Raw genomic sequence first — 516741 nt, forward strand, 5'->3', positions numbered from 1 at the left:
CTGTAAATGATGCTTCCTAGCATGTGAGGGAGGGAGATGACAGCTAACCTGAAGGGTCCACTAGGTCCTGAGCTTTAGGATTATCTAGAGAGTCTATTCCCTAGTCACTCACTGACAGGGACCCATGGTAAGAGTGATAAGGAAAGAACAGAAAAGGCAGAGGGGTGAGAAAGAGCTGCTTTCAGAACTCTCTCCACTCCTTTTCCTTCCCTGGGGCCTTCTTTACTTTTCACCTCTCAGTTAATAGTTTCCCCTTTCCTATCTCTCCCCTACCCAATCCATTCTGCTCACCATTGCCAAATAAAGATCCCAAAGATACTGCTTTTCTGTCGTTTCCTCGCCTACAAGACTCCAGTGACTCCCGTGACTCCCACTGCTTGGAGCAATGCTTCCCAGTAGGGGGTGGGTGGGAGAGGGCAGTATAGGAGTGGGAGTGGCATGACTCTGCAGGCTAAACCAGGCCCATCCTCCTGGTGTGGTGATGTCACTTGAAGATGTCTCTTGGAGATGTGGAGAGAAAACTTTATTGTTTATATTGAAACAAACATAAGTATGGAACAGAATGCAAAATTTGCTTCCATTTTTAATATAAGGCTGAAGATCTCAAAGAAATTTCATACTGGCAGCAGCTGTTTCAGGTTGTGCCCTAGTTTTCCGTACTATATTCTCTCTTACTTAGGGTTTTGTTTTTGTTTTTGATGGAAAAGCTGGAGATCCTCTAACCTACACTGTATCAAACCTGAACCCCCACCCCTTGCCCCTCATTGGACACCCTCTAAGCCTGACCATTTTTCTCTGATGATCTCCCATTGCACACACCGAAACCCTGGCCAAGCTAGGCTCCCTGCTGCTCTATTATTTAGAAGCCTCTGCCCTCTTCTCTACCTCCCTAATTTCCAGATCAGCCAGGTGCTACATTCTCTGAGCCCCAAAACTTGATACCACCTTACATGGGCTTCTGTCTCTCTGATCTTCCACGATCGGCAAATCAGGCCCATGCAGACCATCATTCCATCCTGTGCTCTATCTGCCTCCCCAGACTGTAGGCTCCTAGAAGCTAGGGTCTGTGCCTTACCATTCTTGGGTATGTGTCTTAGCACCTAACACATGTTGAAGGAAAGAAGAAGGGAAGCGGGGAGAGTGTGTGGAGGCCTGTTTCTCAGATCCCTGATTTACCCCTTGATAAATTAAGTGCATCAAATCATTGTTGCCTCCATTGTTGCCTGAGTCAGAGTTTCCTCTTGGGGCTGTGAGCCTTGTCTACGGCTGTCTTCATTTGCTCACTGCAGCTCCACAGATCAGTGTGCGCACTCAGCATCCCTAACAAAAATGAGGCTGTGTGCACTTAAGGGCCTCACTTTAGTTTCAGGTTTATAGGATAGTTTCATCCTAGTTTAGGGCCCTGGTTTACACCTGTTCACCAAATTGCTGCTTGTTAAGCTGAACCACAGCATCACAACTCCATCCCGTCTTATCTTCCTTTTCATTCAGTCCCTGCAAGAGAAATGTTTTCTCCCATTTCAGTTCCAGGGTGTGCCTCCTGCCTTAGGCATTATGATTGCAACTACTTGGGGGCTCTCTGGCTGTGGCCCTGGTTTATCCAGTTGGTTTCAGGACAAAAGTGGGTGCACATGGCAGTTACCTTCTTGCCATGAGTTGTGTCCCTTGGAAACCACGGCCTCCCCACTATGGCCTCTCTGGTCTGTGACAGTCTCTCCTCTCCACCTTAATTACCTTGAATTTTTTGTCCTTGCTGCAGTCCGTGACAGCTTCCTGTAATTTCATGCTGCACTTCAGAGTCAGAGGTCACCTGCAGGCCCTCCATTCTCCCTAGGGCTGGGATTGCCATCCTGACACCAGTGGGGCCCTGGGCCACACATCCCCTGCAGGGTGTCTTAGAAAGGCTGGGGTAGGGAAGGAGGCCCCCAAGATCTGGACTCAGCATCACTGTTATCTCTTGACTCCTTTGTCCCTTCCTGGTATTTCCTACCAGCATCAACCAGACCTGTGGCTTCCACTGCCTGACCCTGTCCACTGAGTGAGGCGAAGTCCCTGGCCACAGTCCCAACTCCCCAGCTTCCCAACCTCCAGCAGTTTGGGGGAGCTTAATCCTCAGCCAGCCTGTCTCCAGCTCAGACAACAGCTTGGCGCCCCCAGCCTCTGCCTGTCCAGCCCACCGGACACGAGTCTGCTAGAGGCCTCTGCCCCCACCCTCTCTCTCTCTCTTTTGCCTGCCTGGTATTAGTGTTCCTGCTTTTTCAGCTTCACAGGCAGGGCCCTCCTCAGCTGCATCCCCTCTTTCTGCTATTACTAACCCAGTCAAGAGCCTGAAGCCTTCATTCTTTCCTCTACCACCAGTCCCTGGTCCCCAAAGCGGCTCCCAGCTTGGGCTACTCTGCCTATTTGGCTGTTTCTTTATTGACTAGGCCCTCCTTTATGTTTAGGACAGAGTGCTCACAACGCACACTTGCATCCCTCTGTAAAATGCAGCAAACTCACCTTTATTCACCAGAGCAATTTTTCACTGGGAGACACAGGATCTCTGGAGGTGAACCACTCAAACAATGGCAGAGACAAGAATGAAACCTTATTTACCACCCTATCCTGAGTGCCTTACTCAATGCCCAGCTCATAGAAGGTGCCAAACAAAAATCATTTCAATGAATGAGAGGGAAAAAAAAAAAAGAAAAAAAAAAAAAACAAACTTGGATAGAGTTTGATCCCTACCCATTTTTAAACGTTTTGTTTTATTTTAACCTTGTAACAATACTGAAGGTAGGTAGGGAAGGGATTATAATCTCACTTTTAAAGATGAAAAAATATGCCCAGAGACTTAATTTGCCAAGGACACACAGCTAGTAAGTTGGGGAGCCAGGACATGAACCCAGATCTTTTGACTCCAAACCTAGTTTCTTTGGGGGTGTGTCAGATTACTCTCCCAGGAGGGGCCTCATCAGTTTCTGCCCCTCACCACTACGCCATCGTCTTCTTTCAGCATTCTCACACCTTCTCCCCACTCAGCCAAACAGGCTCTCTCCAGCAGCCACTGGGTGTAGACCACTCCCCTGGCTCCTTTGGCTTTCTCCTCCCCCACAGAGTCCTTAGTTCCTGGGACTGAGAACTGAGGTTCAAAGAGGCCAGGAGTTGGGGGGGGCGGGGAGGAGGATAATGGCTAGCTCCAAAACAGCCAAGGCAGCTGTCCCTGTCACAGAGAGAGGAGACTGTGTGACGGTGTGTGTCTGTCTGCCTGAATGTGGGAGCGCATGTGTGGGAGAGTGTGTGTTTGTATGCCTCTAGCTCCAAGTCCAAGTGCTTATTTTGTCTGAGTGGGGGCCCGTGTGTGTCTGCATGTGTGTCTGTCTGTCTTTGGAAACACACAGCCTGAACTCTGCTTTCTCAGCCTCGTCTTTTATTCTGGCCCTTCTCTCTCCTCACCCTGCCTCCCTCTGCTGAAATAAAGGGTGAAAACAAGACACAGGTATGGAATGCTGGGGAAGGGGAGTTTGGAAAATGGGAAGTCTGGCGCCAAAGCAGACTGGGAGGATGAATGGCAGTGGTGGGATTTGAATTTCCCTACAGGCAAATCCAATTGTTCTTTTTGCAACTCTGTGTTGCCCCTGTGGATCTCTGGAGAAGTCAGGGGCGTGGTTTGCAATTTTGAGGGCATCCTAGGTATGAAGAGAAGACTTCAGAGCACCCTTTTTTCCACCTCTCAGTTCTAAGCCTCCCCAGCTACTTGGGGAGAGCTACTAGTCAAGGCTGCCCCAGGGCCCTCCCAAGGGCCTCTCCCTTCTATCAGAGCATCATTGGGCCAGCCCTAAGCCTCTGGCTCCTGGCCTCAGACCTGGAAGGGGAGGGAAGCCGAGCACCCCCACCCCTAGCCTGATTTCTCTCCTTCCTTCCCGGGGTTCCATTCAGCCCTGCTTCTCCAACCCTAGGAAAGGGTCCAAGGTCTAGTCCTCTCTGCCTCTGGAAAGAACAGAGACTGTTTCTCAACCTTCTGCCTTAACCTCAGTCCCATCCTCAATCTATCTTGAGAGGTGGAGGTGGGGCAGCTGTCATCTCTGAGCTGGTTGAAGGGGGCATTACCATGTACAAATACAGGCTGCTGCCCATCTGCGCCTCCCTGAGAAAGGCTCCTAATAAATTCAGAGCAGCCAAGGGACACACGTCTCAATCTAGGCTAATCCTCCACATTAATGCCACCTTGCACAGCCTGCATTAAGTCCCTGTTAATGGGGAGGCAGATGGACCCCTCCTACCCCAGCTCTTCACCTGTTCCTCTGTCCCTAGCCTCCTTTGGTTCTCCTCTGACCAAGAGGCATCTGGAGTCTTGAGCCCCACTAGCGCCCCTTTCCCTTCCTCCCACCAGAGGGGGCCTGGGAGAGCCAGCAAGAAAGGGGATCTGCAGGGGAAACTTGGAGGGATAGTCAGGCAGGCTCCTGGGCAATGTCAGGTAAGGTTTGGCATAGGGGGTAAGGGTAGGAAGGAGGTTTTGTTTGTTAGTTTGCTTTTAATAATTATTTATTTGGCTGTGCCGGATCTTAGTTGTGGCACATTGGGTCTCCTGCATTGGGAGTGCAGAGTCTTAACCACTTGAGCACCAGGGAAGTCCTGGAAGGGGGTTTTAAGAAGCCCACATCCACAGCCTGGGGTTGGTCTGCAAGAGGCCATGCTTCAGAGTAGTGACTGATAGGATGCAGTGTGTATCTGGGCAGATATAGAAGCAGACAGTGATTTTAAAACTTGTTTTTGATCCTGGAACCCCTTCGTCAAGTGAAATCTCTTCAGAAAGCATAAACAAAACAGACAAATGCAGGGCTGCTCTAGTTGAAGCAGACCCGACTAAGATCAGGCTAGATTTCTATCCCTGAGGTTGGCCCTAAGTTCCAGTCCCTGAGGGGGTTTGTGAGGAGGGCCCCAAAGAACACAGAGTGAAAAAGCAAAGCATAGTTTAGGAATCTCCCAGACCTGGTTCAGATCCCAGTTCCACTACCTACAAGCTCTGTGACCTTAATCATTACTTCAAGTCTCAGTTTCCTCACCTGAAAAAGGGTGATCATACCTAATTGTGATGCATTCTTGTGAGGGGAGAGATAATGAGGTGAAGGCACATAGTAAATACTCATAAATGATAGCAGTGATTCTCCTTATGGGAGAAATATCAGGCCTGGTTCAAAATCAAACGGGTCCCACGAATAACACAGGTTTGGGCTGTGTCTCAGGTGTGTCTGGCTGAGAGGCATGTTTGAGTTGGTGGGGATATTGGGCATTCATGTGAGAGGGAATTGAATTTTTGAGGATGTGGTACATGGTATGCCGTGTAGAGATGAGTGGTTTTCATTAATTCAGTAAATACCTATTGAACACCAACTGTGCACCAGGCAGGGTTCTAGGTGCCCAACACTGAACAAATCAAAGTCTAGTATGTATAACTGTGTATAAAACCTCTGAACATACACCTCTCTCCCCCTCCTTAGGCTGCTGTTTCCCCCATTCTATCCTAGGGCACCCCACAGAGGGGTAGCTTTGTGTCGGTGGCAGAGAAAGGGGACAGAGAACTAGTGGGGAAACGCTACTGGGAAGCGGATAACCTGGAGGTTTTATTCCCATTAACCTGGTCTGTGTCTTCTCTTCCCTCCAGAGTTCTCCCCCCATGGAGTTCGGCCTGCTCAGCGAGGCAGAGGCCCGGAGCCCGGCCCTCTCGCTGTCAGATGCAGGCACCCCCCACCCCCCACTCCCGGAACACGGCTGCAAGGGCCAAGAGCACAGTGGTGAGCGCTCCTCCTTCTGGGTGGGGGAGATAATAGCTCCATCCCTAACAAGGGTGGGACCCAGGAGTGGAAGCCCAGGTGGGAGGGGTCCCGCCGAGGAAGTCCCCGAGCCCGGGAATCCGCGCAGGCAAGGACACCCTGTGACCGCCACCACCCCGGCCCCCAGACTCGGAGAAGGCCTCGGTTTCGCTGCCCGGCGGCTCCCCTGAAGACGGATCGTTGAAGAAGAAGCAGCGGCGGCAGCGCACGCACTTCACCAGCCAGCAGCTGCAGGAGCTGGAGGCTACCTTCCAGAGGAACCGCTACCCCGACATGAGTACGCGCGAAGAGATCGCCGTGTGGACCAACCTCACCGAGGCTCGCGTGCGGGTATGCCCCCCACCCCCGACCCCGAGCCGCCACCCTCACTCCACCCGGCGCCTCCCTCTCGCCGGCCGCTCAGCAAGTACCTTCAAAACCAGCAGCTCATAGTTCTGCGCTACCTGCTCCATCCTCAGACCCAACATCCGACGTCCCCCGCCCCGGCCCACTGCCCCTACGGCCTTGTTTCCACCAGCCTCCAATCTGCGCTTACTCCACCCTTTCACCCCAGACGGCGCGCTCCTTCTCCCCTGGCACTGTCTCTTGTTCTCCTCTTTACCTCTCCTAGACCCCATCCTCTGCCCACCCCCCACGCCCCAAACCCTGTCGCCCCCGACTCAGTCCTGCGGCCCCCTGCTTCTTTCTCAGCCCGCCGACTCGGTGCGCTCCTCCCTCACCGCGTCCGGCGGCTCCACCACCCCATTCCCGTTTATGGAGTGGTTATGCTCCACCACCTCATCTCGTTTATGCTCCGCCGGGCCCCGGACCCCGCTTGGTCCCCCGCCTGGGCGACCCACCCGCCAGCCGCCTGCTGGGGCCGGGCCCTGACCGCCTTTCTCGACGCCCGCAGGTGTGGTTCAAGAACCGGCGCGCCAAGTGGCGAAAGCGCGAGCGCAGCCAGCAGGCGGAGCTGTGCAAGGGCGGCTTCGCGGCGCCGCTCGGGGGGCTGGTGCCGCCCTACGAGGAGGTGTACCCCGGCTACTCGTACGGCAATTGGGCACCCAAGGCGCTGGGCCCGCCGCTCGCCGCCAAGACCTTCCCGTTCGCCTTCAACTCGGTCAACGTGGGGCCTCTGGCTTCGCAGCCCGTCTTCTCACCACCCAGCTCCATCGCCGCCTCCATGGTGCCCTCGGCCGCGACGGCCCCGGGCGCTGTGCCAGGGCCCGGGGCCCTGCAGGGCCTAGGCGGGGGCCCCCCGGGGCTGGCTCCGGCCGCGGTGTCCTCCGGGGCAGTGTCCTGCCCTTACGCCTCGGCCGCAGCAGCCGCAGCTGCAGCCGCCTCCTCCCCCTACGTATATCGGGACCCGTGTAACTCGAGTCTGGCCAGCTTGAGGCTCAAGGCCAAACAGCACGCCTCTTTCAGCTACCCCGCCGTTCCCGGGCCGCCCCCGGCCGCCAACCTCAGTCCGTGCCAGTACGCAGTGGAACGGCCTGTATGAACGGCCCCGCCCGTCGATCATCCCTGAGAGCGGGGGCGAGAATTCACGGCCTCGACGGACTGGGGTCGTCTTGACTGGCTTGAGCCCTCCCCGGGATCTGAGAGGGGTGCCGGGGCAAGTCGGGGTTAGAGAGGCGGCCGGCTCAGGAGAGAGCCTTCCCCCTCCCAGGCCTGAGGGGTGGACTGGGCCCTTAGTCCGCGCCCCTGGGACTAAGGCCAGGAACAGGGACCAGTTCCCCGGGGGCCAACTCACCCTTGGTCCGCCCCGCCTTCTCCAGACTCCCCTCCCCGGTTTTCAAAGATAAATGAAATAAACGTGCGCGGACTGTCAAAGGCCTGATGATTCAGAGTTGCGGTTGAGCCCTCTCCCCTCATCCCTCCCCATGTCTAAAGGAGAGCTGGGTGTATAGGAAAGAGGTGAGGGTCCAGGCTTCTAGTGCTTCCGTCGCCCTCAGCCCCCCAACACCAAGATGGGGAAGCCTGGGGATTCCTGGAGTTGAGCGGGCACGCATGCGTGCATGCGTGTGTAGGTACGTATGACTTGGACAAAGCTGGTACTGCAGCGCCACCTCGTGGTCTCATGGAGGATAACTAGAAGGTCCGATGGCGAATGCTTACTTGAAGGTGTCGATTCTGCAACCTAGGAAGACTATGACTTTGCAGAAGTTACTCCACCTTTCTGCACCTGTTTCTCCTTGTTCCTATGAGGGGCTTGGGCCTCTAACAGCAATAAAATTCTGGTCTGTAACAGACATTTATTAAGTGCCTACCAGGCCTAGGATTCTTATTGAGTGTCTGTGTGTGACTCATCCTTCCACACACCCTCTTAAAGCTTCTCACCTGCTGATCATCCCACTGCCAGCAGCCCTCCTCCATCACAGCAGTCCCCTTCTTCCTCCAAATCCCCAACGCCCCCAAACCTTGTTGAAATCTTTAATTTAAAATATAGAGCAAGAAGAAGAAAGATTTTTGGAAATATAAATCACTCAGCTCTGGGGAGCCTCCTCAGTCCCACCCCCATCCCAGGGCCTGCTTGGCCTTCACATTAAAAACAGAAGCATCAAAGTACTAGGTCACACCCCCATCCCAGGGGTGACACTTCTTGACTGTCATAACTCCTGCCACCTTTGGGGTACACATCCCGTGGGGAAACCATGCAGAAAAGGCATCCTAATCATTCTCCCAAACCTAAGCTCAGCCCCTCAGTATCCTGGGGAGGAGAGAGCTCTTTTTATCCAACCCTTCACTGGCTCTTGATCTTGGCTTTGACCTTGGGAATCATATAGTTTTGGTGGAAGAACTGGGCAAAGAGGAGGAAATAGGTTGTATACAAGATGAAGGACCAGAAGACTTGTTCCTTTGTGGTGTGGCATCCCTGTTCCTGTCTCCAGATGTAAGTCAGGATACCGACAGTGGCTCCAATACACATCTGCAGGATCTGCAGGCTGGTGATGAGCACGGGAAACCACCTGGGGGGCTTCACTTTGGCAGCCTTCAGAGTGTAGTAGGTGTACATGATGGCATGTACACCGTAGTTCGTGGTCATGAACCAGCCGCCTGCAGCCACCTTGTTCTTGTATCCAAAGCTTGTGTACACTAGCACTGTGCTGTGGTGGTACCAGTGCATAAAGATGAGTGGCCGCTTACGCAGGATGATGAAGGCCGTGTCTCCTGGGAGATGGGGAGTCATAGCTGGCATACCACCCACTGTTGGGACCACCCTCTTCACTGGACATGGGGGCACATGGGGGATTTTCAGGGCAGGAAGAGGGGTCTTTGCGGCAGAGAATCTGAAGAGGGGCTTGGGTGAGAGGTGTTGTTAGGACCCAGAGGTGGGGAAGGGACTTTCCATGTAATGGGCAAGGGGGGGGGGTGCTGAGGAGGGATGCAGTTGACTGGACACCAGAGAAACAAAGCTTCGCCACTCACCAAGTTCAATGATCTTGCTGAGAACAAAGAGGCAGGACCAGAATTTGATTATGGGACTGTCGACGAAGATGGAGAAGCATACAGATTGCTTTAGGCTCCCCATAAGTAGCACGGTCCCCATATAGCCCCACGTCCTCACTGCCCCGAGGATACTGAAATGGGACAGAGGAAAAGGGTATAAGGGTCATTCCCAGGCATAAATCCACCCTTCACCCTTGGCCTGGCCAAGTTCCACCACCTCCCCACCCTTCCAAAGGGGATGGGTCACAGCTTCTGAGATGCTGTGGCCAACCTGGTAGAGCCAACCAATAATCTAGAAGACATGAGGGCTGGGAAGGACCAGGAGGTTGGGATTGAAAGTTCAGTTAGGGAATAGGGCTCATGGGTTGGGTAGGAGCCTGGGAGGAGATGGGTGGCAAGATGGGGGTGATTGAAGGAGTCTGGGGGGGGTGGAATGTGTAAAGAAGGGGCTGCAGAAGTTATTGGCAGGTCTTGGGAGAGGGTGTTAGAAGCAGAGAGTATTAGATGCTGGAGAAATTGTTGGAAGTACCCAGACTCCATGAGCACAAGAGGACTCATGAGAGAGAGCAGAGGCAGCCAGTTTGGGGACTGGAGAAGAAGGAAAACAGGGTAATATGGGAGGAGGGTGGAACCTGGGGCAAGGATTTAGGGCTGAGAGAATGCAATAGGGAGAGTTAAGGGGCAACTTGGGGAGCTGATGCAATTGAGGTTTCTAGAAAGCTTTTAGGGATAGAATGAGGGTCTGAGATCTACAAGATAGGTTGGGGGGAGGGGTCTTACCTGAAGATTGCAAGGCAGAAGGACCAAAGGATGAGAGGCCCCTGCAGGTTGAAGCCCTTCCGTGACTTCATGTAGTTCTGCCCCACAAAGATGAGCAGCAGGTAGATCAGAGCTATGGGGAATGAGGTTGCCCTGGCAGGCAGAAGGCAGAGGGGATGGGCTTATGTGTGGGTGCTGGTTAGAGGAATGCCCACTCATATCTCCAGGTGAGTGCTCTGGGTTGGAGTCCTACTTCTGCCACATACTAGCTGTGTGGCATTGGAAAAACTACTTAGTTTTCTGAGCGTCAGTTTCCTTATTTGCAAGAGGAGAATAACACTCTTCTCCTGACAGTGTTAATATATATAAAGTACCTAGCACAGGGCGGGGGCTATGTCCAAGGTTTCTGTGATTATTGCTCTCTCAATGGCGTTGGGAGTGGGTGACAGCTGCGGGCCCATGTCTAGAAGCAACCCAGGGCTGTGGTGTAAGAAGAATGTGGCAACAGCTTCTGCCTGGTTGGGTCATGTCAAATTGGCTGGAGCACAAAGTCAACCCACAAGCACCTCTGAGGAGCTCTAGGGCAAAGCCCGAGGAAATTCTGGAAGAGTATCCAGACTTTGCCTCCTTCTCCACAGCAGGGATGATGGAGCATTTGACGAACAATATGATAACTGTGAAGTGCAGGCTATCCCTGGGTGCCAGCACCATGCACGCATGCGTACACATGCGGCCACAGAGGATGGAGAGTCGTCTATAAGGTGGGTGGGAGAAGGAGTTCAGATCAACTCCATTCTTCAGAGACCAGTTCTCACTACACTCTTTCCCCTTGGTTTCTGTCTCCTCCCACATGCCTCACGCCACCCTCTTATTTCTGCCTTCCTTTCTACCAGATCTAACCTCTTTGAGGTGCCACACTACCTGCACCTTGGACAACGGGTCCGTGAAGCCAGTACTGGGGACGCTGAGACCTTTGCTCTTTAGCAAAATCACAGTGGGCATTCTCCTTCTCGCCGTCCCCCCCCCCCCCCCCCCCCAATCCTACCAAATAGCAGTCATCAGAGTTGGGCCCCTGACACGGCCCTTCCCCTTCTCCAGGTCTCACCAGTACTCCTCCAAAAAGGGCCTTATGTCCTGGAAGAGCTCGAAGTTGTAGGGCTGGAACATCTGCTCTATTTCATCTGACACATTCATGGCTGTGACCATTTCGTTCTGCAGATGCTGAGGTCGGGAGCTTGGGGAGCTGGACCACAGGGGACGGAGGATGGAGCGAACCTTGGAGCAGGTCTGACCAGACCCAGAACCCAAGGAAATCCGCGGCAAGACGAAGAGCGTCAGATCCAGGCACGTGTGCTGCAGTCCAGCCGGCTCCCACCGCCGCCACCACTGCGGTATATAACGTGGAATCGCCAAGCTGCGGGCCTCAGCAGCGCGCGGCCCCGTCCCTGCGCTCCGCAGTTATCCAATCTCGACCAAGATACGCCCCTGTCCCACCCCTGGGCTTCAACCCGCTCTCTGATTGGTCATTCTCGAGGGCACCTCCCCCAGAAGACTCTCACTACCTTAGGCCTTCGCGACACCCACCTTCCCATCTTTTTCTCTCCCAACACCTGCACTCCCACCTGCTTGGCTTAGCCATTGTGGTCCTGCCAGTTACCGGGACAGGCCAGGCTTCACCTGGCCCTGCCAACTATAACCTTGGCCTCAGTTTGCTTTAATCCTGACTTACCTGGCAGTGAGCAGAGAATGGAGGTGTCCTCAGTGTCTGGTGCCCCCATCCAGAGATAGGGGTGTCAGTTTCCTGCTTCCCTGAGACCCTGGGAAAACCAGGCCTGGGATGAGGATGAGTCAGGCTGGGGAAGGAGCAGCAAAGAGCCCCTCCTGAAGTCGCATCTGCCTCCTTCGGGTCTGTGGCTGTGGGTGGGAGGGAGATGAATTGTAATTAGTTTTATTGTCGAGGTAGTTGATGTTGATGTTTGGAGAGATGGTTGTGGAGGCTGTTGTGGTTTCTTTACAGTTTCCTGAATTCCTGAACTGCTCCAGCCTGACACCCAGTACTAACCCTGGGGAGGAAATGGGGTCACCCTCTGGGCTTCTGAGATTATTGTCTTCAGGTTTCCTGAAGACCTCCTGAGGTTTATAGAAGAGGAGATGAAGTACATCTCCCAGTGTCCTGCGGTTCTCCACAGTCTGTGCTTATCTAATCAAATCTACTTTTTCCTGCCTGTGTACCCAGCCCCAAAGAAATAAATATTTTAAAACTTTTAAGGCCTTACTTGTATGTCTCTTATTTCTCTCCTAGACTTTATGAAAGTGAGGGAGAAATACAAGGCTTGAAGCCAGTTTGAGATAAGATGGAGATTTGCAAAACAAATGCTAAGAGAATTAAATATAAAATATTTAAAATCACGAAGCAGCTATAAATGGCTATGTGCAGTGCCCACAGGCTCCGCAGCCAGAGGACCCAGGGAGGAATTCCAGCTCCACTTCTCAGTCACTGTCTGAGCAGAGGGTGGAGTGGGAAGTCCTGCCCAGTGCTATCTAAATGACTCTCAAGTGCATCCCTTTGTCTCTGTACCTCATCATCTCTCACCTGGTTACTACAGCCACTACCTTAGTCATGATAATTGGTTGCACCACCTCCTTCTCTAATACAGCACTTTCTATTGCATTAGAATCTAAAAAGAATACCCAAATCTGGCTGATCATAACATTCCAGAGCCCCAACCCCAGAGCCTCTGATCCAGTATGTGGTCTCAGATCATACTTTGAAAACCACCACCTTCTGTCCTCTCATCCAAAAGAGGGTTCTAAAATGTAAACTGGATCATGCTGCTTTCCTGTTTAAAACCCTACTGGGTCTCGATTGCTTCACACATAACCTGACACTCAGAAGGCGATCAGCACATGTTTGATGGATCAATGAACAAATGAAAGAATGAGCATTGCAAGAATAATACCACTTAGGGACTTCCCTGGCGATCCAGTGGTTAAAGCTCCATGCTCCCAATGCAGGGGGCCTGCATTCAATCACTGGTCGGGGAACTAAGATCCTGCATGCTGCACAGTATGGCCAAAAAAATTAAATTAAATTTTAAAAAATAAAGAGCATAGGTGTGGCCGCCTGTTGGGCTCTTTGCTAGTTAAAAAAACAGAAACAAAACAAAACAGCTTAAAAAAAAAAAAGAATAATTCCACCTAGGTGTTACAAGACCTGGATTCAAATGCCAGCTCCCACCATTAGTCATTAGTAATTTGGGCAAATTACCTAACCTCTCTGAGACTCAGATATCCTCATCAATAAAATGTGGTCATACTTGCCTGCCTACCTCACAAGGTTGGCGTCAGGATACAAGTCAGATAATGTCAGTGAAAGGATATTGTGGACTAGACACATGGCAATGTCAGAGTGAATCATTTGAGGAGGTTACAAATGCATATAGAGTATGTTTACTCCATCCTGGGTTTCCCTCAAATAAAGATATTTTACATTGCCTTTCCTTGTGAAGTTTAATGGTGAGGCTTGAGGGAGGGATATGTGTAAGAGGGGAAGAAGAAAAAAACCTCCAGAAATGATTTCCTAGGGGAAATCTTCCCTGACCTTTGGACTTGGTCTGCTACCTCTATTATATATAAATTGCTCTCACAGCATGGCATTTCTTTCCTTCAGTGAGAGTTTATAATTGTGATTTATTAACACTTGTTTCCTCTACTAGTCCTTGAGCTCCATAAATGCAAGGAATATGTCTACCTCTCATTAGCTACCAGAAAGGTCTTTCTAAACCATACGTTAGTGCATGTCATTCTTTTTTAAGAACAAAAAAATCTTCGGGACAATGGTCAGATTCGTGAGGTTAGCCTTGACTCTTCCTTTGCAGCCCATGTCCCATCATCCCTCAGCCCCAGCATTCCACATTTTAGCTCTAATTGAAGTCACAACCCCCTAACACAAGCACCAAAATTTCAGACTTTTCAACCCCTTTACCTCTCTCCATATTGTTCCCTCTCCCCATACATCATTTTCTCACCTGGACAAATCTTATTGTTCGGCCCAAGCTCCAAAGTCACTTACCCTGCAAAAGCCTAATCTTTTTCAGACAGGGTCAACTCTTCCCTTCTTTGTCTTCCACCCACAGGACTTTGCTCAAACATCCTGCCAGGACTGTGCTTCTACCGAGTTACCATATATTTCCTATACCACCCTATCCCAAAGGGTCATTTTTGTTAGGTCACTCCCCCTTTGAGGGACACACACAGCTCTTGGCACAGAGTGGGCTCTCAAAATACATTTGTTGCTTCAAATTGAGTAGGCACCTAAAAGGAAAAACAGACAATGAACATGTATCTATTTTTAAAAAGCCTGAACTTCCTTAGTAATTAGGGAAATACAAATCAAAGACTGTAAGTATAGTATGGTTCCAATTAACAGCCATTAAACCTAGTAAAAATTAAATACCCACCGCTGGTGCAAGCTTTGGGAAACAGATATATTCACACCTGGCTAGTGGCCAGGTAAACTGACATCAACCTTCTAGAGGCACACTTAGGTAACACTTAGCAAGAGCCACCTAGTTTGCTTTGACCCGGTCTCTCACCTAGGAATTTAAAACCCAGTGAAATAGAACAAAAGAAAAAAAAATCTATGCGTAGGAAAATACTATGTCACTGGGACTTGAGCTGCAAACAGTCCACTAATGAATGCTTAAATTATTAAATACTAAGATTACAAACAGCTTGCAGCTACCAGAACATGGAGAAACATGAAACCAAGTTCGTAAAATAAAGTGAAAGAAAAACAATATTTAAAACTGTATCTGTCTAGCTTGTCCTCTTGTTGTCGCTGCTCTTGCTGGGCGGGGGGGGGCGGGGGGGCGGGGGGGGCGGGGGGCTGGGGGGGCGGGGAGGGGGAGGGGGCGGAGGCGGGGGGGGCGGGGAGGGGGAAGGGGCGGAGGCGGGAGGGGGCGGAGGCGGGAGGCGGCGTTGCCAAGAGGCCGGGGTGAGGCAGCGGGCGCAGCGTCCCACGCAGCCTCCAGCGGTTGTGGCCCTCCCCAGCGGCCCGGGGCCCAAGGCAGCTCGGCGGCTGCGTACCGGGAGGCGAACGCCGGGGTCTCGGGCTAGGTCCCCAGAGAGCGGCCATTCCCACCCACCAAGATGGTCCCCATCCCCGCTGGAATATTTACAATGGTAATCGGTGATCCTCAGATAAAGCAGGATGGGGAAGCACCTGCGAAGAGAGTTGCCATTGATGTCTTTTACATGGATGCCTATGAAGTCAGTAATGCTGAATTTGTGAGCTCAACTGGCTATTTGACAGAGGCTGAGAAGTTTGGTGACTCCTTTGTCTTTGAAGAAATGTTGAGTGAGCAAGTGAAGTCTGATATCCAACAGGCAGTTGCAGCTGCTCCCTGGTGGTTACCTGTTAAAGGCACTAACAGGTGACACCCAGAAGGGCCCGACTCTACTGTTGTTCATGGGCCAGATGATCACATCTCCTACTGCACGAGGATGGGGAAGCAGTTGCCCATGGAAGCTGAGTGGGAATACAGCTGTCGAGAGGGCCTGCAAAGTAGACTTTTCCCCTAGGGCAAAAAACTGCAGCTGAAAAGCCAACATACCAACCTTCACCAGGCCGAGATTCCTGTTACCAACACCGAGAGGACGGCTTCTGAGGAACCGCACCTGTTGACGCCTTTCTTCCCAATGGTTATGGCTTATGCCATATAGTAGGGACGCCTGGGAGTGGACTTCAGACTGGTGGACCGTTCACCATTCTGTTGAAAAAATTATTAACCCAAAAGGCCCCCCTTCTGGGAAAGACCTGGAGAAGAAAGGTGGATCCTGCATGTGCTGTAAATCCTACTGCCTACAGGTATCACTGTGCTGCTCGAAGCCAGAACACACCCGACAACTCCGCTTCGAATCTGGGATTCCGCTGTGCAGCCCACTGCCTGCCCACCACAGACTAAGAGCCAAGAAGAGCCTTCCTAAATCCGAGAAGTCGTGTCTAATCTGCCCGCAGCTTCCCTCAGAACGCTGAACAACCTCGGGTGAGGAATTCCCGCCCTTAGGTGTGTTACATACCTGCCCGATGACCAAAGGAACTGCACTGCCAGACCAAATCGCTGACCTGTATCCGCTTGTGTGCTTTATCGTGTGGTATATTTCATGTTTTACTTGAGTCTTTTAAAAGAGGAGGGAAGTGGAGGGTACCCTGAGCTAGGCTTGGGGGGGCCCTGCATTCTACCCAGGCACTACCCCTGCTGTTAGACCCCAAGGTCCCACACTTGACCTTCCTGCACCTCAGTGACCTCATCTGTCCAGTGAAGGGATGCACAACATGATCTCTGAGGCTCTCCCAACTCACAAATTCTCTGAATATATCAGATTCTATTGTGATTTCATAGTGAGAATTTATGACAGATTATTTTTTAGCTATTTTTTTCTATGTTTGAACCTTGGGTGATACTAATCATGTAAAATAATTGTTCTCTATGTATTATTTTCAGAAAAGGATGGGGGAGGTGGTGGTGATGAGTCTTTATATTCATAGTACATTTCATTTTTTCAAGGAAATCAGTGTCTTTTGTATTGTTATAATGAATCCCACTTGGGCCAGTGATGGTGTGCTCAAGTTCAGCAATCTGAACACACAGGCATGTCTGTGGGGTGACTCTACTGTGCTTTACCTATTAACATTAAGTGCCTTTGGTTTCGGGGGGCAGTTACAAGCCCTATTTCCCCGTCTCCTCAAAGCCTTTGGTGAATGTGAAATGTGTGCTACATGGAGAAACCTGTTTAATTCTAGATGCAGGAGAACCTTGAATTCAAGAACCTTAAATTAACTAATTCAAGGTATCCAATATTTTGTAGTAGGGAAGTAGGAAATCTTGTTGGCTGTGGAGTATCAGATGCTTTGGATCAAGCACTATGTCGAATAAACTGGTATCTGCTGAATCAGAAAAAAAATGAATTTTTAAAACTATCCTATTACCTCAGTTATCTAAAAATGACGATGTCTGTAAAGACTGAAGTAGAAAAAAAAAACTAAAATGTGAACTCATTTGATGGGATGGGTGAGATTATAGGAAAGAATTAGAAACATTTTAAGTTTTCTTTCATGACATTTTAAAATCTATCTCATAACATTTTTTTAATGCTATGCACCCAGGGAATTATGCTTTTAACATAGGAAATGATCAGTTAGAATGTTAAGTTAAAAAAATGTAGGCTATGAGACTGTATGTGTAGTATGGTCTCAAATTTGTGGAAGAACTGTAGATAGAAAGAATATTTGTAAACTTTTGGAGAGAAAAAATATGGAAGAAAACTATGTTGAGAACCAATATTTGAAGGAAACACACCAAAATGCTAATAGAGTTTGTCTGAATTGTGGAATAATGGGTGATTTTTATATTATTTTTATAATCAGTAAATGTTCAAAACTAAAATAAATGTATTGAAATTTCTTGGATTTCAGTCTTTGCCATATGTTCTGTTACTAATTGGCTTCTCTGCTTCTACCTTCCCTACCCTGAAGTCCTATTAGATTCATCTAATTTCCCCAGGATTTTTACTGACTTGGTTTTGCTTCTAGATTTCTGCTGTGCCTTTGCTGCTGCTTCTTCTCATACTTCCCCCCTCTTTAGTGCTGTTGTTTCTTTTGTTTAATTATTATTTATTTATTTATTTGGCTGGTCCGGGTGTTAGATGCAGCACACGGGATCTTTGTTGTCGTGTGCAAGATCGTCATTGCGGCATGCAGGATCTTTTAGTTGCAGCATGCAGGTTTTTAGTTGTGGCATGTAGGATCTAGTTCCCTGACCAGGGATCGAACTCAGGCCCCCTACATTGGGAGTTCACAGTCTTAACCACTGGACAACCAGGGAAATCCCAATGCTGTTGTTTCTTAAAGTCCTGTCCAGTCCCTTTCTCTCTCACTCTATACTCTCTTTCCTGGCTATCTAATTCCCTCTTAGGGCTTTACCTGTTGCTTCTATTTGGATGACCCCAAATTAGTTATCTTCTATCTTGACCTCTCTTCTCTATTCTTGCTCACATTTGCAACTGCCCATTGGACTTCTCCACCGGCAACTTGAGTTATAGACAGCTCACACTCAGGTGTAGAAACCCAGCTCACCTTTTTCCCAGACCTGGTTGTTCATTTTGCTGATTTACTTCCATTAAAGTCACCACTGGGCTCTTAGGTTCCTAGGCAGGATTGGCTACATAATTTGTAGGGCTCAGCGCAAAATAAAAATGTCAGGTTCCTTGTTTGAAAGTGAAGAATGTCAAGATGGCAGCAGCAGAACTGCAGGCAAGTGCAGGGCCCTTCTAAGTGCAGGGCCCTATGTGGCTGTACAAGTTGCACACCCAGGCTTAAATCTAGGGCTCATCTTGGACCCCTTTCTCGCCTTTATTTTTTTAAACGAAGTGGTTTTTTTGTTTTGTTTTGTTTGTGGGGTTTTTTTTTTTGGCTGCGCCATGTGGCTTGTATGATCTTAGTTCCCTGACCAGGGGTTTAACCCATGGCCCCTGCAGTGGAAGTGCAGGATCCTAACCTCTGGAAGGGAAGGGTAGGTAATGCATCCACTCACAAAGATGGGAAGTAATGGGAGAATAATACATTTGAATAGTGAGGTGAGAAGGGAGATGAGTTCATTTTGGGCCCTGTGAATGCCAGGTGCCAGTAGAACATCTAGGTCAGAGGCTCCAATAACCAGTTGTCTAGAAATCAGGCTAGAGGCTCAAGGGAAAGGGTATCATTGAACTCCTGGTTGTGAATGAAATTGGCCAGGGAGTGAAAGTCAAGCAGGGCTTTCTTTTTTTTTTTACATTAATTAATTAATTAATTAATTAATTAATTTATTGGCTGTGTTGGGTCTTTGTTGCTGTGTGCAGGCTTTCTCTAGCTGCGGCGAGCAGGAGCTACTCTTCGTTGTGGTACACAGGCTTCTCATTGTGGTGGCTTCTCTTGTTGTGGAGCACGAGCACAGGCTCTATGCACACAGGCTTCAGTAGTTGCGGCACACGGGCTCAACAGTTGTGGCTCGCAGGCTCTAGAGCTCAGGCTCAATTGTTGTGGCACACAGGCTTAGTTGCTCCGCAGCACGTGGGATCTTCCAGGGGCAGGGATCAAACCCATGTTCCATGCATTGGCAGGCAGATTATTAACCACTGCGCCACCTAGGAAGTCCCAAGCAGGGCTTTCAAAGTGGGGTCCATGGATCATTTATACTGTAATCTCTGGTTTGTTAAAAATGGAGTCTCTTGAGCCCAACCCAGCCCTCTGAATATGAATATATCTGGAGGTAGAAAGGGCTTGGGAATTATAGCTTTAACAAGCTTCCCTGGTAATTCTTATGCTCCTTAGAATTTGAGAACTATTGATGTGAGAATAGTAAAGTGACTACAACATCAGAGGAAATGTCAATGTATAAAGTAGTGAGACATGGAAGGAGAAATACTTTATATTGTAATTCTCTAAATGCACACATATTTGAAACAAAAAATTTATTTTATTTTTTTAATTAATTAATTTATTTATTGGTTGTGTTGGGTCTTCATTGCTGCACATGGGCTTTCTCTAGTTGTGGTGAGCAGGGGCTACTCTTCATTGTGGTGTACAGACTCCTCATTGCAGTGGCTTCTCTTGTTGCAGAGCACGGGCTCTAGGTGCATGGGCTTCAGTAGTTGCGGCACATGGGCTCAATAGTTGTGGCTCACAGGCTCTAGAGTACAGGCTCAATAGTTGTGGCACTCAGGCTTAGTTGCTCTGTGGCATGTGGGATCTTCCTGGGGCAGGGATTGAACCCATGTCCCCTGCATTGGCAGGCAGATTCTTAACCACTGCGGCACCTAGGAATTCCTGAAACAAAAAGTTTTAAAGCATACACATCCTTACCATATTCTGTCTTACATTTTTTCTATTGTATTTCATTATTTTAAAATGCCCATCATGGACTTACCTGGTGCCCGTCTGCCAATGCAGGGGACACTGGTTTGAGCCCTGGTCTGGGAAGATCCTACATGCCGCAGAGCAACTAAGCCAGTGTGCCACAACTACTGTGCCCATGTGCCACAACTACTGACGCCTGTGGGCCTAGAGCCTATGTTCCACAACAAAAGAAGCCACTGCAATGAGAAGCCCATGCACTGCAACGAAGAGTAGCCCCAGCTCTCCGCAACTAGAGAAAGCCCATGCACAGCAACAAAGACCCAACACAGCCAAAAATAAATTTAAATAAATTAATTTTAAAAAATAATAAAAATAATAAAATGCCCATCATGACCTACTAATAGTCTGCATCCTATAATTTAAAACAGCAACAAAAAAATCTGGTTAAGGAATTATCACAGGGAGAGGATATTGCTAGGGAATGGGAAAAAATAAGTCTAAACTCTTCACAGGTTCTTCAGAGTCCAAAATACATTTCAAAGCTTTTGAGAGCGAGCCTGAGTCTGAGTTGTCCTTGAAGAACTCTCTGTGCTTCGCAAGTGGTAACTGTGACTGGATGAATGAAGTCACGGAAACATGGCTCTGCCAATAGCCCACAGTGACCCCCACTGTCCATGCCAGCAGTCCAGGTCACAAGGAGGCTAATGACTGCTAGATGTAGTGGCTGGAGAGAAGCTGCCTTGGCTTTGGCTCTGCTAGCTGCTCACCAGTCCTGGTAGAATTGCTTCTGTCTTCTGGGTGGCACCTGCATTTCTTCTCAAAGGCATCCCTGACCCCAGCCTGCCCACATCGCCAGCCTCTCTGATTAGGGGACCAAGAACTAGTTTGAGCCTAAGAAAGAAAAAGGAGGCCCTGACATCCAGGAATTAGTCTAACACTTATAGCTAGGCCTCAGTGTTGTGAGAAGTTGGCCTGGGGCTCACAGCTGGGCCATGTTATTCTGCCTGACATAAACAATCTGACAGACTACTGAACATCAGGCAAAGTAAATCTGAAGTCATGATAGAGTGAGACAAAACAAAGCTACTTCATAATTGTGTCTAAGCACAGGGATAAGATCACTGTGCAACCCACAAAATCCTAAACATCCTCCTCCCAGCTTATGTGAATAGTGGCTGCTTCTTAAACAGCTACAGCTTTATTCTCACTTTAGTCTGTCCTCCACATAGATAAGATCTATTGGGATGAAGATGGCCGAGTAAGAAGACATGGAGTTCTTGTCTCCTCAAAACTAGGGCACATACCAGACACTTGTGGGGGACCTCAGACATCTAAGGGGATGGGAGGAATCCCCACATGACCAGGTAGAACATGGTGGGGAGGGAAGGGGGAGGAAAAGTGGAGGTGGGATGAGATCTGTGCCCCGAAGGACAGCTGGGGGAGGGGAGGGATTTCCACACTCGGGGGGAATCCCCCACTCATGGTAAGGGGATCAGTGGGGATAGGGAGAGACCTTCAGGGGACTGGGGGATTGCAGGGGAATGTGGCTAGTATCTCCCCCATCTGCTCAGGCCCCGGCCAGCCTGCTGGGGTCCCCGGCCTGAACCTTCACCCTCTGCAGACCCCTCCAGCCCCACGGGTCCTGAGCCTAAGCCCTTCCCCTCCCCCCTCTTCTGGCCTCAAGGATCCTGGGCCTGAGTCCCAGCCCCACCCCACCTCTCGCCTTTTCTGGCTTTATTTATTTATTTATTTATTTATTTATTTATTTATTTATTTTTGCTGTTGTGGTTCTATTTTGCTTTGTTGTTTCATTTTTATTTTTATTTTTCTAATTTTATTTTACTTTTTAGTCTTTGTTATTGTTCTGCTCCTTTTACTTTGTTGTCTTTTTTTTTTTTTTTGGAGTGCTGCACAGCTTGTGGGGTCTTGGTTCCCAGGCCAGGAATCAGGCCTGAGCTCCTGTGATGGGCGCACTGAGCCCAAACCACTGGACTAACAGAGAACCTCAGACCCCAGGGAACATTAATTGGTATGAGCTCTCCTGGAGGTCATCATCTCAGCATCAAGACCCAGCTCTACCCAACAGCCTGCACACTCCAGTTCCGGACATCTCAGGCCAAACAACCAGCAAGATAGGAACACAGCCCCACCCATCAAAAAAAAATGAGATGATAACAAAATACTTTACAAATGAAGGAGCTAGGTAAAAACCTACAAGATCAAATAAATGAAGAGGAAATAGCCCACCTACCTGAAAAAGAATTCAGAGTAATGATAGTAAAGATGATCCAAAATCTCAGAAAGAGAATGGAGGCGCAGATCGAGAAAATATAAAAAATGTTTAACAAGGACCTAGAAGAACTAAAGAACAAACAGTGATGAACTACACAATAACTGAAATGAAAAATATCCTAGAAGGTATCAGTAGCAGAATAACTGAAGCAGAAGAATGAATAAGTGGGCTGGAAGATAGAATGGTAGAAATAACTGCCAAGGAGCAGAATAAAGAAAAAAGAATGAAAAGAAATGAAGTCTCAGAGCCCTCTGGGACAACATTAAAACACAACAACATTCTAATTATAGGGGTCCCAGAAGAAGAAGAGAAAGAGAAGTGGTCTGAGAAAATATTTAAAGAGATCATACTTGAAAATTTCCCTGACATGGGAAAGGAAAGAGCCACCCAGATCCAGGAAGCACAGAGTCCCATACAGGATAAACCCAAGGAGAAACATGCCAAGAAACATATTAATCAAACTAACAAAAATTAAATTCAAAGAAAAAAATCTTAAAAGCAGTAAGGGAAAAGCAACAAAAAACATACAAGGGAATCCCCATAGTTATCAGCTGATTTTTCAGCAGAAACTCTACAGGCCAGAAGGGAGTGGAAGGATATATTTAAAATGATGAAAGGGAAAAACCTACAACCAAGATTACTCTACCCAGAAAGGATCTCATTCGGATTTGATGGAGAAATCAAAAGCTTTGCAGACTAGCAAAAGCTAAGAGAATTCAGCACCACCAAACGAGCTTTACAACAAATGCTAAAGGAATTTCTCTAGGCGGGAAACACAAGAGAAGAAAAAGACCCACAAAAACAAACCCAAACAATTAAGAAAATGGTAATAGGAACATACATATCGATAATTACCTTGAATGTAAATGGATTAAATGCTCCAACCAAAAGACACAGACTGACTGAATGGATACAAAAACAAGACCTATATATATGCTGTCTACAAGACCTACTTCAGACCTAGGGATACAACAGACTGAAAGTGAGGGGATGGAAAAAGATACTCCATGTGACTGGAAATCAAAAGAAAGCTAGAGTAGCAATACTCACATCAGATAAAATAGACTTTAAAATAAAGACTGTTAACAAGCAACAAGGAAGGACACTACATGATGACCAAGGGATCAATCCGAGAAGATATAACAATTATAAATATTTATGCATCCAACATAGGAACACCTCAATACATAAGGCAAATGTTAACAGACATAAAAGGGGAAATCGATAAGACAATAATAGCAGGGGATTTTAACACCCCACTTACGCCAATAGACAGATCATCCAGCCAGAAAATAAACAAGGAAACATAAGCTTTAAGTGACACAATAGACCAGATAGACTTAATTAATATTCATAGGACATTCCACCCCAAAATGGCAGAATATACTTTCTTCTCAAGTGCACACAGAACTTTCTCCAGGATAGATAACATCTTGGGTCACAAATCAAGCCTCAGTAAGTTTAAGAAAATTGAAATCATATCAAGAATCTTTTCTGACCACAACACTATGAGATCAGAAATCAATTACAGGCGCTACCCTGGTGGCACAGTAGTTGAGAATCCACCTGCCAATGTAGGGGACAAAGGTTTGAGCCCTGGTCCAGGAAGATCCCACATGCTGCAGAGTAACTAAGCCCATGTGCCACAACTACTGACCTTGCGCTCTAGAGCCCACAAGCCACAACTACTGAGCCCACGCACTGCAACTACTGAAGCCCACACTCCTAGAACCCATGCTCCTCAACAAGAGAAACCATCACAATAAGAAGCCTGTGCACTGCAAAGAAGAGTAGCCTCCACTCTCCGCAACTACAGAAAGCCCACATGCAGCAATGAAGACCTAATGCAGCCAATAAATTTTTTAAAAAAGAAAGAAAGAAATCAATTACAGGAAAAAAACTGTAAAAAAACCAAACACATGGAGGCTAAACAATATGCTACTAGGTAAACCAAGAGATCACTGAGGAAATCAAAAAATACATAGAAACAAATGACAATGAAAACATGATGACCCAAAACCTATGAGATGCAGCAAAAATAGTTCTAAGAGGGAAGTTTACAGTAGTTAAATCTCACCTCAAGAAACAAGACAAAACTCAAATAAACAATTTACCCTTACACCTAAAGCAACTAGAGAAAGAAGAACAAACCCCCCCCCAAAGTTAGAAGGAAAGAAATCATAAAGATCAGAGTAGAAATAAATGAAATAGAAATGAAGAAAACAATAGCAAAGATCAATGAAATTAAAAGTTGGTTCTTTGAGAAGATAAACAAAACTGATAAACCTTTAGCCAGACTCATCAAGAATAAAAGGGAGAGGACTCAAATCAATAAAATTAGAAATGAAAAAGGAGAAATTACAACTGACACCACAGAAATACAAAGGATCATAAGAGATTACTACAAGCAACTATATGCCAATAAAATGGACAACCTGAAAGAAATGGACAAATTCTTAAAAAGGTACAACCTTCCAAAACTGAACCAGGAAGAAATAGAAAATATAAACAGACCAATCACAAGTAATGAGGTTGAAACTGTAATGAATAATCTTCCAAAAAACAAAAGTCTAGTACTAGACAGCTTCACAGGTGAATTCTATCAAACATTTAGACAAGCGCTAACACCTATCCCTCTCAAACTCTTCCCAAAAATTGCAGAGGGAGGAACACTCACAAACTCATTCTACGAGGCCACCATCACCCTGATACTAAAACCAGACAAAGCTATCACACAAAAAAAGAAAATTACAGACCAATATCACTGATGAACATAGACACAAAAGTCCTCAACAAAATATATACAAAATACTAGCACACAGAATCCAACAACACATTAAAAGGATCATACACCATGGTCAAATGGGATTTATCCCAGGAATGCAAGGATTCTTCAATATATGCAAATCAATCAATGTGGTATACCATATTAACAAATTAAAGAATAAAAACCATATGATCATCTCTTTAGATGCAGAAAAGGCTTTTGAAGGCTACCTATTTATTTATTTGCCCAAGCCACACAACTTGCAGGATCTTAGTTCCCCAACCAGGGACTGAACCTGAGCCCTCAGCTGTAAGAGCTCGGAGTCCTAACCACTGGGCAGTCAGGGAATTCCCTTTATGTTATTTAATATATTGCTTTTTAAATACGTCTTAGGGAGACTTCCTAGGTGGCACAGTGGTTAAGAATCTGCCTGCCAATGCAGGGGATACGGGTTCAATCCCTGCTCCAGGAAGATCCCACATGCCACAGAGCAACTAAGCCCATGAGCCACAACTATTGAGCCCATGTGCTGCAACTACTGAAACCCATGCGCCTAGAGCTTGTGCTCCACAACAAGAGAAGCCACGGCAATGAGGAGCCCACACACCACAACAAAGAGTAGCCCCACTCACCGCAACTAAAGAAAGCCTGCACACAGCAAAAAAAGACCCAACACAGCCAATAAAAATACATTAATTAATTTTAAAAAAAGCTTTTGACAAAATTCAACACCCATTTATGATTAAAAAAAACTCTCCAGAAAGTGGGCATAGAAGGAACCTATCTCAACATAATAAAGGCCATATATGACAAACCCACAATAAACATCATTCTCAATGGTGAAAAACTGAAAGAATTTCCTTCAAGATTAGAAACAAAACAAGGATGAGCACTCTCTCTACTATTACTCAACAGATTTGGAAGTCCTAGACATGGCAATCAGAGAAGAAAAAGAAATAAAAGGAATACAAGTTGGAAAAGAAGAAGTAAAACTGTCACTGTTTGCAGATGACATGATACTGTACATAGAAAATCCTCAAGGTGCCACCAGAAAACTACTAGAGCTAATCAATGAATCTGGTAAAGTTGCAGGATACAAAATTAAGGCACAGAAATCTCTTGCATTACTATACTTTAACAATGAAAGATCAGAAGGAGAAATGAAGGAAACAATCCCATTCACCATGGTAAAAAAATAAAATAAAATACCTAGGAATAAACTTACCTAAGGAGGCAAAAGACCTGCACTCAGAAAACTGTAAGGCACTGATGAAAGAACTCAAAGATGACACAAACAGGTGGAGAGATATACCACATTATTGGATTGGAAGAATCAATATTGTGAAAATGACTATACTACCCAAAGCAATCTACAGATTCAACACAATCCCCATCAAATTACCAATGGCATTTTTTACAGAACTAGAACAAAAAAATTTACAATTGTATGGAGACACAAAAGACCCCAAATAGCCAACACAATCTTGAGGAGGGGAAAAAACAGAGCTGGAGGAATCAGACGCCTCAACTTCAGACTATACCACAAAGCTACAGTAAGCAAGAGAGTATGGTACTGGTACAAAAACAGAAATATAGATCAGTGGAACCGCATAGAAAGCCCAGAGATAAACCCACACACCTATGGTCACCTAATCTATGACAAAGCAGGCAAGAATATACAATGGGGAAAAGACAGTCTCTTCAATAAGTGGTGTTGGGAAAACTGGACAGCTATGTTTAAAAGAATGAAATGAGAACATTCCCTAACATCATACACAAAAATAAACCCAAAAATGGATTAAAGATCTAAATGTAAGCCAGACACTATAAAACTCTTAGAGGAAAACATAGGTAGAACACTCTTTGACATAAATCACAACAATATCTTTTTTTGACCCACTTCCTAGAGTAATGAAAATTAAAACAAAAGTAAACAAATGGGGGACATCCTAGGTGGTGCAGTGGTTAAGAACCCACCTGCCAATACAGTGAACATGGGTTCCATCCCTGCTTCAGGAAGATCCCACATGCTGCGGAGCAACTAAGTCCGTGTACCACAACTATTGAGCCCATGTGCCACAACTACTGAAGCTCATACACCTAGAGTCTGTGCTCCACAATGAGAGAAAACACTGCAGTGAGGAGCCCACACACCCCAATGAAGAGTAGCCCCAACTCTCTACAACTAGAGAAAACCCTCGCAGCAATGAAGACCCAACACAGCCAATAAGTAAATAAATAAATAAATATATTAAAAGAAATAAACAAATGTGATCTAATTAAACTTAAAAGCTCTTGCACAGCAAAGGAAACCATAAACAAGACAAAAAAAACCCTCAGAATGGAAGAAAATATTTGCAAGTGAAGCAATTCACAAAGGATTAATCTCCAAAATATACAAGCAGCTCATACAGCTCAATATCAAAAAAAAAAAACCCAACCCAATCAAAAAATGGGCAGAAGACCTAAATAGACATTTCTCCAAAGAAGACATGCAGATGGTAAAGGGGCACATGAAAAGCTGCTCAACAGCACTAATTATTAGAGAAATGCAAATCAAAACTACAATGAGGTATCACCTCACACCGGTTAGAATGGGCATCATCAGAAAATCTACAAACAATAAATGCTGGAGAGGATGTAGAGAAAAGGGAACCCTCTTGCACTGTTGGTGGGAATGCAAATTGATACAGCCACTATGGAGAATAGTATGGAGGTTCCTTGAAAATCTAAAAATAGAATTACCATATGACCCAGCAATCCCACTACTGGGCATACACCCAGAGAACACCGTAATTCAAAAAAACACATGCAGGGACTTCCTAGGTGGTGCAGTGGTTAAGAATCTGCCTGCCAAAGCAGGGGACATGGGTTTGAGCCCTGCTCTGGGAAGATTCCACATGCCGCGGAGCAACTAAGCCTGTGAGCCACAACTATTGAGCCTGTGCTCTAAAGCCCGTGAGCCACAACTATTGAGCCCATGTGCCACAACTATTGAAGCCCACGTGCCTAGAGCCCATGATCCTCAACAAGAGAAGCCACTACAATGAGAAGCCCATGCACTGAAGAGTAGACCCGCTCACATCAACTAGAGAAGGTCCGTGTGCAGCAAAGAAGATCCAATGCAGCCAATAAATTAAATTAATTAATTTAAAAAAAAACCAAACACATGCACCCCAATGTTCATTGCAGCACTATTTACAATAGCCAGGTCATGGAAGCAACCTAAATGTCCATCAACAGATGAATGGATAAAGAAGATGTGGTACACATATACAGTGGAATATTACTCAGCCATAAAAGAGAAATGAAATTGGGTCATTTGTAGAAACGTGGATGGACCTAGAGTCTGTCATACAGAATGAAGTCAGAAAGAGAAAAACAAATATCATATATTAATGCATATATATGGAATCTAGAAAAATGGTACAAATGAACATATTTACAGGGTAGGAATAGAGACACAGACATAGAGAACATATGTGTGGACACAAGGGCAAAGGGGAGGGTGAGATGAACGGGAGATTAGGACTGACATATATACACTACCATGTGTAAAATAGATAGCTAGTGAGAACAAGCTGTACAATGCAGGGAGCTAAGCTTGATGCTGTGTGATGACCTAGATGGGTGGGATGGGGGGAGGGTGGGAGGGAGGTCCAAGGGAGAGGGGATATATGTATACATATAGCTGATTCACTTAGTTGTACAGCAGAAACTAACTCAGCATTGTAAAGCAATCATATTGCATTTTTTTAAATCTGTTGGGATACCCCAATCATTGAATTCTCCTTGTTTTCTGTCAGCACCCAATCTATAGCAAACTTCTGTTTCCTTGCCCTCCACCACCCTACTGCTCCAAATCACTCAACAAAGCCTAGATCTTAGAACAGTCTTCTTCCTAACACCCCCTTACCAAGACATCTCATGATTCCCATGGTGTATGTTCTCCCTCGGTGTAACGAGCAGTAAACTCCACTTTTTCAACTACAAGTGTGTTCCTGATGGTCTTTGGCTGGCTGGCAATGACAATAAAGACACCACAAAACTTCCCCATGTCCCTGTCTCCTCCCTCTTCTCTTTCCTAGCCTGCCTCAAGTATTCTCAAGTGACTCTGCTGTGACTCTTTTTCTCCAGCATCATCTTCTGCCTCTCACCCCCTTTCACCTCAGAACTCTGCATTTTTTTCTGCTGCATGGTTTGTGGGCTCTTAGTTCCCCAATAAGGAATTGAACTGGGGCCCTCGGCAGTGAGAGTACAGTGTCCTAACCACTGGACCACCAGGGAATCCCTCTGCATTTGGTATGTTGTGTTTTTGTTTTAATTAATCTCAAACTACTTTCTGATTTCTCTTGTGATTTCTTCTTTGACCTTTTGGTTATTTAAGAGTGTGTTATTTAATTTCCACATATTTGTGAATTTTCAAGATTTCTTTCAGATATTGATTTCTAGTTTCATTCCATTGTGATCAGAGAAGATACTTTGAATAATTTCACGTGTATTAAATCCATTGAGATTTGCTTTGTGACCTAACATATCACCTGTCCTGGAGAATATTCCATTGCAATTGAGAACATTACGTATTCTGGAGTGTTCTGTAAATATCTGTTAGGTCTAGTTCATTGTTCAAGTCCTCTTTTTTCCTTATTGATCTTCTATTTAGTTCTTTTGTCCATTTTTGAAAATGTAGTACTGAAGTCTCCAGCTGTTTTTGTAGAAATGTCTATTTCTCTCTTCAATTCTGTTCATTTTTGCTTCACATATATTGGGTCTCTGTTGTTAGGTGAGTGTGTGTTTATAATTATTATATCTTTTTGGTGGATTGACCCTTATCTATAAGTAATGTCTTTCTTTGTCTCTGATAACACTTTCAGATTTACAGTCTATTTTGTCTGATATTAATATAGCTACCCCAGCTCTTTTCGGCTATTTGCATGGAGTAGTTTTTTCTATCCTTTCACTTTCAACCTATTCATGTCTTTGGATCTAAAGTGAGCCTTTTAGGACTTCCTAGGTGGTGCAGTGGTTAAGAATCTGCCTGCTAATGCAGGGCACATGGGTTTGATCCCTGCTTGGTGTGCACTTGAGAAGAAAGTGTACTCTGTAGTTTTTGGATGGAATGTCCTGTAAAAATCAATTAGGTCGAGGTGGTCTAATGTGTCATTTAAAGCTTGTGTGTCTTTATTTATTTTCTTTTTGGATGATCTGTCCATTGATGTAAGTGGGGTGTTAAAGTCTCCTACTATTATTGGGTTACTGTCGATTTCCCCTTTTACAACTGTTAGCATTTGCCTTATGTATGGAGGTGCTCCTATGTTGGGTGCATAGATATTTACAATTGTTATATGTTCTTCTTGGATTGATTCCTTGATCATTATGTAGTCTCCTTCCTTGTCTCTTGTAACAGTCTTTAAAGTCTAATTTGTCTGATATGAGTATTGCTACTCCAGCTTTCTTTTGACTTCCATTTGCATGGAATATCTTTTTCCATCCCTTTACTTTCAGTCTATGCGTGTCCCTTGGTCTGAAATGAAATTCTTATAGGCAGCATATAGAAGGGTCTTGTTTTTGTATCCATTCAGCCAGTCTGTATCTTTTGGTTGGAGCATTTAATCCATTTACATTTAAGGTGATTATTGACATGTGTGTTCTGATTGCCATTTTCTTAATTGTTTTGGGTTTGTTTTGTAGGTCTTTTCCTTCTCTTGTGTTTCCTACTTAGAAAAGTTACTTTAGCAATTGTTGTAAGGCTGGTTTGGTGGTGCTGAATTCTCTTAACTTTTGCTTGTCTGTAAAGCTTTTGATTTCTCCATTGAATCTGAATGAGATTCTTCCTGGGCAGAGTAGTCTTGGCTGTAGGTTTCTCTCTTTCAGGACTTTCAGTATATCCTGCCATTCCCTTCTGGCCTGCAGAGTTTCTGCAGAAAGATCAGCTGTTATCCTTATTGGTTTTCCCTCATATGCTATTTGTTGCTTTTCTCTTGCTGCTTTTAATATTTTTCCTTGTGTTTAATTTTCATTAGTTTGATTAATTTGTGCCTCGGTGTATTTCTCCTTGGGTTTATTCTGTATGGGACTCTCTGTACTTCTTGGACTTGATTAATTATTTCCTTTCCCATGTTGGGGACGTTTTCCACCATAACCTCTTCAAATATATTCTCAGATCCTTTCTTTTTTTCTTCTTCTTCTGGGATGCCTATGATTCGAAAGTTGGTGCACTTAATGTTGTCACCAAGGTCTCTGAGACTGTCTTCCATTCTTTTTATTCTTTTTTCTCTTTCCTGCTCTGTGGCAGTTATTTCCCCCATTCTATCTTCCAACTCACTTATTCATTCTTCTGCTGTTTCTACCATCTAGAGTATTTTTAATTTTGGTTATTTTGTTGTCCATTACTGTTTGTTTGTTCTTTAGTTCTTCTGAGTCCTTATTAACTGTTTCTTGTATTTTCTGTATTTTGTTATCCAGATTTTGGATCATCTTTACTATCATTACTCTGAATTTTTTTCAGGCAATTTTCCTATTTCCTCTTCATTTATTTGGTCTTGTGGGGTTTTTCCTGCTCCTTTGCCTGCATGGTGTTTCTTTGTTTTCTCATTTTGTCTGATTTATAGGGTTTGCTGTCTCCTTTCCCTATGCTGCCTAGTAGTAATTCCTCTTGTTTCTGCCCTCTGCCCCTGTGGTGGGGTTTGTCCAGTGTCTTGAGTAGGCTTCCTGGTGGCGTGGGGGGGGGGGGGGGTCTGGTGTCTGCTTTCCAGTCTGTGGCTCTGTGTCTTTTCTCTTTGATGAGCAGGGCCATGTCAGGTGGTGTGTTTTAGGGTATCTGTGAGGTTAATATGGCTTTAGGTAGTCTGTGTGCTGATGGGTGGGTTTGTGTTCCTGTCTTGTTTGCTGTTTGGTGTGAGGTGTCCAGCACTGTAGTTGCAGACAGTCAGACAAAGCTGAGTCTTAGACTCTGATACAGGGCTCTGAGAGTTCTCTGCAGTTAATCTTCCCTGTGTCTGAGGACTCCCTAGTAGTCTAGCATCCTGGATTCAGTGCTCCCTCCCCAGAGCCTCCCACTTGACTTCTGATGGATTAGTCCAGACTTCAGAGGTTGCTTGTCCCAGCAATAAAGGGGTTTAAAGAAGACTGTCCAAGCCCCAGACTAATGACAGTGTTGAGTCAAACAAATACTAAGTCAAGGAAACACATACATGTATAAGACATAAATACTGACTCCAACAGAACATAAGGCACCAGAAAGACCTGATAGAAGAACCCCAGTATGCCATCAGACAAGCAAAGAGAAAACCAACAGAAACTCAAAGCAAAAACACACACACACACACACACACACACACACACACACACACACACACACAAATCCAGGGAGATTTTGAAAGCTAGGATCAAATATAATAAAGAGCAAGAGTACAATCAGACAGACTGAAGATTCCCAAAACAAAATCAGACAATTATAATCAGAACTAAGATAAAGACAAAACCTGATAATAAAAACCAAAGCAGTGTGTCATCTGGAGAATAAAGCAAGGAAACAGAGCTGAGCGATAATATTGATTATAAGTATATTAAGATAAAAGAAACTAAATAAGGATAGAAGACAGGGCAACAGAAGAGTGTAGTGTGACTGGAAATATGAAAAGAAAAAGAAAAAAATAGAAATGTATAAAAGATAGAGATGAAAAGAAGGTAGAAAAGATACAGTCAGCACTGCAAAAAAACTTAGCTAGAAATAGAAATATATAAAAAGGCTAAAAATAAAAATAGGATAAAAAATAGAATAAAAAATATGTTATAAAACACGTAGACCCCTTAGGACTAAGATCGTAATTAATAAAAAAAAAAAAAAAAAACCTAGCACTGACCTCAGAATGGACCAGATCAATAGAATTAATAATAATATTTCTGTTTCCTTGGGGTCTCAGCTGTAAGTGTCCTTCTACCCACCTTGGGTTTTTTGTATTACTCTGCAACCAGCAGAGCTTCCTTTATTGTTTGTCTGTAAATGTCGGTGTGTGGGGAGAGAGAGGGTACAATAGTGGCTCCTTCCTCTGGGGGTGGGTGAGCAGTGGTACCCTGCCTGGGTCACAGCGGCTTGAGTGGCTTGGGCGATGCCTGTTGCAGAGGAGTGCCAGAGGCTCCGGTGTAAACAGAATGTCTCCAGAGCTGGGCCACTCTGAGGGCTTTTGGCTCTTGGCTGCAGGCACTCTAGGCCAGCTCCACCTGGGGGCCTTTGTTATTTCTGACTGCGTTAGCCAGGCCAAGAGGGGTCCTTCCTTTGTCCGTCACAGGCGCTGAGAGAGAGGCTACACCCATGGCTCCTCCCCCCTGCTTGTGAGTCAGCAGTATTGCGCCGCCACCATGGCTGCCCAGCTTTCCGCAGTAGGCATTCTCTGCTGTGGATTTCTTCCCTCCTGTCCTCTCAGCCCGTCTCCCCACTGCCAACAATGTTTCTCACCCTGAACCAGTTCTCCAGTTCCCACGTTCCAGCTCCCAGACCCCCTGTTCAGCTGTGAACCTATGTCTCAGTCCGGACACACCGACCCGTGGTGCAGACCCTCCATGTGTTTCTCACTCTTTCCCGTCTGCCACAGCTCAGCCGCTTCACCCTCTTTGAACAGTCCCAAATGCTTCCCTTCTGACTCAGGGAAATTCCCCGTTGGAGAAGGGGTTTCCCTGTCAGATAAAGGATGTTTCCCCAAATTTGGCAATCTCCCCTCTGTTTCAGATCCCTCCGCCCCAGGGTGTGGGACCCGTCCCTTTCCTTTCTTCTCCTCCTCTTTCTCTCTTTTTTTTTTTTTTCCTTCTGACCTACCCAGTTATGTCAGGATCTTTGCAGTCCTTTCTGGTGCCCGAGGTCATTTGCTGGTGTTCAGCTGGTTCTCTGTGGGAATTAGTGCATCTTTTGGTGTATTCCTGATGCATCTGTGGAGAGGCATGCATTCCATGTCCTTCTACTTCGCCTCCATCTTTCTTCTACTGCCTTCTTTCCTGTTTAATTTTCTTCTAGTGTGCTATTTTGATTCTCTTCTCATTTCTTTTTCTGTTTTGTTTTTAGTTATTTTCTTAGTGGCTACCCTGGGTGTTACAAGTAACAGTTTCAGTTGATAATAATCTAGTGTCAATTAACACAACTTAGCTTCAATAGTGTTCAAAGCATACAAAGCTCTGCTCTTATGCAGCTTCGTCCTCCCTTCCTTATGTTGTTATTGTCACAGATTACATGTATATGCATTGTGTATCCATTAACATAGATGTATAATTATTATTTTTGTGTTTGTCTTTTAATCATATAGGGGAAAAAGAGGAGTTGCAAACCAAAAATACAATAGTACTGCATTTTATACTTACCTGTGTAGGTACAATTACTGGTGTTCTTTATTTCTTCATATGGTTTCTAGTTACTATCTAATGTCCTTTCATTTCAGTATGAAGAACTCCCTTTAGCATTTCTTGTAGGGCAGGTCTACTAACAAAAAAGTCTTTTGGCTTTTTTTATTTTTTATAAATTTATTTATTTATTTATTTTATTGGCTGTGTTGGATCTTTTTTGCTGTACATGGGCTTTCTTTAGTTGCAGTGAGTGGGTGCTACTCTTCGTTGTGGTGTACGGGCTCCTCATTGCTGTAGCTTCTCTTTTTGTGGAGCACGGGCTCTAGGTGCGTGTGCTTCAGTAGTTGCAGCACATGGGCTCAATAGTTGTGGCTCATGGGCTTAGTTGCTCAGTGGCATGTGGGATCTTCCTGGAGCAGGGATCGAGCCCATGTCCCCTGCATTGGTAGGTGGATTCTTAACCACTGTGCCACCTAGGAAGCCCCTTGGCTTTTTTTTAAATCTGGGAATATCTTAATTGCTTCTTCATTGTTTTTCATTAATAATTTTTTTCTGTTACTATAAAAGTTCTATGTGTTTGTGCTTTAAAATGTTAAGAACTATCCTGTGTATTTTTTTCAATTTTTTTATTGCGGTAAAATATACATGATATAAAATTTACCATCTTAACCATTTTTAAGTGGAAAGTTCAACAGTATTAAGCATATTCATATTGTTGCACCACCATCACCACCATTCATCTCCAAAGCTCTTTTCATTTCACAAAACTGAAACTCTATACCCATTAAGCAATAACTCCTCATTCCCTCCCCCACCTGCAGACCCTAGCAATCACCATTCTACTTTCTGTCTCTATATTTTTGACTACTCTAGGTAGTCACTTGTGAGTCACACCAGGAATGTGGGCCACTATTCCCACAGCTGACAGCAAGTTTTACAATTCTTCTTGTCATGTCCAGAAAGTCTTCTGAAATTAATCAGAAGAGAAGACACCATGGTATTTTTTTCCATTACAAATACACACACACACACACACACACACACGCATACACACACGAAATTGAAGTAAGTAATAAAAAAAGTGAAAAGGAAAAAAAAGTAAATTGAGAAAATCAACTCTGTCTCCCACTCCTATCCTTAGCTCTCTTTCCCAGAGGCAATCACAATTATCAGTTTCTTGTGTATTCTTTCAAATATCATCTATGCATGAAAAGATATATTTATGTAACCGAAAGTGGGGTCTGGCTGCTTGCTGCTCAAAAGCCAATAAAGAGGCAAGGTTTGTGGAAACGAACGTTTGCTTTATTTTGGGCAGGGGGGCGAGGTGGGGGGGCTCTGGACTCTTGTCCAAAGCCCAACTCCCCCCACCACTGACAATCAGTGGGCAAGAGCTTTTATAAATGGAGGGAGGGGGCTACATGCAGAAACAGCACAGTCAGCTCCGACAGTCATCTTAAAATTGGTCATATGGTAGTCTAATCAGCGTCATCTTGATTGTTTTAAGTACAGTTAATTTTCAGTTCCAGGGCTGGTTTGTTCCCATTTCCTTGAGGCCAATTCTTGGAATTGTGGCAGCTTATGTCATGGCTACAGTCTGTTCATCATGTAGCTAACTTTTTCCACCTGGTGGGGGTTTCAGTGTCTATAAAACAGCTCACAGGACATGGCTCAGAATATTATCTATGGCCCTTGAGAAGGAATTAAATGTCCTTAACTATGCTTAAAGACTAAACTATTATTATTTAGTCTTGTTGGACTGTTTTCCTTTGTTTCTGTATTTTCTCACTTCTCTGGTTAAACTTATTCTTTGGCTAAAGTTTTTTTTTCACAGACAAAAAGTCAGGCAGAGAACAAGAGTGGGAACGACCACATGGTCCTGCTCTATTTTATTTGTATATATCTTCTAAAGGATAGCACAATTTCATATTACTTTATTTTAATTTTAAATTTATTTATTTATTTATTTGGCCAAGCCACACAACTTGCAGGATCTTAGTTCCCCAACCAGGGATTGAACCTGGGCCCTCAGCAGTGAGAGCTCGGAGTCCTAACCATTGGACAGTCAGGGAATTCCCTTTATGTTGTTTAATATATTGCTTTTTAAATACGTCTTAGGGAGACTTCCTAGGTGGCACAGTGGTTAAGAATCTGCCTGCCAATGCAGGGGACACGGGTTCAATCTCTGTTCCAGGAAGATCCCACATGCCATGGAGCAACTAAGCCCGTGTGCCACAACCATTGAGCCTGCATTCTAGAGCCCATGAGCCACAACTACTGAGCCCATGTGCCGCGACTACTGAAGCCCATGCACCTAGAGCCCATGCATGCTCCCCAACAAGAGAAGCCATGGCAATGAGGAGCCTGCGCACCACAATGAAGAGTAGCCCCCATTCGCCACAACTAGAGAAAGCCCGTGTGCAGCAACAAAGACCCAAGGCAGCCAATAAATAAATAAATTTATTATTATTTTTTTAAAAAAGTCAATACTACTTTAAAAAAACATGTCTTGGGGAGTGTCCCATATTGGTACATCCAGAGCTTCCTCATCTTTTTGGATAGCTGTATACTCTTTCATTATATAGATGTACCATGTTTCTGTTACTCAACGAAAACAAACATAAGGGGCTTCCCTGGTGGTCCAATGGGCAAGACTCCATGCTCCCAATGCAGGGTGCCTGGGTTCGATCCCTGGTCGGGGAACTAGAGCCCACATGCATGCCACAACTAATAAGTCCTCATGCCGCAACTAAGCGGTCCATATACTGCAACTAAGAGTCCACATGCTGTGACTAAACATGCTGCAACGAAGATAGCGCCTGCCACAACTAAGACCTGATACAGCCAAAACAAAAAAACCCAGAAAATTTTGTTTTTTTCTTTCTGACTCTAAAGGTAAAATTTTTTGAAAATACAAGAATGCAAAAATCCCCTCAAATATAGTTACCATTACATTTTGACATATTTCCCTTTAGATTTCTATGTAATTATTCCTTTTTATATATAAATTTATTTATTTCTTGCCTGCATTGGGTCTTTGTTGCTGTGCATGGGCTTTCTCTAGCTGCAGCGAGTGGGGGCTACTCTTCATTGTGGCATGTGGGCTTCTCCTTGCAGTGGCTCTAGGAGTGTGGGCTTCAGTAGTTGTGGCATGTGGGCTCAGTAGTTGTAGCTCTTGGGCTCTAGAGAGCTTGCTCAGTAGTTGTGGCACATGGGTTTAGTTGCTCCACGACATGTGGGATCTTCCTGGACCAGGGATCAAACCCATATCCCCTGCATTGGCAGGTGGACTCTTAACCACTGCGCCACCAGGTAAGTCCCTCTATGTAATTATTCTTAAATAAAACAAAAAAAAACTTCAGAGCAAACCACTGCCTCCAAAACTGGATAGACAGGCAATTACAGAAGATCATAGTTTATAGGGAGCAGAAGCCGCTGGAGCAAGGAACTGGTAAGAACACATAAACAGTAATTGACAAATTCCTGGAGGCTAAGTGTGGACTAGCTGGAGAATTAACAGCTCCTGGGGGTCTAATCATAAAGGGGCCCACAAACTTCCACAAGTATTTCTTCCAGGATCTCTACCAGGTTCTTACGGTGACGGTCAGAGAAAAGCATCCTGTGCTTCTGGCAGAGGAAAGGGAAAAGTACCCATTTTGAAATATGCTCAGAGCCCTCTGTCTTCTATAACAAAGGTCTGTCCTCAAGGGAAACTACTTTATTAAAGCCTCATCTTGAGGTAGGAGATAGATGGGGCCCTGGGCTGGACAGCTGGTGTTTGTCAAGTGGAGTAAAACTGAGCTTTGTTCTTACCCAGACACTCCAAGTACAAAGCTAGTGGCAGATGCTGAGTTCTGCTGTAGTAAAGAGATAAGATGACCACTCCTGAGGTCAAGGAAAACTTCCCTGTCTACACACGCACAGGAAGGCTCCTTGGGGTTCAAAAAGGGAAGAGGGGCCACCCCATAATAAGTGTGGACATACCCCCACAGGTCTCTGTGGTGGGATCCATCTTAGCAAAAAAGTTGTGCACACATGTTGGGGAGGGTCCTAGAACAGGTCAGATGTAGGAAGAGAAACAAGAAAATTGGTCAAAGATAAACAAAGACCTGGAAGGACTGTCCTATATAAGGGATTTAAATCACCTCTTTACTGTGCTCCTCCTCATTAGAAAGGATGCCCACACACTTTCTCTCTGGTTGTGTATTTCTGCCTTGCTTCTGTCTTAAGTAAATAAACTGTTTCTCTGTGTGCTCTCCCATACTTTGTGCTGTGTCTCTAATAATATGCTTTCCATTTGTTTTTACAGTTTTTGCCTCCTTGAAACATTCTTGCTTTCACTGGGGTAAGAGCCAGAGGAACTTTGCTTCCAGCCTCTAGCCCCTGGTGGTCTAGCAGCTAGGATTCCTGGTTTTCATGCAGGATACCCAAGAACTAAGATCTCCCTTCAGGACCGCCCACGGATGTCTCTTGGAGATCAAATTTGACCTAAGGGAAGGGCAATTGGACAACTCCAGCCCCTTCTAGCCTACCTGTCTTACATTGGCGGCGGGGGGGGGGGGGGGGGGGGGGGGGGGTGGGGGTGGGGGGTGGGGGGTATTAAGAAACTCCTCTGAAGGTCACTGCCCAGGAATTCAGGCCCACTAAGTAAACTGAGACTTAGTAATAAGACTATGGAATGTTTCCTTTCCCTCAATTCATTAACACCACATCAACAGGGCTCCAGTATAATAACAGTGGATTACAACTGACAGAGCTGCAAGATTCAGACTCTCTTTAAAAGGAATTTCTAGGGAAATGCAAAAATAATAGGGATTCATTATCCAATCTAAACTATTAAAGTATTAGCAAGGAGCTATGTTTCCAATGAATAACTTAACAACGTATTCCTATAGCACAGCCAAGAAACGCACACACATCAGTGGTTATCATCAAAATATAAATAAGAACACATCCACATACATCCCTCCTTTTATACTTCTTTCTGCCCCTCTGCTGCCAACCTAATGAATAAGTCCTGATGTACGTTTCTCAGAAACGATTTAACAATTCCACATCCAAGATGCTGCTTTTTTTAATCAATTATAACACAGATGTTTACAAATTGGTTAATTCACTAGCTCTACTTTTTATCATACATTGTCACCTCAGGACATCTAAAAAGCCTAGATGCTGCAAAATAAAGGATGAAACTTGGACTTCCCTTGTGGCACAGTGGTTGGGAATCCCCCTGCCAATGCAGGGGGACACGAGTTCCATCCCTGTACCAGGAAGATTCCACATGCTGAGGCGCAACTAAGCCTGGTCACCATAATTACCGAGCCTGTGCTCTAGAGCCCACAAGCCATAACTACTGAAGCCCGCATGCCTAGAGCCTGTGCTCCACAACAAGAAAGCCTGAGCACCGCAACGAAGAGTAGCCCCCACTCGCCACAACTAGAGAAAGCCCACGCACAGCAATGAGGACCCAACGCAGCCAAAAATAAATAAATAAGTAAATAAATAAATATACTTATTTATTTATTTTCTTAAAAGATTTTAAAGAATGACCCTTGTCCACAATAAACATAGGTACTTTAAAAAATGCACATATAGACCTATGGTTATAACCTAAAACTGTCCTCTAGATATGGAGATATTAGCCAAGAGCCCTTCCTTTCACCCTTCCTCTTACCCCTCCTCCAGCATTTCAGTGACTAAGTACAGGACTACATCTCGCTCCAAGAGGTGGATTAACATAGACACTCCCAGAACACACAGCCCTTCCTAAAAACCAACAAAAGGGCATGTCTTAAGGGATTATTTTACTACCTCTACTTTTAATATACTTTGGGCATTAGGACTTGCTTATTCTTTAATACACAGCAGTATTAACTAAAATGCACAAATAGAACCATGGTTAGACAGTCTGAACTTGTCTAAAGACTCATGGGCACAGAACTGTTCTCTCTACACTTCCTTCCCTGTCCTCTCCCTTCTCCCCCACCACCCACTGAACAGTCAGTCAGCTTACTCCCCAAGACTCAAGTTTAACAATTCCACTTGGCAAATACAACCATTCCTGTGAATTAACAGAAAAAATACTTAGATGGTGTTACTTTAACTCTCTACTTTCGACATAGGCTGTGCACTTTTACACATCTAGAAAGACTAGATGTTTCAAGTAAGGATTTAAGTTTGTCCACTATACGTACCCGTAGTAGCACTGAATAAGCTGCACACAAAGACTATAAACTCAACGTGTTCTTAGGAACACTCTGGCCTAGAACCCTTTCCCTTCTCATCTCTATCAACCCAGTGGACAAGTGTGATAAGCATCTGCAATGCTTAGAGGGGATTTTAACAATTTCACTTCCTCCAGTTGTTTTCAGAAGTCTTTCCGATGAATTTTAACACAAAGTGTACACAATATACTTATTTGTTATTTTTGTCGTACGTCGGCAACCTCTTTAACATCCAGGAAGACTAAATATTGTAAATTTGAACGTTTGTCCTTTAGGTACACTGTGTACACAGCTAAGTAAATTTGGGATAGGCATGACATTCTTAAGCAAGAAGTGAAATCTAAAGGCAATAAAGAAAAGTGTTGATATATTCTGCTACATAAAAAATTTAAATTCTCTTGGATTCAATGTAACGTAACAATATATCTGTGAATGTGTGTGTGTGTTCAGTCATTTGTCTTGCCAAGTTTCTACAGCATAGACTTTGCTGATTGCAGCCCCATGGTGTCATTTAATATGTTTCTTTTCCCCTTGTATTTGTTCACATTGATAGTTATATCTAAAGTCTTGATCAGATTCAGATTTGACTTCCTTTTCAAAGCAAGACTACTTTCAGGACTTCTCTGGCGGTCCAGTGGTTAAAACTTCATGCTTCCACAGCAGGGGGTGCGGGTTCCATCCCTAATTGGCTAACAAGGGGGTGGGGAGCGAGACTACTTTATAAATGATGTTGCATGCTTCTATCAGAAGGAACATAATTTTCTTGTCTCTCTTTTTGCAATGTTCTCAGCTATTGGTGGTCTTTTCCTAGATCCATTCGTTAGGGATTGCCAGCTGGTGATATTTTAATTCGATCATTTCTACTGACTTTATTAGTTACAGTACTTCTATAAGGAGAATCTTCCCCTTATCACCTACTCAGTTACCTTGAGATATTCAGCTTGTATAGGAAAAGCATAACAAACGTTGATTCTTTTTTCTTTACCAGTATGATTATCCAGGAGGGTTTTGTATGTGACAATAAAATACCTTTAAATTATTAGAGCTTTAGAGTTTTTTTGATATCTAGTTGGAACCATTCCCCTCTATTGTTCTTTTTGAAAATTTTCTTGGCTCTCCTTACAAATTTACCCTGCCAGATAAACTTCAAAATCATTCCAATTCCATATAACATGCAATCTAGTTCCCCACCCAGCTTTTTATTTTGAAACAATTTTGATTTAAAGAAAAAGAGAGGGACGTCTCTGGTGGTCCAGTGGTTAAGACGCTGCACTCCCAACGCAGGGGACCCAGGTTCAATCCCTGGTCGGGGAACTAGATCCTGCATGCCACAACTAAAACATCCCGTGTGCCGCAACTAAGACTCGACGCAGCCAAATAAATAAATAAATATTTTTTAAAAAGAGAGAGAGGAAAAAAATATCAAATTGCATACTTGAAAAAAAATAAAATTTATTTATTTAAAAATAAAAATATAAAGAGCGAGAGAAACACAATTATGTGATTAAAAAAAGAAAAAATGGAAAGAATAGTGAAACAAACACCTATATAATCCTTATCCAGATTCACCAATTGTTAACATTTGTCACATTTGCTTTATTGATCTTTTTGACCAGCAGTTACACTCCAGCTGTTAAAAAGAAAAAGGCAAACTACATTGTAGGTGAGATTACAAAATGGTAGGGACACTTGGGAAACAGTTTGGCAGTATCTTATAAAGTTAAATATACCTTATGACCTAGAAATCCCACTCTTAGGTATTTAACCAAGAGCTAATGTGAACATACTCCCGCACAAAGAGTGATACGCAAATTTTCATAGCAGCAGTATTCATAATAAGCCCAAACTGGAACAAACCAAATATCTATCAACTGGTAATTGAATAAATAATTTCTTTATTATGCAATACTACTCAGTGCTAGAAAGAAATGAGATAGTGATATGTGCAACAAGATTGTGGAATCTCAAAAACACTATAAGTGAAAGAAGTCAAACACAAAACTGCATATTGCACAATGCCATATTAATGAAATTCTAGAAAAAGCAAAACTACAGTAGTGAAAATCAGGTCAGTGGTTTCACAGAGCTAGATTTTCACAGAGGGGATTGATTACAATGGAGAAAGAGGGGACTTTATAGGGTGATGGAAACATTTTATATCTTAATTATGGTGATGATTATATGACGGTATACAATTGCCAAAACTTGTTAAACTGTACATTTAAAATGGATGAATCTTATTTTATGAAAATTACACCAAATTTCTAAATTGGGGGGAACCTAATCCCCAGAATTCCCTAATCTAAAAATTGGAGGGACTTCCCTGGTGGCGCAGTGGTTAAAAATCTGCCTGTCAATGTAAGGGACACAGGTTCGAGCCCTGGTCAGGGAAGATCCCACATGTTGTGGAGCAACTAAGCACATGTGCCACAACTACTGAGCCTGCACTCTAGAGCCTGCAAGCCACAACTACTGAGCCCTCATGCTGCAGTTACTGAACCCCGCATGCCTAGAGCCCGTGCTCCACAAGAGAAACCACCGCAATGAGAAGCCTGCACACTGCGACAAAAAGTAGCCCCCGCTTGCCACAACTAGAGAAAGCCCTCGCGCAGCAACAAGACTCAACACAGCCAAAAAAAAAACAATAATAAAATAAAAATAAATAAAATTTAAAAAAGTAAAATAAAAATTGGAGGAAAAATCTTAAAAAAAAAAAAAAGGAAGAATTAGGCAACTCAGTAAGAACTGATCTGAAAAGCTCTCCAAGATACATTGTTATGGCTAGTATTAGTACAAGGAAAAAATGGCGAAGTCTGTAATTATAATTGCATAGAATATCCTTGAAGTTTAAGGAAGGAATTGGTAAGTGGAGAGGTGAACTAGGTGATTGGGAGAAGCAGTGAGCCTTTTTACTTTTTTGGAATTTTTTTCTAGATGCACAAAACATCTAGGCAAGAAACAAACAAGTAAAAGTTGTAAAAATAAACTGAATTTAGGCTCAGAATTTTACAAAGAGAGAAATGTGACTTTTTTAAAAATAAATTTATTTATTTATTGGCTGTGTTGGGTCTTTCGTTGCTACACACAGGCTTTCTCTAGTTGCAGTGAGCAGGGACTACTCTTTGCTGTGGTGTGCAGGCTTCTCAGTGCTGTGACCTCTCGTTGTGGAACATGGGCTCTAGGCTCATGGGCTTCAGTAGTTGCGGCACATGGGCTCAATAGCTGTGTCTCACGGGCTCTAAAGTGCAGGCTCAATAGTTGTGGCACATGGGCTTAGTTGCTCCGTGGCATGTGGTATCCTCCTGGGGCAGGGCTTGAACCCGTGTCCCCTGCACTGGCAGGTGGATTTTTAACCACTGTGCCACCTAGGAAGCCCGAAATGTGACCATTTTTAACAGTAAAATTTGATGAAGTGGGTTGTACCAGTTGTATGAACATATTGCTATGTCAATAATAATATAATAATAACAACAAAACAACTAACATTTATTAAGTTTTGTCATGTGCCAGGAATTGGTTAAGAACTTAATAACCACTTGAGACATACAGAGGTTAACTAATGTCTCTAAGTTCATACAGCTAGCTAGATGTATTGATAAATGTCTAAAGCATGCCTGGATTCTTACAGCATGGAAGGGAGTAAGATGCAGTAGATAAGTGTTTCTTGTGGGAGTAAAGTGTGACAAAAAAAGTTTCTAGCACTGGCTACTCAAGAGGCCCTGGTCTGAAAGGCTCGGCTGATACATCTAGCAGGCCCCAGGGGACAAGTCCAGGGGCCAGAGACCTAAGGATCATGAAGTTACACTCCAATCAGAGTCCTATATGTTGAGTCAAAGGGAAATACACCAGGCAGGAGCTTCCAGTCTGACTCAGAAAAGCCCAAAGTGGATAACACCTTGATCTCAGATTCTTTGCCACCTAGCAGAAATGTAGGTTTGATGTGTATCTTTCAGCAGCTGGAAGAGCCAGGGTAGGAGAGAAGCACTCAGGGAAAAGAAAGTGGGGGGAAATTGGGGGATATAAGCGATGTAGGGTCTGCGATGGAGTAATCATCCTCATTTTGGCCTGTATATGGCTTCAGGATGGAGTAGGCACAGGAGAACAACTATTGGGTATAACAGGGTTTTTCTTCATTAACCCTGAGAATATCTCCCTGAATATCTCCACAATCTGTTGTCCTCCTTTATCTCCAGACCATCTGGTTGGGAAGCTGAGTTAATTCAAGCCAGTGTCTGGTTTTTGACACTTCACCCAATTGACTAGACCTTTTCCTAGGATCATTTCTGGGAATCTCTATTTTCACTGCTTCCTTGGGAGACCCCCACTTTTCTGATTCCTCTGTGGAAACCAACCAATCCCTTCCAATTTCTCTCCTAGGTATCCGAGAACTTGGAGAAGAGTCAATTCTGTCCCCAAGGCAAGGAGATAGATGGATTAGTGCATTGAGTAGCTGATTCCAACCACTTTGGAACTCAAATCTCCAGCTGGAGTATAATTAGTTAGTATGAGTCTGTGTTTTTTTCTAGACTGTTATGTCCTTTCTCCTCCAATTTATGAGAACTTTTCTAAGTGCCAGGATCCAGGTCTGTCACACCATCCAATCTATCAAAACCTCAAGGCTCTACCTCCAAATATATTCATTGCTCTCTCTACTTACACCCACCCTGATCAGGAAGGCAGGAAACTGATAGGAACTCATATTGCTAAAATTAACTTTTTTTGAAAGGTTAAGCTACTCAAATTTCCATGAGCTCTTTACAGTAATCCCGTTTCTTTTTCTTTCTTTTTTCATTAATTTATTTATTTTTACGCTGTGTTGGGTCTTTATTGCTGTGCGTGTGCGGGCTTTTTCTAGTTGCTGAGAGCAGGGGCTACTCTTCTTTTGTGGTGCATGGTCTTCTTGTTGTGGTGGCTTCTCTTGCTGCAGAGCACAGGCTCTAGGCATGTGGGCTTCAGTAGTTTTGGCACACGGGCTCAGTAGTTGTGGTGGACGGGCTTAGTTGCTCCATAGCAAGTGGGATCTTCCTGGACCAGGGCTCGAACCCGTGTCCCCTGCATTGGCAGGCGGATTCTTAAACACTGCGCCATCAGGGAAGTCCCTCTTTCCTTTTTTTTCTTTTTTTTTTTTTTGGCTATGCCATGCAGCTTGCGAGATCTTAGCTCCCTGACCAGGGATCAAACCTGAGCCCCCTGCAGTGGAAGCACAGAGTGCTAATGGCTGGACTGCCAAGGGAATTCTAGGAAAGTTTAATAAAGGAACTATTAAATTAATAAACTGGTATAGGGAAATACAAGTGCACTAGTGGTGGCCACTATACCCCTAGAAGGAATGAGGGAGGGGGGACATTACTAGACTACTGAGACAGAGAGAGCTTTGTGGAGAGGGCTGCCTGGCAGAAACTGTGACATTTCATCAAGGGATACAGGTGCCCACAGCAACCCTGCAGATTGAGAGCCAGGAGAGCACCCCGATCTCATTTTCCCCTTACCCTCTGCTCTCTTACCAGTCCTCCACATCGGCAGTGCTCCACACTGGCCAAGTTTAACCAGAAGTCAGAGGGTCTAGCTGCTGGTTAATCGGTCAACACAGGTCAGCTTCCTGGAGCACAGAGCAGGTAGAGAGTGATAGAGTGGACCTGGAAAGATAAACAGAACGTCATCTTTAACCTGGATTCCTGCAGTAATCTTAACCTATAGTCTGATTTCTTCACAGCTGCCAAAGCAGTCTCTTTTTAAAAAACTGTGATGAAATATATATACACCACAAAATTTGCCATTTTAACAGTTTTTAAGTGTACAATTCAGGGGCATTAGTTACATTTACAATGTTCTGCAACCATTATCACTATTTCCAAAACTGTTTCATAACCCCAAACAGAAGCCTGTGGCAGATCTGGGGATACCAGGGTCCTGGCAGCAGGTAGCCTACCAGCCCCAGAGCAGGGATAACCAATGCAGGGTGGGAGGCAGCATTACTACCCAGAAGAAACTTGCCAAGGTCAGCTAAAAGAAACAAGGGACTATCTTGGCTGAGGATCAGCTGGCCCAGATGTCAAAGCATCGGACATATTCAAGACTAATGTGGGGCAATTTGCCAGCAAGCACAAGTAGGACACCCAGAGGAGTCTCAAGTTCCAGGTGCAGTTCTAGGACATATGTACCGCCACCGGGGTGGATCCCCTGATTTAGAAAAAGAATTTTGGTCTGAGATTCTAGGCGTACAGATTATCAAAGTGTGCCCAGCCCTGAAGCACCAGAATGGAGGTCTGAGAACTTTGAAGGAACTACATCAACAGGTTTTATAGGGAAGGGAAAAATTCACCCAAGATGTCAGCCAAACGGCCTGATCAGGGCCATCAAGTAAATAAAGGTACCTGGCACTGACTTCAGCATCATCCCCATGGGTGGCACTTACCGCATTCAGTCTGTTCCAGCTCAGCTTAATATGGATCACACTGAGGTGATGCAGCTGGCGGGGAAAATGGCTACATGACCATCAGTGAGATCAAAGCCAGTGTTAAATGAGAGACAGAGTGATTACGGCAAGTGCTGGAACACCTGCTGGTGGACGGGCTGGCCTGCCTGGACTTGGCAGGCCAGCCTCTACTGATATCGAATGAGTACCTGTAGGGGAGGCCCCTGGGAAGGCACACTACTGTCTGCCAGCTCTCTCCACTGATCTGTCCTCCCAGATTATAGTTCAGGAGGCCAGAGAATTCCTCTCCTGAATCTAGGGGTGTGGAAGGGGACACAGCAGCAGGCAGGAAGAAGAGAGAGGAGCTATTGATCAGTGAATAAAACCTGAACCAGGAATCCCCTGGCGGTCCAATGGTTAGGACTCAGCACTTTCACTGCCAAGGGCCCAAGGTTTCATCCCTGGTCAGGGAACTATGATCCCACAAGCTGTGTGGCACAACCGAAAACAAAAACAAACACAGACAACAAAACCTGAACAATTTTGTTTTAAAAAAATAATAGAAAAAAATCAATAAATACAGATTCAGAAATTTTAATGGTGATGGAACTAACAAGCAAGAACACACAAGCTGCTATTATCAATGTGCTCTATGTATTCAAAAAGGTAGAGGAAAACATGACCAAGATAATTAGAGAAATGGAAGATATAACAGATCCAAATGAAACTTCTGGATGTGAAAAACACAATATCTGAAATGGAAAATACACTGGATGGAATAAAAGCAGATGCCGAAGATTGGTGATCAGAAGAAACAGCAATAGAAACTAACCAAGGTGAAATACAGAGATAAGAAAAGAATGAAAAAATGAACAGAACACCATTTATGTATGGAATAATATTAAGCAGAGTGGCATGTATATAATATCCCATAAGGATCCCATAAGGAAAGAAGATGGGTGAAAAGAGGTTTACAAAAAGTATTTAAAGGGACTTCCCTGGTGGCTCAGTGGTTAAGAATCCACCTGTCAAGACACAGTTTCGATCCCTGGGCTGGGAAGATCCCACACGCCATGCAGCAACTAAGCCCGTGCACCACAGCTACTGAAGCCCACGCATCTAGAGCCCATCCTCCAAAACAAGAAAAGCCATTGCAATGAGAAGCCCATGCACCGCAAAGAAGAGTAGCCTCCACTAGCTGCATCTAGAGAAAGCCCACGAGCAACAACCAGCCAAAAAAAAAAAAAACACACACACACACACACACACACACACACACACACATATATATATAAAGGAACAGATAGTTAAAAGTAAAGGGATTAGAAAATGTATACTACACAAATAAGAATCAAATGAAAGCTGGAGTGGCTATATTAAGAATAGGAAATAAACATATCTGCAATCTGCAATTATAGTTGGAGATTTTAGCAATTTTCCCTAAGTGACTGATAGAAAAACTAGACAGAAAATCAGTAATGACATAGATTTGAAGAACACTGTCAACCAATTTGATTTTATTAACATTTATAGAATACGCCACCAAACTCCAGAATATACATTCTTCTCAAGTACACATGATCATTTACCAAGACAGACTATATTCTAGAGCATAAAACAAATCAGAATAAATACAAAAGGATTCAGGGCATACAAATTATGTTCTCTGACCACAGTGGAATTAAACTAGAAATAATAACAGAAAGATATTAAGAAAATCCTTCAAATATTTGGAAATTAAATAACAAACTTCTAAACTCATGAATCAAAAAAGAGATATCTCAAGGGTAATTATAAAACATTTGCATCTAAGTGACAACAGTAATATAACATACTAAAATACGTGGGATGCAGCTAAAGTATTCCTGGAGGGAAATTTATAGTACTGAATGTTTATATTAAAAAAAGAAGAAGAAGAAAGGCATCTATTAGAATGGCTAAAGTCCAAAATACTGACAACACCAAATGCAACAGTGTACAGCCACTTTAGAAGACAGTTTGGCAGGGAGTCCTAGTGTTATATTCTGAGTGTTTGCCATGTTGAATATGTGACTTAGAGTTCCTTTGATTAGGGGACTGGCAGATTTCCCTTCGCAGAGACTGGTCTATTCACAGGCTTCACCCATCATCCCGTAATGGGTCACATTTATAGTCACACACAAACCTCTAAAATGGTAGTGGAGATATCTATTATTTTTTTTCTTTGAGAACTTTTATTGAGATACCATTGACATCCAGTAAACAGCATATATTTAAAGTGTACAATTTGATATTTTTTTATTAGTAATGTATATACGGCAATCCCAATCTCCCAATTCATCCCACTATAGTGGAGATATTTACTATTCATAGAATCAGAACAGCTGCCAACAACTCTGAAAGCCATCACCTTTTGTTTCAACTGGTATTGCTGGTCTGCTGGCTAATGCTCTGCTGGCTGCTGTCACCCTGCTGCCCACAGGCCAGTGCCCACATCGCTGCCAGTTCATCACCATGGGGTTCAGGCGGCTGCTGACTTCTTTTCTTCAGTGGCATGGCTGCCTGACTGGCCACTACCTCAGCAGCTGCAGTTGCTGCCAACCTCCTCTGGACTGCCAGACTTCAGTCCTCAAAATCCTCTGGACAAAGGGATAATTTATCTATTGGAACCAGAGGGGATTCCCAAAGCAAAGATTTGAGATCCTAAAGACTCAGGATGTCAAATATACTTCAATAAAAAATAAATTAAAATAAAAAAAGACTCAGGATGTTGCTTGACAGTACAGATCCCCCCTCTTCACTGAACACACAGACTCTCCGAGAGGCTGTCAGAGAGTGGGCAGGTTTCCTGACCACCACAAGTCCATAAAGCCTATGACATCTAGAAACACCAGCAAAAGAGATTATACCATCAGGAATTCTTCCACTGGAAAATAATAAATACTATCATCTATGTTTCCAGACTTTGCGGACATGTATACAGACTAGAACCACTGCCCTGAACCACTGCTCTACTGTCCAGCCCACTCCAGCAGATTCCAGCAGACAATGTATCTTTCAAGGTTTCCAGGGATTCTGACTTTTCCAGAAACCCTCAGGCCATCTAGCAGCTCACATTTGGGAATTCTAAATATGGGCCAGGTTCCAGCTCTTGCCTTTCATAACTCCTAGGCCTCTGCATATCTCATGTTTGAGTGTCTGCCAACATCACAGGAACCTTTAAAAACCCCTATAGTACAGTATTGACCATTGAGTGGCTGCTCTGGTGTAAGCGCAGAGGACCTCCAGGGGGTAGTGCTGTATTGCTACACATCATTCTATTTTGTGTTAATAGTGTTTCATCTGTAACCCAGCCAAAATACTATTGTGTAAATTTATTCTTACATAGATAAATAAACCTATAAGAAAAATTTATTATTACACACAAAAATTAGCTAATAAAAATTAACAATGAACGGTTGAAAACTCTTTAGATGCATTAAACACTGGAAAAATTACAATGATGCTCCTTCCTGTCCCTATACAAAAAAATTAAAATAAAAGCAACCCTGATGCTAAATTAAGTATGAGAAATTCCAGGGAATCCCCTGGAGGTCCAGTGGTTAGAACTCCTCACTCTCACTGCCAAGGGCCTGCGTTTGATCCCTGGTCAGGGAGCTAAGATCCCACAAGCCAGGCAGTGCAGCCAAAAAAAAAAAAAAAATTCCAGCAAAGTTACTTTTTTCTCAAGATGATTTACTCAACACTGTTTTAGAATATCAACTATCAAGTTATTTCAAAAAAAGGTTTTCTCTTCCTTATTTTACTACCCTTGCTCTGCTGGTGTGCTAAGCAAGTGCTTAGTGTCCCTTTCTGGTTAGTACAGCATTGACTTTTTTTTTTTTATAAATTTATTTATTTATTGGCTGTGTTGGATCTTCATTGCTGCACATGGTCTTTCTCTAGTTGCAGTGAGCAGGGGCTACTCCTCATTGCAGTGTGTGGGCTTCTCATTGCAGTGGCTTCTTTTGTTGCAGTGCCCGGGCTCTAGGCACTCGGGCTTCAGTAATTGTAGCACACGGGTTCAGTAGCTGTGGCACACGGGCTTAGTTGCTCTGCGGCATGTGGGATCTTCCCGGACCAGGGCTCCAACCCATGTCCTCCTGCATTGTCAGGCAGATTCTTAACCACTGCTCCACCAGGGAAGTCCAGCATTGACTGTGGTAAATAATTTTCCACTCGTGTAAGTAATTCTCTAGAACACTTCTAGAAATTGAATAATTAGGACAAAGGGCATAAAATTTAAAATTTCAAAAGATGTTGCTAAATTGCCCTCCCTAAAAAGTACTAACTTGCCTGCTGTGGCCCAGATTCAATCCCTGGTTGGAGAAGTTCCCACAAGATGCACAAGGCAGCCAAAAAACAAAAAAGGTATCAACTTGCATATTTACCAACAATGTATAAGAATACTTATTTCCTCGCTCCCTTACTGGGTTGCACTAATCTTTTATGTCTTTACCAAACTAGTAGGTAAAAACGACCTACCAATATGTGTCAATTTCTGTTTATTTAAGTATTAGTGTGGTTTACCATCTTTTTATATTGGTTCTTTTAATTTCATTTTCTGCTATCTATTCATGCCTTTTACCCAATTTTGTGTGGTCTGTTTTTTTCTCTTAAGATTTCTTTGTATGATAGGGAAATGATCCTTTGCCAGGCCTATGCTTCTCCCTGTACATCTTCTGTCTTTTAACTTTTTCACCCCCAGAAATATGTCCTACATATTTCTGTAGTCAAACTTATCTGTCTTTTCCCTCTTTGGGGCTTATGGGCTTAATATCATGCCTAGAAAAGCCTTTCCCATTAGAATATTATAAAAAATACTTCAGGACTTCCCTGGCAGTCCAGTGGTTAAGACTTCGCCTTCCAATGCAGGGGGTGGGGTGTGGGTTTGATCCCTAGACAGGGAGCTAAGATCCCACATGCCTTGTGGCCAAAAAATCAAAACATAAAAAGAAGCAATATTGTAACAAATTAAGACTTTAAAAATGGTCCACATAAAAAAAAAAAAACCTTAAAAAAAAAGTATTCCAGTTTAGACGATAAATTACATGGTTACCCAGTCTGTGAGGCAGTCTCACCACTCACGGGCTACTTTCCCGTTTACGTGTGCTTGTCGCTCTTTGCAACTTTCCATTGCACTGAAGTTTATATTTACACACTTATTTGTGTGCATTCATATCTTTGCCCCTCACTAGAATGGGTAAACTGGTTGCTGGAACTGTGTCTGTTCACTTACGATTGTGTCCTCAACATCTCTCACAAAGTATGTGCCTGGCATACAGGGAGCACTCATATTTGCTGAATGGATGAATTTCCATGTCTGACAGGCTAATTGATTGAAATACTCTGTACTCCCCCTACTCTCCAACGGACTTTGAAGATGGAGGCCTGGCATTTGTTCTCCTCAATCCTGCTGGGAGAGGAGGGGAGACAGGAGAGCACCAGGGCTGCTGAACTCCCAGGCCTAGGAAGGACACAGGTCTGCAGTTTCCACAAGCAGTGGGTCCCCCTTACAGAAATTCCAGTGCCCTGTGGGACCTGAAGGGAAAGTTGGGAGTTCCATGGTGAACATCAAGGTTCCTCTATGAGCCATGTTGCCCATTGCTGGCTTTCAGGTAACAGATGACCTCTTACAGATAACCAGGACAGACTCTCCTCTCCACTCTCCAGAACCAAGGGTCCTCAGATGAGGGCCTGTGTCTTATTCATCTCTGTATCCAAAGGCTCAGAGCAGGTTTTCTGAGTTTGTTGAACGTAAGTGGGATAAGACAATACCATGCTTCAACTAGAGTCCAGCTCTCCGCAGTGTGCAAGAGCCCCACCTATTGGCCTCTTCAGTAACTGCAGACAGCTTAAGCCAGCTTTGCATGGGGCAGGGGATGAGAACTCAGTTGTCAGTAAGGACTTTGCCTCCCCTGCAGCTGTATTTAGTGCCAGGAGAGTTGCATTGGACTAGCAATCCCCAAACACAGGTGAACAAAATAAAGTACTAACTCCTGACTGGGTACAAAAGGCCATTGCTATTAATCCTCAGTCAGACAGAATTATCTTGCCCCCACTTACCACACACCCTCCACCTAATCCATCCTAAAGGCTTTCTTCTCCCACTGGAAACATTTCCTCTTCCTTGCACAGTATTGTGCCTTCTTCACACCTGGCAGCTATTCTCTTCAGAATCCTGGGCCAAGGTCAGTTAAAAGTTCTTTTTTAAAAAATATTTATTTATTTATGGCTGCATTGGGTCTTTTGCTGCGTGCAGGCTTTCCTCTAGTTGCAGTGAGTGCGGGTTACTCTTCATTGCAGTGCGTGGGCTTCTCACTGAGGTGGCTTCTTGTTGCAGAGCACAGGCTCTAGGCACGCAGGCTTCAGTAGTTACAGCACACAGGCTCTAGAGCACACGGGCTTAGTTACTCCACGGCATGTGGAATCTTCCCAGACCAAGGATCGAACCTGTGTCCCCTGCATTGGCAGGTGGATTCTCAACCGTTGTGCCACCAGGGAAGTCCAGTCAAGTCTTTTCTTGCTTGTCTCCTTGGGGGTGCTACACTGGCCCTTGGTGACAGGACTCAGCATGGTCTACATAACTATTCCCATCTCTTGACTTGCCCTATTAGACACTGAGCTCTCAGGGAGTTCTATGGCTGGTACATAGTAGGCACTAAAATAATGTTGAATACAGGTAGATCAATTTTTAGAGAGACCTGGGTTCTTGTCTCAATGTGCCACTAAGCTGCAGTTTTATCAACCCTAAGCAAATAATAAACCCCAGTGGTTCTCAACTAGGGGCCACTCTGCCTCATGGGGGTATTTGGCAATACCTGGAGCCATTTTTGGTTGTCTAAACTGAGGGGTGCTGCTACACATGCTACAACACACAGGATATTGCTCCACAAGAAAGAATTACATGGCCCCAAATAGTAAGGTTGAGACACCATCTAGTTAATATCTACCTAACAGGTTTGGGTGAGTGAGGATATAACTTGTGAAACATAGAGCCACAAAAGGATGTTGGAAAGTCTCCTGCCTTATGTCCACATGAGGTACACTGCAGAGGGGCATGAGCTGTCATGTGTTTGATTCACTTAACATGTGGATTTCAGTAACACTGCATAACCCATCAGCAGTAGGTGGGAATTCAGGTCCCTGAAACTAAACAATGAAATGGATAAATTAAATGTGGTATGTACATACAATGGAATATAATGCAGCCTTGGAAAGGGAGATCCTGCCACATGCTACAACATGGCTAAACTTTGAGGACATTATGGTAAGTGAAATAAGCCAGTCACAAAAGGACAAAGACATGATTCCACTCATGTGAAATATCTAAAGTAGTCAAAATCACAGCGATCTGTTGCAGAACAATGTCAATGTATTTTAAACTACTGAACTATACACTTAAAAGTGGTTAAGATGGCAATTTTAATGTTATGGTTTTTACCACAGTTTTCATTTATCCAAGTGGCAAAGATCAATTTGGTTAAGTGCTGGCAAGAAGGGAAGCAAAGAAGTACTTTTGTAAAGTGTTGTTGGAACTACAAGTTGGTACAATGGTTTTGGAGGGCAAGGATGAACAAACGTTAAATGTACATATCCTTTGACTCAACAATTACTCTTAGAATATTTCCTATAAAAATACCCACACAGGGGCTTCCCTGCTGGCAGTGGTTAAGAATCTGCCTGCCCATGCAGGGGACACGGATTCGAGCCCTGATCCAGGAAGATCCCACATGCTGCAGAACAACTAAGCCTGTGTGCCACAACTACTGAGCCGGTGCTCTAGAGCCCACGTGTCACAACTACTGAAGCCTTCGCGCCTAGAGCCCATGCTCTGCAACGAGAAGCCACCACAATGAGAAGCCCCATACACCACAACGAAGAGTAGCTCCTACTCTCCGCAACTAGAGACAGACTACATGCAGCAATGAAGACCCAATGCAGCCAATAAATTAAAAAAAAAAAATACCCACACAAATACTCAGTCTCATGTATAAAATATCCACCGTGGCACTATTTATAACAACAAAATACTAAAACAATCTAAACAGTTACCAGTAGGGTACTACTGAAACGAATTTACGCTACCCATACAATCGGGTACCATGCAGTCATTCAAAATGAGCTCCAAAGTTATGAAACACTGCATATAGCAAGCTATTCCGCATGTGTGAGGAGAAAGGGGAGAGGATGCATGTAGTAGTACACACAGAGAAACTCTCTGGAAAGAGATAAGAATCAAGTCCCAGAAAACAGGGATAAAATGGAAATTTAAATTTTACTTCATACTATTAAACAAGTACCTTTGAAAATGAAAGCATAATGGGAGGAAGGAAGAATTACCAACTCATTTCTTCTCAAATACTCTCCGATTAGTGGTCTTCAGCTTGATTGCCCTTCAGAACCACCTGCAAGCTTTAAACAATCTCAACTCCCAGAATCCACCAGAGAGCACCAGGATCTGATCAACCGCTCAGCAGGTGGGTCCCTGGGTATCGGTGTTTTTAAAAGATCCCCAGATAATTCTAATTTTCAGCCAGTGCTGTGAAATCACTGATTTAGGCCAGGGCTTAGTGAACTAAAGGCCAGATAGTAAACATTGTACCCTTTGTGGTCACATAAAGTCTGTCACATGTTCTTTTTTTAAGCCCTTTAAAAAACGTAAAAGCCATTCTTAGCTCCTAAGCAACACAAAAACAAGCCATGGGCCAGATGTGGCCCATGGGCCATATTGCTAATCCCCAATTTAGACTACACACAGGCTGGACTATTGCCTGGACAAAGCATCATGAGACAAGGTATAGTCAAGAAGGCTGCACAGTAAACCCATAGGTCTGGACCCTAGCCCTCTAACTGGCACCCAAGTTGTTCTAAGTAGGAGGTGAAAGGGCTTTGGACTCACATTAAAAAAACTCCCAAGACACATAAACCAGCCAGTTTATTATTTTGTAGTAAGATGTGGAACTTTTACCATGCAGACTGAATATGTTATGTCAGCATGAAGAGAGCACATTTTCTTCCTAGAGGCAGTTCACAGAAAACCAGGTTATCAGGTTACTTGGAACCCAAACAAGGGAAGGCTAACCTTAAGTTACACCCCATCCAAAAAGCTAGGGCACACTTTCCCAACATAGGGACAGCCCAGCCCCATCCTGCCCTGGCTGAGCACTGCCAATAGTCATCTCCTACAGCTTTACAATCAGCCTGCTTGGCCTAAGGGTCATATGTCTCTGCTCACTGGTTTTTTACTGTTACTGACAGTCAAGGTTCTGAAGGGGGCACATTAGCTACTCCCATGTACCAACTACAAGACACAATAATCCTGGTAGGATGCTCTCCCAACCCCACTCTAACTCAAGTACTACCAGATAAAATGCTTCATAAAGCTTCTCATCCTCCATTTATAGATTACCTATAAAGTCACCTGACTAGTGTAACCTAATTCCTACTGAGGACTGAGGTTTTTAATTACAGGTTTTCTTCTTTCACTTTCTTGATCAGTGATTCCCAACCATGTAGGAGTTAGTGAAACTAATTTTCTATCACCACTGCTACCAAAACAGAAATACCAATATGTGCTTTTCAGATTAAATTAATGCTATTTTGTTCCCTAAAATGTAAAAAAATGAGAAGATGTAGCCCTCAATTTAGTACTCAACGCTATTAAGGGTCAAGCCAATCAAAAATTGTCTTTGAACAATAAAAAAGTTTATGCTTCCAAATTAGAAAACATATATTGCAAACATTATGTAATAATAAAATTACAGAAAACAAAATATTCAGACTGACCCCACAGCATTCATACCACACCAGAATTTTGCCTGAAACAGACAGTAAATTTTATCCCCCAAAGTGGGTAAGTCCATACTGTCTGAAAACTTCAGTCTTAGACCCCATGAATGAGTACATAGTTCATGCTTAACAGATACATACATTAACCATTCTTAACTGCCCCTCACCAGGGCTCTGAGGGGTAGGAGGGATGAAATGTGGACACGAGCACTCCCATAGGCAGAGTTCTCCAATTACAAAAATTCCTACATGTGGCCTTTACCACGTCTTGGGAGACAGCTAAGATGTTAATCCGTGGGAACCCACCTCTGAAAACCACAACAAAAATCAATAGGAAATGATTTAATACAAAATATACAAATTTGTCAGTATGAGGTCTTCCACAGAACAGGAAGAGGGAACAACTAAAACAATTTTTTTTAAAAAAGAACACTCCCCTTACCTTGTCCTTGCTACCCAACACTCAAAAGCAAATCTGTACAAAACCTCGAACACAGAAAAGGACCTTAGAGGATGTTATGATGCAAAGTCTTCAGACCTACTCTAAACTGCTCTCCTCACCAAGACCCTCCCCTGATGGAGCTGAGGGGTCTCACATCCCCTAGGGAAAGTGAGTGGTCTCAGATCATCACCCCTGCTGTGCCACGGGTGGCCCACGGTCACTCGCTGTCAAACTTAATGGAATTGACTTGGACAGAGATGGAGCCTCCCCGGTAGCTGCCCCGCTTCTTCTTCGTTTTCTCATGCCGGAAGGATTTGCCTTTGGTGAACTTCAAAACTTGATTGGCTCGCTCCCCCCAGTCTCCGGCTGCACCTCGCTGGTGAGTAGAGAGAGATGGTTAGCACACAGAAGGACAATCCTAGGGCCCTGTCACTTTCTTCTCCCTGCACCAGGCAACCCGAACCCAGAGAACCTCCTACCTACCAGAACCAAAAGCTATCCCCTCTCCTGCGCCACCCCCTTAAGAATGGTGGAGACTCTCTCTCTCTCCTCACCTTGGCATCAAAGGAATTGTCTGCCACTCGAGCATCCACCTCGATCTCCTCCTCCCTGATCCTTCGGAATGGGGAGGATCCCCTTCGCTCTCCCTGGGGAAGAATGCAGCAAGCAGGAAATTCAGGATGGAGTGGTCATGTAACAGAAAAGCCCTGCGGAGCTACACACACAACCACGTGTGCCAGGCCAGGCAAAGAGCTGTCAAGATGATCCGCGATTTTTCTTTCTACTCTAAACGCTGGCCCCGGAGAGGAAAATAAGACAACTTACTTTCTTCCTTTTAGGAAATGTGTTGGGGGTCTGGGCCTTTATCTTCTTGCCTGGAGGAGTCTCTGCCTCCTTAGCAGCCTCATTCTGCTTCCACTTCTTTCCTGAACCTACAAAACAAAAAGCCAAACTCAGACCAGCTTCCTGTTCCTCCTCCCAGGGTCCCACACTGAGGGCCTCCAACTAACGGGAAGACAGTCATGGGCCTCGGCTCCCTACCCCATCCCCCAAGAGGAGAGCCCATCCTGATTTGGGGGATAAACGCATGAGGCAGGTTCTTTGGATACAGACCTGGCTTAGCAACTGCCACTGCTGCCTTTTTCTTGTCCTCCTCCTCGTTGCTGTCCCTGTCCGCTTTTCCATTCTGGGCAGTCAGTGCAGAGGTGCCATTGGCCTTGGGGGTTTGTGGTCTTGGAATGCCCTTGCCCTTGGGCTTCTCCTCTTCCTCCTCCTCCTCACTGGAGTCATCAGAGGAAGAACTGCTGCTCCTCTCGGCTTTTGCTTTCTTCACAGAGGCTGGTGTGGAAGGGGCTACAGCTCCCGCTGCCTTCTGTGGCTTCTTTTTAGCTGGGGGTTTAGGCGTCTTCTCTTCCTCCTCTCCCTCGCTGCTGGAGCTGTCTGAATCAGAGCTGCTGTCCCCACCACCCTGAGAGGCCTGCTTGGCAGGCAAAGATGGAGCTGCTTTGGCCATCACCTTGGACTTAGGGGTGGCTACAGTCTTCTCTGTCTTCTCCTCCTCACTAGAACTGCTCTCCTCCTCGCTGGAGCTGCTATCAGCCTTTCTGGTCAGAGGCTTCTGGCCACTGCCTGCAGGCTGCTTGGAAGTTGTGGCTGGCTTTGCTGTAGACTGCTTGGGAGTGGCAGCTGGCTTACTTGAGGAATTCTTGGTGGTACTGGCTGGCTTGGCAAGAGCTTCATCCTCAGAACTGTCGGAGTCTAGACAACGAGAACAGAGTGAAGAGCTCCCAAAACAGGACTGAGGGGAGCCCTTGGAGCTCCCACTGCTCTGAGGGCCTCCTATTCCTTACCTGAGCTGTCTGAAGAGCTTTCTGCTGCCTTCTTAGCTGGAGCTGGTTTAGTAGTTGCTTTGGAGATGACTGCCTTAGCTGACGGTTTCTTTTCTTCCTCAGAACTTGAACCTGGAGAGAACCTATGGCATTAGGCTAGGTCCAGAGTCCCAACCCAACCAGAGGCAATAAAAAGAAGGATTCGGGGACTTCCTTGGTGGCCTAGTGGTTAGGATTCCGGGCTTTCACTGCTGTGGCCCGGGTTCAATCCCTGGTCAGGGAACAGAGACCCTACAAGCCACGCAGTGCAGCCAAAAGAAAAAAAAGAAAAAGAAATCAAAAAAAAAAAAAAAAAAAAGAAAAAGAAAGAAGAAATAAAAAAAAAAAGAAGGATGCGAAGACCCACACAGAGCCTTAGCCCTGTCTTGCTTCAGAGAAAAGCCGAAGGGACAGAAGCATTTCCTTCCTTACTCCTCATACACTCCCCAGATCCACTCACCACAGGTGACAACTCACCAGACTCGTCGCTGCTGTCCTCGCTGCTCTCCACAGGCTGCTGCTTCTCTGCAGCTTTCTTGGGAGCCTGAGTTCCAAGGGACTTCTTGGATGGGGGAACAGAAGGCGGGGGTACTGAACTATAGGGACCTGTTTAAAAGGGACAGTGTGGTGGTTTTAAAGTATGTACACAAATTCTTTGATACAGCTTCCTTCTAGAAATGGAGCTTAATTCCCTTTTCTTTGAGGGTGGGCTAGGATTAGTGACTCATTTCTAACAAACAGACTATGGCAGAGATGATGGCATGCCATTCCTGAGTCTAGGTCATAAAAGGCAACGTGGCTTTCTCTTTTCTCTGGGAGAAGCTAGCCGTCACGTGCCAAGGTCCACGTGGTGACTGCAGAGGTCCTCCTGCCACTGGGCCCTGGTCACAGCTGTGCAGCTTGACTCCCCATGTCCAGTCACCTGGTTTTTTCTTCACGGGCTTTTTCTTCTCCTCCTCCTCACTGGAGGAGTCCTCACTGCTAGAACTCTTTTGGGCAGGAGCGGCAGCTGCTTTCACTGGGGCCTTGGCCACAACTTGCTTTTTAGGTACAGTCTGCATCACACAGGAAAATCAATTACCACAGGAAAATGCTGACCCAACCAATTCTTTCAAGAAATGGAGAACCCCCTGCCCCACCTCCATCCCCAGTCCCCTATTCCCTGGTAGAAATGAAGGCCCATACTTTTTTAGAGACAGCTGCTGCCTTCTCCTCCTCTGAATCACCACTGCTGCTGCTGCTGCTGCTACTGCTACTACTACTGCTGCTATTACTACTAGCTGCTTTGCCGTTGACTACTTTAGGTGCTGGCCGAGCTGGTTTACCTAAGGAAAAAGAAATAACGTAAGCAAGTATAAAGACAGCTTTCAGATCCGCCATCTGCAGTGGCACTGCCACCAAGATGCAGATTTTCATGAAGACCCTGACAGGGAAGACCATCACTCTCAAGGCTGAATCCTCAGATACAAGAGAAAACGTAAAGGCCAAGATCCAGGATAAAGAAGGAATTCCTCCTGACCATCAAAGACGGATCTTTGCTGGCAAGCAACTGGGAAGATGACCATACTTTGTCTGGTCTATGAATGTAGTCTATGATTACAACATTCAAAAGGAGTCCACTCTTCATCTCGTGTTGAGACTTCGTGGTGGTGCTAAGAAAAGGAAGAAGTCTTACACCACTCCCAAGAAGAGCAAGCATAAGAGAAAGAAGGCTAGGGCTTCCCAGGTGGCGCAGTGGTTGAGAATCCGCCTGCCAATGCAGAGGACACGGGTTCGATCCCTGCTCCAGGAAGATCCCACATGCCACGGAGCAACGAAGCCCGTGAGCCAAAAAAAAAAGAGAGAAAGAAGGCTAAGCTGGCTGTCCTGAAAGGCGGGTGAGAATGGCAAAATCAGTCGCCTTCGCCAGGAGTCAGGAGTGCCCCCTCAGATGAACGTGGAGCTGGGGTTTTTACGGGCAGCCACTTTGACAGACATTATCGTGGCAAATGTCTGACCTGTTGTTTCAACAAACCAGAAGACAAGTAATTGTATATTGGTTAATAAAAGACATAAACTAATGAACAGCAGAAAAGAATATCAGGACATTAAAGGGCCATAAAAACCTCCTTCCTATTAGCTTGGAACTTAGGAGTCTGCCAATTCTCTTGCCTTTGGAGGAAGCACGAAGGAGAACACTATGGTTTACTACATCAAAGGATGAATTTCTTGCCCAACTTCAGGAATGAACCTGTCTTCCAAAAAATTATATGATGCAAGTCACCTGACTATGCCCTCTGAAGTCTTTAAAACATGTTTTCACTCATCATAGACTATTCCCGTAGTTACTAGTTCCTAATTACAAAACTTTTTACTTATTAGTGAAAAGTTTCTTTTTAAAAAAAATGACACGGTGCGGGTGGTGGGGTGGGGGGAAGGGGAAGCTGGGATGAACTGAGAGAGTAGCATTGGCATATACACACTACCACATGTAAAATAGATAGCTAGTGGGAAGTTACTGCATAACATAGGGAGACAAACTTGATGATGGGTGATGACTTAGCAGGCCAGGATAGGGAGGGTGGGAGGGAGTTGCAGAAGGGAGGGAGGGGATATGGGGATATATGTATAAATACAGTTGATTCACTTTGGTGTACCTCAAAAACTGGCACAACAGTGTAAAGCAATTATATCCCAATAAGGAACTTAAAAAGAGCAACCTAGTCCCCAGCCCAGCCTCTTAGGAACAGAAACAGTACCTGGTTTGGCTGGGGCTTTAGCCTGAGCTTTAGCTGCCACAGGTGTTGTCTTTGGCTTTTGGTTCTTTGGTGCCTCATCCTCTGAGCTTGAGTCAGAATCAGAATCAGAGCTCTCAGCCTTCTTGGGAGGAGCTTTGACTGTCTTGGCTTTGGGCTTAAGTCCCTTCTGTGAGAAAACACACAACCAGGAGAATCAGCAAGTTTCAGGGCACCCAAAGAGCATCCTAAGGTAGAAAGCTTCCTAGGTGCCCCTTTTTTAGGCCTTGTCTCTGCCATTCCCTGTCTAAAGCTCCCTGTACCTGTCCACAAAACATATTCTCTCACTCTTGGGTCCTTGACAGTGTCCCAGAGAAACCCAGTACTGACAGGGATGCAGAATGGGTTAAATTTCCTCTAGATTCAGGGCTCAACTTCAACCTCACATAATCCTTTCCAAATCTCATACTTCTACAACCTCTCTAAAAGACCCTGTAATCATCTGTTGTATACCTACCACCAGCAAGCTAAAAGCCAAGATTTTAGTTTCTTCTTTCCAATCCCTTAGCAATCCCTTTCCTTCCCAGAGCTGCAAACCTGGACAGGTTTTTTCTGTTTGTCCTCCTCCTCCTCATCATCACTGGATTCTTCACTGCTGCTGCTGCTGCTCTCTGATGCTTTAACTGCAGGCTTTCCAGGATGCTGAGGCAGACTGGCCCACTTGGCAGGTACAGCTGAACAAAAGTACAGATCCCAATAAGAATCACCCATTTAGTACAGGCAGGCTACAAATCCCTTTCTTGGAGCCACAACTCCCTGCTGGGCCTTACCAGCTTTCTTAGCTGGAGGTCCTTGGGCTTTTTCCTCCTCACTGGTGTCCTCACTGCTGTCACTGGATGAAGTCTTCTTCTTAGCCTTCTTAGCCACTGGTCCGTTTGCCTGTAACTTCCGTTTTGGGGCCTTGGTGGACCTACTGAGGTAGATTAGGCTAACTTCTGAGGAATCAGGACCTTCCCAAACCAAAGAACACAGCCCAGCCTACTTGGGGGGAGAAAACAGCCACAACGGCAAAGAGAAGACTTACTTGAGCCAGAAACTATAGATGTCCAAGAGGGAAGAGGCATTGGCATCCTGCTGGGTCTGTAACAGAAGAGAGCAGGGTAAGAAAGTTTTATCCTGGTTATTCTATGAGCGTTCAAATTTTGTGTTATTCTCTCATTATACCTGCTATATTTGATACAAATGTTGCATCTCTGTAAGACTTCTCCTACTTGCATAAATTAGGAGAAAAACATTCTATTTATGTATTTCCCAATTTTTCTGGCACCATCTATTGCCCCACCTGTCAATCCTATTTATCAAAGCCTTTTAAAACATGCATTCCCTTGGGCTTCCTAGGTAGCGCAGTGGTTAAGAATCCACCTGCCAATGCAGGGGATGCGGGTTCGATCCCTGCTCCAGGAAGATCCCACATGCCGCGGAGCAACTAAGCCCATGCGCCTAAAGAAAAAAACAAAACAAAACAAAAAAAAACATGCATTCCCTTTACTCTAGCAGTGTCCTATCCAGGAATTTATCTTTACCCACGAAACAAACATCTATACAGGAGGATGTTTACTGCAACGTGGTTTATAATTCCAAATCATTGGAAACCAACCTCCAAGAGAACACTAGTAAAAATCTGTTACATATTTAGCACAGAATTGCATTCAGCTATTAACTACACTGATTATGGATTATAAGCAGGTGCCCAAAAAAACAGCAAGGCATTACAGTATATACAATACAGGCTCAGAGTTAGATGAGTAGAAGTGAAACTCACCTCTGCCAGTTATTAATGTGTGACCCTGAGCAAATCACTTAATCTGAGACTGTTTTCTTCCCTATAAGATAGTTAATACTACACATCTTATTAAGTTGTTGAGAGGATAAGAGATAATGCATCTAAGGGGCTTAGCATCTGGAAACAGCATCTGGCCCTTAGTAAGCCCTCTACAAAGATTAGTTTTTGTCACATAAAAAAGATTTGATTCTGAAAGGCCCAATTCTATCCAACCCATGGTGGAAACACTCTCTGCAGCCTCCCTAACAGTCAATTCAAAACAGTTCCAATATGAAAGCAGCTGTATCAGATCACATGATAGCCTATCCGAGCTTAAGGAAGCCCTTTCTGTGCTGATCTGACTCTCAACTTGTGTAGCCTGATTCTACCACAAAGAACAAGCCTATCTTCTCAGTTAAAGCCTAAGACCGCTAAGGACTACCATACCACTCCACTTAACCCTCAAGGTGTTTTCTCATGCAGTCACGTCTGCTTTCCCTGAAATGTAGATTCCAAACCTTTCATATTCCTGGTCATCGTCCTTTTACTTGTTCTTAGTTCATCCTAAGGTACCATAACTAAGATAACAGCTTTCACTCACTGATACTTCCTGAGCACCAGGCACCGGTATAGCCACTCTGTATATACCATGTTACTGAAACTCACAAAAATCCTACAAAGTGGATGATGACATCCCATACAAGTAGAACAGATTCAGAGACGTTAAGCAAGCTGCCTGGATCGTACATTTTAAAAATGGCAAAGGCTGTTCCCAAACCTAAACTTGTTTGATGCCAGAAGTCAAAGATTCAAGCTACCACCTATGCCTGCTTGGTACAGCTATGAGGCTCAATCCTGTTCTTTAATAACAAAAACGCCAGTCTTCTTTATTTCTAAAGTAATTTTATTTATCTTTGAGTCCCGGGTACATTCGATTGAGAGTTAAAGTCAAATGACGCTAGGCATCAACCAACGTAAAGCCCAAAGAGGGAACTAGGAGCCTCCAATGCCTCCGGTGGAACACGGCGCTCCCGCCTCGCCGCGCTCCACCAGCCACGTGACCTAGGCCACGAGGGTCCCACGCTGCCACCACCTCACCTCAGCAGAAAAAAACAAGGCTCAGCAGCATGTAGTGAGACATCGTGGAAGGAATGCCGAGACTCCAGGCTTTCCGGCCAGTGCCGAGAGCTCAGCACAAAGGCCTGGCAGACACTGGGCTGGCGGACCCCACAGACCTCCCTACCTGGAAACCTAAGCATGTCAGGGCCCGGAGCCCTGCGGTCATCCCACCCCAGCCCATGATCCAAGCCCCGGACTCACAGCGCCTGTTGCCTTGGCAAACTTATTGGCCACGTCCGAGAGCTGGTTATCGCGCAGAAAGCCGAGCACGAGGGGATACAGGTCGCTGGGAACCACGCGGCGTAAGCCGGCGTCCGCCATCCTCCCGGCAATACGCGTCACTACCGTGGCCGGCGCACACGACTCAGGAAGCCGGAAGAGGAGGGGTAGGGACGGGCCGGTGTGACGCCATCGCGCCGCGCGGGGCAAGGCGGAAGGGGCGGGCGCACTCCGCAGAGCAGCCCCGCCCCCACCCCGGAGACAGGGTAAAGGCGAAATCTAGGAACGCTTTCCAGCCCCACGAGTGTCGCCATCTTGGTAAGGGCGGAGCCCGCCGTTCTGCTTTTTGAGGGCGGAGTCCTGACGTAAGGGGTTACGCCCTCGGCCGCGGCGGGAAAACTTCGGACCTCCAGCGCCGTGCCTTTCTGCTGGAGACACCTTTTCTCAGTGCAGCGGTTACTCGCGTCCCAGGCATTCGGAAGCCAGAGTAATGAGTGGGCCAGCGGGCCGAGCTGACCTTGAATTCTCTAAACTTGGTCACATGATCTCCCAACCTCCCCTATTCACGCTGCCAGCGGACTTCCACTCTTCATCTTCACTGCCACCAACACCCTGGGAAGCCCTTTCTCAAAATACCACCCCAACCTCTGCGCTCCCACCTCCATTTCAGAGGACCCTTCAGATTATCCGTGGTAGTAGTAAGGTGCTGACCTTCAAAACTGCTCCTACCTCAATCATGATTTGCCCGAGACCACCCTTTCCTCTTACTTACACAGCCCTGCTCAGCTCCGTGAAGGGAAAAGGGGGTTGTGCACCAAACCTGAGTGTCAGCAGCAAACTCTTCAAATTTATAATCCTGAAAATAACCTCCCTACTGGGTCACAGTCCACACTGTGAACCCTTCCTATGGAAGAACTAGAACACCCCTCAACTGTCTCTCCCTTTGTCATGAGTACTCAAATTTATCAATCAATGCCCAGGCCTACCAAGTTAATTCCAAGTTCTATATTTCAGTTCACATTAGCAGACATCAGTCCCTTCAGTCCTAGCCACTACCCCTTGACTATTTCCCATTTATGCCCCTCAGGGAGGTAAGGATCCACTTTCTCAATGGACACACCTCTCCTTTGCCTTTCTCAAAACAGGCATTCCCCTGTCCTTGGTATAATTCCCACATCTCCCTCCTCCCCAAAGATCTATCCTCCTGCATGCATTCTTTAAACATCTGATCTGAGCACCTGCTGAATGCCAAGCATTGTGCTGAAGCTAATATGGTCCATGTACACACAAGCCTCAGTTTTGAAACCTTTATTTGCAACAAGTGTGAGCTTCCTCCAGGTCCTTAATATTAAAATTCCTTCCTGGACCAGTAGCACCACCCTTGTTGGAAATGCAGAATCTCAGGCCCCACCCCAGAAGTCAGAATCTGCACTTTTAAAAGATCTCCAGATGATTCAACTGTCCTTTTAACGTTTGAGAAGCACTGCTTTAGATGAGTGATTTCACTGACAACACTCTTGAGGAGCAGTTTCAAGTCCAAAAGGATTCCACACCTGACCAAAGAGGGGTCCTAGGAATTAATGGAGGTAAGCATGTCCCTGTTGTGTTCAGAGAGGAAAAGTGATTTGTCTGGCCCTAGCACCATAGAAAGAAGCACAACAGCACTTGGCAGTTCCCTCTAGTTCATGTTTATTAGTCTGCATAGTGACTTAGATTTTCCAAACACTGGGGGAACCCCTCAACCCCATCCATCTTACATAGGAATGCAAATTAATGTGTTTCGATGCCTATTATGAAAAATACCACTTAAAAAATATGATTTAACACATTTTTATTTCACTTTTTTTCCATTTCTTTATAAAACAGTCATCTCCTCACTAGCAGCTCTCTCCCCTAGACTGGGGGAGGGGAATGGAGGAGGTTGGGCACCTCCAAAGAAAGGGGGGTGGGGGAGAAGGGCCCAGGGTTACCTCCTGAGGTTCTTCTGGGCCTGTTTCAACAATGTGTCAAAGTCAAGAGAATCAAATTTGCTCTTTACAGGAGCAGGGTCAAAGTCTTCCCGGTTGGAGTCTATAAAGGTAGAGAGAGACAAACATCAAGGTCTCTTGAGTACACCTCCCAATCACAGGGTCCTCAAATGGCCAACCACCTCTCATATCTATAATGGATGGAGCTGAAATCACCTGGATTTTAAGTCAAAAGAAAGGAGAGCGCCCATTTCTCCTCTCATCCCACTCCTTAGGCTCTTCATATGTCAGAAGACGACCAGTCTGCCTAGCTAGCCCACCTCTCAAAAGGCTGGGGACCCTTCGAAGGAGGAAATGGAGTATACCAAAGGCTCAGGGCCTCCCTCCACTCACCAAGATCAGAATAGCTTCTCTTGCAGAACTGCCTGCGGCCCCCAAAGCAGAGATCAAAGGGCTGTTCATCTGCCTGCCTCAGCTTGTGGCCACTCTCGATGGCTGCAAATGCCTCCTCAGCATAGCGGTAAGTGACGAAGCCATAGTTGTCACTGGTGGGGAGGGTGAGACAGAGGCTGAGATGGCTATTTGGCCATCTCAGCATTGGGATTATCCATCATCATAGAAAAGAGACAGCTCTCCAGGGTACAGTGAGGGACTGGGGTGGTTCTTCTCATTCCCCAAACTGACAACCCTCTGACTGTAGAAATGAAGGTCTTCTACACTGCCCAGCACACCAGAGCAAGGAGGAAAGACAAAGAAGCATCAAAATACATGATGGGACAGAAAGGACATCCTGACCTTAGGGGCCAACCTCACCCTTGGACACGGAAGTGGATGGTACACTCCTCAATCTCTCCAAAAACAGAGAACCTCTGTTTCAGCTCTGACCGAGTCATGCGGCCAGGTATCTTCCCAATGAAAACCACTCTTCTCTCTTCCTATATTGGGGCAAGGAAAATTGACACACCATGAACCAAGGCCATAGCTGCAGATGGCTCTCTGAGCTCATGTCATGGCTTAGGGACAAGCCCTCTCCTCCCAGGACCTGTTTCTCTACTCACTATTGCACGCTCCTTTTGCAGAACTCTCTGCCTTTGGTAATGGTCGTGTGAACGATAGGAACTGTACCTGACAAGAGAATAAGGTGCCATCAGCCCCCCAGACATTAGACAGCTCAAGTCTCAAAACTCTTAGGCACTTGCAGCCCAGATGCACCAACCCCTAAAAGTATGCTCACCGCCGTCTCCTGTCACTTCTCCGGCGAGGGGATGGAGAACGCGACCGGCTTCGGGAACTAGATGATGAGGCTGAGGAAGATGAAGAAGATGATGAGGAGGAAGAGGAAGAGCATCTTCGGGAGCGTCCAGAGGAACTGCAACTGGACCTGGAGAACAAAGGGGCACAGAGGAATGCTGGGAGGGGTGCACGTAGATTCTACTTACCTCACCTTGGCCCCAGTCCTGCCTCCCTGTCAGGAAGCTCAAGACCAAAAGCAAAGCAGAGCAGAGGAGGTCTGGAAGAACTCTTCACAGATGACCAAACTGAGAACCTCACGAACTTTAGATGCTTTAGAGTATTTGGGCACAGATCTATTTATTTTCAATTATGCAATTAAAAATAGAAAAATATTTAACAAATCAGAAAGAATAAGAATAATGGAGACTCAGAGATAAAGGGCTGGGCCCTAGGTCTTACAACTAGCTGCCAGGGGGTGAGAGGCGGTGGCATGGGTGGGGAGCGGGAAGGGCACTCTAGGCCTGGGTCTCTGGGATCCTGCTCCCCTCGTATGTCTCATAGGAGTGCTATGACCATGTCATTAAGGGGAGGTGACTGCGCTAGACCTGTAGTAGGGGACATTTCCGAAGATAAGCTTCACCATCAAAAACTAAGAATTCTTCATAGATTAAGTGGAAAAATTTGGGTCTGTTACTGAGAAAAAGGTACTGCCAGAAAATAGATGAGGCCACAGTGACACCCAAAGACAAAGGAACTGTCCCAGACTGTTTCCTCAACGGATGATTAAAGGAAGGACTGTTTGCCATTAACAACCCACTAGCCCACCATCCCATATACTACCAGGAAAATACCAGAAATAAGGCCTGATACAGTATGTAAACGAATCAACACAGTCAAGAGCAAATCCTAATTGTCTTCCCAAGGCAGGTCTCCAGGAAGCAGGAAACCTCAGGGATATCCCAATCTCAAATAGGGGATAGGAGCTATCTTCTCACAGCTTGCCTCCTTCAAATCCAGGAAAGGGGGAGAAGACAAAAGCCAAAGACAGAAATAGAAGCCTTAGTGCCTGAAAGTATCAAACTCAATGTGCAAAAGCTTTCAGAGTAAACAAGAGGAGAGAACTTCCGAAGTGAAGAGAACCTAACAGGCCATCAGAGCTCACCTTCGCCACCTCTTGTGTGGGGGGGAGAGGGACCTGGACCGGGATCGGGATGAGGAAGACGACGATGAGGATGAAGAGGAAGATGCTTCACTGGTCCGGTTGGACCCAGAGCTGACAGAACGGCTGCTGCGGCCACGGCGGCCTTGCCAGCCCCGGCTTGGGGGGCTGGCTGACCTGCAGACTTTTCGATAACAGCGCACTGACTGCTGCTTGGCTGAGGGATCAGGGAGAGTCCTAGTGTTCATGTCATTCCGGCAGGGTGAGGCCTCAGGGGACAGCAAGGTAGATGAGGCAAGGCAAGGGGCTGGGGGATCTGCCTGCTCATTGCTAGTCCTGTGATCAAGTGGCTTCTGGGAGGCAGCTGTGCATGGGGGCAAGGGGGTGGCTGGGCCCAGGGACAAGACGGGTTTGATGGTGATATCCTGATGGCGTTTGATGTTCCATCGGGAGCCCACCTCTGGAATAACCAGGGCAGGCGTCTTTTTGGGGGGAGTCCTGCTCCGGACACAATAGTCATGGTCTCCAGAGCCCACATGGACTGGACTAGGGCCATGGACCCCTTCTTGGAGGCGGGCTGCAGCTGGATGTTTGGCCTCTGTAACTCCTTCAGGCTTCAGGGTTCCCTCCTGGGCGGTGGACTTAGGAGATTTGGCTTTGGCCAGCAGTGAGACAGCAGCCAGGGGCTTCCATAACTGATGGGGAGGGGTAGCTGGAGGGGTGAGCCCTGTGAGGGGAGGGAGGATGGAGATAGCAGGATGAGATCGGATTCTACACTTCTAAACATCGTGAATACAGGCTCCAGAGACCCCCACTTCATCTCACAAAGTATACTAACAATGATCAACAGCCCAACTTCTCCCACTGTTACAACTGCTCCTTCCCCTGAGTTCCCCATCTTGGAAACCAGCAATAGAAACCCAACTGGCTACGGTCCTCCTGAACCATTCAACCTCTCACTGCCCAAACCTAGCTGGTGACCAGGTTCTGTCTGTTCTACCTCTTTATTCTTAGACTCACCCCCTGCCCCAGCACTGCCTGACTTCTGGGCTGCACTCTGCTTGAACTGATGTAATCATCTCCTAATAATCTCCTACCTCGGGCATCACACCTGTCCACCTGTCTCCTACATTCGTGCTGGAGAGAGCACCCAAAGATCAAACTGGTAAAGTTTTTTCAGCTGCTTCTTCAATGTACAGTATGAAGTCCACTCAGCTTAACAAGGCATTCAAAGTTCCCATAACCTGACCTCCTACTTTCGACTCCAGCTTTCTCTCTTCCTTGAGCTCTGCCCAGCACCCTGCTCAGCCACTACACTCCAGCCAAAACGAACCAACCTTAATTTCCCAAAGCATACCGGGCTGGCTTTGCTTCCTCAGCTCACTCAAGCTACTCCATCTACCTAGAATGCCCCTAAATCTACCTGATTGGTATCAGTGATTTCCTTAAGCCTCTGCTTTGAGGATTACCTTCTATATAATCCTGCCCTGACTGCCCCTCTTCAGACCCCACTATAAACCACACAGACTTCTTTAACACACAACCTCTGATACTCAACATGCTCATTTGTTTACACATCTGCCCCCTGGACTGTGAGAAGCTCAAGGACAAGGATCAAATCTCTGTATCCCCGACATCTACACACACTTGGTGCAGAGCGGGTTCTACAAACATTTGCTGCATAAACTAATCAAACAGAGTTCCCCACCCTGAACCCACCTGCCACGTTGGCCAGTTCTGGGGCTTGTAACCGGTCTAGGGGCCTCTTCTCCTGGGGAGTGTCAACGCTGCTGGCGGGGGGAAAAGGGAGAGCCTGGTTCATTGCCTCCTCAACATCGTGTACATCTGCTTTCCTCACAAAGCAATGGGAGAGGGGTACGTACAGAGAGGAATGGCGGGGCACAAACTGCCCCAATCATTCTCCTCCAGGACAGAAGGGTCTTAGTGACTGAACTTTATGCAGGTTGGGTCTCAACTCAGCTCCACCCAATTCCTGGAGGCAGGCTGACTGTGACCTTGAATACCCCCCACCTCTTCCAAGCCAGGAGCCTCTCATGCCCGGCTCAAACCAACCCAAAATCAATGTGGAGGGAAATATGTTTGGTAGAACAGGATGGGGTATCTTGAACATGAAAAATGAAAACAAGGCCTCTCAGTGCTGGAAGCATGGGGAACAAGGTCCAGGATACCTCCTCCAAGGAGTCAGGGGAGCCCTAGCCATGGACATCCCCCACTTTTTCTTACACCATCACCAGTGTTGAGCAACCTTAAAGCCTGTTAAATAAAGGAGAGAAATCCCCAAAAGCACAACTTGCCAGAATATAAAAGGCATCACCATTTGGAACCCCAGGCTGGAATTAGCCAGAGAATGGTACACATATATCCTCCTACTTCACCACCCAAGACAGTACCCAGTAGTGATAGACTGAGCCGGGGTGGGGAACAGGGAAAGACTCTAGAGCTGACTAAACATCCCTGTAACAGAGGCATCCAGTTGACAGTCCTGGAGCGCCAGCCGGCTGCTGACCAACAGCTGTAGGGTAACTCACTCATGTCGCCATACTTACCCTGAGTTTCCTACAGCCAGGCTGTCAGCAGGAGCCGGGGGAGAGCACTCCTTTTTGGCTGCAAAGAAACCATACTAGTTAAAAGCCCAACCAGATGTTCCATACTGAGGAGGCGCAGAAGGGCTGGCTTTGAGACCCAAGGAGGAAAATCCATTTTGCCTACATACTCCATTGGGGTCTCCCCAGAGAGATCCATTCTCCTCCAGTGGGTACCCAGGTACTTTTTAATCATGTCTCCTTTCTGCTCAGGAACAAGCACACTCCCCCACTGAATCTGAGACTGAATCCAAACTTCTAAGCCTAGCATTCCAGCTTCTGCATAACTCACTTAACTGACTTCTTAGTCTTATAACCTACTCTTTTTTTTTTTTTTTTGGGCACACGGGCTTAGTTGCTCCGCGGCATGTGGGATCTTCCTGGAGCTGGGATCGAACCCGTGACCTCTGCATTGGCAGGCGGATTCTTAACCACTGCGCCACCTAGGAAGCCCTTATAACCTACTCTTGATCTACACTTATATTTTCTATTTTGCCTTGTACTACAGATACCTATTACCAATTCAGAAGTCATTTCTGCAGATTCTTCTCCCCAATTAGAACATGAGCTCCTTGAGAACAGTCCTTAGTATCCTCCACTGTACCTAGATCCATGCCTTGTACTGAGAAGCTGAGCTATCCATTGCCTTTTTTTTAAAAGAACTTTTATTGAGATATAATTGACACACAATAAACTGCACATATTTAAAGTGTAAAATTTGATATTTTTCCCTTATTAGTAATGTATATATGGCAATCCCAATCTCCCAATTCACCCCACCCCACCCCCTCCCCCCTCGCTTTCCCCTTCACTGCCTTTCAAATACACCACATACGATCTTTCCTATACCTCTGCCTTTATTCACCACACACACTCTCTCTGAACTCCTGTCTTCCAAGGCTCAGCTGGAGAGCTACTTCTACAAATAACCCAACCCACTTGAATCTCCCCATCCATCTACTCTTTATCATTCTTGCCATGCTGTACCCACCACTCTCTCCTTAGAGAGACTGGCTTAGATTGTGTCACAGGTGAATCTTGTCTTCCCATACCAATTAGGGGGCTGCTCTAGTGGCTGAGACGCCCCTTCTCCCTCCCCCCAGTTTAAGAAACTACAGGGCTGGGCCCAAAGGAAATATCAACAAAAAGGGGTTGGAGCAAAGCTATCCAGGTTTCCTCACCTTCTGATTTCTCAAATTGCTCCAGCAGACTGGACAGGTCCGATGCCTCAATTCCTAGGGAAGCACACAGCACAGGATTGGAAACCAGCCTCTATCAACTGAGCACACAGGTCCCAGAAGTCCCAAATCACCTCACTTCTCCCCTTATGCTCCCCCCTGCCTACTGTACTAAGTAAACCAAGGCATCAACACAAAGCAGAATCAAACCAACCTAGACTTCCACCTCTCCAGAACTCTCTAAAGAAATCCACCAAAGGCCAGCCCCATCAAGGTAGTTTATCCTGTTTTATGGAGGACACTCCTCACACAACCCCCATGCCATTCTTCACACCAACTGAACTGTGTGGCACTCACCAATCTCACTGATGAAAGCCTGCACCACATCCTCAGGACCCTGGGTACATGGGGCAGGCAGAAAGGACAGTTTCCTTAGACGGGCTGGGTGGACAGCAGGCAGTTTGGTGGTAGTGCTCTGCCTTGGTGCAGGTGTGGGAACAGCCTTGGCAACAGGAGAGGATGGCTTCTCCCTGGGCCTAGTCTCCTGGGGCTCAGGCTTTAACCTCTCTGATGCAGGCTCCTCAACAGCCACACTCTCAGTAGATAGACATGGTGGAGCCTTGATCCGAGGGCTGTGCACCGGAGAGGACACCTTGTGTTTCAGATGGGGAGATGCAGGCACTGGCTTGACCTCTGCCTTGTTGGCCTCTATCTGTGGAGCTCCCTGGCCAGCTGCCCCAAGACTGAGAGGAGAAGCCATCGGTACAGTTAGTACACTTTCAGGAGGGCCAGCTGGGATGCCACTGGGCTCCACCTTGGGTGCAGAAACAGCTCTTCCAACAGAGGTCAGAGGCAAAGGAGGTGGGGGAACGGTAGGCCAGAATGGAGGGTGTTGCAGCCCTGGACCCCATCCCAAGTGCCCATAGGTACAGCTGGAGCTATAAGGTGGGACTGGGGCAGGAGGAGGTACCCAAGGCACATTGCAAGTAGGGGGCACGGCATAGGCACCCGGAGTACTAGACACTAGGGGCACCGTTGGTGGTGGGGGCAGGCAAGGATAGCCAGAAGGGGACACAGGGGGATAACAAGGCCAGGGTGGCACAGGGGCATAGTGAGCATAAGGATCAGGTGGCACTGGCCCCAAAGACATCGGAACACTAGGAGGCTGCAAGGGTGGTGGAGGCAGACTGGGGACACCCCCACCTTGCAGCATGGGAGTCACGGCCAGCCCACCTGTGGGAAAAGGCAGAGCAGTGGGCACTGTGGGGGGCAGGGACTGCACAGCAGGAGGTGGAGGTCTTGCTGGCAGTAGCATTTCTTGGGATGGCACCTGCTCAGTGGGAGTTGAAGCCATAGGTTTGCTTGCAGGTGGCTCAGGACTAGGAGAGGCAGGACTAGGACCCACAGGCGCAAAGCTAGCCTCAGGAGGAGCCTCAGGGCTTCTCTGCAAAGCTGTCTTCTTGGCTGGGGCTGGTGGGATGACAAGACAAGGGATGTCTGCCAGCCCTGTGGGAGTTTCTGGGAGGCTGGGCCACTTCCCAGCTGGGGGCTGGGGGTTCCTCTCTTCTGCTTCTGCTTGGCGATGCTGCCTTCGTCGTCGGTACTCAGATAGGCTGAGAGGCCGAGGCCTGGCTTCCTGGGTTGTGGCACTAGTACCACTTTCCCCCTTCAGAGGACCCACGACCTCCTTGACTTTAGGACTGATGCCCTTTGGGAAGTCTGAGGACTCTGACTCCAGAAGGACCTGGGGGGCTGGACTCCCCTGGCCAGATGACACTGCACCACGTCTGGGATCAGTTGGCCTAGACTTAACTAGCACAGGGTCAACTGGAACCTGGTCACTGGGAACAGAGTCAACTTTTACTGGCTTGGCTAGGACAGGGTCTACTGGAGGCAAGTCATCTGAGATGGGAACAACCACTGCAGGGTCAACTGCTGCCGAGTCAGCCAGAACTGGGTCAATCAGCACTGGGTCAGCTGGGAGAGGGTCAACCAACTCTGAATTTGCTGAAGCAAGGTCAGCCAGAGCAGGGTCAACAGGTACAGGGTCAACCACAGTGGCATCAGTGTCAACCGCAGTGGGATCAGCTTCAACAGAGTCAAGTGGCATGGGGTCAGCTTGAGCAGAGTCAACCAGTGCTAGATGGGTTGAGACCGGATTGGCTTGGATGGGGTCAACCAGGCTGGGGTAGAGGTCTAGAGGACCTTCTTTAGCAGGACTTGCTTGTCCAGCACTACTCTCCAAGTTTCCAGAACTAGGCTTCTCCAAGGCAGCTGCCCAGGCCCGAGCCCAAGCCCGGGGCTTCCCTCTACCACGGGGAGGCCCAACCTCTCTTTGAACATCCTCCTGAGTCAGGCTGCCTCCCTGAGAGGTCCCCTCTGTAACTGCTGTAGACTGCCCACGAGAGGCTGACCTCAGCCTCCTGGCATAGCCTTCTGCACAGGCAGCTGGCTGCTCCTTGCTCTTCTTCCTCCTGCCCTTTCGAGCTCTCTGGGAGCTTAGCATTGCGTTGGCTGGTAGGTTCTGAGGCCCCTTGGGTGCCATTGGCTCCATGACCTCCCTGGGCTCCAACAAGCAGGCTGACTCCAGCTTTCCCTTTGAGTCAGGTGACAACCCCTCTTTCTCAGGGCAGAGGGCTTCCTTGGGCACAGCAGCCTCTGTCTCTGCCTCTAGAGTAGGCATGAGCAGCTGCAATGCTGGACCGGCCTCTAGCGAGTCATCCAGGAGCACAGGCTGGGGTCCAGTAGGGATCTGTCGCACCACAACTGGGATCTCCAGGTCATTGCCGGCTGTGGCCGCCTGGCCCACAATCTCCAGCACCACACAATCCTCAGGCAGCGTCAAGTCATCCGGCTGCTCTTGAAGCTCATCCTCGAGTGCCGTCAGGTGGGTGAGGTTGGGCAGGCAGTACGGGTGCATGGCCCGCACCAGCTCACTCAGGGAGGAGATGCTCTCGTCACCAGCTGCCTGCACTGCCATTTCTGCTGCTGCTGCTGTTTTATCTTCCTCCTCAGGACAGGCCAGGTGCATGGGGAAGTCTGGAGTGCTGCTCACAGAGTTGTTGAGCTCCCCAGCAAGCATCTCGCTGCTGAAGCCGGCCACCTCCTCCTCTTCTTCCCCATCACTACGCTGCTGGGAAGGAGGGGACTGGCCCCAACGGGGTCTTGACCTTGGGGGTCTCCAGCTAGGAAGCTTGGGGGAGGAGGTCTCCAAGAAGGAGGGCGGAGAGAAGTCCCAAGGGGGATCTGTGAGAGACATCTCAACCTACAGGAGAGAAGATAAAACATGAGTTTTCTCCAGGAATGTATTTTTCCAGACCTGTCCCACATATTCCTCCCCCCTGGGAGTCCATGAGGCTCCCTAGGTCAGGCTTACCCCACTCAATCTACTACTGCCTGTGCTGGGCCCCAACGGGTCAGTTGGGGTGATAAGGTCACGTTCTGGAGGTGTCCGAGAGAGGCTGAGCAGCCTGTGCAACTAAAAGGGAGAAAAAGACCTGAAATGAGTCTGTGCTTCAGAACTTTAGGAGTAGGCCAGTGGATATGGTTCTAATCTTTGCACAAACCACACACCCGCTTCCCCCTTCCCCTCGTCCCACACTTACAGAGGAGCCCTCCCGAGGTGACACAAGCAGCTCTGAGTCAGGAATGCTGTCAAATGGAGACAGGTTCTCAGAATCTGCATTGTCCAAGATCTCCGTCAGAGCTGTGAGCAGTGACACTTCATTCTGGTCCTCCAGAGATAATCTGCTCTGCTCAGAAAAGACAACAGAAAGGTCCCACCACCATTCCTAATGACCTGCCAGGCCACTGAGGAGGACTGGATGCCAAGAGAATCCCTCTCCCAGGCTCAGTTCAGCTCAATGTGCCAGAGAGAGATGTGAGTAACAGGAGGCCTGGGTTCCAATCTCATTTACTACCATCCACCAGCTCTCTAGTGTCAACAAAGACCTGCCAAAACTGAGTCCTGAGCTTATGTTTCGTACTTCCTACACCCTCAGGTAAGATGTGGGATGCTCAGCAGACAACCCTTGGCTAGAACTGGACTCAAAACAAAGACTAGAACCCTCTGGACATGTAAGTCAGGGGCCCAGGCAGGGGGAAAGGCCTTAGACTACAGTCCAAGTCTTCCAGGACAGCCTTTTACATGGGATGCACCCCAATTCTCACGTCAAGGACTCAGGTTGAGTATCCAGGAGCCAAGGTTCTAGGAGAACAGAGCCACCGAGTCATAGCCAAAGCTCCTGCCTGAAGACCTCCAAGCCCGACCCCAGCTCACCTCTCCAAGGCTACCAAAATCTTCAATGAGGGAGATGAGGGAGGCATCCATGTAGCTGTGCATGGTCCCCAGCAGTGTCCCATCCTGCAGTATCAGCTCCTCCATCTCCAGGTCCTTGTCCCTCAAACAGGGGCCCAGCCGAGACAGACTGACAAAGCCAGAATCATCCCCCTCCTCATGCAGCAGCACCTGGGACAAAAGGGGATAAGGTTAGAAAGGCACAGTGAAGGCTGCAGGGCATAGGCCCTCTGGGGCAGCTGACTGATACACTCTGTAAAGCAGGTACCCAACCCTCCACCAATGGCCTCAGACTCAGCAGGAGCCCCACCACAGCCAAACCACTGGACTTGCTGGGCAGAGAGAAGTACCAACCATGAGCCAAAGCCCCAACCAGATGGCAGTGTTCAAGAACCTTCTGGGCAAAAAAAAGTTTAGACTCCATGCAGAAACACTTGGAGCCACATGAGGCTGATAAATATCAAAAAGACCCAGATTGTTCAGAAGAGTCATCTGCTGGCAGTGATGAAGACAGACATTCTGCGGGGCACCCCAACGCAGAGGAGGTCAGCAAGCCGGCAATTCCAGCTATAACCACCTTACCTCCCTCAAATCCCACTTAGGCCTCTCTTCTCTGCTTAGCTCAAATCCCACCTTCTTCAAGACACCTCAGGCTTCCCCAACACACCTCTCCTCACACCCTGAATTCACACATGTTCCTGTACCACTCACTTTTCTGGCAGTCACATCCTACCCCCTCCCCACCCCCTGACATTCCTTGCATCATTACTAAAACTAGATGCCAAGTTCCTTTGGGGCAAATAACCCTTTGTATTCTATTAGCTTATATTCTTCTTGGCTCCTGAGAGGGTTTAAACTGTTTTTATTTCCTAGTCCCCCACCTCTCTGGCACAGTGTATCACACTATACACAGCTGACAGTCACACTTATTCCGAGCTTCTATTTTGAAGGTTCTACAGTGTGCCACCCAACCTCTCAAAGGTGGTGCCAAGGGAAAAGTCTCTTCCCTATCCGGACCAGGTTAGAGCAAAAGAAGAGAAGCTTGATTCTGCGAATGGAAAAGCCGCACCCTATCTCTTCTCTGAGAACTAGCAACATCTTCAGCCTTGTCAGGCAGGGAGCCACCCGCCCAGGCCTGTCAAGAGTGTGGGTGTGGGCAGGGCCAGAAGTGGCTGGAAGGGCTGGCAAGGCCAGAGGCCAGACGCAGGGGTATCTCCATTATAAGACACTACAGATGATGCAAAGGCCAGAGAACAGGAACAAACACGAACAGTCCAGTCTTCCCTCTCCTCTGGCAGCAGAGGAAAACTCTGTACCTCTTCCAAAATAAAAAAAAAAGCAACAGGTGTGACTGTACCCCCACCCTCCTAATCAAGCTGAAGAGTTACAATGCCCAATGAGATGAAAGGACAGATAGGGACACTTTGGGAGGCCAGGCCCAGAGACGAAGTAAGAGGTGGCAGATTTCAGGCACTAACTCCTCCCAGGCCTTCACAATCCTGTAATTACAACTAGTAGCTGCATAGCACTTGGGTCAGCAAACACTCCTAGGAGAGCAAAGAGACTACATCTCTTGCCCTGCCACCTACCTGACCCAGCTACTAGGCCAGAATCTCAAGACAATGCCCAGCTTTATGAACTACTCATCACCACTTCCAACAGGCAGGTACTAGAGTCCTAGTCAGAGAACCCCCTCTTCATCTGACCTCACCATCCCTCCCCTCAATCCCCAAACAGCACAGCTCCCAGAGTACCAAGATCATGGAGGCGCTAAGCCTAGGCTAAGAGTGTGCCAGCCACCAGCATCTCTACCTCCCAACTGGCTTTCTCACATCCAGCTTGTCCCTGCAGGGTTCAAAACCAGCTACAAACCTGAAAATACACATTTGATCACCTCTTGAGACCCTCCCTAAATCCCCTCCAAGGAGATCTTCTTGCTCTCAGCATTAGGTTTAAAGTCCTTAAATGGCTTACAGTGGTCCTGATATTCCCCACCAGACTCCTACTCCAGTGTGTCTTCTCTCACCACTCTGCCTGTCTCTGTACACATCAGCTACATGGGTTTCTCCAATAAGCCATGTTCTTTCCACCTCAAGGCCTTCACATACTATTCCCTCTTAGGAAAGTTCCCTTCCCCTCCGACCTCCACAGTCTCAGCTTAAAATGTCTCTTCCCAGACCCTGCAAGGTAGATTACTACTGCTAATAATACAATATGTTGCACTTTCCTTTTGTCCCACTCATCATTATTTACTGTCTATCTGATAAAAACATAAGATCCTGGAGGACAGGGACCATGTGTGGTCTACCACAGTATCCCCTATGTCTGAACATAATGGAATCTCAATAAATTGCTGACTGACTGATTAGCTTCCACATACTCATCTTTGTGTGTGTTTGTGGTGAACAATCTCTCCGTGAGACCCTCTCCAATTCCAAATGACCACCTAACTTGGATTACAGCTGGATCATGGATCCTTCCTGCCTCTCCCCCAAAAGGTGGGCAGCACCAGCCCCAAAAGATGTTGCCTCTGAGAAAATAAGGGAAGAGGGGGTAGGCAGCTCCCAAGTTACAGCCCCAGAAGCCATTCCCCCCACCCCAAGGGCCTGGATGGGTCTGCCAGAACTGATATTACCTGGCAGCCTACAGCCCAACTCCCACCTAGAAACCAAAAAAAAAAAAAAAAAAGCTTTCAAGGATTCAGCTTAGTTGTTTAAGAGAGACAACAGCTCAAAGTCTTGCCGACTTCCACTCTGGGTGGGAACTTTTAAGAAGCCCTGGTTGAGGAGTGGGACGATAACACTTTTAAGTACAGAGAAAGACCAAGGAAAAAGAATGACAGAATTTCCCCGCTTTCAATAAACGTTCAACTAGTGTTGAATAGTTCTCAAATCGCCTCCAACTTTTGCCATCCCCAGCAAAAATTCCAGAGAAGCTTAAACACAGACCATCTCAATTTGTCTGTATCAATTCACAGGAGCAGGCCTCAGCTGCCTCCTCTAAAGAGATGTTTGAGGGAAAGTGAGGGAAGGAGAGAGGACTCCCTTTCCTTACTTAAGCCTGTCCCATGTAAATGTTCACCCCCCATGCCCCTTGAATCACGAATGAGGCAGGACTGCAGGCAACCAAAACGCCAGTGCCCGTGACTCACAACCCACCCCAAGCCGGTCAGACAGAGGCCGCCACTAGCTTACTCCACAGCCCTTCAACCTCAGCCCTCTACCCTCCCCAACACACTCCGCCATCCGCAGGGAACAGACTACCCCCACATCTGGAAAGTCCTTCACCATCCGTTATCGAGAGGCGACGCGGACCAAAGCAGAAAGAAAAAGAACTCCTCCAAGGCACTGGGCAAAGTTGATTCTAACAGTCCCTACCTTTCTTCCCAGCCAGGGGCCCCCAGCGCCGATCGGAGATGGCGGGACCGGCTGAGACACACCCAGTTCCCGGCAGTGCGGCTCCCGCGCCGATACGAGATGCCCAGCAGCCCGGAGCGGGAGCCACGTGGACATCCCCTCCCCGCCCCCACGTGGACCCGCGGCCCGCGGGCTACCCCCCCCCCCCACCCCGAGCCCAACCCACGTGGGTGCCGGGGCCGCCTAGAGGGGGAGGGGAAGCAGACAAGTTATCCCGGGAAAATCGCTCCCCCACCCCACGTGGCTCCGAAAAGGCACTGCGGCGCGGGGCTAGAGGCACCCCCACTCTGCATCCTCAGAGGGAGGACTTACTCTATCACTCTAAGTCCTAATCTCTGATTCCCCCCCACCCCCCCACGCACGAGCCAGGTTTCCGACACCCGGCTCTGCCCCTCCGACGTTCCGGAGGAATGGCCACAGGACCTCACCTCTGCCCGCATCCCCCTAGCAAACGACCCAGGTCCGCTCGGTCCAATCCGTCTCCCACAGCCACCCGGCATCGACTCCCGAACGCTTCTTCCCTTTCCTGTGGCGTCCACGTGTCACCTCCCGGCACACGCCGCTTTGCTGCCAGCCGCGGGCCGCCAGCCAGTGCCTCACCTGCTCCCCGCCACTCACAGCGCCCGCAGTGCCATACGGCGCTTGGCTCCGACTCCCCCAACCGCTGCTGCGCACTCCACCGCCAGGGTCGGGGCCGGGGCCCCCACTCGGAGGCGGCGCGACTCCGTCTCTCCGTCCCCGGCGCGCCGCCATCTTGGCCCCAGAACACCCAGCGCAGCTCGGATCGCCGGCGCCGCCTCGCCCGGCGATTGTAGGAAGGGAACTACAACTCCCGAGAGACACTGCAAGACTACGGATCCCATAAGACTGAGCGGCGATACCCACTTCCACTCGGGAAGAGGGTAGTAGCTTCGCGAAGGAGCCTGGGAGTAGTAGTCTCATTCAGCAGAGCCTGAATGGCAGGTGCTATAGGCATATTGTAATGCATAATTTTGTGTTGCGCAGAGGGACCTAGTTGGGGACCATGAGGTAATAAAGGATAATTACCTTTTGCACATTTTTTTATTTTCCTAATTTGTCCAACTGTCAGAACTCCCTCTTTGACGTTTTACCTGCTGCACGTTCCTTTCACCTTAGTCCAAGTGGGCCTATGTTTTGAAACAGCACCCCCTCGTGGGCACCCGCACTCCAGGAGCTAAGCCTCACCCGCTACACTGCGGCACTACTGCGAGTTTAATCTTAAAACAACCACATTATCTGCGTCTCTGAGCTTTTCAGAAACCCACGTTGGCGTCTTATTACCAAATTTACTTCCTGCTACTGCAGATTGTCACGCTAGCCTCCAAAGACAACAGGTGTTCTGCCTTTGTTTTTCTGTCTGGAATTCTTGAGCCTCAAAACATCTTTGATGCCCTATTTTATCCTGGAAAGCCCTTTTGGCCATCCCAGACAACCTTGATCCCTCTCTGTATTTCTACAGTCCATCACTATCTCTATTATTTACTCATTTGCCATTCAGAAGCTACTTCATATTGTTTTCTTATTTTTTAAAAGTTTTGTATTATAAAATACAAAATCATTTCAAAGAGTACGAAACTAAGAAATTTACTTGGGACTTCCTAGGTGGTGCAGTGATAAAGAATCCACCTGCCAATGCAAGGCACATGGGTTTGAGCCCTGCCCTGGTAAGATTCCACATGCCACGGGGCAACTAAGCCCATGCGCCATAACTATTGAGCCTGTGCTCTAGAGCCCGTGAGCCACAACTACTGAGCCCATGTGCCACAACTACTGAAGCCCACATGCCTAGGGCCTGTGCTCCACAACAAGAGAAGCCACTACAATGAGGAGTCTGCGCATCACAATGAAGAGTAGCCCCCGCTCGCAACAACTAGAGAAAGCCGTTTGCAGCAACGAAGACCCAACGCAGCCAATAAATAAATAAATAAGTTTAAAAAAAAAACAAGAAACATACTTGGCCTACAGATTCCAACTCCCAGATTTAACCATTGTCACCTTTGGTGTGTATTCAGTCACACTTTTCCTATATATATAAAAATGTACAGGTCCCAGTGAAGAAACATTCAAACATTACCTCCTGTCCTAGTCCCAGAGCCTGTAAGGTGAACCCACTAGAGCTGGCTAGAGGAGAATAGGAAAGTTCACTCCAGAAGGAACTGAGGGATCATAAGGATTTCTAAACATGGGAAAGGGAGGAATAAATTATTTGTTGAAAATCAGTTGTATATATATTTTTTCCAGGCCCAAAGAAAGAATAAAGCACATATAGTGGAATCTAACTCTTGGAGAATATCAAAAGGGAATTTTCAAGTCATTTTTTATATAACCTAGCTGTTCTAATTAGCATGTAATCCTTTCAGCCTCTCTAAATAAAAGGGTTTTTTTTTGTTTGTTTTGGTCGTACCACATGCATACCACATGGCTTGTGGGATTTTAGTTCCCTGACCAGGGATTGAACCCTGGCCTTGGTAGCGAGATCATGGAGTCCTAACCACTTGACCACCAGGGAATTCCCAAAAGGGTTTTTTTCAAAAAAATGTAAAAGGACACACATTGATCTTTGTTCAAAAATGGGACCATGCCACATGTATGGTTTTATAACTTGCTTTTTTTCACGTAATAATGTTAGTCCATTCATTAGCCAATATTTACTGAGACCTTAGTGAGTACCAGTTCCATTAAATGAATATATCATTATTTAAGCGAATATATAATCTAATATCATTATCATTACTTAAGTTATATTTGTGATTTCTAGTTTTTCACTATTACAAATTAAGTTACAGTGAACATTCTTGTACATGTATCTTTCCTTTTTTTGCTACTGCCAGGGATGGAACCCGGCCAGGCAGTGAAAGTGCCAAGTCCTAACCACTGGACCACTGGGGAATTCTTCTTCTTTTTTTTTTAATCTTTGCATTTTTGTACACTCTTTCTATGGAATAGTTTCCTTGAAAGGAGATTGTTGAGTTAGAGGGTATACATGTATATACATTTGAAATTTCAGTGGACAATGCCAAATTGCCCTTCAGGAAGGTTGTATTAATATACATTTCCAGGGAATTCCCTGGCAGTCCAGTGGTTGGGACTCTGCGCTTCCACTGCAGGGGGCACAGGTTTGATCCCTGGTCAGGGAACTAAGATCCCACATGCCATGCTGCGCAGCCAAAATATTTTAAAAAATAAAAAATAATACACATTCCCACAAGAAATTCATGAGAGGAGAGGACCTCTTGCTATGGACTGAATTGTGTGTGTCATTTCCCCTCCCCCACCATGGGGAAAATTCATATGTTGAAGGGCTGCTCACCCAATATGACTATATTTGGAGATAGAGCCTTTAAGAAGGTAATTAAGGGTAAATGATATAATAAAGGCAAGGGTCTAGTCCACTAGGACTACTGTCAGAAGAGGAGGAGACACCTGCAAGCCAGGGAAAGAGGTCTCTCTAGAAACCAGCCATGCCAGCTCCTTAATCTTGAACTTCCAACCTCCAGAGCTGTGAGAAAATAAATTTTGTTGTCTGAGTCACTTAGTCTGTGGTATCCTGTTATGGAAGCCTGGAAAGACTAATACAACTTCTTTTTAGTTAGTTTCTTATTAATCTTTGCTTTTTTTGTGTTTTGTTTTCATTTTCTTTTTTGGGCTGTGCCACACAGCCCTCAGGATCTTAGCTCCCTGACCAGGAATTGAACCTGCGCTCCCTGCAGTGGAAGCACAGAGTCTTAACCACTAGACCACCTGGGTAGTCCCTTATTAATCTTTTGGGTGAAGTGAATCTATTCACAATTTTCCCTGTAAAATAGAGAGGGCAACAATAAAGTTTATTTCCAATAAACTTGGAAATAATTTGCCAATGAGAAATCAGTAAGAACCAATACAGGGTGGCACGATTCTTCTTCTTTGGAAGAAACATACTCTAAGAGATGCTCTGTAAATGCTGACGATTTGGGCACTACTTATGGTCATTGTAATGATGATTAGGCTTTGGGAAGAAGATTAATGTTAAAGAAAGCAGAAAGTTGTGCCCTTTTTGCTTTATTCAGCATCTGATAAACCAATATTCACCTAATGTGGTGTCTGCATGGAATCTACTAAAAAAGATAAGAATATATCTCTATGTCTCCAGTGCCACCTAGACAGGAATGTTGTGGCTACTAGTCTCCTTGGTATGTGCATTCCTAAGGGCCAGGAAGGAAAAACTCAGGCCACCAAACATTGGGTGTCAATCACATCTTTGCCTGATTCCATGTTCTCCAAAGCCTCATCTGATTATAATAACTGGCTTCCCATATCATTTTCTATAGGGAGAGTGTGTTGATCAAGTGAGACAAAATGCTCAGTTCACATGACATATATTTCTCAGTGTGAATTAACAAATCAGCATTCTGTTTTATTTACTGAGCGCCTACTCTCTGCCAGGTACTGTTTTAGGTACTAGGTACTGGAAATACAGCAATGACAAAACAGGCCAACAAATACACAAAAACAAAAAAAGCCTCCCTAACAGAGCTCACATCCTAATGGGGAGACAAAATCCAAGTAAACAAAGAGTGAAAATAATTTCAGAGTGCCAGAAATGCCATCAGAAAATAAATGAGATGGGACTTCCCTGGTGGTCCAGTGGTTAACACTCTGCTCCTAATGCAGGGTGCACAGGTTCGTCCCCTGGTTGGGGAACTAAGATCCTACGTGAGGAAAAAAACAAAAGAAAAGAAATGGGATGGAGAGTGTAAGAGTGTAAAAGGTAAGAGGGGACAATTTTATTTTTTATGGTGTGATCAGGTAAGGAGGAGGAGATATTTGAAGTAAGACCTGAATCACAAGGAAGACCTAGCCATTCTAAAGAACATTCTGGGGTAAGAAGAACAGCCGGTGCATGGGCTCTCAAGTGACAACACATTTTTTGTGTTCAAAAGGAAGACTAGTTTAACTAAAGAGTTCTAGAAAACAGGCAGAGTAGTACCAAGATAATGTTTCATGTGTATTTAATTTGTGTGTCAGTCTCCTGAATCTGATGAATTCTGATTCACTTCCTAAACTGAACCTGCAGACCTGCAACACTGAGGACCAAACCGGGTGTCATTGAAAACCTCTAGGATAGCTCCCAATAATCTCTGCCTCCTGTTATTCACACTCTTATGTAGTTCTCTCCCATATTGTACCAGGGTTGGTTTGTGTGATCAATAATATAAAGCAGAAGTGATGATATATCACTTCCAAGATTAAATGTAAAAAGACTGAGGCTTCAGCCTAGATGTGTTGTTCTCTCTCTCTCTCTGATCTCTTACTCTAGGAAAAGCAACATGCCAGGTTGTGAGCAGCCCCATGGAGAGTCCCATGTGACAAAAAATTGAAGCCTCTGTCCAACAGCCATTGAAGAACTAAGGCCTGCCAATAACCACTAGAGTGAACCTGTAAGCAGATTCTCTAGCCCCAGTCAAACCTCGAGATGACTGCAGACCTGGACAACAGCTTGACTGCAACCTTGTGAGAGAGCCTGAGCCAGAACGACCAGCTTAGCCACTCCTGGATTCCTGATCCTCAGAAACTGAGGGAAAAAAGAGAAAAAAAGAAACTGAGGGAGAAATTTGAGGGTATCTTGTTGCATAGCAATCGATAATAAACCTGGTTTACAGTTATTCTTCCAGGGAGATGCAAACTTTCAGGCAATATCCCTTGCAGTGCTTTATTTTTAGCCCCAAACAACCCACATTTGAGAAATGGTTTACAGTCCTCAGCTTGCTGTCTCCTTGCAACATCCCTGGAAGAATTAGAAAAGTAGGGATTATTGTCCCCATTCTACTGAGGAAGAAATTGAGGCTGAGGGAGGGTTAAACAATATGCCCAGGGGCACACAGTGAGTTGAGTAGATTATGTGTTCTTTGGTTCCCCTGTTCTTAGTGGTGTATCCTCCACTGTACTAAGCAGTTGCTTATGGAAGGAGAGAGGAATGAATAGGTTTCATCCCATTTGGTGGGAATGCTCTGAAGGGTAAGGGACCCTTTTAGGAGGAACTATTCCCAAACATTGGCATGCATAAGAACCACCTGAGCACTTCTTTAAAATGTAGATTCCTAGATCCCTTTCCTCCAGAGGTAAGATATCCTCTGCTTAAGGATGGGGCCTTCTACATATTTAACAGTTTTCCTAAGAGTTTCTTACACACTTTATGAAACTGCTTTGGCAGAGAGAGGGATGGTAGTGGTAAGTGGTGATGGTAACGTTGACAGTAAATGGACAAGAAGGGGAGGAGTCACATGTTGGAGCAGGGAAAGATAAATCCTGTCGGAATTCTTATAATCATTTAAGAAATGTTATAGGACACATATCAGGTTCTAGGCACTTTGTTAGGTGCTGGGGACAGAGCCACCAATAAGATATATATCATTTGCCATCTTGATGGAAAAAGAAGATTCATCCTTGAAAGAAAGAGCAATACCAATGAGTATTTGAGGGAGTTTCAGGGGTAAGAGAAATGTGGGAGAAAACAGAGAAGGCCAAGGTCAAGATCAGGAGAGGGAGTTGGATGGGACAGGTTTTAGGAGCTGGAAGAAGCAGGGAACGCACCCATTGCTAGCCCATTCTCCTGCTGACTGCCTCTCTGTGGGGCTCCTCTTCCCTTCTCCTTTCCTTACCACCTCACCTATTCTCACCTCCCACTTTGCTTCATCCCCATGTCTAGGTCCGTCTTGCATTAATGACTGATATTAAAAAAATACTGGAATGCCACTGAATTATTCTTCTTTTTGGTGTGGGGGGGTGGGCAACACGGCATGCATCCTGCCTGACCAGGGATCAAACCTGCACTCCCTGCAGTGGAAGCTCGGAGTCTGAACCACTGGAGCCCCAGGGAAGTCCCTGAATCATTCACTCTAAAATGGTTAATTTATGTCATGTGATTTCACCTCAAATAAAGAAAATACTGGGTGCTCAAATCCATCCAACCAAATCAGCTAAGCCTACCACCCCCCAGGACCTTGTCATTAAAGAAAGACCTTCCACATAGACTCACTGCCTCCCTACCATACCCCAGGGCTATCTGCCAGGCATCTGTGACTTCTCCCATTTTTGCCTGCAGCACAATTTCCAGAGCTGCTCCAATGACGTTTTCCTCTTCTTCCCCAGGCCTGGTCCAAACTAGAAGTAAGGCAGAAAAGAGCACTGGGTCAAGTACTTGTTAGCTGTGTGACCTCAGGCAAGTTATTTAACCTTAGTAAGCATGGTTCCTCAAGGAGCTGAAACCACTTAACTTAATCACCCATTCAACAGTACTGAGATAATATTTCCTTGAAGGAGACAGAACCAATAGATAAGCTGGGGTGGGAGTGAGAGGGGTACCTTCACAAAGGAGGTGAAGGTATAACTGAGGTTTAAAGGAGACATTAACTAGTTAGTAGGCAAAGAAGGAGAAAAATGTTTTATAGAAAGTTTAAATTTTATTAACCTTTCTGAATCTGTTTTCTTGCTTGTTTGATGGAGGTAACAGCACCTTCTTCCAAAGGTCATCATGAAAAGTAAATGAGATCTTAGGTGTGAAACACTTAGCACAGTACCTGGCACATAGCATATACTCAACAAATGCTGTTTTGCTCCTTCCCTGCCTTCCACCTTCCACATATGTAACCTAGGAGAAGGGAACCTTAGATTCAGAGGAGACAAAGTTCCCTATAGGGTGGGTTATAAGCCCCTTTGTTCACTCAAGTGATTGGTGATCACCATGGAATCTGGCCAAGCTAGTTGTTTGGAATGAGTGGCCTTAGGGGTGAGTGGTTACAGGATTGGGGGAAGGCAAATTCATGGACAGTAGAGAGTGAAAGGGGCCCAGCTAATTCAGCCCACTCCTGAAACTTTTGAAATAACAGATAACTTCAAAGAAAGAATAAAGGAGCTAACATATATTGAGTACTGACCACATGGCTGGCACTGGACTAAGCAACTGGGCATACATTGTCTTGTTTGAGTCTCACCAAGCTGCGAGTACCGATTACAGAGTGTAAAGCTAGAGTTCAGAATGGGGAAGTCAGTTGTCCCAGGTAATATGCTAGTGAGGGGCAAAGCTGGAATTCAAACTGAGGCATCCAAAATTCCAGGCTAAGGTTCTATTGCTTTAGGTTCCCTTTGCTCCCTGTAGTGCTGACCTCTGCCCTGGGGAATGTGGAGAAGAGGTGGACACAGGCAGAGGATGCTGCCAAGGAAATAATTGTGTACATGTGGATGGCTTCAATCACAACCCTCGGCAGGCTTCTATCTCCCTCTCTGCTTCGCCCCCCGGCGGGTGGAGATAGGGAAAGCCAGGGGTGGGGGAATCAACAATGTGGTTGGAATGATGGAGTTAGTGAGTGGCTGTGCTTATAGCTCCCTTCTCCCACCCTCTCCTAAGCACAAGGGAGGGGATACTCATCCCTGGACAGGCCCTCTTTTCAACCCCCAGACTTTGCATCTGCCCTTTGTTTAGTGCTCCCTCAGCAAAAGCTAAGGGGTCTCATAAACACTTAAGCTTCCACATCTGTAACCCTCCCCCAGCCAGTCAAGCCAGCTGTGCAGACTCTGGGCAGGGGTCTCAGGGGCAGAGGGAACTTCACAATCAATCCCCACCTAAGTAACAAAGGAAAGAAGGACGCTCCACCCACTCTGGGCCAGACGCCCTAGGAAGGGGACACCAGCTCAGGTCCCCAGCATTTACTCCTGGAGCCCACCCTGAAGCTTAAGGAAGAGAGGCTAGCAGCTAAGGGCCCCCCAGAAGGGAGGGGGCCAACTCTCTCTTCCAGATGGCTCCCCTCCCCTTCCTCCTCCCAGCTAATAGGTATTTCCTGTTTATGAGGCAGCTAAGAAGGCTGGGCTTTTGGGAAGGGATGGAGATGGAGATGTTACCCCCTCCCACCCCCCGCTGAGTTGGGGAATCCTTGAGGAGTGCCTGAAGGAGGGTCCTCCCTGGGGAAGGAGGGTCCTCCCTGGGGAAGGAGTGTTCGTTACGTTGCCCATCCACGTCGTCCTCCCTTCCACCCCACCCCCTCCAACTGAGGCCCCAGGCCCGGCGAGTAGGGGGCACTGGAGGGGTTTGCTTCCTGTTCTCCCCAGTCTCAGAGGCCCTCAAAGGAAAGCAGCTTCCAGGCGATTGAAGGGGGGGGGAGCGGGGGGAGGGAGGCTGAGACAGGATGGAGAAAGGGGGAAGGGAGGAGAGCATCTTGACTGATGAGTCAGAGTCTGCAAGGGTAAAGGACGGCGTGCAGATTTCCCCCTCCCCAGTCGAACCTGGCGGTCATTCCGCTGCCCCCCCTTCTCCTAGAAAAACACAGATCTCAGGCAATTAGGCGAGGGCGGGCTGGGACCTCACCTAATTAACCCCTTTAGCTCCAGTCCCTAATGGTTTAGCAGGCAAGGGAGGGGTAGTTAATTTACGGGGGAGCTGACTTCAGGGGTTGCTACTAGAAATAAGATAGTGCTGCTCTCCCCACCCACGTTGGGGTGGGGGCGCATAACCACGGGCCTCCAGGTTAAGATTGGGGTTTCAGCAGAGAGCATGGGCGGGGGTCGGTAGTCCCGTTTCCCTCCCCAAGCGCGGCCGGGGGTGGAGAGAGAGAGCTGCACCTCACAGCCCACCCTGGCTCCGCCTCCCCCAGCTCCCGCTCCGGCTCCTCTACGCTCCCAACTCAAAGGCGCCCAGAGGACGGACACCCAGCGTGAGGCTTCGCCTGCTCTTCCTCCCCTTCGCCCGCCCTCTCCGGGGTCTCTGCCTCGGTCTCCTATTTTAAAAGCTGCGTCACAAGCACGCCGAGCCCGGAGCGCTGGCGGCCCCTCGCCGCCCGCCCGCCGCGCGGCGCACGCACGTCGCCACTCGCTGCGCCCTCGCCCGGGTCACTTTGACATGGCTCTCCCCTCCCACTAGCAGGCAATTAGCATATTAATAAAGCCCGGCCCAGCCCGACTGGGGCTGGTGAGCGGGCGCCTACGAGAGAGAGAGAGGGAGAGGGAGAGCGGGAGCGGGAGCGAGAGGGAGCGCGAGAACGAGAGGGGGCGAGCGGCGGCGGCGGCGTTGGCGGCGGGAGCGCACAGACACGCACACGCGCACACACGGACACACACTCCGGGGACGCACACCCGCGCGCACACACGCAGAGACAGCTCGCCTTCCTGCCTGGCTTCCTTCCTGTCTGCTCCGCGCCTGACAGGCCCCTCACTGCAGCCGGGGGCCGCACGCACCGGGCCGAGGCCGGGCCGGGCCGGCGGCGAGGGCAGCGGGGACCGCGGACGGCGGCGGCGGCTCATGCCCGGCCTGTCCCTTCGCGGGGCGGGCACCGTGACTCGGCTGGGCCCCCAGCGGCGGGCGATGTGAAGATGTCAGTGGGCTGTGCCTGTCCTGGTGAGTGGGGCGCGCGGCCGCCCGGCCCCTCCCTCCCGAGCCCTCCCTGCAGATCCCTCACCCCTTGTTTGGTGAGAACTTGTGTGGGGGCGTCGATGGCATTGCTGTGGTCGGAGGCTTGAGGGGTGTGTGGGGCCTCAGTCGGGGTAGGGTTTTCGCCGACTGTAAATGCGCAGCAGCCCAGAGGCACGGGAACGGGGGCGCTGGGGGTAGGTTGTGTGTGTTTTTTGGTGGGGGAGGATACTTAGGGAGGGGTTTTGGAGGGGGGGGCTGAAATTCCCAGAATTCCAGGGTGCTAGCCAATCAGAAGTGAGTCTGGACTTTTGACCCCCCCCCAGGTCATCATAGAGTTGTGATTGGCTGGTTTGGGTTGCCCCCCCCTTCCTGCTGCCTATTCTCTCTTACACATTCTGTGACACCTCCCTCCAGGGTGTTTCTGAGGACCCTGGTTGGGGGGAGGGATTGATTGGGGGCCATCTTGCCCCCCTCCAAATTATCCTGCCTGTTGCCAGGGAAGGTTGGCCCTCCTGAGAGACAGGAGGTCCTCCTGGGGGGGGGGGGACACAGATAATTGGGCCCTTGGGTCTGGCATCTCTGCCTTAGTGGGAGGAGGAAAGTGGCAGCCCTAGGCAAGCTAGGAAATAGAGTGACTTGTGAGAGTTGCGTTGAGGGGAGCGATGTTTGACCCCAGTGAGAGGACTTAGGTTCAGATCCCTGCCTCCCCCAAAACACATCAGCTCTTGCCAGTGACAGCCTGGGTCTGAGTTCTTTTCCTAGGGAAGAGGAAGGCTCTACCTACTGCCTGGGGGAAGGAGAGGGCCCGTGTGCCTGGAGAGAGGAAGTCTTCAGAGGGCCTCAGAACACAGGTTATACTCATCCCAGGACTCTGGGTTCTTGAATTATCTGCAGGACCTCCTCCTGTCCCAGGCAGGAATTAGCTTTCTTTGAAAGTCAGGTATTCCTGAATTTAGCCTGCTTTGGATCCTTTGCCCCTCCGTATGCCCTGTTCTCTGGGATGCCCATAACCCACAACTGGAAACCCGCCCTCCCCCCCAAACACACAATCCCCAAGGGAAGCTGCCAGTGTGGAAGCTTCCTTGAAAACCATGTGACCCAGGCCAAAGCTGTGCTGGGCTGAGCACACACTTTAAGTGCCTGCTGAGGATGATGTTTAAGGGGCATGGGGCCCAGAGGGAAGGCTAGTAGAGCCTGAGGATCCTGGAATATCCGGGTGTGGGAACCCCTGGCTCCTGCTGCAGAGGGTAGGGGAGAGAAGGAGAGGGAAGAGCCTGCCAAGCTGGAATCCTGCCTGGCCCCATCATTCCTTCTTCTACCAGCTTGGCGGGGGTGGGGGAGTGTATTTTGTTTATAATTGTCCAATGCTGGGTACCCTGTTCAGATCCATCCATTCTCTGAGTCCATTCCATGGCCTTGTTCCTCCATGACCATACATAAGCATAGCTAAAGGGCTGAGTCTTAAATATTGATTATTAGTGTATACAGTAGAGGGCAAGAGGTGAGTACGGAAGGGTTGTCAGGCTGGAGGTGGATGGGAGGTTGGTCCTGAAGTTGAGGTAGAGTGTCTGGTCCAGTAGGAGAAGGGAGAAAGTTTCCCTCTCAGTCTCTCTGGGAACAGCATGGGGACAGAAGAGAACCTGTATGTGTGCGGGGGGACAACTTCAGTCAGTGCCCTAAAAGGTATGTTCCTTTTGTGTGTCTGGTTGGGGGAGAGGGGGCCTAAGATGGCTGAGAGTAGAGAATCTTTTTCCCGAATGTGAGGAAGTCTTATGGATTGATAGCACAGAGGATGGATGGAGGTTAGTCTTCAAGGAAAACCACTTGGAGAGGGGCATGAGAGTGGCCTGGGGGTGAAAAATGGTAGGAGTTGGGGTAAGGGAGGGCACCAGGCTTGCATGGGTGTGTGTGAGCACATGGTTGAACACAGGGACATTGTGGCAGCATGTACAGTCCAGACCCAAAGACCACCCCTCCCAACCTGAGCAGCCCTGGGGTGGGGGCCCAGGCGCCCTGGCAGGCTGCCTGCCTGCTGCCTGCCTGCCTGCCTGTCTGAGGCTCTCCTTTGTGCTCTGCTGTCTCCCGGCTCCTCCTCCCCCAGCCCGGCAGAGACAGCACATGCCCCACACATGTGACTGAGGGAAGCCAGAGCACACGCAGACCCACACACATGCACACGGGGAAGGAAACACTACGAGATATACACGCATACACACCTCCAGCTCCCACAGTGCTCCTGGGGTGTGGGGTAGCTTCTGGGGCTTTGGTCAGGAACAGGGAGAACCTCTGCTAAGGGACATCACCCTAGGCAGGGCAGGTTGCTGGGGGGCCAGGGCCTGTCTGGGGCAGCATGTGGCTCAGAAGGGTTAAGGCTGGGAGGAGTAGGGGGAGGGGAGGAGGCAGCAGTGGTGGCGGCTGGGAGCCAGGAGAGGAGGATGGCAGAGCGCCAGGCCAACGGGAGGCCGGGCACAGACAAAGGAAGGGGGGCAGGCACACTGGAGGCCTGGGTCAGGGAGCCCCAGGGGCCCGGGCAGGGGGCAGTGCTGGTACCTTATCCTGTGGGCTGGGGCAGGCTGCTGCCCTTCAGAATTCCCACCTCCAGGAGGGGTGCTCTCGCTCTTTCCTCCCTCAGCACCTTTGTCAGTCTTTGCTGCTCCCTGCCTTCTCCCCACCCCCACCCCCCCACCAATTTTAGAGCCTTCTGAGTTGCTCTCTTTAGTTAGACCTCTTCTGCCGCTGTGCAAGTGGGAGAATTAAGTCAGAACTGAGAGAGGAGCCGACTTGCTAGAGAAGGGGAACTAGAGAGGGCCTGTTTTGAATGACATGCCAGAGTCTGGATACATCTTGGTATTTAGGGGCCCTTCTCCCTGAAGTTTGAGGAGACAGATTGGGTGGGGTTCTGCATTCTGAACTGGAGGCAGAAGTCATAGCACACACCCATCTCCCCTCCCCAAGTAGACAGTCATCTGGGGCCTGGAGTGACCATTCCTTGGAGGGGGCAGGGAGTAGGAATGGCTGCAGTGCCCCAGGGCTGGGCTTGTGTGAGTGGGGTTAGAACCAAGGTTCCAGCCTCAGGCCCTCCTGTCTCACTGTAATCTGTTCAAGTTTTTACGGTAATATTTGGCCCTGGATGCTCCCTGTGAATGCGCTTTGGCAAGTTTAAAGGCACGAAACAAATGACAAGACTTGTCCTGTCAGTGGGGGAGGAATGTAGTTATCCCAGAGTTGAGCTGTAAATTTGGGAATCAAGGCAAGTGTCTCAAGTCCTGGTGGTAGGCAGTATGATGGTGGACATTCTGGCTATATAGTATAGATTTTGATATGTTTATGAAAGCCAGGGTGTATCATATGGCCAGGCCATGATGGAGAATGGTGTGCAGATTTCAGAGAGGGTGGGGTTAGTCCTTGGGTAACAAATGGTCAGGGTGTGTGTGTAGCAGTCTGTCGAAGGTTCAGGAGGTATAATGCAATTTTGGGGTGTGTCTTGGGACTGGGGCCTGGGTGTCACAGGTCCCAGTGTGTATGGAAGTCAAGGTCTGACATAGGCTGTATATGTGTGTGTGTCCTGGGTTTGGGTTTATTCAGGGCTTGAGGTATATCACAGGTTGAAGTGTGTATCAGGTACGGATTTATGTGAAAGTGAGATGTGTTATTTATGTGTGAAGGATATTCACAAAGCCAGATGCAATAGTATTATTATTGCACAGTCAACTGGTGTGTATGTCATGAGAAATCCTGTTGTGGGGCTGTGTGTGAATATGGTTGGGGTGAGTGGGAAGGGAATAGAAAGCTGAGACTCAAATTGCAAAGAAGTAGGAAGTCCTTACTACCCCCACCCCTTGTGAGTGCGTGTGTGTGTGTGTGTGTGTGTGTGTGTGTCTGTGTGTCTGTGTGTGTGTCTGTGTGTTTCTGTCCAGATGATAAGTCCTGGACCACTACCCAAGTTTTAGAAACACCCCTCTCTTGGGATACCCCCCTTACATTGGAGAACAGGTTCCTACCTGGTAACCATATACCTTTTTTTCCTGAGGTTTAGGGGGAGGACTCAACAGCAGACTAGACCCCTTCTGGGGACCCTCAGATGGGCAAGTTTGTCTTCCTTAGCTCTAATAGAGCCCTTTTCCCCTGCACCCACGTGTCTCCAGTGGTGGGGGTGGGGGGAGGGGGGCTTCCTGCCAAGGCAGATCTGAGTCTGCATTTGGAACTTAGCTAGGATGGGGGTAGGGAACCCGGAGTGTCCCCCTCCCTCCAATCCGTGTTTACAAACTGAAGTCTGAGTGTGTCTCTGTCAAAAATAACCCCCTGGAGCCTCCCCCCAGCTGCTCTGGGATTTTACCAGCCAAGGGTGGCTGCCCAGGCCAGCCTTCAACCTGAGAGAGAGATCAGTAGGGAGAGGAAGAGAGATTTGGGGATGTTTGGGAGGCCCTTAGAAGATACTGGGAGTCTCTAGAGAGGACAGTGCCTTCTTCCATTCCTGCCTGTGGCTTTGGCTCCCCAGCTCACCCTTGAGCACCCCACTTAGGGCTTGGGGGTGGCATTCCAGTTCCTGGCCCCCACAGGCCTGCGCTCCATCCAGGTCTCTCCAGACCCATTCAGTTACGTCTCCATCTCTCCATCTCGTCCCCTGTCTCCCCCAGTCTCTGTCTCTCTTTTGTTTTTCTCAGCAGTCCTCCCTGCCTGCCTCCCTCGCTCTCTCCCTCCCTCTCTCCCTCTTCCTCTTTCCTCGCAGGGAGGGGGCGGGGCCGGTGGGGGCAGCTCCACCCTCCGCCCGCCCTGGGGCCTCATTCTGAGAGAGGCTCGGAGAGAGCGAGTGGGGAGGGAGAGAAAGGGAGAAAAGGAAGGGAGCCGGCGGGTGCTGCGTGTGTCTGTGCGTGTGCAAGTGTGAGTGAGTGTGAGTGCCGGGCCCTACCTCTGCTGGTGCCCCGGCGGAGGGGCCTGCTGGCCTGGGGAGGGCGGGCGGGCTGCTTGGAGGCAGAGGCAGAGGCGGCGGCGGGGAGAGCCGAGGAGGAGGAGGAGGAGAGGAAAGAGCGGAGCAGCCATTGTTGAGGGAAACCTTGCAAACAAAGAAGGCTTCGGACTCCCCGCGGCCCCCCGCCCCCCAGGCCGGCCCCCTGGCCCCCGGTCCCCGGCCCACTGGCCATTGTAACTTTCCCCCGGGGCTGTGGCCGCCGCGGGGCGGGCCGAGGCCGTGCGTGCGAGTCTTTGTGCAGCCCGCGGAGTGGAGCTCCCCGCCAGGCCTGCCTGTCCCACTCGGGACATGAGAGGCTGAAGTTGGCCCCCCCTCAGTCCTCACCCCTGCCAGGGCCCCTCTGGGCTCCCAGCCGCTCCCCGCACCTCTCCTGGCCCCCTCAGTTCTCCCAGGTAAGTCAGTCTGGGCACCCTGCAAGCCTGTTCGGGGTGGGTGGAAGGTCCTCGGTCTGGCCCAGGCCTGGTATGCTGGCTGGGAGAGAGGTGCCCCAGCTCATAGATCCAGGGCTCTTGGGCCTGCTGACCTATGGTCAGCCCCAAAGGGAGGGGGCCTGCCCTGGGGTCAGGTCGGTTACCATGGAAATGCCCAGCTGGAGGTGTCCCCCTAGGCCACAGGATGCAGCTTCCGTTCTGAGAAAACTTTACTGGTTTGGGCTCTTCCTCTCTCCTCCCCCTTCCTAAGGGCTCCTAGGTTGCTAGAGGTGGGAGCGGGGGCTCTGCCTGACTCCAGGACTGGATGACACGTCCATCCCCTCACCCCCACCCCCCGCGTTGCTCCCTCTACCCCCACTGCTGGGGACAGGCAGCAACGGACAGATGGTCTGGGTGATGTTCCCTCCCCTTCTCTCCTCACTCCTAAGCCCTTGTGCTGGGGCTGCTGGCAGTTGCTGTGGCTCTGGAGAGAGGCTGAGTTTGTGTCCATTCACTGGACGTGTAAATAGAGGCCCCGGAGCTTTGGGCTTTAGCTCCTCAGAACTGTTACCTAGCCCCAGGCAATGCCTTTCATTTCTCTAGAGAGGAACTGAAGTTCTGAAACTTTTCTTTCAGAGTTAGAGAGGAACCCTGGTGTGTTGGCTCCCTTCTCTTCAGGATCTTGAGCTGACACATTTTGTCAAGTGGCCCTGAAACTGAGGGGCAGGGGCAGTACTGCTTTTGGGGAAAGGAGGGCCTAGGTAGGGGGTGAGGGCCAGGTCTAGTAATCTAGTCATTGGGTGCATTGCTCAGGCCTGGCTTCTGGTGGGCATTGTGAGCTTAGGCTTCCTACATGGCCTTAATTAGTCCACCTGTCTGTGAAGTGGGGGGACTTGGGGTTGGGTGGGACTATCTCTTTCCTGAGGACACAAGCTCCTCATTCAGTCCCGACTGGCATGTGGAGGCTGTGTGTTTCGTGCTGGGAGCATGTGGATATGACCTGTGAGAGCTCATGTGTGGGGTGAGGGCCTGTTGCAGGCACCCTGATCCTGCCTGGCGCTGCTGGGTTCCAGCCCTTGGTAGGCATGTTGGGGCGAGCTGAGGGTGGAAGCCTGCTAGGCAGGATGAAGCACACGTGTGTGCAGGTACACACAGACTCCGCGTCCTGGCATCTTTGGGGACCATGTAGGGTAGGCTCCTCTGGGACCCTCCTTTGGCCCATATTGTGAGGAGGGGACCCAGGGGAGAGAATTAAATGGTACATGTTGGCACAGGGTCTTCCTTTGTCTCTTCCCCCCAAAGAACAAAATAGATGTTGTATCTGAATTGGAGAGGGGGCTCAGATACAGCCAATACAGCTATCCTTCCAAATGCAGTCAGGTTTGGGGGACATGAGGAAGCAGCTGTGACTAGGACTTTGCTTCAGTTTCTCCTCCTGGTGGGGAGGGGGAAAATGGCATTGCAAGGGTACCTGGCTCATACTCAACTATGAATGTAACACTTCTTCCAGTCACATAATAGTAGAGCAGGAACTGTGTGATGCTGGGTGAGGTGGAGAGGGGACATACGAGCACATGCACAGATACACACAAGCAGAAATCCTGTCTAGTTACCACTTGCCTCCTAGACTGAGCTGCTGACACCTAGGCTCCTTCCCTGGGACTTATTATTTTCTGTTCGTAAGTAGAATGGGATCCATTGGAGGCCTGTCTACCTCCATCCTCCACTGCAAGTCTAAGGAGAGAAAAGGGGTTGAGGCTTTGGGTTTCTGGTTTGGAGACAATACTAGACCCGTGGTGGGTGTGGAGGAGGGGGCTGGGCTGATAAGGGAGTGGCCGTTGGTGGGAGAGGCAGAAGGCCCAACTGGTTATCTGGTGGGCGGCACCCAGCAGGCCCCCCCCCTTATCTTTCTATCCCCTGCCCTCCTGGGACCCTGGGGGTGGAGAAGGAGCAGGGAGTTGGCAAAATCCCCCTTCTCCCTCCCCCAGCTTAGTCTCCAGAGGGCAATAGAGGGGTAGAAGTACTATAGAGTATGGGAATCAGAAGACTAGGCTCAAGTCCTGTCTCCGCCAGTTAGTAGCTCTACTCCCTGGGCAAGTCCCTTTGAGCTTTCAGTTGCTTCATTTATAGAATGAGAATGTTGCAGTCCACCCTGCTACCTCACAAGGTTGTGGTAATGATTAAACAAAATAATGTAGATGAAAAGAGAGTTTAGAAACATCTTAGATCCTAATGTTTAGATATTTATTTATCCTGCGGTATTGACATTTCTTCCAAGTTTCAGTTCTGTCATCCGGGGCTCAGCCACACGAAGAGATGGGGTCTTGGGTATTAGGGTGGAGAACTTCTAGTTTCTTAATAAAACAAGATTGGTGCCAGATTTAGCAGCTGGGATAGGTGCTGCCAAGGGTAGTCTCCCTCCCCTGGTGCACTTGAGGGCTCCAGAAGACCCATCTCTGTGTATACAGTCGAGCAGACTTCCAGGAGCACTCCCAAGAGGGACTTGGGAGATCCCTTCTTTCTTTCCCTTCTAGGTTGTTCCTCAAAGTCATTCAAGCTGTACTCGCCGAAGGAGCCTCCGAACGGCAACGCCTTCCCCCCCTTCCATCCCGGCACCATGCTAGATCGGGATGTGGGGTGAGTTTCTTGTCCACTTCCTGTCACTTCCCCAGATGGCATCCTGCCTGAAGAGGGGAGGGAGTGACCCCCCCCCCCAATAATTCCTATCTTCCACCCACATTCTCATAACCTCTTCCCTTACACAGTCCAACTCCCATGTACCCGCCTACATACCTGGAGCCTGGGATTGGGTAAGTGGAGTCCAGTGGGGAGGTTGGTGCTTTCCATTATAGGGGTGAAGGCAGAGGTGGTGGGGAAAGGCTCTGCTCCTACTGACTTCCCTTCTTCACTTGCCCCAGGAGGCACACACCATATGGCAACCAAACTGATTACAGAATATTCGAGCTTAACAAACGGCTTCAAAACTGGACAGAGGTATAGCCAGGGGAAAGAAGCTGGGAGGGAGAGGGCCATCTGGGCACCCCCATGGCATGTCTTCTGACACACACACCCCTCTCTCTGCTTCTTAGGAGTGTGACAATCTCTGGTGGGATGCTTTCACAACTGAGTTCTTTGAGGATGATGCCATGTTAACCATCACTTTCTGCCTGGAGGATGGACCAAAGAGATACAGTGAGTGGCCTCTGGGGGTCCTGCCAGTTCTGCTGTAGGAGTGTACACCTCCTGTATCCTTCTAAGATCTGGGAGTGGGTAATTGTCCCAGGGGATCTGTCTTGGCAGGGGTGGTATCTGCCTGACCACTTCTGAGATCCTTCTGTTCTGAAGAGTTTGTCCCATGTCTACAGCCATTGGCCGGACCCTGATCCCACGCTACTTCCGCAGCATCTTTGAGGGGGGTGCTACGGAGCTCTACTATGTGCTTAAGCACCCCAAGGAGGCATTCCACAGCAACTTTGTTTCCCTCGACTGTGACCAGGGCAGCATGGTGACCCAGCATGGCAAACCTATGTTCACCCAGGTCAGCACCCAGCTGGAGGTGGATCCCTGAAGTACCTGGGTTTGATTCCCCTTCTCGCTCCCCAAAATATACTTGTTTGTTACCCAGGGAGGCATGATGGGAAGTGGAAAGATACACAGGGAGGGCAGGTATGTTGCACTTTTCAGCAGGCGTGTATTGAGTTTGTCAGTTTTCTGGGGTGCAGGGGGACACCAGTGAATAAGAGCCTGTCCTCATGGAGTTTATGGCCGATGAGTATATCACTAGCTACGTGAAGAGAGGATAAGAATCTATTAAGCATTTCTACTCTGTGTGTGTGTGTGTGTGTGTGTGTGTGTGTGTGTAAGGGCTGGTGTGGCGAGTGTATGAGGAGATGGTCCATGTCAGTTATACACTCAGATTTATGTTCAGGTGGCAGGAATGTATGCAGTGGGAGAGTCATGAGGAAACGGGAACAGGTATACTTTTGGGTATGTGGGGAGCTGAGCAGACTTGTGACAAGCTTCTTTCCAGGTGTGTGTGGAGGGCCGGTTGTACCTGGAGTTCATGTTTGACGACATGATGAGGATAAAAACGTGGCACTTCAGCATCCGGCAGCACCGAGAGCTCATCCCCCGCAGCATCCTTGCCATGCATGTGAGTTGTGGGCAGGACCTAAGACACAAGGGTGGGAGCAGGCAACGGGAAGGGTGGAACAAGGTCTGCCATTCCTGCCAGAGGCTCTAGACAGAGAGTGGAAGTTTATCCAGCTGAAAAATGGGTTTTTATATAGTAGCGCCTCTTCCCTCTCAGGGGTATTACAAGGCTCGGATGATAGGGCAGGTGAGCAGATGTAACCCAGGTGCTAGTATTCTCATCTTTCTTCTCCACTAGGCCCAGGACCCCCAAATGTTGGATCAGCTCTCCAAAAACATCACCCGGTGTGGGCTGTCCAATTCCACTCTCAACTACCTCCGAGTGAGTCTCTGATCACCCAATTTCTGCCCCATCCCATTTGGTCTCTGCTCCATGTCTGTCCCCTCAAAATTCACTAACGGGTCTCCCCCCAGCTCTGTGTGATACTCGAGCCCATGCAGGAGCTCATGTCCCGCCACAAGACCTACAGCCTCAGCCCCCGTGACTGCCTCAAGACCTGCCTCTTCCAGAAGTGGCAGCGAATGGTAGCACCCCCTGGTGAGTGCCTTGCACCTGCTCTTACCAGGATCTGATGCTGCTCCCCAAGGCTGTATCTCCGTCTCCTCACGGAGCCCTTTCCTCTCTCCTGGGTCTGCAAGATTGGGATCAGGGTAGGCTCAGGCTCCTTAGCAACCAGAATGGGGAACAAGGGGCCCAGGGCCCTACCCTACCTGAGTCTCCTTTCCCTGGCACAGCGGAGCCTGCACGGCAGCAGCCCAGCAAACGGCGGAAACGGAAGATGTCAGGGGGCAGCACCATGAGCTCGGGCGGTGGCAACACCAACAACAGCAACAGCAAGAAGAAAAGCCCAGCCAGCACCTTCGCCCTCTCCAGCCAGGTACCTGTAAGCATCTCGGCTTTCTTCTCTCTTCTGGGCTGCCCCACTGCTGGCCCCTGACCCTTGACCCTGTCCCATCCTGAGCTCACTAGCAGACGCAGAAGCAAAGACGGTTTTCCCCAGGTTACTTTGCCAGCGTGGGCTGACTCCTGTCGCTGATGAGTGTGCTTGTCAGTCACATGCCTGACTGTGATCACACAGACTCAGGTGCAGCAGCGTACGACATAAAGGGACGGACACAGCCATGGGAACGTATGGACGTAAAGGACAGACAGCTTAGGGGCACACAGACCATCAGAGACACACACTCTGTCCACTCTGACAGAGGGACACACAGACCTGAATGTGTGCAAATCTAGAATACCTACACATGCACACGCGCGTAGTTCCCCCACTGTTGTTTTTGATCTGCTCCCTCTCTCTTACATGTGGACAGAAGTTTAGGAACCCCCTAAAATTTTGGAGAGGTGACTAGGGAGCTAGAGGAGTAGATTGACTTCTCTCAGAATCCAGTGGATATGGGTTTAAGGCTCTGATGCTTTACAGTCCTTCAGTGGGAAGTACTCCAGGGGCCGAGGGTGTCAGAGGAGTTGGGGTTTAAATTGGGATCTGAGCGGGGGTGGGGGGTTGAGTTTCCTGGGTGGGTACTGGGGCTCTGGGGGTATCTGCTGCCCTGGGCTGGGCGAGCCCCTGCCCCGATTATGTTTGGGGACCTCCGCCACTCTCAGGATGTGATGGTGGTGGGGGAGCCCACCCTGATGGGCGGGGAGTTCGGGGACGAGGACGAGAGGCTCATCACCCGGCTGGAGAACACCCAGTTTGACGCGGCCAACGGCATTGACGACGAGGACAGCTTTAACAACTCCCCTGCCCTGGGCGCCAACAGCCCCTGGAACAGCAAGCCTCCATCCAGCCAAGAAAGCAAATCGGAGAACCCCACGTCACAGGCCTCCCAGTAAAGGCCTCACCACGGCCACCTAGTGCTCTGCCTGCCCGCCCAACCCTTCGAAGCCCCAGGGAGCAGAAGACAGAATGAAGAGACTGAGCATCTAAAATGGGCAGCCTCATCCACCCACTTCAGGGAGGAACTGGACTCACTGGGGGCAGGTGCCGAGATGTGCCCCCCAGTGGCCCTGGGCTGGGGCTGCAGAGCCTTTTGGGGGAAGGGGTTACTCATGTGGATGCCTGTGTGGACCCTGGGCCTCTGAGAAATGTCCTGACCACCCCCAGGGCATTTGCCTCCATCCTTACCCCAGGTTCTGGGTTCCCCCATCCTCCTGACTCCACCCCTTGAAGCCTGGGGTTGTCTATACCCACAGCCCTTAGGGACTTAAAATTATGGGGGTTGGTTGAATGCCCCTCCCCCAAGCCCTCCCCTTAGGTGGCTGGTAGTAGAGGGGTGAAGCTCTGGCTCCTCCCTTCTGCCACCTATGCCAGCTCCAAGTTTTTTAAAAAATAATATTATTAAAAATGTAAGTTTAAAAAAAAAAGTCACTCATGTCCCCCCTCTTCCCCTTATTAAAGGTCCAGCTACCTCCCTACGCCTGGCAGATGGGGAGCTTAGGGCCCATGTGGAGGTAGGGGGGTATGCGTTACCATTTTATACAGTTTGAGAGCTTCAGACCAAGGAGACACTTTGCCATCTCTCTTCCCTTTTCCTCTGGGGTGACTGGAGCTGGGGAAGGCTTGCCGTGGGGAAGGGGGCCGTTGATGGCCTCACTTTGTGACAACCCCCTGCTGTTGTCTCTGTCTCCCCATCGTCTAGGACTCTGGCCTGCCCTCCTAGTGCTTGTGACTCCTTCTGTCCCAGCCCCCAACCCCCTCCCTCCACGGTGTGTATATTCTTTACAGGTCCTCCACTAGAGCAGCTGTCTTGGATGGGGGGAGGGGGAGGCGCTCTCCCTTAGGGAGTGTGGAGGGAAGGGAGCAGCCTTGTTTGTCACTGTGTTTTTTGTTTTGTCTCAGTTGGGCAGGCGTGGGGTGGAGGAGGGGTTCACCCACTCTCCAATACTCTCTCTCCCCAACCCCTCAAACCGCATATCCAGTCCTCCCCTGCCCTTCAAGGAGGGGTAGAAGCCACTGAGGGTGTCCCAGCTCTAAGCCCGCCAGGGAGCAATAGGCTTTTGTCCTCCAGCTGAAGTAAAGGCTCTTCATCTCCCAATATCTCCTCTCTCTCCTTCTTCATAGAAGGACAGGGGAGGCAGCCAGGATCCTCAGCTCTATTTCACAATTGGACATGTGGAGGCTCCAGGCCCAGGGTGAGGCCAAGAGCAGGGTCCCATGAGTCTGGGCCCAGCTCTGTGGCTTCGCTGCCTTCTCCTGTGGCCAGTTCCAGAAGTGTTAGCACCACCTCTCTCCCCACTCTTCCTTCTGGATTCTGGAGTCCCCCACATCCTGTTTCCTCCACTCCAGCTGCCACTATTGGAAGGATATTGTGTCAGGAGCTGAGGGAAGGGGTAGGGAAGATGGATGTCCCACCCCACTGTCATGCCTTTTTTTTTTTTTTTTTTTTTTTTTTTTTTTTTTTTTTTTGGGCCATTTGAGTCATGTATGGTACCGATCAATAAAGAGACTTTTTGGTTTGAGAGTGTCTTGGTTGGTCATTGATGCCTGTAATGACTCAGTCCGAGGCAGTCTTTTTCCCCTGCTCCCCGCAGTCCCTAAGACCGTCACTGGGGCAGAGGTATGAATTAGGCTTGTGAATTCCACCTTCCTCTCATCTCACATTTCCCCTCACTCCTCTGGTATTGTGCTTCATGTGTCCCAGGCTCCCCTGTATTTCTCAAAAGTTAACTTCCCAGCCCCTCCCAGGACTGTGGTTCCTCACCGCTGTCATGGGGCTGCCAGACAGGTGGTCCTCCAGAGGCAGGGTTCCTGGGATAGACAGCCCTGGATTAGGCGCTTGGGGGAGGGGTGGACGAAGGGGTCCTTGCCTAGGAGGGGGCTTGGATTGGAGGAGCTGTGTGTGGTTATAATGCTTGGGAGACGCAGTCCTGTTTTTGTCAAGTGAGATTCCTACCCCTGCCTGGCCTCTAGTGTACCAGCCCAGCTGAGATCTGAACTAGTCTCCCTTGGTGTTAGGTTCCTGGGTGGAGAAAGAGAGTAGTGGGGTTGTCTCCTTGCTGACTTCGGGTTGGGGCGCAGAGGGATGGAGGATGCTTAAGCACTACTGCTAGGGGACAGTCTGAAGCTCTACAGAGAGCTGGTAGGAGCAATAGGGCACTTTTCAGACTCCTTTCCACGTAGGTTTTCTCCCCAGTTCTCCTCCTTTCCCACTATTATAGAAGATTGGCAAGATAGGGAGACCCTGCAGTAGGTTAGAGAGGGGTATTAGCACCTGCAAAGCCTGCTACCCAGTCTCCCTCCTTTTCTTTTTTTCTTTCTCTTGGCTGTGCCACGCAGCTTGCAGGATCTTAGTTACCTGACCAGGGGTTGAACCCAGACCGTGGCAGTGAAAGTGCCAGGGGATTCCCAGTCTCCCTCATTTTCATCCCAGACGGGAATCAGAGGCCTCAGACTGTTGCCCCACTAAGGTCTCTAGATCTGAAGTAAGGCTTCATAGACCTGCACCTCTGCCCCTACCTCCCAAGCTGGCAGAAAGAAACCAGAGGAAAGGACTGCTTGGCCCACTCCACCCCCTGTGCAGTCCATGCATTTACCTTGGCCCTGCCCTGCTGCCAGCCCAGCTCCTAGTTGCCCCAGAACCTCACAACTCTGAGGCCCGCCTTTGTACACATACATCCCACCCCTCTGCAGGCCTGATCTGACTGAAGGACATTTACCAGCCAACTGTGACCACCAACTCACCTTGGAAGTCCTAGGTAACACCTGTCTGCAGTGTGTTTGTGCCTGGTGCTAGGTATACATCTGGCCTGAGTGTGAGCTAGTGACTTCTGACCTTAGAGAGGGTTTGGACATGTCTACGTAAGGGAGTGTATACATGTATGAATAGGTATGTGGGCTTATATATGTGTTTGTTTATGATGTATGTCTTGGTGGATTCATTCATTGAGCCAACACTCATTGAGCTGTCTCCTGGTGCCAGCCCAAACTCCAGGTTGAGGAGGCAAAGGAGGCATGACCGCTGGGTGTGAGTTGGCAGCTAAAAGTACATAAATGAGGATGTGTTGTTGAATGCATGGCTTGACAGTGCAATTGTGCTGGAGTTACGGGGCTGCCAGGGCAGGCATGTCAATAGGTTTCAGCATTTGCAGGTTCACACTCTGGGTGTGTATGTTTCTAAAAGGAAGGTGGGGGTCAAGGGGAGAGGTAGATGGCTAGGCCTGGGCTCTGCCCTGTGTCGGGGAAGGGAATGGGCCAGAGAGACCGGGGAACCCGCTTTTTGAACTCAGGAAACATAGTGGCCAGCGACTTCCTCTGAAGCCCCAGATCTGGCTCCTCCCTGTTTGCCCCAGCGGCCCCTCTGGGGATGGCCCTTATTCAGGAGGAGTTGCTGGGGTGTGGGAAGTAAGAAGCCCCCCAAAGCCTCATGTCCTCTGTTTCTGGGTGCAGGTGAGGCCGGCCCAGGCCCAGCGTGATGCTGGAACACTTGTTTCAGCCGAACCGCGTATCCCAGCCGGGCCCAACTGCAGAGGCCCAGGCCCCATCCCCAGACCCCCAGCTCAGCCTGAACCCAGCTCCTTCCCCATGTTTCCTAACCCAGTCCAGTCCAGCCTGGTTTGCAGCCCCTGTCTTAGGACTGCCCGTCTAGTCCAGCCCAATCTCCAGCGCCTTTTATACCCTTAGCCCAGTCCAACCTGACCTCTAACCCCTTTCCTAGAGGTAGGAGTCCAGGGAGCCCGGCCCAGTTCCATCTGACCTCAAGCCCTTTCCCCTAAGGTGGAAAGTTTGAAGCTGCCCTCCCAGAGCCTCCCCTGATCTGTTTTTTCACAAAGTAGGGCCTCATTTTGGGGATCGGTAGAAGTAGAGGTAAGAGTACAGGATTAGGAGCTACAGCTGGGATGAAGAAGGGACGGGCAGGGAAGACTGGGAGATGAGGGGCAGGGGGTGCTGAGGATGGCCCAGGTGTGTTCTAGGCCAGGCTGAAAAGAAGGGAATGTGTAAAAAGTTGTGAGTCAGTGGCCCCCTAGTTCCAAACTGAATTTTGAAGACAAGTGGTTTTGGCCTTCACTGGACCCAGCTCTCCAGTACTCAGAATGCTTACAACTCTCTACCATGTGGCCACAGTCCCATTCTCTCAGGACCCACCTCTGAGGCTCCTTCCCACCCCACCTGGAAGCAGAACAGGAAATGAGTGGCAGACTATACACCCTGTAGTTCTTAGCCTAGGAAGTGGGGGGAGCTGAGTGGGAATGGAAGCTGACCGATCTCCAGGTTCCTACTCCACCAATTTCAGGACCCTTTTCCTGAAGTAGCTAAACCCTGGATTACTCCACTCCCTGCGGCCCCACCTCTGTGCCACCAGCTCGCCTCTCCAGGAGGAGAACCTGGAGACAGTCCCAGGAGAAAAGCCCCAGAGAGGATTGGGAAGGAAGAATCTTTTCCCCATTGCCCCCAACAAGTAAGGCTACCTGGAGGAAGTAGGCATAATTTCTTTCCCTTGCCTTTAATGGATGTCAGGTGCACAGAATTAATCATATCCTTGTTTCATGACACACTCTTTTCATTGCCTTATGCACAGGACACGTTTATTTAATTATAGTACTGTCATAAGAACTTATTACATGAAAGCTAGCACCTTGGCAATAACTGAAATCCATCCTTCTCCCAAGGTATCCCCCATTCTTTTTTCCTTTTTATAAGTTTATCTTAGCTTTATGTATTTCCTTTGTTTTGTTAGTTTTTTAGATTGTTTTAAACTTGTAGAGGAATACTGCCATATGTAGTTTTTGGCTGCTTATTATTTTTACTTACTATTGCCGACATTCACATTGCTGCAGTTCATGCATTTTGAGGGCCGTGTAGTATTCCACTGTGTGGCTATACCACAGGTCTTCATTCTCCTGTCACTGGACAGCTGGGTTGTTTCTATCATGGTTTCTGCTATCGTGAAGAGCCTTCCTATGAACATTTTAACTCCTTTCTCCTATTGTACATGTGCAGTTTTTCTTGGTTATATATTTAGGTGTGATCTCTGCAAACTCATGTTCCCACCTCTGAAGCCCAGGTTTGAGTGCTTTTACTATGGCAGAGGATTTAGGGCTAATTTGAATTAAAGTTCAAACATTTATTGGGAATTCCTTAGCGGTTCAGTGGTTAGGACTCGGCGGTTTCACTGTGAAGGGTCCAGCTTCTGTTCCTGGTTGGGGAAATTAAGATTCCACAAGCTGCACAGCGCAGCCAAAAAAAAAAAAAAAGTTCAAACACTTATTGAGTACCTGCTATACAAACTGCTCTGCCTTTCCATTCATTCAGCCAGTCAAGCTACATTTAGTGAGCATCTTCAACATGCTGGGAACTGGAGATAGAGCAGTAGACAAGAAAACATGACTTATAGAGTTGGGTGGCGAAACAGATATGAAACAAATAGTTGCATACATATGCAATTACAATTTATATATAACTGAATAGTGCAGGTTAGATATATAATAGACCTTATTTGTTTTTCTTGTCTGTACCGCGCAGCATGTGGGGATCTTAGTTCCCCGACCAGGGATCAAACCCGTGTTCTGCCCCCTGCAATGGTAGCACATAGTGTTAACCACTGGACCACCAGGGAAGTCCCAGAGGGAGACCTATAAGGGAGTAATGTATCAGCTGAGCCTTGAAGGATTAGGAGGACTTTACCAGGTGAAGAGCATGGGGAAAGGGATTTCAGGGGGAAGAAACAGGTCCTGATGCTGGGAAGTGCTTAGTGGGCTGGAAGAATAGAACACCAGCGGGTTCTGGGTGTGGTGAGCAAGGGGAAATGGTGGCAGGAGAGAGTCTGAGGCCAGGTGGGACAATGCCGTGCTGCTGATGACAGTGATGACAGCAGCAATTAACATTCATTCTGCAGGACTTCCCTACTGGTCCCATGGTTAGGAATCCATCTTCCAATGCAGGGGACACGGATGTAATCCCTGGTTGGGGATCTAAGATCCCATATGCCTCAGGGCAAGCCTGCATGCTGCAACTAAGACCCACCGCAGCCAAAAATAAATAAATATTTTGAAAAAAATTCATTCTGCACCAGAAAATTCATTTCTCACAAGGTATTGTGAGAAATCCTTTATATCAATTATCTTGTTGAAAGCTGACCACAACTCTGTTTTTTGAGTACTGTTATTATCTCCCACTAATAGGAGGAAACTCAGGGCCAGAGAGGGCAAGCAACTCACCTAAGATAGCAAGGATTTTTAATTTCATCCAAATGTAATGGACTGTCACTGCAGGGTCTAAGGAGGTCATGGTTAAGACCTGGTCCCTGCCCTCCTGAAACTCCCAAAATGGGAAAGTTGAACCTGGCCACATTTTTTTTAAATAAATTTATTTATTTATTTTATTTATTGGCTGTGTGGGGTCTTCGTTGCTGCACATAGGCTTTGTCTAGTTACGGTGAGTAGGGGCTACTCTTCGTTGTGGTACGAGGGCTCCTCATTGCCGTGGCTTCTCTCGGAACACGGGCTCCAGGCACGTGGACTTCAGTAGTTGTGGCACATGGGCTCGATAGTTGTGGCGCATGGGCTTCGTTGCTCCGAGGCATGTGGGATCTTCCTGGGGCAGGGCTCAAACCCGTGTCCCCTGCATTGGCAGGCGGATTCTTAACCACTGCGCCACCTAGGACGTCCCAAACCTGGCCACAATTTGAGTAAAAGCACACATTAGGGAGCCAGATTAGAAACCTGCGAAGTGCTTTAGACTTACAGGGAAAGAAGTTTGTTTTGACCAGAGAGATCTGGGAAGACTTCTTTTTTTGGGTAAGGTGGGGGGAGACTTCTTGCTGAAGGTGAAATTGATTGTGATTGTGGAAGGGAGGTGGACCTGTGACAGGTAATTTTGTCAACGGCCGACAGACATTCTAAGTAGAGGGATAGCTTTAGGAAAGGTACTGAAATGGGATGGTCAGGGGAAGGAATGCTGGATGCTTTGCTGGATAGGAGAGAAGGAATCAGCGAAACTGTCCTCCATAGTCTTTCTAGATTGTAGAGAGTTTCTAATGACAAGCTGAGAAGTTTATTTTCTATTTTATTTTATTTTTTTGACTGCACTGCAAAGTGAAACTTTCAGGATCTTAGTTCCCTGACTAGGGATCCAACCCCTGCCCTCTGCAGTGAAAGCTTGGAGTTTTATTCACTAAACCTCCAGGGAATTCCCAAGCTGAGACGTTTAGACTTAATTTTATAGGGAGTGGGAAGCCACCAATAGTTTTTGAACAGAGAAGTGGCCTTGTTAGATATTTTTTTAAGGTTGGTTTGGCGTGGTATATAGGACTAGAGAAGGGGGACCAAGTATGGGGCCATGAAGTCCATGCTGCTAGCAACTTAAAAAACCAAAACAGAAAGATCCTAATTTATTATAAGTTGTACAAGATTAAAGAATTAAATGTAAGCAAATAAAATTAGAAGAAAATAGGATGAAATGGTATTCATCAGCTTTCTAGAAGTATGTGTGGAAAAGATAAATTTGTAAGATTTTAAATACCATAGAAGAAATCAGAAAGGAAAAGAGTGAATAATAAAAAAGAAAAAAAAAAAAAGGAAGAGTGATCAATTTGACTACATATCGACTAAATTTATAACTTTAGTATATGTGTGTATAAGTAAAAAAGCAGATCCTGACTCCCTAACCCCTAAACCCGCCAAAAGAAAGAAAAAAAAAAAAAAAGGCAGGTGTGCTGGGAAATATATTTGCACCAAATATGATGAGTTACAATATTTTTGTACAATTAATTACTGCAAAATAGGTTTAAAAGCAGCTCCTCAATAGATAAAGGGTAAAGGACAATTTCAGAGGAGGAAGTACTAGGACTAAAACACATAGAGAGGCTTCTTCCCTGATGGTGCAGTGGTTAAGAATCCGCCTGCCAATGCAGGGGACACGGGTTCATGCCCTGGGCCAGGAAGATCCCACATGCCACGGAACAGCTAAGCCCGTGTGCCACAACTGCTGAAGCTCACATGTCTAGAGCCTGTGCTCCACAACAAGAGAAGCCACTGCACTGAGAAGCCCGTGCACCAAAACAAAGAGCAGCCCCCGCTTGCCGCAACTACGGAAAGCCTGTGCACAGCAACGAAGACCCAATGCAGCCAAAAAATAAAAATAATAAATCTTAAAAAAAAGCCTATTAAAAAAATAAAAAAATTAACTAGACAGAGAAATGTAGTAATCAAATGTATATTTAAATAAAATATGGCTCTTTTTTGTCTATTAAACTAACAGATTTTTTAGTAAATTAAAAAAGTGTATAACAGCTTTATTGAGATATAATTTACACACTATACAATTCACCCATTTAAAGTGTACAATTCAATGGCTTTTAGCATATTCCTAAGTGTTGTACAAACATCACCAAAACCTATTTTAAACATTTTCATCACTCCAAAGAGAAAACTCACACCCAATAGCAGCCATGCAGCATTTTCCCCACTATCCCAGCCCCAGACAACTACTAATCTACTTTATGTCTTTATAAATTTGCCTATTCTAGACATGTCATATAAATGGATTCATACAATATATGGTTTTTTTTGTGTAGCTTCTATCACTTAGCAGAATATTTTCAAGTTTCACCCATGTCATCGCATGTATCAGTATTTCATTTCTTTTTATTGCCAAATATAATTTCCCGTTGCGTGAATATACTATGTCTTATTTATACATTCAGCAGTTCAGGGACATTTGGGTTGTTTCTACTTTTTGTCTGCTATGAATGATGCTGGTATAAATATTTGCATACACATTTGATTAGATACATATTTTGATTTCTCTTGGGTATATACCAAGGAGTAGAATTGCTGGGTCATATGGTAATTCCATGTTTAACATTTGAGCAACTGCCAGACTGTTTTCCAAAGTGACTGCACCACTTTACAGTCCCATTAGCAGTATATGAAGGTTCTAATTTCTCTATATCCTCCCCAACACTTATCATTTTTTAAAAATTTAATTTTATTTATTGTATTTTTTTGGGTGCTTTGGGTCTTCGTTGCTGCACACAGGCTTTCTCTACTTGTGGCAAGTGGGGGCTACTCTTTGTTGTGGTAGGCGGGCTTCAGTAGTTGCAGCACTAGGGCTCAGTAGTTGTGGAGTATGAGCTTAGTTGCTCTGCGGCATGTGCGATCTTCCCGTACCAGGGACTGAACCCCTGTCCCCTGCATTCACAGGTGGATTTTTAACTACTGATCCATCAGGGAAGCCCCTCATCTGTCTTTTTTTTATCATAGCCATCCTGGAGTGTGCAAAGTGGTATCTCATCATGGTTTGTTTGTTTTTTTTTTAAATAAATTTATTTATTTATTTATTTATTTATTTATTTATTGGCTGTGTTGGGTCTTCGTTGCTGCACACAAGCTTTCTCTACTTGCTGTGAGCGAGGGCTCCTCTTCATTGTGGTGCGCAGGCTCTTCATTGTAGTGGCTTCTTCTGTGGAGCACAGGCCCTAGGCACGTGGGCTTCAGTAGTTGTGGCACATGGGCTCAATAGTTGTGGCTCACGGGCTCTAGAGCACAGGCTCAATAGTTGTGGCACACAGGCTTAGTTGCTTCCTGTCATGTGGAATCTTCCCAGAGCAGGGCTGGAACCCATGTCCCCTGCATTGGCAGGCGGATTCTTAACCACTGTACCACTTAGGAAGTCCTCATCATGGTTTTGATCTACCTTTCCCTAATGACTAATGACATCGAGCATCTTTTATTAGCCATTTGTATATCTTCTTTGGAAAAATGTCTATTCAGATCCTTTGCCCATTTTTAAATTGTCTTTTTATTGAGTCTTTTTTTTTTTGAGGTATAGTTAATGTACAATGTTGTGTTAGCTTCAAGTGTACAGCAAAGTGATTCAATTATATATATATTCTTCAGATTATTTTTATTGAGTTTTAAGTTATTTATATATTGTAGATACAGTCTTTTATCAGATATATGATTTGCAAATGTTTTCTCCCATTCCGTGGGTTGTTGTTTTGCTTTTATGAGAGTGTCTTTTGAAGCACAAAAGTTTTAAACTTTGATGAAGTCCAGATTATCTATTTTTTCTTTTGTTGCTTGTGCTTTTGGTGTGCTTGGTAAACTTTGCACTGATGTATAACATACAGAAAAGCACACATATCATAAAAATACAACTTGACAAATTTTCTCCAACTGAACACACAAACTGAACCAGCACTGAGATCAAGAAGTGGAACATTACCAGCACCCTGAAGTCTTCCTCATGACCCTTCCCAATCACCTTTCCCCTCCATGGGTAAGCACTGTCCTAATTTTACACCATGATTGATTTTCCCTGCTTTTTATTTTCATTGATCCTACCCAATGCTGGGAAGGATGTGAAGAGACTAAAATCTCATACACTTTGAGTAAACTAATCTTCCAGGAAAGCAGCTTATATTAATGTGCACAACCTTTGACCCACTAATTTCATTTCTGGGAATCACAGCATTACTTATAATATAGAAAATTTGGAAACTCCTGAAGTGATGGGTAGGAGAATGGCTTGATTGACTATGGGACATCCTGACAATGGAATGCTATAAGAGCTATAAAAATGTTTACCAAGAAGTTAAAAAAATGTGAAAAATACACTTATGATCAATGTTAACTGAAAAAGTAGGATGATAAATTATCATACAAAATGGCTGCAATTATGTAAAAGGTTTATGCCTGGGGTAAAAATATCAATACATGGGAAGAAAGTACAATGGTGGGAATGACGATTAGATTCTAGGCGGATTTTTCTTCTCTTTGCCATTTTTCAAACTTCCTTTAATATACTCATGCTACCTTTATAACAACAAATACTAACAATAAAAGAGACAGAATCCTGGTGGGAAGTAACAAAGACCTGATTTAGGGTGTTTGTGGTGGGACTGGGGAGAGAAGCAGGAGAATAAATACAATTTGGCAGTTTATTGAATATGGGGAGTGAGTTGGTGGGAAGGATGGAAGACAAGGTTTGGAGGAACTGAGAGGACGCTGGTGCCATGAAGTAAAATAAGGGCCCCTGAAGTAATCACAGCGCAGTGGTTCAGAACATGGGCTCTCGCTAGAGACACTCTTTTTTTGAATCCTGCCCCAACCACTTACAGGTGGGTAACCCTGAACAAGTTATTTAACCTCTTTGAACTTATTTCCTCATCTCTGAAATGGGGATAAAAATAGCACCTGTCTTAGAGGGTTGTTAGGAGGATGAAATGATATGGAGAGTTTAGAAAATGCCAGGCACAGAGTAAGCTTTCAGTAAAGATTAGCTATTGTGATATGCCCAGAGACCCTGGGAGATTGGTGGGGGTGGGGGTGGGGCAGGGCTCAGACTTCTCAGTCCCCAGCCACCTGTCAGACCAGAAATAGTCCCTCCATCTCCCCTCTCCCTGCCTGCTCACTGCCAGGAAGTCACCCCAGGAGATGCTCCAAAGCCCACAGGAGTGAGAATGGCTGGGACCCTGAAGTGGGTTGTGTGGGAGGATTGGTTTGGAGGAATGGGAGAGTAAGGAGCTAGGAGACTGCAAATTAAGTAGGCCAGTCTAGCAGCAAAGCAGAGAGGCTCTGGAGTATCCCCTCGGAGCCCTCCTGTTCCATGTCAGTATATCAGGATGCTTTCTGGATAGTAGAAGGAGGGGCACGGGAGAGGCTGTCTCCCTTTGTCCAGGAGGTGCTAATTGCATCCATTCTGTCTCATCATTGCCTCCTCTCCCATTTAGACCTGGGAGACTTGGGAGAGCGTAAAAAGCAAGGACAGCCAGTGGGACATCTACATTAAGATAAGGGGAGCTCCATTTGCAAGTTTAGCCTCCAGAGGCCATCGTGCCACCACCCCTCCCTGCCGTGCACACACAGGAGGTAGGACGTGTGAGCAGCTACCTGGATGTCTGGCTGAAGCTTAAGACCACGTTTTCTCCAGTCTCCCTCCCAGGTCTTGAAATATGAGGCTGGCTACGTAACTGTACCTGGTGCTTGCCTTCATCTTTGGTCTGGTGCTCTTCCTGTCTGGCTTCATCCTGTACAGCTGCCTTTGTGAGTTCTGCAGGGCAATTTCATTCCATCTGTCCAGTTCCCAGACACCTATCTGCCTGATTGTCTCTGGGTGTGACCACACTCCTCTTGTGTGTTGCCCTTCCCCTACCCAGTGCCCACCCCTCATGTCTGAAAGCTAGTCCCTCAGGCCAGGAGCCACCTCTCATCTCCTCAGGAAGAGCCCATCCTAACCTGTAACCCCTCCCCATCTTGTGTAACTTGTTCCCCACTTTGACTTTCTGGGCCCTATCCCTCCAAGAACCATCCCCTTTCAATACCCAGAACTCCCCAAACCCAGCCCCTGTCTATACCACGGTTCCTCTCATCTGCCTCTGACCCCTCTTCCATTTTTCTCTCTCATCCCTGTCCCCTCACCTCCATCCACCTTCTCCTAACTTCCACAACCCCACCTACCCTCTACTGACTCTCTCAACCTTTCTGCACATTCTGATCTGGCCTTGAGTTCCTGCCCCCTCTCCCTCCTGCCTTGTTTCCCTCGGGGCTAGAACATCTGCAGCTTCATAAGCAATAAGCAGCTGTATGAAGCCATTTCCTACAGCAGCTACTCCCTTGGAAATAACACGTACAACCTTTGCTCCTTCCTTAAATCCATCCTTCAGGCACAGAGGGGACTTAACCCTCCCTCCACCCCTGGGAATTTCTCTCTGAGTCCCAGGCTCAGGTCCCACCCCCACTCCAGAATCCCAGCCCCCCAGAGAGCCTGAGTCACACCCGTGGGAGGGGCAGATTCCCAGGCATCACAGTCACAGATGTGAGACATCAGTCCACCCAGTCTGATATCTCTGTCCCTTCTCCCTAGGATTTCTAGGCAGGAAACCCCCTTCCCTCAAATTTTCCCTTACTCCTGGTATCCTGACCCTGCTCCCTCTACCTCCCAGGACATGGATGTAAACACTATCTACGGGTAGGAAACCATCAGAAAAATCCAGTCCAACCTGCTGGGCGAGGTGGAAGCAGCCTGCAGTGTGACTGGGAGGGGCCGGGGACCCTGGTGGCTCATTATCTCCTGTCTCTCCCAGATTTCAGGCCCTTGCTGGGGATCAACATGTAGATCATCCTCCATGGGTGTCTCCATTATGTTTTTTTCAACACCACCAAGCAATTCTCCAACATCAGCTGGGTGCCCTACAATTCGACTCAATTCTGACACTATCTACCTGGAGAATAGCATCAGATCCCACGGATTAAGGACTCAGTCCCACAAGACTGCCCCCCCACTTCAGATGCCAATCATAAGTCCAGGTTTTTACCTGTGCTTCTGACCAACTGGCTATTAATTGGATGTTCCCATGCCCTCCCTCCTTGGTTTGATTAATTTGCTAGAGTGGCTCAGAGAACTTAGGAAACCAGTTTACTTACTAGATTACCAGTTTATTACTAAGGATATTAAAAGATATGAATGAATAGCCAGGTGAAGAGATACATAGGTTGAGGTCCAGGAGGGTCCTGAACGCAGGAGCTTCCCTCCGTGTGGAGTTTGGAATACACCACCTTCTGCCCTGTGGATTCATTCTTGTTCACCAACCTGGAAGCTCTCCAAATCCAGTCCTTTGGGGTTTTTATGGAGACCTCTTTACATAGACATGATTGATTAAATCATTGGCTGTTGGAAATGGATTCAACCTCCAGTCCCTCTCCCTTCCCCAGAGGTCAGGGGGTGGAAGTGAAAGTTCCAACCCTCTGCTCACTTAGGTTAATTCCCCTGGCAACCAGCCCCAACCTTAGGTACTTTCCAAAAGTCACTTCATTAACATAAACTGGTGTAGCTGGAAGGGGTTTGTTATGAATATCAAGACACGTTTCTCAAGACACATTTATTACTCAGGAAGCTCAAAATGTTTTAGGAGCTCTGTGCCAGAAATGGAGACGAAGACCAACTGAATATTTCTTATTATAAATCACAAAATCACAGCATCAAAAACCCATGCTGGAATCCTTTTCTGAGTAGGTTGAGAGTGAGAAGGATAGGTTTGGGGGGCAGCTGTAGGTGGGCAGCCTGGCCCAGGCTTAGGTAGAAGCAGGCCCACAGTGACAGCAGTCAGGACCCCCAGCTGATGAACAGATGCTTGGGAGGAAGGCACAACTATTAGGTTTGAGTCTTGCTTCCACCTCTATGGAGCTGCATCTTAGACACGCTTAACTTAGGCCCAGTACAGCCATCTGCACTCAGCAAAGACGATTCCATTTCAAACAACTGGCAGGGTAAGACGGGAGATGGCATCTCAGTTACACTGAGTGTGAATTCAGTGATTCAAGCACTTTTCACACAACATGGACTCTAAAAGCAAGCCAATTTCCCAACCTGGTGCTCGACCATTGAAATGGCAATTGGTTCCAAACTGGCTGAGGTCAGCTCTGCCTTATTTTATGGATGATTTAAAGAATTTTCATGTTTTGAATAAATGATTCAATTTTTTTAATATGATTCAATTTTTAAAATTTATTTATTTTATTTTTTATTTATTGGCTGCATTGGATCGTCGTTGCCTTGTGCAGCCTTTCTGTATTTGCAGCGAGCAGGGGCTACTCTTCGTTGCGGTGCACTGGCTTCTCAGTGCGGTGTCTTCTCTTGTTGCGGAGCATGGGCTCTAGGCGCGCGGGCTTCAGTAGTTGTGGCTCGCAGGCTCTAGAGCACAGGCTCTGTAGTTGTGGCGCATGGGCTTAGTTGCTCCAAGGCATGTGGGATCTTCCCGGACCAGGGCTCGAACCCGTGTCCCCTGCCTTGGCAGGCGGATTCTTAACCACTGCGCCACCAGGAAAGCCCATGATTCAATTTTTGACCTATGTGTTTACTTTAAAATCTAATCCCTTTGTGTGATATAATTCTGTTGTACTTACTTTGTGACCCTTTCTCTGTCATTTATCCTCTGAGCTTCAGTCTCCTCCTGTGTAAAACAGAGTTAGAGAAACTGACTTTAGAGATTCCTAAGGTTCTTAACTATTAGTGCCCTCCAAACGACATGTATAGTATTTACAACTTACAAGTAATTTCTTCCACATTTATTCTCTCTATTAATCCTCAAAACTGTTCTATAAGGTAGATAATATTCCTTTTCCTCTTTTGTGGCTGAGGAAATTGAGGCTCAAAGAGGTTAAAAAAGTTATTCAGGGTTGCACAGACAATAGGTGGTAAAGGCAGGATTAAATCCTTGTGAGTTCTTATCCAGCGTGTCTCCAGGTACCTTTCCAACAGTTGGGAGGAATGCCTGAGATCAGCGGGCAGGCAGGCTCTCTTGAAGGGTTGGGGCTAATTAAAACGGAAGGGTGCTGTATTTTCACACATACCTTCTTTGCTTTATAAGTTTCAGTGCTCTTGATCCTTTGTTCATGTGCCTGTTTTTCCTAAGCACTAGGTTAAACTCCTGCTGGTAGGGCAATCCACTCATGGCTGGGGGTCCTATCCTTGAGCTGAGAGGGGTTCCCCAGGTCCACACGGGAAAGGAAAGGGTGCTGGCCTAAAGCCTGTCTCCTTTCTAGTCCCACCTCTCTCACCTGCTAGCCAAGGCTCCAGCTTGCCTGTTTGCAGCTTAGTTTTCTCTGTAATATGGGCATTGTAACTGCTGCTGTGTGGGCTTCAGAGGGTAGGAGGATGAGATGAAATGACCGACAGGGAGGTGACAGGGAGGTGCTTTGAGGTGTGAAATGCTCTTCCAGTGTGTGTGTGTGTTTGTGTGTGTTAGGGAGGAGGTTATCCAAGGAGTCCCCAGGATCGTAGCCCCAGCTTAGCCTGGCAGAGCAGTTCCTCCGTAGGCTGAGGTTAAAGCCAGGTCCTCTTCCCCTATCAACACCAGAGCCTGGGTCCTGTTTGTTGTTCTTGGCTGCTCTCCTAGCAACCAAAGTGTTGAAGAAGGTATTGCCAAGCAATGGGGACCTTGCCTCTCAGCTCACTAGGAAGAGGGGTCAGAGCTTCAGACCCTGGGCAGCAACCTTACAGCATCCTGCACAAGTTCAGGGAGCTCTGCCAGCAAGTGCAAGTTCATAGCTCGACCTCAGCCTTAGCCTGATAAAGGAGACTCCCGAGACCTTCAGTACTTTACTGCTATCCTGAGTTTGATCCAGAAAAGACAGCCTCCACCCAAGCTATACACTCTGTCCTTAGGGAGACCTGATGAGGGAGACCTGACCTCATTCTTGGGCTTTCTAGGGCTGCAGTAACAAATTGCCAGAAACTTGGTGGCTTTAAACAACAGAAATTTATTCTTTCACGGTTCTGGAGGTCAGAAGTTCAAAACTTAGGTGTCCACAAGGCTGGTTTGCTCTGGAAGCTCTGCGGAGAATCCATTCCGTGCCTCTTTCCTAGCTTCTGGGGGCTGGCAGCACTCCTTGGCATTCCTTGGCTTGTAGACCCATCACTCCAGTCTCTGCTTCTGTCTTCAAGTGACCTTCTCCTTCTGTGTCTCTGTGCTGTCTCCTGTTCTGTCTTATAAGAATACTCATTCTTGGATTTAAGACCCACTCTAGTCCAGGATGATCTCCTTTTGAGATCCTTACCTTAATTAAATCTGCAAGGTTTTCCCTTATGCAAAATAAGGTCACATTCTGAGGTTCTGAGTGCACATATCTTTTGAGGGCCATGATTCAACCCACTACATGGGCCTCCAATTTGATGGGGGAACCTTAAGCCCACTCTTGGAGAGTCATTGACTCCGAGAGGAGAAATCTGTCCCTACTTAAAGAAGATTCTCTTTTTCTTTAGCCACACCTTGTGTGGCTTATGGGATCTTAATTCCCCAACCGGGGCTTGAACCTGCGCCCTTGACAGTGAAAGCATGGAGTCCTAACCACTGGAAAACCAGGGAATTCCCAAAGAAGCCCCTTTATGATGGGGAATTTGATTCCCAGCCTGGTCCCAAAGAGCCTTTAAATTGAGACAGGCACACAAATGTTGGTAGCAGGGAAGGGTCAGCATTGGCAGAATACAGACCACTGTTCTCTAGGACAATGTGAGGGTGTTGTGTCCCTCACATGAGGATTTGGAGAGGGAGTGAGGGGGTGTTTCTGCCTACAGAAGGCAAGTGAGGCAAGCAAGGCACATGGTCTTAGTCTTTGCCTACCCCCTTTTGCTTCCTCCAGCTTCCAGATGTTAATGAGCTGATATCACTGTTAAATCCTTTTTTGAGGGGACGTCTCTGGTGGTCCAGTGATTAGGAATCTGCCTTCCAATGCAGGTGATACAGGTTCAATTCCTGGTCGGGGAATGAAGATCCCGCATGCCTTGGGGCAACTAAGCTGTGTGCTCTGGAGCCCGTGCACCACAACTAGAGAAGCCTGCGCACTGCAATGAAGACCCGGTGCAGCCAAAACAAACAAATAAATAAATACTTTTTGGGAAAACGAACCCCTATATGATCATCAACAAACTAGAACTGTTCCCAAGGATGGCAGCTGTCTTATTAATGCTGGGGGAGCCATTAGGGTTAAGCCCCCAGAAGGGTCTTTTTGCCAAACCAAGCTAGCTCCCTTTGCCCTGTTTCTTTCTTACTTGCAAGGACCTAGCCATTCAGCTGGGTTCTTTTCTTTCCCTTCCCACTCTGGGGATCCTCTTCCTGAACGGAGAGCCATACAAGCCCTGCAGCTGGTACTACCTCATGTCTTCTTTCTTCCTTCCTACAAACTGCAAGAGCCTCAGGCTGCTTGTTACCCATTCAGTCTCTGGGGATCCTCACGCCTCTAGATTGGATGCTGAGTGGGGCACCAGCTCTCCTCACACCTCTTTGCCTCCTCTGTTAAGATCTCCCTAAAGGGCTTCCCTAATGGCTCAAAGGTTAAGAATCCGTCGGCCAATGAAGGGGACACGGGTTCGAGTCCTGAGATGTGAAGATCCCACATGCCACAGAGCAACTAAACCCATGCACCACAACTACTGAGCCTGAGCTCTAGAGCTGCAAGCCACAACTACTGAGCCTACATGCCACAGCTACCGAAGCCCACGAGCCTAGAGCCCATGCTTCACAACAAGAGAAACCACCACGAGAAGCCAGTGCACCTCAACGAAGAGTAGCCCCTGCTCACCACAACTAGAGAAAGCCCCTGTGCAGCAACGAAGACCCAACGCAGCCAAGAATGAATGAATGAATGAATGAATGAATAAATAAATAAATAAATAATTTTCATAAAGACAATTGCAAGGTAACTTTTCCTTTCAAAGGTTTTACAGCTGATCACCATGTGGAAAGAGGCCCAAAAGTCTGAGGAAAGTTTGAAAATTTTGGAAACTTCTGCCAACACTTGTCCATGGAATGAGAGGGCAGCCAGCCTCTCCTCTTAGATCTGGCCTGAAGACACCAACCAGGGCACCCATTCATGTTCCCCTTTGCCTCTGTATGGCTGCAGTTGAGCATCTCCCATTTGGTTTTTCTCATCTCTATATTCCCTCAACTTCATGCAGGAATAGCCCCTTTATGGAATGGTTTTTTAGGAGAGTCACCAAAGAGTTCCCAGTAGGGTCAGCTCCTAATCCCCCCTTTCCTAGAATTAGTCGCATGGATTTTGGGTTAGAGAAACTTGGAACACCAGTAGGGGACCCACAGTCTCTCCATGGTATCTCAGAAAGAGTGGTACCCCCCAGCTCCAGATCCTTCTTTTGTACTATCACTCCATTTCCAACAACCCACCCAGATGTGAATACCCAGGTGGAGGATATTGGGATGTCAACAGAGTTTATAATACAGAAGATTTGTTGAATTCAACTTTTAAGAATTTCAGTGTATTGTTGGACTCAGTGGGTTTGACCATCAATACACAGAAGCTCAGAATCCATTACTTTGAGAGACAAGGGTGAGAGATGTAAGGAATGAAAAGAGATGACCAGAGCTCGACAGGATGGTGATGGTGAATTGAAGCTGGGCACAGAGATGGGAGAGGCAGGGCAGACTTGGGACAGACTGAAAACTGCTCCCTCTTTTTCTTTTCTTTTCTTTTCTTTTTTTTAATTTTCTAGTAGCTACATTTATTTATTTATTTGTTTTAAATTTATTTGTTAAAAAATTTGTTTATTTATTTTGGGTGTGTTGGGTCTTCGTTGCTGCGTGCAGGCTTTCTCTAGTTGTGGCGAGCGGGGGCTACTCTTCGTTGTGGTGCGCAGGCTTCTCAGTGTAGTGTCTTCTCTTGTTGTGGAGCACAGGCTCTAGGTTCACGGGCTTCAGCAGTTGTAGCATGTGGGCTTCAATAGTTGTGGCTCACAGGCTCTAGAGTGCAGGCTCAGTAGTTGTGGCGTATGGGCTTAGTTGCTCCGAGGTGTGGGATCTTCCTGACCCAGGGATCACATCTGTGACCACTGCATTGGTGGATTTTTAACCACTGCACTACCAGAGGAGTACCCCCTCTTCTTCTTTTCTTTCTTCTTTTGCCCCAAATTTTATGATTTTATTAACACAAACAAAATATGTGCACGAGCTGTCTATTCATTTTCTTCGCTGCACAGCCTGGCATTGGGATTGGTGACTCTGATGGCCAGCTGGGCTGCTCTTTCCACAAGGGCTTTGCAGTTCTTAGAGGAGAAGTTGTAAGCAATCTCTGCAGAGTAAGATTTGTTGCACATCAGCAGCACGTCAAGCTCCTTGGTAGTGGGCCAGGAATACCCTGAAGCCGGTGGGCAGCATGTGCTTTGTTTTCTTGTTGCCCCCGTAACCTATGCTGGGCATCAAGATCTGGCCCTTGAATCTCCTGGGCACCTTATTGTCAATGCCTCTGGGTTTCTGCCAGTGCTGCTTAATTCTGACATATCAGTCTGACTGGTGTCAGATGAACTTCTTGGTCCTCTTTTTGACAATCTTGGGCTTCACGAGGGGGCTGAAGGTGGCCATGATGCCTAGTAGGAGATGGCTGCCACCTCCGTAGGTAGTGCCGAGGAAGAAGAGCTCCCTCTTGTTTTCTTGATGGTTCCTCGGCCATTCCCACCTGCATGACCCCTTGGAACTCTGCTTCCAAAAATCTATTCACAGGGGAAGAAGTGGGTTAACCACAGATTCTCCTCCTGGCTTTCCCTCATGCCAAGCGTGGGAGCCCTCTTTGAGTTAAGGGTCTGACTGATATAATTAAGGGGATGATGGACATGGCTAACAAAATTGACACAGAGTCAAGAGATTACTCCCAGGTCCAGTTAAGCTTGTCATTAAAAACATACCTCTTCAGGGTCTCATTAGTGAGATCTTCTGGGAAGGTGCTGCTTTCTGTAAGGAGAAACTATATCTTTTATTGGAGAAACTAGAAAGGTTTAGGAAATCCAACCAGTGTTCCCCACTCTGTTTCTCTGACTCTTCTTCTCTGGTTTGATCCCTTTTGGTCATCTGCTTCCAAACTTTCTACTCTGGAGCCATTCCATTCCCTTCTTTTGAAGCAGCCATTCCCTTATACCCCATAAAGCCCACTTTCTGCTCTTTTCTTCCCAACATTCACAGGGGAGACCTACTCGCTGGGGAACTCACTAGTGCCTGACCAGTTGGTGGAGGGAGGATGTGGGTCACTGATGTGTCCATCCTCCCTCTCCTAGGCTTCTCGTAAATTGCCTATTGCCCATCCTGACCCTCCACTATCTCCAAGGGGCTATGAGAACAATGAGCCAATCTAGTCAGTGATGAGCAGTCACTCGATGTCCCCTCTGGATAACTCTCCAGTGATATCTAGGTCAGTGTCCCCCTGCCTTGGCCCAGGACACTGACCTGGCTATGCGTGGGTCCCCTCTGCCTCTGTACCTCCAATCAGCCTTCCCTTTCCTTCTTCCACTGTAGACTTCCCACCCCCAGCATCAGGGCTCTGTCCACCTATGCTGGGGAAGCCCCGTCCCCTAATTCTGAGTCCCTAGGCTGCTCCTGGAGCCCGTGTGGGGTGGTTAAGGGTGGGACAGTGCCCACTTTTCCCTGGTACAAAACAAAAATAATAGAGACTTTGAGAAGAGTGTGTGTCACCTTGGGATGTGAGTGGCTGCCAAAGCCTGAGGACCTGAAACGTATGAAAGACCTGGACAGTCTGCTCCTCCAGAACCTTTAGCTCAGCGAGGCCCAGATGAGGTGGACTGACCTCATTCTTGGTGAAGCCCACACCCGCAACTCCCCCTTCCTCAGCTCTTCACAGCCCCTTCCTTTTCCCTTTATTTCCCAGGTAATGGAAACCTCTGGGAGGCCAAATCTAGACTAGCTGTCCCACTGGCTCCATGCTCTGGCTATAATTCTGATGAGAGGTTCCAAGGGACCCCTCTCTGCTCTGTCCTCCATCCTCTAGCAGTCACACTTGAGAGCATCCTCTGCTCTCCAGAGCGAGAGCATTTCCCTGCCTCCTCCAGGCCCCTCTCCCAGTTCCCATCTGTCTGTCTCCTCTCTCTTCTCCTGGCCCAACCTTATCCTCTTACTCATCTCTCTGCCTCTGTCTTTCCTCACCTTTGTTCTTGCTCCTGTGTGGTGACCTTTGGAGCCAGGCCCAGGCTCTCCCTCTGGCAACTAGAGGAGAAACCACTCCAAGGCTTCTGCCCACAACTGGTGAGTGACCCTGATCACTCAGCCCAAACCTCACAGTCTGATTCAGCCTCCCTCCCCATCTGAATTTTTGTTTACCAGCAGGAATGGGGATGCATGCAGTAATAGTGTAAGCAGTTTACAGTTCACATGGTCCATTAGCCTTGAAATTGTGATTCTCAACAAGTTTTATATTTGAGAGGATTCACCTTCATTTCACATTTTGTGCATAAAGTGAGACTTTATTGATTTTGAATAAAGCCTGGCATCTTAGTCCTATATTTCAAATTTATATAAAATATGACCTCACTCTGCCTTCCCAGAAAACTCTGCTGTGTCCTCAACTTCCTCCTCAGTTGGATCAAATTATCCAGATCAGTTTGGTAGCTGGGGCAGAGTTCTAAACCTGGAGAGGAAGCATCCAGGAAGCTCAGGTCCCTCTTTCTTCTGGGTGATACTATCCTAGTACAAAACCAGGGTCACTTCCCCTTTCCATGATTTTGCTCCCTGAATTCTACCCTGACCTCCTCTTTCTCCTCCTCTTTTGCCCTCAGAGAACCTTAATTTACCACCTTCAAAGGCTTCTTCAATCGCGGTCAAGAAATGGGCAAGTGTGTGTATGAAGGTAATGGGTGGAGCTGGCTGTGATGGGAGTAACCACCAGGGGGAGCCTGTGCCTAAGAAGAGATTGAGTGGGGCCCTGGGGAGCCACTCCGAGGATTTTTCTTCCTCTTTTTCCAGTGAGGGCAGTGAGGGTTTCAGGCATCCCAGCCTGAGGTGCCTCCCTCTGGAGCTGGGGGTCTAGAGCTGCCCCCTCCCCACTCTCTGACTCCCTCTCTTTCCCTGACCACCAAGGGAAAGTGTGAACCAAATTCTGGTACATTTGTACAATGTGGAACACTTCCTAAGGACAAGTTCCCTGACGGCTGGGTCAGGGTATGTGAGGCAAGCAGAGTGGTTTGGATACTGCTCAGTCTGGCCACCAATTTCCTGCAGGAGAAAGCGGTGGGCTTTGATCTCTGGTCTTTGCAGGTTGGAGAAGACTTGGGTTGCTGTAATCCTGTGTTCCAGTCATTGGGTGGCATAGAAACTGTGCTCTGTGTCTAAACAGTGAATCCCCTGGAGAGGGAAGGGAATGTGGGTGGGCAGTAGGGAGATGAAAAAGGGAAGATTGGGCTCCATGGCCATATGGGCAGGTAGAGGAGCCTCAGGATTTGCTTCCTCTCCTTTGTCCAGACTGCATTCTGGTTTGCCTAGCTCAGCTTCACCTTCAAGCTTTCCAGAGACTACTGCCAAGTGAACTTGAGAGTAATATGCTCCAGAAATGAGGCATACCTGTGGAAATGCATCTACCCACTGGCCTAAGATCCTCTCCTTCACCTACCCAGGGACCTCAGGCTTTCCTACCACCTCCTGCCCAGGGACCTTGGACCTGGGACCCTGTTCACGGCTCAAAACCTTCAGCTCCAGAACTTCCCCTTTTACCCAGGCACCCAAGATCGAGGACCTCACCTCCTAGATCTCCCATTTCCCTGGGTCACAACAACCTGTCTAGAGAACCCTCTCTACTTTCTGATCCTAGAATACTCCCTGCCAACCAAAGACCTCAGACTTGGGATCTCCACTCGCCTATTTGGAGCCCTCTGACTCAGGAAGACCACATTGGGCCAGCTCTCTGACGGTCCTCTCACATACTCCAGCAGAACCCAGACACACAATGATATCTACACTCCGGAGCTGTTCTCCAAAGTCCTGAGACAAGGTTGGGGGTCACTTCACCCCCCTCATTGGAGCTGGGGCACGAGCAAGGACAAGGGCAATCAAGCACCACGTCTGTAAGAGCAGGTGACAGTTCCCACCCAAGCCCACCTGCTCCCCTCAGCGCGGCCAGGCTGCGGGGCTCCACTACTTGTGAGTGGCCCTGAGGAAATTCCTTGAGCCAAACAATTCCAAGGAAAAACCTGGCCCCTTTCTTTTGCCCATGCCCCAGGGACCCACTGAGTACAATTCTTTTCCCTCTGAGCACAGAAAGAGGCCCAAGCCAATCTCAGGCTGAGAAGAAACAACCATGAGGGACTTCTCTGGCGGTCCAGTGGTTGGCACCTTGTGCTTCCAATGCAGGGGGTGTGGGTTCTATCCCTTGTTGGGGAGCTAAGATCCCACAAGCCACGTGGTGTGGCCAGAAACAACAGAAACAAAAAGAACAACCATGACTCAGCAGGGTCATGAACAGGAAGCAGATTCCTGCTTTTGTCCTTCCCCATCTTCCCACAGAGGGGCATAATGGGCCTGGCCTCCAGATTAAAGAGGAGGACAAGCCCCACCCAAACCAGGGAGGGGCTGAGGTGGAGGCTGAGGGATGACCTGTACATAGTTCTGGGCCTCTGGGAGGAGAAGCTTACGGGTCAGTCGTTTGATTCCTGGTGTTGGTAGACAACCTGGCTTAAAGGGCCAGGATAACAGCCATCCAAGTTCTGGATGAGGTCAAGGTAACATCCCTAGACTTTCACGAGGCTGAGGAGCCATCCCAGGACTCGGCTATGCACATGAGCTACCTCAGGACCTTCATGAGGCTGAGGAGTAATGCAAGTCCTGTAAAAGCCTGAGGGGCTTCCCTCCTCCTTGAGACTGAGGCTCTGTCCCTAGTCCCATATGAACCTAAAGGGCCACCTTAAGTCCAGGATGAGGCTGAGCAGAACCCAAGCTGCAGGTCCTAGCTGAGGGCAAAGCCAAGTGACAGTCCTCAACTCGGGCCCAAGCCTTGGACAAGGGATACCTGGGGGCCCAGGGTGATGCTGAGTTAGCAGCATCCAGGGTCCTACCCTAAGCCCAGAAGCAGGCTGAAGGGTCACTTGGGTGGAAGTAGACAGAGGGCCAAGGCCTCTTCAAAGGTGGTCCTGCTCACTAAATCCAGAGGAACAGAAATCTGTGCTGGAGACACTCTTGTTCCTTGGTTTGGGGAGTCAGCCTCCGAGCAACCCTGCTCCAGTGACTCTTGTTACTAAGCCAGAGGGCTCTGCAGGTAGCTCTCCTGTCTGTATTAAGTCTTCCCCTTAATCAGTGGCTGCTCTAGGAATCCTGGGGCAGACAAGTATGGGCCCAGGGCCTAGCACAGTCCCTACTCAGGAACACAAGAGTCTTGGGGAAAGATAGTGTGCATCTCTGAAGATCCCTCTCCTCACAACAGGCTAGAGAAGCTAACAAACACTGAGCCAGGGATGAGAAGTACATTCAAGCCCAAGCTGGTAGCAGCTATTGGGCTGTACAGTGAGGTGATTCAAATCTTAGAGCTGCTACTTTCTAGTTGACTGAACTTGGTCAAGTAATCTTTCTGTTTCCTCACCTGTAAAATGGGGATAACATTAGTACTTTCCTGATGGGGTTATTAGAAACATTAAAAGAGGGACTATCTAAAGACTAGCAGAGTGTCTAGCATACTTTAAATGCTTATAAATGTTAATTTATTTTCATTATTGGAAGTGGTCACCTTAGCCAACAGATTCAGATCCAGCCACTCCCTCTATAACCAACGCTACGAGGCCCTCAGCTGTTCAAAAACACACCAGCTGTGTATGCATTTCTGGAGTGTTTTCCAACTCCAACCATTAATTTTCTGTGGACATCAACTGGGTGTCCAAGTCAACTCAATTCTGATACTAACTACCTGGAGTTAGCACAGACCCCACATGGTAAGGGCTTAATCTCACAAGACTGTCCTCACTTCAAATGCCAGTCACAAGTCACTGGTACTTCTGACTGGCTGGCTATAAATTGGGAGTTCCCATGCTATACATTGGTTCGATAATTTGCTAGAATGGCTAACAGAACCCAGGGAAATATGTATGTTTATAGGTTTATTAAAGGATACAACAGCCAGATGGAACAGATGCATCGGGCAAGGCACAATGTGGGGGGTGTGCATGGGGCTTCCACACCCTCTCTGCGGGCATCACCGTCCCAGCACCTTCAATGTTTTCACCAAGCCAGAAGCTCATCAAATTTCCCTGTTCAGGAGTTTTTGTAGAGCTCAATTTCTAGCCCCACTCCCCTCCCAGGAGGCTGAGGTTGGGGTTGGAAGTTCCAATCCTTTCATCACTTGGTCTTTCTGGTGACCAGCCCTATCCTGATGCTAGGGGTCCCCACTTTAAGTTACCTCATTAGTATAAATGCAGGTTTGATCTAAAGGGGCTTATTATAACAAAGACACTTCTATCACTCAGGAAATTCCAAGGGTTTTAAGACCTTTGTGCCAAGACAGAAACCTGAGGATAAAGACCAAACATATTTATTAAACCACCATATATACATATATATATATACAAAAATTGCTCCAGAAGAGAGAAGAGTTATTGCACACACAGGTCCCACTCAGGCCTCCTCCAACTCCTAGGCAGCTTTCCCTGTTCACTGTGTCCTAGAAATAACTTTCAGCCTGTGTCAGTCACACAGAGGCCCTGTCCAGATGGTGCCCAGGCCTCCAGGCCTGGGTGGTCTGATGCTTGGAAGGCTGACATAGGTCCCCGAGGTGGGGTGGGGGGTGGAGTGCCTGGGTCCCATAGAATGTCCTCATATAGGCTTAGAACTGGGCCAGAGGATCGTCCTTGAGTCCCAGTCTGCTGCAACAGGGTTCTGAGCAGGCCCACAGTGAGAGGGGGCTCTGCCCCAGGCTCAGGGAATGGGGCAGGGGGCTCCAACTCATCTGGGAGGTGTGTCCGCAGTAGAAGCAGGAGCTCAGCTGGAGCTAGATCTGGTGGGCACAGGCGGCAAAGGAGGGGGAGGTGAGCATCAAGCCGCCGGTGCCGGGCAAATTCAGCCAACAGTAGTTTGAAGATCTCACTTCGAAGCAGGGGGCTGGAGGGGCTGAGGGCCAGGCCAGCCTCTAGAGCCCGTTCCCACTGTTCTTTTTGCACCAGCTGCCCCACAGCTTGGAGCACAGCTTTAGGCCGCCCACTGCCCAAGAGCAGGTCTAGCTCCAGTGCTTCAGGCCTACTCCCCTCCTCACCTAGCACTGCCAGAGCTCGGCGATAGAGGGGCAGCCCTGGGCCCCCTGCTCCCCAGCCAGGCCCGCCCTGCTGCTGTGCCAGCTCCACAAAGGGTGGCAGCCATTGTGGCTCCAGCTGACAGAGGCACTGGCACAGGAGTTCAAAGAGGGGCAGTATCTCACTGGGTGGTTCCTTTCCAGCTGCTGGAACCCCCAGTACCTTCTTCCACACATCAGGGGGAGCTTGGGACCTCAGCCTGCCATTCCCGTCTGGCTGGAGCTGCAGGGCCCTGAGGATGGCACCCCAGGCTGCTGTAGGGAGGGCTTGGAAAATGGTGTTGAGCTCGGCCAGCTGGTCTCCCGTCAGTTCAGTCCTCAGCAGCCGTGCCACTTCGTGCTCTGCCAGCTCAGTCCAGCCAGCCTCCTCGTCATCCCCAGCCACCAGCTGGGCTTTGAGCTGCTCTAAACCCCGGTAATCTCGAAGTTCGGCCCTCAGTGTGGTCAACAGTGTTGATGGGGACACGTGGCCCTGGAGGATGGAAGCCAGGGCCTGAGGTGCCCGGAAAGTGCTGTTCTGTCTCAATTCCTCTGGGGTGAGCTGGGTACCCCGCAGGCTCCGCCGCTGGTAGTACTCACAGGCCTCCTCAAACACCAGATCTTCAGCTGAAGGCAGCTCAAGGCCTTGTGGGGCTTCCCAACCTACTCGAAACAGACCCACAGCTGAAAGCAAACGAAGACCCCCCCGGGTCTCCAGCGCTTCCTCATCTTCCATGCCAGGGGCTGGGGGTTCCAGCAGATATACTCGATCTGTACTTAGAACCTTCCTTTCTAGCAGCTGCCCACTGCCCATGTCCAGCAGTTCCAATGTGGAGCCCAGCACACAGGCCAGAGTGCCATGAAATGTGCCCAGAGCTGCAGACCCTGCCAGGCCGGCAGGTGCCTCCTGCAGGGTGCCAACAGCCCGGGTACCACCATGGGGCTGCACCAGGCTCACAGTGCCCCTGAAGTCAAGCCACAGCAGGCCCTGGGGAGTTGGGGCCCAGGTATGTACAGCCAATGGCTGCCTGGGAGACAGCAGCCCAGGAAGGCCTCGGAGCAGGGTCCTGAAGTCCCATGTGTCCCCTCGTCCAGGATTCAGGCTTTTACTGTGGGAGAGGCCAAGACATGGGGCAGCCACCACCACCTTGCCCTTGCTTGGGCTCCAGATGAGCAGAATGTGGCCCACGCCAGGCCAGGTGGTGGCAGTGGGCACCAGGAAGAGGTCCTTGCGGGAGGTCAGCAGCCCGAAAGGGGGGCAGTGGTGCAGCAGGATGTTTGTGCCACCCAGGTTGGTGCTGGCCTCCCCGCTGGGCTCCAGGGTCCGGACGCACACACAGTGACTGAAAGCCACTGCGGGCGACCCTACGCGGCCCTCAGCGCCGTCCTGACGCTCCTCGCACCACACCAGGCGGCCTCGGGGCGCCGCCACGGCCACCACACGGGCTCCACCGCCAGGACACAGCTCTGTGCTCTGCAGCAGCCGCCAGCCGGGCCCCACCCCCGCGCTCCAGACCTCGGCTAGGCCACTCTCCCACACCAGGACTAGCGCCGGTCGCACCGGCCACGGCAGGAAGAAGGCATCCAGCGGTGAGGGCTGGCCTGCTGGCCAGGCACGTTCCAGCTCCGCACCGGGTCCACGCACCGCCACCAGCAGCTGCGGGGCCGGTGCCCCAGGAGGTCGCAGCAGCAGCAGGTGGCGACCGTCCGGGCTGCAGCGAACTCGGACCGCTGGGTCCCCGGCCAGCAACTCCCGGAGCCGGGCCGCGCCGCTGAAGTTGCTCAGGTCCGAGAGCAGGCGCAGAGTCCCCGCACGCTTCATGCTGCCTGCTGCGCCGGAGCACGCCTAGACCCGCCGCCCCGTGGGGCGAGTACCGGCTCTCGGTCCCGGGTTCCCGCGGGAGGTCGAGAGTGGGGTTGAGACTTCCGGCCCGCGTCGACGAGGCGAGCCAAGGCACGGTTAAGAGTCTGCCCCTCCCAGCCCGGGCCTTCACGGAGAGCTCTGGACTTGCGCCTGTTTACGCCCCGCCAGCGCAACACCGCCCACCGGGGGCGGGGCCGCGGGAGCCTCGCGGGGGTGGAGCCGTGGGAGCACCCAATGGTCTGAGCGCCTCGGAACTCGCCAGCCAAGCTCTCGCAACCCGGATGTAGGGCGGCTGCCTCAGGCCACAGGAAGCCGCAGAGTGGCCCAGAGTCTGAGCCAGGAATCCGGTTTCCAGCCCGCTCAGCATCCGACTCCCAAGGCTTCCCTTCCGAACAAAAGAGAAAAACCTCAACTGCATGGAGATGACCATCTGGTGGAAAAAATAATAGCTAGTACTTCCGTAGCACCTATTGTGTGACTCTCCCACCCCCCAAATGAAGCACAGAGAGAGATAAAGTAAATTGACCAACATCACACAGCTATTAAGCAGTAGAGATAGAAGTGGGATTTCAAACACAGGCAATCTGGGTCCAGGGTCAATGCATCAAACCACTTTATCAACAGTTCACCCAACTAACATGTTGCTAGAAAACAAAATTAAAACATACTTTGATGGCACTGAGTCTGTGTGTAATCACTTCAGCACCTACAAATTGACATGCAAGAGGTCCTTTCCACCCCAAACTTCTCAGGTACTGTGGTATTCCTCTGTCCTCTAAGTCTGGTCCCTATTTCATGAGCCTTGCCCCTTCCTTCCTTTCCACACAACTTCACTAAAGAACTGCATCCACTTCTTTTTTTTTAAATTAATTAATTAATTAATGTATTTGTTGGCTGCATTGGGTCCTCGTTGCTGCCTGTGGGCTTTCTCTAGTTGTGGCTAGTGGGGGCTACTCTTCATTGTGGTGGGCAGGCTTCTCATTGCAGTGGCCTCTCTTATTGTGGAGCACGAGATCTAGGAGTGTGGGCTTTAGTACTTGTGGCACGTGGGCTCAACAGTTGTGGCTCATGGGCTCTAAAGCACAGGCTCAGTAGTTGTGGCACACAGGCTTCGTCGCTCCATGGCATGTGGGATCTTCCCCAACCAGGGCTCAAACCCATGTCCCCTGCATTGGCAGGTGGATTCTTAACCACTGCGTCACCAGGGAATTCCCTGCATCCATTTCTGTTTCATCAGCCTCATTCTGTCCTCTGGCCCTCAGCATAGAAACACTCCCTGGTCTGTCCTGTCTTGGAAGTCGCTCTTTCATTCTCATCTCCCCCAAACTTTATGCCTATCACTCCCTCTCCCTTTCCTTTCACAGTCAAGTTTCTTGCAAAGATCTAGCATTTGTTGCCTCTATTTTCCTTCCATTCATTTCTCAAACTACTGCTTATCTGAAGTAGATTTTCCTAAGGTCTGCAAGGCATTTTAATTTCCTTTTCTCTTTGAGACATTTGACAAATTCCTTATCAAAAGTCTCTCCTGTAGTTTCCACAGCATCTTTCTCCTCTAATTTTCCTCTTTTTTATTTTTTAAGATTATTTTGATGTGGACCATTTTTAAAAAATAATTTTTTTTTTTGGGCTATGTTGGGTCTTATCTCCCTGCATTGGGAGCATGGAGTCTTAACTACTGGAGCACCAGGGAAGTCCCTGATGTGGACCATTTTAAAAGTCTTTATTGAATTTGTTACAATATTGCTTCTGTTTTATGTTTTGCCTCTGAGACATATGGGGTCTTAAATCCTGGACCCACCAGGGATGGAACCCCCACCCCCTGCATTGGGAGGCAAAGTCTTAACCACTGGACTGTCAGGGAAATCCCTCCCCTTTTCTCAGATAGTACTATCTTCAGAACTTTTTTGCCATTGGTTCCTGTTTCTCCACCATCCTTTAAATTCTGGTTTTAAATTCCTTTTTAAATTCCATTCTGGGCCCTTTTATCTTTTTCCCCCATATTATTATTATTTTTTAGCTCTCTTCCTAGACCATTCTTCCTTTCCTGTGGCTTGAACCATTACCACTAGGGCAATGGCTCCAAAATATTTATCTACAACCCAGATATCTCTGCTAAGTTCCAATAAAGACTATCCAAATGTCTACTAAATATTTCTGCCTGGATGTCTCAGATATTTTTCTCAACATTTCCTAGATATCATCTTCCTTCTCAAATTTGCTCTGCCTCCAGCTGTTCCTAGTTGCCATGGGATTTTTCTTTCTTTCTTTTTTTTAATTTAATTAATTTATTTTGGCTGTATTCAGTCTTCGTTGCTGCGTGAGGGCTTTCCCTAGTTGTGGTGAGCAGGAGCTACTCTTCATTGCAGTGTGTGGGCTTCTCAGTGTGGTGGCTTCTCTTGTTGCAGAGCATGGGCTCTAGGCACACAGGCTTCAGTAGTTGTGGGACATGGGCTTAGTTGCTCTGCGGCATGCAGTATCTCCCCGGACCAGGGATTGAACTCGTGTCCCCTACAGGCAGATTCTTAACTACTGCACCACCAGAGAAGTCCTGGCATGGGATTTCTTCAACTGTTGTATCCTTACTTAAAAAAAACACTACATTTTAAAAATTGAAGTGTAGTTGATTTACAATATTATACAAAACTACATATTTTTTGAGTATTTTTAGCCATTTTTCTGATGTTTACACACATGCACATTTCTGATGGATATAAAAGCATGTATATATGTATATGCCACTGTATTTTTTAAATTTATATATATATATATATATATTTATTTATTTATTTATTTATTTTATTGGCTGTGTTGGGTCTTTGTTGCTGCACACGGGCCTTCTCTTGTTGCAGTGGGGAGCGGGGCTACCCTTCATTGTGGTGCACGGGCTCCTCACTGTGGTGGCTTCTCCTGTTGCAGAGCACGGCCTCTAGGCATGTGGGCTTCAGCAGTTGTGGCACATGGGCTCAGTAGTTGTGGCTCACAGGCTCTAGAGCGCAGCATCCATAGTTGTGGCGCAAAGGCCTAGTTGCTCCGCAGCATATGGTATCCTCCTGGGGCAGGGATCAAACCTGTGTCCCCTGCATTGGCAGGCAGATTCTTAACCACTGTGCCACCTAGGAGGTCCCCTGGCACTGTATTTTTAATTTTTTCTTCTAGTTTTATTGAGATATAATTGACTTACAGCACTGTATAAGTTTAAGATATACGACACAATGATTTGACTTACACATATCATGAAATAATTACCACAGTGAATTTAGTGAACATACATTGATACAAAATTAAATAGAAAAAAAAATCTTTTTCCTTCTGATGAGAACCTTTAGGATCTACTCTCTTAACAACTTTCATGTATAATATACAGCAGTGTTATTTATATTTATCATGTTGTACATTGTGTTGAATCCTCACTTTTAGAGTAGAGCTTGGCACAAAGAAAGACTTCAGTAGCTGTTTGGTGAAAGAACAAGTAAGCTTGAGTAGGCACATGTTTGTGTGTGTGATATCGCTCAGAAACCTTTTGTTTAAGAGGTGTAGAATAGCTACAGAAATGTGGAAAAAAAAGAAATTTATGAAGAACATTGTGGGGAGGTGGGTCACAGAATCTGCAGAAGACAGGAAGAACAGCCTTGGAAAATGAGCAGGAACCCAAACTCTCTGAAGTCTAGGAAATAGAAGCACAACTGTTTTCCTGCAGGAACCATACAGCCAGGACACCATAGCCCCTGGTGCCGCATGACTTGTCACTGCATTGGTGGACAGCACCTGTTATGAATGAGTTCTGACCATCTTTTCATCTTTGCATCTCTTGATCAAGAGCTGAAGCCCTCGTACCTAGTGGCCAAGCCCAGATCACATGAGCTCACTTAACTTGGTTGCCCAGGGCCTGGTTTTCTACCAAGACTGTACCCAAAGGGAGAGAGGCCCCCAGAAAAGGAGGGGAAGTGTTCAGAGCAGGATAACCTATGACATAGGCCTTTTTTTTATTTTAATAAATTTATTTATTTATTTATTTATTTATTTACCTTATTGGCTGTGTTGGGTCTTTTTTGCTGTACGTGGGCTTTCCTTTTTTTTAGTTGCAGTCAGCAGGGGCTACTCTTTGTTGTGGTGTGCGGGCTCCTCATTGCCGTGGCTTCTCTTGTTGCAGAGCACAGGCTCTAGGCGCGAAGGCTTCAGTAGTTGCAGCACATGGTCTCAACAGCTGTGGCTTACCGGCTCTAAAGCGCAGCCTCAATAGTTGTGGCAAACGGGCTTAGCTGCTCCGCGGCATGTGGGATTTTCCTGGGGCAGGGATCGAACCTGTGTCCTCTGCATTGGCAGGCGGATTCTTAACCACTGCGCCACCTAGGAAGCCCAGACATAGGCATTTTATTATTCCCATTTTACAGATAGGAAACTAAGGCTCAGCGAGCTCACATAATTGTCCAAAGTCAGTAGGTTGCCAGCCTGGGATTCATTTCCATAGTATCCTAGAGGTTGTGCTCTTACCTACTCAGTCTGTGGACTTATCAATGTACCCTCTCCTGAATCTGTATATAATTCACTTTCCCGCCAGTGTACAGTGTATTGTTTCTTCACCTTCACACTTTCTCCCTTCCTTTTTAAAAAATATTTATTTGTTTATTTATTTAGGCTGTGCTGGGTCTTAGTTGCAGCATGCGGGATCTAGTTCCCGGACCACAGATCGAACCCAGGCCCCCTGCATTGACAGTGCAGAGTCTCAGCCACTGGACCACCAGGGAAGTCTCCTCCTTGACTTTTCTCCTCTCCTCTAAGACTTGACTTTGTCTCAATCTTCCCCCAAAAAGCTCTGAAGATTGACAGGGAATTCTCCCTTCTCTGAATTTTCAGGACATTTACAGCTGAGCCTTTCTAAGCTTGGCTTTGATAATTTACTGTCTGGTATTTAAAACATTTAATTTATCTATCTATCTATCTATCATCTGTCTATCACTTTTTAAAATAAATTTATTTATTTATTTATTTTTGGCTGCATTGGGTCTTTGTTGCTGCACACAGGCTTTCTCTAGTGGTGGTGAGCGGGGGTTACTCTTCACTGTGGTGCTCATGGCTTCTCTTGTTGTGGAGCATGGGCTCTAGGCACCTGGACTTCATTAGCTGGGGCACACAGGCTCAATAGTTGTGGCTCATGTGCTCTAGAGCACAGGATCAGTAGTTGTGGCACACGAGCTTAATTGCTCCGCGGCATGTGGGATCTTCCTGGAGCAGGGATCGAACCTGTATCCCCTGCATTGGCAGGCAGATTATTAACCACTGTGACACCAGGGAAGTCCCTGTTTATCACTTTATTACAATACAATCTCAGAATTGTAATTTGTTTTTCTTTTTACTGCTCCTGCTCCCAGATTTGGGTATTCAGTAGGTGCTCAACAAAGGTGTGTTAAAAGGAAATCAGGTATGGAAAGTGTTTTTTCAGTGGGACAGGAGGCTTCTAACTCATGTTCAGGAGCTAATGGGGTTCACCTCAAGATGCCTTCCTATTACCACTTCTCACTTTTTTTTTTTAATCCTATTAGGGTACAACTTTTTACCACTAATCAAATTTTATGCTACTGTGTAAACAGACAAGAAAAATTAAAATTTTCCCAAGCTTTTGGGTTAAGACCTCTTTCCTGATAGATCTGGGTTAAAACTCTTCTTCACCTCTCACTAACTCTAGAACATTAAGCAAGCTGTTTAATCACTCAAAAGCTTTTTTTTCTCTCTTATTTGTGAAGTACCAACTTTATAAAACCATTATAAGAAGACATACATGCACATACTGCCTGGCATGTCTTTTTTTTTTTTTTTTTTTTTTTGGCACACGGGCTTAGTTGCTCCGTGGCATGTGGGATCTTCCTGGAGGTGGGATCGAACCCGTGACCTCTGCATTGGTAGGCGGATTCCCAACCACTGCGCCACCTAGGAAGCCCTGGCATGTCTTTTTTTAATCTTCCATTTTGCATGTGAGAAAATTGAGACTCAGAGAGGTAACTTGCCAAGTTGACACAGCTTTACACGGTGCTTTGTATATACTAGGCACACAATACATATATGTTGAGTGAATGGGTTTGCTTCCAATCTTTCACTTACAGGGTTTCAATAAAGAGGCTTGGAACATATATCTTTCCAAACTTTGCCAGTGTTTCTAGAGGATATATTTATTCCTGGAAGTGGAATTGCCGGTTTCAGAGTCTGCCATATTTAAAGAAACTGCTAATTCAACTTGCATCCAGTGGACTCTTGATACAGGTTTCTTTTGCTAATTTTTTTCTCGTGGTGCATTGCGGGAGTCGTAGTCTTTGTGGTGGTTGCTGGGAACCTTGGTCCGAGCCAGCCTCAAGCAGTCGGCGCAGGCAAACCTTTCACGCGGCAGGCTTTAGGACCCTGCGGGTCACGGCGGGCCGGGGGAAGGGTCGAAGGAGGTCGGGAGCGCGTCCGTGAGCCCGGAGCAGCGGCGAAGTCGGTGGCGTCGGGAGCGAGCTGGTCCGGGAGCGGCGCGGGTGGTGGAGGAGGAGCCAGGGGCTCGGTAAGCGGCGCGGGCCGGGGCCGGTCTCCGAACCTGGCCAACCTCTGTGGGTCCTGCCATACTAGGCCTTGGCCCTGAGGCGGCCCTGGGGGCGGGGCCTGCGCTCGCTTAGGGGACGAAGGGGGTGAAGGGGGGAGAGAGAGGGAGGGTAGCTGCTGAGGCGGGTAGAGGCTGCGTGCGGCGGGGAGGCTGGGCCCAGGGCGGCGGAGCGGAGCGAGAAGCGGCTCTCTCCTCCAGCGGCCGGTCCCTCTAACCCTACGGGGCACATCCCTCCCGCCCTGGGTCCCTCTTAGGCCCTCCTGGCAGCCGAGGAGCTGACCTTTGACCTCGGCACGAAGCTGACCCCGACCCTCAGGCTATCTTTAGAGCCTTTCTCCCAGGTTGTTCCCACCTGAGTGGCCTTCAGCCCAGCCTGGCTGGGGTGAGGGCGTGGGGCGAAACCTCGGAGTAGGGCTCGAGGAAGCCCCGTCTGCCTGAAGTCTTCAGGTGTCCCGGAAGCGCCCCATCCTGTCGCTCTTTACAGTCTCTGACCGCCGGGCTTCAGCCCACCTTTTACACACAATCAGAGAAGCTCCCGTGTGTTCTCTGGGTTACTTGGTGTGCACCTGGGAAATGAACGTGTTGCCAGGCAAGTGTAGGGAAGAAACGAGATAAAAACTGGTTCCCTGGAAAAGAAGAACTATTAGAAGCTGAGGAGTGCTGACTCTCAAGTAGAAACTTGGGCAGGCCCGAATAAATGTGGCTCATCCGACCCTCCCCAGTTCTTCCTCTCCAGAAAAAGTTTTGAACTTAGATTGTTTCTTTGCTATTCTGTACTCTCACTGAGTTTGTAAACCAGGGCAAATAGGGTTTGTGTCCCTGCTCTTAATTTAGCACAAGTTAATTGGAATTATTTTGGGTGGGCCTTCAATTGGTCTTGTGTGCACAGTACTTCCTATGTGAGGGCTTTTCCAGCTATCAGGTCAATCAGTCTAGAGGTAGGTGGATCCTTCTTGTTAGGATTGTGAAGCAGGACTCTCATTCTTTCCTTAATGAATAGGGCAGCCTTTAAGGTATTTTCACTGGATGTTTAGGCATTATAATTCATACACTTGTTTGACATTTTAATAATAATAATAACAAAATCTCTTGAAAACTCAAGGCAGTGTTATAAAAGTTGAACTTTTACATAGAGCCAAGTTCAAGAATCCATAAAATTTGGGGAAAATAACCAAATAAGAAATTGACCCAGGATATATGAGGGCAGACTGTTTATTCAACATACATTTATTGAGCACTGGGGTTATGTATTATGTAACTGGCACTGGGGTTAGAAATGCGAGTATCTTTCCTCATAGAATATCAGAGAGACATATTCACATGAAAATTGTAGTGCTGTGTGTTACATATCCATTTAAAGGAATTCATATGATGTGAAGGAAATATTACCATTGCCTGGAGAGTCAGGGAAATCTTTGTAGGGAGGAGATACTTTAGCTGGGTGTTGGAAGAAGTAGAAGCTTGTACAAGTAAGGAAAGGCATTTCTGTTGGAGACAACAGCATGAGCAAAGGCATGGTGAAAGTGTGAGGAAAAAAAAATAACATGACGCTTAAGTGTCAGAAATTTGTCCCAAACAAGATGTGTGGTGGGGAAATTGCCAGGAGGTGAGACTGAAAAGAGGTGGGGAGCCATTGGAGTTTTTTAATGTTAGGGAGTGACAGAAGTGCAGATTAAACTAATGAGAAATGAGGGAGTGAGACTAATTAGAGTTGTTGCAGTTGACTGAGAGTCTGAATAAAGTGTGGCAGTGGAAATGAAGAGGAGGGGAATGGATTTTAGAAGTATTGGGTTGGCCAAAAAGTTCGTTTGGAACCCAAATGAACTTTTTGGCCAACCCAATTATTATTATTTTTTTATATTTATTATTTTTTGGGGGGTACACCAAGTTCAATCATCTGTTTTTATACACATATCCCCGTATTCCCTCCCTTCCTTGACTCCCCCTCCTCGAGTCCCCCCCACCCTCCCCGCCCCAGTCCTCTAAGGCATCTTCCATCCTCGAGTTGGACTCCCTTTGTTACAACCCAATTATTTTTGAGATAGCTAGCCACAATAGGACTTAGTGACTGTTTGGAGAGAGACAGTGGGCTAAGTTTTCTAATTTGAGAAATTGGGTAAATGGGAATTTAATTGACCACGATATGACTGAGGAAAAGTAGAGCAGATTTTTTTAAGGGTTGGGTGGCTATGGAAAGAGGTATAGGGGAGATAGTCTGGTATGCTGAGATCAAGTTGACTGTGGGATGTGCACATGGAGATGTTTGTAGGCAGCTGAAGGAAGTAAGGAGGCCTGGTGAGCTTGATATCTTGGCAATAGCTCAGAGTGAGGACATATATGAAAAAAACCTGGGAAAATAATGTTTATTTTATTTCTTTATAAGGAAGTATTAGAATATGCACTTTTTCCACTTAATAGTGAGCTTCTCAAGGCAGGGAACATACCTCAATAATTTTGCATCCCTTTTCCCCTTATACTATGCCTGTGTTACTATAAGGTCTCAGTAGATGTTAGTTGTTATGCTAGCAGGAAATCAATTTACTTTGCCACGTTGCAGTTACCTTTTGAGCTTTTCTTAAGAAGATTATGGGAATCTGTCTTATAATTTTCATTTTATATTTAGGTGATATTCATGAGGCTTGTATGGTTCACCAGGAAAGGAAATGAAGAAGATATGAGTGACATTGTGCTCCTTGAGGAAGTTCAGGGCTTGAGCAGGAGATAGACAGTATTAATTTACAAGAGGCTTCTGCTCATTGAGGAGAGGATCTTACACTGAATTCTCATTCTGGGAGATGTCAGAAAAATGTGATTTTCAAGCAGAGTTTCCTGAAATCCTGTCAATTTGAGGTTGGTTCCTCCTTCTGAATGTGCAAGTGCATTCCTGCTTGTGTAAAATCATTTGAAAGGGAACCTGAGATAATCATGTTTATTTAAACCTCTTCATCTGTATTATTAGTTCGTGAAAGTAGGCAATCTCAGTAGATTCTGATGGGACCAGATTGAATTCTCTTCTGTAAAGCTAGCTCACTTCTAGTAGGAACAGACTATAGCTGATATCCAGAGTAGAGATTGGGGAAATCCTGGTTTTGCCACTTGCTGCTTAGTCTAGGGAAAGTCCCTGAGTTAATTCCACTTTCAAGTGCAGGATAAATACCCACTCTGATGTGAGCACTGTTCAGAGCACACACAAAATATGGACCTGCCCCGTAGTGGCTCATGTGCTTATTACTGAATCAGGCTGATTCTATCCTAGCATCTAGAAAATAAGGATACTGCTTTTTTTTTTTTTTTATATTATTTATTTATTTGGGTGTGCCGGGTCTTAGTTGTGGCACGTGGGATCTTGATTGCCATGTGTGGGATCTTTTTAGTTGCGGCATGCAGCATCTTTTTTTTTTTTTTCCAGCTGCGGCATGTGGGATCTAGTTCCCTGACCAGGGATTGAACCCAGGCCTCCTGCATTGGGAGTGCAGAGTCTTAGACACTGGACCATCAGGGAAGTCCCAGGGATGATGCTTGTCAGATTATATCCTGAGTTGACTGACTTTTCTTGGATAAAGTGTGAATGTTGGTATTATGGATATCAGGTTGGAGTTTCCATAGAATTTTCACTGAATCTGGATTTTGAATGTTCTACTAGTCAGCACCTGATTTTTTTTAAGCCACTTTTAAAATGTATTTATTTATTTAGTTTATTGGCTGCATTGGGTCTTCATTGCTGTGCACGGGTTTCTCTAGTTGTGGCGAGTGGGGACTACTCTTTGCTGTGGTGCACAGGCTCTAGGTGTGTGGGCTTCAGTAGTTGTGGCACGTGGGCTCAATAGTTGAGGCTCCTGGGCTCTAGATCGCAGGCTCAGTAGTTGTGGTGCACAGGCTTAGTTGCTCTGAGGCATGTGGGATCTTCCTGGACTAGGGATCGAATCCGTGTCCCCTGCACTGGCAGGTGGATTCTTATTTAAATCACTTAGAACAGTACCAAGTATATAGTGAGTACTCAGTAGTGTTATTTATAATTATATACCACCTTGAGTGGGGGGTTGTGCTCTGAAAGATTTGGACGACTGAATGATGATTCTGTCTCCAGTAATTAAAAAAAAACAGAAATGGGGCTTCCCTGGTGGCGCATTGGTTAAGAATCCACCTGTCAATGCAGGGGACACAGGTTCAGTCCCTGGTCTGGGAAGATTCCACGTACTGCAGAGCAACTAAGCCCATGAGCCACAACTACTGAGCCTGCGTGCCACAACTATTGAAGCCCATGTGCCTAGAGCCTGTGCTCCGCAACAAGAGAAGCCACCACAGTGAGAAGCCCACGCATCACAATGAAGAGTAGCCCCCGCTCACTGCAACTAGAGAAAGCCTGCACGCAGCAACAAAAATGCAATGCAGCCAATAAATAAATAAATGTATATAAAAAACAAACGAACAGAAAAACAGAAATGATAGAACAAAAGGGTGGTGGCCTGTCCTGGAGCTCTCTATGAAGGGAATTTAGAGAGGTGGCTTCAATAAGGCAGGCCTCACTTTATTTTCATTTTGGAAGTATAAAAGACTTGGAGTGACTAGCAGTAAAAACCCATTAAAATGTAAAGAAATTATATGCTGGTTTTAGAGCCAGTCCAGAGGGTGGAATTGGGGGGACCTGTGTCCCATGCTCCTGAGAGAAGGTATGGCAGGGAATCATGTGGAACAGCAGTATGTGAATCCAGCAAGTGAGCTAAATCCTTGGGGCCTTCAGAAAGGAAGAGGCGTGTTAGGAGCTAGTTTGAGAAATGAAGGGTTGGGATTTGGAGGTAGAAATGCCTTGCATTATAGTGCTTGTGTTTACCTTGGGAGTGTCGGTTGCCTTGCAGAAAAACATAGGAAGCAGATAACTTTTGCCTAAAGATTAAAAAAAAAAACCCTCTCATCTAGAGGAACTAGGGAACTTTTTTAGGAGAGTCAGGGAGGAGACTGTTTCTGGCTTTATAAATGTATTGCCTCCTCTTGTGTATTGGGTCAATGGCTCATGGTCAGACAGTGGAGTGGTGATATCTATGACTCAGCTACAACTCCTGTGTAGACAGGATTTTTCATCTCCTTCACTAGGCACTGTGGATTTTTTTTTTTTTTTGGCACTGTGGATTATTATAGTCAGTGTGTTTTGTAGTGATCTTTCACAGATGGGCAAACTGGGGCTAAGATCCTAAGGGAAGGGGGTGCCGTTGGTGAGTTAATATGGGGAAGATGAGCTGGAAGTAGGTGAGGATTGCTCCAGTGCCTTTCTAAAGATGGCAGAAGTTTTAGTCATCCTCTCAAAATCATCTTCTGTCCAGATGCTCCTTTCCTTTGAAGACCTGGTTTAAGGCTTAGATGAGTACTTCTCAAACTTTAGTGAGCATCAGAATTATTTGGGACAGAGTTTTTCAATCTTGGCATTATTGACTTATTGTGCCAGATAATTCTTTGTTGTGGTAACGGTCCTATACACTTTAGGATGTTTAGCAGCATCCCTGGCCTCTACCCAGTAGATGCCAGTATTACCTCCCCTTCCAGTTGTGGCAACCAAAAGTGTCTCCAAGAATTGACAACTGTCCCCAGGGAGGCATAATTACCCTGGTTGAGAACCACTGACTGGGGTGATTATTAGAAAGGTAGACCTCTAATCCTTATCTTGAAAAGTCTGTTTCAGTAATGGGGAGGAGGGCTTAGGAGGCATGCCAGGAGATTCTGAAACATATGATCACAGCTCTGTAGAGGTAAAGCATTTTTTACAATGCTTTTCCGTTCATAATCAAGTTTTGGTGGAGAATTATCCTCAGAACGCTGACTTAGCTCGATTAAAATAGTATCAACTAAATCCTTTAGTGAATATCAGTGTATTTCAGCCTTTTTTTTTCCCATTTACCATATTGAATACAGCTATCAACTTGAGTAGACAAGATTCTTTTCCAGGTTTTCCTTCTAAGTTTTCTACTATTTCATTAATTTGTCTCTTTTCCACTTTATCATTATCAATATTTATATACATATGCATGTATTAGACAGTTATCTTTTACTTCCTACCATGGCATGTCTACTACAGGTAAACTAGTGATGAAATTCAAGATATCTGGACACTCCAAAGTTTGTTCATTAAGGTCAGCAAGCATATACTCTTCCTCCTCACTCACCTGGAACCTCTTTAGTTTCTCGGCAGATGCTCAGCTTTATGTGTAGGTTACTCTACTTCTGCTTATTCCTGTTCAGTATAGTATAGTGGTTAAGGGCTGGACTCAAACATCAGGCTGTCTGGTTTCGAGTCCCTACTTTCACTTATCCTGGCAAGTTTCTTTATTTTTGTTTTTTTAACCATTTTATGCTTTAGTTTTCTTATTGTAAAGCTCCTGGATCATAGGTTTGTTGTGAGGATAAAATGCATGCATATAAAGTGCTTAGAACAGTGCTTGACATGTAGTAAATGCTAAATAAGTGTCAACCCTTTGGTGGTTATTTTATTAAAGATTTATTTATTTATTTATTTATTTTTGGCTGCATCAAGTCTTACTTGCGGTATGCGGGATCTTCGTTGAGGCATGCAGGATCTTTCATTGCAGCGCATGGGCTCTTTGTTGCAGTGCACGGGCTTCTCTGTAGTTGTGGCCTGCGGAGTTTCTCTTCTCTGGTTGTGGTGCTCAGGCTCCAGAGCACATGGGCTCTGTAGTTGTGGTGCACCAACTTAGTTGCCCCACGGCATGTGGGATCTGAGTTCCCTGACCAGAAATCGAACCTGCGTCCCTTGCATTGGAAAGTGGATCCTTTACCACTGGACAACCAGGGAAATCCCTGGTAGATATTTTAGATCAGTGTGCTGTGTGTACAAGTTGAGGTCCCTCCTAGCCTTTGTTCTAGTGTGCTGCATGGGTATTGTTAAATTTTCATATATGTATATATATATGAGCACATACATTATTTTTAGATTGAGGAATAATGTACACAGTGTGAAGTGTACAGCTTGATAATTCTTTTACACATGTACATATTTGTGTGACTTCCACTCAGTTCAAGATAGAGCACATTTCTGGCACCTCAGAAGATTTCCTTGTGCTCCTTCCCACTTATCTCCCCACCCAGGGTAACCACTATTCTGATCTCTGTCACCATGAACTAATTTTGCCTTTTTGAACTTCATATAATGAAATCATTAGTTTGTACTCTTTTCTTTCAGATATGTTTCACTCAACATCTGTGAGTTTATCAGTATTGTTTCAATAGTTTGTTCTTTTAAATTCTGTGTAGTATTCTATTGTATATATTATATACATAAAATATAATTGTCCATTCTACTGCTGATGGACATTTGAATTCTCTATATATATTAAAAAAAACTCACACAAACACCCACTTCAATAAACTTTGCAAAAACCTTTCTAAAAAGGGAATGTTTATGCTCTGGCACACTGGCATTTTTTTTTTTTTTTTTTATAAAATTATTTATTTATTTTATTGGCTGTGTTGGGGTTTTTTTTTTGCTGTGCGCATGCTTTCTTTAGTTTTAGTTGCGGTGAGTAGGGGCTACTCTTTGTTGTGGTGCGTGGGCTCCTCGTTGCCATGGTTTCTCTTGTTGCAGAGCACGGGCTCTAGGCGCGTGGGCTTCAGTAGTTGCAGCACGTGGGCTCAATAGTTGTGGCTCACGGGCTCCAGAGCGCAGGCTCAGTAGTTGTGGCGCGTGGGCTTTGTTGCTCCGCGGCATGTGGGATCTTCCTGGAGCAGGGATCGAACCCGTGTCCCCTGCATTGGCAGGCAGATTCCCAACCACTGCCCCACCTAGGAAGCCCCAGCATTTCTGTTTCTTGAACATGCCAAGTGTGTTCAAATCTTGGAGCCTTTGCACTTGCCATTGCCTGTATCTGGAACACTTTTCCCAGGATTTTCACATGGCTGTTTTCTTTCTGTTATTCTGATCTCAGTCCACATATCACTTCTCATAGAGGCCTTCTTTCATATGCACTCTGTTGTCGTCCCCCTAGACAATTTGTCTTCAAGACATTTATCATTGTCTCAATTTAACTTGTTTGTTGTCTTTCTTCCTCTACTAGAATGAAAACTCTAAGAGCAGGGATCTTGTCTGTCTTGTTCACTGCTGTATCCCTAATGCTTAGCACCTAAAAGGTGATTAATATTTGTTGAATGAATGAATGAATGCCTGATCTGTGCATGTTTTTTCTTCCTAGATGATGGACACATTTATTTTTATTAATTTTCCTTCTTTCCCTCTCCTCTTTTCTTTCTCTTCTTTTTCTTTTCTCATATACTGGTTGAAATGTTTTGGGATGTTTATCTCAGTATCTACATACGCTAGTGTTTTGGAGGCTCCCTGAACAGTGAAGTGAGGGTGATACTTGCTAGTAGATCATTACAAGGATGAACCTAGAACTCGACCATTATATTGAAAGCCTATATAGAGAGCTGTTCCATACCCTCCCCCCCATTTACTGAGATATAATTTCTCTGTAACATTGTAGAACTTTAAGGCATACAATATGATTTGATATATGTACATTATGAAATGATTACTATGATAAAGTTAGTTAACACATCCATTACCTCACATAGTAACTTTTTTTCTTTTTTTGTGGTGAGAACATTTAAGATTTAATCATAGCAACTTTCATATATACAATACAGTATTGTTAACTGTGGTCACTGGGTTGTACATTAGATCCCCAGAACTTATTCGTCTTGTAACTGGAAGTTTGTACCATTTGACTGACATCTCTCCACTTGCCCCATCCCCCATCCCCTGGCACTCACCAGTCTAATCTACTCTATTTCTATGCATTTGGCTTTTTTAGATTCCACATATAATTGAGATTATACAATACTTGTCTTTGTTTGACTTACTTTTATTAGCATAATGCCCATAAGATTTATCTGTATTGTTGCAAATGGCAGGATTTCCTTATTTTTTATGGCTAATTAATATTGCACTGTATGTATATACCACATTTCCTTTATCTATTTGTCCATTGATGGACACTTAGGTTATTTCCATGTTTTGATTATTGTGAATAATGCTACAGTGAACATGAGGGTACATCTCTTCAAGATAGAGATTTTATTTTCTTCAGATATATATACAGAAGTGGGATTGCTGGGTCATATGGTAGTTTTATTTTGAATGTTTGAGGAACCTCCATCCTGTTTTCCGTAGTGGCTGCACCAATTTACATTTCCACCAGCAGTGCACAAGGGTTCCCTTTTTCTGCACATTCTTGCCATGGCTTCTTTTCACAGATTAGCAAATTGAAGCCAGGAAAGGGAAGGAAACTTAAGGTTATAGAATAAGTGTATAAGAGTTGGGACTAAAACTGAAGACTTTTGTTTTAGATTTTTTTTCCAGTTTTATTGAGAAATAATTGACATACATCACTGTATAAGTTTAAGGTATAGCGTGATTGATTTATGTTTATTGTGAAATGATTACCTCAATAGATTTAGTTAACCTCCATCATCTCATTTGGATACAATACCAAAACTTTTGATAGATTAACTGGTAACTCCGGAAATCAGAGTGAATTTCTATTAATTTTCTGATACTAGAGTTGGCATGTATTGTGCTCAAGAAGACAATAAAATAGATGAATAACTAGTTAAGTGTAAATAACATTCCTTGTCAATAAGACACTGGAAGTGTTTAGCTTTAGGTTTTTGATATTTAATTATTTTATCCAGTAGGGATATGAAGTGATGTGCATTTAAGAAGTGTGTGACTGGATTGCTTTAAGATATAGTTCTTAAAAAGTTGTATGACTTGGGTCTTTCAGAGAGAAATTGTGCTACAGGTCATGGGACCAGCAGTCCCTGAGGTTTCGGAATGAAAGACTTCATTGATTTATCATTGAGTTCGGGGGATTTGAAGCCATTCCTCAGTTTGGTGGTAGGTGCAATTAATATTGAAAAGTTGCCTGATTCTTTTTTATACTTTGTCTAATGTATGTCTTATTTCTGAGAAACTGTGTTAATATCTAAGATGACATTTCTGTGGGATTGCTGTGGCTTTGCTGTATTTGCTTCTTCGCTAGAAGGATTTAAAAGCCCACATCAACAGAGGTCATGGTGTAGTTATAGAATGCTGCTTTCTCTTCCTTGTAGCCCCATAGCATTTTCTTTGTAATTTTATTCAATTTATTTCTTATGATTTGCCTTGTGCTGTGGATTATTCTGTGTCTGTCTCTGCTAATAGATTGTGAACTCCTAGAGGATCTGATCTGGAGTTTCCTCTTTGTAACCCCTTAGTGCCTAAACTAATGTTTTATAATATTTAGGTGTTACTTATGTATTTGTGGTACTTCAGAGATGCTGAGAGAATCATTAAGTGATATGTCTAGTCCAATCCCCTAGTTTCACTTGTATGGAAACTGAGAAGCACAATGATGTACTCAGTGTCATCTAGTTGGTTGGGAGAACTTTGTTCTAGTTGTTTGTTCCATTATGTCTTTTTATCTATCTGTCTGTCTATCTGCATCGGGTCTTAGTTGCAGCACAGGGGAGGGATCTTTGTTGCCACGTGTGGGATCTTTTTTTTTTTAGTTGTGGCATGCAAACTCTTAGTTCTAATTCTCTGACCACGGCTTGAACCTGGGCCCCCTGCATTGGGAGTGCAGAGTCTTAGCCACTGGACCACCAGGGAAGTCCCTGTTCTACTATGTCTTGCTGCTCCTTAGCTGGTACTGGTTCTGTCTACAACAGGAGGGAATTGTGAAAGAGGGAAGAAACACTGGGAGGATATAAATGGATTACACTCACATTACTGATGTATTACAATTTACTGCTCTACCAATCAGATATTTTACTTTCAAATTTGGGAGCACAGGCTTAATTTCTGAGGCCCCAGGAAGACTTTTGTAAGAGTTCTGCACTTCTCCCAGTCTACAACCCTGGAAAAACCCTTTGCTGTGCTGGATGAGTGGAAGTGCTGGCAGAAGGAGGAGACTCTATGTTGTCAGTTTCCAGGCAGTTTTCAGACAGCTTGGGTGGTAAATTCCAGGTGCCTGTGATGATGACAGAGAGTGATGAGTTGAGGCCCTTGGTTGAATTTCCCTCTGCTCCAAATGGAAGGAGAGTGATGAAAAGAATTTAATTTCTTAGGAAATTTGGTACTTTGGGTTGAAATTTTTTTTGCCTCCTCTCCTATTCCCTTTTGCTTATTAGAAAGTATTGATTCTGCAATAGAGAAAGTGAGTTTATTAGATTTGGGGTGGACATTGATTAGCTGTAACCTAATTATAAATCCCCAGAGGGAGATGTTTGTAAACATGTGCTTGTCACATCCAGGGACTTGTGGTTCCCTCTATTCCTGTTAATCAGCTGGTTGAAGCTAAGCACATGAAAGATCTATATCCACTAAGCTTAGAATTGCATTGCTTTTGATTTATTTTAATAGAATCCTTTTGATTTCCAATTTGTTTTCCCCCCAATAAGGAAATCTTCCTCTTGACAACCTATTTAAAAGACACAGGGATGTTTTGAATGGAGGCTGTATTTCATGCTTTAAGGAAAAGCTATGATCAATATAGTATAAATTGCCGAAAGAATCTTCTCTTTTTTTGTTCTTGTTACTTTTTCCTTCAGTTTTCTCTGGATTGTAAAGGAATATGAGAGCTTATTGAGGCTTTGATAGAGATAGGTCTAACTAAAATTTTAGGTCAGACCTAGGACTTCTCAGGTCTCCCCCACTTAGAAGCAGTCAGTGACAAGCATACACAGAGCATTTACCATGAGCCAAGTGCTTATATAAAAAAATATAAGATATAGTCCCTGTGCTAAGGATGTTTAACGTCCAGTTGAGGAAATTTTCTGTGCTTTTAGTGCTCAAGGGTGAATCTCCTTTTTGGCTATATGTATTAGAGAAAGACGATGTGAGATACAGTATTTATGCTATTGGATGCCTCTCTTCCTTAAACAAAATTTTGATTTTGATTTGGAAGATAGTGTGTATTTTCCAAACATCATTGAACGGAATTAATTTTCTGCTGCTTTGGATTTGTGTGGAAGTGAAATCAGTCTCCTCACTACCATCCATACTTGCTATTAGGTGAGATTAGGTTTCACATCTACAGCCTAGGATTTAAGAGAAAGAGGAATTTTGTCAACAATAGAAAGAATCTGGAAAATGAGAAAACGTGTAAATCCACATGGAGACCTGTGGGATTTCAAGTTCTCACTTGAAAAAAATTGAGAATTCCTTGAAGCAGGATGGGAAAATTCATGAAACTGCTTTTATATAGAATTAAAAAAAATACACTGAAGTTTGATCTTCATTACAGTGCTACAGATATATATGTGTGTGTATATATATATGCAGTGTTACATATATATATAAAATTAAATTTGAAAGGAATATATTGTTATATTTGGTTAAATTTGGTTATTTTGAAATTAAATTTATTCTTTGGACTTTTAACTGCTGTTTTCTGCCTTGGGTCTCTTTCCAGAGGGATTTCTGAAGACAGTCAAGTGCAATGTGATTTATGAGGCAGTGAAGGCCAAGTACTTTGCAGTGAGGGGGACCTCCTTACTTTGGGGAAATCAATGGAGCACATCAGTCTGCAGCACACTTCCTGCCTTAATGGTCTTAAGCTCGATCAATACTTGAAATTTAACTTCGCCATCAGTCTGAGGACAGTGTGTGCTTTGCAGCTTTCCTTCCATCAACCTCAAATATATGGCCAGACCTATTATAGATGGAGCTAGTTACACTTTACTGCTTGGTTTTGGATCTTCTTTAAGTCTTGTCCACTGGCATGTTTTGCTGTAGGTCAAGTAATGATTTAAATCTTGAAATTACCTGGTCAGAGGAGGGGATGTTGAACAGATGCACAAAATCTATAGCATGGTTGTTTATCATTTCTTCTTCCTAAAAAATTTTCCATTGAGAGGTATTTCAGTAGACTCTCCAACACCTTAGAGAGTATTTCAAGCACTAACTGTGGCTTTGTTTTCACAGATTCTCTAACCATGGCACAGGTAGAGAAACGAGGGGGTTTGCTCCGGAAATCTTCAGCCTCCAAAAAACCACTGAAGGAAAAAGTGGTGCTAATGTATGATGAGATCTTCATGGTAAGGCCTGGAGCCCTGATATTGTGCACAGCTTGACTCCTTAATTTCTTGTTCCAAAATGAGAAATAACCTCACCTCTGCCTGTTACCTTCTAGTTCTTCAGAGGGAAAAAGGGAGAGAACAAGGGTGAGGGTGAGCTCTCTTATGGTAGAAATTATGATCTTCTGTTAATTAATATAGATTGTTATTATATTGTTCTTAGATTGTTGTCTTGAGGTGGGTAAAACAATTGAAAAGAGGGAGGAAGTCTTAGGAAACTTCTTTCTGAATATCTTTAAGACTTGTCTTCCTTATGCTTTTTTTTTTTTTTTTTGGCCGCACCGCGTGACATGTGGGATCTTAGTTCCCTGACCAAGGGTCGAACCCGTACCCCCTTGCAGTTGAAGTGTGGAGTCTTAAGCACTGGATCACCAGGGACGTCCCCTTATGATTTGACTTAAGGACCTTTCTATCCTGGATGTCCCTTGAAGTTCATTTTGGCCCTAGAATTCTATGGTTCAGATATTTTAAAAAGATGCACTATTATATTCTATCTCCAGTTGTTAGTGGACAGAACAATTACTTATTAGATTGTCTCATCCTCCAACTCTATGAGATAACTGAGAAATTATTAGCAATTAGATTGGGGATTTCTTTGGGTCTTCAGAGCTGCTTATTGACCATGGTCCAAGCCTGTGTTGTAAAATATACCCTATCAGGGAAGGTTAGCATGATTAGATACCCTGCAGATGTACTTGACTTTTGAAATGGTGGTCGTAAGTAGTACATGTAACATGTAAAACATGTAATACTTGCAAAAGGAGTTAGCGTATCTTGTGTAAGTCTTGTGGACTCTCTTTCCTAAAAGGAGGATAATGATAATATTTACCCTACCTGGCTCACTGGGCCTTTGTATTTCATATATGTGAATGGGCTTTAAAAACTGAGCACCATACAAATACAACGGGGATATATCATAATATAACTAACTGATTCAGATGGCTAGGTTCACTTCTTGCTAAGAAGAGAAAGATTTGAGGGAGATTCTTTGAGCCATTTTTTTAAAAAAATTTATTTATTTATTTATTGGCTGCTTTGGGTCTTTGTTGCTGTGCATGGGCTTTCTCTGTTGCTGTGCGTGGGCTTTCTCTGTTGCTGCAAGTGGGGGCTACTCTTTGTTACAGTGCACAGGCTTCTCATAGTGGTGGCTTCTCTTGTGGAGCTGGGGCTCTATATGCACAGGCTTCAGTAGTTGTGGCATGAGGGCTCAATTGTTGTGGCTTGTGGGCTCTAGAGCACAGACAGGTTCAGTAGTTGTGGTGCACAGGCTTAGTTGCTCTGCAGCATGTGGAATCTTCCTGGACCAGGGCTTGAACCTGTGTCCCCTGCATTGGCAGGCAGATTCTTAACCACTGTGCCATCAGGGAAGGCCCTTTTTGAGCCATTTAACTTTTGGTGCAGGGAATATATATCCATGCACAGTGTCTTCCATTTGGGGAAAAAAAACCCCAAAGCTGTTGTTTCCCATTATAGCTATTTGGAATGACCAAGCATTTTCAGAGTTAATTGTGAAAGGTGAGGTTAATTGTGTATAGTGATCCTGTCAAATGTATTCTTAATGCTTTGGTGTTAGCTGGGGATATTGAATCTACACTTATCTTCTGATTTCAGACAGAGGACCCTAGTAAGTGCAGCCCTCGGTTCTGGGAGGAGCTCTTCCTTATGAAGGTAAGACTTGGTGGCGTCTGTGGATTTTCCTGGTAACTAACATTGCCGTCACATATGTTCTAGGTGCTACACTAAAAGTGCGCTCAGGCTCTTATTGTTTCCTTGTTAGGTGAATTTAGAGTACCTAGAAGGCAAGCTGGAATCTCTTGATGGTGAGGAGTTAATGAAGATCAAGGACAATATTAATTGCTTATTTCAACACTGCATCCAGGCTCTGGGAGAGGAGCACCCAATTCGAGTGGTCAATGCATTGCAGGTACAAGGCTGGGAGTCTGGGGAATTCTTGTTTAATAGGAGAAAGAAGTTGTAATACATCTATTGGAACTTGAGGATCCTAAAATTGCCCTTAGGTATGAGGCTTTCTTTTTTTTTATTTCTTTCTTTAAGTAATCAAACATCTTCACCATGTTTGTTTAGCCATCTTCCTGGTTAAACAAATTGATGCCTATAGTAGTAATCTTGTCCATTTGTATAATTTTATGTAATGCCAAGGTGGATTGTTTGACAGAATTTTTATTATTCCTTGAGGAAAGGAAGAGATAGAGAGCAAACTCTGGCAAGGATGCTTTGTCTACAGCAAAAATCAGAAGACTTTCTTAATTAAATAAACAGTATTTTCTTACTAGATCAAGAGTTCTTAACCTGAGGCTTCAGAAAGTCCTTGACTCCCTGAAGTTATATGTAATATTTTATGTTTATATGTACATTATGTGTATATGTCCTTTTTTTTTTTTTGGAGAGAGGACTTTGATCAGATTCTCAAATGGGTCTGTAACTGAAAACATTACGAATCACTGTTCTTAATGCTAAGTGGCATGATCATGAGGAAGATTCATTGAACAGTTATTTATTGAATTACTGTTATATGCCAAGCATTGAGCTGATGGGATACATTATAGGCTTCTTGAGGGCAAAGACAGTTTTATTCAATACTTTGTTCCTAGTATGTAGAACAGTGGCTGGCAAATAGCATTCTAGAAGTAAACTTTTTTGAATGAATAATGGGCAAAATTTCTAAAGTTTGTAGTCTGCTACCTCCAGTGTAGCCTAGATTGGGCTGAGTACTAGGGTAGTGATTGACAAACCTGGAATATGAAGAACTTGTGACAGCATGAAGTATTTTATTGAAACTTTTGGTAGATTCGGTTTAAGTTTCTAACTTACAAGTTGGACAGATCACTTTGTGAGCCCCAGTTTTCTTATCTGTAAAACGTAGAAATCACCTTTTGAGCTGATGCTCCAGAAAGAAGGACCATGTTTATCTTGTAGCTTTGTTAACCTTTGGACAGTAAATTCCACATTTCGAGCATAATAGTTGTAGCAACTCATTCACTGAAAGTTGAAATTAAAGTTGGAAATTGTACTTCCTGTAATTATAATGGCTCATTGTGGGGGCATGAATTGTAAACTGATTTTAGTTCAGTAGAAATAAGTTGGCATTAAGTCACTTGGTGACCCATAAAAATATAGTACGTTATTGTGATAACTGATATTTATTGAGCTTTAACAAAGTTAAGTTCCAGGCACTATTCCAGGAATTTTAACAGAGTTCCAGAGACTAGTCTAAATGCTTTACAGTATTAATTCACATAGTCTTCACAACATCCCCATGAGATTAATGCTATTGTTATCATTCCCATTTTATGGATGAGAAAACCGAGGCACTGAAAAGTTAACTAATTTGTCCAGACTCACACAGCTGGTAAGTAGTGGATGGGGACTGTAATGAATTTTTAAGATTTGAATTGATTGGTTGTTATCATATAGGGACTTGTGTAGTTATTAAAAATAATTACTAAAAATGATAAACTGTTATGTAAATTCTAAAATTAATTTTAAATAAAGGAAAGCTCCACCAATCCCATGACTCAAACTCAAGATCTGTTTCTTAGTTTTAAATATCGCCTTCCAGTCTTTGTCTGCAGTGTAATTTTTAAATAGAGGATGGCCAGAAAAGAATAAACAAAGAGGATGACAACAGTTTCAGTTGCTGTTCCTCTTTTAATTTCTGGATTTTACACATATTAAGACCCAGACTGCATTCTGGAGCTCAGAGAATAGAGCAATTGAATGTCAGCTGTGTAAGGAAAAGGTTCTGAGGTTGCAGTGTGAGGCTACTGATCCAATGCCCTTTGCATTTTGAGACTTCCTTTCTAGAAAGATTTCTTTCTCTCGCCTCTGCAGACCTTGTGTGCACTCATTCGAGGAGTCCATCAAAAGAATAAGTCTACCTCTGGGTTTGACATTATCAACATGCTGATGGGCTTTGACAAGGCGGAGCTGTGCATGAAGGTGAGGCATAAGTTGCAGATGTGCCTGTGGATGTCTGCTTCTGACAGCCGTTCACGGATACCATCTGCAGATAGTTAGATGCACTAGAAGATTTGGACTCAGATAGACACAGATGATTGAATTTGGCCTTGAATTTGGATATTTGTATTTTACAGAGTTAGTTTATCTGAACAAAGGAAAATTTGAAATTCAGATTTGAATTAGGGCCTCCTTTCCCTGTAGGATAAAGGCTGAGCAGCTTATCTTATGATTTATGTTGTATGATCATACATTCTTAAAAGCATTTATGAATTTAAATAGAATGTAACAAATTAATATACAAGGATAAATTTAGTTCTAAACTTTAATTTTTTTAAAAATATTTTATTTATTTATTTGGTTACATTTTATTTATTTATTTGGTTGTGCTGGGTCTTAATTGTGACTGGTGGGCTCCTTCGTTATGGCCAGCAGGCTCCTTAGTTGTGGACTGCTGCCTCCTTAGTTGCAGCTCACTGGCTTCTTAGTCATGGCATGTGAACTCTTACTTGTGGCATGCATGTGGGATCTAGTTCCCTGACCAGGGATTGAACCTGGGCCCCCTGCACTGGGAGCATGGAGCCTTAACCACTGTGCCACCAGGGAAGTCCTTAAGTTTTCTTATTTAACACAATGACTTTATCAGAATTTTTATTTCTACTGTTTGATGCTTTTTAAAAAGTAGCAGCTTCATTAATATATAATTCACAGTTCATCCTTTTTAAAGTGTATAATCCAGTAGTTTTTAGTATATTCATGGAGTTGCACAACCATTACCACTGTTAATTCAGAACATTTTCATCAACCCAAAAAAGAAAACATGTGCGCATTAGTAGTCATTCCCTATTTCCTCTCCTCTCCAGCCCCTGGCAACCATTAATATGTTTTATCTCTATAGGTTTACCTCTTCTGTACTTCTCATGTATGTGGAATCATACTGTATGTGGTCTTTTGTGTCTGGCTTCTTTCACTCAGAATAACATTTTCAGCATTCATCCATGTTGCAGCATGTATCAGTACTTCATTCCTTTTTTTGGCTGACTCGTATTCCATTGTATGAATATCAATATCGTATCATTTTATTTATCCATTCATCAGTTGATAGATGTATGAGATGTTTTGCACTTTGGCTGTTATGAATAATGCTGCTATGAACATTTGTGTGAATGTGGACGTATGTTTTCAATTCTCTTAGGTATATACCCTAGGAGTAGAATTGCTGGATTACATGGTAATTCTGTGGTTAACATTTTGAGGAAATTCCAAACTGTTTTCCAAAGTGGTGGTACCATTTTACATTTTCTCCAGCAATGTGTGTGTGTGTATGTGTGTGTATGAAATGTGTATTCCAATCCTTTGCCCATTTGTAGATTGAATTGTCTTTTTATTGTTGAGTTGTAAGAGTGCTTTGTATGTTTTGGATACAAGTCCCTTATCAGATATCTGATTTGCAGTGTTTATCACTATCTTAAATGAATGTTGTTCATAATATGAACTTTGAAGAACTCAATAAACTTAAAATGGATTAAAGACCTAAATGTAAGGCTGGACACTATAAAACTCCTAGAGGAGAACATAGGCAGAACACTCTATGACATACATCAAAGCAAGATCCTTTTTGACCCACCTCCTAGAATAATGGAAATAAAATCAAGAATAAACAAATGGGACCTAATGAAACTTAAAAGCTTTTGCACAGCGAAAGAAACCATTAATAAGACAAGAAGACAGTCCTCAGAATGGGAGAATATACTTGCCAATGAAGCAACTGACAAAGGATTAATCTACAAAATATACAAGCAGCTCATGCAGCTTAATATCAAAAAAGCAAATAACCCAATCCACAAATGGGCAGAAGACCTAAATAGACATTTCTCCAAAGAAGACATGCAGATGGCTAACAAACACATTAAAAGATGCTCAACATCACTAATCATTAGAGAAATGCAAGTCAAAGCCACAATGAGGTATCAGCTCACACTGGTCAGAATAGCCATCATCAAAAAATCTAGAAACAGTAAATGTTGGAGAGGGTGTGGAGAAAAGGGAGCCCTCCTGCACTGTTGGTGGGAATATAAGCTGGTACAGCCACTATGGAAAATAGTTTGGAGGTTCCTTAAAAAACTAAAAATGGATCAGTATGACCCATATGACCCAGTAATCCCACTACTGAACATATACCCAGAGAAAACCATAATCCAAAAAGAAACATGTACCATAATGTTCATTACAACACTATTTACAATAGCAAGGACATGGAAGCAACCTAAATGCCCATCAATAGATAAATGGATAAAGAAGACATGGCACATATATACAATGGAATATTACCCAGCCATAAAAAGGAATGAAATTGCGTTATTTGTAGTGAGGTGGATGGAGCTAGAGACTGTCATACAGAGTGAAAGAAGCCAGAAAGAGAAAAACAAATACTGTATGCTAATTCATGTATATGGAATCTAAAAAAATGGTACAGATTAACCGAATGACAGGACAAGAATAAAGATGCAAATGTAGAGAATGGACTTGAGGACACGGGGCTGGGGGTGGAGGTGGGCGAAGGGGAAGCTGGGACGAAGTGAGAGAGTAGCATAGACATAGATACACTACCAACTGTAAAATAGCTAGCTAGTGGGAAGTTGCTGTATAACAAAGGGAAATCAATTCGATGGTGGGTGATGCCTTAGAGGGCCAGGACAGGGAGGGTGGGAGGGAGTCGTGGGAGGGAGGGGATGTGGGGATATATGTACAAATATAGCTGATTCACTTTGGTGTACCTCAAAAACTGGTACAAGAGTGTAAAGCAATTATATTCCAATAAAGAGCTTAAAAAAATAATCTGTATGCCAAAGAATCCGCATAGTGATTAGATTATTTTTTAGAGTTATGAATATGCAATTAGGAATACACAAAGATTTAGTATCTGGAGTCAGTTTTTAATTCTAGCCTTTTACAGTCCATAGAGCTAATTCTATATCTGTATCTATATCTATATCTATATCACGGTAAAATCCCAGATATATTTTTCATTCTTACAGTTTTAACTACTACCTGTATACTGCTAAATACTAAGTCTCTAGTCTTAACTCCTTCTGAGTCTCAAAATTGTTCTCTGTAAGCGCTTGCTGAATATACCCACTCACATGTTCCCTAAGTACCTCTTGCCTGGCATATCCAAAATGGAACTCATTGTTTTCCCTGTGTCTGTTCTTCCTCATTCATTCCCTATCAGAATGGGGGTACCTGTCTTAGTTCCCCAAGCCAAAAACCTGAGAGTCACCCTTGACTCTTTCCTATCCCTCATCTTTCATATCCAGATTATCATTCTGTTCAGCTAATTTTACCTCAGCTTATACTTCTCATATCTGTTTTTTCTTTTTTCCCCCTACTGCCAGAGACCCCATTATCTCTGAACTATTGCAGTGATGCCTTCATTCTTTTGACAAACATTTGTTAGGCTCTTGTGTGCCAGGCACTGGGGATACAGAGGCAAGTAAGACATGGCAACCATCCTCAGAAAACTGATAAATTAGTCTTCATTTGTCTCCCTCCCTCCAGCCTTACCGTCTTTAAATCTGTTATCCACACTGACACCAGAGTGATGTAACTTAACACTCAAATCTTTCTTAGTTAAAACTCTTCATTAGTTTCCTATCACTAAAAGGATGAAGACCAAACTCCTTCGTTAGCCTGATAAAACTTTCATGTTCTTCTTTCTATTTATTTCTCAAATTGCATTTCTCATCACTGTGCCTCACTCTTTATACTTCCATAATAACGAACTGCTTGTGTTCCAACTGCACATCCAGGGCCATTTCATTTCTCGTGTGTCTTTGATCGTGCTAATGCCTGTCTAGAATTCCTTTCCTCCTCAAGTTTTAATTCCTACAGATTTTTCAAAATACAAGCTATAGCTGAGGAGTCCTGGAATAGGTAACTTCTGAGCTAATTCGCTTCCTCCATATACATTACTGTTGTAGTAACCATTAAAACTATTTTATTTTTTTCTCCTATTAGACTAAAAACACCTCAAGAGCAAGGGTCATTGTCTTGTTTTTTTTTTTAATTTTCTTTGAAAGCACAATATTTAGCATATAGTAGACTCTTAAACTACATATTTGTTGAATTGAACTGAAGTAAGTAGCTTATTTTGAACCTTCACTTGACCTTCCAGCATGCTAAGTCCTTATTCCTCATTTTCCTCCTTTATTTATTGTAAAATATTTCTTTTTTTCTTCCTTCTAGTGTAGTATCTAAGGGTTTCATCTTTTGACTACGTTGGATATAACAGTTGGTTGTTAGTGCAAGTGATAAACTCTAATCACATTGTCTAGTAGAATTGACCAGGATGGATATGAGCTAGCTTTGTTGGATAGTGCATGTGGCCAGTGAATAGCTAGTAGTGATATTATCTCTTTGTTGTTTGTTCAGTGTTCTTGCATCAAGTGATACGCTTTCATCAAATAATGAAACATACCTAGTTATTTAACCATTATTATTAACCTTTAACAATCATTTATTTATTATGTAAAATTTATTTAATAGAATTTAATTTTATTTAGTTTATTATTTATTGTTTTTAATTTGTGTATTATTTAACTGCTATTAATCTTTTAAAAATGTACTTCATTCTAACCTGAAGGTTTATATGAGGGTGATAGGCTGCAAACATTCATTTTGTGGAATAGTGAATTCTTCATTATTCTGTGAGGATGTTCTAAAGCATTTTTCCCCAAATAGCTAGCCTTAGAAGTCTTTCTTTTCTTTGTCTAGTCTTGCAAGGCCTAGGCCTCAGGGAATGATTAGAGTTACTTTTTTTTTTTTTAATTGATTAATTTATTTTATTGGCTGTGTTGGGTCTTTTTTGCTGTGCGCGGGCTTTCCCTAGTTGCAGTGAGTGGGGGCTACTCTTCGTTGTGGTGTGCGGACTCCTCATTGCCGTGGCATCTCTTGTTGTGGAGCACGGGCTCTAGGCATGTGGGCTTCAGTAGTTGCAGTACGTGGGCTCAATAGTTGTGGCTCATGGGCTCTAAAGTGCAGGCTCAATAGTTGTGGCACATGGGCTTAGTTGCTCCGTGGCACGTGGGATCTTCCTGGAGCAGGGATCTAACCCGTTTCCCCTGCATTGGCAGGCGTATTCTTAACCACTGGGCCACCTAGGAAGCCCCTATAGTTACTTCATTTTATGTTATTCACATTACCCTGCATAACATAACCCAGAGTTGAACAGAGACATAGTGAAGATATTATTTGATATGGTTTAATACTTAACGGTTCTCTTTCTCAGAACTTGATGGAGAGTTTGGATTCATTGCTTTGTGCAGAAGGTTCTGAAAGTTTGAAGAGCTTATGTCTGAAACTTCTCCTCTGCTTAGTGACTGTAAGTGACCCATCTATATGTTTCTTTGTCAAGAGTGTAAATCGACAGCAGGGGCAAATTTGAATTCTTGAGTCCAAAATTAGAGAGGAAAAGAGGAAAAAAAATCTCTGCTGGGCCATTACATCACTCTGTTTTGTTTGTATAGAAGGAAGTTAGTTGTATGGGTTTTCGCTTCCTAGAAGTTGCTCTTTGGAGGAACTGCTGGTATTTTTAACCTGTACCAGTCCTGGAGAAGTGCTGTCTTCTGGATTGTCAGATTTTGCCCTTCTCATCAGGTCTCATTTGGAAACAGTTTTTGTGATTCTGAATATTTTTATTTGTTCTGACTTTGATTTTATAGCTGGAAGCCAACCTTCTAGTGGGAGGAGGGTAGGGTGTTATTCATTTACTTCAGGTGGTTTCTTCTCCCTGCCACTGCTTGAAGACTTCTGCTTCATAAAGTTCTTCCTGCGCATTTGGGGAATGAAACCCAAGAAACTGTTAAGCAGATACTTGTGTGAGGGTATGAGAGAAACAATGAGAAGTTCAAGAATTTAGGAAGTTTTAATTTGCTAATTTCTTACCCTTCTAGTGTCTTGTCTATTCAGGCTCTGTTGGCTTTGGGGGTGCTCATGAAAGATCTGCTAAGTATCTAGTAGAATGTTTTAACATTTCTCTTAGATACTAGGTGAGGAGATATACTTGAGATATTGGAGTGGCTTAGTATAGACTTTAAATAGCCTTTTATTGTATTCAGGTGACAGATAACATCAGCCAGAACACTATCCTGGAGTATGTAATGATCAACAGCATATTTGAAGCAATTTTACAGGTAGGTCAGTTCCCTTGTCACCTCTTTCTTTTTTGGGTAAACCACCTTCTCAAGCACTCTCACCATTTCTGGTTCTGGTTACAGATACTCTCCCACCCGCCAAGTCGTAGGGAACATGGATATGATGCTGTAGTCCTCTTGGCTTTGTTGGTGAACTACAGAAAATATGAGGTAAGTGGGTCCCTTAATGGACAGCTGTTATCTTCCTGTAATCTTCCTAAATGTGGCTACTCCTAGAGGATTTTGCTTAATGTAGAAGACAAGTTCTTGATAAATGGTATAGAGATTAATTTTGATACGCCAGATTCTAAAAGTTCTATATTAGATGCCTGGGGTAGAGGATATAGCTGTTTAAAGGGATCCTGTGGTGTAAATTCTAATAAAGTGAGTAAATCTCTCTTAATGTAGGGGTTCCCAAACCCAGGTTATCATTAGAATCACCTAGTTCTTTTTTAAAAAGAAGATGTTTCTGGACCTTACTCTTTTTTTTTTTTAAGCTCTTTATTGGAATATAATTGCTTTACACTCTTGTACCAGTTTTTGCTGTACAACAAAATGAATCAGCTGTATTTATACATATATCCCCATATCCCCTTCTTTCCGCAACTCCCGCCCACCCTCCCTGTCCCAGCCTTCTAAGTCATCACCCATCATCGAGTTGATCTCCCTGTGTTATGCAGCAGCTTCCCACTAGCTATCTGTTTTACATTTGGTAGTGTATATATGTCAGTGCTACTCTCCATACTCCTTTTTATTTATTTGGCTGCGCTGTGTGGCATGAAGGATCTTAGTTCCCCAACCAGGAATCTGACCCATGCCCCCTTCAGTGAAAGCACAGAGTCTTAACCACTGAACTGCCAGGGAAGTCCCTGGACCTTACTCTTTACACAGAATCTCTTAGCTGGTGGGACCTAGGTATCTTTTAAAAAAATTTTTATTTTTTTTTATTTTTTTAAAGATCTCCTGTTTAATGTGATGATCAGCCAGGATTGGGAACCACTGACCTAATGCATCTATTTTGAAAAATCGGACTTACATATTGGATCTGTAATGTAGTCAATCCATTTGAATAAATATCACTCTTGGTCTGGGGACTTTTTCTGATTTTGATGGAAGTTGAAGACAGAGCCTTATCCATATTAATTCTGGAGTTCTTTTTGCCTCTGAATTAGTCAGGAACAGATTTATAGGTTTTGAGATAAAGAGCTGAACTCTGAGGTTTATACTTGGATTGGTGCATCTACTTGATTCCCTTCAAAGGGCAGAATACACAGAAAAGGAAGGGAGCCACTTAGGGAAGACCAGGGACCTCACTGGGGATTGTTTTGCAGGAATAGGGAGCACTTGGCACTGGGTCCTGGACAGTAGGAGTACTTTACTGAACCCAGAAGTCAGGAGCTGCATTGAGGCAGCTTGACTGTCTTCATTTAATAAGTAGCAGTACTGTGAGAAATGGGCCAGCTGGAGGGAATATTTTCATTTTTGAGCTTCTGGATCTTTACTTAGTGATTTTTCATATGATTACTAGCCAAGTCAAAAGTGATGGGTAACATGAAATCAGGAGCTTATTCTTATAAAGAAGGATATGAAAGAAAGGGCGACTGTGAGAAAAGAATACTTAAAGAGGGACTGGAATTTGTGGAGCAGTGTTAATGTGTTATAAAGCCCAGGAGCTGATCGCTTTCATTGTCTTGGAGGAACTGACGAATGGTGTACCGAGCTACTAATAAATAAGTAATTTATCACCAACACCTGTTTTGCTGGTGATCTGGAAGGGTTGGCATGGTAGCTATTTTGATCTCTGTCATGTGTAATAGCCTCTGGGGGGCCTTATTACAACAGCAAGAAAAATAGCTGAGGAAAAATGCTGAAGGCAATTAAAGAGAGTTGAGTTATGTGTGATAGGAAAGTGCCATTATCAGTAATGAATATTTTTGGAACATTCTGCTGGATGCAGGCCACTCCAAGGCAATGGCTTGGCTTCTCTAAATGTGAACTGAACCTTGGTTCAGCCCAGTAAGACTTTCTGAAATGTCAGCCTGAAAAATTGGACATGGCCAAGGAACTGGAGAAAGTCATATTTCTGGAGTGGGGTATGCATCTCTAGTCAGAAACCCCAGAAGAATTAATATAGTAGGTGAGGGCATGCTGATAGGCATAATTTATCTGGGGTTTGCAGCTTTTGATATAAGTCACTCACCAGAAACCATTAAGGAAACCTGGTGACCATGGAGCAGGAAGGTTTTTGACAGGAGCATGAGGAATTCCAGATGAACATAGCAAAACCAAAAGCTGGTAAAGTTTTATGCATAAGGATTTTACTTGATTTAAGTCTGATAGCAGGGACTTTGGTGGCGCATTGGTTGAGAACCCGCCTGCCAATGCAGGGGCCATGGGTTCGAGCCCTGGTCCAGGAATATCCCACATGCTGCGGAGCAACCAAGCCCGTGTGCCACAACTACTGAGCCTGTGCTCTAGAGACCTCGAGCCACAATTACTGAGCCCACTTGCCACAACTACTGAAGCTCGTGTGCCTAGAGACCATGCTTCGCAACATGAGAAGCCTGCGCACTGCAATGAAGAGTAGCCCCGGATCGCCGTAACTAGAGAAAACCTATGTGCAGCAACGAAGACCCAACACAGCCAATAAACAAATAAATAAATTAATTTAAAAGTCTCATAGCAACCCCAAGGAAGAAAATATCATTCCCCCTTTTGCAGATGAGAAAATTAAGCTTAGGTTTATTAATGTGCCTAACCTGTCACAATTAATAAGTAGAGGAGCTAGAACTCAAACCCTTGATTTTAGTCACCTTGCCTTTTCCTCAGCTATTGCTAATGCATAGGCTGTTCTTGGTAATCAGATGGTCCTTATTATTACGTAAGACAGTCTACTTTTGGGAAGGTAAGTAGTAATTGACTTTTAAAAACTGCTGAGAGACAGTGGCCTGATCCTTCTACTGTTGTTCTCATCATGATGGCATCTCAAGGTCCGGCTACTGCTGATTTTCAGTTCCAAGGATCCACTTGCTGTGGATCTTGTCTGAAGTCTGTAGCATCAGCAAGATTTGCTGTTGGTTATAGAAGTATTGAGAGCTTCTTCTGGCAGATCAAGTAATGAATGGAGTGGGTTTTACCTCCTTGAATTGTGTTGCAGAAAACCTTATAAACATTTGGGCTGTTAAAAAAGTAAAGCTTCTCTTTATTCCCAATTGACATTTGAAAGACGCCCTCAGAAACTTGATTAATATAGTCTGTGGGGAGGGGCGTTAGCCTTTCATTTGGGTTTCCAAGTTTCTCAGTAATGAGTTTTCTTGGTTGCTGTAAAAACTGCCAATCTGAGAACTATTGTTTCTAGTTCCCCTTGAGTTAGAATTGGTGCCTGATCTGTAGTAGGTCTTTCCTCACATACTACACAGGGGATGTTTTCCAGGTGAGCAGGTCATTGGTTCTCATTCCACCGGTAGGAGATGGCCCAGTTGCTTAGTGAGTTTAAATATATGTCCATTGCCATATGCTGCCCAGCTGAGATTCAATCTGGAAGAACTCAAGAAATCTTCCTATGCTTTAAGTGAAAGCCTGTGTAAATCCCAGTGTCCTGACCAGATTGTAGTTTGGGTAATTACATCTTTTTTTTTCAGTTCCCCTGCAGTGTTATTTGGGTATTGGGTCCATAAATGGCCTCTCTGGCTGTTAAGCAGCTTCCACTTTCCACCCCCAAGGTGACTTTGTTTTACGGATGGGTGAATCAGTCCTTGGATATTGTGGAATGGTTAGGGAGCCTTTGGGATGAGAGTGTAAGTTAGCAACTTATAAATTTGTGCCTTATGTCAAGGGAGCTTTTGTGACCCCCAAAAGATAGCTGTCCCTGTGGACTCAGTAAATTATTGGCAGGATAGGACAGAGTGAGTGTTGTGGAGTGTTCACTTACTTCATAGAAACAAATAAGAGGCAAAGATGGGAGAAGTGGCAGACATAGGCCTGAGCTGATTCAGTCTAGTGGAAAAATGCAGGTAGAATAGAACTGAGGGGGTGTGTGTGTGTGTGTGTGTGTGTGTGTGTGTGTGTGTGTGTGTGTGTGTGTGTGTGTGTGTGTGTGTGTGTGTGTGTGTGTGTGTGTGTGTGTGTGTACGTACGTACCTGTGCGTTCTTGGTGAATGCTCATGCAAACTGAGAGATTTACTGGAAATGGAGGATGTCAACTGGCAAGATAGTTGGGCATAGGTATTAGGAGCATCACTCTAGAGAGAGCACCTTATGGAAGCATTTTTGTTAACACTTAGTTAAATAGCTAATGGGTTCTTAACTAGGTCACACTCACCTGGAGTCTCTTCTCTTATTCAACAGTCTGTCAATCCTTATATCGTGAAGCTGTCTATTGTGGATGATGAAGCCACGCTCAATGTGAGTATCTGGATCCTTGTGTATTGTTTTCATTACTTGCCTTCAGTGGCCTTACTTTTAGTGGATATTTAGAACAGAGAGTAGAAAGCTATTGTCTTAATTTCATCTGGCTATAAAGAGGGAATAGGTATTTCTTCTTAGAGCATCAGTGTTACTGCCTTATTGTTTTCTATTTTCTCATCATGGAAGGAAGGTTTGAGGAGATATTTGCTTGCTAATCCTGATGAAATGGTCAGTTATAGTTCATGTTTTAGTGTGCTGAGGTTGATTATCCTACAGAGTCAAGAAGTCACTTTTCCAAGAATGAGAAGATTTAGATAGTATGTCACATCACCATGATGTACATTTTGAATATCTTACAATTTTGTGTCAATTACACCTCAATAAAGCTGAAATAAAAAAAAAAGGCTTAGATGACTAAATGTTGGGAGATTTTGTCTTGTACAACCAGCCAGATTATATTTATAGCTTGACTTGGTGAAGCTGAAACATGGAGGATGATCTATATCTGCTACATATATCCTTGGAGGTTTGGGAGATAACATCTGATCTCTGAATACAGGGAGGAAGAAGATGACCAGGTGTCTGACTTTATTCTCTTTCCATCTTGCCCTCTTCATTCTTCTAATTTCTCTTATGGAAGAAAAAAGCACACATGATTCATCCTTGTGGCCTTAATTGATCTTTGTGGTATGCTTAGCAGGTTCTAGGGGGAAGTTGATAAGTTACTTTAATATTTATTGGATACTTCTTCCCGTTACACTCCTATTTTCCTGTGGCCTGATAGTGGCTTGTCTATATGTACCTTCATTTAACATGGGACTCATTGTGGCTTTTATTATGGGTTGTTTTAGGGATGTTTGAGAGCTTTTTGCTTGAAGATTCTAACTTGGTCTTCTCTTTTGAGGTGAAAATGATCCCAATGAAATTGTCAGTGGTCTGGGCTGGTCCATTTCATTCCTTGTCACCTATTTTAATTGTATCTGGAAACATTAAGTAAGATAATTAGATCAGAAAAATCTTTCCAAAGAGGTTCCTTTTGATCCTTTGACAGTGTCTCTCAGAATTTCTGTCCTTGTTGCCTACTCTCAGGTAGAACTTCTTGGGCTTGGACCACAGAGCTGTAATTAGTGTTTTCCTTGGTCTAGTCATAGCACTGCCACCAGCCCGTTATTTCAACTGTGCTATCTTTTTTCTCTCTAGGGAATGGGGCTTGTGATTGCTCAAGCTTTATCTGAGTACAACAGGTAAGTCTACCTTTCCAGAAGGGAAGGATCTAATTTTCATTTGAATTGGTTGAGTAGGAAACTGGTTTGTTAAGAGTTCTTGGGTGAACGTCCTTAGCTATCCTGGAAGAGTATTCAGAGGTACAGCTGATGCATTTGCTCTAGCTTGGCTTGGTGGCTTTAGCAGGGGTTGTTTCTAGCACTAGGGGAAAAGTAGCCACCACGTTAGTGTCCATCTTCTGTCTAAGCAACTCTTACATTCAAACATTCTTTTGCAACCTTTGGTATTTTATTGCAGAGCATTTTGACTAGTTTTCCAGCCACAAGCGGGCTCTTCTGTTTAGCCCGGTGTGTCATATGCATACCATTTTCTATGTAAAAATGTTGTGAAACACTGCTTTTTTTGTATGCTTAAAAAAAAAAAAAAAAAAAAGAAAGCACTGAATTAGTTCTGGGTTGACAGATACTTCTTTTTCATCATAATCAACTGCAGCTTCCCAGAGTGCCTGTCTATTCTGGGGGTTCTTTTCGTTGATGCTTGCGTTTCCTCTTTCTGGGGATGAGGAAGGATTTGGTAATCGGTGAATGGAACCCAGAAGCGTATCTAATCCTGGCAAGGGCCAGGCAGGATCTTTCTTACTTCTTTCCAGACTTTCCTCACACACAATTAGGTGTTGGAATTTCAAATCTGTCCCATTCCACAAATAGTTTAGCTCACAGATTTCCCTCCTTTTCCTTCAAGAACAAACAAGATTTTCACTGTTACAGCCTTAATTTTACTGTCACATTTTTCAAGTAATAGTCTGTTTGGGAAATAACTGGATCAGCCATATGTTAGAGCAGTTTCACACTTTTGCAGCTTGCATTCTAAGTCTCTCCTGAAGTAGCGGGGCATTTTGGTACATACTACCTCAAGAGCAGATGGGTGCCACTTAGCTTGCAGGGGAAACTGCAGTGGCTCAGTTGTCATAACGCTTTTGTTTTTTGGAGTCATTGAATTCTGTAAGTGAGCTGCCCTGATTACCTAGTATGCCAAGGACAAAGACATATGTGATGAATACTACTGAAGTTGAATTTTGTGGGTTTTTTTGTTTTTTTTTTTTTGAATTTTGTTATTTTTATTTAGGCAGTATAAAGACAAGGAAGAAGAACACCAGAGCGGTTTTTTCTCTGCTTTAACAAATATGGTAAGTCCTACTTATTTTTTCTCTCCTGTTCAGAAATATATGAGATCTGCAGGGGTAGACAGATCTGGACTCAGAAGTTTAGATGTTTGAGATGATGGCATAATGAAGGGAGAGAGGCTGCTCATAGCAGATTTTTTGGAGAGCTGTATCTCTCTTAGTGATTTCCAAACCGAAGTGAGATGGGGGAAAAAGAGCTGTGATTTCTCTGGGACTGTTTTTTTTTTTTCCCCCCAAATTAATTAATTCAATTTTTTAAAGCCTACCAAAAAAAAAAAAGCTTCATATTAAGCCAGACTTTTGCGTCCTAAAGAATTGACTCTTTTTGAAGACTGATGTTCTGGAACACAGAATTGGAGGGTTTAGATCTGAGACCAACCTTGAGTGATCCTTGGCTGTCTGCTGTGGCCCCTTCATTCTTACAGCTGGTCCTGGAGTTGAGGGATTGGTGCAGTGATCTCAGCTACTCATCTAAAGGATTAGGGTCTGGGCTGAGAGGTCCATGGTTTAGGAAAATTATTGGTTCAGTTTGCAAGATTCCTGAGCAAGGTATGTCAATCTTAGCATGATAGGCATTTTAGGCCAGATAATCTGGGACTAATTTTTAAGAGATAAATCTAGGAATTTAGAACTTAGGCAGATTCAGAAAATCTGTCTTCTTGGGCATTAGTATTCAGGTAATCTAGGGCAAGACAGATTTTGAGCTCATTGCAAGAAGCAGCAGCTCCCCCATCCTTCCCCACGAAAGGCAACTTTTCCCCCACAACATCTATGCCTTCTTCATTCTCAGGGCCTACTCTCAAGGAAAGAACTTGATAAACTCTTTAACTCTGAAGCAGAAATGGGTAGTCCCTCAGATGTTAGAGCAGTGTGAGTGCTGTATTAGTGTTTGATTAGATGATTTAGATATAATTATATTGCTCCCAGGGACCTTTACCTTTTAGCCAAGAAGAAAAAAGTTTTGTACCAAGTAAATGAAGCTCCAGCTGCATGATTTTGGGCATCAATAAATAGGTGGAAAAGGTATTTTTAGAGGGATGTGCATCTATCTCAGTGCCTATGGTATCACACATATTGGAGGCAACCTACTCCTTTTACTTATTCAGCTGCCCTGCCTAGGACACAAACAAAAGGTTTCATGATGTGAAAGATGGACAGTAGGTTTCATTTAGACAGTTTTGGTCTGAAACCCAAATATTCCTCCAAAGACCACTCTGTGTTGGATGAACAGCCTGTTTTCTATGATGTTCTTCATGAGTTAGTTTCTGACTTCAAATAAGCAACTTCCAGGAAAGATGCACAGTGATGGGGATGTTGAGGTTGCCATTTACTTGTTGTCAGTGGTTACTAAACTTACACATTAGAAAGGAGAGCTGGACCAAAGTACTGGGATTGTTTTTTTTTTTAAATCCCTTTAAGTAAAGACAAGTTAGGGGAGTTCTCATTGTTTAATTTATTACTTGTGTTTTTTTTTAACATCTTCAAAGTGTGCTGGTTTTGTTGTGTGTGACTGGTGGGCCAGGATTCTAAGTTCCCTCAGGCTGCAAGCAGCTTGTTTTCTCACTGATAAAAGGCTTTGTAGGCACAACAGTTCCCTGCTGTAACTCTGCAATTCCCCCTTTCTTCCACAGGTAGGCAGCATGTTCATAGCAGATGCCCATGAGAAAATCTCAGTACAGTAAGTGCTTGACCTTCGTGTGGTGACTTGAACTTTAGTGTGGGCTCTCTCACTGGATATGAAAGTGTGAAACATTACCTCTGTTAATATTTTACAGATTCAAGCTTTTTTGGTGATTAATCAGATGTTTGTTGAGTTTTAAACAATAATGGAACCTTAGAAAACTCTGCTTTGGTCACATCTGTTGAGCCCCAAGAAGCTGAAAATTGTTCCCAGCTCTCTCTGGAATGAAATGAAAGAGGACTTGGTGTCTGGGCCAGTTAATGACTTAACTGGATTGGAGTGGAAAAGTGAGAGGGGGAAATAGTGAATGAAGTAGATAAGAGTTAAGAAAGTTCTAAGATAAGTAGTTCTAAGGAGTTGAAGCCCTGACTGTATACTCTTTACATACACTCGAAAAAGAAGTGAAGGGAGAGTTAGAAACTCAGAGGGATTCATAATGAGGAGCTGGGGTGAAATCTTATCTTGATGGTTATACTCTTAACTTCTTCATTACTAGAGACTCCAGTTTATTCTCTTTTTCTTTAGAACGAATGAGGCCATCCTTCTGGCACTTTATGAAGCTGTTCATTTAAATCGCAACTTTATCACAGTGTTAGCCCAGGTTGGTTATATTAAAAACTTCAATTCTGTTTCTCCCTGAATTTCATACAGATTCACTCTATTAAAAAACCTGTCTGGCTGTGCCTTTGTAAACCCCACTTTGCATTGGTGAGCAGTAGTAGCAAAGAGTTGCATCAGTTTCCTTTACTTCATGCTCTCCCCAAATATGTATGTTTCCATCTGGTGCTGAAATGGATCTGGTAGTACGCAAAGTTAATTGTCTTGACCAGTTTACTGATTCTGCCAACCCAAATGAGTTGAGATTACTTCATTTTGCTCACTGGAAATCCCTTGATATTATCTGCCCATATAGATTTTTGTAACAGGCTTTCTGCTTTCTAAACCTCTGTGGAATTACAACCAGAGATAAAATAGGCCACGTCACTTATCTTATTATCTCACCCATTTCCAGAGAAGAAAAGTACAGAATATCCTGTGCAGCATAAGGTTACCTGTTAACCAAAAAAAAAAAAAAAAAAAGTCTACAAATATTGAAAGCAGAAAGTCATAGAATCTTGAGTGCTTGGTCACTTTCCTAAGAGATAGCCTCGGTAGTTGGTACAGAAGGGGACTAAAATAGGCTGAGAACCCAAGTGCTGCCCATGAAAGCTGTCTTAAAAAATTGATAAAGTGTTTTTATTTTAAAGCCAGACTGTTTAAAATATGTATGAAGGTTTCTTTTAAAGGAAAGCCTGCTTACACTTCTTTCTCAAAGGGCAAGTATGTATGGGATCCACTGAGTTTCAACAACAACAGAATAAGGTCAGAAAGCAGTGTGTTGGTTTGGGGTCTGCCTAGGAGGCACTTAAATCATTTTTCACAACTGATAACATGAGACTTTATCACTATTCTCATGATTTTCCTTGTCTGCTCTCTGAATTCGGTAATTGATTTTAAAGGAAGAAGTGAGGAGGGTAAAATCTGGTAAAGCTGTTGGGGAAAAGGAGGGAGTAGCCACCACGCAGCCTAATTCTCAAGAGCTGATGTGGCAGGCATGGCTAAGGAAGGTACGGGAAAGAGGAGTCATCTGTTTTGGTCCCTAGTGGATGTCTCCACCCATGTCTCTGCCTCCCAACCCCACACACTGTTATTTGTTGTGGAACAGAAAGGCTGCCCTCTGCATGGCTCTTTTCATAGTACCTATTATCCCCTTGGCTTACCTACATTTACTAGTCAACTATGTGGTCATCAGAACAGTCTGTAGATGTGTTTTAGGTTGATCTGTTAAGAATAGTCCCTTCTCAGATAGGTTCAGATAGGACTGTAAGTGCTCTTCTCAGATAGGACTGCAAGTGCCCTTTTTGTGTGTGTGGAATAATTCTGTGTATTTGTTTACCCCAGTTTTTTATTCATATGGTTCTGCAGAAAAACTTATGTAACAGGAACTTAGTTGCTTAAAGAAAACTAGCCTGCAGAGCTTCTTATTAGAGTTTAGCAAGCATCAACAGTAATCAGGTACTCATGGGAACTAAAAGTAGAAGCAGTCCCTCCTCAGTGAGCTGTCTAATTATGAGGCTAGGAATGCCAGAAAGGATAAGTAGAGGATACCCAGAACTGGATTTTCTCTTTTCTTATCCTTATCTGTGTTCTCTTTTAGAGTCATCCAGAAATGGGCTTGGTGACAACCCCTGTCAGTCCTGCTCCAACAACCCCAGCCACACCACTTGGGACCACACCGCCCTCCTCTGATGGTAAGTCCACTGCCTCCTTTGTTTTCTTGATTAATATGATCTTGAACTTTAGGGATGAACATAGTTTGTTCTGTTTTGTTTTGTTTTGTTTTGTTTTGAACAAAAAGCACAATTGTTAATTCTTTTGGTGAAGAAATTATCTGAAGAACTGTCCTTCAGGATTCCTGAAGCTCCAAAGAAAACTTTGGAAAAGACAGTCAAGTGCTTTTCTCTGTTTAAGAAGCTACATAACTCCAGCTTGCCCTCCTCAGGAAATGATTGTAGAATCATGGAATGCTAGATTTATTTATTTTTATTTTTATTTTTTTTGGAATGCTAGATTTAAAAGGGACCTCAGAGGTCAGTGATGCCTGTCCCACCAAACTCTCAGGGTACTTGTGAGGCTCAGATGAGATATTTTATGAATATCTCACTGAAATAAATGTAAAATATTATTATCTCTTGTTATCATTTGACAAATGAGAGAATTGAGGCTAGAGAAAAAAGATGTTTGCCTAAGGTTAGTGAGAGTTGAGACTAAAAACCGTGACATGGAACAGGGCTGGAACCATGCCTATTTTGTTCACCACTGAATGCCCAGCCTAGTGCCCGACATGGTCACTGGTTAGTAAATATTTGTTGAATAAATGAATGAGACAGTGAACCTGTGATTTGCTCACTGTTGTGTGTCTACCAGGCACGCCCAGTTAGAAAATGACAAGTATATAGTAATTAGGAGTTTGCTGGGCATTTAAGACTTCCCTCCCTAAAAAAATAGCAAAAAAAAAATCTCTGCCTTATTAACCTTATCACTGGAACTTAAGAAAAAGGTAACAGAAAAGGAATTATGAATTTTTCCCAATAAACTTTGTGTCAATCTGAATTGGTTCTGTTGTCAGCTGAGTGTGTTTGATGGAATAACTTAACCTAAAAATAATCTTCATTAATACTTGATGTTTTGCCTCAAATGTTGACCTCATTTTGGGTAAAGAAGTACAGGAAATCTAACTTTGATCCTTTCTTTGTGCCTCCCTACTGTCTGTATGTGACATGACTGTCTTTAATCTGTTTTTTCTCCTTTAAATTTTCATATAACACCTGTGTCATTAGCATTTCAAGGTAGTGCAAGCAGTATGGGTACAAAAGCATGACTGGGCGATGCCACTGATATTCAAGTCTATGGTAGCAAATTGGATCTGTTTAGAATTGATAGTCAGATTCCAAAATACAGGTTTCCCCTGCTATCTGAAAGCAGAGCTTTCCTGTGAAACCTTCTGTAAGCCGAAATGGTGTAAGACAAAGAAGCAATTACTTTAGGACACATCTTGCTAACAGATGCACAAAGGAAATCTAGATAAAGCACAGATGCTCACAGACACAGTTCAAAGCTATGGCGGCTTGTTACTTAGATGCTGCATGTAGTTCTTGGGGAAGGAATTTGGTGCTGCCACTCTCACTGCTTGGGATGCTCGCTGCCTCTGCTACAACTCACTGCAAAACAAACACTGAACACAATTTTCATTTTTTGCCTTTTTTCTTTCTTCTCTCCTCATCCCCACTCTTGTCTCTTGTTACATGCATTTCTAGTTGTTAGTAGGTGGTAGGATTTTTTTTTTTCTACTTTTCTTTGCCAAATTCGAGAAAAAAAGATTGAACGTGCATATTTAAAAAAAATTTTTTTTCAGCTTTTTTGAGGTGATTTGACATGCATATACATTGTGAGAGAATTCCCCCATCTATTTAACACCTCCATTACCTCACATATTTATCTTTTTATATTTTGGATGAGGTGAGAACGTTCAAGTTCTGTTCTCTTAGTAAATTTCAGTTATACAACGTAGTGTTATCAACATAGTCACCATATTTTACATTAAATCTTCAAACTTTATTACTCTTAAAACTGAAATTTTGTACCCTTTTACTAGCCTCTCCCTACTTCCCCCACCACCAACCTCTGGCAACCACTTTTCTACTCTTTGTTTCTATGAGTTTGACTTTTTTTTTTAGATTTCACATGTAAGTGATGCCATACAGTATTTGTCTTTCTCTGTCTGACTGATTTCACTAAGCATAATATTCTCTAGGTCCATCCATGTTGCTGCAAATGGCAGAATTTCATTTTTCCTTGTGACTGAATAATATTCCCTTGTGTATGTGTGTGTATATGTGTGTATGTATACGTATGTGATATCTTCTTCATCCATTTATCTCTTGATGAACACTGAACACTTAGGCTGTTTCCATGTCTTGGCAACTGTGAATAATGCTGTAATGAACATGGGAGTGAAAATATCTCTTTGATATCCTGTTTTCATTTCCTTTGTATATATACCTAGAAGTGGGATTGCTGAATCATTTGGTAGTTCTGTTTTAAATTTTTTGAGGAACCTTCATACAGTTTTCCTTAGTGGCTATACTGATTTACATCCCCATCAACAGTGCACAAGGGTTCCCTTTTCTCCACATCCTCACTAATACTTGTTATCACTTGTCTTTTTTTTTTTTTTTTTTTGACCATGTGGCTTGTGGGATCTTGGTTCTCCGACCAGGGATTGAACCTGGGCCTTCTGCAGTGAAAGCGTGGAGTCCTAACCACTGGACTGCCAGGGAATTCCCTCACTTGTCTTTTTTTTTTAGATTTAATTAATAAAAAATTGTGGTATAGTTGATTTACAATATTACATAAGTTTCAGGTATACAACATAGTGGTTCACAATTTTTAAAGATTATACTCCATTTATAGTTATTATGAAATGCAGGCTATATTCCCTGATACATAATACATTCTTGTAGCTTGTTTAGTTTATATAGTAGTATGTACCTCTCAATTCCTTATCCCTTATTCTGCCCTCCCATTTCACCTTTTTTCTTAAAAGTGAAAATTCTCTTGGATTTCTTTCCATTAGCGAAAATAGATGCTAACGTAGGTTTTTTGTAAAGGCAAAGTGGCTTATGTAAAATGAACTTTCGAAAAGTGGGGCACATCTTTATCTTAATGAGAAGGAACATGTATTAGGATTGCCTACTTGTCTCTGCTTATTCAGGTCACCAAGTATTCCAACGGAAATACTGTTCTTTCTCTTTAACCATAAAGCCTGCCTGGTTACCATGGATATCAAAAGGCGTGCATGCGCGAGCGCTTGTGTGTGTGTGTGTGTGTGTGTGTGTATGTGAGTTCCATGTGATGTTAGTGTTTGGATGCTTCAGAGAACTGCCTTTCAAACTGTTCATTGTGAACACTTCACCCACACACTTGATTATGCAATGGCAGGATTTGTGCTTGCTTACCTACAACCAGCGAGCTTTTTTTTCTAGTGGGAAGATTGGAGTCAGCCCACTTTCAAATGACTGTCTCCCATGACAAAGGCTGCTGGGAAGAATTATGAAGCCAGTGATCAAGGAATAATTCTTCCTTAGGAAGGAGAATTTTAATTTGTGAGGGATTTTATTCTGTCTCTTCTATTTTGTTCTTTTCCTTCTCTCCTAACTCATTTCCTTTCTGTAGGGATCCTAAATCTTATAACCCTGTTTTCAAGTTTTGGTTTTTTAATTGGTTTTTAATATAATTGGTGCTCAGTAGCCTAGTAATATTTAAAGGTATGTCACTGGAGCCATTATTTCTTAAAAGCCAGCAGTTTAGCTGTAACATTTGTTCTCAGTTCAGTCTTGACATTTGACAACTCAGCCTTGGCATGAGAGGACTTTCTGGTAAACTAAAAATACATATACTTCTATATTTCTACATATTATATAAGACAATTTTTTGGTTATTACTATGTTGGAGTGGGAAAAAAAGTCCCACTTACCAGTTGGATGCCTCTTTGTATGGGACAAAGGAATGATTATGGGCTCTGAGCTTCAGAATAGGCTGTAGTTTGAAATGACAGTCTCAGGTCATTAACCCATAAAATGATTTAAGACCTTTTAGTATTTCAACATAAAAATATATTTGTCTTTTATTAGTTCTTGGGGGCTAAACTGTGGAAAAACAGCCAAGGGTTGGGCGTGCTAATTTCTTCTCATAAGGCTTTTTGCTGTGCTTGCTATGTATTATGGACCCATAATATTCACATTTCCCATTGTTAATAAATGTTCTCTGCATACATCGTAATAACTCCAGGGGGATTCATTATGGTTATGAACACATATTATGAATAATATCCCAAACTCAGCTGAGTCTTCTCTAGTTTGTCTAGGCTATCATGAGCTTCCTTTTGCTTATATATTATGTCTTAGACAGTGTAAAAAAGTAAAACAAGATATCTCAGTCTCATTTAGAGCATTAGAAACTTGGGAAATCTATATTAAGGTTGTCCTTTGTGGGTCAGCCCTAGTCTGGTCCCTTATTGTTCATTGGGACTGTGACACAGAGAATGTGAGCAGGGGTAGTTTCTCTTGGAAACAGTAAATATGTAGGTATATAAAACTCTGTTCCCAGGCTGCCCCAATCAGTAATGTCCACTTATTTTCAGTCTGGTATTCCTTTTCACGTTCCCTTTCAAGGGGGAAGGGATTAAGAAGTAGAATTTGAATTTAGTTTGCCTTAACTTTTTTACCCTTACATCCTGGGTATTTTCAGCCTAAAGGCTTATTCTCAAAATTGAGCAAGATTTTTCCATATTAGGAATGAATTGTCATTTATTTTAAGCAGTAGACTCATCAAAGCAAGTCTCATTTATATTCAATACAGCTCTTTCGCGTAGGTAAAAATTAAAGTGCTTTTAAGAAGGACCTTGAACCCTTTTGGATTACTTGGGGCTAGAAAGTAGAATCAAAATACCCTTCTTAGGATGCTGGGAGAAAAGCACTGATCCTGGAGACTGGCATTCTTAGATAGGAGAGAAGGGCATTGGGCTTAATCTTGGGGGTAGGAAGGGCTTGTGGAGGCCTAGGAAGAATAGATAACGGTTTTATGATAAGCACTTGGTCTTTCCTCTGTTGTGGAAGACGATTATTTCTTGATTTCCTTGCCTGCTGGCAAGTTGGCTATATAGGTAGAAGTGTTAAATGGAATATGTTATAGGCTAAATGCATTTCATCTTTTCTATTGCAGTTATAAGTTCTGTGGAACTCCCACTGGATGCAGATGTACAGACCAGTAATCTGCTGATAACCTTCTTAAAGTATAGCTCGATTGTCATGCAGGACACCAAAGGTAAGGCATGCTACTTTGGGGGCTCAGAGAGCAGGAGGTGGCAGGTAGCTGCTTAGCTGGATCAAGGAGCAGCATTAATACCTTGAAGCTTTGACAAGATTTGAACCATTGGGACCTTCTGTGCAAGGTGATGATCCTGATTACTGAAAAACAGTGATTTCTCACTGCCAGATGGCAATTAGATGGTGTTGGGAAAACCTGGAGCTGGAGGGGGAGTGCTCCAAAATAGAACAGGAAAAAAAATTGATCTCTATAAGAACTAGCAAGTCTTCTTAGCAGATTTTGGTAAGTAGATGCAAACTCTTGTGTGTGGGAAGTGGGGGGATTAGCATGTTTCAGGGAATTCCCTTTTGAGGACAAGAACTGAAAACATCAGCTCATAGTGAGAATTAGGACTGTTGTACAGAGTACAGTAGGAAGAGGTGCGATTCAGAGGGACTGTGTTCTTTAACACTTAAAACAGAAGTGTCAGTATTCATCCCTGAAATGCAGAATGGAAGTGGGAGAGAAGTAAGGTATTAGAAAAGTTTGAGTTTATTCTGTCTAATTTTCGGTTCTTCCTCTGTTGATGATTTTTCTATGATCTTTTAACTGGTGATAGGGTAGTAGAATAGTTGAGCTAGAAGAAGGGATTGGGAGGAAACCCAGCAAATTTTGTCCAATATATACCTCAGGTTTTTTTTTTTTTAACCTAGTTTTTTCTTTATTCTGGATTTATATGTGTTTACAATTTTTATTTATTTCTGTTATATTTTTTAATTGTAGTTAAATACACATCATGTAAAATTTACCATTTTAGCTATTTTTAAGTGGCACTAAATACGTCCCATTGTTATGCAACCATTACTACCATCCATCTTTAGAACTCTTTTCATCTTGTGAAACTAAAACTCTGTACCTATTAAAAACTTATTCCCTACTCTTCACATTCTCCCCTTTTCCCAACCCCTTGCATCTACCATTCTGCTTTCTGTCTCTTTGAATTTGACTACCTCATATAAGTGGAATATATTCCAGTTTTAAGATTCTCTGGAAATGAGCCTTTTATTTCATGGTGACACTGAGGTAGCATTTTTCCTCCAGTTGTTTTAAATGAAAAATGTTCAGTATACAGGGAAGCTGAAAGGGTCCTACACTGATCACTCATATACCCATTAACATTTTGCCATATTTGGTTTGTCTCTAAATTTCTATGTTCTTATTTTGGCTGAATAATTTTAAAGTATATTGCAGACATCATTCTACTTCACACCTTAAGTACTTTGGCCTGTATCTCAAAATTAAAGACATTTTCTTAGATATTCATCATTAAGGCTAAGAAAATCAACAGTAGTTCTTTTTGTTTGTTTGTTTGTTTTTGGCCATGCCTCACGGCTTGCAGGATCTTAGCTCCCTGACCAGGGATTGAACCTGGGCTGCTGCAGTGAAAGCACCGAGTCTTAACCACTGGCCCACCAGAGAGTGCCCAGCAGTAATTCTCTAATATCATGCAGTAGTCCATATTTAGTTTTTCCCAGTTGTCCCCAAAATGTTTTCTGTAACCGATAGCATTTTATTTTATTTTTTAATTTTTTTCATTTTTAATAAATATTTATCCAACAGTTTCACCTTTTATATTGAAGACTGTTGTAGAGTTTCTAATTCTTCTGGCTGGAGCCTATTTATGAGACTCTTTCTTTGCCACAGGGCTGGTGTTCAGATTTGAGCCCCTCCAATCATCCAGACATCGGAGGAAATGAGAGAGTATTGCTCAAATGACTGGAACTTTATTAAGGAAACAAAAAATACCAAAAAGACGAGAAAGGGGTGGTTAATTCCTTTTGGAGGCAGCTGTTCCGTTTCCTATGCTTGCCCCTCTCCTGCCTGCTGCAGATGAGAACATATGAGGATGCGACTCTGCTGGAGAGGCTCCTCACACTTAACACCTAATGTTGTAATGAACGTTTTTATTAGTTTATTTGGTACCTACGGGTTGATCCAATGGGCTTCTCCCATTTAGAAGGATTTTTTTCCTCTATTTACAAAAGTAATTGAAATGTTGTTAAAAATATTACTTGTTAAAATAGCAATGATTACCTTAGAAGTGAAAGTTCTTTGGAATTAAGCTTTCCATAGTTAATCAATCTTAACAATTTGGTGTATATTCTTCCTTTATAAGCCCTCCTTATAAGACTCTTTAAATCCTATTTTAGGAACCAACTGTTCTCTCTGCTTAGTAGTTGAAGTTTGGATTTTTTTTTTTTAAAGGTAGTAAGTTGACATAATTCAATTCTTTTTTAAATTTATTTTTATATTTATTTATTTATTTATTGGCTGCACTGGGTCTTCTGATGCTGCACACAGGCTTTCTCTAGTTGCGGTGAGCTGGGGCTACTCTGTTGTGGTACGTGGGCTCCTCATTGCAGTGGCTTCTTTTGTTTGTGTAGTGTGGTCTCTAGGCACGTAGGCTTCAGTAGTTGTGGCATACAGACTCAGTAGTTGTGGCTCATGGGCTCTAGAGCGCAGGCTCAGTAGTTGTGGCACACGGGCTTAGTTGCTCCATGGCATGTGGGATCTTCCTGGACCAGGGATAGAACCTGTGTCCCCTGCATTGGCAGGCGGATTTTTAACCATTGCGCCACCTAGGAAGTCCCTGGATTCTTAAATCTTGGTCCATAGATAAGCATCAGATTCCCACATAACAAACAAACATACAAAAACTGTTCCAGTGTAGAAGCAACATTGCTAAAATACTATTGTTTTTGCCACTTTGCTTTCCACGAGGAGAGGTTAATGCTCTGTGATGTGGTTTGAGATTCCCTTAGGCATAAAGTATACTTTATAAGGCTCTAATTTGCCAAGTAGTCTAGGCAGGTTTCTGACCTGAGGATTTTTAGGAATTCCAGAATGGAGATGAAAGGCAAGAGCTGCATAAGGGGGTAAGACTAGGATTGGGGGGGTTTAGAGTGAGAAATGTTGATAAACAGAGATAAAGAGCTAAAAGGTAAGTATAGGAAATGAAGAATTGTCAGAGTTAAAAAAAATCTGGGCAGGCAGAATCTAAATGGTTACACTCAGACATACTGCATTAGCTTTTGGAAGTCTCTGTCTTGCAAACGTAGACTCTTTCTTTTGTTATGCCTCGTGAGTGTGGTCTTTTGAGAGAGAGCTACATACAGGGATGAGATAGATGCAAGTAGTCCAGGTCGCAGATTCCTACCGTAGAGCAGTCTGTCGGGAGCTGCAGGGGTGGTGAACCTCTGAGACTTGGCAAGTGAGATCTGGCAGGCAAGGATAACAAGACTCTTGTGCATCAGTGTTTCCTGAGGCCATTGCTTCTCTTTTATGGAAACGGGTAACCTCTCTTTTTCTCTAGAAATGCTGCAGCAACCGCAGAAAGAAAGAAACTGCATAGATGTGACGCTGAAAATGAAGTTTTAGCTTTGCTTGATATAGCACAGTGAATCGAGGCGCTTGGAACTCACTTTTAGCTTTAATGATTGAATAAGGCTCTTTGTCCTGGTCATTTTGCCATCCATAAAATGGATGGCAAAATTGAGGGCAGATTAATTGCAGTGTGAGTGGTCTCAGGCTATTTCTCTAAATTCAGGCTGGGTTAGTTCTTTGCCAACAGGTAGCCTAAATATGGCAAGGTACAGCAACCTAAATATGGTTAGGTATGATGAAGTGTTAATTTCAAAAACGGCGTCTGTGTGGCTTCATTGGCCCAGGTCTCTTCCTGTGGATTAAGACCCTGACCTGGCTAACGGGATCTCATTATGGTTTTTTGTGTGTGTGTGTGTGTTTTAAAGATTTATTTATTATTTTTATTTGTTAATTTATTTTTGGCTACGTTGGGTCTTCGTTGATGTGTGCGGGCTTTCTCTAGTTATGGTGCGTGGGTTTCTCAGTGTGCAGGCTTCTCTGGTCGCAGAGCACAGGCTTTAGGCGCATGGGCTTCAGTAGTTGTGGCACATGGGCTCAGTAGTTGTGGCTCATGGGCTCTAGAGTGCAGGCTCAGTAGTTGTGGCGCACGGGCTTAGTTGCTCCATGGCATGTGGAATCTTCCCAGACCAGGGCTTGAACCCGTGTCCCCTGCATTGGCAGGTGGATTCTTTTTTTTTTTTTTTTTTAAATACATTTATTTATTTATTTATTGGCTGCATTAGGTCTTTGTTGATGCACACAGGCTTTCTCTAGTTGTGGTGAGTGGGGGCTCCTCATTGTGGTGGCTTCTCTTGTTGCAGAACACAGGCTCTGGGTCCGTGGGCTTCAGTAGTTGCAGCACGTGGGCTCAATAGTTGTGACTCACGGGCTCTAGAGCACAGGCTCAGTAGTTGTGGTGCACAGGCTTAGTTGCTCCATGGCATGTGGGATCTTCCTTGAGCAGGGATTGAACCTGTGTCCCCTGCGTTGGCAGGTGGATTCTTAACCACTGTGCCACCAGGGAAGTCCCTCATTATGTTTTTAGTGGCAATAGAAGCAACTTTTTCTTGGCTCTGCTCCTCCTTCCCCTCCCCCTAATTCTATCTCTTTCTTCTTTATTGTATGTCTATCATTTGATACCTATAAAAAGATACTTTTAATATATATGACTACTAGGTTATAAAATTTATAATAAGCATAATAAATAGTATAAGTTATAAAGTATAATAAAATGAACATATGTAAACCTGTCACTCAACTTAAGAAATTATTAATGCTGTTGAAGCTACAGCTGTGTCCCTTCCCTAGTTATTCCACTAGTCTCCATGCTCCAGAATTTTGTGTTTATCATCCCCTTGATTTGGCTGTGCTTTGAAAACCTTTCTTTCCTGAGGTTATTCTAACTTGTGTATTGTCACCCTAAGAGAGTATCTGCTCAACCTTTAAGTAGACATCAGGCAAAAATATTAAAAATATATATGTATATTTATGCATACATAGACTTAAAGTTGATTCACCAAAGTGTTAACATATATGATGTCTGAGTGATGTGATTAAATTTGGTTTTTAGTGTCCTTTTTTGTGCTTTTCTGAATTAAAAAATGTTTAAAATGAAATGTGCCTTATTTTTGTATTCAGGAACAATTTTTTTTTAAAGTGGAGAGATAGCTGCAGGCTTTTCTATAAGAGTTGCTTATCAGCTTTGGGGGAAAGGGAGGGTAGTGCCAGAGAAACTCTGTGGCCAGGGGTAGGTAGAAGAGTCTCATGAATCCAGTTGCATAGGCGGGGGCGGGGGGGGGATTTCTCTTCTGGCTGCCTGGGGGGTCTGCTGTAAGCTACTGGGAATGTCAGAGAGGATCATCATCATTACTCTTTTGTACTGCCTGTTGCTGAGGATTGGTGAGTGTATTTCTTTGACCACAGCCCTCTTTATGCCTTCTAATTGTCAGGTTTTAGTTGATAGATTTCATCTTTGAGGAAGTAACAGGTTAATGTCAGGGTGAGTACTGTTAGCTAACTTCTATAACATTGTAATCTGTTAATAGATCTCTCTCAAATGGACTTTAGTCTGGGTCCTGTTAAAGCTAATTTGAAACATCATAAGCCATTTTTCTGTTTTGAATATGCTGGTATGACCCTCTTTTTACCTCCATTTCACCCCCTCACCCACAAAAATCTTGGAAAGTAAATAAGTTTTGATGGTTCTGATAATTGGCAGTGATGGAGTAGCTCTTTCTGGGTCATTTGTGTGGGCTTAGAGCCCTATTATTGAGGTTGCCTTCTTTTTTAATAACTAGAATGTGAATTCTGGGAGACTATAGACCTTTGTTTAGTTCAGTGCTGTATCTCTACTGCCTAGCACAGTGCCTGCCACATAGTAGGTACTAAATAAATATTTGTGGAGTGAATAGCTTTGGTAGGAAGAAAAATGGTCAAGAGTTCCCAGCTTTCCTGATTGTAAGTAATGTTCACAGTGCAAGGAGAAGCATGAGCTGGACCCTAGTCTCCAGTTAATTTCTTTCTGAGTCTGCTGCCAGTTTGCTATGAACAGTTATAAAACTTTTCTGGATTTTGTGGTAGGTGGGTAAAGACGGTGGTGCTTTTAACTAGTGGGTGAGAAGGGGTGGGCAAGGGAATGGATCTGACTATTCAGAAGCAAAGGGCTAATACGGACACAAAGGGCCTCACCCTGATTTGGGCCATGGTATTAGGGACCATTACAATAATTGGATGGTTCTCAGGAAGATGGTTAGCTGTCCATCAGATTACCAGAATACTTAAGAACAAAGTTTTATGGGGGAATTCTTTTGCCTAGAAGAAAAGCAAGGATTACTGTAGTAGAACCTTGATTTTCATTCATGGATTTTGTGGGAAGAGAAAGTGTGAATGTTCTTTTTGATGATACACATCTTTATTCTGTATAGAAACATGGTCTGGATGATTTAGAGTGAAGGGTTTATTTTTTCTTTTCAGATGAGCACCGGCTTCACAGTGGCAAACTCTGTCTGATTATCCTTACTTGTATTGCAGAGGTAGGTCTCACCAGCCTTCTGGTGTTAGCTAATCTCTTACAAAGTGCTATCTCTTTCTGCCCTTCTCTCCAGTTCCTGTTTCCTGGCTTTTAGGGTCTTAAAGTTTGGGAGAGAAAATCTTTCCCCTTTGTATTATCTCCTCCACTAGAATGTAAGCACCTATAGGAGGTACTTTGTCTTCTTTGCCAGAGCATTCTCAGTGTCTGGCACATAGTAGAGGCTCAGTTAGTATTTACTGCATGACTTAATAACAAATTGTGATGTGATAACTGCTATAATGGAGAACTGGAAAATTCTAGTTCTTAAGAGTTTGAAACTCTGAAGAGACTTATGCCTCTTCAGAAAAAATATCCTGCCCCTTTGAAACTGTTCATGTTGGGTCTTTTGCATTTTACAAAATGAAAAAAGGAACTCAGGTTTCTGTGGGGAGAGGTGGAGAGAAAAGCCAAAGAGGGGCATTGGAAACTGAGCAAAATGAGCTGAGTGCAGTTTGATGAAGAACAAGAACATGAGGGGAAACAAGAAGAGATGCTTGGGCTTTGTAAGGAGATACTTGGTTGGATTAATTAGGCCTGAACTTATTCTAGATCTTGGTAGCAACACAGGTACAGCAGAAATTGAGTCAATTTAGAGCTAAATTTGTAGTTTCAACCTCCTCCTTCACTTACTCCTTATTCTTTTCTCTCCTAAGAAAAATAAAGTGTGGTCCACGTGGAGTAGAGATCTCTCTCAGTCTTTCCATTTTTATGTTTTCTGTGGAAAGATGACCTACTTTTCACCAGGTTAGGGGTAGCTGGTTATAGAAGAGCTGCTTATTAGCAGTGGGCCTGGTATAATTGCTTTTCAAAAATCTTTCTAAGAAAATCTTTAAAGGAGTTGTTTTCCACAAATTGTAACAGTTCCCAGGAATAGGAGTCTGTAGGCATGTCAGATCTTCAGAAAAGGTGTTGGGAGAGGGCCAAGGGATGTTTATTACTGATTCATGGTGAGAGGTTTTTGATTTTCCATCAGTCTTCAGCAAAGCCAGGGATAGGCGGGGTCTTGCCTACTGCCACGCTGTCTGTGTAAGCAGTTTTCTCTTGCTGCGCCAAGGCTGTTCCCAGAGGAGTACAGACCTTTCTTCTTAATCGTAGATCCTCATGTGGAGCCTGCACGTGTATCCTGCAGTCCCTATGAAAACCTTCAAACTGTCACAAACAGAGCAGGCTGCTTGGGCAGATGGGAAGGAAGAGAGAACAGGAAAACAGATTCCTCTCAGCATTTGCCTCAAGTGCCTGTGCCTTAATTTTTATTGTTTGTATTTGCTTAGAGATTTTTGGCCAGAGACACACTGGGAAATTACACCCGAGTAAAATCTCATGGCGTAAGTAGGGCTTGACATAAAGGCTCTATGCTCATCCTGTTAGCTCTCTAACTGGTCCTTAAAAGGAATTCTTTAAGTCCTACAAGTGCTTGGACTTTAAGATTAAAGATTATAGATAGATTGTAAACTGTTTCTTAAGTATAACTCTCATTCCTTGCTTTTTATCTATGTTTTTATTTTTATTAGGATCAGTATGCCAATGCATTTTTGCATGATGACAACATGAATTTTCGAGTAAACTTACATAGAATGGTAGGTGTGACTTTTGCTTCTTATTTTTTCTTAGAGGAATTTTTTCTGTGTAGGTAGGATTGGAGAGGATAAAATTGATCTTGCTAGAACAAATGTGGATGGAAATTTATGCTAAAGGGCTCTTGTTTAACTGCTGTTCAGAAGACTGATGCCTGTTGTTGGGATTTTTTGTGTGTGTCATGGAGGTGTTACCTACTCAGAGAGAGTGGAAAGATCCACAGTCCTATACCCATAGCAGTAATATTAGAATGTATCAGGGGACTTCCCTGGTGGTCCAGTGGTTAAAACTCTGTGCTTCCACTGCAGAGGGCACGGGTTTGATCCATGGTCAGGAAACTAAGATCCTGCATGCTGCCCGTGTGACCAAAAACAAACAAACAAAAAAATGCCCAAAAAGTATATCTTGACATAGAATGTATCAGTCATGTAGATTTCAACAAGGAGATGGACCTAAGCCTTTTGTTTTCAAAATGTAGTATAACCTTTGATTGGTTGACACTAGCTCCTGCTTTGATTTATTCGTCTGAGAGGTGGGGGAAATAGAGTATAAAGGATCAGGGGATTTCCTGAAACTTGGAGATATGTTCAGAAATATCACATTGAGATTTATATTTAAAACTTTCTTTAAAAAAAAGCTTTTTTTTTTTAAACTGCTACTGTTGTTGCCTCTATAGTCACATCCTCTTCTTTTTCTTAATTATTATTTCATCAAAGTAAAATACCAGTGTATCTCTTTTGTTGTTAGTAATGTCACCTGTATAGATGAAATCAAAGTAAAAACAACAGCTTTCCCATTGTAGTATGCTCCAGTGCCCTTTGGGGCTGTTGTCTTGCTGTGAATTATTTTTGTCACAGGCCTGCATTGATAGCAGAGAGAAGAATTTACATGTCCTCCCTGCTCCCTGCCCCACCACTAGAAAGAGAAAGATAAGGTAGCATCTCTGTAGTAGTGCTTTTATTTTATTATTAATTAATTAATTAGTTTATTGGTTGGCCACGCCACACATCGTGTGGGATCATAGTTCCCCGACCAGGGATTGAACTTGGGCCCCCAGCATTGGAAGGGCAGAGTCCTAACCAATGACTGCCAGGGAATTCCCAATAGTAGTGATTTTGTTTACGTGAAAAACATGGTGGTGAGCCATTGGGTGTTAGTTCAGATGTCTACTAATTTCTTTTTTTGTGTGAAGCCTATGAGACACAGGAAGAAGGCAGCAGACAAGAACCTTCCCTGCCGTCCTTTAGTATGTGCAGTACTGGGTGAGTACCATCAAAATTGGCATGTTTCTGAGCCAGTGATAGGTTTTCATGATTAAGATGAGGGATAGATCCTGGTTGATGTGTTTCCCCCTCAGAGAAGAAGTTACTAGTTATGTTTCTTCCCTGGCCTAAGAAACCATGTTTCTTGTTGAGTTGGTAAAGCAATTGCAGTGAATATAATGGTCAATTAAAGGGTGCTCTTGTTCAAAGAAAAAGATCTTTCTAGGGAGACAGATGTCTAAGTCTAAGCTTGATATATGATTTAAATTTGTAAACTATGTTATACCTGATCAAGGTTTCAAATTCTTCCCTCCCTTTCTTGGTCCATATTGATGTGTCAACTGGCCAGGAGGTTTAAAGTTCAGGGTTCAGACATACAAAACTTCCTCTGAGTAAATTAAGCTGAGATGAGGCTGACAGAGCTGACAGGTGGGGGGCTGCATTGTAGGTAATTTTGTCTGCTCAGAATTCTGCATTTTCCTCCAGGGAATGATCTGAACTCTTAATCCCATTTCACTTGGGTATTCAGCCCTACTTCCTAAATCTACTTGACTTTAGAAACAATAATTAAGACTGTATAATAAACCTCTATTGACCCAAAGCTCCCCAGACCATTTCAGTCAATATCTGTCAAACTGTGAGTGTGATAGGAAGACGAGATAGACTGAGGTAGCTTTAGAGTTTGAGTCTCTGGTTACACGGATGTGATCCATAATTTTTTCTCTGCTTGCCTCATCACTTGGTTCTCAAAATATAATTTCCCTCTGGCATTTTGCATTAGTGCCAGGGTATAAAATACCTGTACAATGAAATCTCCCTTGTATCTGAGTCTATTGGCAGGTCAAAGTATCCTTCTGGAAGTTGGAGAGTGAACTCATTTTCTTGTTACCTTACAAGTGGCAGGTGGTGAAAGTGCTGCAAAAGGTGCCTTATATAAAATAAATTTAAGTGCATGTTAATAAAGATGTGGTTGGTGGATGCCATTCAGCATTAGTGCAAGGTATATTGAGAAGGTTTTTTTCCCAACTCAAAAACAAGCAATGAATTTCATTCTGATTGATCTGATTTTTCTCTTTTTCCCATTTAGACCTGATGGTAGAGTTTATTGTAACACACATGATGAAGGAGTTTCCTATGGATCTCTATGTGTAAGTATGATGGTTCGTTTAATGTGTGCAAATCTATTTTATAGAATTGAGTGATGGGAAATTTAATAGTCACAAAATTTGTATGTATACTTCGCTTCAGGAAAAGCACATTTATGTGCAGAGAAGTGTCAGGGAGTGTTTTATGGCCTGGATTTATACATTTTTCCAGAAGGGGGAAGATACAAACTACGTATCTTCATTGTCATTTTTAGGCACACTGCATGAAGAACAGGGCTGACATGTTGAAACAGTGATCATAGGTGACTTGTATTCAAAGATATGGAATACCAGCAGACCACTTAGTCATTCCTGGGCTTTGGTATCAAAGGAGTCAGCAGTTTTTAGAAGATAGGGAAAGGCCAGAGACAGATCTTTTGGTTCATTCTTAGCCTATATTGTACTAGCAGGCTCATCAGAACTCTGCTAGCTAGGCAGGTTGTATATATAGTAACCCGGCTAGGAGATTCCTGCCTCCTGAGGAGATCTGATTGTCACAATTCTTAACAACCAGTATAACTAGAGACAACTGAAAATCTTCATATTTTAATAAAATTTAAGCCTTTAGGCTTTCTCTCTTCTTTGCTATTTTAGCATTCTTCTTAGCGTTAATGCTTAAGAACAGCTGTGCCATATTAGTGTGATCTCAAATCTATGTATTATCTTTATTCCTTAAAACGCATCTGATTTCAGTCTGACAACAGAATTAATACCTCCACTTTTTTGAGTAAGAGGGAAGTTTGGTGCACAGCAAGCTTAGTTGACCTCATTCCAGTGCTAGGCCTGGGATCTAGGGAGAAATGAAAGATTTTACTCTGAATAGAGTAGATCTCCAGCTTTTTAGACTGTTTATAGGCTACACATTCTTGGTTTCCTCGGTATGAAATAATGATACAAATTTTACTTTTAGGTAAGTAGGTTGTGGTTTGCATTTTTTCATATCTTTTGGGTGTTTTAAAAGTTAGTCTCATCCAGGAGACTTCTCTGGTGTTCCAGTGGTTAAGACTTTGCCTTCCAATGCAGGGGGTGCAGATTCGATCCCTGGTCAGGGAAATGAGATCCCACATGCATTGTGGCCAAAAAACCAAAACATAAAACAGAAGCAGTATTGTAACAAGTTCAATAAAGACTTTAAAAATGGTCCATATAAAAAAAAAAAATCTCAAAAAAAAAAAGTCTGATCCTTTATTTCAGTTCAAAGACCATGAAAAGCTGCTTTTTTAAAATAACACTTATCAAAAAAAAAAAAAAATAACACTTATCAGGTGAGTTTCCTGCTTGTTTTAGATGGAATCACCTCAGGGATCAGCTTTGTTTTGCTACAGATTTTATTTTTAGCTTGTTTATCTTATGTTCTAGTTCTAGGATATGCTATTTATTTTGTAGCATTTTATTATACTCTTAGTTTTCTCATTTTCCAAGGAAGGAAACTGAGGCTCTGGAGGTTGGGTTATTCTGTTAGTAAGCACAATTCCTGGATTTGAACCCAAATTTTCTTACAGTAAATCCTAAGCTGTTCCCGCCCCTTCTCAGGTGTATTATCTATAGCTATGTAAGAGACTATTCCAAAACATAGGGGCTTAAAACAACCGTTTATTACCTCACAATGTCTGTGGCTCAGAAATCCAGTAGCAGCTTAGCTGGGTAGTTTTGGCATAGAGTTTGGCATAGGCTGCAGTCAGTGTGTTAGCTTTACTGGGGCTCTGCTGGGCTCCACTGGGGCTGGAGAATTGCTTCCAAGCTCACTTACATGGTTGTTGGTAAATCTCAGTTCCTTGCCATGTGGGCCTGTCCTTAGGGTTGCTTGACATGGCAGCTTGCTTTCTTTAAAGCAAGTACTCCGAGAGAGCAAGAGAAGGAGAGTGAGAGCCCAGGATGGAAGCCATAGTGCCTTTTATAACCTAATCTCAAACGATATACCATTTTTATTGGTCACACAGACCAAACCTAATACAATATGGGAAGGGACTCCATAAGGATGTGAATGCCAGGAGGTGGGGACCATTGGGGGCCATCTTGCGGGGCAGCAACCACAGTTACATACCACATATACATACATAAGTTGCATCACAAAGATTCAAACTCAAGTCTGTCGGACCCCAGAAGCTGTACTCTTTCTTAACTTCTACTATGGTAAATGACAAAGGAAAGATTTGTATAGGGTGACGAATGCTCATTGGGGCATCTGAGAAGGCTGTGTTTGACCTGAGTCTTGAAGAAACAGTAGTTTTCTATGTGGAGGAGTGAGGGAGGGACATCCCAAGCCAGGGACCAGCACGTTCAAAAGCTTGGAGACTTGAAAGTGTGGCATGTTTGAAGAACAGGAAGTAATTCAGGAGGATTAGAGTGTAGGGTGCATGGAGGAAGGATAAAAGAGTAGAAAAAAACATTACCTGATAATGCCACAGAGCAACTAAGCCCCTGCGCCACAACTATTGAGCCTGTGCTCTAGAGCCTGTGAACCACAACTGTTGAGCCCGTGTGCCACAACTATTGAAGTCCACGCACCTAGAGCCCGTGCTCTGCAACAAGAGAAGCCACTACAATGAGGAGCCTGCGCACCACAATGAAGAGTAGCCCCTGCTTGCAGCAACTAGAGAAAGCCTGTGTGCAGCAGCGAGGACCCAATGCAGCCAATAAATAAAATAAATAAATTAATTAAAAAAAAAAAAACTTAAGGATAACAACATGTTTTAAAATGAGTTGCCTAAATAAAAATAATATTATTAAAAACAAAACAAAACATTACCTGACAGAAGTGGATGATGGGTAACAGTTGAAGGAGGGGTGACATGATAAGGCTGTGTGTTCAGTACTTAAGAGTTACAGGTATGTATCTGTTCACCCACACCCTCACATCCCAGCCAGTGAATCTGATCTACACTAAATATTTTAACTCTCTCTTCCCTCTCTAGTTCCTGCCTTTTTTTGTTTTGCCTTACTTTCTCAGTTCTTTTTTCCACCTGCTTCCTAATGGAATGTCCTGAGGTTAGGGAAAATGGAGAAGATAATGAGGCATCCAGCTGACAGAGGCTGGGCAGAAGGTCCCACCCTCAGGCTGAATCCACATTCTTAATTACTACCCATGGGCGTATTTCCATACCCTGCCCCCCACCCCCACCCCCCTAGCCCTCTTTCTAGTTTTTGGCATTTGGAGCATCAAGTCCTTTTTAGGTGAACTTATCTGTTCCCAGCTGGGCATCAGGCCAGGTTGCTGCTCTCACTTCTCGTTCATTATGTACAGCTTTTCAGCAGCATACAGCACAATGAGAAATTGAAAGCAAAATGAATTTCTACCATTTCAGATAAGTTTATAATCCTCCTGGTGAAATATGAAGAAATATGGAGTATGGAAAGACTTTAATACTCAAGCCAGAATCTGGGTCAGAAACGAAATAGTTTCATATCTCTATATGAATGCTGTAGGTAAAGTAATAATGGGGGAAAGTGCTTATACCGCCCAAAAAAAAAGGAAGGAAGGAAGGCAGGAAGGGAGGGAGGGAGGGAAAGAAAAGTTTTGCCTGGAGCAGCAAGAGGTATGAAAACCCAACCAATTAATTTCCTCTTCTGGCTGTCTGCTCTTTAATTCTTGCCACCACCCCCACTGCTGGAAAAGAATTTGGGAGTTAGGGGAAATAGTCTCTGAGGAGAGTAAACTCTCCTTTAAGTTACTCCGACATGGAAAACTTAGGCTCTTTCTAAATCAAGGATTCTCAGACCTGTGGGTAGAGACTTCAGTGGACCCCACAAGAAGATTGCAGGTTAAAGTGGAACTGTCTTGTGTTGAAGTAAGGAAACCACTACATGCATAAAAGAAATGCCCTAAGCAGTCAGTTTGGAGTCATTCAGGCAGTATATTTTTAAGATCATAGCAGTTGTTAAAATTTTCATTCTGCTTGGTAAGTAGTTTAAGTTATTGAGACCGCATGGCAGATGATGTCACTTGTTGAGTGGCTGCAGAAGCAGGAACAGGCCTGGAGTTAATATTGAAAGCCCTTGAACCAGAGAGTGCTGGCACCAGAGGGTGGTGATATAGGTAGTGTCTCACTGCTGCTCCATAGTGGCTCAGTATTGGGACGGTGTTGTCAACAGAGACAAGGTGCAGACTGTCCAGATCCAGGATGTGTGAGAAGTGCTGGTGTCCAGGAATGTACTGTGTGTTGGTGGTCATGTATGGGCAGCATCCGGCAACCCTTACTGGCTGCAACAAAGCTTTCAGCACCAGGGAGGGACCTAGTGACTATCAGTGTAATGGCAAATTGATAGAAGAGTTTGTATATTCCTGAGTTAAATCATGGCTCAAACGAGGGCATCCTGTAGCTAGTAACAACTGCATCACACAGAAGACCACAATTTCTAAAAATCAGCAAATGATTTGGAAAGTATTAGGATGATTTACACTACAATTTATATCACTTCGTAAGCAGTTTTGATACAGTTTATTTAGAGAATAAAAGGGAATTATTTAAAATTTTTGATGTATATATTGATTTATATTTTAATTTTTAATATATACTGAAGTCTTTTAAGAGAGATCTCTGTTACATAGTTCTCTCATAAAATTCTGTCTGAAGAGCACCTATAAGACCACTTAGAGCTATGAGGAGTGGGAAGAGCAGAGAGATGTGAATAAAAAGGCAAGTAGAATAGGTTGGTAAGGTAGCAATGCAGGCCCATTAATGGGGGTGTTTTGAAAACTTCCAGTACTTTAACTTACAAATTTAGTTCACCTTATTGTGTCTTTGATATGTTGTCAGGCATTTTAATCCCTTTAGCTAACATCTTTGTCTCTCACTCCACAGAGGGAGGTTTGTAGTGTTTTTTGTTGTTGTTGTTATTATTGGTCCCCCCCCCTTTTCTTTTGTCCTCTGCTAAAAGGCCCAAAAAATTAGCTATCAGCATTTTTGCTTGATTCCATGAGCTGTCAAGTTGATATCCTACATATTGATATGATGTCTGCTGAAGTTAGTAGGATCTCAGGAGAACCTGAGAGAGTCTTAATCTCACTTCTAGAAGTATTCTTTACCTGACGTTGCCATTCAACTGAATTTCAATTGAGGCATATTAGGTGGAGAGGAGCCACTTTGACTCCACCCTTTTGTTTTGCTTATTTCCTCTTGTATTTCTGTTTTCTTTGCCTCATTCTTTCATGAGAACAATTTTGAGAGAAAGAGTCTCTTTCATTTGCCTGAAACTAGCAGGCTATCTGGATATAGTTTCTTCCCAGAACTTGACAATTTAGTTTTTGTAAGATTTAAGTGCTAGATGTTTACTTGGTATACAGTCAGTATTTATGGAATGAATGGATGAAAAGATAGGTCTGACAGTTTCCTCTGAATCTTTTGGTTTGTGTGATGAGCCTGGAGCTTCAGAGCAATATCGTCCAAGCCTTGGTCCTCTGTCCTCCACCCCCAGTCTACTTTCTGTCTCTATGTTTGCCTGTTTTGGCCATTTTATATAATTGAAATCATAAATTATGCGATCTTTTATGACTGACTTCTTTTATTTAGCATGTTTTCAGGGTTCATCCATGTTGCAGCATTCCTTTTTATGGCTGAGTAATATTTCATTGTATGGATGTATAACATCATTTCATTTATCCATTAATTAGTTGATAGACATTTGGGTTATTTATAGCTTTAGCTGTTGTGAATAATGCTGCTATGAACATTTATGTACAAGTTTTTGTGTAGATGCATATTTCATTTTTCTTGTATACCTAGCAGTGGAATTGGTGGGTCATATGGCAATTCTATGTTTAACATTTTTAGGAACTTCTAAACTATTTCCCAAAGCAGTTGTACCATTTTACATTTCCATCAACAGTGTATAAGGGTTCTAATTTCTCTATATCCTTACCATTGCCAAGGTTTTTGTATTTGCTTGGACTTTGTTCCCCATTTGGCAAAACTAGAAGGGACGTTAACTTGATATTAGAAATGACAGTGTAAAACCTTGAGTACTTAGATTCTTTTTTTTCTCCTGGCTCTTTATTGGAGTATAATTGCTTTACACTGTTGTGCTCGTTTCTGCTGTACAACAAAGTAAGTCAGTTGTATTTATACATATATCCCCACATCTCGTCCCTGTTGAGCCTCCCTCCCACAGTACTTAGATTCTTTGATTCACAGATTAACATACTAGTTCTCTCCATATTATTCTCTCGTGTTCTGTCCATTGTGTTTCTAGACCCCCATTGCCAAGGACTTACTAACAGAATTGCAGTAGGATGAACAGTTTGATGAGTTTTGACAAATGTATATACATCCTTGTAGTAACTATCCCAGTCAAGATATGAAACATTTCTATTCTTCAGAAAGTTCCTTTGTGCCCCTTTCTAGAGGATGTTAAAATTTTTTTAAATTAATTTGTTTTAAATGGTGGATTTTTTAGCTCTAAAAGTAAAATATAGTTGTAGAAAATTTGGAGAAAACAGAAAAAGAGAAACTACAGAATTCACTTATAATCCTACCATAAGGCAACCACTGTTAATATAAAATTTTAATCTTTTTTGGATGCATTTGAATATAGTTGTGACCATTATCGTATATTTAATTATATACAGTTTTGCATGCTGTTTTTTCACTTACCATTATAACAGAAATATCTTTTTGTGTTGTGAAAAATCTTCGTGAATGTACTTTTTAAGAGCTTCATGGGATTTCATTATATGTATGTGTAATAGTCTGCTTGGACTGCCATAACAAAAAACCACAGATTGGGTGGCTTAAACAACAGAAATTTATTTCTCACAGTTCTGGAGCCTGGAAGTCCAAGATCAAAGTGCTAGCACCTTTGGTTTCTCCAGAGGCCTCTCTCCTTGGCTTACAGATGGCCATCTTCTTTCTATGTCCTCACACGGCCTTTCCTATCTGTATGGGTATGCTCTTTGTGTCTCTTCCTCTTCTTTTTTGTAAGTCTTTTTTCTTTTTCTTTTTTGGCTGAGCCACGCAGCATGTGGGATCCTAGTTCCCTGACCAGGGATCAAACCCTTGCCCCCTCACTGCAAGTGCAGGGTCTTAACTTCTAGACTGCCAGGGAAGTCCCTCTCTTCTTCTTCTTATAAGGAAGCCGGTCCTGTCAGATTAGGGCCCCACCATTTTGACCTTCTTTACCTTTATTACCTCCGTAAAGGCCTTATCTCCAAATACACTCACATTGGGGGTTAGGGACTTTTGGAGGGACAACTTAGTACATGTGTGTAATGCTTTACTTGCTGTTCTCTCAGTGTTGGGTGTTCTTTCCACAGTTGTTTCCAATTTTATTTTACTATAAATAAGATTATGATGAATATCTTTTTGTATAAAGTTGTTTGTTTGTTTTTTTCCATTCTGGATTAAAGCTGAATTTTCTGGAGTGGCGTTAGTGGGTCAAAGGATGTAAACATTATTAAGACTATTGATGGAGATTGCAGTTGCTTCCTAAAAGGGCTCTATACCAATTATACTTTCTCTGATAATGTATGAATGGCTGTTTGCTGTACCTTTGTCAGTATTAAAATCTATATTAATTTGGTTTGCAAAAACAGAATCTTGTTGGGGAATTCCCTGGCAGTCCAGTGGTTAAGACTCTCTGCTTCCACTGCAGGGGTCACGGGTTCTATCCCTGGTTGGGGAACTAAGATCCCGCATGCTGTGCAACATGGCCAAAAAAAACAAAAAGAAAGAAAAGAAAAAGAAAAGAAAACAGAATCTTGTTTTAATATACTTTTTTAAGGTGAAGTTGAACATTATAGGAAAATGTTAACTTACCATATTTATGGGGGAATTTGTTGACCATTTCTTTTGCCCATCTTTCTTATTAGGGGTGTTGTTATTTTTTCTTATCAATTTATATAAACTCATATAGAGGCTTCCCTGGTGGTCCAGTGGCTAAGACTCTGTGCTCCCAATGCAGGGGACCCAGGTTTGGTCCCTGGTCAGGGAACTAGATCCCACATGCCGCAACTAAGAGTTTGCATGCCGCAACTAATGATCCTGCATGTTGCAGCTAAAGATTCTGCATGCTGCAACTAAAAGATCCTGCATGCTGTAGCTAAAGATCCCACATGCCACAACTAAGACCCAGCACAGCCAAATAATAAATAAATATTTATATAAACTCATATATATATATATGTTAAGCGTAGTAACCCTTTTGTGTCATTTGTTGCAAATGCAATTTCCCATATTGTTTGACTTTTAATTTTACTCATTACAATTATTTAAATCAAACAAGAGATTTTTATTTTTAGGAAGCAAATTTTATCAGTATTTTCCTTTATATATTCATTCACAGCTTTTTAAGCTTTCAAAACTCTTCCCCAGGGCTTCCTAGGTGGTGCAGTGGTTAAGAATCCGCCTGCCAATGCAGGGGACACGGGTTCGATCCCTGCTCCAGGAAGATCCCACATGCCGCGGAGCAACTAAGCCCATGCGCCACAACTATTGAGCCTGCACTTTAGAGCCCGTGAGCCACAACTATTGAAGCCCACGTGCCTAGAGCCTGTGGTCCGCAACAAGAGAAGCCACGGCAATGAGGAGCCTGCACACCACAAAGAAGAGTAGCCCCCCCTCACCGCAACTAAAGAAAGCCTGCGCACAGCAAAAAAAGACCCAACACAGCCAATAAAATAAATAAATTTATAAAAAAACAAAACAACTCTTCCCCAGAGATGAAAGAAACGTTTTTTTGTTAGGTTTATGTTTAAATATGTCTTTCATCTCAACCTACTAACTGCTTATTTGGAAATATTCTCAAAAACATATACGTTGTTGGGATGTGAATAACGTTGAATATTCCAGTGATCTAGAAAAACAATGTCCAGTATAATTTTTATGACTGTAAAAAAGTTCTGTGTATCTGCACGGTCCAATTATGGCAGCCACTAGGTGCATATGGCTATCGAGTACTTGATACGTGGTTACTGCAACTGAAGAACTGAATTTTAAATTTAGCTTTTAATGTAAATAAAATTTAAATTTTATTTAAAAGTTAATTTGTATTAAAAACAAAATTAAATAGCTTTAAAAACTTAAGGTTTTTAATTTTATGTCTTTGTATCCTATGTTTGCAATTTTGAATGGAGTAGTTTAATTTTGGTCCACTGGTGCATCCTTCCTCTGAGGAAAGATACTCAAGGAAATGGTATCAGTAGTGCCTAATTTTATTCAATTAGTTATGACCTATATGTGGTTATAATTCCCTTTTCCTAGAGATAGAAGGAATTAGCACAATCAGTGTGTGTGTGTTTGGGGAGGGAGGATTTATCCATCAGAAAGCTTCAGGTAGGAGGTCCTTTCTTTCCCATGTGTGTAGATTCATACCCAGCGTCTTCTGTGGCCTTAGCAAAAGCTGCTTCACTAAAGAAAGGGTATCTGTGGTGAGTTGCACCGTATTCTTAGGTTTATTCCAGTTTTTCTCTTTTTCTGTTACAGGCGCTGCATTCAGGTAGTACATAAACTACTTTGCTATCAGAAGAAGTGTAGAGTACGCCTGCATTATACCTGGCGGGAACTCTGGTCAGGTAACTTTTTCTTTTGAATTCATCCTCTTTTCCTATATCTTTTATGAACCCTAGGCCTGGGTACAAGCTGAATTTAAAAAAAAAAAACTTTTTAGTTTGTTTAGGATGCTTCTGTTTGCAGCTCTTCTTTTTGTCACTTCAGCCTTGTTCTAATCCAAACCTGGGCATGTCACATATCTATTTCATACTTTCTCTCTTGTTCCTTCTCCTCCCTGTATTTTTTTGTCAGCTGGTAGAAACAAATATTTCTTGAGTTCCATTGATTCTTCCAATGAGGAGTCAGTACAAACTTGGATTCTCCCTTGGTTCCATTTGGTAGCAGCATATGGACTATAGGGAGGCTTCTGTGTGTTTCCTCAGGATGAGTAATCTCAGGAGGAATATTTTAGGGAGAGGGGTTGGGGAGGGGGTGGAGAGATGGAGGGAATCCTGTTCTTTGTGTTACATCTGGCATTATTACTGTTTACAGACAGTGTCAATTTTACCACTCCCCCTGTGCCAGAGACAAAAACAGCAAATTACAGTGTTTACTTTTGTCTTTGTATCCATTTGGTAGCCCAGTAAAGTCACTGCCACCCCTGCAGGAGGGAAGTGGTTCTTCACTAAGGGTACAATTAATACTGGCTTGCCACCCCTTTCTTTTGTGCAACTAAATTGGAGGTTTCAGGAAAGCAGAGGAGACATGTTTCCTGAGGCATTTGCTTGCTGATAGGTCCTATGGCTTTTGTGACCCGATGGTACAATAAGTCTTCTCCAGATGATTATAGTGGTAAATTGTTGCCCCACCCTTGGGAGAGCGTCTCTGTATTCTGAGCAGAGGAGGGTGTGTTAGTGTCAGAGGCATTATGAGAAACTGGCCAGTAACTCCACCCCCTCCCATGGAATTCATCTCACTTGTTGTGACACATGGTTTCCTCCCAGCCCAGTTTGGCTTTCTAAATTTAGTCATTCATAATGGGAAGTAGAGATATTTAATTAATGGATTAGCAAATTCTTTGTAGTTACTGCCTATGGTGGTGAAGGGGGAGTAGGAGAATAACACTGAGTGGCAATAGTGGGATTTTGATATTTTAGGAGAAGAGTATGATTATGTGAGAGTTTGCAATTGAGGGCATGTCAGAAGAGCTCAAGAGAGATCAAAAGAGACTGAAATGACTAAAGTTAGTAGAATTTCTTAGGTCAGAGCAATTCTTTTAGTTTTTATTTATTTATTTTTTAAATGTTTATTTATTTGGCTGCATCAGGTCATAGTTGCGGCATGCTTGATCTAGCTCCCTGACCAGGGATCGAACCTGGGCCCCCTGCATTGGGAGCTCGAAGTCTTAACCACAGGACCACCAGGGAAGTCCCTAATTCTTTTTAATATAAAGGACTGTTTGGTTGCCTATGGATAGTTGTATGATTATTAAGCTCTAAAAATTTAGAATTAAAGAGAAAACACAAAAATGATGCAAATCTCTGGATATTGGTATAATTGTAGGACTTAAAACAAGTACCAATGGTTTATATTTATACCTGGGATGAAGTTACACATTGTAGTACTAAAGAGTTGGTGGTAGTAGTTATTTCTGCCTGCCTTTGATTCTCTTCTGGTTTTATTTTCTATTTTATTCTATTTTCTTTCCTTTCTAGTCTAGCCATCCTATCTCTGACTCCTGGGATCTCTCTGGTTTTTCTCCTATCCTCATCATCTGTTGTCCTCTTCCTCATTGTCCTGTTCTGTTGCCTTTTCCATTGCCTTCTCCCATTCACCCTGGTCTGTTTTCCTGGGGCCCAGGGCTTCCCATTATTTTCCTACCTCCACCTTGCATTCTGTCCTTTGTGCTATTGTTGTCATACATTTTACTTTTACGTATATTATAAACCCCAAAATACATTGTCATAATTTTTATTTAAAGAGGCAATTATCTTTTATTAAAAATTTTTTTAAAAACTTTTATTTATTTATTTATTGGCTGTGTTGGGTCTTTGTTGCTGCATGTGAGACTTTCTTTAGTTGTGGTGAGCAGGGGCTACTCTTTATTGTGGTGTGCGGTCTTCTCAGTGCGGTGACTTCTCTGGTTGTGGAGAACGGGCTCTAGTGCAGGGGCCTCAGTAGTTGCAGCATGTGGGCTCAGTAGTTGTAACGCATGGGCTTAGTTGCTCCGAAGCATGTGGGTTCTTCCTGGACCAGGGCTCGAACCTGTGTCCCCTGCATTGGCAGGAGGATTCTCAACCACTGCACCACCAGGGAAGTCCCATAAAGAGGCAATTATCTTTTAAAGAGACTAATAAGTGTCTTTTATATTTATCTTTTCTGGATCTTAGCTTTCTCTATTTTGGCTAGAAAACTATGAGGCAAGAGACCACTCTTTATCCTATGTTAGTCAGTTGACTTTATTTTCTAGAGTACTTTATGCTGTGTTCAGCTCTGTGTGTAATTATTTGCTCTCTCAAGACTGATTGTTTGGCCATTCTAAGGCCCTTGATAGATTGAGAGGAGGGGTATATGAGTGTCATTGGTGAGACTTGGACAGCTGCTTGTTCCTAAGGTGTAGGCATTTGTACTAGAGTTCTCTGCCAAGTAAGGGTAGCTCTTTTTGCTATGTACACTGGGTGAGCCCTCCTGGAACCTGGCTCCGTGTGTTCATACATGGAGTGTATGCAGTGAGATGTAGAGCAGCAGGTGTTGAGGAAAGCTGCAAAATACTAGACTACATCTGATGCATCAGAGCCCATAATAATGTATAATATTGCAATCAGTGAATATAAATGTGGCTATGGTGGATCCACCTACTCCTTGGCTGGTACTACCCCTCATATGTTGGTTTGCCCATGTTTTCACTCTTTCTTTGCCTTCTAGGCTTATGGGTTTGAGGGAGGTGTGTGAAACTCACATGGCAAATATGCCTATGTGTACAGATGCTTGCCCATACATGTGCTGCAAACTTTAGTTGAATTTTACTTGTAAATAAAACTAGTAAGGTATCTGTTGTTAGGTCAGACACATGGGAGACCTAGGGTGTCTAGGAAGCAGTGGACTAGGGTACAAATGCCTTTTGTTATTTGGAACAGGGGTGTTTAGTCTTATTGCACTTTGAGTGGTAATTTTTATTTTTATGCTGTTTGACTGCAGTAGCTCTTTTTTATTGGGGAGGTAGCCAGAGGTCCCCCTCCAAATTCCCATATGGGATTCTCAGGCTTGGTTTTATGGATGGTGAGGAGCAGCTAGCTGTGTTAGTTGGGGGTTTAATCCTGCCTGATATGTTGGTTTTACAGATATAATCCCTGACCTACTCCCTGCTGCCACTGTCTATTTATATGATGCCTGTCACCATGGTATCTGAGTACGTGCAGAAATATATTTAGGCTAACCTCAGCTTGAATATAGAAGGGAAGAAGTCTTGCCTTTCTCATTGCCCTGTTTTCAGAAGTCACTGTTTTCTACCAGGGTATGGAAAGTTCAAAAGCTCTTCTCTGACCTCTAGGCTACCCAGGTCTCCTATTCTGAGTAAAAAGTTAGATCTTAAAACTCTCCTCTGATAGAGATAGAAAACTGAGTTTTAGGATAAGATCCTGGTGAAATAGCTCTTTACCTTTGAGAATATAATGAAAGAGTTGATATTTGCTTCCAGAAAATGTCCATTTGCACATACATACTTTGCATATAATTTCTCTTAATTTTAGGTTCCATGGCCTCCCAATTCTGTTTTCTTAGTATTTGGTTAAATAGTTTTTCTTTTTACCGATTGTACTGCATTCTTCCTGGGAACTTTAGCTTAATATTTTCTCTGAACATCTTAAGGCTAAAGACCATGTTGGTCACCGTGTTTTGTTTCCTGTGTACTCTTACAGCACTTTGGGCTTCTATTTTAGCATATCACATTGTTTTGCTATGTTTGCATATGTCTGTACAATGATTTGCTTAAATATCTATCTTTCCTCTTAAAAAAAATTCCTAGCGGGCAGGGCCTGTGTTTTAATCATTGCTTTATTCCTAGCACATTACTTGGCTTATAATAGGGACTCAGAAAACATTTGAATGAGTAAATAAATGGGTGAATGGGTATGTAGAATTTCCATTAATGGTGAATCAGCGTTCTCTTAAAGCAACACAATGTTGTGTTTGGACCTCAAATAATAATATTAGAATATTTGTTGTCAAGTTTCTTTTGAGCTGACTTCAGCACCTTTTTATTTGAGTTGTTGATATGAAAGGGAGTGATGGGTAATTTCTCTTTCCTTTGTCCCTTTTCTTCCTTACCTACAGATACATGGGTTGCTTTTAACCAAGTGAAAATGGAAACTTAGATGGTTTCTAAGCCATTAACCAAGAAATGAGCAGAATGTTTAGAGAGAAGCATGTAGTTGTTGAAGAGGGAAATACTTGAACAGAACTTCGTGGAATCAGCTTATTTTACTTACACTGCAGGCAGAAGGGGCACTGGGGAGGCAGCCTGAATTTAAATAGTGTAGCTTTTCACAGTCTGAAAACATGGATTGATTTAAAGGCAGGTTTATATTGGCATTTTATATTTGACATTTATCTGTGGATCACAATCCTTCTTACCCTTTCACTCTGCCATATCCCTGGGTGATAAGTCATTATTTGTATCACCATTTGTTAGAGAATGTATAGAAGAATAAGTGACTTGCTGAGGATCATGGAACTGGATACTAAACAGAGTCATGATTAGAACTTACAGTTCCTGACTCCTATGCTCAGAAGCGGATCACTAGGCAACATTTGCCTCCTTGCAGGAAGAGGCCCCCAGAGCCCCCAAAACAATCTGTTAAGCTTCACTGTGCTAACTAGCATCCAAAGCATTCACAGCTTTGTGAAAAAGAGAGAAATTGTACATGTCCTGACCTTTCAGTTACCTACTGGGAAAAATAGAAAACCCAGGGAGTGTCACAGCTTTCTGGATCCAGCTGGCGCTCTCATCACTGACAGAAGCCTATGACTTCCCAGACTTGAGACTGGGAATTGAGAACCTTTCATTGGAAGCTTGTTATACTATAGATGTTGTCATATAGGAATGAAAATTTTCAAGAGAAGGACTGACCTGAGCTGTAGATTTATTTGGCAGTTCTTGGTATAGGTATAGCTTCGACAGTTTGCCAGCACCTCCTAATTTTGAGAAACTATCCTTTGAATTTTTAATTGTCTGCTTCTTTTAGTTTAGTTACTTTTTTAAACTTTTTATTTTGGTATAATTATAGACTCACAGGAAGTTGCAAAAATAGTACAGAGAGTTCTTGTACCCTTCACCCAGCTTCCTCCAATGGTGTTATCTTATATAACTCTATACTATTGCGTCTTTTAGTTTTGAAGAGGGTATCCAGGTGGGAAAGAACATAGCAGTAAACAGAGTATATGGGAAGAGGAATTTTGGCAGCTGCTATTGCTATTTTGTTCTTAAAATTGCTTTTAAAATTTTTCTTCCTCTTTCCCCCAAATTTTCTCTGATTTAGGGGAATATGTATTACAAGATGTATTCTAGACTTGATGTGCCAAATTAAGACTGCTCTAGCTTCCATGTGCAAAAATATGGAGGCTTCTTTCTTCTGTGGATAATCAATTCCTTTCAAAGTTAGAATGTTCCAATATAGCAGCATTAGAAGGTATTTCTCTCTTTTCATAATTTTGTTATGAAAGATTTTGTATAGCAGTGTACAAAGCCCCAGGACTGAAAAAGAATGCCAGGAAACTCTTTTTTCCTTCAAATCATCACTTTTGGCTAAATCCAAAATTTATACTATTTTGAATCTTTCTCTTAGAAACTTGGCAGAAGCAAAAGATAAGAATTTCTAACAAGTTTAGCCTGTTAGAGGGAGAAAAAGAGTCCCACCTAAAAGCCCCTTAAAAGAGTGAGAAATCTCTGTTCTTTTCTCTGCACATGAAGGCACTTCTTATCCAGAGAAATGTCAACTCTCATAGGCTCATTAGCATCTTGTCAACTAAAAGAGGCAGAGAAAAGAGTAGTTGTGCTTTTGTTGCTCTGCCTATACTGGTTGTATTGTATAAGAAAGTATCATTTGGTTTCATAAGGTATCATTGTTCCCTGGATCTCAAGGAGCAGGACAGGTCTGTTAGTGGTTTTCCCTTATTTTGGAAGAAAGTAAAGTTCTTGGTTCTACATTCGGGCTTCATTGAGACATGATCTCATTGACAATTAGATTTTTTTCAAGGGTGATTTTGACTGTCTTTTGATTGGGCAATGTTGGAAAAAATAAGCAGGTGATATAGGGCCCTAGAAGAAGGCAGTGGCTTCTGAGCATGCTTAGTTAGGGGCAGATGCACAGGAATGAGGTGTATGGGATTTTGCATTTCTCAGAGTCTAAGTTCCATATGAGAACTTTCACATAAAAAGTCATTTTCATGGTAAAGAGGGTGGGCGGTAACTGTGAGGATTGCAGTGTCCCTAAGTAAATGGGGAATTGGAGATAGTTGAGAATTTTATTTTCTCTTTTAGCAGATACACTTCAACAGCAAGGAAAATGGTAAGACAGAACCTAACTTCCATTTAAAGAAAAAAAAAAGATGAACTTTTTTCCAGTTCATCCAGAGGGGTGTGGAGCTTTTACATAGTGCACCTTGTTGACATACTGACTTTTTATTGTGCTAAAATACGCATAACATAAAATTTACCATCTTAACCATTTTTAAGTGTATGTTCAGTGGTATTAAATACATTCATACTATAATGCAGCCGTCACCACCATCGTTCCCCATAAATCTTTTCATCTTGTAAAACTGAAACTCTTCCCCTTCCCCCCCAGCCCCTGGCAACCACCAGTCTACCTTCTATCTTTATGATTTTGACTACTCTAAGTACTCCATGTAAGTGGAATCATGCAGTATTTGTCTTTTTGTGGCCGGATTATTTTACTTATAATGTCCTCAAGGTTCAAGAAATCAGATTCTCCCCTCTTCCTGCAGAGCTAGCTATTTTATTTTGTTTGATCAGCTTTCGGGATCTTAGTTCCTTGACCAAGTATAGAACCTGGGCCCTCGGCAGCAGAAGCACAGAGTCCAAGCCACTGGTCCACCAGGGAATGCCCTATTGTTTTTGTTTTTTGTATTTTTAAATAAATAAATAAATTTAGTTATTTATTTGCTGTGTTGGGTCTTCGTTGCTGCACACGGACTTTATCTAGTTGCAGAGAGCAGGGGCTGCTCTTCTTTGCAGTGTGTGTATTTCTTATTGTGGTGGCTTCTCTTGTTGAGAGCTCTAGGCATGCGGGCTTCAGTAGTTGTGGCACATGGGCTCAGTAGCTGTGGCTCGAGGGCTCTAGAGTGTAGGCTCAGCAGTTGTGGCACACGGGCTTAGTTGCTCCGCAGCGTGTGGGATCTTCCCAGACCAGGAATCAAACCCGTGTCCCCTGCATTGGCAGGTGGATTCTTAACCACTACACCACCAGGGAAGGCCCTGTTTTTGTTTTTGATTGTAGGCTGTCTCTGTGCTGAGGATCAGCCTGAGGTGTAAACAATGTTTTCTTAGGTCTCTTCTGAACCTTTTCTTGGGTGTGTGCAGTCACTCTCTAATTTTCCCTGGATACGCAGTTGTTTCTGAATGTCCTAAGTTTTTTTGCTTTCTGAATGCTCTCTTGGTTAATGTTTATATTATCCTAGTATTCACCTTTTAAAATAAAATAAATTTATTTATGTATTTATTTAGGCTGCACTGGGTCTTCGTTGCTGCTTGTGGACTTTCTCCAGTTGCAGCGAGTGGGAGCTACTCTTTGTTGCAGTGCGCAGGCTTCTCATTGCAGTGGCTTCTCTTGTTGTGGAGCCTGGGCTCTAGGCGCATGGTCTTCAGTAGTTGTGGCACACAGCCTTAGTAGTTGGGGCTTGCGGGCTCTAGAGCGCAGGCTCAGTAGTTGTGACGCACAGGCTTAGCTGCTCCTCAGCATATGGAATCTTCCTGGACCAGGGATTGAACCTGTGTCCCCTGCATTGGCAGCCAGATTCTTAACCACTGTGCCACCAGGGAAGTCCTTACCTTTTTTTAAAATTGAAGTATAGTTGATTTACAAAGTTGTGTTAGTTTCTGCTGTACAGCAAAGTAATTCAGTTATACATATGTATATTTTTTTTCCATTATGGTTTTTCACAGAATATTAAATACAGTTCCCTGTACTATACAGTAGGACCTTGTTGTTTATCCATTCTCTATATAATATCAAGTTTGCATCTGCTAATCCCAAACTCCCAATCTACCCTACCCCCACCCCCTGCCCTCCCCTCGGCAACCACGAGTCTGTTCTCTAGGTCTGTGAGGCTGTTTCTGTTTCGTAGATAGGTTTATTTGTGTTGAATGTCCTAGTTTTTAATGTCTGGCTCCTGAAAGGGGAAAAGCAAAAAATAAAAGTGGGGCAAAAAGGGCACTGGCCCCTTAAATCTGGAAGTCATTTATCTAGAGGGGGAAGGCCTTCCTGTTATGAGAGGAGGTGCAACAAAAATGGCTGCCCACCTCTTTGCACCTCTGTGATCAGAAGCAGCAATCAGTGATCATAGCACAGATGCCCATATTTGGAAGACAGGGCCTTTTTTGCCCATCCTAGTTCCTGCAAGCTGTGTGCAAGCTGCTCTAGAAACAGGTGCACAGCTGCTTACCACAGGCCTGGGACTGGGGGATAGGTAGCTGCTAAGAGCTGAAATTAACCAAAATGAACCAAATTTACCATCCGAGTTTTTCTCTGGAAGTTGCAAACCTTCATCAGAGTCCAGAGTTCTAAAATAGTTTTATCAGACCAATTCTGCCAATGCAATTATTGTCTAGGTGAGGAAAGAGATTTCTGGTGTTTCATACTCTGCCACCTTCCCAGAATCCTTCCACTGGATATACTGACTTTTGTGCTCTGTTCTTCTGGAGAGGCTCATAGCATACAACCAAAGCCATTTCATTTTCTTGTTTGATTCATTGGTCTCTGTTTCAGTGAGGTGCGTGGGTTTGCAGCCAGTCAGGTGCCTGTATTCTGAGAAGCCACCAAGTGTATTTTTAAATCATTCTTCTGGTAAGTGTTGGTTTCTAAGTCCTTCCTTTGCCATTTTGCTGATTGACAATGAGCCTGCTGATTGCTAGCAGTGCTCCTGAGTAATTGGTGATTTTGTCCAGAGATGCTAGAATTGGCTAGAGTTTATAGTGCCTCTGGGGTTCTGGAGGCATTGACTTGTTACACTAGTGCTATTTCTAGCCTGTCTTTTGACTTCTTCTACCTCTCTGCTAAGCAAGTGAGGTGCTAAATATTTCTCTTCTATCAGTCACTGTAAAATTATCCATTTCCCATAATAATCAGGTTTTGACTTGGGATCTGTGGCATCTCATCCTAGCTCCATGCCAGGCCACAAAATAGGGCCTGACTGAGTCTTGTCTTTGTGTTCTCTTTCTCTTCATAGCATGTAAAAGCTGTTCAAATAGACAGCTCTCTCTGACCTGATTCTTTGGAGACATTTATTTGTGCTCTACTGGAGGCTCTCTGTCTCCTTCCTGTTTTTAATCTTATTTAAATGTCATCCACTTGGATTTGTAATTAAACCTCCCCTCTGCTTCTCTGAGGCAGGCACTGAGCTACCACTTAATTGTGTCTTCCCGTGGTTGGCTTGTTCCTCTCTGCACCTGGTTTACCTGAATGTAGGGGACAGGTTTTAGTTCTGGAGAAGTTCCCATATCCATCATTCATTCCACTCTCCTACACGGCAACATGGTTTGCTGCTTGCTACCTTCTTTTCTTCCCATTGAATTCAAAGCAGGATAGGAAAAAGTCTGGGAAAGTCCTTATTGTGTGGGTTATGTTAATGCTAGGAACAGCTCTGTGAACAAAGTTCCTTCTGGAGTGAGGGGGCCCTGTGTGAGACAGCAGGATTCTCAGGTGGGTGCTACTGAACTCTTCCCATTTGAAAAACAGATTGGCTGCTTTTGCCTCTGGGAATTCACTTGGAACTCAGGGAACCATCAATGTACCCATTCCTGGCTCAGCTTCCCAGAACCTGCACACTGTCCTTTATTCCACTTGTGTCTGTATACAGAAAAGTCAGAACATCTGTTCACTGCTGCCATATTTAATGCACAAGACTCTCCAGGGAAAGAAACCAGGGCCAGAGCTAAGTAGGAGGCTGGCACTTGCCTCTAGTACAGTGTCAGAAAAGGTAGCAGTTGCAGCCAATTTGTAGTTCCTGAAAGCGAGCCTAGAAACTAAGTTTTCAGGGTCTTCCCTGTGGTGTAGTGGTTAAGAATCCGGGGAAGCCAATGCAGGGGACACGGGTTTGAGCCCTGGGCCGGGAAGATCCCACATGCTGCGGAGCAACTAAGCCTGTGTGCCATGACTACTGAGCCTGCGCTCTAGAGCCCGAGAGCCACAGCTGTTGAGCGCACGTGCCACTGCTACTGAAGCCCGTATGCCTACAGCCTGTGCTCTGCAACAAGAGAAATCACAGCAATGAGAAGCTCATGTACTGCAATGAAGAGCAGCCCCGCTCTCCACAACTAGAGAAAGCCTGCGTGCAGCAGTGAAGACCCAACACAGCCAATAAATAAATAAATAAATAAATAAATAAATAAATAAATAAATAAAATTAAAGAAAAAAAGAAAAGAAACTAAGTTTTCAAAGTGTCTGATGCAAAAGACTTTCCAATGAAGAAACAAGTGTGTGTGGAGCACCCACTTCCCTACAACTTAAACTTATTGAATGTGTAGTGTAATACCTCAAATGTTTCACTGACACAACTTCTCTATTTTTTACTCAGTACAGGTTAAGAGTATTTGGAGCCAGGTATGTGGATCCTCATTTAGTAGAAATAGAAAAGATTAGGAGTCAAACCCAGGATCCCCAAGGATTTCCTAGAATATTGTTAGTATAGTTGACCCTTAAACAAACTTAGGGTTTGGGGTGCTAATACCACCCTCCTCCCTCCAACCCTGTCAAAAATCCATCTAGGGGACTTCCTAGGTGGTGCAGTGGTTAAAAATCTGCCTGCCAATTCAGGGGACACAGGTTTGAGCCCTGCTCCAGGAAGATCACACATGCTGTGGAGCGACTAAACCCATGTGCCACAACTCCTGAGCCTGCACTCTAGAGCCCGTGAGCCACAACTGTTGAGCCTGTGGGCCGCAACTACTGAAGCCCACCCGCCTAGAGACCGTGCTCCACAACAGGAGAAGCCACCACGATGAGGAGCCCACGCACCACGATGAAGAGTAGCCCCCACTTGCTGCAACTAGAGAAGGCCCATGTGCAGCAACTAAGACCCAATGCAGCCAATAAATTAAACAAATTAATTAAAAAAATGGTACAGGGCTTCCTAGGTGGCACAGTGGTTAAGAATCTGCCTGCCAATGCAGGGGACGTGGGTTCGATCCCTGCTGCAGGAAGATCCCACTAAGCCTGTTTGCCGCAACTACTGAGCCTGTGTTCTAGAGCCCGTGAGTCACAACTGTTGAGCCCGTGTGCCACAACTACTGAAGCCCACGCGCCTAGAGCCCGTGGTCCACAACAAGAGAAGCCACAGCAATGAGGAGCCTGTGCACCACAACAAAGAGTAGCCCCTGCTTGCGGCAACTAGAGAATGCCCATCCGCAACAACAAAGACCCAACACAGCCAATAAATAAATAAATAAATAAATAAAAAATGATACAAATGAAATTATTTACAAAACAGAAATAGACACACAGACATAAAAAAAACTTATAAAAAAGAATCTACCTGTTACTTTACAGTCTGCCCTCCCTATCCATGGTCTCGCATCTGTGGATTCAACCAACCGTGGATTGTGTGGTATGCATTTATTTTTAAAAGTCCAAATATAAGTGGACCCATGCAGTTCAAACCCATATTCAAGGGTCAACTGTACTTTGGTGATTTGTTAGCTTTGATTATAAACTTTGATTATTATTCTGAAGGCTGCCATAGTATTTTGAAGGCTGTCCAGTGTTGGTTTTTTTTTTTTTTTTTTAAATAACATTTGATAAAACATTTTTTCTTTTTCTTTTTGATTCCTGGGTATTTTATTCTTTTTGGTGCAGTTTTTTTTCTTTAAGAACTTTTATTGAGATACAATTGACATACAATAAACTGCATATATTTAAAGTGTACAATTTGATATTTTTTTCTTATTAGTAATGTATATATGGCAATCCCAATCTCCCAATTCATTCCCCTCCCCCGCCGCTTTCCCCACTTGTTGTCCATATGTTTGTTCTCTACATCTGTGTCCAGTGTTCGTTTTGAATTTGCATTCCTGCTCAAGAGTCCATGGCTCTCTGTTGATTGAGTATATTTGGCTCCTTTTCTTTTCCCTGTCAAAAAGGAAACATCTGATGGCCAACAAACACATGAAAAGATGCTCAACATCACTAATCATCAGAGAAATGCAAGTCAAAGCCACAATGAGGTATCACCTCACACTGAGCAGAATGGCCATCATCACAAAATCTGGAAACAATAAACGTTGGAGAGGGTGTGGAGAAAAGGGAACTCTCCTGCACTGTTGGTGGGACTGTAAGTTGGTACAGCCACTATGGAAAACAATTTGGAGTTCCTTTAAAAACTACAAATAGAACTACCATATGATCCAGTCATCCCACTCCTGGGCATATACCCAAAGAAAACCATAATCCCAAAAGAAACTTGTACCATAATGTTTATTACAGCACTATTTACAATAGCCAGGACATGGAAGCAACCAAAATGCCCATCAACAAATGAATGAATAAAGAAGATGTGGCATATATACACAATGGAATATTACTCAGCTATAAAAAGGGATGAGATGGAGATATATGTAATGAGGTGGATAGAACTACAATCTGTCATACAGAGTGAAGTAAGTCAGAAAGAGAAGGACAAATATTGTATGCTAACTCACATATATGGAATCTAAAAATGGTACTGATGAACTCAGTGACAAGAACAAGGATGAAGGTGCAGAGAATGGACTGGAGAACTCGAGGTATGGGAGGGGGCAGGGGGGTGAAGGGGAAACTGAGACGAAGCGAGAGAGTAGCACAGACATATATATACTACCAACTGTAAAATAGTCAGTGGGAAGTTGTTGTATAACAAAGGGAGTCCAACTCGAGGATGGAAGATGCCTTAGAGGACTTGGGGCGGGGAGGGTGGGGGGGACTCAAGGGTGGGGGAGTCAAGGAAGGGAGGGAATACGGGGATATGTGTATAAAAACAGATGATTGAACTTGGTGTACCCCCCAAAAAATAATAAATAAATAAATAAATAAAGATTAAAAAAAAAGGAAACATCTTTGTATGTTTGGTCCTGTACTCAGTAGTGTGTACCATGATGTAAATTCCAGCTCATCAGTTATGCTGAGGTTACAGAAAGCTGGGATGGAGTGTTTGCAGGGCTTACGCTAGTGTCTGTGGAAAGAAAAACATTGGCCTCTGTTTGTTAATTGGTAAAACATACATAAAATTTCCCATTTTAAGTGTATAGTTCAGTGGCATTAAGTACATTCACATTGTTGTGCAACCATCTCTACCTTCCATCTTCAGAATTTTTAAAATTTTCTTAAACTGAAACTGTATCCATTAAACAATAAGTCTGCATTCCTCCCTCTCCACACCCTGGCAACCACCAGTCTACTTCCTGTCTCTATGAATTTGATTTCTCTGCGTCCTGTGTATAAACTGAATCATACAGTATTTGTCCTTTTGTGACTGGCTTTTTCACTTAGCATAATGTCTTCATGTTTCATCCACTTTATAGCATGTGTCAGAATTTCCTTTTTCAGGAATAATATTCCATTTTATGTATATACGACATTTCGTTTATGTATTCATGTGTCACTGGATTCTTGTATTGCTTCCACCTTTTGGCTGTTGTGAACACGTGTGCACAAATACTTGAGTCCTTGCTTTTAACCTCTTGTTTTTGAGAGTGTGCAGGTTAAAGTGTCTTAGGTCAGTGGAGTGAAATCCTGAGATGCTTACAAGAGAGAGGGACATGAACTTACATGATTTTTCTTTTGGTCACTTGGATATGTGAGGGGCTGATTAGTGGAGTTCTGACTAAAATTGTGGTTTTGGGTGGCAAATGTAGGTATTGGCCCTTGATAGCTTGCTCCCCCACCCTCAACAAATGTTTTTTTAATTGAAGTTTAGGAGGAACCAGTACAGTTTCATAGACCTCAGCAGGGGGAGTTCATGGACCTTCTTCTTGGTATGTTTCTCTTAATGTCATTTAACTTCAACTAGCTGTGTGGCTTTGGGTAACTTATTTAATCTTTCTGAATTTCAATTTGGTCATCTGTAAATTGGGACCACTAATACATACTTCATTGGATAGTTAATAGGATTCAGTGAGAGTGATGTACTTTAAGGGCTTTACATAATGCCTACCTAGCATCTAGCAGACACCTAATAAATGTTACCTCCCTTGCCATTTATGACCTTTGTGTTTCTTCCTTTGAAAAGAGATGAATGTAGTTTGGAGGAGGTGATTTCTGTAGTTAAGTGTCTCTTTTTAAGGTATCAGGTGGAGTGCAGTAGAAAAGAGGAAGGTTTGAGATACAGTTGTCCCTCCATATCTGCATCCATGGATTCAGCCAACCACGGATCAAAAACATTTGAAAAAAAAAGTATAGAAAGTTCCAAAAAGCAAAAGTTGATTTTGCTGCATTCCAGCAACTATTTACATAGCATTTACATTGTATTAGGTATTATAAGTAATCTAAAGATGATTTAAAGCATACAGGAAGGTGTGTGTAGGTTACATGCAAATACTACACCATTTTATGTAAAGGACTTGAGCATCTATGGAATTTGGTATCTGTGAGGGGTCCTGGAGCCAATCCCCACCCCCACCCCACCATCCCTGCTGTGGATACTGAGGGACAACTGTACTTTGTGTGAGCTTCTGGCACAGTTATTGTAGTTATTGTCATTCAGCAGGAAAAATATGATGCATTTCTCTATATGATATATCTGCCTGGCATTGGTGTTTTGGGGCAGCCTACTCCTGGGGCTGTGAAGGATGAGGGCCAGTGAGAATTGTCTATTAAGGCCTGGAAGGTCTCAACCACCAAGCTTGTCCTCATCTGAAAAGATACTCTGCAGTAAGCTGTGCCATTCTGTTCTGTGGGATGAGTAGCCATTGCTCACCTAATAGGCAAAACTGTTCACACAGTATTGGGTTTCTATAACATAGGCCCTTTTTCTTTGGAAATCTTTCAGACTAAGGATCACGTCTTTGGTGAGGAAATGCTTGTGCTAGTCTCTTCTTCCCTGCTTCCTTTTAAAACTATTATTTAAAAATTAGAAACATGGTAAACCAAAGAGTTAAATTAAAAAGAATAAAAAAGTATATCCTGCCCCTCTTATCTTCACAATGACTACAACATGTATTGTACTTAATACCAAACTCTTACAGACATACGACTAATTAACAATATTTGTTTATACAACCAACCCCTTATCTTTTGAAGTTATCTTAACTCTTCCCTCTATGTACTGTTATTTCTGTGACTGTCCTTGGAACAGTTTGGCTGGTCTTGTGCCCAAATGGCACCAAGTGGACAAATGGCTCTAGGGCAGTTTTCTAAAAATTTTGTGTGTGTTGAGAGTGATGAGCCAGGAGTCAGCCAGCGTGAGCTCTGTGCCACTTGTGTGTTGGCACTGAGATCCTGAGTTCTCTGCTGTCCTTGAACCTGCCCCTGGCCCAAGGCTATTCTCTGGCCTGCAGTTAAACCCTGTTCATAGCACTATACCATAATAGCTTATGAATAAACCTCGCTATTAATTGTTTGTACTCATGTGTTTTTGTTTATTTCAGTTCTGATTTTGCATAAAGAAAGGGGATCTTGGCTCCATGTCAAGTCCAGATGTGATCATATTCCATGTTCAGTACATAATTTTGAAGGAGGTAACCCTGAGTGAGGGAAATAGGAACAGTTTTAGTTGACATTTATTATTGTTATTATTTTTTAAAGATACTAGGGAGGAAGCATAAACAGAAAGGGAGAGAGAGGTATATGAAAGGTGAGATTTAAAGAAGAGCGATGAGAGCCGATATATACACCTGCTGAGGTGATTTATGCTGAGAAAAGCTACTGTGAGTTTTTTAGTTTTGAGAGTGAATAGAAGAAGGGTAACAGTGAGGTGTTAAACATCTGTAGTCTGATAAGTAGCTGAGGACTGAGAAAGGAAGGGGGCCAAATGCATGAAAATAATCTCGGAACAGCCAGTAGGTGGAGAAGGTTATAAACCAGAGTCTAGAGAAGTGTTGGTAACAGTATAGTCAGCAAGTCTAAGCACAGCATTTATACGTAAGCTTCCTTCCCTTTAACATTTGACTGCATCACCACCTTTATTTGTTCACTCTTATCTTAATGGAATGGTAGAAAGAACACTAAACAGGAGGCCAGGTTCTAGTCCCTGCTAAGTCACTAACTTGTTGGGGCAGTGGTAAGGGTTGTTTTTGAATCCAAAAATGAGGGAGTTGATTAAATGACCTCTAAGTCCTTTCTAGCTCTAAAAATCTAAAACCAGCTATGTTGAGGGAACTTCCCAGGTGGGCAAGTGGTTAAGACTTCGCCTTCCAATACAGGGGGTGTGGGTTTGATCCCTCCAGGCCAAAAAACCAAAACATAAAAAACAGAAGCAATATTGTAACAAATTCAATCTTAAAAAAATCAGCTATGTTGAAGCCTCACAGACTTTGAACTCCCATCACAAGAGAATACAAGGCGGTGTGTATGTAATGATGTGTATAGGACACTGAGCAGTTGATAGAATGAGTGCAAAGTCAGATGTTGAAGGAAAAAAAGCATTATTTTATGGGATATTTGGGGCATTCCCTCTTGAAGAGGAATTGTGGTCCCTGATGTCAGAGGCTTGTGGGAGCCAACTTTAAGGTTGCTTTGTTCGTTCCCTCTAGAGAATGACGACTTCCAGGTAGGAAAACCTTGGCTTTTTTTTGGGGGGGTGGGGTGGGGAGGTCTCACCTAATTGTAAGGAGCAGAATGCAGGTTTTCCCTGACACTGACTCTCAGTATTGCAGTGCTGGACTCACCTTCTCAATACTGTTGGCTCTGCTGACATCTTTGGCAGTTGGGACACAGGCCACCTCTTGGCCTGTGACAGAATTGCTCTCTTTCTCCCCTCATATTTATCACTTGATCATCCCTGACTCTGAATCCCAGAGATCAAGCCTAGCTGCAGTCCAGTAGAGGAGCAATAAATCATTGCTCTCACTTATTTTTCTCCAGGTTTTCTATCCCTTAATTACCACATAACCACTGCTGAGGCTGCATCTTTGTGCTGTGTGTGCCTGGGACAAAAGCCCACACATTGATTGGATGTGTGCAAAAGCAGCTTAGTCTTTTTCTAGCCATTAGGTTTTGCAGAGTGCCACGTGTGTTACCCATCCTTTTGTCTCTTGTGAGTTTGTAGCGTCTTATTGTCAGGTGATTTATCCATTAACAGGACTTGTCTAAGCTCTGGGATTAGGGGGATGGAGTGGGCAGCCCCTGCTCATTAAGGAGAGAGGCTTGGGCTGGGTTTCTCTTTTTTTTTTTTTTTTGCCGTGCCACATGGCTTGCAGAATCTTAGTTCCCCTACCAGGAATTGAACCTGAACCGCGGCAGAGACTGGGCCGAGTCCTAACCACTGGACTGTCAGGGAGTTTCCATGGCTAGTCATTTTTATGTGGATTTTAGCTAGTTCCTTTCATTCTCTGAGCTTCTGGTAGGAGCTAAGCAGGCTGTGTGATCCAGAATGGGTTCCAGTGGAGCTTTTTTGGGGTCCAGTCCAATATATCGCTTGTTAACAGACAACATCAAAAGGGCCAGCTGCCTATCATTTGCCTTTCCGTTATGAAACCTCAGAGACTTCAGTCAGGCTGAAGAAATCATAAATGAGGATGCCTACCTCCTTCATCCCTAGCCAGACTTTTTTTTTTTTTTTTGCTATTTGAAGGGAAGATTCAGGCTTTAGAAATAGAATGTAGACAAGCTCTTGTACTTTTCCTTGCCTGCTGTTTCTTTACTGTACTATGTGATTTTAGAGGATTGAGAGTGAGGGATGTTGTGTGGCAGGCAGCAAGTGTCTGGAGAGACTTCATTCATCATTCCCTGCTGTTTCAAATCGAAGTAGTAAACGTCACACAAAGCTCAGACAGCATGGGAGAATAGACTTCTTTGCTGGCAAAGAAGCAGATACGGTCTTAGTAAAGGAGAGGTCAAGCCTTTTTTGTGTGTGTCTGTGGAAGTAGAAAGGGTTGAGGGAGAGAAGACAAAAGCAACATCAGTTACTTGCAGCTGCTGAATCCCTTCTTTATAGTTCCTCATCAAATAGCGGGGTTAGGTACAGGGGCAGTAGTCATGATGGGCACAGAAGCAGAATTTATTTTATAGTCTTGTGTGAAAGAGTGTAAGGCAACTGATAAATTATTTTGTGCTTAATATTTATTTGCAAAAATGTCTTTAAAGCTGCACTGTTAACCTAGGGACTTGGAAGTCAGTCTCATGACTGAGATCGCTTGGGTTTTAGCACTCTCTCCCCTCATTAAAGATTTCAAGGCAAAAAGGGGACCTTTTCAATAAATGTTGTCACAGTTGAGAGAGGACAGAACAAGCTGCACTTTTGTTTGAATATTTAGAACAGGTAAGGGCTTTTTTTTTCTTTGTGAGTTCCTTTCTTATCCAGAGCTGAAGTAGGTTCTAAAGTATATCTGGCACACCTGTTGACCAGTTAGAATTGAAACATGTCTTTCTTAGCAGTGATGTTTGAAACAGATACATGGCTAGAACTTGGTGACTTGGGATGCTAGCAGCCTGGGGTGAGAAGGGGACACTCAGTAAACTGAGCAAATTTGATAGGGAAATCACCATGCAGGAGTAAATTTGGAACACTAAAATGGTCATTTTATAGTCACATTTCTGAGCTCACTTGCTATTTAAGAAGTGGCAAAAAGTAGATTTTTAAAAACTATCTTTGGGCAGGTAAGCAGACATGTGCTTGGAAAGGTTAGTGCTTTCTTCAAATACACCTACTTTGCCTGCTTTTAAAAAGTCCTGAGACTTCCCTGGTGGTGCAATAGTTAAGACTCCAAGCTCCCAATGCAGGGGTCCTGGCTTCGAACTCTGTGGTCAGGGAACTAGATCTCACATGCATGCCACAACTAAGGAGCCTGCCTGCCACAACTAAGACCAGGCGCAACCAACTAAATTTGATTAAAAAAAAAAAAAAAAGGCCTCAGTAGCTGCAATGTACTCATTCTAGCCCTGTTTGGATTTGTGTGGAGCTAGTCTACTTTCACTGCTTTCATTTAACTTTATTGGTTATGCTTTGATTATCTTATTGATGCCTTTCTTTCTTTTTTCTTTTTTAAGCCTTGATAAATTTGCTGAAGTTCCTAATGTCAAATGAGACCGTACTTTTGGCCAAACACAACATTTTTACATTAGCCCTTATGGTGAGTAGCAAACAGTATTTATTTTTCTGAAGCTGTACCCTAAGGCAGAAATGGTCTGGTTTGAGACAGGAGCTGGTGTTCTAGGGATTAAACCATAGGGAGAACCAGACCTTTATTTTCTCTTTAGATCAGAATCTCTACACTGGTGCTCCCTGATTTCACCTATGTCTTTGGAGAACCTAGGGCTCTTTCATGAGACAATGATAACACATTATATGATATTCCGACTACACAGATATGAGGTGTAAATTAAATTCAAGAGCATAAATAATACTAAAAGGTAGAAAAATAATTAGGAAGTGATAGTTTTGAGTACTTATTACTGTATTTAAATATAATTTATTGAATCGTAGGTTTATATTTAATTTTTAATAATGACTTTGTTTAATAACCAGCTCACAAAATTTCTGAAAATTTAACAATTAGCTCTTGCAAGACAATAAAAGCTGGCTGTAGCGCAGTACTGATAGTACCCTTCTGGCCTTCATAGTGTGATACCTTTTTATGGGCTTTTGCTTCTTTTTTAGATTGTGAACCTATTTAATATGTTTATCACATATGGTGATACATTCCTGCCCACCCCCAGCAGTTATGATGAACTCTACTATGAGATTATCCGCATGCACCAGAGCTTTGACAACCTCTATTCCATGGGTAAGCTGTCTTCTTTTTATTCCTCTCTCCCCATCAGCTGTGATTTTGGGTTTATGAAAGGAAAAGACTACAAAAGATTCTTCTCTAGTTGCTTTGTGCCCTTGCTTGGCACAGAACTATAGTAGTCTCCTTTTCTCAGGCAATAGGAAAGTATATTTGGACTTCTTTGCCTTCAGGAACTCAGAATTCACCTCAGTGGAAAGCTGATTAGCATCCCTGTAGCCCTTTCTTGATGTTTGTGAAAGAGAATGGGGAGGCTTTGGATTTAGTGAATGCCAGTGAGATGGGAGTGAGAGTGGGTGGGAGTTGACAGCAGCAAATAGAAGAGCTGGGATCCCAAAGGAACACTGTGTGATTTGAGTAAGTACAAGGTTTTTTTTTATGGAGTTTTAATATACGTAGGTATTTTTAGCATAACTTACAGGAGGAAGTGGGCATTTAGACAAAAATTTTTCTTGCAAACCTTTTGGTGATTGGCTCACTGAAAATTTATTCTGCAGCCATAATGAGTATAACTTATTTCTGAAAGAGGTCATGTATCCCTGTAAGTTTGAATGAAGAGTCTAGTCAAACCTACCCGAGTTTGAAAGGTCGGGAAAGATTTCTTTAGATTGCCCATAAATGGAAAGCCACTCAATAAAGCTGTCTATTAAAAAACTCCCACTTATTGGCTTTATTAGGATGTAATTGATATATAATAAACCGTACTCTTTTTTAAAAAAATTTTATTTATTTTTTGGCTGCGCTGCACGGCATGTGGGATCTTAGTTCCCCAACCAGGGATGGATCCCGCACCGCCTGCAGTGGAAGCGCAGTCTTAACCACTGGACTGCCAGGGGAGTCCCAAACTGCACTCTTAAAGTATACAATTTTTGATAAGTTTTGGCATATGTATATGTACATGAAGCTGTCACTACAATCAAGATAATGTACATATCCATCCCCTACCCAAAATTTCCTTGTGTCCCTTTATGTCCCTTTTACCACCTCTATCCCTCACGCCCTCTCCCTGGGCAACTACTGGCTTGCTTTCTGTCACTATCGATTAGTTTACTTTATCCCTTTTGTTGGGACTATTTGTGAAAAGTTCGTTTTCTGCTTTGGACTCCTGTATCATGAGAAAGGTAGAGGGGATTTGGAACAAATACCTGGAGAAATAGTGGAAGCACACTGGAAAAGAAGGATTGCCTAAGAGGAAAAATTTTTTCTATTTCCCTGCTCTCTTATTCTCAGTGCAATAGCTTTAGCATCAGGTCAGCTCCCCTCAGAATAGCAAGTTCCCATTGTCAAATCAAGACACATGTCTCTCTCTCTCTTTTTTTTTAAGGAGCTGGGAAGTATTCCATGAGAACCCTCTAGCAAACTTCCCATTGGCAAAATGTGCTCAGAGTACCCTGGTGTGGTTTGCATCTACCTGGCTTTACCAATGTCCTTGTTTTCAAGAACATAGAATTCTCCAAGGGTGAAGAGCACCCCAGAGGCTTTAGCACCCATTTATAGATGAGTAAAGATGCCTTTCAGTGAGGAAAGGAAAGTGTTGGAATGGGGGAGATATTTTATAGAAGTCTGAGTTACCTTCTCAACTGGGCCATGTAAGATAAGAGAGGGCATCTGGGAATGCTCATATCTGCTAAGGAAATTAAAATGTTAACCAAAAAAGTACAAATAGGAAAGTGAAAATTTCACTAAATGAAACACAGCAAATAGTAGGAGGTGGCATGTTTTAGTGCTTTCCATTTTGTATAAAGTATGATGAAACTTCCGGTGGAAAAAAAACTTTTTTTATGTCAAGTTTTTTAAGGTATAATTTACATATATGGTAAAATTCACCCTTTTTAATGTACAGTTCTGAGTTTCAACAAATGCATATAGAAATGTAATTATCACAGAAAATCAAGATACAAAAGAGTTTCAGTATCTCAAAAACTTCTCTTGTACTTCTGTGAGGTCAACTCCTCCACCCCAATCTCCACCCCAGCTCCTCCCCAATCCCTAGCAACCATGGATCTCTTCCTTGTCCCAATGGCTTTGCCTTTTCTAAAAATATGTATATAGATGACGTTTTTTGAGTCTGGCTTCTTATACATAGTAATTTGTTTGAAGTTATCCATGTTGATGCATGTATCAGTAGTTGATCCCTTTTTATTGTGGGATAATATTCCATTGTGGGAATATGCCAGTTTAGTTTATGCATTTATCAGTGGAAGGACATTTGGGGGGTTTCCAGTTTTTAGCGATTGTAAATAAAGTTCCTGTAAACATTTTGTACACAGTTATATGTGAATACAAGTTTTCGTTTCACTTGGTTAAATACCTATGAATGGGATTTGGGGGTATTATGTAAATATATGCTAACTTTATAAGAAATCACCAAACTGTTTTCCAAAGTGGATGTACTATTTTACATTACTTACAGCAGTATGCAAGAGTTGTAGTCCCTCCATATCCTAGCCAACATTCTTTTTTTCCCCCTTTGGCTTCTTATAGGTGTGTGGCAATATCTCATAATGGTTTTAATTTGCATTTTCCTGATGAATAGTGGTGTTGAACATCTTTTCCTGTTCTTATTTGCCATCCATATATCTTTGATGAAGGATTTGTTCAGATCTTTTGCCCATTAAAAAAAAGATTGCATACCCATGTTTATAGCAGCACTATTCACAATTGTCAAGAGATGGAAGCAACCCAAATGTCCATCAACAGATGAATGGATAAATAAAATGTGATATATACATATAATGGGATGCTATGCAGCCTTTAAAAGGAAGGAAATCTTGTTACTTGCTACAGTGTGGATCAATGTTGAGTACACTATGCTAAGTGAAAAAAGCCAGTCACAAAACCTTTCCACCTATATAAAGTATCTAAGGTAGTCAAATTCATGGATACAGAATTGTGATTACCAGGGGCTAGTGGGGAGGGTGCAGAGGGAATTGTTTAATAGATACAGAGCTTCGGTTCTGCAAGATACAAACGTCATTGAACTGCGCATTTAAAAATAGGTTAAAGTGGTAAATTTTAATGATAGGTGTTTTTTACCATAATAAAAAAAAATTACACTTAACTGAACTCTAGAGTTTATTTGGATTCTACTAGTTTTTTCTCTAATGTTCCTTTTGTATTCCAGGATCACATCCTTGCTACGTTACATTTACTTGTGATGGCTCCTTAGTCTCTCTCTTTTTTTTTTTACTTTCAATTTGCTCTTTTTTTTTTTTAAATTAATTAATTTATTATTTTTTTGGGGGTACACCAAGTTCAATCATCTGTTTTTATACACATATCCCCATATTCCCTCCCTCCCTTGACTCCCCCCCCACCCTCCCTCGAGTCCCCCCCACCCTCCCCGCCCCAGTCCTCTAAGGCATCTTCCATCCTCGAGTTGAACTCCCTTTGTTATACAACAATTTCCCACTGGCTATCTATTTTACAGTTGGTAGTATATATATATGTCTGTGCTACTCTCTCGCTTCGTCTCAGCTTCCCCTTCACCCCCCACCCCCTCCCAAACCTTGAGTTCTCCAGTCCATTCTCTGCACCTTCGTCCTTGTTCTCGTCACTGAGTTCATCAGTACCATTTTTAGATTCCGTATATGTGAGTTAGCATACAATATTTGTCCTTCTCTTTCTGACTTACTTCACTCTGTATGACAGACTGTAGGTCTATCCACCTCATAACGTATATCTCCATCTCATCCCTTTTTATAGCTGAGTAATATTCCATTGTATATATATGCCACATCTTCTTTATCCATTCGTTTGTTGATGGGCATTTAGGTTACTTCCATGTCCTGGCTATTGTAAATAGTGCTGCAATAAACATTATGGTACATGTTTCTTTTGGGATTATGGTTTTCTTTGGGTATATGCCCAGTAGTGGGATTACTGGATCATATGGTAGTTCTATTTGTAGTTTTTTAAGGAACCTCCAAATTGTTTTCCATAGTGGAAAACTGTACCAACTTACAGTCCCACCAACAGTGCAGGAGAGTTCCCTTTTCTCCACACCCTCTCCAATATTTATTGTTTCCAGATTTTGTGATGATGGCCATTCTGCTTGGTGTGAGGTGATACCTCATTGTGGCTTTGACTTGCATTTCTCTGATGATTAGTGATGTTGAGCATCTTTTCAAAAATATGGAACGCTTCACGAATTTGCGTGTCATCCTCGCGCAGGGGCCATGCTAATCTTCTCTGTATCGTTCCAATTTTAGTACATGTGCTGCCGAAGCGAGCACTCCTTAGTCTCTTTTTATCTGACAGTTTCTTAGTGTCTGCTGATTTTTTATGACCTTGACAGTTTTGAGGAGAACCTTCTTCAATTTGGGTTTGTCTCGTGACTTACTCATGGTTGGACTAGGGTTATGAGTTTGGGGGAAGAATGCCACGTTGTCAAAGTGGCCTTTTCATCACATCAGGTGTATATGTTGTTGACATGACTTAATCATTGATAATGTTAACCTTGATCACTTGGTTAAGGAAGTGTTTGCAAAATTTCTTCTCTGCAGGCTTGCTTTTTTTTCTCCCTTTCCATGCTCTATTCGTTGGAAGCAAGTCACTATATGCAGCCAACCCTGAAGTTGGTATGGAGGTGGAGGGTTAGGAGAGAGAGGTTAAGCTGCACCTCCTTGAGGGGAGAGTATCTATGTAAGTTATTATTTAGAATTCTTCTATAAGGAGAATTGGGTTGTTTTCTTGTTTTTGAGATGTGAGATTTCTAGGTTTATTTTTCCATACTAGTCCTTTCTCAGATATGTGTTTTGTAAATATTTTCTCCCAGATTGTAGCTTGTATTTTCATTTTCTTAATGTCTTTCGAAGAAGTTTTTAATTTTTATAAATACAATTTATTAATTTTTCTTTTATGGTTTTTACTTTTTGTGTGCTATCTAAGAAATCTTTCTCTAACCCAAGGATAAAATGATTATCTTTTAATTTTAAAGTTTTAGCACTTTACACTTTGGTCTAATATTCGTTTCAACTTAATTTCTCTATATACTGCTAGGTTTCGATCAAAGTGCATGTTTTGTTTATGGCTGTTCACTTGTTTCAACACCATTTGTTGAAGAGACTGTCTTTCTCCATTGAATTGCGTTGGCACATTTGTCAAAAATCAGTTGACCTTACATATGTAGGTATATTTCTGGTCCTTATATTTTGTTCTATTGATATATGTGTTTATTTTTTCACAAATAACACTGTCTTGATTACTCTAGCTTTATAGTAAGTCTTGAAACCAGGTAGTATGAATCTTTTAACCTTCTTTTTTTTAATAAGCTTATTGATTGATTGATTGATTGGCTGCGTTGGGTCTTCATTGCTGTGCACGGGCTTTCTCTAGTTGTGGTGAGCTGGGGCTATTCTTCACTGTGGTGCATGGGCTCCTCATTGGGGTGGCTTCTCTTGTTGTGGAGTGTGGGCTGTAGGCGCTCAAACTTCAGTAGGTGCAGCACAAGGAAGTCCCTAACCTTATTCTTCTAATTCAAAATTGTTTTTGCTATTTTAGGTCCTTTACTTTTCCGTATGAGTTTTAGTATTTATTTTTGTCAAAAGCCTACTGGAATTTTGATTAAAATTATGATGAATCTATAGATCATTTGGGCAGGAAAATGACATCTTAATAATAAATCTTACAATCCATGAACAGCATATATTTCTCCATTTATTGAAGCCTTTGATTTTTCTCATCAGTGTTTTATAGTTTTCAGTATGTAAATCTTGCACGTTCTATTAAATTTATGTCAAAGTATTTCATGGATTTTGATGCTATTATAAGTGGTATTTTTTAGAATTTCAATTTTTATTTGTTCATTGCTAACATATAGAAACACTATTGATTTCTGAATTTAACCTTATATCCCATCATCTTGCTAACCTCACTTTTTAGATTTAGTAACTTATTGTAACCTTTTCAGGATTTTTCTATGTAAACAGTCATGTTGTCTACAACAAAACAGTTTTATTCCTTCCCTTCCAATCTGTATGCCTTTTGTTTCTTTTTCTTGCCTTCTTTTACTGGTGAAATAGGGCCTCCAGTACTATGTTAAATTAGAGTGATGAGAATGGATATATTTGCCTTGTTTCCAGTCATAGGGTATAAGGATTCAGTTATTCTTCATTATGTGTGACATTAGTTATAGGTATTTTTGTAGCTGTCCTTTATCAGGTTGAATAAATTTCTCTTGTTTCTTGTTTCCTGAGAGTTTTTCTCATTAATGAACATTGGATTCTGTTTTAAAAGTTTTAGCTTTTATTGAGATGATCCCATGATTTTCCTACTATAGACTGTGGACATAGTGATTTTTGAATGTTGAACCAACCTCGAATGTAACTTATTGTCCTTTTTATGTGTTGCTGGATTTGATTTGCAAATATTTCATGAGGGATATTGGTCTGCAACTTTATTTTCTTATAATGTCATTTTCTGGTTTTAGTATCAGATAATGTTGACCTCATAAAATGAGTTGAAGAGTGTTAATCTCATCTCTGTTTTCTGGTAGAATTTATTTAGAAGTGATATTATTTCTTCCTTAAATGTTTGGTAGAGTTTTTCAGTGAAGCCAGCCTGGCTTGGAATTTACTTTGTGGAAGGTTTTTAAGTAAGTATTCAATTTCTTCAATAGATATAGAACTATTTAAATTATATATTTCTTCTTGAGTGACTTTTGGAAGGCAGCTATGCTCACCACTACACCACCAATGCACACTTGAGTGACTTTTGGGAGTTTGTGTCTTTCAGAGAATTTGTTTTATTAAGTTGTGAGTTGTATGGGCAGATAGTTGTTTGTAATATTCATTTTTAATGTCTGTAGAGTCTGTACTGATTTCCTTTCTTCCCTTCCTGATGTTGGTAATTTGTATCTTCTCTTTGTCTTGGTCATTCTGGCTACATATTTATCAAGTTTATTGATGTTTTTTCAAAGAACCAGCTTTTGGTTTCATTGTTTTACTTCTCTCTGTTACTTTTCTGTTTTCCAGTCCATGGATTTCTGCTGTTATGTTTATTTCCTTTCTGTTGCTTGCTTTTATTTCTGTATATTTTTTAATAAATTTATTTATTTATTTATTTTATTGGTTGTGTTGGGTTTTCGTTGCTGCACACGGGCTTTCTCTGGTTGCGGTGAGTGGGGGCTACTCTTTGTTGTGGTGCGAGGGCTTCTCATTGCAATGGTCTCTCGTTGTAGAGCATGGGCTCTAGGTGCATGGGCTTCAGTAGTTGCAGCACATGGGCTCAATAGTTGTGGCTCACGAGCTCTAGAGTGCAGGCTCAGTAGTTGTGGCGCATGGGCTTAGTTGCTCCACGGCATGTGGTATCTTCCTGGGGCAGGGATCAAACCCATGTCCCCTGCATTGGCAGGTGGATTCTTACCCACTGCGCCACCTAGGAAGTTCCTGTTGCTTGCTTTTAGTTTAATTTATTCTTCTTTTGCTAATTTCTTAAGATACAAGCTTAGGTTATTGATATGAGACCTTTCTTTTTTTCTAATATAAATATTTAGTGCTATACATTTCCCTCTAAGTACTACTTGAGCTGCATCTCACAAATTTTTGTGTCTTTTCATTGCCATTCAGGTTCAACATACTTCCTGATTTCCCTTGTGATTTCTTCTTTGACCTTTGGGTTATTTAGAACTTTGTTGTTTAATTTTCAAATATTTGGGGATTTTCTAAATATCTTTCTGTTAGTAATTTCTAGTTTAATTCTCTTTTGGTCCAAGGATATTCTTTGTGTGATTTCAGTACATTGAAATTTATTGAGACTTGTTTCATGGCACAGAATATGGTCCACCCTGGTAAATGTTCCTTATGCACTTGTATTCTGCTCTTGGAGTGGAGTGTTCTATAAATTTCTGTTTGGTCAAGTTGTTTGATAACATTCTCTGTTCACAACAGATTTTTCTATCTACTTGTTCTTAAGGGACAAAGAGGACTATTGAAATCTCTAATTGTAATTGTTGATTTATCTGTTTCTTCTTTCATTTCTTTCTGTTTCATGTATTTTGTAGCTCTTCTTTTTAGGATTCTTACAGGATTAGCATATCATGGTGAATTGACCTTTTTATCATTGTGTAATATTCCTTGTTCTAAAGTCTGTTTGTCTGATATTCTTGTAGCCACATGGCTTTCTTTTGATTTGTGTCTGCATGGTTATCTTTTTTAATTCAGCTTATCTGAATATATTTAAAGTGGCTGTCTTGTACAGAGCTTATAGTTGGGTCTTGTTGGTTATCCAATCTAACAATCTCTGACTCTTTATTTAATGTAATAATGTTTAAACCATATACATTTCATGTAATAATTTATATACTTGCTTTTAGTTCAATCATTTATTTTCTGTTTTCTTTTCCTCTTTTTCTTTTGTACCTCCTTTTCTGCTTCCTTTTAGATAGCTTGAATATTTTTTAATACTTCATTTAAATTTATCAATCGGCTTTTGACTGTATTTCTTTGTATATTTTTTAGCATTTGCTCTAGGATTGCATTATACATACCTTTTAGAGTTAGTTTTGTACCACTTCAGTAAAATAGATAAGCTTTGCTACAATGTAGGGTTCTCTAATCACCAACCCCCACACTTACTTTGCTGTTATAGTTGTCATATGTATTACATCTACATACATTGAAAACCACACCAGACAGTGCTATAATTTTTGCTTGTGACAATCCGAATTCTGAAAAACTTCAGAGGGTAAAATATATTGTTTTATATTTGCCTATATATTTTCCATTTCTGTTACTCTTTTTATTCCTGAAGATCCAAATTCCTTTCTGGTATCGTTTCTCTCAGTCTTAAGAATTTTCTTTAGCATTTTTTTAGGCCTCTGGTGATAAGATTTTTTTGTTTGTTTTCTTTCATTCTCGAAGGGTATTTTTGCTGGATATAGGATAACGAGTTATAGTTCTTTAAGTACTTTGAAGACGTTATTCCCCTTTTTCTGGCAACTATGGTTTCTGATAATAAATCTGTGTTCATTTGAATCATTATTCCCTTGTTTGTAATATGTTGTTTTTCTCCAGCTTCTTTTAAAATATTTTTCCTTATCTTTGGCTTTCAGAAGTTTGATTATGATACGTTTTGGCCTGGTTTTTCTTTGCATTTATCTTGTTTGGGGTTTGCTGAGGCTTTTGAATCTCACCGCGTTTCGGAGTTTTCAGCCGTTCTTTTTTTTGCAGGTTGTTTTCTGCCTTCAGTTTCTCTCTCCCTTTCTTCTTGGACCACAATAACACAAACGTTAGACTTTCTGATATTGTTACATAGGTCTCTGAGGCCCTGTTTTTCCCCCCATTTTTCCCTGTTCTTCATGTTTAATAATTTCTATTGTTCTGTCTTTAGGTTTACTGACTCCTGTGTCAATCCATTCTGCTATTAAGTCCATCTAGTGAATTTTTTATTTATATATGTTTTACTTCTATTTTTTATTCGTTCCTTTTTATAGTTTCAGTTTCTCTGCTGAGAAGTTCTACCTTTCCAATGATTCAGGCATGTTTACCTTTTTCTTATGGAACATAGTTGTAATAGTTGCTGTAAAACTCTGATAATTTTAACATCTGTGTCATCTCAAGCACCTGTTTGTCTTTTCTCCTAAGAATTTGTCACATTTTCTTATTTTATTGTATATGCTGGTTCTTTGTATGTCCTGGTTCCTTATAAATTGATTAATTTTGGATTACATTCTGAACATTTTTGTTACATTGTGTAGACTCAGGGTTCAGCTATAATCTGAAGGTTTTGGTTTTTTGTTTTGTTTTGGTTTGGTTTTTGGTAATAGTAGGCAGTCAATCCAGTTAGACCACAAGTTCTTTCTCACTTTCTGTGGGTAGTGATTCCACTATCAGTTCAAAGCCTTTTCTGTGCCACTTTGGATCTGGTCCACATATGCACCACTGGGGAGACTGGACTGTAGTTCAAATATCTGTTTAGTTTTTTTTTTTTTTTTTAATAAATTTATTTATTTATTTATTGTCTGCATTGGGTCTTTGTTGCTGTGCACAGGTTTTCTCTAGGTGCAGTGAGCATGGGCTTCATTGTGGTGCGTGGGCCCCTCATTGCGGTGGCTTCTCTTGCTGCGGAGCCTGGGCTCTAGGTGTGTAAGCTTTAGTAGTTGTAACACGTGGGCTCAATAGTTGTGGCTCACGGGCTTAGTTGCTCCGAGGCATGCGGGATCTTCCCGGAGCAGGGATCGAACCCGTGTGCCCTGCATTGGCAGGTGGATTCTTAACCACTGTGCCACCTAGGAAGTCCCTCAGTTTAGTTTTTAAAGGTTTTGCTTTGCTACTTTGTATTTGTTCCATGCTTGCTCAGCTCCAGTGAGACTGAGAATTGTACAACTTTCATATGCAGAATTAGAGGAACACTTTCTCCTGGTCTGTACAAGATTCTCTCTGTGTTCTCTGAGCAGCAGAAGCCCCTTTTCCTGGTTTCTGACTTAGAGAAAGATGAAGTTTTCTATTGAAGTTTTAGCCATCCACCCAACTCCTCTATCATGCATCTCTGTGACTGTCTGGATCTTGAGGCAAACCTGCAAGAGAAAATAGGAAAAAAGAAACTCTGGAAACCCACTTTTGTGGGTGTTTCTCCAAGTTTTGACTCCCCTCTATAATCTGTGTGGTTTAGTTTAATTTTCAGAGCCCTCAGGTAGTACTTTTTATATTTTATATAGGCTTTTTAGCTGTAATCAGCAGGAGAGAGAGGCTTTACTAGGCCTACTCTGCCACACTGAAAGTGGAATCTCACCTTCAGCTTTTAAAGACATTTTTGCTAAATATAGAATTTTTCTTTCAGTACTTAAAAAATGTCATTTTGTTGTTTTCTGGCTTGCATAGTTCCTGATGAGGAGTCTACTGTCATTCTTATCTTCATTTTTCTGTGTATAATGTATCTTTTTTCTCTGCACACTATTTATTTATTTATTTATTTATTTATTTATTTATTTATTTATTTATTGGCTGTATTGGGTCTTTGTTGCTGCATGTGGGCTTTCTCTAGTTGTGGCAAGCGGGGCTACTCTTTTTTTTTTAAACCTCTTTATTGGAATCTAATTGCTTTACACTGTTGTGCCAGTTTTTGCTGTACAATAAAGTGAATCAGCAGTATTTATACGTATATCCCTATATCTCCTCCCTCCTCTTCATTGCGATGCACGGGCTTCTCATTGCAGCGGCTGGTGGCTTCTCTTGTTGCACAGCACAGGCTCTAGGCACGTGGGCTTCAGTGGTTGTGGCACATCACTCTAGGGCACGTGCTCAGTAGTTGTGGTGCATGGGCTTAGTTGCTGTGCGGCATGTAGGATCTTCCTGCACTAGGGATTGGATGCCTGTCCCCTGCGTTGGCAGGCAGATTCTTAACAACTGAGGCACCAGGGAAGTCCCTCTCTGCATGCTTTTAACATTTTCTCTTTACTGCTGATTTTCAGTAGTTTGATTATCATCTGCCTTAACATGGTTTTCTTTATGTTTATTTTTCTTGGGGTTTCCTGAGCTTCTTGGATCTGTGGGTTTCTAGTTTTCATCAAATGTGGACAATTTTTAGCTGCTAATTTCTTCAAATATTTTTCTGTCCCCTCTCCTTTTTTCTTGTTTTGGAACTTCAATTATGTATATGTTAGACCTCTTGACAATGTCCCATAGGTCACTAAAGCTCTGTGGGTATTTTTCCTTTCTTCCCATTTTTTTTTGGTCTTTTCTCTCTCTCATTTTAGATAGTTTCTGTTCCTCAGTCTTCAAATTCACTGATCTTTTCTTCTGTAATTTTTTAATATGCTGTTAATTTTACTAATCTCAGTTCATTTCATCTAGTGTATTTTTTTTGTTTCAGAAAACATTTTCTTCTCTAGAAGTCTATTTCAACTTTTTTTAAGATTCATTTTACTATTTATTTATTTATTTATTTTGGCTGTGTTGAGGCTTTGTTGCTGCACACGGGCTTTCTCTAGTTGTGGCGAGTGGGGGCTACTCTTTGTTGTGGCACGGGCTTCTTCAGTGCGGTGGCTTCTCTTGTTGCGGGGCATGGGCTCTAGGCACGCAGGCTTCAGTAATTGCAGCGCGTGGGCTCAGTAGTTGTGGCTTATGGGCTGTAGAGCACAGGCTCAGTAGTTGTGGCGCATGGGCTTAGTTGCTCCGTGGCATGTGGGATCTTCTCGGCACAGGGATCAAACCCGTGTCTCATGCATTGGCAGGTGGATTCTTAGCCACAGTGCCACCAGGGAAGCCCTAGACTTTTTTTAATATGTTCATTTCTTTCCTCATCATGTTTATATTTTCCTCACTCTTCCTGAGCATATGGAGCATATTTACAATCGCTGTTTTAGTGTCCTTTTCTGCTAATTCCATCATCTCTCTTCATGTCTAGATCTGTTTCTATTGACTGATTTTTCTCCTGCTTATGGGTCATGTTTTTCTGCTTCTTTGAATGCTGGTAATTTTTAAATTGGATTTTGGACATTGTGATGTTAATGTTGTAAGTGCTTGATTTTGTTATGTTTCTTTATATAATGTTGGACTTTGTTCTGGATTGCAATTATGTTGTGTGACATCAGTTTCATCCTTTTAGGGTTTGCTTTTACGTGTTGTTAGGGCAGGTTGAGAGCAGCTTTTATCATGGGCTAATTTGTCCCCATTACTAACGCAGTACCCATCTGCAGACTCTAACTGATAACCCATGTAGGTTTTTCCACTCTTGTTGGTGGAAATGCAAATTATTTTATTTGTGGAGCCTTCCGTGAGCTCCACAGTTTCTTCTCTTTTCCAGTGGTTCTGCATTCTCAGCCTTGGGTAGTTTCCTCTTCCCTGTGTGCAGATCGGTGCTCAGCAAAATATGTAAGAGGACCCTTCTACAAACTTCCATAGTTCCCTGTCAAACTCCCTCCTCTGCAGTACTCTACCTCACAAATTCTAGGTGCCTTGGCCTGTCCAGTTGCTGATCTCTGTGTCTTTGGCTTGGCATGACTTCTGGATTCTGTTTAAGTTCCTCCTCCCTGCCCTGTAGGCTGGAAACTTTTTCACACAGTAAGCTGAGGTAATCGGAGTGCTCACCTTGTTTGTTTTCTTACTTCAGGGGTCACAGTTCTGTATACCTGTTGTACAGTATCTGAAAACAGTTGTTTCATATATTTTGTTCAGTTTTCTATTGTTTAAGGTAGGAGAGTTAATTATGTCTTGTTATTCCATTATGGCTAGAAGAGGAAGGCTCACTGAGACTTTTTTGATAAAGGCACACATTTAATATTCCTGTGGCATTAATGTACTGCAGTGATATCCACTGAATAGGAAGGACCTCGACACAAGCTATCCTGAACCATAAATGATACTGTATTTTGAACTTTATTTTATTAAAAAAAAAAAGATAATTACCAATACTGAAGAAAAAGCAAGGTAAAAAAAATTTTTTTTTTACCATCTCTTCTTTCTAGTATGATCACTGTTTTCATAGTTGTGTATTAGTGTACTTGTATGCATAGTTTTACATAGCTGTAATCATGTTTTCCTATTTCGTGTTTTTTTTAAACTATCATAGAATATTTTCCTGTTTTTTTGTAGTTTTCTTAAGTCTCTTTCTCTCTCCCTCCCTATTGCTCTTTCTCTCTCTCCCTCTTTTTTTTTTTTTTTTTTGCATAATATGGATGTAGTTTTTTTTAACCATTCTTTCTTTTCATGGAAATTAGGGTTGTTTCCAGTTCTTGCTATTATTTAAGACTGTTTTTTTTTGGTTAAGATTTATTTTATTTATTTTATTTATTTGGCTGTGTTGGGTCTTCTTTGCTGCGCACAGGCTTTCTCTAGTTGTGGCGAGCAGGGGCTGCTCTTCATTGTGGTGTGTGGGTTTCTCATTGCCATGGCTTCTCTTGTTGCGGAGCATGGGCTCTAGGCGTGTGGGCTTCAGTAATTGCGGCACGTGGGCTCAGTAGTTGTGGTGCACAGGCTAATTGCTCTGTGGCATATGGGATCCTCCTGGACCAGGGCTCAAATTTGTGTCCCCTGCATTCTTAACCACTGCGCCACCAGGGAAGCCCCAAGTCTGTTTTTTTAATGGCTGCATAGTGTGCTATTTTTTTGTACCATAATTTACTACATAAATGATAACCTTAGCTTGAGTCATTTAGGGCACTTTGAGATAATTTTGTGTTTAAATTTGGTAACTTAGAAAAGAATGTAAAAAGCCTATGGCATTTCAAGAGAAATGCAGTGATGAGGTCATCTGGGTGCCTGTTCACTAAACAGCAAAGTGACAGGATGTTAACAGAGAAATAATACATGGGCAGAGTTAAATACCTCTCTGAGGTAAGAAGAGTAAAATTCATCTCAGTTCCATAAATGTTAGGTCCTCACCATCAGAGAATTTATGATTTAGTGGAGGGTCTGGTGGAAAACAGATGTATCTAAACAGTTTTTGCAGTTGAGTTGAAAGAAATACATCTGACCTGCTTGAAACAATTTTGTTCATTATATGAATAAATTTGCACATACACTAGGTGAAACACAGGTTCAGACTGTGGAGCTCTAATGTGAAACTGTACCAAGGACCCTTGCACTAAATCTTGTAAATTAGAAAAGCAGCACTCTGATAATGTTTTATTAAGGCATCCATCTTCTCTTTCATAAAATTGCATGAATGTATAAAAATGAAGTATTGCTAGAACAGATGCAAAGCAGCCAGATGAACTTTCTTTCCCTATCAGAGCTATAAGCCCTCCCTCCAGTAGAGCTGCTGCTACTACTGTTCTTGCTAGAGGAATACTAGTCTGGAGTAGCTAGTGATGGTACTCAGATGTAACGTTCCTATACAGATTGGTTACACATTTTTTAATGTTAGTTAGGCTCTGACTTCCTTCCTTTGAGAAAGTCTCAGGTACATTCTTTTATTTGTTTGGGAGACAGTCTATTTAAATTAAAAATAGCTAATACTTGTATAACATTTACTATGTGCCAGGCACTGATCTAAGGCTTTATATATAACTTATTTGATTTTCAAAATAATCCTTTCGTGTAAGTATTGCTATTATTCTCTAGTAAGTGGCAAGGGCTGGACTTGGACGCCAACAGTTGGCTTCACAGTTCACACTCTTAACCACTCACTGTGTAAGTACAGGCTGTAGAACCATTCCCTCCAGGTTTAAATTCTAGCCCCATTATGGAAAACTCTGTGAACGAACTTGATCAATTAATTATTTGTCCCCTGTCTCATATTGTATATAACCTTTGTCCAATTTCTGACACATAGTAAACTCTCTACCTGTTTAGCTCATAATAGTTATTCACTCATTAAAAACATATACTTGGAGTGCCTACTATATGCTTGCTCTTTCGAGGAGCACTTTGCTGATTTATCTCTTTTCTAAAATAGTTTAAGTACTGTAATGTGTGGCCATGAAACTCATAGCTGATAGAGGATGTGATGATCTGTATTTCCATCATCCCTTCTCCTGTGAATGAGAGTGGAAAAGAGACTTTGGTCAGAGAAGGGAAGACCGTTCCTGTTGATTCATGTTGAAGGTCACACAGTTAAGTCAGAGGAGCTATAACAGGTTACTCCTTGATTGAAACATGACCGTCTTCTATCTGGCAGGGTTATTTGTCCTGTTTGACCCAGCTTAGATCTTTAGGAGAAAGATATACTGTTTGTGGAGCAGGAGGGGACAGTTACTCAGCTGGCCAATTCCACTAAATCAGCCCCAGCCATTAGGGAAATGGTAAATGTGGCATTCGGGTTACCCTCACATTACCACACCAGTGTAGATTTTTAAATGAATGCAAATACTAAGTATGGAAACCTGTTACCTGGAAGTGGAGAGAGGGGAACCCAAGAGGAGGAGTAGAATGTTTTGATAGAAACTGAAAAAAAGAGGAAAAAATTTGCGGTAAAGATAGTTGAGAATAAGCCCTTATGTTTTTCCTCTAGATGAGGATGTCTTAAATAGAAGATTGGCATAGGCTCTGTTTGATTATTCTAATAATGATATTCTGTGTTGTGTCTTCATTCCTCAAATTTGTGTTTTATAACTGGGGTTCGACAAATCTTTGTTCTTTCCTTTTTTACAGTCCTGAGGCTTTCTACCAATGCAGGCCAGTGGAAGGAAGCAGCTAGCAAGGTGACCCATGCGTTGGTTAATATCAGGTAAGGAATGAGGATTTATCTTTCAGAGTTCTTTGGCTCATCCTGAGGTTTATTGTATCTTTCTAAGTGGATTGTGTTGAACACCACTACTGTTTTAAGCCCTGATGTCTGTAGGAGTGGAAGAAATTGTCGTATTTGATCAAGAAAAGCAGGAATGCATGTGACTTTCATTTTGTCATATAGAAATAGCTCACAGTGTTTGCTCTTCTATGAATTTTCTCACCAAGAGATGGTTATAAGCCCTTTTCAGCATCTTTGTTGCCAAAATGTTTTCTGTGTATAAGTCATCTAAAAGCTTTTCTCTGGAAATTTTTTCTGCCATTCTCCATGAGTTGAATGAATGACTCATAGGAATCTGGAACTTTGATGTTTTGCTTTACATGGCTATTTCTATTTGTGGTAAATAGAGCCAAATGGAGCTCACGGGGCTGTCATTTTAGGTTCCTTATGAAACAGCAAGGCAATTACAGATTGCTCTATGTATTGGATAAAACTGAGTCAGACATGGAGTTGGTTTAGGGTCTTGAGAAAATAGCACACGCTCACAGGAGTGAGCTATTTGTAAATGGAGAGAATGTACTTTCAGTATTATGAAACCTAAAGCTGACTTTTCGTACATTCCTTGCTCCCTTTGAGCCTATCATTTTTCATTTTCTCAACAACTATTATATTGCTCTTGCAAATAATTGAAAAATTAACATTGAGTAGAAGAAGCCAACCCAACAGATGGGGAAGCTTGATTTAGCTCCAGATGTAAGCCTTGCCAGACATTCCCAGTAATAGTAATGCACATTTACAACTTGGTATAGATTCTACTTTGTGACAGAGCTGGAATTCAGTGTTTGTTTCTATATCTTTCTTTTCTTTCCTTTTTTTTCCCCCTAAGGTAAAATGTCCTGTCCCTGCAGTGATTTACTAGTGTTTGGCACATCTGGGAACAAAAGAAAAAGTGTGAAATGTGTGTGTTGGGAGGGCTGGGATGAGGGAGCGTGAGGGTGAGATGTGCTAACAAGATTGCATTGAAAGTATTGAAGGTTGATCTGCCTTACCTGACCCCAGAGACATTTTGCAGCAAACACAGTTTTATAAATCTCACAACTAAATGCATATCTGCATCTAGCAAATAAGCCAGATCCTGTAGTAAGGCCTTATGATAAATGTGATTTTCTGTAGGAATCAGGAATTACAAACTGCCTTACCCAAATATCCCTTTGTGACCCAAGGGCAGTATGACAAATGTGAGTGTTTGAAAGAAACACCAGATTCTAGGCTACAGTATGAAGTGCATATGGGTATAATTTATGTTGTGTTTATTTATTCATGTATTCACTTAGGCTTTCCAGGCAGCTCCTTTTCATCTGGGGCCTGTTTCCTTGATCACAATCCTTTATGCTTGCTTCATCTCCTACTTTGTTGCTTTTCCTTTCAGTGGCTTCTGGCTTGGCTGCTGTCCTTATTCTTCCCAGGGGCCATCAAACAGCTGATTTAAGCTATTGGCCTGTCCTTTTTCTGAATAGCCCAGAAAGGACTGGCCTGAGCTTTGAGCAGATAACCATGACCTCTTCCTTCTCTTTGTAAGTCTCGGCCAGGCCTATACCTTCATTTTCATTCCTCAGACTTCTTTAATGAACTTGCTGCAGAGAGTAATTATATCATCCTCATTGTTGCTAATGAGTTAGACTTGGAGTGTATGTAAAAAGAATCAAAGATCCAGTCAGTTTTTTCAAGAGATTACTGGAAAGATGTGTTAGAATATTACTTGTTACACTAAAGCCAGATCAGGGGGAAATATTGGTGATGCTAAGCCTACAAAAGTTTACTTTTTTCCTTTTTAACACTTATTTTCACTTAATGAGTGCTAAACTTGGTGCTGCTCTTTCATAAACTGCTGTCTTCTTCAGTCATCAAACTCTATAGAGTGTATTATAAACTTAAAAAAAATGTACTTTTTGCCAATGAGGAAACTGAGTCTTAAAGATATTTGAATTGCAAAAAGTCCCACAATTATTGTGTGGCAAAGCTGAGAATTAATCATAGGTCTTCTAATTCCCAAGTCCAGGGCTCTTTCTTTTATACCGTAACGCCTCCTTCTACAGTGTTACATCAAAGGCTATTATGGAGGTACATAGAAAACTCAGTATGATGTATTGAAAGGAGCATGAGCATGGAAATTTGAGTTAGAGAAACTGGGTTTTTACTTTTTGCATCTACCGCTTAATGAATGATCTTGAGCAAGTTATTTAGCATCTCTGGACTTCTTTCCACTATCTGTAAAATGGAGGTCATGATGATATCAATTATTTTATAGGGAAGTGGTTGTGAGAATTATATAATGTAACATATATTAAAGTACATAGTTAACTGTAAAATACTGGTCATTTCGTTTAGCATAACGTCTTTACGGTTCATCCCTTTTATAGCGTGTATCAGAATTTCCTTCCTTTTTAGGCTAATATTCCATTGTATGTATATGCCACATTTTGTTTACCCATTCATCCACTGACGAAACCCCAAGTGGGTTGTTTCCACCTTTTGCTTGTTGTGTTTTGGTTATTTGTACATGGGTGTACAAATATCTGTTCAGTTCCTGCTTTCACTTCTTTTGCAAATATACCCAGAAGTGGAATTGATGGATTGTATGGTAACCTATGTTTAATATTTTGAGGAACTGACCTACCACTTTTCAGGTTTAGCATTTTGAGCCTTCCTTGTAATGTTTCCTAAGTATGTCTTCATTTATCCCTTCTATAAATGTTAAGATGTTACCCTTAAAAGATGTTTTGCTTTTCTTTGTGGGTAGGCTTTGATGCTTTGAATAAGGGTGGTCTAAGGAGTATTCTTTTCTCTGAGTTAGTATTCTCTTAGCTGAGGGCAAAAAAGTGTTATTCCTAAGAGGTCTGTGTTCCACTGAACCCATGTGAATGAGTGCAGCCTTATGCTCCTTAGCTGTGCTCCTTAAGAGCCTTGTGTTGTACATCCATGACACTATTAATTTTGGGTGGCTTAGAAAACAAGAGATGTCAGAAAATTGGACCTGTGGGTCTCCCAGGGATACTATGGGATACTTAACTTTTGGCCACCAAGTTGATTATCAAGGATAGAGTATATAAAGGCTTAGTAGTAAAACTGTGATGGTTTGCAATATTTACTGCTATTGTTCGTAAAGGTTATTTGTACTAATCCCACACCTGGAAAGGATTTCTTTCTTTCTTTTATTTTTTTATTTGGCTGCACCTTGTGCGCAGCATGTGGAACTTCCCCAACCAGGGATCAAACCCACGCCCCCTTCAGTGGAAGCGCAGAGGCTTAACCACTAAACCACCAGGGAAGCCCTGTGGAAAGGATTTCTGAGGCAAAGTGAACAAACTCTTAGCCACCTCTCCTGTAGTATGTTTATGTTCTTTGATAATCATGGGAAGGGATTGGGTTGCATGTGAAATTTTCAGACAGAACAGCTGGGAGGGCCTCTGAGATTGGTTTGCCAGTTGATGACAGCTACAAGTTATGTCTTTGGGATCTTCTGGAAAGCAGTGCATGTAATGGCAACCCTGACAATATCTCACCAACAGTGAAAAGCAGCAGAAAGGCTGCAGACCTTTCTTTTCTTTGGAGTTTAGATTGTGACAGTGAAAATTAAAAGTACTTCCACTTGTTTGGAGACCTAAATTTGCTCAAGTGTCAGTCTGTTTGCTTTTCACTTGTCTTTCGTGGCTTAGTCATGCTAGTTCTTTAATTGTCAGAGCTATTTGTGTTTAAACAATTTGTCTCTCTCTTCCTGTTTGATCCTTCAGAGAGATTCTTAAAATGCAGCTGCTTAGAAACTGCTATTTTTATTGAAACACCTGATGTCATTAACATACAGGGCACTAAGTTTGTTCCTCCCCATCAGAGGGTTGTTCCATTGCTTTGGCACAAGAAAAATAAAATAGTATTGCTCTACCTTTAAAGTTCCACTTGGTATAATTGTTACTTCAGCTGCCTTCACAGATCTACTGATCCACAGAGGAAAAATACTCTGAGGGGCCATATGCAGAGCTGGAAGGAAAACATTTGGAAGTTTTGCTTGGAGACTTCTATGCTAAATATTTCCTGCCACCGCTTAGCAGGCTATCCCAGTGAGGTCCTGTACTTTAGGGAAGATGTCTGCTGACTATTAACTTAGTCAAAAGGGAAAAAGAAAAATGTTAGACTAAAATCTGACCCTCATCTAACCAAACAACTTTCAAGGTAAGTAATTTGAAGCCCTTAATGAATCTCTTCGCGTTAACATCTTAATGCTTTTCACTTAATGAGCATTTTATTAGCACCAAGTTCACAATCCTATTCTCTTGTTGCTCACAGAAATAGTGGCTGAATCACTGCAAATAGGTTTTTCTCCTGATCTGTAATTTTCTTAAGGTGGATAAAGTTTGAAGTCTATGATTAATATATTAATTTTTCCTTTTATTTGGAATGCATTAAGCTAAAGTTTAGTTTGTCTTTGAGAATGACTTTTTAGATATTGCTGGGGTTAGTGGCAAGCCTGGGGTTTGGAATGAAAATTGAGTGCATTTCTTTTTAAGTCTCTTAATTGTTCATCTAGTAGGTTTGTCTGTTGTTGCCCTGTTTGCTCCAGTGGTCTTTTTGTTCCAGTGCTGAGGTGTGCTTCCCCCTCCTGCTTATGTGCTCATGTAGCTATTTTCCTTCATCCTAAAAAATACTCCCTTTAAAAAAAAAGGAATGCTTTAAATGTACGCTCTGTTGGGGACTCTAAGGAACCAGAAAAGCTCTCAACAGCCTTTGGTAAGGGAGTTCATTGAGAATAACACCCTTTGGAGTGGGCTGTGTATAGAATTCTGAATGTCAAAGGCGGGGGTGGGGGTGGGGTGGGGGGGGTGGTTCAGAACACCCTCAGGCAGTGATCAAGGAGGGTACACTCACTGTTGATGGCCACAGAGAGCTGGGAAGGGAATGGAAGGTCTCAGCCAGGCAAAATTCCCCCAAATCCCTTTGCCCATGCACCTGTTTGGGCTACAAAATTTGCCTCTTAGTCACAGTTTTCTTATCAGAATAGATACTGACAAGTTGAGAGGAGGAGCAGTTTGACTGCAAGCACTTCAGCTGAAAGATACAATTTAGTCTAATGAAAAGTAAATATGGACTAAAGTGATGAATGATAGGAGCAGAGGCATTGGGCAGATGACTTGAGTAGTAAAGACTACATGAACATAATCCCCTAGTCCCCTTGTCTGCTTTAAAGCAGCAGGCAGGCTCAGATTATCCCCAGGGTCAGAATTTATCAGTAATGACCTTTCTTCTGTTAATCAGACCCTGCATATCTCCCATTACAGGGAATGAAAAGCATTATGCAGATTAAAACAAAGCACCAGAATGAGGCTACCGTAATATCATTTCCCCAATGGCTGGAAACATTACATATTATTCTAATAGTGGCTGTTCCCTAATCTCTTAAGACTACAGCTAGAAATGAAAAATCAAACACTGAATCCCATGTGATTTATGCTGCAAAGTGAGGTTTTGCGTTAGGTCATATCTGAGCTTGGTGAGCTGCAGTGCAGTAAAGAAGTATTGATTTAGGAGATTCAGATATAATGAAATATTAAGATTTTTTTTGCTGGGATTGCTGTGATTTTAGGTAAGTGTGATTTTAGCATATAACACCTCTCCTTACCTCAACCTGAAATTCCCTTGGGGTCTTTTTTCCACTTTGCTTTAAAAAAAAATGTGGGAAATATAAGTAACATAAAATTTAACAGTTTTAACCATTTTTAAGTCTACAGTTCTGTGGCATTAAGTATATTCATGTTGTGCAGCCACCATCACCGCCAGCCATCTCTAGAATTTTTTCATCTTCCGCAACTGAAACTATGTACTCATTAAACAATAATTCCTCATGCTCTTCTCTTCCCAGCACCTGGCAGTCACTATTCTACTTTCTGTGTCTACTCTAGGAACTTTATATGGGAGGAATTATACATTATTTGTCTTTCTGTGACTGGCTTACTTAGCATAATAGCCACAAGATTCTTCCATGTCATAGTGTGTATCAGAATTTCCTACATGGGGAAAGCGGGGAGGGTTGGGGGGGAATGAATTGGGAAATTGGGATACCAAATTGTTCACTCTAAATATATGCAGTTTATTGTATGTTAACTGTATCTCAATAAAAGTTCTTAAAAAAAAAAACAGCTGTGGATATATATATATTTTTGCTTTTCTTTTTTCTTTTTTTTGTAGATGCCCTTTATTAGGCTAAGGAAGTTCCCTTCTATTTTTAGTTTCTTTCTCTTTCTCTTATTTTTTCTTCAGATCTTTATTGGAGTATAATTGCTTTACAACGTTGCATCAGTTTCTGCTGTACAACAAAGTGAATCAGCTGTATTTATACATATATCCCCATATCCTCTCCCTTTTGAGCCTCCCTCCCACCCTCCCTATCCCACCCCTTTAGGTCATCACCATGCATCAAGTTGATTTCCCTGTGCTATGCAGCAGCTTCCCACTACCTTAAAGGGTGTTGGGTTTTGTCAAATACTTTTTGTGCATCTACTGAGACAATCATGTGGTTTTTGCATCATATTCTATTGTTATGGTTATATTACATTAATTGATTTTCAGATGTTATTCCTAGGATAAGTCTCATTTAGTTATGGTTTATAGTTCTTTTTTATATGTTGCTGGATTCAGATTGCTAATATTTTGCTGAAGAAGTTTTGTGTCCATATTCATAAGAGTGATTGCTCTGTACTTATCTTGTGATGTCTTTGGGGTTTTTTTTGGCGGGGAGGGTTGTTTGTTTTTGTGTATTACCGTATTTTTATTCATCTCACTTACGGATGTTCCTTCCTTGCGGAGGCAGCGAGGGGAAAAAAAGGAAACTTTACTCATGAGTGCACAAAGGTTGTGTTATTGACTGAAGATGATGGTGAAAATTTCTCAACGTGCTTGCGTGGGCTGAGGCCAGCCTGTGGTGAACCTTTGGAGCTAATTCCAGTGCCCAGAACCGTTCCCACATGGGCCAGGAGACACAATGGGGAGGGAGGAATCTGTCCCCTCCCCAGCAGTCTTTCCTCATCCAGGGACATTCGGAAAGAAATGTTGCTGGGTCCCTGGTCCGTGTCCCGGAGCAGAGAAATGCACACTAGGAGGATCAGGTCTGGCAACAAGTCCCCGCCACCCAACGATCCCTATGCACCTGCTCACTCAGCTGCTGGTTGTGGGGTGATGTCTTTGGTTTTGATATCAGAGTAATGCTGGCCTCATAGAATGAGTTGGGGAAGTGGTCCCTTCTCTTTTGTTTTTTGGAAGACTTTGTGAAAGATCAGTATTAATTCTTCTTTAAATCTTTGGTACAGTTAATCAGTGAAGCCACCAGGGTCTGGGCTTTTTTCACAGGTAATTTTTTTGAAATTGTAATTCACTCTTTTTGATTGTTATAAATCTGTTCAGATTGTCTGTTTCTTCTTGAGTCAGTTTCGGTAATTTGTGTCTTCCTAGGAATTTGTCCATTTTGTCTAAGTTGTCTAATTTATTGGCATACAGTTGTTCATAATGTTACTTTATAATCTTTTTTTATTCTGTAAGGTCAGTAGTAATGTTCTCTCCTTTACATCTGATTCTAGTAATTTGAATTTCCTCTTTTTTTTGTTAGTCTAGCTAAAGATTTGTCAATTTTGCTATCTTTTCAAAGAATCAGCTTTTGATTTCATTGATTTTCTCTTTTGTTTTTCTGTTCTCTATTTCATTAATTTCCACTCTTATTTCTTCAATTTTCTTCCTTCTGCTTCCATTAGGCTTAGTTTGCTCTTCCATAAAACAAACCTCAATAAGTTTTAAACGATAGAAATAATACAAGGTGTATTCTCTGACCACAGTAGAATGAAATTAGAAATCAGCAATAGAAGACTTCCCTGGTGGCGAAGTGGTTAAGAATCCGCCTTCCAGTGCAGGGGACATAGGTTCAAGCCCTGGTCCGGGAAGATCCCACATGCCATGGAGCAACTAAGCCTGTGTGCCACAATTACTGAGCCTGCACTATAGAGTCCATGAGCCACAACTCTTGAGCCCGTGTGTCACAACTATTGAAGCCCTTGCACCTAGAGCCCGTGCTCTGCAACAAGAGAAGCCCCCGCTCACCCATTGCAGCCAAAAATCAATCAATCAGTCAATCAATCTTTAAAAAAAAAAGAAATCAACAATAGAAAGAAATTTGGTCAGAGAACATACTTTGTGTAATTTCTGTTATTTTATTTTATTTTTTCCTCTCCCCACCCTCCAGCCCTCTCTGTCATTTTAAATTTATTGAGGTTTGTTTTATGGTCTAGCATATGATCTATCCTGGAGAATGTTTCATATGTAGTTGAGGAAAGTGTATATTCTGTTATGGTTGAGGTACTGTTCTATGTTAGATCTAATTGATTTATAGTGTTGTTCAAGTCTCCTATTTCCATGTTGATCTTCTGCCTAATTGTTCTATCTGTTATTAAGGAATGGGTATTGAAGTCTCCAGTTTTTATTGTTGAATTGTCTCTGCTTTCATTTTTTTCATGACATATCTTTTTTTTTCATTTTTTTTAGTTTTAATCTATTGGTATCTTTGAATTTATTTATATTTATTTATTTTTGATGTGGACCATTTTTTAAGTCTTTATTGAATTTGTTACACTATTGCTTCCGTTTCATGTCTTGGTTTTTTTGTGCAAGGCATGTGGGATCTTAGCTCTCCAACCAGGGATTGAATCTGCATCCCCTGCATTGGATGGCGAAGTCTTAGCCACTGGACTGCTAAGGAAGTCCCTGTCTTTGAATTTAAAGTATGTCTCTAGTAGATGGCATATCATTGGATCTTGTTTACTTTATCCAGTCTGATAATCTCTACATTTTGATTGGATTGCTTATTATATTCATATTTAATGTTGTTATTGATATAATTGGACTTATCTCTGCCGTTTCATTTCTAGTTTTCTGTGTGTCTCGTGTCTTTTTTGTTCCTCTGTACCTTCTTTACTGCATTCTTTTGCATGAAGTGGATATTTTCTAATATAGCACTTTGATTTCTTTAATGATTTTTTTCACTATTTCTTTAGTGGTTGCTCTAGGGCTTACCATATATGTCTTATCAGAATTAGAAGCTGTTCAAATTTATAATATAAATTTGTGAGATATAGAAACATTACTCTTATGTAGCTCTCAAATAACATACATGCAACACTCACTTCAGTAAACTTTATTTGCCAAAATAACACTAAAAGGAAGAATTTCACATATTTCATGAGAAAGGATGCATTAGAAACAAGACCCTAATTTTGTCTACTTTTTCATATCTGGAGTTAGGACTAGGTAGGGGAAAAGTCTGTATTTAGAGTTTAAATACATACATTTCCTTCATGAAAGATTTTCTCACATGTCGGTGTTAAACACAGCATTCTAGAACCTGCTCTATTCTTTGGTGATTTAATAGGCCATAGCTATTTATTTTTCTATACTCAAAATGTGAGCAGTCAGAGCTTATTGGCTCTTATTGCCTACATATTGAGCTTTATAACTAAGAATACAGGCACAACAGTAATAGGACTAATTGGCAAACAGTTGTTTTGGAGGTATATAATTTCTGAGAGAAGGACACAGTAACTTTGATGTGGAGTGCATGAAAGAGTTCTTAGGTGTGTTCTTTTATGTCTGGAGTCAGTGTTGACTTGTGGAAGATATTCTTGTCCTGTGCCCTATCTTTTGCACCTCATTTTCTCCCAGCAAGGTAGGAGCTGCTGATTGGCTCAGATAAGGGACTATCTCTGTAGTATGACTCCTAGGAGAAAAGGAGTCAACTTTGATCCCAGCCCTCTGTCCTGAATCAAGCTACTGGAATGTGAACTAGAAGGATCTCCTTGGTGGGTTCCAGGTGCATGCTCTGAGAGTATCAGTTAAGGCCTCCTAGGCGTGGGGCCTCACCCTTTGTAAAGGCTAGTGTTTTATAGAAATGTGACAGCCAGCTTGAGGAACCTCGTAATTGTGAGTTAGTTGGGAGAGATCTTTTATGTATCTGATGACCTTATTTTGAATGTTATTTTGGCAAATGCTTAGACAATCTTTTTGCTTGTTAATTACATTGATGTTTTTCTCTTTCTTAATGAATTATGCTAAGTACTTACTTGAGCCTTTTGGAGGTGGCTTAGAGGGACTGCCTTTGTGACTGAGCCAGTGATAATGGAATAGATGCTTTCTGGTAACTAAGGTAACTAAGAGTACAGGGTCTTGAGGTAAGTTGGAAGGGCTTTCTTCTCAGCAGACAGTTGCAGATGAAATTGCTAAGAACACTGGTGGAGAATTGTATGATTGGCACTTTGCTCCAGAATGTTCTAGCCCTTGGTCCCAGGTGTGTGAGTGAATGGCCCCCATATGGCAGGAGACCAAGTTCTCTCCTGTTTCTTTAGGTCCACTGTCTCACAACATTCTTTGTTTCTGTAAATATGTATTTACGTAGCAAGGCCTTTGGTTTGTACCTGTCCCATTGGTTATTAATTGGATCTCCTACCTATAATTTTATGATGTGATAAATTAACTTTAGATTTTAAACCTAGCATTAACTTTCTTATGGGTGTCTGAGATGAGCCATCTGATGTATGTTCTTTATTCTGCTAGCCTTTTTTTTTTAAGCTCTTTATTGGAATATAATTGCTTTACACTCTTGTACCAGCTTATGAGGTACACCAAAGTGAATCAGCTGTATTTATACACATATCCCCATATCCCCTCCCTCCCGCGACCTCCCCCCCCCCCCCATCCCGGCCTTCTAAGGCATCACCCATCATCAAGTTGATCTCCCTTTGTTATACAGCAACTTCCCACTAGCTATCTATTTTACAATTGGTAGTATATATATGTCTATGCTACTCTCTCACTTCGTCCCAGCTTCCCCTTCGGCCCCCGCCCCCTCAACCCCATGTCCTCCAGTCCATTCTCTGCATCTGCATCCATATTCTTGCCCTGTCACTGGGTTCATCAGTACCTTTTTTTTTTTTTTTTTAGATTCCATATATATGAGTTAGCGTACAATATTTGTTTTTCTTTTTCTGGCTTACTTCACTCTGTATGACAGACTCTAGGTCTATCCACCTCATTACATATAGCTCCATTTCATCCCTTTTTATAGCTGAGTAATATTCCATTGTATATATATGCCACATCTTCTTTATCCATTCATCTGTTGATGGGCATTTAGGTTGCTTCCATGTCCTGGCTATTGTAAATAGTGCTGCAATAAACATTACAGTACATGTTTCTTTTTGGATTATGGTTTTCTCTGGGTATATGTCTGTTAGTCTTTTAATCAGCAGGACCTACCATATGCTGTTTCTAGTTTCTGTAGATAGGCATCAAAAACCTGAGAAGAGAGACATAGAAAGAGAATGAATGAGAGGAAGTGTGGTGTGTTTGTGCGAGATTGATTTGGGCTTCTTTTTTTAAAAGCCTGTGGTTTGAGGAGCATTTCTTCTTCTCTTTCTGTCACTGCTTCCTTATTTTTATAATTCTAAATACTAGGAATTGAGAACCAGAGGGGCAGTCAAGGTGACCTAGAATTGCAGCTCTGTTCTAGCAGGTCAGGAAGAAAGGTGTTTCCAATTGACTCATTATAAAACGGGGTTGTAGGGGTGGAAAGGGGCTAGAGTCTACAGCAGTCCAAAGCCTGTCATTCCTAGGCTTTTGCCCTTTCTGCCAGCTCTCTCCATCCTCTGGCTCTCTGGAGACGGCCTGCTGTTGCTGGCACAACTGACCCTGGTCCTTTAGGGATGGGCTACTCCTAATTATTATTGATTCCAAGGGGGAAAAAATTTTTGTTTTCACCTGAGAAAAGGTGGTTGTTATTGCTGTTGTTGTTTTCCAAAAGAAATTCTCGCTAGGAAATGTAGACATTTAATCATGGCTTAGTTCACAAAATGCTGGCTTTTAATTGTAACTTCTATAAAGCCCAGCCACAAATGGGACCAGTAGGCATAGTTTAGGTCCCTAATTCCTTTCCCTTTTCCATCCCGTATCTAAGATACTTTAAAAAGTAGTCTTTTAAAACTATGGGCTGTTCTTCATCTTATCCCTTAATTTTCCATCTCCATTTATCTTTTCCAAAAGTCAGAGTGGAACTCTGTTCACGTAACTCAGGTATTCTAACCACGTTGAACAGTAGACTGTTAATCTGCTGATGGGATGAATAAGCCGATACTATTGGGTAGCAGTATTTTATCCCATCAGCAACCCCAAACAGGCATCTCTTCAGCAGACGAAACTTTAGGTTTCTTTGGATTATTGTGAACAAAAAGAGAACTGTCCTTGGCCATAGGAGCTTAATCATTCAGATTCTCAGAGTATACTAGAGTGGCTAAGGTCCCATCCCCTTCTTTTCTATTTGACTTTGATCTTGCAGGTTAACAGTGCTGGGTCACAGAACCTTAAAAGCTGAAAGAATTTGAGAGGCCATCTACCCCACTCTCCATCCCAAAGCATAAATCTCATTTGTTGGGGTAATATCCAGCCTCTGCTTGAAGAGTTAGTGAAATAGTGCTTAAAACTTTAGGCTATGGACTATTCAGTTTTTAAATTAATTAATTAATTAAGGCTGTGCCGGGTCTTAGTTGCAGCACGTGGTATCTTTGTTGTGGCATGTTTAGTTGTGGCGTGTGGGCTTCTTAGTTGTGGCATGCACACTTCTTGGTTGCAGCATGTGGGCTTCTTAATTGCAGCAAGCAAACTCTTAGTTGTGGCATGTATGTGGGATCTAGTTCCCTGACCAGGAATCTAACCTGGGCCCCCTACATATTGAGCAGAGTCTTACCCACTTGACCATCAGGGAAGTCCCTATTCAGTTTTTTTAAATGATGAGGATCTCTTCCTCATGTCAAATCTTCCTTTTTATAACCTGAACTTATTAAATCTATTTCTACCTTCAAATGCAACATGAAAAAATTTACTGTCTTCTATGTTGACTTCTTCAAAGGGCTAACAAAGGGCTACTGCCCTTCTGTAGGCAAAACATCCTTTCCTCCCTCAATTGTTCTTTGTATGACATGGTTTCAAAATCTCTGGTGTACTGTGATTGTCCTTTAGATATATTGTCTTCTCAATTTACCTCCTAAAATGTGGTGTTAGCATGTGCCTTGTACCAAATCAGCATTCAGTAAATGTTTATTGGATTGAATGACACCTGGAACTGGATCCAGATGTGATCTGAGTAGCTTAAATTGTAGGGAGACTCTTAGCACCCAGCATATGGACCTATTTCATTTGCAACCTCCAGTTGCATTAATTTTTCAGCAGCTGAATTTCATTGTCGGTTCATAACAAGCTTAGGTCCCACTAAAACTTTCAAATCTGCTTAAAGTGACCTACTGTCAAACTAAATCTCCCCCATCCTGTAATTGTTCAGTTGGTAGTGCTGTTTGGTTTGTGGTACTAATTAGTTTGTCTTAATGCTGTTTGCTCAGTGTAGAAATTTTTAAAACAATGCAGAAAAATGCAAAGAACAAAGTAAAGGAAAATCTCACCATTCAGAGATAGCTACTATTACTGTTTTTGGTGAATCTCCTGAACATCTCTAGTTGATTTTTAAACTAAGCTGAATGAAACTCTTTATCCTTATTAAATGTATCTTATTGATTGCAACCCATCAATCTAGTTTATCTGGATATTTTTTGAGTCCTGATTATGTCATTTTATGTATTGGTTTCCTTTGTAGCTTTGTATCATTGGCATATTTGGTAAATATGCTTTCTAAATTTTTGTCCAGGTGCTTTGATATAATCCCGACTCTGCTACTGCTTTGGTGGGTGATTTGGGAATAATCTCTCCCCTTTCTGGGTTTTGGCTTGCTGCTGTTACATAAAATGGCTTTGAAGACTGAAAATTTTTCTTAAGAATCAACTGCAAATCTCTTTGTAAAGAATAAATTTGTGAAGAAAAAACTGTGGGTGGGGAATCATCAGCCAGGGCCAGACTAGAAAAATAAAATCCTTTTATAGAAAAATCAGGGACAACAACCTTCATAGAATGGTTCAGATCTTCCTCTATCCTCCTACTCTTCCAGCAGAGGGATTTACCAATTGAAATTTAAAAAGAAAAAGGGGAGGAAAGAGGAAGGGGGGGGCAGGAAAAAGATTGTAGCAAGCATTACTTCTTATGTTGAGAAATTAGAGAGAACATACAGGTAGAGAAGATTAAAAAGGCAGTTTGGAGTGAGGGTAGGTGAGAGAGCTTTACTGAGAAAGAAGGTGCTCTTTACTGTTTTCTCTTTTAATTAGTAGTAAGCTTGGTGGTCACAATAAAGGCTCTTCTGAGCTGGGGTCCACTGGGAGAGAAAAGTGTGAAACTCAGTGCTGCGTGCTATTTCTCCCCTAAACAAGCTTTGCCTGTGTGTTGCATTTCCCATGGGTTCTTAACAAAGGTGTGTGATAATCTAAAACTGAAACTGAGGCAGCATTTTAAGCAAGCAGTTAATGACATGATAAGAATTTTTAGCTCCAGTAGATTAACTGTTAAATGAATTGTGTCTGAATTTTACTGTCATTTTACTGTGATATCAGCCTAATTGTAAACATAGTGCTACATAGTAGAAGACAATAATAAGCAGAATTATGTACTCAGTGATCAGACTTTTGGAGTTTCTAACACTGAGGAGAGATTTTCTTCTTAAACTTGTCTCTTGCTGTTCTTTTTATGTAGGTTTTGATTAATTTTACCTCGATTACACGTTTCCCTGGAGCCTAGATATTGTGCATGCTCTAGCAAAGTAGGCTCCTGTTCTAAGAGGTTTAATGAGATTTTTTGTTCTAATTGGTTTCTATATAATTTCTTGTAAAACCAACAACATGTGAGTGGGATGTCAAACACAGGGTGCACTAATGCATTTTCACTACCCTATACACCAAAGAACATTAATTTCTCTCTCATTTGACACTATTTTCATATGATGAAAATTCTCAATCTCAAGGAAGCTCTAGAGACAGTTGGTTCTCATTGGTATCTCCGCTCCTGCATTCATCTTGGTGACACCTCTGAAAAGGCAGCAGGAGTAGCCATCTGTAGTTGGAGCTCATTCTGAGTAGGAGGGGGTGGAAGATTTCTGACCAGGATTTTGACTGTATCTCATCTTTCTTATGTGGTAATTTACTAGATGGAATTCGGAATTTGGATAGCGACAGATTAAAATTTATTCCTTTTGTCCATTTGATCTGAACTAATTTCCTATTTTAAAAATATGAAATACTTGATAAATTGTAGAGTACTATATTAATGTATGTTTGTAATAAAGCTTGATCCTAAAGTGAACATCTGTGAACCACTCACCTTAAGAAATAAAATGTTGACAACTCATTGAAACCCTATCTTTGTTTCCTTTTGAGGTATTATATGTGGTAAAGTGTGCAAAATCTTAGTTGTGTAATTGAATAACTTTTTTACATGTGTATATACCCATCTAATCACCATCCAGATCAAGACAGAGTATTTCCATCAGCCTAGAAAATTCCCTTATGACCCTCCTTTTCCCCAGAATTATGCAGTTTTCTGACTCCTTTCACCACAAGTTAGTTTTGCCTGTTCTTGAACTTCATATAAACAGACTCATATAGTATATCCTTTTTTGTGTTTGGCTTCTTGCATTCAATATAATGTTTTTGAAATTCATCCACTTTGTGGTGTGTATTAGTTCATTCCTTAAAAAAAATAACGTAAACATTTAAGAAATTGTGGTGAGAAACATATAAAATTTACCATCTTAACTGTTTTTAGGTATACAGTTCAGTAATATTAAGTATATTCACATTGTTCTACAACAGATCTCCAGAACTTTTTCATCTTGCAGAACTGAACCTCTATACCTGTTAAACAGCAGCTTCCCCCCATTTCCACCCTCTCCCCAGGCTCTGGCAACCACCATTCTACTTTCTGCTGTATGAATTTGACTACTTTAGATACTTCATATAAGGGAAATCATACAGCTTTTTTTTTTTTGATAAATTTATTTATTTATTTATTTATTGACTGCATTGGGTCTTTGTTGCTGTGCATGGGCTTTCTCTAGTTGCGGTGAGTGGGGGCTACTCTTCGTTGTGGTGCATGGGCTTCTCATTGCAGTGGCTTCTCTTGTTGCAGAGCACAGGCTCTAGGCGTGCAGGCTTCAGTAGTTGTGACACGTGGGCTCAGTAGTTGTGGCTTGCAGGCCCTAGAGCACAGGTTCAGTCAGTAGTTGTGGCTCATGGGCTTAGTTGCTCCTTGGCATGTGGGATCTTCCCGGCCCAGGGATCGAACCCGTGTCCCCTGCATTGGCAGGTGGGTTCTTAACCACTGCGCCACCAGGGAAGCCCCAGCATTTATCTTTTTGTGGCGGGTTTTTTTTTCACTTCGCATAATGTCCTTATGCGAAGTGAAAAAATGTCATTCATATTGGAGCATGTTACAGGATTCGCTTCCTTTTTAAGACTGAATAACTTTCCATTATATATATAAACTATATTTTGCTTATTTATTCATCTGTTGATAGACATTTGAGTTGTTTCCACCTTTTGGCTGTTATGAATAATGCTGCTGTGAGCGGGAATGTGCAGATACCTAGTAGTTCATTCCTTTTTATTGCTGAGCAGTACTTTATTATTGTATAAATATGCCACAATTAATTTATTCATTCTCTGCATTTCTTTTTCAGTTGGGTTCTCTAAGCCTCTAGTCTTACTTGTCATCTTCATTTCCTCTTTCTCTCTTGCTCTCCTCCCTGTGCTTATCCTTTCACTGGCTCCCTCAACCCCTGAAGAATAAAATTTATGCTCTGTAGCATGGATACAATTCCATTCTTAATATGCTTCCTGGAATCTCTGTCCTCATTGCAGGTATGCTAGACCACCTAGAGTTCTGTGGAAAAACGAGACACTTATTTTCTGGACAAACTGTTTTATACTCCTGCTCCTATATATATATATGTATGTGTATATATATGTATATATGTGTATATATGTATGTATATATATGTATTATGTGTATATGTATATGTATATGCATATATATAAAAAATGCATTCCTCCCTTCTTTGGCTGTCCTTCCCCAATTTTTCAGCTTGCCTCCTAAAATAGTACATCTTCAGCACCACGTCATCACTAGACACTATAGTAGAAACTATCTGCTTGTCTGTCTTCTTTACTAGGCTATGAGTTCATAAAGGCAGGCTACATCCATGTCTTACTCATCTTAGTAACAGTGCTGCGTAACATTCAATGAATGTTTGTTGAACATAAATCAACATAGAGTTCTGCTCTCTTAGACAAGCAGGGATTTAGGGTCCTGGCTGGACCTGATCTGGAATAAGCTGGGAGTAATAGTACTTCAGTTACCATTGGCTATTGGAGGGAGGCCATAAGGGCAGTTCAGAGAGAGCATCTCAGAGAATCACTGAACAAAAGATGCCAGGCAGACTCTCTAAAAGAGGAATGAACTGAAGGACCAGACAGACTGGAAGAGTTCAGCTACAAGTCCCTGGTACAAGCCAGGAATAATAGAGCAAAAGGTTTGAAGGAGAGGAGGGTAAGGGTTAAAACCTAGAGGTAAGTGCCCTGGGCTGAATAGGATACCTGCAACAGCTTTTCTCAAATTGTGAGCACAGTCAGGGTGGAAGTGTGAAAAGCATAACTTTTCCTGTACACTTGAATAAGTATTGAATGTTTCGTGGGACCCAGCATTGAAGGTCGAGCTGGCCATTAAAGAGAAAACCACTTTGGTTGCAGCCAGCAGATGCCTGGGACTCTGTCAGGTGCTTTTATCTATAGGAGTTTGCTTAAAAAAAAAAAAAAGAGAGAGAGGCAAAGCCCTTTAAGACCAGTACATAGAGAAAAAAAAGTCAACAAGAGATGGGAATATTAAAAGAAAGGCTTATAAGTGCCATAAGCTTCCTTGGCAAAAAAAAAGGCAGTTCATCTGGTCTCAAATATAGCCAAGCAGAGAGGATAGCTGGGAAGATGGATATATGAAGAGAGCCTCTTGTACCTTCTTAACTAATGTGTGTCACTCTGTCTTTGAAAACTGAGGCCACTCAGAAAAAAATCAGCCTGTTGGTATTCTTCAAACTGGTGAAGTTGTTGGGTCTCAGGGAAAATGCGTCATTGTTTAAAGAAGGAAGGAAGGAGAGAAGAAAAGAAGAGGAGAGAAGGAGTAAAGGAAATTTCTTTGACTTAAATTTCACTGCATTAATATGCCACCCCCGCCACCCTTGTTCTGAAGATCAAAAGCACTGTTTCCTTCTGTTGTCAGCTATTGAAGTTCCTTCCTTTGGGGTTTTAGTAATATCTGTGACCTGTAATTGTCACTTGTGATGCTAAGCATTTTGTTTTCATGAGTCATTTAGCAATTATGTATGGTTTTGACTAAACTGACCTCGATATAAAACTCTTGAGGTTAAGACCTCCATGCTTATTGCCATATACCTCTGCCCTATAATAGACCCTCAGCTATAATTTGATTTGAAAAGCTCAATGTTGTTTTTTTTTTAATATAAGAAATCAGTGTTCTACTGAAGCTGACAATTCATTGTCTACTGGACAATTTTGAGTTAGGATAACAAATTAAAGTTTGGGATACATTGCAGATGATAAATGTGACTTCCTTAAAGGGAAATCCATTTGTTTTGCTTAGTGTTTCTGTGATTAATTGCTTGCCAGATTAAATTGCTCCATAAAAATGCATAGTATTTTGTTCAATTGCTCTTCATGGTGATTAATTAGACCATACTGTTGCTTCGTATGTTAATTATGCTGACATTTTTTTTCTCTTCTAGTTTAATTAATACAGCATTTATTTGAAAGACTGTTTTTAGGACAGGACACTGTTTTAGGAGGAACAAAAAAGCCCAGCGTTGCTTTTAGGTTGGTGTTAGGGAGTAACACCTCGAATTTTCTGATTGTGCTCTCTGTTGGTTCTTGTCTGTATCCGTGATTTGCAGAAAGTACGCTGAGAATAAGTTGTGAAAAGCTGTGTTTGGTTTTCCTGTAGTTATTAAAGATGCTATATTGAAGATTGTTGGCTCGATTGAAAACTGACTCAAAATATAGGGGAGAGACTACTGATGCAACATGTGTTGTTAAACAAGTGTAAAGTTAAATTTTGTGTGTGTGTGTGTGTGTATGTGCGCGCACATGTCTTGGGAAAGAGTGTTGTTTCCTAGGATGTTGCCAGGTGCTGATAAGGAAGTCAGGAATATTTAGCATTTTTATTAATGATCTAGGGCTGAAAGTAAACAGAATGTTAATGAAGTTTGTGAGAGATGCTGATTTTGGAGATGTTTCCTATATCCAGGAGGGCAGAGAAATGATGTAGATGGACCAGGAAGAGAAGCATCACAGCAATTCCATTGGGTAAATGCATATCTGCTATATAGAAATAGCTTAAATAGAATCAGGCAGATATTTTCAGAAGTAGATCTTCCAGCAGTCCACTCCTACTAATCTACCCAAGTGAAATGGAAACTTGACTTGAATAAATGTTTACAGTGGCTTTATCTATACATTCTCTCACATCTGGAAACAACCTAAATGACCCATAGCTGATGAGTGAATAAACAAACTGTGGTACACCCAAATAATGAAATACTACTCAGCAATAAAGAGGAATGAACTACTGATACATGCGGCAGTATGGATGAATTCAACTGCATTATGCAGTATGAAAGAATCTGGACTAAAAAGGCTATATAGCTTTTGGTTTCATCTATATGATAGTCTGGAAATGGAAAAATTATAGGGATAGAATTTAAATCAGCCAGGGGCTGGAGCTGGGAAAAGGGTCATTTTTTGGGTGATAGAACTGTTTTGTATCTTGATTGTGGTGTTGATTACATGGCTCTGCATTTTTCAAAACTTATAGACTGTACACTAAAAAGGGTAAATTTTACTGTGTGCAAACTATACCTTAATTTAAAAATTAGATCTTCACAGGGAAGGGTAAGACATTCAACTTTTGACTGTCACTACCATATTTTATATGGGGTAATTTTTTGAAACTGATTTGAGTAACAGGAGCTAGAATTTGAATTTTCTTCATGTTACTTCCAAATTCCAAGGGTTTTTTTGTTTTGTTTTTGAGTGGAAGCAGAGATGGAAGGGTGAGTTTCAGTGGTTTTCTTTAGGTGTCAGCATTATATAAAGCTGTGTGCTGATGAAAGGGTTATTTTAAGAAGAAAATCAGTTAAGAAGCTTTTGGACCTTGTTGATAGCCATCAGACAAAGACAAGCGGATCATTTCCCTAATTGATGGATTGAATCCAATTATTTGCAGTTCTGTGGATTTAGTTTTTGTTTTAAAGCTTTGTTTATTTGTTCTGTCTGGTCCCTTCCGTGACTGAATTGTTATAAGACCCAGAATAGAGCCCAGGGTATTTCTGTCCCAGAGCTAACCTCTGAGACAAGTTCTTTACCTCTCTACATTGGACTGGAACAAAAAGCTTCATCACACTATGGGTTTGTGAGGCAGGTTTGCAGAATGTCAAGGACCCAGGGAGAGGTAAACTACAAATGTGAAATCATTGCTGAAAGCTGCTGTGCCTTTTTCCTCTCCCTCCCCTGTGTCTCCAATGATCTGAACTGTGTGTATAGTGCTTGCTTCTCATGTCCAACTTGCAGTACCTCCCTGAATGCCAAACTCTTCAATATCTATTCAGTATCTCTAAAAATAGCCCAGTGGAGGAAAATTATATGGTGATAGTATTATTACACTACTTACAGCAGTAATACTTAATATAGCTCTGTGGCTGCAGCTTAGTGTGCTAACTGCTGACTACCCTGAGCAGATGTGTGACCCTCATTCTGGCCCAGACCGGGCAGATTACTTTTAGCAAGATGCTGATTCCATGAGTGACTTGCCAAGCAAATATCTTTTGGTCTTCCAGTGTTTATAGCTGAATGGTTTTCAGCACTGGACCTGAAGGGGCTGCTGTGCCCCCAACCAAGATCCCATCTGTTAAAACCTCATATTGATTTGTATCCCTAGTAATAAAAATCTGTCTCTTCTCTTCCTAGTGTGATAAATAATGCAGATATACTAGATGAAGTCTGCTGTTGGAGCAGAACCCTAATCATTCTGCTCAGTGCTGAACTAAAACTAATTTAATCAGAAACGGGCTTTTCTCAAATATACATATCAAGTGGCCTATTGTATTCTTGTTCTAACTTAGCATGCTCACCTATACTTGCAGGGTTTAGCAAGTAGTAATTTAAAAGATGTAATTAACTTTGTAAAAAAAATGACAAGTTTTAGCAGGAAAAGAAATTATAAGATGACATTTGAAATTTTTGACTGGATAAATAGATGATAATGAAACTATGAGATAAAGGCTTATGTCAGCAGCGTATCGTATCTCAATCTTATGTTTGTGTGCCCCTTCCACCCAAAAAGCGATCTAAAGTTCGGTTTACTGACTATACATAGCACAGCACTTCATCCAACTGGAAAATGCAGATCCATCTTGGCTAACTCTTAATTAGTCAATAATTACTTATTTTGTATTTTTTCTGTACCAACCCTGTACCCTTAGCTCCTGACCTGCATCAGTAGTACCACATGACAAGACTTCATAGGATAGAATATCATTGCAGTTAAGACTTTGGAAGGACATCTGAAGGCCAGGATACAATCATCTTGTACCCAAGATAGAATGTGACCAAGATAGCTGTGCTCCCACTATAGCTCCTTTGAAAAGCTCCAGGAGATGACAGACTACTGCTTACCACTCGTTATTTGCTTCTTTAGAGTTTCTGAAGTGTTCCCTCTCTCCTGTGCAGTCATGGGAGTCACTCCAGGAGAGAGGAAGCCACTTTAAGCACTAAACCAGACAGGTCTGTTGAGGACATTTGCCCACTAGAGTCTGATTGCCTTTGACTTTAGTCAAGACTGATGTTCTTCCTTCTGTCTGACCTTTTAAGGAAGGGCTTTCTCCTAAATCAAGACCTCCACTCTCTGGGCGCCACACCTTGGGTATCCTTCCAGAGGTAATGTGTATATGTGGAAGTATATTTTGTTTCATGGGTTTTGTTTATTTATCAGTTATTTGGGAAATGCAAAATTTGACATCTGTTGATTTAAAAATCTCAGCATAATATGAAAATAGAAGAGCTTCCTCTACCCAATAAAGGGCATCTGTAAAAACCTTTAGCTATCATACTTAATGGTGAAAGACTGAATGCTTTTCCTCTAAGATCAGAAACAAAATGAGGATGTCTGCCCCACCTCTATTCAACATTGTGCTAGAGATTCTAGACATTGCAGTCAGGCAAGAAAAAGAAATGGAAGGTGTCTAGATTGAAAAAGAAGACAAACTGTCTTTATTTGCAGACAACATGATTATCTAAGTAGAAAACCTGATGGATTCTACAAAAGTTACTAGAATAAGTGAGTTTGAGCAAGGTTGTTTTCCCTTGGTAGTAAATTCTGGAGGTGATGTTCAATTCACTTTTTTTTTTAATTTTTTAAATTTTATTTATTTATTTTATTTCTTAATTTTTATTGGAGTATAGTTGCTTTACAGTGTTGTGTTAGTTTCTACTCTACAGCAAAAAAAATGAATCAGCTGTAGACATACATATATCCCCTCTTTTCTTGTATTTTCTTCCCATTTAGGTCACCACAGTGCATTAAGTAGAGTGTGCTATACAGTATGTTCTCATTAGTTGTCTATTTTATACATACTATCAATAGTGTATGTGTGTCAATCCCAATTTCCCAATTCCTCCTGCCACCCCCTCTTTCCCCCTTGGTATCCATACGTTTGTTCTTTACAGTCTTTGTCTCTATTTCTGCTTTGCAAATAAGATCATATATACCACTTTTAATTCTTTCTGCTAGTGTCAGCAGCAGTCAAGTACAGCATTTAGTCACCAAAGACTAGATACTTTGAAGAGCATTTCAACCTTTAGTGTTTTTAATTTACCAGGGCCCCATCACTGTAGTGATTTCTTATGTTGAAGTATGGACCCTGGGAAGAGCAGGTGGACCAGTAAGGGGGGAAACATTTGCAACAAGGTCTAGATACCATGGTCCAATATAAATATAGTCAGCCACATATAACTTTATTTTCAAACAGGTAAAATTAATAATATATTATTTGTCGAAATGTTCCCCAAATATTATCATTCTAACATATAATCAATATAAAGATTATTGAGATATTTTATATTCTTAATATATTTTATAAAATCTGAAGTCAGGTGGCTGTTTTATACTTATAGCACATCTCAATTCAGATGATATATTTTCATTGGAAATATTTGATCGATATTTAATTTCATAAAATTTACAATTGAAAAAGTAGAGTTATATACCCAAGATGTTCCAAACCTACTTAAAAGTTTTCCAGCAACTGAATTGTGCAAATATCATTCCCCTTTAACATTTGCATTCACATTGTTAAAACTGGTTCATCTTTTTTAGAATTCATTTGACTTCAAAGCTACATTTGTCCAGGTTAAGGTAATTCACTAAACTCTTGTTTTAACACCAAATTCAGAGAGGTAGGGCCTAAATTGTTAAGGTAACTCAAAATTTATCCGTATCAAAAAAAGTTTTCAAAAATTTCTTATAGCTTTTGCAGCTAGCTAGTGCTGTCAGTTACAATTAAAATCTTCTATATATTGATTCATACTAGAAAACTGTGTTAATTATTATTGATATTATGAAAAGTTTCAATTTCAACATAAATACCTGGCCAGATAGGCCAAAAAATAAGCTTTTCCTTTCCTTGGAGCTTCAAATTTAACTCACTAATTAAAAAATGTACTTTATTATTGAATATTTGACAGGCATTCCTTTTGTTTCAAGAACATCTTGAGTTGAAATTAACAGCATAGTGAATCTTTTGTAAACCTCTCTACAGCTCAGCCAGCAACCACTGGCAGAGAACTCAGGGTGATGAAATTCATTGTCTGCTAACTCTCTAGCTGCTCCATAAACCTGCAGTGTTCACAGCGTTTGCAGGTGTGTACTAAGTGATTTTAGTAACTGTATCCATGACACAGAGTCTGCTTCAGAAAACTATACACAGATATTTTTAACATATACCATGCAGTAGGATGAAACAGAAGGGTAAAACTTTAGTCTTGTTTTAAAATACCAATAAGGAATTCCCTGGAGGGCCAGTGGTTAGGACTCCGCGCTTTCACTGCGAGAGCCCAGGTTCAGTCCCTGTTCAGGGAAGTAAGATCCCACAGCCCTGCGACAGGAAAAATAGGATAAGATAAGATCTGGACTTTCAGCCTAATGTAGCTGGAGCACCATTTGTGTGCTGAAATTAAAAAAAAATTCTAGACGAATTCCTTATTGACAGATATAGAAGATTAAAAAATATTTATGCTAAAAGTTCAGAGATTTGGGCTGAAAGTTGACAAAATTTTTTATATATTTGGAACTTATTTGAGACAAAATGTACCCAAAGTATTTACTAATTGGGTAGTGTCATCTAAAATGTAGAGAAAAGTAATGTAGAACATTTTGAATCAATTGATTTTTGATATCATTATAAATGTCATTTTCTGTAGGCAATTATTTAGTGGTTTAGTTGAAGATCTTTCACTTTTTATAAGATCGGGTGTTTTTTTACTCTTTTCCTCATAATTGTCTGATAAACTGTCCATAACTGAAATGATAATTTCTTTTACTATATCTCTATCAAAAAAATGGTATAGTAGGCAGAGATACAGGTTCATATCCTAGTAAAAATCATTGAAATTTTTTTGTTGGACATTTAATTCTGATTTCAGATAACCTATTTTGTTGATTCATTTTTATTTTATTCATTTTTTAATTAATTTATTTATTGGCTGCGTTGGGTCTTGTTACTGCACAGAGGCTTTCTCTAGTTGTGGTGAGCGGGGGCTACTCCTCATCGTGGTGCATGGGCTTCTCGTGGTGGCTTCTCTTGTGGAGCACAGGCTCTAGGGATGTGGGCTTCAGTATTTGCAGCCCATGGGCTCAGTAGTTGTGGCTCACGGGGTCTAGAGCCCAGGCTCAAAAGAGTTGTGGCACACGGGCTTAGTTGCTCTGTGGCGTGTGGTATCTTCCTGGGTCAGGGATTGAACCCGTGTCCTTTGCATTGGCAGGCCGATTCTTAACCACTGCGCCACCTAGGAAGTCCTGTTGATTAATTTTTAATGTTTTAATGTTAGGGATAAACTTCTTATTTACTTTATATTTGCTGACATTTGTTAATAGTATTTACTTTATTGTCTTGAAAAGTTGTTTACACAACAAAAAGCCTTTTTGTTTTGCCTTGCTGAAACAAATCGCAGTTACCACTCATTATGAAACTTTCAACATACCTCTTCCAGTCTCTTTTTCTAGAAATATAATCTAATTATAATTTAGAGCTAATAGATATTCTACTCTAGTTACCAATTCTGATTTGTGCAGGTATCACTGTAACTCAGTAGTTCTCAACTGATGGGAATTTGCCCCCCAGGGGACATTTGGTATTTTTTGGTCTTCACAACTTGTGAGGGTGGGGGAGTGCTACAGCAGCTAGTAAATAGAGACCAGGGATGCCTGTAAACCCAGGACAGCCCACCACAATAGTTTATCTAACCCAAAATGTCAGTAGGGCTGAGGTTAAGAAACCCTGCTATGACTCATGCTGTCTGCATAAAATATTTTTAAAATACATTACATTGCTAAATCCATACATAGAAAGTCATTTGAACTGAATCAGTCCATTAGTATCAGCTAGATTGGTGATGTGTTTGTGGGTAGTACTAGAAACGACACACATGTCCAATGTACACTATAATACAGCAGTAATATCTTATATAATACAATGATTAAAGTGAAGTATTTCTAAAACAAAGTTGTATCTAATGGAATAATATTTTACACTGCTTTAGTTTTTTTAGTTTAATTAAAATAAAAATTCAGTTCCTTGGTTGCACTAACCACATTTTAAGTGATCAGTAGCCACATATGGCTAGTGGCTACAGAAGAGGTCTAGAAAATTAGACATGATAGATTGATTAACACCCATCCTCACACTATAGGCCAGGAGGTGGGGACAGTTGATTCTTACTCACCTTAGGGTTTGAAGTGTGGCGTTTTAGCCTGGTTTCTATAGGCACTAGATAGCTCTGCTTTCTTTCTAGAAATAAAGAGACCAATGCATTGTTTTATTAGAATATAATTTTGGGTTCTTAAACCTGCATTTTTTCTAAGGTCAGTTACCGCTGTAAAGCAGGCCTGACACAGGTGCTACATTAGATTCCCACCTGTTCCTATATCTCACTAGAGTGAAACTGCTGGGTCACAACTATTACCCCATTTCCTGAGCTTCTGTTCACACTTTGTTGAAATTAGGTAGAGGATGAGGAAGTATTCATCATAATTTCTCAGTAAATACTTCCCTCTTTCTTAAAAAGCACCTTTCCATATATCTGGAAGAGCGAGGAGTTCAAAACACAGCAAATTGTAGAAATACTTAAGGATACCTGAGTAAGATACACTCAAAGGATCTAAGGCTTGTTTCCATTGTCAAACAGGATATCAGGTCATCTCTTCTTTGGTAATAACACTTTAAGCACAGCTTGGTAGCTCCTTGAGGTCTAATGTTATGAAGCTGTCATCTTTCATCCCTGCTTGTTCTACCTTAGGCTGGAGGTTTTAGTCTAAACAGATAGAAAGTCAGATACAGAGTTAATTTAAGGGGAGGATACCTACCTTGTATCATGGGACATATAACTGACTTTTTTTTCTGAAATGAGAAACTAGTGTTAACTAGTAGAAAGTGCTGCTCTATTTATTCATTCATTCATTCATTCATTCTTAACTGTTCTGATCCTGAGTATCTGATTCTTTGTAACTCCCTAGGTGAACAAGTTTCACAGTTTTTACTACCAGTATGGTCTTCCCTCTTGAACTTCATACCCTACCTAGAGGTCCCACAAGTAGTTCAAACTTGACATTCCAAAAAATATGGCTTAATGAATATACCAATTTAAGAACCATATCCCCATGTGTTTACTATTTCAATGGTATCATCATCTATTCAGTAACATGTTACAAAAATCCAAATGAACTTTTTGGCAAACCCAATGTTTCCCAAGTAAAGTCTCCATTTCTACAACTACCATTTCAGTTCAAGGCCTTGTAACCTCTCACATTTATTCAGTCACTAGAGTTGAATTTCAGAAGTACAGGTCATCAACACTGCTGATGGGAGTATGTTGGTACCACATTTGAGGGCAGTTTGGCAATATCTAGTAAAGTCCAAGTTGCCCAAACCTTATTGTACAGTAATTTCATTCCTGGGTATATATCTTTGAGAAACTTTCCCAAATGATCACAGAGATATATAAATAAGAACATGTGTTGGGACTTCCCTGGCTGTCCAGTGGTTAACAGTCTGAGCTTCCAATGCAGGGGGTGCAGATTCAGTTCCTGGTTGGGGAACTAAAATCTCACATGCTGTGCAGTGTGGCCAAAAAAAAAAAGACCAACACGTGTTAAGTATTGTTTATTTATTTTTTAAAAATATTTGTTTGTTTTGGCTGTGCTGGGTCTGAGTTGCAGCACACAAAATCTTTAGTTGCGGTATGTGGGCTTCTTAGTTGTGGCATGTGGCCTCCTTAGTTGCAGCATGCATGCGGGATCTAATTCCTCGACCAAGGATCGTACCCAGGCCCCCTGCATTGGGAGCATGGAGTCTTACCCACTGGACCACCAGGGAAGTCCCAAGTATTTTTTTTTTTAATACCAAGAAAATTGGAAACCACCTACATTTCCAGCAACAGAATGGATTGTGGTATATTTACACACCAGAATATTATATAACACAGAAAATGAATTAGAACTACACAAATCAATAGAAATCTCACAAATATTATATTAAATAAAAAAGTTGCAGAATACAAGGTAACATGCACATATTAAAAACAAAACCCAATAATCTATGTTATTTAGAGACATCCTCATATTTAGTAAAAAGAATAAATTTGTGTATAGGGATGATAAATTCCAAAATCAAGAGAGTGTTTACTTCTGGGAATAGAGAGACAGATGAAGTACATCCAGAAAAGGTAAATGGAGAGTTTGAAACGTATTTGTAATGCTTTCTTAAGCTGGATATTGGGTAAACAAACATTTTATATATTCTTTTCTGTACTCTTTTCTATGTCTAAAATATTTCATTAGAAAAATCATCAAATTTTAAACCTGTGTGATTCGCCATCATTGATAGGGATAGGATAATGTCCACATTTCTTCATATGACATCACCTTTCTAGCCTTATTTACTACCACTCTCTCATCTACCCTAAGATCTGGCTGAATTAGACTTGGCCACAGAGTATCAAATTTCATACCTCAGTGCCTTGCACATGCTTTTTACCTGGAATGTCTTCCTATACCTCTTTTCACCTAGCAAAATCTTATTTAATGCTTCAAAATCTAGTTCGAATGTCGCCTTCCTTTAAAGCTTACTGGATTCTTTGAGGCAGAATGGTTCACACTTGTATTGCCATAGAACTTTCTACATTTCTCTCTTAGAGCACTTATCACAAGTTGTTTACATGTCTATCCATCACTGGATGGTGAGCTTCTAAGGACGAGACTGTTTGTGTTTTGTTTTTTGTTTTTACTTCTGGAATCTCTGCCCCTAGCACAGTGCAGTATGGTACAATGTTTGTTGGGTGTGTGAATAGATGACTGGAATGAACGGTTCCAAGGTTTTATACTGCTACTGTTGTCTTCTAGAGTCATCAGCTGACCTGAGGTCCTAAAAAGCTAGAGAAGTGGATGTTGAGATATCTAAAAAGTCCTTGTAGGGCTCCCCCCTCTGATAGTACTTCCCAAATGTGTCTTTGGAGCCCCATTATAAAGTCTGCTTCAGATCTTAATAGACAACAGTCTTGGCAGCTCCTGGGTTAACCTAGTATATAGCCAGGAAGTACACTTTGGAATTGTTACCAGAGTCCCTCTTTCTTACTGGTGAGCTGTTATTTATCCCAACACAGCAGAACTTACTAACTTCTGATTTCCTCCAGGGTAATGAGAGGACAGCGAAAGGTTTTAATGATCTGAAATGGGGTTTTGAGACAATTGAAGTCACTTTGAATTATTGATAGCATTATACATTGTTTTTCTTCCCTTTTTTAAAGTAACAAGTCAAGGCAATTAATGCTATTTTTATTTTGCAGATTCGCTGAATTTTAAGGATTCCTTAAAAAACCCTCTCATTGGTTGAGTGATGGGTTGCTGTCATTTATGTAAGCTGGAGGCCCTGCTGAAGGAATCTGTGATTCTGATGCTGTTTCACATGCTAATGTTATAGCTCTTTGGATGCCTTACTGCTCTTGGCAGTAAGGTGTTTTTTTCAGGCTCTTCATGAGGTTAAAGGTTCTCTTGTGTGCTTCTTACTGAGGACTTTCCCAAATGTATATTGTCTTATAAGCCAAAAGGGAACCAAGGAAACTGTTACAATTAAAAAGCAGCTGCAAAGCAGAGCCGTTTAGTCTCTTCTGTGTGGTTTGGTGGAGATCAGAGTCTAGAGGCTTCAGTCTGGCTTTAAGTGAAGCAGCTGCATCACCAGCTGGAGACTGACATACTGTAGAGGGCCGGGCACAGCACAGCTGAGATCCATCCACTCCCATATGAGACTGAAAGGCCTGACTTCAACTTTAATAGTTGCTTTGTGTTTACATTTAGTTTAGGGAAGAGGAGGTACAGAACTTGCCATGAGTGTCTTTGAGTCAGCACTGAGCAAAAAGATGCAAACAGGACCCCAGCAGGCAAAGGTATCTTGGCTTTCACTAAGGTATCCTGCTACCCCTTAGCTGGAAAAGATTTAAAACAAGACCCTGGGAAAGGAAGCTAATAACTTTTCTCTTTGGTTTACTGGAAAAACTTGGATGGCTATTTTTTTTTAATTGCATTAACCTTAATTTAACATATGTAGTAAGGTTTCTTTAGTCTGATTTAGTAAAAATTGGGTAATAGTCTCCATCTCTATAAGAAAATGTTTCAAGACGTTCTTATCTTTCCTCGCCTGATTAAATTAACTTATATTTTAATACTCCAATCGAGCACCATCTCTTTTATTTTATTTTATTTTTTTAAATTAATTTATTATTTTTTTGGGGGGTACACCAAGTTCAGTCGTCTGCTTTTATACACATATCCCCGTATTCCCTCCCTCCCTCAACTCCCCCCCCACCCTCCCTCGAGTCCCCCCCATCCTCCCCCTCCCAGTCCTCTAAGGCATCTTCCATCCTCGAGTTGAACTCCCTTTGTTATATAACAACTTCCCACTGGCTATCTGTTTTACAGTTGGTAGTATATATATGTCTGTACTACTCTTTTAGAATGCCTTTCCTAAGTCCCCAGGTTGGGCTAATACCCCTCCTCTGTGTGCTCATGATACCTTTGTCTACTCTTTGTCTGTCTAGCCCTTACAACATCATAATGAGATTGTCTGTGCTGTGTATCTCTTCCACTAATCTAAAAGTTCCTTGCGCAAGGCGGAAATAGAGACACAGATGTAGAGAACAAACATATGGACACCAAATGGGGAAAGCGGCGGGGGAGGGGGGGATGAATTGGGAGATTGGGATACCAAATTGTACACTCTAAATGTATGCAGTTTATTGTATGTTAACTGTATCTCAATAAAAGTTCTTAGGAAAACAAAAAAAAAAGTTCCTTGCTACCTGGGATCAAATTTCATTCACCTCCCTAGCATAGTACCTACACATAGTAGGTATTCAGGTGTTTGTCAAACAAACTGAACTGTCGAGTCATGGGCTGTGCTATCAAACCCTTAGCTTCAGATACCATAGGAAGTCTTCTAGGGACAGAGTGTTCCTTCACTATGTGAGAAAGCAGTCAATTTGCAGAGTAGGGGAGGGGGAGAAGATATAGAATTTCTCTTTCTAAAATGGTGCATCCAGGATAAACAAAATTCTGTAATCACTTTAAATCTCTCCTTTTGGTAGCATCACCTTTTCAGGAGGGGAAAAGCTTACCACTATTTCTGGTGTATTGGAGAGAAAGCAGTTAATAACTTCTTCATGAGCATAAAACCGTTATACCCAGCCTCCCGTTAGAGACGATCTGCCAGAGCCAACTGCCTCACCCTCCACATGGGCTTCATTTTCTTACTCTGGATTTCATAGACTCTCCCCAAAAGACCTTCATCTTGTTGCACTATTATGATGAATGTATGGAGCTGGCTCTCACCCCCTGCTTTACTAGCTATTACTAGAGGTGCTGTCAAAGAATCAGGCCCCAAATTTATCCTCCCATTAAGTCCTCTCCTGGGCAGCGCCGCTTGGTTCTGAGTAGCAGTCATCTAGTCTCCTCTCCTTTTCCCACTTCGCACTGCCTTTGAATGTAAGGAAACTGCAGGCCCTGTTGCAGACAAAGAGCTATGGTAGAAAGTAAGGCTGTAAATCATTTTTACCACAGCTCTTTGTTTGCACTTGTTCTAGGCCTAGAGAGAAGCGGAAATATGTGAGTGCCTGCATGTGCATGTGCTATGAGACCTCCATCAGTTTCGGTCACAAACCCACTCCATGTCATTTCCTCAATAGGCTGGTAATGTCTGTCTCCCAGCAATGTCTCTGGGATCTCCTCTCTATAATGAGTTAGAGAGTAGTTGGTTTCTAAACATATGGGCCTTACCTACTTGCCTGTCTACTCTTAACTACTTCTCTGAGTGATAGCCACATGGCCTTTGATGAGTTTTTCAAATGTGTTATATGGTTTTTTAATTTGTCCCTGCAGGGACTCTTACAGCCTTGCTCTTGTGAGGGTTTCTCTTGACTAGATGCTCTCTGGGTCTGTGACTTAGTAGGCTGCCATTTAGTCAGTTTGAGGCTTTTATTTTGGCTCTTATAATTCTTTGCAGAAAAAAGTAGGGCCACAGGAACATGAGGTACCATTTGTAAATCTTAGGATGACTTATAAATACCCATTTCCTTTATTAAACAGTGGATTTTGTTCAAAAATAGATAGTGATTAGGTTGTTGAGAAAAATCTGACCCTTTAGCTTTGGAGCTGTCATTAATAAAGCTGATATTGAGGCTGCTATTAACATCAAAAAAACAGTAATATTTATTTTCCTGTGGAGAAAGATACGGCAGTGAAGTTTTAACTTTTCCTCTTTTCAGTGAGAGAGATACCATCAACTTCACCTAAGCAGAATGATTCAAAACTTTGAGCAGCTCATTTATTCTTCATCTACTTCTTGATTTACTAAACTATCCCATACCCTTTACTTTACTGCCCAGCTCCCCTGCTTTTTCTCTGACACCCATCCTTTCTACTTCTCAAGGCTCCTTTCTTTAGCCAACCCTACCACCTGCCCCAGCTATTTACTCCCAGTCTTCTTACGGTAAATCACTTGTGCTAGGGCTTCTCTGAAGGCAACAGAGCACAGCCAGAGCAGGTGAAAGCAGACTGCTTTTTCAGAGCTCACAAGAAAGGCAAAGCTCTCCATCACAGTGGGTGGGCAAGCAGTTAGGGCCAAGTAACACCACATCTCAGTGGTTAGCACCTGCAGGCTCAGAGCTGACAGTGCACTGTAATAAGATTCATCTCTGTTCACTTTACTGATGTGGGCTTTATGGTAAACGTTCGCCTGCTTAATTACTTTGGCAGAGTCGCTGATTGCCTTTCCTGAAGAGTTCTAAAAGATCCCCCTGGGATGGAGCATAAACCCCTTTTCTTGTCTTTTAATTTCATTCTTTATTTGGAGTACTTGAAAACCGGTATGTGATCCATATGGCCACCATCCTCTCTCTCCTTTGCATGAACATCAGGACCACTCCTTTCTAGTATGGTGTCCATATGGCCTACACCGGACCAGCTCAGAAATCTTGACAGCCTTCTTCTGTTTTTATCTGCACGAGAACCCCATTCCTCCCTCTCTACCATTGAAGTGCATGCACAGCTCTTCTCATTTAGTTTGGAATCCATGTGCCTCTTTTTCTCTAACTAGCATGGGATCCACAGAATATTTCCCTCTCCCCAGTCTAGCATGTGATCCATTAAATTAATTTCCCTCTATTTTTTGAAGTGATAGGAAAAGAAGCCTAAGTCAGTTACTAATTTTTTTTGCCATCCTGCTCCCCCATGCTCAAAAGTTATAAATGTCTTATAATAAATTGATTAATTGCACTAATGGGAATGAGGTATAATTAAAATATTTCAGGCTTTTGGCGCCTGTCAGTTTTTTTTTTTTTTTTAAGTTATCAGGTCACATTCAAGAGATTGGAATGTTCACCATTAATTAAAAGTAGATCACTTCTTGGGGTTTTGAGCTGATCTCCACTGCCTCCAGAAGTCCTCTCAGGTATGTATTAGGATTTTCTTGTATCCTGAATTTGGGCAGAAAATCTATTAGACATTTTCACCTGGCCCGTTTTGTTCCTTTATATTCACTAGTTTCTGAGAGTGTGGAGGGGCCTTGCTTCTGGAGACAGGAAATCCAGGCCTAAACTACTAATTGCAAAAGCTATCAAAGGTTTGCATTCTGTAGCCCTAGGAACTCTACCAGCAACTCCTGGCCTGCCACTAGAGACAGAGTAAGGGAATCTGTAGCACAGAGTAATGGGATCTGAGCAGGGGTAGGCTAATCTTGTAGGTGTTTTGTCATAGGAAAGTTTTGGGGCCTCTATTCATTTATTGAGAGAAAGTTTTGATAAAATGCAAGCATTTCTAAGGGGCATGATTAAGTGATATCTTTTATGGAAATATAGGTGGTCCATTTGACTTTTGTGGTTCCTTCATCTCCTGTGGTTGGTTCTTCTCCATTTATGTTCATTGTGATTATGGAAACAGTGAAACAATGTCAGGCTGGTATCTAAAGCAGGAAGGAATTGTTTCTCTCTCATGGCAGTGCTGGAAGAGATAATTTAGCTGAAGTGTAAAGCCCATGGCATCTTACTTGGCTTAAATCTATGGTTTGGGGGCACAGTAACTAAAAATCAGCTCGTTTTTCAAGCAAAGTAGCTATAACCAATTGCTTGATTTCCAGTAGGTGATGAGGCGGAAACCTACTTTGGGCAAAATCATGCATCAAGGTAGAAGGCTCAAACTGCCAAAATGCATAGCCATGCACAGCTTCAGAAAATGAGGCAACTGCCCCTCAGGCCATGTACATTTCGTACACATTAACTCTTTCCTGTTTCCATCAAGTTAATGAATTGAGAACTTTCATTTGTCTGATGCAGAGACTGGAAAAATGTCCAGTAGGTGACTAACTTACCTAGTGTGACACATGTGTTTCTCACCTAGAAATCAAGAGGAATACTGACTTAAATCATTCTCCAAGTTAAAACCTGAGGGTTACTGTGGTGTAGTATGGGATATTCTATGTTCTATTTCCTTCAATCAATAAATTTATGTACACAAATAAATCAAGTTCTCTTGGCCAATTTACAGACTTTGATCACTGAATAAAGCAAGCAACTAGATGCATTGGCCGGTAGCTCATCCTTCCTGATGGTTGTCAAAATGCCTTCTGTAGTAAGGGTCCATCTTTGTGTCTCTGGTCCTGAAAAGAATGGCCACAGGAACAGCAGTATAAGGAAGGGGATAATTGGCATGAAAGGGTTAAGAGCGAGTACATACGGATAAGTTAGAGGAAAACCCTAAACAGGTCACTTGCTGAAGTTTTGATAGATAGATAATTTCAAAGTGAAAAGGTTAAAAGTTATTCTTCTTTGAGGTTTTATTTTGTTTAATGTTAATCAGCAAAGTCTCTGAGGCTTGTAATACGCTGCTGTTAACAGGCATCAAGGGAAATTGCTTTTTTTGTTGTTACTGAATTGGATGGGCTGAAGATTCATTGACTTCATGAAGAGGGAAGCTTATTACTGCATGAAATGGGAGTATATTAGGCAATTCTGAAGGTGAAAAGAAATGTTACTTTAAAGTTAAATAACTCAACCTCAGATGAACCATTTTAATCACTGCCACATACCACTCAGTCATAGCTTCACCCTTTCTCAGAAGCCAGTCTTGTAAACCTGTATGTTTGAAGGTTTCCCATGTTGAAGTATTTATGAATATGATGGTTTTCTTGTCTTTTTTTTTTTTTTTCTGGCTGTGCTGCACGGCACTTGGGATCTTAGTTCCCCAACCAGGGATCGAACCTGTGTCCCCTGCAGTCCTGCAGTGAAAGCTTGGAGTCCTAACCACTGGACTGTCGGGGAATTCCCTCGGTTTTCTTGTCTTTAATTCCAGATATCTGGAAATATACCCCGTAGTGTAGATCACTGGACTGCTCTTTTGGGTCTAGAAAACAGGGGAGCTGCCTGAGGCGGAAACGTCTCCTTTAGAGCAAGTTATGGTTATATAGGAAAACACAGAGTAAAGCTTTGGAAAGGAAATCCAACCAGATGAAGAATACCTCTCTGGTACTCAGGTTGGTCTCTTGCCCAAGGTCATGCATCCTAGAAGTGGAGGAATCAGGATTTTAACTCAGGTCTGATGCCTCTAAAGCCTTTTTTTTTTTTTTAAGCTCTTTATTGGAATATAATTGCTTTACACTGTTGTGCCAGTTTTTGCTGTACAACAAAGTGAATCAGCTGTATTTTTACATATATCCCCATATCCCCTCCCTCCCGCGACTCCTTCCCACCCTCCCTATCCCAGCTCTCTAAGTCATCACCCATCATCGAGTTGATCTCCCTGTGTAGCAGCTTCCCACTAGCTATCTACTTTACATTTGGTAGTGTATATATGTCAGTGCTACTCTCTCACTTTGTCCCAGCTTCCCCTTCGTCCCCTACCCCATGTCCTCAAGTCCGTTCTCTACATTTGCATCTTTATTCTTGCCCTGTCGCTGGGTTTATCTGTACCTTTTTTTTAGATTCCATATGTATGAGCTAGCATACAGTATTTGTTTTTCTCTTTCTGGCTTACTTCATTCTGTGTGACAGACTCTAGGTCCATCCACCTCACTACAAATAACTCAATTTCATTCCTTTTTATGGCTGAGTAATATTCCATTGTATATATGTGCCACATCTTCTTTATCCATTCATCTGTTGATGGGCATTTAGCTTGCTTCCATGTCCTGGCTATTGTAAAATAGTGCTACAATGAACATTGTGGTACATTTCTTTCTGGATTATGGTTTTCTCTGGGTGTATGCCCAGCAGTGGGATTGCTGGGTCATATGGTAGTTCTAGTTTTAGTTTTTTAAGGAACCTCCATACTGTTTTCCATAGTGGCTATACCAATTTACATTCCCACCAACAGTGCAGGAAGATTCCCTTTTCTCTACACCCTCTCCAGCATTGATTGTTTTTAGATTTTTTGATGATAGCCGTCCTGACCAGTGTGAGGTGATACCTCGTTGTGGCTTTGACTTGCATTTCTCTAATGGTTAGTGATGTTGAGCATCTTTTCATGTGTTTGTTAGCCATCTGCATGTCTTCTTTGGAGAAGTGTCTGTTTAGGTCTTCTGCCCATTTGTGGATTGGGTTATTTGCTTTTTTGATATTGAGCTGCTTGTATATTTTGGAGATTAATCCTTTGTCAGTTGCTTTGTTGGCAAATATTTTCTCCCATTCTGAGGGTTGTCTTCTTGTTTATGGTTTCTTTCACTGTGCAAAAGCTTTTAAGTTTCATGAGGTCCCATTTGTTTATTTTTGTTTTAATTTTCATTACTCTAGGAGGTGGATCAAAAAAGATATTGCTTAGACTTATGTCAAAGAGTGTTCTGCCTATGTTTTCCTCTAAGAGTTTTATAGTGTCTGGCCTTACATTTAGGTCTTTAATCCATTTTGAGTTTATTTTTATGTATGGTGTTAGGGAGTGTTCTAATTTCATTCTTTTACACGTAGCTGTCCAGTTTTCCCAACACCACTTGTTGAAGAGACTGTTTTTTTTCCATTGTATATCCTTGCCTCCTTTGTCGTAGATTAGGTGACCATAGGTGTGTGGGTTTATCTCAGGACTCTCTATTCTGTTCCATTGATCTGTATTTCTGTTTTTGTGCCAGTACCATACAGTCTTGATCACTGTAGCCTTGTAGTATAGTTTGAAGTCCGGAAGCCTGATTCCTCCAGCTCCATCTTTCCTTCTCAAGATTGCTTTGGCTATTCGGGGTCTTTTGCGTTTCCATACAAATCGTAAAATTTCTTGTTCTAGTTCTGTGAAAAATGCCATTGGTGATTTGATCGGGATTGCATTGAATCTGTAAATTGCTTTGCGTAGTATAGTCATTTTCACAAGGTTGATTCTTCCAATCCAAGAACATGGTATGTCCCTCCATTTGTTTGTATCATCTTTGATTTCTTTCATCAATGTCTTATAGTTTTCTGTACACAAGTCTTTTGCCTCCTTAGGCAGGTTTATTTCTAGGTATTTTATTCTTTCTGTTGCAGTGGTAAATGGGAGAGTTTCCTTGATTTATCTTTTTGCTCTTTCATTGTTAGTATATAGAAATGGAAGAGATTTCTGTGCATTAATTTTGTATCCTGCTACTTTACTAAATTCAGTGATTAGTGCTAGCAGTTTTCTGTAGCATTAGAGCCTTGCTTTTTATATTTTATACATCATATTGTTCAGGGAAACAGTGGTGCTTTAACTGGGCCTTCCAAAAGGAAAAATAACACTTTGGCTTTTTAATGATGAAGAAACATAGCATTCCATGTGAAGAAAGCTATGTAAACAAAAGTACGACATCCAGATGTACGTGTTTACTTAGCAAGTATTTGAGAATATAGGAGTATAGCTCTTATGAGGCTGGGCTTCAAATCCAAATGTATTTTCATCAGGCTTCAGTATTCACCCATAATCAGACTCTTTAATGTAAATCTGGTAGCCTTATAGGAATAATTTTAGGGTGAAACTTTTACAAATCTTCCTATATGTACCATGTTGATTATACCAGTTATGTTTCTTCCTTCTTTGGAAGCAAAGCTTACAGAAACTTTGCCTGTAAACAACCTTTGCCTATTTTTCTCCTTTATGGCTGAAGGATTTACATAGCAGCTTTTAGAGACAGTATGCTTTCTTCAGCTGTCTTAGTAAGAAAACGATCACCATGTTCTGAGCTTCTGGATGAAACTATTATTTATTTATTGTTTTATAAAAGACCCTTAGAGGCTTCTGTCTGTGGGAGGTACCTGGGATTGTGAGAAATTGCATCTTAGGAGGATTTGCTTTAGATTCACATTGGGTATGAGGAAGAATCCACATTTTCTCTTAAGCTACATTGCCTACATTGTTAAGGTAACATTTCCATGCATTTCCTGGGTAAGTTGGGCATTAACTATGTGTCTCAGCCAGCATCCACCCAGCACTGGGGAAAAGAAAGCTCCTCTGCAGAGTCATGAGTCAGAGAGAAGAAGTTAAAAATGGACCAAGAAATCCCCAGCCAGTTTGTAGCTCAGCCTTGCTATTCCATCTGTCCATTTCATTTTGCTTCAGTTTATGTAAGTGACCCCTGTCTTCAGCAGTCAGAAGTTGACAGTTGCATTGGAGGGTGGCCCAGATTCTTGCCCTTAAAGGTGCTTTGGGTGCAAAGCCATCCCTTACTGTGGCTGACTTTAGCAATTTCCCTTTCTGTGACATTGTCTGTTTCTTCTTCCTCTCCCTTTTTGAGACTTTCCAGTTAGGTAGCATTAGGAGACCCAGTACCAGAGTACAGCACACTCCCTTACTCCTCTCCCACTCCCTACCCCCAAAATAAACAAACAAAAATTCAGGCTTACTTTTAGAAGGTATTAGATTGCTTTTATAAGAAATGCTGGAAAGCTTTTCCCTAGCCTCCTGGTATGACTTGAAAGAAGAGAATGCTTTACTGTCTTCAGTGACAGCTCTTTGTTCCTTCTTTGGGGGACAGCTGTTCCTGTCTGAGTCACCTTTTCTTCTGGGATGGGGTTAAAACATTTTATTGTTATTTTCATACTTTTGAAGAATGGCTGGTGATCATGGATCTCCTTACTTGTGGTAAGACTGGACAAAAACCTTCTTAGACTTTCATTTATTCATTTATTCAGTTTTGCTAAAGGCTTGGGAATATATTGGTGAGCAAAATAAATTTGGTCCCTGCTTTCATAGAGCATTTAGTTCCAGTTTGAGGAAAGCTGGAGGTTTAGTAAGAAATTATATTCCCATTCCCCAATAAGTTCTACCCCCAGACTCCTTTTCCTTGGGCCTTATTTCTTTAAATCCTCTTCCTAGTCTTGGATGGATGGCTCTCTCTGAGTAATGTGGGCAGCTCCAGCCATTTCTCAGGGGGAAAAAAAAGTGGTCAAGAGTGGTAAGAATAGGAGAACCTTCTTTCTCCCCAACCAGTCTATCCCTAACATTTTATTCCAAAGAGTTCTGTGTTCAACAGCCAGCAGTTGACATCGTTTGCCAAATGCAGACCTTCTCATCTAAAGATACCACACATGTTACCAAGAGTTGAACTTTTCTTATCTCTAGGCAGGATTGATCCTCCCTGCACATGTGGCTTCCAGTGCCAGTGCCCACATCTCTGCTACCTCCTATGATACTGTACCACAGAGGCTTCTCCAGAAGTTCCTTAGACCCTATCTGCTGTAATTTCTGGAAAAGTGGCCCAGTGAGCTCCTTTTTCTCCTGCCACCAGCATCGCTAGCATATACAAGCTCTAGGAAAGTTATCTTGGTGAATGAAACACTCTGGGATCTCTGCATTCTATGTGGAATTTTTTGCTGAGGAAAGCAGCTTACTCAAGAACTGCTGGAGTTGAGGAAGCCTTAAACGTTTTTGTTTTTAAACAATGTTATTCAAATATGTTATAACTCACCCATTTAACTTGTACAACTCATTGTTATTTAATATATTCACAAGGTTATACAACCATCACCACAATCTACTTTTAGAATATTTTTCCCCTGAAAAAGGTACTCCATACCCATTAGTAGTCAATCCCCATTCCCCCTCTAACCCTCCCCTTAGCCCCAAGCAACCAGTAATTTATTTTCTATCTCTATAAATTTGCCTATTCTGAACCTTTCCTATAAATGGAATGATACAATATGTGACCTTTTGTGTCTGGCTTCTTCATGTAACGTTATATTTTCAAGGTTCATTCATATTATAGCATTTATCAGTACTTGATTCCTTTTTATGGGTGAATAATATTCTACCATAGCTATACCACATTTTTATTTATCCATTTTTTGTTTTTATTTATTAATCCATTTTTCTGGTAATGGACATTTGGGTTGTTTCTACTTTTTGGCTATTATGAATAATGCTGCTGTGAACATTCACGTACAAGCTTTTGTGTAAACGTAATGTTTTCATTCTTTTGGGCAAGTATGTAGGAGTAGAATTTCTAGGTCATAGGGTAACTCTATGTATTAACATTTGAGGAACTACCAAACCACTTTCCAAAGTAGCTGTACCATTTTGCAGTCCTACCAGCAATGTATGAGAGTTCTGATTTCTTCTTGCCCTTGCCAACACTTGTTAATTGTCTTTTTGGTTATTGCTATCCTGGTGGATGTGAAGTGATATCTGATTGGGGTTTCTCATCAGACATATGACTTGCAAATATTTTTCTCCCATTCTGTGGGTTGTCTTTTCACTTTCTGGATCGTATCATTTACAGCACAAAAGTTTTTAGACTTAACTTACTTTTTCTTTTGTCAGCTTGTGCTTTTGGTATCCTAAGAAATCATTGCCTAACCCAAGTTCATGAAAATTTACTCTACGTGTTCTTCTAAAAATCTAATAGTTTTTAGATCTTACATTAAATTTGTGTTCCATTTTGAGTTAAATCTTTTTCTTTTTTTTTTTTTGGTCACACCGTGTGGCATGTGGGGTCTTAGTTCCCTGACCAGGGATCGAACCCATGCTCTCTGCATTTGAAGATTGGAGTCTTAACCACTGGACTACCAGGGAAGTCCCATTTTCAGTCATTTTTTTGTGTACTCTATGTGGTATTGGTTCAGCTTCATTCTTTTGCATGTAGATATTCAGTTGTCCCAGCATTATTTATGTATTTATTTAGTTGCAGCAGGCAGGCTCCTTAGCTGCGGCAGTGGTCTCCTTAGTTGTGGCTCACCACGCCGGCTCCTTAGTTGCAGCACATGGGCTCTTGGGCTCTTTCTTTTTTAGCTGCAGCTTGCCAGCTCCTTAGCTGTGGCATGCGAACTCTTAGTTGAGGCATGCATGTGGGATCTAGTTCCCTGACCAAGGACTGAACCCGGGCCCCCTGCATTGGCAACACAGAGTCTTACCCACTGGACCACCACGGAATTCCCGATCATTCATCTTCTGATAGAAAAAAATTGCCATTTCTTCTCTGGAACCCTCAAATTTTAAACTTCAGCACTGGACAGTTGCTACCTGTCAGATTTTGATCAGTGAAAATGAGGGAGCTACTGTTAGAATCTCTTAGTAGACCCCTCCCCCTTCTCCCAGATGTTCAGAAGAGATGATGGTAAATCTTTTTTGAGGTGATGTCAGTGGGAAGGAAAGGTTAAAGAAAAGAGAGAGATTCCTCCTTCATCCATAAATCTGGTATTTCATCTTTTTTGAGAGCCGGTCAGGCATAAGTTTAATTCTGGGACCATGGCAAGGTGGGGCAGTGTGAAATCACAACCCAGGTGAGGTGAGCCCTGGTAGCCTGCAGATTTCCTGGGGAAGGAGAGGCTAAGTATTTCAGTCACTGGAAAGGTATGTGCCACTTAGTGTGGGCTGACTTAGCCTGGTTTTGGTGTTTTGTCATCTTTGCTGTCTCAGCGCATGTTTCCATTTCAACAGTATGAAGTCCAGAGAATTTTAATAGGAAGCTTACAAACCCTCTCTGAAATACCTTGCTAAAGAGCATGGAGGGGGAAGAGCCAGTGTCAGACTATTTTTTTTTTACCTCTTAGGCCTAGTGCTGTGTACCTGGTATCTCCAGAAGATCAGATTAATACTCAGATTTTGAACTTCCTAGGTGGCGCAGTGGTAAAGAATCAGCCTGCCAAGGCAGGAGACGTGGGTTCGAGCCCTGCTCTGGGAAGATTCCACATGCCACGGAGCAACTAAGCCTGTGTGCCATTTAAAAAAAAAAAAAAAAAAAAACTCAGATTTTACAGATAACAGTCCCAAATAAACAGCAAGAAAAGTAAAGCAGAGGCATATACTCTGTGTCCTTTGTGGGTACTAAGTTAGAAATTATTAACTGGATTTACACTGTTCCACCTCTCTCAGGTTTCTAAACAGTCCCTTAACTGCCTAGTGGGATACCTTCATCACTTGCTGAGATCTGAAGCTCTGGGATGAGAATGTCACAGGGCAGCCTGGAGGATAATTTTATCTTCATTCCAAATATAAATTCTCAGACTGGCAAATCTGTCATACCCTCAGGATAAGTTTGCCCAAACAATATCAGCATATATGCCCTGCAGTATTAAGCACTGGGCATCCATAGACTCAGCTGACACTCGGCAGGTATAATGGTGAGAAGGGAAGGAAATAAATACTTTTTAAAGATAGTATCTTCCAGTATTTTTCTTTCTTTCCCCCATTCTCTCTGTCCTCCCCTTCTTGCTCTGAGCTCCTACCCTGGTCTTTCTTTCTTCCCTCTTTTTCTTTCTCCTTTCTCTCTCTTTTCTTTCTTTTCTTGCTTCCTTGCTTGCTTTCTTGGCAGGAAAATTCCTTAGGTAGAAAGGGAACAGCATCCCCATCTGTTCCATTCCCAGGGATTATTTCATTGTCCAAACCTCACCAGCTTCTCTGGATTGCCAGCTGGGCCCCAGTGGCTGCTACCATCCCACCTAGACAAACAATAGAGTTTTTTTGGGTTCTCTGTTCTCCAGACCTAGGCAAACAAAAATAAACAAACAAAAACAATCCTAGTTCAGTTGAGTCAGGATTTTTTTTCAAATACTTTTCAAAAAAATTTTCTTACTAAGAAATTTAAAGAAGACCTTAAAAAAAAAAAACCTATAAAAGCATGAAATAGATGTATTTACAGAATGCAGATTCTGTTTTCCAAAATAACTGAGGCCTAATAGTAGATTGATTTGTCTGTTGTATTTCCTTTCCTCAATCCCAGCACTCTTGGATGCTGGACCCTATGACTCAGACTCTACACTGGTTAACTGTAAGTTAGTACTGCTACTAAGTTTGGTGGGATTCTCAGTTCCCTAAACCTACCCTGCCCCCCCCCCCCAATCTTCTCATTGAGTTTAGCCTCCTGGTTTTACTTTCTGCTCTTGGACTATTGTCATCCCTGCCAATACCCCCAAACTTTATCTTCTGAATGAGAAAAATATTTGACACACCACTTTGTCACAATGGATATTTTGGATTTAGTCCAAGCCCCACAACCTTAACTTGCAGATATCATCTCTACCCATCTTCGTAGCCTCTGGAAAAATAAGTTACCAAAACTTGCCTCTTGCTCCTGACCCATTTATGTCCTATTTGATTTATTGATTCATTGAATATTTATTGAGCACTAGCTGTGTGCCAGGCATTGTGCTAGATATTTGACATTGCTTTATTCTATAAATGTTGTGAGAATCCTCCTAAGGTTTAGTTCACTGTCTCAACAAATATTTATTGTATGCCTACAATGTACTATTCCTAGATACTGTGCTAAGTGCTGAAGTAGATATTATTATTCCCATTTTTTCCCTCTGGTGAGACATACAGCTTCCCAGAATTATTCAGGAAAACAAGTTGTCAAACTAGGATTCCAAACCATAGTTGTTGTTTTTTTTTAAGTTTCTGGCTTATACTTAAATTAGATTAAATGGTCTATAATCCTTTACTATAAGTAAGTTATATTGAAAGAACATATTGATTTTTATTATGCTATCCATACACACATTTTAGTAAACTTTTTATTTTGAAATAATTTTAGAATTACAGGAAAAGTGCAGAGATAATGCATAGAGTTTCTATATGCCCTCAACCTAATTTCCCCCATCTTACATTACAGTGGTACATTTACCAACACTAAGAAACAGGCATTGATACATTGCTGCCTTTTTTTTTTTTTTCAGGGAGATTTTCTTTTCGTTTTAAAAATTATTTATTTATTTATTTATTTATTTTATTGGCTGTGTTGGGTCTTTGTTGCTGCACACGAGCTTTCTCTAGTTGTGGTGAGCGGGGGCTACTCTTCGTTGTGGTGCTCGGGCTTCTCATTGTGGTGGCCTCTCTTGTTGCAGAGCATGGGCTCTAGGCACGTGGGCTTCAGTAGTTGCAGCACATGGGCTCAATAGTTGTGGCTCACGGGCTCTAGAGCGCAGGCTCAATAGTTGTGGTGCACGGGCTTAGGTGCTCCGCGGCATGTGGTATTTTCCTGGGGCAGGGATTGAACCTGTGTCCCCTGCATTGGCAGGTGGATTCTTACCCACTGTGCCACCTAGGAAGTCCCAATACATTGCTATTAACTAAACTCCATATTTTATTTGGGTTTTACAAGTTTAACCATTAATATCCTCTTTCTGTTCCAGGATCCAATTCAGAGTATCACGTTCCATTTAGTTGTCATGTCTCCCCAATGGTCTCTGGTCTGTGACAATTTCTCAAGTTTTGTTTTTCATGACCTAAACAGTCTCGAGGAGTACTGGCTAGGTATTCTGTAGAATGTACCCCAACGTGGGTTTGTCTGATGTTTTTCTCATGATTAGACTGAGATTATGGATTTTTCAAAGTATACAGCAGAGGTGAAATGCCCTTCTCATCAGATCATGCTAAAGGTTATATGACAGCCACATGACATCACTGGTGATATTCACCTTCATCACTTGGTTAAGGTAGTATTCAGCAGGATTCTTTACTGTCAAGTTACTATTTTTCCCTTTCTATTCTTTGGAAATAAGTCTAGCCCATTCTCAGTGGGAATGAGAATTAAACTCCACCTCCTAAGGAGGAGAATATCTACACATATTATTTGAAATTGTTCTGTTAGAAAGATTGTCTCTTCTCCCCATTTATTTAATCACTTTTACATCACTGTGGACTCGTGCTAACCTCTAGTCTAAAACCTGTGCCTTTTCTGCTATACCAGACAAGAAATGACAAAGACCTATACTAAGGCATTCATTTCAGGGAAATTTATTTCAGATTTCAGAGGTTTTTAAGAAGTAGATTTGATAAGACTGGTGACCTTGAATGTGACAGAGTGGTGGAGAGGGAGTGTTTGAAAACAACACTCAGATTTTGATTTCAAAGGCTAGAAGTAAAATTTTGGTTTGAAATATTAACTAACAAATATGACAATTGGTTGTAGGCTTTGATAAAGCTTAGCTTCTTTAGAGACTGTATTTAGCCTACGTGTTACTGAGTGCCCTGTTCTCCCAAGTCAGAGCAGAGCAAACTACTACTTCTTTCTGACTGAAACACCAGGGCCCCCTAGTGGACAGCCCCCTGGGTCCTGTTTCTTGTCTAAAGGATGCTTAGTTTTTTGTGTTTGTTTAGTTGTGAGATTTTCCCCTGGTTCATTTGCAGAGCAGAGATGCTTGATTCTGTTCTCTGTCTAATAAATTATTAAACCCTTCCCATTTTAGAGTAACCAGTTCATCCCATGTGACCTCATGTTCATAAGGGGACAGTTACCCTCTGACAGTCACTCCATGCTCTCATATTCTAAGCCAGAGAGAGGGTAGTTGATACTTGTTTTTAACTCATTTATCCTTTTATTCCATCTGGTGCTATAGTAATGTTAATTCTTTGTTTCAGAGCCATCATCAACCACTTTAACCCCAAAATTGAATCCTACGCTGCTGTGAATCACATATCCCAACTGTCGGAGGAGCAGGTAAGCCACTACTTTCCTGAGTGACCCTAGTTCATAACTAGAATCAAGCCCTCTCTGATGGCAGAGGGATTCTGCGGCTGAGCTTCTAGTGAGAGTGGCAAGAGCCAGGCTGCTAGGAAGAATTAGTAATGGATTTGTTGATAGTACTTTAAATAGAATGATGGCTTCTCCTTTTGTGCCATATGAAAGGTTCATTTAATTATGTAGAAGATATGTAGGTAAAATTTTTGTGAATTATTATTTTAGAGTGGGTGATAAGGCACTTCTTCTTTTAAATTTTAGGCAGAGAGTCATTTTGACTTTTGAAAATAAGAAATGAAAACTTAGAAATCATGGAAACTTCCAGTTAGAAAAACCCTGAGTTCAGCTTAATTTGATGTGTTTGGCTCCTTAAAACATGAGCCCTCCTAGGGGCAGATTTTCCTTAGTAATTTGAGTTCTTTTTGCCTTGAGCAATTATTTCTGAGCAGGTTTTTGTATAGTATGGACTGTGTTGGGGATGCAAATAGCATTGTGTGTTCATTTTCCTTGAGTCTGGCCTGATTTCCTCTTCTCCCAAAGTGCCTGCACTTAGCCCTGTGTTATATAAAAGTACAGATGGGGCTTTAGCGTGGCGTGGTATTGAACTTGATGTTTCAGAATGAGGCTCTTGAGTCCTTTTTTAAAAGCACAAAATGAGACATGTATTCACACAATCTCCCTTCCTTCCCACCCTACTCCCAAGTTGTAGGGCCTGGGTATTCATGATGTGAGAGTCCAGGTATAGGCTCCAAGCCAATTAAAGAAAACAGCTATGCTCTGCTCTCCTTTTTTTTTTTTGCCATTGCATCACTGTAACCTTTCTGAGCCTCTTGCTGGCAGGGCCAGCCAGCGAGCTGTGGTGCGATCGATCGTGTGTTCAGTGTTCTTGAAAACTATTCCACTTGCCAAATGAGGCACCAAGCAAGCCTTTTGCCTAACAGACAGCTTCTCAGTATTCCCACCAGTGGCTCTTTCCTCAGCCAGATGGATAGGACTCGATTAGTCTATCAGTTATTCCCTTTGACATATTTGTTCTCTTTTGTGAGGCCAGCTGTGAGAATCCATCCTCTTATTTAAACCGCTTTGATAAATCGCTTTCATTTTCTTTTTTCCTCTTCTGCCTATGGAGCAGTCCTAAGTCCTGTTCAGGACTTTGATGCCACTGCTCTCTGTGAGGTACTTTAAGATCGTATCTTTTTCCTGTTTAGACAAGTTCAGATCAGTTTTATTATAGCATTTTCATGCAAAAGAATTCAACATCTTGAGTTTTGTATGGTGAAAGAAAGGGTGACTTTTCTACCACAGTGAGTTCTGGTTAGTCTAAAAGCTTTTTAAAAAAGAAAAAAAAAAAAAGGAAGACACATTTTCCCAGTCAGCCACGTGCAGTATTCATCCCCCAGCAGCTTGGGAAGGTCAAGCTGAAATCTTTCTACAGCAGTAGCAGCCACAGACCAATAATAAAAATCCATTCTGGCGCATGAGGCAATCTGGAAAAGGATGATTAGCAAGCACGTGTCCTTACCCTCCTCCAACTTCTTTCATAGTTAAATGAAGTGATGAAAGTGACTCTCAGAAAGAGTCCACAAGCTGGAGATGAGGAGAGTTCTATAGAGTGGGAGAGTGCACAGCCCTGTTTTGAGAATGAGGAAGGGATAGCAGCTCTCAAAGATTTATTTTCTTAGTAAATGATTGCATGCCTGCGGTACACAAAGTGTGGTGCAGGGTAGTAGGGATCAGTGGTGAATAATCTAAGTGTAGTCCTTACTCTCATGGAGTTTTTGTATATTCATTACCTCTCTTAACCCTTTTCACTTGGTTAGCGGGGGAAGGGTGATACTATTCTGGGACCATTTTCAAAACTGCCCTCAAAATAGTTGTTGCTTCCCTTCTCTAACTGACTCTGAAGGGCCATAAATGACAGCGTTAGGGTGCACTTGGTTTTATTCTCAGCACTCTCTGAAGTATTTTGACTCCATGTTAATCTCCAGCATGTATTGGAGCACTTCTCTCCCTGCACTGATGAACATTAATGCTAATATCACTAGTGTTAAGTGTATTCACAGCTTCCCAAAGAACAGGCTTTGGGATGCAATAGGGCCTGCAAGGACTTCCCTGGCCGTCTAGAGGTTAAGACTCTGTGCTCTCAGTGTAGGGGGCGTGGATTCAATCCCTGGTGGGGGAACTAAGATCCCTTATGCCTTGCAAAAAAGAAAAAGAAAAATGGGGCCTGCAGTTGTTAGCAGCAAACTAAGTAGAAAGAAAAAATCAGGAACTTAATCTCCAAGTAGATTCTAAAGTACTCCTAAAATAAAACCTAAAGACCATAGATAGGCGTTAACTAGGATTTATAGCACTTAGTAAGATAGCAGACAAGAGAGGGCTCTTTGCTAGATCTGCCTGCCCAGGCTGCCATTTTCTTCTGGCAAGAGATTTAGTTCTGACAACCCCCAGACAAATTCTAGCATCTGTTTGAGGCATTTCAAGATGATGCTTGTAAATCCATTATTGCTTAATAAACAAAGCCCAGTCTCTCACACTGGGCTTTCTTTTCAGATATCCAGAACATGGATGACATTTTTTGTTACTTCTCATTGTCTTCATGAGGACAAAGCTTTTTAATCAGTTAATACCCTTAGCGTGAGTGAGTGGTCATGCATTTTCTTGTGTAATAAGCTGCATGCATTTTTATATTGTATACACAGGTGTCATATTTGTCTGGGGTTGATTGTGAAGCTTGCTCATTTTGACTCCTTTTCTGTGTGTGTGTGGTAAAATATGCTTAAAATTTACCAAACAATTTTTAAATGTACAGTCCAGTGGCATTAAGTACGTTCACATTGTTGTGCAACCATCACTACTGTCCATCTCCAGGACTTTTTCATCATTCCATGCTGAAACCCAATACCCATTAAACAATGACTCCTTATTTCCCTTCCCCCCAGTCCCTGGTAACCACTATGCTACTATTTGTATCTATGTTTCTGACTATTCTAGGGGTCTCACAGAAACTGGAATCATATAATATTTGTCCATTTATATATGGTTTATTTCTCTTAGCATAGTGTCTTCAAGTTTTGTCCATGTAGTAGCATGTATCAGAATTTCATTCCTTTCAAAGCTGAATAATATTCCATTGTATGTAGAGAGCTTATTTTGTTTATCCTTCCATCCATCAGTGGACGTTTGGGTTGTTTCCACCTTTGGGCTATTGTGAAGAATGCTGCTATAAATATTGGTGTTTTAGTCCCTGCTTTCAGTTCTTTTGTGTGTATACCCAGAGGTGGAACTGCTGGATCAAATGGTAATTAATTCCATGTTTAATTTTTTGAGAAGTCATGCTAGTGTTTTCCATAGTGGCTGCATGATGTTACATTCCAATTTTTCCACATCCTTGTCAGCTCTTGTTGTTTTCTGGTTTTTTGATAATAGCCATCCTAGTGGGGGTGAAGTAATATCTCTTTGTGATTTTTTTTTAATAAATTTATTTATTTATTTTATTGGCTGTGTTGGGTCTTTTTTTTTTTTGCTGTGCGTGGGCTTCCTTTCTAGTTGCGGTGAGTGGGGGCTGCTCTTTATTGTGGTGCACGGGGTCCTCATTGCCGTGGCTTCTCTTGTTGTGGAGCACGGGCTCTAGGCACGTGGGCTTCAGTAGTTGCAGCACATGGGCTCAATAGTTGTGGCTCACGGGCTCTAAAGCGCAGGCTCAATAGTTGTGGCGCACGGGCTTAGTTGCTCTGTGGCATGTGGGATCTTCCTGGAGCAGGGGTTGAACCCGTGTCCCCTGCATTGACAGGCAGATTCTCAACCACTGCGCCACCTAGGAAGCCCTCTCTTTGTGATTTTGATTTTGATTTCCCTAATCATTATTAATGTTGAGCATCTTTTTATTTGTTTATTGGCCATTTGTTTATCTTCAGAGAAATGTGTATTCAGGCCTCTTGCCTATTTTTTAATTGGGTTGTTTGGATTTTTGTTGTTGAGTTTTAGGAATTCTTTATATATTCTAGATTTTTATCCTTCATTAGACATGTGACTTGCAAAAAATGTTTTCTCCCATTCTGTGGGTTGCCTTTTTACCATGTTGACACTGTCCCTTGATGCACAAGTTTTTAATTTTGCTGAAGTCCTGTTCTCTGGTTGCGTGTCCTCTTGGTGTCATGTATAAGAAAGCATTGCTGAAATCATTGTCATGAAACTTTTCCCCTATGTTTTCTTCTGAAAGTTGTATGGTTTTAGCTCTTACATTTAGATCTTTGATCTATTTTGGGGTAATTTTTGTATATGATGTTTGGTAAGAGCACTTTGACCTTTTTTTGTATTTCACATATCTTTATGAATAAAGTTTATGCAGAAGGTACAACTTGCTTTTCCAAGAACTGTGAAACTACTCCCAGTTTATTCCCTACTGGGTTTGCTTATGTTTAGTACATCTTATAAAAATTGTCCTTCAGGCCCCTTGCCCGCCCTCAGCTGAGAGTTAGCTCCTTTTTCTTCTCACTAGGGCTTGTTGGTAAGTACCCGTCCCTAGCTGGTAGAATCAGTTGTTATGCTCCTGTCCTTACCAGTGACATGCGCCCTGACTTTCATGCTCCCATGAGGATAGCTGAGTCACACAACCTGTAGGATTTTCACAGATAAATCCCAATGACCCTTTTGTTTCTACTAAATAAATATGGAAGAAAGGTATTTAAGAGAAACTCTAGACCCCAGCTAAGTCTTGGATGTTCTGAGGATATCCTGTCTTGATAATACAGCAGTCCCTTCAGATAAGTATGTTGTAATAGAAGAGCTCTTCATGGGGTTCTCCTCCCTATCCTGTCCTACCCTAAACTCTTATATACCCCCTCTCTTTTATTACTGCTTTTCAAATTAGGGAAGAGACTATTACTGGCTACATCCTACTAGAATTGGGTCTATACTCAAGAGATCTATTGTGAAACTTTTTGGAATAATACTAGCTCACAGGTTTTTAACCCAGAGTCCAAGAATAGGCTTTAGAAAATTACTTCACACCCTGAAATTGTGTAAAATTATGCATATGTCCTTTTTTTTTCTTGCAGAGGGTCCATTTTTCTTAAAATTCTCAATCAGTCTTTGACCCCTTCAACACAGAATTTTTTTAAAGGATCACTGGCTTAGGTACCTTGAATAGTACCTCATACTTTCCTTTCCCCCAAAGCCATCAGATCTTTGAAAACGTCCATTGAAGATCTTAAGCTCCTTTTAGACTATTAACTATTTGTTTTGGATTGCATATGACATTGATTTATATCAGCTCTAATTTCCTTATAGGCAAAAGAGGGCTTCATAGCAGAACTTTACAAAAGATTCTCTAGAGCCCCAAATATCTAGAGTACGTAATGGCAATTTAGGATTCAAGTCAAAACCTTCTCTGAACGCCCAATTCCTTGAGCTATAAGTCACACTCATGACTAGTTTTGTGCCTTTGAAATATCCTGTTGGAAAGCAAGTAAATGATTGGCCCATTCTTACTTTCTTCAGCCTTCATTCAGCTATCAGTATTTTAACGTTAGTGCTTTGTGCTTCAGATTGTGCTAGGCATACAGAAGTATGATAAAGGGCCTTTGTTCTCAAAGGATGAAGTAAGTGCAAAAGATGGCTTAAGGCAACATATTATCAATAGCTGACCAGCACTAGCAATAGGATCTGTGGATTCCTGTTAACGAAAGATCTCTGCTGGTTGTGGTGGTCAGGAAAGGCCATGTGGAGGAGAGAAGAATTGACTTGGTCCTTGAAAGAGGAAGGACAGGAATTGGATAAATGGAGAGGCATAGATTGTAAAATGTACTCAAAGCCAGGACCTGAAAAGGACATAAAAAGTGAAGAAGAGTCCCAGAGTTTCTATGCCTTGTCCTTGGGTCCCAGGGTACCCAGGGGCCGGATGACTTAGAGATAGGATTCCGTTATTTATTTATTTATTTATTTATTTATTTATTTATTTATTTATTTATTTATTTATTGGCTGCGCTGGGTGTTCATTTCTGGGCATGGGCTTTTCTCTAGTTTTGAGAGCAGGGGCTACTCTTCATTGTGTTGCATGGGCTTCTCATTGCGGCAGAGCACGGGCTCTAGGCGCATGGGCTTCAATAGCTGTGACACAAGGCTCAGTAGCTGTGGCTTGTGGCCTCTAGAGCACAGGCTTAGTAGTTGTGGTGCACGGGGCTTGGTTGCTCCACGGCATGTGGGATCTTCCTGGGCCAGGGATCGAACCCGTGTCCCCTGCATTGGCACGCGAATTCTTAACCATTGTGCCACGAGGAAAGTCCCCTGATTAAGTCATTTAAATTGTTAGCACATCTTCCATAATCCCTAATACACTGACTCTTCCTGTCCTAATTGTACTGCCTTTGATTCAATTCACAAGCGTTCATCAAAGGCCTAGTATGAGCCAGCCTCAATGCTAGTAGGCATAAGATTAGAGCAAACCTATCTCTTTTTTTTTTTTTTTCCTGGTAAAAAACACATAACAGAATTTATCATCCTAATCATTCTTGAAGTGTACACTACAGTATTAATATATACATTGTTGGGCAATTGATCGCTAGAACTTTTTCATCTTATAAAACTGAAACTCTGTGTATTGAGCAATTCCCCTTTCCCTGCCCTCCACCTTCCCCCTGGCAACCAGCATTCTATTTTCTGTTTCTAAGAGTGAGCAAACCTATCTTGAAGCTGGTGTTCCTTTCAACCAGGTGGCCCAGGGGCTTGCTAAAAATTTTTCACACAAACTGGGAATTTTCTGGGAAGATCACAAAGGTGGTCTGCTGGCACCCCCACATGTCACAGGACTATAGGACAGTGTAACCAGATGCCCAAGTTTAGGAATTTTATGGAGTCTCAACTCCTATTATTTTTTTAAGTCTCCACTCTCACTAGAGCTTTGGATTTTGGATTCAGATGAGACCCTGTATAATGTTGTGTTATAAGTGGTATCTTCAAAAGTATTATGATGAAACAGAGTATCATTCATTTGTGGGAGTAGGTTAAAGTAAATTAGGGAAACAAAAAAACATTCCACATCTGATTGAGTGAAAGTTACATTGGAAGCTGAGTATTTACTTTTATCTATTAGTAATCTTTCTAACCCTTTTTGATTTTCTCCTGATCCTAAGAGCCACTGTAAATAACTGCTGGGTGTTTAGAGATCCTAATGAAAACTAGCTTTATTTTCCCAGAGAAGAGTGAGATACTAATAACAGGAGAGTCCTAGTCTGTGGGGCAAACATTGTTAGGGTGCCTGGGTGGCACCTGTTACTTGTGAACATCTAGGAGGAAGCCCAGAAAGATCTCGGGGAGATATCCTAAAAGTGGAGCCTGGTACTTCAACTTTAGAGTTTTTGGCCCTTGGGGTTCTAGTAAATGTTTAACAACTAGTAGAAGGGTGAGTGGTTGGATGGCGCTGATTTGTAGTGCTAAGGGTGAATGTGCCCACCATGGCTACCAATGTGAAGCCAAGTGGCTCTCACAGTACTTGAGCAATCAGCTGTCACAGGCCAAGCATGTGTAAGCCAGCTCCAGCACACCACTGGTTGTTGAGGAAGACTGGGAGAAGGGAACTGTAAAGCTGTGAGTCAGGGCTTTCTGTGTAAGTAGTGAGTGTGGGTCACTTTCCCCATGGGAGCCACCTATATTGCCTCCCAGGGCAATCGAGGCCTCTGAGCAGCCTACTCTGAGAGCCCCTGTCATGTTTCCTCATCTTAAAACAGACCCTTGGCCACCATGCAAGGCAGCCTTGGCAGAGACATATGTTGGAGAGCTGAGATGTAAGACTCTCACGATAGCCATAACTTGGTTTCCTGTACTTGGCGTTGTGTTTTTGTACAATAGCCTGTAGTTTTTTGCACTGCCTCTGTATAACCCTGAGTGATGGTTGCTGTGGGAACTGTTAGTGAGTACAAGCATGTGATACAAGCGTTGGCTGTCTGACCCTGCTTCTCTTGGTGCCTTTGTTTAGATTCTGGCATTTCAGTTGACCTATTTGGCAGGGAAAAAGTTTGATATGAGTTATTTGTTCACTGGATTCACTAAAGCAGGAAAGACACAAGGTCAGAGGCAGAGGGTTTTTTCCACAAGCTGCTTAACCTTGGAAATCAACTTTATGTTATATAGGGCATCTTGAGAAGGTCCACTTAAGAAGGTCAGCTGATTATATGCTGCTAGGATGTCCACTCTCTTACTTGGGACCAAGAAGTAAGCTGCAGTACCAGAGACAGGGGAGAAAGGATCTTGGATTTTATTGAGTAGCTCCTCTGAATAGGGAAGAAAGTATCTTGGATTTTAAAAGGACACAGGTAAGAGGAAAGGAACAGCTAGGAGTTTTTGAGCTAGGCACTTTTGCTTAGGTTATTTAATTAATTCTTTAATCAATTGGTTGAGGTAGGTACGATTATCCTCATTTTATAGATGAGGATGCTAAAGAGACTTAAGTAATTTGTCCAAGATCACACAGCTATTAGTGGTAAAGCCGGAATGTGAACCTAGGTCAGTCTGACAGCAAAGTCTGAGCTTTCTCATCAGCTGAGGCACTTGAGACAACTGGAGTTTGTCAGGTATTCTGAAGGAAGAGGCAAGTCAGGATAGGAAGGTGGAAGGAGAAGCAGAGAGAGTGGGGAAAACAGGGCTCATTTCTAAGGGGGGTGGGGAAAGATACCGGTTTGGGAAGGGCCCATTCAGTTAAGGAGAGAAAGTACTGAACAGGGACCTGAAGAGTTTGCCTGCCAGTTAGGCAGAAATGCCTAAGTAGAAGCTCCTGGCACGGTATGATAACTTAATAAATGAGGGAAAATTCTCTTTATTCCATCCAAGCATGTCAGAAAAGTCACTATGAGAAATAAAGCTTTTCCACACACCAAAGGAAGATGATGAATTTTAAAAAAGTTGTTATGTACTTGTTTCTTTTAAAGATAATATATTTATGTGGGTCAGAAATCTAAAAGGTAGCATGCTGAATTTTAGTTGTTTTTAAACTGGTAGTTCCATTTTGTTTTAAAAAAACAATAGCAAAATGAAGATTCAAAATTAATGTCCCATAGCCGAGCTAGATGAATGCAGAGGTCACTGGTGAAGAGCTCAGCTTATTATTCATGTCTGCCACTGTCAGCATTTTCTTCAGTTAAGTATGAATTTTGAAATGCCCATCACATAAACTTCTGCTCTTCTTCAGTCAGGCTTCATTGTTGGTGAAGCTTCATTGGCAGTGCATGAGAAGAATAGCTTTGGAGCTCGTAGGAACTCCAGTAGTTGTCTACTTTTCAAGTGTTTTCAGGAAACAACAGCCCTAGCTTTCTTGGTTTAAGCTAAGAAGGATCCTTTATCTCAGTTACTAGATATACAGGTAGGACTTTACTGTTCAGTTTGTTTTTTAGCTACCTCCTTCCTTCCAAATAGATTTTCAGGTACTTTTGTTTTATTTCTATTGCAACCTCTATCCCAGGTGGTAGCTCAAAACTCTATAAGGGTACAAAAGTGTAACACAATTATATTCCAATAAAGAGCTTAAAAAACAAAACAAAACAAACAAACAAAAACTCTATAAGGTGTGCTTGGAAGAACATGGTTTGCCACTGTGGTAGGAATATGGAAGCCAGAAGTGTCACTATGCAAACTGTTATCTCTGTTGTAAGCTGTGTTAATTGGAAATATTTTTGCTAAGTTCCATAACAGCACTTTGACCTTTCACAGTGACCCTCCTCAAAGAAGTTGCAGTCTTAAAAATGACCCACCCACCTAGAAGGGAAGCTGTGGATAGCCCACAAATGGGATTTCTATTAAAGAATTCTGTCTGTTAGAGAGGGATAGATAAGTGAGGCCTGGCAGGGAGGTGGAGACCCCATGTCAGATTGCTGGAGAGTTAGGAACAGAGACAGTGTTTTCTGTCTCCCTCCCTGAGATGTGATATATTTCCAAGGAAAGAAACCTCAAGTAGGGAGGACAGAGATATGCCTCTTGGTTTGAGTTGGGCGGGGTGTCCTGCCTTCAATAAGCCATAGAGAAGGAGAAGGCCTGATACAACATTTGGTAAACATGTGTATCATATTCCCCCACCCCTATCTTGGCTGCCTCTTGGTGTGATTGCTATGCCTTGCTTGTGCAGAGTAAGGATGTGGGCATGTTGGATCTGTAGTTAGTGCAAAGAAAAGCTTGACAAGCTTCACCCCTAGAAACAAGGGGCTTCTAGAGCTTCAACCAAATAAAGTCAGGGAGGTGAGGCAACCACCCAGGGAAATTAAAGAAAGTCACTGTCACCACTCATTTAACCAGCTGATGGCCTTTCACAAATCACCCACTATAAGGTTCATTATCTGGTCCACCTTTCTGAAAGGAAGAGCCAGCCTGTCAGATCAGTAAATTTCAGGGCAGTGGAGAGCCTTTTGGTAGCAGGCTTGAAAGACATGGATGGACGGGAGAACTGGCCAACTCAAATTCATTCTGAAATTGAATTTGGTCTTGAAGTATATGAGATGAAAATAGAAAGGGGGAAAAAACCTTCTGCACATTTTATGCAAGTTGGCTGTATAGAGGAAACAGTTATCTTTTAAAAGGCATCATCTTTTTTAGCCTAAGAGGTTTGTGTCCACCTTTTGCATCCTTGTTTCCAAACAATTATATTGGATGATTGTGCCTGGGAGAGAGATTCAGTTTATCTTGAATAGGAAGTCACTGTAAGCACCTGGTGGAGGGAGGGATGCTCACTCATATGAGGCCTGTAATTTTGTCATCAGGTTACTGTTTGTTCTAGCTCCTATACTATTGGTTTGTTTTCTTTTTTTCAGCCAGTTTGAGCCAAAGTGTTCAGAAAAAGAACCAATTCTTGCCACCCAAGGAAGTTCTCAGAACCTGCTTTGGTCTAAGAATTCTCTGCTTCTGGGTGTCCTTGGTTAGTGCAGCAAGACAAGGAATGGGTGCTCCAGCTTCACATTCCCCAGATTATTTCTTTTCTGTGCAGAAGTATAGAGGTAGCTGCTCTGTGCCAAGCTAGGGGCTATAAAAATGCAAAAATCATACATGCCCCTAAGGACTTCACAGTATAAGAATCAGGATCACTGATTTCTTGCTTAGACCTTTGCCCATGTGCTCTTCTGTAGACCTCACTCAGCTGGCGGCATGCTTGTGGCAGTACCCCCAACTCTTTATAAACGTAAGAAAGTTTAGGTTTATAGGTGCCCTAGTGAAAAACTGCCTCATTATAAATCCATAAATGGCTGACTGATGACCCTTATTTGGAGTGAGTTTCCACAAGGAGAGCCATGATCATCTCGTATCTTTCACCCTGCCTCAGTTTCATAAAAGAGGCAAAAATAGAACCTTCATTAGATGCCCTTGGTAACGGTTGGACTCTGTAAATCCCTGAGCTTGGCAAATGATTGAGTTTGTCAAAAGATCCAGCTACAGTACACCCTTTTAAAAAACCTCATGTGGCTACTCTCAGCTGAAAATGATTTCAAACACTGTTGATTGCTACCCAGGGTCCATTTAATTTGTCAGGGAGGATTGCCAGGGGTGGAGAGGTGGTGAAGAGTAGAACAGTGAGGGGAATCTTTGGCATTGTGGAAAATATTAGGAACACCTAGCTTATAGATACCGATGTATCAGTCTGAATCATTCTTACCCAACCAAAAATGGAATGGTAAGACCAAAAAAGACATAAGTTTACTGCTATTGACCATAAATCTTTTTTTTTTCGACTAGTCATGATTTACTGGACTTACTTTTTATTTAACTTTATTGAGATGTAATTAACATATAACCAGATATATTTATGTAATCATCACCGTCACAAGATACAGAACATTTTATCACCATCACAAGGTACAGAACATTTTATCTCCATCACCCATAAAAGTTCTCCTTTACAGTTAGTCTTATATGCAAATCTGGGCCCTAGGCAACCACTGATGTAATTTCTATCACTATAGATGAGATTTGTCTTTTATAGAATTTCACGTAAACTTTCCTGTGTCTAAGATTCATCAGTATTGCGATACTTCTAGCTATTTATTACCCAAGAGAAATGAAAATATATGTCCACCCAAAGACTTGTATACAGATATTCATAGTAGCATTATTCATGATAACCAAAAACTAGAAACAACCAAAATGTCCATAAGCAACTGATTGGCTAAACAAAATGTGATACATACACACAATGGAATATTATTCAGCCATAAAAAGAATGAAGTACTGATACCTGCTACAACGGATGATTCTTGAAAATATATGCTAGGGACTTCCCCGGTGGTCCAGTGGTTAAGACTCTGTACTCCCAATGCAGGGGGCTCACAGGGGGCCAGGGTTCAATCTCTAGTGAGGGAACTAGATCCCACATGCCTCAACTAAGAGTTCACATGCCACAATTAAAAGATCCTGCATACTGCAACAAAGATCCTGTGTGCCGCAGCTAAGACATGGCAGCAGCCAAACAAACAAATAAGCAAGCTAAATGAAGAAATCCAGTCACAGAAGACCACGTATTGTGTGATTCCATTTATTTAAAATGTCCAGAGTAAGCAAATCTGTAGTGACAGAAAATAGATTAGTGGTTACCTAAAGCTGGGGTTGGGGAATAGGTTGGGGAACAACTGCTAATGGTTATGAAATTTCTTTTTGGGTTGATGAAAATGCTCTAAACTTAGCTCATGGTGATAATTGCCAACTATGTGAATATACTAAAACCATTGAATTGTACACCTAACATGATTGAATTTTATGGTGTGTAAATTATATCTCAATAAAGATGTTTTTAAAAAGAAAGAAAAAAAAGAAACTGCCAAACTGTTTTCATAAGTGGGTGTACCATTTTTAGTATATGTGCTGCCGAAGTGAGCACTGGGTGTACCATTTTTAATTCCAGCCAACAATGAATGAGTTCTAGCTACTCCATATCTTTGTCACACTTAGAATTGTGAGTCTTTTTAATTTTAGCTTTCTAGTGGGTATGCAGTGCTTTGGTAATACTGCATACATTACAGTTTTTTAAATTATTATTAATTTATTTTGCATGATGACTAGTGATGTTGAGCAGTTGATCATTTGCCTGTTTTTTAAATTTGATTAGTATGATATTTATGAGCTTTTGTATTGATGTATTCTGGATGCAAGTCCTTTGTCATACATACGTGTTGCTAATATTTTCTCCTAGTCAGTGGTTTGCCTTTGCCTCCTTATTAATGGTGTTTTTCAAAGTGCAGACATTTTATTTTATTTTTTTAAATTCATTAATTAATTAATTTGTTTTGTATTGGTTGTATTGGGTCTTTGTTGCTGCACACGGGCTTTCTCTAGTTGCGGCGAGCGGGGGCTGCTCCTCATTGTGGTGCGTGGGCTCATTGTGGTGGCTTCTCTTGTTGCAGAGCACGGGCTCTAGGCACATGGGCTTCAGTAGTTGTGGCACATGGGCTCATTAGTTGTGGCTCATGGGCTCTAGAGCCCAGGCTCAGTAGTTGCGGCACACGGGCCTAGTTGCTCTGTGGCATGTGGTATCTTCTTGGGGCAGGGATTGAACCCATGTCCCCTGCATTGGCAGGCGGATTCTTAACCACTGCGCCATCTAGGAAGTCCAGTCCAGACATTTTAATGAAGACCAGTTTTAACTTAATTTAATACCATAAAGATGAATTTATTGATTTTTTAACAACTTTTGCTATTATTTTATTTAGTAACTCTTTGCTTACTCCTAGTTGTGAAATTTTTCACCTATATTTTCTTTTTTTAAAAAAATTAATTAATTAATTAATTTATTTATTTATTTATTTATCGGCTGCATTGGGTCTTCGTTGCTACATGTGGGCTTTCTCCAGTAATGGTGAGTGGGGGCTGCTCTCGGTGCGCAGGCTTCTCAGTGCTGTGGCTTCTCTTGTGGAGCACGGGCTCTAGGCATGTGGGCTTCAGTAGTTGTAGTACTCGGGCTCAGTAGTTGTGACTCTCGGGCTCTAGAGCACAGGCTCTGTAGTTGTGGCGCAAGGGCTTAGCTGCTCTGCAGCATGTAGGATCTTCCTGGACCAGGGCTCGAACCTGTGTCCCCTGCATTGGCAGGTGGATTCTTAACCACTGCACCACCAGGGAATTTTATTTCCTGGTGAATGTTCATCTATTTCGCTCCCACACCTCCATCCACACCCCGCAATATCCTGTTGTTCCATTATCAGTTGTTGAAAAGACTATTCCTTCCCCTATTGAAATACCTTGGCAAATTGTAAAAAATCAATTGACCATATATTTGTGGGTCTATTTCTGAAGTATCAGTTCTGTTCCACTGGCCTAATATATGTCCAAATTTATGTCCTACACTGTCTTGATTATTATAGGTCTGTAGTAAATCTTGAAATCAGGTAATGTAAGTCCTCTAATTTTGCGCTTAAAAAAATTGTTTTGAATAGTCTAGGTCTTTTGCATTTCTATACAAAGTGTAAAATTAGCTTGTTTATTTCTACAGAAAAAAAAAGCCTGCTAAGATTTTGATTGGAATTGCATTAACTCCGTAGATCAACTTGGGGGAGAATTGACACGTTAATATTATTTTCAAATCGTGATTATAATATACCTCTCCATTTATTTAGCTCTTTAAAATTTTCTCATTAATATTTTGTAGCTTTTAGCATATTGTTTTTTGCATCTATTTTGTTCAGTCTGTCCATAAATATTTCATTTTTTATGTTATCTAAGTGGTATTTTTAATTTTTTTCCATTATGGTTTATTATAGGATATTGAATATAGTTCTCTGTGCTCTACAACAGGATCTTGTTACTTATCCATTCTATATACAATAGTTTGCATCTGCTAATCCCAAACTCCCAATCCAACCCCTCCCCACCTTCCCCTCCCCCTTGGCAACCACAAGTCTGTTCTCTTTGTCTTTGAGTCTTTCTGTGTCATAGATAAGTTCATTTGTGTCATATTTTAGATTCCATATATAAGTGATATCATATGGTATTTTTCTCTTTCTGATTTACTTCGCTTGGTATGATAATCTCTAGGTTCATCCATGTAGCTGCAAATGGTGTTATTTCATTCTTTTTCATGGCTGAGTAATATTCCATTATATATATGTGTGTACCACATCTTTATCCACTCATCTGTCAATGGACATTTAGGTTGTTTCTATGTCTTGGCGATTGTAAATAGTGCTGCTGTGAACATTGGGATGCATGTATCTTTTTGAATTATGGTTTTGTCCAGATATATGCCCAGGAGTAGGATTGCTAAATCACATGGTAACTCTATTTTAATTTTCTGAGGAACCTCCATACTGCTCTCTGTAGTGTCTGCAACCAATTTACATTTCTACTAGTATAGGAAGGTTCCTTTTCTCCACACCCTCTCCAGCATTTGTTATTTGTAAACTTTTTTAGTTTTTTTTCCTTGCGGGATCTAGTTACTAGGTCAGGAATGGAACTGGGGCCCCTGGCAGTGACAGCGCCGAGTCCTAACCACTGGACCATCAGGGAATTCCCTATAAACTTTTTAATGATGACCATTCTGACCGGTGTGAGGTGGTATCTCATTGTAGTTTTGACTTGCATTTCTCTAATAATTAGCAATGGTGAGCATCTTTTCATGTGCCTATTGGCCATCTGTATGTCTTCCTTTGAGAAATGTCTATTTAGGTCTTCTGCCCATTTTTTAATTGGGTTTTTTGTTTTTTTGTTATTGAGTTGTATGAGCTGTTTGTATATTTTGGATATTAAGCCCTTGTTGGTCACATCACTTGCAAATATTTTCTCCCAGTCCGTAGGTTATCTTTTTGTTTTGTTTATGGTTTCCTTTGTTGTGCCAAAGCTTATAAATTTGAATAGGTCCCATTTGTTTATTTTTGCTTTTATTTCCATTGCCTTGGGAGACTGATCTAAGAAAACATTGATATAATTTATGTCAGAAAATGTTTTACCTATATTCTCTTCTAAGAGTTTTATGGTGTCATGTCTTATATTTAACACTTTAAGTTATTTTGAATTTATCTTTGTGTATGGTGTGAGGGTGTGTTCTAACTTCACTGATTTAAATGCGGCTGTCCAGCTTTCCCAATACCACTTGCTGAACAGACTGTCTTTTCTCCATTGTATATTCTTGCCTTCTTTTTTTTTTTTTTAAGAACTTTTATTGAGATACAGTTAACAGACAATAAACAGCATATATTTAGAGTGTACAATTTAGTATCCCAATCTCCCAATTCATTCCCCCCCAACCCTCCCCACTTTCCCCACCTGGTGTCCATGTGTTTGTTCTCTACACCTGTGTCTCTATTTCTGCCTTGCATTTCCTCTTTCATAGTTGTTAGCATTTGCCTAATGTACTGAGGTGCTCCTATATTGGGTGCATATATATTTATAATTGTTATCTCCTCTTCTTGGATGGATCCCTTGATCTTTATGTAATGTCCTTTCTTGTCTCTTGTAACATTTTTTATTTTAAAGTCTATTTTCTCTGATGTGACTGTTGCTACTCCAGCTTTCTTTTGATTTTCATTTGCATGGAATATCTTTTTCCATCCCCTCCCTTTCAGTCTGTATGTGTCCCTAGGTCTGAAGTGGGTCTCTTGTAGACAGCATATATATGGGTCTTGTTTTTGTATCCATTCAGCCAGTCTGTGTCTTCTGGTTGGGGCATTTAGTCCATTTACATTCAAGGTGATTGTCGATATGTATGTTCTTAATTGTTTTATTTTTGTTTCTGTAGGTCCTTCTCTTCTGTTTCCTGCTTAGAGGAGTTCCTTTAGCATTTGTCGTAGGGCTGGTTTCGTGGTGCTGAATTCTCTTAGCTGTTGCTTGTCTGTAAAGCTTTTGATTTCTCTGTCGAATCTGAATGAGATCCTTGCTGGGTAGATTATTCTTGGTTGTAGGTTCTTCCCTTTCATCACTTGAAATATATCATGCCACTCCCTTCTGGCTTGCAGAGTTTCTGCTGAGAAATCAGCTGTTAACCTGATGGGAGTTCCCTTGTATGTCATTTGTTGTTTTTCCCTTGTTGCTTTTAATAACTTGTCTCTGTCTTTAATTTTTGTCAACTTGACTACTATATGTCTTGGCCTGTTTCTCTTTGGGTTTATCCTGCCTGGGACTCTCTGTGCTGCCTGGACTTGGGTGGCTATTTCCTTTCCCATGTTAGGGAAGTTTTCAACTAGAATCTCTTCCAGTATTTTCTCAGGTCCTTTCTCTCTCTCTTCTCCTTCTGGGACCCCTATAATGCGAATGTTGGTGTACTTAACATTGTCCCAGAAGTATCTTAGGCTGTCTTCAGTTTTCATTCTTTTTTCTTTATTCTTTTCCGCATCAGTGATTATCACCATTCTGTCTTCCAGGTCACTTATTCGCCCTCCTGCCTCAGTTCATCTGCTATTGGTTCCTTCTAGTGTATTTTTCATTTCAGTTATTGTGTTGCATATCTCTGTTTGTTTGCTCTTTAATTCTTCTAGGTCTTTGGTAAACTTTTCGATCTTTGCATCCAGTCTTTTTTCAAAGTCCTGGATCATCTTCACCATCATTATTCTGAATTCTTTTTCTGTAAGGGTGCCTATCTCCTCTTCATTTAGTTGTTTTTCTGGGGTTTTATCCTGTCCCTTCATCTGGTACAAAGTTCTCTGCTTTTGCATTTTCTCTCTCTTTCTGTGGCTGTGGTTTTCAGTTCCACAAGATGAAATACTGCTGATACTGCTTGGTACTGCTGTCTGCCCTCTTGTGGAGGAAGCTGTCTAGGAGGCTCGTGGGTGCTTCCTGATGGGAGGGACTGATGGTGGGTAGGGCTGGGTGGGTGGAGCTCAGTGACACTTTAATCTGCTTGTCTGCCAATGGGTGGGGCTGTGTTTCCACCTTGTTGGTTGTTTGGCCTGAGGCTACCCAGCACTGGAGCTTACAGGCTCTTTGGTGGGGCTAATGGCAGACTCTGGGAGGGCTCACGTCAATGAGCACTTCCCAGAACCCCTGCTGCCAGTGTCCCTGTCTCCTCGGTGAGCCACAGCTGCCCCTCACCTCTGCAGGCAACCCTCCAACACCAGCAGGCAGGTCTGGTTCAGTCTCCTATGGGGTCACTGCTCCTTTCCCCTGGGTCCTGGTGAGCACAGTTTTTTGTGTGCCCTCTAAGAGTAGAGTCTCTGTTTACCCCAGTCCTGTGGAGGTCCTGCAGTCAAATCCTGCTGGCTTTCAAAGTCTGATTCTCTGCGGATTCCTCCTCCTGTTGCTGGACTCCCAGGTTGGGAAGCCTGATGTGGGGCTCAGAACCCTCACTTTAGTGGGTGGACCTCTGCAGTATAACTGTTCTCCAGTTTGTGAGTCACCCATCCAGCATTTATGGGATTTGATTTTAACTCGATTGCGCCCCTCCTACTGTCTCATTGCAGCTTCTCCTTTTTCTCTGGATGTGGGTGTCTCTTTTGGTGAGTTCCAGTGTCTTTCTGTCGATGACTGTTCAGCAGTTAGTTGTAATTCTGGTGCTCTTGCAAGCTAGAGTGAGTACATGTCCTCCTACTCCACCATCTTGATCCTATCCCTTTGTTTGGGCTGCTACAACACAATGCCATAGACTGACTGGCTTATAAACAGCAGCAATTTATTTCTCACAGTTCTGGAGGCTGTGACCAAGGTAAAGGTACTGGCAGATTTGGTGTCCTATTCTTGCCTTCTTCATCGAAGATTAATTGACCATAGGTGTGTGAGTTTATTTCTGGGCTCTCTTTTCTGTTCCATTGATCCATATGTCTGTTTTTGTGCTAATACCAGGCTGTTTTGTTTACTGTAGCTTTGTAGTATTGTCTGAAGTCTGGGAAGATTATGTCTCCTACTTTGTTATTTTTCCTCAGGATTGCTTTGGCAATTCTGAATCTTTTATGGTTCCGTATAAATTTTAAGATTATTTGATCTAATTCTGTGAAAAATGTTATGGGTAATTTGTTAGGGATCACATTAAACTTGTAGATTGCTTTGGGTAGTATGGCCATTTTAACAATGTTAATTCTTTTAATCCAAGATCATGGGATATCTTTCCAAAATGGTATTTTAAATTTTGATTTCCAGGTTTTTCACTAGTGTATAGAAATAGAATTATTTTTTATTTTTATTTTTTATAAATAAATAAATAAATAAATAAATATTTTGGCTGCATTGGGTCTTTGTTGCTGCATGCAGGCTTTTCTCTAGCTGCGATGGGCAGGGGCTACTCTTTGTTGTAATGCACAGGCTTCTCATTGCAGTGGCTTCTCTTGTTGCAGAGCAGGACTGTAGGCACTCAGGCTTCAGTGGCTTGTGGGCTCTAGAGCACAGGCTCAGTAGTTGTGGCGCACAGGCTTAGTTGATCCATGGCATGTGGGATCTTCCCAGACCAGGGCTCAACCCCGTGTTCCCTGCATTGGCAGGCAGATTCTTAACCACTGCGCCACCAGGAAAGCCCGAAATAAAATCATTTTTAAATTGATCTTTTTTTCCTACAACATTGATAAATTCATTTTTTTAGAGTCTTTAGAATTTTCTGTGCTCACAATCATATTATATACAAGTAAATTCAGTTTTACTTCTTTCTTTCAAATCTTTAGGACTTTGATTTCTTTTTCTTTCCTTATTTCACTGACTATGACCCCCAACACAGTATTGAAGTGGTCAGGGTAGATATCCTTGCCACATCTTCAGGAGAAAGCATTTGATCTTTCATCATTAAGTAATGTGTTTCCTATAAATTTTCACAGATTTCCTTTATTAGGTTGAGGAAGTTCCCTTCTATCCCGAGTTTGCTGAGAGCTTTTATTATGAGTGAATGTTGAATTTTGTCAGTGTTTTTTTCTGCATATATTGAGATGACTGTATAGATTTTCTCTTTTATTCTGTTAACGTGGTGGCTGATTTTTAAATATTAATCCAACCTAGTATTCCTGGGATAAACCTCTCTTAATTATGATACAGTATTTATAATATATATTTCAGAATTTGAGTTGCTAATATGTTGTTGATTATTTTATGTCAATATTTATGGGGGATGTTAGTTCACAGTTTTCTTGTGACATCTTTGTCTGGTTTTGGTATTAGAGTAATGCTGCTTTATAAAATAAGTTGGGGAATATTCCTTCCTGCATTTCTAAAAAGTGTTTGTGTAGAATCAATGTTAGTTCTTGCTTAATGATTAACAGAATTCACCAGTTAAGGCATTTGGACCTAGACTTTTCTTTGTAAGAAGAATTTTTTACTTAACATTTTATTATGAAAAATTTCAAACATACGGTAAAATCTGAAAAAGTTGTATGGTGGATACTGATATAACCACCTCCTAGATGCTGTCATTTACATTTTACTATACTTTATCACATATCCGATCCAAAGAATGGATCAGTCCATCTTATTTTTTTATACATTTCAAAGTAAATTGCACATGTCATTTTACTTCTTTGGGAAGCATTTTAGTTCAGTTTCTTTAACAGATTTAGGGATAGTCAGGTTTTCTACTTCTTCTTGAGCCAGTTTTAGCTATGTGTGTCTTCAGGGAAGTTATTCATTCATATAGGTTGTTGAATTTATTGACAAATTGTTAATAATACTCCCTTTTTTCCTTTAAATGCCAGTAGGATTTGTAATGATGTCCCGTGTCCTGTCTTTCATTCATGATATAGATAATGTGTGTCCTTTCTCTTTTGTTCCTGATTAGTCTGGCTAGAGGTTTATCAATTTTATTAATCTTTTTAAAGAACCAGCTTTTAGTTTCATGGATTTTCTGGGTTTTTTTCTTTTTTTTTTTTATAGACTTATATGATTATCTTTATTATTTCATTCTGTTTGTTTTAGTTTAATTTGCTCTTCTTTTTCTAATTTCTTAAGGTGGAAACTTAGATCATTGATTTTAATTCTTTTTTTTTTTCCTACTACAGTTGACCCTTGAACAACATGAGTTTGAACTTAGTGGGTCCACTTATATGTGGATATTTTTCAATACTACAGTACTGCATGGTCCATGGTTGGTTGAATCTGTGGATGCAGAGAGCTAACTATAAGTTATGCGTGGATTAATTAACCCCCACATTGTTCAAGCATCAACTCTAAAAATTTAGTGCAATAAATTTCCCCAGTGTTAGCAACATCCCACAAATTTTGGTATGCTTTGTTTTCATTTTCGTTCAGTTCAAATATTTTCTCAGTTCTTTTGTGATATTTAGAAAGTGTTGTTTATTTCCATTATTGGGGGATTTTCTAGATAAATTTCTGTTAATTTCTTATTACATTGCCTGGTAGACAGAAAATATACTCCATGTGATTTTAATCCTTTTTAACTTATTGAGATTTGTTTTATGGTCCAGCACATGGTCTGTCTTGTTGAATGTTTTCTATGTGTATTTTTAATGTACTCTGCTGTTGTTGAGTAAAATCTTCTATAAATGCCTTTAGATCAAGTTGATTGCTAATGTTGTTTAAATCTTCTGTCTTTACTGATTTTCTGTCTACTTATTCTATCAGTTACTGAGAGGAGTATTGAAACCTACAATTGCAATAGTAGATTTTTCTATTTCTTCTTTCAATTCTTTCAACTTTGCTTTGTTCAGAATTTTGAAGTTCTGTTAGTAGGTGCACATACATATAGGATTGTCTTCTTAATGAACTGACCCTGTTATCATTATGAAATTTCACTCTTTTTTTTTTTCTTGAAGTATAGTTGATTTATTTATTTATTTATTTTTGCCATGCCACACAGCATGTGGGATCTTAGTTCCCTGACCAGGGACTGAACCCATGCCCCCTGCAGTGGAAGCACAGAGCCCTAACCACTGGACTGCTGCCAGGGAATTCCCAGAAGTATAGTTGATTTACAATGTTGTATTAGTTTCTGGTGTATAGCAAAGTGTATAGTTCATAGAATATAGTTCCCTGTGCTATACAGTAGGTGCTTGTTGTTTATCTGTTTTGTATATAGTAGTATATATCTGTTAATCCCAAACTCTTAATTTATCCCTCTCCCTATTTTCCCTTAGGTAACCATGAATTTTTTTTCTATGTCTGTGTCTATTTCTGCTTAGTAAATAAGTTCATTTGTATCATTTTTTTAGATTCCACATATAAGTAATATCATATGATATTTGTCTTTGTCTGACTTACTTCACTTAGTATGATAATCTCTAGGTCCATCCATGTAGCTGCAAGTGGCATTATTTCATTATTTTTTATGGCTGAGTAATACTCTATTGCATATGTATACCACATCTTTATCCATTCATCTGTCAGTGAACATTTAGATTGCTTCTACATCTTGGCTATTATAAATAGTGTGCTATGAACTTTGGGGTGCATGTATCTTTTCAAATTAGAGTTTTCGTCTTTTCTGAATATATGCCCAAGAGTGGGATTGTTGGATCATATGGTAACTTTATTTTTAATTTTTTCAAGAACCTCCGTACTGTTCTCCATAGTGGCTGCACCAGTTTTCATTCCACCAGCAGTATAGGAGGGATCCCTTTTCTCCACACCCCCTCCAGCATTTATTATTTATAAACTTTTTTTTAAGCTCTTTATTAGAATACAATTGCTTTGCACTATTGTGCCAGTTTTTGCTATACACCAAAGTGAATCAGCTGTATTTATACATATATCCCCATATCCCCTCCCTCCTATGACTCACTCCCACCCTCCCTATCCCAGCCCTCTAAGTCATCACCCATCATCAAGTTGATCTCCCTATGTTATACGACAACTTCCCACTATCTCTTTTACATTTGGTAGTGTATATATATCAATGCTACTCTCTCACTTCATCCCAGCTTCCCCTTCGCCCCACCACCCCCACCCTGTGTCCTCAAGTCCGTTCTCTACATTTGCATCTTTATTCTTGCCCTGTCGCTGGGTTCATCTGTACCTTTTTTTTAGATTCCATATATATGAGTTAGCATACGGTATTGTTTTTCTCTTTCTGGCTTACTTCGCTCTGTATGACAGTCTCTAGGTCCATCCACCTCACTACACATAACTCAATTTCATTCCTTTTTGTGGCTGAGTAATATTCCATTGTATATATGTGCCACATCTTCTTTATCCATTCATCTGTTGATGGGCATTTAGGTTGCTTCCATGTCCTGACTGTTGTAAAATAGTGCTGCAGTGAACATTGTGATACATGTTTCTTTCTGGATTATGGTTTTCTCTGGGTGTATGCCCAGCAGTGGGATTGCTGGGTCATATGGTAGTTCTAGTTTTAGTTTTTTAAGGAACCTCCATACTGTTTTCCATATATGGCTATACCAATTTACATTCCCACCAACAGTGCAGGAGGGTTCCATTTTCTCCACACCCTCTCCAGCATTGATTGATTGTTTTTAGATTTTTTGATGATGGCCATTCTGACTGGTGTGAGGTGATACCTCATTGTGGCTTTGACTTGCATTTCTCTAATGGTTAGCGATGTTGAGCATCTTTTCATGTGTTTGTTAGCCATCTTCATGTCTTCTTTGGAGAAGTGTCTGTTTAGGTCTTCTGCCCATTTGTGGATTGGGTTATTTGCTTTTTTGGTATTCAGCTGCATGAGCTGCTTGTATATTTTGGAGATTAATCCTTTGTCTGTTGCTTCATTGGCAAGTATTTTCTCCCATTCTGAGGGTTGCCTTCTTGTCTTATTTATGGTTTCTTTCACTGTGCAAAAGCTTTTAAGTTTCATGAGGTCCCATTTGTTTATTCTTGATTTTATTTCCATTATTCTAGGAGGTGGGTCAAAAAGGATCTTGCTTAGATTTATGTCAAAGAGTGTTCTGCCTGTGTTTTCCTCTAAGAGTTTTATAGTGTCTGGCCTTACATTTAGGTCTTTAATCTGTTTTGAGTTTCTTTTTGTGTATGGTGTTAGGAAGTGTTCTAATTTCATTCTTTTACATGTAGCTGTCCAACTTTCCCAGCACCACTTATCGGAGAGGCTGTCTTTTTTCCATTGTATATTCTTTCCTCCTTTGTCAAAGATAAGGTGCCCAAAAAAATATGGAACGCTTCACGAATTTGCATGTCATCCTTGCTCAGGGGCCATGCTAATCTTCTCTGTATCGTTCCAATTTTAGTATATGTGCTGCTGAAGTGAGCACTATTTATAGACTTTTTGACGATGGCCATTCTGACTGGTGTGAGGTGATACCTCATTGTAGTTTTGATTTGCATTTCTCTAATAATTAGTGATGTTGAGCATCTTTTCGTGTGACTCTTGGCTATCAATACGTCTTCCTTGAGGAAGTGTCTGTTTAGGTCTTCTGCCCATTTTTTAATTGGGTTTTTTGTTTTTGATATTGAGCTCTATGAGCTGTTTGTGTATTTTGGAAATTAATCTCTTGTCAGTTGCATGGTTTGCAACTATTTTCTCCCATTCCATAGGTTTCCATTGCTGTGCAAAAGCTTTTAAGTTTAATTATGTCCCGTTTGTTTATTTTTGCTTTTATGAAATTTCACTCTTTATTCCTGGTAATATTCCTTGTTTTGAAGTCTCCTTGTCAGATAATAATATAGCAATTCAACTTCCTTTTAATTAATTTTGATATAGCATTTTTTCCCCATCTTTTTAATTTCAACCTGTTTGTGTCTTTATATTTTAGGTGGGTTTCTTTTAGACAGTGCATAGTTGGATCTTGATTTTATATCCTGTCTGACAATCTCTGCCTTTTGTTATTTTTTTATTTTTATTTTTTTAAAATATGCATTTATTTATTTGGTTGCACCAGGTCTTAGTTGCAGCACATGGGCTCCTTAGTTGTGGCTCACCAGTTCCTTAGCTGCTGCTTGCCAGCTCCTTAATTGCAGCAGGTGGGCTTCTTAGTTGTGGCATCCCCTGACCAGGGATCGAACCTAGGCCACCTGCATTGGGAGCGCAGAGTCTTAACCATTGTGCCACCAGGGAAGTCCCAATCTCTGACTTTTGATTGGAGTGTTACAGTCAATTTTATTTATTAATATGGCTGAGTTAAAATCTGCCATCTTGCCTTTTTTTTTCCTTCTTCTTTTTCTCCCATCTGTTCTTTGTTCATGTTTTTCTTTTTCTGCCTTTGTTTGGATTAACTGAATATTTTTTATGATTCCTTTTTATGTCCAATTTTGACTTCTTAGCTATACCTCTTAGTTTTATTATTTTAGTTGCTGCTCTAGGTTTTACAGTATGCATCTTTAACTTACCACTGTATACTTTCAAAATATGTTATATGACTTTGTGTAATTTGTAATAACCTTGCAGTAGTGTGTTTCCATTGGCCCCCCTCCTGTTCTTTGCACAACTGTCACGTTGCAGAAATTGGTCCGTCGAGAAACCAAGCACCTCACTCAGAGGGTTGGAGAACTCAGATTTATTAAGCCAGCGGCCCCAGATGAGCTAACGCTCCAAAGTTCTGGGCCCCAAGTTCAGGGTGAGCTTTACTTTTATGGTGCACATGTTTACAGAGCATGGAAGTTTCCAAACAGAAACAAGAGCAGGTGCAGAACATTCCATTTTTTAGCAAAACGTCTTAAAGTTGCATTAGATTGTTAGGTCATCCTGTTTTTCTGTTTTTCTCGGTGCAGCAAGCATATTTCACAAAAGCAAAACAAGCATGGAGTTATTTTTAGCTGAGTGTAAGTTTCTAACTTTCCTCTTCAGTTAAACATTTTTCATCTAGGTTTCTTATAAATTCCACATTACTCTGTTATTTTTTTTTACCTTAAAGAGTCAGTTAACCTTATTCATAGTTTTCAAATTTATGTAAAAGTATTTTACACTTATCTGTGTATCTACCATTTCCAGTATTTTATATTCCTATTTATAGATCCAGATAATATAATTTCCCTTCTACCAGAAGAACTTCTTTTAACATCTCTTCTAGTTGCAGGACTGTTGGCAACACATGCTCTCAGATCATTTGTTTAAAAAGGTCTTTAGTTTACCCTCCTTTCAGAAAGATGTTTTTGTTGGATATAGAATTCTGGGCTAACAACTTTTTTTTTTTGCTTTGGCACAGATATCATTCCATTGTTTTCTGGCTTGTATAGTTTCTGACAAGAAGTATGAATTCTTATCTTTGCTCCTCTGTACATAATGTATTTTTCCCCCTTCAAGCTGCTTTTAATATTCTTTCTTCAGCATTGATTTTCAGCAGTTTTATTGTTACATGCCTCATACCTTCCATTTTGTTCCTTATTATGTTCATGGTTGTTTTTAAACGCTTGAACATGCTTATAATAGCTCTTTAAGTGTCCTTGCTAATTCCATCATCTCTCTCATTTCTGAGTCTGTTTCTATTTATTTATTTATTTATTTATTTATTTATTTATTTATTTTATTGGCTGTGTTGGGTCTTTTTTTGGCTGTGCACGGGCTTTCTTTTAGTTGCGGTGAGTGGGGGCTACTCTTCATTGTGGTGTGCGGGTTCCTCATTGTGGTGGCCTCTCCTGTTGTGGAGCACAGGCTATAGGCGCATGGGCTTCGGTAGTTGCAGCACATGGGCTCAATAGTTGTGGCTCACAGGCTTAGTTGCTCCGCGGCATGTGGGATCTTCCTGGAGCAGGGATCGAACCCGTGTCCTCTGCGTTGGCAGGCAGATTCTTAACCACTGTGCCACCTAGGAAGCACCAAGTCTGTTTCTATTCATTGATATTTCTCTTGGTTATGAGTTACATTTTCCTGCTTTTTGATGTGTCTGATAATTTTTTATTGGATACTGGGCACTGTGAATATTGTATAGTTCAGTGCTGCTGGATTTTGTTGTCTTTCTTTCTTTCTTTTTTTTTTTTAGTTGTGGCTCACGGGCTTAGTTGCTCCGTGGCATGTGGGATCATCCTGGAGCAAGGATCGAACCCGTGTCCCCTGCATTGGCAGGCGATTCTTAACCACTGCGCCGCCTAGGAAGTCTTGTTGTCTTTCTTTATTAAATAGTGTTGAACTTTATTGAGGAAAGTAAGCAAATTTTTGTGGAGCAGCAGTGTCCTTTTGAAACTTCTTTTTTTCGTGTGGTGATCTTTTTTTCCAGTGTTATTGAGATATAATTGATACATAGCACTGTTTAAGTTTACCACAGTAAGTTTAGTTAACGTCAGCCATCTCTGGTAGATACAGAGGCATTGGGGGGTAGGGTGTTCCTTGTGATGAGAACTCTCGGGATTTACTCTCAATAACTTCCAAATATACCATACGACGGTGTTGACTGTAGACATCATGTAGTACGTTACATCCTCAGTACTTATTTATGTTATAATTGGAAGTTTGTACATTTTGACCACCTTTATCCATGAAATTTCTTCTATCTTTGTTAAGGTAGGTTTAGAGTGGCCTTTGACTCTAGGGCTAGTTTAGTTCTACTATTAAGGTGTGACTGTTCTGGTGCCTCTCTTGAATGCCCTACGTATTTAACAGGTACTTTTCATTCTGGTTGATCAAAATTCATACACCTCCCAGTCCTGTGTGAGCTCTGGGAATTGTTCAGCTTAGAGATCCTCAGTCATTTTTTTCTTGTCTGAACTGGTTGAATTTTACCCTATACATGCAATTCTTACTATTCAGCAACAGATTCACTGGGAACCCTACATAAATTTCTGAAGCTCTTTTCTTTGCCTCTTTACTTTCTGGTAACCTGCCTCACAAGTGCCAGCCATCTCTGCCTCTCCAAACTCTAGTGTGTCTCCTTGGCCCAGCAAGATTTGCATACTCACCTATATTCTCTCAGGATTCCTGTCCTGCACAGCCTTTTATAGTGTATGAAAAGACTTATTTCTTTCCTAGTTTTCAGTTACTCCATCATGAATGGAAGCAGAAGTCCTGAACTACTTTAAAATATTACAATATACCGAGTTACCCAGCTAATTTTTTTTAATTTCATATACTTTTCAGAAAACCTTCCTTTGAATTAACTATTCATATGCATTGTCCATTTTACTTCTTTCTTTTTTCCTTCCTTTCTCTTTTATCAGTTACTAGAGGAGAATCTTCAATGGATTTTGGAAACAATATGTTATAGTGAGCATTTTAATATATTTTTAAAGATAATCCACTAAAACATCTCTCTTCCCTTTCCCCATTTTTTTCCTCTATTCTTCGGTCCAGGTCCCAGCCTTACATTGATCATTTACAAAAGGTTGAAAGGGTGGGAAAGGATTTCACTTACACTCCACACACTCAGCTCTCTTAAAGCAGCAAGCATTGAAACATCAGGCTCTCCTATGGCTGATATTTTGTCCTGATAGTAAGCTGTCTGCTTGGTCACCATGGCTCTTTTAGGCTATGTCCATCTGGACATGGACCAAGCATTGTCCTGAATAAGAGGAGGTTAAGTAGATAGCATCTGAAGGAAGCTAACAGTTTTCTCTGGGTACTAGTTAGCCTTGGAGTTCACAGATCTAATTGTTTCTTGTGCTTGTCTTCTGAGATGCATACCTGTTAGTTACTGTATGCAAACAAGTGCTAAAAATAGCTCACCAAGCTTTGAACCTGGCTATTCAAAGATCACTTTGTGTCTGCTTAGATTATTTTGGACGGTTATCTTATGAGTACAGCTGCACAGTGGAGCTGAATTGTGCAGTTGAAATTCATTGCTAAATTGAACACACCTCAGAAAGGGCATTTCAGAATGGATCAAACCTGATTTCTAAGAAATTGATACTCTGGATCGTGTGTGGAGTGTAAGTGAAATCCTTTCCCACCCTTTCAACCTTTTGCTCATCTTATGTGCAAGACTTATTTTTTCAGGCTGAGCCTGAACAATCTGCCCTTCAAATAATAGGCCCTGAATGGAGCCTAAGCTCTCAGTGCCAGAGTCACAGACCTGTCAGAACTAATGGCCCTCCTGAGGCTGTTGTCCTAGGGGCCCTGCCACACTGGTGGGGAATTTTGCAATCTGAATTAGCTGAGTAGGATGAGGTGGCAGGCAAAAGAGAAGAGACTTTGGATTCCTCAATTTTCCCTGCCTAAAGAGATGTGATACTATTTCAACCGGGCTGCCCATTCACTGCTCATTTATGCAGATAACTCCAAACCGCAGTTAGTTCTGCTGGCCCAACTGTTTATGTGCTTCTATGTGTGGGTGTGCCCTTCCATGGTGGTTTATCTCGATTCCCCGTATTGTTTGGTAGCTCCTTAAAGGCAGGACCTGGGCCTTAGACGCCTATTAGAGTGCTGATAACAGTGCACTGACTGGGTGTACGGTCTAATTCTAATCTTCTCCTGCGACTTTTTTTTTTTTTTTTTTTCTTTTTGCTGGGCCTCGCAGCTTGTGGGATCTCAGTTCACTGACCAGGGATTGAACCCAGGCCACGGCAATGAAAGCCGAATCCTAACCACTAGACCACCAGGGAACTCTCCTCTCGTGTGACCTTGATGAGCTATTCCTTTCCTTTTTGGTTGGGCCTGAGTGTCACTAAATTAGTCCACAAGCATGTTGAATGTTTACTGTTCCTTAGGACTGTGTTAGGCTTTGTGGAAAATCTGTACTGTAACACTGGGTCCCTTCCTTCAAGGTGCTGAGAGTCTAGCTATGATGCGATTTCAGTGAGGAAGTCAGTAGTAATAGCATGTTTGTTTCTTCAGGAGAGGGCCTGCCACTCAGCCTCCCTACACCTGCTAATGCACAAACCCTAAAGCAGTGTGTTCTTTGCTTCACCGGAAATCCCTCATTGGGAAGCCTGTAGAAGACAGATCTCTTCCAGAAAGTGGGGGAAGGGAAAGTTTGCTCATTTATGGCAGGGGTTGGAATTTCAGGTCCTAAAAAGCAGTTATTCATGGAGTCATTTTAAAATGAAAGAGAATAATAATAATAACAGCTATGATTATTAAGTACTTCCTGTGTACAAGCAGTATACTTGGCATTTTATACGTTGCCTTATTTAATCTTCTATATGATAAGCATTATTATTATCCCCATTTTACAGATGAGGAGACGGGCTCACCCAGCTCCACCCTGCTGCTAGTATGTGGTAGAACTAGGGTGAGTCCAGGCAGGCTGGCTCTAGAGCCATTCTCTTAACTATGTTATTTTGAAAATCAATAGCTGGTTGAGATTCTTTTTCAAGGCCTAGGCACAACTAGACCCAGACTGCGACCCACCAATGTCTTTACTTGGAGAACATCTTTGCAGTGCTTCTTGTTTAGCTTTAACTGATCCTGAATTTGGAAGAATAAATTTGATGGATTGTGGAGGAGGAAGGACTGGCTTTTTGCTTCTCTATCATTAGAATTCCCCTTACAAGCTATCCAGCACCTAACCACCAGTTAACTTTATTGTGAGAATGCCACTGAGGGGCTGTCCTTAGACTGGTGGGATTGCAAGGTTGGGGACAGACCTTTATTGCTTCTGGGAGAAAAGAGGGTTGTTCCTCACTGGGAGAGACATAACCAGTTCTGGGGAAGGCCTGCTTTGGGAAAATAGAGGAAGAGTGAGAGGCTAAGATTAAGTCCTTTCAGAGAAAATGAAAGGTCACACCTCCTGTTTCTCTTCAGTCTCTTGCCAATGTTTATAGAGCGTTTTAACCCTATTGCAAATCCAGAAAAGGAAGTTAAGCCATGCCCTGAGTAGGTCTTCTCATTTTTATAGGAAAGGGTATCTTCCTTTGAGTTTAAGGACGTTAACTGGGCAGTAGGAGGAAAAAGATTTCAGCCTTCCTGAAATGGTGAGAAATGGTATATTTGACTTGTTATGTTGTTCTTCCATGGATGATGAAAGGGAGACCTCAGTTTGCATTTGCTATAAAAACTGCCTGCAGCTATTTGGACCTTCCTCTCCCCTCTAGCAGTCCATTTGCCACTGACCATTACTGAAGGCCAACTCTGTACTCAGCACTGTTTCTTTCAGAGATAAAAGGCATTATTCGAAAGCAGTGAACACTTTAGAGGGATGGCATAGAAAGCAGACCTGATTATTCAGACCTTCTCGGTTTTATAAGTACCAGGATACTTTTGTTCCAAATTCGGAATTATTGTGAGCGATGGACCTCATTTCTCAGTAACTTGCCATTGACCAGACTCTTTCATTATTCTCCATTATCAAGCTTGTAGAATAGACAATACCCGGTCAGCTCCTTCTTACAGATGGGACTGAGAAGTGAAGGCAATGTCCAGGCTTCTGCCTGGTGATGCTCATATTTGTGGTTTCAAAGCTTGATCCCTCAGCCTGTCCTTTCCTGCTTTATAGAGGAAATGGGAGTGAAAAATCATATTCTCTAACCAGTGAATAAACGTCTGAAATAGAGCAAATGGCCAGAGTCCGGTGGAGCAGTTGATGGAGATTATCATGAAAATCCTCTAAAAAGCCTTCCTCTTCTTTCCTTCTTTTACCTACTTTATCGGTTTCAAACCATCCAGAGATTAATTTTTGTATGATTAGGGGTTTGGCAGAGTTAAAGCAGAACTGCATGAAAGTGGGAACAGAGTGGTTATAGTCTCTTTGGAAAAATGGAAAATTGGCCTTAAAGTATGATCATTCATTGTTAGAAGGGAGTCACTAAATCTTTTTAACACCCCACTCCAAGCGTGGAAACCATCTGGTGGCTGCGGCCAAAGAAGCCCAATAAAACATTAAAGACCAGGAATTCCCTGGCGATCCAGTGGTTAGGACTCTGAACTCTCACGGCTGAGGGCCCGGGTTCAATCCCTGGTCGGGAAACTAAGATCCCACAAGCTGCACAGTGTGGCCAAAAAGATAAATAAATAAAATTTAAAAAAACATTAAAGACATTGAAACCTCTAAATGAGAAGTAATTAGAGTAGCAACCACAGCTAGATTTTGCTGATGATGAATTTGGGGTAGTCTGTAAAGTTCCCATCAGTGGTTAACACTGTCAACAGGGTCTTCAGCGGCTGTGGGTGGAAACTGACAAGCCCTGGAGCCCTAAGGACCTGGTAGTCATTAAAACTCAAACGTCAGACCAGGCCTTCTCCAGGTTACCTTCCCAGCTCTCCACAGATCATACTTCCCACTTCTTAGAAGTGAGTTTGAATTCCTTGAATCTTTATTCTCTGAAAGATTGTTTAGCCTGTAAACTCAGGAACGTGCCTCAGGTTAGACTAGCCTGCCAGTACAGGAGGAGCACTGGACTGGGAGTCAGAAAACTCTGCTGTCTAATCCCAGCTTTGTGTCTTTGGGCAATGTACAGTCTTTCAGGACATCTTTTTCTTCATCTGTGACATGAGGGCCATGGGCTAGATAGGTGGGTGATTTCAAAGGTTGCTTCCAGAACTATTTTTTTTTAAATATTTATTTATTTATTTATTTGGTTGGTTGTGCCAAGTCTTAGTTGCAGCAGGCAGGATCCTTAGTTATGGCATGCGAACTTTTAGTTGTGGCCTGCACGTGGGATCTAGTTCCCTGACCAGAGATCCAACCTGAGCCCCCTGCATTGGGAGCGCAGAGTCTTATTCACTGCACCACCAGGAAAGTCCCCGGAACTATTATTTTTATGATTCTGTGTCAGTGGTAACACTTTGGCAAGAAGAGGTATGGTTGCCTTTCAAGTCACCATCCTCAGATATTAGTGATACCTCCAGACCCTCCTGGTTACCATTTAACCACCTGATTTGTCTTATTTGAATACGTCAGATACTTTGTTTTTCCATTTTTCTTCTTTGTTTCCATCTCAATAGCCTTCATTCATTTAGCACCTTTGCTAGAGCCTATCACTTATATTTTAAAGTTTATTTATATATTATCACTTATCTTCATAATATTATAAGAAAATATTATGATGGTAACTATTTTACAGGTAAAGTAGAGCTCAGACAGGTCAAGGTTATATAGCTAGTAAATTATGGTGCCAAGATTTGAACCCAGGTTTTTCTGATTCCATAGCCTCTTTCCATTACACCCCACTGCAATCTTGATAGGTTCCATGTTTATTTCCTATTCTATAAGAAGTCACAGTAGGTTTCTCTACTGATATCTTGTGGTTTCTTCCTTATTTGGCAGCCTGGCCTCTAGGGAAAGCCATACATGTTACCCTGGCTGGGAGTGGGCTAGTGTCAGACTTACATACTTTCCCCAAATAGGTTATATACTGTAGATGTCATTTCAAATTGAGAAGAAGGTAATGAACACAAGTTTGCTGTCAGGTCACATCCTGTTACTTAGCTGTACCCTCATTCTCATTCTACTGGGAATTTAGTCCAACAGAGATTTGAGACCAAGCAGTTTTTCAGGCACAAGGCAAAGCCCTCTAACATCAAGGTTGGGTAGCTGTTGCCAGGAACTTTTCCAGCTTGGTGATTCTCCTTTGTTGTTATCTTCAGGCTAAACATTATTTCCCATTTCCAAGGTCCTGCTTTAAAAAAAAAAAAAAAAAAATGGAGCACAGGGTACCAAAGAGTCTTTGGGAAATACCTATTATGTGTGCTAGGGGAAGAGTGTGTGTGTTTGAAACCTTGTCAGCAATTTTGAACTAACTTTGTGCACTGGAATTTCGTTCCTTCCTGATGTGGCCAAGAGCCTCACAACCTGTATCATGCAAGACTAGGCCTCTATAAGCCTCTTTGCTCAGCTTTTCTTTAGTATAACCTGTATCCCCCTGAACTACTAAGATTGTTAAGGTTGGCAGTGGGTACTGGGCATTCTCTGACTTCTGAATGATGCATTGCCAGTTACACACCATTATGGGAAGCCTGCTTTCATAGGGAATAGAGAAGTTAGGTTTCCTCTTCACCAGTATGTGCCATAGGCTAAGTGAAGATGTGTAAGATCCTAGCTCTTGGTTTATGGTTAGAACTATCTGGAGATAAGCAGAACTACCAAGTGACTGTTGTCACCAGGAGGAAGCTTTCATCATAAAATTAGTAAGCATTTATTGACTATTATTAATGTGCCATGCATTGGACAGTCATCTTTTCATCCTCACATCAGCCCTGTGAGGTAGATAGTGTAATCCCCATTTTACAAATAAGAAAAAGGAGGCGCAAAGAGATTAAGTAATCTGTGTAAGTTTACACAGCTACTTAGTGGTTGATCTGGGACCAAAATTCAGTCCTGAGTCCAGGAACTATCCAGGTAGCTGTGTAGCCATTGGGATGATAATGTTCCTGTCAGTTGTATGTTACTTTCAGGAACTCAGAACTTTTATTCCCATGTCATGTTTGAAAGGTGAGTTCAAGTTCCACCTTAGAGAAGGGCTGAAGTTCAAAGAGGTTAGGTGAGTCTGAGATCCCATAGTTAGAGTGGAACTCCCAGTTCAGTTTTCTAACAGGCCTTTTGCCAGGACCCAGGTTCCCGTGTACTGAGCATCACAGATGAGGGTATAAGGACTCCTTAGAGAGCATGTGGCTATTAGTTGACTTACTGTCTTTAAAGCTACATTGAACTGAGGTGGTGAACAAGGTTCTAGGAGGACCACAAGCCCAACAATTGGTGAAAGAAGGTGGGCTGTGCTAGGCTGTAGACTATTACCTGATGGATTAGGAAGGGATGTCTGCCTAGGAAGGGCCTTTGAAGTTGCCAGGAAGCCAGAAACTGAGGTGGCAAATTATGGTGAAGTCTGAGGCCTTTAGGCACAAGGGCTCTGGGAGATTGCCCTCTGCCTGACTACTGCCCTTGCCATGTCCCAGGCCAGTGCTGAGTGTGAGTGTACCAAACGTGACATGTTCCTAAAGTCTGAAGCTATAGGAAGGAAAGTCCCAGACTAGGCTTGTACCCCTAGTGCTCTGAAGTTCTGAATGAGCTGGGGCCCAGACCTGAGCTTAGAATGTTTTCTTCTCTTGGAAATTTAAGAGAAGCGATATGGGCAGGAAATGGCAGGGGCTGGATGAACACAAGAAAGGGTCAGGGAAGGAGAAGGTGACCCTGGGCAATGTCTAGACAAGGGGAGAGCTGAGATCATGCACTAAGTCCAGACAGGCCTCTGGGTTCCTTCCAAGGAGCTGATAGCTCAGGGGCCTTCTCTGCTTTCACCTCCCTGCAAGAAACTGAACTAAGCTCTTCTGGCAAAAGCCAGCTTTATTGGGAAAGGAAAAATCCCTGTTCTGAGTGATATCTTATACCTTCCACTCTGCCCTGGCAAGAAGAGAGAAAGCCCAGGTCATCAAGGTGGTCTTGCCTGAGGCTCCCAGGACATAGCATCTCTTGACGTGCTGTTTCTTCTCCTCAGGAGTTGGCTTTAGCATGGTATTTGTCTTTTGGCACCTGATACTCCTTAGGAAAGGCTGAGCCCAGGTTGCTGGGTCATAGTCATTGCTGAAGCTGCCCAGAGTTCAAGGATTGGAAAAGCATGTATTATTTTATTCTGCCTGATTCCTGGGAGCTGGTTCCATCTTGCCTTTTTCTGGAACTTTGCCTTTTACTGGGCTTGAGCCATTCACTTCTAAGCCAAGAGCTTGGTCATAGATATTTCAGCCACAAGCACAGTCCATGTGCATGAGAGGGCCAGATTACTTTGTAGGTGACTGGTGTTGCTCGGTACTGGTCCTCCTGCTGACAGAGCTGACAAATGGAATTAGAAGCAAAGGAGCCAACCTATACTAGGGTCTGTGGGACATAGTTTGTCAAAGTGACCTTGAGTGAGGTGTCTAGAGGAAAAGAGCCCGAGTCTGGACCAGACCTTTGACCTAGCTGCCCCTCCCAAACTCGGGAACACAAGCCTATGTTCTCCTTCCCTCCTCTCTCCTCAGGAATTCTTGGCAGGCAGAAGTGTTTGCCACCAGGTGAAGTCTGCCCTGGCACAATACTGACTTGAAGGAAACAGCCCAGAGGCACCTTTGTACCCCTCAGGAATCCATTCTCAGTGCCTCTGATCAGTCCTGACTCTAACTTACTCCCTTCACACCACTACCTTCTGTTAGAGCTAAGCCTCCCTCATCACACTTATTCCTCCCAAAACTCCCTGCTGAGCTGGGAGCTCTGCATGACATCATATACTTCCCTCCCAGGTCAGATCAAAGTGCAATATAGCTATCACCTAGATTGCCAGCGTGAAAAATTATTGACTCTCCTGGTCTCTCTTTTCTACCCAACTCACTTCTTCTAACTTAATGTAGAAGAGCTACATCTTCTGATGTAAATAATCATTGTGTAACCCAAATACAGTTATCTTCAAGCTGGCAAGATAGTACTACACTCTCTAAATAGTAGCCTGATCTTGATAGTAATGGGCATGATATATCCAAAATAGTTTCCATTACAGTGGGCAGCAGGGGGTTGAGCCAGGTCACCTCTGAATATTCGTGATGTAACTAATTGTCCTTGCCTTTGATTCCTGGTCTGATAAGCCGAAGTCACATCAGGACTGGCTTTGGTAGTCCTTTCCTTCTGGAACCACAGAGATCCAAGGTTCCAGGAGTTAGTGGAGGTCTGAATCCACCCTCATAGAAAGCAGAGGCATAGTAGGGGAGGGACCCCTCATCAGAACAAAAGAGAATGAGATAAGCTCTAGCTTAGTCTAGAAAGTGTCTCCTGTACGCCAAGGCTGGGATGCCCAAAAGTTCCATCCAGGCAATGGATAAGAAGACTGAATTGGCATTGAGAGATGAAAACAAGTGGCAGATGGTGCTGAGGAACATCCCGGGACTGAAGAAATGTGGTTCCCAGAAAGGGAAAAGGAAGGAGACATTGGCAAAGTCTTACTCAGCAACTGGCAGCCTGGCCAGAGAAAGCTGCAGGATATGGCTGAGAATACATCTATGGTGTCAGGGATACTGAGGGGCTCAGACATTCGCTGTTCTGTCACCTCTTCTCATGCTCCTTTACCGTACCCACAGTAAACAGCCGTGGTGACCAGGCTGGACTAGTCAGGAAAGGCAGGAAGAGATTAGAAAGTGTCCCACCTACTGTATAACATAGTGAACTATACTCAATATCTTGTAATATCCTATAATGAAAGAGAATGTAAAAAAAGAATATATGTATCTATATATAGATATATATTTTTTTCTTTTCTTTTTTTTTTTCTTTCTGGCCATGCCATGCATCTTGTGAGAGCTTAATTCCCCAACCAGGGATTGAACCCACACCCTCAGCAGTGAAAGCGTGGAGTTCTAAACACTGGACCACCAGGGAATTCCCTATATTTTTTTTTAATAACTTTATTTTTATTTATTGGCTGCGTTGGGTCTTTGTTGCTGCACACAGGCTTTCTCTAGTTGTGGAGAGTGGGGGCTACTCTTCATTGCAGTGAGGTGGCTTCTCTTGTTGCAGAGCACAGGCTCTAGGCGCACAGGCTTCAGTAGTTGCGGAGCGTGGGCTCATTAGTTGTGGCTTGCGGGCCCAAGAGCACAGGCTCAGTAGTTGTGGCGCACGGGCTTCATTGCTCTGTGGTATGTGGGATCTTCCCAGACCAGGGATTGAACCCATGTCCACTGCGTTGTCAGGCGGATTCTTAACCACTGTGCTACCAGGGAAACCCTATATATTTTTATATATATGTATAACTGAATCACTTTGCAGTACACCTGAAACTAACATACCATTGTATATCAACTATATGTCAATAAAAATTAAAACAAAATGAAAAAAACATGGCCCCAGAAACTAGAAGAGTCCCCCCCCATAACCAGGCTTTTTTCAGGGCGATAAGTAGTGAGCAAGGTCTCTTGGGGGTGTTGTCTCAGACTGAATCCAGCCCAGCAGGGCAGCAGGAGGGGTATGGGGGCCAAATGACCTAGGGTTCCTATGGCCTAAGCCCCGCCTGGCCCTTGACTTTCCCAGGTGCTAGAGGTAGTGCGAGCCAACTATGACACGCTCACACTGAAGCTACAAGATGGCCTGGACCAGTATGAGCGCTACTCAGAGCAGCACAAGGAAGCCGCCTTCTTCAAAGAGCTGGTGAGTGCCCCGCGCCTCCGTCTCTGCCTGTGTCTCTTGAGGGCCCTTTCCCAGCCACTGGGTTCTACTGTGCAGGTGGGCAAAGGCTGATGAAATAAGACTGGAGGGGCCTGCTTGGACTGGGTTTGCAACTTCTCTCCCAAAGCAGTCCAGGAAGGATCAGGCAGTGAGAGACGAAGCTATTCCCCAAGGTACTGGTGCCAGGTTGGGAAGGGTGAGAAGCCTGAGGCAGCAGTGCCCACCTCTTCTCTGCAGCCATGGTGACAGCCCTTGCACAGCTCCAGCTGGGCCTGGAGTTTGACATGTGTTCCCAGTGGCAGCTCTGGCTCGTTACTCCTTATCCTGTCCTCAGAGCAACTAATGAGAGTAATTGATTCTTCTCCTCCTTATGTAATCACTTCTTCCTAAATTCCTAACTGAGTCCTGGTCTGAGTGCCCTTCCAATCTAGTTCTCCAGTCTTCGCTCCCTACCCCCACTCCCACTTTCCAGTCACTCAGCTTCCTGCAGCCCCCTCCGTTGGCCGCCTAGAGCCAGTGAACATTTGCTCTGCCTCCTACTCCACCTCCCAGTCAGCATCTCCACAGAACTGGACTCACCCTGTTGCTGGTCCCTTTCCTGTCCTGTGCTCAGAAGCAGTTCTCAGGAAAAGGCCAGTATCCCTGTAGTCCTGCCACTCCACTGCCTGGTTGTGCATGATCATCCTGGCTGGGGACTCAGACCAGGGCACACAGGCCTCTGGACCTACTTCCCATGTCCTCAGACCTCCTACTGCTGGGGCAGAACTTGCATCAGCCCAGCTTTTACTTACCCATGCCTGGTCTGTGATGAAGGTGCTAGATTTTAGATCATCTGTCTTGTGCTAAACCCAGCCCAACTCTGACCCTGACATGGCGTTCCTGGGACTTTGGGCTTCCCCAGGTTGAGGCAGATATACTCTGGGCTGAGTTAGTTGGAAACAGGGAAACCATTAGTGTAAGGAGATAGCAGAGTGCAATATTTTTATGGGGTGGTTGGCAAGTCTTCAGGTTGATATGGGGCTCAGGTCTTAACAAAAAGAGTAAGTTATTGGGAGACGAAGAAGATTGTGGAGGAGAGAGTTCAAGCAGCTGTCTTGAGGCTTTCAGGCACTAGCCTGTGCCTTACTCATTTCTTTGCACAGGGGAGCAAAGAGGGTCTGGTTAGGTTTGGAGCTAATGAGCTTGAGCTCCCTGCTGTTTGCCCTGCTGCCCTTTGCTCTGGTTCTTGCCTGACGACTTCATTGTTTCCCATAGCAAAACAGAAATTGAAGAAAAGCTCCCTGGGCTTTGGGGCCTAGGATAGATACACATTCTTTTTCCTCCTTCCTCCCTGCTTTGTCTCTCATTTGATGTTCACTTCTATTGCCCGTGAATGAATGTCCTTCCAGAGTCTGCTGGATGCCTCTTAGAACCCATTCAGAGCAGGGAGTTTGGCCCTCTGACCCCTTTCCCTCAGGTCTTTTCCCCTGCTGACACAGGCAGGACATCCTGCAAGGTTCTTGATTTGTGGGTGGAAAGCGTGAGGATACAAGGATATAGCCAGACTTCCCTCTAAAGCGAGGAGGCATCTTTGTGGTGTGGAGAGTGCTGGACTAGGAGCTGAGAAACCCAGGTCCTGCTCCCACAACTGGAACTCACTGGCCATATGACCACATCCTGGCCATTGGCCTCCTTGGATCATACTCCTGCCATCCATGACAGACAAGGGCTGTATCCCTAAACATTCTTTCCAACCCAGAAAAGTAGATAAATACAGAATGAGATTGAGGAGACTCGAAACACATCCAAAGAGAGGCACCTCCAGACCATGAGTCCTCTCGCCTCAGCTTCTCCTCCTCCATCAGACCACTGACCAGAACAGTCCCCCTTCTGCCTGGCCAAGGCAAGGACAAAGCCCTGACCTCAGCCCTCCTTCCCTGTCGGCGCTTGTTTCTACCTCATCAGGTGCTCAGACACTCTTCTCACATCCACTAGGATTCCTGTCTCTCAGCCTCTCTTTTCTTCCTACTATCACGGAACTATTTGCTTATTTACCTACAGGGATGATAGATGTTAAGGGTTCATTTCCTAAGAGAGAAACTTCTAGCACTGCAGTTTGGCCTTGTGCTACAGGCACTGCCCTCTACTGTTTGTAATGGATTCTTTCCTGTTTTCTGCCTGTGCCCTCCCACCTTCCCTCACCTTTTCCCAGGTTCGATCCATTAGCACCAACGTCCGGAGGAACTTGGCCTTCCACACACTCAGCCAGGAAGTCCTGCTCAAGGAATTCTCCACTATCTCCTGAAGCTGCGACGCATACCTGAGCAGCCACTGACTACCCTTACCCATGAGACTCCTGGGCTGGAGGCGGGGGCAAGGGGAGAGGGCCTGTTCCCAAGTTTGGAGAAAAACACAGATACCGAGTTCTCTTGGTGAAGTCCACACTTCAGTGGAGCTTGGACTGCAGGGGCCAAGATGGGCAAGCCAAGGATAATCTTATTTGGGGAGGGGATGGGTGGGCACAGGGAGACACCTTCAGAAATGTGGGGACTTCCAGGGTGGGCTCTCTGGACAACCCCTCATATTTCCAATTGAGATTACAAGTTGTGGCTACTGACTAATTTTCAGGAGCTGTTGGGCAAGCCTTAAGGGGATGCCAACACCTGGCGGGGGGCGGGGGGTGTCAGTTTCTCCACTAGGCTTCTGAAAACAGGCTAACTCTCAGATGTAGGTGGAGCCAGTTCTGCTTCCTTTGTGCGGGGCTGAGCCAGGCTTGAAATCTGTGTCCCCTGCCCCCACTGGCACTATGTCCAGTCATTAGGACCCTTAGCTCAGGCTTAGGGTGGGGTAGGAATGGTAGATAAAATACCTTTTTTTCTATTTTCTAAATCCAGAGCTGACTCCTCTGCTGTCTGGCCACCACTTTCTAGATTCTTGGCACCAGGAGTACCTGTAGCATTCCCCTGCCTTCCAGCCCATTGACTCATCAGCACTACAGGGTCACAACCTTAGCTTTTCATTTTCAGTCTGGTTTAAATTGTCTTTAGGGTGTGTGTGTGAAATAAACATTGACAGGTTTTCTGAAGCCCTCAGGTGCCTACTTTGCTGGTTCCCTTTCCAGCAGCTCCCCCACCTCCTTAGCCACCCCCTCCTCTGGGAGCCTCTCTTGCCTCTGCTGAGCTCCCCTCAAGCTCCCCTCCACGTGTTCCACCCGCTCACCCGGCTGTTGTTTACATCCAGCCTGCCTGAGAATTTCCTCTGGGGAGGAACCTGTTCCTGCTGTGGTCTGGTGCCTGGAAGGGAGAGAACTTGCTGGGGCCAGGCTCTGAAACAGGCCAGGTGAGCATCATGGAGAGGCCAATCTTTGGGAAGTTGGCCTATGGTTCCTCCTCTGGACAGCCTCCTTGGGACTACTACTGTAGGCTTTTCCTGCCCCACAGCTGCCTTTGAAGTAGCTGCTGCTCTGAGATCCTCCCTTTCTAAAGCACTTTCTAAAGCCCTCAGGATGGCAGGGAGCAAGTAGCACAGGAAGACTCTGGGAGTCCGTTCCAGAATCCAACCGTGAGAGCAGGTCTGGGACCTCCCCAGCTGCTATTCCGCTTGGCTTCAAATCTCTTTGGGATACTTGCCCTTTCTGGGAACCAGAGTTCTGGCTCCAACATTGAGCAAGTTCCAGAGAATCCACCATCATGCTGCCATGTATAGTTGTAGATTCTTAAGATACCAGAGGCAGGGTTATCTCTGATTACTAAATGGATAGTTTAGCCTGGGGCATTTAGTGTTTTCCAGAGTGATAAACCCCAGAGGAGCAGGGACTGGAAGCTGGTGGCAAGTTGAAGTTATTAAAAATTGATTTGTATGGGACAGTCTTTTTAGTGTTTTTTCTATTTCCCCTTAATCTCTGTTACCCAGAACTCCTTTCTCAATGACAGAGTTAAGGTAATCTCCCAGGTGCTGGTCTCATCTGGCTAGGGAACCCCTTCTGGCTCTGTTCCTCAGTCTCCTGGTCCTAGTGGAAGCCAGTTCAGTTCAGAAGTTGTAGCCCCCTTTGTCATTTGGGTGGAAGGAAGGAGAAGAGAATCCCTTTATCTCCAAATTTGGAGGCTAGCCAGCCTATTTGGGCTGCTTCTCGATTCCTGCCAGCCTCTCATATGAAGTGAATAAGGGCAGGTCCAGGGCATGAGACAATAAGCAAAGCACTCCTTGCCTCCATTTTAAAGGTCCATCTCTTGGCCCATTTGCCTACACCTGTTCTAAGAATTCCAAATAGGAGTCCATCCTTTCCTAGAATTTAACCCCAAAAGGAGCTGCCTATGTTCTGTCCATGCCCCAATGTCTACACCAGGTCTGTGGAGGACCCTCCAGAGTTCAGGGGAAAGCCAAGAGTAGGGCATTGCTCCCAAAGATAATCCTTCAGCTGCTTGTCCCCCTCTTATGCCTGAACTCTCACCACAATTCCTGCTGGGTTAATTGAATCAAGTGCTTGGAAATTAATCCAATTGAAGAGATTAAATGTGCTGGGGTCACTTTAGCTGAAGCTTTCCATCTCAGCAGTTCACTCCTCCAGAGGAGCCATTGGGCAGGCAGGATTACCCGGGACACTGCCACCATACCATCAAGACACATCAGACATTGCTCCCCCCCCCTCATTCTCATGGCAGTTTGGGGGCTCATAGCTAGGAGCCCAGGAAGCATCCTGGGGAAGGTCAGACAAGTAGGCTCAGTCATTCCGTCACCATTCCTGGGAGCTGGAGGTAGCCCAGCTCTATGTTAGCCCTTAGCTTCAGAAAAAGAGCTAATCTAAGGAAAGGGGGCCTCATAACAAGGGCATTTCTCCCCTAATCTTGCCTGCATCCCCAAACCCCTCAGTCATTTTCCAGATCTTCTGGAAAACAGAAGGAATTTAGGACAGGGCAGGTGACAAAAGAGAATAGGGCAGGAAAGTTGAAAGAAAAAAGAAAAAGAAAGTCTTGAGAAACTGACCTGGTTCACTCTTCTTTTTCTTCCCAGTTGGCCAGCGGGGGTCATTAGATCAGGGAAGAAGGCACCCTGAGAGTGAATAGGGGCCAGAGACAGGGTCCTGGAGTGGGTGAGGGTAGGGGTCCTTCCAAGAGAAAAAACTGTAGTCCACTGGCCTGAGATGAGCCTGCGTGAGAGGCTGGGTTGACCTTTGCATCCCCAGCCCCCTTCAAGCAGGGTGGGCATGGGTGGGGGTCTCAGAGACTCATACATGAGTGAAGAACAACAGAGAAAATAGGGGCTGACAGGGAGCCGGAACAGAGGACTCAGACATACCCGGACCAGTGCTGAGGGTAGGGGAAGGAGTGCTGAGAATCGGCTCGGGGATTCCTCATAGTGGGGCTTTTCTGGCCCTGTTCCCTCCTCCACGCCCAAGACCCGGGGCTTCAGGTTTAGGGGGTAGTGTTGCCAGAGAGCTGGTCTCCCTCCCCGCACTTCTCAGCTCACCCCTTCACCGGGTGCCTCCCCCGAACTGCAAAGAGGAGGGGGCGGGGGTAGGGGGAGCCAATCCCGGCAGCGCCAAAGGGGGGAGGTGGCGGTGACAGCCGCGGGGAGGGGGCGGGAGGAGAGGCGGCTCGGCTCCAGCTCCGGGCTCTTCTCCGCTCTGCCTCCGGCTCTGAGCTCACCTACTGCCCAAGCCTCGCGCTTCTGCCCCAGGACCCCCAGGTGGGCCCTAGACCTCGGCGGTCCCCAGCTCTTAGCTCCAGCCGGGACTCTTCGGCCCCCAGCCCCCGGCAGCGCGCTACGCCGCCAGGGGGCGCCGTGTGAGCTCCCTATCCTGGCCACCCGGCGCCCCCTCCCACGGCCCAGGTGGGGACGGGAAGGGGGCGCCGGGGGCCATGCGGGGCCAGGGCCGTAAGGAGAGTTTGTCCGATTCCCGAGACCTGGACGGATCCTATGACCAGCTCACGGGTGAGTCAGTGGCTTGGGGGTCGGGGGAAGGAGGGTAGATTCCATCCCCCCAGACCCTTAAGCCCCTCTGACTCCTGCCAGACCCTTACCCACACTCTGACCCATTCCCAGGCACCCTCCCGGCTGTTCTGAGTGTCAGGACACTGAGGCCCAAAGCCTTGGGTCCTGGGGGGTGGGGGGGTGAGGGGGAGAGCAGGTGGGCAGGTGGGGAGAGGCAGCAGGTGTGGGCATGCGTGACACAAGGCTAGGAGGGTGTCTAGAGTGGGAGGTGTTACGTGCATGAGTGCCTGTCATTCTTTGTGTGTCTGTGTGTATATATGTGTATGCGCCTCCCACAGCTGGTTGCCATGTGCCCTGGGCTTGGTGACAGCCAGAGTGAGTGTGTGTGGCTGTGCAATTGTATGATCTTGTCAGATGTTTCAGTGAGGTTGTGTAGAACCCTGATGGTACTAATGAAGTTGTTTTGACCATGTATCTCTGTTCTGTGTGCAACTCTGTGCTTTGAGTGTGTGATTCTGTACGAAGTGGCATGTGACTGCCAGTATGTGTCAGGTCTTCACTTTATGGTGGTATGTCTCTTTGTAAGACTTTATGACTGTGAACCTCCTGGGACAAGCATGTGTTAAAGTGGGTTGTGTTGTATTTTGTGATTGTGAGACTGTGCAGGTTATATTGGTATTTGATACTGATTGTGTACTCTCATGTGATGATGTCTGCAGTGGGGCTCTGAGAGTGTCTGTGACATGTCTTTGCTGCCTCTCTGGCTTCCTGGTGCAGAAGGGGGTCTTTAATGCACACCATTGCTTCCCCACATTTTCTGCAAATAGCCCGGTTGACCCAAGGAGGAACTCTGGTGTCCATATACCCAGTCTGGCTTCCAGGAGTGACACCCGGCTCCTGTGGGGAGGCTGTAGTTAATGCCGGGTCAGCGCCACCCACCGCCACCCCCCCCCCCCCCGCCAAGTATCTAGAGATCATTCTTACAACTGAAGCTCCTTCAACTCCCAACAACCCTCCCAGAACTTCACCCATACCAGGAAGAAAACATACCCTGTTGCCTCCCCTCCAGACCCAGAGATAGAAGTTCTAGGCCTGGGAGGTACCGTGTGGCTCCCCTTATAAGGTATCCCCCCAAACCACTTTGCTGCCCAGGCATCCTCTCTCCCACACTGGGGAGGTATGTGAGACCAGTACATCTGTGCCTGTGCATATTCCTGGGCTTGGTAGGCAGATCCATGTGTTTGTGTGGGTGACTGTGTCACCTTGTGTACATTTCCATATACGTGTGTTTCTGTCTCTCATTGTGCAGCATGTCCAGGAACTCCAGTAGAGAATGGGAGTAGGGAGACTGCCTCCCCTGTTTCTGAAGCAAGCTGGGGAGGTGGAGGGAAGCCATGATCCTTGTCTGTCTTGAGGAGAGTGAGGTTAAGACTTGGGGATGGGAAGAGGACTAGGTCATAATGCCTTGAAACAGTGTCTCCCTAACTCACCCAGCCTAGGGAGGTTCTCGTCCCTATGTCCAGACTCCCAGAAGGGGGAGCCCTTCCACTCAGCAGGCCCCAGATGTGCCCTAGATGTGCCTCAGACCTGCATGTATTCCAGAGGTCCAGCTGACTAGCTTTGCTTTAAACTCTGTTCTCACCAACTCAGGATCCTTGAGCGTAGTAAGGGTCCCAGCGCCCTCATTAGCACCACATTAGTCAGTGTTTGCTTCCTGCTTTAATTGATTTTCCCCTTAATTGGAATCATCCCCTCCCCATTGTCTATTTGAATCAGAGATTGGGTGGAAGTGGAGAAGCCCTTGTACTGGAAGGTGCAGGAATGGAAGTGTGAATACCAGTTCTGTATGACTTTTGCTCTCTGGGCCTCATTTTTCTCATCTGTAAAATGGGAAATACTACTTCCTACCTGCCTGCCTCCCAAGGGAAAGAGAAAGTTCAAATGTTGACAAGCATCCAGAATCGTGTTCCACGTCAACAGCATCCTCGCTGTAGATACCTCCACACACGACTTGGAAAGTAGAAATAAGACTACCAGGAGCACTTCTTTCGAAGGAAGGCTTATTTTATACCGAGAGATAAATAGAGCTGGAAAGCTGGTGTTAAGGCGGTGGGTGCTCGAGACGCCTAAGCTGAAGCCGGAAGGGGAGTCGTTGTCCGCGGTGCTGAACGCTTGCGAGGAGGAAGTGCAGCAGGGTCATCGAAATTCCCAATGTTCCTTCCTTGTGCAGGCGGGATTCCTGGGATCGGATCTGGGGCTTCAGTCATCCTGGCCTATCAGGCTGACAGGGAGGGGGCGCTAAAGTCATACCTTAATGCATCCTGGGTTTCCTCAGCGGCTTTACTTCTACACGCCCACCCCAGGCTCAAAAACAAATCTCGGGGAGACTTTTAGGAGAAAACAATCTGAACCCCGCCCTGCATCTAGCCCCTCCGGTCTTCCCAGCCGGGCAGGACCGCTTGGCAGTGCAGCGAGGTGGGAAAAGGCAGCGATCAGCTGCGGTCCTGTCCAAGCCGGAAGCAAGGAAAGAACTGGAGAAGATGAGAGAATTGGGACCTGGCTGGGCGAGGCCTGAACTCGGGTCCCGGCCCAGGATCTCCGGAGTCGCCTCCCTCCGGCCATAAATATCGTTCCTGGGCTGGAGCGCCCCCGTGTGGTCTTACAGGAGCCATGCTTGCGGAACTGATTCCAGATGGGGATTTTGCCAAATCAAGTGGCAAGGTTCCATGGAGTTCAGAAGTGACTCTCCTAGGATTTTCAGCTAAAAATACGGGATCCCAGTCGCAGGAGTGGGATCCCCACAGGCTCTATCAGAGGTTTGAAGGCGTTAGTGAATCCTGGAAGGGTTTACTTTGGGTATAACCAAATAGGGATGAGTCCAGGAAAGGGTTAGGGCCAGGACTGTGGGTAGAGGGGCGTCTCCTTGATGCATTCGGCTGACAACCAGCGTATGATGGGAGAGTGTGAACCCGCCGGACCAGGACACAGGAACACAAAACAGTTATAAGAAAAAGATACTCAGAGCCAGAAGACAGAGACCAGTAAGGGCACGTCCCTGCCGCCCCTTGGCCACCCCAATACACTGGTCAGTTCCTCCTCGTCCCTCCTATTCTCGCGCCCATTGGTCCAGTAAGTATGGAAGTGTGGGCAGTTGCCATGACAACTAGGTCCTCTAACCCCTTCGCATCTCTGTGTCAAAATAGGAAGAGGAGGGGCGTGACAGGCAGAGGAGGAGGGGAGGAAGCGGGACAATAAAAGATAATGTTCGTTCCCTCTCCAGCTCCTTTTTCAAAAACCGTGGGTGCCCCTTCCCCACCGGAAATTCAGAAAATGTTCCCAGGGAAGGCTGTGAGGGAGGGTCTGTGCCGCCCATCCCCCACCCACCCCCGCTCCGCGCCAGGAACTTTGCGGGGCGGATGCTTCAGACGATGGGGCCAGGGTTGAGTTCCCCTCGTGTGGCCGGGAGAATACGGGGAGCAGAACGAGGCTCTACTGCCTGAGACCCTGGTCCTGTGGGTCCGGCCCTCCCGCACCGCCCACCGCAGGGCCCACTCCGTTGGGGGCGGAGATAAGAACGCCCCGGGCCTTGGGGGCGGAGCTTGGCCACTGTGCTTACCGCAGGACCATGAACAGATGTCCCCGCAGGTGCCGGAGCCCGCTGGGGCAGGCAGCGCGATCCCTCTACCAGCTGGTGACTGGGTCGCTGTCGCCAGGTATGAGGGAGGGAGGAAGGGGCTGGACCCCTCAAAAAGTAAGCGAAGTGGGATAGGAGCCTTACAGAGGTGGGGAGAGAAAGGGCCCCTCATAGAGATGGAAGGGGCAGGATCCCTCAAAGAAAAGAGTTTAAAGGGTAAGACCCCAACAGAAGTGGAGCTTCTTAGGATAGGGTCCCTTAATGAGAAGGTGAGGGACATAGGGATCTTCAAAGAGGAAAGGAGAAGGGGCATTATGGTCCCTCACAATGGTGGAGGAGGGGGCAGGACCTCTCATTGAGAGCAGAGGTGGGGGCCTCAAGCAGGTGGATGTAAGGGGCAAGACCCCTCACAGGAATGAAAGGAGGAAGCTTGCATCAGAGCAGGGAAAAGGCAAAGCCCTTTACTGAATTGCTTAGTTTAATGGGATCTTAGGATGACTAGGGGCAGTGTGCAGAAGGAAAAAGTCCTGAGGTGGGACTGGACCAACATGAATTCAGCTAGTGAGTTTTTGCATGATGGGATGGATAGACTTGTGTGGCATAAGGGTTGCATGTCACCATTTTGTCTATTTCTAGGAGTCTGTATTAAGGGGGTTTGTGCATCCCTGGGGTTGTGATCACTGGGGCTGTGCATTCCTGGGGTTACATATCCCTGGAATTCCACGACACTAAGACTGCGTGTACCTGGAGTTCTATGCTTTAGAGTTGGGTTGGTGGTTCCTGAGTCACACTAAGTTAGTTGTGTGGACTTCACAAGGTTGTACCTTGGTGTGGGATTTGTGGAATTTATGACATGTGGATTGTGGGTATCATATCATGGCACTGTCGAGATTATGCACACCTCCACTTGGATTTCCTTAGAGCCACCTGGGCAGGGCCCACAGAACCCAGTTGGCCTGGGGAGACCAAAACAGCCTAGCCTGGCATTCTGGGATCCGTAGTTCTCTGGCTCTCTCCACAGTATCCCCTGGAGCCCCTGAGTATAAGCAGGCCTCTCCTTACCATGTGCTCCAGAAGGGGGGGGAGGTGGGGCTGAGCCAAAGCCATGCTTGGATGTCTCTTGGGGAGCATGTGTCCTCCAAGCCCCCTGCTCGGGCCTATCTCAAGTGACAGATGGCTGGAGCCAGGCAGGGCCAGCTCTCAATCATAGCAGGCATGACTTCCAGGCCCTAAAATAGCCCCAAGGCCTAGGGAGCTCATTAATCACCTGATGCAGCTGGGGGCTGCTGTGTCTTCTGGCCTGGTAGGGGATGGAGTGGGGCTGGAGGTCTGAGAGAAGGGCTGGCTGGGTTCTTCACTAGAGGAGCGAGGGCAGATGGGAAAGTGGGACAGTTACATAGTATGGGCCCCCTTCATTAGGCAGTATTTCTCTGGGTTTGAACCTCGGGAGGTAAATGACTAAATGATAGGTGTATCTCTGTGGTGAGATATGAGGGACCTAAGGGAGGGCTCGCCTAATGCTTCAAGATAGTTTTCCCTTCACTCCTCACTCTGCCTGAAGTGCTTCCATTAAGACTTCACTCCTCTGGGTGAAGAGTGAAGTGACATAGGGATGCTTGGGGAGGACAGACCTGGGCAAGTTTCTCACAGGGCCCAGAGACTTGAGAGGTCTCTGAATAGGGGGAAGAGAAAACCTGAAGAACAAATTGCTCTTTCACTTCTATCAGACCCTCCCACCAGAGGCCTCACTGATTTAGGACCTTGAGTCCTGTGAGGCTGGGTCAAGGTCTCTGAAGGTTGAGGGTGAGGGTAAGAGAGGGAAGAGGAGGGTCCACAGACAGGGCAACCAGCTGAACAGTTGTCAGTCTGTCCATCTGTGAATCAGCATCAGAGAGCAGGGAAATCCTTCCGTGCTGCCTCTTTCAAGTCAAATAGCCTGGCTTGGCATTCAAGGCTCCATGGAATCAGCCCCTTTTTGGTCTTATCACTCATAGCTTCCCCAATATGAACTAAACTGCAGTCACTTCGGATTCCTTGACACCCACACACAGCCTGAGGGAGCTGGCAGATCACTGGTTCTGGTTCAAGTCTTGATCTATCCTTTATCATCTGTTATCTTGGGACAATCACTTCTCTGAGCTTCAGTTCCATCATCTGCAAGATGAGTAGTGTATTACTACTCAATCTGACCATGTCAGCTATAAACACAGGAATAATAGACCCTATCTCTCAGCTCTATTATGAGGATGAAATGAGATAATATGTGTAAAGCATCAAGGACACAGTAAATGTTGGTCCCTTTGTCACGGCAGACTGTTGACATTTCAGCCATCCTTTAAGAACCAGCTCAAAAAATACCCTCTCCAGGTTTTGCCTGGGCTGCCAGTTAGAAGACTAGAGCTCATTTCGTGGCCTGCCTTGAACAGTTCCTACCACATAGTAGGCACACAACAAATATTTTTTGAATGAACAGATGCCTTATAATTCTGTCAGTGGGCTGTCTCTCCCTGCCCAGGAGAGCCAGACCCTGTTTGGTTCACTTTTGTTCAATAGGCACCAGCTCAGAGCCTGACATTCAATTTGCACAGGTCCAATTTTTTAACATCTTTGCCCTCTAGGAGCTTAGAATCTAATTGAGGAAACAGGACTGATCCAGAAAGACCTGAGTTCAAATTTGCAATATCTCCTGTTAGCTAGGTGACCTTCAGCAAGTTCCTTTACCTCTCTGGGCCTCATCAGTGAAATGGGCACAATACTATTCACTCTGCCTGCCTCATGGGGTTGTCATGAGAGCTACGGAAGAAAAAGCATTGTGGAAATGCTTTGTAAATTGTTAAGAGCTGTAGAAATGTAAGGAGGGCAGTGTCATGTTATTAATAATGGCAGCAAACAATTATAAGCAGTTAGTCTGTGCTAGGAATTATTCTGACAGCTTTCAGTGTGTTAGCTCATTTAGGAGGGCCTAGCAACCATACGAGGTAGGAAACCGAGACACACAGAGATTAAGAATTTGCCCAGTTAGTTGCAAGTGGCAGAGCTGGGATTTGAACCCAGGGGGTGTGGCACTCTTGCCTACACTATTACCTACCATGGTACGCTGCCTCCTTTTACTGTTCCCACTAATAACATTACAGACTTAGGTGCTGAGTTTTGAGGGCCCAACAATGAGTACAGTAGAATTTCAGGTAGCTGGGAGCCTGCTGCGGGCTGGAGGCTCTGAAGGAAGGGGATTTAAGCTCTCTAAAGGACAGGTAAGAACTGTAGGATAGGAGAGCAGAAGGGAGGGCATTCCAGGCAGAGGGGATAGCAGCCGCAAAGACACAGAGGTAGCACCGGGTTTGGTGTGTTTAGGAGACGCTGAGGAGGCCAAACTGGCTCAAAAAAAGGGATCTGCTGATGAGGGTGGGGGAAGGGTATTAAATGCCAGACATGGATTTTGGATGGTGCAAGGGAGATATTTGCTCTTTTCATCTGTAAACCTGTAACCTCCAAAGGTGTGAGAAACCAAAAACAGTCCCTGAGTTGACTTCTTGGCGGGGGCGGGGAGCAGACAGCCAACCCTGCAGGAGGCACGCCCTCCTTCCCTGTCCTTTTCACACCTTGGCAAGATTGTTGGAAAGGTTAGTGGGAGAGGGAAGGGGTAAGATACGCTGTGAGATGGACTCCTGACCCCCAGTGGTGGAGGTGTAGAACTGCAGATCTGTGAACCTCACATGAAGCAGTAGGTACTAGCCCCCATTCCCACCCCCACCCCACAATTGAGGCTGAAACACACTCATCCCAGAGCTGGACAAGGGAGGAAGGGTCCCTCTGGGGTTAATCCCCCTAGACTGGGCCTCCTGTGTGGGTAAGCTGTCTATGAAGGGAGTCGGTGTAGCGTGGTGGTTTAGAGCGCAGGCTGAGTGAGTCAGGCTGGGTTAGGATGGAAGCTCTGACACTTGCTGATCTTGGAGGTTTGCTTAATCTCCTTTTGTCCAGTTTTCCCACCCATAATGTAGGGATAACAGTACCTCCTTCATAGATTTATTGTGAAAATTCAATGTGATAATGTCTGTAAGCCCATAGCACATTATCTAGCACATAGTGAGTGCTCAATCCCTAGCCAGCTGTGGCAGTAACCCAGAGGCTCTTCTCTTCTGGCTCCCTGGCTCTGAAGGCTTCTCTCTACCCCGCTACACACACTACAGCCGCTATCACCACCACCTTGAGGGAGACCGGAAGACGGGGGAGGGGCTCCAGGAATACACCGGGGCTGGGTGGCTCCCTTGGAAGGTTCAGATTACCCTCCTGCCCTGGATTTCCCCATCAGCTCAGTAAAGATTCCCAAAGAGCAGACAGGGCTTTGGCAGCTCCTGGGTGAGGCCCCTGCGAGCACGAAGGGAAGAGCACATCCCTCCTCTCCCAAGGAGCTTGATTCTCTGGGTCCCAAAGGCAGCTGCAATAAGTCCCCTCCCCAGAGCGTCGTGATAGGGCTAAGCGGCCATTTTCCTGCCCAGGCTACTGAACCTAATCCTCCCTTCTTTGGGCCTCAGTTTCCCTTTGGCCTGTGGGAAGAGAGTGCTTCCCACCTCTCAGTCTCCATGGCAACCACAATCGATGGTGGTGGTGTCCTCCTAACCGGAGAGGTCACCACCCTCTCCTCCCTTATATTCTCATAGAGTTTCGTGCAGATACAATTGCACAACCACCGTAGACCCATACTCCTAATTATAGGACACATCCATACTACCAATCTTCAGACCCACATGCCCCAACCCTGCTGAAATATGGAAACCTCACACCCCATACACACTCAGAAGTACTCCAGTACACTCTCACACACACAAACCACAGACACCCAGGTTATATACCCATATACACCACACACACACCCCTAAGACACGTGCACAATCGTGTCAACACACATAAGAGGAGGTACACTTACTCTCCATACAAACACAGGAATATACACACCAAAAAACACTCAGACACCCATAACATATTCTGACCCACACATCTATTACTTACACATGTGCAGCTCCTAGTTTCTCTCTCTCTCACACACACACACACACACACACACACACACACACTGCCCTGCCCTGCCCTGCCTTCTCTCTAAGCACAGGTCTTCCCTCTGCCCCCTCTATTTGGCAGAGTAGCCACAGGGTGTCTGAGGGAAGCTGTCCTCAGGGGCAGAGGCAGGTCACTGCCCCCCTCCTCTGGCCTGGCCTGGCCCATATCCTTCACACCAAAAGCTCCGGAGGAGATACCAATCCATAGGTTGAAGTGGCTCCGTGAAGAGGAAGAGGCTGTGGCCAGGAGGCCTGTGGGGAGGCGGGGTGAAGGGGGAGGGAGGAGATCCGGGGAGGGAGAGGGGGAGGGAGACTGCAGGCCGTCCTGCTCGGGCTGGGGAGCCTGAGGGGGAGGAAGTGTGAGTAGGGTGGGCCAGGCTCAGCCTGTGGGGCCATGCCCCAGGCCCACCATGAACCTGGAAGGGCTGGAGATGGTCGCTGTGCTCGTGGTCCTCGCCCTGTTTGTCAAGGTCCTGGAGCAGTTTGGCCTCTTTGAGCCTGTCTCCTTGGAAGGTAACCCAGGTGTCTGGGTATGTCTGGTCTGCTGGCTAGAGGGACAGTGACCCACAGGGTTGGGGAGAGGATTATCCTGACTTTGTGACTGGGGTGGCGACTGCAGGGGTAAGCAGGTTAGTGATGGGATGGGGCATCTGGGGGAGGGGAGAAGAGGAGATAGGGGAACAGGCATCTGGGAGGGGCAAAGAGGGGGACTCAAGGAGTGGATCTTGGGGAGGTGAAGAGAGAGGGCCAGGAGCCAGGGAGGTGATGAGGGGTATAGCATGGGGGGACTGGGATTGGGGATGAGGGAAACTGGGGGGAATGAGGAAAAGTCTGGAGACAGGCAGGGGTATCTGGAATAGAGGAAGAAGATTCCAGGGATCCTGAGATAACACCAGACTTATGGGGAGTCCCCTTTTGGGGCCAGGGACCTACATGAGCTCTGAAGATGTGTATGACTCTCCACAGCTCCATCCTTGTAGGTGTGGGTTACAGAGTGTGTGTGGACCCAGTGTGTGAGAGATACAGGGGGTGTGACTGTTCATGTGTATGAGAAAGGACAAAATGTATGACTACTTGAGCCTGGGTTTGTGACAGGGATGTGATTTGATGTGTCTGAGTGACAGTGTATAGCTTTGTATGGCAGATGTGACTGTGCCTGAGGGGCACAGAGTGTGCGGTTGAGTCTCTTTGGGTATCTGATTGTGTGTGTGGCTGTTCCCAGAGTTCCCTGAGGATATACCAGCTCCATACCCAAGGCTGGGGATGGGATGGGTTCTGGAGGGACAGGAATGGGATCACTGTGAATGAGACATTAATAGATCAACTCTGGCAGGAGAGTGAGGGGTGGATCAGATTAGGAACCCTGCCTCCCAAGCCCCCTTGCCTCTCCAAGGTCCTCTCAGGATCTAAGGGCAGAATGGGCTCCAGAATCTAGACATTGGGAGTGGGAAGTCAATTCTCCACCCAACCCCAAAGTCAAGTGGGGAGAGTGATACTGGCGGTAGAGAGGGGAACACTTCTGCCTCCCCCAGGGAGTTTTAGCCTCTCCCTCTTCTTCATACCAAGAACTGTGCAGCTCCATAGCATGGCTGTTCCCCAGTTCCACCAAGGACAGGAAAACGCAAGAACCATGATAAGAGGACTGCAGGGTAGACACCTGGGAGAACTGAAAAGTTGTGAAAGGAGCTGGGGACAAGAAGAAGGTCCATGAATTGCCTGCACTAGGGTTCAGTAAGAGCAGAAAACTCCTAGTCTACCCTCCATCCTGTCCTGCATTTATGGGGGTGGGTGAGGTGGGGCACAGGGAGTGGTCCTGGATAAACTGGGATTCATCCAGTCCTGAAAAGATGAAGTCAGTCAGGCTCTAACTTGCCATCCCCTTTAGGCTATTGGTGGGAAGTGGAGCAGGGGAGACATTCAGGAAAACCAGACATCCTGTCTGCTGAAGGCACCGTCTTTCTCTTCCCATCTTCAGAGGAGCCGAGAGGAGACTGAGTCCTTGGAGCAGGCAGGGGACCAGATGAGGGGGTGTGTGAAGAAGGGGTTGTTGGGAGAGGTGGGGGAGCCATCCCCCAGTCCAGAGGCTACTATACCACCGGAGGCCCCAGGGAAACAAAAGTCTGCGCTAATGGAGCCCTGGGCTAGGGGCCAGGCTGCCATCGATCCTGCTCCCAGCTCACTGCCTCCCCCCCACCTCTCCATAGCTCCTGCGGAGAGAGGACAAATGGGAGAGAGAGGAGGCACTGACTTCAAGCAGTTCCCTTCTGGGAGCAGAGCGTCTTCCTGAGGGTGGAGCCTGGCTTGGGAGGCAGAGCCTGGCTTGGGAGGCAGGGCCTGCGAGGGAGCTGGGGTGCCAACCTACAACTAAAGGAAGTTGGGCCCCTCCAGGAATGGACTGAAGCCAACTTCAGTCAGTATGCCAGGTCCAGTGAGCTCTGGCCCTGGAGTCTGGAGGTGGGTGCAGCCAGGAGACAGATGCACAACAGGAACCTGGAGGGTGTCCCTGGGATACAATTAGAGCCATAGGACATGTGTGTAAATAAGGGAAAGTGAGGGGAACTGCCATCTGTGGGCTCTGGATAGTCCCACATTACAACAAAATACTTATCTCCAAGGTCTGTCATTGCCTCAAAGTTTGCTATCATTTCATCTTCAAAGAGTAAGGAGCCAGCGAGGGACTTCCTAGGTGGCACAGTGGTTAAGAATCCGCCTGCCAATGCAGGGGACACAGATTCAATCCCTGCCCCAGGAGGATACCACATGCCACAGAGCAACTAAGGCTGTGCGCCACAACTACTGAGCCTGTGCTCTAGAGCCCGTGAGCCACGACTATTGAGCCCATGTGCCACGACTACTGAAGCCCACGTGCCTAGAGCCGGTGCTCCACAGCAGGAGAAGCCACGGCAATGAGGAGCCTGCACACCACAACGAGGAGTAGCCCCTGCTCTCGGCAACTAGAGAAAGCCCGAAGCCTGTGTGCAGCAACTAGAGAAAGCCTGAAGCCCGTGTGCAGCAACCAAGACCCAACAAAGCCAATAAATAAACAAATTTATTTAAAAAAAAAAAAAGAGTAAGCAGCCATACTGGAAAGGACTGGGGAGGGACACACTTTTAGGGTGCATGAGTTAGCTGAGAACTCGTTCTGCTGGCAGGAAGATTCTAGGTGCCTTGGAATTAGGGGTTATAGGAAAGAAAGGTGGGTGTCCCCAGGGCAAATGCAGGTACTATGGGTGAGGTGCAGTCTTAGGTATCTGGGTGCCATGGGCACCTACGTCACAATATGATATGGGCATGTGTTGTGGTGATCTTGATGTGAGGACCACACTGTGATGTGATGTCTCAGGGTCAATGTGTGTTCTTGTGTGGTTTGATCATGCTGTGTGTAAGATGGCCTGTATGGGTCCTAGTACATGTCTGTCATGTTTTTTCCTAGGTCAGTCACATTTGTATATGTTTGTGTTAAGGAGTACTAGGTACAAAGTGCGTGTGTCTGTGTGAGTGTGTGATGTGTTGGGAGGCTGGGTATGAATGAGGTACTGGCTATCAAGCTGTCCCTGTGTGGTGTCCATCACTCTGTGATTCATCATTCTATGTATACACACCTGTCACTGTATGTGTGTGTGTGAGAGAGGTGTTCCTACCCAGGCAGCCCTTGGGTTGGACCCTCAGAGGTCCAGCTATAGCACTGGAGCCAAGGGGCACTGGGCCAACAAAGACTGAGGCTAATACCACTCCCCCCCCCGCCAGCCACCTCTCTGTTCCCAGATGTGTCCCTTTATACGGGGTGCCTGAGCCACCTTGGTGGACTTTCATGCCTGTAAAACCCACTGGACTCCCCTAACCGGCCCCAGCTACTCTTGCCATTACCCACCCTCCATCCTCCCCCAACACCCGCCCCCAGCCGGGGTTGATTTATGATGGTGGGGAGGGTATAGAGAACAGAGGGACAGTGGGGTTAATGTACCTTCCTGGGGTCTTCTCTCTTCCCAGGCCACCCTCCAGGGCCCACTAAAAAAGCGCTGAAGCAGCGGTTCCTCAAGCTGCTGCCTTGCTGCGGGCCCCAAGCCCTGCCCTCAGTCAGTGAAAGCAAGTGCCTCTCCTGTGCTTCCGGGGGTGGGGCCCGTATGTGTCGGGGTGTGACCAGTGCGAGGGGAGCCGGCCTGCGTGAGTGTGTGGGCGTGGCCACTGTGGCGGGCGTGGGCGGGGCGCTGGCCGCCCCGCGTGCTGGGGGCGTGGCTACGGAGTGCGGAGTGGAATGAGTGGGCTTGGTCAGTTTGGAGGCGGGGCCTGAGAGTCTGGCGGGTCAGGGTCTGCGAAATGGGTGGGATCTGGGTGTTTGGGCGTGGTCAGTGTTACAGGCTGAGGCCACTCCGAGCCTGTGTGAGTGTGGCCAGTGTGGCAGGGGTGGGACCAGGCGGCTGTGAGGGTCTGTGCGCGGCTTAGATGGGGTTAGTGTCCGGCCGCCCTCCCCGCCCCTGGGCATGTTTTGGGCCTTGAGATGTATGTCACCAGTGCCTTGACTAGATGGATTCAAGTGTAAGGATGGAGCCCACCTTCCTCCAGATGCCAGGATACTTGAGTTTTCTAGTACCAGGCTGGTCCCCACTTGAGTGACCTCGCTTTGTCTGAAGTCCTCAGTTTCCTCATTTGGGCCCTGCCCACCTCATAGGATTAAACATACTGCATTTTGCAAGCTATAAAGGCCGGGTTTGTAGTCATTTTTTGAGAATATCGTTGTGTTTGAGTCCGCTGGGTCCCACTTGGGGATAGGATTAGGAAAAGGGACAGGTGTGATGTGCTTGGGGTCCAATTCGTGTGTGTCTCTGCTCATTCGTTACGTGTGCCTTTGCGCGCGGTGGGGAGGAGGGGCTGGGGTGTGTGCACTGTAACACGCAGGTCTGTGAGATTTGCTGTGAGTGTGAGGGGCGAGGTGTGTGCAGTTGGCCGGGTCTTCCGCTTTCTCGGTGACAGTTCGCTCCCTTCAGCATTAGCCGCCCCAGCCTCCCTCCGCCCCCACAGACCCCGCCCGCTGGACCCAGGTGACTTACTCTCCTGGTGGGGGCGGGGGGGGGGGACTTCGGGAACCTTGGGTGGGGGCGCGTGCCTGGGGACTGGATGTTGGGGACTGGGTGTTGGGAACTGGGGCGGGGCTGATACGGGGCCAGGGGTGGTGGCCTTCTCTAAGGCACACTAGGGGGGTGTGGCAGGAGTGGGGTAGGGATGGGGCTTGGCTGGAGCTGGGCGGGGCATGGCTCGGGCATGGCTGGGATAGGCGGGGCTTGGCTGGAGGGAAGGATCTGGGCGGAGCAAGGGTGAGGCTGGGCGAATCTGAGTTGGTAAGGGAAGGCTCAGAGCTCGGACCATCAGAAGCCCCCTCTCCAACCCAATTTTCCTACTCTCGTCCTTCTGGGACGGAGACGGGGCTGGGGGCCTTCCCCTCCAACCAGGAATCAAGGGCCCAGGGGCCAGCGTTGACTCAGATCCCTGGCTCTGAGGCCAGGCCTGGCCTTGGGCCGGGCCTGCTGATGTACCTCGAAGCTGACCGGCGTCTCCTTTCCTTGCCTTGATGTCCTTGGCTCGGGGTCTGGGGAACTGGCAGGCTGGTCTCCGGCGTCGGAGATGGGGGGATGGATGGTTCAATGATTCTGAAGAGAGGTCGTGGGGGATAGGCCTGAGGCGCGGCTGTCCCCCCCCAACCGCCCCCACCCCGCAGACAGCGTGGAGGATGAGTTTGAACTGTCCACTGTGTGTCACCGGCCCGAGGGTCTGGAGCAGCTGCAGGAGCAAACCAAGTTCACCCGCAAGGAGTTGCAGGTCCTGTATCGGGGCTTCAAAAACGTAAGTGCAAAGCTGAACCACACTGGGGAGGGGCAGGGCCTATCCAGGACTTTTCTGAAAGGTTGGCCTGGACGCTTTGGGGAGAGGGAAGGGGAGGAGAAGGGACGGCTCCCCTTCCCCCACAGACCGAATTTCTAGATAAGGGTTTCTGCCGGCTTGAGAAGGGGTGGAGCCTGTAGACTGGCCAGTCAGTTCTGTGTTTTTTATTTGTACCCTTGGGAGAAGTCTTCCCTCCAGTAGAAGAGCTACATGGTGAGCCCCCTGGAGACACGAAGATTTCCCCTCTCTCTGGGAGTGTCTGGACAAGGAGGGTTGGGTGGGAATGTGGCGGGGGGGGGGGGGGGGGGCAGGAGTGGAAGGGGGTTTTGTCTCTTCCTTCAGTCTGGTTTCCCTCCCCACCCTACCCCCAGGAATGTCCCAGCGGAATTGTCAATGAGGAGAACTTCAAGCAGATTTACTCTCAGTTTTTTCCTCAAGGAGGTGAGGGGACAAGTCCTGAGAGGAAGCAGCTGTCCATCTCTAGGCTGAGTTGGGAAGAGGGTTCTGGAGGGGCTGGAAATGCCAAGTGAATGGGGTTTGAGGAGCCTCATAGAGGTAGGGAGGTAGGAAGTCCTCTCCTGTCTGGAAGCCAAGCTTACTCATCCACACGTATCCTACAGACTCCAGCACATATGCCACTTTTCTCTTCAATGCCTTTGACACCAACCATGATGGCTCGGTCAGTTTTGAGGTGAGCCGGAGGAGGTGGGCCAGGGAAGCATGTTTCCTGGGGCTTCAGGGTCAGCCCAAACCCAAAGAGAGGGTTGGGTGAAAGGTATCTGAAGACCCATTTTCCCCTGCCTCCTTCCTAGGACTTTGTGGCTGGTTTGTCGGTGATTCTTCGGGGAACCACAGATGATAGGCTGAACTGGGCCTTCAACCTGTATGACCTCAACAAGGATGGCTGTATCACTAAGGAGGTGTGAGGCTACTGAAGAGCTGGAGAGGTTGTGTGTGGGGTGGGGGGGGAGGGTGCAAAGGGCCCATAGGAGGGAAATGTGACCCACACATGCATCACCAGCAACAGGTGAAGTCTGCCTTAGGCCCTAGGCTTTCTAGTTTGGAGGCTGGTGGCTCTGAGGAGGGATCCTCTTCTCTCTTGGCCTAACAGGAAATGCTTGATATCATGAAGTCCATCTATGACATGATGGGCAAGTATACGTATCCTGCACTCCGGGAGGAGGCCCCAAGGGAACACGTGGAGAGCTTCTTCCAGGTGCCTGGGACTGGGTAGCCTGGGCTTTGGAGTGAAGGGAAGGAGGTGAGGTCCCAGCAGGGAACTTACCCGAGTTCTGTCTGCCTCTCTCCTGTCATCTCTCCTGTTTTCCCTACCTGACTACCTTTCTGCAGAAGATGGACAGGAACAAGGATGGCGTGGTGACTATTGAGGAATTCATTGAGTCTTGTCAAAAGGTACGGGGCCCTGCCCTCTACATTTCCCTGGTCTGGACTCAGGGCCTGATTCAATGCTGTAGGAGAAGGCTCCTTTGCGCCTAGTATCATCTCCCTAACTGACCCCCACCTCTGAATCCTTATCCTTCATAACTTGGGGAGGCCTGTCCCTTCCCCACCTCTCTGGGTGTCTCCTTCCTTGCTGCCTCTCTCTGTCTCTGAATGTCCCCATTTCTGAGTCAGTCCTTCTCCCTGTCTCTAATAAGCTTTTTTTCTTTCTTTCTCTCCAATCTGCCTCTCTCCCGCCATGGCTACAGGACGAGAACATCATGAGGTCCATGCAGCTCTTTGACAATGTCATCTAGCTCCCCAGGAAAGGGGGTCAGTTGTCCTGGGGGGACCATGCTCTAGCCCTAGTCCAGGTGGACCTCACCCTTTTCTTCCCAGGTCTGTCCTCATCCTAGCTCTACCCTGGGGGCTATAGGAATCCAAGAGCCTGAGGATTCAGTGGTCCAGACTGCTGGAGCTGAGGGGGCTAGGGAGTGGGCAGAATGTATCTGTGGGGTATTCGCAACTCCCAACAGCTCCCCCTTCCTGCCTGAAACTCAGTGCGGAGGGTGCCCCTGCCATAGGAATTGAGTAGTCCTCCCCCTCCCACCCCCACTTAAGAAACCACAACACTAGACAAAAATGTCTCCTGCTATGGTGCTTCCCCCATCCCTGATCTCATAAACATTTCCCCTAAGACTCCCTTATCAGAAAGGCTGTTCTGTCCTTGGCACTGACTGGCCTTTCAGACCAGGGCCTTTGAGAGCCCTGTAGGAGGGGGACAAGAATGTAGAGGGAGTAATCTTGGGCCTGAGCCAGTGGTTAGGTCCTAGGAGGTAGCTGGGGTAGAGAGCAGAAAGGCCTGGGGATTGTCAGTGAGAGCATACCAGGCTATAACTTTGAGCTCTACAGGTCTGCCACCCCAAGCCACCAGAATGTGAGTTTCCAGGCTCTTCAGAAGACCTTGTTTCCTTGGAAATACCCCAGAAAATTTCCATACACTGCTCAGCATCCCAGAAGAGTCTGGGATCTTGGTGTTTGGCTCATCTCTAGACTTCCTTCCTCTCCTTCCTTCCTGTTTGCATAATGGTGGTGGCAGCAGGGGGATGATGTGTGGGAGCTGTCTTGGCTGATACCTGCCAGAGTTTCAGCCTACCCTCTCTGATGGCTACAACTTAAGTTTCATTTGCCATTTCCTCTAGACTTGGAGGCACGGAGTAAGTCAGGGACCACACAGTGGATGCCTTAGAAGAAAAAGGAAGGAAGGAGGCAGGCATAGCATTTGAACCCAGTGTCGGGGCATTTATTAGAATCTTTGATATACCCAGGCTCTATTCCTGCCCCCCCACATAGCCTCCTTTTTGCCCACCCAGAGTCTCCTCTTGCTCTATTCAATCTACCCAGAGATGCCCCTGAGCACGCCTTGAAGGCAGGGACCATAGGACCCAGGTCCCACCTCACTGTCAGCACCCCTGCCATGCTGCCACCCCTTAATATATCTGCTTGTCCCATTTAGCTCACTCTCCCAGTCAGCTGTGATCTGAGGGGGAAGGCCCCCAAGGAGCCCCCTTTCCCATCAGAACACTGTTGACTGCTTTGCATTTTTCGTTCCTCTGTAATTTTTGTAAAATAAGAAATACACCAGATCCAATAAAACACAATGGCTATGCACAGGCTGCTGTCTCTGCCTTTTTGTCCCTCCTACCCCACACATAACTCACAACCCCTAATTCATACAGTATTTTGGATCCCAAAGAAAATGCTTCCTTTCCTATAGTATGGCTAGCCCTTGGCAGGCAATCAAGATACAGGTTCTGGAAGCGCTGGAAACCTATTGGACCTCAGAGAGGCCCCTGAATCTCCCTCCCACATCCTTAGAGGAGACAAGGGAGAGAAAGGTGATTGATGTCCTGAAGACTATGCCAAGCCAGCTGTCTTTTGGCTAAATATTCTTATAAGTCAAATCAAGAATTTCTAATTTACAGACATCTTAGTTAATTTCAGAGTGCTTTCGAGAGGGGATTTCTCTTTAGCTTCTGATGAAAGTTCCTTTGTATAAACATTCCAACCTTGCTTCTAGTACGGATGTACATTTGTGTCTATACTCCAGCCAAGAATGATGGGGGAGCAGATGAAGTAGACCCAGGGCAGGTCACTATGGAGCAGCTGAAACAAAGGGTGATAGACACTTCCTGTGTGGGCTGGGAGCCTTTCTTTGTTCTGCTCCTGGAGAGGGGCCACCAATGGTAAGTTCCTCCCATTCTTTCTCTAGGGCACCATTATGTGGTGATTAAGCTTCACTATCCATAGGAGGGGGATTGGGCCTTCTCTTCCAACACTGTACACATTGACAAGGTCAAGGGAAGGGTGTGATGTTCAAGAAACAAAAGCTTACTTCCAGAGTCCATCATTTTGTCATCTGGTTTTGCTGCTCACATCATCACACAGCTGTCTGCTCCTTAGGTCCTTAGGTTTCTTTGGGTCACAACTTCTCTGAAGGATCAAATTACAGTTGTGGGCCCACTGTCTAGAAGAAAAAAAAGCAGCACACTTTTCCTTATATTTTTGTGTCCCTGAAGCCCATCCATGGGCCCTAAGTTAAGAACCTCTGATCTAGTCTACCTCTCAGCCTTCCATTGTAAAGAAGAGGAAACAGGCCCAAAGAGCAGACAGGACTTGCTCAAGGTCACCTGGTAAGTTTATAGGAGGATTGATACTAAACCCAGGCCTCAAAGTCTCTGTCCAGGGTGGCCTTGTGGCACAGCCAAGATTTGTGTGTGAAAGATGGGTGCTGTGCATGTCGTGCATAATCCAGACAAGGTGACACTACGATAGGCTCTCATGGTGCCTTATACTTTTCCTTTGTGGCACCTCTCAGTTTATAACTGTCTATTTAAGTATATTTATTTGAGTGATTGTCTTTTTTGACAAATTGTAAGCTCCTGAGGGCTCCTTGAGTGCCTGAACTAGGTTTTTTGCCCCCTCACCATCCTATCCTGGCACATAACAGGCATTCCATAATTATATAAATAACTGTATGATTTGGATATATGGACATGGTGAGTGTATGTATGGGTTAGGTATGGAGACAGTCTCTATATTTTAGGGTAGCTCCAAGCTTAAGGGAAGTTGAAGTCTGAAGGTGAGAATTTCTAGGAAATGAGAAGTACCCCAGAGCTAGGGCAGACAAATAGGAACTAGAAAAAAACAGGAGGTTGGTATTATGATCATTTTTTTTTCTGGCCACTGGTTGGATTCTTTTTTTTTTTTTTTAATTTTATTTATTTATTTATTATTTTTTTGGGGGTACACCAAGTTCAATCATCTGTTTTTATACACATATCCCCGTATTCCCTCCCTCCCTCGACTCTCCCCACTGGTTGGATTCTGAATATTGTTAGCTGCTCCATCTCAAAACACTCTATTGCCTTCCAGTATTTCCTTTTACCTTTCTGGCTATCACTTCCCAGCCCTCCCTTGATGACTCATCCTTCTCAACTGGAATATTAAACATTGCGCCCCACAGCTCAGACCAGAGCCTCTTTTCCATATCACATCCAATCCCATGGCTTTGAACACTATCTAAATGCAGGGGATGCCTAAGTTTTTATCCCCAGAATTCTCCTCTGAGTTCCAAGACCCATATATCCAATTGCCCATTTGACATATCCATGTGGATCTATGATGGTCATACTTAACACATTCAAAATGGAGCTTTGATTCATGCCTTCTCAGTCTTCCCCATCTCAATAAACCATCCACCTAGTTGCTCAGGTCAAAATTTAGGAGTCTTCCTTTCTTCCTCTCGCTCACTCTCCCGCTACTCCCCTTTAATTCATCACCAATCCTGGGGAGGTCCCTGGGGGGGGGGTTGTCCAGTGGTTAGGACTCAGTGCTTTCACTGCCCTGGGCCGGGTTCAATCCCTGGATCCCTCGTTGGGGAACTAAGACCCCGCAAGCCATGCAGCACTGCCAAAAAAAAAAAAAAGAAATTCACTGACTCCACCAGTAAAGGTGCACCAACTCTCTCCACTGCTGTTCCCTAGTTTAAGCCACCATCATTGCTTAACTAAATTATTTATTCTTCCATCTGAAGTAGACCCTTGCTTTGATTACTCTTCATCACATCACTAGATTTCCTCCCTTCATAGCACTTATCACAAACTGAGTTCCTATGTATGTACTGAATTTGTTAGTATCCCCAACCAGAATGTAAGCTCTCTAAGAGCAGGACCCTATCTTGTTCATTCCTTAAATATTTATCACAGGCCTACTAGGCTCTGGTTCCTGTTGTAGGTTCTTGGGGGCTAGAAGTGTGGTATGGAGAGAAAGTGTGTAGCAAGAATTGCCCTTCAAGTTTGAGAAGTACAGATATGGAAGATGGATCTTGTCTGGGTCACAGACTCCAGAGTGTTGACTATGGAGAGTAGATGAAATTGTGACTGATGACTTGCTAGCTGTTGCCACAGTGTAGAGTGTGAAGCAAAGTGTCATGACTGAGAGCTGGGGTCAGCTGGAATGGCAGCTCCCAAATCCCCCAAAGGACCACAATATCCAGTGAAGCTGCTATGGCCCCCAACTGTCATCACTGGAGATCCCCTAGGAAGATACGTGCTCCTAACCGCCATCCTAACACTCCAGGACTAAAAAGAGGAGGGACTATAAAAGGCCGTGGAGCTACAAGTTGGGCTACTGCTGGAGGAGTCTAACATGAGATTGAAGTGTAAATGAACAATGCTAAGTCTCATTAATAATCAGAATGAGACTGAGATGCTTATTTCACATTTATACCTCACATGTAGCCAAAAGAACCAAATGGAGCCCTGAGAACAAATAGCAAGGGGACCCAAGGGGTCAGGGAAGGCTTCCCCAAGGAAATGATGTTTATGCTGAAGCCCAACGGGTCTCACTGCTCCCTTACACACACTTCACACTCACCATTGCCAAACAGGCCAGTTCTTTTCACCCCTTCCTACATTTGTACTCTATTCTACTTGCCTAGAGTGCTCTCCTCTCTTCCCCCCTACTCAATCTGGCTAACTCCTATTTATCCTTTATGACTCAGCTCGAAAGTGAAGCCATGGCCGCCGCCTCTCCCCGAAGGAAGGTGAGGTCGGTCCCTCCTCTGAGCTCATACACACTTGGGTACACCGTGTGGGTATTGTGTGTGTACTCGCTAGTCTGCACCACCATGCTGTGAGCTCATAGTGACCCAAGAGACCAGCGCGAGGCAAGCTCAATAGGCGTCTGCTGAATGAAGGAATGACTTCGTTTTTAAAAGCGGTTAGCACCAAGCTGGAGGTAGGGGGAAATGTTTCAAGGCAGAGGAGTAAGCTGAGCTTCTTGGAGTGCTGTCTTCACAGAACCAAGCCTCGGTCGGACTGATATAATGAACCAACCTGTTAGAAGAATCTTAATAGAAAGTAGGTCAGTTTCTTCCTATCTCTTTAAGAACTAGAGGCTTGGTTTCCGCGCCTGCGCATTGAGAGAGTAAACAGCTCTCTTTTTCACCCACCTCGGCCTGCCCGCCCCATCCACATCCCTAATGCCCCAACCCGCTCCAGCCTCCTCCCATTCTCCCCTTCTTCGGGTGGGGTAATGGTCCGTTCCAGGGAGACTGGTTCGTCCTGGAGGGTGGCGAGCATAAGTGGTACATTCCAGTGCCTTCATTACCTTCCGCTTTTCGTGTCTTTTCTGTTCTACTTCCCCCTACCGAATGAAGCTCAATAGGCTGGCCCAAAAGAAGGCGGGGGAGCCGGGCTGAGGGGACCGGTCTGAGCCGGTCTCCGGCGCAGGCGCAGTGCGGATAAACAGGAAGCGGGCGGTAGAGGCAGCGGCTGAGACCCAGGGGCTTCGGGAGGAGGCAGCGGGAGAAGTAGGATTATCGCAAGGGCAACAGAAGCTGAGAACGAGAAAAGGAGGCTTGGCCGTCTGCCTCCAGGGAACGAGAGATCACAGCCTCGCTTTCCGCTTGGGTTTCCGGCTCCCCCCCGAGGCTGAGGCTGCGGCTGACAAAGGGCTTGCGCCGGTGCCGCCGCCCTTCTCATCCGGGCATTCAGGTCCCTGCGGAGAGGGAGGGGGAAGGGCAGAGGGGGAGGGGAGGGAGCAGGAGGGCGCGCGCTTGGAGCCGAGGCCGTCTCTAGGGCTCCGGGCCGGCGGCCCAGCGGACGGAGGCCGAGGAGGACCTGCAGAGGCGGTGGCGGCCGGGGGCAGGAGGATGGTGCAGAAGGAGAGCCAGGCGGCGCTGGAGGAGCGGGAGAGCGAGCTCAACTCCAACCCTGCCGCCTCCGCGGGGGCATCGTTGGAGTCGCAGGCAGCTCCAGCCCCTGGAGAAGACAACCCAGCCGGGGCCGGGGGAGCAGCGGTGGCAGGGGCGGCAGGAGGGGCTCGGAGGTTCCTATGTGGCGTGGTGGAAGGTGAGCGCGGTGGCGCGGGCTGGGCAAGAGCGTCCTCCCTCCCGCTCCACCCCAGTAGTAAAACGTTCTTTCCTATCTGGCCGGGGGGGGGGGGGGGGGGGCGGGGCGGGGAGTCCAAAAGGGGGTTATTCCCTTGGGACTGAAATTTGACCCGGTTGAAAGGAGGAAAGAGGCGAGAGGGTGGGCAAGTCTTTTCTCAAGTTCTCTAACGGCGTTGAATTCCCCTCTGGCTATTAACAAGCCTGACCCCACCCGCCTTGGGCTGCGAGCCAGGCTTGCTCCAGTGGAGGCGGTGTAAGGAGTCTAGTCTTAGGCTCCGAGTTTTACGTCTTTGTACCTTGGTATCTTATTTCCTAGGGTGTTTTGTGTTCAGATGAAAAGACGTGTATAGTGCTGTTGTCCCCACCCTTTGGGAAAAAAGACTATCCATACTGGTGTGCTGGTTGTATTCCTGGAGTGAAGGGAAGCACTCTTGGCCTGTAGTTTTACACATTCCTTTTTGCTTAGAGGTGTGTTTGTTTGTTTGTTGGCCAGTCCCCAACCCCCCACGCTTCGAAGATTCATTTGCAGCCTAGAAAAATTGCCCTTTGTCAATTGCTGTGCCTTGCCTTTTGAGGAATAAAGCTTTGATTTTAGTAGTATCTGAGGTGTGGAATTTTAATATAGTGACTGCAGAAGAGGTTTAAAAATTCCCTTCTCACTTCTTCCGTTCCCATTTCTATTTAAAAGGAATGATGGATTTTTTTTGGTGGTTGGGGAAGATGACCGAAAGATTGTATCACAGTTTGTGAATGTAATGACTAAATGTTCGGCTCTGCATTCTATGGAAGAATGAATTAGTTTCATTATTGCTTTTTCTTGGAGTACAGCATGTATTTGAACTTTCTGAAGTATTTTGGCTGACTCAGGGTTTCCTAGCTGTATACTTTATTAGTTCTCTCCTATATGTGATGTGCACAGGGGTAACATTGTAAAAAATAAGTGGTCTTTATTAAAAAAAAAAACCGGAAAAGTGTGGAAAAGGAAAGGATTGTCCCCTTGGTCGAGAGCTTTGGCACGTACGGAGTATTCATTTGAAAGATGGGTGGTGGTTATGGTATTTTAGATAAAGATTAATTGTAGCAGAGAACAGAGTAATTGGCAGCTACCGTAAGGAATGAGATGGTTAAGCCAAGTTAGCTGTGCTGCAGAATGTTGCCGAGAACAGAATGGAAAACTACCTATATATTTCACTGCAGTCAATGTTTCTGAAAATATTGCTTTGTTTTACTTGTCCAGTGATGTATCTGTAGGGCTAGAATCTGTATGGAGATTCTCGGAAAAGAATCTGTATTTTGTTATCTAAGTTCTTGGGGTGGAGGGTGGGAAAGGAGTGTGCTAGGGAATTAGAAATTTTAGAGCTAGACTAGAGTGAATGTAAGGAAACTTTCCTGTCCCTTACACCTTCAGTAATTGTGGAGAAAAGCTAGTTGTGGTTTAGATCAGGTGGTTGGTTTTTCAGAACAGTATTAAAAAGCAACTAGGCTACTTAGAATTGTCTTACCTGTTGTCTTTTCTCCTTCCCGTTCCTTAGTATATTTCCTTGGTGACTGAGCACCTGATTTTTTTTGGTGTTTGTTTTGCTTTTGTTTCCCTCACAAACTTTTGTTGATTTTATTTATTTTTGAGGTTAATTTGTGCTTTTATTTGACAGTATAATTTAACTACGGTGGTCAGCAAACTTTTTTGATCTAAAAAGTACAGTTTACATCACAATCCAGCACACATATATAATATGTATACATATATAAAAGTGAAACAAAAGTTTTGCCAAAAACGTCTACCCTGAGTGTTCTTTTTTTTTTTTAAGATTTTTTTTTTTTAACCAAGAGTGAACTGCACTTACACATCATAATCACCAAAGTCCCTAGTTCATCTTAGGGTTCGCTTTATTTTTTTTTTCTTCCTTTAGTGAAGAATGGTTTTTTTTTTTAAATTTTTAATTTTATTTATTTTTTTGGGGGGGGGGTACACCAAGTTCAGTCATCTTTTTTTTTTTTATTTTTTGGGGGGGTACACCAGGTTCAATCATCTGTTTTTATACACATATCCCCGTATTCCCTGCCTCCCTCGACTCCCCCCCCCAGTCCCCCCCATCCGCCCCCCCCCCGACTCCCCCCCATCCTCCCCCTCCAATAGGGTTCACTTTAATGAAGAGAATAGTGTTGCAAATTCTACGGACAAACCTTTGTTGATTTTAACAGCACTGCTTCCTCTTTGTGGTGCCAATTAACTAAAACCGTGAACCGTACTCTCAAAGAGCAAAGTTAGGGTTTCTGAAGATTGAAATGTTAGACATTTGAAAAATGGGCTTTTTGTTTGTTCTTTAATGTTGAAGCAGCTCTGAAGGAAAGTTTAATGCCTACTTCTTTAAAAGAAAAATGATAATGTAAAGTGTTGTAGGAAAGCTATAAAGACTTGTAAAATTCACCTAATGTTTTAAATCAGCTGTAAGAGAGTAACCACTGAGTTGTCCAGATTGAAAGTGCTACAGTTTCATATAATGGTATGTAATGAATTTTTCTTTGGTCTGTCACTGTCTTTGTGGTGCAGAGTGATCATTCTGTCTAAAGTGGAGCCTATTACTGTTGAGAAATTTTGGTTTTGAGTTAGTCTCTTAAACTGTGTATGTGTGTGTGTAAGGAGCATGTTGTGTTCAAAACACAGTTTGAACCATCTTCATAATGCTCCTGAGAGGTTGTCCTTATCTTTTGCAGATGATTAGACTGAGACAGGTGGAAAATAAAGCTTGGGCAAGCTGTAAGGTGTGATTAGCACATGCCACAGCTACAAATACCAGTTTGGTGCTTATACCACTACTTAAGTCATCAGTCTGCAGGTTTGTTTTCTGCAATGTGCATTGCTATTGCTTTGTCCCCATCTGGGATACTCTGGAGTGAGTCACGATCTTGAATTTTCGGTTGCTCAAACATTTGCTGTGGAAATTGCTTGAGAGTTTTCCTGTTTGGGTCAGTTCCAATGTTGAATTTGTTGTGAGTGTAGTTGAAGGCATTTTTTGGGTCCCTTTTATAATTTCAGGAACCAAAAAAAAAAGAAAAAAAGCCATCATAAAATTGGGTCAGATTCTTTTCTAATTCTGTTCCTGATTTTTTTCCTACCTTGTTTTCTCCCCTTCCCCCTCTAAAAGCAGTTTCACTTCCCTCCTAGGTAGTAATTGTTATTGTTAGCAGTTTGGGGTTACTTTGCTTTCCCTACTGTAAGATTAAGATAATCTTTTTAAAAGTTTAGATTTAAACATGTTTGGTCTTTTTTAGCACTGGAAAGAGATGATGTTTAGTTATTTTTAGATAACTTTATCACATAAGTAGTGTGTTCACGGTAGAAGAATCAGAAAATTTACCTAAGCAAAAAGGGAATTAAAATCACTTTATAATATCACCCCCAAACACCTTAATGTTTTACTAAACATCCTTCAGATTTTTGCATAGTGTACATATTTTTTATAAAGTGGCATTGTATTGTATGTATTGTAACCTGATTTTCTCAGTAATTGCATTCTTACTTTGAATCTAGGATTTTATGGAAGACCATGGGTTATGGAACAGAGAAAAGAACTCTTTAGAAGGTAATTTCTTTTATTACGTGAAGGAGAGTCTTAAACAGTTAACGTTTACTTTTGTTTGAGGAAATACTAACACTGAATATGCCAGGTGCAGTTTGATGATTTCTCAGTTGCAGAAGTTATTTTACCTTGGTCTTTTTGCTCTTCTTCACATGGGCCAGTTCTGACACTTTCCTGGGAAAGCTGTATGGATTTTGGGCTTACCTGCCTCACTCAGAGCTGTTATATTTTTATTTAAGGCTGTTTATTATGTTGACATTCCTTATAATATTTAATTTTTTTACAACTCCAGTGAGTTACAAAAAGGTTAAAAGCTATGGCCCCAGAATATTAGCTTTTTAAAAGATGGAGTTGCTCCAAGAAAAGGAAAAAAAATTGAGATGTACAGGTTATACATACTGCCTGTTTATATACATGTAATTTTCTTTCCTCTTAAGGCTCCAGAAATGGGAATTAAATACATATTTGTATGCTCCAAAAGATGACTACAAACATAGGATGTTTTGGCGAGAGATGTATTCAGTGGAGGAAGCTGGTAATCTTTTTCTTTTTAATCCGTAAATTTAGAGTATGTGAAGAAAACAGCTGTATTTTAAGTGTAGTTGTACAAGAACTAAGTAGGTAGGTAATTTCACTTTGTAGGTAGTTTTCTTTTATATGGTAACTGTGTGTGTTACCATATAACAACGTGCAGCCATCGGGTGATTCATGGGTGTGCCAGTCTGACTCCACCTGTCCTCCACTGTTCTGTCGTCATAAATTGTGCTTTTTAACGACTAAATAGTGGGTCATTGGACAAAGAGATGTTGAAGCAGGACTAGGCCTAGGGCAAGGCAAGTGAGGTGCAAATTTTAAAGGACTCCAACAAAAAATCAGTAATCAGATAAATAATACTTTATTATCCATTTTTTAAACCAGAACTAATGCAAAAAATCCATGAACAAAATAACCAAAATTTTAAATAAAGACAGGGTTAGTACTCCTGATCCTTTTGATTCAGGCTCAAGAATGGCTTGGTCTTGACCACTAGATTACTGCTACTGGTCCTGTGTTTAAAGTAAAGAAGGACCTCATCCTAGTGCAGGCCTATAGTAAAGTGAAAAGCCATCCCAAACGATCCTTGCTACATGTGTTCTTATATTGAGTTAGTTACGTAAAATTCATAAATGAGTAAATTAGACAAATGGTGCTTTTCTTTGGGGACTTGAATGAATGGGGGAACATTTTCATACCTGGAATTAAATAGTAGCTAACAAGATACTTGGTTACAGAGCCCAGCCAAAGCAGTGAAGGCAGAAAGTTTACTTAAATTATGAAAAGCAATTAAAACTCCCATCTAGTTTTGTTGTTTACTACTCTATATAACTTAAATGTGTCTTCAACTTGATTATTTTCTGGTGATGCTGGTAATTAAATTTAATGTGATCAAAATATAGTCAAATGACTGTCTTTAGATACCACTGAAAGTTATTTAAAGATAAATCCTGTGGTATGAAATAGTATTTCAGTTTACTTCAGAAAATTGTTTATCACATTTTAGAGACTTAAAACTCTGATGAATGCTTTTCTTGTAGTTAACAAAGATGTCAAGATTGTTAAGGCCGTCACTTAACCTTGGTTCTTAAGAATACATTTTTCTTTTCTATCAAATTGTAAAAGTTATATGTAAATTTATTTATTTAGGAATTCCAGTTGTACAGAGACAGCAAAAACAAAAACATATCTCTCAAATACTATAGGAAATAAAAATGTTTTGTATTCAGTAAGAGAATTGATGCTTAATTCAGTATTTTTGAGAAATGGCAATGAAAGGAAAAGAATGCTTTTATTAACTTCAGGGCGACATTAAATCATACTAGGTTTGTGCCATTATGTATTGTCACATTGGACGTGACAGTTTTGTAAAATTTAAGACTTTTTTTTTCTTTACTCATTGAAAATTGGAGAAAATAACCTACAGTTGAAAGGAGAAGCCCCTTTTAGATTTTTGTGCTGCTTTCTAAAATCATGGATTCTGTTCTTTAGAGCAACTTATGACTCTCATCTCTGCTGCACGGGAATATGAGATAGAGTTCATCTATGCTATCTCACCTGGATTGGATATTACCTTTTCTAACCCCAAGGAAGTATCTACATTGAAGCGCAAACTGGACCAGGTAATTTCCTTACTTTGTTATTATTTTTCCCTGAATCAGTACGTGGAACTAAAAGTTTTCTGAGTTGCTTTTATGATGTAATAAGGAAACCAGATTCATAGTATTTCTTTGTTTCTGAACAAATTTTTACTTTAACCCTTTTGATAAGAGGAATATTTTCTAAAGTGAGTCAGAAGAGCTTTACTGGAGGTACCGGTTGCTTCTTAAGTTCAGTTTGCGTAAGAACTGCCTTAAAAGAATGCTTAGAAAAGATGCTTAAAAGGATCCATTCCCAGAGAGTCTTAGTATAAACTTGAGGTGGAGACTTACCTCAGATTCCAGGTGATTCTGAGTGGTCCAGAGTCACATTTCCAAAAACTCTGTATGCTGTTGGGTGCTCAACTCAATTTTTGACTGAGGTTACAGAAATAGGGTTCATTCAGTTATATGGACAAGAGATGTAATTCAGTCTGGAAATGATTGGCTAGTTTCCCAAAATGAGAAGAAAAACTAGGTAAACATGTAAGCTGTTGGTGAACCTGATTGTAATCTAAATTCTACTTAACATAAAAGCTGCACATCTTTTTTTGGTGAAGTAAGTGTGCAGTTTTATATGTGTATCCTACATGCTGCACGGTGTGGCAAAAAAAAAAAATAAAGTAGTTAAATTTCTGTGAATAAGCTTTTAAGAGGTTATTTCCCTATTTGATCATATCCTGCTATGTTGGTGTTTCTGATTGGTGGCTTAGGTTTATGTGCAAAGAAATGAATTAGCATCAGTGTATCTTGACTAGAACAGGTAACCTGGGTTTTTCATGTCTTAGAGTTTATCTTTCATTTTTTCTTTTTTTTCTCCTGTTTGGTTTTCCTTAGTCAGCAGTGAAAGAGATAGAAGGATAAGCCACATTATAGAAGCTTTGTTAGACATATTGGCATATTGCATTCAAACCCAAATGAAAAAATAGGTCCCAAAACTGTCTAGCTGTTTAACATAGAAAATATAAAGGCAGTGGTTTGGCATTGAACATTTTACTGAGGAAAATATTTGCCTGAACTGTTCAGTATGTACTTTAACATTTGAAATCCTGTATTTTTACTCTTTAAGATGAGCTGGTAAACCATCTTGTTTTTTTTTCTTTTCCTAGGTTTCTCAGTTTGGATGCAGGTCGTTTGCCTTGCTTTTTGATGATATTGACCATAATATGTGTGCAGCTGACAAAGAGGTATTCAGTTCTTTTGCTCATGCCCAGGTCTCCATCACAAATGAAATTTATCAGTACCTAGGAGAGCCAGAAACTTTCCTCTTCTGTCCCACAGGTATTGTATATAATAGCTTTATATTTAACTAGTCTTGAACTATATAACTTTCAAAAAGACCGTGTATGGGCTTTATTGTGTTGTCCCCTCTCCCTTTTGTATATACAGGTAGGAATTCTTTTTCTAGGAGATATTTCTCCAGATCTTCAATTGGAGAAACTTTAGGGATTAGTAAATGACAACTGAATAGGCAAAAGGATTTATGTATTTTTTGGTACTGGAAGTATATGAGTGTTACTTTTTTAGAATTAGAGGAGGGGATAGTATTATGAAAATGAGAACTAGAAAAAAGCAAATTTACATTGCTTTTAACTTAGTCACTTCTCATTTCCTCCTACTTGTTCCTTTTTTCTGCCCTTGCACATCTGTATCCCTTTTCATCCCTCCCACTCCCATCTGGGCTCTTACTTCCAATAGTCAGCATAGAAAGCTTAGTAATTTTCCCCCTTTTCCTCCCCCCTCCCCCCCCCATCTCTCCCTGGTTCCTTCCATTGAAAATGTTTTTCCCCTTTTTTTGCCTCTCAAAATTCAGTCTATTAGAAAACTTCCCCAGGCTTGACTTCTTGTTCAGGAAGAGTTAAATAAGTTCTAAGAAATAATTTTAGACTGAATTTATTTAACTGCGTGTATGTCTGTCTTAGAGTATTGTGAGCCATGAACCTTATCTCAGTGGTCTGGTACTACATGAATATCCAAATAATGTTTAATAAGATCATACTTGGCAATTACTTAATTCATTGCAAATTATAATCAGTTGTAGTTGAGTACTGATAGCCAGGAGCATAATTTTGCATTCTTTCTATTATGATATTGTCAGTCCAGTCTATTTGGCTTCTGATTGTAACTGAGAAGTGTAGGCAGTTTGGAACTATGTAGAATATGCTATAAAATTCTAATTATTTCTTTAGTAAACTTGTATTTGTAGTGACCGTAGGACCATAAAGATTGATCTGTCCTACTACTGGAGGAAGACTATCAGATTTTACTAATTGATTTTTTTTTTTAATAAGTTGATTCTTAAGTGAACTGCCACTTGAGTTTACTTCTTTTGGGACATGACATGGAGGCCTTTTTGTCATTTGGGTGAAAATAATTTAAAATTGGTAGACAATTTTATCCCCATTCAGAAACTCATGGCCATTTCACTTCTGACTGTTTTACTGATTAATTTTTCCCCTTACATTCAGAATATTGTGGCACTTTCTGTTATCCAAATGTGTCTCAGTCTCCTTATTTAAGGACTGTGGGTGAAAAGCTCCTACCTGGAATTGAGGTGCTTTGGACAGGTAAGTCTTAAAGATTTATACAGTAAAACATTTAATTAACTAGGACCTAGGGAAATTGGTTGTTCTGGTTAATTGGATACTTTTAAAAAGATGAGCCATAACCAGAACATTTTGTTACTAATTTTCTTTCTTTTGCAAAGTATACATTCTTCACTTGGTATTAAGAACATCTTTGAGGATTTTGCAGTGAGTGTGAATATCAGTGACTGATAAATAATAGATTTGTAGGGATTGGGCTAACCTGTATTGATCCCAGCACTACGAGAATCTTGTATTTTATAAAATGAAAGCTGTAATGCTAGATTGACAGCTAGTAATCAATGGGCTGTATTAACTTTCATTCCAAGAATTAAGGGCAGACACCCTCCCAGGGTTTAGGTTAATTTGAGTTTGTCTAATTGAGGATATATTGTATTGTAATGGAAAAAAATTGTTTACATGGAAATTTGTTTCTTACTAATGTATCACTTTGAGGAAACTTGCCCAAACCTTAAGTATTCCTACCTTTTAACCACTAATTTTGTTTCTAGGAATCTGATCTGAGGAAATATTGGGTGAGGGGAATAAAGCTGAGTAAAAGGACATGTTGCTGTGTTATTTTAAAAAGAAAAATTGTTGGAAAATATAACAAGGGAAATAAAAAATTACATGCAGTATATTTTGAAGAACAGTGTATGAGCATCTTTTAATAAATGGTGGTCATTATTTCTAGGTCCCAAAGTTGTTTCTAAAGAAATTCCAGTAGAGTCCATTGAAGAGGTTTCTAAGATTATTAAGAGAGCTCCAGTAATCTGGGATAACATTCATGCTAATGATTATGATCAGAAGAGACTGTTTCTGGGCCCATACAAAGGAAGATCCACAGAACTCATCCCGAGGTTAAAAGGAGTCTTGACTAATCCAAATTGTGAATTTGAAGCCAACTATGTTGCTATCCACACCCTTGCCACCTGGTACAAATCAAACATGAATGGAGTGAGGAAAGATGTAGTGATGAGTAAGTAGATGACTTAATTCTTGACCTTGGGAGGAGAGTTGGGGTTAACTAGAACCATTGGCAGGTATGTATTCTTTTGCCATCAAGATTTAAGAGGATTTTTTAAACATGTTGTTTAGTCCTGAATGAGATGTATATGATAGAAAAAGGACTGTGTGGAATGGCTGTGGGCAAGTTACTATAACTTCTTGGCCTCAGTTCTTTGTTTTTATTTATTTATTTTTAAAATTTATTTATTTTATTTGTTTATTGGCTGCGATGGGTCTTCGTTGCAGCACACAGGCTTTCTCTTGTTGCAGCAAGCAGGGGCTACTCTCCGTTGTGGTGCGTGGGCTCCTCATTGCCGTGGCTTCTTTTGTTGTGGAGCACAGGCTCTAGGCACGTGGGCTTCAGTAGTTGCAGCACACGGGCTTAATAGTTGTGGCTCATGGGCTCTAGAGCGCAGGCTCAGTAGTGGCACACGGGCTTTAGTTGCTGCACGTGTGGGCTCAGACTGTCCCCTGCGTTGGCAGGTGGATTCTAAATCACTGCGCCACCTAGGAAGTTCCAGTTCTTTGTTTTTAAAATGTGACTTAGCCTTTCAAGTCTGAGTAACTAGGTGAAGTAGTCTTTTAGTGTTCCTGTTAACCCTTGACTAATTCTGATTGAATTTGTGTTTTCAGGTGCCTTTATTAAATGGTGTATTTTAGATGACTAGGTATTCTTATCTGAGTTATTTAATATATAATTTTGATTCAGCTTACATTTATGAAACATATTCTCATTTTAGACATTGGCTTACTGATTTTTATTTATGAAAAATTCTTAATTGAGTTCCAAGTAAGAGAATGCTGACTAGTTGTTTATTCAACTCATGTGCCCTGCATTGGAAGGCGGGACCACTGTGGAATTCCCAAATAGTCCCTACTTTCGAAGAATTTAGTCTGGTGTTAGATAAAGTAGATAGGCAACTATATTATAGAATGATAAGTGATGAGATAGTTATCTACTAAGTGCAGGGGGAACACAGAGGAGAGGAGGGAGTGATTACTTCTGCTAAGCAAAAGTGGTGGTAAATGATTTCGTAGAGAAGATACTTACACTGGGTCAAAGTATGAGTGAGGTCTGCTGAACATTAAAAGGTTGGTGGGCTAGAGATGAAAACACTAGACACTGAAAATTTCAAGTTATCTGAATTTTGACCCAATTGTGGGGTTTTGAAATGTCACATAATGATGCCTGGTGGTATGCAGTTGAAAGTTGTGTTCTGTTTCTCAGTTCTGTACCCCTACTTCCAGTTCTGTTGATTGATTAATGCTTCCCTTCAAGGCTTAGTCATTGTGACCCCCTCTCCTCAGTAAAAAGCACAGAGTTAGGGATACAATCTCAGTCCTCTCTGTATACATGGCTATTAGCATCTACCTCTTTTAAAGCAGAGCGTGAAGCACATTAAGGACTAGGGGACATTAGCCAGATTGGGCTCTGTACAGGGAAATAAGAAGGAAAGCTAAGAATAGTGGGTTTTGAATACCAAGCCAAAGAGAAGTCAGAGTTAATTTTGTCTACCACTCTTTGGGTTCTTCATTATTTGCTTATCTGTGCTTGTATGTGGGCTGTCAATTTTCTCTTCTCCCCTCAATGCATTTATTAATTTGTCCATTATTTTTTCATAATTATTTGTCCTTTTAAGTTATAAGCCCCTGAAAGGTAGGGAATGTTTTCTTTACGGGAAGTACAGTGCTTTTAATCTTGCGTTCCCAATAATTGATAATCATTGGACATTTATGACTGACTTGTCCACTGATTCTAAAATTAATGTTTATTGGGACTTACTTGGTGGTCCAGTAGTTAAGACTCCATGCTTCCATTGCAGGGGGCACAGGTTTGATCCCTGGTCAGGAAACTAAGATCCCACATGCCATGCGGCATGGCAAAAAAAAAAAATGTTTATTATTTCAGTTGGAATTTTACATTTAGCAATGCATTTAGATGACTGTTCTAGGTGAAGTGGTTCAGTGAAGGGTCTTGGTTGTGTTTGCACTGTTATGCTTAAGGATTGTTTTTGTTCCAGTTTGCTTCTCTGGTTTTACAGTAACAATTAGTGTTTTGTAATCAAAACTGCTTTTGTGTTCTTTCCCTTTTTTGCAGCTGATAGCGAAGACAGTACTGTATCGATCCAGATAAAGTTAGAAAATGAAGGCAGTGATGAAGATATAGAAACTGATGTACTCTATAGTCCACAGATGGCTCTGAAGTTAGCTTTAACAGAATGGTTGCAGGAATTTGGCGTACCTCATCAGTACAGCAGTGAGTTTGGCCTTCTTTGTAAGGGGTTGTATCACATTGTTTGAGACAGGAAGTAAAGAACATTTGTGATGTGTCTTCTTATAGGCCTGCCAAGCAAAATGAAATATAGGAATCTAGAGAATAAGGTTTTTTAAATTTTACTTTTGGTCTTAGATAGCTTTTATTTTGATGTACTGCTAATTTGTTTTTAAAATATCTTTTTCTGAAATAGTTGTAAACACACATCTTCAAAAGAGAAGAAAATAATAGGTGTTGGCATGTTTATGATCTGTGTTTCCCCTCCTCTCTTCCCTTCCCCACCTGCCTAGTGGTTTAGAGAAATTGCACTTTTCTCGGGGCTCAAATTGGAATCTCAAATTGAGGCTTATAGTTAGAGATATGATAAGAAGAAAACATTTCTCTAGATCTAATTTGTTCTGTTTCTAATTCTGATTATCTTTCTGGCAATTTGTTTTTATAGGTAGGCAAGTTGCACACAGTGGGGCTAAAGCAAGTGTAGTTGATGGGACTCCTCTAGTTGCAGCACCCTCTTTAAATGCCACAACTGTAGTTACAACTGTTTACCAGGAGCCCATTATGAGCCAGGGAGCAGCCTTGAGTGGTGAGCCTACAGCTCTGACCAAGGATGAAGAAAAGAAACAGCCAGATGAGGAACCCATGGACATGGTAGTGGAAAAACAGGAAGAAACAGACCACAAGAATGACAGTCAAATACTAACTGAAATCGTTGAAGCTAAAATGGCAGAGGAATTGAAACCAATGGACACTGATAAAGAGAGCATAGCTGAATCAAAATCCCCAGAGATGTCTATGCAGGAAGATTGCATTAGTGATATTGCTCCTATGCAGACTGATGAACAGACAAACAAGGAGCAGTTTGTTCCTGGTCCAAACGAAAAGCCTTTGTACACAGCAGAACCAGTGACTCTGGAGGATTTGCAGTTACTTGCTGACCTGTTTTACCTTCCTTATGAGCATGGACCCAAAGGAGCACAGATGTTGCGGGAGTTCCAGTGGCTTCGAGCAAATAGCAGTGTTGTCAGTGTCAATTGCAAAGGAAAAGACTCTGAGAAAGTGAGTATGCTTAATTTACCTGCTTCTCTGGCCTGGATGGGTCCCCATGCTGATGATACGGAGGAGGTCTTAAATGAGAATTGACCGCATCTTAGAATGTGTTCTGTAAAGTACGTGTGGACTCTGCTGAATCTGATACATACAGTTCCATAGTTTGACTTTTAGTAGTTAGGAATGAAGGAAAGTCAAAGTTGATTATTTTAGGAATATTTGTCAGTTTGGGGAGACACAAACTTTTTTATTGCTCATCTTTTAAAAGTTTAAGCCTGTTGATTCTTTAATGTTTAGGATAAATTTGTAGGTACCTGATAACATAAACAGCTTAGTTTATAACTGTGTTATAGATTATATTGTTAAACTTTCTATTTTTTGAGTATTTTTATTGATCTGCAATAGATTGAAGAATGGCGGTCACGAGCAGCCAAGTTTGAAGAGATGTGCGGACTAGTGATGGGAATGTTTACTCGGCTCTCCAATTGTGCCAACAGGACAATCCTTTATGACATGTACTCCTATGTGTGGGATATCAAGAGTATAATGTCTATGGTGAAGTCTTTTGTACAATGGTTAGGTAGGTACACCAGGAATAATCTCTTCTCAGATATATTGTCCTGTAAAAAAAAAAAAAAAAAAAAGACATTATCCCACAGGGAGAAAAACATTTAGGGAATTGGCAAATTTCCAACTGTGTTTGAATTCTTTACCTAGATTTCAAAGATGTAGCCATTGTTACAGATTTGAGATGCAAGCCTCAGTAAATATATCGAGCATGTTGATTTTTCTCCCTTGGGCTAATTCACCATAAATATCTTGAAAATGTGTTAGAAAGTACTGACTTTAACTTGCTCTGACTGAATGCTTTCTGGATGGAACCATGCATACCACTTTTATGTGATTTGGAGATGAGACGCTATGAATTGTGACTCTGTAAGCTCTCTGCTGCTTGCTGTGTCTTGATAACATTAATGCTGTGTTTAACAGAACAATTGCTGAAATGACCTAAGGGGCCTGGAAAGAGGAAGCCATCCTCCCAGCCCTGTGCGCATGCGAGCTTTAGTGGTAGGCTATTCTGGTGCTACTTGGTATTATTTTACAGGGCTTTTTCTTTATCCCTCTACCAAGTAATTGGTTTTAGCAGGGGATAAAAATTGCAATCCCCTGAAAACTCTGTTTCGTTAAATGGAATTCTCTTTTGAAAACAGTGGTTTGTTTTTTTGTTTTTGTTTTTATTCTCAAACTTGGTAAAAAGCACCAGCATGGCCAAGTTTCTCCAGGGATCTTATTTCGTTTCCAGGTTTTCAACCCAGCTATAAGGAATATGTAATGGACTTATTATGCATAGCACACAGCAGGCAGCAAGGCTAACTGACATGTCATAGTTTTCATAGTAGTCACAAATACTATGATGGGTTACATAGTCTTGGTTGTGAAATAGAAGTGTGAGCTTAGAGTATCAGGAGTAGTAGCAAGGAGATTCCTCACCTTCTGCCTATTTACTTTTGGACCCTTAAATAGAAAAGTTTTTTTTCCTGTGATACAACTAATTAGCAACTAAAATAGAGCCTCTCGTTGTTAATTTGAAAATAGATGGAATTGCATTGGTTAGGACTTTGAGCTTGCCGCAGGGGGCACGGGTTTGATCCCTAGTCTCGGCACTACCCGCAAGCCTTGGGGCATGGCCAAAAATAAAAGATAAAAAAATAAATTGGGAAAGAAGAAAATAGATAACTTTGGGTTCCTATATACGTAGCACAACAGGTAGGAGAATTTTGACCTCTTGTTAAAAGGCTCCAAAGATAACCTCTTCTCTGTGATACAGGTCTGCCCTTAGGCTCAGGAAAAACCTCTATATTGATTGTTGGATGATGGCATTTGCCCCCCTGGCTTTTGGCCAGGGGGGATATAATATAACCTTTATAGGGATTGAAGTCTTAAATTTCCAGCCTGCAATCCAGATTATTGAGTTTGAGAAAGTTTTGCTTGAAATATTTGATACTCAGCTTATAATTCAAGAATTATTAAAAATTCTTGATTATATACAGTATTGCTGCTTTTTCCTCTCAAGCTTTACCTCTGTACTGTGCAGTTATGGGGGCAGCTTTCCCAAATTGTATATAGCTGTTGCACAGTCTCAAGGTCAGAGCATCTTAGAAGTTTTAAGTAATCATCCTGGTATCCACATAGCTTTACAACAGCCCATGACAGAGAATATTTTCATGGTTCTATAGTAATAGCAGGGAGTTACTGATTAGACCCTTTGTTTTCCTCCAGTCTCCAGTCCAGCTGGCATTCAGTCCTTTAAAGAATGTGGCTATGCAGTACTTTTGATTACTAACGACTTCTATTATCTTCTTCCCCATTGTGTACAGATGGGAGAATCCTCAGCACAAGTTCTACTACTATTGGATGGACAGCGGCAGATGTTCACAGCGCGTCATGATTAATTAGTTTAAATTAAAAGGTTCTGTGAGGTAGCACAGGTAGACTTAAGGGCAGTAGGCATGAACTGAAGTCACGTTTGCGCAGCGACTGAGGCATTAACCATGTTTTCATTTATACAGCTCTTCGTACATGCAGCTTTTTATTGTAATAGTTGGAAGTGCTAGTTATGTTGTAGTCTCAAAGTAGGGGGTAGGGGAAATTGGCTGATCTTAAAGTTTGAGACGTATAGTTTTTTCCTGCAGTGTAAATTTACACTGAGCTATGAAATGGGGCAGGTTATCTTTCGTAACCTAAATTTTGACCCTATTTCATATTTATTTTACAAGTATTACATTATATATTCATTTTTTAGTACCCCTACCCCTGAAAAATGACAACCCTGGATATAGTCTCTTAATGGGCCTGAATTGTCAACAAAAAAATTGGTTTGCTTTGGGACTGTCTGACTAGCACACTATATATTGTACTGATGAGACTGTTAACTTGAACAGGAGGTAGAATGCTGTCTTCAATTGGAAAAGAACTATATTGCGCTGCTTTATCTTGTCAGAAGACTAGGCAGGTGATTTTGATTTGGCCTCCAAATTGTCTTTCAATTGTCTCTTATTATTAGCTTCTGTTATTGCCTATGGAGTTGGTTAAGTGGTGACCTTAAATTCTGCCTTTTGGACCTCAAAGCCTGCCATTCCATGGATGAGCTGAGGGCACTGCAAAGATTATGATGGTTGATCAGGGGAGCCAGATACTGTCATACTTTTAAGAAAAGTATTTTTTAGCTCTGGACAAATTAGGAGCATCAGTTGGCTCTCCATAGTTCTCAGAATCTGTCAGACTGGTATTGTTACAAGTCTGAATTTGGATTGTCCTTGTCAGAAAAAAAAAGTACTTGTGTTTCATTGTCAACTTACTGAATAATTTCTTTTACTTATTCTGCTGACCTTAGTTTTCTGACAAGATTGACCCGTTTTCCCCTTTTCCCTTCCCCATACCCTTCCTCAAAATGTAAAATGTGACTTCAGACAAGTTTAATTCCTTCATGGGCTGTGATAATAAAATGTCTCATCAATCTCACTTCGTTTAACTTTAAAGTTACTGTAATTTTGCTACAGATAAGCAGCTGCCTTGATTCTTATAGCTGTACCTCGGAAATATATAAACATGACCCAGACAAACTTGACACTTTCCTTCCAATAATTTAAGAAAGGGTAGAACTCTTTCACTAGAACAGTGATTATTTATTAATTAGAGGAAGGAACATCAGTATTGAAATTTCATTACAAATTTTAAAAAATTATTATCACAGCCTTGTCCTGAAACCCTGGATTATTATTGTTAGAGAGCTATTTCCACAAGTGTTTGTTAGTTTGTTGGACGTTTGAGACCCCAGGAAATCCCCTTTCTCGTAACGTTCTCCGCTTGGATCTGATCTCAACAGGGTGTCGTAGTCATTCTTCAGCACAGTTCTTAATTGGAGACCAAGAACCCTGGGCCTTTAGAGGTGGTCTAGCAGGAGAGTTCCAGGTATCAATATGAATTCACAACTGAATTGACGTTTTCTTTGTTTTATGAGAAACCTTATGTTGCGCATCAGATGGCTGGAAGGATTGGTCTGCCGAAGGCTTTCTAGTCCCAAATTCAATTTAGTTACATAGCTGGATTTTAAACCAAATTTTCCTCCTCTTTCACAGTAATTTCTGAAGGAGATGCTGGCAATTCCCCCCCGCGCCTGCGAAGCGCAGCGGCTCTAGGTATACACTTCACATTGTTTCTTTGCAGGTCGCACAGCATTTTAATCTGCGCCCGCAATGCACAATGCGCGCATGCTTGTCTGCCAGTGGAAACTCCATGAGCAAAAAGGATAAATAATTATGCAAGTGAATGGTGGAAGGGCTTTGGGACATTTCCCAATTATTTTATAAGTAAAACTTGTACTTGAAAGAATAGTCCAGGAATGAAAATTTGAACAAAATAGAAAGTTTTTTTGGTGTTGGAATTTGTTCATGGACTTTTCAGGTGCTCTACTTTTCTCCCCCCAACAGGTGCTCTGCTGCGCACAGCAAACTGAAGCGCATTGCTTTGGGGATAAAGCGTCTCCTGGACAGATAACCCTCTTCAGACCAAACCTCTCCTCCTGACATTCTGTTCTGCCATCTTTTAGTAGAGAGATGGTCTATATAAGATTGGTTTAAAACATAGATTTGTCATAATTGGAATAGATTTTTTTTTGTTTTTTTAACTGTAAATTTAAATCCCCAGTAGTATGCCACTAAAGCTATATAACTCAGTTTGGGTAATTTCTATTCAGAAAAGCACTCCCCTCCCCCAGCAAAGAGGTGTTTATGTTAGTAAAGCATAGTGCACCCCTCTTCTTTAGGTCTGCCTGCAGTAGCCAGTTAATGTTAAATTGGTAATCTGCAGTGCACACTCGTTAAAAGAAGTAGATATCTTCCCAATACTAATCCATCTCCCTTTTTTTCTTCCCACAGCGTTTGCTGCCAATTGATGGGGCAAATGACCTCTTTTTTCAACCACCCCCACTGACTCCTACCTCCAAAGTTTATACTATCAGACCATATTTTCCTAAAGATGAGGTAATTGTCTACCTGCCAACTTGCTGTATGATTATGGTGACACTTAATCCTTTCCTTTGACCTTCGTGGTTAAAAGAATCATTTTTGTGTCTTAAAACACAAACTTTAGATGGAGAAAGCTTTACTAAAACATTGAACACAGGATGTTTAAGGAAGAGCCTAAGGAGTTTAGACTCAACATCTTCTGCTCAATTCTTTAACAAATCAGATGAAATGTATTCAGAATTGGAGTTGCTAAGCAATATCTGAATGATATGTTGTTCTCAGCTGATTTTCTCCAGTATATTTTCTACAAGTTTTCAGTTGTGAAGTGCCTACAGGTTGTTGATAATCAGCTACAGAAAAAAACAAGCCTGCTTACAGACAGTCACATGTTTTAAACATTTTGGTTGTATAGAAAACTGCGAGAGACTCAGCCTCATAGTTTGCTGGATTTTGAATCCACTACTTACTGCCTAAAACTATCCCTTGCAGAGCAATTCTCTCTGTTAATATAACCATGCTGTTTTCTACTGGCTTTACAAATATGATTCAATAAATAAATCTTTGTTTAACAAAGCAGAGGTGATATTTATGACAAGCCAAATATTTTGTTACTCCCTCTTCTAGAAGTCCATTCTGACTTATGAGTCATATTGTTGTTAAATTCTGTTGGCATTTTTCTTGATGTGTTGCTTAACTAGATTATATTTTCAGGCTTCCGTGTACAAGATTTGCAGAGAAATGTATGACGATGGCGTTGGTTTACCTTTTCAAAGTCAACCTGACCTTATTGGAGATAAGTATGTGATGAAGTATTCAGATTTGTTGGATTTGGGAGTAGATATTTCATAGCCAGGTTTATCAGGTTGAGGGGAGGTGATGACTAGAAATACAGTTTTTTAGAAGTTTTACTTTAGTTGTAATAAAATCTGAGTATTAATATGTGTGTTTCCAGTTTGCATTTATATCAAATGTAGTTTCCATGCATTGTCATTTGAGTGTATTGGGCCTTATATCACTGAATTCTAAAGTTTTGTGTTAGTAACAACTCACTCTGGTCTCTTTTCTTGTGAGCAGGTTAGTAGGAGGGCTCCTTTCCCTCAGCCTGGATTACTGTTTTGTCCTAGAAGATGAAGATGGCATATGTGGTTATGCGCTGGGCACTGTAGATGTGACCCCCTTCATTAAAAAATGTAAAATTTCCTGGATTCCCTTCATGCAGGAGAAGTATACCAAACCAAATGGTGACAAAGAACTCTCTGAGGCTGAGGTAATACACAGATTTAGAATTATACAATGGTAATTTTTTAGAAAATAAAGTACTTACTAAAATAAAAAAGCAAGGAGATGTATCTTAAAATCCCAGTGCTTTCTAAATTTCTCACAGAGAAGAATTCTTAGGGCTTATTCTTATTAGCATGGTATTTTCACTGTTCCCTACACTTCTTGATTTGGAAGCGTTGTTGTATTACGTTCTAAGTACAGTGTAGACAAAGAATCTTCTTTTTCCCTTTCTGTTTTGAAGCACCAATCTTAAGGATGTTATGGTCTCTTCTTTGGGTACTCAGGGCAAGTTTAGGTAATAAAAATCTCTCATTTGCATGCTGAGGAAGCTAACTTACTTTCTCAGTAATGCATTTCTCATGGTAATTAAAAAATAATAGGAATGAACTTTAAAAATAGCTTCTTCTTGATAATTTTTTTGCTCAATAAATGCTTTCAGAGAATATACTTGGACTCATATTTGTGACATTGTCTTTTTTCTTCTATATTGCTTCTCTTCCCCTTTTCTGAAATTCTCTACCCCTCTCCCCCACACCAGTGTACTCACATTCTCTCTATAGTTTATTACTATTTTTTCACTTTTTTGCCCCTAACCAGATGGCTGTGTAATAAGGGGCTGGGTTGCAGTAGGCTCCCTTACTTGGGATTACATCGACATGACGTAGCATGCTGGTGTTTGAGCTGTTGATGTGTTGCTTTTCCATATCTGACAGCTGTCAGCATAGGAACCTGTGAATAAGAACCAGTGTGTCTATTATAAACTTTTTTGTAAAAATTGTGGTAAAGGGCTTCCTAGGTGGCACAGTGGTTAAGAATCCGCCTGCTAATGCAGGGGACACGGGTTCGATCCCTGCTCCAGGAAGATCCCACATGCCGCGGAGCAACTAAGCTTGTGCACCACAACAATTGAGCCTGCACTCTAGAGCCCGTGAGCCACAACTATTGAGCCCATGTGCCTAGAGCCCGTGCTCCGCAACAACAGAAGCCACAGCAATGAGGAGCCCACACACCACAACGAAGAATAGCCCCCACCCACCGCAACTAAAAGAAAGCCTGCACACAGCAAAAAAGACCCAACACAGCCAATAAAATAAATAAATAAATGAATTTATTTAAAAAAAAAACTGTGGTAAAGTATACATAACATAAAATTTACTATGTAATTATATATTTACATAAAGTTTACACCATATTTTAGTGTACAGTTCAGTAGCATTAAGTATATTCACATTTTTGTGCAAGCAATACAAACTTAAAAAATTTTTTATTTTAAATAATTTAATGTCAAAAGTTACAAAGATAATACAGAGTTCCAGTATACCCTTCACCCATTTTCTACATTTGTCCTAGTTTAAGAAACCAACTTTCGTATATTACTATAAACTCCCCTTCCTTACCAGTTTTTCCACTAATGTCCTTTATCTGTTCCAGGATCTGATCTAGTATACCACATTACATTTAGACAAACTTTTTAAATGAAAACGCTTCAACTAGAATTACAAGCTAATTAATTCTGTATGTGGTAATTTTATAATTACCAGAAGAGTTGAATGTTGCTTTCCTTTTCCTGTTACTGAGTTCTTTAGTTGGGATATATGGATTCATAATGAGTAGCTACTGAAAGTCAAGAGATTCTCCCTGCTTTTTATAGAAAATAATGTTGAGTTTCCATGAAGAGCAGGAAGTGTTGCCAGAAACTTTCCTTGCCAACTTCCCTTCTCTGATAAAGATGGATATTCACAAAAAAGTAACTGATCCAAGTGTAGCTAAAAGCATGATGGCTTGCCTCCTGTCTTCACTGAAGGCTAATGGTGAGTGTGTATTTGTGGATTTGCTGGTGTTTGGGCTGGGTGGGGACAGGACTCTAGTTTTAGGATAAAAGGAGAGAAGTGAATTTACATTCCCTTCTCCACCATTTATTGTTTTGCTTCTGAATTAGTGCTGTATGAATTGCATGTGTATTAGTCATTGAAAAATGCTGCTCGTTTACACTATGAATGCTTATTTTGAGCCCCAACTAAATGAGAAGTGAGCACATGAAGTTGTGTTTATTTTGCTAGGAGACTTATAAATGATAGTTGAAAATTAAGTGAACCTTGGGAAGACTTCATTTAGGAATGCAGAATTGCTGATGTTTTTGGGGTTTATTACTTAAACCTTCGAAAATACTGTACATTAGTGTATGAAAAATGTTTTTTGTAAAGGGCCAGATATTGAGTATTCTGGGCTTTAAAAGGCAACATACAGTGTTCTGTGGCATGTTCTTTTTTTAAACAACCTTTTAAAACTGTAAAAAACAAAACTTTTTAGCCTTTGGCAATACAAAAATGGGCAGTTTGTTGAGCGCTCAGAGGGTTCTTGATGCGTGAGGGTGTACTTTTGTTGCATCTTTATATCATTTGATTCAGTGGAGTCGCCTTTGTGGGATAATTTAAACAACTCTGAATAAAGTATAATTCTCAGTGTTGTGCTTGGAACTGAATCATGCAGGTGTATGAGGTATGTCTTTAACATGTAAAACACATTCTGGTTGTATTGGCTTGTCACATAGGCTGGAATAGGCTCTGCCCTGTGGGTCCCTCAGAGGTACTGTGTGTATGTGTGTGTGTGTGTGTGTATATATATATATATATAGTAACATTCAACAGAGGTATCCTTTGCCCTGAGGTTTCTTACAACTTCTTTGCCAAAAGATTTTCTTTCTGGGGAGGAGTTTTACTCGCCATTCAAAAAAAAAAGATTTTTTTTTTTTGAAGTATATTTGACAATGAAGAATTGCATGTATTTAAGGTGTACAATTTGATGACTTGAAATACATTGTGAAAGAATCACCATATTAAAGCTACTTAACTGTCACTTTAAGATAGTCATCACTGCAATATTGATGAATATTAATATTCATTGACTTTTAATATAAATTTTAAAAATTGTATGAAATTTAGGGGCTGGTATAGATAAGCTCCTACTATGATCTGTTTGAAATATATTAAAGATTAATCACAAAACATGTTTATAATTCTACTAATTGACACGTTTTGATTTTTTTTTTTCCCCTTAGGCTCCCGAGGGGCTTTCTGTGAAGTGAGACCTGATGATAAAAGAATTTTGGAATTTTACAGCAAGTTAGGCTGTTTTGAAATTGCAAAAATGGAAGGATTTCCAAAGGATGTGGTTATACTTGGTCGGAGCCTGTGATATTTGTTGGCACTGTGAACTGTCGGAAAGTTTCTTAACTTCACCTGGTGGGTGGTGGTTGGGATCTTCATACAGCTCAGCCTCTGGAGCGGCAACAAATCGGCCAATTCAGATTGGAAACCAAGAGGACTATGTAAAACTCACTCATCATACTTAGAGACTACTCACTGGCTGGAAGAAGATAGTATTGCTGCAAATCCTGTATGCAAGAGATGTGGGCCTTCTTATTGGGTCTTGTGTTAGGTGCCGAGACCTCTTACATGGGCTTATAGGGAGGGGGTCTTCAATAAATGTAGTCAGCACTGTTTTCTGCATCCAGTGTGGTTGCATTTCTCACCTAAGAGTAATCAAAATCATTTGTCATCCTCCTCGGCTTATTGAATGAAATGTACCTCATTCTTTGGGGACATGGCAAAGATGAGAAAGATTTGGTTTCAGAGGCTTCAGAATGGAGAGTCCAAGTGGGATGGTTATGGCATAGTTTAAGCTGAATAAACGATTTCAGTTTGGGCGGTTTTTCTGCTTTTTGTAAAGCCTTGACCAGTTGTCTCTTGTAATGACCATTGGTTCAGGCATGTTGTGCTTCGTAGGGACAAATGTGCAGTTGTTTGTGGCAAAAGCCTAAAAGTGACAAACTTGTAAATTTTTTTGTATATAAACTAGCTGTAACCTGACTATGCTTTGTGTTTACTGTTTTTGTAATTTTCCTTTTGAAAATGAAAGGGTGCGGTTCAGGATGGCACTTTGAATAATGTAAATCAGTGGAAAGTGGATTTTCTTTACTTTTGTCTTTGTTTTTTTAGAAGTTTTATTATTTTTGAAGTGCCTCCCGCCTAGGGCTAGGCCATGACCACTTTGGGTACGAGAGCCTAACTTCATAGGACTTAATGTTACAAAGTGCAGTCACTTCTGGAAATTAACCTCAATACAGGTCAGCATGTGAAATGTTTTGACTTCTGGCAAGTAGGATTCAGGGACTGATTGATCCCATTTGCCCATAGGTCAGTTGTCCTTTAATTTCAAGACCTGTTACTACTGGTTTTATTAAATCCGAGTCTTTAGTTCTTGCATGTTTGTATCTAATTTTTAAAAGAATGAGCACACTTTAACCAATGACTTATGGTTACCCTTTTCTCTTTCCTTTAACCACAGGTTCTGAAAGCTTCAAGTATTTTAATTTAGATTTGGTGTCTTTAAGGGTTCTGAGCATGAGGCTAGCGGGTAATCTCTGCAGGAATTTTTTCATCATGGCTGGCTGGCTTCTCCATAGATTCATAACTATTTTGTTATTTTGCTTTCCTGCAGTTTTGTATCAGTAGTATAACTTTGAGCTGAGAGGATAGAGGGTTAAGGAGAAGGAAATTTAAAACATATTTTCTTTCATAGATTTCCATCAGTGTGGGCTTTGAAAAGAGAGTCTTTTAAAGCATTGCACCTAGTGCTACCTAGTGACTTTCAACCAAAGCCTGTGAGTGTGCACTGAATGGGTGAGATGAACGAAGGGGGCCTCTTCACATTCAGGGTTAGAAACCTGCAACTGATAGGATATGTAAGGTATGTTGGACAGTTGGAACCAAGTTTGCGTTTTCAAGGGCTGAGATGAAGGGAAGATCTCTACAAGATATTGTTTAAAACGGCTTTATGTCATTTGATTTTCTCTTTAAGTACATTTTGTACACTAGTGGACAATTCTAGCATTTTATCTGGAGGATTCCATGGTCATCATCCTGTGGAATCAGGATTTTTAGCAAGTTTGCTTGCAGCTTTATCTTGGCTTTTAATAATCAGTTTGGCTGGTCCTCTGGTCACGGAGCTAATAACTATGAAACAGATGTCCAGGCCTCTAGGATCGTTAAATGCTATGCTATCTTCTATGGTTATGACTATTTATTATGGTTGGATGATATTTCATTGTTAGATCACAGCTCAGTTCCTGTAGAAAACGAACTGTAAAACTATCTGAAGACCATACAAGAGGCAAAATAAAACTTGAAGTGAATGTGTGTGGTCGTGTACTGTGTAAACCTTCCTGTTTCTGCTTCCTACTTTTTCTCCTGCCCTTGCATTCCCAAGCAAGTATTCGTCCTCTCCACAGCTGTTCCAGGTTAGGGACTGTATCTTAAAGGCAGTTCTCTCCCACTTCTATCTCCAGTAAAAGATTGCCTTCCATTTTTTCCTCAAGGCAAGGCAAAAGACAAGAAAAGTAGACAGGTTTTGGCCAGGCCACCTTCTTGCCACAACTACCTGGGGGTAATTAGGGCAGCTAGTTTGAGTGAGTTCCTGCTACCTAATAGAATAAGGAAAACAGTTGCTTGATTCTTTGGTCAAAAGGTGAAAGTTGGGGGTGTAGCCCAAATTATGAGACAGGAGTGCAAGGCAGAAAGATGTTCCTGGACTAGCGTGCTTCTGTCAGGAGCAGCAATTAGTCCCACGCTTGAGCTAACGTCCTCTGCTAACAAGCACTAGCATCTTAAGTTCAGTGAAGATATGCCACCATCTGGATAGTGAGCTGCAGTGTTGGCAAAGCAGGAAGCATATCCAGGAGAGGACGGAGTCGTTTGGGTACAAAGTACCCGGAGCTGGAAGTCTTCCTTCAGGCTCCTTGGTTCCCTTGAAAGGGAAAGCAAATCTGAGCGTATTACTAGCTTTTATAAGAAAAACACTGCACTGTATCCCGCCTTTGCTGAGGGAATTGGAAAGATTTCCCTTTTTATATACTTTAACGAAAGCTTACCCTGGGTTGGGCGAGAGGGACACTAGAGGGATTGCAGAACCAGAGAAAATGGAGGCAAGAGCCACCCTCAGAAAGTCTCGGTCGTTGAAGTGAGCAAGGACGTTAACAGTCCCAAGTTGATGCTTCTGTGATATTACTTCCTCTTTGCGGTCTCACAGACGCAACAGGTCTGAGGCTCCTGAACGAGATTGGGCGCTGGCGCTCTGGACTGGGGCCGCCTCGCGAGCGTCTCCTTTAATAGGCGGGACCGGAACCGCCGCGAGTCCCCGGCTTTGTACGTGTCGGGGGCGGAGCCGCAGACGGCCCTTGCAGCATGGCCGCCGGCGCTGCTGCCGCCTTGGCGTTTTTGAGTCAGGAGAGCCGAGCCCGGGCCGGGGGGGTCGGCGGTCTGCGAGTCCCGGCCCCGGTCACTATGGACAGCTTTTTCTTCGGTATTGAGGAAAAGAGGGGCTGAGGGTGGTGCTGGGGCAGAGGCAGGGCTGAGGAACTGCAGTGCAGACGAGTGCACGACGTGGATGGGGGCGGAGGAGCCCTCGCACGCGGCAGCTGGAGCGGAAGGGGATAGCCAGGCCATTGCCTTAGTCGTGCGGGGCGGGGCCCGGGCCGAGCGCACCAGGTGTTCCTGAGAAGTGGGCGTGTGAATGGCGGGTCAGTCCGTTGCTGCACATGAACGGGATTCGGTGAAACGCCCCCCCACAGTAACACACACTCACACTGTTATTTCTTCCAGGATGTGAGCTCTCAGGTCACACCCGGTCTTTCACCTTCAAGGTAGAGGAAGAGGATGATGCGGAGCACGTGCTGGCTTTGACCATGGTAAGGCGCGGGGAAGGGTCGTAGCAGTGAATATGTTGACCTGAGCAGGCCTCTGCCCGCCTATCTCTTCCCCTCCCCCTCTTTCCTGGGAGTCACCTCCTTTTCTTTAACCCCCACATGGGGACTCCCCTGGCCAGGTGACCCAGGGACCTCTGAGGCTGGGCAGGTTGTAGGGTAGATGCCTCCATTTGTGGTGTCCACTCTCACTGGGGGAAACTCCGAGGCCTTGTGTACCCTTCCCAGCTCTGCCTCACCGAGGGAGCCAAAGATGAGTGTAATGTGGTAGAAGTCGTGGCCCGGAACCATGACCACCAGGAGATTGCAGTCCCTGTGGCCAACCTCAAGTTGTCCTGCCAACCCATGGTGAGTTCCCTGGCCATACCTTGACAGGTTTGGGAGGTAGGAAGTGAAGACTTCAGGACTCCTCACAAGATGGGGTGAGCCAGGCCTTCATTCTTGTCTTCCTCCCAGCTCAGCTTGGATGACTTCCAGCTCCAACCACCGGTAACCTTCCGCCTGAAGTCAGGTTCTGGCCCTGTGCGGATCACTGGGCGGCACCAGATTGGTGAGAGCCTTCTCCTTTGCCTCCAGTAGACTCTCCATCAGGACTCCTACCCCACCCCAGCCTTATCTTGCAGTGCAGTTCCCATACAGACCCTGTATGCTGTGCCCTCCACATTCTGTCCTACTTAGGCATTCTCCTTCATGGAACCTGTCCCAGCTTCTCCTTTGGCTCTTGTTATCTAGTTTAGTATCTGAGGTTTTTCCCACCAAGACCATAAGCTCTGTGAGGTCAGGGTCTTTGCAAGCCTGGAGCCACAGGGCATGAATAAATGACCTGTAGTATGAAGGGGGCGTGGCTTTAACTTTTCTTCCCTTTACTGCTTGTGTGTCTACCAGTTACTATAAGCAATGATGTTTCTGAGGAAGAGAGTGAAGAAGAGGGGAGTGAGGAAGAGGAAGCTGAGTTGTGCCCCATTCTGCCTGCCAAGAAGCAGGGGGGCAGGCTCTAACCCTCCCTGGTGAGTTGGGGAGGAGGCATGCCCATAAGGGTCTGGGAGGGAACAGAAGGAGAAGATTTGGACCTAGATGCTGACCCCTTGTTTGCTCTCTTCAGGTCAACTAGCTGCCTGCCACATGTACCATGCACCAGGTTCCTGTACAGGTTTCAAGAATTTTGTGTCTTCTCCATTGAAGAGGATGGGTAGCAGTGGGGTGGGGTGGGTGGGGTCTTGGTCTGGTGCTAGGAGAGAGAGGGTCCCATTCTCCATGGGGCCCTGGTGTTCTAATCCTGTACCACACGCAAGAGTTTCCCTTTTCTCCAGGAGTGGGAGGAACTCTGAACTTCTATCCTGACCCTCTCTCCCCACTTGCCTATGAGGTTGGAGGTCAGCATCTGAAGCTCAGGACTACACATTTTTAACATTTTTTTACATTTTTGGATAAAAGTTGAAATAAAATAGTGTGGAGTTTTTTTTTGCAGCTCATTTGTGTGGCTTCTTTCCCTGCTGGGGTGGTATTCCCCTAGGGACCACCAGGTGGCACTGTGGCAGCACAAAGGGTGGCCCTGGGCCTGGTGGCGGGGTGAGGAAATGTGGGATCCTGCTATTCCCAGGACGCTGGGACTAGCCCAGGCCTGGGCCCCAACTGCCTTCCTAGAAGAGGACCTCCGGACACCAAGCCTGTTCCCAGCCCCTTAAGGTGGGGGAGGGCCATCCCAGGAGGTTATCGGCATCCAAACAAGGGGTCTGGGCCTCTGTCAGCACTCAGGCTGATGGGCAGGGGTGCAGATAAGGGGGCTTAAGCAGCCCGAGGAATGTGCATCCCTAGCCCCATGAGGGGGCTCAGGCCCTGAGAGGGCCTGTGAGGGACAGGTTAGAGGCCAGTCTTTGCTCCTCCTTCCACTCATACAGGCCATCTCTGAGCCAGCCTGGGCCCTTAGAAACCTGATTCCAGGGGCCAGATGGAGGGGGCTGGCCAGATTGGGTGACAGGGAAACCAGAATCCGGGTGGCCTGGCATATGGGGGCAGAGAGGACCCCCTGGGATTCAGCCTCCTGGGCTAAGGGGTTCCTGCCCCCCAGCCCTCTGCCTGGTCTAGGGGGTCTCTTGTGCCTTAAATCAGGTGGTTCTGGGGCTTGGCTGCTGCTGTGCCAGGAAGAGAAAGGGATGTACCTGGTGTGAGCATGAGTGTATATGACCAAGTCTGAGGTCAGCAGTTCAGCAGCTGTTTTGATGGGGGCGTGGGGGGATGGTCTCAGTGCCCCACAAACAAACAAAAGGTTACCTCCTGAGACAGCCTGGGGCCGGACATGCTGAGAAGGGACAGAGAACAGTGCCTAGTGGGACCACCCACTCCCACCCACAGGGGCTCCTGGGCAAGTGAGTGAACAAGTGGGAGGGGTCCTAGAGAACCCAAAGAGGCTGGTATTTGGGGAGAGCGTTCCCACAACACGGAGAAGCACTCCGTCTTCAACACATCCCTGCAGGAGGTTCCCTTCTCCCTGTGGTGAGAACCAAACAGGCCCTATTTTTAAATTCCCTTTTTTCTCAAGTTGAGGATGAAGGCAGATGATCCCTCTCTGTGTCGCGGTGATCAGGGTCGCAGGCCCCTTCTTCTCCAGGACTTTCCTTAAGTGCTTCCACCGGGAACCGGAGTGGAGGGGTAGGGACCATTCACCTACCGGCGGCACGGGGTCGGGAGGTAGAGGGGAAGGTGGAGCTGGCGCCCTCTGGTGGGCGAGGTTGAACCCTCTTGTGGCCGTGGGGCTTCCCGCGCCACTTCTCTAGGGGCTCTAGAGGTTCGCCGCGGTGCAGGGGCGGACGTGCCCCGCCAGTGGTCTGGGCCACTGAGGCTGACTTCATTCGTTCATTGGTTCATTCATTCACTGGAAGGGCTCCTGTTAGAAGCCTTGCCTTCCTCTCGTCTGCAGCCTCCAAAGCCTTGGCACGTGCTTGGTTGAAGGCGCAGGAGCCTGGCTGAGAGCGGCGAAAAGTCATCTCTCGGGGAAAGCTTTCCTAGACGACACATCTACCCCCTGCGCGTGGCCCCGCCCCAATATTTACCCCCCGCGATGCCGCTGATCGCTCATTGTAAGCCTTTGCTGGTTTCTCGGTGGGTCTCCCCGCGGCCCCGGCGGGCGCCGAGCGCTCTCCTGCCCGCGGTGGGGGCCCAATCCACATCTGCTTGGTCCAGGAGTTACCCGGCGCGACGCGGCGCCCCGCGGACAGAGCTGGGAATTGTTTTTTCTCCCTCCCCACCTCCGCCTCTCCTCGACCCCCCTTTCTGCCCTCTCAGCGCACAGTAGGAGCGTTGCCAATTTACTTTGGCCTCTGAGCGCTGAGGGATGAAGGCGTACGTCGGAGTCTGCAGACGGCTGGAGGAGGGGCAGGACTGTATTTGGGGGGATAATGGGGACGACTCCCAGACCCGGGCCTAAAGTGCTTAACACGGTCTCCGCGATTTACATTTGAACGGTCGGCGGAGGGTCTGCGGCGCTTTGAACGCCGGGCGCAGGAAAACGTTTGAGCGAGCGGCCCCGCCGTTTCGTGTGGATTTGAGGGGCCCCGGGTGGGCTGGGGGGGGGGGCGACCGATGCATTTGGAAAGAGGCTGAAGGTGTGTGTTTGGGTCCCTGCGACGGTGTGTTTGCGGAGAGGGGCTATTTGTATTGGCGAGAGGTGTGTGTTTGTGTTTGCAGGAGGCGAGGGACTGTGTGTGTGCGTTTGTGTGTATTTGTGTTTGCGGAGTGTGGGGGCGGCCGGGAAAGGTGGCCGGGCTGTCACTCAGCGATCAGGTTGACAGGCGCTCCCTCATCAGGGCCAGGGAGCTCTGATTGCAGATTCGAGGAAACAAAATAGCAATTGTAATTACGGGGCTTTGATAAGATAAAGGAAGGAGCGAGCTGGCCGGGAGGCGAGTAAGAAAGCAAGGGAGGAGAGAGCGGCCTGCTGGGGCCCCGATGGAATCTTTACATCTGTCACTCACGGGGGTGTGCCCGGGCAGTACCTGGCGCCGGATGCGGGGGTGTCCCTATTGCCGCCCCCTCTCCTTCTAGAGACAGGGACTTTGGGGGAGATGAAAAGAATCCCCCCAAACTGACGAAGGTCCATTTGGGGGAAGTTCTCCAAATGTAAAGGAATTCTGGTCTGTATAGGCCCCTTGGTAGAGATTAAGGTGTAGGACTCAAACCCTGACCTCCACGCTTTTAGGCCCTGGATTGGTCACCTCTAGGGAAGAGGGAGGAGGGTGGATTAAGACCACTGAGATTCAGCCCCGCGGCTTCAAAACTTTCCAGGGGGGCTCCGAGCCAGGGCTGGACCCTGGTCTGAGCCAAGTGCACTGGTCTCCACCCCCACTCCAGGGAAGGGCAAGTGCCCAGAGTGACTCAGGTTGTGACTCCAGGACTATGCACACTAAAGACGGGCTGGATGCCCTGACCCCTGCCTGGGTCCTGCTCCCTGCTGTTCTCATCAGACAATTTTCAGAGGGCTGGGTCCCTGGTGAAGAGAAGGCGCTTCTCATCCTCTGCTCCCCATCTCTCCACTCATTTATTAATGCATACAAATAAATATTTTCAAGGGCCTACTATGGGGGGGGGGGGGCATAAGGTTAAGATGGTGAACATCTTGCCTGCTTGAAGCAGTGCAGATGGGGAGGTAGACACCCAACAAGTGGCAGCAACCTCTAAGAGGAGCTCAAATGAAGGAACTGTGCTGGTCTGGGCTGTGGGCACTGGAGCCCACCTCACCTATCTACCTCCCAATGGGGTTGAGAGGAGATGGTGCAAACTCAGCCTTTAGCAAATACAAAAGTGCTCAGTAAATGGTGGTGCCTATGATTATTATCTGTTGGGAAGGTGGTGAAGGCAAGTCTCCCTGGGGAGGCCCCACATACACTGAAGTCTACATGTTCAGCCAGTTTCCCCATTATTCATTCATTGAATACTAATTGCGGAAGAACCCTGCCCAGCTCTCTGCCATGAGCTGCAACTTCGGAGCTAGTAAGACGTGGTTCTTGCCTGGAGGTCCGTGTGGGCAAGAGCCAGTTGAGGGAACAGACTCCTGGAGATGGGTAACAGGTGGGCTCACGAAGTCTATTTCTCTGGGGAGGGATGAGAACTTGGGCTGTCTTCTGACTCTTTTCCCATCTAGACCTTGCTCTGTGTTAGCATTATGGCTGGGAGTAGGAAAGGCAGGCCACAGAGAAAGGGGAGGTAGGCAGAACTTGGCTGTGCTGCCTACTGCCTCTTGCCTAAGGGCTTCCTGGGATCACCCCAACCCCTCCAGTCCAATCCCCAAGGACATGGGGGGGGCGGGGCAGTAGGGCAGGGGAGGTCTTGGGCAAGGGCAGCAGCTGGGCAAGGCATCAGTGGCTCCACCTGCTTCTCAGAAGTGTCTGTCCCAGGGCACCTCTGCCCACCCAAGCTGCTCTCAAAGAAGCACCATGGCTCAGGGTTTCCAGAAGCCCCTGGAGGGAAGCAATGTGTGGCTGGGAAAGGCTTAGATAACTCTCTACCTTCTTTGATACCTCCCCTCCCCCACAGTTGACACAAAGCACCAGTCCATGTCTAGTATACAGTAGGTGTGTAAATACCTATTCAGTGCACAAATATTGGGACTCTGAGAGAAAAAGACTGGGCAACCTGGATCTAAGTCTCCTCCCCCAAGAAAAGTAGTTGAGAGTAATTATTTTTGAGCCCTCTGCCTGCTGTTTGGGGGGTGGGGGGGATGGTGGTGGCAGTGACTGTAGGTCTTGCTAGGGACCTCTGGGCTCTCCTACATAGATGGCTGTGGTTCCTCTGAAGCTTCAGGCAAGCGTGTATGGGGGTGGAGGACAGGAGCAGGGGTGATGGGAAGGGGAGAAGGAGATGTTTCTCGATCTCAGGGCCATCCTGGAGACTGAGCGAGGCAGGAGAGACCGGCAAGGCGGGGTACTCAGCAGAAAGATGGGGGTGGGTGTCGGGTCCCCGTCGCACAGGCACGCACTGCCGGAGACGAGCGCACAGCCGTTCACACCAGTATTAGCGGCCACTTGGCAGCGGCAGGCCCAGGCGAAGCACACAGTAGGTGGCTCAGAGAACCGCCGTATAGCCTGAGGCATAAGCGGATCGGGTCCCAAAGTGGAGACCCGGCACCTTCCCACTCGGGCGCACCAGCAGTCCAGGAAGCCCCAGCCGAGGGTCTCGGGACTCCACTGGGGGGACGGCCCGAGGCGGCCCCCATCCCCTTGCGCCTGGACCCCAAGAGCGCGCAAGGGGACAGGCCGGGGATGGGGGCAGGCGCCCACATCGGCCTCCCCCGCCCCTCCAGCGGGTCCCCAGACCCCTCCCCTCACCCAGACCCCCAATCCCAGACCCGCCGGCCGCCCCGCCCCGGTCCGCCCCGCCCCCGCCCCGGGCTGCGTCCCGGCCCCCGCTCCCAGCCGGGGGCTGCGGGCTCCGGCCGCCCGCCCCACGCTCCCCCCGCTCTCGCCCGGTGCGGCGCCCCCCGCCCCCACCCCTCCCCCTCCCTTCCCACTTACCCACCCCCCACCCCCCCCCCCCCCGGCCGGCCCGTTACCCTCCCTCCCGCTCTGGCTCCTCAGCAGCCAGCGGCCACCGGCTCCGGCTGCGGCGCAGAGGCACTCGGCGCGGCGCGGCGAGCTCGACATTCCCCGGGACCCGCGGAGCCGCGTCGGGATCGCCCGGGCTCCCGCCCTCGAGCCTCCCTCCGCCGCCGCCGCCCTCGGCTCGTCGGTCCGCTGCCCGCCGCGCGCCGGCGTGGTCCCGCCGGGGCTGTGCGTGCTCCCCGGCCGCGCGCCATGGGCAGCCCCCGCTCGGCGCTGAGCTGCCTGTGAGTACCGCCGCCCCGCGCCCCCGGCCGCGCGCCCGCCCGCCCGCCGCTCACCCCGCGCCCTTCTCTCCCCGCCCGCTTTTGTTTCCCACAGGCTGTTGCACTTGCTGGTTCTCTGCCTCCAAGCCCAGGTAAGGCGCACTGCGCGGAGGCGGGGGCCGGGGTCCCCGGGGGCCGCCGGGGGGCGAGGTCGGGCAGGGGCAAGAGGACCGACCCTGCGGCCCCGCGGCGGGATGGTAGGCACCTTAGAAATGCAGCCCCTAACTACCCCGAGGAGGGAGCTAAGGAACAGAGAGGTAGCCCCTGCCTAAGGTCACACAGCCAGTGAGTGGCGAGGCTAGAACCCGAGGTCTCGGAGTCCAGCTCTGTCTCCCACGCCTCCCAGCCAGGTGGGGGTGGATGGGGGAACTCTGCGGGCAGCCACACCGGCCGCCGAGGAGGGGGGCATTCGCGGCCCGGGGGCGTTCGTTGTCAGAGGTACGGTGACTGCCTCAGGGACCCTCTCCGCGGCTCTCTGGGGAGACCTGCGGTGGGTCTGGCCGAGAGATCAGGTGCCTAGGTCCTCTGCGGTCTCAACATTTGCTCCGTGAATTTGTCTTTATAAATGTCAGGGGTCGGGCAGCGATGCCTCCCGACTTAAAAGCGCCCTGCTCTTCTAGGAAGGCCCGGGCGGGGGGCCTGCGCTGGGCAGGGAGCTCGCTTCCCTGTTCCGAGCTGGCCGGGAGTCCCAGGGTGTTTCCCAACAGGTGGGTCCAGATCCTTCCCCATCCCGGGCTCATCCATGCTAGGCTGGGTCTGTCCGACTTTCCTGGGTGGGGGGAGGGGGTGGCCTGAGCTGGCATGTTGGGAGGACCCCAGCCCCTGCCGGCTGTCTGGGGCAGTGGAGGGAGGTGCGGGGTGATGGGGGCCACTTGGGCCCCTGGGCGGAGTAGCATTATAATGGCGTGTTGTGTATTTTTCAATTTCCTAAAGGTAACTGTTCAGTCCTCACCTAATTTTACACAGCATGTGAGGGAGCAGAGCCTGGTGACGGATCAGCTCAGCCGCCGACTCATCCGGACCTACCAACTCTACAGCCGCACCAGCGGGAAGCACGTGCAGGTCCTGGCCAACAAGCGCATCAACGCCATGGCAGAAGACGGGGACCCCTTTGGTAAGGCGAGCTGCACTGCGGTGGGGTAAAGGTAGCCTGTGGAACATGCCCCTCTTCCCCAGGCTGCCCTGCTGTGACTGGACCTACCAGTCGCATCTGCGCTGGCCAGAGGCCTGCAAGCTCCCCAGCTCAGAAGGGAAGGAGTTAAGGTGAAAAAAGCATCTTGGGGGTCAGCTGGAGAAGAGAGGGCTGGGGAAGGGACCTCGGGGAGTACTTGGCCCACAGGTGCCCCTTCTCTGACCAGCAGATGAATGAATCCAGGAATCCCCCTTTCCACCTCCCCCTTTCATACCCCTCCCCACTGCAGGTGGAGGCAGAGGGTTCAGGGGGAGGGGGCCCAGGTTTAAGGGAAGCTCTTGAAAGAGGATATGTCGCCAGGGCCCACAAAAGGAGAATGGAAAAGAGAAGGGAGAGAAATCCCCTCAATGCTCCCAGCTTGGGGGGTGGGGGGGGGAGCGTGCTGTGAACCTTTAAATACTTTGATCAGGAGGGTCAATTACACATGGGGACTAGGCTAGGAAAGGGGCCCTCCCCGCTCCACTTGCCCAGGAACCCAGGCTGCCGGTCAGAGCGGGGCTCCTGGCTCCCGGTGGGGTGGTGAGTACAGGGAGCTACTGCGAGGTGGAGAGGCTGAGGACTGATTGATTTCTAAAACATTCAATATTCCTGCCTTGAAACAAGGCCAATTTCCAGAGTCCTGGATGTATCAAGAGAAAAGCAAGCCCTCTGGGCGGCTGGTGTTGTTTTTAGAGAGCGATTATTGTGAGTTTAAAAACCTTTAAATAATGACCAAGTTAAACAAGCATGAAAGGAGAGGGGAAGACTCTATTAAAATGTAATAAAAAGGTGAGGCACTTTAAGAGCTAAGAAGAAAAATGAAGAATGATATAAAACAGAAAAAGAACGAGGCTTTTTTTCAGATGTGGAGTTTGAAAGGAGTTGCAAGTCTGTAAATGTTAAAAAAGAGGTTCAAGATTGTTCTCTATGAATCTCTGGAGAGACCCCCGCGTCTGGCAGAGCGATTAAAACTCTTCTTACTTTCACCTTTTTTAACATTTCCTGAATACTTTCTCCTCTTCTCGAGCCAGTTTGGGGGATCGAGTATGTCTCGCTGCATTTTTTCTGCATCGACGTAGCTGACTTCCCTTCAAAGCTGGAGAAGGAGACATAATTTTCCTGGGATAAATCTGTCACTGGGGTGGAAGAATAGGTTTGAAAATGTTAAGCTTTCCAAAAGCCCGGTCGGTCGGGAAAGCCGCTGTAAACTGCAGCCCGAGCTCCCTAGATCCATCCAGGAAGGAGAGTGGGGGCTTTCTGCGGCGGGGGTGGAGGCGGCCTGCCTGGTGGCCGAGCTCCCCCGCTGGGCTGGCAGGGCCAGCCTACCATCCCTTTGTCCCTCCAAACTGGCTGCTTGCTGCCCTTCTCAGCTTCCAAGGAAAGGGAATGTATGCCTGACTCCTCCTGGGAGGAGTCCAGCACCCTTGGGTTTTGGGGAAGAGAGACGAGGCTAAGCTGGTCATGGGGGAATTCATCTTCAGACATCAGAGGGCTGATGCCCACTTCTCTCCTTGCAATTATAGGAGGCTTCTCAGGTTCCCTGGTCCCTGCCTGGTGGGCAGGAGCAGGAGCTGGAGGGCCCAAGAGCAAAGGCTTAGGGTGTTTAGCCAGGACAGGAAGAATCTGGGGGAGAAGAGCAGAGAAGTCCCAGTTGCTTCCTTAGGGGCCCCAGGAAGGGACAGAGGGCTCCATCTCTATCTGCCCTGTTTGGCCAGAATCCTCAGAATGGAATCCTCTCCCCTCTTCTTCAGTCAGTGTCATTCCTGGCTCTTAAAAGTAGTTGCTCCTTGCCCTGGACGGTGGACCGGGAGAGGCCTGAGCAGACTGGCTGGGTCCAAGAGGAGGTGGGTGGGAGGGGAGGTGACAGCTGCATTTCCCTGGCTGACTTGGAGCCAGACTGAGGACTTGGCTACTGGGTCCCAGCTCTGTGCTTCTGTGGAGGGGGCAGGTAGTCACAGGCTGGGCAGTGAGGGCTGCCTTGCTGACCTGTGCCCATCACCTCGCGTTAGTTTCGGGGGCAGGTAGTCACAGGCTGGGCAGTGAGGGCTGCCTTGCCGACCTGTGCCCATCACCTCGCATTAGTTTCAGGGACAGAGAACCTTTTCAGTACAGGCTGGGAGGCAGCCCTGGGAGTCCCCAAACTTTTTTTTTTAAGGAGGGAAAAGGCTACACTGGGGAAGGCAGGAGACCCAGCCCCTTCTGTCCCATCCCAAACAGCTAAGTTGGCCTCCACTCCCTTCTTGGTGACAGCCTCAAAGAAAGGAGTTGTGCAGAGAGTGGACAGGGACCAGGGCTTCTGTGGCAAGCTGGCTGTCTAAGGGGAGAGGGGAGAGGGAAAAGGGCACAAAATTCAGCTCCCTATCTCCTGGCTCTCATGTGAGAGGCAAGCACACCAAATTTTCTCTCCTCCTCACCTACAGAAAGTGTTTGGTCGCTGGGCTGAGGAGCCCATGCTGCTGGAGGGTGAAAGAAAAGACTATTGAGTTGTTGATTTCTGAACACTGGGGCTGGGGACTGAGGTGACTGGGAAGCCTGGGGAAGAGACAGCATCCTCCCAGCTGGTGTCTGAGGTTCTGGGAAAGCAGCCGGCCATGGGCTGTGTGTGTAGGGAGAGCTGTCCTCATCCCTATCACCTTCTTAGCAGAGCGGTGGGGCGGGGGGGAAGCCTGTGGGTTAGAACCGAGGTACCAGAAACAAGAGAGAGTGCTTTTATGTTTGACCTCAGGAGTGGAGGTCACCAATGCACCCTGGATGTTTGTAGTGATCTGTGAGGCATGTGCATATAATATTTTGAGTTGGAATAATCCTCAAAGATCTTTTGATTAGCAGTGGAATTCTAGTCATTAAAATTTACGTGAAGCCTCGACATAAAAGTCATTACTGTCATTACTGGTTTTAAAAGAGGGTCTTTTCAGTTTGATGGCTCCAAGACCCCTCTGCAGAAACCAGTTCATATACCATGACCTCATCCACCCCCTTTCTGTAAACCCAGGTAAGGGGTCTGAAGCCCAGAAATGGGACTTGACTTTCCCAGAGTTGCACAGCATATTAGTGGCTGGAGCCCATGGCTTGGGTATCTGGCCCTTGGAGCAGTTGCTTCTGGGATCGGCCAGCTGGGATGGGGACGTGGAGCACTGGGCGTCAGGGAGCTGCTGTAACCAACCCCCTACCTTCCCTGACAGCAAAGCTTATTGTGGAGACAGACACCTTTGGGAGCCGGGTTCGAGTCCGAGGAGCTGAGACAGGCCTCTACATCTGCATGAACAAAAAGGGGAAGCTGATTGCCAAGGTGAGGTCCTAGAAGGAAGGTAGGGGGCGGCTGGGGCCTGGGGAGGACACTGGGCTGGCTGAGCTCCTCCAGGATCCCAACAAAGTGGACAGAGACAGAGGGCCACCTTGGGGTTACCTAATGATTGGAAGGGGGGGAGGTGGAGGAGGTGAGGGAGGAGGAAACAGAGATGAAAAGCTGTAAAGGCAAAGGAGGAAGAAGGAAGGCTAGGGAAGGGGCGGTGGGGGGGGGGTTGTCGGTAAATTCCATATATCTTTTTAACAAATCGCCAAATTGCTTTGCTATTATGTCCAATTACATGGTACCAGCATTTGGAATGTTCAGTAAGCCGCAGGCCCAGCCCCTCGGCCGAGCTCTGAAATGGCCCCATTAGTCACGGCTCCTCTCCAGCCTCGAACTCCCGGCTTCCTGAGCTTCTGCAGCTTGGGACTCAGCATCTTCTCACCAACCTTCCCTCCCCCATAGGGTGGCAGCCCTGGGGCTGCAGGCTGGCATTCTGAGGGGCTGAGGGGGGCAGGTGGGGAAACGGGTGCTAGCATATTGGGCCAGACTGGTGGGCAGGAGGCCAGGGCAGGCAGGGGCCGGGCCCCCTCTCTGCCTCTCTGTGTTGGGGCCCAGCCCCTCGGTAGACAGCCATGTGTCACTGCTACCCGGGAGGACAGGAAGTTGCCGGGTGGGCTGCAAGTTGTGGGGGATTAGAGAGCGGGTGCCCACCCTGCCATCTGCTGGGGTGCCCACCTGCTGTCTGGGGCTGCCTGCCCTCTGCCTCTGATGAGGGGGGCGCCTCCGGACAGAGCCCGGTGACACCGTGTCTGGCCCCCCCCCACCTGCAGAGCAACGGCAAAGGCAAAGATTGTGTGTTCACGGAGATCGTGCTGGAGAACAACTACACGGCCCTGCAGAACGCCAAGTACGAGGGCTGGTACATGGCCTTCACGCGCAAGGGCCGGCCCCGCAAGGGCTCCAAGACACGGCAGCACCAGCGCGAGGTCCATTTCATGAAGCGGCTGCCCCGCGGCCACCACACCACCGAGCAGAGCCTGCGCTTCGAGTTCCTCAACTACCCACCCTTCACGCGCAGCCTGCGCGGCAGCCAGAGGACTTGGGCCCCCGAGCCCCGATAGGCCCTGCCCGGCCCCTCCCCGCCGCTCCCAGCGCCCGCCCGGGGTTTCCTCTCGTGCAGGGAGAGGTCTGCGCTACTGAAGGCTGGGGAGGAGCTGGGAGAGCCCCGGGCTCTAGTTGTTGATAATTGTTTGCTGTTGGGTTTTTTTGTTGTTGTTGTTTTTTTAAACAAAAGAGAGGCTCTATTTTTGTATTCCACTTGGCTATGGTGTCTGACTTCTTAACTCTCAAGGAGGCCGGTGAGTGGCCTAGACGGATTCCGGCGGGAGGGCGGGGGGCGGCGGGGAGGGGGGATTTCCTGGGCAAGGGGGGCTTTTCCTAGTCCCTCAGAGGCGCTCCTGAGACCCCAGCAGCTGCAGGGCAAGACTGCTAGGCCGCCAGGGGCTCCACTGCACCCCCAGGTGGGGGCAGGGAGGAAAGAGCCTGGACTTCAGGTCTTTCAGGGACGGCTGTCAGTGGAGTGTGGTCGTGTATTAGTTGCTATTAAATGACTGAAATATTTATTTAACTGGCGTATTAAAAATGTGTGTTGCAGAGTGAGTTCTCCCGGGGTCAGCCCCCTTCCCCTGTGCCGCCCAGCTGGCAGGCAGCTGAGAGATGCAGCAAATCAGGCAGCAGCTTTGACTGTAGACTGCCTTCTACCTAAGGATCCACACCTGTCGGCTCTCCTTATAGTCCCTGGAGGGGTTTTCCTGGGAGGACAGAAGTAGGGAAAGAGGCAAAAGAGGCTCTTAGCTGCTCCTGGGACCTCTCAGACGTGGACTTTTAATAGGAGTCCTTGCTAACACTTCCCCAGGCCACCTTTGGGCCAGAAATGATGACTTTGCTAGGACCAGAGCTGTAATCATGGATTCAGTGGGTCCTTTAACAAGTGCTTTTCTGCGTGTGCCTTGGTCTGTGCGAGAGACAGATTAGAGATGCCAGAGCTAGTTCTTTGTGTATCAGGCTCCAGAAAATGAAAGCAAAGAGCAGGTGCCAGGGTCCAAGGTGGGGGTATGTTGGAGGGGGGGCTGCCAAGGTTGGTGTTGACAATTGTGACATGAAACAAGTGTTAACTTTGGGATATCTGGTTAGAAAGCTGTGAGCAGAAGGTGCCGAGCTCAGGTGCTGCAAAAGAGCCCAGGGGACTGTGGTCCAGGGAGAGGCTGCCAGCCTTGGTGAGACTGGGCCTAGAGGGAGAGGAACTGGCATTGGCTGGGAAGGGAAGCTCACAGGCCTAGAGCAGAATTCAAACTCTGGACAGGGGGAGAAGCAGCAGGTGGTATATCAGAAGGACTAGCCTGTGAGCAAGGATTGCTATGGAGGAAGGAAGACCAGGTCATGCTATGGCAATGGTAGAGCAGGTCATTCATGGCGCTGGCAAGAGGACTGGCCTTTGGTGGGTGGAGGGGTGGGTTATTGGAAGTGGACTGGTGAGATTGGCATCACACTGCCCTGAAGAGAGCCCAAGCCCAGAGGCAGCAGGTCTGAGGTCAGAGCTGGGCCAGTCTTCGTACCTGAGCCTCTTGTTCTGGTTGCTTCTGCTGTCTTCTTTGGGCTGGTGCCATAGCCCAGTTACTGGACCAATCCAGAAACCTCTTCTCTCTGGGCCTCTGTTCTTTGGTACCTCCTTTGGGTGGAGAGCAACCCAAGGCTTCCTAACGATGTGGGCCTCCCAAAGTTGCAGACACAAGTCCCAGGCTCAGGCCATCCAGATGGATCAGGAATGCCAGGGCTCAGTGGGAAGCCTTGGAGTAGAGAAGTTGGGGTACCATGGGGCCTCTCTGGCCTGCTATGGGGGTGCGGGGGCTCTGGATAGAGTCGATTTCTCCTGGTGCATGGATACTGGGGATGTGGGGAGGGGGCTCTAGACCTCTCTCTTCCAGCTCCCCCAGCTCTTAGTGCCTCCTCTTCTGCTGCATCCCCTCCCCCTTTAATTAATTCTGGGTGAGCAGCCTGGCTTTATTGTGCAAGGAGCTGGGGTCTCACTGTGGGAAAAGTCACACCTTCTGAGCAGCTTCTGATGCCATGCAAATGAAGAGACCGTCCAGGAAACGCTTTCATCTGCACGGCCGCCTGTCCAGCCCCCAGCCCAGTAATTACCCACATTTCATTTGTTTGAGAGCAATTCCTGGGGGAAACCACAGGGTAGGAGGGAGTCTGGGGGGTGGATGGAATGTCAGGCTCTCCCTGCCTGTGATCCTGGCCACAAAGTGGGGCCAACCTGGGCCAAGGTGGTCACTCGCTAGGCCGAAGCTACCCTGAAGCCCTCAGGCTGGGGATGTCTGAGTGCTCTAGGGTGGTGGGGTGGAACTGGGCCATGGTTGCAAACAGGGAGAAGAGGTAGGTTGTCCAGAGTGCCGGACCTGCCTCATGGAGAAGAGAGAGATGACTGATGGGGGAGTAGAGGTGGGCAGGAGGGTGGCGATCTGGTCCTTGAGGTGGCTTGAGGATTTGGGAAGGGGTTGACTCCCAGCAGGACCCCTGACCACGGACCCTGGGGAGCTAAGGCCAGAGCACCCACCACCTTGTTTATCTTTGCATTGCTGCCTCCACAGAGCCCTCGCTAATGGGGTTTTACAGCCCACTCAAGCTGCAACTGGCCAAGAATCAATCATTACCGGCACTTAGTGGTTTGATAGTTAACAGCCTGAACTGAAGCCAAACTGGTTGTTAACTGTGATAACAACTGATTTCAAGGGGTTATTGCCGGCCCAATATGCTCAGCCCATTTATTTCGGGGAAAACAAGCAGGGAGCTGTTGCAAGGCCCAAGAAAAGGGAGGAGGATAGGGCCTTCCTCAGCCAAAAGGCTTGCCGCTCTGTCTCAGCGTAGGTGCTCGCCGTGAGGGCCCCGGGGGCCCGGCTGAGGTGTGCGTGGAGACCTGGCCTCCCAGAACTCGCTGAGGAGCTGTGTGTGGGCCCAGGTGATCCACGCAGAAGGCCCTCTCCGGTCCTCCCCTCTCCCCAGTTCTTACGTCACCCTGATTCCCCACGTCCCCTCGCCTCCTCTCCTTACAGCAGTGATTCCCCGTGAGGCCCTCAGCTCTCCATGAGGAGGAGCCTGGGCCTAGTGGCCAGGCCTACACTTGTTCCCACTCAGCAGGTGGGGCTGGACCTCTTCACCCATTCCGTCCTCACCCGGGGCTGCCAGAGCCCAGCCAAGTCCAAGCCAGAACCTTGCCTTTCATTTCAAAGTCAGTGATGACTCCACCCAAGCCTTGACTAGAAAGGATGCACGAGAACTCTCTCCTCTCACCCCAGCAGGTCCTGTCCATCCCCACCTACTATCCTCAGCTGAATGGCAACAGGTGAGGTGACGGCCAAGCATCATTATAGAAAGCTGCTGTAGCAAAGGACCCCAGGAGTTCTCCACCATCTACAGATAGATAAACTGAGGTCCAGAAGTCACACAGCCAGCGTGAAAGCGAGTATGAGAAATCAGGTCTCAACTCCCAGACCCCGGCTGCCTTTGAAGACTGTAGGTCTTTCTCTAATTCATTTTTTCAGTCACTATTTATTGAGTGCCTATTGTGTGCCAGGCTCTGTTCTGGATAGAGGGGACAAAGCAGGAAATAAGAGACAAAAACTCTGTCATTATGGAGCTCATATGCTAGTAGGAGAGTGGGGGTGGGTGAGAATAGTATATAGTTTATCAGACCCTGACAACCACTACAGAGAAAAATAGAGGGAATAAGTGTGGAAGGTGGGGTAGGGTAGTAACAATTTTGGGCAGGGTGGTCAAAGAAGGCCTCACTGAAAACTTAATGCTTGAGCAGACACCTGACAGCGGTAAGGCACGCACGTATCTGGGTGAGGAGCCATCCAGGTAGAGGGACCAGCAAGTACAGGCTTATAGCGTTAGAAGAAGAGGGAGGCCAGTGTGGCTGGAGCAGAGTGAAAGCAGGATACAGGTGTAGCATGTGTGGTGTGAGTGTAGTGGGGCGGGGAGAATGATGGAAGCTGAGGTGAGACAGAAGAGGTGGTGGTGAGGGCAGATCATGTAGGGGCGTTGAAAAGACTTTAGTCTTGAGCCTGAATGAGACAGCAAACCACTGTGGGGTTTTGAGCACTAAAGTGACATGATCAGAATTAAGTTTTATTAATAACAAGATTGCTTTGCCTGCTGTGTTGAAAATAGACATAGTGGGGTAAAGGAGACTAATGAAGTTTTTGCAGTAATCGTGACGAGAGATGATAGGGGATTGAAGGTGGTAGGAAGAGATTGGAATTCGGGACATATTTTTGCAAGTAGGGATGTGCTGATGGATTTGGATGTGGTTTGTGAGAGAAAAAGAGGAGTCTAGGGGTTTCCAAAGTTTCTAGCCTGAGAGATGGAAAGGATGGAGAGGCCCTTTATTGAGATGAAGAAGATTCTAGAAGGGGCAGATTTTGAGGGGAAGAGTAGGAGTTTAATTTTGGACCCATTAAGTCTGAGCTGACTAAATATTCAAGTGGAGATGTTGAGTAGGCAGTTGCATGTGAGTCTGGAATTCAAGGGAGAGGTCTCGTGAAGATATAAATTTGGGAGTATTCAACTCACGATTTTTAAAACCAGGGGATGGAATGGATTTCCTAGGGAGTGAGCATAGCTAGAGAAGAGAAGAGAGCCAAACCCGAGCCTTGGTATCCTCCAAACATTTAGAGGTCAAGGTGAAGGGGGGAACCGGCAAATATAGTGGCTCATGAGGTAGGTGGGAGGAAAACAGAGGGTGTGTGTCCTGATGATATGGGAAAAATCCAAGAGTTTCTGAGCCCAAAGCTTTAAGTGGGGTTTGGGTAGAGTTTTACTGTCATCAGCTGTCTCCCTTCCCTCCTATCCCCGACCAATCACAGGGTCAAAAGAAAGTAGCCAACACACAAGGGGGTTATTGGTTTCACCTGGGCATCTCTTTGACTTCTTTCAGCTTCCCCCACCTCTCATCCTGCTGCCTTTACCTCCGGAACACATCTCAAATCTAGCCCATCTACTCTTCTGTTTATCTGCTGCCACCTCCCTGCTCCAAGTCATCATCAGCTCTTGTCTGGCTGACGGCAACAGCCCCCTAACTGCTTTCTCTGGTTCCTCTCATATCCCTCTACAATCCTTTCTGTACTCAGTAGCCAGAACTTCCAAAGCACAAATCTGATCATGGTACTTCTGCCACATCTAGCACTGAATTCAGACTCTTCTCCATGGCCTGCGTGGTCCCCTCCATTCTCTGGTCCCTGTCTGCCTATCCTCTCACCCGCGGCACCCTGGCCACATCTCCTTCCAGCTTCTCAAACAAGCCAGGCTCCCATCTGCCTCAGAGCCTGTGCACTGTTGTTCTCTCTGCTTGGAATGCTTTTCCTCTAGGTTGTTGGAGGGCTGACTGCTCATTACGTAGGTCTCTGCTGTCATTCTCTGCTCTCTTTTCTTTATTACACTTATTACTATCTGACATCATCTTCTTATTTGTTTACTCACTTTTGGTTGGCCTATTCCTCCCAAGAGAGCGGGGACTTTGACTTGGCTCACGATGAATGTCCAGTGCCTAGGACAGTGCCTGGCACATTGTAGGTGTTCAGTAAACATTGGTTGAGGCAATCAACTCATAAAATGAGAGTAGATATGGAGGCTGTTGAATGGAAAAGGTGGGGTGGGGATTCTCTGCATCCAGGAATTGGGTCAGGATTTAGGAGATGCCTGAAGGTCAGGGAGACTTGAGGATGGTTCTGAGATGGGTGACCCTTTAACCCCATCTGGACATCACAGTCTTACTAAAAGAGGGTCCAAGGCTATCTGGCACAAACTCACTCCCATTTTCTCAAACTGAAACAAGCATCTCCAAAACCTTACAAAAGAGCATCTAAGAGGACCTGTTGGGATGGATGTCTCAGAACCTCCCAAAATTCTGCTTCCTTCCCCGCTGCTGGGTTTCCATAGCAACCAGCGGATTTAAAAGGAGAGAGTGAAGGGGAATTAAGAGCCAGAGAGAGCAGAGGAGAGAGGAGGAGTAAGTGGTAGCAAGACAAATGGGGAGCTGGCAAGAACTGTGAGGATCCCCAAGTCCCACGTTACTGTGGGAGGTTGTGCCAGTAAGGTCCCTTTGGTTTCCCCCTTCCCCATCTGGATCTCTTGCCGACCTTCAAGAACTAACTGTCCATCTGTGCAGGCCCTAGAGCTGACCCCCATGCATGCCCCCCTCCTCCTGGCTGGCAGATGCTAGATGAAACAATGCAGGACAGATGTTACTGAAACAAGTTGGGGCCACTGGATTGGTCTGGGGGTTCCCTTTCCCTCCCTTCCTTGGCTGAGTATGATGCGGGGAGGACCTGGGGGGAGGAGAGTCAGGGTATGATCCTTTGCCAAGCAAGGTCACAAGCTTTGGCACTTGGGGATTAAGGGCAGACCCCCAATCATGAAGGATCAGATGGGCTCTAGCTAGGGCCTGGCTGAAGGTGTTCAAACAAGGGATCGCCTGGACACTGCTTTGAGGGAGCAAGGAGAAGCCTGCATGCACAGAACTCAGCACTGTTTGCAGCCTCCTCCTACCTTGAGTCCAGAGGACCAGAAAATGCCTGGGCCTGCAGCCTGGGAGCAGCAGAAGCATGAGCCCTCGAGGAGCCGGGGCACTGGGCCCTGAGGCCCAAGCCAGCTGCCTGGAAAACCAGCCAGTGACTTCTAAGGGTGGGAGTAGCCAGGGCCAACACCAAATTCCAGCTGTCCCTCTGTCTGCCTGCAGGCACACAGCTCCCAAACACCCAGGCTCAAAACCTCTACCTTCTTGGACTCCTCCCTGTTTCCAGCCACGGACATTTAATCATTTCAATTGGACAGACATGACCAACTCTCTTTCCTCACAGAGAAATCCCCCTGTCCCATCACAACCTACACTGGGTCATTTCACGCCCTCCCACCTGTCTCCTTGGGCTTTTTTGTATCACCTCCCCCTCCCTGCCTCCCGTAGCCCTCAGTAATGAAGAGCAAACTCATTCAATATTCATCATGGGTAATACCCCATGTAGGATCTGCCTGATCGCGCTTCTGATAGGGGAGCCAGGTCAGTGGGATGCTGGGTCTTAGGCTTCTGAGGGCTGGGGCTGACTTCTCTGCCTTGGGCTCAGGTTCCAGTCACTCCCATTAAGCCAGGCCCGATCCTCCCTGGTGGGGTGGGGAATCCTGGGCAGAGTAGAAGAGGGGCTTCCTGAGAGGAATTGCTAGCAGTCCAGGGAGGGCGAGGCGGCTTCTAGGGGCACTCCTAAGCCGGGCATGACTGGTAGCTGGGGCTCTGGATAAAAGCTGAAGACAAGGTGAGCCGTGACTGAAAGGCTGAAGGTTTGCGCTGAGTGAGGAGGGTCAGGGCCTAAGCATGCAGTGTCTGGAATGGTTATTTTTGCCCCGGGGAGCCTAGTTAAGACGGGAGTGTGCACAGGTGTGTGAGGGAGGGGAGGTCCAGTGTTGGTGGTGGGCCCTCTCCAGGAGCCTGCACAGGAAGCAGGCCTCCGTGTGGGGGCAGTTTCATCAAAAGCAGACAGAGGGAAGGGAAGGAAGCCTTCTCGTCCTCCCCCTGACACCCCTGGAGTTTGCACTGACCACTGACACTCAGGAGGCACCCCGCCCCCACCCCCTAGGCCTCAGTGAAGTCCGAGAAGGAATTCAGAGCGATGGCGCCGGGAGCAACCAGAACTCAGCTGTGGCTTTGGAGTCAGATGGAGCCAAGTTAAATCCAGGCCCTGCCGCTCCCTGACTGTGTGAGCCTCTCTAGGCCTCAATTTCTTTACCTGCAAAATGGGGACCATGCTCCACCCTATAGAGCTGTCACGAGGCGTGTGTAAGGGGTCCTGCAAACTGTCCTAACAAGGGTTCCTCACACATGGTGGCTGCTGTGGGGACAGACTCTGGGCTGGGGCGGGGGGAGGTTCGGGCCAGTTGAGCGAAGCGTCTGGGAACCCAGGTGTGTGCCGGGATCACATCCAAGGGCCACCGTGAGGAGCCGGGAGGGAGGCAGAATCTCCAGGGGGCTGTGTTCCTGCGCCCAAGGTAGCCAGGAAGCTGGGTGAGATAAAGGGCGAGTCCCTGAAACACATAAATCTGATCACACTCTCCCTTCCACTCACTGGAGCAGGTGTGCCAGCCAAAGGCCTGGGCCCCAGAGACCGGGGGGAAGGGAGGGTGCAGAGACGCTGGTGTCCTGCAAGGCGGAGGGGCTTCCTGGGTCACCCCCGAGGCCCTCGTGCAGGTCCTTCCTGCCCTGGTCCTTGGACCCGGCCTTGCCTTCCTCTCCTAACCCCCAAAGCAGCAAGCTGGGGAGAGAGTCAAGTCTGAGTTGTCTGGAGTTGGGAAGAATTCAAGGAGAGGCTCACGGTGAACACAGAGCATCAACACTCAAGGCTTCTTATCTTTGCTCCCGCCTCTTTCTTCCCCCAGGGCCTCGCACTGCTACACAGCCAATCCACTGGACACTTCCCCTACGCCAGGCATTCAAGCAAGCGTTGGGAGGCAACGGTGAGCAAGGGAGACGGACCCCTGACTCCCGAAGCTTCCCTTCCAGTGCTCACGGCTGCCGTTAGGCAGTCAGCTCCGATGAGGTGTGGGAAAGGCCGAGACAGAGGAAGAGCAGGGGTTGGGCGAGGAAAGGGGTCCAGGGAAGGAGGGCAGATGGCTCGGGATTGAGGCCATGCTGGCTCTGAGGCCACCGGGTGGGAGATCCTGATGGAGCTCAGCTTGACTCCTCTCAGCCCCAGCTCAGTCCCGTGCACACTGAGTACTGAGGTGCTGGAGCCCAAGAGGAGGACAAGGCACGGCCCCTCCTTCGGGCTGCCCCCAGGTACTGGGGTTCGCAGATGAGTAACCCCGCGGTTGCCCTACGACAGGGCGTGGACAGCAGTGGGTTCGCACCTGGTGCTCTGCTCACTGACTCATAAAAGCCCTCACAGAGGAGACAGGAGCTGGGAATGCGTGGCTGTGGAATCCTCAGGGAAATTCCTCTCTCCTGAACCTTAATTTCCTCATCTAGTAGGCAAAAGGGTTGACCTAGATTATTTGTTTTCAAAAAATTTTTAGCGGCAGAACTTTATTTCCTGAGGAAAACCTGTATAGAGGGGTATTTCATAAAGTAGATGTAAACGATGTCTGCTTTGGTCAGCTCAGGGGTCGGGACCCCCTCTGGGTCGCTCTTCGTGCCCAATATCCCCCCTGGGGCGGGTGGTGAGGGAGACGGGAGACCTGAGCCCTGAGATGGGAGGTCCTCTCTGGCCTCCAGGGGAGGACGGTGGCAAGGAGCCTCCAGAGAGGACGGGCTGGGTGGGCTCAGGCCACCCCCTCGGCCCCGCTGGGAAGGTGCCGAGCCTGCTCCCTCCTCAGAGCACCTGGACAAGCGGGCCTGTTCCCACAGCCTCTCAGAGAGGCTCCCGTCTCTTCCTGCACTGACCACTCACACCCAGGGATTATCCCAACCAGAAACTTCCATTTGGAACAAAGCTCCCAGGAATGAAACCCGAGCTGCCACGGAGAGGCTCCCAGGCTCCCTGGGAAGCGGCTGGGAAAGGGAGGGAAAACTTGCAAAGCACCGGGAGCCTCAGGGAGGCCGTGAAACTTGAAGACGAACGACCAGCCAGCGGACTGGTGCCGGGAGCTGCCACCGCCTGCTGCAGGAGCCGGGAAAGCGAGGGGGAAGTGCACCCCCAGGCTTTCCAGGGGAGGGTAATTGGTGCACCTGTGGCTAGGGCCAATATCCCCTGTGAGGCCCTCAGGGCTGGCCTGCGGTTCCTCAGGCGGCCCCTTCCCCTCCTCTCCGCCCCGCCCCCCTCCCAGCTGCTTCCACTTACTCCAGGGGCCACTGGCTCGGGCAGCGGCGGGCCTGCCAGCACACCCGAGGGAGGGGAGGGAAGAGGAATAACCACAACTGCCGTTTACCGAGCACCCATCAGGTGCCAGGGTGCTGCGTGGGTTACTTCCCTTCCTCACGATGGCCCTGTGTGACCGGCGCCGTGTGACCGTGGGAGAAACTAACGCTAAGAGGAGTTAAGCAATTTGCCCCAAGTGATAGAGCTAGTTAGCGGTTAACCTAGGATCTGCCCGAGGCGCTAAAGCACCTTCTGCCACGCCAGGCTCTGAAGTCCTCAAATCCCTTATTAGGGCCCAAGAACCCCAGTTAATTTCAAAGTAAACTCTTTCTTCCCCCTCAAGCCATCATGTGTGACAAGGCAAATGCTGTGAGTGGTCATTTCTCCAGTTTGGATCTAGGTGACCTTGTGAAACTGATTTCACTGCCCTGGAGCTCAGTCTCCTCATCTGTAAAAAAGGATTCGTAATCGTGCCTACTTACAGGTGGAGGCCCAAACGGTCATGCAGATCAAGTACTCGGAGCAGTGCTGGGCACAGAGAAAGCTCTCAATACGTGCTAGTCTTGTTGTTAGAAGAATTCCCCACCCCCTCCCCTGCTGCCCAGGAGCCCAGAGCCCTGAGGAAGACGCCCTCAGCGGGCCGAGTGGGCTATCCCAAGCTCAACCCCTTCCCTGCCTGCCTCTAAGGGTTCAAATGTAGGCTAGAAGGCACCTCAGAGGGCCAAGGACTTGGAGTTTTCTGGGAGCCAACAGGGAATCTTTCCTCCCACTTCCAGAGCAGCTCCAGGCCCTCCGGTGGCTGAGCCACCAAGTCTCCCGCAAAGACCAGGCTCTTAGCTGAGCTACTAGGCTGCTCTGGTGTGGCTCTGAAGGGTGACAGCGAATCCCAGCCCAGCAGAATGTTTCGTCTTGGAGGAGCCTTGAAGTTGATCCAAGCTGGGAAAGGGGACAAGGTAAGGTGGTTGGGCTGGGCTGTTGTCGGGTGGTGCTGCCAAGTGGCAGGCAGCTTTGGGCTCTGAGGAGGAGTCATTTTGCTGTGCTAAAGGCCAGGACCTTAGTCAGAGGCTGTGGCCTTCACTTGCAGCCTCCCTAGCTCAGACTTCCAAGATGACTGTCCTCTGGGGTCGGCACCAAGGACTGGTTCTGACCCACAGGTAGGGAGACCCTGCTGGTCCCTGCTCACTTCCCCAACGTCTGGGCATCTGAAGGTCTGGCTTCTGGCTGCCATTAGCGACTGGGGCTTGGGCTAAGAAACTAAGAATACCATGTTCAAGGACAAACTTGAAGTCAACTTTTGTGATGTGTATGTTGAACCTGTGCGGTCAGCAAAGGTGACAACTGAGAATGGGTGGTGCGCTGGGCAGGAGGGCACCTCCCTGCTTGGGGACGGGCTCCATATGGAATGTGGGGCTTACAAAGGATTCTTTCTACTGCCAGGGACCAAGCCCTAGGCTCCACTCCACCTCTCATCCACAGGGAAAGTAATGATTTTTTTCCTGTTCCTGGGGAGTTTACAGTCTAGCAGGAGAAACTACATATACAAATGATGGTCAAATATCAAATAGGCAATTGCAAATGTGTGTGCTTTTCAATTTTATTCCAACTGTACAGTGTAGATGAGTCAGATAGTATCATTACCTTAAAAATTTTTTTTAATTCCAAAAAATTTATTTTGGCTGCATTGGGTCTTCGTTGCTGCACATGAGCTTTCTCTAGTTGCGGCAAGTGGGGGCTACTCTTTGTTGCAGTGTGCAGGCTCTAAACACACAGGCTTCAGTAGTTGCAGCACGAGGGCTTGGTAGTTGTGGCACTTGGGCTTACTTGCTCCGAGCCATGTGGGATCTTCCTGGACCAGGGATTGAACCCATGTACCCTGTGTTGGCAGGTGGATTGTTAACCACTGTGCCACCAGAGAAGTCCCCTCGTTATCTTTTAAAGATAAGAAAATCAAGGCATAAATGAAATATTAATATTATTGAGTCCACATTCATAAATGTTTTAAGGTAAGTGTTTAGGTATTGAGACCACAGTGTACTTGTGTGTGTGTGTGTGTGTGTGTGTGTGTAGTATGTTCACAAAAATATTCCTGAGTGCCTAATGTTTCAGGCAGTGTTTGCATACTTTATTTCAATTATTCTTTCTATTGACCGTCTAATGACTCAATGTGCTAGGTATCAATATTCCAAATTTACAGAGGAGGAAATTAGAGTTGAGTAGGGTTAAATAATGTCTCCAAGCCACACAGCTGGTCAGTGGCTGACCCAGGATTTGAAGCCAGATCTGTTGACTCTAGTCTTTCCAATCTGCAAAGCACACCAATGGCTAACAATGCAGAGCAGAATGTAATGGAAAAAGTGACCTAAGACAGGGACCACCGTGGTGATAGGGAATTTCTGGGAGGGAAGGGTTCTCACCTGGTTGAAGGGAAGAGGCACTAAAGAATAGAGACTTACTTGCCCAAGGTCATACAGCTGATTAACCAGGAGTCAGAGGTAAAATTCAGGAGTCTGAATTCCAAGATCAATACCTGTTTTGAATACTGCTGACAATAAGAGCTTTGAGAGGAATTTACCTCAGCCGTGTTTTGTTACAGATAAAATTCTGAAGTCTTTGAAAGTTCCTCAGGACCTGTGTGACATTTGGATGAACTGAAAGCACATGCAAAAAGTGGGGAAGAAACCCACTTCTCCCTCTCTTGCAAGCCAGAGCAGCGGCAGGCCAGGACCCCCTCCGCTGCCCCCAAAGGTTGGGGCTCATTCTCCAATCTTCCTACTACAAAGCAGCCAAAACAAAAAATTCTAAACAAAGCCAAAGGTTATTTGAAGTCACCCACATGCTCAAAAGTCTCCCGTTTCCACTTGCCCACAGGATAAAATTCAAGTCTGGCTACAACTTTCCAAACTTATCTCTTTCTACTTTTGTGGGAGATTCTAGGGATACAGATCTTTCCAGCATTTTCTAGGTACTACATGCTCTTCCACACATTTGTCTCCTCACGTGCTGTTCTCTCTACCTAGATGAACTCCTATGTGCCCTTCAAAACCTGCAGTTGCCTCCTCCCCATGGCATTTCCCAGGTAATCCTCTGTGGGCTCATGTGTTATTCTATTGATGACACTGAGCTATAACTACTTATTGATAACTATAATTCCTGAAGAAGTCTTGGATATAGTAGGCGCTGTATAAATTTTGGTAAATACATGAGTGAAGTCTAGTCTGGATGCCTTAGTATTTGACCTTGCCACTATGGGGCAAATAGGAGAGTTGCAAGCATGATCTGAGAAGACTTGACCAACAGTCTCCAGAGTTTTGGATTCTTTGAAGATTAGAAGTGGTTTTAGAAAAGAAAATAATAATAATAGCTACCATTTATTAAGTGCTTACTATCTACCAGGGACTGTGCTAAGTAAGCCCTCTGTATACCTCACCTCATTTCATCCTCACAACACTACTCTGCAGCAGTGGTTCTCCCCATGAAGATTTTAGTCCCTAAATAAGCTGTTATCCCCATTTTACAACTGGAGAAACTGAGGTTCAGAAAAGTGAAGGAATGTTTTCCTTCACTTTAAACCCAGATCTGTTGGCCTTTAAAACCCAAGCTCTTAACTTCCCAGATGTTCTGCCTCAGACTCCTCCAAGTGTGAACCTTTTTTTCTGTATGAAGTGGGAACAAATCTCATTGCTCCTTCTGCCTAGTTAGAAGCACCATTGGCATTGGGTTCTGAGCCGTATGGCCCAGGGACTGGGGTTGCACAGGCAGGCTGTGAGCGACCAGAAGCTCCAGCTTGGTGTTTGTGCTGAGACCTTGACATGCACCCTGAGCGGGGGTCCGCTACTCACTTACTTATGACCACCCCTGCCACCCCTGGAATGGCCTAGGCTGACGGCTAAAGCAAAAACATAGAAAACAAAACAAAACAAAACAAAACAAAAAAACTGACTTAGGATTGACTGGGGTTTCCCTCTTCAGGGTACAGGCACTTTGTTAGGAAAATAAAACCCCTCATTGGAAGCTCAGAAGGACTTCACTTCGAGGACTCAACCTGGGTTCTAGCCTGGCTTTTGTTACTAACCAGCTGTGTGACCTTGGTCAAGAGGCTTAACCTTATAAGCCTTTGCGAGTGGGCAGGGAAGTGGCAAGAACACAATGTACTTAGGAAGGAAAGATCCAGATGACATCCAGAGAATGGGAGTCTGAGTTGGAGTTAAGGTCACCCCCAGGAAAGAGGCTCCAGAGCAGCGAATGGTAGTGGTCCAGTGTGTTGCTGGGGCTGAGGGCCCACCCAGGAACTGGCACCGTGGGGAGTGGGGAAATAGGAGAGGAAACCATAGGCAGAAAAAAGCTGCCTTCCTCGTGTGGGATACCGCAAGTGGGCCCCATCCCAGTCCCTGTGGGGAGTCAAATGCTGGGCATCTAGACACCCTCAGCTTCAGGAAGAGTTAACTCTTCCTTTCCTTGGGCCTCCCTATACCCAATACCGTCTTCTTCTTTTTTTAAAAAAATTATTTATTTACTTATTTATTTGGCTGCATTGGGTCTTCATTGCTGCGCGCAGACTTTCTCTAGTTGCAGAGAGCAGGGGCTACTCTTCGTTGCCGTGCGCAGGCGTCTCACTGCGGTGGCTTCTCTTGTTGCAGAACACAGGCTCTAGGTGCACAGGCTTCAGTAGTTGCAGCATATGGGCTCAGTAGTTGTGGCGCACGGGCTTAGTTGCTCCGCTGCATGTGGGATCTTCCCAGACCAGGGATTGAATCTGTGTCCCCTGCATTGGCAGGAGGATTCTTATCCACTGCGCCACCAGGGAAGTCTACCAATATACTCCTATCTCAAAAGTGGTTCTACTTCCTTTCACTTTAATGTCAACCTTCTCAGTAGAAAGTGAACTCCTGGAAGGAAGGAAACTTGACTTTTTCATCTATGTTCCTCAGGCTCTATATCAGCTGCCTGGCACAGGGGTACCACCTAATTGTCTAATAACTGAATGAATTGGTGAGTAGATAAGTCTTGGGTGAGTAGGAAGAGGTCCAGCGTCACAGTAGAGGAAAACTTTAAAGCTTATTACAAAAGAGAAGAGACATTCAAGAAGACACAGAATCTCAAATGGCTCCGGGGATTTAGCAGCAGAAAAACTAAGAAGAATGAGAACATCAAGTCACATGGTCCTTGGGACCATTGGCCAGAGAATCCTGGACCGAGTAGACTCTAGGCCATTCTTAGGCCCCTTGGGGAAGACATAAAGGGAGGTGGCACACAGGGACCAGGTTCATTGTCTCTATGTGGACTGACCATACATCCTGGCTTATGCATATTTTCCTAAAGTAATTATTGATCCTGGTTTGGATGACAAACTCTCGTTTTAAGGTGTATTACCCTCCCCCCATCTTTTCTTTTTTCTTTTTTGTCAGGATATAATTTACATACCACAAAATTTACCCCTTCAAAGCATACAATTCAGTGTTTTTTTTGTATATTGACAAAGTTGTGCAATTATCACCACTATTTAATTCCATGGTTTTTAGTATATTGACAAAGTTGTGCAATTATCACCACTATTTAATTCCATGGTTTTTAGTATATTGACAAAGTTGTGCAATTATCACTACTATCTAATTCCAGAGCATTTTCATCACCCTGAAAAGAAACCTCGTCCCATCAACAGTCACTCTCCATTCCCTTCCTCCTCCGGGCCACCCTTTAACTCTTTCATCAGCATTAGGTTTCCAACCCCACAGCTGTTGCTAATCTACTTTCTATTCCTAGAGATTTACCTATTCTTGACATGTCATATATTTGGATTCATACAATATGTGGCCTTTTGTGGCAGGCTTCTTTCACCTAGCATGTTTTCAAGGTTCATCTATGTTGTAACATGAATTAGTACTTTGGAAAACAAATTATTCAGTCACTCTACCTATAGCTGTTAATCGTGTAGCCATTGCATTGTGGGTGTTGCCCTGGGGTCAAAGAGGAATTGAGATGGAGGAGCCAGAATAAGATTCTCTTATTGGAAAGGCCACTCTGTTGGCTCAAGGCACAGAGACACTGATGGGGGATATGGCCGAGAAGGAGCCTCATTTAGGATTCTAGACTCTTGAGTTGCCATTTTTATTGGCTTTGAGCTCCTTGACTCCCTGATAGTAGTTAGAGAGAACTGGCAACAGTCTGATCTAGTGCCAGCTTCTTGGAGAAAAGCAGAACTTAATGAATTAAAAAGTGAACCAGGGGAGAAATGAACCACAGGCTCTAGGTTTGAGTGTTTGCTCAGCCACTGGCTTTGCGTGAGTCCCTGCATGTCTAGTCTCTGTAAGATGAACACAGTGATAATACGGAAAATCCCAAAGCTATTAGGTTTTAAGATGCTTCACAGAATCTTCCAGTGTTCTCTGGGCTGTTTTGCAGATGTGTAATGCTAAGATCCACACACTTAGGGCAGGCTGGGCCTTCGGAAAGGCATGTAGCTCACAACTGTGTGTGGTTTTGAGCACTCCAACCAGCTGGGTGGAGTGCTAAGCAGTTAGGTTGGGATAGTTTGGGTACACCTCACACTGTTTTAATGGTACAGTGTTAATAATGAGAAAATGTTATGGATGTTTCTGCAGATACATGCCCACTTGTCTCATTTTCCCTGAGGCGATGAGTTCTCAGGGCCAACTTTCATATAGTTCCGTCTCTCCTACGCTACCCAACACAAGGCCTTATACACATAGGGGCCCCATGTGTACTGGACGGAAGGGGAGACCAAGCAAAGAAGACTCATTCGTATGTGGAAGCATTTCCTCATCTTTCTGGGACTAATTAACAATCTGCCAAAGACTCGGGGGCCCCACCTCAGGCAATCAGAAACAGTTGTGGGGTGCCACCAGACTCCGTGCCAGGAGGCCCCGCACGCAGCAGCAGGGCCTGTGAGTTGGCAGACCTGCGGAGGCTGTCCTCAGGGGAAAACCGAGGAGAGAAGGGCGTGCTGGCCAGGCCTGCTGCGCTGAAAGCAGCAGACGGGTAATTTCCAAATGACCATTTCAAAGGAAGGTTGAATTTCTCCCAGATAAGAGGGAGAGCAGAGAGCATGCCTATATCTCTAACCCCCTGAGCTCACGGCCGTGATAACAGCTGTGGGGTTGGAAACCTAATGCTGATGAAAGAGTTAAAGGGTGGCCCGGGCAGCTATCGGTGACAGCGCTAGGAACTGAGCGCGCTCCTGGAGCGCGGCTGGGGACTGGTGTGACTCCATGAATAGAGGCCACTCTCAGGGAGTTTTTCCTGCAACAGAATGGGGTCAGGGAGCCGCTTGGGGAACAATGGTTGCCACCGACTAGCTGAATTTCTTACAATCACACACCATACCCCCTGATCAAATAGCTCCTTTGTCCGGCTGATATAAAAACATGTCATACAATGATGATTTGGAAGAATGACACGGGTTTGCCTTTCACAGAGATCAGAAGGGCTTGTTGTGCAGCAGGGGGAAAAACATCAGAGTCAAGGAAAACCTGGAGAATAAAAGGAGCAAATGGAAACAGACAGCAACAATAAGAAAGGGCTGGGTGGCTCCAAAGACAGACAAGGGCTTGGTTACCAGCAGGGAGACGAGCAGCTGGGCAGCTCCAAGGAAGGGAGAGCCTGCTGGCTGCCCAGTAACCAGTTTCACAGCGCCCCCTTGAAACTCTTGAGAAACTCAAGGAATTAAAGAAATAATACCTGGAGGAAGAGATGGTCCAAGGTGGTTGGTGTACATTGGGCTGTGTGTATAGAGTGGAGGGAACACCTGAGCAGTCACCCTACCCATACTGTTATTTTATTTTCAGAATGGGGAAACACGGGGGCTTAGTCATTTACTCGGATTGTCTAGATTCAGGTTTTGTTTTATAGCTGCTTTTCTTATTTCCTTGACTTTGAAGATGGAAATGCAGGAGTTTCCCAAGCATTCCCTGCTCAGAGAGTAGAAGAGATGAGCTATTCAGATGAGTAGAAGAGAAGAGATGAACTGGGACTCCTGCCTCAACCAGTGATTCCTTATATAATGGAACTCATGCAAGGCAGTGTGTCTCCGTTTCCCTGTCTATAAAGTGAGGGCACTCCCAAGTCAGCCAGCCAACCAGCCATTTTTTGTTCTCTCTCTCTTTTTTTAAGCTCTTTATTTTAATATAATTGTTTTACACTGTTGTGCCAGTTTTTGCTGTACAACAAAGTGAATCAGTTGCATTTATACATACATTTCCATATCCCCTCCCTCCTGCAACTCCTTCCCACCCTCCCTATCTCAGCCCTCTAAGTCATCACCCCTCATCGAGTTGATCTCCCTGTGTTACGTGGCAGCTTCCCACTAGCTATCTGTTTTACATTTGGTAGTGTATATATGTCAATGCTACTCGCTCACTTCGTCCCAGCTTCCCCGTCCCCTTCCCAATCCCCTCCCCACGCCGCCCCTTGTCCTCAAGTCCCATCCTTTGTTAAATGCCTTCTGTGCATCCCACCATGGATAAGGGCACTAGAGAGGGGAGGAAGGGAGAACCTCATTGAAAGATAAGCCACAGTCACCGGACCCAGTTAGGCAAACGCTATCCAGCTAGACTGTGTGGACACCAAACCCTGCTTCTCATTTGAGACCTGTAATTGAGGTGGGCAAGTTTCCTGTCTGTTTCAGGTAGGTCACACTGAGACTTTGTTGTTCAAAGAGGGAAGGCTCATATAGCAAGAGACCTGCAGCTCCCAGTTATCGAGTAGGTTTGTAAAGAAAATAACAATTGTCAATGTCACTAATTAACATTCGCCTTTAGTGCAGCAACTGTAAATGGATCTGAACCCTTTATATTAGATTTCCCTAGAACTATGTGGGGTTAAAAAGCAAGAGTATTTTGTGTTAATCTATTCTCTTTCATTCCCAGATCCTGAAATCCTTTACCAGTAGATAGCCAGTTCTCAATGCTACCCCTGTGGGGAATGCGGCGAGTGCCACTCTCCCCGTTCCCCAGCTGGGAGGAGGCCTGGGTCACAGAAAAGTTCGAAGCCCTGCAGTAGGGGACAGAAACCAAGACTGTAACCTTCTCAGTCAGTGTTCTGACTTTGGATGAAACAAGGCACTGGAAAGTAAAACTGGAGGGTAAACCAACAGTGTATCTGGTATACCTCTGTCATAGAAAAGCAGAAATGCTTTTATATTTTTAAAATTTAATTCATTTAAATAGCTAATACACATCCATGGTTCTTCAAAAAGTGTACAAGAGTAGGAAGTAAGTCTCCCCCCAACCTCTGTCTCTATATACACCACTACCTGTCCTGGAGAACAGCAGTCCCCAATCCTTTGGCACCAGGAACCGGTTTCGTGGAAGACAATTTTTCCACGGATGGGGGGTGGGGTGGGGGTGGGATGGTTCAGGCAGTAATGTGACTGATGGGAAGGGATGGGGAGCTTTGCTTGCTTGCCCACCGCTCACCTCCTGCTGTGCGGCCCTGTTCCTAACAGGCTGTGGACCACTACCGATCCACGGCCCAGGGGGTTGGGGACCCCTGCTGGAGAAGACCAATTACTGGGCTCTGAAGAGCTTTTCTATGCATTTATAAATATACACATAAAATATTTTTCCTTTCTCATGTTTGATATATAAACTATTCTGCACATACAGGCCATGTTAAAATGAATATGAAATTCACAGAAACTCGGGGTTGGGAGGATGGTACAAACCCAAAGTTTGCCACCAGGTCCCGGAGAGATTGCCCAGCACCCTCAAACTGAGCTTCTGGCTTTCTGTGCTCTGCTTTAGAGAAATCTATGCACAATGCCAGAGGCAGGTGTACGAGTTCCTCTGAGCTTCTTAAAGAGAACTCCCCTAAAATGTGGCTAGCTATTGTCCCACAATGATTTTTCCACATAAAAAATGGAAAGTTAGCCAGAGTTAAAAAATACGAGCTCAGGGGCATCCCACTCCACAGTCTCCTCCTTCACATGGGAACTGAGAGCCCTTTGATGTGACCTGTCCTGTATAGGTTTTATTTATTTTTATTTATGTATTTATTTATTGGCTGCGTTGGGTCTTTGTTGCTGCGCGCAGGGTTTCTCTAGTTGCAGCGAGCGGGGGCCACTCTTCATTGTGGTGCATGGGCTTCTGATTGCGGTGGCTTCTTTTGTTGCAGAGCACGGGCTCTAGGTGCATGGGCTTCAGTAGTTGCAGCACATGGGCTCAACAGTTGCGGCTCGCGGGCTCTAGAGCACAAGCTCAGTAGTTGTGGCGCACGGGCTTAGTTGCTTCTCGGCATGTGGAATCTTCCTGGCCCAGGATTCGAACCCATGTCCCCTGCGTTGGCAGGCGGATTCTTAACCGCTGTGTCACCAGGGAAGTCCCCATATAGGTTTTAGAGTTAATATTTTGAATGCTTATTGTGTGTTAGGCTCTTAGAAAGTGATACATACTTTTTATACGTTATTTTGCTTAATCCTCATGGCTTTATTATCTCCACTGTACCTCTTAGACTTAACTAATAAATGGCAGAGCTAGGAAAACTTGACCTTGAGTCCTAGTTTAACCTTTCCACTGTTCCCATGGCAGACTTACCTCTGTCTGGTACTTGAGGAATCAGATCCAAACTCCCCAGCATGAATCTGAAGACCCTCCACCATCTGTAGAGTTTCTTTCCTAGGCTTATGTCTTCTCACTCCTTGTCATGCACTGCATGCGTGAGTCACACCAGATCACTCGTGTTACTGCTCCTTGCATTCTTCCAGGCCCTGCACAGGCTGTTCCCTCCACCTGGAATCTTTTTCTCTCCTCTCTGCCTGGCAAACTGCCAACGTGATTTTTCTAAAACAGTCTGACTATGTTAATTCACTGTTTAAAACCGCTCTGTGTTTCCTCACCACCTAATGTGATCAAGACCAAGCTTCTTAACTTCAAACAGAGGATCTCCATGTTCTGGGTCTTACTGACCTCCAGGCTCATCTCTCCCACTTTCATCTCCTACTTAACGTTCCGCGCCCGTGATCTACTTACAGTTCCCTGAATATTTTGTGCACTGCCAGCTCTAGGCCTTTGCATATGCTGCTCCTTTTTCCTAGAACACTCTTCCCACCTTCTCTTTCACTTGGCCAGGTCCTACTTGGCCGCCTGATCATTGCTTGGGCCACACCTCCTCAGAGGTCCTTACCCTTACCCTTCCAGGATATCTGTTTTAAAATATCTTTTTTTCTATACTATGAGTTCCTCAAGGTCAATGACCAAATTAATTTGTGTCTGGTTCCCCAGAGCCTCACATAGAGCTTGGCACCTAAACTGTCTCAAGAAATAAGTGATGAATGAAAGAATTGATGAGTGGATAGATGCGTGAGCTAGAATGCACAGTCCCTGAATGGGGTCTAGGTACTCAGTCTGACTTTAGACCCTTCCTTTTTTGCCAGCTGCTGCCTACTATTTTTGCAATAGCTCCCATTATTTGGAACCTCTTCACTGCAATGTGACCTTGTTTATGTGAGTTTACATACTTTTCAGTTTCCTCAAAAGTAATATGAGAAAGTAGGAGTACATGATCCCTACTGTCCCTTCCAGATCAAATGTTATGTGAATCCATGCTGCTTGCAAAGGAGAAGGAATTTTCCAAGCACTGTGTGCTTGTGTATGGGGAGAGCACCGATGGTGTCGGTGGTTGCAAGAGATTTTCAGAGACTTCAGCTTGACTCTCTAACTCAGAGGTGGGTAAACTACAGAACATGGGCCAAATCCCTCTCACTGCCTGTTTTTGTATGGCCTGCAAGCTAAGAATGGCTTTTACATTTTAAAGTGATTGGGGAAAAAAATCAAAATAAGAATAATATTTCATGACGTGAAAATTATATGAGATTCAAATTTCAGCATCCATAAATGAAGTTGTATTGGGATGCAGCCATGCTTATTTGCTTACACATTGTCTGTAGCTGCTTTTACACTTCAATGGTAGCATTAAGTAGTTGTGACAGAGACTGTATGGCCCTCAAGTCCTAAAATATTTACCATCTGGCCCCTTACAGAAAACATTTGCCAACCCTTGTTCTGACTGAGGAACCCTCAATGGCTTCCCACTATCTATAAAAGTGCTGTACGATAGAAATGTAATGTGAGCCACATATGTAATTTGAAATTGTCTAGTAGCCATGTTAAAAAGTAAAATAAACATGATTCTAAAAAGTAGGATTAATAATTTATCTTATTTAACTCAATATATCAAAAATATTATCATTTCAACATGTAATCAATTTAAAATTATTAATGAGGTTTTAACATTCTTTTGTTCATACTAAGTCTTTAAAATCTGGTGTGCATTTTATACCTACAGCACACCTCAATTTGCAACAGCCACATTTTAAGTGTTCAGTAGTCACATATGGCCAGTAGCCACTCTCTTGGACAGCTCAGGGCTACAAGACCAAGAACAAACTCTTTGACATGAAGTTCTAGGCCCTTTGTTATTGGGCCTCAGCTTTTTTCCTAACTGCTTCCTCAAATGCCAGCCAGACTGATCCATTCTATGCCCCTACATTAGATATAAAACACTTTACACCTCTACTTCCTTGCTCTCTCCTTTTTCTTCTTTTTCTTTTCCTTTCCTTTCTTTTTCCTTTTGGTAACAGCTTTATTCAGATATAATTCACATTCCATACAATCCATCTATTTAAAATGTACAGTTCAATGGTTTTTAATATATTAAAATTAAATGGTGTTGTGCACTGTCACCACAATCAATTTTAGAACATTTTCATCACCCCCAAAAAGAAATTCCATACCCTCATTCCCCACCTCTTCCCCCAGCTCTAGGCAACTGCTAATCGATTTTTTGTCTCTGCACATTTGCCTCTGCTTGACATTTCATACAAATGGAATCATGCGGTATATAGTCTTTTGTCCCTGGCTTCTTTCACTTACCATAATGTCTGCAAGGTTCATCCATGTTGCCGCAGGTAACAGTTCTCTCATCCTTTTTGTTGCTGAAATATATTCCACTGTTCTCTCCTTTCTGGTCCTCTCTCTTCCTCCAATAAATTTCCTTTTAGAGACTGAAGCCCAGGGCCTCAGCAAAAACCTAAGAAGGAAAAGAAAAATCTGCCCTTCCTAGTCTACAATGTTTAAGATCAAACACAGGATCTGTCCAAATCTTTAGAGGAAAAAAGAAAATACAGACTTTGTGACAGTGGTTAAGAATCCACCTGCCAATGCAGAGGACATGGGTTCGATCCCTGGTCTGGGAAGATCCCACATGCCTTGGAGCAACTAAGCCGTGGCCACAACTACTGAAGCCTGCACACCTAGAGCCCATGAGCCACAACAAGAGAAGCCACCACAATGAGAAGTCTGCGCACAGGAACGAAGAGTAGCCTCTGCTCTCTGCAACTACAGAAAGCCTGCATGCAGCAGCGAAGACCCAACGTAGCCAATAAATAAAAATAAAATTAATTAATTAAAAAAAAGACTTTGTGAAATCATTACATTAGTAACAAAATACGTTTTTGTTTGTTTGTTTTTTAAACCAAAAAACCACAGCTTGGTTTCCCATGAAGGGAAAAGAAACTTTAGCTCAAACTGCTGATGACTCTGGAAGAGTGTGCTAGGTGCACTCACACATTTGTTGCACCAATAAACTGAACATGGCAGCCCAGACGCAGCTAAGAGACACCCACAGTACTGGCCATAAGGTGTCTGACCTTGGTTCCAACTCCCCTCTATCAGACTCTCCAGCTGAGCTGACTAGTCTGTTGACAGTTCCACAGGCAATGATCCCCACACCCCATACTTTCACAGCAAGAAAAAAACAAGCCACAAACACCTACTAAACTCCAATGCTTGTTCTCTCAGCTCCTAGGCTTGTACTCCAGGGGATTCTGACTCCTCCAGGACCCTGTCCCCAATCCCTCTCCCCCTTCCTCTGGCTTAGCCCCCTGTTCTCCCATGGCTCCATCTTTTCTCCTTTCCTGATTCCTCCTTTCCTATTGTTCTCCCTTGACTCTTCTCTTTCCTCCTCACTCTCCATCCTTTTTCAGGCTCTTCTTCTCTTTTCCTGTCTCCTTCCTGTTCTTAGACTCTTCCTTTCTTTTCCATATCTTGGTTATCCCTTCTTCCCTCACCCTTCTTCCCTCATCTCTCTCGACTGTCATCCTTTTCCTCTTCCCTCGTCTTTTCTCTCAGTGCGTCCCTTGTACAGATGTGGAGCTGGGAAGGCTTTCAGGCTCATCTCACAGAAGACAATCAGGGATCTAGGAGTCAGACCTGAGGTTGAAATTTGGCTGCGTCAATTAATAACTGTGGAATTTTGAGCAAATTACTCAACCTCCGTTGGGATTAAAGGTATATAAAGTAGCATTCAGTGAGCTCTCAATAATCACCCCTTATCCTTTTTAAGCTCACACTGGAGCAAAGAGCAGGAACCCCTTCTCTACAGGTTCCAGAACCACCAGTCACCTCTGTAATCTTTCCTTCACACCTTCTCATCTTGCCCCAACCCCACACATTCTACTTCAGGAGGCTGTCCTGACGCTGTCTCCCCATTTTTGCTCTCCTCCCACCCTTTCTACAGCTCTGCTACTCCCTCCTTCTCCTCCTACTCTCCCAACTCTTTTCTAGACCCCTTCTCAAGGAAGAGCCTTACTGTGCAGGCACCAGGGGCCCTGAGTGACTTTAAGTCATGTGGCTCCTCAGGGCCCAGGGTGGTCTCAGAAAGATCGGGCTCACCTGAGTGCCTTCTAATTGGTTGGTTCTCTCAGAGATGGGACTTCCTAGTTCCATTGCCTCTCGTGTGCACGAGCACCACAGTCACACGGTCTAGTCCTTTGAGGCTCGGGACTAGTACTTTATGATGGGGCTGGGTTTAGCCTGAGTTTCAGAATTTCTCCTCCTCCTCTTCTTAAGTTTTCTACGTTATCCTAGTCGGTAGTACTTGCTAAAGAAACTTCTGGAAGTACGTAGAAGTGAAAACAGGAAATTTCTTCCAAAACCATGCTGCCCCTCCCTGATCCTACGGTCTAGGTGGGAATGTGAGCTGCATATTGTGTTGTTTTTAAAATATTGGAATGCTGCTGTAACAATAATAGAAGTAGTGATAATAAGGGAAGTTTATCAATATTTTCTATGTGCGCTATTTTAAATGCTGTATATGTTTAGCACTGGTATTATCATTATTCCCAGTAACGAATGAGACACTGGCTTTACAAAGGCAAAGTCATTTGCCCTAGACCTTGCTGTTAGTAAATATGTGTAGAGCCAGGATTTGAACCTGAGTTTGAATCCAGAGCTCATGTATAGCTTCTCTTCTGTGGGAGGAGACATTAACTCCCCTATAATTTTATGGCCTCTGTGCAACATCCCCAGTTGGTGGATATTCAGGAGAAGGGAAATGCCAGGTGAGGACTGTATTAACTCCTTCAGAAAAGTCCTATGAGGCCCGACTGAGAGCCAGCCATCCCTCACAGGGATGCTACGGGCTGGACCACAAAGGGGCTGACACTGAGGATGAAGAGTTCCCCCTGGAAATTAATGACCCTGTAGCCACAGCTGCAAGTGTTCAATAATAATAACAATGACCATCTATAGGGCATGGGCTAGATGCCAGGTAATTTATAGACACTATTTCCATCAGCCCTCACAATAACTCTACAAGGTGGGTGAAATGATTTGCCCAAAGCCAGTGTTGGGATTCGAACCTAGGCTTATCTGGTGCTGGAAGCTGTAGTATTTCCATCTTGCTCTTTGCTTTTCTGTAAAAATGCCAGTCTCTAAGGGTAAGCCTCTGTCATGTGCCAGGTGCTCTGCTGGAATTCTTACATATATTATTATCTCCTTCAATCTGCACAATAATCCCTTCAGAGAGATATGACAGATATTCCCCTTTTACAGATGAAGAAGCTGAGGTTCAGAAAAGTTGAACCCAAGTTCAAAGTTGTACTTAAGATTGCATGGCCAGTAAGAAGGAGAAACAACATTTACACTCCCATTGATTGACTCCTAAGCTCATGGCCCGTCCGCTGCCCCCTGCCAGGGGGCAAAGTTTTGATCTGGATTGAGGGTTTGGAGCAGAGCTGGTTCAGCCCTGGCAGGCTCTTCTTTAGGGAACAGGTAAGAGCAGAGAGCTGTCTGAAATTTCTTCAGGACCCCAGGTTTTTCCTCTGACACCCTCTATGGGGTAAATCAGAGAGGAGGCAGCTGTTTCTCTTTCTGCGAGGGGGTCATGAGGAAACTGTGATGTTTTCATTGTTGTGCTTTAGATCCCGCATCCTGTGCACCTAGTCCCTGCTGAGCTTTTGGCTCTCTTGATTTTGTTTAAGAGAAAAATAGCCCATGCCTCAGACTCACAGGGGTGGAAAGGACTTTGAAGGAGAGTTACTAGTACAACCTTCCATTTGATGCTTCTCTGCGCCCCAGATTCTTTCTCTGTCTCTCAGGATTTCACAGGGTCTTGGGTAGGAGAGGTAAAATAATGGAGGTGGGAGCATAAGACCTGGAATAAATACTTTACGATTTTGAACACTTTAGATCAGCAATTCTCCAAGTATGCTCTGGGGACCCGTGGGTCCTCCAGGTTCTTTTACGGGTTCGCAACGTCAAAATTATTTGAATACTAAGATATTATTTGCCTCTTTCACCCTTATCCTCTCACCAGGATATGATGGAATTTTCCAGAATTATGTGATATTGCAACAGATTAAATAAAAAAGCAAGTATGAGAATTATGTCTTCTATGAAGCCAGAAATTAAATGGATTTACAAAAATACAAAACAATTCTACTCCTTTCACTAATTTTTGGGAAAATATATTTATTTTTAACAAAAATGTTATTTATATTATATGTAATGAGTTTATGATTTAAAATATGAATTAACTACCTATAGAAGTTCTCAGTTTCAATTTCTAATGTGGTAAATATTGATAGCTATAACCCACATAAACCAAAGCCCTTGGGGGTCCTCAACACTTATCAAAAATGTCAAAGGGTCCTGAGACCAAGAAGTTTGAGAAGTGCTGCATTAGATTGTCACTAGCATCACATTGACATTCATTATATTAGGTCTAATTGTGAGTGGTGCAGAAGGTCTCTAAAATCACAATCCTGGCAACTGGAGTTTCTTGTGGGAAGAGCCAGTAACAGCTAGAACCTCTCACCCCAACAGGACCCAGAGACAACAGCATAAAAATATGAATCAGAGTCGGGCTAGGCCCTATAATATCAATATATTAGAGAGTAACTACATTTGTGGAAACGATTTAAGGAATGGGATTTTGGAGGGTACTTTTATTTTATTGGAGTACACTAACCTGCACATATTTAAAATGTACAATTTGATCAGTTTTGATATGAGCGTACACCTGTGAAAATATCACCACGATCAAGATTACAAACGTTTCCATCATCCCCAAAAGTTTCTTTGTGCCCCTTTGTGATTCATCCTTCCCTCCACCCCATCCCCAGACAATGGCTGATATGCTTTCTATCACTATAGATTAGTTTGTATTTTCTGTAATTTTATACGCATGGACTCATACAGTAAATACTCTTTTTTTTTTTTTTTGCCCAGCTTCTTTCACTCTGCATAGATGATTTTGAGATTCATGCATGCTATTGTGTTCAACTATTTGAACTCTAGTTCTGCCACTTATTAACTGCTTTGAGTTTGGGGAAATTACTGAACCTGTCTGTTCTTCACAGAGGAAACAAATTAATTTTGTATCTTGCATAGTTGAAGATAAAATAAGTCAAAATGAGTAAATAAAACAGTTCAGTTCCTGGTACTTACTGGGTACTTGATAAATAGTAGTTATTTTTGAATATATATTTGGGATAGGAATTAAGGAGGGTAACTAGTACAGCATGGGGATGGGGGAGAAGCTTGTTTAGACTAATTTGATTCATAGCTCAGGTTTAACTATTTGTTAAACATTTCTCACTTGCACACCCAAAACCTCCACACACCAAGCTAACCAGGACATTTTTCTTGAGCAAGAGCTGGGGACATGGAAATTGCAGCTTTGAAAGTCCTGCCAGTTTGGAGTCACCCTGTTGGAAAAAAACAAAATCCCACTAGACTGCTTTGAAATGGAAAAGATGTATTCCTTCATCTTTGTTGATTCCAGGTCCAGTTGGCCAGATTTCCTCAAACTTGGAATGAAAACCCCTTGTCTGGGGATAGGGGTGGACTTCAGAAGGTTCTTGGCCAGAGGAAGTGGGAGATTGAGGTTTTCTGTGTGACTCGCTGCAGCTGAGCCTGGGTTGGGACAGAAGTGGTCAAGCTGAGGAGTTTCTGAGAGCATCCAAACGGGTTCCATTGCTTCTTGGCCTTTCTAAGCATCAAGGGCCGGGAGGACTTGCTACAATCATGTTGTGTTTGCTCCTGGCAACTGAAGCTTCTTGTATCCTCATCCCGCTGGAGGTAACTGCTTTTTCCTAAACCTGAAGACATAGTCTGAGAGAGAAAAAAAAAAACACCGAAAAACAAAGAGCACATGAGAGAAGAGAGGAGGGAGGGTGAGAGCGGGCTGAATTGATCGACGTCTGTTCAGGTCTAGCTGGAAAACACAATGAAGTGAAAAGGCTTCTTGGTTGGTGTGCTTTTCTTTATTTTTTTCCCAGGGTTTGAAGTGGGAGGGAGGGATGGGAAAAAAGAAGGGAAGAGGTGGAGGATTGGCAAGTCCTGAGCAGAAGCAGCACGGAACCCTCAGAGTTGGGGAGGGGAAAGTAACTTGGTGATTCTGGAACCCTCTCTGGTCACCCGCTTACTGATTAATCCCTTCCTTCCACAAGAGACTGTGGCTCAGGGCGATGCTGCCAGGAGGGCATTTTGAATGAAGGAAAACCAAAGTAGCTGAAGCCTCCCCATCCCTGCCCTAGAAAAAACACCATATGATTTTTCTTCCAGTTGGGGGTGGGGTGGGTGTTGGTGTTGGTTTTATTTTTTTCCAATATAGAGTATCTGCAAACTTTTATTGAGTTTTTACTTTGTGCCAAGCACTATCCTAAGTACTTTGCAGGAGTTGTCTCAGTCCTTATGACAACCTTGTGAGGTGCGGGTTGTGTTATTATCCCCATTTTACAGATAGCCAGAAGCTTACAAAGGTTAAGTAAAGAACCTAAGGTCATATAATTAGCAAACAGAAGAACCAGGCTTCCTCACTAGATCTGTCTGAACTCTGAGCCTGTGTTCTTGAGCACTGCATTGTGTATACATTTAGATATTGTCTCTTAAATAGCTCACAGTTTACTATTTCTCTTGGGGAAGGAGGCTTGGAGCTGGGAAGATGGCAGGTGGATAGTCATGTGAGAAATCTACTACAGTACAATGTGTTATGGGCCATACTAGCAAGTTGAACTAAATGCTTCAGGAGGCCAAAGGAGAGAATACTTATTTCTATAGGCCTGGGATGATGGAGTTAAGGAAATCCTTTTACTTAAAAAAAAATTGAAGTGTAGTTGATTTACAATATTAGTTTCAGGTGTACAACATAGTGATTCAATATTTTTGTAGATTATACTCCATTTAAAGTTATTATAAAATATTGGCTATGTTCCCTGTGCTGTACAGTATATCCTTGTAGTTAATTTTACACATATTAGTTGGTGCCTCTTAATCCCCTTCTCCTATCATGCCCCTCCCCGCCTTTCCTCACTCCACTGGTAACCATTAGTGTGTTCTTTATATCTGTGAATCTGTTTCTATTTTGTTATATTCATTCATTTGTCTTATTTTTTAGAGTCCACATTTAAGTGATAACATACAGTATTTGTCTTTCTCTGCCTGACTTATTTCACTAAGCATAATACCCTCCAGGTCCATCCATATCGTTGCAAATGGCAAATTTTCATTTTTATGACTAAGTAATATTCCATTTATATACATGCCACATCTCTATCCATTTATCTGTTGATGGACACTTAGGTTGTTTCCATGTCTTGGCTAATGTAAATAGTGCTGCTATGAACATTGGGGTACATATATCTTTTCAAATTAGTGTTTTTGTTTTCTACTTTTTTTTTTTAAGTGTGTGAACTTATTAAAAGGTTAAGTTCAAGCTGCAGAGTTTACTGCCAGGCATCAACTAGGACTGTGACCTTGGTCAAATTATTTACCCTTTCTGAGATTTAAATTCCTCATCTGCAAAATGAAGGTTTAAATTCCTCGTCTGTAAAATGAAACATTCAACAAATGTTACAGATGTTTACTGAGAGCTGTTTTGTGTCAGGCACTATTCTAGGCAACAGAGATATATCGATGAATAAGACAGACAAGGACCCTGCACTCACAGAGCTTACATTCCAGTGGGGATAATAACTGTACCTAATTCTTCCCTGATCTGCTTGACCAGGTCAGTTTCCATAGGACTGTGGACCTATCCATTAAAATACTTAGCATTGTTGTAAGTTGTTTGATTCTTGCACCAAAGTCTGTAAACTCCTTGAGGGCAGGCACAATGTCTGATTTCTTGCTTTATTTTGTTTTCACCTCACCCGTCACTGGTTCATATTAGGCTTTCATTAAATACTTGTTCAATGAATGAATGAAATGAGATCCTGTATGTAAAGCACCTGGCCTAGTCAGACTCAATGAAATGATATCTTCCATTATGACTTGACATTTGTGCATCTCGATTTGAAAACTGATGTTAAGCCACATCTGCACCTACCCGCCTTTGACCTCTAGTGCTGTGTGAAGGACTCTGCTGGCTGCCCACTTAACTGACATTGCCCTTTCCCCTCGTCAGCAGACCCTGGATTTTTTATGGTTGTTCACCCTCCCCCCACCCCCAGACCAGTAAGTGGCACAACTGAGATTTGAATCTAAGCAGTAGGCTCCACAGCCTGAGCTTTTAACCTTAAAAAAAGTCACATATTGGTAAATATTTGAAAATCATAAATCTAACAAGGAGTTGATACCCAAAAAATATAAAGAACTTCTACAACTCAAGAAGAAGAAGAAAAAAAAAAACCCAGTTGAAAATTGGGCAAAGGGCTTGAATCGACATTTCTCTAAAGAAGATATACAAATGGCTAATATGCGCGTGAAAGATATTCAACATCACTAATTATTAGTGAAAAGCAAATCAAAGCCACAAAATGGAAATCTATCTCACACCCATTAAGATGGCTACTGTTAAAAAACAACCCAGAAAATAACAAGTATTGGTGTGAATGTGGAGGCATTGGAACACTTGTGCACTGTGAGTGGGAATTTAAAATGGTACGGCCACTATGGAAAATAGTATGGCAGCTCCTAAAAAAATGAAACAAACAAAAAAAAAGACTGAGCATTTGATCCAGCATTTCCACTTCTGGGTGTATACCTGAAAGAATTGAAAATAGGGTTCTGAGAGGTATTTATATACCCATGTTTGTAGCAGCATTATTTGCAGTAGCTAAAAGGTGGAAGCAACTGGTGTCCTTTGATTAATAAATGGATAAATAAATACAATGGAATATTATCGAGCCTTTAAAAGGAAACTCTAATACGTGCTACAACATGCATGAACCTGAAGACGTTATGTTAAATAAAATAAACCAGATACAAAAGGATAAATATTATATGATTCCACTTATATGAGGTATCTAGGGTAGTCAAATACATAGAGGCGGAAGGTAGAGCAATGGTTGCTAGGGACTGGGGGGTGTTATTTATTAATAGGTACAGAGGGATGGAGCCAGGAGGGCAAAACAGGGCAAGCAGCTCAGAGCTGAGTGTGGCAGCCCCACTGTGAGTATCTAGCATGGGTGGCCCAACAGTGGCAGCACATGAGTGCCTCCCAGCCTGGCATACCAGAGCTGAGCCCAGCCGAGGAGGCTGGAGGCCCATTAGGAAAGGCCCTGGTGGGGGCCCGGAAGAAGGGCCATTGGCTGGGCCAGCAGCTGTCTTCAATTGTGGTGGAGGTCAGCTGTGAGCGCTGCAGAGAGTGGGGAGCTGTGTTGACCCCTCTAAAAAAAATAGGTACAGAGTTCCAATTTTGTAAAATGAAAAGAGGTCTGTGAATAGATGGTGGTGTTGGTACCACATCAATGTGAATGGACTTAATGCCATTGAACTGTACATTTGAAAATGGTTAAGATGGTAAATTTTATGTTACATGTGTTCAATCACAATTTTTAAAAAGTTAATGATCCATATTTTTTTTCAGTTAAAAAAGTTATATATTAGTGTGAGGATTGTATTTCAACATAGCTGATGTGTATATGTGTGTGTACACATATGTATGTATATAAAGTCACATATTAAAAAATAAAAGTGAAAGGACTTTCCTAACCTCATCCCAGGTCTGCAGGCCCACCAGGTCTGCAGGTCATGGCAATCCCATTGGTCTTACTGGTGATTTGAGTACAGGTGGGTATGAGATGAGATTCTGGCCAATTGGATATGAGGATAAGTCCACTGGGGGAGCTTCTGAGAAGAATTTCCTGATTTTAAAAACAACAACAACAACAAAAAAACCACATGGGAAGATAGGGCCTGTCTTCTTCTGCTAGATCTTATCTTGTCCACCTGAGATGCCTAGAACTGCAGCAGCAATCTTGGAATCATGAAGGGTGCTAATGGAGACAATGGTGACATGCTGAGGATGTCAGAATTAAAAAATGTTTCATCTAAAATGACACGATGATATCATTGAATAATGAATTAAACAACCCTGGGGCCCTCCTTCTTCCAGACTTATTATATGAGATTATAAATGTTCTTTGTTGTTCAAGCCATTTTGAGGTGAGTTTTCTGTAACTGTGGTCCAATGCAACCTCACGAATGCAGAATATCATAAAATCAGGCCTAGGTTCTCTGGCCCTTGGAGTGCTTTTCCTTTGTGCAGCCTTCCCCAAGGCAGGATAAATCTCATTCTCCTCTCCCAAGGAAGCATTGTTCCTTTGACAGCAAAAAGTCTTCGGTGTGAGACTGGGAGTTTGTGGCAGTTGTGGAGGTGCACCACCTGGATCTCCCCTCAGGGAGGAACTTGCCATGTGGCTGCCCTTTGAAGCTGAGCCTGTGCTCTTGGCAGCGCTGGCTAATGGCTGAGCACAGCGGGGGTGCGAGGCCTGGCCTCTCCCACCCAGTGTAGGACTCCTCAGACCAGCAGTCTTTCCGCCAGAGCCTTTCCTTGCCCAGGGTTTCTCTTGCCTCTTCTCCCTTTCGCAGACACCATTGCCCCCCACCCCAAACTGCTCGCACCCCTCGCTGTCTCAGCCTCTGCTTCCCAAAGGAACCAGCCGGCACAGAGTGGAAGATCACGAACAACTCCATCTGAGGGACTTGTCCAGCTTGATCTGAAAATAGAAGACCTACTTTCTCCTCCTTGTCATTCTATAGCTTTCTAAACATATTCCTAATATCTTGAACAACAGATCAGCAGACACTCAATTATTTAGCAATGAAGTGCCTCTTAATGCCAGCTCAGCTTTGTACTGGAGACCTTGAGTTCCTTATCTCAGGCAAGATAATCCTCAGGGAAGTCCCAAGAGATGGGTACAAGTATCCGCATTTAACAGATGAGGAAGCCGAGTCCTGAAATGTTAGGTGATGTATCCAAGGTCACATCATCAGAAAGTGGTAGATCTAATTTTATTCAGATCTGGTCGTCACTCCCTCAGAGAGCCCTGCCTTCCTGTCTACCTCCGTTGTTCTCTACTCCTCTGCCCCACTTTCCACTCTCTGAAATTACTGTTGCGTTTAGTGTCTACCTCTCTCTGAAAGGGCACTTTCCAGGGCAGCGGTCCTGTCTTATTTACTGCTGTAACCCTAGAATCTAGAACAATATCTGACACTCAGCAGTATTCAACTAGTCACTGAACAGATTAATAAAGGAAACTAATCTCATTTTTTTCCTTTTTTACTGTGAGATAATGAATATTTGTTGTTTTAGGCCACTAAGACATGGTGTCACTTGTTAAGGCAGAGATACATAAAAACATTGTGCAAGTATTATCCACTGAACATCTTAAGTAATCAAACCATTTCCACCAGCCATTGGGAAAACTCCCAGATTTGGAGTTGAAAGGATCCCCGGGTCACTTGAGCCCCTGGGACCACAGTCAAGGTAACCAAGCCCCAGCATGAGCTCGTCCAGGTGGGCCGGTTTCAGAGCGAGGTTTAATGCTGTGTGCATTCAAGCACCAAAGCTGTTTTCACAAAGAAAGTCTAAGTCGCACTGTCCATCTCGAGGTCCATCCCAAGAACTTGGGCTGTTCCAGATTCAGATGGAAGGAGGCAGCACCACCAGATACCAGAGGAGGGGCCCAAGGGGGGTTGTTTTCATTACTTGTTCTTAAACTTGCCATTGAGGTAGGGCACCCAGTCCAGAATCAGCCCCAGTTGGTGGCCCACACCCGCCGCATGGCGCCTGCTATGGGAATCCAGTTTGTGGCCAGCTCGCGGCAGCATGGGCCCAGGAGCCTGCTCAGCGTCACGGCGCCAATGTCCTCGCTCGGGGTGCCCTGGCCCCGGGGGGCCACCTGCTGAAACTTAACTCATCTTTAAGACATGTTTATATTCATTATTTTAATAATAACCCGCCACATTTAAATAACACGCCACAGTTTACAAAGTGTTTCCACGGTCATCTCATGAGGTCTTCACAGAAAGCTTTGAGGTAGAAATGACGCTGTTCCTCCTTCTTCACCGTCATCTCACACTTGCTGGTCCTTCTGCCTGGAATGCTTCCCCGACCCCCATTATTTGCCTACATCACTCTCCACCTTCTTCTTTGTCACTTCCTTAGGAAGGCTGGCCCTGATCCTGCAGCCCAGGTTGGCAACCTGGTGTTACACACTCTTTTCACACAATGGTAGTTAAATAATTATGTAATTTATTTTATGACTGGCTCCCCCACTAGCTGAGGATCCATGAGGGAAACATGCATCCTCACATGCATATGATAGGGCTTAACTTACTGTGGACTAAGCACTGATATTTTCTGTTCTATTCAACTTAACTTCATTAAAAAATATTTAGTTCTAATCTGCTTCATTGACTTCATGACCAATTAATGTCTGAACAACCTTGGCCTAAGTGACTTGCTCAAGGTCACCTAACTAGCATAGTGGTGGGATCTGGAGAATAATCCGGTATTTCCCACCTGTGACTCTCCAGACGGTTTCTTGCTCCAAGGCAAAACAATCACAAAAGTCCCGTGTCTGCTTTGATAACCAAAGAACAAATTTGTTCTTCTGCTTTCAGTTGCAGTTAAGGCAATGCCGGTCTTACCATCTGCAGGCATTTCAACTTGGTTTGTCCAGACACCTTGGCTCTCTGTAATGCAGCTGTCTAGAAGGTTCTCCCTAGAAGCTCCAAAGGGAAAGATTTAGCCCTAATGGGTGGCACATCCAGACTTGCTGGAATTCTCATCCAGATTACACCAAACATGAACATATGGACAAAGGCACATGGCATATTAAATGATTTACTGGGGTCAAAGATCAAGTCAATGGCAGACATCCTCAAGGTCTGCTAGGCTAAGACACAGGGAAGCCCCTGCTAGGCAGGGCTGTCAGCCTGGACCTGGTCAGCCATCAGCCAGTTAATCTACAACGGCACCTTCTTTTCCTACCAGAGGGAGGTTTGACTTGAACTCCTGGGAGACCTGCCTTCTTGGAAGCTATATTTCTCTGCTCCAGAGTCTAATTTAGCTGGTGTTGGACTCAGAAAGCCTAGAGAAAGCTGAAACTTGTTTATTTGTTCTTTTATTCCTGGATTTATAATTTGACCTAATATACTGTACGTCTGTACATGTGTTGATCTCAAAAAATGTTTGAGCTTGCCTGCTTCTCAGGCCATGTTGGCAGGCAGCTGTTAAAGCCATCAGTGATGTTTGCTTCCAGTTACAAAAGAAAACATTCTCTATTTGGGGCTATGTTGTTGTTTTTTTCTTTCCTGATTTAAAAGGGGGAAATATGTTTCCCAGTAGAGATGTGGGGCAGCCCCTATTCCCTTCTAGGGCTAAGAATGACTAAGAAACATTTTCGGCACACCTGGTTCATCATCTTTCTAATATTCATACTCTTTTTCTCTCCCTGTGGAAGTATTCTTAGGGGATTTGGTTTAAAATTATTTGAGCAACTGGGCAGGTTTTTCTCCCTTCCCTGGGGATACCAGTTTATGGTTTAACATCTCCCTCAAACTCTGGTGTGTTTTTAGCTCAGAAAGAGCCAGGTTGTGTCCCATTATCAGGTGCACTGATGAAATAACTGCTGATGGGAGCAAGAAAACATGAGTAATTCTAACCTCTGCCCAGAACCTTTGAAGGAATGCATAAACCCTGACCTTGCTTTGGTGCTTTGGAGAGACCATCTGGGGAAAACTTCATTTCCCAAAATATATATGAAATTGAGAGTTCCTCTGGCTGGGAAGTAGGAAAAACCATATGGCAAATGTGGGGTTCGCATATGCAAATATTTGTTTCAGAGAAAATGATTTAAACATGGTAAGTCCTACACTCTTGTAGGACTGACCTGTACTCTGGGGGAAGAGCATGGGAAGAGGTGGAGGTGGAGAAGAGTGAGGAACAGAGAAGCCTGACTTTAGCTGGGAAATAGAACACAAGGCAGGATGACTTGCTGGAGGTTGGAGGTGCCTTTGGAAGTGTCGAACCGAAGTTCAGGAACCAGCTGGAGGCAAGAGAGGAAGGGAGGTTTGAAAATGAGGAATGGGAGCCTGTGGGGAATATGTGGCTGCCTAAATGAAAGAGGCTTGAAGGGAAAAAAAAAAAAAGTCTTGAAAAACAGTACCTCAGAGGAATCCTGGGATGGTTAGGATCCCTCAAAGGACAGCTTTGACGCAAAATTGAAGATGCGATCTGGGCCACTACATGAAAGGTCTCAGTAACCCCAGGGTTTCTGACTAAAGGACATAGTCAAGTTGAAATTGCTAAGCCACCAAACTAATGTACTAATCACCTGAACCAAGTGACTCTAAGAAACAAGACTTTTAAATGGTACCTTTTTTAAAATTTCAGATTCCAATTGTTCATTCCTAGTATCTAGGAAAGCAACTGGTTTTCATATACTGACTTTCTAAAATGGAATCTCTCTTCATTTATTTAGATCTTCTTTTACTTCTTTCATCAGTGTTCTGTAGTTTTCTACATATAGATCTTGTACATGTTTTGTTAGATTTTATACCTAGGTATTTATATTTTTTGGTGCTATTATAAATGGTATTTTAAAAAAATTTCAAATCCCAATCTTTCATTGCTGGTCTCTAGGAAAGCATAAGAAACTAGACCTTTAACTGCCTTTTTGAGCTTGTACCTAAAGACACTGTTAGTGAGGGAAAGCTGGGGCAGGATGGGTCAGTAATCACAGCTGTCAGTAATCCCCATCTTTCCCTGCTTCCTCACTCTGTAAATATTTGTTTATTTCATTTGACTGAGTTGATGTTATGCTAAAGAACATCTGGGGGGGCAGGTACTGTTGAGAACTAAGGGAAAACGTGTACGTCTCAAGGTGAAGACCTTTGGAGGAGAGATTTTTGAGATCTTAGTGTTTGAGACAGAATGGTGGGTATGGGAAGATTAGAGGTAGCAGCATCATGAGAAGGGAGAGAGGGCTTCACCAGACTATGTGGGTAAAGATGAAGGCATATTATTCCCAGAGCTACCTGTAACGATCTACCAAAATAATATGTGAATTGAGATCAAACTCCCATTTTTGGCTCAGAGTATTTAGAGTATAATTAAGACATTGCTGTGTTAACGTTTATGCTAATGTTGGTTTCAGAAAACAACGAGATTGCAAACGTGAATGGTCTCTGTGTGACTTGGGGTTCATTGCTTATTTGATGCTTGTTGGTTGTGACAAAGTGGGGCTTTCAGTGGAAACTGGGCTGAGAAAAATGAGAAGATTCTAGGGAGGGATAAATTAGGAATTTGGGATTAGCAGATACAAATGACTATATATAAAATAAGCAAGTCCTCCTGTATAGCACAGGGAAGTATATTCAATATCTTGTAATAACCTATAATGAAAAAGTGTGTATACAGACACACACACACACATAAAACCGAATCACTTTGCTATATACCAGAAAATAACATGACATTGTAAATCAACTATATTTCAATAAAAATTTTTTTTAAATGAGAAGATTCCATCCTCCACCTTTCTATCCCCCAGTGCCTAGCAAGGTACCTGGGAAGTAGTTCTCAATACATGTATATTGAACAAAGCTGGGAGCAACTCAGCAAATTTAACTTTAGTGCCCTTGTGTCCGAGGCGGGGGCAGGGCAGAGATGAGTTTAGGCAACTGCTATCAAGATAATCTAGGGAAAGGAGTTAAATCAAGATTCATGTGGCTTCCAGGAATTTTTAAAACAGGCAGACCAACACTCTGGACAGAAGGCTCTAGCTTACTCAGTGACTGAGGTGGTGGAAGACGTGTCTCGCCTTGGATTGCAAGTGAACTGTCTGTGGACTCTCACCTTTCCTAAATCTGTGGAATGTCTCCTGAGCGGTCAGAGAATGAAATGTGTAGCTAGGGAGATATGCTGGTGTGCTGGAGGACCATGTAGTGATAGGATGACCCTTAGAATCTCTTCTAATTAGGATCACCTATGATGCCCTTGAGCAGAAGCTCTTGAGCCTTGAGAGATGGGACAGCAGGGCAACTAAGAGGTAGTAAGTGCAGTGGGGGAACCATTTCTAAGAGGGCTGCTCTGAGTTGTAATTACTTGATGTATAAGGGAAAAGATGCTTTCCCGCCCAAGGCCCAGCTTTCATTCTGAGTCCCAGCAAAATAATTTATACCAATTATTTTGAACATTTCCCCGAGAACTGGCATATCATGTACATGTCTTTCATGCCTCTGCAAACACTAAGTAAGTTTCTTTAGGTGGTTACTATACCTAAGAACATCACCATTTTCTTCTTAGGCAAGGACCTAAAATTCAACAATAATATTACTTCAGAGAGGGACAAATGTCCATTAACATTTAAATAGGAAGCAAGTTTTATTGTGTGAGGTCAAGGGCATGAGCTTTGCAATCACTCATATTGAGTTCAATTTTCAGTTCTGCCGTACACTAGCTTTGTGGCCTTGGACAAATCACTTGACCTCTCTGAGCCTCTGAGAAATAGGGATGATAATAATAATTTCCATTCTGTTGACCTTATAGGCTATTGTTGTAAGCAGTAAAGTACTATACATAAATTACGATTATTTGGGGGGCAAAATTGGTATCGGTACTCCCTGAAAATTGCCCCAGGAGAGAGTTCATTTAGAAGGACTGACATGCCGAATGAATATAGCCAAGGAGCGCTACGGATTTCCATGGGGCGGATTGAAACATGAATTTGCTTTGATGAGTGGGTGGGATTCACATGTAAGAGAACTTTCCCAGAAAGAGAACAGGTGGGAGCAAATGCTCAGAGGTCAGGATAAAGAAGACATTCATGTCACCTATCAAACGCTTACTGCACAGCTCTTTATTGCAACTTCTTTTATGTGCTGTTGTCTAGTTTAACATATACATAATAACACAGTGAATTAGGCTTTGTCATCCTTATTTTACAGATGATGAAACTGAGGCTCAGTAAGATTAACTGTTTTGCCCGAGGTCACCTAATAAAGAAATGGCAGAGCCAGGGCTCAAATCCAGATTATCTGGACCAAATCCAAAAGTGCTTCCACCGTATACACTGCTTGTTTGGAATACAGCAGATAGCTTCAGTCTGGATGGAATGGAAGATTTCATGTTGGGGCACTAAGGAGGGAAAGAGATCAGGGTAAACCAGAATACTGAGGCAAGGCAAAGGGGTTTGTATTGACCATGAAGCCTAGGGTGGCAAAGGTCTGTGAGCAACATAGCTAAAGTTTGTCCAGGATTTCCAAGTTCAAGGCTCTGGAGGCATAGGCTGTACCAACTAATAATTAGGCACTTCAGAAGGGAGAAAGCTACCCCCTTTTCATTTATTCCTGAATGATTCTTCTTTTTGAACTTATTTTCTCGATTTTGTTATTCCTGAGTACTCTTAAATACTTCTGCAATTTCCAGCCCCACAGATAGCATCATATTTCAGTAATGAACAAAGTGAAAGAGATTCAGATTGGTCCTGGATCCAGTAGTGAGCTACAGTGATGAAAGTGCTCACACACAGACTGTTATAGCACCCTGAGTACCACTGAATCAAGCCTTCTCGTAAGAGGCTTCGACATTCTTTTCCTAAGCTGAAGGTTTCAATGTAGGTCAATGGTGAAAGATGAATTGCTGGAGGGCTAACAGACAATGCCCACTCCTTACATTGTGTGAGGGAATTTCTCAACTGATTAAGTAGTAGTTTGCTTGGGATCTTAAGTATGTAGCTGCAGTAGTAATTCCTTCTGTCCTTCAATCCCTCTTTTTAACTGAATTTTAAAGTAGATGCTGATCCTCAAAGATTTAACAAATGTATATGCCCTATGACCCAGCAGTATCACTGTTAGGAATGTATCAGCAAATTCAAGAATGTGCATATCTAGTGCTGTTTATAACACCAAAACTTTGGGAACACCTGTTTCCAATAAGAGAGAACTGGTTGAGAAAATTGTGGTACATCTTATTCAGTGGAATGCTATGCAGCCATTAAAATGATACTGAGTAGCACAGACATATATATACTACCAACTGTAAAATAGTCAGTGGGAAGTTGTTGTATAACAAAGGGAGTCCAACTCAAGGATGGAAGATGCCTTAGAGGACTGGGGCGGGGAGGGTGGGGGGGACTCGAGGCGGGGGGAGTCAAGGAAGGGAGGGAATATGGGGATATGTGTATAAAAACAGATGATTGAACCTGGTGTACCCCCCCCCCCAAAAATGATACTGTTGAAGAATATTTAATGGCATAGAAAATGTCAACCCCCGGCACATCAAAATTCTTAGGTAGAGTCAATATAAATTGATCCCTTGGATATGCAACCACATTAGCTCTGTCACCACCTGATCTTCAACTCCTAACCTTACACTTGGGATGTTGGAATTAATGAGCAAATCAGCAAATTCCCAGCATCTTCTACTTAGTGCCGTGTCATCTTTAACCAAAGGTGCAACTGAGTGTAAAATAAGTAAACTTCTTGAAGTTGCTAAAATGAGTTACAACACAAAGCCTCTACAGTTAAAAAGTAAAATAAAAAAGAGAGAGGAAAAAACTCCCCTCCCTCCAGCCTCCCCTCAAGCCTCTAATCTCATCTATGAAAAAGAACTGTACTTTACTGTCCACAAAACAGCCTGTTTTCAAAGTGAGAGGAGAATTGCTCCGTGAGGAGAGCCATCAGTAACTGTGGTTCATGAATTCCTGCTTGTTTATAGAAAGCAGGGGCTAAGGATAGACACTTTGAAACCACCTGTGAAAGAATTAAAGACCAAGGGGGGCAAAACCCCCATCACAAACAGAATCTCACTGATCAAGTGTGAAAGAAAAGGAAGAAAGAAAAAGCCAAGTAGATCTTTGCAGGCAACCACTAGATGGACATAGAATTCAAAAACATTCTTTAGTGAGATCAAGGATGGCAGGCTTTGAAGCCTGGAGGGCTGGTGAGTCTCAGGAACGGCCTGGCCGTGGCAATCCCCACACCGAAGCGTCCACAGTCTTGCACTTGCTGGAGTAAAGCATTTAAATTGGAACAATGTCAAATTTCACAGCTATCTTATGTCCAGTGACCTTACGGGACCCCAAAGCAAAGACAGATAAAAAATGATTGTTCTCAACAAGTTCCTGAAAGCGAAGAAGTCACATTTAGGCAACCTCGAGAAACAACTTCAAAATGAAAACGCCCACAAGCTACTGCATGCAGGGCAGCAAGCAAACAACGCTTATTTATTTATTAATCTATGACTCTTTTTACAGAGGACTCAGTGATGCGTTCTCACTCTTTACAGGACACACACAGATAAATACCATCCACAGCACACATCAATTTGAAACAGGTTTTATTGTTATAAAGAAAGTGAGACATAGTATCAGACCAAAAAAGCCCTATATGTTACGCATGTCTTTTTGACTAGAATTTCAGTGACACGTCACATGCCCGAATTACGTGTAAGTGAATCATCTTAATTTTTTAAAGAGAAATTTTAAAAGGAATAAACATTACAAATGTAGTTAAAATTCCCTTTCATCATGGCCCCCAAACCTCCCACCTTCCTTCCCAGAGGCAGCCTCTACCATGAGTTTTAGGTGTATAATTCTGCCCTAATTTTTCACTTTTACATGCATATATATGGTCCCTAAAGAATTATGACATTGTTTTGCATTAAATTTTTTTTCATAAATGGTATCACACTGTATATATTGCTCTGAATTTATCTCATTACACTCAACTTTATGTTTTTTCTACCTATCCGGATAATTGCTTCATTCCTTTTTTGGACTTAATGTTTTAAAGGAAGAAACCAAGAAGGAAGAAAAAGTTTATTCATACCAGAACAGTTACACGTATCTATACGTTTCTGCCTAACTCTGATCGGGACACTAAAGTCAGGAGGACTTCTTGGAAGAAGGGAGGCCTACGTTCAGTTTTTGAAAGACATGAAAAAATGCTAAGTGACAAAGGAAGTCACATTTCAGAGAGACCCCTTATAATAAAGTCCTAAACTAGGAATTGTGAGTTTTGCTATATGATCTTTCCTTCACTATTTAGAATATAGGTTCTACAGCCTTTTTTTTTTTTTTTTTTAACATTTTGGTTAGGTGAAGGTTTCGACTGTGAAAGCTATGTTTAAAAAGGAATGTATACTAATCAAGTCAAGATTTACTAAAACCAAACAACTTCAGAAACTCTATAAAACACTGGCATTTAAGTCCAACAGGTGGACACAAAAACCAATTACAAATGAAAAAATCTTTGATCAATGAAGTTGCCGGTATGTGCTGAATAAAATACATTCAAAATGTATTTGTAGTGTAAGATAAAGAAATGCAGGTCACAAGTAAGTGCCGCCTATGTTAGTAGTTTTAATTTTACCTTGTCAGTGTCCCGTGTACAAAACTTGAGAAAGCAAGACTTTGATTTGTTCAGGTTTCCTCAAGGAGGGGCCACAGAATCCTTGAAGCATGATTTGAAAAAGATGGATAAGATATTCCACCCAAAATTCAACATCACCTTTAATCTTGCCCTCTCCTCCTCTAATCCCTAGGTAATGTTTTGTGCTTCTTTTGCAGGAAAGCAATTTTGTTAATCACTTTAGCACCAATTCTTGCATCCCTGGCAATACTCAGAACTGCTTCCATCCAAGTCTTTGATGTGGGAAAGAAACACACACACTCTTTCGCATGTAATCTGAAAACAATTCACCTCTTGCCAATGAATGCACAGCACTCCACTTTAATAGAGAGCAAGTTCTGTGGAGGTTTCTAATCCTTTCTGCCAAAGAAGAGAAGAGAGAGAATCACTCAGGTAGCCCAACCTCATTCAGGAGTTAAAATCACTTGGAATGTTTTGTGGTGTGTTTGGGGCTTTTAAAAAATATCACTTGCTGAAGATTACTGCTCTCAGGGGAAATCAAAACAACTCAAGATCAAAAAAAATAAATAAATAAAAAATTAAAAAATAAAGATTCCCCATCCCCAACTCAAACAGGATATTCCTCTCAACTCAGATAGCTCTTGATCTAAGTGTATTACAAGAAACCTGCTTTAATCCCTCAAAGCAATGGTGTTATAGATAAGTAGCGGTAACATAGGTGGCTTAAATTCCAGAAATGTACAAAAGATTCGTTTGGAAACAAAACTAAAAAAGAAAGAAAGCTCAATTCTGCATTGCTGTGACTTGAAGAGGTAACATTTAGGGCAGTAAAAATGCAAAGAATGACCCCTAAAAAAGAAATAGCTATAAAAATCTAGAATTGTCTTAATGGTCTTATAGGCTGCTTACAATGTGTGTCTGAATGTGTGTATGTTAGGGGTGTGTTTGTGTAAGCATTTTAAGAAAGAGGAATTGTTTTCCTGATTTCTGGACCTAATGGAGTTCATTTGAAAATCTCTTTATACATTTTACTATGATAGTACAACATTCCAAAGCTTTGTTTCACAAGTGACTTTCTTTTATAATTTTTTTAGTTTCCAGCATTTTCTCTCTGTTTAGTACTTTTCCCTAAAATATCCGTGCTTACTTAAATGCAATGAGATGGACTTTATTCTTTTCCCTTCTGTCAGTAATTGTCATAGTTTCACAACCCGGGTATTAATTTTGATCTACCTTCTGACATCCTAGTAAACGTATTGCTTATTCCCTGCACCCCCTTCTTCATCGTAGCTCTATACTGCAAGATAGTGGCAATTTCTCTCATTATTCCTGAAATATGCTCAAAAAATGCTCGTTTTCCTCCTTAGAAGCAAACACTTGTTTTGTGTATTTCTCCAGAGAGATTTGGCCCTCAGAAAGTCAAAGCAGACAAATATATAATCTCCCCCCCACACCCCATGGCAATATATTATACATACTGTTGTGCGTTTTGCTTTTTTCACTTAATGTATGTTAGAGATCCTTCTGTAACAATGTGTCTGATCTGATCGTCCTCATTCTTTTTCACAGCTGCTTACTATTCTAGTCTATGGATGTCCCATGATGTATTTAAACAGTTTGGGATACATTTGTTCCAAACATTCCTATTCTAGCTCAGTGACTTGTTCTCAGGTCGTTTCTATGACTCTATTGTGGGCACTGTTGAATAAGTAACATGGATTTTAATTGTAACATGGAAGGCTCTTGAAAAAATTTAAGATTTTTATTTTCTAAAATCTTTAAAACTTAAAAAAATTACCCAAAGGAATATGGGTTTATAGTTTTCAAAAACACGGCATTGTGTGATGCCAAGACTTTTAGTTACTTCCTCTAGGTCTTATCATGGATCCCACATGCTTCAATATTTAAAGTTCCATTGTTCATTGCTTTCCTTACGTGGGTTAACATAGGATACTGAATTGAGAATTTCCTTCTCACAGCTGATACTAATTTTAATTCTCTTAACCTACAAAATATTAAATATTGCTTTATACACTTTTAATTGAACACCAATTCAACAGGCTATCTCATACATGACTAAGGACTCAAATCAGGGAAACTGGAACGTCAGTTGACCTCAACTCTTGGGAGAGTTAGGCAAGCTGTGGGGCCCTATCACAGTGACTCCTTTCCTTCTGTTGAGTGGTCCGAGAGACAGAGATCTTGAGAAGTTATAGATTTTTAAAAACTGAAGTATAGTTGATTTACAATGTGTTAGTTTCTAGTATACAGCAAAGTGATTCAGATATATATATATATATTTTTCATATTCTTTTCTATCATGGTTTATTACAGGATGTTGAATATAGTTCCCTGTGCTATACAGTAGGACTTTGTTATCTTTTTTCGTATATGGTAGTGTGTACCTGCTAATCCCAAACTCCTAATTTCTCTCTCCCCCCTCCTTTCCCCTTTGGTAACCATAAGTTTATTTTCTGTGAGTCTGTTTCTGTTTTGTAAGTAAGTTCATTTGTATCATTTTTTTTAGATTCCACATATAAGTGATATCATATGATATTTGTCTTTCCCTGTCTGATTTACTTCACTTAGTATGATAATCTCTGGGTCCCTCCATGTTGCTACAAATGGCATTATTTCATTCTTTTTTGATAGCTGAGTAGTATTCCATTGTATTATGTACCATATCTTCTTTATCCATTCATTTGTCAATGGACATTTAGGTTGCTTCCAAGTCTAAATAGTGCTGCTATGAACATTGGGGTGCATGTATCTTTTCGAATTAAGAGTTTTCTCTGGATATATGTCCAAGAATGGGATTGCTGGATCATATGGCAGCACTATTTTTAGTTTTTAGGGAAGCTCCATATCATTTTCCATAGTAGTTGCACCAATTTACATTCCCACCAACAATGTAGGAGGGTTCCCTTTTCTCCACACCCTCTCTAGTATTTATTGTTTGCAGACTTTTTTTTTTTTTTGGCTGTACTGTACCTTGTGGGATCTTAGTTCCCTGATCAGGGATTGAACCCAGGCCCTCGGCAGTGAGAGCACAGAGTCCTAACCACTGCATCACTAGGGAATTCCCTATTTATAAACTTTTTAATGATGGCCATTCTGACCAACATGAGGTGGTACCTCATTACAGTTTTGATTTGCATTGAGAGATTATAAATGAAGCCTCCTGGGTTGTGCCACACATCCACTGAGATTGGTCATGGTTGAGGAAGGCATGAGCACCTTGGGCAAAAGTTCCTTTCCACTTCTTGTTGGTTCGATAGTACCTGGAGGCCCACGCCTGGCCAAGTGGGGGTTTGAACTTCTCACTCCATCTCACCAAGGCTGGTATCTGTGCAATTATTGTTTGGTTCTACTTTCAGACTGACTTCAGTTTCGGGTTTTTCATCTGTCCATTTCACTCCTAATTTATGAGCTTCTATAACAGATGTGAAGTTTAATTTCTCTTTGCTCACTCTTTTACCTGGAGACTCTTCTAGCGGAAAGCCTGTCATCTGTTGTGAAAGAGAGCTGGTGTTGAGGCAACAGAGGTGGTGGTCCAGTGGCCACTGTTCTGTGTTAGGACCAGGTGGTCTCACTAAGCTCCATGTGTTTGTAAACTTCTCTGACTAGTGCTTGCACTGCTAAAGGAAGAAGAGCTCAAGCTATACTCCCTTTTCAGGTCAATCTGCTGAACCTGGAAAGATCCCCAGGGGCTAGCTTGTACTTCTTCCTGATTTTTTCTCCATGGTAGGTTTTAAATGTGGGGGATTTCTTTCATTCACCTTTCCATTTGGATTTGAGACAGCTGCCATAAGAAAGGGCGGAAAACACATTATATAGAGAGTATAGTTCTTTAAAAGCAGTGACATAGGATCTCAATACGGGTCTAAAGGTCAAAATTCTCTTTGTGTGTGTGTGTACATTTTTAAAAACTAAAGTAAAAATCTCCCAAATTACATAAGATCTATCTTTATTCCATTCACATCCAAACTTTTGTTTATATTTAACAACTGAACACAACCCACTATCTGTTCAAAATAATGTAATTGAATGATATTCCAGAAAAGTTGTCTTTTGTGTTTTTCACATTTTTAACAGGACCCCAAACCTAGGACAAGATAAATAAATTATATTCTGTGGTTTCAGTCAGTGTAATGAATATCTCAAATGAAAAAATTTACCTGAAGTTAGACATTCTTATATAGTAATAATTATAGAAACAGAAATAATAACTTTATATTTGACATGGTACTTTCTTCCAGAAGAACTGAAGATGCTTAAGAGAATTTTTTTTTCTAGAACTTACCATTCTTTTCTTGAAAAACAACTCATTCGTATATATTCTATCTCAGTTGCAACTATTTTTATGTATGTATTTAAAGAAATCCCCAGATTATCATGAAAATTTCACAAGATTTTGTGGTTCCCTTCATTTTCAAATTTTGTATCTTCCATCATCTGTTGCTAAATGACTGTGTCCTGACTGACAGAGATCAGAAAAATCACAAATTCTGATGCCACATGAATTATCTTGGATCCTAATGCTGATGGTGTGCTCTACATTTTGTTCAAAATCTCTTTGAACACCACCTATTGACATAAGAAGGTTTTCTCAGACTAACGATAACATTACTTAACTGGCAAATCTAGAAATTTTCTTATCCCTACAAAGTTACATTTTATATTTCTATCTTACCCACCCCCTTAGCTTACTTGCCATATGGTCCTTAAATTTTGTGTACATATGTGTATATCTTTTTAAAAACATATTTTTAATTCATTAACTTATTTTCTTATGGCTGTGTTGGGTCTTAGTTGTGGCACGTGGGATCTTTCATTGCAGCATGCATTCTCAGTAGTTGTGGTGCACAGGCTCTCTAGTTGTGGCTCGCGGCTTAGTTGCCTTGTGGCATGTGGGATCTTGGTTCCCCAAGCAGGGATCGAACCTGTGTCCCCTGCATTGGAAGGCAGAGTCTTAACCACTGGACCATCAGGGAAGTCCTCATATGTGTATATCTTAAATACATAAATTGGTGCTTGGAAATATCTGTTTCTCACAGTTGTAAAGTCAGGACAGTAACTTAGAATGACATCTGACTCTTTGGAAAATGAATCTTTCTAGTATAGCTGTGAATTTGGATAACTAGAAATCTTAAGTAGTAGTTTAATTTTTGGAGATGACTTATGGAACATTATTTTTACTTTTTTCTTTTGCATTTGGGGTGACAGGATAGGGTTTCATAATATCACAAATTTCTAACTTGGGAAACACGCTGCCTTCATGTGCATTACAAGTTTTGCAAAGATTTTCTGTAAAAAGTCACAAAAGGCTAAAATAAACTTAAAAAAAAAACCTTTGTTTTATGTAATAGATTTATATTTGTAGAAAAATTATGATGCTGGAATAGAGTTCTTATACACAACCATTATCGATATTTTACATCAGTATTGTGCATTTGTAATGATTAATGAACCAACCAGATTTCCTTAGTTTTTACCTAATGTCCTTTTTCTTTTCTGCTCTAGGATACCATGTTACATTTATTAGTCATGTTTCTTTTGGTTCCTCTTGGCTGTGACAGTTTCTCAGACTTTCCTTGTGTTTGATAATCTTGACATTTTTGAGGGGGACTGGTCAGGTAATTTTGTAGACCATCCTTCAATGTGGGTTTGTCTGATGTTTTTCTCATTATTAGACTGGGATTATAGCTTTTGGGGAGGACGACCACAGAGGTAAAGTACCATTTTCATCACAGTATATCAAGAGTACCTACTATCAATGTGACTTATCACTGTTGATGTTGAACAGGTATTGATCACCTGGCTGAAACGGTGTTTGTCAGTCTTCTCCACTGTATAGTTACTCTTTTTTTCCTTGTCTTTCCATGGCATATTCTTTGGAAGGAAGTCACCACATGCAGTCCTCTTAGGAGTGTGTGTGTGTTTGGGGTAGTTATGCTCCACCTCCTTGAAGGTGAAGTATAACAAATTATTTGGAATTCTTCTGTGTGGGAGGTTTATAAAATGAACTTTTAAAAATATTAAAATTAAGTAGCTTAATTAAATTAAGTTGAATTAAATTATTTCTTACATTTACTTGTAAACACCTCTTAGGTTTTTTCTTTTAAGAAACACTGATTATCGGGACTTCCCTGGTCATACAGTGGTTAAGACTGCAAGCTGCCAATGCAGGGGGCCCAGGTTCGATCCCTGGTCAGGGAACTAGATTCCACAGGCTGCAACTAAGAGCCCGCACGCCACAACTAAAGATCCTGCATACAGCGACGAAGATCCCATGTACCGCAACTAAGACGTGGTGCAGCCAAATAAATAAATACATATTAAAAAAAAAAAGAACTTAAAAAATTCTGATTGTCTATGTAATATATGCTCATTGCAGAACACTTAGAAAATGCAGAAAAGTGTAAAGCAACAGCAGAAAGAACTTCCCATAGTTCCACCTCTCATCAGCATCCTTTTCTAGCATTTGGACATACTTCCTTCTAGTCTTTTCTACATAAAGTAACTATTTTTAAACAATACTTTAAATTGTCTCATGTGAGATAAAAATATTTTATCTTTGAATATGACAAAGACAGTAGATTCAGAGAGAAAGAGCAGATCTTGGTGGTGTTTCCAAAGGATTTCAGAATATAAACTACCAACCTGATAGATAATTTCTGAAAACAACACTTTAGACTCAATCCTTCTATTTATGAGATCCTCAAATGTTTTTACATTCATTGTTAGGCTTCTTATTTATTCTTTCTAATACTCTACTTTGTTCATTATTTTACTATTACATGATACACATTTTAAATGGAATAAAGTTTGAAGAAATTTAGGTGGCTAGTTAAAAACTCCGGCAATGATCTAGGCTTCAGATCTCCAACTTTCTTGCTGCATGGTGTGTTTGGATGCATGACAACTCTATTTTTCTTTTTGAGAGACTTTATTGATTTTGTAAAGGTGATACATACTTCTTATTAAAAAAAAATCAAGCAATACAGAAAAGTACAAAGTAAAATACCAAAGTTCCATTACCTAGAAATAACCATTATTAACATCATTCTACAAAGTCTCCCTTTGAATATATAAGTAGAGACAAATTTACAAAAAAAAGGCTTATATAATACATACCATACACATATTGTTACTTAAATTTAACAGAAGAAATTGAAGCTGAAGCAAAATGACTAAACTTTAGTTATATGTTTTTTTGCAAGATATATTAGTTCCTACAAATCCTTTTAAAGTTTTGCAAAAGGATTATGAAAAGCATAAGAGGCTGTAGGTTCTACATGGTTAACCCTTAAAAAGTAATTGAGACAAGGACAGGATCTACTTTGTTCAGAAGCAGCTTTTATTTAGATACCAGACCTGCCTGATGGTCAGAGGTAAAGTATATTACTAGGTGCGTCTATATTAGTTGTAAGTTTTCCTAGAGGACCCTGAACTCAATGCTTTATTCCTATTTTCTTCGGTGCATGGTGAAGGCACAGTTCAGAGTACAAGCTCTGGGGTTAGACTAGATTTGATACTTGCTCTGTCATTTAGGAACCATGTGACCATAGGCCTCAGTTTCATCTTCTGCAAAAAATGGGTTAATAGTATCTTCCTTATGTGGTTGTTGATATGAATATGTGAGACAATACATGGAAAGCTCTTATGATAGTGCCTGAAATATAGTAAGTACTCAATAAATATAAGCTGTTATTATTTATAAAGGAATAATGGTGAGTGTCTGAGCCAATTACGACATTGAAAATTGTCATTCACAAAATAATCTCATTCTCTCTCATTCATCTCAGAATAATTCCCCTGCTAAATCTGCCTACTTTTAAAGTTAAAGGCTGGGGCTCTGAGGGCTTAACTAAGGGGCATGTGGGTGCTGGAGTACTGGATGTGGGAAGAGGCTCCTCTCTGAGACTGTCACCTATGTTTATAACAATGGACAGAACACAGACTTCTAGACTTTTCACAATCCTAAACATATATTATACATTACTTGTAACAATAATCACAACTATGCATGAGTTACATGCACATACACAAAGACCTCTATATCTATACTTAAAAATCCTCTCTAAAAGTAAACTAATAATAGTATTTCTAAATGCCCAGTGTGCAATTCATATTGAGTATCATATATTGTACAGCATGGGGAATATAGGCAATATTTTATAACTTTAAATGGAATATAATCTATAAAAATTGAATTACTATGCTGTACATCTAATATTGCAAATGAGCTATACTTCAATTAAAAAAAAGAAAAAGGAAATTCATAGTGAGTTTTAAGTTTTAAAATATTATGAATTCCATGTTTTTGGCATTCTAAGTTAAAAGCAGTCCAATATTTTCAGTTTACTTATTAGTATGCAAATTTTAAAAATTTAAAATGCCTTATAAAAACAAGGTAAATCCCACCCCCCCACCCAAATATTATTTCACTATGATTGGTTCCTGGATTTGAACTTCAGGGGAGTTGATGACTTTTCTGAAAGATGTTCTGAAGTTCAGTGTACTGTTTTCTATTTTCCTTTTTTTGGCTATTAATATATTTATTTTCTTTGATAATAAAACACTATTCAGGTTCTCCATGAAGATATGCATTTATTTTTGTTACAAACCATCTTTTCAGCCCCAGCTGATTTTTTATTTTATTTTTTTTTGGCTGCTCCATGCAGCTTGAGGGATCTTAGTTCCCTAACCAGGGATCAAACCCAGGCCCTGGGCAGTGAAAGCACGGAGTCCTAACCACTGGACTGGACTGCCAGGGAATTCTCATCCAGGTAATTTTTTTAAATAACCTGTCTCCAAAAAGAATTTTAAAAGTGCTTTTTGTGATGTAGTTTTTTTCAGGTTTGGTTTAAACCCCACAGTGGATTTTTTTGTTTTGTTCTCTGGGGGAGGGAGGGTTGATGAAAAATTCTAGCTGCTTCTCTGAGCTGAGACTAAACTGTAGGTGCTTTTTTTTTTTTTTTTTTTTTTTTTTTAAGCTCAGGAATTTAGGGATACACATCACCACCAAACAACAGAATATATGCCAATTTTCCATTTTGGCTTTGCCTTTTTGCATAGTGAGTACCTTGGCTTATTTTGTAAATCACTAAACCATAAATTCTAGTTTAAACAGTTCACTTGATCTCTAGTTTGGGTGTGAAAGAGGGTGATTTGATATTTTTAAACGATGGTTTAACTTCTCCAACAATGAGGGCAACATGGGGTAAAGAATAAGTTGCATTTGTGTGATTGTGGATTTTAATACTGACTTATGTTGGGTTAATTAAATAATTTTCTGTGCCTTCAAGTCCTCTACTAAAAATTAGGTACAACATGGATGAATTACTTAGTTTTACTTTGTGTAAAGGAATGGTTAAAAAATAGTCAAACAGTAAGAAATTACTAACGTGTTTAACACAAATCTGAAAACAAAATGTAAGAACCATATGCTATATTCATCTGTCTTTCTTCCAGAGTGGCTCACAGTACACAACTGTAGCAAAAATCATTAAATGTTGAGTTGATGATATTACCTCAATATTCAGTATTCCTACCTCAACAGCCTTCTAAGAGTATGAAATAAGTAAAATTTTTTATAATGATTTCTAAGAGACAGTCTAAATTCTTTAGTTGTACTGAAATGTCATGTCAAATATTCTTTTAATAAGTAAACCACTGGCTGGGTTTGGAAATCTTTTTCTACACAAAGCCTTTGTTGTACTTTTTTTTTCTTCTTCTTCCTTTTGTAGGATATTTTTTGTAACAGGATTTGACCTGTAACTATTATTGAGAATTTTCTTAGAGGAGTTCAAAGCATTTTACAGGGATCATCTCATTTATCCCTCGAAAGTAAGGCTGAGGCATTATCTCCACTACAGACTGAGAACACTAAAAGGCCAAGATAGGTGGGGTTTTTTGTTGTTGTTTTGCTAAGATCAAAAAGTAATTCTAGGGCAAAGCCAGATTCCGGTCTGACCTTGTTACATGATGCTTCTGCAGTGACATAATGCAATGTCGTTGCTCTCCTAGGTCTCTCCTTAGTTATGCTAGGTCTTGAATAATTTCCGGGGTCAATTTCTCATTCATTCTTCCTCCTGAAAATGGATCTTAAGATGTAAATTCAAAATAAAACTCTCAAATCCTTACTATTAGGATTTGGGGTACAGAATACACAGACAGGGATAGACATATTCCTCCCCTACCTCCAAATCTTACTGCCTCCCTCAGTGCTGTCCAATAGAATAAATAATGTGGGCCACAAATTCAAGTCACGTGTATAATTTTAACCATTCTAGTAGTTACATTAAAGTATATTTAGGTTAATGTATCAAAAATCTTATCACTCCAACATGTAATTAATATAAGACTATTAATAAGATAGTTCACATTCCTTTTCTTGTATAAGTCTTCAAAATCTGGTGGGTTTTTCACATAGCACACCTAGATTTGCACTAGTCACATTTCCAGTGCCCCAAAGCCATGTGTGACTAGAGGGGACCGTGTAGGACAGCATGTCTAGACTTCAATAGATTTTTCTTAGCTCTCCCTTCAAATTGGTGCCCTTGTGAATGGAATGGGTGGTGTGGGGAAGGGCTCCTGGATGACCTTGGAGAATCCACTTGCCCTTGGATGGTGACTAATAGCTTTACCACTTGCTGATACATTGACTGGGGAGTTATGGATTCAGGATCTAGAGGATTGCAACCTCCTAAAATGTCTAAAATACCAGCTTTATTGCTAGGACTGTGGTTTACACCCGTATGAGAACCTGCCAACTTCCAGGGGTGCAGTTTGTGGGGCCCTGGTACGTGGCCTGTAGAAAGGAGGCATCAGCCGAGGCAGAAGAAGGCTACCGGTGGGGGAAGGCCACCCAAGTGGGTGCTTCTTGAGGGCAGAACTATGTGCTTCTTGAAGGCGGAAGCTCCTCTTGCGGCCTTAGCCAGGCGCTTGGCTGGCCTCACACGCTAGACGAACGCAAGCTGTGCCTCCAGCACACGCTCCAGGCGGCCCGGGGCGTGGGAGGGGGCCGCTCCCCGGCCCGGGCCCGCACCCCGAAGCCGCTCCACGGCCGCGAGTGTGAGGGGCGGGCCCAGGCCTCGGCCCGCACCGCCCCATGTGACCCGGTCCGACATGGTGTCGCCTCCTCCCGGGGCGGCGGCGGCGGCGGCGGCTCGGACTTGGCTCCGTGTCGGGGCGGCCCCGCGGCCGCTCATGGGCAGCCAGGGCGGCCTGGGGCCTCCCGGGAACGGCGGGCCCGGCGAGGGAGAGAGCGGGGAGACGAGGAAACTGCAGGAAGGGAGAGCCGCGCGGGGAAAGCGGAGGAAGGGGAAGGGGAAGGGGAAAGCGGGAGCAGGGCAAGGCGGAAGAGGAAGCGGGGCGGAAGGGAAGCCGGAGCCGCCACTGGAGGAGGCAGCGGAGCTGGGGGCCGAGGCGGGAGCGAGGGCAGGCCTGGGAAAGACAGGAGAGGAAGGCGGGAGCGTGGAGGAAGGGGCGAGAAGGAACGTCAGGGGAGATGAGGGCAGCGCACGGCCGCGGAAGGAGGCCAAAGGAAGAGATGATGGGAAGAAGGAGGAATGGAAGGTCAGAACTGGACAGCGGGAGAAGGCCAGGCCGGCGAGAGCACAGGGACGAGGGTTTCAGGCTTGGGGCCGCCTCGCTGGGTCAGGGGCGGCCATGGCGGCGGCGGCTGAGGAGGAGGCAGCAGCCCGGGAGCCTGCCGGCCGCCACGCCGCGGGGCCCGCACTCCTGCGCCTGCCAGAGGAGCTGCTGCTGCTCATCTGTTCCTACCTGGACATGCAGGCCCTCGGCCGCCTGGCTCAGGTGTGCCGCTGGCTGCGGCGCTTCACCAGCTGCGACCTGCTCTGGCGCCGGATAGCCCGGGCCTCGCTCAACTCCGGCTTCACGCGGCTCGGCACCGACCTGTAAGCGCCCGCTCGCCCGCCCGCTCCCCGCCCCGGGCCGGCCCGCGTCCCGGGAAAGGGCGGGGCGCCGCGGCCTGGTCGGCCCGGGGCCGTGTGGTATTCCGAATTCTGAAGCCCGGACCCGGCCTCCGCCGACCCCCGCCCGAGCACCCTGCTTCTCTAGGAGGCCTCCATCCGAGGAAGCCTCCCAAGAGCATCCCTTAGTCAGCACCCTCCCCGTGGGCGGCTCGTCACAATTAGCCATCTTAAGCACTCCCTTCAGATTTTAGCTGTGTTTTCGCAGACACTGACCGCCTGGGTTCCTCAGCTTCAGAGGATCTAGGCTGGTCTGTGGCTTTAGAGGCCTCCTCCCGTCCAGGTGTAGGACCCATGTCCAGTCTATGGCCTATCAGGACGTTTTGGTGGACATTCACCCTCTCGCCCTCTTCGAAGGGTTGTTAGGCTTCAGGGCTCGGATAAAATCTAATATGGAGAAAAGGGCTCGCACCCCAAAAGAAGGCCCTTGGTCCAAGTGTCAACCATAGTTTATGATTTGATGGAGGCAGAATGACACAAAAAAGCGTCCCTGCTTATGGCAGGGGGTTGGATGAGGTGTATAGACTGTACACGAAGGCATGGTATTGTAATTTGGTCTGTTTTTGATAGGATCTGAGATCTGTGAATGAAAAACTTAACCATGTAAGCTGTTAAATAGGAAGGGGGGAAAAGTATGGAATTGGGGGAGAAAAGCTTTCAGATTGCACCCAACTCCATCCAAAAAAAAAAAAAAAAAAGGTAGTTCTAATACAGTATAGCAACATTAAAGGAAGTTGGTTTGAAACATAAAAAGCTATATAATACCATCACCTCTAGACACTATTCAGTTTTAAAAATTACTTTTCATTTGCACACCTCTTCCTCCTCCACACCTCTTCCTCCTCTTAGTTGCTATCCTACTGACCCTAACGGAATAGGTACATAATAAATGTTTGTGGGCTGTACCATTAAAAACATTCCTGTAAAATTAGGCTTTCATGTTGTGTGCACCTTTTTGCTATCATATATAACAAGGAAATGAATAACAGTGCATTTTTTGGTAACAGCTTTATTGAGATATGTCACATACTATGTAATGCATAATTTTTTGGATTGGTTCTTTAGGGTAGATTCTCAAGATTGGCATTATTGGGTCAAAGGTTATGGTTTGCAAAAAGGCATTGTACCAAGTTACAGTGGCACTAGCAACGAATTATTAAGCCAGTTTCATGTAAGAATTTAAAAAATCTTTACTATTTTAGTGGACATATAATGGTATCTCAAGGCTTTGTAATTTTGTATTCCTTTACCACTGACCAGGATAAATATTTTCCCCAGTGTTTGTTTCACCTGTGAGATTGTCTTTTCCTGTCTTTGCCCATTTATTATTGGGGTCTTGATGTTACTCTTATAAAGGATTCCAATCCTTGTGGGTCATAGATACTAGGCTCTAGTCTGTCACCTTTTTGCAAATATTACATTTTCCCCAGTTTATTCTTTTTACTTCACTGTTTTTGGCCTATAGAAGTTTTACATTTAAATATTTCAGAATCTGTCAGTTTTTATGTAATTTTTACATCTCCCACCCCCCAAACTGAGAAATTGATGATTTCTCCACAGACCTCATAAGTCTTCTCTTTGATATTGTGCTGGTTTTCCTATAATTTGATTTTTAAAAACAGTTAACACTTTCATCAGTATCACTTTTGTTTTGGTATAAGGGGTGAATTCAGCCTTTTTTTTATAAACAGCTACCATGTTATGACTACACTTTTTGTTAAATAATTCTTGTCTTTCCCTTTAGGAAGACAAAAAATTTTGTTTTAGAAAGCTTCCTTTGCCAGATATTAATTTTATATATCTATGTGCATATACAGTCACACATACATACATATTATGTATGTATATATGTTGGATCTATATCTGAACCATTTTGTTCCACTGATGTATTTTTCCATTCCCATTCTATTTTAAATATTGTTGCCTTTTGATAGAGTCTAATATCTGTTAGGTTTAGTTTACCCTTGTTGGATTTGTGTGTGTGCGTGTGTGTGTGTGAAAGAGACGTCTCACTCAACCCTCCAGCAAAAAGAAATGAAAAAAAAATTCTGTGCCTTTTCAAAAGTTTATATGGTTTTCACTATAAAGTTCCTACATATCTGTTGTTACGCTTAGTATTCTTAAATATGCTATTCATTTCATTTTTATTGTGAATACAATCTCTTTTTCAGTATGTTTTCCAACTGGGTATTATTAATGATGTCCAGGATTGCTACAATCTTTTTGGAAATTTTGAACCTGATCATTTTGTTTAACTTTTACTATTTCTAGTATGATTTTGTTGTTGATGATAATGATTGTTTGGGATTTGGGGGGCAAAAGTCTTGTTACCTTCATTTCTTATAAGAAAAACTCTTTCAAAGAACATGTCAGTTGACCTAGAAGAGCAGTTGTCTAAAATGCTTGAAACCCAAGCTAGCTGTGGCAAAATTTGGCATTCTTGCTCTCCTTATAGAGATTGAATGAACAAATGAAGAATTTATGTTTATTTTTCTTTCCTTTTCAAATGCTCTAAAAGATGATGTGAATGAGTGTGCATTCTGTAAGCAATAATAACAAAATGAAAATGAGTGTATAGTATAAAGTGCTTTGAGACTGCCAAGTGATTTGGCTTTATTATTTATTAGCCATGTATGTTTTGATTTCTTGCCTATGTCCTAGGATATGGTATCTCCAGCCTTCTAGGGAAGTTGTTTTACCACAGCACTTGGTAAAGAGCAGGGTCACTGCTCGTGTTTTCTGAGTTGAGGGGAAAAGCTATGCGTGTTACAGCAGGTGGAAAGAGTGTTTACCAGTGTGGTCTGTTTTGGGACAGTTGCAGAGACGTGATAAGCCACCAAGAGAGGTGGTTGTCATCCCTGGAGGGAGATGGCATGTGCCCCAGTTCTCTTAGGGCATCAGGGAGCCTGGGCCCAAAGTTCGATGAAAGTATGGCTGCTTGGATAGTGGCAGGGCTGTAGTTCATGTTTTGGGCTAATTAACTGCACATTGGAAGTAGGATAAGTTTTTATAAGCACAATACAAAACTTCATTTTGTAAGAAGCCACACAACTTCACTGCCCTGGAGTTTTATCATCTATAAAGAATGGGAATAACATATCCAGTTAAATAAGGCTTAAATGTTGTGATGTGTAAGTGATAGCACAGTGTTCAGCACATAGTAGTCACTCAATAAATTGTTGTAAAATAGAACTTTTTAATTGCTTGGCTTCTCCTTCAGGCAGTCTGTAGATAGCAAAAGTGGAGATAGTGTGACTTGGAGATACACACACACACAGACACACAGACACAGACACAGACACACACACACACACACACACACACACTCACCCCTTAGCTTCTTTCACCTGTCCTGAATGTTTTTCGAAACATGACAGCAGAACCTGTGGGCTTTAGGGTCTGCACTCCCTGCTGAAGAGCCTCATGAATTCTCAGAAACACATACTAAGGTTTACTGACCTTCCGGCCCAGGGCAAGTCCCATTCAGTTTTGCTGTTCCTAACTGATCATAGCTTTGTTGAGTAAGATGAACTGCTTTGGTTCCTTGTGATTTGTTAATGGTCTATACTTGTGCTTGAAGGCATTTTGGCCACTTTAAAACCACAAACAAATAATTTGCTTCCCTTTAGGCCTCTTGCCCAAACAGTGGTAGGTATCCTGAGCTTTTTTTTTTTTTCAAGTGGACACAAAGTTTGAGTCAGTCATCTGGTTTACAGTTGGTTTTGTTTGAAAGTTTTATGAAGCCTGAGGGAATAAAAATATCTTTAATATAAAAATCAAGGAAATGTTTCATGTAACAATCTTTTAAGTTTTTCCTAAAGAGTGGGGGCAAAACTAAGCTAGTTTAGTCTTCAGGAACAAAACAGTGAAATTTAACTGTCAGTTTATAATGTAGGCTAAATGCAAGAAATTAGACAAGAAGTATGACAGGTGGAAGAGCAAAGGTGCTATTTGCAAATTCTGATACTGTAAAATTAACGAGCAAAGAATGGAAAGAAAAAAGTATATCCATGTATGTAAATCTATTTAAAAAATACTTTTGCAGTCTTATATTAAATACTTATACATGATCCTCTTGATCCCCTTTCTCCTAAATTAAGTCCTGTGTGTTTTCAAACTTGAATTTTATTTTAAGTATCCTTTGAGCATTACCTGGGTGCTCTCTTGTATTTGCCTGTGATAGATTTGCCTAGAATTAACAATAGGTGTTTAGGGAGTCAGGCTCTTAGGTGTTTGCCCTGGCATGTATATTCATTCCTTAGCCAGGGTCTGGTAGTCTTGAGCTCTTTGAGGCCAGGGGACTGGGGTATCTATTTCAGTGATGATTAACGTCCAGAGTGGTGAGATGGACACAGATAAGCAGAGTGTGTTTGTTTGTTTTAAAATGATTGCACCTAAGAGCATTTTTTTGACCCAGAAAGCATGAAGTTTCCTAACTTTGAACAGAGAAGGCATTGCTCACTGGTTACATTTAGGGCCTAAACAGTGATTTTCAGAAAACAATTAGCAACTTTAAGTAGCTTCGGCTCTCTCCTTCACCTTTCTGCCTTACCTAGGAAGAGGTCACTTACTTGTTCTCCGGTTCATTGAAAGGTTTCCTATATGGATGTATTTATCTTCAACTGTTTTGGAAAGGCCTTATTTTTAATGGTTTTGTGAGTTAATAAAATTTAGTTCAGTTTACATGTTTAAAATAAATAAAACAATACACCTGTGGAAGCAGGAAATGGTCTCATGCAGTCAGTACCTCCAAATGCAAACTGGAGGAACGGAAGAGGCCTTTTCCTCCAAGACTCAGAACATGGAAGCTGCTTATATCCTTTTCAGTCTTGTAAAAGTTAAAAAGTAGGGATGAATTTCCTAGCTTTCAAGGCAGAATCATGGAGAAACCCAGAGTCCTCGTAATCTAAACAATAACAATTGAACAGATAAACAATTCATATTGGAATGAAATCTCTGAAAATATTTCAGTACTCAGTTTTCTTACTTTCAGTTTTCTGTGTCTAGCCCCTTCACCTGAGGTAAAGATTGTGCTTGAGCTGCTTGAAATCAAACTGTCAGTAAGGCTACACATTTAAAAAATATATATATATTTATATGTATATAAATATATATATTTGAGTGTTTGACCTAGAAAAGAATTACCTTTGTGTGACAACTTAAGCTTAACTCTGGGTTGACTCTGGCATCGGATTAGTTTCTGGTCCTAACTGATAACCATGGAACAGGGAGAATTTCAGGTAGACTCTTCTTGAGATCAGGCTCCAATAAGTTTTGAAAATTTAAGATGAGATCGACTATTTGGAAAAATGAGGAAAATTTTTCAGTGAAAATTGACATGCCTCCCACTCTGATCTATAGAAACAGATTTTTTATAAACTCCAGAATTTATCTCAAGTGTGTGAGCCATCAGATGAGGTTGAGAATCCAAAGATTTGGTTTATTCTTGAGGAAAGTCCTTTCTATTCAGCAGTCTTGCTCAGATTTGAACACGTGTCAGATGGAACTCCAGGTGTAATCAGTAGAAGCAAGATGGTTGTGCTAAGAATATGTTTATGAATCTTAAATCATGTAAAGTCTTGAACTGTATCTAAAACTGACTATGAGACTATCTGGAGAAAGAATTTATCTCTTGTTAGAGGTTTGGCTGCCTTGTCTCAACTTTGAGTTAGTCCTTCATTGTATCCAAATTGTCCACATTGCCCTCCCTGGAAGTCTGGGCCACCCAATGGGCCTTTGTGCTTGCCCCTCTTTAGCCCACAATTAATTGCCAGTACATTCTTTCTTCTTCTCCTTCTTTTTTAGTATTTGGCATGAGCTCAAATTGCTGAGAAAGGTGACAACTGTGAAATGAAGACAGGGCTTGGAGACACCTTAAAAAATACATGCAAAGGCCACTAAATGACAAGAGCAGACTGCCAGGCTCTTTCAAAACATCACCATGTCTGTTGACTTTCCATTCCTTGTTCGCAGCACAAAATTGGAGGTCAAAGAATCATAGGAGTTCGAGATGGAAAAGACATTTGAGGTCAGCCAGTTCATGCCTCCGCCTTCTGCCCCTGATTCCAAATCATTCCTTACATTATATTTCCTCCCCCAGCTCTTGTACAGTTTTCACGGTCTTCACTCAACCCTGGCTGTCACCTTTGGGGAATGATGCTGGAGGCTCTGCCCAGTTTCTCCTAGGCAAAGAGAGATATTGCCTGTGCCCCCAATTGACATTTGTGAACTTCTTTGTTGGTGGTCTCGGCTGAGAGGCTGAAGGCTAACTGGAAGTCTCTTTGCTGCCTCGTGATGGAACTTTTCTAGACAGAAGTGAAGTGCATTTAGTGTATTTTGTGTTGGGGGAGGGGAAAAGGGCCAGGATACAGTACAAGCATTGCTGAATTTGTTCCTAGACTTTTCTCTAGGAAGCTTTTTGGCCTGAAAGGAGATGTGTGCACACACATGAGGAATGTGTATTGGGGAGTTGGACAGAGACAAGGAAATTACCCTGAATAGGAGTTTGGTAAGAACCCTAACTTGCATATTGGTGGATTAAACAAACAAATAAAAAATGCTAGTCCTGTGAAGTAGTAGATGATTGTTTTAAGAATTGCATGTTAGGGAAGAAATAGATATTAGAAGTTTCAGCTTAGAGTCAAGTTGAGGAGAACAGATGGGCTGGAGGCAAGTATTTTGGACTAGGGGACACTGTTGCTTTTTGGGATCTCCCCTTTAAGAAAGTAGAAAAAGAGCTGTCTTATGTTCACTGGCTGCATGGTTTGGCAGGGGGAATGGTCATTTTTAGAGGCAGCTTTGGAAGGTTACCCCCAGCTCCCCCTCTTGTTCCAGCAGCTGTTGGGAGCAGTCCGAAGGGGGTATTATATTTCTTCTGGTAACTCTGCCAAGAATGAGAGGAAATCCACAATCTGTGGGCTTTTTTAGGGGGATGGGGATGGGGTGGCAGGTGATGGGACAGGGAAATTAAATTGTTTTATAGTAAATATATTGAGATACTTTTCCTGGAAAGCTGTTTCACTGAAAGGAATGATATTTCCCCTGCTCACTAGCTCTGTAATGGGTTCTTTCTCTGCAGAGAAAGTGAAATAGTCTTCTTCCAGTACTTTTTTTTTTTCTTCTCTGTAGATTGAGCTTTGACTTCCCCTGTTTCTTTGAAATTCCTTTAGAAAGTCCACATTGAAAAGGTGAGTCAAGATTCAGATACAGGTGGTGTGTGTGATTAAGAGGGCCCTCCCTCCAGAAGTGAGTTACTAAAGGAGAACCTCTCATTCATACCTTGTCTTGGCTGCAGTTTGACTTTATCATAATGTCCTAGAAACTGGAGATATAAAAACTTTCTGGGTGGTATCTGGTTCATGTTCTCTCCATCTCTTCATCCAGGCTGGAAGGGCACCAGGGATTTTGAAGCCTGGCCACTTGGGCTGAGAACCTGTTTTGGTGATTAATATGGGACACAGTTGCAAGATTAAAAACAGTAAAAAAAACAACCCTGAGAAGCAGCGCAGTATAATTGTTCCTCACATTTCAGATGGGGAGCCCAGGGAAAAGTCATTTTGAAGGTATGAGAACAAAATCCACTTCTGAGTCTGGTAGTGCCTGATTCATGACTCAGAAGGTGGCCTGTTCCCAAAAAAATAGTAGCATCTTTCTTGCTGTTGTTTATTCTTAGAAAGTGCCATGTCAGCCTTTCTGAAAGCTGTATTGTGGGATTCTTGAAAAGCTGATTCTGAGATTAGATGAGTGTGGGAAATGCTGTGTTCCACATCCCCTTTCTCGGGGATTCACAGTGTTCATTGGTAAATTAAAGGCTTGGAGAAGTCCTGTGCTAGAGAGACCTGTTTAATTTTGTTTCAGCATTGTCCAAAATGTTTGACCATAAAATTCTTCTTTCTCCTTCTTAATATCTTGCAGAATGCACACACTGGTCAAGTGCCCTGCAAATATAGAACTTGACCAATAGCGGGAGGAAATGAATGTGAACATGGCCCTAAATCCTAAGCTCACATAAAAAATCAGGGTTATGCCCAGTGCTTCAGAAACTGGTTTGGACAGCTTTGGCATGTGGGTGCCACATTAATATATTTCATCTGCTCAGATTCCTTCCCTTGAGCCTCTCTAGCATAAGAATTTGGAGGCCTTGGTTGAATTTCTGAAGATGTGCTATATTGTACATTTTTAGGAAGGGCCTTTGGAGCTTGAGGGTAGTGTGTCTAGGCTCCTGAAAATCTATAGGTATTGTTGAAAGTGTAACTTGCCAAAGGAGGAACTGTATTTTTGAGAACTTGCTTAAGCAGTTCCTATCAAAATAGGACCAAGGTTCTTACCTTCTGTGTCTAAGACATATTTTTGTATGATGTACATTAAAGGATTAAAAGATGAATGTCTTTTTTTAAAAAAGCAGGTTTCAGAAAGTTGAAAAACCTGTCCATTTGCTTGTTCACTGTTTGGTGTGTTACTGTTTGAGTAGAACTGTTTACTGCCCTGACCTTGTTCTCTTATATCTTTTCAGGTAAAGTTCATATATGTTCCTCCAAACATGCAATCTTTTTCTTTTTTGCAGTGAATTGTGTCATGAACCATATTGTGGCTCAGTGGTTTGTCTGACAGATATGCTCATAAAAATGTGGATCTTTGGTTGAATGAAAATAAAAGTCTATAAATTGTTAAAAATTTTATGGCAAACTTATTCAGGGTTCCTGATATGTCACTGCTCTGCAGCATGCTGGTTGAGATCCACTTTTAGAAGTACTAAGAGTTTTAAGACTCAATCCTGTGGAATTTATGACTGTATTGGACAAACAAGACATATAGCTGTGAAAAGCTAACAATGCTTAGGTTTGCGTTAAGCTCGGTCTGCGAGTTCACATGAGAGAGAAGAATGCTTGGAGGAGTCAGGGAAGTAGAGGCTTAAGCTGGATTTTGTAGAATGGGTGAATTTGACTAGTGCCCAAAGGAGGAAGCATGCATTTTCAGGGACAAAGGCAGGCTGGTTCTGGCAATATAGGAGAAGGTATGGGGACAGGAATGAATGTAAAAGAGAGATGGCTTGGCTGGAGTTCAGTTGCAGAGTGTGAAGCCATGGGAGGTGAGGTTGAATGAGTAAGGGGAGCTAACATTTGGAGGCCTTTCAAAGGAGATGTGGGTCTGCTCCATGCTCTTCTTGTGCTTGGTCCTGTCCTCATGCTGGGCATGTTCCCTGTAATCTCACTTCACCTTGGGTGTTGAGGCCGTTCCCTATTCCCTGGCCAGATGGATAAGCAGTTTAACACAATATATGATTTTTCATTGACTTATTTTGAACCTTAATTATAAACCTCTGCTCCTGAGGACTTTGGAGGATTTAGTGTAACACACATATAAATGAAGAGTTAGAAGCTTCTTGTCTTGGGCTGTTTAAATACTAGTACATACATTAAAGCCAGATTCTTAGTATTGGTAGCAGAGCTTGTGGGCGCAGGCATTATGGGGGGAAATCTGCTTTCTGGTGAGCAAGATCAAAGAAATCGAGACTGTTAAAACGTCAAGCCCCCAAGCATCATTTTGCATAGCTCTGACCCCCCTCCTTAGCCCAGTTCCCCTTGAGATGGCCTTGTTCTACACTTGTGGACAGAAAGCCTCCTTTCCTGAATTCCCAAGGCAGCAGGAAGTTATGCTTATGGCAGTCGTGCAGGTAGGCAGCATCAATGGGATCAAGGGGAATCAAACTTCAAGATGGGGAAAGAGGGAAATTGATTTGTGATCCAGGAGGTTTCTGATCTCAGAGACTGTGCCGGTGTAGGATCTCTCCAATATGCTAACAGTTGCCCTCCTTCATCCCCTAGCCATTTTTCTTCAAATTCGGTTTATTTATTTACTTTTGGTTTGGGGTGTGAGTGAGGAGAGGTGAAATGAAAGGGGACTCTAGATAACTGCCTGGATGAATTTCTGTCCCTCTGGACTCATGGTTGCCAAGATTTTAAGGGGCCCGATAGCTTACCGTGGGTGCATGTTGTGTTGTTTTTGTTTAAAATAGGTCATGCACCCAGGAATGCAGTCAAACTATCATGGTGACTAAGTGCCGGAAAGCTGAGAGGGAGGGGGGCCAAGTGGAAAAATGAGCCTGAGGCAAGAGAAAGAGGGCTGGGAAAATGGAAGTTCCACCAGGCCCACGGGCCAGGTTAGAGATTCCGCCATGCATTAACAGCTGCACCAGCGGTTTATTTACAGAGCAGTAATCATTTTGGGGGGAAGCATCCCCACTTTATACCAGTAACTGTCAAAGAAACCGCCAACCAGAGAGCATTTGAAGGATGGGAGCAAGAGTCCTTACTGAATTCCCAGGGGCACCTGCTCATGTCTTTTCAGGCACTTTGGATGTCTTGTTCTACTGACCCCTTTGCCTAGGTTGTAATCAGTCCCCACAGGGAGGGAGGGATACCTGTTTTCAGAGAGAGGAGTTTTTTTAATTCCTTCTGATTTTTCAAGTGTTGAAGCCAATAAGAATATAGATATGATTTGGTCACCAGCTAGGGAAACTAACATCAGAGAGCACTGAACAAACAAAAGGGATTAAAAAAAAAAAAAAAAAGCTGAGTTGTAAAGCTGCTTTTAACAAAGTGGTATTATTTCTCAAGTGAAAGCCAAATGGAATGTTTTTTAAAAGTTGAAATTTGATTTGAAGGACCAGAGCCAAGTATTTTGATTATGGTGTTGGTTGTGGGAGAGGATGGCTGCACCTGCTGCTTGGTAGCAGCTTCTAAAGTTCAACTTTGAAAGTTTCTTGCTTCTGTGGTCAGGCCCTCAGGGCAGTGCTTTGACCCTTAGTAAAGTGTCACCAAATGGCAGTTAAGTGACAAGAGAGATAGAAGCATTGTCCTTATCCCAATTCAGGAAATATTTTCTCCCCCCGCTCCCCCCTTGTTTCCTTCCTGTTATGATCCGGAATATTCAATTTTTGGTTTCACCTCCATCTACTAACTTAGACCTAACTCAAGAGGAGAGGTTAACTATGAACAATCTCCTCTTTTGTATCTAGGAGGGACTTGTAGATACGATTTGATGATGCGTCTAATCTTTTTCACTGAGAGTTCAATTCTTTTGGTCTATCCTGTTGACTGTATTTTATGGTCCTCAGTTTTCTAACCATCTAGTAGTGTAGGTTGCTCTCTAGAAATGTGAAACTGGGGACCACATTCACCCAATGGAAGAATTCAGTAATATATTTTAGCTTTAACGTGTGTACCCAAATCCTAATCATCCAGCCTGAAAGAGGGCTAATGTTTGACATTAGAAGAACAATTTCTGAGTTATAATTAGAAGAAAAAGAAATGATTGTTAGATTAGCTTTAGTGATGTCACCATTCATTGATATAAACTACTATGTTTATATTCATGTAAAAATAATTAACCTTTTTCATGGTGATTTATAACTTATCCTGTATTTTGTTTTAGTTGTCATTTTAAAACACCACAGTTGTGTGAAATACTATCCTTATTTCATAGGTGCAGAAATGGGCAATTAGAGAAGCTAGGTAACCAGGGTTTTATAATTAGTAAGAGGCAGAACCAGGACTCAGATCCCAGTTGCCTACCTCTGCGTTCAGTGCTTTTCTCACAACTTTATTTAATCTGTTATTTAAATGAAAGTAAATAAAAAGGTTAAAGGTAAATGAAAAGACGAAATTATCAACAATTGTGTGATACATATTTAAAAAAATACTTCCTAAAACTCCATCTTTTTACCTCTTCTGAGCTATTTATGAAGACATAATTTTATGTTGTATCTCATCACCTTTACTTTTTAAAAAAAAATGTATGTATGTATGTATGTATGTATGTATGTATGTATGTATGTATGTATGTATTGGCTGTGTCCGGTGTTAGTTGCCACACGCAGGATCTTCATTGAGGCATGCGGGATCTTTTGTTGCCGCGTTCGGGCTTCTCTGTAGTTATGGTGTACGGGTTTTCTCTTCTCTGGTTGGGGCGCATGGTCTCTGTAGTTTGTGGCACTGCAGGTCTCTAGTTGAGGCGTGGGTGGGCTTAGTTGCTCCGCAGCAGGTGGGATCTTAGTTCCCTGACCAGGGATTGAACCTGTGTCCACTGCACTGGAAGGCAGGTTCTTTACCACTGGACTACCAGGGAGGTCCCCTCACCTTTACTTTTATAAATTTGACTTTGTTTTAAAATTACCACTACTTGTTACAGTAATTTCCAAAATGTTTTGCAGTGCTCACATTTGTCATTTCTAGTAGCAATATATTCCATTGCGTTAGTATACTGTTTTCCCCCACAGACAGACATTTGGGCTATTTCTAGATTTTAGCTCTAACATACAGCTGCAACTATAAATATCTTTGTAAAAAAATATTTTTCTTTTGAATTATTTCTTTGTGATATAGTGTTGGAAATGCTGGGTCAGAAGCTGTCACTTCTTTTCTTGACAGAATTCCTTTCTGAAAGGCTGTACCAGCATGCTACCAGGAATATATAAACAAACCCAAACCCTTTTAACAAACCAAAGCTAGTATGTGGTTTTTCCACTTAACAGATGTGAGGTGGTACTTTAATAATTGTTTTAATGTGCATATTTGTAAACTATTATTGTTTTGGAATGTTTCCCCAGTGTTTATCATGTGAACGTTGTGTGACTGTTCTTATCTGCTATTGGATATAGATGACAGGGTATTGGAGACAGGGTGTTATCCTGATAGATTTTTATCATTCCCCCTAAAAGTTTTAGGGATAAAACTTTAGAGATAAAACCCATAGCATTAATTGTTAATTTCCCCCTACTCTGTTGCTTTCATTTTAATCTCTTTTTTTCTTCTATGCAGTATTTAAAATTTAAATACTTTAAAGTTTTCTAATTAAAAAAACTTTAAAATTTACTCTTTCATTTTGGGAGAATTTATTATACCTATTGTGATATGAGAATTTTTTACTCTTTTGATATCCAGGTTTATCAAAAGCATTACTTTTATTTTAATGAGCATGTTTATCTTTACCAAAATATTACATTGTAGAAAATTTGGGAAATACATAAAAATACAAAGAAGAAAGTAAAAACACCCAAAGTTGGCTATCCATGGTTAACTATTTTAGTCTGTTCTTCTAGTGTTCTTTCTCGGCATGTATATTTTTCTTCCCTCCCTTCTTTCTTTTCTTTTTAAGATTTGTTTTATTATTTATTTAGTTATTTTTGGCTGTGTTGGGTCTTCATTGCTGTGCACAGGCTTTCTTTAGTTATGACGAGCGGGGGCTATTCTGCATTGCGGTGCACAGGCTTCTCATTGCGGTAGCTTCTCTTGTTGCGGAACACAGGCTCTAGGTGTGCGGGCTTCAGTAGTTGTTGCACGTGGGCTCAGTAGTTGTGGTGCATGGGCTTAGTTGCTCCGCGGCATGTGGGATCTTCCTGGACCAGGGATTGAACCCATGTCCCCTGCATTGACAGGCAGATTCTTAACCACTGCACCACCAGGAAAGTCCCCCTCCCTTCTTTCTAATAAAACTGAAACATGTTATCTAAACCCAACAGCACTAATTAAGTGATGATTTCTTTCCTTACTTTAAAATTTTACTTTGTTACATATTAAATTAGTATCAATTTGGGTTATTTCTGGCAAAAATTTCTGACAAAGATTGACAAGAAATAATGGATATATAAAATAAGGAAAGACTGAGAAACTGCTATAGACCAGAGGAGACTGAGGAGACATAACTAGATACAGTGCTAGATGAGATCCTGGGACAGAAAAAGACATTAGTGGAGAGATTGGTTAACTCTGGAGCTTAGTTAATAGTAATGTACCAGTGTTAATTTGTTAGTTTTGACAAATATGCCATGGTTATGTAGGATGTTAACATTAGGGGAAGCTGGGTGAAGGGTATATGGGAATTCTCTGTACAATCTTTGCAGCTTTTCTGGAAATGTGCAAATAATTTAAATTATTCCAAAATTTAAAAAAAATTTAAAAGGAGAAGAAAATCAAAGATATTCAGAAATAAATACCCTGGGATTTCCCTGGTGGCACAGTGGTTAAGAGTCTGCCTGCCAATGCAGGGGACAAAGGTTCGATCCCTGGGCTGGGAAGATCCCACATGCCGAGGAACAACTAAGCCCGTGCGCCACAACTACTGAGCCTGTGCTCTAGAGCCCAAGAGCCACAACTACTGAGCCCACGTGCTGCCACTACTGAAGCCCCTGAGCCTAGAGCCTGTGTTCCGCAACAAGAGAAGCCACCGCAATGAGAAGCCTGTGCACTGCAACGAAGTAGCCCCCGTTCGCCACAACTGGATAAAGCCTGTGCACAGCAACAAAGACCCAACACAGCCAAAAGTAAATTAAAATAAATAAATAAATATTAAAAAAAAAAGAAATAAACACCCTAGTATGGTTTTGGAAATATAAGTTGGTATAACCAACAATGACAATTTGGATTTATCTATCAAAATCAAAAATACACAATTTCCTTTGATCCATTCACTTATAATACTTATAATACTATTATATTATAATATACTATATTATACAATATAATAGTACTACTTATAATAATTTTTTTCCTCCAGATATATTCCCATATGTAAATAGAGATATAAAGACATTTATTGTTTATAATAGCTAAAGTCTGGAAACCTTTTAAATGTCAATCAGTAGGTGACTGATTAAATGATTGAGTCCACAGTGGCATTCTATGTAGCTGTTAAAGAGAATGAGATGGATCTACATGTATTGATATGGAATGATCCCCAAGATATATTGTTAAATGAAGAAAGCAATTAGCAGAATTGTATACTACTATTTTTTAAAATAAAAAGTGGGTTTATGTATAAATACACATATACACCCTCCCCAGCCCCCCCCCCCCCCCCCCCGTATATATATGCATCTACAGTATATATATGGTTGCCTCTAGGGAGGGTCTTGGCCAGGAGTGAGGAGAATGTCTCACTTTTGTATTGTTAACCTTTCATACTATCTGTGTTTTTCTTTCACCCTGTGCATTTATTACTTCGTTAACCAAAAATAATTATTCTATACAAATAAATAAATGAAATGGGGCTAGGAGGCAGAGTTATCATTTATCTAGGAATGGATTAGGTATCTTCTCTTTCTGCTTGCCAAAACCATCCTTTCTAAGTTGTATCTGGTAGAATCTTGCTTGCTACCTTCTAGTAAAGGGTGGTAAATGTGAAGGTAGAGTAGAGGCTGGAAGAAATGCTTGTCTCTCTCCATTTCTTGGTAGACATGGCAAGTTACCACTCTGTGTCCCAAGCACTGTATCTTATATTGTCCAGTGGAGCAAGCCAAAGAGACACAGGGGAGATGTGGGGGCCTGAAATGGAATGTTCAAATTCTTGTCCACAGTTTCAAAATTCCATCCAAATGACTACTTTCATAGGGGCCTTGAGCTCTTCTTCCTATCCCCCTACCACTCCAATCCACTCCAAAACTATGCCATTCTTGCTGCTGCTGTGCTCCCTCATCTCTTACTGCTCCAGCTTTCTTCATCCAGAAAGTACTATTGACACTTCCCCTTCAACATTTTTTAATGAAAAATTTTAAATATATAGAAATGTTGAATGAATTGTATAGTGAACACTCATACACCCGCCACCTAGATTCTACAGTTAACATTTTACTATATTTGCCTTATCTTCCATTTAAAGTGAGTTGCAGATACCAGTACACTTCACCTCTAAACACTTCTGCAGGTTCATGCATATCATTGACAAGAGTATATTGGTGGGAGGGTTGGGGGGGGGGAATGAATTGGGAGATTGGGATACCAAATTGTACACTCTAAATATATGCAGTTTATTGTATAAAAAAAAACAGAGTATATTGGTTTATGGGTTTTTTTTTTTTTTAAGAAAAATTTATATACAATGAAATGCTCAGATTTTAAGTTTATCATTTGATATGTTTTTGACAAATGCATACACACTTGCATAACCCAAATTCCTTCAAGGAAGTTTGTACATATTCTTTCTCAGTCCATTCCCATCTCTACCCTGGTGGTCAACACTCTTCTGATTTTTTCACCATGGATTATTATTCTTCCTTTCAGTATTCACATAAATGGAACCATACAATATGAACTCTTTTGTGTAAGGTTTCTTTCATTCAGCATGTTTTTGAGATTCACTCACATTACTGTGTGTATCAATAGTTCTTTCCTTTTTATTGCTGACTAGTATTCCATTGTATGAATATGCAGTAAAGTATGTTTATCCATTTTCCTCTTGATGGATGCCTGGGCTGTTTACAACTTTTGGCTATTATGACTAAAGTTCCTATGAATAGTCTTGTGTAAGTCTTTTGTGGACATATGCTTTCATTTCTCTTGGGTAATTGCTAGGCCATACAGTAGATGTATGTTTAGATTTATAATAAATTGCCAGACCTTTTACCAAAATGGCTGTACCATTTTCATCTCTCACCAAGAATGTAGGAGTTCCTTATTAAAAAATATATATATATACACATAATTATATATAAAATAATTTATAATTATTTTATATAAAATTATATTTAGAGAGGGAGGATTCTTTATATTTTGGGGCTTCTGTATTCATTTTGACGAGCAGAAATTTTTAATTTTGGTAAAATCTAATTTATTGGATTTTTCTTTTATGTTATTGCTTTCTGTGTCTTAAGAAACTGTTGTCTACTTCCTGAGCCACAGAGATTTTTTTTTCTAGCAGTTTTATAATTTAAAATTTTATGTTTAAATCTGTAATCTTTTGAATTAATCTTTCTGTATGGTGTGAGGTAGGGATTTTTTTCCCATATGGCTAACCAGTGGTTCCAGTACTCTTTGTCATCCTCTGTTAGATTGCTTTGGCATCACTATGGACATTCTAAAGGACAGGCTGTTCTCCTTGGCTTTCTTGGTTATCCTAGTGTGGAGAGAGAAGAGTTATTTCTTTCTTGTCTCCTAACCCCTTCACTTATATCCAGATATTTTCTGGATGTTTCTGAGTCCTGACTCGTAAGCCCAGGGAATTTTCTCTGCTTGGCAGTGAGTTGTAGTGATTGGATTATCTGCTCTGTTTGGATACAGGATGGCCAGTATACCAGTGAAGGAACGGGTGAAGGTATCTCAGAACTGGAGGTTGGGACGCTGCCGAGAGGGGATTCTGCTGAAGTGGAGATGCAGGTAAGTAGCCTCTTGACTCTTTTAAAGCTACCTGGGACATAAAAGCATGCTGGGAAACGAAAAATGTAGTCTAGCTGGAGTATAAATGTGCCTGTCTTGGGTGATGGGGCACTGGTGATCCTTTAAACACCACAAAGGGGGCATCAGAGGTACAACTTTTTTTCACATTAAAAAAAAAAAAAATTACAAAAAATGTACTTTATATTAACAGATCCCACATTTTTATGATTATAAAATTAATAAATGCTTATTGTAGAAATTTGAAAAAAAATAGAAAAGCTTAAAGAAGAAAATAAGACTTACCTATAATCCTACCACTCAGAGGTAACTTCTGTTAATGCACCTCATCAAAAGAAGTAAATGAAGCCAATATTTCAACACATCTTGTTTTACAGTTATTTTTTAAAAAATTTTCTACTCTAGGGAGTTATTCCTTCACTCTTGGCTTCCTGTAGCCCTCTCCCCTACTTTTATTAAAAAGCAAAATAGGATCTGAAGATTTGGATATATATGTTACAGGAGGTAGAGCTTAGAAAAAAATGGCAGGAAATTTAGATAATGGCTTTGGCACTGCTTAATGCCACAAATTTTATACTTCATTGATGCTGAATTATTTCATAGTTATTACTTGATTCCCTACCAAAAAAGTACTCCTTGTTGATTGGTTGGAATGGATAGGGAATATTATGATTGCACATTCCTGCTGACCTGGACCTGTACTGATAGGTCCAGGCAGGCTTCTTCATCTAATGACTTTTCTCTTTTCCTTGTGCTGCTTTCACTGACACGGGTTTACTGCAAATTATGTGGTGATGGTGATGGTAAAGAAACTACAGGGGAGAAAGATGGATTTGTATGATGAAGGGCTTTACCCTCTGCTTCCCACTTTTGCCTTTTATTCCCAGAAAGAAGACTTTGTTTCTCTATCAAGGTTTTGTTCCTGACGTCTTTTTGGGTTGGTTTCAAGCAGTTTGGCAAATAAATACACAAAATGCCAGGCTGCCCCGGGATTCTCCACTCTTCACCTGGCATGAACCTGGTTTCTTGTCCTGGGCAAATGGCTGTTTACCAGATGGCTCTAAACACATGAATTCCAAACGCCTCTGTTTGCTGCCCACTTGAGTGTGCCACAAACTCGTGCAAGGGGGTGTTGAAGAGGAATGTGCGTAATGAATGAGAGTGCAGGCATCTGTACACACTCTACACATGTTCCATATAATATATGCACACACTAGTAAAAGCCTCATGTGCAGAAACTAGTTACTACAAAGTCCAAGCTGCATTTAATGGTCCATCAAGTCAATTTGCAGAACTTTTCCACATTCCCATGACGCTTGTATTAAGGAGTCTGGGGAAGAAACACAGCCCAGTTTGCTCAGACAGGCTTGGCAGTGGGAGATAGTGTCTCTGTAAATGGGGATGAATCCTCTGTCCCTATGCTTTGCTTGGGACATGGTAGCTCCAGGACCCCTACATTGTGAAGGACAGGCTGCTGGGATATACCTTGAGAAAGGGGCTTAGTCCCCGCCAGAGAGCATGGTATCTGACAGAGTCTTCTTTCTTCTTAAGGCTCACTGCGTGCCATGGGACTGGCCTGTGGCTTCTAACCTTTCTTCCTCCTGCCAGTTTGTAGAGGGAATCTTTAACTATTTGTGGATTTCTCTTATCAGCTGCCTGTGAGAGCCAACTATTTCTCTGTAGTCCCTGAACTGTAGTAGACTGCTTTGGAGCTGTGTTTTTCCATTGCCACAGTTACCCTCAAATACAGAAGTGTAGATATCCTCTGTGAGGATCTAGGAATCTAATCACTACATTAGCATCCTTTCCTAAATGGCTTTATTCCTTATGGGGCTTCCCTGGGGTCACTCTTCTCTTTTGTCTATCATACACTAACTGATCTATTGGGAAAGAGATGTGTATGGGGGTCTTGGAACCTTGAAACTTAAATGTCAGACTGGGGAGAACACAGAATGAAAAAATTACTTCATCTGGGTGGAAGGTTTCTTTTTGCCCTTCCCCACCCCTCAAGCATTGCATTTTCTTTGCTCTGCCTACACAAAGAAGTCTAGGTAGCCAGTAATTCAAGTCTCACACATTCTTCATTCATTCATTCATTCATTCATTCATTCACTTATGCCACACCATAGGCAGCTTGCAGGATAGTTCCCTGACCAGGAATTGAACCCGGGGCCATGGCTGTGAAAGCTCTGTGTCCTAACCACTGGACCACCAGGGAACTCCCAAGCATTCTCCATTTAAAAGTGATGTTTAATTGGTCTTTTATTCTGACTTTCTTTTAGAAAGTCTAAAGAATATTAGGTCACCACAAAGCTCAATCACTCTAGTTTTCTAAAGGTAGCCTAAGGCTGGGTAGTTTTGAAGGAAGGGAGTGAGGTATAGACTTAGCCTTGTAGGTTATTGCTAAGTTGGGAATTTGTCAGTCTCTCCAAAGATTGAAGTTGAATTTTCATGCTATATCTTGATGATCCTTAAATTTTGTTTTCCATTTTTGCAGTCAGATGCCCTGGATGCAGCTAGAGGCTGATTCTCTGTACATATCCCAGGCTAATTTCATCCTGGCCTATCAGTTCCGCCCAGATGGTGCCAGCTTGAATCGGAGGCCCCTGGGAGTCTTTGCTGGGCATGATGAGGACGTTTGCCACTTCGTGCTGGCCAACTCGCATATTATCAGTGCAGGAGGGTAAGTGCTGCAGGCTTCTCCTTCCTTCCTCCTCCTCAGTATTCTTCAGAGACCTTCTGCCTACCTCTGACTTTTCTGTTTCAACTCCAAAGGGATGAGTAGGGAGACTAGAAGAATGGGTAGTGGGTTTTTTTTCCCATTTAAAGCAGGTGCTTCATAGGGTTAGCTGGAGAAGGAAAACAGGAAGAGCACTTAATGAAAAGTGAAACTGGTTTTGATACTCTCAAGGGGGAAATTTGTTTTGTCTCTCAGCTCTGTTCAGCCCCAAGTGTACTGAAGAAATAAAAGTATCTAGAAACTCAGCACCTTATTGGGCTGAATTGCCTAAAGCTTAGCAAATTTGGAAGTCATTGGAGACTCGGGCTGTTTCCTACAGAGAGAATAATTGGCTCTCGGGGGTGGGCTTCTTATTTCTCTCATAGAGATGGGAAGATTGGCGTTCATAAGATTCACAGCACCTTCACTGTCAAGTACTCAGCCCATGAACAGGAGGTGAACTGTGTGGATTGCAAAGGGGGCATCATCGTGAGTGGCTCCAGAGACAGGACAGCCAAGGTGAGGTGGTCTCCCCCGTACATACTTGCATTCCCCCCGTCTATAGGGAGTGGGGTGGGAGAGGGTGGATAGGACCTTGAGCCTCAGGATTGGCTGAGGGCATTGAGTTGGGGCAGGGGGGGAACAACACAATAAAGAACTCACTTATGTGCCTCTGGCATGCAGCTTGCCATGCTGGGCTGTGTCCCTGCCAGCTGGCCCGGGAAAGGAGTGGACAGTGGCTGGGAAGCTTGCCACTTACTCGAAATGTGGCGTGAACTCAAAAACAGAGGGCCTGGCCAGCTTTTCCTCCCTGAGCTGTTTCCTCAAGTTTGTGGGTTGAGTTCTAACCCCAATATTTTATTTTAAAATCTCCCTCCTTCTGCTCACTCTCTGTTGAGAAGGTTAATTTTTTACCACCTTGTTTATAAGCAATTGGACTGATAATTAGAATGTGTTTTTACTGCTTCTCTGGAGAGTGATGTGGTCAGAAAGCAGTGGAAAGACGACGAGAGGAGGGCATTGTTTGTTGCATCTTTGCCAACTTGCCCGGTCTGAAGTCAGACATCTGTCAAGGCCCAAAAGAATGAGACTAATAAGTAGCGTAACCCCTGTTTTGTGGACTCAGCTCCTCCACGTCTGGGTCAAATAGGCTTCCACCCATGAGACAGAGAAGAACTTTCTCTATCCCTGTGTCCAGTAGCCCTTGCCAGGGCCCACACATACCTGGTCTTTTGGGGCTGCTGTGGGAACTTTGCTGACAATTCAGTTGATGGTGCAGGAAGCTCGATTGGTTCTTGCTTGTTTCCCAGCATCTGGAGATTCCACAGTGCTAACAGGAGCAAAATGCTTGTCCATGTCAGCAAGTGGGGCTCTCAGACACATAGGGAGAGGACTCAGGACAGAGAAGTTGCAATCTCTCCTAACTTTTCTAACTCCATGTTCCCTTCAGTGATTACACCTTCATTTAAAAATGCTGCTAATTTATGTAAAAAGGACTAAATATGTTCCTTTCTATTTATGGAAGTTTCTCCTCCCTTTGATAATTTTTTTCTTACACTGTATTCTGTCAGAGAGATGTATGCATCAGCACGGGAGCCTGAGAAAAATTCAGAAAATCTTTTTTTTTTTTTCTTGGCACACGGGCTTAGTTGCTCCGCGGCATGTGGGATCTTCCTGGAGCAGGGCTTGAACCCGTGTCCCCTGCATTGGCAGGCGGATTCTTAACCACTGCGCCACCTAGGAAGCCCTTTTTTTAAAAATTTAAAACAACAGAAATTTATTACCTCACAGTTCTGGAGGCCAGAAGTCTAAAATCAAGGTGGTTTTTTTTGTTTGTTTTTAAATTAATTTTTTTTGGAGTATAGTCGCTTTACAATGTTGTGTTAGTTTCTGCTGTACAGCAGAGTGAATCAGCTATACGTATAAATATATCTCCTCTTTTTTGGATTTCCTTCCCATGTAGGTCACCATACAGCACTGAGTAGAGTTCCCTGTGCTATACAGTAGGTTCTCATTAGTTATCTGTTTTATACATAGTAGTGTATATATGTCAATCCCAATCTCCCAGTTCACCCCACCCCAGGAAATCTTTTGAACCGACATGGAAGCTGAATTTCCTATCTCCTGCTTCCGAATACCCCACCCCATACCTACTTCAGGTTTCTGATTGGTCCCTGTCTTTGTACATTCCTTGCAAAGAGACCAGCCTTAACTTGCTATACTGCTCAAAAGTCAATTTGCCCAGAAAACTTTTGTGCATATGTGACCTAGATAGTCTCATCTCATTCTAACATTTTCTTGTCATGGCTTCAAGCTTCCCTGTGAAGGCTTCAGTGACATCTCTTTCTTCTATCCATTTCTAACCATGGTCTGTCTGACACCCAGAGCAGTATACAACTAAGCTTTATGACCACAGGTAGCAATTCAGGGGTATAGACTGCTCACAGTTGAAAACTGACAATTTTATTTGGGATATTGGGTTAGTTTCATGTTTTAAGTACAACTATTTAGTGGTTTAGAGGTTTTAAGCATTGAAATTGGTACTTTCTAATTCTAAAATTGTCGCTGCAGTACATCCTACTCCTTTTGAGGATTTCTTTCTAGTCAGTGACAGAATTCTCCCCCCTGGTTCTTCAACCCCAGGCAGCTAGTCAGCTGTTTTGGGGCTTCCCAGTGACCTCCAGGCCAGTTCATCTTTCCTGGCTTTCTGGATGCTGCTTCTGTTCCCTCCTTCTATTGTTGTCTTAGCCGCCTTCATCTTCCTGGACCATTTTCACATAACCCACAGTTAGTCTCTTAAAACTGACTCTCCATTTCTTTTTGGTGGCATCTGTACTTCTCCAGCTGCTTCTACAGGTTTCTAATACCTGAGCCTATATAAGAAGTTAGTCATGTTTGTCTGTAAACATCTATAGCCTATTTTTCGGGAGTTCCCCAAAATGGACTATGTTTCAGGAAAGAGATTTATTGGGCTGAAGGGAAGCAAAACATTTTCTTTGCAAGACTTCTGAGCTAGGGACTGTCCGGAGAGCTTCCTTCCCCTGCCCCCAACCCTAGTTTCAGATTTACTGTGACTTAGCTTGGATTGCCTCTCTAGGCTTTGGTGAGGCTGGCCCCATCCTGAGATGTGATAGGATGGTAGCTTATATTCTTGCTGGGCCTGGGCCAGGTCTGATCATTCCTTCATTTTTTTCCTTTTTCTTTATTCTTTCATTCATTCTGATAAGTGCCTACTGTATGCAAGGCTTGAAAGGGGAAGAAGATACAGCATTTCCTTAAGGGGAGCTGAGACTGCCTGCGCTAGCTATGAAGTTGGTTGGAAGTGGCCAGGACTATGAAGTTGTAAGGCTCTAGGGAAAGGGCCAGAAAGTTGGAGGGAGGAGAGATCTCATCTTACTTGGAAGGGGAGATTTTATGAAGGAGGGAACATTTGAACTAGTTTTTTTTTTTCTTCTTTTAGGTATTTTTCAGTGCATACTTTTGCTTTTTTGGTTTTATAATAACATAGAATGTAACCAGGCACTGTGCTAATAATAAGCAGTTTACATTTATTCATTTTCTCATTTTATACTTTAGGGTAATTTTTCCCCACATAATTATGGGCATAGTATATCTATATTTTAAATTAATTTTTATTGGAGTATCGTTGACTTACAACGTTGTGTTAGTTTCTGCTGTACAGCGAAGTGAATCAGTTATACATATACATACATCCACTCTTTTTTAGATTCTGTTCCCATATAGGTCATTACAGAGTATTGAGTAGAGTTCCCTGTGCTCTACAGCAGGTTCTTGTAAGTGATCTATTTTATTTGTAGTAGTGTGTGTGTGTCAATCCCAGTCTCTTAATTTATTCCTCCCCCACCTTCCCCCTTGGTAACCATAAGTTTGTTTTCTATATCTGTGACTCTTTCTGTTTTATAAATAGGTTCATTTGTACCAGATTTTTAGATTCCACATACAAGCAATATCGTATGATATTTGTCTTTCTCTATCTGACTTACTTCACTCAGTATGACAATCTCTAGGTCCATCCATGTTGCTGCCAATGGCATTATTTCATTCTTTTTTATGGCTGAGTAATGTGCCACTGCATATATGTACCACATCTTCTTTATTCCTCCATCAGTGGATATTTAGGTTGCCTCCATGTCCTGGCTATTGTAAATAGTGCTACATTGAACAGTGGGGTACATGTATCTTTTCAAATTATGATTTTCTGTGGATATATGCCCAGGAGTGAGATTGCTGGATCATATGGTAGTTCTATTTTTAGTTTTTTAAGGAACCTCCATACTGTTCTCCATAGTGGCTGTACCAATTTACATTCCCACCAACAGTGTAGGAGGCTTCCCTTTTTTCCACACCCTCTCCAGCATTTATTGTTTTTAGATTTTTTGATCATGGCCATTCTGACCCGTGTGAGGTGATATCTCATGTAGTTTTGATTTGCATTCATAATATCTTATATACCCAATTTACCCTGCTGTCTACTTTATTTTATAAGGTTTTCCATTATTGTTGCAAATTATTTGTGTCATCTTTAATGGCTTCACAATGGACTTATAATTTAGTTACTATTTTTCCTATTGGTAGATGTTTGTATCTGTTTTTTTCCTGTAGTGATAAGAACCACCATTATTGATGCCTAATGCCTGCCAAATACTGTGCTACTATGCTGGGTGCTTTACACTTATCTTCATATTTCCACACTGCAACCCTGAACGATAGGCATTATTTACCATTTTATACATGAAGAAGCTGAGGCTAAGAAGTTATGAAATATCCCTAACGTCAGAGATAAATAAGTAGCAACTAGGGTTCAAACCCAGATTTGTCTAATTCTAAAGCCCACATGTGCTCTTTCTGCTACTGCAGGCTGCAGGGAATATTTTTAGCATTTAGGTTTTTCTTTGTTTTAGGATTATTTTCTTAGGATAGAGTCTCAGCAATAGAATTACCAAGTTGAAGGCTTTGGTCATTTTAAGGGTCTGGATACATATTGCCAACTGTTTTTTAAAAGAATGTCTAAATGCCCACTCCCACTGAGTTATATCTTCTCCAGGGTTGGGTCTGTTTTAGATTTGACCCCTGAGGGTTAAGACGTGATCTGCGTGTTCATGTTTTGGTGGATGGTGTGCTGCTGGCGCAGGTTAGGAGGGCCGCTTTCCCCAGATCATGCTTGGGAAATTGGCAGCCTGCTTCTTGGGAAATTGGCAGCCTGCTTCTGGAGCCACTCTTGTTGACCAGGAATCTTGTTCTGTGGTTTTCACAGCCTAGGGATCCACCAGCCCATTCAGGCCTAGGGCTGTCCCCATAGGTTTTGTAATCAGAGTCTTTGGTGTCTCCCCAGCCACCCCAAACAAGAACCTGCCTCCTAGGTAGTTTGCGTCAGGGAAAAGGCAAACTTCTCTTCCAAGCTGAGGCTGTCTGAAAGAGGACGATAGATACATCTAGTTACTACCAAAGTGATGTGATCTGGAAGAGTGAGCCAGAATCCTGGCGTTCCAGGAAAGTTGTGGTATTTACCTTTGTTTTCTGCCCTTCCTCATTCAGGATCTTCTTGTTAAATTTATTTTCTTTTCTATTGGGAAAAGTAACTCACACACTTCTCCCCCTGTCATAGACACACAAAATCGAAGAAACACTTTCTCCTTTTATAGAGAAGAGATATCATATGATCCTAAGAAGTCAGGACCACCCCCGCTCCATCACCTACCCCTTAAACTCAAGGAATGTTTCCTGAAAGTTCTTCCATCTAAGGTCCTGACTGACTTGTATGTTCCCCTTATAGCACTGCAGGGACCTTGAGAGGTCATGGATCCATCTGGCCTCCTCGGGATCCCTCCTTGGCTGTCTGGGGACAGCCCTGTACATTTGAGGTGTCCTCTCTGTTTGGTTAGAGGCTTAGTCCCGTGTGTGTGTCATCTGGGGAGGGGTGAGGTGAGGGGGCCTTGTGCTTAATGGGAGATTTCTAAATGCACTGACCGCTGAGAGGGCTCTGTGAGTGTTGATTAGAGTTAAGCCCAGAGTGGCTGCTAATGTACATTCCTGACTGATAGGGACCAGATAATGTGCTCCAAGCAATATTTTTAACCTGTAGGAGATATGGAGGCTTAAAGGAGTTAAGCTTTTCTGCTACTTTTGGTGACACTAGGTGCTAAATTCCCTGCTGACATGAATAGCGCTGGATTCTGGGCATTATCAACAAACAAACAACAACACACCACCTTCCCACTTTGAAGTCCTCTTCTTCCATTTTTCCTTCCCTTGGATCTTTCTTTTTACTCCTCTCTCTCTAATTCTACTCTAATTCTATCTCTGTCCTCTCATCCTGGGCTTGATCTTCCTCCTTCTCCCTACCTCCTCAAAGCAGAATCTTGGTGAGAGGTAGGAAGAGGAAAGTCCACAAACACGGGAGGTCACTGAGAGAGGGAAGCCTCACCTGCCCACGCACCTCAGTCAGGTCTCAGCTGAGGAACGTGGAACTTCTGATTCCCTGGTATAAAATTAGCTGCTGCGTAAGGGCTCTCAGGTGGAAGTGAAAGGGTGGTTAGGACTGGGAGCCAGCGTCTATCTGGGTGCTAGGCAAGGCAGAAGCTGGAGAGTTCCCTCTGCTGCTACCCAGAGCTCTGTATGTACAGGATGGAAAGGATTCTCCATTTCCCCACCCCCGTAGGGACAGTGACTCCATCTGGTGCACCTTTCCAACCCTCATCCTGATCCCAGGCAACACCAACGAGAGCATCTCCTCTCCTGTTTCCAGGTATGGCCTTTGGCCTCAGGCCGGCTGGGGCAGTGCTTACACACCATCCAGACTGAAGACCGAGTCTGGTCCATTGCTATCAGCCCATTGCTCAGGTAAGGGAGATATTTTGGGGTACGGTTTTGTCCCGTGTAATAATGCTTTTATTTTACAGTGTCAGGTGGGCATCATGAGGAGAGGCTTGGGGCCCATGTCCAGTTGGCCCTCATGCAAAGTCATGGATGTGGAGTAGATTTGTTGACAATTGCAGCAGAAGTGCCAATTTCGATGGTGGCTTTATCCTACCCTTTGGCCTGACTGGTGTTTCTCTAGTTTTACCTGTGACCGAGTGAGCTTTGCTTCCTGACTTCTGCTTTCTAGGCTCTCTGGAACTGAGACAGGCCTCTCTTCCCCCCAGCAGGGTGCATAGACACCCTCTCTGCACCTACTCCGTCAGGTTGTTTACCTAGTATCTTCTCCCGCTTCCTTCACCCCACACTCCCCACCAAATGATCAATGGGAAAGCTGTAGGGCTGCCACCCTCCAACACTGGGTTTAAGTCAGTCACTTGTTTTATGAGAGTTGGCCCCCCTCTTTGCTCAGCCCCCTTCAGCCTTTTTCTTCTCACCCCAAGGAGTCTGCACCCCTCCTCCTGCCCCTTCCACACTCTCTTTCAGGTTTTCCCTTCTTAAAGAATTAGAGCCGATTAGCCACGTCATTAATTCTTCAATTTGACGGCTGATATAGCAGGACCTGAAACACATTGCTGACCTCAGAGAATGGAGACCCCGTTCCTTAGCATATTGACGATGGGAGAAGTTAATTAAAATTCCACAGAGCGGAGGTGTCAGCTAACCTATAAACCTGTCGCTGTTCAGAACAAATCATTCTAGCAATCCTAGGAAGAAGGGAAGCGAAGACCAGCAGGGAGTAGAGAGGCCTAAGTGTGTGGGAGCAGAGGGTGGAAAATGGAGCCATTGAGCTCTGGCCCCTCCTCAGTTTCTTCCTAACGCTACCCCCTTTAAAGCCAGCTAGCCAAGCTTGGGTGTCTATGGGATGGATATGTGTAAGAGTGGGAGGTGGGCTGGTGACTGCATCTCTGTCGTTACCTGAGGACTCCTGCTGGCTTCAGGAGACTGAGGTGGGCTGGGGTGAGGTCAGTGGTGCAAGGATGCTTTTCAGGCTGGAGATGGTCCTTGTGCTTCCTGCACATGGAATTAGGCTTAAGACACGTACAGGCTCTTCCAGCATCCCCATCCTCATATTCCTCTACTCCAGCCACCTCCTCTGGAATATGTTAGGCTACCTGGTAACAGAATAGAGTGTGGAAGCTATTGAAGATGATGTCAATAAAAGAGGCTGAGGATAGTGTCTGCCTTCATCACTAAGAAGCAGTTTAGATCACAGTAAACTGACCTTGTGGATTTTTTGCCCACAACTTGGAAGCTGGCTTTGAAGAAGAACCTAGCTTCCTAATATTACTAGCACTGCTCTATAATTACTACTGCTACCAGCAGCTAACATTTTTTAGTCATATGTTCTATGCCAGACCCTCTGCTAAGTCCTTGATATGCCCCATCTTTGTTGAAAGCCTAGGTCTCATATTTTCTTCACATTCTCCTTAAGAGTCTCCTTGGCGTATTTTCTTGCCCCTGGGACGAATCTTCCACTCACTGATGGCTGGCTGTTTAGCTCCTGACCCACAGTTATTTGAGATGACCTTTTCCCCAAGTCCACAAATGGTGTCTTGGACTGTTTTAAAAAAATAGTTTGCATTTGGGATTCTGTCATTACACTAAAGGACCAGAGTATATGTTGGTGTTCTCTCTGCCTCTTTTTCTCTTACTCCCAAAATATATTGGGATAGGGATCTTTTCATTTTATCATTAAATCCATTTTTCCTTACTGTGTCAATGAATTTGAAACTTTCAGTAAACTCATCCGTTTTCCCAGTCTGGGAAGACACTGCCTCCTAGCTGTAGGGTCTGTTCTGGGAAACTGGAGTTCTGCTTTGCCACCAACCAGCAGGGTGGCCTCGGGTTAGTCCTTGGAGCCACAGTTTCCTCATCTGTTGCATATGAATACCATTTCTTTCAGAGTCCTTACTAGGTTATTGTGAAGATGATCTGAAATAATGAATATGAAAATACTTTGTAAAGCTAAAAGGGCTAGAATCTTGTGTCGGCAAGAACCTCTCCTACCTAGTAAAGCGTTTGTTTAGTGGCTTAGCTGCTCTCATGTTTACTCCCTTCCCCAGGGCTTCTCCTGGCCCTCCTGGAGTTACACTGCTCTTTTTCAGTCTTCTAGAGGTGGGGACTCAGCAGGAATCTCTTTCCTCTCCTTTCCCCTGTGGTGCTCCTGCCCTGCATGGCTGACTTCTGTTCCCCTCCCTGCTACCTCTCCTGTTGAGTGTGGTCATCAGTGTCACTAATGTGATGTGGCCGTGAACCCCTTATGAGGAACATGAGAGCAGGTGGGCGGCAGCTGTGCTCCAGGGAACCTGGACAGTTGGGAGACCCAACACATCTCAGTGTCTTTCTTCTATTTAAAATAATTTGTCAGAGCTATTCATCCTGTTTATCTTCCATGCTGGGACTTATCTGCCTCCTTTTCATATGTGTGTACTTAGAAACATAGTATGAAACATGAAACCTTGAGCCCTAGGCTGAATTTGAGGTGTTCATGACTGGGAGAAAGCAGGTATTCTGTCCTGTGTCCAAGTGTCACCTCTCCTTCCTTCCTTGACCTTGAGTTTTTGATTTGTAAGCACTCTCGGAGGATGATATTTAATACCAGTCCTGTGCTTAGAGCCATGTTTAGGTCCTCAAGAAGCGGGGAAGGAAAACCAGTAGGCTCCTTGGGAAGGTGGCAGGCAAGGACCTCTCCCTCCTACGTGCCCTCCAAGCCATCTTCTTGCCCCAACACTAATAACTCTGTTTTTAGGATTTATGACTTATAGATTCAGCCCTCATTCTGTAAAGGAGGCCCAGCCTGGAGCTGTTTGATGAGTGAAAGAAGGACAGGTTGAGATGGAACAGAAGTGAGATGCCGGAGGTGGAAGCACACATGTCTGGGTGTAATTGTGGGTCCAAGCTGGTCTCAGGATACAATCTCCTGAGGTCACATAGAGTTCTAAGCGCTTTGCCATGAGTATCACAGAAGAGCAGAGTTTTTGAAGTGTGTAATACCTTTCATTGTCATTGAGGGATTATTTCTAGCTCAATAAAGTTAGCAAATACTGAGTAAGGAAATGAAGACTTGGTTTCATCCCTTCTACTTTCCATCTGTTTTTTTCTCATTCCCTTTCCTCTGTGCTTCCTGTGTACTGACTGAACACTTGCTGTGGGGTAGCTCTCCCGAGGATCTTATTCGGGGTGGGGGAGGATGGGGCACAACTGTAATGGTTGCTAGACGACACTACGTGCCTGAAACTAGTCTGTCTCTGGTTGAGGAAAGGGTCATTCCCTCTCCTGACAGATAGAGAAATTGAGGCCCAGGGAAGGGCACATGTGGGATGGGGTAGAAGAGGCTCAGGTCTCTAGCCTATTGCCACATGCTGTGGTGCTGAGGGGGGGCCACGAGGCAGGCCTCTGGGTCACTGCATTGCCTTCATCCACCAGAATCTTAGACAGTAGCTGTGGCCCTTGAAAGGCTCTGTGGGGACCTGGGAACATTTTGTCTTTCTGCAGGCCAGAGTTGAGATAGGGAGGGGGAGGGGAAGAAGGCAGTGTGTAGTCAGGGCCTGGGCTCATTCGTGCAGCTGTGAATGCTCACGCCGTCCAAGGAGTGCCAGTGCACATAGATCTTCAGTTTGCAGGGCCCTTCCAAGCTGGCTGGGGGGGCCTTGGTGGTGAAATGAGTCTGGAGCGCCGTTGCCCTGTTTGCCTGGGAGGGGAAGAGAGGGGAGCCCACAACCTCCTCCTTCCTCTGCAGACACCATATTTATTGCCCTCCAAGAAAAAGGAGGTGCTCGGCAGAATCCTTTCCCCATCTCCGAACAACACTTGCTATCATGTGAGTGAGTGTGGTCAGGAAGGCTTCCCAGGACACTTGGGTTTTAATCCCTTCTCTCTTGTTTCTGTCATTAGGGAAACATATGAGTGGTATAGGTGTAGAAACTTGATTTAGCTGTGTTATTAAATATACAATATAATTTTGTGTAACTTTGCTCACTGTGGTGGCCTGTTTGTTTTGGGGGGGATTAGTCCAAGTCTGCATGAAATGTACCGATTGAAATTTGTAAAGTGAGTTGTGGCCTCTGGAGGGTTTTGGTGAAGGAGCTGCCCCTTCTTGCTTCATTTCTCCCAGAGGTGAGGGAGAGTCTGGAAGGAAAGCAATCACTGTGTACTGTTTGGTTAGGGGGTGGATTTCTGGGGAGAGCGGGTGTTTGTTCCCAGTGGCTACAGGGTTTACTGTGTGTTGTGTGTGTGGTAGACACATTCACCAGCCTGTTGAAATACGCCCTTCTTTAGTGAAAGGTAATTGCATCTGGAGTTTTCTCTGACAGAGAGGTTTGAAAGATTGGAAACAAGAGGCAGCCAACTTTCAGTTTAGATTCTTTTGGTTCCCAGTGGTTCAGCAACCCTCTGGCCCTGGGCTTTCTAACTCACTCACTGCTTTTAGGGGAAGACAAATCAAAAGTAAATGTTGTGCCTCTGAGTTTTGCTTTCTCTAGTTGGTGATAAAGAGCTGGGTCCTGAAGGGGATCTCTAACTTTGATAACCTGAAGAAAGACTCTGATGGATGACTTTGTCGTGCTTCACATTGTAGCTGGTCATCCCGATGCTTTGGTCCACAGCTATCAAGAGCTGTCTCTTCTCCCTCCCCAGGGTCAGGGGCTTGTCTAGGGAAAGGACACCTTCTCTAGGCAAGGAGTGGCTCGGTGTCCCCCTTCACCAGGCTGAAGACCACACTAGAGGGAGTCTCCTGTGTGTGGTGGCCCTAGATGAGAGACTCAGAGGCACAAAGACAGCGTGGAGGGGCCAGAGGCTGGCATGGCTGCAAGAGGCTGCCTGATGCCTGGAGAAAGAAGGAAGCGCTGCATGATGCTAGGTGGGCCCACTGGTCCAGCCTAAAGTGACCTGATTGGAAAGCAGTCAGTACAGGGACACAACTGCATCGGAGTCCGGTCCTGCTGAATCTCAGGGCAGTGCCCGCCACCCTAGAATTCTTTGCTGGTGCTAAGCCAAGCCTCTCCTGCAGACATAGCCATCAGTAGCAAGCACGAAATGCCACAGGGGTGGGTTTCACTTCCTCAAGACCCTGGATTTCTGCCACTACCCAGGGCATGTTGGGCACAGGGAGGCTCATGTACTGAGCTGCTGGCCTGAGACCAGCAACCCAACCAGCCCTGGCTGGCCCAGACCCCATTTGTGGGAGCAACTCCTTCCCTGGCCAGGAAGATTGGCTCAGTTGCGAAGAACTGACTAAAATGAAACACCAGAACTAGAAGCAGAGGCTGCTGCGGAAGGCGGGATGCTGTGGATACAGAGTCCATGCATGGAGACCCTGCCCCTGCTACACAGATATATTTCTATCCCCCAGTCTCAGTGTTTGAATTCTTTCTTCCTCTTTGTTCCTGTATCTCTCCTCCCATCCCGATCACTTTTCTCTCTCCAGGTACTTCTTAAGCTTTACAATGTGCTAGACCCTGGGGGAACAACAGAGAACTAGACAGCATAGTCTGGTGGGGAGACAGACCAGTTGAACTTAGCAAATACGGTATGCTAAATTCTCAGATGGGGAACAGAACATGTGGGAGGGATCAGAGTCTTCCTCCTCTTCCTGCTGCCTGCACCTCCCAGCTCCAGTCCCTACCTGCACCGCTATTTCTCCTACCCTTTCCGCATCAGGAATAGAGAAGGGTAATTTTCCTGCCTTAGCTGCGGCTGACTTTTCTGGCTTGTGTGTGCAATGTGCCTGTGTTTTTCCACCTTTGATCAGTGTTCTGCCGACAGATAATTTAGCAATCACATCCCAAGGTGGAAGCATGGAGTTAATGTTAAAATTAGTTGGGGTTTATTTTTTTTTCTTTTACTCTTTAAACTTCAGTGGGTGATGAGGCAGAGAGGGAGGCAGGAGGGTGAAGGGGAGCCATAAATTCTGTGGCTGGTGTAGCTATTCTCTGAGCAGCCGGGAAGCCTCTGATGTCTCCACAGCACTTTCATTAACATTTAAATTAAGGGTTTGTTTTCCAGTCTGTTTTATAGGCAGGGACCTTTCATGGCCTGTCACATGCAGCATCCCCCCCCCACCCCTTTTCCAAGCAAGTGTGTAATTGTAGCCACTGCTCTATCCTAACTCTGGGTTGCAGCTGGGAGTTCAAAGGGAATTCCTGGAGATGGAGCTCTGGAGGTACAAGGTGTAACAGTCAGGATGTGGGTGTTCCTCCTCAAATGAAGGCGCTGTGTAGGAGCTCTTTCTCCTCTTATCTGACCTGTGCTTTTCTCTGCTCTTTCAAGGGACACACACTTCAATGTGACTTGGACGCCTCCCACCCTTCCTTGCCTGGGGCATGAGGCAGGTGGAAAAGTTTCATCCATCCGCGTGGTTTCTCCTTATATCACAAGTCAGCACCTGGGGTATAGGTCTTCATGCTTATCTTCCGTCTTGTGATTTTTTTTTTGAGTCTCAAGAATACTTTCTCCTACTCTGGTAGACTTAGAGAAGCAACAATATAAAAGAAATTGCCATCTGAGAAGAATTTATAATAAAATAGGGTCCATTGGTCCAAAGAAGTGCATTCTGGCATGAATAGACGTGTACACACGCCACATGCATTTGCTAGCTCTATGTGTACACATGTTTGAAATAGCTTACTGATTTAGATCATTTGAGGAACCTGTTCTCCAGGGTCTTGGCATTCAGAGGGAGCTCTCCTGTACTCTCACAGAATGAATTTATGTCTAAATTTCCTTCAGACAGGCATATCGGCAGCATTTGGGGATGTTCTGAAAAGAAATCCTTGCTGTGGTCTCCCTCCTTCCCATCAGCATCCTGTTGATCTGTAGATGATGAGAATGTGTCCCAAACACTCATGGAGCATCTCATTAGTTCATAACCTCTGAGGGCTTAGTTCACCCACTGATGGTCTTGAGCTAGATTTTCTCTCTAGACAGTGGTGAAAGGGGCATTGAGGCCTTTTTCTCTGTTCAGAGGCTGAGAATTTTCTTTCTCTTGGAGCCCTGACTTTACTCCTTGAGTCTCCATATCTTTCCTCCTTCCTGCACTAACTCAAACTGCCTGTGACTTATCTGCGGGATTGAAGATGGCTAAGCATCTGGGCCGCCTGTTCCAGGTAGCATACTCAACAGGTGGACACCCTCATGCCCTGGAGTCTTGCCCGAGGGAGTGAGGGAGGTGCTGGGGTGACCCCTGTGCAGGTGCTGCTGGGCTCAGATTGCAGCCTGGTGTCCAAGCCCCTCCTGGTGGTGATTAATCTGGGACACGGGCCGGCAGAGGCCCAGCCAGGGCAGCTTTGGTCCCTCACTGTGAAGACCTTTGGCTTGGAGACTGAACTGATCTCTGTAGCCTGCTTCGGCTTGAGTTTGATCTGTCAAGGCTAAAGAGGAACCTGATGGTGGGGCGGAAACTTCTAGCCCTGTCTGACTTATGGCACTGATCCGTTCCACTGGTCTTGTCATGATAACACTCGTATATTTAAGATTTCCCCACCTGTTAGCTGTAACACTCAGATAAGTGAAAGGAGGGATCTTCATGAAATATCTGTGCTTTTAGTTTTTTGTGCCAGTGGAGCTCACTCTTGTAAGTAGATGGGGCGGGGGGGCGGGGTTGCTTTGTACTGGGCCCAAGTGAAAAAGGCAATGATGGAACCACGGCTGGATTAGTAGAATAATGTGTTTTTGTATATTGGGGGGGTAGGATCACCCCATCCTCCTGTAATTTAGTGGCTCTCAGGCCATTTGAGGCAGATTTCAGTACATCAGTTTGGAGTCAAGAGTTAAGTTCCTTGTTTTCCTTTTCATTTCAAACCAAATTTTTTGACATGATGTCTTCTCCTCCCCACCACCTTTCCATCTACCAGAGTCCTGGTCCCTGGGACCTCCAGGTGGCACTGCACAGAGTCAGTTGTATTCTCCTCTCAGTTCAGGACAGTCACATGTGGCTCTCCTTGGTCATGGGCTTAAGACCCAAGAACAGGAATTCTGCTGTTCATGACAGTTTCTCGGCATCCATGAGTGTCATGAGTTTCATTATTATAATAGTTCCTTTTGGGGTTTAGGAGCCTGGGACCCAAGACCTGGAACATTTTCCTCACACCATCAAGGAAGAGAATGGATATCCTTGTATACCACTAGTAGTGAAATATGTTGACACCATTGGTATGGAAAACTGGCTATAAATATTCTATGATTCATGGAATTCCCTGGTTGTCCAGTGGTTAGGACACTGCGCTTCCACTGCAGGGGGCTCGGGTTCAATCCCTGGTCAGGGAACTAAGATCCCGTATGCTGCACAGAGCAGGCAAAAAAATAAATAAAAAACCCAAAACAAAACAAAACGAAAAGATTCTATGATTCAAAAAGGTCTGTGTTGATTCTGAGTTTTTCTGGGCTGACTAGAGTTTCTACATAGAATGACAATGAAGGATGCATTTATACCTCAGTAAGCTAACAAATATATTTGGCTCTTCCTTCACACTAATACCCAGAGATCTCAGTTGTGTGGAGTGGACATCTGCTAATCCTTGTGCCTCTCTAGCAGTTTCTCGAACACGATTTTTTTGGAGTTTTAAGTTGTGAACTTTGGGGGCAGGGGTTTTATTTCCTCTTTTGTGTAAGTTACAAGCCTTGTACTACAGACAAAACCCCTATGCCTCTGGGGTGCTGTATTAAACTGACTACCCAAGATCCTTGTCCCTTTTCCCAGCTGGTTCTCGCTCCTCTCTCTGGCCAGGGAATTTTCATAGGAGGTAGTTTGTGACACTGTCTGTAGGCTTGGCTCAGGCAGAAGGTCCTGGCAAGGGAGGGAGGAGTGGAGGGGAGGAGAGAGGGGAGTACACCATGCAGAAGCCCTGGTAATTGCAAAGGGAATATTAGTCCAAGAGCTGCTGGCCCAGGAAATTGCTTTCTGCGGAAGCTTTCCTTTTTCATAGTTTGCAATGCAAATTTAAAACATGAATGGGGCACAAAAAAGTATAGGAGGGGCAGGTGGGGTGCCAGTTGGGATGTGATAACATCCAAAATCTTCAGCAGGGCCTTAATTTGCAAAAGAGAATTTCAAGTATTGAGAGAAACTTTTAGGAGATTAAAATAACTATAAATCATATTTTGTTGTGATTCCCTCCCCTCAACACACACACACACACATTTTCTGTGTTATTGTGTTCAGACTTGCCTCTAGCCCTGCTCAGCTTGCACTGCTGTCTCCTCCTCTGTACCTTCCTACAGCAAAGCCATAATCCAGCTTCTCGAACAGTGGCCATGGTGGTCATGGTGTAATATTTTGATTTCTGCAGCAGGCTGGAAACAGCAGCCCTATCTAAAGTTGGTGCACTTCAGACAATGTGCACACCAGTCCTGGGGACTAAAGAGCATAGCACCCGAAGGCAGGAGCTTGCCTGCTTTGAGAAGGCATTAAAGCCAAGGCCCTTCATCTTCTGCTTTCTCTGATCCTCTTAATACTGTGCGTAGGCTTGGTGAAGCAGAAGGTGGGGTCACCAGGCCTTGTTCTTCTCTTGATTTTCCATGCTTCATCTGCCAAACCTAGAGAGGTGTGGCTTTTGGCTTCAGGCTGGAGACACTTATGTCTGTGTTCCTTCTGGATGCTTTGGTGGTGGTGAAGGTGGGGATAGGCAGAGGATGGGTATCACTTTCATTGTGCTGGCATAGCAAGTGGTCAGGTGTGAAGCTTCGTACTGGCTTCTTTCTAGGAGCTGAGCTAGATAGGAAGACACAAAGGCCAGAAGGCAGTGTGGAGGATGTGCTTTCCAAGTATAAATATTCGCCAGTAGTAAAGGCCATTGTGCAACTGTGTGGGTTGCTTCTCCTCCTTTGTGTGTGGCTTGCTGCACACGTGACAGGTGCTGGCTGAACAGAGAGGGAAGGAAAAGCCGAGATGCGCAAGGTGAAGTGAAATGGACCCTTTTCTGCTTGAGGCCACCATAAGTGTCCGTCCCTCCTTTCTTCATTGATTGGGGAGTTTTGAGAGAGATTAGATTGAGTCTTGACCTGACTCAGTCTTGTGGTGCCTGATCAAAACTCTGTGGAGTCTCAGGAGCACAATTTCCATATAGGAGGCTGTCCAGATTTACTCAGCTGCCGCTCAGCACATGCTCCTCACCCTGAACCCACTGCATCGAGGCCTTCAGGGGCTGCAGAGAGGGCCTAGCTCAGAGCATGTGACCCACTGTCTCCCTTTCTCCTGAGGGCTCTACTCTTGCAGAACGCTTCTCTTTCTCCTGTTATTTTCTGCTTTCTTGCAGTGGTAGCATTAGTTGTCTTGGCCAAGCCTAGGCCTTTTTCCTCCTGGGCCTGAATGAGAGAAGACCAAGTGAGTGATTGGAGTGGGGTCCCATGGTAAATGACCCAAGAGAAGGGTCAGCTGGGCATGAAGGTGAGATTTGTAACATTTGGCAGAGAGAGAGGGACACACGGGTTAATATGTTTGAAGCACTCTGTTTTCCCAGCCAGTTTGAGTCTCACTAGTATCCAGGATAAGCTGTGGTTGAAAATAAAAACAAAAAATTAACACAAGAAATAAAGATTATTCAGAGGATTCTTCACTTGTTAGAGGTTTGTGGCCAGGAAAATCCTTCTTTGCAGGCTGGTAATGGCAGGTCTAGGAATAAGGAGAGGAAAAGTTAGCTTTAAAATTATATTAATTTGGCAGTGGGTATCAAAATAAAAATGTAGAAACCTTTTGGTACATAAATTCTACTTCTAGAAATTTATCCTAAGGCAATAATCAGATAAGTATACAAGATGTATACATAAAGACTTACAGGACTTCCTAGGTGGCGCAGTGGTAAAGAATCCGCCTGCCAATGCAGGGGCACGGGTTTGAGCCCTGCTCTGGGAATATTCCACATGCCACGGAGCAACTAAGCCCGTGCGCCACAACTATTGAGCCTGTGCTCTAGAGCCCGTGAGCCACAACTATTGAGTCCATGTGCCGCAACTATTGAAGCCCACGCGCCTGGGGCCCATGCTCCACAACAAGAGAAGCCACTACAATAAGGAGCCTGCGCAACAATGAAGAGTAGTCCCACTTGCAGCAACTAGAGAAAGCCCGTGTGCAGCAATGAAGACGCAGCACAGCCAATAAATAAATAAAATAAATAAATAACTAAATAAATAATAATTTTTAAAAAAGACATATTAAGAACACATAAATATCCATTAATAGAAGTCTGATTAAATATTTTATGGGATATTGACCCAATAGAATACTATATAGCCATTAAAAGGATCATATAGATGAACATATTAATTGACCCCCATAGATGTCATAATATAGTGTTGAATGAAAAAGGTCACAAAGCAGTATGATAGGTATTTGACTATCTTTTCAGTTATTTCTTATGTGGTAGATTTCTGCTGACATTAACTTTCTTTTTACTTTTTTGTATTTGTTTTTTTTTTAATAATGAGCCTATTTTTATTAATAGAAGAAACATAAATTACATTTAAATGTCTATTTCAATATCAGGTAACTATAGAGAGAATACTTCCTTTTTCCCTTATACAGTTATTTAAATTAAGGATGCATGGACCTTTATTTTTTATTTTAAAGTTTTATTGAAGTATAATTTACATACCGTAAAGTTCACCCTTTTTTTTTTTTTTTTTTTTTTGTGGCGCACAGGCTTAGTTACTCCATGGCATGTGGAATCTTCCCAGGGCAGGGCTCGAACCAATGTCCCCTGCATTGGCAGGCAGATTCTTTACCACTGCGCCACCTAGGAAGTCCAAGTTCACCCATTTTTAAGGGTACAATTCCATGAGTTTTGGCAAATTTACAGAGTTGTGCAACTGTCACCACAGTTTAGTTTAGAATAGTTCCATCACCCTGAAGAGGTCCTTCCTTACATTTACTTTTGCAGCATTAAACGTGATTTCATACTTGGAACCTTTTGTGGGAGAAGATATAAGGTTTTTTTTTTTTTTAAATGTACTTATTGGCTGCAGTTATTTATTTGTGTATTTATTTGTGGTGAGTAGGGGCTACATTTCATTGCAGTGCACGGGCTTCTTATTGTGGTAGCTTCTCTTGTAGAGCACAGGCTTCTAGGCTTCAGTGGCTGTGGTACACAGGCTCAGTAGTTGTGGCTTGTGGGCTCTAGAGCTTAGAGTCAGTAGTTGTAGTGCATGGGCTTAGTTGCTTCTCGGCACGTGGGATCCTCCCCGACCAGGGCTTGAACCCATGTCCCCTGTGTTGGCAGGCGGATTCTTAACCACTGTGCCACCAGGGAAGTCCCAGAAATGTTAAAATACTGGAATTTTTTTCAAAAGGCAGTGTAAACTTAGAAGTATTTTTCTACGTAATGCATATCTCTGAGTGCCCACCTTATGAATGTATCAAGAATACTGCCGTGTGCAAGGGTGCATGGGGAATATGAAGCACAAGAGACAGTTTTTACCATCCAGGGGCTTATAATCCAGTTGGGAAAATAATGCATGTACTCAGACATGCAGTGTGAGTGCCATCAACTGTTAAGGTTATCAGAAGGAAATCAGAGGAAAGCAGTAGCCTTTTTGTTAAATCAGGAGAGCCTCCTGGGTGACATGGAATTTGAAGTGGGACTTAAAAGATGGCTCTATTTAAATTGCAGAAGGGAACCTGAGGCCAGGGGAGTGGTATGAGCAAAGACATTTTAAGGGATGGGGAAGCTCAGTGTAAGTTTGGGGGTTCAGAGCAGACACGTTTGGCTGGCTAGGGTGGAGGGGTTGTGTAAAGGAGCAGTGGGCAGTGTGGCTGGAGGGGAGATTTGGGGCCTGGTTTTGGAGGGCTTTGAAGAGCAGACTTTGACTTTAACCTGAGAATAATAGGGAACCATGGAAGTGTGTTAGATACTTTGGAGCCAGGGGGTGGGGTGGGGGTGGGGTCACAGGCTATTTGAATACTTTTCCGGGAGTACACTTTGTTACCAGTAAGGGACTGGATTTCTGAGGACAGTGGGAAGACAACCTTGGATTCAGGAGAAACAGGAAAAAATCTGTAGGTGGTCATGACTGCTTGTGGGGGAGAGAAGGGAGAGACCTGCATGAGTTCCTCTATGGACCTGATGGCAGAAGGGGGCCCTGGCTTTGAGAAGATTGAGTTCCGTTTGAGGCAGTGAAGGGACAGTCAGGTAGCCATGGCCAGAGACAGCCAGGAGTGGTGGCCTGGAGCTCAGAGAAGGGTTGAGATGTGGAAGGCTTCAGCATGGAGACAGCAGTTGAAATAACATGAGGGATTAGCACCAAAAGGAAGCTCAGAGAGAGGTGAAGACAGCTGGGCAGGGAGAAACCAAGGAGCAAAAGGTACCATCACAGAAGCAGGAGGAAAAGTAGGAGCAGAGAGAGAAGGAGAGAGAGAGAAAAAAGGAAAGGGACAGGTAAAGGGAGAGAGAGGCATCCCCAAGAGTAGACGGTACACAAATGAGGATTTGGGGGGCAATTTACATAAATTATCACTACATTGCTTGTTATGTCTCCTCCCTGTTCTAAGTGACAGATAAGATAGAGAAAAATGCATAGCTTAATATTGATTGATGGAGATTTGCAAGCATTTTATTCTCCTTGCTTGATTTAAGCATTCTGTAGTTTTCAAACACAAAAATCCTAAGTTTTGCTTTCTCTCAAGTTCTTTCCTCTGGCTCCTGTTTCTCTATTGTTCTACCCTATGGTTATTTTTTTTTTCCTTCAGGGTTGCCTACTTTGGGCTTGGTAATTTTTTTCACCTCAGTTCACAAAACCACTCAATGTAAACTGGGTTTTGGAGGGTCAGCAACTAACCTAGAGATGCTAAGTGACAATGTGAAGGAGTATCATTCATCCCAGTTTTTTCCTCCATGTATAATGGTGTCCTGGGCCAAGCAGGAGAGGCTGATTTAGGAGAGAGAAAAACCAATCGACCACTTTGCCATTTGGAGAGATTTGGCATCAGAGCCACGGGGACTGCCCAGGTTCTGGGCTTGCTTGGGCAACTATGCCTGTCCAAAACCTTTTTCTTTAATGAGAAGTAAATAGAAACTTTCAAATCCTCCTTGGGTTTTTGAGGGTAGTAATTCCACGGGGCTTGTCAGTTGTGTTTGAAGCTAGTGGTGAAGAGGGCGGAGTGAGGAGAAGCGAGGGGGTGGAGATGGGAAGCAGAGAAGGAATCAGAGAGAGAAATTTTATTGAGGGAGAGTTTGCTGGGTTTATGGGAGGGAATCTCTCCCCTCCTCCCCATTCGAGTTTGAAAGGGCCGGTGAATCTTTGATTAGGTGCAGGTCAAAAGAATTTACACATTGTGACCTTAATAACTAGAGGTGATTGGCAGGCGGGCTGTGGGGAGGGGGCTGCGGGCCCCTTTCATCTCACTTAGCACAGAGGAGAGACAATGGGCCAGCCGATTTTCCTTGTTGTCCCTTGTTTGAAAAGGTCTGGTGTCTCTACTAGGTACCTGTGACATGGGGGTCTTGATTGGGGTCTCATAAAGGCCCCTGTCAGTATGTCCAAAGGCCAAGAGTACAAAAGCAAGCAGTGGGTGGGGGTCTCAGCTGACCACTGAAGAAGGGAGGGGAGGGCCCGGGAGGCAGTGGAGGGAGAAGCAACCCCCGATGGGAGCCCTTATGGAAGGAGGGGAGGAGGGGGGCAGAGAAGGGCCATTTTTGTCCCTAACTCATCAAGCACATCTGCAGAATTGTCCAAGCTGCTGCCTCCCAGTTTCAAAAGAAAAAAATGATCGTTTGATAAACCGTCTCCGATTCACCACTTTCTCACAAGGGTGGGAGACCCAGCCCTGACCTCTGTATGATTTCACATCAGGACCAGGCTTTCTTTCCCCCACCCCCAAATTGCTAGAGAAACTTTGAAATGTATCCTGTGGCTTTCTCTCTCCCTTCTTCAAACCCCTCCACCCCCATTTCCCACCCTCTCCACCCCACTGGCCTCTATTTTCTCCCTGGGCGCTCCAGAGTGTAGGCGAGTAATTAGTCCCCTCTTTCTGGGGCACAATGAAGCCAGGGTGTTTGGCGGGCCCCTTCCCACCGCTCACAGAGCTGGGGGCCTGGGGGGAAGGACCAGGTGGCATGTGCAGTGTGTTCCAAGCCTGTACAATTGCTGGGGCACAGGGCTGGGGGCTCAGGGACTCGTGTGCTCCTGCTTCTTGAAGGAATGTGCAGAGGCTCACGCATTAATGGTCCCCACACAATGCTTGCATTTTTTTCCAGGCAGAGGCATCTTCCCCGTGAAAAGGCTGCCGAACCTGGAGCCCAGGCGGGAGCTTTGGCCACCGCAATGGCGTTATTTCCCACCCTGCGCTTAGTCACTTGGAGCTAACATGGGAGACCAACAGGCCGCGTCTCCCGAGAGCCCGATCTTTGTATCCGATGTGTGCTCCCCCTCTGCCTTGTCAGTTTTGTGTGTTCACGGAGTGTTGATTTTAATGCGGGCCTGTGTTGGGCTGGGAGGCCAGGCTGGGGGGCCTCGGGTCTTTGTCTTGCAGGGCCTTTTCTTCTTGGAGGGTCTTCGGCCCTGGAGGCTAGTGGCAGATTTGGGAGGTAGGGTGAGATGCCAACTCTGGCTGGCAGAGGGTTCCCCCATCCGTGCGTCTGTCACAGACTACCACAGGGTGCCTGGAAAACAAGAGCACCTCGGGATGCTCAGGCCCACGCTTGCTTTCCCCTCCCCGATCTCCGCCAAGGGGGGCGGTTAGTTCCACCATGTAAGGCTGCCAGCTTGAAGTGAGTTATACCCCTCTTGTGACTGAGTCTGGCAGGAGCACAGATTGTGAGTCTCAGGGAGCCAGGGCAGGGTGTCGTCTTCTGGGGAGGTGGAGGCAAGCAGGAAGGGTGCTGGGAGAGCCCACGTCTGCTGCAGATGACTACCCAGCAATTGGTGAGGGTTGGGGAGAACAGGATCAGGCAGGAAAGAGGCAAAGTGTCTGGGGGGAACATCAGCAAATCTCAAATGCTCATCTCCGGTGGTTAAGGGAGAGTCCCTAGAAACCAGGGGCAGGATGGGAGGCATTTTCCCCAGGGAGAAGAACTGGGACCTCGTAACAGGTAGACCCACTAGGGATGGTCCAGTGGATGTCTAGGCGTCTTTGGTCTTTACCATTTGCCTCGCTGCAGTACAGCCATGTGCCAGGAGCTGGGAGAGAGGGTCTTTGCCCATTCTGGGCCCCTAGCCTGGCTGGAGAGAAGATGCATATGCATGATTTGAAGAGAGGAGGACTCTGGGAGCATCAGCCTGATTGTGGCCTGCTCTACTTCCAGGGAGAGGGAAACCTAGGGGTACTTTTGAGTCAGGAGTTGGTGGGTAAAGACCTGCCCACCCTACACCCATGGTCAGGCCATGGTCCTGGCATCTGGTGTGGTGCTGGGGGTGGGGCTATCATCTTAGGAATCAGGCTTTTAGAAGGGGACTATGTCCTCACTTTCCATATGATCAGAAGGCAGAGATGTGGGCTGGCCACGGAGATGAGTTGGCCCTGGAGAGGCATCCCGCCAAGGTTCCCCAAGCACAGGGACTCCTCTGTGCTGCTGTTGGCACCCTTCAGACTGTCTGGGGAATTGGTGCCAGTCACACACTAGGCCTGATGAGGGGAAAGAATTTGGAGCTCCAAGGCCTTTGAGGGGCCTGAGTCCCCAAGGGGCCCACCAAAAAGGAGTGGCTCCTGCTTTGGGTCACTCCATGGCAAAGAACATTTCTTTCATTGAGAAATAGGCCCTCACAGCAATACCCACCTCCTCTTTTCCCCTTTTACTCTTTTTCCCTTAACTTTTCCAAATGTTGTTTCTCCTTTCCCTTCTCTTCCATTTTGTAGACAGCTCATAAAGAGCCTGAAGGAGACAGATTATGTGTATGGATGTGATGATCAAGGGAAGGGGTGTCAGGGATAGTCAGGCTGAGGCTCCAAGGTTATAGAAAACCCTGTCGCTTCCCTCAGATTGCCTTGCCAGGGCCTGGCTGGGAGGCACCAACAGATCATAACCTTTAAATGCAAACTCGATGGAGGAGAGAGATGGAAGCATGGAAACAAATTAGATATATCTATAGGGGGTGTTCAGCTGGAGAAAATGAGCATTTCTCACTAATTGGAGCACGGGGCATTTCATTATTAAGCTTCATTACAAAGGGAAGAGTGCAGCAGGCCTCTTTGGGGATTCCCTGGGCTGTTTTTTCCCCTTTTAAAAGTATAATTGTATTTAGGTTGGAAGAAGAGGCAGGAATTGCTCTTGATAACTTTGTGGAGCGCCCAGGGATTTCAAGCAGAGTTTGGAGCAAGGTGGAGGGAGAGATGGACCAGTGGAGATTGCTTGGAGTCCTCCCTCATTCCTTGACAATAAAAGGCGAAAAGCCCTGGTGGAGATGGGGACCTCAATTCTGGAACTAAGAAGAATTTGGAATGGCAAAAAAATGTTGATCAGAAACCCTGCCATCTAGGAAGACCTGATATTTGATCATCTTAACTTTTGTATTAAAATTACAAAGTGGCAAAATTCAGATACAGTGCAGTGGTCTAACACAACTGCCATTTCCTAGAAACCTTAGGCCCTTCTCCTCTGGGGCCAGGGAAGGGCTGGGCTGGGCTGGGCTGGGCTGGACTGGACTGAGCTGAGCTGAGCTGAGCTGAGCTGACCTTTAACGGGGCCAGCTTGCATGCATGTTAACTTCTGTCCAGGCAGGGGCTCCCTGGTCCTGTTCATGGATGATTATCTGAGTCAGTCAGATGAGCTTGGTGTTAAAGTTCTGACTCCTTTTCCTGCTGCTGCTTCCCCAGGGCTCATGTCTAAAGTACAATCAGTTCCCAAGAAAACTGTGATCTAGGGTGCTTGCTCAAGGACGCAACTTGTCTAGGTTCTGTCTAGTCAGTCAGATTATCTGCTGTTCAGTGTTCTTAGGGAAGCTGAGGGAAGGTACTATTTTGTCATGGGAGAGTTTTTTTCCCATGGCTGGGGTCCTAAGAGCAGGGGTACAAATCTCATTTAAACCTCAGAATGGTTCCTGGAACATTAAATACACAGGATGTCTTCCTGTGGTGGGTAGACCTACTCCCTCATAGAGCCTTGGTCCCTTTTTTCAGGTGATTGGGTGAGATTTATGAGCTCATTGAGCACCTGTAGGAGGCAGCTTATTTCTATCTTCCTCTCCCCCCCCTCTTTCTTCCCTATTCTTCCCCACAAAGAAGGAAAAGTATCCCTTTGTGCACTTTCTACCTCTCCAAAGAAAAGGAGAGGAGATGGTCAGAGGAAGCAGTTAGCACCTAATGACAATTAACTGAATAATAGATAGCCAATGCCGGGTTTTTAATTTTCAGGCACAGATCCTGTGCCCTTCTTTCCGCAGCTCTGTGTGTGTGCACCTGTCACCTGTCTCTGAGCCCGTGCATCTGTAAAGTGTGTGTCAGGGTGTCAGGCAGGTTCCTTGGTCTCTGGGTGTGCTTCCCTCCAAGCAAGAACAACCTGAGATGGTCCACACAGAATCCTCTGCCTTAACCTTCAATACTTTATGTTGATGTCACTGCTTCTCCTGGGACAGAGTCACCTCAAGACAGCTTGATGTAAGTGAGTGTACGTATATGTGGATTCTTAAAGCCACTGGGTTTCATCATTTTCTCTTAACCTAGAGCATGGAGGAGGAGCTAGGGACCTAGTTAATTGAGTTTCTGGCAATCACTGTGTTTTCTGAAGTTTTTGTATTTTTTTCCAGAGTATCTTTCACCCAGTCTTCTTCTTGGGACTCCCTTTCTCTGTGAATTTTCCTCCTGTTGGTGGTGGAGTGCAAGGAAGTGTTGTTTCCTGGAAGAAGATGTGTGCTCCTCAAGCAAGTCTCAGTGGGTGGTTGTGGTCATGTGGGAGAATGCAGGGCCTGAGCACAGAAGAGGCAGGAGCTGTTGAGGTGGCAGAGGCCCAGGCCTGTGCTGGTGGCAGCTGACCCGAGGGTTCTGAGCAGCTTTGTCATGAGGGTCTAAACTCCTTGGCTTTTCCACAGAAGGAGCAGGGAGGGGGATGGGAAGTGGGTTTTCTAGAAACCTTTGACTTGAGTATACCTCATCTTAGCAGCAGCTAACAGTACCCGATATGCGGCACAGGGGCTGGATAGCAATGAAAGCCTGAAGTGAGGTGGGTCACCCAGCCAGTAAATCAGGAACCCACACCACTGTCAAGTATGTTTGCAAACCTGTCTTTTCTTTTCATTCTTTTGAAAGGTTTGTATCCCATCCCAAGTGGCTTAGTGGGAAAGAAAGGAAACTTCCAATCAAATGAGCTTTTTGGTATCCTAATGTTTTCCCAAAGAGAAAAACCCACAGTTTTTATAGTTTGTGATTTCAGAAATGCATGACGAAAACATGCCACCAGAAGAAAATCTGTTGCAAAGCAAGTGTTGGCCATGTGGGGTGAGTGGGTTGAGCTAAACGTCAGGAATTGGATGGGATAGCAGGCAGCTGCTTAGGGAAGGGATTCATAGGCCCAGCGTCTCCTTAAATTCCTATGTGAAAAGTTCTCCTTTGTCAAAGACCCAGTGAGAATACTCCCTCCCCTCATTCTCTCTAAGATAGTAGGACCAAGGAAGGTCTGGAGTCAGTGCTCTGGGGCCCAGTGGAAGGGAGAGAGGAAGAATGAGCTGTGAGTGAGAGCTCCTTTCCTGGATATAATGAAGGAAAGAGCTAAGTTAAGGTCCCTATTGGAATCTCCTCTGCCTATTGCCCAGGCCTGGGGCCAGGAGGACGTGATTCTTAGGAGTAAGTGGGCTCTGGCAGCCTCTGGTGTCACACCTCCATTTGGAAAGGCATGCGTACCCATGAGTAGCAGGACTGCGTGGGTGTTTGTGTACCTGGGGAGCTGAAAGTCTCAGAGTTTTGTGGTAGGTTAGTTGAAGCCATGCTTGTGCCCTATCCCTAACCACTCCCAACCAGGAGGTAGAAAATGTCCCTCCTGGCCTCTTGGGACCAACTCTCGCTCCACTGGGACTTCAAGTCCCAAATAGTAAATATTAGGTGCTGTGGGGTCACTGTTGGCTATTTGTGATCTGAATCCTGGGTTTGACATTAATTGGATTGCAGAAACAACTTCCTTTTATTATTTTTTAAAACCACTTAAATACCCCAAAACCAAATTTAAAAACCCCCAAACCTTTCATCCCTCTCCTTCTCCAGGTGGCTTTATTTGCTGGGTAGTGAAAAGTGCTTTCCCCAGCCTCCTTTGGGTTGCCGTGCTGAACAAAGTGAGAAAACCAGGGAAGGAGGAAGCTGGTGCCAAAAGGGCTGGCCGACCCCCCCCTGCCACACACACACCCTGAAGCCCTGCCTCCCCTGGCCTGCCCCGGCTGCCTCACCGTCTGGGCTGCAGCCCAAACAAGCAAAGGCGCCTTGACCAACAACAAGCCCCAGCTTTGTTGGGCCTGTGGGGGAAATGCTTTCTGGAGCTCAGGGATCTCCTCTGAGAACCACCTGTGCCTCCCAGCCTCCTGCCTAGACTGGGCCTTCTGGTACAGGGGCCCCTGCATTCCAGCCAGCAAGCTGATGGCAGAGAGTATGGGGGAACGAGGGAGAGGGCTAGGGGGCTGTGGTCAGTTTGAGGGGGCACAGACTCCAGTCTGCCCCTGTAAGGCCCCTGGTTGGCTCATGATCTCCTGTGGCCCTGGCCAGGCTAAATTTGTCCTGTCTGTCATCAGCATTGACAGTAGCTTTCTGAGGTAGTCTGCAGAATAGGGACAGGGAACCCAAGGTCTCTATTCTTACCCAGTTCATGGTGCTTCAGGAGGGAAATGATACAGGTTCCTTGTACTAGGGTGTTTCAGGATCAGGAGTCTCCAGTGCCTCGCTAATGCCTAGCCACTCATGGTGATGATGAGGACGAGGGTGACTGACACGGGTACTAGCTAAATGCCAAGCACTATGCCGAGCACTTTATATCTCACTTAATCCTTCCAAACAGGTACTGTCACCATTGTCAATTTACAAGCAAGGAAACTGAGGCCACAGAGAGGTTAATTAACATGCTCAAAGTCACATCTGGTAATTAATGCCCCCAGGGTTTGAGTCCCGGCATCTGACTCCAAAGCTCATGGTTATTAACTACTGTGTTACTCTGTCTGCTTTCTAAGCCCACAGGGATCTTGCTCTCATTTGGGATTACAACTTGTTGATTGTCTTGAATTGTTTCCAATTAAAAAAAAAATGAACTGAAGACTTAACTCTGGCTGTACCTTAAGCTGAGTTTTGTTTTTCTTGAACATCCTGGCTCCTAGCACAGGGCTGGCTTGGATAGCCTTCACGTACCTGTTGAAAGAATGAGGCCCCTATCTCTGGCTGCCTCCAGCTCAGGAATTGCCCAGGCAAGGCCTTGTTCCATGAGAGTGGTGGTCAGTCCCCGGGCAGGAGCATCCATCTGAAGGGAGGAGGGTGGCTATGCAGGTGGGACACCAGGCTGACGCAGGGGCGGCAGAATGTGGGAAGGCAGAATCCAGGCCCGATGTGACTGGAGCTGAGCCAGTTGTTCCGTGCAACAGACCTGCGTGTGCCCTGCAGGTTGTTAGTATGGGCTGCTCCCAGAAGGAGGAGGCTGTTCCAGGGGTGGCAGGGTGTGAGGGGAGGGTCCGCTTTCACGTCTCTGAACTGTGAATGTTTGGGCTAGCTACCCTTTATTTTGTAGACTCCTCTGGAGAGAATCACTTTGAACCTCTTTTGGCAGGGCTGGAGGTGGGGATGAGGGCAGGAACAGTCGTTCCTAAGAGCTAGTCTGGGCCAGTGAGGGAGCGGGATGGGGGTAGCAGGTCATATTGTGGTAGTTTTTATGGCTAGATCTCAGTGTTGGTTAAAGAGGTAAACAGTTTGATCTGACCACTGCCTATCAGCCACATGCCAAATGCCCCAGACATAATTGCCCCTGAATATAGTTCATCTCGGCTCTCACAGACTGTTGTGTGTGGTGAGGTTTTTGATGGCAAATGGGGGCACAATCCCACTTCCGTTGGTGTGACTCAAGGGCAGCTGGAGGCAGGCCCATAGAGAGTGGCTTGTGCTACAGGAATCTCAGCTTTGTTCCTTTTCCCCAGTCCAGGGTTCTGCTGGGTCGCAGTGTTATTAGTGGAGTGTTAGTAGTGCAGTAGCCCTGGAGAGAACCTGGTTCTGGGGTTTCCAGGCAGGGCTCTGAGGTCTGCGTCAAAGGCAGGAAGGTAAGCGGCCACTTGGGTGGGGCTCGGCCCCCACCCCTCCCCTCTGCTCAACCAGAACTGCTCCTCTGGTTCATGGTTTATAAATCTATTAGAGATGCTAACTCACAGAAGTTTTCTGTTGCTTTTATAAAAAGTTAAATATAATGCTCTACTACAACAGTTTCCCATTTTACAGACAAGAAGTGCGAGGCCCGGGAGGTTACAGGCTTGCCCAAGGTTAAACAGCTTGTGAGCAGCTGATCTCACACTGAATGCTGGCCTGCCGAGTCCTAGCTCTGGGCGCTTCCCAGTGGCTACAGGGCCGCCTGCCCCGCTGCCTGCCCCGCCTGTGTCCTTGCTTGGCACTGACCTCAACTCCTCATTCGCTGCCTCCCCCACACACAGCTCATTTGTCACCCAGCCCTTCTGTTTCTAGTGTTCATCTTTTCAAGGAGAACTGCTTCTCTCTCTCCTGGGTCTGGGGTCAGGGCTCTCCTAGGGCTGGTTTTGAGAGGCTAGCAGGCCTGCTTGCTGCTGGCTCAGTGGTTACTTCTCCTGCTGGAGCCCACATCCTGGCCCTTGGATACCTCAGCACTGACCCCAGATAAGCCACGTGCTGCTTAAACCCTGTGCCTCCCTAGCCTCAAAGCCACCCCTAAGCAGAGTACTCACTTTCTTCTGCTTAGCTGGGCGGTAGGGGTAGGGGCTGCTGTGGCAGCAACAGTAGACCTAAGTATTATAGGAGCCCTGGGTCTCCTGTCTCTGCACTCTCGGGAGAGCCCATCTTTTTCCCCAAAGCTTCGTGATTCAGGGCTGTCCGTGAAGGCCCAAAATGTAATGTGAGCTCCAGGCCCAGGCCCTCTGGAGGGAGCCAGACAGACATAGCACTGTGGCCCTCTGGCCCCCCTTGTCCCGCCCCAGCTCAATCCACCACCTTTTCCTTCTTCTTTGCTTCATAAATGCAGAGCTGTGGTGCCAGGTACAGGTCAACCGTCTTGTGTGCCTCTGCCTCCCAGAAAGCTGTTTGGGGCCACTGGCCCTGATTGGAAGACACGGATTGGGTGGGTGATGATGTAGGTCCCTTGTCCAGGCCCCAGTCCCAGCTGCCCCCCCCCGCCCCCCAGCCCTGGTCTGGCTCACCGCAGGGCCCAATTCAGAGGCCTCTTTTGTTTGACTTGCCCAGAGCAGCCTCAGCTCACCGTTCCCACATGCCGAAGTTTCCCCACCATTCAAGGGGTAGGCTGAAAAGCCCTCAGCTAATTGCGTTGGGCTGAAAATTACCACTTCCCTGCGTTCCCCTGCTGCTGAGGACATTTGTGTCACTGCTGTATTTAGGGGGAACAAAGGCCCCCTGTGGGGAGAGCCCAGGTACGAATGTGGGATGGGGGGAATAATTGCAGTCTCTCCAGGTGAAAGCCCCTGTTAAACTTCAGTAAGTCAATTAGGCTGGGGGGGGGGGGAGGGCAGAGACCCCCGCAATAAACTGTCCCACCAAGCAATTAAAGAAAATCATTTTAGCTTTGAGGAGAGAAACTGCTTATTAGAAATTTTGTGGGTCCCCCTCCTTCCCTACCCCAGCCCCCCCTTAGGGATGAAACAACAAAACGCCTTCCTCAATAGAAGTGTTTCTCCTCCTCCCACTCATTGTGTGGCCTGAAAGCACTTACCGTGGGAGGGCAGAGGGAGGGACAGAGACAGGCCAAAGAGGGAGAAAATGGCGGGGGCTTAACACCTGGGCTGCCTAAAAATCACAACTACCCAGGAGGATTGAGGAGAGACTGCTGTGGGCCGCAGGGTGTACATGGGGTATGTACATGTGGGGCACCAGTGTGCACATGGACTGCTCTCCTCTCCTCATCAGGAATGGAAACACCAAGCAAGTGCAGCTGTGTAATTACGTGTGTGGCATCCTGGGTGCTCCCTTACCGAAAGGCGCAAACACGGGCTGTGTGTGTGTCTCTACTTATGTGTGCCTTCTCAGCAAAGGATGGCAAGGCCAAAACAACCCAGCTGGACATGCACCTCTTCCCAAGGCTGTGACTGGGCCCATGTTCTCTGTGCTCCTAGGAGCCAAATACCAACACCTGGGAGTTGAGCCACTGCATAGCTTTCCGCCTCAGGCAGCAACTGAGGGCTGGATAGCCAGTAGCCACCTACTGGCCCTGCACTAAGAATGGCCTGGGGGGAGGTGGTAAAGGATGGACCTGCTGATCTCCTCACTGTTCTTCCTCATGTTGCTTGGGTGGGGTGATGTCTGGCGACTCAGCAGGAAAGGAATTGGTGGCCTGGGCTGGCACATGCTTTCTTGGTATCTGGCTTGGCTGGTATCGTTTATGGTGGGAATCTCCAGTTGGCAAAACTCCTCCCCTCAAATTTCTTCTCCCAAAGAAGAAGCACAAGTTGGAAAGATAAGGTGATCATATTTTATCTTATCTGGGGAGGGTAGTGGACTTATACGACAAAAGTCTATAATTTGGCAATTTACAGGTGTATATGCACACGTGTACCCACAGATGACAGGTGGCATAGGTAGGTAGGTATCATACCCCACATCTTGGTACTTTAAGGGAGGCTTTGGTGGTGCTGATGGTGGGCATGGTGTTAAGTCAGGTACTGCCCTGGCCCTGGTGCTTCCCTGTGGCTCATGATGTGTTTGGCCTTTATTCCAATGTTCCAGAGAAGTGAAATGAAACATCAAAGGGTTGACTTTTCCCAGAAAACAAATATGCCAGGTTATTTGCCTAGCAAGGGGCCTTAGGAGGTAGAATTTGGTGCCTACAGGCTGGCCATGGGAAGGTGAGGGCTGTTGACAAAGTCCTGAGCAGGAGCATGGAGGTGAGGTTTTATGGAGAGCAAGGACTGGGTGGAATTTGGGGGTCTTGGGTGGGTGTGGAATAGCTTGGAGAGGAACAGGAATGGGGAGCTGCTCACTGTGTCTGGCTTCACCCAGTAACTACCTGTAAAGAGATGGGTCTTTGGGGGAACCTAAAGCTCAAATGCTTGTCATGCTTTGCTTCAAATGTTTTATAGGTATATATAGATAGATACACACAAACACGTGCACATGCATGTCTATTCATGCAATGTATGGTGATATGTTTATGGCATTTTTATACAACATATGATATCATTTATTATTTTATGCTCCAGAATGTGGTTGTCCATGAATGGGCCTTGGTTTCCTCATACCTAATTTCTTTTCTTTCTTTTTTTTTTTTTTAAGGATGTTATTATTTTCTTTTGCTTTTTTTTTTTAAATAAGTTTATTTATTTATTATTTTTGGGGGGTACACCAAGTTCAGTCATCTGTTTTTATACACATATCCCCGTATTCCCTCCCTCCCTCGACTCCCCCCTACCCTCCCCGTCCCAGTCCTCTAAGGCATCATCCATCCTCGAGTTGAACTCCCTTTGTTATACAGCAACTTTCCACTGGTTATCTGTTTTACAGTTGATAGTATATATATGTCTATGCTACTCTCTCACTTCGTCTCGGCTTCCCCTTCACCCCCCGCCCCCCCCAAACTTCGAGATCTCCAGTCCTTTCTCTGCATTTGCGTCCTTGTTCTTGTCTTGTCACTGAGTACATCAGTACCATTTTTAGATTCCGTATATGTGAGTTAGCATACAATATTTGTCTTTCTCTTTCTGACTTACTTCACTCTGTATGACAGACTCTAGGTCTATCCACCTCATTACATATAGCTCCATCTCATCCCTTTTTATAGCTGAGTAATATTCCATTGTATATATATGCCACATCTTCTTTATCCATTCATTTGTTGATGGGCATTTAGGTTGCTTCCATGTCCTGGCTATTGTAAACAGTGCTGCAGTAAACATTATGGTACATGTTTCTTTTTGGATTATGGTTTTCTTTGGGTCATACCTAATTTCTGATTGATAACTTTGGATGTTTTTCTGACCTAGGGCCAGCTTCATTAAAAAGAGCAAGAGAGCAGACTTCCCTGGCAGTCCAGTGGTTAGGACTCTGTGCTTCCACTAAGAGGCCCGGGTTCAGTTCCTGGTTGGGGAACTAAGATCCCACATGCCACACTGAATGGCCAAAAAAAAAGAGTGAGAGAATTTTGCAGGGGGACTGCTGATTTAGGTATATGTGGGGTTTTTTTGGTTTTATTTTTGTCTTTTGTTTTTTAAGAAAAACAAAAGTTTACATACTATGTGTGAGCTTTCTGCTTGGTTCCTTCTTCATTGTTTGGTATTTGTCACTCAGAGGGATTCAGCAGTGGAGTATTTGAGATTGCTCATAGGGTCAGAGTTATTTTTCCCTTGGTTTTGGGACCATTGGTACTGAGTCAAGATAGGAAAGAGACAAAAGAAGCTGTAGCAAAGGAATTGCTTGGGGTTACAAAGTTTTAATTTTGGGTGTGTGTATTTTTAAACTTTTAATTTTGAAAATTTTCAAACATACACAAAGAGAAAAATAGTAAAATTAACTCCTGTGTTTTCATCTCTGTTTTAATTATTTTGTGTCTTTATTCAAGTCAGATAAGTGCCTGGAAAATATCATTAAATTGCCTATTTCTCAGATGCCTGACACCATAGTTGTTGAAAATGGAAGGGTCTGAGAGTGGACCAAACTCTGTCCTGTCAGAGTGAGCCTTGTGGTTTCCAGCAGAACTTTCACTCTCATCAGTCTGTTAAAATGAATCCCAGAGGCCAAATCTCTGAAGATCAGGGCTTTCTTCCTTAGAAACTGTAATCCCATATCTCAAGCAGCATCCTTGTTATCTGTGGTTGTGCAGACTGTCTCTCCCACCCACTGCTGCGTGGGAGAGTACATTCTTCCCCGGCACTCTCCTTGGGCCTAAGTGTAAGAGAACCCCTCATCCGCCTTCTGAAGTTCCAGGCCAGACGGTGCTGCCCTGTTTATCTGCTCTCCTAGCAGGCCCACCAGCTATTGATTTCATGGTCGAGGTGTCTGTTCTTAGCCAGGCCTCAAGGTGCCCAGCAGGTGCCTGGCAGGGTCGTTTGCTCACTGACCTGTCAGTGCGGACACTTGGGTGGGTGAGAAGCCCAGGGGCTGCAGAATCGAGGTTCTCTAGTGGTCAGGACAAATTGGTGGTAAGTGACAGAAACCAAATTCACATTAACTTGAATAAAACTGGGAATGTTTGGCTCATAAATCCAACGGCAGAGCTGAGCACCCAAGCCAAAGGAAGAGCACGGGTACAGCGGGGCTCAGGAGTGTCTGGGCGCAGAGACCACAGTGCTGCCAGGACTCAGCCTTCTGGGGTGCTCTTCTTTGTTTCTTCTTGGATCCCAGTTCATTCCTTTTTTCCAGTTGACCAGCTTATTCCAGAGGCTGCCAAGAGCTCCTGAGTTTGACAGCTTATAGATTAGGTCATGGAGAGTGACTGGTATCCCAAAACCCCAGGGCAGAGACTCACTGGCCCTGCTTGGGTCAGCTGCCCACCCCTTGACCAGTTAACTGTGGCCAGGGCGCGAGAGTACATAAGAACATGGGAAGTCACCTGTGTAGAGGGAGCGTATAAGGCAGACAGAACAATCAGTGTTTACTATTTTCATAAAGGGCAAATTACTCCTTGACATCCAGTCCCAATGTGTCTAGGTGGGTGGCACTCGTATGTGGATGGTAACTGAGCTCAGAGCCTTGGCCGCCAGCTCTCAGTATTAGTTAGTCTGGAGGGAACCACTGTGGCACTGCAGCCTTTCACCGCCTCTTCCTCACTTCATTACTGCTCTGCTGATTAGAGATTCCTCCTCTGTAAGCTATTGATGGTGTTCTTAGAAAAAACCTACCACTTTCCTCGTGTGACATGCATAGGGGAAAGAACCTGACTGAGGACATGTGAGGTTGGATAAATGAGCAGTGGTCCAGGACCCTCCCAGTGGGGCAGAGAGAGACTGGAGCCAAGTCCTGGGATGGCACAGACCTGACCTTGCTGGGCCTCCTCCAGAGGAAAGTGACTAGCATGTGGCCTGAGTGAGACTCCAGGACTCCAGCAGAATAGGATAGAATACAGAGACTCCTGCCTCTCTCCTCCTTAGTGCCACTGTCAAAAAGGCAGGAAATCTTGGAGAGGGACAAAGTTCAAGGTCAAGATTCCTGGTGCTGCCAACTAATCTGGAAACGAGGAAGTTCCTCGGAACTTCGCCTTCCTGAGAAGCCCCGTAATGGAGGTCTTGCAGAAAAGAACCTCAGTACTCTTACTTTTCTATCTCCAGCTGTATGACTTTTCCACTTCCTCCTGTACAGTAAGCCTCAGTCTGGGGCCAGCATGAGGACTCTGGGGCCCTTGGTGTCTGTCATCACAGGGAAGGAGTTGACACGAGAGTTATTGGTTGGATTTGCACACCAAGGTTTGTTGGTGGCCCTCCTCTACAATAGAGACCTTCTTTCTTGAGGAATCTGTTTTTCCTACTGTGCACATAGACATGGTCCTCTCCTTTCTTCTGGTCATGGATCCCACTTCTGTAGCCCTGTTGTGTATAGTTTATGATGCATAGGCCTACTGGCCTGTCAATTTTCATGACACCCCTTTCCCTCTCCTTGACTACTCCTCAGCCACCAGTAGCCTTCAGGGTAATGGTGGGAGATGCCACAGCAATCATACCAGGTTGAGGAGTACAGAGCTTCATCTCCCCTTCTCCTCCCCCTGTTTTGATGGAAGAGAAGTGGCAGATGGTGGTGGTGAATCCATAGGTCAACACTCACACCCTCTACCTCTCTTTTCAGCTTGCTTGAGATCACTGTGGGCCTCTTTTTAGAAAGTCATCAGGGCTTCTTTCCCTTTAAGCCCTGTCAGAGTTACGAGGCCAGTGGATGAGGAGAGCTCTGCAGTCAGGTGGTGAGTAGTGGGGGTGGGCTCTCCTGCCCTTTGGTTCCTCAGAGAGAACTTCATTCTAGAAGGTCTTGATTATACTTTGATGCTTGCCACAGAAAAATACCCCATATTGGTTCTTATGCAATGTTGAGAATAAAAATAAGAACCAGGCCAGTCAATATCTAGGGGACTCCATTGCTGGGCTTCTATGTGACAGTGGGTCAGGGACATAGGACCTCAGGATCATAGGTTACACAGTCCTTTGACCTGTCCTCATCTCTCTTCTCTATTTGTGTTATAAACACTTAATGCTCCCGCCCAAATCTGGATCAAGTCTGAGTCTCAGGGTCCCTCTGTGGTTTGTTAATCTGGGCATGTTTAGGAAGAATCAGATTTTAAATAAATTGTTGAATTGGTATCTGGCTTATCTGTGCAGCTCTCCAGTCTATTTTCCTTTCTGTTTGTAGAGCCTCAGTTGGTTCCAGTGGTTCTTGTCTTCCTTCCATCTCATGCCCCTTTTCAAATGCCAGCCACTGATATTCATCAGGAAACCTGAAAAAACACCAGAACTTGTCTGGCCTCTGTCTCCCCAGTAACAGCAGACCGTGTGGGCCACCTGTGCCCAGGAGAAGACGTTAGGAGGCTGGTAACCCAGGCCTTGGGCCTGACCACTACCATGATGACAAAATGGACTGCCTAAAAGGAAAAAGTGGATGTGTTTTGAAGTTGGAGATATATTTTGTGCTTAGCTAGCCACAGCAGCAAGTCATCTGCATAGCTAGTGAGTACAGGGCACTGTTGTGGGGTGAGCCACAGCTTCAGCCTCTGATGGGCTCGCAGCAGAGTTCAGCAGCTCGCCTGCTTGAAGAAACTGATTGTTAACCCCTTCACAGAGAGAGTGCTTGTGAAGCAGAAGTTTAGGGGGTATGTACTACAAGAGCAAAGATGAAACTGTGGAATTCTCATAGTCAACTGTTTCAAGGCCTTAATCACTCAGAAGCCCTCCACGTGAAGGGCCTCTGTCAAAGGGCGTCAGCCAGCTTCAGCAGAGTGCCTTGAGACTGTGTGGCTTGTGTGAGATTCAGAATCACGTTGAATTCAGGTGCCAGCAATATGCAACCCTTCTTTCAGGCAACTTCAAGGTGAATATTCTTATTACCATCCCCCTTTTAATTTCTCATTTTCTATTTTATTTTTTAGATAAGTAATATTTAAATGTGTTCCAATTGTAAAGAGTTCAAACAGTTTAAAAATATGTGTTGTATAGACTTATATAAATATATGAGAATATAAAATTAAAATTCTCTTCAGCTTCCTGTGGCCCCTCCCCCATCCTTCTCCTTTTTGTAGGAAGTCTGTGTATGTCACTCCAGATCTTTTCATTTGAAGCAAACATCAGACATCACATAATTTCATGAGTGTGTATGTGTATCTATACACACACACAAGTATGTGGTTTGCGTTGATTTAGGCTCACAATATGCATTTGTTCTGCAACTTGAATTCTTCCTCTGGGACCCATGTGGCTCAGAGGTCCTTTGCTGTCAGAACACATTCTTTTTACTGCTGCGTTCTGATTCAGAATAATATAGATACACCATCATTTACGTAGCCATCCTTCTGTTGATGGACACTTAGGCCGTTTCCAGTGGTTTGCTATTATAAACAGTGCCTCAGGAAGCATCTGTGTACTTGCCTATTTGTGCATTTAGTGAAATATTTTTCTAGGAAAGATACTTGCTGAATTGAGGGGTAAGTACATTTAAAAGTTTTTAGATGCTGCCAAATTGCCCTCCAGTTGGACTATATCAGATTATATACCCACAAACAGAGTATGTAAATACCTGTTTCCTCTTACACTTATCAGTACTGGATAATATCAGGCTTTAAAAAAATTTTTTTTGTTGTTTCTCTAGATGGTAAGAAATGATATCTAATTTGGGGAGTGAGTGTAGAATAGTGATAAAGAACTGGACTCTGGAGCCCAACTAGCTGAGGTCAAATCATGAGTCTTCCTACCTGCTAGCTGTGTGACCTTGGTGAGTTACTTAACCTCTCTATTCCTCAATTTCCTCATTTGTAAAAGGGGGATGATAGTGGTAGTACATACCTCGTACTGACTTAAAATTTTCTTTTAATTATGGAAAATTTCAGAATATGCACAAGTAGAGTAATTATCAACTCGGCCAATTTTGCTTCATCAATACAGCCCACACACTTTCCCCTCCCATATTATTTTGTAGCAAATATCAAGCATAAAAATAAATATTTCAGTGTATATTCTAAAAGATAGTGGTGCTTTTAAAATGTAACTACAATACCATTATCATACCTAGAAGAATATCAACTATGTAGGATTTTTCCTTTTCCCCTGCCCTGTGGCAGGAGGGAGCTTAGTTTCCGCCCATGTATGGAACCCATGCACCCTGCAGTGGAAGCACGGAGTCTTAACCACTGGCCCACCAGGGAAGTCCCTGTAGGAATGTTTTGAGGGTTAAATTAACTAGTTATATAAAGTGCTTAGAGCAGTACCTGGTGTGTGGCAGATGCTATATGTGTTTGCAGTTATTTTTCATTGTTTTCTGATTTGCAATTCTTTGATTACTAGGAGGTTTAGCATTACTTCATGTGTTTTTTTGGCCAGGTAATATTTTTTTCTATAAATTACTTACTGAAAATTTTTGCGTATTCATCAGTTTTTTCCCCCTGTGATTTATAGGATATCTTTATATGTTTTGAGTATTAATCTTTTGACTACTACATATATTTGGTAATTTCTTTTACCCTGTTGTTTACAGTGTCTGCTGTTGTGTAGAAGTTTTTGTAATTTGGTGATTAGTTCTGTCATCTTTGCCCTATGGCTTCTGAGTTTTGTTTTGTCTTATGAATGTCTTTCCTACTTCAAGATTGTAAAACTATTTTCCTGTATTTTCTTCTAACACGTTTATGGGTTTTTGTGTAGTTTTTAAAAATGTCTATGTCCTTAATCCATCTGGAATTGATGTCTGCTGTGAGTTAGGGCTCTAATTTTATTTTTTCCAAATGTGTGTCCTATAGTTTCTATACCATTTGTTGATTAGTTCATCCTTCATCCACTGTCTTAATTATTTTTTTTAATGTTTATTTATTTGTCTGTGCCGGGTCTTAGTTGCGGCATGCGGGATCTAGTTCCCTGACCAGGGATCGAACATGTGCCACCTGCATTGGGAGCGTGGGGTCCTAACCACTGGACCACCAGGGAAGTCCCTTCATCCACTGTCTTTAAATGCCACATTTAGGATCTGCTGATTCCCTACAAATATATGGGTATGACTCTGGATTCTTTATTCTGATCCATTTATCTATTTGTCTATTCTAGCATTGATATCTGATCAAATGACTTGTTTCTCATTGTTCTTGTAAAAATATTTCTTGGCTCTTCTTGTGCATTTTCTATTCCAGATGAATTTTACAATCAACTGATTAAGTAAAAGAATCTTGTTTGGATGGGGCTGTATTGAATTTATAGATTAATTAGGAGAGAGCTAAGTTATAATCTTGAGACCTCCCATCCAGGAACATATGTCTCTCCGTTTATTCAGCAATTCTATGTCCATTAGTAAAGGATATAGTAGAGTTTTTTCGTATGGGGCTGTCTTGGTTTTTTGTTTGTTTTTGTTAGATTTATTCTTGTCTATTTTACAATTTCGTAATTCTTTTTTGTGAAGAGATTTCTTTTTTTTTAATTATTTATTTTTCTTATTTATTGGCTGCATTGGGTCTTTGTTGCTGTGTGCAGGCTTTCTGTAGTTGCAGACAGGAGGGGCTCCTCTTTGTTGCAGTGCACAGGCTTCTCAATGCAGTGGCTTCTCTAGTTGCAGAGCATGGGCTCTAGGCGCACGGGCTTCAGTAGTTGGGGATGGTGGGCTCAATAGTTGTGGCTCACGGGCTCTAGAGCGCATGCTCAGTAGTTGTGGCGCACGGGCCTAGTTGCTCCGCAGCATGTGGAATCTTCCCAGACCAGGAGTTCAAACCCGTGTCCCCTCCACTGGCAGGCAGATTCTTAACCACTGTGCTACCAGGGAAGCCTGTGAATGGATTTCTAACTTCATTTTGGTTGGTGATTGCTGGTGTGTAATACCTCACATCTGTGGGTATTTGCTGTGTGCCATACACTGCTCTAAGCATCTTATATAACTTTCACAGTAAGCCTATGCCTAGATCCTAATATTATTTCTGTTTTATAGATAAAGAAACTGGACTTTAGAGCCCAGTTAAATTGCTCATCCAAGATCACATGGTTACTGGGTGGCAGAGCCTGCAGCCCTGAGCCACACTTCTTTCTACTGTCATACGTATCGTGCCATCCACCTCATCCTACTCTGGAACTTGTTGCAGTAGTTTTAGTTGAGTCTTTTGGATTTTCTAGGTAGACAGTTATAGTGTCTGCAGATAATGACCATATATATTACTTCTTTTTCCATGCCTCTTGTTAGGTACATAGTTTTGTGAATCAATATTCATCATTTCTCAGGACGTCTGACCCGGTCAGTTTTTCCTTTAACACTGGAACATACTGCCATTTCATCTTCTTGGGAGTGGATGAAGCTTGTGTTAGAGGCCACAAAGATGGAAAATAGAGTGTAGAATCGCTTCTCCAGCATATTTTGTTAAATTCAGTAGATTGAATGAATATGTTACTCCATTGTACTGAGTCTTTTTGATGTAATTAACTTTTTCTTTTTATTAATTCTGCCCTTCCATTGCTCAAGTTTCTACGTTTCTGCCTTTTTTTAATGATTTATTTTATTTTATTTATTTTTGGCTGCACTGGGTCTTTGTTGCAGCATGCAGCCTTCTCTAGTTGCAGCATGTGGGCTTCTCTAGTTGTGGCGCGCCAGCTTAGTTGCCCTGCGGTATGTATGCGGATCTTAGTTCCCCTATCAGGGATCGAACCCATGTCCCCTGCATTGGAAGGCAGATTCTTACCACTGGACCACTGGGGAGGTCCCTAGGTTTCTGCTTTTTGAGTAGAATTGGTGCATTTGGGAAGAGCAGCCTCTACCTCAAGCCTCCTCTTGTTTAGCCTGGGCCAGGATCTTCTATCCTTGGCCAGGCTGCCCTTTTACCAGTGGTTAAAATGGGACATGAACATTATGAGTTTCTGTAGAGGAGTTTCCCAGTTGCTGAGCTGTACTCCTCTATGGGGCAGCAGAAAGCCTGCTTTGTCGCCCTTGTTTGTTAGAGTTGCAGTGGGAGGGTGCGCCTTGGGAGCCCCAGCCTCCAGACACTCTTTCCAGAGCCTGACTTTCTAGGTGGCTTACTTGCATCGTCCTGTCCTGATGCACATGGGCTGAGAGGGGTCTGGGGTGTGAGAGAGAAACAGACAGATATACAGATAGACAGACAAAACAGGCAGGCAGACAGACACTGGGACAGGTGTTCCAGGCCTCTGCCCGCTGTGGGAGTCAGGAGTTGGTCTCGCTCCCTACTGGCCAGTGCCTACTTGGGAGAAAGAGACTAGTGGAGCCCCTCTCTTCTGATCTGGGGCTTGTTGTCCTAACCGTGGGCTACTGATCAGTCCCAAAGCTTCAGCCCAGCGTGTGCCGGGGCCACCACTGGTGACACCTGCTCTAGCAGGCAGCTCATTGTCAGGTCCACTTGTTCTAAGCCATGAGTCAGTGGGCAGGAATGTCTGGTTATGTTGTGTTTTCTCTCACAAGATGTAAATAATATGCTTTTTCCTTTGAAAAGTAGCACATGCTCATTAAAGAAGATTTGGAAAATAAAACTTAAAAGAAGAAAGAATTGCTAATCACTCTATTGCCCAAACAGAGTCACTTAAAGCATTTTAGTGTGTTTCCTTCCACTCTTTCCTTTTCTATACACAGGCTGTTTTTTTAAATTGAGGTATAACATTATATTAGTTTCACATGTACAACATAATGATTTGATATCAGTATATAGTGCCGAATGATCACTACAGTAAGTCTAGTTACCACTCATCACCTTACCTAGTTACAAGACTTTTTTTCTTGATGAGAACTTTTAGAATTTACTCTCTTAGCAACTTTCAAATATGCAACACAGTACTATTAACTATAGTCACCATGCTGTACATTACATCCCCATGGTTTATTTATTTTATAACTGGAAATTTGTAGTTTTGACCCCCTTCACCCATTTCTCCCATCCCTTACCTCCTCCCCTTTGGCAATTACCAGTCTGTTCTTTGTATCTATGAACTTGGTTTTTCATTTTGTTTTGTTTTGATTTGATTTATTTGTTTTGTTTTTATATGCAACATATAAGGGAAATCATATAGTATTTGTCTTTCTCTGTCTGACTTATGTCACTTAGCATAATGCCTCAAGGCCCATCCATGTCACAAATGGCAAGATTCCATACTTTTTAATGGCTGAGTAGTGTTCCATTGTATACATGTACCACATCTTCTTTATCCATTCATCAACCACTGCACGGTTAGGTTGTTTCCATGTCTTGGCTATTGTAAATAAGGCTTCAATGAACATGGGGGTGCATATATCTTTTCAAATTAGTATTTTGTTTTTGTTTTTTTTTAATAAATACTCAGAAATGGAATTACTTGATCATATGGTAGTTCTATTTTTCATTTTTTTTGAGGAAACTCCACACTGTTTTCCATAGTGGCTGCACCAATTTACATTCCCACCAACAGTGCACGAGGGTTCTGTTTTCTCCACACCCTTACCAGCACTGGTTATCGCTTGTCTTTTTGATAATAGCCATTCTAACAGGTGTGAGGTGATAACATTTTGGTTTGGATGTGCATTTCCCTGATGATTAGCGATGTTTAGCATCTTTTCATGTGCCTGTTGGCCGTCTCTATGTCTTCTTTGAAAAAATGTCTGTTCAGGTCCTCTGCCCATTTTCTAATCAGATTGTTTGGTTTTTTTCAGTTGAGTTGTATGAGTTTTTTATATATTTTGGAAATTAATCCCTTATTGGATATATGCTTTGCAAATATTTTCTCACATTCAGTAGGTTGCCTTTTCATTTTGTTGATGATTTCCTTTGCTGTGCAGAAGCTTCTTGGTTTGATGTGATCCAGCTTGTTTATTTTTGCTTTTGTTGCTTTTGTTTTGGAGTCAGATAAAAAAAAATCATTGCCAAGACTGGTGTCAAGGAGCTTACTGCCTATATTTTCTTCTAGGAGTTTTATGGTTTCAGGTCTTACATTCAAATCTTTAATCCATTTTGAGTTAATTTTTGTGTATAGTATAAGATAGTCTAGTTTCATTTTTTTGCAAGTGGCTGTCCAGTTTTCTCAACACCATTTATTGAAGAGATTATCCTTCCCCCATTTTATATTCTTGCCTCCTTTGTAATTAAAAAAAAAATTGGTGTTATTATTCTTTAGTTTAATGAACAAAGTTACATTTACCTTCCCTCACAAGCTATTCTTAAAATAGTTCTATTAATGCCTTTTGTACCCTACTTTTTTTCTTACAGTAATGTCATAAACATCTTGTCTATATCCTTTGGGAGCATCATTTTAAAAGTCTGTGTAATATTCCGTTAAGTAGATGGACCAGCATTTTAGTCAATATGTTTTTGGTCTTGGCCCCTTGAAGACAAGGCACATCCTTCTTTCCCTGTTAATCCATTTTGGTTCAAACACTCATGAAGTTGGCTAACCTTCTTTTGACTTTATATTTTCTGTCTACACCATGTTTTTGAGGTAATGGTATGCCATTTGTGATGTGAAATGGAACTTCTTTTTATTTGCCTTAAACTTTACTCATTCAAGCTTCAGATAGACTTCTTGGTCTTATCCTTTAGTTTGATCAATGAAGCTGTGTTTACCTTCCCCTCCCTGGTCTTAAGGTTTAGTTCTGGGCACTCCCTCCCCAGCCTTTGTAGGCAGGCACTGCTGTAGATGGTGGGCCCCACAGTGTGTTCCTGCCCACATCACTGATGTGACTCTCAGCCTTCTGGTCTGTGGACAGCATTCAGGTGTATATTTCCCTGCTGCAAGGTGGGATATTTGCTGGTGAAAATAAGATTTCTTTGTCTCTCTTTTTTTTTCCTTCCCAAGTACATCTATTTCCCTTCCCCTTGGGTGGCCTGGGGCGCCCTCTTGGCGGGATCTTAGGAACTGGCTGCCTCACCCTTCACCTGCCCTGGACTATGTCTCTCCTCTTCATGACTTCTGTTGACCTCCTGTTCCCACTCCACTGGCCCCTCCCTCACAGTGCTGTCACTGCACTTCTGCTCCTGGCCTCTCCTCACCCAGTGAGTTTGTGTGACCTTCGCGCTGCATTCATGCTTTGGGACTTAGCTGCTGTAATGATGTCAATGGTACAGGTTAGCAGATGGCGGCGGCAGCAATGAGACCTGACATGTTCTAATGACTCCCTCCTTCCCACCCTTGCTGGCCGAGCCGATGGAGGGGCAGGGGTTTCCTTGAGGCATTTCAGGAGGGGGCTGAGGGAAATCGAGGGGCCCCCAGGTGCCGATGAAGCTTGTGACCTTTGCTGCTATAATATCAGTGTTTCACAAGCAGGGCGGTTCGGGAGCCCACTTGCAGCCCATCAAAAATTGATTTAATTGCAATTTTTCCTCCAATTAGGAGCACTGGAGCTTGACTAATTGGAGTAATAGAGAGTAATAAGGCTCAGATAAAAAGCCTTCCTCGGCGGCCTTTGTATCTCGTGTCAGTGCCTGTCAGAGGTCAGAGAGCTTGCATATTCTATTAGGCAGCCCGGCCTTCATTTGTACAAATTAGTTTACCCAACAGTAATTAAAATGCCAATGCGGGTTGAAGAGAACTGAATACCTTTGATGGGCATGCTGGTGAATGATGTGACAGCTCTGGTGGCCTCCCTTGCCAAAGTGTGTCAGCCCCAGCTCAGAGGCGGCTGGGGCCTGGGCCAGCTGGGCAGCTCCGGGCCAGCCACGGGGCACAGCTGCCGAGCACGCCCCTTCTGCCGCCCCTCCTTAGAGCCCCTCAGTCACGCCTCTCTTCTTCCAGGTGGAGTCATTTGTTCACTTGTCCATTCGTTCATTCAGTAAGCATTTGAGTTTTCAGTATGTGTCAGGCATTATGCTAGGTGCTGGGGAGAGAACTTACAGGGCATGGGATGTAAAATCACTTGGGCTCTGGAATTAAGACGGACTGGGTTCAAACTCTAGTCCCACTAGTTGCTCCCTGTGTGAGCCTAGAGCAAGTTATGTGACCCCTCCGTGTCTCAGGGTCCTCGTCTAGGGAAAGGGGTACCTGCTGCATAGAGTTACAAGGATTAGACAGGATAACGCTTTTGAAACACTTGCTCAGAACCTGGCATTCAGCAAGTGCCCAGTCAATTCCTAATGTAATTAACAGGGTCTAAACTAAGGCAGAGGCAGAAGGAATCTACCTTTTTTTCACCCTGCCCACACCCAACTAGTTTTTCCCTCCTCTGTTCTGTATCTTGCTATTTTCTATTCCTCAACCTGCATACCAGAACCCTAACTCTCCTGGTGTCTCTCTGATATGAGGGCTCCTACATCTACTTCTTGGGCCTCATGATGATCTCTGTGTTGCCAAGTTTGCCTGAGTTGGGGCCAGGGGACCAGTAAGGTAGGTTGGGGATATGGGCAGGGTCTGGGACTGGATGAGAAATTGTAGAAGGCTGGCTTCTGATAAGGGCTTTCTGGTCCAAAATGAGTAGAGTTTGTGGAGTCAGAATGACTCTTAGATCCTCAGGGTGAGAGAGTGCATGCACTTGTGTGAGAGCATGTGTGCGTGTGTGTTTGTTGACATTTGTAGGTATTGCTGGTACTTCCCATCTATTATCTGGTTGCACTGCTTATGAAGGACTTCACTGTACCAACGATGTATGACTGTGTCATGTGTCATTCAGGTCTGAGGCTGGTGATTTGGGAGTTATTCCTCTAAGAAGCAGAGGGACCCCCTTCACAGCTCGTATGACTAACTTCCCCAGGCTTGTTGGCTGTGAGCTCTGGTAGAAGGCCCTTTCGGTTGAGGTCCACAGATTTGTTTTGAACACTTCTTTGGGGTCAGGCACTGTGTTGGGCACTGGAGTATGCAGGAGGCACCAGACAGTCCGTGATTGCAAGAGGAAGATGGGAAGATAACCCCCTAGACAGCATTTGTCTCGTGAAGGTGAGATCAAGGTGTGGCAGGACTGAAGAGGAAGGCCAGTCGAGCCACGGAGGAGCCAGCAGCTCCTGACTCTGCGGGTTTGCTGTCCCAGTCCCTGGACAGTCCCCATGGTTTGGATGTGAGTCTTGGTGAATGTTCCAAGCAGGACCTGGCTCCAAATCTGCTTGACTGTTGCTTACATGTTTTTTTTAATGAGTGTTAAATTTGATTAACCTCTTAGGCCCTCATAAATGCCAAGAGGACTCTCTACTCTCCCTCTTGCTCCTCCTTCCTGCTTCACATGGTTATGCAAGGGAAAAGGGTAGCTTTTGGAAAGAAATGTTCATTGGTGTCATGTCCAGGCAGTTAAGAAAGGCCCTCGTGGGGCATGCAGGTGCCCCTGGAGGCAGAGGGACAGGGCCAGCGGCGGATGGGCAGGAATAGAGGGCAGGAGTCCAGGGGCAGGTGTTCCCATCCCTGAGCCGGCCTGCTGGGAGGTCAGAGCTGTGGGAGCTGCAGGGATTCAGCTTCCAGGTACCTCCCGTCTCTCTGCATTGACTTACCTTGATGCTAATTTAGGCCTGTGGCCAGTCAGAGGCCTGCCACAGGCCTCCTTAAGAGATGTCTCTGTGTCTGTGCTGGCGCCCCTCACCTGGCCCCCTACTCCTCAAAAGTCTGGAGAGCCCAATTGCCCGCTCGAATGATTTCTAAGTGGCTATTATGTTTCCAACCCAAGGTAATTGGCTTTACCAGTTATTAATGGATTACCCTCAAGAGAAAAATGTTGGTGGGGGAGGGAAGTGAGGATAACACCTCCTGGCTTTGTAGTTTGGGACTTCAGTGTCCAGTGGCTGCTTCCCAGGCTGGGAGTCACTTGGGGCATGATGGAATGGCTGTTTTGGCATGTCACTCTAGTTTAGTGGCTGCTGGCACGCCTGTAGGTTGAAAGGAAGCTGGGAAGACTGAGCATGTCCCTAGAGAAGTCTTGATTTGAGGCGCGGATGCCCCAAGGTGGTTCATGTGGCCTTCTTGTCAGCCTGGGGTTGAGACACAGACCCCTGACCTGCAATTTTGATTGTAAATCAGTAGCTTGGCCAATGCCTGCCCTAACATCTCCCCATCAGCAACTAGCAGGCCAACCCCCTGCCAAGCCAAAGCCATTGGCTTCTCAGAGCCCTGCCTGCGGAAATCCATCTCCCCACTGACATGCTTGGGATCAGAGAGCCACAGGTGCTGGGCAGGACCAGGGCCTATGGGCTGCTGCCCCATGTTGCTAACATATTATTAGTATGTCCAGTCCCTCCCCCCCATGCCCAGACGTGTAGGGACATGGCCCTTCCCTGCCCCAGGGCTGCTGAGTGACATAACCGCTTTCAGCTCTCTTGTTTCAGTTTAGATTTTCAAGCCCAGGGTTCCTGCAGGCTCCCCCTCCCAGTCCTTTCCAAATCCTCTAACAAAGGAGTGGTCTGGCGCGTGGGTTCAAGTTCTAGTCCTAGCACTAGGGCCAGTCTGGCTCATTGCACACATTCTTCTCACTGGGTTTGGGCCTCCACTTAAAATGAAACTCTGCAGATTGTATGTGTTGAACTTTTTAGGGGTTTAAGAGAGACTCTGGGAAATACAGTCAGAGTGTTCCCTCTCTCCTGCCTCTTGGCAGTGTCTGTCATTGTCCTCTAAACTCTGACTCCCATCCCACTCCACAGCAGTCCTGGCTGCCCGGCCCCTCACATTCGCTGCTTTCCCACCCCCAAATTTTCATGTTGTTATCCACCTTTCATAGTTTGCCTTTTCTCAGTTTGGTGCCTTTATACCTGCCCCATGCTTGCACCATGTTACCATATTCCCCCAAGCTCTTCAAATTCAGTAAAGTCCCCCAGCCTCCCTCATCTTTGACCAGGGCATCACCTTCCAGAGCCCAACACCCTATTCCCAGGCCATTTCTGTGGTGTGGCATTGTGAACTTGGTGTTCATACAGCCGAAGCCCAACAAGCTTGCTCTCCCTTGGCCTCAGTTGCACATCTAGACATCCGTTTTTATGGTGGGCAGAGACCACCCAGCCGGGTCTGAGCAGCAAACTCGGCTGCTATTGAATCCATGGGTCCTCTGGCCAGGCAGCTCTGGGAGGTTGCAGCCCTTCCTGTGCTTCCGTGTGTTTCCCACAGCTTCTCTGATGGCTCTTGTGGCTGCTTCTCTCACTCTGGCTTAACCCCTGAGCCCCTGGAGGATGAGCACAGCGCTTCCAACTGTGCGGCCATTTCCGCCACAGGTTCGACAAGCCAGGCCTGACTCTGCTCTCCTTTTGTTTGGCAGCTCCTTTGTGACAGGGACAGCTTGTTGTGGGCATTTCTCACCCCTGAGAATCTGGGACCTCAACAGGTAAGAGATTCCTGAGGCCACCATGGCTTCCAGGATGGGTGGGGCTGGAGCAGCTGGGAGGCAGAGGAAAGAGCTGGCCGAGCCAGCCAGCCCCTGCTTCACCTGGCCTAGCGGTCCAGGAGGATGCGAACCCTAACCCTGCCCCACAACCCACTGACCGCCTCCGCTGTGGCCCCTTCTCACGTGGAGTCATTTGGTAGCTTGCGCAGACTGTTGAAGCAGTTTATAATAGGTAAATGATTTCATGTAGAATTTATGATAACAACAACAGTTTGGATTTATGATGCTTCTTCTCTAAGGAGTGCCTGACTGTGGCTATATAAAATCCCATCTATCCTCAGAGATGATTTTTCTAAAATAAATTTTGGAAGTGGCCTACAGATGCATAAGAAGAGCAATACAGAACAGTTAAAATATATCCAGTTTTTATTTACAATCCTCTGCCTTGGCAGGCTTGACACATTTCCATCTGGTTACCTGCCATTCTGTTGGGGTTTTTTTCATCTTTCATTTTGAAATAATTATAGATTCATAGGAAGTTACAAAAGTAGGAAGGCAAGGTACCTGTGTAACATCTTACATAATATTAAATCTAGGAAGTTGGCATTGGCACAGTCCATAGACCTTTATCTGGTTGCACTTATTTGTGTGTGTGTGTGTTTCTTTGCAATTTTGTCCCATGTGCAGAGTCACATAACTGCTACCACAACCAAGATACAGAACTGTTTGTTCCATCACCACAAAGACCCCTTATGTATCCCTTTACTCTTGCACCCATCCTCCTACCCTCCTCCAGCCACTCTTGCCCCAAGCCCCGGCAGCCAAACATGTGTCTTTCATCTCTATAATTCTGTCATTTTGAAAGTATTATATAAATGAAATAATATATGTAATATGTAACCTTTGGAGATTTGCTTTTTTTTCCTTCTCCTTCAGTAGAATTCCCTTGAGAGCCACAGAAGTGGTTTCATGTGTCATTAGTGCTTTATTTCTTACTGCTCAGTAGTATTCCCTGCTATGGATGTACCAAAGTTTCTTTCCCCATCGACCAGCATCCACCCATTGAAGGACATTGGTTTGTTCTCAATTTTCTGACTATTGCAGATCAAGCTTTTGTGAACATTTGTGTATAGGCTTTTGTGTGGACATGCGCTTTCAGTTTTCTGGGATTAATGCCCAGGAATACAATTGCTGGGTCATTGGTAACTGTGTGTTTAGTTTTTTACCTGCCAGACTATTTTGAGCCTCTTTACCACTTTATATTCTGACCCCAGTGTCTGAGAGATCTAGTTTCTTCACAATCTCAACAGCATCTGGTCGTGTCACTGTTTTTTATTTTAGCTATTTTAATGGATGTGTTATTTAATTGTGGTTTTAATTTGAATTTCCCTAATAACTAATGATGTTGAACATCTTTTCATGTGCTTATTTGCCTTCTGTATATTCTCTTCAGTGAAATGTCTGCTCATGTCTTTTGCCCATTTCTAACTGGATTGTTTGCTTTCTCACTGTTGAGGTCACAGAGATGGGCATTTCTGCTGAAAGTCAATTTTATTTAGTCACATGGCTGGACCTTATGCTTGGCGTCAGAACTGACCTGGGCCCAATATCGCAGACAAGCTGGGGCAGGGAGGGTGTACACCACCCCACTGTGGCCCAGCTTTATCTCGAAGGTGGAGTAATCTCTTGGGTGGCTTCTTCTGCTTGTGGTTGCCTTGGTGGGGGTGCTTCTGGGCACAGACTGTGGTCAGGATGGAGTTGTAAGGCATCAGCTCCTTCAACAGCATTCTCTTATGAAATCCCTAGACCTCACTAACCCTAAGCACTGGATCTTTACAGAACCCAGAAAAGACCAAAATGAGAATGGGCACAAGACAGCTATGGCCTCAGTTCTCACTGGAGCCAGACAACAAGTAGCCATTGCACCCTCAGGCAAGGCCCTGAGGCAAGGCCACCCTGGGCTTCGCTTGGCTTTGCCTTCTCTAGCTCCCAGCCTCCCCTCCTCACCACTGAGGAGCCAGGCTTTGCTTAAACATCTCTTCCATCCCCACGGAAGCTTGGAGGACCAGTGCTGCAGGGACTGAAGGAAAGACGTCTGGGTGGAGGCATCTGCTTTTGGTGGGAGGAAATGGATGGACAGGACAACAACTGTCTGTAGCGGTCTTTCCCAGAGAAGCCCAAGCAGATAATAAAGCCATGTAGAAAATAGGATTAAGGTAATGAACAGGCAGGACAGAGTTTGATCTTTCAATAATGCCAAAGCCTGACTGACAGGCCAATCTGGAAGGTGGAGCAACATCGCCAGCAGGACTCAGTGGTGGGGCAGTGTTTGGTGCTGGGTGGATTCTTTGCTTTTAACCTGTCACCGCTGAAACTTGAGGAGTGCTGGGATTTTCTCTTTTATGTGTGTGCTGCAGCTCGGGGGGAGGAGTACTGGAGGGGCAGTTTTGCTCAGAGCATCGCTCCTCCAGAGGCTGCCTTCAGGATGTTGGTGGGGGATGGACACACCTCAAGAGGTGTAGGCATCCTGCTGGGCACCAGCGCCCCTCCCATCTGTCTGTGTCTTTCAGGTACTGGTCCTCAGGCAGCCGGGGCTGCTTTTCACAGTGCCTGGAGACCTCTTTCAAAGTCACCATGGCTCCCTCAGTCCTTTGTTCCTCAGGATTCCTGGAGACTCTGTTCTCTCTCTGGGCTGGGGACGGGGAGGTGCTAGCTGGAGCACACAGGCCTGAGAGCAGCCATGGGCACAAAGCCATTGTCTAGATGGCAAGGAGTTTGGCCGTCCCCCCTCCCTTCCTCCTTTTCTGCTTTTCTCTCTCCTAGAGCTGGGGACGGGCCCAAGGATAGGGGATTTCTAACCTGTCTAAACCATATGGGAAGAAAGATGGAGTCCTTCACCCAATTTGGACGTGCTAGAGGGTACCTGTTTCCAAGGGTAGATGGTGTTCAGGCCCAGCCCCTGGCCGCCAAGGGCTCTATCCTGAGAGAGCGTGCCAGTAGCCAGCCACTGACGTATCCCCGGCTAGGCCCTAAGGAACTGTGCCGAAGCCATCCTGCTCCGGAGTTTGGGTGTGAGGGATTAAAGCCCACCTTGTGTTCTCTGTCCGCATTTGGTCAGGGCCCTTGGCTTAGCCCCAGGGAAGGTGTTGTCTCTGTGGGACACACCTCCTGCTGCTGGAAGACCCCAGGGGTGGGTGGGGGTTCTGACTGGCCTGATGTCACACACAGATCTTCCCCTGGGTTTGCCCTTGCTGTGGGTTTTACCTTTTCTGCCAAGGTGCATTTGCGCTGGATCTAGCATTGGTGCCCTGAGATCAGGGCACAGTGGGCAACCCCAGTGGCAGTGGGGAGGTGGGCACCAGCATGGAGAGGCCTGTGATCTCAGCTCTGGAGATGTCACAATGGGTTCAGTTGTGGCGCTAAGCCAGCCTGGGGACTGTTGGGTAAGGAAGTTGGTAGGGGTGGGTTTTGGTGACTTGGCTACTCCTAGGGCACTGAGGGTTCGAGTCCTCCACTAGGTACTGTGCTGCTCTGTATGTGTATGACCAGATTCATGGCCCCTGCATAATCCTGCCTCACCTCCCCTTCAGGCCAGCATCACCCCCAGTTCCCCATGACTCCTCCATTTCCATCCTAAAGCCCTCGAGTCTCCTCTTTCTCAACAAAGGCAGAGGCAGAGAAGCTTCTCACATATTCTGGCAGACACCCTATATTTTTCCCCTCTGAGCTTTTGCTCTAGCTGACCCTTGTGGCCTGGAATACCCACTCTCTGCCTACTGAAACCCTGCTCATTCTTCAGCATAAATAGCACCTCCACAACGAAGCCCTCCCTGAGCCTCACCCCTGTGGCTAGAGTTGGTGACCCTTAGAGCTTTCATAGGGCCACCTTGGCCACCATGTGGCCTGGTATAGCTTCCTCTCAGGCTGGGAACCCTGGACTGAACACAGGAGGTACATATCACAGCATCCAATGGTGTTTGGAATGACAATGGGCGTGTGGCTGCAGAAAAAACCGGTGTCCTGAGCACAGGCTGGGCCACTCTGAGGGTGCCAGGGGAACCGGGGGTGATGCTAGCCTGACAGGGAGGTGAGGCAGGATTATGCAGGGGCCATGAATCTGGTCATACACATACAGAGCAGCGCTGAACCTAGCGGAGGACTCGAACCCTCAGTGCCCATCCATTAGTGCCCATCCCACCCAGGTGTAGCTTTGTCTCTGCCCCCGGCCCTCCACCTCCACCTGGGGCAGGGGGCCTGGCCCTCGGTCAGGGTGATTATGGGGATTGCCCCTCTTTAAAGGATCTGCCTTCTCCTTTGAAAGTATTACTGACAGCTTTTCTCATTTCTTTTTTCTTTACCTCTTTAAGGAACCCTGTAATTTCTTTCTCTTTCTTTCTTTCTCCCCCCACCCCTTTCCTTTTTCTTTCTTGTCCCCTCTGTCCCCCTGAACTCTTTGAAATTGGCTCTCTGCCTGCTGACACCAAACTGATACTTTGCGTTTCACTTCTCCTTATCCCTTTATGACAACAGATGTTGAAATTTTGTATCCTTTTATCTGCCCGGCTGCCCCTTCCTGTAATTACGGTCCTCTTGTTAGCAGTACAAAGTGGGCTGCCCGGCTGCCTGGCCTTTGAGCCATTGTGTCTGCACACGTGTGCACGGGCGGGTGCTGGGGCTGTGCACGCGCACACACATGCATGTGAGGGACTTGTGCTTGGGAAGGGCCGTTCCCGCTCCCCTGACAGTACTGGGGCAGGTGACGCTTCACTGGGCTTCTCCTGGTCTCCACGGACTCCTTGGTTGTATTTGGGACCTGTCTGCCTCCTCGATTCCCTCCCCCTCCCCACCAGAGGGTTGGATGAGGACAACCACTCCCTCCTCTCACGCTGGCTGAGTAGTGGAGGCCCATCGTGGTACAGGAAGCCAGATCCCGCCAGCTTGCGCCCCTAACATACCCACACCTCCAGCCAAACCAGGTGTCCCAGCCCTGCACCTCTGTGGTTGCTGGTCCTTCACCTGAGCCATCCCCCATCTCCTGTCACTGCCTGTCACAATCCTGTCACTCACTGAAGAAATGTTCTTTTATCTGACCCCTTATAAAACTCGCTTTCATCTCTTCTGGTACCCACCAAGCCACCCTTTGTATTGTCAGTTGGATAGATGACAGACTTCTCTCCCTCTGTGGATTGAAAACTCCTGAAGAAGGGACAGTGTCTCCCTCAAAGTCTCATCTCACATCTCCCTGCAGTTTCTGTTAGGCACAATGCCTCGTATACAGAAGGTGCTCAGTAAATGGTTATTGATCAAAGAAAGGAAGAAAGGGAAGAGGGTGGAAAGAAAGAAGGGAGCAAAACCCTCCTATTTTCTTAGTGACCATGTTGGGCCAGCTTATATCTTCAAACCGTCTGTCCCCTGGGGGCAGAGAAGATATAGGAAGGTGGACTGTTTGTCACCCTTCCATCCTTTCTCTCCAAAACCCATTGTTGCATTTTTGCGGTTCCATGTGCCAGACTGGGTATCCTCACAGCCAAACAGATGCAGGAATGAACGCCCATAGAATCTCCAAGGAACATCGTCAAGAACCCAGTGTGTTAACAGTGGCTGTAAATGGTGTGGGGGCCGTGGACAGTCATTTTTTTTTGTGTGTGTGTGGCTGTGTTGGGTCTTTGTTGCTGCGCGCAGGCTTTCTCTAGTTGTGGCGAGCGGGGGGCTACTCTTCGTTGTGGTGCACGGGCTGCTCAGTGAGGTGGCTTCTCTTGTTGCGGAGCAGGGGCTCTACAGCGCAGGCTCCAGTAGTTGTGGCTCAGAGGCTTAGTTGCTCTGCGGCATGTGGGATCTTCCCGGGCAAGGGATCGAACCCATGTCCCCTGCATTGGCAGGCAGATTCTTAACCACTGCACCACCAGGGAAGTCCGTCACAGACATTCTTAGATGGGGGGTGAGGAGCCAGGGGTATCTTACCTAAGGGCAGTTTAGCACAGGAGGACTTGCTATGGGCCACGGCTTGTGCTGGGAGCTCAGGCAGGCCAGGCAAGGGAGGATGTGGAGGTTGCGGTGAGGGAACTCAGAGGGAGGAAGGGAGTGAAGCAGGGCACCTGGCTTCCCTGGCCCACAGGGCCCAGACTGGGAGTAGGGTGGCAGGGGGGGCTTCCAGGGACTGCCCCTCTGTGCCCAGCTCTAACCTGGTGCTCAGGGCCTCTCCCAGACAGGGCATCTGGGTCTTCAAGGCCAGTACCTACCTCCAGTTAGCTGTCCCCACAAAGATGGGGGTTGGGGGGGTATATGAGTGTCTTATTTAAATTTCCTCCTCCTTGTCAGGAAGTTCCTGTCATCCCACTTCCCTCCAGCTTCAGTGGAGTTGCCTGGGCAGCAAGGTGGGTTGGGCCAGGGAGATCTGACTCCCTCCCCTGATCTCCTCAGGGGTCCAGGAGGAGGCCACACTCTGCTTGCTTTTCCTGCCCAGGTCCTCTGGGGACTCCTAGGGGAAGCCGCCCACAGCCAGGCCTCGGGAAGAGGTCTTCTTCAGGCAGCCCTCCCCAGCCTGTATCTCAGTCATCGGGCTCAAGGGGCAGCCCCATCTGTCTTTATCTTCCCCTGGGTCAAGAGAAAATTGCTGGAGTCAGGCTAGGGGGAGGTTGGGGTGGAGACCCCCCAGCCCTCAGTGGCTCCTGGAGGCCCGGCTTTGTGCGCAGGAGTTGGAAGGGAATGGCCTTTTTGTCTGGCCCTCTATAGTGACAGACCTGGCCCTTGCTCCTGTCTTGGCCTGAGGCGCTAAGCCGCAGCCCCTTTTCCCACACAAGTTGTGCGACAGCCAAGGCTCTGCACCCTCCCTCACGCCCCCCCACAGTGAGAGGCCGAGAGGCATTCTTAGCATTCTTTCCAGAGAAAAGGGGTGAAATGTCTGAATTTGGGGGTCACCACGTTATACAAATTGCGATCTAATCGTTTTTACAAGAACACACTTGCAGTAAGAAAAGGAACCCGGGAGGAGGGGCTGAGGCGACAGCATGTTTTGTCCCCCTTCCCCCCGGAGTTTGGGGCTATTGTGGAGCCCATCTTGTTCCCTCCACCAGAGCGGCTGAGCTAGAGTTTTCTAGTTAAATTGGTCCTGAGGTGGGGGCCATGAAGGGCCCACGGTGCCATTTCTGTTTGTTTTCCCAAATCAAAGCCCCAGCAGGGCTCCTATGGCACTGCTGGGCTGCTATTTGAAGAGACGGGCCATTTCCCAGAGCCTGGTGTGTCAGTTTATGCTCTGAACTTAACCTCACGGGCACTGCACAACAGAGCCTTGAGGGTCCCAGGCCCAGAAGCAAAAGAAACTGTATCTTTTTATTGGCCCATTTAAAGTGTGTGTGGCCGTTTCAGAGAATCAGAGAACGAGTGTGGCAGAAACTCCTCAGGCCCTAGCCAGGCCGGACTGGCAGACAGGGGCTTTCAGGACCTGTCCTGGCCTCCAGGCACCGGTGTTCACTTGGCCTTTGGGTCTCCCCAGAGGGTTGGGTTCTGTGTTTCTTACTGCACACCCTGGCATGACACTTTCCAGTGGTGGCTCAGATACCACCCTGCCTGGGCAGGGGCCCAGGCTGGCAACTTGGTCTGGGTGTGGCCCTTTTGCTGCCGACCCTCCGTCCATGGGGGCCCAGCTCTCCTTCCTTCTGAACCCTGGGACCAAGGGTGGGCAGGTAGAGCCATGCTGGGCTTCACACCCCCCCAATCTCCACTGCCTTTCATCTTCTATTTCAAACAGACAAACATGAAATTACTTCTACAGATTAAAGGGGAGAGCTCTTCAGTCATTCCTGAAGGCCTCACTAATGGAGGGGGCAGGGCCCCCAAATCTGGAAGGAGGGAGAACTGTGGAGCAAAACAGCCCTGACCCAGTGGATGAGAGAGACAGAGACAGACATTATATGACCCCAGCCCCTCTCAGGGCTCTGGCCTGCCCGGGGGTGGTGAACCATGGCTGGTGGCCCATCTGGGAAGGTAGGCCTTCTTGGGAGCTGAGGTCAGTGATCTCTAGGAGATGCTGATGTGGGGAGAAGGCTTTCTGTCTGATCCCTCAGTACACAGAGACTTACCATCTTCTACTGCAGATAGGAAGAAGCACTTCCTTTGGAAGGAGGCTGGGGGCAGGGGTGCTGATTTAAGGCCTACCCCCCGTCCTGCCCTGACTGGACTAGTAACAGTGCTGCTCGCTGGGAGTCACCTCCCTGCCCAGGGCTCATGGGGAAAGACAGAGTTAGGCGGGAAAGAACCCACAGCCTCCTCCTTTACTCCTTCAGGGAAGATGGTGGCTCCACTGAGGAGAAGGGAGGTTGAGGGTCAGCGTCTGTGTGAGGTGGAAGGACTGGAGCTAAGGTCCATGTTCACACGTGTGGCTGGTGGCCTTGTCTGCCTCAGGCTCTTTGGTGAAACCTGCTTGGGCCAAAGCTGGGCTGGTGTGACCGCAAAGTCCTCCCTACCCCGTGCTGGGGCCTCTTCCCTGGATGTCCCTGTGACGTGTCCACGGCCCAGCTGCTCCTGTCATGCCACAGAGGAGAGCTCAGCATCTCTTGGGTGAAGCTGAAGGATTGGGCCTAGAGCGTGCCCCCTTCTTCCTCATTCCCCCGTCATTCTGCAGAAACTCACCACTTCTGCCCATCCCCTAGCCACAGGGATTAGCGGGTACACTTGATGTTGAGGGGTAGTTGCTAGGGCCAGGAGGCCCCCCTACATGGTTGCTAGGGGTCTGGCATCAGGGCAAGGGGTCTGCCCACTGCCGCGGTCACGGAGGGAATTACACAGTCACAAAGAAATTGTTCTTCTCAGTAATCTGCTCTCGGCCACCGGGAGGGGCGAGGGTGGGGGGAGCAAGCTGGAGCCCAGCAGGCTGGGGGCTGTGATCACAGAGGCGTGCGAGCCCCAGGCCGGGGGCCAGCCGGGCCAGGAACACCAGGGACCAGCCTGCTAAGCTGCTTTCTCAGCTATTTCTCTCCCCAGACACAAAGGTGTTTACTTGTTTTAACATCTCCTGGGACTCCCCTTCTCCCTTTGTGTGGTCTTTATCCCCAGTGAGGTTTGAGCCCCAGATTACAGGCAGGAATTAAGGCATTGGACTCAGGCAGCTCAGAACTGCATGACCTGCAGGATCAAGGCATATAAAGTAACCAAGTGTGTGTGTGTGTGTGTGTGTGTGTGTGTGTGTGTATGTGTGTGCGCGCGCGCGTGTGTGTGTCTGTGTGTGTGTTTGTGAGGGGGGCCCAACCCCTTCAGCAAGGCCCATTCATCGTCCTGAGGAGGAGTGGCTGGGCGGCGGGCAGCCAGCGTGCAGGTGTGATGGAGGGGCTGCTGGTGGCTGATTGAGGCCTTCAGCTCGGGGAGAGGCAGGGACTGGGAGCACGGGAGAGGGGCTGGAGTCTAGGGCATCTCCTCCTTCGGCCCCCTTCCTAAGTGAGTCTGATTCTAGCTCAGGAAGGAGAGCTGCATTTCCCCAGGAACTTACGCCATGTGCAGGTTAAAAGAATATGTGTGTGTCAAGGTGAGACAACCTCTCCTCCTCTGCCCCTCCTCTCTTCCCAGTGGGCAGCTGATGACGCACCTGGGCAGTGACTTTCCCCCGGGGGCTGGGGTGCTGGACGTCATGTACGAGTCCCCTTCCACACTCCTGTCCTGTGGTTACGACACCTATGTTCGCTACTGGGACCTCCGAGCCAGCGTCAGGTGAGTGTGCCGGGCAAGAGGACGGGTGGTGGGAACCCCACGCCAGTCCTGGCCCTCCCTCCAGTCCTGGCGGGCCCAAGGGAGAGGGACAGAGACTCCGCATCAGGGGCTGGTAGAGTGCAGCTGGCAAGGTCAGCTCAAGCGTAGACTCCCCACCTTGGCGGCCCTGGTCCTGTGGCCCAGGAGACCGTAGCCACCAGGCTCTGATAAGAGCCTTGGGAGCCATCAGGGTGCTGTCCCTCAGCATTCTGTCCCAGCTTTCTCGAGGCCTTTCTCGCCTCTTAAGCCCGGTGACACATAGTGGCCCATGTGATGCGCAAATGAGGCATAAACCTGCCTGGGGTCAGGGACTTGCTGGGAAAGATCTTTACTGAGGAGGCTTTCCCCCATTCAGTCTGGTTTTAAAGGAATTTGGTGATTCGGCATCTCTTTCTTCCAGCCAGAATGGCTTCCTAAGGCCTCTAGGGAAGCTGGGGTGGAGGTGGAGGGCACCCCCAAACCTTCCCCTGCATCACCTCCTCCTGGACAGGAAGTGTGTCATGGAGTGGGAGGAGCCCCACGACAGCACCCTGTACTGCCTGCAGACGGATGGGAACCACCTGCTGGCCACTGGCTCCTCCTACTATGGTGTCGTGCGACTGTGGGACCGGCGCCAAAGGGCCTGCCTACATGTAAGTGTCCCGCCCACCACAAGGCCTCCTGGATGCCAGGACTCGTCCTTAGGGGCTGCACTGGGAGTGGGTGTGCCTGGAGAGGGTGGGAGGAAGCCTACAATGGTCCCTGTCCCATGGCACTGGGCCTAGGAATCCTGGGTTCGGGCTCTCCCAGCTCCCAGTGGGGACACTCTCGCCACTCTTGTTCCTCCCGTGCAGGCTTTCCCACTGACGTCGACCCCCCTCAGCAGTCCTGTGTACTGCCTGCGCTTCACCACCAGACATCTCTATGCTGCGCTCTCTTACAACCTCCACATCCTGGACTTTCAGAACCCATGACAGGGCCACCCCAGCCTGTGGGCCAGGGAAGCCAGCTACTCAGGGACCTCTCCTGCCTGGAGGGTGCAGTAATACCTCCTTCCCGGCCCCGCCTGTGTTCCTAGACCTGTGACCATGCGGCTCGGGCACCTTAAGATAAAGGCTGCTGACTC

The 516741-nt window shown here is 44.2% G+C and overlaps 12 protein-coding genes, 3 non-coding genes and 4 pseudogenes across 46 annotated transcripts in view; 12 read left to right on the plus strand and 7 right to left on the minus strand.

Moving 5' to 3' along the window:
* The first annotated feature begins 5644 nt into the window (after positions 1-5644).
* PITX3 (paired like homeodomain 3) lies at positions 5645-8067 on the plus strand. The gene is made up of 3 exons (XM_057737519.1): positions 5645-5774; positions 5941-6143; positions 6706-8067. Exons 1-3 carry the CDS (start codon positions 5657-5659, stop codon positions 7291-7293), a joined length of 909 nt encoding a protein of 302 aa, XP_057593502.1. The 5' UTR covers positions 5645-5656; the 3' UTR covers positions 7294-8067.
* Positions 8068-8211: 144 nt separating this feature from the next.
* On the minus strand, positions 8212-11270 carry ELOVL3 (ELOVL fatty acid elongase 3). Its single transcript, XM_057737518.1, has 4 exons — positions 11107-11270; positions 10023-10154; positions 9222-9373; positions 8212-8963 (listed from the first exon to the last, which is right to left on the minus strand). Exons 1-4 carry the CDS (start codon positions 11205-11207, stop codon positions 8536-8538), a joined length of 813 nt encoding a protein of 270 aa, XP_057593501.1. The 5' UTR covers positions 11208-11270; the 3' UTR covers positions 8212-8535.
* Positions 11271-15011: 3741 nt separating this feature from the next.
* LOC130854131 (formylglycine-generating enzyme-like) lies at positions 15012-15967 on the plus strand (annotated as a pseudogene).
* Positions 15968-44139: 28172 nt separating this feature from the next.
* LOC130854185 (vacuolar-sorting protein SNF8-like) lies at positions 44140-47238 on the plus strand (annotated as a pseudogene).
* Positions 47239-55775: 8537 nt separating this feature from the next.
* Positions 55776-65062, minus strand: NOLC1 (nucleolar and coiled-body phosphoprotein 1). Of its 2 annotated transcripts, none has more exons than XM_057736581.1 (13): positions 64902-65062; positions 62844-62899; positions 62590-62729; positions 62357-62493; positions 61784-61949; positions 60231-60370; positions 59968-60100; positions 59523-59651; positions 59028-59138; positions 58291-58935; positions 58003-58109; positions 57732-57824; positions 55776-57553 (listed from the first exon to the last, which is right to left on the minus strand). In XM_057736581.1, the coding sequence occupies exons 1-13, from the start codon at positions 65019-65021 to the stop codon at positions 57395-57397; spliced, it is 2136 nt and encodes a 711-aa protein (XP_057592564.1). In that variant the 5' UTR covers positions 65022-65062; the 3' UTR covers positions 55776-57394. The 2 variants fall into 2 exon arrangements, with proteins under 2 accessions (XP_057592564.1, XP_057592563.1); XM_057736580.1 differs by having other exon boundaries at positions 55777-57553; positions 62590-62732.
* Positions 60377-61073, plus strand: LOC130854012 (ubiquitin-40S ribosomal protein S27a-like; annotated as a pseudogene).
* A 1530-nt stretch (positions 65063-66592) lies between the features above and the next one.
* On the minus strand, positions 66593-81530 carry PPRC1 (PPARG related coactivator 1). Of its 3 annotated transcripts, none has more exons than XM_057736135.1 (14): positions 81373-81530; positions 77339-77527; positions 76665-76811; positions 76436-76537; positions 73417-76324; positions 73063-73116; positions 71846-71903; positions 70998-71068; positions 69282-70005; positions 68121-68267; positions 67945-68011; positions 67700-67821; positions 67280-67431; positions 66593-66989 (listed from the first exon to the last, which is right to left on the minus strand). In XM_057736135.1, exons 1-14 carry the CDS (start codon positions 81523-81525, stop codon positions 66886-66888), a joined length of 4998 nt encoding a protein of 1665 aa, XP_057592118.1. In that variant the 5' UTR covers positions 81526-81530; the 3' UTR covers positions 66593-66885. The 3 variants fall into 3 exon arrangements, with proteins under 3 accessions (XP_057592118.1, XP_057592120.1, XP_057592119.1); XM_057736137.1 differs by lacking the exon at positions 81373-81530 and adding an exon at positions 81201-81272 and having other exon boundaries at positions 66647-66989; XM_057736136.1 differs by having other exon boundaries at positions 66648-66989; positions 70998-71065.
* Positions 81531-82839: 1309 nt separating this feature from the next.
* On the plus strand, positions 82840-82958 carry LOC130854690 (small nucleolar RNA SNORD22). The gene has a single exon (XR_009054132.1). It is a non-coding gene; the product is annotated as a small nucleolar RNA SNORD22 (small nucleolar RNA).
* Positions 82959-90733: 7775 nt separating this feature from the next.
* On the plus strand, positions 90734-104320 carry LDB1 (LIM domain binding 1). Of its 11 annotated transcripts, XM_057735129.1 has the most exons (13): positions 90991-91156; positions 99085-99187; positions 99316-99360; positions 99469-99544; positions 99640-99742; positions 99916-100088; positions 100581-100703; positions 100941-101024; positions 101117-101240; positions 101438-101586; positions 103105-103157; positions 103346-103412; positions 103768-104306. In XM_057735129.1, the coding sequence occupies exons 1-13, from the start codon at positions 91132-91134 to the stop codon at positions 103840-103842; spliced, it is 1200 nt and encodes a 399-aa protein (XP_057591112.1). In that variant the 5' UTR covers positions 90991-91131; the 3' UTR covers positions 103843-104306. The 11 variants fall into 11 exon arrangements, 10 of the variants coding, with proteins under 10 accessions (XP_057591117.1, XP_057591118.1, XP_057591112.1 ...); XR_009053735.1 differs by having other exon boundaries at positions 102309-103412; positions 103768-103849; XM_057735137.1 differs by lacking the exon at positions 103105-103157 and having other exon boundaries at positions 103768-104320.
* Positions 104321-122109: 17789 nt separating this feature from the next.
* Positions 122110-122515, minus strand: LOC130854447 (60S ribosomal protein L32-like; annotated as a pseudogene).
* Positions 122516-128482: 5967 nt separating this feature from the next.
* HPS6 (HPS6 biogenesis of lysosomal organelles complex 2 subunit 3) lies at positions 128483-131172 on the minus strand. Its single transcript, XM_057734086.1, has one exon. It carries the CDS (start codon positions 130996-130998, stop codon positions 128587-128589), a length of 2412 nt encoding a protein of 803 aa, XP_057590069.1. The 5' UTR covers positions 130999-131172; the 3' UTR covers positions 128483-128586.
* A 6232-nt stretch (positions 131173-137404) lies between these two features.
* On the plus strand, positions 137405-320274 carry ARMH3 (armadillo like helical domain containing 3). Of its 3 annotated transcripts, XM_057735293.1 has the most exons (27): positions 137405-137572; positions 147400-147512; positions 150582-150694; positions 152345-152401; positions 152511-152657; positions 154586-154693; positions 159999-160091; positions 160828-160902; positions 160987-161073; positions 165250-165306; positions 166510-166553; positions 167659-167719; positions 169348-169394; positions 169923-169998; positions 171595-171688; positions 176721-176822; positions 183201-183259; positions 184809-184874; positions 186065-186134; positions 187222-187282; positions 196696-196784; positions 216115-216197; positions 216725-216851; positions 232886-232961; positions 278631-278709; positions 316302-316418; positions 318628-320274. In XM_057735293.1, exons 3-27 carry the CDS (start codon positions 150593-150595, stop codon positions 318718-318720), a joined length of 2070 nt encoding a protein of 689 aa, XP_057591276.1. In that variant the 5' UTR covers positions 137405-137572; positions 147400-147512; positions 150582-150592; the 3' UTR covers positions 318721-320274. The 3 variants fall into 3 exon arrangements, with proteins under 3 accessions (XP_057591276.1, XP_057591277.1, XP_057591278.1); XM_057735294.1 differs by lacking the exon at positions 147400-147512; XM_057735295.1 differs by lacking the exons at positions 216115-216197; positions 216725-216851.
* On the minus strand, positions 220983-221089 carry LOC130854635 (U6 spliceosomal RNA). Its single transcript, XR_009054084.1, has one exon. It is a non-coding gene; the product is annotated as a U6 spliceosomal RNA (small nuclear RNA).
* Positions 302662-302768, minus strand: LOC130854638 (U6 spliceosomal RNA). The gene has a single exon (XR_009054087.1). It is a non-coding gene; the product is annotated as a U6 spliceosomal RNA (small nuclear RNA).
* A 1999-nt stretch (positions 320275-322273) lies between the features above and the next one.
* On the plus strand, positions 322274-340022 carry KCNIP2 (potassium voltage-gated channel interacting protein 2). 4 transcript variants are annotated; one of them, XM_057737196.1, is made up of 10 exons: positions 322274-322346; positions 335025-335120; positions 335975-336073; positions 336748-336872; positions 337283-337352; positions 337532-337602; positions 337724-337831; positions 338023-338127; positions 338262-338324; positions 338621-340022. In XM_057737196.1, exons 1-10 carry the CDS (start codon positions 322274-322276, stop codon positions 338666-338668), a joined length of 858 nt encoding a protein of 285 aa, XP_057593179.1. In that variant the 3' UTR covers positions 338669-340022. The 4 variants fall into 4 exon arrangements, with proteins under 4 accessions (XP_057593179.1, XP_057593178.1, XP_057593177.1 ...); XM_057737195.1 differs by lacking the exons at positions 335025-335120; positions 335975-336073; XM_057737197.1 differs by lacking the exons at positions 322274-322346; positions 335025-335120; positions 335975-336073 and adding an exon at positions 325972-326059.
* Positions 340023-343506: 3484 nt separating this feature from the next.
* On the plus strand, positions 343507-368981 carry OGA (O-GlcNAcase). 7 transcript variants are annotated; one of them, XM_057737191.1, is made up of 16 exons: positions 343507-343778; positions 348341-348392; positions 348827-348924; positions 350415-350545; positions 351670-351841; positions 353029-353127; positions 353840-354124; positions 356252-356410; positions 356871-357484; positions 357881-358055; positions 361362-361447; positions 362413-362517; positions 363214-363299; positions 363577-363769; positions 365435-365594; positions 366842-368981. In XM_057737191.1, the coding sequence occupies exons 2-16, from the start codon at positions 348364-348366 to the stop codon at positions 366976-366978; spliced, it is 2529 nt and encodes an 842-aa protein (XP_057593174.1). In that variant the 5' UTR covers positions 343507-343778; positions 348341-348363; the 3' UTR covers positions 366979-368981. The 7 variants fall into 7 exon arrangements, 5 of the variants coding, with proteins under 5 accessions (XP_057593174.1, XP_057593173.1, XP_057593175.1 ...); XM_057737190.1 differs by having other exon boundaries at positions 343507-343774; XM_057737189.1 differs by lacking the exon at positions 343507-343778 and adding an exon at positions 344120-344767.
* A 1023-nt stretch (positions 368982-370004) lies between these two features.
* Positions 370005-372010, plus strand: NPM3 (nucleophosmin/nucleoplasmin 3). Of its 2 annotated transcripts, XR_009053864.1 has the most exons (7): positions 370005-370143; positions 370443-370528; positions 370772-370891; positions 371000-371093; positions 371429-371550; positions 371646-371693; positions 371854-372004. XR_009053864.1 is itself a non-coding variant. In XM_057736002.1 (6 exons), exons 1-5 carry the CDS (start codon positions 370026-370028, stop codon positions 371539-371541), a joined length of 531 nt encoding a protein of 176 aa, XP_057591985.1. In that variant the 5' UTR covers positions 370005-370025; the 3' UTR covers positions 371542-371550; positions 371646-372010. The 2 variants fall into 2 exon arrangements, 1 of the variants encoding a protein (XP_057591985.1); XM_057736002.1 differs by having other exon boundaries at positions 371646-372010.
* A 5129-nt stretch (positions 372011-377139) lies between these two features.
* FGF8 (fibroblast growth factor 8) lies at positions 377140-382983 on the plus strand. 4 transcript variants are annotated; one of them, XM_057736329.1, is made up of 6 exons: positions 377140-377360; positions 377455-377491; positions 378020-378106; positions 378333-378513; positions 381753-381859; positions 382693-382983. In XM_057736329.1, exons 1-6 carry the CDS (start codon positions 377329-377331, stop codon positions 382981-382983), a joined length of 735 nt encoding a protein of 244 aa, XP_057592312.1. In that variant the 5' UTR covers positions 377140-377328. The 4 variants fall into 4 exon arrangements, with proteins under 4 accessions (XP_057592312.1, XP_057592314.1, XP_057592315.1 ...); XM_057736331.1 differs by having other exon boundaries at positions 377329-377360; positions 378366-378513; XM_057736332.1 differs by lacking the exon at positions 378020-378106 and having other exon boundaries at positions 377329-377360.
* Positions 382984-436759: 53776 nt separating this feature from the next.
* Positions 436760-516741, plus strand: part of FBXW4 (F-box and WD repeat domain containing 4) — an 80429-nt gene continuing 447 nt past the window's right edge. Inside the window, exons 1-9 of one of the 4 annotated variants that reach the window (XM_057735952.1) lie at positions 436760-437593; positions 454720-454815; positions 457331-457516; positions 457939-458071; positions 464319-464413; positions 505833-505898; positions 515457-515597; positions 516037-516268; positions 516694-516741. The exon at positions 516694-516741 is cut by the window's right edge and continues 447 nt beyond it. In XM_057735952.1, the coding sequence (XP_057591935.1) occupies positions 436803-437593; positions 454720-454815; positions 457331-457516; positions 457939-458071; positions 464319-464413; positions 505833-505898; positions 515457-515597; positions 516037-516268; positions 516694-516723 (1770 nt within the window). In that variant the 5' untranslated portion in view covers positions 436760-436802 and the 3' untranslated portion in view covers positions 516724-516741. Of the gene's footprint in view, positions 437594-454719; positions 454816-457330; positions 457517-457938; positions 458072-464318; positions 464414-505832; positions 505899-515456; positions 515598-516036; positions 516269-516469 lie in introns of all 4 variants that reach the window. The other 3 variants (XM_057735949.1, XM_057735951.1, XM_057735950.1) reach the window with 3 other exon arrangements.

This window comes from Hippopotamus amphibius, chromosome 5 (genome assembly GCF_030028045.1).
Source record: "Hippopotamus amphibius kiboko isolate mHipAmp2 chromosome 5, mHipAmp2.hap2, whole genome shotgun sequence".
Lineage (NCBI taxonomy): Eukaryota > Metazoa > Chordata > Mammalia > Artiodactyla > Hippopotamidae > Hippopotamus > Hippopotamus amphibius.

Excerpts from the sequence above, each read along its gene's own strand:
- FGF8 (XM_057736329.1), top strand. The coding sequence starts at position 377,329 with ATGGGCAGCCCCCGCTCGGCGCTGAGCTGCCT. Across the intron at positions 378,107-378,332 it reads CCCAGGGTGTTTCCCAACAG|GTAACTGTTCAGTCCTCACC; the intron begins GTGGGTCCAGAT and ends AATTTCCTAAAG. Across the intron at positions 378,514-381,752 it reads AGAAGACGGGGACCCCTTTG|CAAAGCTTATTGTGGAGACA; the intron begins GTAAGGCGAGCT and ends CTTCCCTGACAG.
- OGA (XM_057737189.1), top strand. The coding sequence starts at position 344,569 with ATGGTGCAGAAGGAGAGCCAGGCGGCGCTGGAGGAGCGGGAGAGCGAG. Across the intron at positions 344,768-348,340 it reads CCTATGTGGCGTGGTGGAAG|GATTTTATGGAAGACCATGG; the intron begins GTGAGCGCGGTG and ends CTTTGAATCTAG. Across the intron at positions 365,595-366,841 it reads GTCTTCACTGAAGGCTAATG|GCTCCCGAGGGGCTTTCTGT; the intron begins GTGAGTGTGTAT and ends TTTTCCCCTTAG.
- ARMH3 (XM_057735293.1), top strand. The coding sequence starts at position 150,593 with ATGGCACAGGTAGAGAAACGAGGGGGTTTGCTCCGGAAATCTTCAGCC. Across the intron at positions 152,402-152,510 it reads AGGAGCTCTTCCTTATGAAG|GTGAATTTAGAGTACCTAGA; the intron begins GTAAGACTTGGT and ends TTTCCTTGTTAG. Across the intron at positions 187,283-196,695 it reads TTTCCTATGGATCTCTATGT|GCGCTGCATTCAGGTAGTAC; the intron begins GTAAGTATGATG and ends TTTCTGTTACAG.
- ELOVL3 (XM_057737518.1), bottom strand. The coding sequence starts at position 11,207 with ATGGTCACAGCCATGAATGTGTCAGATGAAATAGAGCAGATGTTCCAG. Across the intron at positions 10,155-11,106 it reads CCCTTTTTGGAGGAGTACTG|GGCAACCTCATTCCCCATAG; the intron begins GTGAGACCTGGA and ends TCTGCCTGCCAG. Across the intron at positions 8,964-9,221 it reads CAGCAAGATCATTGAACTTG|GAGACACGGCCTTCATCATC; the intron begins GTGAGTGGCGAA and ends CCCATCTCCCAG.
- KCNIP2 (XM_057737196.1), top strand. The coding sequence starts at position 322,274 with ATGCGGGGCCAGGGCCGTAAGGAGAGTTTGTCCGATTCCCGAGACCTG. Across the intron at positions 337,603-337,723 it reads ATGGCTCGGTCAGTTTTGAG|GACTTTGTGGCTGGTTTGTC; the intron begins GTGAGCCGGAGG and ends CCTCCTTCCTAG. Across the intron at positions 337,832-338,022 it reads ATGGCTGTATCACTAAGGAG|GAAATGCTTGATATCATGAA; the intron begins GTGTGAGGCTAC and ends TTGGCCTAACAG.
- NOLC1 (XM_057736580.1), bottom strand. The coding sequence starts at position 65,021 with ATGGCGGACGCCGGCTTACGCCGCGTGGTTCCCAGCGACCTGTATCCC. Across the intron at positions 62,900-64,901 it reads TTGCCAAGGCAACAGGCGCT|ACCCAGCAGGATGCCAATGC; the intron begins GTGAGTCCGGGG and ends CTTCTGTTACAG. Across the intron at positions 62,494-62,589 it reads ACCTCCAGCTAAGAAAGCTG|CTGTACCTGCCAAGTGGGCC; the intron begins GTAAGGCCCAGC and ends ACTTTTGTTCAG.
- NPM3 (XM_057736002.1), top strand. The coding sequence starts at position 370,026 with ATGGCCGCCGGCGCTGCTGCCGCCTTGGCGTTTTTGAGTCAGGAGAGC. Across the intron at positions 370,144-370,442 it reads TATGGACAGCTTTTTCTTCG|GATGTGAGCTCTCAGGTCAC; the intron begins GTATTGAGGAAA and ends TATTTCTTCCAG. Across the intron at positions 371,094-371,428 it reads CACTGGGCGGCACCAGATTG|TTACTATAAGCAATGATGTT; the intron begins GTGAGAGCCTTC and ends TGTGTCTACCAG.
- PPRC1 (XM_057736135.1), bottom strand. The coding sequence starts at position 81,525 with ATGGCGGCGCGCCGGGGACGGAGAGACGGAGTCGCGCCGCCTCCGAGT. Across the intron at positions 76,325-76,435 it reads GCAGTAGTAGATTGAGTGGG|GTTGAGATGTCTCTCACAGA; the intron begins GTAAGCCTGACC and ends TCTCTCCTGTAG. Across the intron at positions 68,268-69,281 it reads CCACACAAGAGGTGGCGAAG|GTCCAGTTGCAGTTCCTCTG; the intron begins GTGAGCTCTGAT and ends TTTGTTCTCCAG.
- PITX3 (XM_057737519.1), top strand. The coding sequence starts at position 5,657 with ATGGAGTTCGGCCTGCTCAGCGAGGCAGAGGCCCGGAGCCCGGCCCTC. Across the intron at positions 5,775-5,940 it reads CAAGGGCCAAGAGCACAGTG|ACTCGGAGAAGGCCTCGGTT; the intron begins GTGAGCGCTCCT and ends CCCGGCCCCCAG. Across the intron at positions 6,144-6,705 it reads TCACCGAGGCTCGCGTGCGG|GTGTGGTTCAAGAACCGGCG; the intron begins GTATGCCCCCCA and ends CGACGCCCGCAG.
- HPS6 (XM_057734086.1), bottom strand. The coding sequence starts at position 130,998 with ATGAAGCGTGCGGGGACTCTGCGCCTGCTCTCGGACCTGAGCAACTTC.
- LDB1 (XM_057735134.1), top strand. The coding sequence starts at position 91,132 with ATGTCAGTGGGCTGTGCCTGTCCTG. Across the intron at positions 91,157-99,084 it reads AGTGGGCTGTGCCTGTCCTG|GTTGTTCCTCAAAGTCATTC; the intron begins GTGAGTGGGGCG and ends TTTCCCTTCTAG. Across the intron at positions 100,704-100,940 it reads GCAGCATCCTTGCCATGCAT|GCCCAGGACCCCCAAATGTT; the intron begins GTGAGTTGTGGG and ends CTTCTCCACTAG.